Source organism: Pinus tabuliformis, chromosome J (genome assembly GCF_031772625.1).
Source record: "Pinus tabuliformis cultivar Carrire ecotype Pingquan chromosome J, CPIR1, whole genome shotgun sequence".
Classification (NCBI taxonomy): domain Eukaryota; kingdom Viridiplantae; phylum Streptophyta; class Pinopsida; order Pinales; family Pinaceae; genus Pinus; species Pinus tabuliformis.
This window is the reverse complement of record NC_142295.1, coordinates 859,999,822-860,576,537: the sequence shown is the minus strand read 5'-3', so window position 1 is coordinate 860,576,537 and position 576,716 is coordinate 859,999,822. Positions and strand designations below refer to the sequence as shown.

At 38.2% G+C, this 576,716-nt stretch overlaps 3 protein-coding genes across 4 annotated transcripts; all 3 read right to left on the bottom strand.

Annotated features, from left to right (window-relative positions):
- Nucleotides 1–647: 647 nt before the first annotated feature.
- On the bottom strand, nucleotides 648–1,007 carry LOC149229399 (uncharacterized). The gene has a single exon (XM_089381032.1). It carries the CDS (start codon nucleotides 1,005–1,007, stop codon nucleotides 648–650), a length of 360 nt encoding a protein of 119 aa, XP_089237158.1.
- Nucleotides 1,008–183,047: 182,040 nt separating this feature from the next.
- Nucleotides 183,048–414,219, bottom strand: LOC149229397 (nucleic acid binding / methyltransferase). Of its 2 annotated transcripts, XM_089378615.1 has the most exons (6): nucleotides 414,094–414,219; nucleotides 413,572–413,961; nucleotides 379,550–379,708; nucleotides 265,159–265,240; nucleotides 183,872–184,053; nucleotides 183,048–183,435 (listed from the first exon to the last, which is right to left on the bottom strand). In XM_089378615.1, the coding sequence occupies exons 2-5, from the start codon at nucleotides 413,923–413,925 to the stop codon at nucleotides 183,902–183,904; spliced, it is 747 nt and encodes a 248-aa protein (XP_089234741.1). In that variant the 5' UTR covers nucleotides 413,926–413,961; nucleotides 414,094–414,219; the 3' UTR covers nucleotides 183,048–183,435; nucleotides 183,872–183,901. The 2 variants fall into 2 exon arrangements, with proteins under 2 accessions (XP_089234741.1, XP_089234740.1); XM_089378614.1 differs by lacking the exon at nucleotides 414,094–414,219 and having other exon boundaries at nucleotides 413,572–414,087.
- LOC149229398 (uncharacterized) lies at nucleotides 252,840–254,005 on the bottom strand. Its single transcript, XM_089378616.1, has 2 exons — nucleotides 253,147–254,005; nucleotides 252,840–253,015 (listed from the first exon to the last, which is right to left on the bottom strand). Exon 1 carries the CDS (start codon nucleotides 253,956–253,958, stop codon nucleotides 253,392–253,394), a length of 567 nt encoding a protein of 188 aa, XP_089234742.1. The 5' UTR covers nucleotides 253,959–254,005; the 3' UTR covers nucleotides 252,840–253,015; nucleotides 253,147–253,391.
- Nucleotides 414,220–576,716: the final 162,497 nt, after the last annotated feature.

The window sequence follows — 576,716 nt, the reverse complement described above, 5'->3', positions numbered from 1 at the left end:
CCAACAAATAAACCATGAAATCGATCTTTTCAACATAAGAAATCGATCCTTGGGCTATGAAAATCTCTACTTTTCTAAGAGGATGATCTCATGCTGTCAAAGAGAATGGTAAAACAAATATTAGAAGATAAAATCAACTAATAAAACAATATATACCTCCAATATCTTCCACCAATGTTCTGCTCCATTTAAGCACAATGGCGAAATCCGAGTGATTCCACTCTCCAACAAACTACGGTGTATGGTTTCAAAACCAAAACTAGAAATATGCAAGTATGGTTTCCAAAACCCTAGACTCCTCTCCAAGAGCTCTCAAAAATTTCTTTTTCTCAAATGGAAAAAGGCTAGAATGAGGATAAAATACTCCTTTTCCCATTTTTATAATTTGTTTGCCACTATTTACTTTTATGAAGTCACTTTAATCACTTTTTAACTTTATAAATTAAAAGTGGCTCTTCATTAGCTTAGGACATGTCCTCCTTTTTGTCACTTTAGCATTTATAATGTTTTTCCTAGGAGAATCATGTTCCTTTAGTTAATTTTCCCCATCTTAGCCTACAAGAACTTTATTAGGCTAGAGGAAGTCCCCCATATGCATCCTAAGCAGTTGGGGACATTATAGTCCTCCACACCCAAGATTGCATGTCCTAAAACAACTTCAGCTCTGGATTTTTAAGTAATTGTTCATCCTCCCAAGTGGCATCCTCAACTGGAAAATCCTTCAACTTCACCAAGTACTCCTTCACGGTCCTTCTCCTCAAATTCCGCTCCCTTGTCTCCAAAATTGTCTCTGGAACCAAGATCAGTTCCCCTTCTTCATCCAAGGGTTGAAGCTCGGTAGAAGTAACTAAATGTTTCCCCAAAGCCTTTTTGAGGCACGAAACATGGAAGACGTTGTTGAATTTACACCCTTTTGGAAGCTCTAGTTTGTAAGCCATTTCACCAACTCGCCTCATAATTCTGTAAGGCCCATGGAACCTAGGTTTTAGTTTTTCTTCCCCCTTCATTTTTAGTGATGATTGAGTGTAGAGTTGTAGACGAAGGTATACCATGTCCTCCACTTCAAAGATATATTTTATTCTATGCTTGTCTACATAGAATTTTTATTGGTTCTAAGCCATCTCGAAGTTGTTCTTGAGGACTCGTAGAATTTCCTGACTCTCCTAAAACCAATCTTTGGCCAAAGAGGTTCTACTATCTCCAAATACCCAATATGCAAATGTTGGGGCGTCATAACCATACAATGCTTTAAAGGGCATCATTCTAATTGACACATGGAAAGCGGTGTTATAACAATGTTCCCCAAAATGCAACCACTTTACCCATGCCTTTTGTTGGACAGATACATAGTTCTTGAGATAACATTCCAACCACTTATTGACTCTTGGTTTTCCCATCAATGTGTGAGTGGTACCTAGTGCTTGGTGTTAGCTTCATACCCACGAGTCTGAATACTCCCTGCCAAAATCCTCCTGCAAATATATTGCCTTGGTCACTCAAAATGGTCTTACGAAACACATGCAATTGGAAGAATTCTCTAAAGAAAAAATTTGCCACCTATGTCGTTGAGTATTTTGAAGGTATGGTAAGGAAGTGCGTGAACTTTGTGAGCCTGTCCACCACTACATATATGCAGTCTTTCCCCTGCACCTGAGGTAGCCCAATGATGAATTCCATGGAAATTCTCTCCCATTTATTATTAGGGATGGGGAGTGGTTGTAGCAACCCCGTTGAACGAGTATGTTCAACTTTGTTTTGTTAGTAGAGGCAACATTCCTTAATAAAACTCAATACATCCATTGTGAGGCCCTTCCAAGTGAACCTGTCCCTGATTTTCCTGTAGGTTTTCAAGTACCCCAGGTGTCCTGCTATGGGTGAGTTGTGAGCTGCCTACATAATTTTGTCCTTAAGTAGTGATTGGTACCAGATAGATCCAACTTTTGTAGAAGATGATGTCATCTATGACTCATTATCTTCCATATTAGATCAATCCCTCCACAATCTCATTAGAAAATTCATTTTTGGAATATTCCATGAGCAAGAGTGACTTCCAATCCTTGGTAATCTCCATGAGTGAGAGAGTAGGTGGCATCTTAGAAAGGGCGTTTGCTACCACATTGTATTTTCCCTTGACATACTTGATTTCAAAGTCACAAGCCTATAATTTGCTAATACATTTATCTTGTCTCTCACTCATCTCCTTTTGTTCCACGAGGAATCTCAGGCGATTATGATATGTTTTCACATTAAACCTGCTCCCCACTAAATATTGCGTGAATTTGGCCAACGCATGCATAATGGCCAACATTTCCTTGCTATAAATTCAATAATTCTACTTATAGTCCTTGAGTTTGTGGTTCTCAAACGCTATGGGGTGGTGATTTTGCAGCAAAACTACTCCTATTCCCATACTTGAAGCGTCACATTACAACACGAATGGCTAGGTGAAATTTGGAAATTCTAGCACAAGACAAGAACTCATCACCTACTTCATCATTTCAAAGGTTTCCTGTCCTTCATCAAACCAATTGTAAGCCCCCTTTTTGGCGAGGTCTATTAAAGGCATTGTTAGCTATGAAAATTCTTTAACAAACTTCATGTATTATGTGCAAAGACCAAGGAAGCTCTTCAATTCAGCTACATTTTTCAGGGTAGGTCACTCAATAATAGCCATGATTTTCTCTTGGTGCTCTTGAACCTTGTTCCCTCTAATCACATGCCCTACGTAGAGCATCTATGTCATCCCAAAGTCACACGTGGATTCTTATGTGTAGAGTTTATGTTCCTCCAAAATCCCAAATACCTCGTCCAAGTGTGCAATATGGTCCTCCCAAGCCTTGTTGTAGATAATTATGTCATCAAAGAATACCAGCAAGTACTCTTACAACTGTTTATTGAATACATGGTTCATACAAGACTAAAAAGTTGCAGGTGCATTGGTTAGCCCAAATGACATAACCAGAAAATCGTAGTGCCCATAGTGGCACCTAAAGGCAATATTCAGGATGTCCTACGCCTGAACCTAGATTTGGTGGTAGCATGAATGAAGTTCTATCTTCAAAATATTTGGCTCCCCTTAGTTCGTCTGTCAACTCATCTATTCTGGGGATGGGATACTCGTTTTTCATTGTCCTCTTGTTAAGATCTTGGTAGTCAATACACAACCATAAGGTATCATCCTTCTTCTTAGTTGTCACCACTGAATAAGTGAAAGGACTAGAACTAGGACGAATATGACCGAACCTGAAAAGCTCTTTAATGGCCTTATCGATCTCATCTTTGTAAACCCTGGGTTGTCTGTAGGGGATGGTAGTGACTACCTGCACTCCTTACTGCAACTATATAACATGTTCAAAGCCTATGTCTGGTGGTTTACCTAGAGGAATTTCAACAATTTTGTTTTGGTGTTTACAGAACAATACCTGAATGTTGTTTGGATGTTTCCGAGGTTGTTGTAGTTGTTTGCTGTCTGTAATGAAGCACTTGACCACCCATTCAATGTCACCTTACCTCAACATTTCTTCCATGCTATTAGATGACACTATCTTCGATAGATACTCCTGCATGGCTCTCGATAATACCTTCTTGCCATATTCAAGGTCAGTGAACTCCATCTGCATGTTCCTTTGGTTGGTGGTGTATGTCCCAATGTAATAGAGCCACTGAACTCCTAACATCACATTGGTGTCTGGTACGTCCACCACAAAGAAATCATTTGTCACTGTATAATTTCCCATGGTTGGATTCAACTTAGGGACATATATAGTGCAGTCCATCTGATGACCACATGGTATGGCTACTAAGAAGCCATCAAACTCGTATGTCAAAATCCCTCTTCGACAAACTAAGGATGCATCTATGAAATTATGTGAAGCCCCACCATCAATTAATATTGTCACCTTGTGCCACGCCAGGACTCCTATGGCTTTAAAAGTATGATATGAGGGAATCCTGACATAATTAAATAGCAACTAAGCAAAAAAAAGAAGAAAAGAAGCTAATTCACTTGTAATGGAATGCATCTAAGCAAATTAGCTTATATAAAATGTCATCCAAGCAAATTTTATAGTAAACTAGCTTTGGAACTAATCTAAACCATAAAGAGGCTACCCTTTACAAAGTTTGAAGTATTGAAATGAATTTAGTAGTTAAGAGCAATAAATACATACCTAATTATGGTTTCCATATTAGTTGATGCACCTTAACAACACTACTTTGTAAAAAGAAATTAAATTTTTGGACAACATCAAAATTTTAAGGAAATTTGGCCAACCAAAATATTGATCGTCTTTTCCTATCTCGCTTGAAGTGAATTAATGAAGAACATCTTGTGAGAATGCTCCTTTGGGTTATCTTGTTGGGCTAGGTTTGCTCTCAGTTGGTGAACATCGTTCATGGGCATTTGTACTGAGGGGCAATTTTTTTGGTAATTCCATATCGATGACTAGAAATTCTTTCATCGGTGTTGAGCAAATCTTAGAAAAAAGAGCATTATTGATGCCAGATGCCAGATTGTTAGATTCAACCTCTTATTGTAATTTCATAACTATTTTAATTGCCAAAAAAATAAATATGATATACATTAAAAGAAAATATATAAAATAATAGAGTTGTTCTAAGTTTCATATTAGAGATTTAAAATGTTATTGTGCTAGATTAATTTATCTGTATCAGAAGAATAAAATTATGATAATATGATAATACTCGATCTTAGATTTTTGTGATCCATATTGATAATGAGATTGTCTTTCATATTAATCACATCATTAAGATTTGGTCGACGTTTCGAACCATCTAATGTGGTTCATCCTTAGGACAAAGGTGAAAAAGTTGATCTTTCCAAATGTTTAAATAACAGAGATGCATCTGGGTCCAGAGTTAGTCATTATGAATTAGTTGTCAGAAGAATTCAAATACTAAAAAGATTTTTATTATTATTTTAATATTAAATCTAATTAAATTAAATTAATTAAAATAAATTATTATTTAATAATAGAATAAAAATTAGCCATAGGGAGTTAGCTGTTATGAAATCACTGTTAGGAATTAGTTTTTAGAAGAATTGAAATTATAATTTTTTTAAAATATTAAATTGAATTAATATTTAATAATAGAATGAGAATTTGTATTAAAAGTTTAGTGTTACTTTTAAATATTATTATTAAATATTAACCTATCAGAGAATAATTAATTAAGAGTTAAAAATGATTAGAAAGAAAAAATAAATTAAAAAAATAAAAAATAAATTAAAAAAATAAAAATAAAATAAAATAAAATAAAAATAAAACAATTAATAAATTAAAAAAAATGAAAGGCAATCAAGAAGAGAGGGTAGGTATCCCACTCCTACTTAATTTCCAACCATCATCCCTGTTGAGATTGATTGCATGTTTCTGAATCTCAATGGCATATCTTAGCTTTTTATGATGGAAGTGATAAACCCTAGCGAAGACCCGGGAATCCTCAACACAGACATGGTGTTTAGGTTTCTCCACATGTTCAACTAAAGATGAGGAACGAGAACAATTGTGCTTAATTTTTGGTGCATGTTCTCAGATTCTTTGGATAATGGAGCGACCAATTTCCCCAATGTAGGGAATCCCACAGGGACAAGGAATTGAGTAGACCCCTTTCATGTCTTTAGGGTTAACGAGTCTTTTACAGATCTAAGAGAATTTCTAATGGTATTAAAGGGTTTGAATGTAGCAGAAACTCTATTCTTTTTAAGAATATGAGAAATCTTATCAGTCATCCTCTAGATAAGGGGAAGTTTCACATTAGAGATTTGATCATCTTGAGCAGGTTTAACCCTCGATTCTTTATTGGCTCTTTGGAAATATATGGCTCTAGATGCATCTCTTTTATTTAAATATTTGGAAAGATGGATTTTTTCATCTTTGTCCTGAGGATGAACCACATTAGATGGTTCAAAACGTCAACCAAATCTTAATGATGTGATTAATCGAAAATACAATCTCATTATCAATATGATAATAATTTAAATATCTCAATAAGAAATAATAAGCTTGACCAAGCACTAAGCACAAATGGAAAAAGGGTTTGGAAAAAATATTATCTAAACTGATGTAGTTTTGGTTAAACAATGTAGCATTTGTTTAAGACTTAGATCTTAAGGGTTATTTTAGAAGAAATATAATGGATGTAATAAGACCTGAGTCATTCCTTGTGAGAAAAATGTAATGTTACATCGCGTTATCTATTTTTATTATACAATGTATTCTATATTCTAAGTTAAATCTTGAAAATTGTTAGGGTTAAGTTATAAAATTAATATAATGTTGAAACAAAGTTAATGGCATTTTCTTTGTGGAAAAAAGGAAACATGTGTCCATTTAATATATTAAAGTATATTATCATTAATGAATTGAGAAATGTGTAATGAATTTTTCAACCTATGTGAAACCAAATTTTCAAGCACAAATAAACTTTAAATCTTATATTATTCAATGGCCAGTTTCCTGTTCATGCTTTAATAGGTGTTTGCTCAACTTTTGTGATCATAAGTTACAATGTATTATTGTTTTTAGACTTAAAAAATTGAATATAGTCAAAATTGAGATATGATTATATTTGGTTGTATATACCAAAATTCTATTGTGGATGACTCATTGAATATAAAATATCTACACTTAAAAGATGTACAACAGTTAGTGACAAGATGTTCTATTAAGATACTTTTTGTGTGAAGGTCATCAGTTAGAAACTAAAATTTCAAAGATACAAAAAAATCCCGTAATGTCAAGGATTAATGTGGCCCAAACAGAATTCAATTTTTGAATAATTTTGATGGCCTAAATACCTTTGAATCATGATTTCTTAACCAAAAACTAATCTCATAGATCATACACAAGAAAAAAATATAAGAAAGAAAGAAAGAAAGAAAATCATTTTAACGTCCACGAGGCTAAATATAACCTATGGGACAAATTGTTTCTTCATCTGTGTGATGTATTCGACCCTTTTCCTGTGAAGCCTCTGTTATGCAACCAACTCAAAAAATAGAAGAACAGATAGATCAACGACTTCAAAATCAACCTCTTCGAGGGGGCAACCTCCTTTACATTGCACAAATGAACAATTCTTGGATGATACAAATGACAAGACCTCAGTTCTATATATAGGAGTCTAAGGGGTCACAATATAATCAAAACCGACATAACAATAATAATGTAAGGGAACAATAATAACAATAGTTGGCCTCTATGGGGCACAATAATAACAATATGGGGACAACATGGGCACAACAATAACAATAAGGGGATACAATGACAATAATAATAAGGGAATACACTAGGATTATAGGGACCTAACATGCCCCTTTCCTTCATAAAAGTGTTGTCCTCAATGCTTGAGTAGTTCTGGATGCTTCTGCATAAAATTCTCATCCTCCCATGTGGAATCTTCAGGTTCTTCCACTTGATGAGACACTATCAAATTGATCAATTTCATAGTTTTCGAGTTCTTGTTTCTGAGACTGCTTCACGGTCCAATATGATTTTTCTTTCCTCATTAAGTTATGGAAATATTGTTTGAATTGGGAGTTTGTCACCTATAACCTTCTTTAAGCATGAAACATGGAAAACTGGGTGCACTCGGGAAGCTGTGGGAAGCTCCAATTTGTATGCCATAATACCAATCTTTTGCAACACCTTGTACGAAACCATAATACTTTGGTGATACTTTATTATCATTCTTAGCTTGCTTGAGGGACATTTTTTTGTATGGTTGTAGCTGTAGAAATACCCAGTCACCTACATCAAAACTTGTTTCGCTGCGATGTTGATCTGCATGTTGTTTCATTCTATTCTGCGCCAAAGTGAGGTTATCCTGTAAGAGTTGGAGAACTTGTTGTTGATGCTCGATGTGATCTTCCATTGCTCAAACCTTAGAATTTTCTCTTAAATATGATGTGATAGACGATGGATGATATCCATAAAGTGCCATAAATGGGGTCATTTTTGTTGCAGTATGGAAGGAAGTGTTATACCACCATTCAACGAGAGGAAACCATTTGACCCATTGTTTATGTTTATCAGATACAAAGAAACAAAGATATCCTTCCAAACATCTGTTCACTATATCAGTTTGCCCATCAGATTGAGGACGATAAGATGAGCTATGAGCTAACTGAGTACCTAGACAAGAAAATAATTATGTCCAAAAATTTCCAATGAAAATGGGATCTCTGCCGCTTACAATAATCTTTGGGTTTCCATGTAGCTTTTGAATTGTTTCCATAAATGCAGTAGCAACTACACTGGATTTAAAGGGATGAGATAATGCACAAAAGTGTACATATTTGGTAAGTCTATAGACTACCACCATGATGACACTCTTTCCTTCGAACTTGGGTAAACCTATGATAAAATCCCATGAAACCTCCTCCCAACGTCGACTTGGAATGGATAAAGGTTGTAATAGACCTGGGGTCTTAATTGTTTCAAATTTATTTTGTTGGCAAACCAAACATTCTGCCACAAAATTCTGAATATCAGATTTAAGGCCATCCCAAAAATCCTTCTTAACCCTGTGGTAAGTTTTTTAAAATCCTGAGTGCCCTCCTAAGGGAGAGGTGTGCAATTCCATAAGAATATTTTGTTTGAGTTGGGAATTCTTATAGAGGTATAAATGATCTTTGTACCATAACGAATCATTTTTCCAGCTAAATGTATCAGATGTACTGGGGCCTTTTTGTAACTTTTGAATTAGTGCCCACACTTCTTCGTCATTCTTGCACTCATCTCTTGCTTCGTTTATCCAATCTAGTTGGATACTAGAAATTGCGCAAAGAAATGCTTGCACATCCTCATCCTTTCTTGAGAGTGCATCTGCAACAACATTTTTCTTCCCTTTCTGTAGATGATTTCAAAGTCATAACCAAACATCTTTGTAACCCATTTTTGCTGCTCTTATGAAGATAATCTTTGTTCTAAAAGTATTTAAGATATCATGATATTTTTTTACCTTGAAGTGTCTTCCCATTAGGTAAGGTCGCCATTTCTTAAGTGCATGTAGTATTTCCAACATTTCCTTCTCATAAATAACTTTGTGTAAATAATTTCCTTTGATTGGACGACTTTTGAAAGCAATGGGTCTTTCTTCTTGCATTAAAACAACACCAATTCCATTTCCTGAGGCATCACATTCCACAATAAAGGTTTTTGTGAAGTCTGGCGTAACTAAGGCTGGTGCTTGGCACATTACCTCTTTAAGATTTTCAAAGGCTTTTCTTGCTTTTGGAGTCCAAGAAAATGTATATTTATTCAGTAATGTTGTTAGAGGTGCTACTATTCTCCCATAATTCTTAACAAACTTGTTATAATACCTTGTCAACCCGAGAAATCCTTGCATATGCTTTATGGATGTGGGGATTTTCCATTCCTTAATAGCTCTAATTTTGCTAGGGTCTACCTTAACACCTTCATGAGATACAATATGACCCAAATATTTCACCTCTTGTACTCAAAATAAACATTTGGAGGTTTTTTCATATAATTGTTTCCCCTCCAATAGTTTGAGCACTCTATCAATATGTTGAACATGATCCTTGTTAGCATTATGAGACAAGTGTTGTCCTTGATGGCAAATCACACTGATGACAAATCATAGTATAGAAGGATAGCAGCAAGGAATTGATGATCAATCTACAAGTATGAAGAAAAATATATACACGCTGGTTTACTATATACCAAGTCGCGTATACAAGCAGGTTCACTATATACCAAGTCGCGTATACGCAGGTTCGCTATATACCAAGTCGCGCGTGTACACACAGGTTGGCTTCAGTAAAAGAGCGTGTATGTGGAAAACTTATCTTTGGTCCATGGCGGTTATTCCTTGGAAGTTGTGCCTATGGTTTTGGACCATGGTGTCTCGACGGACGTGTTGATCCCTAGTTTTGAAGTTGATGGTATTGTGTTACTATGGTTTTGGCCCGAGGTATTGAGCAAGGCCTAAGGCTATATAAGGAGAAGAAGATCATTAGGCAAATGCATCTGAAAAGGCTTGAATATCTGATGAAGTATTAGATCCAGTATGCAGGTTATTGGTTGATGATGTATTGCTTGATCTGAGCTAAGGAGAGATCTCATCGGTTGATGGAGAACAAGATCTAAGGAGAGATCGGGAACAAATGGTTTGAAATGAACTATCTTTATATGGTTGATTATGCGTATTTCTAGATCTGCATACTGACGCAATGTTATGTTCTGGGTATAACTGATATCTGGTACAGCTGCAAGTTATGAAAAATTATTTTTAGATCTGTACGCAGGTTGTCTTCGGTAAAACCACGTGTATACGCGGGTTTTTTTCATTGAAGTAGCGTATATCTTTTGGAGCTTGATTTTTGGGTTGCAGCTGGGTCTGACTGTTTTTGCAGAGTTCTGTAGTCTGCTCTGTGTTTTGGTGACTGGGTTTGACAGGGTTTCAGTGGTTCAGTGATTCAAAGATTGTTGATGCGAGTATTGGTTGTTTTGTAATATGCTATGAAAGTTGAATGAATTGTGGTCTTCAGATTTTAATGTTGTGCTTCAGGAATATCCAGTCTGAAAATGTATGAAAAGTGGTACTTGAAGGAAAGAAGATTGTAGGCCTGCACCTACGTACTAGTATCTTAGCTAGTACAAGAGCAAAGGGGGTTGGAGCTCCCTTCCAAGGAAGTTTGGAGAACGAGAGAAGGTTGAAGCCTTCTGCAGGTTGTAGCCTGCGTACTGGTATAAGGCTGCACCAGTACAAAAGATTGTAAACTAAAGTTCTTATTAAAGAAAGATAGAGACGACTTGCAGCAGGTGGTTTTCACCCACATTGGGTTTCCACCTTATATCATGGTGTTCATGTGTGTGGCTTTTGTGTGATGATCTGTTCTGTTATACTGCATCTGTTTACTCTTAATATGGTGAATAATGTCCTAATGCATTTAACTGAAGATAAACTAACTGAATTATAAGATTTATGGTTATACGCTGGTTTCTTTAGACACAGTGGCGTGTACACGCTGGTTCACTTAACTGAAGTAGCGTATATGTTTCTGAGCATTGAAAAAGTTTTATTGATCTGATAATACTGATTCACCCCCCCCTCTCAGTATTATTTCCAACAATTGGTATCAGAGCAGGTCCTTCAGAGAAGCTTGATCGCTTGAAGGTAGATCGTTCATCATGAGCAACTACGAGAGAGAAGCATCAATCAGGCCACCGGTTTTTGATGGGACAAACTTCAATTATTGGAAGGTAAGAGTTACTGCCTATCTTCAATCTCTTGGTACAGAAGTTTGGGACATCGTAGAGACAGGCTACACTTTTCCTTCAGCTACTCCTACAGATGCAGCCGAGAAAAAGAAATATGAAACAAATGCGAAAGCAGTCAATACTCTATTGGGATGTATATCTCAATCAGAATTCATGAAGGTAATGCACTATAAATCTGCAAAAGAAATATGGGACAAAATTGTCACGAGCTATGAAGGAGACGAACAGGTAAAGCGTGCTAAACTTCAAACTCTCAGGATTAAGTATGAGACTCTCAGAATGTATAATGATGAAAGTGTGGCTAACTATTTCCTTAGGGTAGATGAGATTGTTAATTGCATGAAAAACTTGGGTGAAGAAATAAAAGAGGCTATTGTGGTTGAAAAGGTTCTAAGATCTTTGTCCCCCAAGTTTGAATCTAAAGTGTCTGCCATAGAAGAAAAGGAAAATCTGCAAATTCTCACTATGTCTCAGCTTCACGGAATTCTAACCACTTATGAAATGAGAAAGGGAGGTCCATCAGACAGAAGAGAAGCTGCCTTCAAGGCTTCAGGCAAAGAAGATTATTATGAAGCAAGTCACGTGCCAGAAGATGAAGAAGAGGAATCAAATTTTGTCAGAAATCTTCAAAGGGGTTCTGGAAGGTTCAGAGGTAAGTTACCTTTTAAATGCTTTGCTTGTGGAAGAGTAGGTCATTATGCTGCCAGATGTCCTCACAAAGATAAGAATGACAAGGGAAAGGAACCTGTTAAATGGAACAAGAAACAAAATGAAAAGAAGAAAAGCTATTACACTCATGAAGATAGTGATGGTCTTTCAAATAGTGATGAAGATGAACAAGGTAATAGATATAAACTTTTAATGGCTTTTGAAGATGATGACTATATGGATGCTATAGATGTAGAAGGTTTTTGTGAAGAAATGAAAGATCTCAAAGTTTGCTTAGAAGAGAAGAGTGCTATTATTGATTCTCTACAATGTCAACTAGCTGAAAAAGAAAAACATCTTGAAAAATTGGAATGTGAGATTGTTTGTCTTAGAAAGGAGATTGAGAAAACAAAAGCGATTAATCTTAAATTTGTTAAAGGATCTGAAACCTTGGATGAGATTATCAATGTGCAGCGATCTCCTCTGATCAAGACAGGTCTTGGATATAATGGAGAAACATCTCAAGCATCTACCTCTAAAAGCTATCTTGATGCAGCAAGGAGAAGCGAGCAAAGGCCAAATAAAAGTCATCAGGTGAATCAGGGACAGTTTACCTCAAGAACAAATAAAGACCATCAAGAAATTCGGGGACAAACTGCCTTAAGGACAAACAAAAGCTACAATCAGCCTCAGGTAAAATCTTCCCAATTTGCTCCAAGAATGAATGTGAATAGAAGCTACAATCGGTTGGATGATAAATCTGATTATCGCAGAAGTTTCTTTAATGGCCAATGCTTTTCTTGCCATAACTTCGGTCACAAAGCAGCTCAATGTGTTGCCTACAAGACAATCATGACTAGAGAAGCTCAAAAGCAAGGGAGAATGACTGGAACCATGAAAAGGACTTATAACAACTTTTCGGTTCTTGAAAATGAAGTTGAATGCTCTATTTGTAATAACTTTGGTCATGAAGACTCTGAATGCAAGAGTAGGTTCCGGAAGACAACTCAGAAGGAACAAACCTCAAATGTCAGAACATGGAGAATAAAGGAACCACAACCAGAAAGATGTGGGATAGCCTTTTATGCAGAAGGTCAAGAAAGTCTATGGTACATTGACAGCGGATGTTCGAAGCATATGACAGGGGACAAAGAAAAGTTTGAGTCATATACCGCATTAGAAAAGGGGAAGAAAGTTTCTTTTGGAAACAATATCTCTGCAGCCATAAAAGGAAAAGGTGTTGCTCCATTAAAAGAGAAGGTCAAAGCTGGAAATGTTTTGTATGTTGATGGATTGAAGCATAATCTTCTAAGTGTCAGTCAGATGTGCGATCAAGGAACAGAGGTAATATTTAGATCAAATGGATGTTGTGTTCGTGACCTTGATACAGGTAAAACAGTGATCAAAGGAAGAAGGACTCCAAATAATCTATACATATTTGAAGAAGGACCACAACAATGCTATTTGAGCAAGGATGATGAACACTGGCTATGGCATCGGAGGTTGGGGCATCTAAGCTTTTCACAAATAAGGAAAGCATGCAAATATCAGGCAGTTCGTGGTCTTCCAGATATCAAAATTCTAGACAACACTATATGCAAATCTTGTCAGTTTGGAAAGCAAACCAGAACTAACTTTCCAGAGAAGGAAGGATCAGCCAGCATACCTCTTGAGCTAGTCCATACAGATGTATGTGGTCCATTTAGGAAAAGGACACCTCGAGGAGAAGAATATTTGATATTATTCATTGACGATTTCTCCAGGTTTGTCTGGTTAGGGCTTATGAAGCACAAAGATGAAGCTTTCGAAAAATTCAAATCCTTCAAAGCTTTGGTTGAAAATGAATCAGGACACAAAATTAAGTGCCTCAGATCTGACAGAGGTGGGGAGTTTACCTCAAACGAATTTTTCGATTTCTGTGAAGAACATGGGATAAGAAGAGAACTCTCTACAGCTAGAACTCCTCAGCAAAATGGGGTTGTCGAAAGAATGAACAGAACAATCCAACAAATGGCTCATGCTATGCTTGATGAATCAGGTACTCCCGCAACTTTCTGGGGTGAGGCTGCACATGTTGCGGTTATTATTCTTAACAAAACAAATGTCCGAGTAAACAACACTCAAACACCTCATGAGCTCTGGAGTGGTGAGACTCCTTCGGTGAAGCATTTCAAAATCTTTGGGAGCAAATGTTATATTAAGAATACTGATGAGCAACTTGGAAAACTTGAACCAAGAGCAGATGAAGGCATTCTTCTTGGTTATTCTCCACATAGCAAAGCATACAAGTGCTACAACAAAAGACTTGGCAGAATTGTTGACAGCATTGATGTAGTGGTTGATGAGAAGGGATATATTCCTAGGCAAGTTCATCATGAAGACATTGAAGAAGATGAAGGCTACCCTCAAAGGCAGAATGATGAAGAAGAAGAACCTCAAGAAGAACCTCAAGAAGAAGAAGAAACTCAAGAAGAACCAGAGGAGCAGACAAGAATAGAAGAGAAGACTCCATCCAGATATGTTCAAAAGAATCATCCAGAATCTCAGATTGTGGGGCAGAAAGAAGCAGGAATACAAACAAGAAGAAGAATTGCAGAAGCTTCAAGCTATTTGGCATTACTCTCTTCCACTAAACCACAAAATGTGAAAGAGGCATGCAAAGATGAATGTTGGGTCAAAGCAATGGATGAAGAACTTGAGCAGATCGAAAAGAACAATACTTGGGAATTGGTTCCTAGACCAAAAGATAAAAATGTCATAGGGACTAAATGGGTCTTCAAAAATAAATTGAATGAAAATGGAGAAGTAATTAGAAACAAGGCCAGACTTGTTTGTAAAGGGTATGCGCAGCAAGAAGGAATAGATTTTGAAGAGACCTTTGCTCCTGTTGCAAGACTTGAGGCCATCCGAATGTTCCTTGCTCTCTCAAGCTTTCAAAACTTCAAGGTATTTCAAATGGACGTGAAATCAGCCTTTCTGAATGGAGACTTAGAAGAAGAAGTATATATTGAGCAGCCAGATGGTTTCATTCTTGGGAATGATCCAAACCTTGTATGCAGATTGAAAAAGGCTCTCTATGGTCTCAAGCAAGCTCCAAGGGCTTGGTACTATCGTTTGGACAAATATCTTCACAAACAAGGTTTTTCAAAAGGATCAACAGATAGCAATCTCTATATGAAAGTTGAAAATAACAAATTGCTAATACTTGTTGTGTATGTAGATGATATCATCTTTGGTAGCAATGAAGAGGCTATGAGTCAGAACTTTGCCTTGGTTATGCAGAAAGAATTTGAAATGTCATTACTTGGAGAATTGACATACTTTCTTGGATTGCAAATCCAACAAAATGAAGGAGGTATTTTCTTGTCTCAAACCAAGTACCTCAAGCAGATCTTGAAGAAGTATGGCATGGAAGATTCAAAGCCAGTTTGTACCCCCATGGTTACAGGATGCAGCCTCAGTGCAAATGACGAATCAGCAGCAGTTCACCAACCCACTTATAGATCCATGATTGGGAGTTTGCTTTATTTGACAGGTACCCGACCAGATATTATGCATGCAGTAGGAATTGTTGGAAGATTTCAAGCCAACCCAAAGGAAACTCATCTTCAGGCAGTCAAAAGAATCTTCAAGTATCTTCAAGGGACCCAAAACTATGGCTTATGGTATCCTAGAGATACAGATCTCACTCTTCATGCTTACATAGATGCAGATTGGGCCAGAAGTGTGGATGATAGGAAAAGCACAAGTGGTGGTGCTTTCTTCATGGGTTCCAGATTAGTATCTTGGTTCAGCAAGAAACAGAGTTCGATTGCCTTATCTACAGCTGAAGCAGAATATGTGGCTGCGGCATCTTGTTGCACACAACTTCTTTGGATGATGCAGACCTTGCAGGATTTTCAAATCACTTGCACTCCACTAGTCTCTATCTTATGTGATAATACAAGTGCAATCAGCATTTCAAAGAATCCAGTCATGCACTCAAAGACCAAGCACATACCAATCAAGTACCATTTTCTTCGGGAACAAATGCTTGAGCAGAAGGTCAAGCTGGAGTATGTTCCTTCTAAGGAACAAGTTGCTGATATTCTCACAAAACCACTGCCCAGGGAAACTTTTGAATATCTCAGACAAAAGCTGGGAGTAGTTGATGCTTCATCCTGCTGTTGAAGCTTGTCTGTTCTACAGAAAAGTTGGTATACGCAAGTTACGTAAGGGATATCCGCGTATATACGCCGATTTATGCAGGAGAAGTCGCGTATATGGAGTTCTGAACAGTAAGGGAAGACTCCGGTTGGAGAAGGTCTGAGAAGGGTATGCCAGAATTCTTCAGGCACAGTTTCAGGGGGTGCAGCAGGCACAGGTTCAGGGGGAGCAGCTTAAAGTCTCATAAAGCATTGTTGGCATTTAGATGCTTTTGGTTCTAGTACACAACTGTTGTTGGTTTCAGGAGAAGGAGCTCAGAAGGAAATCTTGGTTGTTGATCTAAAAGATGTGTATCAGATGCTGCTTGTGACTTTCATAAGTCTTGGTCTAGATTTGTTGTCTCTATGTCATGTATCTCTTCTGTGATATCTCTTTTATGGTGTCAAGGTCATGTAACGGCCTATGTTGGTTTCCCCACTATGCCTGGGATGAATGATGTAATATAATTGGTTGGTTATGATGTATCCCCTCTTGGTTGGGAGTATGGATGTATGTATTGAGTCTGTTGGTGATTAGAAGGTCCCTTATGGTGTATAAGTCTTGGTTCTTTTGAAGAACATCTTTTGCAGATCTTGCCTACAGTCAGAGGGAGCATGTTTCAGCACATCCAAGCAAAAATATCAGCATGTACTTAGGGGGAGCACAACCCTTTGCCCTTGATGACAAAGGGGGAGAGTGTTTTGATTTGGTGTTGTTGCCATCAAGTCCAAAGGGGGAGATTGTTGGCATTATGAGACAAGTGTTGTCCTTGATGGCAAATCACACTGATGACAAATCATATTACAGAAGGATAGCAGCAAGGAATTGATGATCAGTCTACAAGTATGAAGAAAAATATATACACGCTGGTTTACTATATACCAAGTCGCGTATACAAGCAGGTTGACTATATACCAAGTCGCGTATACGCAGGTTCGCTATATACCAAGTCGCGTGTACACGCAGGTTGGCTTCAGTAAAAGAGTGTGTATGTGGAAAACTTATCTTTGGTCCATGGCGGTTATTCCTTGGAAGTTCTGCCTATGGTTTTGGACCATGGTGTCTCGACGGACGTGTTGATCCCTAGTTTTGAAGTTGATGGTATTGTGTTACTATGGTTTTGGCCCGAGGTTTTGAGCAAGGCCTAAGGCTATATAAGGAGAAGAAGATCATTAGGCAAATGCATCTGAAAAGGCTTGAATATCTGATGAAGTATTAGATCCAGTATGCAGGTTATTGGTTGATGATGTATTGCTTGATCTGAGCTAAGGAGAGATCTCATTGGTTGATGGAGAACAAGATCTAAGGAGAGATCGGGAACAAATGGTTTGAAATGAACTATCTTTATATGGTTGATTATGCGTATTTCTAGATCTGCATACTGACGCAATGTTATGTTCTGGGTATAACTGATATCTGGTACAGCTGCAAGTTATGAAAAACTATTTTTAGATCTGTACGCAGGTTGTCTTCAGTAAAACCGCGTGTATACGCGGGTTGCCTTCATTTAAGTAGCGTATATCTTTTGGAGCTTGATTTTTGGGTTGCAGCTGGGTCTGACTGTTTTTGCAGAGTTCTGTAGTCTGCTCTGTGTTTTGGTGACTGGGTTTGACAGGGTTTCAGTGGTTCAGTGATTCAAAGATTGTTGATGCGAGTATTGGTTGTTTTGTAATCTGCTATGAAAGTTGAATGAATTGTGGTCTTCAGATTGTAATGTTGTGCTTCAGGAATATCCAGTCTGAAAATGTATGAAAAGTGGTACCTGAAGGAAAGAAGATTGTAGGCCTGCACCTACGGACTAGTATCTTAGCTAGTACAAGAGCAAAGGGGGTTGGAGCTCCCTTCCAAGGAAGTTTGGAGAACGAGAGAAGGTTGAAGCCTTCTGCAGGTTGTAGCCTGCGTACTGGTATAAGGCTGCACCAGTACAAAAGATTGTAAACTGAAGTTCTTATTAAAGAAAGATAGAGACAACTTGCAGCAGGTGGTTTTCACCCACATTGGGTTTCCACCTTATATCATGGTGTTCATGTGTGTGGCTTTTGTGTGATGATCTGTTCTGTTATACTGCATCTGTTTACTCTTAATATGGTGAATAATGTCTTAATGCATTTAACTGAAGATAAACTAACTGAATTATAAGATTTATGGTTATACGCTGGTTTCTTTAGACACAGTGGCGTGTACACGCTGGTTCACTTAACTGAAGTAGCGTATATGTTTCTGAGCATTGAAAAAGTTTTATTGATCTGATAATACTGATTCACCCCCCCCTCTCAGTATTATTTCCAACAATCCTTCCAAGACTTGCTGTAGATTAGTATATCATCAAAAAATACTAACACAAATTTTCTAAGGAAGGGTTTGAAAATGGAATTAATCAAACCTTGAAATGTAAAAGGTGCATTGGTAAGGCCAAAAGGCATAATCAAAAATTCATAATGACCCTCATGAGTTCTAAATTCTATTTTCGAAATGTTTTCAGTCTTCATTCTGATTTGATGATATCCTGAACAAAGGTCCAACTTGGTGAAGTAAATTGCTCCATGAATTCATCCAATAATTCATCAATAATAGGAATGAGAAATTTGTCTTTAATAGTGAGCTTGTTGAGCTCCCTATAATCTAGACACATGTGCCGTGATCCATCCTTCTTGTGCACCAATACTACTAGAGTAGAAAAAGAACTTTGACTAGGTTGAATTATACCAACCTCTAGCATTTTTGCAACCATACGTTCAATTTCACTCTTTTTGGCATAGGGATATCTGTAAGGCCTGATGTTTGGAGGAACACTTCCTGGAATCAAATGAATAGCATGATCATGATCACGAATAGGTGGGAGGCCTTTGGGATTCTCAAATACCTTGGAATTATTGTCCAATACTTTTTGGAGATCTGGAGAAATAGATGATTTCGACGTCGGAACCTCTAGCGAAAATAATTGTGCAATTACGCCACATTTTTCTTTATTGAGAATCTTTGTCATGCTGTTAGAGCTTATTATCTTTCCTGGTTTCCTTGCGATAACCCTTAATTCAACTTCCTTTCCTTCTAAAAAAAATTTCAACAAAATTTCTTGAAAATTAAAAGCTATCGTACCCAAATATTGTAGCCATTGGACTCTAGTATCACATCAGTACCACCCATTGGAATGGAAATCATTGGATTATTAAAAACATATTCTCCCATGGATAGCTTGATATTATGGCACTTTCCAGGGAAATTTATGGTTCTTCCATTTGCAACCATCACTTCACACTATGGTGCTGGATATAGGAAGCAATTCAATTCCTTCGCTATCTTACAGTGAATAAAATTATGGGTATTGCTCAAATCAATCAACACTATTACCTTTTTTTTCTTAATATGTCCTTCTATCTTGATAGTTTGAGGAGTGGTTATTCCAGAAAATGCATTACAAGATATGGTCAGATTCATTTCTTCATTCTCTAGGCTTTGTTCCTGGTGTGTATCCTCTTCTTTTGCTTTTTCCAAACCTCCTTTCAAACCTTCCATGTCTTTGTTCAAATCTTCAATGTTTACTTCTAAACCATCCATCTTAGCTTCCATGCCATTCTTTAAACTATCCATATTAGCTTTTGCTACTTTTTGTGAGAGTGAAATTTGTTGCATTTGGTCTTGTAATTTTGATATATCATGTTGCATTTCTTCATCTTCTTCATGAGTCACGATAGAGTTTTCAGGTTGTTTACTAGGTGTTTCCATTTTATTTCTTAAGGCACCAATTAATGATAATTATGCTTCACTATGCTCTTTTAATTCCTTCAAACTAATTTTTTAAACCAAACTTCTGCAAAATTTTAAAAAGACTACACATCTTTTTTGGCTTTGTAGGAGCTCGATATTGAATTGTTGTATCTATATAATTTCAGATCTCCAAGGTCTGAAATTTCATCCTATTGTAGCCTCTGAGTCCTCGCTCCAACCCTGCATGTCTGATCAAGATTGGATTCTCCAAGAAAGATTTATTCCAAATCTCCCACAATGACTTGATTATAGGCTGGCTTAGTAGAGCGAACTTGTATGAAGTGCCACATATCATTGTTTCAACATTCAGACCTGAAATCGGCACAAAAAAAACTGCAGTCTATTCTCTTTCTATACCTTATTACGAAATTTCAATCTGATGCTCAGAGATAAAGTTATGACGATTTTCCCCAGGTCACCTGTTTGAGATATAATTCGGGAGCCTGCAAAAACCCTAACTTCCTTAGATCATATCTCTGAAAATATAGTGGGACAAGCTCTGTAATTCGTACTCGAGGTTCATTAAGATTCCATATCAAATGGGTTTTAATTTTAGCTTCTGAAATGTGATAGAAAAAAAATTATAGCGAAAATTCCACGATGAACTATTTGAAGCAGCAAAACCATAAAATCCAAAACTCCGATAACAATTGTTAGGCAACCAGCGCACAAAATAGAAAAAAAATAGATCAACGACTTCAAAATCAGCCTCTTCGAGGGGGAAACCTCCTTTACATTACACAAATGAACTATTCCTGGATGATACATTTGAAAAGACCTCCTTTCTATATATAGGAGTCTAAGGAGTCATAATATAGTCAAAGCCGACATAACAATAATAATGTAAGGGCACAACAATAACAATAGTGGGCTTGTATGGGGCACAATAATAACAATATGGGGACAACATGGGCACAAAAATAACAATAAGGGGATACAATGACAATAATAATAAGAGAATTCACTAGTATTAAAGAGACCTAACAGCCTCACAATAAACGCTCCAAGCTTCTTGACAAACCCCTCGCTAAATTGATTATCCCAAGAGCTAGCTACCAGAATATATGCATAACTTTCCTTGATGTATTTGAAGGCCTCACATTCTAAAATAAAATGCTTTTCTATGTCCGCTTTTCCTGAAGAACAAAAAACACATACTCTTTCCTCCCACACTTCTTTTGGCCTTTTCCAACGCACTGTTTCACAACAGAGTTGATGAGAATTAGTTCTTAAGTTTTAATTGAGAATTAGTAATCATATCAGTAATCGTTTTAAGTTTTGATATTTAATATTAAAAATTTCTAGGGCACCCACATTGTGCTACTTAAATCTATGTCCAATTTAAATTTGCGTCAAATTTCAAATAAAGTTAACTAGAAAATATGCTAGCAAAAGGCTAATATAGAATAGTTCAATAATCAACAATTTTTATTGTTATACATATTTGTAAATTTAGAGAGTAATGTTTACTCTCTAATCCAGTGTCTAGGTTGTGTAATAATTACACATGTAAGTGGGTATCTACATATCTAAATCTCTATGTTAGCAAAAGACTAATGTAAATCTATATATCCACATCTCTATGTTAGCAAAAGGCTAATGTAGAATAGTTCAACAATGAGCAAATTTTTATTGTTATACATATTTGTTAAATTTAGATAGTAATGTTTACTCTTTAGTTTAGTGTCTATGTTGGTAATAAATATATATGTAAATGGAAGTCTACATATCCAAATCTCTATTGTTAATTAGTTGAAAAATTCTTAGGGTTATTTAAGGAAGATTAATTCCCCCAAAGTGGCTTCTATCTTTAATTCTTCTTATGAGGTTTGAATCTATCACTTGGTTGGACTAACCCCCAACCAAAACAACTGGTCTACACCTTAGACATGCCAATTGTTTGGCTTCTTGATGTACCTTTTGCATTAAGTGCTTATGATACTAATTTTAGATACAAAATTAAGTAAGCAAGAATCCAAAAATAAATAATTTTTTTTAGACAAATATATTATGCATATAATTGTGATATGATGGGATGAAATTTTATTTTGGATCATGGTTTTATTTAACATAATTTGGTAAATATTATTTATAGAAAAGACTATGGAAAATGCACACATGTGAAGTACATAAAGAGATATTCCCTATAGAAATTGGGTGCTTCAAAGCTAATATTTATTGGCATACATCTCAGGAAAAACCCGAATTTATATTCCATATTCATACAATATTTTTTCATAGGCGTACTCATCATGAATACTTGAGATCTTGAGGAAGCAAATGATTGGGGTTGGTATACCATTTGGGTCTACTGAGACGAAAATGGCCCTTTGAGGACAATGGGGGTCCGTTTGAGCAAGTGAATGACTTCAGATCGTTAGGGGACAATCCTTAGTGTAGTGATCTTCCTCGCAAATGAGGCAGGGATACTTAGGTTTCCGTTGTGAAGATTCGCGAGCAGACGATTTGGGAGGACCCTGTTTTTGGGCATCGGCTTTACCCTTGCCTTTGCCTTTCTTCTTGCCTTTCAAGGATTTGTCCGCTGCAGTAGACTGGATAGCGTGGACCTCTGAGGTTTTACCAGGGCCGGGTGGATTATGGGAAGAACTATTAGGAATAGTATTTGAGACCGACTTCTGTTTGGAAGAAGATATAGCAGGGGTCTGGGATACTTAACCAATAACTCCATCGACAGGAGGTACAGTTTGTGACTTTGTTGTTGCGGGATCGGAGGATGGTTGCGGTGCATTGGGTAATAACTCATACAAAGTGCCAGACTGAGAGTAAAGTAGATCCAAGTACTGGGCATGGGAAATAGCTTGCTCTTCAGTAACACATCCACCCATAGCTATATCGCGAGAAATTGTGGCCACGAATGATTTGGTGAACCATTCAGTGAGCAAATGATCAACAATCTCAAATTTGATCAGGCGACGTCTACGTTTCCATTCATGGATGAGATTGGAGATGTGTGTCGTAATATCTTGCTTGAGCGATGTGAGCAGATAGGTGCCAGTTTCTTAGCAGACAAAATTTATCATATACAAAAAAAGTACTAAGACCTACATATTTCATAAGACACCATTGAGTTGATGGATGAAGGCAAACTACCAAGAGATTCATCCAAATCTATTGTCGATTGAACTTTCAGTGCAAAGGAAGAGGAAGGAGTAGGGGTCCATATCATAATTAGAATCAAAACAGAAATCGGAAAAATTTAGAAGGAAATGCATCTCCTTCAAGAGGTATAGGAAGGAATCCCAGTCAATTCAGAGGAAGATCTAGAGATGGATCTCGCGGAAAAGGACAAGGAAGAGATGAAGGCAGAAATGGAGGAGGAGGTGGAGGACCACAGTGTTATTATTGCAAAAATATGGCCATCTTGAAAGAGTTTGTTATGCAAAAATGTGAGATATGGAGCGAAAAGGTGCTGATACAGTTGTTGAAGAAACTAGGAATGAGAAGTTATTCATCTCAAGTTTGATGGCACATAGTGAAGAAAGTGAAGCATGGTATATTGATTCAGGATGTTCATATCATATGACATCTCAAGAGGAGTTGTGTATTGATGCAAGAAGGACGAGTAATAGTTTATGCATCAAGGAAACTTAGAACCCACGAAGAAAACTATGCAACCCATGATCTAAAAATGACAACAATTGTTTGTGCACTAAATATTTGAAGACACTACCTTCTAGGAAGGAAGTTTGATCTTAGGACTGATCATTGTGGGCTGCAACAAATATTCACTCAAGACCACTTAAATGCAAGACAAAAACGATGGTCAGAGCTAATTAGTGAAATGATTTTGATATCACTTACATAAAAGGAATGGTAAATAGGGTGGCTGATGTTTTAAGTAGGAGGCCTCAGATATTTTCAGTGATTCCCTTAAACACAAATTTTATGGAGAAACTGCTTGATTTACAATTTAAAGACACCTGGTACCAGGAGGTTAGCAAAAGTTTGAGGGAGGATGAAATGAGGGTCCCCAAATATGAAGAATACTCCCTTGATAATGATGGGATACTATGATTTCGGGAAAGGATATATGTACCACCGAATGAAGATATACACCAGTTAATATTGAATGAAGCACATCACGCAGTATACATGGCACACCCTGGTGTTAAAAAAATGAGTGCGGACCTGAAACCACTCTTATTTTGGAAAGGGATGAAGAAGGACATTGTGAAATTGGTAGCAAGATGCTTAGAGTGTCAACGAGTAAAAGCTGAACACAGACATCCAACATGATTATTGCAACCCCATGAGATACCAAAATGTAAATGGGAAGTTATATCAATGGAATTCATTGTGGGACTACCAATGACCTCAAGAAGACATGATTCCATATTTGTAGTGGTGGACACGTTGACCAAGAGCGCCCATTTCATGGTAGTTAAGACTACATATAAGGCACTAGAAATAGCTAGAGTTTTTTATGATGAGATTATGAGATTGCATGGAGTGCCTAGGAAGATCACATCTGATAGGGGAGCAGTGTTTACAGGAAGGTTTTGGACCAGTTTCCAAGAAGCTTTGGGAACCCATTTGAACTTCAGCACTGCTTATCACCCTGAGACAAACAGGCAGACAAAGAGGAATAATCAAATCCTCGAAGACATGTTTCAGATGTATGTGATGGATCGAAAAAAGAGATGGGAGGAGTTCTTACCCCTCGTGGAATTCACTTACAATAATAGTTATCAAAGTTACATCAAGATGGCACCATTTGAGTTCTTATAATGAAGACCTCGCAGAACACCTCTCAGTTGGGACTGACTAGAGGACCGAGTATTAATAGGATCAAAAGTGGTGCAAGAGATGGAAGAAGAAATGACTATGATTAGGAGGAGGCTAAAAGAAGCACAAGATCGACAAAAGAGCTATGTTGATGCTCATCGGGTAGACCGAAGTTATGAAGTGGGAGATAGGATGTTCCTAAGAGTAAGGCCCCAAAAAAGCTCTATAATATTTGAAAATGGAGGAAAATTTGTCTCCACGGTTTGTGGGACATTTTAAGATCTTAGAAAAGAAAGGGTTGGTGGCATATCGACTTATCTTATCTCCACCTTTAGTGTGTATGCATGATGTGTTTCATATTTCTGTTTTGCATCATTATATTTCAAATCCTTCACATGTTATTGACTTTGGTCATTTGCAGGTTTCGGACGAGGGAATAGTAATGGTCGAAGCAGTTCACATACTGGACCAACGAACTTTGCAACTTAGACGATGATTAGTGGATCAGGTTAAGGTCCAGTGGGACAATTATAGTCCCAGTTCAGCTACTTGGGAGGACGCCGGGGAGATGCGTCATCGTTTTCCTTACCTATTCCAGGGACTTCGAGATGAATTCTATTATTAAGAGGGCATGTGTGTAGTGCCCTACTCTAGTTGACTGACAATGATATGAAATTAACATTTATTTAGCCCTAAGGCCCACACATTATTCGTTGAGAACCTCGGGTTGAGGATCTGGGCACATGAATCTATTATTAGTGGTTCAGATATTAGTGGTTGTGATGTTTATGCATGTTCTCCATTGATATTATGATGAAGATAACATTAATGGTTATGCATGTTATCTATTGGTATTACGATGATTGTAGCATTAATGGTTATGCATGTTCTCTATTGATATTATGATGATTGTAGCATAAATGGTTATGTTTGGTCTCTATTGAATTTATGATGATGATGGTAGTAAAGGATATGTATCCTCTCTATTGATATCATGATGATGATAACTTTGCTGGATATGTATGTTTTCTATTGATGTTACGATGTTGATAGCTTTCATGGATATGTATGTTTCCATTGTTGTTATGATGATGATAGCCATGATGGACGCGTCCCTTATGTTACCTACTTGCATTAGTTCTGGTTCACAATGAACAATGATACAAATGACTAGGTGATGTTGATGATGCTATTATGACAATGACTAACAACGAGAAACCTTGTTACTGATGATTATTGAGTATGGCAGGAAACCACCAGAGGCACTCGCATATGACAAGTTGATGACACCTGGTTTGATGAAAATTTATATTTTGTATTTGAAATTCTAAGTCAATTTTGAAACCTGCTATATATGTTTATCTATATTCTGATGATATGTTAGTGGTTGCAGGCACATATTAGTTGCTTGGACGAATGACTCACATATGGGTGATGGGGTTGTACAATTGGATGGAACTGCATGGGAGGGGTGAGGCAGTGTCCCTGATCTCACCCACCAGCACTCTCGTCGTGACTTGGATTGGAAAGGTTGAAACACCTTCGCCTTGAAGATCACGTTGTCACGAAGGCAGGTCTCAAAGTGGGGTCGCTCATGAGTATTTTACCGAGGGGCACACATAAACGCAGATTCCTTGATCCCCGACACCATTAGTCTCACTATAGTAGGCAACATAAGAGATGATAGTGGTCTCTGTCTGTAGTGTCCACTTTAGTTTCCTGACCCTAATATGACATTATCTTAGATACTTTATTCTTTGAGGAACTTAGGTTGAGGATTCGGACACGACTCTATTATTAGTGGCTATGATGTTTATGTATGTTCTCCATTGACATTATGATGATGATAGTATTAATGGTTAGGTATGTTCTCTATTGGTATTATGATGATTGTAACATTAATGGTTATGCATGTTCTCTATTGATATTATGATGATTGTGGCATAAATGGTTATGTTTGTTCTCTATTGAATTTATGATGATGATAGCACTAAAGGGTATGTATGCTCTCTATTGATATCCTGATGATGATAGCTTTGATGGATAGGTATGTTTTCTATTGATGTTACGATGCTAATAGCTTTGATGGATATGCATGTTTCCATTGATGTTATGATGATAATAGCCATGACGAATGTGTCCCCTATGTTACCTACTTGCATTAGTTCTAGTTCACAATGAACAATGATGCGAATGACTAGGTGATCGCGATGATGCTATTATGACAATTGCTAACACTGAGAAACCTTGTTACTAATGATTATTGAGTATGGCAGGAAACCACCAGAGGAACTCGCATCTGACGAGTTGATGACACCTGGTTTGATGAAAATTTATATTATTTTATCTTTGAAATTCTAAGTCAATTTTGAAACCTGCTATATATGTTTATCTATATTCTGGTGATATGTTAGCGGTTGCAGGCACCTATTAGTTGCTTGGCCGAATGACTCACATATGGGTGATGGAGTTGTACAATTGGATGGAACTACATGGGAGGGGTGGGACAGTGTCCGTGATCTCAGCTACTAGCACTCCCGTCGTGACTTGGGGTCGAAAGGTTGAAACACCTTCACCTTGAAGATCACGATGTCATGAGAGCAGCTCCCAAAGTTGGTTCGCCCATGAGGATTTTACCATGGGGCGCACATTAAGGCAGATTCCTTGATCCTTGACACCATTAGTCTCACTATAGCAGACAACATAATAGATGAGAACGGTCTCTGTTGTTGCACCTATACTTTCCCCTTATAGCCACTGAATGCTTGAAGGGCAAGTGGTATGGCACCCTTGGAACTTCAAGGAAATTTCTTGAAGGGAACAACCAACTTGGCACCCTTGGCATCACAAATAAATTGTTATGCGTGGCACCCTTGGCATCACAAATAAATTGTTATGCGTGGAACCCTTGAAACTTCAAGGGAAGTTCTTGAAGGGCACGACCAAACTTGGCACCCTTGGAATCATTAAAAATAAATAAATTAATAAATATAATCAAGATATGAAAATTAGGTAAATTCAGGTCAACAGTAAATGATGTTAGAAACCGAGGTAATTAAATCAAGAATAAAACTTGGGTTAGAGGATCATAGGAAGAAATAAAATTTTTTATCTTAAAAATTGTCGCTTTCCCATGTTGGAAAATATTAGGTAGGTAATGTAGTTTAATTAGGTAAAAAGGGGAAAGAGGGACATAAATGTAAGGATAAATATTAATCCTAAAATAGTTAAACCTAATTAAGAGAAGAGGATGGTAAATTAAAATAATATTAATAAATTAATTTTTAGACAAATTTAGAGAACCTCCATGTGGCAACAACCAACATAAGAATATCCATCTAAGAGATAACTTGAGTTAAGTTAGGGAGTAGATAGGGGATCGAATCTTGACCTATCAATTGACTTTAGTAATGAACACAAATTAAGGGAGTAAAACGGGGGAATCAAGAGACAACTAGGAGAAAAAATAAGAATCTTGTTGAGGTGAGGAAAAATATTATTTTAAATTAAAAATTTAAGTAAATAATTTTGGAGATCCTTGATGAGAGAATGACACATGGGTGGGTGAATAATCAAACTATTGGATTATAAAAAATAATTAGTTATGCATGAAATGACAAGTGTCACTTATGATGACCCCTATAAAAGAAAGGGCAAGTCATGGGAGAAGGGACCTTTTTTTTTTACCCTATTGTTGGATGGATGAGACTATGTCAGAGTAGTGACTACGAGCTATAGTGAGTTTGGTGAGGTAGAGGAATTTAGAGAGGGGAATCTTGAGCCAAAGAGTGCTCTTCTCTACCAGCTAATATATTTCCTCCATTGTACAACCTCATTGTAGCTCAGGGGTTTGCAGGGAAGAAGAGTACCTAAGGAGTAGGCTGGGAGGTCAACTGGCAGGTCACTGCATTCGGATTAAGCACGTCAACGTTCATGTTTGGAGGCGACCGATAACAAAAGAGTGCAAGTAGCGGCAAGTCAAGATTGAATCTCGTCTCCTGGTGAACGATACCTATGTGATTATAATGTTCTTTTATATGACTTCATTATGACTTTAGTTAATAACATATAAAATAGATGATATGTTTAATGCAGTGAAATTTAGGGATGTTTTATATAAGTGCTTAATATTTTTGAGTTCCCAATGATAGTTTCTTATGGTTGTATTCTTAGTTTAAAAAATAAAAAAAAGAAAAATATATGGTTGGTCCGTACACTTGGTATTGGAGCCAAGTTTGAACCCTGGAAGCCTATGGGCCCAAGTTTGAATGTATAGTAAGGATTTTTATTGTTCTTCTCTAGCTGTGGATTAGGAACATAAATGTAATGAGCCTATATAGTCTTTAGGCCGAGTATGCAAGATTTGAACCCGTATGAAATTCGCTTGTATGATTTTGGTTATGGCTATCATCCATTCATTTCCCAACTATCTCCTCACCTCAGTGCACTGTAATCAGCGGTTAGTTCATTTCTTGTAGTAGCCCTTTCACTAAGAAATAGGCTCATATATATATATATAATTTGTATCTATTGTTGTAAACAGGTCTAGGAATGGTTGGTTATTTCTTAATCAAATTTCATATACGAAGGAACTAGCCTTCCCACAACAGTGAATATTTTGCACGAACAAACTCTTTTGACTTACCTTCGCCATTAAGCAATAACATTACAACTATAATTATCCACTCCTCACGGATTAAACTGTTTCAACAACGAAGAGATAGGAACCATGTTTCCACACATTTCATTGCCAATCAACGGTTTCAACGTTGAATGTCACGACGGCCCCATTTTCCCACATTCATGGTTTCATTGCTAAATGGTGTGGAGGTGTACTTTAAAGTTTTTGGGTTTTCACTCCCGAAAACACAGACAAGATGTCACAATAACGAGATTAGGGCTTCAGAGTGCGACCATGGAGAAAAATTCCTTCAAGAGAAGCTTTCTTTGTCTTCTCATGTACATTCTATGCCTTCACACAATGGAGATATTATTAATTTCCAAGGGCTTTCAGTTGACTCACACTGAGCTATCTGAAATCAGTCCTTGCTTAGATGTTGAACAATTCCCTTGCATTAGGCCATCTGATGTACCACGATCTAGTAATGAGCATCATGTTGTAAACTTTTCACAGCGAAAGTACCTAAGGATCATGGTTTGAATGACTTAAGTAGCGGACTTAAACATATATGTTGGAAAAAAATACCCAAGAAATATTCACCTGTAGCCAGTTGTTCTAAATGGGTAAAGACTAGGTAGCTATTGGGTGGAAGCGTCTAAAAAGGTTATGTTTAGTAACTAAAAAAAATCCAATGGGAATGCCCGATGCACTTCCCCAGCCTTCGACTAAAAAGGTGAGCCTCCAAGACCCATTTCAGATTGTCTTCCTTCTGTTCTTCTTGAATCTGCTTCTCGATCCCTTCTTATTCTTCTGATCATCTGAAGACTGTCCAAATTCTTCTATTTTCATGGTCCTGAGGGATTTGTTGCTTACTGCCCATGGAATATGATCATTAGCTTACAAGCTGTCAGACCCAAGCAATGGAGCTACCGGGATGTGGTCGTAGCTAGTGGGATAGAGTGCGATTTGGAGACTTTCAAAACATTTATGTTAAACTCAAGTTTAATTATGACCATTTAATCCTTTTGAACTCATTCACAGATGTACCTGTGTATCATTTTTCCAAGTGGAATCATTTTATTAACAGATGGTATCTTTAATTGTTGGAAACTCTCAATATCTATCTCTGAACTCTTATTTTTCTGTAAATTTTGGCGCAGTCGAACTCAGAGTAATTAACAGACTTCATCTCAGAAATTACACTTGGCTGAATAAAATCGTGGTAGTTGACATTTTTTAGTTGGAAATTACTTTTGGCAGGGTGCAAACCGATTTACTTGATAAACTCCAACTTGGATTGACATTTGGCGCAATTGATCTTGTTAAGTGATATTATCATTATGATGGACATTAAGAATATTCTTTAAATATTATCGATCATCGTAATTAAATAATCCCTTATTTGTTAACGTAATTAATTATGGGATTGACATTCCAGCTGCTATGGAATCAGATCCTCAGTGTAGAGAATGATCCTCGTGTTATTTCTCTACAATCACTTCGACGCATGCCAAAACATTGTTTCTTTGCTCTTTTCTGTTGCAACCAGTGCAAAGTCACAATATATATTTTTATTTTTTGCCAAAATATTGCTTCTTTCGACTGAACAACCCATCTATGATAGTCATGCTACTATTGTCTTCTCCTTTTCGCTTTTGGATATTACAACGAGGTGGGCAATAATCACTGAGTGTTACATTGTTTGCCACAGATCCTGCGAATAGTTATATATATTCTGCTAAGGCCAACACAACACTACTATGCATGCACTGGGATGCAAGATTAGTCAACTTAGCTTTGACCCACAAAGAGATTTTTGTTGTCTTTTAGAATGTACTACAAGTGATGCAGATGGTGACTTCCAATCTGTGTACATTAATTTTTCTTTCTGATCAAATTTATTAATTGACACTTGAATAATCTCATATCATATTTGATGAGGGACATATAGGAAGGTTTGTTGATATTAACATTTTTTTTTAATGAAATAATATAAGAATCCACTAAGCGTTTAAACTTCAACTCCAGTATTTTACTCTTCAGTATATTCTTAATGCCGATGACTTCTTTGAAGAGTAAGGCAATGGTTTCACTCTGCACTCTTTCAGACTCTTCCTGAGATAAAATTTCAACCTGAGAACCGTGTTTGAAACCATTGCCTTCAACTATTTCATTTATTTCAAAATAGATTGAATCTTACATCCTTGAGGTTTAATTTGAAAGTGAGCAGCTACAAGCTCGAAAGCCATAGAGTATCAAGAATATATATATATATATATATATATATATATAATAAAATAAAAACTGAAATAATGTCCAACCATTTTGATTAAAAAATTTAAAATCACGGCAACTCTCCTTATCTCTGTCATTGTATTTTAGAATCAAAGTGTAGCCAAATTTAAAAGGGCTTCGTTTAAAAATCATCAACATTGATTTTTTTAAATGTATAAAGCTTTGATCATTTTCAACATAAGTTTCTTCATATTTTACCAAGCTCAGTTTTAGTTTAAAGAGATCAAAGGTATTGATTTTCACTTTGGTTTGAATACATTACGTTGGTTGGGTAATCTTATGACTAAAAAAAATCAATACATTAGATTGCTGGTGTAATTTTATGACCAAATAAAAATAAATTACTTTGAATGGTTAAATTAATGGTTTTGATTTATTTGAATTAAACCTGAGCTTACCTCGGTATAATATAGATATATATAACAATTAAGTCAAGTGAAAATCTATGATAGTTGATTTTGGCATAAAGTTTAAATATTGTAAACAATGTCATTTATAACATAGATTGCACCATTTACAACATTTATTGCCACTCTGAGCATTGGATCCCGGCCTTGATAATGAGGAGTGATTCTAGATCTCGTTCACCATTATCTACACCAATTAAATATTGGTCGCAAAGATATTTTGACACCAGATTGGTACAATCAAATCTCACTGTAAGACAACATTATTTGTTAATTAAAAGAAATAAATAAATATATATATATATATATATATATATATATATATATATATATATATATATATATATATATATATATAATTTATGGTTGCTATGTGAAGAGCACAAAGTCATCCACAGACCTTGGTTGCCCATAATTACGTCAACTTTCTTGACATTAATTAAGATACGCCAAAATGGCTCATGATCAACACTACTATAATTTGAAAACTATTCCAAGAGTGAGACGCTTTCTAGATAAACATTACAAATTTAATTCTATAAAAGTATTTGATTTTTGCAAAATCATTTATTAAAAGTCAATAAAAATTTGGACCAAATCTATGGAGACACTAAATATCACTCGCAATTACCAATGGAACCCTTTCAATGAATTTAACCAATTACGAAAGAAGCTTTATTTATGAATTAATGGATTATGGAATTTATTTTACAATTTCTAATACACATATTGAACTGCTAAAGTTAGAGAATCAGAGACTTTGCTTAGGGTGGTAATGGAACATACAGTTGAGAAGCACTCATCCTTAAAATGAACTGGTTAATGCACATGTTTTATGATATCTAAGGACGTCTGAGTTTTTAATATATTTATAATAATTTAATGATTAACAATCCCCAGAAAATAATAACAATAAAATAAAACATATGAATAAGTTTGACTAATGAAACTAGTTCCATCTCATTTCAATAAGTTGTCCTTTTTCATCATATAATACCAAAAACTTAGTCTTGACCTCATCATACGTTAATTTTCTTGGTTTAGGCTTTGAAATTGAATCAGTGGTTGGATATGAAGCATTTTTAATGCTCTAACACTAATCAAGCCATTCTTTTAAAAATTAATGACGAGTTATAAGTGCCACAGTATAGATTGACATATCGAAATTATGTTTTGTGTAGTAATATCTTGGTTAATAAATTTAATATTTACATCAATTGTATAGAATTTTTATATAATGGTATGTATTAAAGAGAAGTCAATAATTAAATGTTCATTTCAAAAGGATTTTTTTACACGCGTACATGAAAAGTTATGAGTATATTTTAAAATATTATTAAATTAATTTGTTTTGAAAATTTTAATAATAACTTGAATTAAATTATAGTTTTCATAAATATAATTATTGATATAAATATATATTACAGTTTGGATATAATAATTTTAATGTGTTTTCGTGATAATTTAGCAATTTATTTAATTATTTATGTATGAGTGAGTGAAGTGGAGTGGTTACTGGTCATAAGTTGTGACCACTTAATAGTATCCTTGGGGTTTTTTTTGAAAGAGGTTGTGATTTTTCTTTTGGGATGAACCTTAGTGATAGCAGGGGATGTCACTATCTCTTTCTTTATAGGTGAGGCGTGGTAGGTGTTATAATCAATTTGATTCATCTCGATAGTTTCTATGTAGCTAAAACAAAATTTTCCCACCTTTGCAAATAGAAGACAACTTCCTTGGATTGGGAAGTATGCTTTTCGTTTGATTGGCATAAGTTCCTTATTTAGAGTATTCTTGTTTATTTCTCAATTCAATGCTCGATATATTATCAACTGCATGTTTAGATCCTTCAATTGTTAGGTCATGTGTCACATCATCTCTAACTAGTTGAGACACTAACATCATCGCTTACTAGTTGGTGTAACAAGGATATTATCTATAATCAATTAATGTGGTGATGTTTCAAAGAGTTTCTTGGTTGGCTGAACTCATAGGAACTATTCCTTAAACACTACATCTTGACGCACAATCACTTGATTTGCAAAGTATTTATCTATGTATTCATTTACAACTGCTACTAAAGATGTTTTAAGTTTTAGCACTTTTGACATCAAAATCCTTCATCTTTTTGCTAACTCATGAGATTAAGTTGGCCATTTGAAATTCTTCTTCTTAATTGTCCACCTCTTTCGATTTTTTCTGCCTATGGCCTAAATGCAATACTATAAATATCATTTTAGGGAATATACTGACAAGGGTCCAAAATGACACTTATTGAGATATTGGGGAAAATACTGCAGAATTATCATAAGGGATAACTTAGAATTTAAGACTTTTGAAAATATAGAACATATGAACAACTTAATAAAATAAAATAAAATAAAAAAAGGGGAGAAGAAAAAAAAATTATCCAAGACTCATTGAAATAATTTGTATGATCTTTTCTTCTACGACAATATTATTGCAACATCTATGACAATGAACTTTAACATATGCAATGATGATCATACAAATCACTTTTTGTTCCATATTGTCCCTGACATTGTCACTTATAGGGTCATGTAGACGTAGTTTGAAATGAACTACTATAATTGGAAGCTACAAGAGTACAGTGTGTGAATGAATTTACTTGGTTGAATGCATCATATATTAATTGTACCATGAGATGAATATTGATTGTGATTGTCCTACTTCTTGTTTTGTTGTTTCTTAATACATAAATAATTGTGGGTTGCAATGTTCACCAGATATAGTCCTTTAGTTTATAATGGAATTCATGGTATAGATACCTTGGGAAATTCTAACCTGCCCACTAGAAAGTAAATCAATTTGGATATTCACTTACTAAAGAGTCATTATTTCTTGGAATAACCCATATTCAGATTCCAAGTCAAACTAAAATGGTAGATAACTATGACGTCGACCAATGTGAGCTTAGATTGGAGGGATTGCGTACCTACTATTAATTTCCTTGAGAAATGGCCAACAAGAATGAAGAAAATGGGGAGCAAACTTTTGATGAAAAAAAAAGACTTGCATTATGAACATAGTATGAAGGATGATCATAACAAGGACAATTGTTGGACATTACATCTCAAGCTCATGTTCGAAGGAACTATACTAGAAAGACATTCTTGAATATTCAAGAGGTTAAAGGAATGAAAATGAGAAGCATTAGATTTTATGACAATGTTTCATGAGGGCCTAATAGAACTAATTAGGTAATAATAATAATAATAATAATAATAATAATAATAATAATAATAATAAATAAATAAATTTGTTGAGAAAATTACTTAATCGAAAGGATGAAATTTTTTTTGTTGATTGATTTAAATTCATTAGAGAAAATTTGCTTAATTTAAAAATCATGAATACTTGTTACCAGAAGGTTAGCAAGAGTTTCCGGAAGGATTCCTAGGATATGTGTCGTTGTTTTTCCTTTATGTCTTGAGGACTTCGGGATGAAGCCCATTGTTAAGAGGGGGTGTATGTAGTGCCCGCTCTAGTTTCTTGACCCTAATATGACATTATCTTAGATACCTTATTCTTTGAGGACCTTAGGTTGAGGATCCGGACACATGAATCTATTATTAGTGCTTGTGATGTTTATGTATGTTCTCCATTGACATTATGATGATGATAGTATTAATGGTTAGGTATGTTCTCTATTGGTATTATCATGATTGTAACATTAATGGTTATGCATGTTCTCTATTGTTATTATGATGATTGTGGCATAAATGGTTATGTTTGTTCTCTATTGAATTTATGATGATGATAGCACTAAAGGATATGTATGCTCTCTACTGATATCATGATGATGATATCTTTGATGGATATGTATGTTTTCTATTGATGTTACGATGTTGATAGCTTTGATGGATATGTATGTTTCCATTGATGTTATGATGATAGCCATGATGGATGTGTCCCCTATGTTACCTACTTGCATTAGTTCTAGTTCACAATGAACAATGATGTGAATGACTAGGTGATGGCGATGATGCTATTATGACAATGGCTAACACTCAGAAACCTTGTTACTGATGATTATAGATTATAGAAGGAATCACTAGAGGCACTCGCATATGACGAGTTGACGACACCTGGTTTGATGAAAATTTATATTATTTTATCTTTGAAATTCTAAGTCAATTTTGAAACCTACTATATATGTTTATCTATATTCTGGTGATATGTTAGTGGTTGCAGGCACAAATTAGTTGCTTGGCTGAATGACTCACATATGGGTGATGGGTTTTTACAATTGGATGGAACTACATGGGAGGGGTGGGACAGTGTCCCTGATCTCACCCACTAGCACTCTCGCCATGGCTTGGGCTGGAAAGGTTGAAACACCTTCGCCTTGAAGATCATGATGTCATGAGGGCAGGTCCCAAAGTTGGTTCACTCATGAGGATTTTACTCGGAGGCGCGCATCAAGGCGGATTCCTTGATCCATAACACCATTAGTCTCACTAGAGTAGGCAACATAATAGATGATAGTGGTCTTTGTTATTGCACCTATACTTTCCCCTCGTAGCCATTGAATGCTTGAAGGGCAAGTGATGTGGCACCCTTGGAACTTCAAGGGAATTTCTTGAAGGGAACAACCAACTTGGCACCCTTGGCATCACAAATAAATTGTTAGGCGTGGCACCCTTGAAAATTCAAGGGAAGTTCTTGAAGGGAACGACCAAACTTGGCACCTTTGGAATCATTAAAAATAAATAAATTAACAAATATAATCAAGATATGAAAATCAGGTAAATTCTCGTCAAGGGTAAATGATGTTAGAAACCGAGGTAATTAAATCAAGAATAAAACTTTGTTTAAGAGGATCATAGGAAGAAATAAAATATTTTATCTTAAAAACTCTACCTTTCCCATGTTGGAAAATATTAGGTAGGTAATGTAGTTTAATTAGGTAAAAAGGGAAAAGAGGGACATAAATGTAAGGATAAATATTAATCCTAAAATAGTTAAACCTAATTTAGAGAAGAGGGTGGTAAATTACAATAATATTAATAAATTAAATTTTAGAGAAATTTAGAGAACGTCCATGTGGCAACAATCAACATAAGAATATCCATTTAAGAGATAATTTGAGTTAAATTAGGAAGTAAATAGGGGATCAAATCTTGACCTATCATTTGACTTTAGTAATGAACACAAATTAAGGGAGTAAAAAGGGGGAATCAAGAGACAACTAGGAGAAGAAGTAGGAATCTTGTTGAGGTGATGAAAAATATTATTTTAAATTAAGAATTTAAGTAAATAATTTTGGAGATCCTCGATGAGAGAATGACACATGGGTGGGTGAATAATCAAACTATTGGATTATCAAAAATAATTAATTATGCATGAAATGCCAAGTGTCACTTATGATGACCCCTATAAAAAAAAGGGCAAGTCATGGGAGAAGGGACCTTTTTCTTTTACCCTATTGTTGGATGGATGAGACTATGTCAGAGTAGTGACTACGAGTGACAATGAGTTTGGTGAGGTAGAGGAATTTAGAGAGGGGACTCTTGGGCCAAAGAGTGCTCTCCTCTACCAGCTAATATATTTCCTCCATTGTACAACCTCATTATAGCTCGGGGGTCTGCGGGGAAGGAGAGTACCCAAGGAGTAGGCTAGGAGGTCAACCAGTGGGTCACTGCATTTGGATTAAGCACGTCAAGCTTCACGCTTGGAGGCGACCAACAACAAAAGAGCGCAAGTAGCAGCAAGTCAAGATTGAATCTTGTCTCCTGGTGAACAGTACCTATGTGATTATAATGTTCTTTTATATGACTTCTTTATGACTTCAGTTAATAACATATAAAATAGATGATATGTTTAATGTAGTGAAATTCAGGGATGTTTTATATAAGTGCTTAATATTTTTGAGTTCCCAATGATAGTTTCTTATGGTTGTATTCTTGGTTAAAAAAAAATAAAAAATATTTTTTTTTTATAGGGTTGGTCCCTACACTGTCGTTGCACGTATACTTTCCCCTCGTAGCCACTGAATGCTTAAAGGGCAAGTGGCGTGACACCCTTGGAAATTCAAGGGAATTTCTTGAAGGGCATGACCAACTTGGCACCCTTGGCATCAAAAATAAACTGTTAGGCATGGCAACCATCGAACTTCAAGGGAATTTATTGAAGGGCACGACCAACTTGGCACCCTAGGAATCACAAATAAACTGTTAGGCATGGAAACTTTGGAACTTCAAGGGAATTTCTTGAAGGGCATGACCAACTTGGCACCCTTGGCATCACAAATAAACTATTAGGCGTGACACCCTTGGAACTTCAAGGGAAGTTCTTGAAGGGCACGACCAACTTGACACCCTTGGAATCATTAAAAATAAATTAATTATAAATATAATCAAGATATGAAAAACCAAGTAAATTCATATCAAAGGCAAATGATGTTAGAAACCGAAGTAATTAAATCAAGAATAAAACTTGGGTTAAGAGGATCATAGGAAGAAATAAAACATTTTACCTTAAAAGCTCTACCCTTCCCATGATGGAAAATACTAGGTAGATAATGTAATTTAATTAGGTAAAAAGGGGAAAGAGGGACATAAATGTAAGGATAAATATTAATCCTAAAATAGTTAAACCTAATTGAGAGAAGAGGATGGTGAATTAAAATAAGATTCATAAATTAAATTTTAGAGAAATTTAGAGAACCTCCATGTGGCAATAACCAACATAAGAATATCCATCTAAGAGATAACTTGAGTTAAATTAGGGAGTAGATAAGGGATCAATATTGACTTATCATTTGACTTTAGTAATGAACACAAATTAAGGAGTAAAAAAGGGGATCGAGAGACAACTAGAAGAAGAAATAGGAATCTTGTTGAGGTGAGGGAAAAATATTATTTTTAAATTATAATTTAAGTAAATAATTTTGGAGATCCTTGATGAGAGAGTGACACATGGGTAGGTGAATAATCAAAATATTGGATTAACAAAAATAATTAATTATGCATGAAATGCCAAATGTCACCTATGAGGACTCTTATAAAAGAAGGGGCGGGGCATGGGAGAAGGGACTTTTCTTTACCCTATTGTTGGATGGATGCGACTATGTTAAAGTAGTGACTACGAGCTATAGTGAGTTTGGTGAGGTAGAGAACTTAAGAGAGGGGACTCTTGAGCCAAGGAGTGCTCTCCTCTACCAGCTAATACATTCCTCCATTGTACAACCCCATTGCAGCTTGGGGGTTTGTGGGGAAGGAGAGTACCCAAGGAGTAGGCTGGGAGGTCAACCGGTGGGTTATTGCATTCGGATTAAGCATGTCGACATTCAAACTTGGAGGCGACCGACAACAAAGGAGAGAAAATAGCGGCAAGTCAAGTTTGAATCTCGTCTCTTGCTGAACGGTACCTATGTTGTTATAATATTATTTGTATGACTTCATTATGGTTTTAGTTAATAATATGTAAATTTGATGATATGTTCAATGAAATGAAATTTAGAACAGTTTTATATAATGCTCAATAATTTATGAGTTCCCAATCCTATTTTGTTTATGGTTGTATCAGAACCTATGTTGAACCCTTGAGACCTATAGGCCCATGCAGGGATGACTAGTTTTGTTAAATATCTAGTTTTGTGGCTATCTACCTATTTTATGGTAGTGGTGCAGGGTCTGAACTGTATGTCTGAGTGTTCAATAATTTTTGAGTTCCCAATGTTATTTTTTAGTTTGTTTATATGCGTAGTATATATATATATATATATATATATATATATATATATATATATATATATATATATATATATATATATATATATATATATATATATATAGGGCTGGTACTTACAATCCCGATATCGCTTCTAAAACTTTCAGAAATGCTTGTTAAAGTTCTAATTTTTACTTTCACCTCTTGATACAGCCTATATAGAATTGCTCTCAAATGTTTAGGAACCCCAAGTTCCTCCATTATGTATTAGAGATTATCTCTAGGAATTGTGTCAAACGCTTTTCTGAAATCAAGAAAGCAACAAAAGACTTCTTCATTTTTCTCCCAAACTTTTTCAATGATGTGCCTTAAAGTTATATAATGATCAACTGTGGAATGTTTAGGTCTAAAACTTGCTTTCCCTTTAGCACACTTATCTCCTTCTACACACTTGTTGATTTTATTTTCTAGCATGCTTCTAAATAACTTTGCAAACAAAGTGTTTATCCTTATGGTCCTATAATTGAAGGATTATTGACATCATCACTCTTGAAAAGAGGTATTGCCAGACTAGTTGTCCAATATGTGGGGAACCCCTATTGTATGATGTTGTTGAAAATTTTTTGTAATGTGAGGTGCAAGAATATTTGAGCCCCACTTTAGATACTCTGCTTGGAGCTCAACTAAGTCTTTTTCTTTTCCAACACCCAACTTCTTGATACCCATCTCTACCTATTGCATCATGAAGAGTTCAATATCAGTGTTGACCAAGGGGGGAGGGTCAACTTTGGGATCCCGCTCATAGAGTTGTCTTGCACAGTCAAACCATTTAGAAACTGTAATATTATTTTCAGTTTGCATCTTTCTCGGTTGGATCTCCTTCCAAAATAATTTGGGATTATCTTTCCCAAGGAAGATTAGTTCTTCCCTCCTTGAAACCATGAAATCAACCTTTTTATTTCTTAATATATGCTTGTAAGATTTGAGATTTATGTTATCCCTATTGACTCTTTCCACATTCTCCTTGCCTTTTTGCATTCCTCGTCAAACCAAGCATTAACCAAAAAGCAATTTGTTTCAAAATTCTTAATTTTATTTCTTTTGCACTCTGCAAGTGCGCTTTGAATTAAATGTGTTAATTCGTGACTATGAAGGCTGTCACAACCTAATGGTACAGAGAGCTTAGGCATTCAAGTCCCCCCAATCCAAATCTGTCATGCCAACAGGTTTCTTTCTAACCCCATCTAATGCTTTGTGCAACCCTTGTTGCACCAACAAATCTCATACTTTTAGTATCCATAATACAAAATTGTTCTTACCGGTGAACTTTTCCACTTCAAACTTAGCATTAGTCATTTTGGCGATTTTTACCTACATGGGTTCTTTCAAAAAATTCCTTTATTAATGACTAGGCTCCTTCAAAAAATTCTGCTAGAGTTTCCTTTATGCTTTCAACTAGGGTTTTAAAATTTTTTCCTGCCCAAGTATGCAAACTCTACCTCAAAGGTAAATAGGTTTGGAAAATTTATTCTTGGTACTCAAGATTCTGGAGCATTACTCTAAGTTGTAAGGTCATTTTCACAACTACAATTCTCGCAAAAGGATCTAACTTTGAATATCTTATCACAACAAATGTAGATATAGTCAATTACAACTTATTTGGATGATTAGGGATGGATTGACAGAATTTTTTTGGGATGGGTTGACAGAAAATAAGAAATGCACCTTTTTCTAATATGGTTAGTTGGGTACTTCTTTGAGAACCAATCCAACATGCTTGGACCTAAAATAATTGCAACTGTTGGATAAAGCTAGGATAAGGGGTGCTACAACAAAGATGGAAAATGTCATAGAGGTTCGTAAAAGGGAAAACTAAGACACATCAAATCAACTCACATGCATATTGGATTGCTTTATAAGCCTTCACAAAGAATGAATGGATTATTGGAGGCATAATGGATATGTCTTAAGTGAATACTTGGTCAAAGTTGGGTAAGAATTGAGAGTAAGACAAAAGGATTTTCAATTGGGTCTAGTTTGGTTGGTTGCGAGGAATGATTTTTATCATCCCCACTTAAGTTAAATTCTCACAAGTGACACATTTAAATCATAACAAGTGTAATGTTATAATTTTATTGAGCCCTTTGTTCACAAAACCTTGAGCTTCTACATCATTTAGTTTATACTGGGTACCATCCTTCGAATGAGGGGAAGTGTTGAATAGGATTCCCTAGTTATGTATTTCACTTAAAATTAAAAAAAAAGGGTAAGACAAGATGATGATGGATAAGTCAAGGAAATTTCGAGCAAGTATTGGATCAAGGTTGGTTGGATGAGCCCAAAGGGGTTGGATCCAATGATGGAAAGCGAAGAGTTTTTCACTGTTAAGTAAGGTTCAATTTCCATGAGGGCTTCACCTAAATCCATGGGGTAACCTTGAGGTAGTGGTCAAACCTATTGTTTCACCTAAAGAGATTATATTAAATGATCTCATGACCCATGCACACATAGGTGGATCAAATACCACACCCATGTCCTTTAATTTTTCAATCCACGGGGGTTGATCACTTGGCAAAGCATGTAAATGTGTTATGTAAAATATTATGAGGTCCTTGTTTGATTCCTTAATAATCCATGTCCACATTGGGGGTAAGTGTGGTGTACCTAGTGGTTATAATGGCAGTAGACAAAATTTTCCCCATGTAATGCAAGGATGAGACCTCCATAGTTGTCGATTCCACTGGTCACAAAAAATTGGGTTGGTTGGATGAAGGATAAACATTTTCTTTCTTTAATTGTTAAGCATAAGCTTCTGATTGGGGATCAATGAAAGAAAAGAGGCATCTAAATCCTTGGTTGGATGAAGGATAAATATTTTCTATCTTTAATTGTTAAGCATAAGCTTCTGATTGGGGATTAATGAAAGAAAAGAGGCATCTAAATCCCCTCCTAGGGCATGTTTTTTAAAGAAAAAATGAATGGACTAATCATAACCTTTTGAGTTGCACCCATGCTAGGGAGGCCTATGGTGGAATTGTCCAATTGTTTGATTTAAGATGGCACCGATGAAAATCAACTTTCAAGTTGGTGTACACTAGCTTAATCCATAAATAAAAATATTTTCCATACTTATGGAGGATATCACCGTCAATGCTTTCTTGCAATGTTGAAAATTCAACATTGGGAATAAATTGTAAGAGTCTGAAAAACGAAAAAAATTTAAAAGTTGAGAAAAAATCAGAAAAAACAATGGTAAAAAAAAAAAAAAAAAAAAAAAAAAAAACAAACAAACAAACAAAACAAAACAAAACAAAAAACAAAAACTATTCATTTTTTTTCAATTTTTTTAGCATCTAAAGTATCCACAACATGAGATAAATGCGTTTACCACATAAATATAAAAATAAAACTGATATATAGGATGTACAAAAAGTCTAGTGCTACATCACATATCATCAATGAATCATGTCCTAAATCCAGAGGCTTGACTTAGCCTTAAGAGTCAAAATATAAAAAAAATATAATAAATGTGTCTCATCATCATGAGTCATCTATAATCATATTAGGTACATAAGCTAGTGAGTTCCTTTGTAATAGTTTTTCCTCTAAAGGAATAAGGCCTTGGAGTTGGAATTGGATTTTGACGTCCTCTAGAAGAAGAAATAGGAGGTAGCCTCTGATGTCCTCTATCGGTGACCATGATAGGTGGTGTCACCTCCTGCTCCTATCGCTCCTCCACCTCCTACTCCTCTACCTCTCTCTTCCCTACAAATGTTACCTCCTCCATTGCCTCCTCATCTAACCAATCAGGGATCGATTCGATGATAGGTATCTCAGTCTCAACCCTCCATATAGTAATTGTGTTAATTTGATCCAATAAGATGGCATCCACATAAAGGGTTTTCTAAAGTTTCTCATCCTAATTGGAGTTTATAGTAGATGTAGACCATGTCATTAAGGCATTGGGAATCCAAACCAGAGAAAAAAAACATGAAGAAAAGGGGAAAAATCGTTAACCATACCTGAAGGTTCTCAACTACTGGGGATAACTCATTGAACAATGGGGAAAAAGTGATCACCACTAAAAAAACTTACTTTTTTCCTCCTCCTCTGTGACTAGAAACCCTTTTCTTCTCCTTAAAGCTCGAAATGCATCGTTGGGCATGCAAAATGACCCCACAAAAACATCAAAAAGTTAATTTAACTCATCCTAGCAATAACCCGTACTTTTTTCCATCAACTTGAGAAAAAATCACAACCTTTACAATAAAATCAAGAGTTTTTTCAAATTAAAAAATTGATAAAATCGACATTTCAAAAATCTCACGAGTCACCAATTTTATAGTGACTTTTACAACATTAGTTTCTTGGAAAATATGATTAGAGCTAGGAACATAAGATGCCCATCTTGGAATTATTCAATAAATTGTGACCTCTTTGGTAAAAAATTCAAAGGTGTACTCAGTTAATGAGGAGCACCCTTTGTCATCAAAATTTTCCAATCTTGCTAAGTGGCATATGCAACATTCTATGAGCATTGATAGAAATATAGTTAGAAGAAGAACTAAGACTAGTAGATAGAAGGGATCTACAATCATAACTTTGATAAGCCATTTAAAATAAAACCTAGAGAAGTAGGGGGTGTCCTTAAGCATAACTTTGTTAATCTTGCTAACTAGCATGTGCAACATCTTATGAGCCTTAATAGAAGGATAATTAGAAAAATAGCTAACACCAATACATAGAAGGGTTCTCTATGAGAATAACTTTGATAAGGCATCTAAAATTGATCCTAGATGTTACACATTATTTTGTCGCATTGATGGAAATTGATGTTGTACCCATATCCTTCACCATCTGAAGCGTTATTACCACTAATCCCTAAAGAAGATGGAAGGAAATCCTCTCCATGAAAGATGAAAAACTTGTTCAAATCCTTCTAAAATCCCAAATTTATGAGGATGTCATAGGTTTCACATTGACAAATTGTGACATAGCTAAGTGTCATAGTTTGCATAATTGTCAAGCTGCGACACTATTATAGGTTGCTTCACTACAAGGTGTGACATTTTTTTAACGAAGGAAAAAAAATAAAAAATAAGAAGCTTCTAGAAGATAAGCCTCATGGATGGCACCTACTCCAATCGGTTTGGATATAGCTTGCATTCATGATTTGTCTAGATCATAACCTCCTTCCCTTATCCTTACCAAAAGCTTACAAATAGAACCATCTTTAATTGAGATAGGGTTCTTGGATGATCTCATAAAGGCCTTGGCTCTATGATCGTGATTCAATCTCTACTAAAGTATCAAACTTATGATCTTAGGGATTTTGAAGGCAAGGTGTTGAAACAAGGAATAGTTGGAAGGGGAATCTAAAAAATCAAGGCATCATGTTGTAAACACTTCCTTCGTGATTAATACAGTTATATGTTACCTTCCCACAATGATTGTTTATGTGTTTAATGATTTTTAATATATATCTCCTTGATCATATATATAAGTTTTATCAAATTATTTTTGGATTAGATGTGCTTTTATGTTTCAGTTGTTTATGTTTTATGCAAGTATATTCTTTGTGAGCATTGAGGATAACGCTGGAAACTATAACGATTCAAGCAAATAGAGAGGATAAATATTGATAAAAATGCATGGGCTCATCTTACTTTTGTTTCCATCTATAATTTGATTGCAATCAACTTAAGGAAAGCTATATGTTCCTGTTTGTTTTGTTTTAGATCTAGGTATTAGATCTAGGGAGATTGTTCTTCTCCACAAGAAGGATTTGTCTAACAACAATATTGATGACTCCATTAGGGACTATCCTTTAGGATATGTTCTCCAAGATTCGTTTCTTGAATTCTTGTTTTTGTTTAGATTTTTGGTTTATGAGTCAATGACAATCCAGATCTGACTAAACCTCAGACCTACTCATATATTGGAAGAATTTTTTTATTTTTTCTTGTTTTTTTGCACATGTCACACCTTTCTTTGGGAACCAGAGTGACGTTTTCGCACCTTGCTTTGTGCACCAAAGTGACATTGTCGCAATATAACCTATGAGACTACTTGAAAAATCAATTTTTCTTGTGTTTTTTTCCAAATTGATCTTAGATCTATGTTTTGTATTTGTTTTTGAGTGCATTTGCTGTTTTTTACAATATACTTTGCAGATTAGGTCTCCTCTTGTATGCCATTTTCCTTTTTTCTTTTTGGTTTTTATGTGAAAATTTCATTATTTGTCTCTTTGACCTAATTGGTCTTCATTTGCTTTTGAAAGGTTTATAATCACTTAGGCTAGGATTTTTATTCAAATCTCAGGGTGTCTTTCTTTATTGTATTTGATCAATTATTTCAAAGTTTGTTGTTTGGTGAAGAAAGAAAAATTTCTTCCTTTTATTTAGAAAAAATTCCTTTTACAAAAAAAAGTATATTGCTTGAATTGGTTTTTTGTTTCTTCGAGTGAATTCGTTGCATTCTTTATGTGCTTTAATTTATTTTTTGAAAGTGGAAATTTGTTAAATTCGTGCATTTGTAGGACGACATATTTTTGGTTTTGAAACAAAGCATTTTTAAGTAGTGAAATCATCTTGGTTTTAGGTGAATTTGATTAAATATGGGAAATTAAAGTGCTTTCTCCTTCTCATGATATAGATTTCATCGAAACGAAAGTTTTGCATTTCATTTCGTTGCATTAAGATTTAGAGTTATGTCAAAATACCATCTCTTCCACTCCATATGCCTATTTGTGTAAACAACAACCATTGATATTAACACTTAATAAAACCAATTCAATATTTTTCATTTCTCTCAAAGGCCACTAAACAAACTTAGAATCTTCAGTTAGGGAGTAAAAATACATTTGCAACATCACATTTTCTGGGTAACCCTTCTCACACAAGGGTTAAGTACAATGTTACATTGTGGCCAACAGAGTTATTAGCCCCACTTTTTTGGTCTTGGTGACATTGATCTGCACATATTACAAACGATGTTGTATAACACTTGGGGATCACCTGGGAGGATTACACCTCATTTTGAGGAATCTCTGAGGGGAATTTTAGGTTTCATTACCCCGCCCTTATATGGCTATCAGTTGTCCCCCGAAGTCAAGTTGTTGTAGGTGGTAACCTTAGTGGCTATAATCATAGGGTTCATACACAAGGTGTCGATGCAGGGGGAATCTTTGTTGTACATGGGACAAACATTGGTGAAACTCACTCAGACCTTCCTAGAGGGTGCTCCACCATATGTCTCCAATGAAAATAGTTCCACCCGCTCTCTCATTTCTATGGATTGTATGCTTTCTACTTTAGATTTGTTAGCGTGTGCTATTTGTTTTCCTTTTTAATGAACCATAGGTGTGTTTTTAATTGATTAAATAAATTCAGCGTGGAAAAATATCAACCTCGTCGATCACATAGGATGCAGGGTTTACCCCCTAAAATACTTGAAGTTGCACAAATAGAAATTATAGAAGAACTTGAATTTCTACAACCTGAAATTATAGAACTTGAGAAATCACAACCTAAAGTTACATACCTGAAATTGTTGAAACCAAAACATCAGAACTAAAGATTATGGAACCTGAAACTTTGGAACTAGAGGTTGTCCCATTTTAAATTTTGGAATCGAAAATTGTTGAACCTATAACTTCTGAATTGACATTCCTCCTTCAATAGATTTAGTGTCTACTCCTTTACTAGTTAGTCCTCAAGAATCTATCTCTTCAGGAGACAAAGTTGTAACATGTCTTCCACTTGGTCTACTACACATAGAAGAAGTTTCTCAAGAATACCACTTTCCAATTAATCCTCTGATATCTGATATAAGAGTCACTATTCTTGTTAAATTACCTACTGCATCCCTGTGGCAAGATAATCCTTCGTATCAATCTCTTGTTTCTATCCCTCTTAACAACACCAAATCTACATCTAGGAGAAGCCCACTTTTACGTACTTCTTTATATTTTCTTACCAGTCCAACTATGTATCAATCAATGTCCACATAATCTACACCTACAAGTACTTTAATGCAAACTTTACCTTCTATTATGGTAGATCTTCTGAACCTAATACATCTTCTGTGTTTATTGGATATTCTTTTCCTAATAGTTCTTTTGATCCTAGTGGATATGGTAAATCGTATATTTATGGTGGACCTTATGTACCTATTGGATATCAATCACTCAATGGAACCTTTTCTGGAGATTCTAGTCCCTCATTTTTCATTATCCTCCTTGGCTTACTAGAATTCCATCTAGTTCATCTATTCCAAGTATGGTACGAACCCCTCAAACTGTGGTTGCTTCTGAAACTTCTATCTCTGGTGTCCAACCAACATCTAGTCAACAACCTAGTAAGATGTCTAGTGAAATAAGTTTTTCAAAATAATATCCTATAGGATCTCTTCCATTTAATGTGGGGAAACCTCCCATAGGATCTCCTCCCACTGGACAATAACCTCCCATAGGAAATTTTCCTCCTACTGGATCACAACCTACCATAGGAACCTTTCCTCCTACTAGACAACAACCTCCCATTGGATATATTCCTTCTATTCTTGGACCATATAAAATAGGTTTTATGCAATCATCCGCCAATAGTCAAATTGTTAGTGGTGCTCCATTCCCTGGAATGATAGGCACCCCATGGAATTTAGCTTATTTTGGTGGAGCCTAAATAACTGCAGGCCAAACTTTTCAAGGACTTCCTCCTCAAGCTTATGCTCGTGGAACTCAAATTCCTACAGGAAAACTTTATCAAGGATTTCCTCCTCAAGCTTATGATGTTGGAACTCAAATTTCCATAGGTCAACATTTTCAAGGATTTCCTCCTCCATCCTACACTGGTGGAATCAAATGCTCGCAGCATAACCTTATCAAGTAAGTATATCTTCCTCCAGTAGATGGACCTTACAGTCATATGGATGGTTACCAATATCCCTCTTCTGATAGGCAATTACCATTCCTTGTGACTTTAGACTCATCAAACCTTTCACGAATTATGAATGATCTTATTCTTCACTATCCATTATGGTCGGTAATTCCTGCTAAATCACAATATGACATTCCCAAATTCAATGGTAAAATTGACAAATACCCGTCAAACCATGACTTATCATTTGTGGTGTTCCTCAAACTCTTTAAATGATGATTATATTCATTTACGTCTTTTCCGACACACTCTTACTAGTAGTGCAACTAAGTGGTACATTGAGTTAGCGCAAACATATTTTGATGATTGTACTACGTTGGCTACAACATTTTTGACCCACTTCTAATTTCCAATTCGTTATGAAACTGGAATTGATATTTTAACTTTGTTACATCAGTCTAAGTGTACACATATTTCTGATCATATTCATGAATGGAGACAACAATGTTGATTAATTAAAGCCTCTATCCCAGACCAATTATTGAAAGATTGGTTTACAAAGTCATTACTTTTGCCTATTTCCCACGATGTCACCATGGGTGGTGTCGTTACCGCAGAACAAGTTATCGCTCATGCTCAATATCTAGATATTGTATATTAGTAGTCTGGAGTATTGTACGATCTTATTCGTCATGCTCCTCACCCATTGAATAATCCCACTACATTTTCTTCTACGGAAGCTCACGTTATTTATGGTGTGATTGGTTCTATTGGTCAATAGTTTATGAGTAAAGCATTTGGTCATTCGAATTCCAAAACTACTTCGACTGTTGTAGTTCAAAACTTTGCCCCTCTTGCTACTAATCTTGTTCAAACTTCTGAGATTAACATAGTCCAATCCACACCAATCGGTAAATCTCAACAAATTAGAGGTTAGAAAAAAGGGAAAAGGTAAAGCTAAACAAAATGCCCCACAATAAGGGAAAAATAAAACTCAACCTACTGAGGAAGGACAAAATTGAAAACCTCGTTATCCTTGTCTTATTTGTGATGAGGATAATTATACTTAAATTTTCTACATCATGCTAATGTCAGTCATTTTTTCAAAGGCAATTCAACCACACTTGTTGTTTTGATGGATCGGTTTCCTACTCAACAAGCTCAATTGGTTTCACAAAATAAACCCTTCACACATCAAATCTCTTCTGACATACTCATGAGTCAAGATACATTTTCAGTGGCAACATGAGCCAAAGACTATAATCCTCCTAGTGGAAGTGTTCCTGATCAAATTTACACATTACTCCACCTACTTCTAGTCCTGTATAGATCAAGCGACCAAGTTCTGACATAGTGATCCAACCCCTTCCAAAGGGTGTTAGTCGAAGGTCATCCTTTAGTCCACATGCTCGAACTGCTCAAAATTACAATATTGTAGAAGATTTAGCTCAAGCTCCCTTTGCAATGTTAGCCCTCTAAGTCCTTCAAAGTTTTCATGTGCAACAGAAAGCGATATTTTCGACTATCAGTGGAGTTGAAGTGTTTGATTCTAGTTTGATAGTTTTCTACTTGGAGAATCATGTATTAAGGCTCCCCACCAACTTTCTTTGTAAATTAAAATTGTTGTGTGTAAGAAAAATGTTTTTTGTACTATCATTGACAAAGGAGCTTCAACTTGCATAATTTCCTTAACATATTGGAAACCCATTGGCTCTCCTTCGATCAATCAATCAACAACAACTTTAAATGAACTTGATGGTAGAGGATTGAAACCCTATGGGATTCTTAATGCATTTCCTATCGAATTGGAAGGTAAAACAATAACATTTGAAGTAAAAGTCGTTGACGAACCTCTTGATTGTAACCTTTTACTTTGTCGTAGATAGACCTATGCTATGTTTGTCGTAGTTTCTACTCTTTTTCGTGTACTTTGCTTCCGTCATCAAGGGAAAATAGTCATGGTATACTAGCTCGCTTTTCTTTTGCTTCATGCACGACTGGTAATGTACCTTTCCTAGGTAAAACCCCATTTCCTTATGAGGATGTTGGTGTGGGTCTTTTGAAATATTCATTTTTAATTAGTAATTTTCCACTTCCACCAACCAATACCACTCCTATCACTCATATCAACATGATTTTGGCTAGCACTATTGGATCCATCGAATCATATGACCCTTGGGCAGTGTCTAGTCCATCTAAATATTAAAACTATAACGACCAAATTCTGCTTATTCCAATTGAATTTGCTTATGAAGCAATATAGTCTACCATTGCAGCGACTTTTGATGCCTATGGCCGAATGGACACGGTTTTAGATCTCAATACTCTCAATCCTTTTAGGTCATTTCCACTACATCTCCTAATCCTTTTGATGACATTTTTCCCACCAAAAAAAGTATCATGGAGATTGTCTTTAGGATAAATACCATGGGATGATACCAATTAAACATGATTTTTGGGCAGGAGCTTCTTGTTGGTCTTCATTTCATGCTTGTTGAAAAATGAAAACACCGGGTCCATTTTGGTCTTCTTTTCATGACTCATTAGACTCATGAAAATCTTAATCTTCTTTTGCTACCATATTTACATGCTTGTAAAACCTATATGAAAACCTCGAGTTCTTTTTGTCTCTCTTGCTCGTTAATTAAATTGAAAGTTGGCAACTGATCTATTTTCCCTTCTCAAGCTCGTTAAATTGTGAGAAGGAAATATGTATACTTTTGTCCTTTTTCGGACTCAATAAATTTATGAAAAAATGTCCTTGTTGGAGTTTTCTTTTCGATTGTTCAAACTCTCTAAATATGAAAAATCACTGAGCTTTACTTTCTCTGAGCTCATTAAAATATTACATTGAAAGAATCTAACAAGTTATCTTTTATCCATTTTTTTGGACTTGCTAAATCTAAATGAAAATGGTCATATTGGAGTTTTATTTTCATTTATTTTTCAAACTCTCTAAATATGAAAATTACATCGAGTTATGCCTTCATTGGATTCATAAAATTTAAACAATGAAGGACCTATCTGTAAATTGGGATCAAACCACTCCTTCCTAGGGTTTGTTAAAAATAATCTAAAGGACTCATCTGAAGGATGAACTTATATTCTAAGCATATGTTATCCTCCTCAAGCTCGCTTAAAAATAAATAGGTACTCACCAGAAAAGGTGGGGGAAATTTGGGAAGGGAATATGTATATTCTGTACACATTTTATGGTAGCAAGTAGCTCTTGAACATGACACCCTTTCACTCCTTGTGTTAAGGTTGGGAAATCCACTTGTCTCTTGTTGATCATATCCCTTCAAAAGTCTTATACTTTTGTATTTGACCCTTCTTTGAGTAAGTGCTGCCAATACAATTGTCGTGTCGTCAATATGTTCAAGATAAATTCAGCTCGAGTTAATCGATTCACAGTTCCTTAAGGCCTTCTATCTGTTGGCCATCCCTAAGTCAGTCCTAAATTAGTTTGTGCTCTATTCTACTTCACATCTTTGAACCTATTTCATGTCGTTGATGTGGGGATGGATCACTTCCTATCGACTTCAACAGTTTATCTAGGAAGTTTATTTAGAAACCATTTTGTACCTTAGAGCTTCCATGCCTTAATGGAAAGTTTCCTTGCCTTTGATGTTTACATCGTTGACCTTTGATTGAATGATTGTATGAGTGTTCAACTTTAGATCATTTATTCACGCTTAAAAGAATGACTTGGGTACCTTAAGGGCCATTGTTATTATTGGTGGTTTCTTTCACATCTATTAACGATTTTCATCATTGACCAGTAATCAAATTGTTTCTACCATGTTAGACCCCAACACATTTATTCGTATGGTTAGATTTGTACTATGGAAATATAGAGATGAAGACCTAGATCTTGTCTATTATCTCTAGGTTGTGATGGAGTCTTTTGAGTATTTATGATTGTTGCAAGGATCCACATTGTATGTTTGGTGGCTATGTTTGTATTGAGTCATGTGGGCATGGATCCACAATGTATTTTTGGTGGTCATGACCTTTCTCATTTGACATGGATCTTTTCATGTCCATAACTATGCTTTGAGTCACTTATATTATGAGCATGGGAACACCTACCTAAGAGATGATATCATTATACTGCAACTCCCTAATTTTCGTTGGCAGGTTTCTGACTGGTGCATTCCTTGTTTCAACGCTTTTGCATGATAAATTATTTTTGTTGGATGTGGAGTCTGATTCTCTTCCTGATTCAGGGGTCTTGTTTCAATCGTGTTTGGATGCCAATCCTTTATGGAGAGGTGTGGGGGGGCTTCCCCCCCACTATTTCTTCTTGGGGGGGTTAATTTAGGGTTTTTTGTCCTAGAAGGAAACCCTTGGTTTATATGAGGGAATTGTGTTGCAACTGTGCATTATTATTCTGAATAAGAAAGAGAGAGGCGACTGTGTGAGAGTGAAGAGGAAATTACAATAGGTCTTATATAGGTTGTATCTCTTCATTTTACTGGATAATATGAAAGGAAGGACTGGTTGTTTCTCCATGGACGTAACCTAAATTGGGTGAACCACATATATCTGTGTCTCTCTTGTTTTATGCATTTTCTGTGTTTGTGTTTCCGCAATATTTTATGTCTTATTTCTCTATAATATATAATTTTCTAACAACTGGTATTAGAGTTGAAGGTCTATTTGGCAGATAAACTCACAATAAAGGAGGGTTAGTAGTTCGAGTGGGAGCAATGGTGGAAGATGGTAGGTTTCAAGTTGAGAAATTCAACGGCCAAAACTATCAGTTGTGGAAGATGCAAATGGAATATTTTTGTATCAGAAAGATCTGTACCTACCATTGAGCGGAAAAAAGAAGAATAAGCTGACGAGTATGATAGATGTAGAATGGGAGATTCTTGACAGAAAGGCACTTGGAACATTATGGTTGTGTTTGGCAGCATTAGTGGCATTTAACATTTCAAAGTAAATGACAACAAAGGGTTTAATGTCAGAATTGGACTGCAAAGACTAGGGGAAGAAAAATGGAAAGAGGAAAGAGTCCAGGACATCGTAGTAAGTCAAGGAAAGGAAGATCCAAGTCCAAAATGAAGATAGTGTGCTGGAAATACGGGAAGAAAGGACATCTGAAGAAAGACTGCAAATCTTAGAAGGGAAAAGAAGGAGATGGACAACAAGAGAACAATCATGAAGTGAATGTGATATGTGATGTGTTTCAAGATGCTTTGATTCTTTCATTAGATAATATTATTGATTCCTGGGTGGTAGATTTAGGGCCTTCATTGCATGGCACACCTGATAGGAAACATTTTCATGACTATGTTCAAGGAGATTTTCGACAGATTCATTTGGGTGATGATAAACCCTGTAAAATCGTTGGAATTGGTAAGGTGTTTATAAAACAACATAATGGAAACCAATGGATTTTAAAGGAGGTAAGGCATGTTACAGATCTGAAGAAAAAGTTAATTTCAACAGGGCAGTTGGGAGATGAAGGCTATGTAACTACATTTATAGAAAAAACCTGGAAGGTCACTAAAGGATCTTTGGTAATAGGAAAAGGAGAAAAGGTAGGTACATTGTATTTATGCAATGGTACTTCTAATTATGTTAATTCTTTAACCTCCACACGAGAAAATACAACATTGTGGCATCGTAGACTTGGGCACATCAATGAGAAGGGGATGCACATTCTTCACTCAAGAAATTTGTTGCCAAGTTTGAAGAAGGTTGATTTGGATTTATGTGAGAATTGTGTTTATGGAAAACAAAAGAGAGTCAAATTTCTCAAAGTTGGGAAAGAAAAGAAGATTGAAAAATTAGAGCTTGTGCATACAGATGTATGGGAACCTACTCAAGTATCATCTCTCTATGGCTCTCGCTATTATGTTATGTTTATTGATGATGCAACCAAGAAAACCTGAATTTATTGCATTCAAAATAAATCTGATGTATTTGATACTTTCAAGAAATGGAAAGATTTGGTTGAGAATAAGACATGAAAGAAGTTGAAGTGTCTTAGATCAAATAATGGAGGTGAAGATTGTAGCAAAGAGTTTGATACGTATTGTTTAGAGGATGAAATTCATAGAGAGAAGATAGTTCTAGAAACACCACAGGAAAATGGCTTCCAGAAAGGATGAACAAAACAATCATGGAGTGTGCAAGCTGCATAAGGTTACATGTGGGATTTCCTTTACAATTTTGGGCAGACGTTGTAGATCTAATAAACAGAGGGCCTTCAAGTTCTTTGGATGATGGTATTCCAGAGGAGGCATGAACAGGTAAAAAGGTAAACTGCTCCCTTTGTCCACATTAATAAATAAAATAGAGCAAAGCTTAAGGAAAAATCAAAGAAATGTACCTTTATTGGATACGATGTTACTGATTTTAGTTATAAATTATATGATTATGAAAATCACAAAATCATTAGGAGCAAAGATGCCATATTCAATGAAAATGTCTTGTATAAGGATCATATGGAGGGAAAGAAACAGGAAAAAGCAAACAAAGAATACACTGTGCTTGATGAAATAACAGAAAAACTAAAGGTGCCCGAAAATCATATTGTTTAGTTGCCACAACAATAACAACAAACACCTCAAACACTTGAAAGTGGTGTTAGAAGATCTACTAGGACAAGCAGACCCCCTGAACGATATTGCCCTTCATTATATTATGTATTGTTGAATGATTCTGGTGAACCAGAATGTTATGAAGAAGTAATGCAGGTAGAAACTAGGAAGAAATGGAAGCTAGCCATGAAAGAAGAGATGGACTCCTTGATGCAGAACCAAACTTGGGACTTAGTCAAGTTGCCCTCAGGTAAAATAACATTGCAGAATAAATGAGTTTACATGTTGAACGAAGAAGATGGAGGTAGAAAGAGGTACAAGGCTAGACTTGTTGTGAAGGGGTTTGCACAAAAGAAATATATAGTCTTTGATGAAATTTTTTCTCCCGTTGTTAAAATGCGTTCAATGAGAACTATTTTAAGTCTAGTGGCAACAAAATATTTTCTCCAAGGCAGTGGTATCTAAAATTTGACAGGTTTATCTCTGAACAAGGTTATACTAGATGTCACTCTGACCACTATGTTTATCTTAAAAATAAAAATGATGTCATATATATTATATTGTTATTGTATGTAGATGACATGCTTGTTGCAGGGTCTAACATGCAGGAAATAACTGTGCTCAAAATAAAATTGGCAAATTCATTTGCAATGAAGGATTTTGGTGCCGCAAAACAAATCCTTAGTATGAGAATAACTAGAGACAAGAAAAAGTGCAAATTAACGTTGTCTCAGAGTGAGTACATACAAAAGGTGTTGGAAAGATTTAATAAGCAGAATGCAAAACTAGTTATTACACATTTGGCTAGCCATTTCAAACTAAGTAAGAAGATGTGTCCTAAGACCCAGGAACAGATGGATTATGTGTAAAGTTTCATACACATCAACGGTTGGAAGCTTACTATATGCAATGGTTTGAACAAGACTTGATATTGCACATGCAGTGGGAGTTGTAAGCAAGTATATGAACAATCTAGGAAAAGAGAATTGGATGGCAGTGAAGTGGATTCTCAAGTATTTGAGAGGTACCACAAATCAAGCATTATCTTTTGGAGGTTCAAACATTGCTCTACATGGATATGTTGATGTAGATATGGCAAGCGATAGAGATAACAGGAGGAGCACCACAAGTTATGTGTTTACTATTGGTGGAACAACTATCAGTTGGGTTTCAAAAATGCAAAGTGTTGTTGCATTTTCAACAACAGAAGCAAAGTTTGCTGCTACAGAGGCTAGTAAAGAAATGATTTGTTTACAAAGGTTTATGGATGAAATGGGTAATAATCAGAAGATGGGAAAGTTATATAGTGACAACCAGAGTGTCATTCATCTTGCAAAGAAATCAACATTTCATTCCAAGACTAAACATATACAACTCAAGTACCATTTGATATGTTCTGTGTTGGAAGATGGATAGTTGAAGCTAGAAAAGATACACACTATCCAAAATCCTGCATATATGTTAACAAGAGTTGTAACCACGGAGAAACTGAGATTATGCTTAGTTTCAATTGGTCTTCAAGTATGATGGTGAAGATGAGAAACAACCAGGTCCAAGTGGATTCATTGTCCAACAAACGAAGCAATGGTGGAGTTGATATAATTAGTCTCCAAGTGGGAGATTGTTGGATGTGGAGCCTAATTATCTTCCTGATTTGGAGGTCATGTTTCAGTTGTGTTTGTATCCCAATCCCTGATGGGGGGCCTTGCCCCCCTCCCCACTATTGATGCCTGGGGGTTACGGGGGGGGAATGCATGTTTGGAGTGCCCCCTTTGTGGGGGTTTAGGGGCAGCACCCCCGAAGTAAAAAATATATGAAAAATTTCCTTATAAAATATTGTAATTTCGTAATCAGTCTGGGCCATTCATTAGGTGGATGATCTTACGATAGAATTTATGTCAATTTAGGGTTTTTTCCCCTAAAAGACAACCTTCAGTTTATATGAGAGAATTGTATTGCGACTGTGTGTTATTACTCTGAATAAGAAAGAGAGAGGAGACTATGTGAGAGCGAAGAGGAAATTACAACGGATTTGCTGTAGGTTGTATCTCTTCATTTTGCTGGATAATAGAAAAGGAAGGACTGGTTGTTTCTCCATGGACGTAACCCAAATTGGGTGAACCACGTATATGTATGTCTCTCTTGTTTTATGCATTTTATGTGTTTGTGTTTTCGAAATATTTCATGTGTTCCATTGCTTTGTAATAAATATTTTTCTAACAATTTCAGTTACCACTTCTTTTCTAACGTCATAATTTAAGGGGCATTCTGTAACACATAATTTTTTCCATTCATGCAAATTGAGGTGGTACCCCTATCCTTCACCATTCATAGTGTTACTACCATTAATCCCTAAAAAATATGGAAGAAAATCCTCTCACTAAAAGATGAAAAACTTGTACAAATCCTTCTAAAAACCCTAATTAAAGAGGATATCGTAGGTTGCACATTGAAAACCTAAAACATTGTTGATTGTCATAGTCTACATAATTGTGAAGCTGCGACACTACCACAGTTTGCTTCACTACAAGTTGTGACATTGTTTTAATGAAGGAAAAACTAACAAGAATGAGAAGCCTCTTGAAGATAAGCCTTGTGGATGGCATCTACTCCAATTGGTTTGGATCTAGATCACATCCCTGAATTGTCTAGATCATAACCTCCTTCCCTTATCCTTCCCAAAGATTAGAAATAGAACCATCTTCCATTGAGAGAGGGCTCTTGGTTGATTTTAGAAAGGCTTTGGTTCTAAGATCCTGATTAAATATCTGCTAAAGTATAAACTTATGATCTCAAGACTTTTGAAGGCAAGGAGTTGAAACGAGGAATCATTGGAAGGGGACTCTACAACATCAATGCATCAAGTTGTAACCACTTCCTTTGTGATTAAGATAGTTATTTGTTACTTTCCCACAATAATTGTCTATGTGTTTGATTATTTTTGGTATATATCTCCTTGATCATATATATAAGTCCTATCAAATTATTTTTGGATTAGATGTGCTTTTATGTTTCATTTGTTTATGTTGTCTACAGGTCTCTTCTTCGTGAGGATTGAGGACAAGGCTAGAAGCTATAGTGATCCAAGAAACTAGTGAGGACAAATGTCGATAAAAAGGTATGGGCTCATATTAATTTTGTTTCCATCTATAATTTGATTGCAATAGACTTATGAAAATTATATGTTCTTGTTTGTTTTGTTCTAGATCTAGGGAGATCATTCTTGTCCGCAAGAAGGATTTGTCCGACAACACTAGAGAGGAAAGGCATTGTTATTAATGATTGGAAGGGATATTTCACAACTTATATGCCTTGAGTTAAGTTTCAACTCTAACAACAAATTTGAGACAAATGCAACAATGAAAGGTACGAAGAAACCAATTAAATTGTGCATTCAAAACCACATTGTGGAGGGTGATTCAATCATTATTGTTGGAAGTTATCACCCAATTAATAAACCATTCACACCTCAACAAATTCCTTGAAAAAGACTGGTATTTGATGTCCTTTTTATAGGAGATTTAGTGTTGTCATTATTATTGAGGTGCCAATAAGGTGATTGTGTTCTTATACAACTTTGGCATTAGTATTGAAACATGTCATAGACCAAGATTTTTGCAACAAGAACACAATGGAAGGGCAAGGAATGGAGCCTCTATTGAGATGTTAGTCAAATATTAATGATATTGAGTTTATTTAGTTACATTATTCATTGGTATAAAGAGTATAACCTTTGTATAGAGTATTAAGGCCGGTCTCTTAACTAATGATGAGCTTCAAAAGGATTTTGTTTAGGGAGAAAACTTTTACAATTTCTCTCAATAAAGATCTAGCCCTCAACCATAGGCTTGTTTTAACAACAAAGCTCTTGGAATTGTGAGGTTGAAATTCACTTATCTTGGACTTAGATTTTGAGTAAATGGGTTCACACCTTCAAAATCCTCAATAACATTGGATAGATCCTATCCCAAGCAACAACGTCTCTTCACAATTGTGTTTTTGGTTGGTTTTATCTTGTCTTTTTGTGTTCTTTTTGTTTTGCTTCATTAGTTTGGTGTTGGCCATGGTTGTGTCGTAGAGTCCACATATTTCGTTATTGTTATGAAAATTGATTCCCTAAGAAAAATGTGTTTCCTTCTATATTTTGCTTTCAACAAAAACTTTGAATCTGAAATAAAGCTTCCAACAAAAAAGAGAATTTGTGATGTTGATCTATAAAAAAGAATAAAAACTATTTTTTACTTTAGGTTAACTAAAAATAAAAATAAACAATTATTATCGTTATATGATACATATATATATATATATATATATATATATATATATATATATATATATATATATATATATATATATATATATATATATATATTCTTTTAAGGCATTCTGTTGGGTAAAGGTGATAGGTTAAAAAATCTATGGGAAAATTTATAGCAATGCTAAGGGTTGATGTGGCCCAGGCCAGGTGCAATCCCTAGGTGATTTCAACGGCTTAGATACCCCTGGGTTGCAACTACTCAAGCCACAATTTAGGCTTGCTAGTCATCTCAAGGCTCAAATAACCTAGAAAACTATATATATATATATATATATATATATATATATATATATATATATATATATCATTCAACAAAAACTTCGAGTCTAAAATAAAACTTCTAATAAGAAAGAAAAATTGTGACGTTGATCTATAAAGTCAAAAAGCTATTTTTTACTTTAGATTAATTAATCAAAATATAGAAATTCTTATGTTTACATGATACGATAAAATATCACACACACACACATACATATATAGCCCAAAGGGTTAGCTCAAGTGGTCTAGATCCATACGTGAAGTTCTTTGACATGGTTGTTAGTTATTGTTGATCATGGGTTCGACTCTCTTCGATTACCTTTGGGAGAGGCCCTATAATCAAGGCCAACAGTTTACCTAGTTTACCATCCATGAAATGTGGAGAAGTAATCTAAGGTTTCTTGTGCTTTCATTCCAAGAATATGTGTGTGTATGTTCTAATGGGTAAGCTCCAATTATTAACTATTAGAAAATTCAAGTAAGAGATCTCAAAGTCAAATAATTAGACTCATGATACTTATGTGATATTCTGTGGGCCTCACTCAATATCTTTGTCATATTAGGTGTCAAAATGGTGTCAAAACTTCATTGGGCCACCTCATTATTTACAATCCTCATAATGGGGGAAATCATCTAGTGTCTTTCCTTGGAAAGTGTATGCTATAATTATATATGTGTATATTTAGTGGTCTCATGACCTGTGCACACAAAAGTGGATCAAATCCCACCCCCATGTCTTTTTTTAGAAAGGGCACGGGAAGGAGTTTCATGTTAAATTTCCCGTGAACCTGGCAACCAAGTACTTAATTCCTAGTAGAAAATTGATCTACTGAATAAATACATAGCTAGGTTGCTAACACAAATTTAATAGAAGCAAATTTAAATAATCGGTCACATGAAACAACATGGATTTTGCAAAACAAATTTTCATTAAAACAAAATCCAAACTTACGTGTGGGGTCTTGTCTTGGGATAATGGCCCAATTGAGAAGATACATAATACAAATAACCTGGATAAGATCCACTAGAATTTCCCTAGATCGATGCTCAATCTTGTTTTCATATTTGTATCTCCAACCTCTCTCCACTCCCTCAGGCCCGACACATTTCTCATTAAAACGCCTCTCTTAATCTTATGTTATTATAGTGTGTCTTTTGCCTCCCCTCGACCTTGCCTTTATAACTTTACATTGAAATAATCCCTAACCCTAACCTTAATATCAAAGTGATTAATTACCAAGCTTAGATCCTGCCTGTATTGAAATTAACGACTAAAATTAAAATAAAATAGCTAAAGCAAATTACTATAGAAAGTTTCTTTTAGCTCAATAAATCAACATACCAATATCTGTTTTTCCATAAGTTAGACTTAAGATAAGTTACATTAGCAACTTTCTCACACTTAAGCAAGTTTTTTAAGGAGAATCTGGGAAAATTTTGCATGCCTAAACACAAGGCCTGTGCAGAAGTACTTGTCTGAGCTACAAACTTCAACCTTTTGCCCCGTGGAACTGTCTTCGATTATGGACATTTATCCCCTGCCTTGGTTGCTCCCTTTGAACTAGAAGCCTTCTCTGCCACTTGGTATAGAAATATCCTTGAAGTCCAACTCCCCTTGGCATTGTCCCTGAATATATTGTAAGGTCATATTGTACCAAGAGACCTCCTTGACAGACTTAGAGGAATCTATCGGTCACTCCTCCCTACCTGAAACTGAAGGCTAACTCTCTCTAAGTTGCTTAACCTTTGGAGCCTTCCACTTCTTGTTCTTTGTCACTACAATTCTTCTTTCCATTTCTCTTGTGCTAACTCCTTCTAGTACAGTTTCCCTACTTATCCTTATGACCCCTGTACTAAGTTCTTCTAGCACCCACAAGAAAGATGTTGGTGTATATATCTGCAAAGATCTTCTTTGTGGATTTGTCTCGTTCCTTTGAGAAACCCATTCAAATATGTTTCCAATCCCCCAACTGGTACAGTCTCCCTCTCTCCCTCTGAGGTTTGGCCTCTGTCAATCTTGTTGTCAAGCTATGTATTATCCTTCATACCATGTCTTGTTTATCGAACCCTGTCCGAACCTCTACCCACAACTTGTTGTGATCGATCCCCTTCCATATGACTATAGTTGACCACTCCATCCTATAGTTACTCAATCATGCCCAAAATGAAATCCTACCTGCAACATAATCCTCCTCTGCTTAGTTACCACACCCACAACTCAGGTTGTTGTCCAAGCTCCTTCGCTGACTCTGGTTTATCGATTTCCTCGGTATGGCCTGACTAGCTCCCATTAGTGTTAGGTGCTAAGCAATTTTTCACAACTAACAACCATTATTGCTCGCCCTCTGCATCATTTGCCACCACTTTCTTCTCGGTCAACTACCATAGTAGCCGCCCTTTTTGCTTATCGCACGCCCCAACTCCTTTCGCTAGACCACATCTGCATTGCTTCATTTACTCTAGTAACCTTCCTTCACGACTTCCATTTTATTGCCAATTTACAACACCATGTTATTAGTTGTCCACTTTGTCGAGCAATTTGGGATTACTCTACTAAAAAAAAAATTGCTTGCTACTAGTAACAACCCAACAAGATTCTCCTCATGTCATCTTCTTGCCGCCCTGTTGCACGCTGCCTTCCACAACTCGATCGACCTTGCTACGCGTTGACAGTTGTTCCTTCGTCTGTGCAAAACCCTAACTTATTTTCTCTACTTTGTGGGTCTACCTATTGGATTTCCCAATCCATCATCGTCTCCTTAAGCCTCTCATCTAATTGTAGCACCTGCCCTGGTAGCTGCTAATTGTTATGGTAGTTGGGTGGGCTGTCAGGCCTGTCTCCCACCATGGCTCTGATACCATGTTAGATTTACCATGAACCTAGCACCAATACTTAATTCCTAGCATAAAATTTATTTAGTGAATAAATACATAGCTAGGTTCCTAACACAAATTCAATGAAAGAAAATTTAAATAACCGATCACGTGAAACAATACACAAATTCTACCCAACAAGTTTTTCAATAAAACAAAATCCGAACTTACATGGGTTCCCATCTTGGGATGATGACCCAACTGAGAAGATACAAAATACCAATAACCTAGAACCAAAAAAATCAAGAAGATAACCAGGAAAAACAAATTGGACCCCAAGCAAGCCAAGCCCAAATGTCCAATAATGCCTCATTTGGAAGTTGTCATGCCCTGGGGATTTTTTGATGGGGCAAGTCAAGAGCACCCACCCTAATGCAAGGTTGGGGTGATCTTTTTCTTATCCAATGTTCAATTCTTTCAAATCAAGTATGCTCCAAGTTTGGCGACAAACAAGAAAGTAGCATTTGTGGCCTCGTGGGTCCTCCCTTTCCATGCCCAAATTATTGGTCTCACTAAACAAAACTATGGCTACAAAATACAATGATTCATTGTATGAATAATGAAAATAAAACCACGAAAATGATGAAAAACTTAACTCCAAATTCATGTTTGACTAATCGCCATTAGAAGAATTGACATAGTTTTGATGTGGTAAAGAACGATGTCTAACCATAACAAAAAAAATCTAACACAAATAAGGAAAAAGTCAATTTTGCAAACTATGGCTTTTCTATATTTAAAATTATAAATTTAATTTTGAAAATAAATAATTATTGAAAATTAAAAATACAACTTTTACGGTTATGGTTCCTAAAAGCAATTTCAATCAAATCAATCATAAAATCAAAACCATTACCATTATCAAACAATCCAAATTCATGTTTGGCAAATTGCCATTAGGGAATTTGATACAGTTTTTGAGATAGTGTAAAATAATATTCAACGAAACCAATACCAATAAAGCAAAGTTCAGGTATATATATATATATATATATATATATATATATATATATATATATATATATATATATATATATAAATATAACTTAAACTATAAATTGTTCTTTTGGTTGTCAAATTAATAAAAATATTTTAATATTACAAAGTATTTTTCAAAATCTCGTACATTTTTATCATATTGCCTAAATCAACATCCAATCTCTATTATGTACAAGGTCAATTTAATTTTGAAAATTAGAATGAAATAAGTAATCAATTGTATGAGAATAAAATTAAAACTTTTTATGCCAATTTTTATAACACAATTAAATAGCCATTAAGAAATAAAATAAAAAATAATAATTCACATGTAATGGAATGCATCTAAGCAAATTAGATTATATAAAATGTCATTTAATCATATTTTTATAGTAGACTAGTTTTGGAACTAATATGTGAACCCTGATATATAAAGAGGTTTCCCTTTACAAAGTTTGAAGTAATGATGATGATGATGATGATGAGGATGGTTAACGTCCACTCAGACCAAATTGGTCTATCGGACCTACAATTTTCTTAATTTTTACTTGTCTGGCTCCTCGTCTTTCTTGGCGAGATTGGTGTTGTAGCTTTCTTTCTTTTCTCTACGGTCTTCCAACTTCCTTTGTCTTGCATCTCCTTCATCTCTTCTGGTTCTTGGGACATTGGTGTCTTAGCTTCGCGATCTATTGTGTTCGTTCTTTTGAAAATAGTCGGAGAAGAAGTTTGGTTTAGGAGATCTGCTTTGCTGTTAAATGAAGATTTATTTTCTGCGGTATTCAAATCCTCATAACTGTTGATTTGTTGGGGCGGGCTTTCTCCTTGCTTGTTTTGAGAGTTGTTTCCTTCTTCCTTGATTTCTTGTGACTCATTTTCTCTAGAATATTCTTCTTCTTTGATGACAGTGTAGTGTTCTTTTTGTGCTCCTTCCCACTTTAGTAGTTAAGAGCAATAAAGACATACCTAATTATGATTTTCATATTAGTTGAGCACTTTAACAACACTACTTTGTAAAAAGAAATTAATTTTTTTTTTACTAGAACAAAATTTTAAGGAAATTTGGACAACCAAAATATTGATCGTCTTTTTCTATCTCGCTTGAAGTTAATTAATGAAGAACATCTTGCGAGAATTCTCATTCGGGTTATCTTGTTGGGCTAGGTTCACTCTCAGTTGGTGAACATCCTTCGTGGACATTTGTACTAAGGCGTAGTTTTGTTTTGGCAATTCCATATCGATGACCAGACATTATATCTTGCGAGAATGCTCCTTTGGGTTATCTTGTTGGGCTAGGTTCACTCTCAATTGGTGAACATCTTTCATGGACATTTGTACTGAGGGGCAGTTTTGTTTTGGCAATTCCATATCGATGACCAGACATTACATCTTGCGAGAATGCTCTTTTGGGTTATCTTGTTGGGCTAGGTTCACTCTCAGTTGGTGAACATCCTTCATGGACATTTGTACTGAGGGGCAGTTTTGTTTTGGCAATTCTATATCAATGACCAGACATTACATCTTGCGAGAATTCTCCTTTGGGTTATCTTATTGGGCTAGGTTCACTCTCAGTTGGTGAACATCCTTCGTGGAGATTTGTATGGAGGGGCAGTTTTGTTTTGGCAATTCCATATCGATGACCAGACATTACATCTTGCAAGAATGCTCCTTTGGGTTATCTTGTTGGGCTAGGTTCACTCTCAGTTGGTGAACATCCTTCTTGGACATTTGTACTGAGGGGCAATTTTGTTATGACAATTCCATATCGATGACCAAACATTACATCTTACGAGAATGCTCCTTTGGGTTATCTTGTTGAGCTAGGTTCACTCTCAGTTGGTGAAAATCCTTCGTGGACATTTGTACTGGGGGGCAATTTTGTTTTGGCAATTCCATATCGATGACTAGACCACCTTTGGTTGGTGTTGAGCAAATCTTAGAAAAAAGAGCATTGTTGATGCTAGATTGTTAGATTCGACCTCTTATTCCAATTTCATAACTATTTTAATTGCCAAAAACATAAATATGCTATACATTAAAAGAAAATATATAAAATAATAGAGTTGTTCTAAATTTCATATGAGAGATTTAAAGTACTAGTCTGTTAGATTAATTTATATGTATCAGAAGAATAAAATTATGATAATATGATAATACTTGATTTTAAACTTTTGTGATCCACATTGATAATGAAATTGTCTTTCAGATTAATCACATTATTAAGATTTGGTCGATGTTTTGAACCATCTAATATAGTTTATCCTCCAGACAAAGGTGAAAAAAATCAAATTTTCCAAATGTTGAAATAGCAGGTATGTATCTGGGTCAAGAATTAGTCATTATGAATTAGTTGTCAGAAGAATTCAAATATTAAAAATAATTTTATTATTATTTTTATATTAAATCTAATTAAATTAAATTAATTAAAATAAATTAATATTTAATAATAGAAAAAAAATTAGCCATTGGGAGTTAGCTATTATGAAATCGCTATTAGGAATTAGCGATTAAGAATTAGTTTTTAGAAGAATTGAAATTATACCTTTTTTTTTTTTAATATTAAATTGAATTAATATTTAATAATAGAATGAGAATTTGTATAAAAGTTTAGTGTTACTTTTAAATATTATTATTAAATATTAAACTATTAGAGAATAGTTAATTAAGAGTTAAAAAAGATTAGAAAGAAAAAAAAAATTAAAAGGAAAAAAAATAAAGAAATAAAAAGCAATCAAGAAGAGAGGGCATGAATCCCGCTCCTACTTAATTTCCAACCATCATCCCTATTGACATTGATTGCATGTTTCTCAATCTCAATGACCTCTCTTCACTTCGTATGATGGAAGTGATAAACCCTAGCGATGACTCGGGAATCCTCAACGTAGACAAGGTGCTTATATTTCTTTGCATGTTCAACAAAAGCTGAGGAATAGGAACGATTATGTTTAATGTCTGTTGCATGTTCTTGGATTCTTTAGATAATGGAGCGACCAATTTCCCCAATGTAGGGAATCCCACATGAACAAGGAATTGAATAGACCCCTTTCATGTCTTTAGGCTTAACGAGGTCTTTAACAGATCTAAGAGAATTTTTAATGGTATTAGAGGGTTTGAAGGTAGCAGAAACTCTATTCTTTTAAGAATATAAGCAATCTTATCAGTGGTCGTCTGGATAAAGGGAAATTGCACATTGGAGATTTGATCATCTTGAGTAGGTTTAATCCTTGATTCTTTACAAGCTCTTTGAAAAGTTATGGATATGGATGCATCTCTATTATTTAAACATTTGGAAAGATGGATTTTTTCACCTTTGTCCTAAAGATGAACCACATTAGATGTTTTGAAACATCAACCAAATCTTAATGATGTGATTAATCGGAAAGACAATCTCATTATCAATATGATAATACTTTTAAAGATCTCAATAAACAAATAATAAGCTTGACCAGGTACCAAACACTAATGAAAAAAGACTTGGAAACATATTATCTAAACTGATGTAGTTTTAGTTAAACAATGTAGCATAGACTTCGATCTTAAGGGTTATTTTAGACGAAATATAATGAATGTAATAAGACCTGAGTCATTCCTTGCGGGAAAAATGTAATGTCACATCACGTTATCTATTTTTTATTATACAATGCATTCTATATTTTAAGAATTAAATTTTGAAGGTTGTTAGTGTTAAGTTCTAAAATCAATATAACCTTGAAACAAAGTTAATGGCATAATTTTATTTTTATTTTTATTTTTTATTTTTTTAAAAAGAAAAAATGAAAAATGTGTCCATTATCTATATTAAAATATATTATGATTAATGAATTAAGAAACGTGTAATGAATTTTTCTAACTGATGTGAAACTAAATTTTCAGCACAAAGAACTTTAAATCTTATATTATTCCATGGTCAGTTTCCTGTTCATGCTTTAACAGGTGTTTGTTCAACTTTTGTGATCATCAATTACAATGTATCATTGAATTTAGACTTTAACAATTGAATATGGTCAAAATTGAGATATTATTATATTTGGTTGTATATACAGAAATTTTATTGTGGATGAATCCTTGAATATAAAATATATACACTTCTAAGATTTACGACAGTTAGTGACAAAGTGTTCTATTAATATACTTTTTGTGTGCAGGTCATCAGTTAGAAACTGAAATTTCAAAGATACAAAAAAAACTAGTAATGTTAAAGATTAATGTGGCCCAAACATAATTCTTTTTTTGAATAATTTTGATGGCCTAAATATCTCTGAATCATGATTTCTTAACCAAAAACTAATCTCATAGATCATACACAAGCAAAAAAATATAAGAAAGAAAGAAAGAAAGAAAATTATTTTAACGTCCACGAGGCTAAAGATAGTATGTGGGACATATTCTTTCTTCATCTGGTTGATGTATTCGGCCCTTTTCCTGTGAAGCATCACAATAAACGCTACTGACTTCTCGACAAACCCCTCTCTAAATAGATTATCTCAAGAAATAGCTGCCAGAATATCTGCATAACTTTCCTTGTTGTCTTTGAAGGCCTCACATTCTAAAATGAACTGCTTTTATGTTTCCACTTTTTCTGAAGAACAAAAAATACATACTCTTTCCTCCCTCAATTATTTTGGGCTTTTCCAGCGCCCTGTTTCACAATGGAGTTGATGATAATTAGTCCTTAACTAAGCAATAAGAATTTTGGCTCTCCAAGAAATATTGGCCTCTATGTACACTTTTTGTTGATGATTATGAGTGGGATTAAACACTTCATTATAGTACTTTTTATTTCTCCCTAGCTCCTTATCCCAGGTATGCTTGTGGAACTTATCCATAACAAAAGGTTTTATCTCTTTGTTTTTTATGGGACACACGTTCAAGCAAATACCCCATTTACTAAACCAATTGTTATTTTCTTGCATCCAAGTCTTTTTTCTTCTGCATAATATGTCATTAAAGACAACCTTAGGCCATCTGCCCTCTTCCATTTGCTCAATTTTTTTTAAAAACCTTATGATTCGCACCATAGCAATTGCTTCAATAGGAGCAACCCTTGTTTCACTTAACACAATAGTATAATGAACTGCACTTTTAATTTTGAATTTGTTTGTAATCAAACGCTTTTGAATTTTTCTCAATTTGTTTCCACTACATGTCGGATGTACTACTTGCCCACAGTTCACAACCATAGAGAATCACTAGAATCACTAGAAGCCCAAAAAGAGTTTGAGTGGTTTTCCAGTCCCATAACTCTGCCTCTCTACACCTATTTTGAAAAGCATAAAATTCTTTCCAACCCCCCAAAGTTATTTTCTTTTTACAATCATCTCAGCTTAGATTTTTGTTGAAGTCATTTCCGAGGTATTTGTAATCCACAACTTCTTCCAGAATGTTGCCTTCAAAGTAGAACTTATGTTGGTTATGTTTTCTTTTTTTAGAGAGAACCACTACTTTCATTTTGCTAATATTGGCTTGCATCCCCACCCTTCTACAAAACGCTCAAGGGATAGCGAGTGCTCTTGCAAACCAAAAACAGATTTAGCAAACAGAATAAGGTCATCTGCATACAAAAGAAGCCTTATAACAAACTTACCAAAATAAATACCATCGCCCCCTTATGAATTTAACCACTCCTCAAGCTTGGCATATATAAACCAAAAGGGTAGGAGACAGTGAGCAACCTTGCTTGACTCGATGTCGCTTCTAAAACTTTCAGAAATGCCTGTTGAAGTTATAAATTTGACTTTCACCTCTTCATACAACCTATGCACAATTGTTCTCAAATGTTTAGGAACTCCAAGTTCTTCCATTCTGTGCCAAATCTTATCTCTAGGAACTGTGTCAAACGCTTTTTTGAAATCAACAAAGCAACAAAAGACTTCTTCCTTTTTCTCCCAAACTTTTTCAATGATGTGCCTTAAAGTTATATAATGATCAACTATGGAATGTTTAGGTCTAAAACTTGCTTGCCCTTTAACATGCTTATCTCCTTCTTCCCACTTGTTGATTTTATTTTCTAGCATGATTTTAAATAAATTTGAAAACAAAAGGTTTATCATTATGGTCCTATAATTGGAGGGATTATTGACGTCACCACTCTTGAGAAGAGGTATTGACAGACTAGTTGTCCAATCTATGGGGAGCTCTTATTGTATGATGTTGTTGAAATTTTTTGTAATGTGATGTGCAAGAATCTTTGAGCCCCACTTTAGATACTTTTCTTGGAGCTCAATTAAGTCTTTAGCTTTTCCAACACCCAACTTCTTGATACCCATCTCTACCTCTTGCACCATGAAGAGTTCAATACCAGTGTTGACCACGAGGGGAGAGTCAACTTTGGGACCCTACTCATAGAGTTGTCTTGCATAGTCAAACCATTTAGAAGACGTTATTTTCAGTTTTCATATTTCTTGGTTGGAGCTCCTTCCAAAATAATTTGGGATTATTTTTCCCAAGAAAGATTAGTTCTTCCCTCCTTGAAACCATGAAATCAACCTTTTTCTTTCTTAATGTTTGCTTGTAATCTGTGAGCTTTATGTTATCCTTGCTTGATTTTGTCCACAGTCTCCTTTCTTTTTTGCATTCCTCTTCAAACCAAGCATTAACTAGAAAGCAATTTGTTTCAGACTTCTTAATTTTTTCTCTTTTACACTCTGCAAGTGCGCTTTGAATTAATTGTGTTAATTCAACAATGTAAACTTTGAAACGGGAACTGATACTGTTACCCGTTTTGTAGAGATAGTAAAAAAGTGACCCGATTTTGAAAAGGGGTGATGCATAACACACATGCTTTTTTTAGAGCGTAGTTTTTGGCACTTTAATTTTTTTAATTTAATTTAATTAATTAATTTTATTTTATTTTTTTATTTTTTTATTTTTTTATGTACATTGCGTTTTAGAATGGTAGTGATATTCATGCTGATTTTAAAAAGTGGTTATTTTGCATTAGACCATTTTTTTAAAAGACCTATTTTTTGACTTTAACTTTTCTAATGTATGAAATGTAAATAATTATTTTGTAAATTTAATAATTTTGGAAGTGGTCTTCTTCTTCATATTTTCTTGTTTTTATTTTTAATTTTTTTTTTTGTAGTGAGGTTTTTATTGATTTGCATATTTAAAGAAGAAGGTCGCTATTTTGCATTTTCGATATTTTACATATTTATACATCATTAATTAAATTTCAATCCAAACGAAATAATTGTCTCTAAAAAACAAATATAAAATTATATATAAAAAAAAAAGACAAAAAAAAAATGTAAAAATGTAAAAAAAAAATTATCTTATAAACCATAAAACAATTTGGAAAAAAACACTATATATATATATATATATATATATATATATATATATATATATAAAAGTTAGTAAAAAAAAAAACATTAGCAAAAATAAAAATAAAAAATATTAAAAAAGAACTAGTTTAAAAAAAAATAGAAAATTAACGAAAAAAATTAAAAAAAAACTAGTAAAATTAATATTAAAAAAAAATGTTAAAAAAATTATCTCACAAACCATAAAAGAATGTGGAAAATAAAAAAACATATATATATATATATATATATATATATAGTAATAGCAAAAACTGGGGAAAAAAATAATTTTAAAAACTAGTTTAAAAAAAATAAATAGAAAATTAACGAAAAAATGGAAAAACTAGTAAAATTAATATTAAAAAAAAAACAAAAATAAATTCAGATTAAAAAAAAAAAAAAAAAAAACAAAACAAAAACAAAAACCAAAAAAATGTGTATTTTTAATATAAAAAAAATGTTTTTGTTTTTTATTAAACATATATATTTTATTTAATTTTTTTTTTAAACAATCTTTTTTATTATTCAAAAAAAATTATAATTTTTTTTTAACAATTTTTATTTTTATTTTTTATTTTTCTTTAAAAATACAAATTATTAAACCTACCTTCTATATTAAAAAAAATAAAATAAATAAACCTACATTTTATATTAAAAAAAAATTAAAATTAAAATTTACATTATTATTGAAAAGAATTAAAATTAAAATTTACATTATTATGATTATTATTTTGAAATTTTAAAAAAATAATAATAAAATTTACATTCTTTTTTAAACAATTTTTTTTTTTTTTTAATATAACCTTTTTTTTTTAACCATTTTTTTTGTTTTTATTTAAAAATATAAATAATAAAAAATATTTTATTTTTTTTAAAACATTTTTTTTTTTTTTTAATTTAAAATTTACAAAATATTAAAAAAAAATTTGAAAATTTAAAAAATTTAAAAATTAACATTGTTTTGTTTGTTTTTTTGTTTTTTTTTTTTTGTAAATTAGCGGTGGACCTCTACCCCACAACTGCCCGTGGTGGCCTGGTTGTGGGAGGAGGGGCCTGCGTGCAGGCCCCTCCGCCCACGATAGCGCCACCACAGGTGGCCGGGGGCGGGAGGACGGAGGGGCCTGCGTGTAGGCCCCTATGCCCATGGTAGCACCACCACGGGTGGCCGGGGGGCGGTCCGTCGATTTCGGGAATCGCCGGCCCGCCACTGCTAATTTTTTTTTTTTTTTTTAATAAAAAAACAATGTTAATTTTAATTTTTTTTTTTTTTAATAATTTTGTAAATTTTAAATTAAAAAAATTAAATTGGTTTAAAAAAAATTAAACTATTTTTTTATTATTTATATTTTTAAATAAAAACAAAAAAAATTATAATTTTTTTAATAAAAAAAATATTTTTTTTTTTAATAAAAAAATGGTTTTAAAAAAAGAAATGTAAATTTTAAATTTTAAATTTTTTCTTTAAATATAAAATGTAGGTTTATTTGTTATTTTTTATTTTCAATATAAAAGGTAGGTTTAATAATTTGTATTTTTAAAGAAAAAAATAAAAATGGTTTAAAAATAATAAAAAAAAGATTGTTTAAAAAATATTTTTTTTTTTTTTTTTAATAAAATATGTATGTTTAATAAAAAATAATTACATTTTTTTTTTTTTTTTAATAAAAAATGTGCGTTTTTTTGGTTTTTATTTTTAATAATTTGACTTTATTTTTGTTTTTTTTTAATATTAATTTTACTAGTTTTTTAATTTTTCTTCGTTAATTTTCTATTTTTTTTTTAAACTAGTTTTTTTTAAATTTTTTATTATTATTATTATTATTTTTTTTTTGTCCCAGTTTTTGCTAATGTTTTTTTTTTTTTTTTTAATCTCTCTCTCTCTCTCTCTCTCTCTCTCTCTCTATATATATATATATATATATATATGTTTTTTTTCCAAATTCTTTTATGGTTTGTGAGATAATTTTTTTTTTTAACATTTTTTAGTTTTGTCTTATATATATATTTTTATATTTGTTTTTTAAGTAATCAACATTTTAATCTTAATTTTAGTAGTTTTTAATTTTTTTTTGTTAATTTTCTATTTTTTTTAAGATCTAGTTTGTTTTTAATTTTAATTTTTTTGTTTTTAATTTATTTATTTATTTATATTTATTTTTAATTTTTCTATTTTCACCTACTTAACTTTTTATTTTTTTTTTAAATCTTTTTTTTTCGTTTCCTTTTTTTTTTTTGCAATTTTTTTATGGTTTACAGAAAAACTCTTTTTCCCTTTTTTCTCCATTTTTTTAAAATATTTTTTTTACTATTTAATTGTTTATAGTTTAATTTTTATTTTTTTTAGTTTTTTAATTCTTATCATTAATTTTGTTAGTTTTTATTTTTTTTTATATGTTTTGCTTTTAGTATATATTTTAATCTATGTTTTGTTATTTTTTTTTTTTACTTTTTCTTTTCCTTTTTTTTGTTTTACTTTTATTATTATTATTATTATTATTATTTTTATTTTATGTTTTCATTATATTTTAAAATTTAATGTTTTTCGGGTTCATGATAAAATATTTTACGCCGTTATTTCGAAATGTTGAAATTTTACTTTTTGAAGAAAAAAAAGTGTCATCCCAGCATCAACACTTTTCGTTTTGAAGGTGTTTTTTGGATAATTTTTGCGCAAAAATTGGTTTTCACTGCCATTTTTAAAACATGTTGAAAATTTACCCAAGAAAAAAAAAGTGTTATTCCAGCATCAACACTTTTCATTTTTAGCACTGTTTTTGATGTTTTTTCGAGGTTTTTTGGCTAGAGTTCCCGTTTTGAGTTTATAGTTTCCGTTTCAAAGTTTACATTGTTATTCGTGACTATGAAGGCCGACACAACCTAACGGTACAGAGAGCTCAGGCATCCAAGTCCTCCCAGTCTAAATCTGTCATGCCAACATGTTTCTTTCTAACCCCGTCTAATGCTTTGTGCAACTCTCTTTCCACATTCTCCTTACCTTTTTGCATTCCTCGTCAAACCAAGTATTAACCATAAAGCAATTTGTTTCAGACTTCTTAATTTTTTTCTCTTTTGCACTCTGCAAGTGCGCTTTAATTAAATGTGTTAATTCGTGACTATGAAGGCCGACACAACCGAATGGTACGGAGAGCTCAGGCATCCAAGTCATCCCAATCCAAATATGTCATGCCAACATGTTTCTTTCTAACCCCGTCTAATGCTTTGATCAACTCTTGTTGCACCAACAAATCTTGTACTTTCAGTTTCCATAGTGCAAAATTGTTCTTACCGGTGAACTTCTCCACCTCAAACTTAGCATTAGTCATTTTGGCCATTTTTACCTACACAGGCTCTTTCAAAAGATTCCTTTATTAAAGTTAATTTATGGTATGTTCTATGCTTAGAGCAGTTTACTTCAATTCTTCTTGTTAGCCATTGTTTAGCAATCACATAAACATAAAGTAAAACGTTAATAGAACATTAATAAATTGACAGAAAACAAGCCAAGACAAGAGACACAAGATGTGGCAGCTAGCTAGGGACAAACCCCAATGCGGGGAAATCCTTTGATCAATTCTTCTTTAATCTCCAATAGTTCATCAGAGAGAAATAGTGCAATTCAGAAATCTGTAATTTTATAACAGCAGCAGCAAACCCTAAATCAGCAAAGTCAAACTTAGTCAAACAGCCCCGGATTGACCTCTAGTCAACCTTGAAGAATTCGGTCTTCAACAACAAACTTCGGCAGCCCAAAACAACCCTTGGTCAATGGTCAAAACAACAGTCAAAGATCAGCAATCTGCGGTCAGCCCTAACCAGTCAACGCTGGTCAACGCAACATCCAAACAACATGCACAGATTAGCCCTTGGTCAACGCTTCACAAAACAGCCTAGCGTTTGGTCAACACAACCCTTGAAAAGTCAACATTGCCCTAAAATCAATCAACGCTGCCCTAAACAGAAAATGTGTCATTCTTCTTGCACGTGTGAGAGAAGTTGCTCCTTCGCCGACCTAATGAGATGAGGAGAGAGAAGATGAGTTGAGATGAGATGAGTGAATAATGACTCAACCTCACTTGTACTTATATGATGTGCTGGGCATGTGTGCCACACATTTAGCTGCTAGCCGACCTTGACAATTTGTCAAGTAAATACAAATAAATTCATATCTCCATAAATATTTGTCGGAATCAGATGATCGTTAGATCAATCCTACGTATCTCGACGAGAGGAATCAAGGAAAAATATCAACTGCCATAAATAAGATGAACCACATGGAATTTGGCCCTAGTTGCCAATTTAACACTCCCTCTCAACTAGGGAGAACTCCATCTGCTATTTTGTCTAACTATCGGTACTATCTTGGCCATCAAATGCACTGCCTTTCACTGCTCTGCTCTGCTCTGCTGAACTATGAAGAAGAAGAAATGATCGAGGATGTATCATACCATCCTCCACTGACCCGAAGTCAGTCTTAGAGTGTGTCATACCACTCTCACTGATCCCATATCAATATCATTGATCCCAAATCAATGGAGGTCATCCTAGCATAGGGAGTATGGTAGATACAACAATGTGTCCATCGATAATACTACTAATGGTCCCTAACCCCATTTCCCTACTCATTGATCAAGTGAGAGGTACTTCCCATGAATCCCAGACTACATGGGTAAGATTCATCGTCAGGAGAACTAATCATCCTGTCCCAAAGTCACCACAGGGGATCACAGGGGAAGGTTGAACCTTTCACCCTATACATAGCGCACCACTAGGGGAGGGTGAGTCACCCTTTGGTCGCATGTTGCTCCAAGAAGTACCCCAAGCCCCCCGGAGCTCCTAGAGCTCAATGCATGCATCATACACGATCGTCATATGAGGGTCTTTCAACGACACCAAGTCGTTCCCGGAAAGTCAATAATTTGACCTTTCCCAGGGGCTTCGTCAAAATGTCAGTGACCTACTCATCTATACCGATATGTTGGAGCCTTATTGCTCCCCGCTGCACCATATCCTGGATATAGTGGTACCTGATATCGATATTCTTGGAGTGATTATGAAATGCGAGATTCTATGATAAATGAATCCAGCTTTGGTTGTCACATAGGATCACGGTAGTATCCAATGTAAATCCAAATAACTCATTGAAGAGCTTCCGCAACCAGACCGCCTCACAAGAGGGCATACTCACAGCAATGTACTCTGCCTCAGTGGTGCTCAAAGCCACCGACTTTTGCTTCCTACTCATCCGGGATATTGAGGCAGATCCCAAAGAGAAACAACACCCGGAAGTGCCCTTTCGGTCCACCACACTGCCTGCCTAATCAACATCAGTATATCCATGTAATCTCACATCTTCAGCAGTGTATCTCAACCCATGAGTGATTGTGCCGCGAAGGTATCTCAACAGATTCTTGGCACCAATCCAATGTGTGTGGTGAGGCTCAACCATATGTTGACTGCAAAACATATATCTGAATGGGAGTTCACCAAGAACACCAATGCTCTGATGAGTTGACAATACTCGGTAGCATTTTGTAAAACAAGTCTGACAGCACTACCACTTAACTTCTTGAAGTCAAGCTCCATCGGAGTAGTCGCGATCTTGTAGTCTGCCATACCAAATCTCTCCAATGTCTCCACCACATAATTTCCTTGAGATAGGAAAATATCCCCTGGCTTCTACTAGACTTCCAGTCCTGGGAAATAGTGCACCAGTCCTAGGTCCTTCATCTCAAACTTAGAACCCAACTCCCTCTTACATTTGTGAATGGGAGGGTCTGCACCTGTCAGAAAGAGGTCATCAACGTACATCACCAGTAGGAGAGGTTTGTCATCTTCAACCTTTAAGTAAAGGTTAGGGTCGGCTTCACTCCTAGTGAATCCCAACTTCATCAAGTAGCTATTGATCCTCTCATACCACGCTCGGGGTGCTTACTTTAGCCCATAAAGGGATTTATTCAACCTGCACACATGAGATTCCTGATCATGAATCTCAAATCCTGCAGGTTGCTCCACATAGACTTCCTCTTTGATCGAACCATGCAAGAATGTGGTCTTGACATCCATTTGATGTAGGTTCTATCCTTGCGAAGCAGCAAGGGTTATGATCGAGCGGATGGTGGTATATCGGGAAATAGGTGCAAATAACTCGTCATAGTCTATGCCTTCCTTCTTAGAGAATCCACGAGCAACAAAACGAGCCTTATAATTTTCAACACTTCCATCAACTCCATGCTTTATCTTGTAAAGCCATTTTGAAGTGACAATTGCTTTGTCCTGGGGTTTGGGGACCACATCCCAAACATCATTTTTCATGATGGACTCATATTCCTTAGTCATAACATCTTTCCATACTTGATGCTTGATGGCTTCTGCAAATGATGAAGTCTCATTTTGGATGATCGTGCTCATGATGGTCAAGTATCCTTGATACTTGGCCAGCTTCTTACTTTCCCAGAAAGTCCCCCTGGGTGCAACGTGTCCTTCGGCATCATCTAGTGTCCCCCTGAGCTATGAAGGCCTCTTCCTAGAAGAGGAAGGCTCTTGTGGAGGGGGATAAATAGGATCCATAGGTTCTCCAACATTGAGGATCGTCTCATCTTCCTTTTCCTTCGGTTTCCTGGTGTCAGCTTCTTTAGATTCCCCTAGAGTAGGAAGATTTTCAACTTTGCTAAGAGCCATATCTTCGTCAAAGGTGACATCATGGCTAATCTCGACTTCCCTTTCACCATCCACATAGATTCTATAGCCCTTAGTATTTTCGCTATAGCCCACGAAGCTTCCTTTCTTTCCAGATGCACCCAATTTATTCCTTTTCTCTTTCGGCACATGAAAATATATAGGACTTCCAAAAATTCTAAAATGAGATACGTCAGGTTTCTTACCAGTGAACATCTCTTCAGGAGTCTTGGAACCCAATGCTCAATGAGGGCATCGGTTTTGCACATATACGATGGTATTCGCAGCTTCAACCCATAGAAACTTCGGAAGTCTTTGATCATGGAGCATAGCACGAACAACTTCCACAATCGTACGATTCTTCCTTTCTGCCACCCCATTCTACTCAGGAGTATATGGTGTTGTAGTCTCCCTCTTAATCCTAGCCTCTTTGCAAAAGTCATGGAACTCATTGGATTCATACTCAGCCCCATTATCAGTCCTTAAGATCTTGATCTTCTTTTCAGTTTGATTATCAATCAAGGCTTTGAAGTGACAAAACCAGGAGAACACTTCATCCTTCTTTTTCAAGAAGTATATGCAAGTCTTGCGAGAATAATCATCTGTAAAAGTGAGGTAATATAAATATCCTCCCAAGGAGTTCACAGGCATAACACCAGATATGTTTGAGTGAACCAACTGCAATATATCAAAGGTCTTGCTATGACTTGAGGGGAATGGTACCCTTTTGAGCTTTCCTTCGACACATCCTAGACATACACCTTCTTTCTCTATTTTGAACTCGAACATCCCTGTCACCATTTGTCTCACATCAGGTAGAGCTTTATAATGAAGGTGAGAAGACCTCTGATGCCATAGTTCGGACTGAAGAGATGTGTCACAAGACATGACACCCAGCGGACTTCCTTTGACCTGATATAATGAATCAACTCGAAACCCAAGAGTGAAACCATCTTTAAAATTCTTTTCCATACACGTACATTGCCATCGATGAAGGCCACCTTGTAGCATTTGTCTTCCATTTCCAAAATGGACACTAGGTTCTTTTTTAGATCAGGTACATATAGGACTTCATGCAAATGAATTGTATTACCCTGACTCAATTGAAGAGTGACATTCCCTACGCCTTTCACGGGATATTTTGAGTTGTCCCCAAGAACAATTTCCAAGTTGGTCTCCTTCTCTATCAGATTAGAGAGAGCTTCTTTGTAACCAGTGCAGTGCCTTGAGGCACCACTATCAATAAGCCAATTTCCCAGCGAGTCCGGGGGAGCAGTAGTAGAGAGGGTCACTGGTAGATAATATTCATCTTGCTTATTGTTAACAATGTTAGATTCATACCTGGAGTTTCTTGCCTTCTTGGAGGGTTGACCACTTCCTTGATTTCCGGCATTCCTTTTGCCATTGAACCTACCATTCCTTTGATTGCCTCGGGAGTGATTTTGATCATCGTCATGATGTGGGTCCTTTTTATTAGGGAACTCCCTTGCATAGTGGCCTATTTTGTTGCAATTGTAACATATTCCTTTTCTTCCACCCTTTGGTCCAGCCTTTCCTTTAGATTTTTCCCCAAAATTATTTCTCCTTTTAGCATGAGAGGAGAATGCAGCGGGATTTCCTCTAAGTGCAAGCATTTCCTGCTCTTCCATCCTTGTTTCTTCTTGAATGCATCTCGTCATCAGTTCCTCAAATCCTGGGATTACATTATTGTTGAGAAGAGTGGTTCTGAATATATAAGATTCAGAAGGGAGCCCTTCGAGAGTTGTGATAGTCATTTCCCTGTCAGGAACGACTTCCCCAATTGATAGGAGATCATTCTTGATCTCGGTGATCCTTAAGAAATATGCTTGCATACTCTCATATTTGCCCTTCTTAATTTCCTTCAGCTTATTTCTAAGGAATAAAACTTGATTTGCATCATTGACTTTAAATAAGCTTACTAGTCTATCGTAGATTTCCTTCGAAGTGGTCAGCTCGAAAACATAGGCCACCAAGCATTTGTTGATAGAGTCCCAGATGATCTTCTTTGCTTTGACTTTTCCCCTGGTCCACTTGTTCCTAGCAGCAACAGATGCATTTGATGGAGGCTCAACGATTCTGCCTCTTATATGGTCCAACACTTCCTGCTCTTCCAATGTCAGATCGACAAACATCTTCCATCCGTGAGTCAAACTTCTCATGGAGCTTGTCTTCAGTAGGGAATTGTGTCAAGGACCCCATGACATCTTTTAATATTGCTTCAAAAGCCTTCGGTGATTGCTTTTCTCTTGCTCTTGCTTAGGCTTTGTCTTCACCTCACCTTTGATACCATGTTAATTTATGGTATGTTCTATGCTTAGAGCAGTGCACTTCAATTCTTCTTATTAGCCATTGTTTAGCATTCACATAAACACAAGATGTGGTGGCTAGCCAGGGACAAACCCCAATGCAGGGAAATCCTTTGATCAATTCTTCTTTAATCTTCAATAGTTCAACAAAGAGAAATAGTACAATTCAGAAATCTGTAATTTTATAACAGTAGCAACAAATCCTAAATCAACAAAGTCAAACTTAGTCAAACAACCCCGGATTGACCTCTAGTCAACCTTGAAGAACTCGGTCTTCAACAACAAACTTTGACAACCCAAAACAACCCTTGGTCAATGGTCAAAACAACAGTCAAAGATCAACAGTCTACGGTCAACCCTAACCAATCAACACTGGTCAATGCAATACCCAAACAACATGCGCAGATCAACCCTTGGTCAACGTGCAACAAAACAACCCAGCACTTGGTCAACGCAGCCCTAGAAAAGTCAACACTGTCGTAAAATCAGTCAAGCTGCCCTAAACAGAAAATGTGTCCTTCTTCTTGCACGTGTGAGAGAAGTTGCTCCTTCACTGGCCCAATGAGATGAGGAGAGAGAAGAGGAGTTGACATGAGATGAGTGAATAATGAATCAACCTCACTTGTACTTATATGGGCGTGTGTGCCACACATTTATCTGCTGGCTGACCTTGACAATTTGTCAAGTAAATACAAATAAATTCATATCTCCATAAATACTTGTCAGAATTGGATGATCGTTAGATCAATCCTACACCTCTCAATGAGAGGAATCAAGGAAAAATATCAGCTGCCATAAATAAGATGATCCACATGGAGTTTGGCCCTAGTTTCCAATTTTAACAACTAATGACTAGGTTCCTTCAACAAAATCTGCTAGAGTTTCCTTTCTACTTTCAGCTAGGGTTTTAAAATATGCTTCTTGTTTTTAGAATTTCCAAATATTTTTCCTTCTTTAAAAAAAACTACTTCCCCTTCCTTTTTACAGAAATTCAAACCTAGAACTTTTCCTTTAGAAATGACTCCACTAAATTTTTAGAATCCCTATTTTTATTTTTATTTTTTTGAAATCAAAGAAACCAACAACTAATTCTCCAAATTTGCACCAAACAATACCCGGTGGTTGGGGTTTTGATTTATTATCAAGACGCTCTTTGTGGCTTCTAGCAGGTCCTCTGACAACAACCCTCTCTCAAACTTCATGTGGAAATAACAGTCGCTTAATACACTGACTTCAATAATGGTGTGCATAAAAAAATGAAATCCCTCAAGGAATGTGACTTTCTTTGGTGGCTTAACCTCATGCATGACTTTCAAATTCTTATTGCATGCAGACTCTTCCCGGTCAACGGAGTTATGGTCAGCTTTTCTCTAGATAGGAAACTTTGCTCTAGACAAGGTTGACTACAAAATTCAACAGTGCTTGTCCGCTCCTCTTAACTAACAACCTCTAGTGCGATTGCTTCTGTTGCATTGATGGGTTCCGTAGCAACTTCCAAAAAAGATAGCTTCACTCAACGGTTTTTACAAACAACATTTCACAACATGAATCCCACGATTAATGGCTAGACTTTCCTTGGCCTCTCGGATCCTCTTTCGCTGAATTCAACAAATTTTTGTGACGGCTCTGTTAGAAAGACTTATACCTCACAACCCTCACAATAACAAACTATGATACCACATGTTGGTATTTTGATCCAATTAACAATTAAAAAAGAAATAAATGCACAAGAAATAGAAATGAAATCACACAAGAAGAAACACAAAGAATTTACGTGGTAAAACCCTGACAGTGTGTCAAGGAAACCTCCACGAGGCAAGTGATTGGAATTCTTATTGCTCCAAAGTCAAGAATGACTCTCCAATATTACATCAAGCCTCCCGGGCAATCACCAATTTAATATTCAAAATTTTCGTTACATAACTCCCTATGGTTACACAATTGTATAAACGGAAAACCAAATTTTACTAAGATAATTACATTTCATAATTATTGTCATTTCTAACAGATGTAAATGAAGATAGGTGTCCAACTTTTGGACCCACAATCTAGCTAAGCATTTCGATGTCCCATCAAAACCTGGAATATCAACTTTTGGACCCACAATCTAGCTAAGCATTTCGATGTCCCATCAAAACCTGGAATATACACTTTCCCCATTGTCTTTTGGAGCTCATTGTTCTACCTCATTGCCTTTTATACACCCTTGGGCTTGTTCTCAATTTGAATGTTTCATAAATCTGTGAAGCTCATGGTAGCTTGGAAGTCTCACCCTAAACTCTTATACTCCACCAAATAATTCCTAAAGGGAATTCCATGGTCATTATGCTCCACTTGTTCAGCTTCTATCTCATTGAGAAATTATGGCATGGTGGGTTTAGAAGATCTGCTATATATGTGGGGGTGGTTGTGTATAGTTGTACGTGCATGGCTAGCCTCTCCAATATTAGACCCCTCACCATTGTTGGGATATTTGTTGGGTTGTTCCCATGTTGGAGTTTACGTGGAGCCCCCTTTGCTTCCTAAGTTCCTCATCCACTCCACCATATCCTTTTGACCCTTAGCCAAGTCATTAATGATGTTGAGAAGATTGCTAAACTCTTGATTTTATTTATCACCCATGACTGATTTACCCTTCACAAGTGGTTATTTTTCCTCTCTTTCTACTCCAGGAGTTTCCTGTTCCCCTTTTCCCTTGTCAAGTGTTTCTTCTTGTTCTTCCCAAAAAGGAGTGGGTTCTCTAGTTTGATAGCCCCCTCTATAGGTGATCCCACTGAACGTTGTTCTTCGTGACTCATTAAATCTTTGTCAAGAGTTGCCCCTCAAACCCAACAATCATCCAAAAACATGCTTTGATACCATTGTAAAATACATTCCCTCCGGTATCTCAACTTTTCCATGATTTTTACTGATTTTATTTGTTTGAACCAATGAAGTACTATATCAATAGATTATTATGCCACTGGCTATATGTGCATGCTTATATAGTTCCATCCCAAATAAAGAGAATACAATACCAAACAAGTACACAAACTATGCTTTGAATAAATGAGCAGAATTTATATTATATTCAGGAACACAAGTACCACTGGGATAAATGCACTAAAACAAAGTACAAGCACTTTCCTGCAATCAAAAGAACCAAAAAAATCATAATGGTAACAAAACTCATTCATGCAGACATATAAACAACTTGGTATTGAAATTACAATGACAATGTAATAAGGAACCTGGTTACAAATCTAAGCTCAGAGTAGCATCAAATAGGAGTCCCACAGTAGGTTTACGAGCTTATTCTTATAGCAGACCCAACCTTGTAAATATGTTTCCTCCTCTAGTACAAGAACTTAGGTAGAATCTTCAGCCTCCAGCAAAGACAACACACTCAATCACTGTAGAGGATAAACCGACTTCCCATCTCAGCCATCTAAGTAAGAAAAAATGATAATGATTAGCCCAAAAATGAAGGATCTTAACTGAAAAAAGTAATGAAGGAATTCAACCCCATTTTTTTGGAAACTTCCAGCCATTCAATGCTACAATACTCAACTTCTCATGATTGAAATCTCTCACAAACAAAATATCTCAAGCAGATTCTGAAGAAGTATGGGATGGAAGATTGCAAACTTGTATGTACTCCCATTGATGACAGGATGTAGCCTCAGTTCTAATGATGATTCTCCCGCAGTAAACCAACCAGATTACATGTCTATGATTGGAAGTCTGCGTTATCTAACAGGTACCAGACCATATATCATGCATGCAGTTGGGATTGTTGGATGTTTTCAAGCCAATCCAAAGGAGTCATATCTTCAGGCAGTAAAGAGAATATTCAAATATCTCCAAGGAACCCAAGACTTTGGTCTATGGTATCCTAAAGACGCAAATCTTACCCTTCATGCATACACAGATGCAGATTGGGCTGGAAATGTTGATGATCAGAAAATTACTAGTGGAGGTGCATTTTACATGGGGCCCTGATTGGTATCTTGGTTCAGCAAGAAACAAAATTTCATTGCCTTATCTACAACAGAAGCAGAATATGTGGTTGTTGCATCTTGTTGCACACAACTTCTCTAGATGATCCAAACATTACAAGATATAAAAATCAAATGTTCTCCAACCATCTCCATCCTATGTGATAATACAAGTGCTATTAGTATTTCGAAAAATCATGTTATGCACTCCAAGACCAAGCATATTCCAATTAAATATCACTTTCTACGAGAACAAGTGCTTGAGAAAAAAGGTTAAATTGAAGTATGTTCCCTCTAAAGAACAAGTTGCTGATATATTTACTAAATCTCTTCCCAGAGAAGCATTTGAATATCTCAGACAGAAACTAGGAGTTTTTTTTGCCTCATTTTGTTGTTAATCTAGTCTGCTCAGTCTACAGGTGAAAATTCAGAAGGTTGCTTTCTGTATACGGGTTTCATGAAGTATAGTCACGTATATACGCGAGTTTCTTTACAGACAGTCACGTATGTTTTTCTCTGATAGAAAAATAGTGGGACAAACTCAAGATCAACCTCTGACATGCTACTGACAACTATGATTTGATTTTTCTTGGTCTAGTGTTGATGGGTACAGTCTGCTGATATGGTATTGAGTTATGTTTTTCTCATTGATATTTATCTGATTGATGAAGATGCTTTGATGAAAATGAATTGGTAGCACAGGTTCAGGGGGAGCATTAGCCTTGTAGAATATAATGTATTGTTGGCAGTATGGTCGCTGAATTATGCTACTATTAAGATCTTTTGGTCTCAGTTATTAATGCTATATCTGTCATTTGATGTAAAGGCCATGTGGATACCTATGATGTAATAATTGTCATATTCAATCATGTATGGAATTTTCAGATCACGACAAATATGTAATCCCACTTGGTTGGGTGGTTGAGTCAAATATTTATCCCCACTTGGTTGGGTGATTGATGTAAGTATGAGTCCTTGGTAATAGGAAGGTCATACTTAGTTGAGTTATAGAGTCATGTTCTTCATTTGAAAATATTTCTGAAGATTCAGCATGTGCTTAGGAGGAATATGGACAGTATAGTGCAAATTAGATCTAAAGGGGGAGCTTTGGTCCGCCCTTTCCCTTAATGTCAAAGGGGGAGAGTATCTTGGTGTTTGAATAACGGTTATTTGATGTATCTAACAGGTTTCTACAGATTGAGGTGATCAACACCAACATGGTTGCCATCAAGTCCAAAGGGGGAGATTGTTGGCATTATGATGCATGTGTTTTCCTTGATGGCAACTCACTTGTAACAGAACAAGTATATGGTAACTAGATGAATCCACAGGTCAATTCAGAGGTGACAAAACGAAATTGAATGTTTTTGTTGCAATAACTGGGACAATTTAAAGTTGGGTATAGGACAGATTGGTGGCATCTAGGTTTGTGCTCATGGGTGTTGATTTGGGGTAGCAACGGATGTGCTCTAGCCATGAAAATTGGTGGAGAGGCTAAAGCATGTGAGATCTCCAAGACCTAGAAATTGTTTTGGAAAATTCCATCCGGATGAAGAGTTTTTAAGATAATTAATATTGTTAATGAGTTCCTAAGTCTAAACTTAGAAAAATAAAAATATTAATGGGTATTAATAAAGATAAGGATGAGAAGCTTCTAAGAAACGAAGATCAAGTCTATTTTAATCTTAGCTATTGATTAGGGACTTAATCTCGGTCGTTGATTCATCAACATGAAAAGTATAAGAGAAGGCTTGAGGATTAGTTGGAGATATACTGAGGGAGACCAGTCAGTTCGATTTTTGGAGTGGATCTTGCTGAGAAATTCGACTAGAAGACTGTATTGCTGCAAGAGGTAGCGAGTACGTAACAGAGAGGCAGGGACAATGCCAAAGGACTAACGCAGAGCTTAGAGAGGCAGACGCATAGCCACTCAGGAAGACGCAGAGGAAGCTAGATTGCACAGTCACTGGAGGGCCTGCGTGGGTGACGTAGAGAGGCCAAGCGCTGACGCAGTGAGGCAGAGGCTGACACAGAGGGTCTGGGGGTTGCGTAGAGGCTAGCTGGATAGACGATGAGCTAGGGGAGGTGCCAGAGGGTTTATCACTGTTGGGTGAGCCAGTTTGGTACCCTAGTTGTACTCAAGAAAAGCTAATTAATAAAATCCTCCTTTGTTGCACCGATTTTCCCACATTGGGTTTTTCCGGGGACAATTGTCCAAAAATAACAGTGTTGATGTGTTTGATTCTTGTGCATGTATTTGTTTCTATATAATGGTGTGATATCTACAATAGAATTTATTTTAATATTTGCTGAAGGGATTTCGTAAATAACTTATTGGAAAATAAGTAGGTAAAATAAATCAATTGTTGTAATGACAAAATTTTCATAGTAGGCACTAGTAAACAATGAGAGTAGTGACAATATTACAGGTTTGTGATGCCAGAGCAGATACGATGCAGGTTATTGTGTTACTGATTTGACATAATATGCTTGAGTTATTAATGGATTTGTCTATACGACAAGTAGTGTTGGTTATAGTCGTTAAGCTAGGGTTTGATGTGCAATTTAGACAAAGATAGAAGCAATTGATGTTGACAGCTAGAGTTTAATGTACAAGGGCATATTTGATTAACAAATTTTGTGTTGCAATTCTCTTGTATTACAATTTCTTTATATTGATTTAGAGCACAGGTGGATCCAGTCCCAAAATTGTGAAACGTGGTCCACCAACTGATTAGGGTGGCAAGGTGGTGCAAGGCAGGAGAGTGGATTCTCCTTCAGGTTGGAGCCTGAGAACACTTCAAGGCAGTAGGTGGTGCTAGGGTACGATGGAGCTTACATAGGGTGTTGGAGCATCCATTTAGTAGCAGCTTTTAAATAGGGTGTTGGAACTTGAAGACTAGGGTGTTGGAGCATCCTTTCTATTGCAGGTAGGAAACAAGGCATAGGAGCATCCTACAAGTTGGAGCATGCAAATTAGGAGGTTGAAGCCTCCTTCTGTTGGAGAAGAAAAATTGCTATAAATATTGTGAAGACAAATATTAAGAAGCCTTCGGTGGCTTTTTGTCTCGGAGGGGTTTCCACCAAAACATATTTGTGTCTACTATCTCTATATTGTTATCCATTGTTGAATGGTGTTAATGAATGTTTACGTTTATCTATTGCTAATAAAAATAAATGCTATATGAAGTTACGAATATACTAATTGATAAGAAATATTTATTCATCCCCCTCTCAGTATTTCCAACAATTGGTATCAGAGAAGGTGCCTTCAGTAGCAACTTAACAACTGCAAGGCAGATCTCAAGTAAATCAAGATGGGAATGTCAAGGAAGGAAGCCGCCAAGCATTCAAAGAAGCTAAAAGAAGTTCGTGGTATTGAAATTATTTCAAAACCTATTATATCTGACAAAGAGAAACAAGTACAATTCCTCTATTCAGTGAATCAATATTTGAATTTTGGAAAGATAGAATGGAAGCCTATTTGGGAGCAATTGGATATGGTGTATGGGATTTTTTTTTTTGGAGACGTCTCTAATGATAAATCAAGACAATACAATTCCAAAGCCATGAGTATCATCTTAAGCGTATTGCCAGATTCTATGAAATTCAATATAGGACGATGTTCATTTGCCAAACATCTTTAGGAGAACATTCAAAATATTCATGCAGGTTAATATCATGTTGGACAAGACAAATATGATGATGATCATGATTCAAGTCAAGCATACTCTCATATGGAAGATTCTGACAATGAGGAAGAAGATGAAAAAGAGGAAGATGTATTAATCAAGAACACAGAAGAAAGTTGCAAGCTCAATGAAGAAGTCGATCAAAAGAAACAAGAACTTGATAAAACCATTGGAGAGATTAATAGGCTTAAGAAACAAGTGCAAGAAGTGGAAATGGAAGAGAAAGACGTGGCAAGCCAATTAAAAGAATCTAGTTAGAGGCATGTAATTGAATTTGATGAAAAGCAAAAGGAAATGGACACAGTTGTTGCCGAAATTGACAAGCTCAAGAAATAAAATAAAAGGAAAAAGGAACAAATACAAGTTCTTAACAAAGAATCATAAAAGGTCACTCTTCTAAAACTACAAGTAGAAGAAGTAGAAGAAAGAAGGAAAATCTTGAAAATTCGGTTTCAAGAAGATATTGATCAAAAGCAAGGAGAACTTGACGTTGCCCTATTTAAAATAGATAATCTCAAGAAGGAGAAATTGTTGGATGATGAAAGGAAGAATAATGACATGGCTAAATTGAAGATGAAAGAAAAAGAAGCAGGTAAAGCCCCATGTGACAAATGTACAATCTCTAAGTCCCCACAAAGTAAGATTGACGAGAAGACTGATCAAAGTGAAGGGCCGAAGAAAATTTAAAATGTTGTGACTCCAAGGAATAATGTTGAAGTAATCAAGGACAAGGATCAACAAAAGCCTATAACTCCTCCAAGAAAGAATGAATACAGAAGATCATTCGAACAAGATAAATCATCTAGGTACGCTAATTTATTTAATGGTTATTATTTTTCATGTTCTTTGGACATGTGGCTAGGGATTGTAAAACTTATGATAGGTACAATTATCAAGGGCATTATAAAAACCCTAGAAGAAAGGTTTCACGAACTCAAGATAGATACTTCAATGATTTTGTCAGTCGAAAGCATATGTTTGTTGTTCCATCATTCAGACCAAATGTTAAATACTAAAAATGTCATAACTATGGACACATAGCACATGATTGTAGATACAATATGGAATCATTCATGATGGAAAACCCTAATATCAGGTACAAGAAAGTTTGGAGAAGAAAACAAATGCAAGAAGACCAAGCAAATGAGAAAGTCTCAGCAGTAATGCTTTCAGGTTTTGTAAAGGCAAAAGGGCATGATGAATCCATAGTAGAAGATGTCAAGGTTCGAGATGATCCAGCTATAGAGCTAGTTTCTACCTTGTTCTGAACTTTGTTGTTCAAGAATCGTTCGATGAATGTTGAATAGGGGGAGCCTATATAGCAGGTTGACGGATGACAAATTATAAATTGCTTAAGCAGTTAAGAGCAGTCTTCAGCATCATGGGAAACTTCAGCAAAATAGTCGCTTCAAATTGACAAGTCATGGAAATGATTGCAGAAAGATTCAGGTAGAATCAGATGTGTCAATTCATGGGACCATAACAGGCTAGGGGAAGAGAAATAGTCAGAGAAAGTCAACTAGACTATTGCAGGAGGCATGAAAGGAAGACATTTGTTCAGGGGGAGAAGAACAACTAAAGGATTACAGGTCCACATAAAAAGGCAGTTTGTCAAAGGGAGTCACCCTTTGCCATTTGTGTCAAAGGGGGAGAGAAATCATGAGAAGGAGATCAAGACATGTAGTCAAGGGGAGTTGTACTCGCAAAAGGAGCATGCATCGACATCAATGAAAAAGAGGGAGATTACTGAATGGTGTTGTCATTGATGTCAACATTTGTTAATGAACACTCTTAATATTTGTCTGGGTTACATTAGTCGGAAGCTCCAATGGAAGGATGGCTTGAAGTGTTAACCCTAGCTCTAGGGTCTGGTTGGACAATGATCACACCTGAAACTTGTTGAAGGTTTTTGAAGAAGTAGATCACTAAATTTTCCTTGTGGATCCTCACCATTGGATTCTCCTCATCAAGTTGATTCTAGTGGTATGTGGTACACCTCGAAAGCCCTCATGGTTTGTGAGTTATGCCAGTTTGAAGAAGAAGGAGGACCCAAGTTGTGGGGAACAACCTCACAAGAAGATGATGTGGCAATCCTTCATTGGCAAGCATGCTATTTCATATTTCATGGAGGGTCTCAAAGATTAATTTTTGAATTTACATGCCATGAGGAGTTTTTAATTTCAAATAAAAATAAAAACCTAACTCGTGAAAGCTAGGGTCTCATCCTTGGGCTTAAAATTCATTTTTTAAATTGTAGTTTAAAAAAGAAAAAGAAAAATATGATTTTCTCCCTAAAAATCTTCAAGTCGTTTCTCCAAATTTATGGCCTCAAAAGGATATATAAATCACATTCGCTCTTCTTTAAAGGTCAAGAAAAATGAATGCATATATTTAGAAATTGATCTCTGAAATTTCCTTGCGGCTCTGTGAAAAATATAGTCAAACAATTTCAAAGGAGTTTGGCTTGTTGTTTAGTATGTGGGATTCGTTTGTTTTTGGGATATATTTTATTTTGGATTCATTGGATCTCGTTGGGTATTATTCTTCTCTTACAGGTGGTAGACTAATGTTCTCAATTATCAAGGTTCAAGTAGCTCATATATTCGACCCTTATTAGGGCATCAAGTCACAGGTCTTATGCAACAAAGTTCTAAGGCGCACTTAGCATGCATTTGGACATAATTACTGCAATTCCATTTGAGATTCATAAGGCACAATCCTTGGGATTCAATGCACCATTATTAGGAGTGTTATCAACCCATTTGACCTTGCTTTTGATATGTATCAAGTCTATACGAACAAATAGCTGGTGATTTTTTGTGTTATAAGGATTACTTTGATCTTCAAAACTAGACCCATGTCTATTTTGAAGATTGAATTAATCTAAAGCAATTGTGGCCTCTGATATCATTTGAAGTTTTGATCTACTAAATTAGAAACAAGAATAATCTACAATTCTTTGTGGCACGTACCCTCAACAATGGTCTCCATATAGTCTCATACCTGACATCTTTTTTTCTATGGTTGAAGCTCCTAAAAGACCCTACATTTATCTAGTACATATGCAGCCTTGTGAGTGAGACCAAGGCAATTTGAGAGTTTATTCATATGTATGGCCTATCCAACATATTAATGTCTCATTTTCATAATAGTGACAACAAGCTTGTGTCCTTGTAGTTTTGACTCCTGTGAAGCTTAATACAAGAGCATGTGAAAAATTCAAGGGCATCGATCAATAACACAATATTCATTTGAATTTCACACAGTCTTGAGGCAAGCTTATGGCCTAGATCATCCATTGTAGTCCTACATATACATATTGGATAGATATCTACTGAAGTCGACTTCTATGCACCATAGGCCTGAAGATTTGAAGAAACTTTTAAAGAGAAACCCACAGTCTTGAGGATATAAACTTGTATCATTGTACATACGTTATTGGGGTAGACATCTTGAAGATATTCTAAGTGTTTCATACCTAATACATATGGTTATGACTTGAAGATTTTGAAAGATGTAACAGCAAGACAACTTACCCATTTGATTTATAAAGTGGGGGAATGCCTGGCAGTGAGTTGCATTGATGAACTGAGTTGGCGCTATTCTTGTATACTCGACAGATTGCAATGACCTTTTATATGTGACAATAACCTAAACATAAAAGTAACCTCATAGATGTAGCAAGTGTAATGTATCTTGCATAAACCTTAGGAATATTGACTATAACAATAAACAATGACCTAGTTGGACAATGAGTTAGTGAGCTAGATATGACAATGGATTCGACAATGAATGTATGACAGTTTGGACAATGATGATAGTTATGGGACTCTTGATGACTGTGGCCTTAACTATGATAGAAACCCGCATAAGAATGAGAAATATTTGATAGTAATCTGTGAACAGTGAGACAAGGATTAATGTGGCAGTAACTCTGATTTATAAATATTGATACAACAGTGAACCTAATGACAGATCCTTCATCATAGCAGTGTGATATCCTTATGACAATATGAACTTAGGGACAATTAATAGCGAGTGATATCTGTTAAACAGTGACAGTCCTTTCTTGATTATGACAAATGACATTTTATGTGATGTGTATTAAGAGTTGTGACAATGCTTAGGATTTGAGACAACAGAAGGGGCTTGCATGTTTTTGTTCAACAACTGGGACAATTTAAGGTTGGGTACACGATAAATTGGTGGCATCTAGGTTTGTGCTCGTGGGCACAAATAAACAATGAGAGTAGTGTTAGTATTACAGGTTTGTGATGCTAGAGTAGATACGATGCAGATTATTGTGTTATTGATTAGACATAGTTTTGATTGAGTTATTAATAAATTTATCTATATGACAAGCAATGATGGTTATAGTTTTTAAGATAAGGCTTGATGTGCAATTTGGACAGAGATAGAAGTGGTTGATGTTGACAATTGGAGTTTGATGTACAAAGGTTGATTTTATTGATAGAATTTGTGTTGTGGTTCTCTTGTATTAAATTTCTTTGTATTGACTCAGAGCACAGGTGGATCTAGTCTGAAAATTGTGAAACGTGGTTCGTCAATTGATCAGGGTGGCAGGTTGGTGCTGAGAACACTTCAGGCCAATAGGGTGGTGCTAGGTTTTATGCAACCAACTCACAAAATACAAGAAAAGATAGGTCAATGACTTAATAAATATCCTCTTCGAGGGGGCAACCTTCTTTACATCACACAAATGAATAATTCTTGGATGATACAATGATAAGACCTCCTTGGAATATATAGGAGTCTAAGGGGTCAGAATATAATTAGAGCCTATATAACAATAATAATTTAAGGGCACAACAATAACAATAGTAGGCTTCTATGGGGCACACCAATAACAATATGGGGGAAACATTCACATAACAATAACAATAGGGGGCTGCATTAACAATAACAATAAGCAGGATACACTAGTATTATAGGGACCTAACATGCCCCTCTCCTTCCAAAAAGTGTGTCCTCAACACTTGAGTAGTTCTGGATGCTTCTATATAAAATTCTCATCCTCCCGTGTGGAATCTTCAGCGGATAAGTTCTTCCACTTAATGAGATTCTTTGAAATTAATCGATCTCATAACTGTCGGTTTCTTATTTTCGTGGCTGCTTCAGGCTCAAATATGATATTTCCTTCTTCGTCAAGTTCTAGCAACATTGTTTGAACTGGTAGCTTGAAACATGGAAAATTGGGTGTACTCGGAAAGATGCAGGCAACTCCAATTTGTATGCCATAGTACCAATCTTTTGCAACATCTTGTAGGGACCATAATACATGGGTGATAATTTATTATCCTTCCTAGCTTGCTTGAGAGACATTTATTTGTATTGTTGTAGCCATAAAAATACCCAGTCACCTACATCAAAGCATCTTTCACTGCATTATTGATGTGCCTATTGTTTCATTCAATTTTGTGCTAGAGTGAGGTTATCCTTTAAGAGTTGGAGAACTTGTTGTTGATGTTCGATGTGATGTTACACTGCTTTAACCTTAGAATTTTCTCTTAAAGATGATGTGAAGGATGGTCAATGATATCCATAGAGTGCCATTAATGGAGTCATTTGTGTTGTAGTATGGAAGGAAGTGTTATACCACCATTCAACTATAGGTGGCCACTTGACCCATTGTGTTTGTTTATCAGACACAAAGCAATGAAGATATCCTTCCAAACATTTGTTCACTGTCTCGGTTTGCTCTTCATATTGAGGATGATAAGATGAGCTATGAGCTAATAGAGTACCAAGACAAGAAAATAGTTTAGTCCAAAAATTTCCAGTAAAAATGGGATCTTTGTCACTTACAATAATCTTTGGGTTTCCATGTAGCTTTTGAATTGTTTCCGCAATAACACTTGTACTGGCTTTAAAAGGATGAGATAATGCACAAAAGTGTGCATACTTGGTAAGACTATCAACTAACACCACGATGACACTCTTTGATTCAGACTTGGGTAAACCTATGATAAAATCCATTGAGACTTCCTCCCAACGCTGACTTGGAATGGCTAAAGGATGTAACATACTCGAGGTCTTACTCGTTTGAACTCTATTTTGTTGGCAAACCAAACATTCTGCCACAAACTTTTGAATTCAGATTTAAGGCCATACCAAAAAAATTGTTTCTTGACCTTGTGGTAAGTTTTTAAAAATGTTGAGTGCCATCCTAATGGGGAGGTGTGCAATTCCAAAAGAATCTTTTGTTTGATTTGGGAATTCTTACGAAGGTTAAAGCAATCTTTGTTCCATAATGAATCATTTTTCTAGCTAAATGTATCAGATGTACTGAGATCTTGCTGCAACTTTTGAATGAGTGTCCACACTTCTTTGTCATTCTTCCGTTCATCCCTTGCTTCAGTTATCCAATCTAGTTGGATAATAGAAATGGCACAAAGCAATGTTTCCACATCCTCATCATTTCTTGAGAGTGCATCTATAACAACATTTTGATTCCCTTTTTTGTAGATGATTTCAAAGTCAAAACCCAACATATTTGTGTTTTTTACTGCTCTTCTAAAGATAATCTTCGTTCTAAAAAGTATTTAAGACTATCATGATATGTTTTTACCTTGAAGTGTTTTCCCATTAGGCAAGGTCATCATCGCTTTAGTGCATGTAGTATTTCCAACATTTTCTTCTCATAAATAGGTTTGTGTAAATACTTTCCTTTGATTGGACGACTTTCAAAAGCAATGGGTCTTCATTCTTGCATTAAAACAACCCAAATTCCATTTCCTAAGGCATCACATTCCATAATAAAGGTTTTTGTGAAGTCTAGCGTAGCTAAGACCAGTGCTTGGCAGATTACCTCTTTAAGATGTTCAAAGGCCTTGGTTTCTTCTGAAGTCCAAGAAAATGCATCTTTATTCAATAATGTTGTTAGAGGTGATGTTATTCTCCCATAATTCTTAACAAACTTGCGATAATACCCTGTCAACCCAAGAAATCCTTGAAGATGCTTTATGGTTGTGTGGATTTTCCATTCCTTAATGCATTTAATTTTGTTAGGGTCTACCTTAACACCCTCATGAGATACAACAGGACCCGGATATTCCACCTCGTGTACTCCAAAGAAACATTTGGAGGTTTTTGCATATAATTGTTTCTCCTCCAATAGTTTGAGCACCATGTTAACATGTTGAACTTGATCCTTACAAGACTTGTTGTAGATTGGTATATCATCAAAAAATACTAACACTAATTTTCTAATGAAGGGTTTGAAAATGGAATTATCAAACCTTGAAGTGTGGAAGGTGCATTGGTAAGGCCAAAAGGCATGACCAAAAATTCATAATGACCCTCATGTGTTCTAAATGTTGTTTTCAAAATGTCTTTAGTCTTCATTCTAATTTGATGATATCCTCACCGAAGATCCAACTTGGTGAAGTAAATTGCTCCATGTAATTCATCCAACAATTCATCAATAACATGAATGGGAAATTTATCTTTAATAGTGAGCTTGTTGAGTTCCCTATAATTTGGACACATGCGCCATGATCCATCCTTCTTGTGCACCAATACTATTGGAGTAGAGAAAGAACTTTGACTAAGTTGAATTATACCGACATCCAGTATTTCTGCAACCATACATTCTATTTCACTCTTTTGGGTATAGGGATATCTGTAAGGCTTGATGTTTGGAGGAACACTTCTTGGAATCAAATGAATAGTCCGATCATGATCACAAATAGGTAGGAGGCCTTTGGGAGTCTCAAATACCTTGGAATGATTGTCCAAGGCATTTTGGAGATCTAGAGAAATAGATGATTTCGATGTTTGAACCTCTAGTGAGCATAATTTTGCAATTACGCCCTGTTGTTCTTTCTTTAGAAGATTTTCATGCCATTAGAGTTGATTATCTTCTTGGTTTTCCTGCGATACCCCTTAATTCAACTTCCTTTCCTTCCCAAAAAAAATTCAACAATAGTTATTGACAATTAAAAGCTATCGTCCCCAAAGATTGTAACCATTGGACTCCTAATACAACATCAACACCACCCATTGGAATGAAAAACATTAGACTATTCAATACATATTCCCCATAGTTAGCTTGATATTATGGCACTTTCTAGAGCAATTTATAATTCCTCCATTTGCAACCATCACATGACACTTTGGTGTTGGATATAGGAAGCAATTCAATTCGTTGGCTATCTTATAATGAATAAAATAATGGGCACTACCCAAATCAATCAACACTATTAACTTTTTCTTCTTGATATGTCCTTCTACCTTGAGAGTTTGAGGAGCAGTAATTCCTGCCAATGCATTACAATATATGGTCATATTCATTTCTTCTTTCTTTGGGGTTGGTTCCTAGTGTATATCCTCTTCTTTTGACATTCTTATTCATTTTCTTCCTCATCTTCACAATATATGTAAAATATTTTCTTCTCAACAAACTTATGACCTTTAGTGTATTTTCTATCACAATTGTAACAAAACCCTTTTTCTCTTTTTTCCTCCAATTGTTGTGGTGTCAACCTTGTAGGTTGTGGAAGGCTAGGAGCAACAACACTTCCATATTTATAGAAGTGGGTGGTAGACTTCCTTCTTGCCATAATTTTGCTTTCAACTTTTCTTGCCACCTTGAATGCCTTCTCCAATGAATTAGGTTCCCAAAGGCAAACCTCATGTTGGATGTTATCCTTTAAAGTCAATATCAAGGCATCAATCATATGCTCCTCTGGAATATCATTTACCTTGATATTCAATTTCTGGAAGTCCTTAATGTGCTCTACCATTGAACCCTTTTGTTCGAAATTTATCAATTGGCTAAAGAAGATGTTTCTCTTTGTATCCTCATAATGTGTTATCATTTCCTCCATAAAAATTGACCAAGTGACAAGTGGTTTACGAGAACAAAGCCATTGATACCATACAAACTGATTGGTTTCTAAATATAAAGATGTAATGCGTACCTTTTGTGTGTGTTGCACATTATGGAGATCAAAATATTGTTCCATCTATAGTATCCATGTTACCAGATCCTTGCCATCAAACTTCGTCATATCGATCTTTGGAATATGGTGGGTATTCAATCCAAAGTTAGAGTTTCTGAAATCATTATTAACATTCCTTTCGTTCTTCTCATGAGTTTAATCGAATACATTTTTGCCAATAGGAAGCATTTCTTGTAGCAACTTTGTCAAACCTTCCATGTCCGATTTTAATCCATCCTTCAAACATTCCATATATGTTTTTAATATATCCTTCAAACCTTTCATGTTTGATTTTAAACCATTCTTCAAATCATCCATCTTAGCTTCCATTTCATTTTTTGTTACTCATTGCCAGAGCAAGATGTGTTGCACTTAGTCTCGTAATTTTGATATATCATGTTGTATTGTTTTCCTCTTCTTCATGTGTCATAGTAGAGCTCCCTAGTTACTTACTAGGTGTTTCCATTTTCTTTCTTCGAGTCATTTTGGAATAAAACAATGATATGTATGCTTTATTATGCCTCTTGAATCACTTCAAATTAATTTTTCAAACAAAACTTATGCAAATTTTAAAAGAATACACACATTTTCCTTGCTTTGTAGGAGCTCCATATTGAATATATTGTAGCTCTGTAAATTCGGATCTCGAAGGTTTGAACTTTTGTCTCATGGTAGCCCTTTGAGTCTGATTTCCAACCCCACAAGTCAGACTAAGATTGGAGTCTTCAAGAAGGAGTTATGCCCACTCTCCCACAATGACCTGATTATAGACTAGTTCAGTACAACAAACTTGTACCGAATGTCATCTGTCATTGTTTCGATCTTTCGGCTCCGAAAATGATACACGAAAAACTACAGTCCATGCATTTTTAGTCACTTTTTATGAAGTTCAAATTTGATGCTCAGAAAAAAAGTTATGACGATTTTCCTTAGGTCACCTATTTGAGATTGAATTATGGAGCCTGCAAAAACCCTAACTTCCTTGGATCATATCTATGAAAATGTAGCGAACCAAGATCTGAAATTCGCACATGACATTCACCAAGATTTTGTCTCCACATGGTCACAATTTCAACTTTAGAAGCATCGCAGAAAAAATTTATGGAGAAAATGCCAAGATGACTTGTTTGAAGAAGCGAAACCCTATAATTCCAAAGCTCTTATACCAAATGTTATGCAACCAGCTCACAAAACAGAAGAAAATATAGATCAATGGCTTGAGAAATAACATCTTCGAGGGGGAAACCTCCTTTACATCACATTAATGAATAATTACTGGATGATACAATGCTAAGGCCTCCTTGGTATATATAGGAGTCTAAAGGGTCATAATATAATTAGAGCCTACATAACAATAATAATGTAATGGCACAACAATAACAATAGTGGGCTTCTATGGGGCACAACAATAACAATAAGGGACTACACTAACAATAACAATAAGGGGGATACACTAGTATTATAATGATTTAACACTAGGGCAGGTTGGAGCTTGCATAGAGCATTGGGGCATCTGTCTAGTAGCAGTTGGTAAACACATCGTTGAAGCATCCGTCAGGTTGGAGCTTGAAGACTAGGGTGTTGGAGCATCCTTTCGGTTGCAGCTAGGAAACAGGGCGTAGGAGCATCCTATAGGTTGGAGCCTGTAAATCATGAGGTTGAAGCCTCTTCCTGTTGGAGCAATACACTTGATGTAAATCTTTTGAAGACAAATATTAAGAAGCATTTGGTGGTTTTTATCCTGGAGGTGTTTCCACCTAAAAATTTGTCTATTATCTCGATTGTTATGCATTATTGAATGGTTTTGATGAATGTTTATGTTTATTTGTTGCTAATAACAACTACTGCTTTGTGAAGTTAGACATATACTAATTGGTAATAAATATTGATTCCCCCCCCCCCCCCCTTTTCAGTATTTCCAACAATATTTTTCTTGCCAAGAACAAGGTTTTGGACATTGTAACAGGAAAGGTTGTCAACCCAGAAATGATGCAGGAAAAGCAAAATTCAACAAGGATGACATCAATGCTATGGGTATTATAGTGGACTCCATTAGGGATTTTTTGGTTCCCTACATTGTAAAACTTGATACTCCAAAGAAGAAATACTTATCAAAGATCCAATGTTATGGCTTTAAGGAGTATAGACATTTCAAGAGGTATTGTCCTATCATAGCTAACAACAAGAAGAGTAAAGTGAAGCAAGATGCTTCTATAGCAGATGTTGAAGATGAAAAACCAAAGAAGGCCAAAGGTGATAAGGATTTATTTTACTATTATGCATTGACAGGCTCCCTTGCAGATGATGATCATATGTGGCTAGTAAATAGTGGAGCATCAATGCACATAACTGGAGAGCGAGAATATATATCTATATATATATATATATATATATATATATATATATATATAAGGGTTGAACTGGGAGACAATAATAGCTATGCAATCAAAGGAGTTGGAAAGGAATCCATAGAGTTCAAATCTAGTAACAATGTACATATCACCAATGTTCTTTATGTGCCAAGTTAGAAAAAGAATCTTTCCTTTGTTTCTTGTTTAGAAGATAAAGGAGACAGAGTTTCTTTTTGTGGATGGAAAAGTACTCGTTTGGTCCAAGGGATCTAGCTAGGGTTATTGGGATTCATGATGGAAGACGGTATAGACTTGTAAGACTACTAGATCAAGCACTAGTACATGACAAAACAAATCCAAGTGAGTTATGGCGCATAAGATATGGACATCTTCATTTTACAACATTGCCTAAATTGAGTCAAATAGTGTCAGGGGTTCCTAAACTATAGATAAAGGATGATTGTGTATGCAAAGGATGTGCTCTTCGGGAAAATATCAAGAAACCATTTCCAAACATTAACAACAGATCTAAGGAAACTTTGGACTTGATCCATTATGATGTATGTGGTTTGATTCCTATGAAATCGCTTAGCGGTTCGTTGCACTATATGACATTTATTAATGACTTCTCCCGTAAGACATGGATATATCCCTTGAAGACTAAGGATGAGGTATTCAACAAGTTCCAGGAATTCAAAGCTAAAGTTTAAAACTTGATAGGCAGGAAGATAAAGATACTAAGATCTTACAATGGAGGAGAATACACCTCAAAGGAATTTTTTTCTTTTTGCAAGCAAGCTGAGACTAAAAAGGAGTTGATTTTCCCCTATAATCCACAACAGAATGGTGTAGCAAAACGAAAGAGCAAGTTCATTGAGGAATCTATCAAGGCCATGATGCATGATATGGATTTGTCATTTTTTTATGAGGGTAAGCATCACAAACAACTGTGTACATTCAGAATGGAAGTCCTCATAAAGTTCTCGAAGGTATGACTCCTGAAGAAGCAATCGCTAAAAGGAAGCCACAGGTTGGTCACATGAGGATATTTGGTTGTCCTCTATATATTCATGTTCCTAAAGATAAGAGGAATAAGCTTGAGCCTTCAGGAAATAAAGGCATATTTGTTGGATATAATGAATCATCGAAGGATTACAAAGAATACATTCCAGAGCATCGACTGATTGAGGTCAGTCGAGATGTCACCTTCGATGAGAAAATGGCATATTGGAAGTCTAAGGAAGTCTATGTAGATTCCTTGGATGAAGTGAAGCAGGAGGCCTCAAGGGGGAACATTTGAGTTCTACATAATGTACAAGAAGGCTAGAAGGGCTTCAATATCCAGCATAACCGGTCATAGTTCCAGAGATCAAGAAGAGACCAACATGGCTTAGATCTACATTAGAAGAGGCAGAAGAACATGCAGCTCCTGATGGCACATCTAGAGAAGTTAAGAAACCTGAGAGATTCTCTAGTTACACAGTTCTCATGACAGAACTCATTGATCAAGAACCTTCCACATATGAAGAAGCAACTAGCTAGAAAGTATGGAAGGAAGAGTACCAACCAATCATGAAGAATGATGTCTGGGAGATTGTGCCAAGGCCTAAAGGGGAGTCAATGGTGACTTCCAAATGGATATACAATATCAAACATGCTACAGATGGTGGTATTGACATATACAAGGCACGGTTTGTGGCTAGAGGGTTCTCTTAGAAAGAAGGAGAACACTATGATGAAACCTTTGCTCTAGTTGTTAGGTACACCTCTATTAGATCCATCATTTCTCTTGTTGCTTCGTTGGGATGGAAATTGCACCAGATGGATGTGAAGATTGTTTTCCTCAATGGTGTGATTGAGGAAGAGGTGTACATAGAGAAACCTTAAGGTTTTGAGGTATTTGGAAAGGAATCTCATGTTTGCAGGATGAAGAAGGCCTTGTATGCACTCAAGAAAGCTCCAAGAACTTGGTATGCTCATATTGATAGCTATCTGACGAGACTAGGATTTACCAAGATCAAAGTCGATCCAAACCTTTACTTCAAGGTTGTGAAGAATTCTCTTGTGATCTTACTCTTTTTTGTTGTTGAGTTGTTTCTAACAGGTGCTAAGCTTCTTATCATTCAGCATAAGAAGCAGTTGGCTTCTGAGTTCAATATGAAGGATCTTGGGTTGATGCACTATTACTTCGGATTAGAAGTATGGCAAAAACTAGGCAAAGTATTCCTTGGTCAAGGAAAGTGTGTGTTAGAGATCCTTCAAAGATTTGGTATGATGAATTGCAAATCAATGACGACTCCCATGGTGACTAACTTGAAGAAGTTAAGAGGCTCTAACTCCATATTGGTAGATCCATCTATGTGTTGGCGACTGATTGGTTCATTGATGTATTTGGTTAATGCCATGTCGGACATATGCTTTGTTGTGAACACATTGAACCAGTTCCAGGTTGAACTAAGACATGAGCATTGGATTGTAGGAAAGCACATTTTGAGATATTTGCATGGTACAATGAATTATGGCTTAAGATTTGTTGCAAAAAAAGATGTACAACTTCAGGGATATACCTATGTTGATTGGGAAAGAAGTGTTGAAGATCGAAAGAGTACCTTGGGAGTATGCTTTAGTTTGGGATTCGATATGAGATCATGGATGAGCAAGAAGTAGAGGTCGATTACATTTAACACTGCTTAAGCAGAGTACATTGCAGCCAATGAGGCTTGTATCAAAGTAGTATGGATCCAGAAGTTGTTTGCAGGATTGTTTGACCAAGAGCAGGAACCGATAGTGATACACTGCAATAATCAAAGATGTGTGAAGCTTTTAGAGAGTCTCGTGTTCCATGACAAGTCAAAGCATATTGAGATCAAGTACCACAACATATGTGACATGGTGCAGAGGAGAGCAATAAGGCTCGTGTACATCTCCATCGATGAAAAACCAACTAACGTTCTAATGAAGCCATTGGCAAGAGACACGCTCATGCACTTCAAAGACTCATTTAGGGCTTGTGGAGATTACCCCTCTCGTTGAGAGGAGTGATGATATTTCTGCAACGCAGATGGACAGTCTCCCTAAAGGGAGAATGGGTCCGAGAGACCCAGAGATCTCAATAGATAGAATTGAGTGAGTGTCTCTTGGAAGAGGACCCTACTCACACACCAAGAATGGTGAAGTGAGGTCTTGGACCCTGATCACACACCAAGACAGGTGGAGTGAGTTCCTTCAACATCTAGAGCTTGATCACACACCAAGACAGGTGGAGTGAGGTTTTGGACCATGATCACACACTAGGTAGGGTGGAGTGAGGTCCTTTTAGCATCTAGACCCAATCACCAACCAAGAAGGGGTTGAGTGAGGTATTGGCCCAGACTGCTCACCAGGAAATGTGACGGAGTGCTTGCTAATTGAGCATCTCAACATTTTGGCCTAGGTGGAGGCCATGGGATTCAAGGACCGATCACTCTAGAGGAGTGAGTCTTGATATGCATCAGAGAAATTTTGAGGTCTAAAATGGGCCTCCTAAGGAATATTATAAAATAATAATGGAAATAATAAAATAAGATTGGATTACCTCCTCAAATTTTGGAGGGAAAAAAAGAAAAATTAATTTTTCAACTTATCTCCCCATGGTTTATTCAAATTCCAAGTGATGGCACTCATTGGATGCATGATTTAATTCCTCATCCAATGAGTACCCATGTTGCACACTTTCGATGGACCCTACTACACGAAAAATAAAAAAAACGTGATTTCAATCACATTTTTTCATCATTTCTCATTTTTCGTGTAGTAGGGTCCATCAGAAGTGTGCAAAATTAGTACTCCTTTGATGAGGAATTAAATTCAACATCCAACAAGTGATTTCGCTCGAAATTTGAGTAAAATTGCGGGGATATAAGTTGAAAATACAAATTGAAAAAGTATTTTTTTTATTATTATTTTATTTTTTTATCTTTTTACTCCAAAAATGGTGAATCATCCCCCATGGTTGACATCATCATCTTGAATCCTATTGGTCCTTTTAAAGATGATTTTGGTTATACATTTTTGTTTTGAGGCCCATTTTTTATCTCAAAATTTCTCTAGTGTTGATGACATTGCCATGGGTTTGGCATCGCCTTGGATATGGCCACTAGCGGGTGTTGATAATAGATTATGATGTTGGTAATGATGGATAATCTTCTTCTTTAGAGAAATTTGTTCAATTTGAGAACATTTATGACAATGATTATGAATACCTCCCTAGTTAAGAGGCAGTGTTAAAATTGTAACTATGATGGGTCTTCATAATGTACATTTGCATTTGGTCACTTAATGTAATTGTACTTATGTTAATTTTAGGTATGTTCTATGCTAGAGCAATTTATTTAATTTTTCATAGTTAGCAATCACATCAGCATTAAGATAAACTGCAGATAGAACATAAATATAAATCGTAGAAGACAAGCCAAGGCAAGAGGACACAAGATGTGGCGCTAGCCAAGGACAAACCCCACAATGTGTGGGGAAACACTTGATCAATTCTTCTTTTATGTTCTTCAAAGTTCAGCAGAGAAAGAGAGAGAGAGAGAGTACATATACAATAGAATTCAACACTATGACTTATCTAGATAGATCATTTCGAATAATGATGAGATCAGTTGAAGACATTCTGCTTCAACTAATTCTTCAAGGTGATTCCTTCACCTATCATCATGCTGCATCTGGTTCTCTTGTTGTACCACGCATACTGCACTAATCATGCTGCCCATGTCCATGACCTTATCCATCATCATGATGCCCATACTAATGTGCATCATCATCATGTTGATGTTCTAACAAATGGCACTCTATCACTATTGTTCATTGTGATAGGGCTGCTACAGGTATGCCATTCTATTATTGTTGTTTATCATGATGCATCTTTACTTCATCATTCCTTCCACTGGAATCATCATGATGCACATTCATATTAGAGCCATCGAGATCATAAGAACATAAAAATATCATTCCTTTAATCACCAAGTATAAGTCATATCCCTACAAATGACTGGGAGAATGCCGAGATATATATAGTGATATTCTATGCTATAATAGTTATGCAGAGAACGTAGTCCTTCTGCTTCAAACCCTAACCACTGCTGGCTTGCTAGTTCCATATATGACTATGTTCTCCATATATGACCTGTGTTCCATATATAATCCATACTGCGGGATTCATATATTACCTGCATTCCATATATATAATCCAACTGCGGGTTTCATATATTACCTACGTTCCATATATAATCAAACTGCGGGCTTCATATATTACTTGCGTTCCATATATAATCCAAATGTGGGCTTCATATATTACCTACATTCCATATATAATCCAACTGCAGGCTTCATATATTACCTGTGTTCCATATATAACTGCGTTTCAATACTGCAGGTGTATTCCAACTGTGGGTTCCATATATGACCTACGTTCCATAAATAATAGCGTTTCAATACTGCGTATATATATTGTTGCGTTGTGTCATTGCCCGTGAATCTTGTTGCGTTGTATTGCGTATATATATCCAATGCATAGATTTGTTGCGTCTATATATAATCTAACTGTGTGTTTATGATCTCTGGACAATGGTGCTCCCTTGACTGCGTTCATTACTGCGTGTAAGGGTTTCTAGACAGCGGTGTTGTGTTCATTACTTGACTGCGAGTTAGGGCTTTTGGACAGCATATGTATATTGTGTATATAACTGCGTTCCATCCACGTTGTGTTCCTTATCTTACTGCAGCTGACGGTGTCTATATATATCATATGAACCGTGTAAATATATAACATGAATAGCGTGCATATATATATGAACTGTGTGTAAGGGTAACTTCATAACTGCGTATTAATAACTTTATGTCCTGCGTTTAGCATAACTGTCTGTAAGGGTTTCCATGACAGCATATTGACTGCATCTACTTTTATCCCTGCACCTTAATTCGTAGATGACTCATGACTGCATTCTCCATTAGGGCGTCGTAGATATTAGGGCACTCCTTTTAGATCTCTTCTCCATCAAACCCAAAACAGGATGAAGAGAGATCACAGGAGAGTGAGTGTATCGAATGAATTAAAGTCTTATTCTCTTTATACTAAAACGAGGATGGTGAATAGACACGTCTATTGGGCTTCTGAGCCTACTCAAGTTGCTGGTCGGCTAGATGATAATTCCATAATCTAAATAGATTCATATCTCCATAAATACTTATCGGAATCGGATGATCTTTGGATCAATCCTACACCCCTCGACGAGAGGGATCCAATAAAAATATCAGTTGTCATAAATAAGCTGACCCACATGGATTTTTGCCCTAGTTGTCAATTTAACACTCCCTCTCAACTAGGGAGAACTCCATCCGTTGATCCATAAGTCTGACTGTACTATCGCTACCATTAGTTCCCTGCACTGCTCTGCCCAGCTCTGCTCAGCTCTGCTTGCTCTACTATGCTGTCTTAGCTAGCTCAGCTAGCTCTGTTTAGCGTTGTTGGCTTTGCTCTACTCTGCTCAACTCTATTGTCTCAGCTGGCTCTGCTTAGCTCAGCTCAACTCTGCTGGCTCCGCTTTGCTCTGCTCTGCTGAACTATGAAGAAGAAGAATTGATCGAGAATGTCTCATACCATTCTCCATTGACCCAAAGTCAGTCTCAGAGTGCGTACCACTGGTCCCAGACTAGTCTCAACCAACCCAAAGTCAGTGTCATAGTGGGTACCACTCCTACCACTGGTCTCAAACCAGTATCATAGTTTCAAAGAGTGTACCACTGGTCCTAGACCAGTCTCAGCCTACCCAAAGTCAGCGTCATAGTATGTACCACTCTCACTGATCCCAGACCAGTACTGCACTGACACGAAGTCAGTGTCAGAGTGTGTACCACTGGTCCCAGACCAGTCTCAACTAACCGGAAGTCAGCGTCATAGTGGGTACCACTCCTACCACTGGTCCCAGACTAGTATCATTGATCCTAGATCAATGGAGTTCATCCTAGTGTAGGGAGTACGATAGATACAACGATGCATTCATTGGTACTACTATGGTCCCTAACTTCATTTCCCTGCTCATTGATCAGATGAGAGGTACTTCCCATGAGTCCCAGACTGCATGGGTAGGATGCCTCGACAGGAGAACTTAATCAATCCCGTCCTCACAGGACAACACATCAATCCTGCTACAATTGCCATGGAGAACACATCAATCCTGTTACACAGGAGAGCGAATCATCCTATTCCACAAGAGAGTGAATCATCTTGTCTCACAAGAGAGCGAATCATCTTGTCTCAGTGCACACCACCAGGGGAGGGTGAGTCACCCTGTGGTCGTACGTTTCTCCAGTAAGAATTGCAAGCCCCCAGAGCTCCCAGAGCTCAATGTATGCAATATGCAGGACCCTTGTACAAGGGTCTCTTGATGACTCCAAGTCATTCAGGAAAATCATAGATTTGATATTTCCCCCGAGGCTTTAGCAACTTGTACATCATCTCAGTGCGATGGAGCCTCCTTGCTCATCGACTTACCATATACTAGTTAAGGTAGTACCTGATGTCTATCTACTGGAGCAATCATTGAATACGAGATTCCTCAATAATCGAATCCCACCTCTGGTTGTTATAGAGAATCACAGTGGTATTCATCATGTGTACAAACAGCTCATTGAAGAGCCTCCCTAATTAGGCAGCTTCATACGAGGTCATACTCGTAGATATGTATCCGGTCTCGACAGTGCTTATAACAACCGACTTCTGCTTCCTGCTCATTCATGATATCGAAGTAGAATCCAAAGAGAACCAGCACTGAAAAGTGTTCTAGTGATCCTCCACACTGCCTGCCCAGTCAACATTCGAATAATCATGCAGTTTCATATTTCCAACAGTGTATCTCAATCCATGAGTGATTATGCCCTGAAGATATCTCAGAAGATTCTTGGCATCAATCTTAGTGAGGCTCAAACAAATATGAGCTCCCTGTGCTAACTGCAAAACATATGTCCGGAAGAAATTTCACCAAGAACTTTCCCAAGTCTGGTTTGACATCACTATTGTATAGCTTCCTCGAGGTAGTCACAGTCTTGCAGTTTATTATTTCACATCCGGAATCCAACTCCCTCTTACTTCTGCAAGTGAGAGGGTCTACATAGATTGTCCTTGTAAGGTGCTGGTATGAGAGGTCTATCATCCACAGCCTTTGGATGGTTTGGATTCGTTTCACTCCTAGTGAATCTCAGCTTTATCAAACAGCTATCGATCCTCTCATACTATGCCCGGGGTGTTTAGCTTCAAGCCATAGAGGGCTTTCTTCCACCTGCATATGTGAGATTCCTGATTATCAATCTCAAACTCCTTGGGTTGTTCCACACCTATGGACCTGCTACATGAGGGGAATGGTCCCCTTGTAATATTTTCCTTCGGTACATCTCAGACATGTACTTTCATGATCCTTTTGAATTCAGGCATCCTTGTCACCATCTGACTCATAGACCTTCGGTGCTACGTGAGAATGGACATGGTCCCTAGTGGACTTCCTGCAATTTAATACAACCCTGACCTCAAAAGCATATTTGAAAATTCTATTTCAAACACGTACCTTTCCATTGATGAGTGCCACCCTGAAATCTTTGACTTCCATTTCCAAGATGGACACCAGTTTCTTTTGCGATCAAGTACATAAAGGTGATTCAAGGGTTTGCTTGCTTTCTTGAAGAGACGATCGTGTCCTTGATGACCTGTTTTTCTGCCATTCAGACACTCCTTCGAATAAGGGCTGAAATTATTGTAACCAAGGCATCTTCCTTTCCTTCCATCCTTTGATCCGATCTTCCCAATGAAGTGATCTTTAGGTAGGCCATCAGAAATTTCTATTGCGCCAATTTGATAATATTTTTTGCTTCGACTTCACCCTGGGTGAATTATGAGGAACCCATTGATCCTTTTGTCTTGTCCCAACTACCTTCATTGATTGCTCTTTCACTCTTGCTTAGACATTGTCTTCGCCTCAGCTCTGATACCATGTTAATTTTAGGTATGTTCTATGCTAGAGCAATTTATTTAAATTTTCACAGTTAGCAATCACATCAGCATTAAGATAAACTGCAGATAGAACATAAATATAAATCGTAGAAGACAAGCCACGGCAAGAGGACACAAGATGTGGCGCTACCCAGGGACAAACCCCACAATGTGTGGGGAAACCCTTGATCAATTCTTCTTTTTATGTTCTCCAAATTTCAGCAGAGAAAGAGAGAGAGAGAGAGTACATATACAACAGAATTCAACACTATGACTTATCTAGATAAATCATTTCGAATAACGATGAGATCAGTTGAAGACATTCTACTTCAACTGATTCTTCAAGGTGGTTCATTCACCTATCATCATGTTGCATCTGGTTCTCTTGCTATACCACTACATACTGCACTAATCATGCTGCCCATGTCCATGATCTTATCCATCATCATGCTACCCATACTAATGTGCATCATCATCATGATGTTGTTCTAACAGATGGCATTCTATCACTATTGTTCATTGTGATAGGGCTGCTACAGGTATGCCATTCTATTACTGTTGTTTATCATGCTGCATCTTTACTTCATCATTCCTTTTGCTGAGATCATCATGATGCACATTCATATTAGAGCCATCGAGATCATAAGAACATACAAAGATCATTCCTTTGATCACCAAGTATAATTCATATCCCTACAAATGACTGGGAGAATGCCGAGATATATATAGTGATATTTTATGCTATAATAGTTATGCAGAGAACGTAGTCCTTCTACTTCAAACCCTAACCACTGTTGGCTTGCTGGTTCCATATATGACTGTGTTCTCCATTTATGACCTGCGTTCCATATATAATCCATACTGCGGGCTTCATATATTACTTGTGTTCCATATATATAATCCAACTGTGGATTTCATATATTACCAGCATTCCATATATAATCCAACTGCGGGCTTCATATATTACCTGCGTTCCATATATAATCCAACTGTGGGCTTCATATATTACTTGCGTTCCATATATAATCCAACTGTGGGCTTCATATATTACTTGCGTTCCATATATAACTGCGTTTCAATACTGCAGGTGCATTCCAACAGCGGGTTCCATATATGACCTGTGTTCCATAAATAATGGCGATTTAATACTGTGTATATATATTTCTGCGTTGTGTCATTGCCCGTGAATCTTGCTGCATTGTATTGCATATATATATCCAATGCATAGATTTGTTGCGTTCGTATATAATCTAACTGCGTGTTTATGATCTCTGGACAACGGTGCTCCCTTGACTACGTTCATTACTACGTGTAAGGGTTTCTGAACAGCAGTGTTGCATTCATTACTTGACTACGAGTTAGGGCTTTTGGACAGCATTTGTATATTGTGTATATAACTGCGTTCCATCCACGTTGTGTTCCTTATCTTACTGCATCTGACGGCGTATCTATATATATATATATCATATGAACCATGTAAATATATAACATGAATAGTGTGCATATATATATGAACTGTGTGTAAGGGTAACTTCATAACTGCGTATTAATAACTTTATGTCCTGCGTTTAGCATAATTGTCTGTAAGGGTTTCCATGATAGCGTATTGACTGCGTCTACTTCTATCCCTGTGCCTTAATTCGTAGATGACTCACGACTGCGTTCTCCATTAGGGAATCGTAGATATTAGGGCATTCCTTTTAGATCTCTTCTCCATCAAACCCAAAACGGGAAGAAGAGAGATCATGAGAGAGTGAGTGTATCGAATCACTTAAAGTCTTCTTCTATTTATACTAAAACGAGGATGATGAATAGACACATTTATTGGGCTTCTGAGCCTACTCAAGTTGCTTGTCGGCTATATGATAATTCCATAATCTAAATAGATTCATATCTCCATAAATACTTATCGGAATCGGATGATCTTTGGATCTGTTATTCTCATATACCAATAGGTGTCATATTTCATGATTGACTGGTAAAATCCCAAATATGTTCATCCTTTCCATGCTGCAAAGGTTCCATATTTTGAAAAAAATCAAAAATGAAAAGAGGGTATGCCCTAAAAGAAAGATCAAAGGGCAAAAAGAATGAAATGGTCAATAAGAAAGCAAATGAACCCCAAATGAAGAAGACCAGGAAAGTGTGCTAGTCCAAAATGCCACTACTATTCTGTTTTTGCAAAGAATTTCATTGTGTGAAATTACTTAACTCTTGCTACAGTTGACAGATGGCCAAACAGCTTAATCTTGGCCGGTTCATGTTTAAATTTCCTGTTTTAGAAATAGAGAACAAAATCTGTCCAAACATTTCAAGCTTGGCAGATAAATAGTTAGGTAGAGAAGCAAAGGTGCTCAACAGCTAAACCTGAGCCCCTGGAAGAAATAGGGGCAGACTTAGACAGGATGGTAGTTAAAATAAAAGAAGAGAGTAAGGGTTTGCTAGTTTAAATGCACCCAAGGAAAAAGGAAGAAAAAATGTTAGGTATAATAGGCTGGGTAGGTAGTTTTGGTGTTGCAGAAGCAGGCTTATGAGTAATTTTGTCTTTCAAAGGTGATTCATCTTGTTACTATCATGAGTACTAGGGCAACTACGTGGTGATAGATCAAATGAAGCATGACTATCTTCCCTCCACATTTCTCCAAAAAAACACTTACTAACCTCCCCCTAAAGATATTGGGATCTGCTCAATACTCCTAGATCACTCCATTTCATGAAAAAGTTCAAGTGAAGTCACAACTTTGCTTAGGCACAAAGCCACATTTCTTGTGTAAAGATCCTATTTTTCCCTAAGCCTAAGTTGTTCAACCATGTTAACTTGGCGCCTACCCTCCATAAACCCATATTAACCCTTAACTTTATTATATAATTTCTATATAATATTTTTCCCCTGCCCGTATTGTATAAATATATAAAAACCCCAAAATTTTTAATATTCCCCGCCTCGGTTGTAATATCAACCATATCATTGTATTTTGGGAATTAGTGGTTCATCCAGAACCATGTAATAAACCTTTGCGTGCGCGACCATGGGATTTATTTAATCTTTGGTTAAATAAATAACTAGACCCACAACACCAATAACCAAAGGTCATACCCGCCCGCATTAAAAAATATTAAAATCGTGAATGGGCACCGCTCCACAGCCCTCCGCCAACTCCAATTGCCGCCAACCGTTGGATCTGGGCCTTCCCATCAAACGGCCCAAATCGATATCGCGGCACCCTCCCATCGCAAACTTTAGTGCCCGGGGGATGGTGGTATTCCCGTCATACCAAGGGACAGGTGGTGGCCTCCCGCGATGCTCGCTGCCCTCCAACCTGATACCACCTTTGCCCAAAAGCGGTGCGGGGCCAAAACCGCTTACCACCCCCGCTACCTCCCCGCTGACGTCATCACCACCTCATCCGTGACGTCACCTCCTTGTCAGCGCCATGTCATCGCCACGTCACCCCGCTACACGACAAAATACTCTGTCATGCTGACGTCATCCGACCAAAACGCACCAAAAGCCTGCCAAAGTCAATTTTTTGTTAAAAAAGACGTGAAAACACTCATTTTCACTTGTTTTCTCTATGCAACTATTACATGCAGTTTACGTCCAAAGCAGTGCTCGACCATACAGTCCGCCACCTAGCCAAATCAAGTCCATAGTCCGATCTTCCAGCTCGTCCTGCAACCTACAATCCGCACAGTGCACTATTAAAAACAGGTATTTACCTCAATTTTGTTTCCAAACCCTATTTTTTTTAGCTCTCCTCTGCAAAATTTTCCAAAGTCAAATTCACCGTACTTCCTTCAAATAGGCGCACCAGAACCACTGCTCTTTACCCATTTTTGCCAAAAAACCCTGCAAACTTCATTTTTCTCTATAGATTTCACCCAGTGAGCTAAATTCAAATCGACCTTGATCTGTAATTCCCGGAGAAAAGCCCCATAACTGTTATTTCGCCTAGTTTTGCTACAAAAACCCAAATTCCAGTTTGAAAATCACATAAAATTGAGCAATGGAAGCAACGGTGGCCCTGAACATTGCTCCCCTCAATGCACCTCATAAATAACTAGAGTGGTTGCCCTTCACTGATAGGGATTTTCAAATACAAGACTTAACTGGTTACAAAAACCACCTCCAAGCATTCTGTGAAATTAGGAACAGTCACCTAAGTAAAACTGATCTCTATGGGATATGGGAATCCAATCTGCCCAGGTATTACCTCCCCTCAGTAAATGTATTCCCAAATGTAATCCGCATATGTTGTGCCAATTATGAACCTATCAAAAGAGCAGTTATGACTCCATCTGGAACTGTCCTCTTTCATATAACCCCTGAGTCCATAAATGAAATGATACACTTCAAACTCATTCAGCCTCTGACTCCTCTTTCTATGGGATTCTTGCTTGAGTAGGGCTCTAAACTGACCAATGCAGAGATAACCCGTGTTGTTCAAACATTTGTGAGACCAGACTACCAGCCCAAAGAGTCACCTCCCTTTCACCATGTCTGGTTCAATGAAGCTGGAAGATTCATTATTAATATGATATCCTATGTCCTAGGATTTAAGACAAGTGAATATGTTGATGAGACCATTTTAGCTTTGTTGTCCATGTTTACTCTAGGGCAGCCCCCTGCTGTCAAATATGACTTTGCTACTTTCATTGCCAACAAGATCCATGACCAATTCATGAGTCTGGACAGAGAAGGAGTCTTCAAGTATACCTCTTATATATATCATATTTTCTTGTATTTCGAAACAGACACTTTTCAGTTTCCCATCAGAAGATTAGATTCTAAAGGAGAAAGGAGGTCTGTGAACTTTTGGACCTCAGTCTTCCATGAAGTCCATAACTCTCCTTACACTTTTTGTGAATTCATTGATTTGTTTATACATCCAGTCTCTTCTCTACTGATAATAACTCCTCCTCCTAGACTCTCTGGTGATATGCAAAAAAAATTACAGCTCTCCAAAAGCTATAAAATAGGTGATTGGTACTTCTACCAGAATCACACCGAGATCAAGATATATGGCTGTGAGTTGTGCCCCTATAAACTGCCAAAATATGTGCCTATGAGACTGTTTGCTCTGGAATATTTCAAGCAATTCTCATATTTGACTCATTTCTACGGTGCAAAGAAAAAAGCTCAGCTGAAATTAAGAAACCAATTAGGCACTTTTATCGTTAACAAAAAGGAAGCATGGCAAAATGCTGATAAACTATTTGGGAACAACTCAAATTAAAGAGGAGCTTTTGGTGGGTACCCTATGACCCAAATGGTTTTATCACTGAAAGAAAAGTAAAAAACAGGTTATCAGCTTACAAACATTGTAGGATCCCCAAAATAGAACAAATTTTTAATCAAGATGAGTGGGTAGAAGGCACACTAATTGAAGAAATCACTAAGGAAGAAAAGATGGAACAAGCTATGAAAAATCTTGAAAAGACCCTTGACCTAGACTCTTTTGGATAGGTGTCTTTTAAACTGCCTCAACAAACCGGAGTGGGTACATCATCTGCTGGAACTTCACAGCAACCTACCCAAGAAAGCACTACACCAGCTGCAGGGATATCTAAAGGCAAAGAAGTGCTAGATACAGAACAACACATAATGACAGATCAGCCAACATCATCAAAGGAACAGGGCCAAGGGAAAATTCCTCCTGTCCAGACCAAAGCACCAGAGGTACCAACATTACAGACTCCTCTAAATGAGGAAAAGGGCAGGAAAAGGGACAGAGAAGAGACCACACTTGTAAGTGGACTAGCAGAGCAACCAGGGGAAAAAAGGCAAAGAATAAATCCTCTACCGGAAGAGGATATTATTGAGGAAACCATAGAAAGTCCAAGAGGTGAGAGGGCAACCAGCCCACAGACATCCCCAGTGGTAGAAACATCCACCAACTCTCATAGGCAGGACCTAGAAAGGCAGCATAGTGTGGAAGTTTCATCCACAAGACCATCAAGCAAGCAGGCCTCAGATGTCAAAAGAATTCACAAAAATTAAGGCTAGAAATGATCCATTCAGGCTGCAACTTTATGATCAATTTCTCAATATGAACCCTGCCAACCAGCAAAGGCTAATGTCTGCATATGACATTAAAGAGGGAAAAATGATCTTGAGCCACTTTAAACCCAAAGTGCAGCAACCACAGTCAGCAGCTGACTACATTAGAACAAATCTGGAGGTCCTTGCCAAATACATTCACCCTATGGACCAAATTGAGCTGCATAAGCAAACTGGAGAGATGGTCTACTCTACATTGGCAGATAAGGCAATGCTGGCTCACAAATTGCAGAATTCATTGAACAACACATCTGCCCAACTAGATTTGGAAAAGGCATCTTCTTTAGCAAAGGACAACAGGATAAAGTCCTTGGAGGATATTATCATTGAGCTGGGACATGATCCCAAGGATGCCAAAGGAATAAAAGCATTGATGAAAAAGAAGGAAGAGGACATTGCTGCCCTCAGGAAACAATTGAAGCTCCCTATTACTATGTATCCACAAACTACAAAGGTTGTACAGCAAAAAGCAGAGGAGGATATGATGGACTTGTTGATGAGGATGAATCAAAGATTAAGTGAGACAGAGCAAGAATTGGAGAAAGCACTACAAGAAAAGCAGGGAGTGTCGACCTTGCAGCCATCTCAAATAGCTCCAACAGTCACAACTGCTCCTCCTACAATTACAAAAGCAGTGCCTCCCACTGGTCGAGCATCAGCAGCAGGTACTTCAGCAACAACAACAACAGCATGCAGCAACACCTCTATGACCACTGAGGAGTTAATAAAAGCTATGGAGGAATTAAAACTCCAAGTATCAGAATTAAAAGAGGTCAAAGAGAAATTGGAAAAATTAGAAGTGAGTTATGACAAATCTAAAATGACTGTGGCAGAAAAGACAAGAGAGGTGAAGGCATTAGAGAACAAGGTAAAAGCATTGGAAAAGGACCTCTCTTTAGATAAGCCTCTGGGAGAAATCAAAGGCATTTTGTGGGCTAACATCAATCAATCCATCTGTAATATATGGACATCTATTCAAATTATATATGAGCAGATTGACTTGATAGCAGCAACCCAAGTGGAAATTCAAAAGGCCAGAAATTTATTGGGACATATGCCCGAACAGGCCTACAAGTTGATGCATTTTTTGAATACTAAAACCAGTGAAGAACTAGCAGCCCTGGACATCAGAGATAAGACAACCACCATTCTAACAGTCAAAAGAGTTTTGAACATGAAGGCCCTGATGCAGAATTTGGAGAGGAAGTGCCAGGATATGCAAGTGGAGATAGACTCTTTTATTGAAAGATTTGCAGTTTTGCATGAAAGGGAAGAAATGAACGCCTGTTGAGACAAGCTGAGTACACGCACAGGTTGAATAAGCATGTTGCTGATCAACTAAATGCATCATCAATTTTTTTGGCAGAGAAAACCCTTCCATCTAGCCAAACTCTCTACAACAATTTGGAAAATCTCTTCTATATTGAGCATGAAGTGAAACATCTCTTTACAGTCTAGGCTAACTTCTACAGGTACACCGACGCTGATGAGACTTTCAAAAAGCTGCAAAGACATCAGTTACCAGAAGAGCAGTGGTGGCAAAGCATGTTGGAAATCATGTAGGTGTGTTTCAAACTTTTGTTTTTCCCAGGATATAACAGATATCATAAAGCAGAGAAAAGGAACGGATGAGAGTCTTGCGGGGCAACAGTCTAATCAAATCAAAGTTGAATACGCCCGAGAAAGCTGAGGCAGCAGCGTGGAATATCAGTGGAAACAGCCACCAGCCGACTCACCAAGCTTACAGTCAACGCATCTCACCAACTGAGCAGCCAGCACAACAACATTTACTTCTGCATTTATTTCTCCCTGTTCCCAAGATCATTTACTTCTCCTGTAAAGTAGGTAGAAGAAGTTATTACTAGATATTATCTCTTTGAGATATTTTGTAAACATTTTTGTACAAATACCTCCCCAAGCGAAGTATTAGGGGTTGGTGATACATTTCTTAGACTGCGTTGTAAATCTAAAAAACTTCTGAATACAAAGGTTGTTGGAATCCATTGTCGCTGGACTCTCTGGATGTGGAATTGATAGCAGAGGACTATGTTACAGAATTCCTGAATCATTTTGTGGATCAATAAGTCTCTCTTACTTGTGTTTTCAATCTCTGTGTTTACTATATCATATATGTTTCATGATCTGAATAATAGGGAAAAAAAATAACTCATAATTTGTTTGCGAGCACTCTGAGTTCAATCTTTGTTATTATTAATGTTTTCTTCAGAATTAGCATAAGCAGGAATTCTTAACTGCTCATGTTTCCCATGGTTCTCACATCTTGAATATTAGCTAGGGAATTCTTAACTGCTCCCTGGCAATAATCATCCACTTTCCCTCTGTCAACATGATGAAGGATTCTTAATTTCCCTTCACCCATTGACTCCATCCCACTCGATTCCAGCTTATAAATTGTTCCATGATTAATAACCTTGCTCTGTAGTACCACCCTCTGGCAAAGAAACCATATCCAACAGTTCATCCTCATAGACTCCATTAGCCCAATGGACTGAAATTCTCAAATTTACACCCCTGTTTTATTGAATGTCACCATCCAAAAATCAAACAAACCTTTGTAATTCATAGCTAGCCTAATATACCTCAAAACAAAGCTAAATCGTAAAGAGAGAGCCCTTTCTGGATGCAGATTGGCTAGAACCTACATCTAAAAGATTGGTCTATGGTTACCTCAGCCGTATTCCCTTTTCTACAACTTTTGGGGAACAACTTGAGTGATAACATCATTGGCGACTCCACTGGGGACTGAATGATTGTTTGTTACTGCTGTCTATTTTCTAAAGCTACAGATGGAGCCTGAAGTTAGCTAGGTAGCCTTTGAAAATGTTTTTGCTATGCAATTACAGGAGTAAATAAAAGCTGCTTCAGTATATCTAGTTTTAGGCTTTGAACAGTTGTCTCAAAGACTTGATCAGTCCCTTGTTTCAATAGATCTTTAGGAAAACTCAAACTCCCATATTTCAAAATCTTCCTACAAGATACTGTCAAAAGTTGAGTCCTTCAAAATATTTCAACAAAAACCGAAAAATATATTTAGAAGCTGGCTCCAAAGAAGAAGATCCGTTATACCAGATCAAATATCCCACCTATCTTTGAAAATCCTAATTTGATCCCTAAGAACCTTAGAAGTCGGGATAATAAAGAAAATTCTACTGATTTACACCTTGACACACCTCAGCAGAACCCTATCCAAACTGAGCTTACTGCTGGAAAATCAAAAGTCCTTTCTGCCATTATTGTTGCTTCTCCAAGTTCACCGTCAACACTTCAAAACATCTTTTCCACTCCCCCATCCACAACATATATTTCCACTGTTATCCCTGTTCTTCCAACTATTACACTTATCTCTGTAAATATGGCAAACCGATATGCTCCCCTGCAGTTACCTGCAAATCCAGGGGCTATGCCTCAAGATTATCAAAGCAAAATCACCTATTTTGATGGTACTGGCACTTATACAGCTCAACAACATACTAAGAAAATGACAGATTATTTTGAAAACTATGAGATTGATGCTGATGATGTGAGAATGAAAATCTTTGTTCAAAGTTTAACTGGAGATGTAAGGACCTGGTTTAGGGCACTCCCTGTAAACACTATTGCTGACCTAGATGCCCTTTATCAAACTTTCTTGAACAGATGGGAAAAGAAGAAGGACCCTTTACACATCCTATCAGAATATGAAAGCTTGAAAAGAGGCCCACAAGAAACTGTTCAAGATTACTGTGCCAGATTTAATAATGTGTACAATGCTATCCCTCAGAATCTCAGACCTCCACCAGACTTGGCCTTGATCAAATTCCCTGATGGATTTGATTCTGACATGGCTTACCAGCTTAGGGAAAGAGCCCCTCCAAGATTAAAAGACATGCAGAGTATAGCTGTCAATGTAGAGGCCAATCTGATTTCTAAACGAGCTCGAGCTAGAGCTGAAAGGAGAACTCCCTTCAAAGAAGAACCTTTTGCATTTAAGCAAAAATTAGATGCAATTATTAAAGGAATGGATAGACTAGGTGATAGAGTAGAAACAATTGAGAGGAAATCCTCTTGGGATGGTCAACCAAGCAATACCGGAAAAAACCCAAATTTCAGGAAAAATCAAAATCCCAATACTAGAAAGGTCGGCCCTGACCAAAACATCAGACCTCCATTCCAGGAAAACTATGCTGAAGCTTCAAATTCTAGTGAGCCAACAGAGGACACTCAAATTAACTTAATGGGTCTAAATAGTGAGCAGCAAATCTTTTTGACCCAGGATGATCAAGAAGCTCACACCTTTAATTAATTCCAAACCAAATCGGGGGAATCATTTGATTTTAGGGATGGATATGATGCAGTTGTCTATGAGGTTCACAAACAATATAAGTTGAGGAGAATAACAATAGATGTTCCTGAACCCAATAAGCAAAAAGATGCCAAGCAGCCTAAAAAAGCAAAGGTTAATAACCCCCTTATACAGCTCCCTGCTAGAACAGACCTCAACCCGAAAGAACCAACAGTTGAAGAAATATCAGACAGTTAACTATCAAACAGTAAGCCTTCTACTTCCTTTCCTCCCAAAGAAAATGCAAAGGAATCTCCTGAAATTGGGTTTGAAGCAGATGCAGCTCATAATAGCATTCCTAAAAAGGAGAAGAACACAGAAAACGCAACAGAAAAAGAAAATCTTGCTGCCCGAAATGAAAAAATTCAAATGGAAAAACCTTTCAACCTTGAAACTGAAATAGGCAAGTTAAAAATAGCCATTCCACTGTCAAAATTGGCTAAACATGATGTCTATAGAGAACAAATCAGCAGATCACTTCAAATTTCAGAAAACAGAGATGCAGTGAATGTTCTAGATGACCAGCCAAAATTAATTTTTGGCCCTGAAGTAAATGGAAAATCAGTAGATGGAGGGGTTCCTCCTTTCTATGTAAGTCTGAATATTCATGACAAAGTACTTCACAATGCAATGTTTGATTTTGGAGCTTCCCATAATCTAATGCCCAAATCTGTGATGGAAAAGTTGGACCTAGATATCACTAGGCCATACAAAGACTTGTTCTCTTTTTATTCTAGCCAGGTCAGATGTCTAGGCCTAATCAAAGATTTATGTGTATCATTAGTTCAATACCCTGCCAAGAAAATATTAATGGATGTAGTGGTAGCTGATATTCCACCAAAATATGGCATGTTATTATCCAGATCTTGGGGTGCAAAGTTCCAGGGATCTTTACAGTTGGACATGTCCTATGCTACCGTTTCAGTATTTGGTTAGCCAAAGAGATTGTATCGGGAAACTTTGATGAAATATGTGGTCAGCAGCGAAGAGAAACCCCAAAATTTTCCCATTTATTCCATGCATTCTGATATGGACTCTTTCATCCTATGCAATGCTGAAATTTGCCCCCCAACTGATGTTAAGGTTTTAGCATCAGTACAAGAAAAAGTCATAAATGAAAAATCTAGTGTTCAGATTCAAGAAGTTTCGGTGACCAATGATACTACAGACACACTAGGAAAACCACATGAAACTAAAAATCCAAATCTGCCTACTAAGCAAATTTTTGAGACTCCTAATGCTAGCTGTACTCAAGAAATCCTATGGTATCTAGAGTTTGATGGATCAGTCAATAAACTAGGAGTAGGGGCAGGAATTTGGATACATAACAAGAAAAATGATCATACTGAAGTACATGCATACAGGCCGAATTTTAGATGCACAAATAACATCACTGAATATGAAGCCCTCCTGCTAGGACTCAAATTGATCAAAAGTCTAGGGGCAGTTAGGATATCAATTTTGGGAGACTCTGATTTGGTTATTCAACAAATGAAATGAAACTTTCTCACAAATGACCTCAGGTTAAGAGCTTATAGAGGAGCAGCAGTTGAAATACTCAATACCTTTCTAGAATCAGAGCTTGCCAAAACTCCAAGGAAACATAATTTGCATGCTCACAGTTTGACAACATTTGCCAGCACTTGTAAACTACTATTTGAGCCTAATCATCATTTTACAGTTGAGATTAAACACAGGCCAACTGTACCTGACAACGTGAAAAACTGGCAGGTGTTTGACAATGACACTTAGATTAATAATTTCCTGACTTTAAAAGAAGAATGTTCCATCACAAACATAGACACGGGCACTGTTGGTAAAGATCATCAAATAGACAAAATTGAAACTCACATTTTAGTTGAAACAGCAACTCAAATACTACATCCAACAAACTTTACCAACAAAGAGTTGCAAGAGCTGAAAGAAATAAACTTTGATGAAACTGTTGAAGGAGAATCTGAAGTGATTGATTTAAAGGATAATTTTTTACCCACAGGATTAACTCCTCTGGAAGATATTTTTGACTCTAATGACATCCCAAGGAAACCCAAAATGCAGCCTTTAAATGCAAAAATTGAGGACTGTAACATAGGGACTCAGCCAAATCCTAAAATGATAAAATTGTCCAAAGCTTTGCCTCCTGACCAAAAGCTGAAATAAATCGAATTGTTCAAAGAATTTCAGGATGTCTTTGCATGGAGCTATGAAGATCTCAAATCCTATGACACTTCTGTAATTCAACACACAATACCCCTTAAAGAAAATCAAAGGCTTTTCAAGCAAAAACTTAGAAGGGTCAACCCTGTACTCCTTCCTCTCATTGAAAAAAAAGTCAAGAGAATGTATGAAGCTGGAATAATTGCACCCATTAGATTTTCAGAATGGGTCTCCAATTTAGTGCCCACTAGGAAGAAAATGAGAAAAATAAGACTGTGTTGACTTGAGGAATTTAAATAAAGTCTCTTTAAAAGATCACTACTCCTTACCTAAGATGGACCACATTTTACAGAGGGTAGTGGGTGCCTCCAGAATTTCACTGCTAGATGGGTTTTCAGGCTTCAACCAGATCCTAGTTCACCTTGATGACCAAGATAAGATTGCTTTTACAACACCTTGGGGAACTTTCAAGTATGTAAAAATGCCATTCGAACTCAAAAATGCAGGTGCAAGTTTTCAGCGGGCCATGGACATAGCTTTTGCTAAAGAAATTCATGATTTCCTGGTCATATACCTAGATGACATTACTGCATTTTCCAAATCAGATCAGGAACAACTAGCTCACCTCAGACAAGTGTTTTTAATCTGCAGAAAATATGGTATATCACTGAATCTAAAGAAATCATTATTTGGCCTAGAAGAGGGAAAACTATTAGGTCACATAATCTCAAAAGATGGCATTAGAATTGACCCGGATAGAATACAAGCCATTCTGCAAGTTCCTCACCCTAAAAATATCAAAGAACTTCAAGCTTTCGTAGGGAAAATCAATTTTCTAAGAAGATTCATACCCAACTTGGCTGAACTGATAAGATTGCTGAATAACATGCTGAAAAAATATTCCAAAGTCAAATGGACAATAGAAGCTAAACAAGCCTTTGAAGAAATCAAGATAGCTTTAACCAAAACACCAGTCCTCACAAACCCGAAATTTGACAGAGACTTTATAATCTTTTCCTTTACATCAGAACATACTATTGTTGTTGTTTTATTACAAAAAGATGATCAGGGGTGTGAAAAGCCCATAGCCTTTTTCAACAAAGCACTTAGAGATGCACCACTTAAGTATCAAATCATGGAAAAACAAGCTTATGCCCTGGTAAAAGCTATTAAGGACTTCAGAGTTTATATCTTATACTCTCATGTAATAGCTTATGTACCAAGTACTGTGGTCAAGGATATTCTAACTCAAGAAGGAATCGAAGGCAAAAGAGGCAAGTGGATAGCTAACATTTTGGAATATGACATTGAAATTAAACCAACAAAGTTGATAAAAGGACAAGGATTAGCTAAACTTATGACTGAAACCAACTTTCAAGCCCTTGACATCAATGAATTGGATAATGAACAGGAGATGGCGACTCCACAGATCAATCAAGCCTTTTTACAATCACCTTGGTATGCTGATATAATTTATGTATTGTTAAACCTGCAGGCTCCTCTAGGGTTATCCAGAACTAAAAAGAGATTTCTGAAAATGAAAGCTTCAAAATTCTGTATTTTAGATAATGTTTTATTTTGGAAAAATCATGAAGACATTTTACTGAGTTGCTTAACAAAGGATAAAACTGATAAAGTGCTGAAAGAATTTCATGTTGGGGATTGTGGTGGACATTTGTACTGGAAGTCAACTACTGATAAAATCCTAAGGGTTGGATTTTATTGGCCCACCCTGTTTGTTGATGTAAAGAAATTTGTAACTTCTTGCCATAAGTATCAAATTTTTGAAGGCAAGAGAAAGCTTCTACCTTTACCCCTCAAACTAATTTCACTGAAAGACCTTTTCAACAATGGGGTTTAGATTTCATTGGAGAAATTCACCCTCTCTCTTCTGGCCGGCATAAATGGATTTTGATTGCCACATACTACTTCACCAAATGGATAGAAGCCATCCCTTATAGACAAGCTAATGATGCAATGATCATGAAATTCCTAGAAACCAATATTCTGTCTAGATTTGGCTGTCTGGAAAAGATTATAACTGACAATGTTGTTGCTTTTAAATCCAAAAGAATGATCAATTTTTGTCACAAATACCATATTACCTTAGGCCACTCCACAACCTATTACCATCAAGGTAATGGTCTAGCTGAATCATCCAATAAAAGCCTGATCAATATCATTAAGAAAATATTTGAGGAAAACAAGAAAAACTGGCATAAGAAGTTTATTAATGCACTTTGGGCATATAGATTGACTACAAAGAGATCCATTGGAACAAGCCCCTATGAAATGGTTTATGGCATAAAGGCTGTATTCCCTTCATATTTGGGAGTCCCTGTGATAAAATTGCTACAAGAAGTGTAGGCAGAACCCAATGACATTCAAAGAAGAATAAATCAGACTATTCATTCACAGCAGACTAGAGAAAAAATGTATCAAAGATCTCAAGTTCTATAAGAAAAACTTAAGAAGATATTTGACAAAAGGACAAAGGCAGAGGATTTTTTCATAGGAGACAAAGTACTGAAGTGAGATTCCAGAAGGGAAGATAAAGGAAAACATGGGAAGTTTGACTTCCTGTGGAAGGGACCTTTTATTATTCAGGCTTCATAAGGAAACAACACCTACTTTTTGAAGAGCCTGAATGGTGCAGAAGCAGAAGATGGTCCAGTCAATGGTCGAATGTTGAAGCATTATTTTGATCCAGTTTGTTGAGATGTGAGGACTCTAACTTGTACATAAAAATGTTTACTCTCTGCAGTTTATTACAGCAATAAGATAGGAAGGAATATGTAGCAAATTTTGAGGAACAGTCAAGGAACTGTGCTACCTTTTTGTGTCACCTTGTTAGTTTACCAGAAATAGAAGAAGAAGACTTGAGAGCTGTAAATATGAGAAAAAAAATTCAGACAAAATATTCAAAACAGAGCTGCAATTGTTTGAATGAGCTCATGAGAAGTATATATATGTTGCAAAGTTACAGTTTTGTCTACCTACAGCAAAAAGGAAATTTCAGAATGCAGCAAGAATTGAATATAAGGCCATCTGACCTGTTGTTCTTGGATTTTCACCAGGAAAAGCCATCCCCAAGTGGAGCCATTGTTATGCTCCTATACCAATAGGTGTCATATTTCATGATTGACTGGTAAAATCCCAAATATGTTCATCCTTTCCATGCTGCAAAGGTTCCATATTTTGAAAAAAATCAAAAATTAAAAAATGAAAAGAGGGTATGCCCTAAAAGAAAGATCAAAGGGCAAAAAGAATGAAATGGTCAATAAGAAAGCAAATGAACCCCAAATGAAGAAGACCAGGAAAGTGTGCTAGTCCAAAATGCCACTACTATTATGTTTTTGCAAAGAATTTCATTGTGTGCAATTAGTTAACTCTTGCTACAGTTGACAGATGGCCAAATAGCTTAATCTTGGCCGGTTCATGTTTAAATTTCATGTTTTAGAAATAGAGAACAAAATTTGTCCAAATAGTTCAAGCTTGGTAGATAAGTAGTTAGGTAGAGAAGCAAAGTTGCTCAACAACTAAATCTGAGCCCCTGGAAGAAATAAGGGCAGACTTAGACAAGATGGCAGTTAAAAGAAAAGAAGAGAGTAAGGGTTTTCTAGTTTAAATGCACCCAAGGAAAAAGGAAGAAAAAATGTTAGGTATAATAGGCTGGGTAGGTAGTTTTGGTGTTGCGGAAGTAGGCTTATGAGTAATTTTGTCTTTCAAAGGTGATTCATCTTGTTACTATCATGAGTACCAGGGCAACTACATGGTGATAGATCAAATGAAGCATGACTAACTTCCCTCCACATTTCTCCAAAAAAACACTTACTAACTGTTACACAGTAATTTGTCACCATTGGTCACCGTCCCTGTTACTCCTTTCCCGCACTTTGGAGGACCCATTCCGGGACCTGTGAGCAGTGACATAACTTAAAAACGCTTGCATTATGTTCCCCTAAGTATGGACTTCATGTGCCTTGAAGACATCTCCTGCAAAATATCCCTGAAAAGTGCCCTTTTTCTATTAGCGCGGGTCCACAATGTACTACCCGCGCCAATGAAGGAAATCCTCAAAAGAAGGCGTGCCAGTTGGCGCTCTTTCTTAGAGTTACACCCGCGCCAACCGAGTTTGGAAAAGATTTTTAACAAACGCACGCCCGGATGTTTTTTCCCTTCAAATCATGAAGTTTTTGAGGATAATGTTAATCTCTTGGATGTCGAGATTCATCATCTATCCCTTACATCTATCCACAATGGCTTTTTGGGGATAATACCAATCCATAATGGGTGTCTTGATTCATTGTATCTTCTTCCCCTCCTCCATCTATAAAAGCCTGTCCTCATGCATTTGACAAGCTAGTGATAACGCTAGTTTTGAGTGATGGTAAGAGTCTTGGAGCATAGGGAGATTATACTGTCAGAAGTCTGAGCTGTGCATTCATAATAAAAGAGAGAGAAAGGTTTATTGCAAGACGTATGTAGCTGTTCGCCCAGCCAGAGGAGGGATTCAACGTCAGAACCTTGGTTGTACTTTTCTCTGTTGATTACTCATTAATAAACGACTATCATTATGGTTCCGATCTTATTGTTCATTATGATAATGTTTGATCTATATCTTTTCTGACCGATATATGGTTGTATTTAGTGGATTTTATGCTTGTATTCGCTTCGTTCTTTGCATGTACAGGTATCCATTCGCGGAGATCGTGAGGATCGTGACCTGCTGGAGCAAGGGAATGGGAGTATCAACTCTTCCATGACACTAGCGTTGGACTTCAGGTTGGTTCTCATAATCCACTTTCAATTTGCAACTAGGAACTTGCATGGTAGCGTTGATTGATTGTTGCTAGACCCATTTTGGGCTAGTGGGATCGCCTCTGTCCGCAGAGGGGATTTACCTCTCCAACAATTTTGCGACTCCACTGGGGACGCTATTTGTTGTTTGATTCGTAAACTTTGGACGGAGCCTGAAGTACGGCCAGGTAGCCTTCGAAACGCTATTGCTCTGCATTAGCGAAGTAGATCAATGCCACTTCAGTCAATCTCCGGTTTGGTTTACGAACCGAACATCTTGGAGTTTGTCTTGCACTTTGGTTTTCTCTTGTTTTGATTGCTTAGATAGCTTTCTGGGTTGATTCTTTGGTTGTCTCTTGCTTCTTGATTTATCTGGGTACTGCTGGCCTGGTCTTGGATTGCTTGTTTTTTATTTTAGCATAGAAAACTCAATTGGCGCTCTTTTTTGCATGACAGTCGCGCCATTGGCGCCACTTGTCAATGTACAGCCCGCGCCAATCCCCAAATTGGCGCCACTTGTCAATGTACAGCCCGTGCCAATCCTCAATTGGCGCTACTTTTAGCCTGAAAGTCGCACCAGCCCAGGGAACCTTTTAGAGTTTACTTGTTTTGAGCCTTCCAAGCTTGGTTTTTGTGTCTAGATGCTTCCTCTCAATCACTTGAATGTGTTAGAGTCTTGTTTGATTAGTTTTTGGCCTTTACCCTTTGGGTGTTTGTTTTTTTTCTACCGATTTCACATTTTGGCCCTAGGGCATCTAGTGGCTTTGTGCATCGCGCCTTCCTTAGGAGTTTTGGTCTTCTGTTGGTCCAGTCAACTTTTTGGTTACTCTCTTGCACTTGTTCAGTGATTGTTAAGCTTTTTGTCGTGTTATTCAAGCGATTTACTTCTTTTCCGCTTGGATTTCGCTTGGCTTCGTTTAGGCTTAGATCACATACCTCATTGAGGTCTTTGTGATTTTTCTTGGTTTAAAAGATTCCCTTGGTGTTTCAGGGACTTGATTGTGTTTTCATTGAGTGAAATTTGTCTCTTTTACTCTTTGTTATTATCTCTCAAAATTTGTTTAGTGCACTATTGCCATTGAAAAGAAAACGAACAATCTCTTTTGTTTTGCATTAGTTAATGGAAATTAGAGCTTTTCGTTGTTATTAACGATTAGTAATTTTAGAGAAAAGTTTTCTTAATTGCCATTAGCTGCATTAGAGTTATTGTTGATTGTTTTATGGTCATTTTGTTTGTTTGAAAGATCTCAACTCTTCTGTAGTTAGCATTCATTGAATGGAATGATATATTTTGGCATATAGCTTGCATTTAGGAAATTGTGAGAGATCACATACGGTAGGACCTGAAAACTGAAACCTAATCAAAGATCAACTGTAAAATGAACTGAATGAATCTAACAACGCATTGGAACATAACGCACACATTCAGAGGTCTAGGCTAGAGACGTGTTCCGGCGTCGTTAAACCTAGTCACTGTTATTTCACATTATGGTTGGGTGATTCCTCCTTTTGTGACTCGATAGTGGTCTAGCACGGATTTGTGCTCCCACGTACCGTCGAGTATATGTGGAGACCCCACTAGGTTATCATCCTTTATCCACAGGAAGCCGTGTCTGCCGCCTTACAAGCCGTAATGCACTGAACACAACATTCGGGAAGATTGACTGCCGTACGGGAAGTCCTTAGTTTTCATCTGATTGCCAAGGTGTATAAGCAGTTTTACGGATTGTTTGGTAAACCTTTTGCCTAGTTCTCCAGAGTAGTCACTTTTGACCCTTTTCGGACTCCCTAAAAGAAAAGGTTCACCTGAGCATTTGTCACTTCGGGCTCACTAAATATTCGAAGGAGACTAGAGTAATCTTTTTGTCCTTTTCTCGACTCTTAAAAAATGAAAAGGTCAAGTTATGTCCTCGCATCTTAAAATTTATTCGGCCACGATTCACATTTACCTGGTTAGATCTTGTTTGCGTTAGCTTGAGTAGGGTTCTTTCTCGTTTTCAATGGCAACCTCCACCGAGTCTATCGGCCAAGGTGTTCCCCCGAATGGAAACCCTAGTCCATTTCCTTCTTTTGGAAATGTCGGTGCTCTGTATATGGCAACTTTGTCTTTTCCTAGGTTAACCATCGGTTTGCCCGTATGGTTGTTTTCAACCTCGGTGGTCCCGAGTGCGATGACTCCTGTTCCACCGTCTCCTCCACCCGAACAACATCATGTTCATTCCAAGGTGGACCTCTCCCCTTCTTCGCCTGTTTCTGCATCCTCATCTTCTACTTCGCCTGGTGAAAGTCTGGATTCAAGTAACTAGGTGGCTAAGAAGAAGAAGAAGAAGACGAAGAAGAAGAAGACTCCTAAGCGATAGGTTAAAAGTACAACTCAAGTCGAGCCACCTTCTGCTCCTCCGCGGAAGGTCAAATTTCCTTGTAGGTTGTGCAAGGAGGACCATCTTCTTCGCGATTGTCCTGGCATTCCCAAGGTATTAGAAGTATGGTCTCGCGATACGGCCCGCCCCGCATCATCCTCTGGAGCTCACGACGATGCTACCCTATCAGCCGGAAATGGTAAGGGAAAAGGGAAGCTTCGAATCCCTTGTAGATTTTGTGAAGGCAATCATCCCCTTCACCTTTGTCCGCTCATGGATAAAGCCTCTGTTGTCTTGGAAAGTCTTACAGCTCCCTCACCTCAACTACCCATTGGCTATCAACGTCTTTCTGCAGCCGCAGATCGTTCCCCTGCTAACAAAGAGATCAACCAAGATTCCTCTCTTGTCCAGCCTCCTCTTCCTGAACCTGGCTCTGCCAAGCCTGTTCCAAACCAACCATTGGTCAGAAAGAGTGTCGACTCGAGTTCACCACCCGTCGACCACTATGTTTCGGAAGAGCATCATTCTCATGTTCTTCTCGTCTCCTCAGATTCTCCTGTGTTTGGAAATGATTCTCCTATCCCAGCTGCTCCTGAGAGTTCTACTTTGGTCCCTTTAGAGCAGGGGGGCAATCATACGATTCCCCCACCAAGTAGTTCAGTCGTTTCCTTCGACTGGAGTCGTTTGAATACCTCCCGCCTTCCATCCCATGTGCCTTTCTGGATCACGGTGCACGCCTATAATAAGGCGATACCTGGCACTGTTCTGGATGAGGGTGCATCTTTCAGTCTTATGCCTGCCACTACTTGGCAAGCTTTGGGTTCCCCACAGCTTCAGCCAGTCGCACCGAATCTGACGGCTTTTGACGGAGGAACTACTCAACCATTAGGGATCCTTCCAAAGTTCCCTATTACTTTGGGAGGCAAAACCGTCTATATAGACGTATCGGTTACCCAAGGTGCTTTAGATTTCAGTCTTCTCCTTGGCCGTGACTATGTATATGCCATGGGGGCCCTGATCTCTTCACTTTTCCGTGTGGTTTGATTTCCACATGATGGAAGAATCGTGACTATAGATCAATTATCGTTCGTTCGTCCCCGGGATTCTCTTGCGCAGTCGTCATCCCCTCCTGGATTTCGTCCACCAGTTGCATCTGCCCCACCGGAGATCAACTACGTGGCCACCTATCCCATGCATGTATCCAGCGATGTCACCGTCGTGCACAGTGTCCTGGGGGCATTAGGTCCTGACTTCCGAGATGTGGTCCTTCCACCGAGAGTGGCATTCTCGGCAGCACCGACTTCCTGTTCATTATGATGAAGGTCTGGCGGAGCATAGTTCATTTTCCTATGTCAAGCTCCTTAAAAAATGAAACTAGGTCTGGTGGAGCATAGTTCATTTTCCTATGTTAAGCTCCTTAAAAAATGAAACTAGGTCTGGCCGAGCATAGTTCCTGGTCTTGTGTCAAGCTCATTAAAAAATGAAATAAGGGTTATGAGGATAGTTCTTTTCCTAGGTCAACCTCATTAAAAAATGAAACATCTCCTCCTTTCCAAATCGAGTCTTTGATTAAGATCTCGTAAAATACAAGTCGAGTCTTTCCAAGATCTGGAAAGTGAACCTTCATTCCATCCACCTCGTTGAATGCAATGAAGCTTGGGGGGCATGTACCTCGATTTGCGTCGATTTGCGTCATTATGTTGGGGGCATGCGAACTTATAACAAGCATAGTTTTTTCGTTTCAAGCTTGTGTAAACATGAAACCGAATCCAAGCAGAGTTCTCCATGGTTCAAGCTTGTGTAAAAATGAACCCATACCTAATTCACATCTTGTGATTGCCGCCTATCCGCTAAATTTTGTTATTTTTTTCATTCCATCGCCACCATCTCTTTGGCTGATCATATGCTTTCACTTGGTTGTTTATCCTTTCCCGAGGAACCGCAGCGATGAGTGGTTTTTATTAGCCAGCCTCTTGACCATTACATGTTTTGAGCAGTTCCACCATTGCTGGAATCAGTTGCTACCCTTTATACCACTCGTTCCTCTAGGATGAGTCTCCTTTAAGCTCTTTTTTGACTCGTAAAAAATGAAAAGATTGCCGAGTATTTTTCCCTTTTTGACTCGTTAAAAAGAATAAAAATGGAGGTCTACTTTCAGCTCTTTTCCGACCGTTTAAATGTGAAAAGATCGCCAAGTTATCCCTCTTGACTCGTTAAATGTAAATAAGAGGTGGTCATCTTTAAACTCTTTTCCGACTGTGTAAAAACGAAAAGATCGTCGGACCTTTGTCATTTCAGGTTCGTTAACGGTTTCGAAACGACGTGGTTTTGATCGCTTTTTTACTTTTTCAGGTCGAAATCACTACTTATGAAAAGTACTCCTCGATCGTAATGGTCGGGCGGTTCTTTCGAGCATTTTTTTATACTTTTTCGGGCTCGAGAGACACAACTTTACGAAAAAGGACACCCTTGGAGTTTTCTTTTCCGCAGTCTTTTCAAACTCTCTAAACATGAAAAGACGCCGAGTTTTTCCTTTGTCAGACTCGTTAAAACTTAATGACATTGGAGTCCGTCAAGATGACGTTACAAGCATATGCTATCCCCATCAAGCTTGTAAATAAAAATAATTGAGGTACTCGCCAGAAATGGTAGGGGAAAATGGAACCATAATTATTGTCGTGTCGGCAGTATGTCGCTCTTGAACATGGCACTTGACTGCTTTCGTGTCTGGGTGGGGATATCTCATCTCATTTTTCACTTGCCTTCGTGGATTTGGGTAATCCTGTTTGACCTCTCATCTGCTCATTGCCTCGTCACCATGACCTCTGATCCATTGATGTCAAATACTGCCAATTCCACTGTCGTGCCGCCGATATGTTCAAGAGAAGTTGACCTCTTCAAAATAACAACCTCCTTCTGATAGCTCACATAATTTTGATCCACCACATTATTTTTTTCCTCTCTGTCTCATGTCAATGATGTGGGAAACACTATGGCCCACCTTCGATCAAGGTCACTTCCTGTCGACTTCAACTCATTATCCAGGAAGCTGATCTAGAGACTCCCTTCTGGTGCCTTGGAGCCTGCATGCCTTAATGGCAGGATCTTCGTGTTCGACGTGAGGTTTTCATCATTGGCCTCCGATCGAATGATTATACGGGTGTTCGACACTAGCTCACTAATTCGCACACCGTAGATTGTACCTATAGTACCTTGAGGGCCATTGTCATTATTGGTGGTACCTCTCGCATCTGTTAACAATTTTCATTATCGACTGGTAATCAGACGATGTTCATGCATGTTCGACTTCAGCTCATGTATTCGCATGCTTGAACTTGTACTTTTGTTCGAGTCAAGATGGAGTGCAAGACCCTGGATTTTGTCTGTTGGAATCCAGGCTGGGATTTTGTGGATTCTTGTTACATGACTCATTCACTGGATGGCTGCGACCATACCTGAGTCTATTCATCGATCCTAACCGGATGGCTGTGCCCATACCACGGATCTAGATTATTATGTACTCTGTTATGTATGGCTGCGACCATACCACATATATCATGTACTTGAGCTATCATTTGTATCCCTCTGTGCAGATTCTCTGGCGGCAGCTGCATGTGTTCTTGTAAAGCATTTCAGCCCTCTCTCTCTCTCGGGCCTCATGCTTTAGGGGGCATCTGTTACACAGTAATTTGTCACCATTGGTCACCATCCCTGTTACTCCTTTCCCGCACTTTGGAGGACCCATTCCGGGACCTGTGAGCAGTGACATAACTTAAAAACGCTTGCATTATGTTCCCCTAAGTATGGACTTCATGTGCCTTGAAGACATCTCCTGCAAAATATCCCTGAAAAGTGCCCTTTTTCCATTAGCGCGGGTCCACAATGTACTACCCACGCCAATGAAGGAAATCCTCAAAAGAAGGCGCGCCAGTTGGCGCTCTATCTTAGAGTTACACCCGCGCCAACCGAGTTTGGAAAAGATTTTTAACAAACGCGTGCCCGCATGTTTTTTCCCTTCAAATCATGAAGTTTTTGAGGATAATGTTAATCTCTTGGATGTCGAGATTCATCATCTATCCCTTACATCTATCCACAATGGCTTTTTGGGGATAATACCAATCCATAATGGGTGTCTTGATTCATTGTATCTTCTTCCCCTCCTCCATCTATAAAAGCTTGTCCTCATGCATTTGACAAGCTAGTGATAACGCTAGTTTTGAGTGATGGTAAGAGTCTTGGAGCATAGGGAGATTATACTGTCAAAATCTGAGCTGTGCATTCATAATCAAAGAGAGAGAAAGGTTTATTGCAAGACGTATGTAGCTGTTCGCCCAGCCAGAGGAGGGATTCAACGTCAGAACCTTGGTTGTACTTTTCCCTGTTGATTACTCATTAATAAACGACTATCATTATGGTTCCGATCTTATTGTTCATTATGATAATGTTTGATCTATATCTTTTCTGACCGATATATGGTTGTATTTAGTGGATTTTATGCTTGTATTCGCTTCGTTCTTTGCATGTGCAGGTATCCATTCGCGGAGATCGTGAGGATCGTGACCTTCTGGAGCAAGGGAATGGGAGTATCAACTCTTCCACGACACTAGCGTTGGACTTCAGGTTGGTTCTCATAATCCACTTTCAATTTGCAACTAGGAACTTGCATGGTAGCGTTGATTGATTGTTGCTAGACCCATTTTGGGCTAGTGGGATCACCTCTGTCCGCAGAGTGGATTTACCTCTCCAACACTAACCTCCCCCTAAAGAGATTGGGATCTGCTCAATACTCCTAGATCACTCCATTTCATGAAAAAGTTCAAGTGAAGTCACAACTTTGCTTAGGCACAAAGCCACATTTCTTGTGTAAAAATCCTATTGTTCCCTAAGCCTAAGTTGTTCAACCATGTTAACTTGGCGCCTACCGTCCATAAACCCATATTAAACCTTAACTTTATTATATAATTCCTATATAATATTTTTCCCTTGCTCGTATTGTATAAATATATAAAAACCCCAAAATGTTTAATATTCCCCGCCTCGGTTGTAATATCAACCATATCATTGTATTTTGGGAATTAGTGGTTCATCCAGAACCATGTAATAACCCTTTGCGCGCGCGACCATGGGATTTATTTAATCTTTGGTTAAATAAATAACCAGACCCGCAGCACCGATAACCAAAGGTCATACCTGCCCGCATTAAAAAATATTAAAATCGTGAATGGGCCCCGCGCCATAGCCCTCCGCCAACTCCACTTGCCACCAACCGTTGGATCTGGGCCTTCTCATCCAACGGCCCAGATCGATATCGCGGCACCCTCCCATAGCAAACTTTAGTGCCCGGGGGATGGTGGTATTCCCGCCGTACCAAGGGACAGGTGGCGCCCTCCCGCGATGCTCGCTGCCCTCCAACCCGATACCACCTTTGCCCAAAAGCGGTGCGGGGCCAAAACCGCTTACCACCCCCCTACCTCCCCGCTGACGTCATCGCCACCTCATCCGTGATGTCACCTCCTCGTCAGCGCCACGTCATCACCACCTCATCCGTGATGTCACCTCCTCGTCAGCGCCATGTCATCGCCACATCACCTCGCTACATGACAAAATACTCTGTCATGCTAACGTCATCTGACCAAAACGTGCCAAAAGCCCGCCAAAGTCAGTTTTTTGTTAAAAAAGACGTGAAAACATTATTTTCACTCATTTTCACTTGTTTTCTCTATGCGACTATTGCATGCGGTTTACGTCCAAAGCAGCGCTCGACCATACAGTCCGCCACCTAGCCAAATCAAGTCCACAGTCCGGTCTTCCAGCGCGTCCCGCAACCTGCAATCCACACAATGCACTGTTAAAAACAGGTATTTACCTCAATTTTGTTTCCAAACCCTGTTTTTTTAGCTCTCCTCTGCAAAATTTTCCAAAGCTCCCAAATTTGAGTCGAAATCACCGCACTGCGTTCAAATAGGGGCACCAAAACCACTGCTCTTTGCCCATTTTTGCCAAAAAACCCTGCAAACTTCATTTTTCTCTATAGATTTCACCCAGTGAGCTAAATTCAAATCGAATTTGATCTGCAATTCTCGAAGAAAAGCCCCAGAACTATTATTTCGCCTACTTTTGCTACAAAAACCCAAATTCTAGTTTGAAAATCACAGAAAATTGAGCAATGGAAGCTTCGTGGCCCTGAACATTGCTCCCCTCAATGCACCTCATAAAGACCTGGAGTGGTTGCCCTTGGCTGATAGGGATTTTCAAATACAAGACTTAACTGGTTACAAAAACCACCTCCAAGCATTCTGTGAAATTAGGAACAGTCACCTAAGTAAAATTGATCTCTATGGGATATGGGAATCCAATCTGCCCAGGTACTACCTCCCCTCAATAAATGTATTCCCAGATGTAATCCGCCTGTGCTGTGCCAATTATGAACCTGTCAAAAGAGCAGTTATGACTCCATCTGGAACTGTCCTCTTTCATATAACCCCTGAGTCCATAAATGAAATGCTACACTTCAAACCCATTCAGCCTCTGACTCCTCTTTCTATGGGATTCTTGCTTGAGCAGGGCTCTAAACTGACCAATGCAGAGATAACCCATGTTGTTCAAACATTTGTGAGACCAGATTGCCAGCCCAAAGAGCCACCTCCCTTTCACCATGTCTGGTTCAATGAAGCTGGAAGATTCATTATTGATATGATATCCTATGTCCTGGGATTTAAGACAAGTGAATATGTTGATGAGACCATTTTAGCTTTGTTGTCCATGTTTACTCCAGGGCAGCCCCTTGCTGTCAAATATGACTTTGCTACTTTCATTGCCAACAAGATCCATGACCAATTCATGAGTCTAGGCAGAGAAGGAGTCCTCAAGTATACCTCTTATATATATCATTTGTTCCTGTATTTCCAGACAGACACTTTTCAGTTTCCCATCAGAAGATTAGATTCTAAAGGAGAAAGGAGGTTTGTGATCTTTTGGACCTCGGTCTTCCATGAAGTCCATAACTCTCCTTACACTTTCTGTGAATTCATTGATTTTTTTATACATCCAGTCTCTTCTCTACTGATGAGAACTCCTCCTCCTAGACTCTCTGGTGATATGCAGAAAATTTTACAGCTCTCCAAAAGCTACAAAATAGGTGACTGGTACTTCTACCAGAATCACACCGAGATCAGGATATATGGTTGTGAGCTGTGCCCCTATAAACTTCCAAAATATGTGCCTATGAGACTATTTGCTCTGGAATATTTCAGGCAATTTATCAACTCAGATTTGACTCATTTCTATGGTGCAAAGAAAAAAGCTCAACTGAAATTAAGAAACCAGTTAGGCCCTTTTATCGTTAACAAAAAGGAAGCATGGCAAGATGCTGATAAAATATTGGGGGAACAACTCAAATTAAAGAGGAGCTTTTGGTGGGTACCCTATGACCCAAATGGTTTTATCACTGAAAGAAAAGTAAAAAACAAGCTATCAGCTTACAAACATTGTAGGATCCCCAAAATAGAGAAATTTGCTAATCAAGATGAGTGGGTAGAAGGCACATTAATTGAAGAACTCATTGAGGAAGAAAAGATGGAACAAGCTATGAAAAATCTTGAAAAGACCCTTGACTTGGACTCTTTTGGACAGTGTCTTTCAAACTGCCTTAGCAAACCAGAGTGGGTACATCATCTGTTGGAACTTCACAACAACCTGCCCAAGAAAGCACTACACCAGCTGCAGGGATATCTAAAGGCAAAGAAGTGCTAGATACAGAACAACACATAATGATAGATTAGCCAGCATCATCAAAGGAACAGGGCCAAGGGCAAATTCCTCCTGTCCAGACCAAAGCACCAAAGGTACCAACATTACACACTCCTCTAAATGAGGAAAAGGGCAGGAAAAGGGGCAGAGAAGAGACCACACTTGTAAGTGGACCAGCAGAGCAACCAGGGGAAAAAAGGCAAAGAATAAATCCTCTACCGGAAGAGGAAATTATTGAGAAAACCATAGAAAGTCCAAGAGGTGAGAGAGCAACCAGCCCACAGACATCCCTAGTGGTAGAAACATCCACCAGCTTTCATAGGCAGGACCTAGAAAGGCAGCATAGTGTGGAATTTTCATCCACAAGACCATCAAGCAAGCAAGCCTCAGATGTCAAAAGAACATTCACAGAAATTAAGGCTAGAAATGATCCATTGAGGCTACAACTTTATGATCAATTTCTCAAGATGACCCCCGCCAACCAGCAAAGGCTAATGTTTGCATATGACATTAAAGAGGGAAAAATGATCTTGAGCCACTTTAAGCCCAAAGCGCAGCAACCACAGTCAGCAGCTGACTACATTAGAACAAATCTGGAGGTCCTTGCCAAAGACATTCACCCTATGGACCAAATGGAGCTGCATAAGAAAACTGGAGAGATGGTCTACTCTACATTGGCAGATAAGGAAATGCTGGCTCACAAATTGCAGAATTCATTGAACAACACATCTGCCCAACTAGATTTGGAAAATGCATCTTCTTTAGCCAAGGACAACAGGAAAAAGTCCTTGGAGGATATTATCATTGAGCTAGGACATGATCCCAAGTATGCCAAAGGAATAAAAGCATTGATGAAAAAGAAGGAAGAGGACATTGTTGCCCTCAGGAAACAATTGAAGCTGCCTATTACTATGCATCCACAAACTACAGAGGTTGTATAGCAAAAAGCAGAGGAGGATATGATGGACTTGCTGATGAGGATGAATCAAAGATTAAGTGAGACAGAGCAGGAATTGGAGAAAGCACTACAAGAAAAGTAGGGAGTGTCGACCTCCCAGCCATCTCAAATAGCTCCAACAGTCATAACTACTCCTCCTACAATTACAAAAACAGTGCCTCCCACTGGCCTAGCATCAGCAGCAGGTACTTCAGCAACAACAACAGAAGCAGGCAGCAGCACTTCCATGACCACTGAGGAGTTAATAAAAGCTATGGAGGAATTAAAACTCCAAGTATCAGAATTAAAAGAGGCCAAAGAGAAAATGGCAAAATTAGAAGTGAGTTATGACAAATCTAAAATCACTGTGGTAGAAAAGACAAGAGAGGTGAAGGCAATAGAGAACAAGGTAAAAGTATTGGAAAAGGACCTCTCTTTAGATAAGCCTCTGGGAGAAATCAAAGGCATTTTGTGGGCTAACATCAATCAATCCATCTGTAATATATGGACATCTATTCAAATTATATATGAGCAGATTAACTTGATAGCAGCAGCCCAGGTGGAAATTCAAAAGGCCAGAAATTTATTGGGACATATGCCCGAACATGCCAACAAGTTGATACATTTTTTGAATACTAAAACCAGTGAAGAATTAGCAGCCCTGGACATCAAAGACAGGATAGCCACAATTCTAACAGTCAAAAGAGTTCTGACCATGAAGACCCTGATGCAGAATTTGGAGAGGAAGTGTCAGGATATGCAAGTGGAAATAGACTCTTTTATTGAGAGATTTGCAGTTTTGCATGAAAGGGGTTTGCCAAGTCTGTTGGGAAGAAATGAACACCTGCTGAGACAAGCTGAGTACAGGCACAGATTGAATAAGCATGTTGCTGATCAACTAAATGCATCATCAAGTACTTCAGCAAAGAAAACCCTTCCATCTGGCCAAAATCTCTACAACAATTTGGAAAATATCTTCTATATTGAGCATGAAGTGAAACATCTCTTTACAGTCCAGCCTAACTTCTACAGGTACACCGACGCTGATGAGACTTTCAGAACGCTGCAAAGACAGCAGTTACCAGAAGAGCAGTGGTGGAAAAGCATGTTGGAAATCCTGTAGGCGTGTTTCAAACTTTTGTTTTTCCCAGGATATAACAGATATCATAAAGCGGAGAAAAGGAACGGATGTGAGTCTTGCGGGGCAACAGTCTAATCAAATCAAAGTTGAATACGCCCGAGAAAGCTAACGCAGCAGCGTGGAATATCAGTGGAAATAGCCACCAGCCGACTCACCAAGCTTACAATCAACGCATCTGACCAACCGAGCAACCAGCACAACAGCATTTACTTCTGCATTTATTTCTCCCTGTTCTCAAGATCATTTACTTCTCCTGTAAAGTAGGTAGAAGAAGTTATTACTAGATATTATCTCTTTGAGATATTTTGTAAACATTTTTGTACAAACACCTCCCTAAGCGAAGTATTAGGGGTTGGTGATACATTTCTTAGACTGCGTTGTAAATCTAAGAAACTTCTGAATACAAAGGTTGTTGGAATCCATTGTCGCTGGACTCTCTGGATGTGGAATTGATAACAGAGGACTATGTTACAAAATTCCTTAATCATGTTGTGGATCAATAAGTCTCTCTTACTTGTGTTTTCAATCTTTGTGTTTACTATATCATATATGTTTCATGATCTGAATAATAGGGAAAAAGAATAACTCAGAATTTGTTTGCAAGCACTCTGAGTTCAATCTCTGTTATTATTAATGTTTTCTTCAGAATTATCATAAGCATGAATTCTTAACTGCTCATGTTTCCCCTGGTTCTTACAGCTTGAATATTAGCTAGGGAATTCTTAACTGCTCCCTGGCAATAATCATCCACTTTCCCTCTGTCAACATGATGAAGGATTCTTAATTGCCCTTCACCCATTGACTCCATCCCACCCGATTCCAGCTTATAAATTGTTCCATGATTAATTACCTTTCTCTGTAGTACCACTCTCTGGCAAAGAAATCATATCCAACAGTTCATCCTCATAGATTCCATTAGCCCAATGGACTGAAATTCTCAGATTTACACCCCTGTTCTATTGAATGTCACCATCCAAAAATAAAACAAATCCTTGTACTTCATAACTAGCATAATATACCTCAAAACAAAGCTAAATCATAAAGAGAGAGCCCTCTCTGGATGCAGATTGGCTAGAACCTTCATCTAAAAGATTGTTCTGTGGTTACCTTGGCCGTATTCCCTTTTCTACAACTTTTGGGGAACAACCTGAGTGATAACAGGATCAATCCTACACCTCTCGACGAGAGGGGTCCAATAAAAATACCAGCTGTCATAAATAAGCTGACCCACGTGGAGTTTGGTCCTAGTTGCCAATTTAACAATTTATCATTGTAAAGCATATTTATAGATGCTTGAGACAAGGGAAAATTTATTTTGCGTTAAAGTTCCATTACGACTTTTTAAGTATGAAAATTTGATTTTTTTTAAATTAATGTAAATTTTGGCTCTAAAAGTGATAAGTCAGATTCCCTCCAAGTCAAGTTGAACCTAGCAAAGAGACGCGTTCATTCACCCAATACAGGCTACTATATAAAAGAAGCTCAACCTCCAACATTTGGGCATTCACATTCTCACATACAAGACAATTTTTGGGCAAGCAAGTGAAGGACAAGAAGGACGACGTAAGACAAAGGAGGAGGTTGAAATCTCTTGCTTCTCTCTCTTGCAACTCACATGTGTGGATTAGTCTCTCTCTCTCTCTCTCTGGTTCACAATTTTATAGGGAAACTATTGTAGGGGACTGAAATTTTTACGTTAGTAGGGCAATTGTTGCAGGGGCTGAAATTTCTGGGGTAGCTGGCTATTGCAAGATGGTCAAAATTCTGGGTCAGATAGGCATTGAAAATTGCAGGATTAGATTGGGTGAGTTGACTTGGAGGAGAAGACCAAGTTTGACCATAGGTCTAGGTGTGTCTCTCATTGAATAACAATAATTTCTCTATTGAAAAAGGTTGCTAGGTTTTTCCCCTTTGTGGGTTTTCCTAGGGTAAATCTTGTCTTCTTTTGTGTTGTGATCTTTACTATTCCACTGTTCTTTATGGCTGAATTTTTTAAGTATAATTGTTGAATGATATATTGGAATAAGTTAAAAGAATATTTACGTCAAAAATAATTATCAGAATTTCAGAAATATTGTGCTAACACTAATTGCAATAAGAAAATCAACAATTTTCCCATTTTTATAACTTTTCTTCCACTTTTGCCACATTTTTACCCTTTTATTTTTATTGTCACTATAGTATTTTTTTCATTTTATAAATTAAAAGTGACTCTTCATTAGCCTAGAACATGTCTCTCTTTTTGTCACTTTAGCATTTATAATGTTTTTCCGTGGCGAATCATGTTCCCTTAGTTATTTTTTTCCCTGCCTTAGCCTACGGGAACTTTATTGGGCTAGCAGAAGTCCCCCATATGCCTCCTAAGCGATTATGGACATTACACTCAGACCCAACACACTTTTCACTGAGATTCCTCTCTAAATACTGTGTTGTTGTAGTGTGTCTTTATCATCCCTTCAAACTTGTTTTTATAACTTTACATTGAGATAAATCCCTAACCCCAATCTGAAGGTGATTAATAGTTGAGATTAGATCTCACCTCACTTGAGATCTACAGTTAAGATTAAAAAAAAATCTTTAAAATAAATTACTTTACTTTTCATAAGTTTCTTTTAGCTCAATAAACCAACATATTATGTGTTTTTACCTAAGTTAGACTTAGTATGACTTACATTAGCAACTTGTTCACACTTGACCAAATGTTCTAAGGAGAATGTGGGGGACTTTTGCATGCCTAAACGCAAGGCCTATGAAAAAGTACCTACCCGAGCTACAAGCTTCAACACTTCAAAGGGATTTTTTGGCTCTATGGCTAGGGTTTCTGTAAAGTGCCATGGTGGTGTCAAGTTAGTGTCCATGTCCAGGTTTTTGAAGGAATTGGCGTGGTTAAGTGGAAAGGGTAACCAATCTAGATCGGTGGGCATCATAAGTCTCTCTCTAAAGGTATCTAGGAATGGATCTCTAAACCTTTTTGAAATCTAATGATCCCTCATAATCATGTTGCAAGACCCATTGGATTATGGAGATGACTCTTACACCTCGACAAACATTTTCCCTTATGACGAAAAAAAATATTTCCTCTCTATATCATTCTGGCCACTTTAGGGGCTTAGGTTTTTCTAGAGTTATAGATGTTACTCTTTTGCATGCAACGACACCAGAAGCTTTGAGAAGCCTTGACTTAGCATGTTGGTATTCTCAAAACAATTTCTATCATTCTGACACCTCCTCCTCCTCTCATCTAGATCTACAGTCATAGCCCCCACACACCTTGTTATTTCTGCCATTGCCCCCTTTGTCGATCCTTCAGATTGGGTCGTTGATGAGGGCTTTTTAGCTAAAAAAATTGTTTTGTAGTAGGGAAGAAATTGAGATGTGTCCATAGAGAAGGGGAAGGGTCAGGTTGGTGGTGGGGGGAGATATCTAGTTGAGCAAGATTCCAAATTTATCAGATATGGCAATGGTGAGTAGGTTATATGGAAAGTCTTTGGAGAGTGCCACTATAAAGCCATGGTTGGAGCACAATTGGGTGTGGGAAGATATCTGTTTGAGCGAGATTCCAAATTTCTCAGATACGACAATAGTGAGTAGGTTTTGTGGGAAGTATTTGGAGAGTATTGATCTAAAGTATTGGTTGAAGCACAATTGGGTGGGGGTTATTGGAGATTTCTTGATCTATTTCCTTCTAACTCGCAAACAAATAATGTTTTGATTCTCCTCAACAGGTGAAAGACAGAAAGTCCTTGGAAAGTCTTGGTCCTATGGTCCTTCTAGTATCCTACTAAAGAATTGGGATCTGTCTTTTGACCCTAGAAACGATCCTCTATCAATTTCATAAATTTGTGTCATTATTCCAGGACTCGCAACCCAATTTTGGTCTTCATGTTTTATGGAAAAAAATTGATAATCTTCTAGGCAATTATATTATGGTAGAGAAAGGATGGAAATTGAAGTGTGATAAATAATGTTGTGGTTTCTTATGTAGATGGACTTTTATAAGGGTCTTTTAGATCATATTGAAATCCTAAATGGAGACCTTTCATGTATTATTATGTTGGACTACTGGAGCTTCTAGTTCAGATGTTTTTATTACCACAAAATTGGGCACACTCAAGCCCAATGCAAGTTTTTTCAATCCAATGCAACTCCTTTCAAAATATGATAGTGTCCAAAGTCATAAGAGGTATGGGAAAGGGATCTAGAGCTACAGTATTTCATTAATGTTGGGACACAAATTAATCATTTCAAGGAGCCCTAGAGCCCTCCTCATGGTAATATGTTTCCCCATCCTCTAGTTTCTTCCAATTATTTAGGTGTTTCCCCTGCTCCACTCTCCCTTGTTGTACTAGTGCATGTTACATCTCTTAAGGAGGCCCCAATTCCACCTCCTCCCCCTATCCTTCAAATTTCATGTCCCTTGGTTTTCATAATCGCCTTGGTGATAATTACCCTCCTATGGTTTTGTCCTCATCCAGCTTGATTTCTCTCCCTTGTCAAAATCCATATGAAAATTTTGAAGCCTATACAACTTTGCCTATCTTTTGCACTTTATGGTTAAAATACTCAAGGAAGGGATAGTTGATGGCAACTTGAATCTAGTCAGGGCCCTTGATACATAGGTGGGTCAAAAATTCCATCTTACTTTAGCCAAGCTAAAAATGAAGCATGAGGTGAGAAGTGGAAAATAATAATAAAATTCTCAGGCCCTTAGGGAAGGAAAAGCATGACATCAAGTTCCCCCATCATGTGCCTCTCTTTCAATGTTAGAGGGCTATGAAGCCAACCGAAAATCCTAGCCCTCAAAAGATTGGTTTTATTCATCTCTCTCAACGTATTATTTTTGTAAGAAACTATGGGTGAGGAATAAGAACTTTGGGGTTGTTTATCTCCCTAGTTGAAGGGTTGTGTGGACGCAACCTTAGACGTTGAAGGTATTTTTGACGGAGTAGTAGTAGCTTGGAAGCCATATCTCACACATAATTTGATCTCGCATCTCACATCATGGATCTCAATGGATTTGGAAGTAAAATGCCTTGATTGTCCCATTCGATTTATCAACATTTACAGACCTTGTCACCATATAAAGCCCTTCTAGGATTCTCTTTTATCGCCAGGTCCCTTCTCAGCTCCAGATATTGTGTTAGGAGGCGACCGAAGCCTAACCCTCTCTCTCCATGAGTTTTGGGGTAGGAACCCTCGCCAAGCTCGGCTAGAAATATTTTTCAACCATTACTTCGAATCGCTTCATTTGGTCGATCTTGCCCCCACAAGGTTCTCCCACTTGGTGAAATGGCCATAAGGGTGATGAAGACATTTCCAAGAAAATAGTTCATTTCATGATCTCAAAACGCCTAATTGATGGACTTTGGAACGTCAAATCTTGGGTGGAGGTGGGTATCATATTAGATCATTTTCCCATAGCTTTGAAATTGGAGTCTCCTAAAAATAAGCCCTCATCTCCTTTTAAATTTGCCCCAGTCTATCTTGCAGAAGAAGACGACAAAATTTGATAGCTTCGACTCAGTTCATTTATCTTCCTCTTCTAAGGATTTTGTTATGACGAGATTTTCTGACAATCTTAAAAGAGTGAAAGCGGTGTTCATTCCTTGGTACTAATATTTTAGGCAGAAATGTTAGTTGCTCTTGATTGAGACTAAGTAGAAGCTCAAGGATCTCCTCAGTGGATAGTGGTGCATTCCCTCTATTAGAGGGGCAAGAAGCCACACTAAGCTCCCTACTGGCCTCTAAAAAGGACTTGATCTCAAAAGAAGAATCTCTTTTGCACCTTAAAAGTAAGGCAAATTTGGATCTTTGAAGGGGATGATAAAACAAAACAAAAAATCACAAATTCACTAGTTATTTTCAAAATGAGACCACCATTTGGAATGTCCAAGCTACTAATAAATCCCACAATACATTTACTACACTCTTGGTATTAGATCCCAGGATTGTTCATGTATTTTTCCTTTTCCCTTTTCTCTTGTGGACGTCAATCCATTTCAAGGAGTTGTCAAGAACAAGCGTGGATGATACAATGACAACATTTCCTTGAGGCAGTTGCATTGTCAGAGGTTCTACCACATTTGTTATTTATTGTAGCTATCTGAGTGATCTAATTCGTGGACACGTTTGTGCCCACTCATTGTCGGATCCATAATTATAGCTAAATCTTTTTCATTTTCAATCAAATGATGAGCCTCCTCTCTTGAGGGATGAGATGGATTTGCATGAGGCTAAGTTGAGTCTAAAGGAGTTGATTTGGCGGTAGATGTATTTTATCGCTATGAGTTGTCCTACTTGTGAACTATATTATTCTCAGAACCTTTTGTTCCCTTTGGATCTTTCCATCCATGACACTTTTTCTTTGTATCTATATGGGAATAAGACCTGTTACGCAGTAATTTGTCACCATCCCTGTTACTCCTCTTGTCGTACCTTGGAGGACTCATCCCGGGAGTTATAAGAAGTGACAAAGTCTAAAAACACTTACATTATGTTCCCCTGAGTATGTACTCCATGTTCCCTGAAGACACCTTCTGCAGATTATCCCTGAAAAGTGCTCTTTTTCCATTGGCGCAAGTCCACAGTGTCTTACCCGCGCCAATCATGGAGATCCTCAAAAGAGGGCGCGACCATTGGCGCTCTGTCTTAGAGCAACAGTCGCGCCAACCAAGTTTAGTCATGCTTTTTGCCTTAACGCACGTCCGACTGTTGTTTCCTTCATTACATGGAGCTTTTCTGAGGATAAAAAATCAGCTTTATGTCGAGCTCTATCCTATCTCCATCTTTAATGGCTTTTGGGGATAATGTTAATCCACAAAAGGTGTCCCGGTTCATCGAATCCTCCTCCTTTCTTCATCTATATAAGCTTGTCATTATGCATTGGACAAGCTAGTGATAGTAGTGATAATCGTTAGTCATGGAGTGTTAGATGTTGAGTTCTTGAGGTCTTGGAGGAATGCTAGTGAGTGCTAGAGAGGTTATGCTGCCGAAGAGGAGATGCATTGCAAGACACATATAGTTACTCGCCCAGCCAGGAGAAGGGTCAACGTCAGAACAATGGTTGTAACTTTTCCTGTTTATTATTAATTGATGAGCGACTGCTATTATAGTTCCAATCTCATTGTCTATTATGGTGATGTGTTGATTTATTTCCTTTCTGACTGAAATATAGTTGTGCCTTGGTAGTTTTTATGTTGGTATCTGTCTCTTCCTTTGCATGTGCAGGTGTTCGTTTATGATCTGTTGGATTGAGGGAGCGGGGATATCAACTCTGCTTCAATCATAGCGTTGGACTCCAGGTTGGTCTTCTTGATTCACCTTTGATGCATAACTAGGAACTTGCGTAGCAGCGTGGTTTGATTGTGGCTAGTTCTGTTATAGGCTAGTGGGATCGCCTCTGTCCGCAGAGGGGATTTACCTGACCAACAATTTGGCGACTCCGCTGGGGAGAAGCTAGTTGATTTTTGTCTTGCATGTTAATTTTCTTCTGCTTGCTTGAGTGAATGAGCTTCCTGAGTCAGTTTTGAGTTTATTCTTTACTGTTTGACCCATCTGAGCACTGTCAACCCGACCTGAGGTCGTATCATTTATTTTTCTAGTTGGCAAGCTTAATTGGCGCGGTTATTTCTCTGACAGTCGCGCCAGTTGGCGCATGTTGCTCAAAGGCAACTCGCGCCAATCCTGTGGTAGCGCAAGTTGCAGGCTGACAGTCGCGCCAGCTCTGTAAATTTTGCCTGTGTGTGTGTGGAAAGCTCTTTCAGTCTCTTTTTATATCTCTTACAGCCTCTGGAACTGTGTTGAACCTCTGCTTGACTGGTCTTAGCCTTTATCCCTCAGCTGTTTGCTCATTTCTATTGATTTTCGACTCAGCCCTAGGACATCTAGTGACTTTGCATGTCTAGCCTTCTGTGGGAAGTTTCGGTCTCTTGATTATCCAGTCAGCTTGTTGGTTGTGTTCTGCACCTATCCAGTGATTTGTTAAAGCTTGATCTTCTATACTCTGAGTGCTTCACTTCTAGCCTCTTTGGATTTCACTCGATTTCATTCGAACTTAGATTACATGGTTCAGTGAAAGTCTTTTGTGTTTTTCCTTGCTTGCATGGTTCATTTTGGTGTTTCAGAATTGGTTCTATTTCATTGAGTGAACTTGGATTGTGCATATCTCTTAAAATTTGTTTACATGCATCATGCCATCTTAAAGGAAAGAAAAACAAAAAAAAATCTTTTGCATCATATTACTTAGTATTTATTGTTATTTGTTGCTATTAAAAGGAAAAGAAAAAATTTTGTTTCTTGTTATTAGCTGCATTAGGATCTTTGTTGTTTGTTGAGTGATCACTTCGTTTGTGTAAAAATCTCAACCCTCCTGTAGATAGAATTCATCGAATCAAATGATTTAATTTTGGCATATAGTTTGCATTTAAGAAGTTTTTGAGATATCACATACGGTAGGACCAAAAACTGAAACATAATCGAAGATAAACTTTAAAATGAACTCAATGAACATAACAACGCATTGGAACATAACGCAAATACTCTAGAGGTCTAGGTTAGAGACGTGTTCCGACGTCTTTAAACCTGGTAGTTTATCGTCGAGTGGTTGGGTGATTCCTCCACGGTGAAACGATAGGTGCCAATACGGACTGTGCTCCCACGTACCGTCGAGTATATATTGGGAGACCCCTATAGGAATAAAGCCTTTATCCATAGGAAACCGTGTCAGCCGCCCTACGATTCGCAATGCAGTGAACACAGCATTCACGAAGATTGACCACCCGTACCCTAAAAAGTATTCTGTGGTTTTGCGAAAAGTTTGGCACACCTTCTACCTAGAATTCCAGAGCAGTCACTTTTGATCCTTTTCGGACTCCCTAAACGAAAAGGTGCCTGTGAGCGTCTTGTCACTTCGTGCTCATTAAATATTCGAAGGAGACTAGAGTCATCTTTTATCCTTTTCTCGACTCTTAAAAAATGAAAAGGTTAAGTTCAGTGTCTTAAAATTTATTGGCCACGATAACATCTACCCAATTAGCTTTTGTTTGTGTCAGTCCGAAGTAGGAGTTATCTCGATAGACTTCTCAAGTTTCATCCTCGCAGAATTACCAGTTCCGTCTTCTACCGAAACACCGATGGTGAGTCTTCCTGTGGTTCTAAGTATACAACCACTTAGTTCTCGTGCCCCAGGTGACGAGACTTACCAGTTTCATTGGAACCCTACGTGGGAACCTTTTGAGGACGGTATCCCTTTTTGGGACCATCCTTCTCCTCGTGGGTCAGTCCCACCAGTTTCATCCGACATGGATGATTTGTCCCCGACAACGACTGATGAGTCCGTTGCAACGAGCGGTGAAATTCCCACCTCAACGGACCCTATACATGATAGTAGTACACCTACTACTACGAATTTACCACTGGGCTATAAAGCTTTGAGAGATGCTATGCCTTCTGGAACTCCGTTCATAGGTCCCATTTGGTCATCACACACTTTTCCTACTACAGAGCCTTTTACTCCACCAAGTCGCAGTCTATCTGTTACCTCCGTCATAACCGCTCCAACGGTGTGTGCAGCCTCTTCGACTTCTATTTCTAGTCGTCCCTCAGCTTCTTTGTTTGGAGTCTTTGACCCCATGACAAATGTCCCAATACAGGAGCCATATGATCCATATTTGTCATCTCAACCGGTTGTTGAGGTATCGGTCCCATTGTCAATTGATTGGACCTCCACCTCTTTCCATGGTGGTCAAGTTTTATCTACGCAATCTCCAATACAACCCCCTCAAGACCAACCAGGGCAATCCTTTCATGGAAACCCTTTCGTTACTGCTGCTCCTTTTTCCTCTTCTTATATTCAACCTTCTGGTAACTCAGGTCAGTCGTATTTTCAACAAGTCCAACCTAGTATCCAGCAGGGCTATCCCGTTGGACAAAGTGGTCAACAAACTATTAACCCAAACCCATCCAATGTCCAGTATAGTCCAATGTCTGGACAAGTTACTCAACCACTTGGTCAACCTACTGTCCAGTATTCACAACCCTCTGGGCAGGCTGGTCAGCCTCAAACACAGTTGGGCCAACCAACTGCCCAGTCTCCTCAACCATCTAGTCTGCTAGGACAACCTTCAACTGCGCAGCAACAGTTCCAACAGGTAGGCCAACCTCAGCATCAGCAGGTACAACCTTCTGGACAGATCGGCCAACCTCACTATCAACAAGGTTTTCCTTCCGGCCAGATAACCCAACCTATAGGACAGTCTATTGGCATTGCTCAATCCAGTCCGTGGCCCCAAATGGGACCCCAATACCCATCTGGTCTTCAAATGCAGGCTGGGTCTCAATCACAAACTTTTTATCCAACCCAGCCTGGTCCTCCAACTCAATTTGGAGCCCCACCACCGTATGGCTACCAACAACCTCAAGGGCAATTTTCATTTGCCCCGTACCAGAACTACCAGCAACCGCAAGCGAATCCCTCACAAACTTATCAACAACGATATGGCACACCTGCAGCATCATTTGGTAATCCTTACGCTGGGGGGCACTATGCAAATCCCTATGGCCAATCCACTATGGGGCCAAATCCCTCCGGACAAACTCTATGGGGGCAACCTCCACCTGGTTGGAACCCTGGTGCTCCACCCTACCAACAACCCCAGATGCCTTTCAATCCTCAATTACCATTCTTAGCGACTTTAGAATTACCAGATGTATCCAAGTTAACCAATGATCCTATTCTTCATAATCCTTATTGGCCTCCAGTTCCAACTAAAATACCCGGTGACTGTCCAAAATTCAATGGTAAAGCCAATGAAGACCCACAAGCCCATGTTATGACCTATTATTTGTGGTGTTCATCTAATTCATGGCTTGACGATTCAATTTGGCTTCGCCTTTTTCAAAGGACTCTCACTGGCTCTGCCGCTAAGTGGTATATCGAACTTCATCGCGGGTCCTTTCAAGATTTCAATTCTTTGGCTATGGCATTTCTCACTCACTTCCAGTTACCCATTCAATACGAAACGGGTACGCACCTCCTCACCTCCTTAAGACAAACGACGGCTACGCATATCTCTGATCATATCCATGAATGGAGACGGCGTAGACGTATGATCAAATTTTGGATTCCCGACCAGCTTCTTACCGATTGGTTTACGACTTCGTTCGTGCCTCCGATAGCTCGGGATATCGCCATGGGGGCGTGTGTCACTGAAGAGCAAGCTATTGCTCGAGCTCAGTACCTTGACTTGGTTTATTCTCAGTCAGGTACATTATATGATTATCTGCCTGATGTCCCAAGACAAGGAACATCTAAAGCCCCGCCAACACCCACTGTTGACGGTATCATTGGTTCGGTTAATTCATCCTCAAAGAAAAATTCGACAAACCCTGCAAAGCAAAAAACATCTGCTTCGAATGGACAACCTTCCCAGGCATCGCCTGGTTCGAATGTTACTTCTGAGGTTAATGCCGTCCAATCTAACACGGCAAACAAGGCTTCAAAAGAGAAGAAAAAAGGGGAAGCGAAAAATAAGCCGGAACAACCTAAGCAGGAAACCCCAAAACCTCAACCTGAGGACGGCACTAAACGCAAACCCAAATATCCTTGTCTTATTTGCGATGAAGATCACTTTACCAAGGATTGCCCGAGGCGGTCCGAAGTTAGTCGTTTGTTAAAAGGCACCTCTGGGACTCCTGCGGTGCTCAAAGAGCCCTTTCCCACCCAACACACTCAAAAAACTCAAATGGTGGCTGACCCTACTCAGCCTCCCTCTTCCTTTGGTTCTCAAGTTTTTATGGCTGGTACAACACCCATTAATATCAGTACTCAAACGAAAGATTATCCGTCATCTGCCGGGAAGGAGCCTGAGGTTCCCCCAAGTGCTCCCCCGTTCAGTTCAGGTCCGCTCCACATCGAGAGGCCTACCACTGAAACGCCTCTTCGACCCCCTCCAAAAGGAGTACTCCGGAAATCCTCGTATAATCCGAATGCTCGTGCTGCACAGCACTACAACATCGTTGAGGACTTAGCACAGACTCCGTCGGCTATGTCCGCTTTAGAGGTTCTCCAGAGCTGCCCTTCTCAGAGGAAGTCCATGCTATCTGCCATTGGTGGCATAGACCCGGCCGATTCGGATTTAATAACTTTTGACTTAGAACGCCACACTCAAAGACTGCCTCCCCAAATCGCCTTCCTCATACAGGTAATTATTGATTCCAAGACGATTCATCGTACAGTTATTGATGAAGGTGCCTCAACTTGCATCATGTCTGTTGCCTGTTAGAAATCTATTGGATCTCCGACGTTGAGCCAATCTCCCACTACCTTGGAAGCTTTTGATGGAAGAGCGTCCCGTCCTTACGGTATACTCCAACGTTTACCAATCTCTTTGGAAGGGAAGACGGTCGAGATGGAAGTTGAAGTCGTTGATGCTACTCTAACCTACAACCTCCTTCTCGAACGTAGCTAGATATACGCAATGCAAGCTGTTGCTTCATCTTTCTTCCGAATCATCCGTTTCCCTCATCAAGGGAAGATCGTTACCGTTGACCAGCTCTCCTTTTTTGCTTCTTCTTCCGAAGGCACCATCCCGTTCGTGGACCATACCTCCAAATTACCTAAGACTCTGGGAGCTGGACTTTTCAAAGATCCTGATCTTATGGGTGTTTTTCCACTCCCTCCTCTAAATTTCGCCTCTGTCAATATGCTCACTACTGGCTCTGATCCGTGGCTCGTACCCCCCACAGACCAAGTAGATTCCTGGGGCGACCAGATGCCATTGAGTCCTGCCGAGTTTAATTATGTTGAAATCATTGCTGCCTCGGCTCCCTCCTCTGCGCTTACTCCATCCTCATGACTTCTAGATGAGACTTCTTCGGATTCTCTAGGAGAAATTTTCCTCTCCGACGAAGCTATTATTGAGACTATGTCTCTGGAGGAACCTCCCTGGTATAGTTCTCACCATCGTTCCTCATTTCTCCCCGCCTCACAGCATTTTCTAACATGCCTCGAGCGGTTTGCTCCTTGTCTCCCATCACAAATCCTTCAAACGCCTATTCAAATTGATCAGGTTTTTTCTGAAGGAAATATGGCAAACATTACACGAACCCAACCCCTCGACATCTCTGTTAAACCCGGGATAGTCGAGCATCTTCACATCGGAGTCACTTGTACTCCAGAGGAGATTCAACTTTATTCCGAACTTTTTCGCGAATTTCGTGATGTTTTTGCATGGTCCTATGAAGAAATGCCTGGCATTGATTCTAGTATAGTGATGCATGAAATAATCACGTACCCAGATGCTAAGCCTGTTCGTCAACGTCTACGCCCTGTACACCCTCGGAAGGCTGCGGCGATTAAGGCCGAAGTAGAAAAGCTTCTTAACGCCGGTTTTATTTACCCTATTCCTCTTACAGATTGGGTTTCTAACATTGTCCCTGTAACTAAAAAACAAGGTACAATCCGGGTTTGTGTCGATTACCGTGATATAAACAAAGCCTGTCCTAAAGATAATTTTCCCACACCATTCATTGATCAGATCATTGACGAGTGTGCCGGCAGTGAAATGTATTCTTTTATGGACGGTTTCTCCGGTTATAACCAGATCAATATTGCTCCCGCTGATCAACACAAAATGGCCTTTATTTGCCCATGGGGAACTTTTGCCTATAAGAAGCTCCCTTTCGGTCTTAAAAATGTCGGTGCTACCTTCCAGCGCGCAATGTCTTATGCATTTCATGACATTCGGCATATTGTGCAACCTTATCTGGATGATCTTCCTGCTCATTCAGCTAAACGTCAGGACCACCCTAAACACCTTCGCAAAATCTTTCTTCGCTGTCGATACTACCGAATCCGGCTAAATCCTCACAAATGTGTCTTCTGCGTTGAATCTGGCAGACTTCTCGGTTTTATCGTTTCTAGAGAAGGCATCCGTTTGGATCCCCTTAAAGTCAAAGCTATCGTCAATCTCTCTCCCCCAACTTCTTTGCATCAGTTGCAGAGTTTGCAGGGAAAAGCCAATTTTTTACGCCGTTTTGTTCCCAACTATGCCGAGGTGGCTAAAGGTTTTACGCGATTACTAAAGCGTGATATCCCTTTCCATTGGGATGCCACAGCTCAGGAATCTTTTGAACATCTCAAGAGTCTACTTGTTTCTGCTCCATTACTTCGTCCTCCGAATTATTATCGCGACTACACATTGTATTTAGCCGCCGCCGATACCACTATCGGCATGGTTCTTATTCAAACTGATGATGATAACACTGAACATGTTATTTATTATCTCAGCCGCAACCTGTTAGACACGGAAACTCGATATGCTTATATCGAAAAGTTGGCACTAGCCGCAGTTTGTGATGTACAACGCTTCCGTCATTATATTCTTTTGCGTACTACTACTGTGATTTCTGATTGCAACCCCATGACGTATATATTGTCACGCCAGTTACTAGGGGGCAAATACTCAAAGTGGATTGTTATCCTCCAAGAGTTTGACTTGGAATTTACCACTGCCAAGTCTAAGAAATCCCTTGTGTTTGCTGAGTTAATTTGCTCTTTGCCATCTTCTTCCTCGACCTCGCCTGCAGAAGATCAAATTCCAGATGAAACCCTGTTCCTCATTAGCACCCTCGATCCATGGTATGGAGATATAATCACATATCTGCAAACGTCCTCCTTCCACCCGGGTGTGTCTAAAGACGCTCGGCGGAGGATTCGTCATCAATCTCAACCCTACCGTATCATTGGAGATACATTATATCGTCTTGGTGCAGACTCCGTTCTCCGCCGTTGTCTTACCCTAGAGGAAGCTGAACGGGTTCTAAATGACTGTCACTCTGGTGCTTGTGGCGGACATATGTCCGGGTATGCTACAGCCCAAAAAATCCTTCGTGCTGGCTATTTTTGGCCCTCTATTTTCAAGGATTGCATCCTTGCCGTCCGCTCTTGTCATGAGTGCCAGATATACCAGCGGAAAATGCGAGCGCCTTCTGCTCCGTTACACCCTGTGGTTTCCGTCGGCCCTTTTGCAAAATGGGGCATTGATTATATGACCTGTAACCCTCGCTCGGCCGGGGGGCATGGGTTTGTCATCGTTGTCGTCGATTACTTTACTAAATGGGCCGAGGCGATGCCTACATTAACTGAAGACGGTCACACTGCGGTGCAATTTTTATTCAATCATGTTATTTCGCGATTCGGCGTCCCTCAAGCCATTGTCACTGATCACGGAAAGCATTTCCGTAATCATATGATGTCGGAATTAACAACCCAGCTAGGCTTGCAACACGATAGTTCAACTCCATACTACCCTCAGTCCAATGGTCAAGTTGAAGCTGTCAATAAAATTTTGGTTACAATGCTTCAACGTATCGTTGGTGTGCATAAATCTAACTGGCATTTGATGTTATTCCCTGCCTTATGGGCTTACCGAACCTCCATGAAGGATGCCACTGGTTTCACTCCATTTCAACTAGTTTATGGACTGGAGGCTACCCTTCCAATTGAATGTGAGATCCCTTCATTGAAATTAGCCGTCGAGTTGCTTCCCAACACTACCCCGTTAGAAGAACGCCTTCTTTACCTAGAACGGTTAGATGAGACTCGTCGCCTGGCCTCTTTGGCCATCGAAACACAAAAGAAGCGAGTCAAGACTGACTTCGATCAGACCGTCCATCCACGTTCTTTCGTTGAGGGAGACTTGGTCCTACTCTATGATCAAGCGAAAGATAAGCTAGGCGCAGGAAAGCTCGAGTCTATGTGGCTAGGCCCTTATATTGTCAAGAAAGTCCTACAGAAAGGGGCCTACGAGCTGGTTGATTATGAAGGAAATCCTCTTGGGAAGCCCCGAAATGGGCTTTACTTGAAAAAGTACTATGCGTGATGCTGGTACATTTTATTGTGTACATACATGTACTTTAGTGTATTGTGTGTCGGTTTTCGAGACATAGCTACCACTTATTGTGTTTTTCGCTTCTTGTGCAGATGCCGGATGCACCTTATGTTGGTTTCGCTGATGGTGCCTGCCGCAGTACCCGCGATTTGTCTTCTGCGGCATGGGTAATCTACGATCCTCATAGCGAGCTAATAGATTGCCAGGGTGTGTGTTTAGGCCGTACTACTAACAATGTCGCCGAATACTGTGCTGTAATTGAGCTACTTGCTAGAGCAATTAATTTCGGTATTCGCGCATTGATAGTAAACCTGGACTCTCAACTTGTTGTCCACCAGCTCAACGGGCAATATTCCGTCAGAAACCATCATATATTAAGGTTGTATTTACGTGTAAGATTGTTAGAAAGGCATTTTGATTTTATTACATATCAACATGTTCCGAGACAATTAAACACATTATCTGATGCATTGGCCAATCATGTATTAGATAGACATCTGCATAATTCGTAATTAAAACATTATGTAAGCAAGCACATGAAAACACAATAATGAACCATGAACATATGTATATATATACGTGTGTGTCAAAATGTTTGCGCCCCGCGCGTTACATAATCCAAAAAATAATACATGACCAAAACTCATACAGCCATCGACAACATGTCTCTCAAAAACGTGCAAAAATGAAACCTAGGCGTCTAATCGCGGTGATGCTCGTGATAGCATGTCACCGCCCGCACCAAACGTCTCAACAGACGATGGACGCGAGTAGATACTCCCACCGTATGCCTCTGGTACGCTCTAGGCACGTCCGCCAGTCTGCCATAATCTGGGATCCCTCGAGTAAGTGCCTCGAGGTTCTGTACTAGGTCATCATCGTCACCCTCTGCCTCAGGGTCCGCTGCAGGTTGTACTCTCCGTACGTTGTGAGGCAAGTCGGTTGGTCGCTCTGCACCAACGTCTGCATACATATATATAGGTGTTGTAAGAAACAGACATGAATTATAAAAACTTGAATATGTTAAAATATTAAAAACATAAAGGGTCCTTACCTAGCTCCTCGTCCCAGTCTTCTCCCTCAGGCAACGGGAGGTCTGGATCTCTAGTAAAATCAGTGCCCGCATAGGGCCAGTCCTCCACGACGATCAACTGGTGTTGGAGCCAAATGAAGAACTCGGGCCTCCAGGCCATCTGCTGACCCCCACCTCCTCTGGGCATAAGTGGTGCCCATCGAGCCAACCTCGGCTCCCGTGGCACTGGATCTGCCACTATACCTCCTGGGATCCGGAATATTGGTAGTCGCTCCAGGAAAAACGATACTATGATGGATCCATATTCGAACTGTTTATTGCCATCACGCTTACATTTGGTAAGCTGCCTCTTGATATTTGTTGTTACTGCCGTGGCCCAATCAAATAATGTAGGGTGTAGGCACTCAGTTGCCAGCAGCAAGTGGTTCTTGCTGGCCTCATGGGGTGCCTGTACCCCAGCCGTCCGAGTGATAGTGAATAGTACCACTCGTAGCACCAAATCTGGGATAGTGACAATGTCCACCTTGGCACTATTGGATCCAAAATGGGCCCCCGGACAAACTCTGGCCATTACCTCCCCCATCTTTTCCCCAGAAGGTCTACTACCGGTCAAGATGGGCCGTGCACCCCGCCGAGATAGTCCAGTAATAAAATAGACATCAGAGACATCCAACTCCAATGTCTGGTCTTTCAGGCGGAATACCTGATCCTCAATATCCCAGGCGTCCACAATAAACCTTAGTAACTCGGGCTGTGCACGTAGATATGAGGTAAGGAAGAATTTTTTCAAGCCACAATCTCGTAAAGCATCCATGCATGCGTCATCTTCCAATGCCAAAGCATCTATGGCCTCATGTTCCCTTTCTCTCCATTCTATAGCCATTCTGACCAATTCCTGCAACCAAAACACCAAAATGACATCATGAGATCAATGGTAAAACCAAAAATCAAAGAAAATTGCAGGTTCAACGGTCAAAATTATGTGAAAATTGGTTCGCGCGATTGGCGCGACTGTTTTGAAAACAGTCGCGCCAATGGCGTGTCTCCTTTAGAGAAAATTTCCCATTGGCACGGTCCCGTGAGGAAAACTCGCGCCAATGGGCGCAACCCTAATTTTTGCTATCCTCCTTGCAGAAGATCATTCTGTGGAAGAAAAACTAAATAAATTGAATAGAAATGGAGCTAAAGATGAGGCCTCTTACCTGTTTCAAACGGCGGCTCGAATGGTCTCCTGGATTGGTCGCAATCAGCAGTTGAAGTTTGCACCCAAAACCCTCCAACGATAAACTCACAAGGTAAAAAGTGAAAAGTAATTTTATTTTTTACTATTTCACTATTTATAACTTCTTTTGGCTTAAAAAACACATTAAAATCATGTTTTTGTGAATGTTTTTATGTCAAAGTAGGGTTTTACGCTGTTTTTGTATGTTGACAGGGATTAGTGCCACTCAAGCAACATAACGAGCTCCTTTTTTTGGTTTTTCGAGCTCGGTAAAACACGAGAAAAGGTTACTTCAAGGTCCGCTTTCAGCTCTTTTCTGACCATTTAAAGAGGAAAAGATTGCCGAGTCACTCCTCTCGACTCGTTAAATGGTAATAAGGGGCGGTCGTTTTAAGTTCTTTTTGTCGACCGTTAAAACATAAAAAGATTACCGGGTTTTTGTCGTTTCAAACTCGTTAATGGTTACGAAACGACGTGGTTTTGACCGCTTTTTTACTTTTTCGGGTCGAAATCACTAATTATGAAAAGTACTCCTCGATCGTAATGATCGGGCGGTTCTTTCGGGTATTATTTTATACTTTTTCGGGCCCGAGAGACACAACTTTACGAAAAAGGTCATTCCTGGAGTTTCCTTTTCTGCTGTCTTTTCAAACTCTCTAAACATGAAAAGACGCTGAGTTCTTCCTTTGTCAGAGTCGTTAAAACTTAATGACATCGGATTTTGTCACAACACAAGCATATGCTATCCCCATCAAGCTTGTTAAAAATAACTAGGGTACTCGCCAGAAATGGCGGGGGGAAAAGAAAATTTTTGAACCATAATTATTACCGTAACAGCAGTATGTCGCTCTTGAACATGGCACTTTTGCTTTCGTGTCCGAGGTGGGGATATTTCATCTCATATCTTTCACTTGCTTCCATGGACTTGGGTACCCTATTTGACCTCTCATCCACTCATTGCCTCGTCATCATGACCTTTGATACATTGATGTCAAATACTGCCAATTCCGTTAATGTGCCGCCGATATGTTCAAGAGAAGTTGACCTCTGAAAAGAAACAACCTCCCTCTGATAGTTCGCACAATCTTGATTCACAACATTATCTCTCTGTCTCGTGTCGATGATGTGGGAAACATTATGGCCCACCTTCGATCAAGGCCACTTCCTGTCGACTTCAACTCATTATCCAGGAAGTTGATCTAGAGACTCCTTTCCGGTGCCTTGGAGCCTGCATGCCTCAATGGCAGGTTCTTCGTGTTCGACATGAGGTTTTCATCATTGGCCTCCGATCGAATGATTCTACGGGTGTTCGACTTCAGGTCATTGATTCACACGCCGTAGATTGTACCTATAGTACCTTGAGGGCCATTGTCATTATTGGTGGTGCCTCTCGCGTCTGTTAACAGTTTCCACTATTGACTGGTAATCAGACGATGTTCATGCATGTTCGACTTCAGCTCATATATTCACATGCTTGAACTTGTACTCTTGTTCGGGTCAAGATGGAGCGCAAGACCCTGGATTGTGTCTGTTGTAATCCAGGCGTGATTCTTGATACTTGACTCATTCACTGGATGGCTGCAACCATACCTGAGTCAATTCATTGATCCTAACCAAATGGCTGCGTCCATACTATGGATCTAGATTATTTATGTACTCTCTTATGGATGGCTGCGACCATACCACGTACATCATGTAATTGAACTATCAGTCATGTCTCTTAATACAGATCCTCGGCGGCAGTAACTATATGTGCTCTTATGTGTTCTTGTGTGTTCTTGTAAAGCATTTCACCCCTCTCCACCTCTCGGACTTCATGCTTTAGGGGGCATCTGTTACGCAGTAATTTGTCACCATCCCTGTTACTCCTCTTGTCGTACCTTGGAGGACTCATCCCGGGAGTTATAAGAAGTGACAAAGTCTAAAAACACTTACATTATGTTCCCCTGAGTATGTACTCCATGTTCCCTGAAGACACCTTCTGCAGATTATCCCTGAAAAGTGCTCTTTTTCCATTGGCGCAAGTCCACAGTGTCTTACCCGCGCCAATCATGGAGATCCTCAAAAGAGGGCGCGACCATTGGAGCTCTGTCTTAGAGCAACAGTCGCGCCAACCAAGTTTAGTCATGCTTTTTGCCTTAACGCACGTCCGACTGTTGTTTCCTTCATTACATGGAGCTTTTCTGAGGATAAAAAATCAGCTTTATGTCGAGCTCTATCCTATCTCCATCTTTAATGGCTTTTGGGGATAATGTTAATCCACAAAAGGTGTCCCGGTTCATCGAATCCTCCTCCTTTCTTCATCTATATAAGCTTGTCATTATGCATTGGACAAGCTAATGATAGTAGTGATAATCGTTAGTCATGGAGTGTTAGATGTTGAGTTCTTGAGGTCTTGGAGGAATGCTAGTGAGTGCTAGAGAGGTTATGCTGCCGAAGAGGAGATGCATTGCAAGACACATATAGTTACTCGCCCAGCCAGGAGAAGGGTCAACGTCAGAACAATGGTTGTAACTTTTCCTGTTTATTATTAATTGATGAGCGACTGCTATTATAGTTCCAATCTCATTGTCTATTATGGTGATGTGTTGATTTATTTCCTTTCTGACTGAAATATAGTTGTGCCTTGGTAGTTTTTATGTTGGTATCTGTCTCTTCCTTTGCATGTGCAGGTGTTCGTTTATGATCTGTTGGATTGAGGGAGCGGGGATATCAACTCTGCTTCAATCATAGCGTTGGACTCCAGGTTGGTCTTCTTGATTCACCTTTGATGCATAACTAGGAACTTGCGTAGAAGCGTGGTTTGATTGTGGCTAGTTCTGTTATAGGCTAGTGGGATCGCCTCTGTCCGCAGAGGGGATTTACCTGACCAACAAGACCCTTGTGAAAAAGGGTAGGGATTTTGAAGATGATCAACTTATTGGCAAGTCCTACAATGGAAAGCAATGTTTTCATAATCCACCTGTTATGAATAAACCCTACCCCTCCACTTGAGAAGGATTTTATCAGGCAACCCTTTACTAAGGTCCACTTCGACACATATGCGAACATATGTGACAATTCCTTTTGAAAGTCTTTCATCGTTTATTCTGATGAAGCGACCTAGTAAGTTTTCCACGTCGACTAATATATCAAGTTGTCTCCAATGGACGAGCATGTTAGGAAGCCTTACCCACATTGGAGTTGCTAGACCTGTCGTGGAAAGAGGATAAAAATTAGTAAACCATGGTTGAAATGAGAGACGAGAATGACTTTAAAACTAATGTCTCTGATAAAAAACCTTCTGTCGGCCCTCTAAATTACTTAAGAGCACCACAACGAATCATTTTGAGCAAAAATGTAACTTTGTATTTTGAGACCAAATCTAGTATATCCATTCTCGAAGAGTAGATGCCAATGGCCAATAATCACCTATTATTCGTAATCTGCGACCATGAAGTTGGTTATAAGGTTATTCATTTCAAGAGATGGAATTTTTGTTGTCTAATCCACAACAAATGTTAGCCCTGAGAGGTATTTAGGGTTCAGAGGTAAAAGTCCTAACTTTAGGGTATCATAAAAGGACTTGGGTTGGAAGAAGGAAGACACGCCCTATCCTTTGGCTACACCTCTTAATATTGAGACTAAATAAACATTGGCATCCTTGGTTATGCCATACTTTCCAAGGGATTTTGGGTCTTGAGGTTGCCTCCCACCATGTAGGAGCTAGATACTATCATAGGGGATTGATAATCGAGCATGAATTCTGGTGGCGAGTGAAGAGATGAGATCTAAGGCTTTGACCAACACACAGAAGGAACTCCCTGAGAAATGTTTCACAAAGACCATAAAATTCACCATATCTGGGATAAAAACCTCATTTTGGATGCAGTAAGACTCTGTAGCAGAAAATATTTTCCCTGATTTGTCAGATCTTGAAGCAAGGCGGATTTCTTTAGATCCTCCTTTGGAAGCAAACTAACACCCTTTGAAATTATAAATCCGTTGAAAGAGTGAAGAAAGACATTGAAATGAAACCCTCCAAGAAAATTTTGATTTCTGTAAGCCTATAAATCCCTGACATCTGAATCATCCCCAATGGAAGAATTTGAGTTTGCACGCTTAGATATTATGCCCATTTCAACTTCTTCTAATGATTTCGTAATGCCAAAATCTTTGTAGCACTCATTCTTGCTGGGTTAGGTCTTGCATGAGAAGCCATCATTGTTTGTGTAACTATCCATCTTATCGATTTTGTCTAGAAGTGCCATGAGTTTGATGCCCTATGCGAGTAGCAAGCACGACACTACATTAAGTTTCTTGGCTTTTGGGATAAATGCCAACCCAAATTTGTATCATTTGATAAAACGATCATATCATTGGATTCATCGTCTCTCGCTCTCTTGTGGGCCATAGGGTTGTCACAGCTCTAAGAAACAACATCTGAATCAATCATATTGAATTCGAGTAAACCCTAAGGATTGAAAACCTGTAGACAACACTCTGCATTTCATGTTGCAATGCTATTTATAGTATCAGCACAAAAATTATCACAAACCATCTTAAAACAATGTTCAATGAGTTTATATTGGAAGAAAAATTTGGCTTTCTATTCCACCATCAAATATATGACATTTTCTCCCTAACTCAAGAGGCCAACATACAAACAAGACTCAAAATTTGCCCTTCGTCATCATCAAACTGGACCATTAGAGAAATATTGAGGTCTAAAATGGGCCTCGTAAGGAATATTATAAAATAATAATGGAAATAATAAAATAAGATTAGATTACATCATCAAATTTTAGAGGAAAAAAAAGAAAAAAAGTACTTTTTCAACTCGTATTTTAAACTTATCTTCGTATGCTTTTACTCAAATTTTGAGCAAGGGCATTCGTTGAATGCATAATTTAATTTCTCATCCAAGGAGTACCCATGTTGCATATTTTTGATGGACCCTACTACACAAAAAATGAAAAATACATTGAAAATGTGATTGCAATCACGTTTTTTCATGTATTTCATTTTTCATGTAGTATGGTCCATCAAAAGTATGCAACATGGGTACTCCTTGAATGAGGAATTAAATTATGCATTCAATGAGTTCTCCCACTTGAAATTTAAGTAAATCCATAGGGAAATAAGTTGAAAAAACATTTTTATTTTTTTAACCCTTTTATGTTTTTACTCCAAAAATGGTGAATCATCCCCCATAGTTGACATCATCATCTTGAATCCTATTGGTTCTTATAAAGTTGATTTTGGTGGTACATTTTTGTTTTGAGGCCCATTTTAGACCTCAAAATTTCTCTAATGCTTATCGAAGGCATATGATAAGGTCCACGGGGTTTTTATCATATTGGCTCTCTTCCAAATGGGTATGCATACTCACATGGTGAATTAGATCATGGAACGTATATCGACAACTTCATTTGTTGTTTTGATCAATGGCTCGTCTTCTCCTTACTTCTGATCCTCCCATGGGGCTTAGATAAGGTTGCCCACTATCGCCATTCCTATTTCTTTTCATAGTCAAAGGTCTATGCAAAATGATGATTGCCACAAAATCAAAAGGAGATCTAAATGGAGTTAAGGTGCCTTGTTTAGAAACATTAACTCAACTGTTCGTGGATGATATGCTCCTTTTTGGTGTAGGTTCACCACGTGAATTATTTTTATAAAAAATATTCAAGATTCATGTTGCTTGGTGACAAGAATGGTGGTGAATACATCCAAGTCAAGTATTCTTTTTAATTTTCCAGATGAAGATCTTCGACCAACACTAGATCTCTCGTTTTGCCTCCCAACACACAAAATTGGAGTAAAGTATTTGGGTTTTCATTTGAAGCCAAATATTTATCATCTCATAAATTGGTTGTATCTTTTAAAGAAAATAGAGGCCAAGATAGCTTTCTTTCCCTAGATACAACGTTCCATGGGAGGCAAGTTTGTTCTGATAAAAGTCATCCTTGAAAGCATTTTGATATATTAGACCTCAATAAATTGGGTTGGCAATAAAAACAAACTTCTATATTGGGAAAACTTTCTTAAAAGAGGATGGAACGGTCCCAATAGGTGTAAAGGTAAGGTTGAATCACTTAATCACCTTCTCATTTCATGTTCTTTCATTTTTTTTTTATAATACTACCTAAGCACCCACGGGGGATTTGAACTGTTGACCTATCGCAAGGAGTGCCTTAACAGTACACCCAATCACCGTCAATCCAAAGCCCCGTGGGCTATGTTCTTTCATTGTTCAACTATAGGCGATCTTGAAAATGAAATTTGGATTAACATTTTCATGGGAAAGCCCAAATTTGGAGACTTGATTTTAGTCTTGTTTAAATGAAGCATCCTTGCAATGTTATTGTCAAGCCCTAGAGTTGGGTGCACCTTTAACCGAGGCACATGCCATGGGCAACATCCCCATCACACAATTTGCGACGAAGATATCGCAAAAAATGTGATGAAAGTGGATGTTTGGTAAGGGCATGCCAACACGAGTCAAAAAATGAAACTTGGAGTTTCCATTAGGTACATGTTGACGGCTTGGTGCAATAGAGAAATGGCACAACCAAGCAACCCAACTTGTCCAAATGATGGGTGAAAATAAAGAGGAGATGGCACGGGTGTTGCAAGGAAAAACATGACATGCCCCCGAGACAAGTTGGTTGAGTGGCATTTAGTCGAGCAACATGTCAAGTCGAGGCAAATGGGGCCAAGCAATCGGCATATGTGAGAAGAGATGGGATGAGCCAAGTCAAGAGTGGGCTTGTTTAACCAAAGATATGTTGTCCAGAGACGAGATGAGATGAGTCGAGGATAATAACAAGTCGAACGGTTGAGATGTCAAACGACATGAGTGTTGTGTGCGAAGTTAGGGTGGAACGACAGGGGTCAAACCGATCTAAGGCACATAACAAGCCATGTTAGGCCCCTATAATACTAATGATTACCCCATTACTATTGTCATTATATCCCTTATTGTTATTATTGTGCCCCTATTGTCCCCATATTATTATTAGTATGCCCCATAGAAACCCACTATTGTTATTTTTGTGCCCTTATGTTATTACTGTTATGTCAGCTTGATTATATTGTGACCCCTTAGACTCCTATATATAGAAGGGAGGTTTAGTCATTTGTATCATCCAAGAATTGTTCATTTGTGTAATGTAAATGAGGTTTCCCCCTTAAAGAGGCTGAATTCTAAGGCATTGATCTATCTTTTCTATCTTTTTGTGAGCTAGTTTCCTAACATTTGGTGTCAGAGCTTGGATTCTAGAGTTTAGATGCTCCAAACAGGTCATCATGGCATTTTCTCTATAACTTTTTTCTGCGATGTTTTAGAAGCTACAAAAAAAAACCATTTGAGCCGAAATCGTTCAGAACTTCGGGTCAGAATTTTAGAGCTTGTCTCGATATATTTGCGGAGATATGATTTGAGGAAGTTATAGCTTTTGCAGACTTTTGAATTACATTCCAAACAGGTGACTTGGGGAAAATTGTCATAACTTTTGTTTTGAGCATAAGATTGAAATTTCGTAAGTAGTTTCAGAAAGAGGACGGCCTGTAGTTTTTTGTGTATCGGTTTCAGGTACTAAGGTCGAAACAGGAACACGTGGCACGTCATACAAGTTCACTCTACTGAACTAGTCTATAATCAAGTCACCGTGGGAGATTTGGCATAACTCTTCCTTGGAGAATCCAATCTTGATCAGACTTGTGGGGTTAGAAAGAGGACTCAAGGGCTACTGCAGGACAAGATTTCAGATATTCGAGGTCTGCGGTCACAGAAATACAACAGATTCAATATCGAGCTCTTATAAAGTGAAAAAAAGTGTGTAGTTGTTTTAATTTTTTCATAAAATTGGTTTGAAAAATTAGTTTGAAGGAATTCAAAGGGAATAGTGAAGAATTATTAACATTAAGTAATACCCCAAAGAAAGAAAATGGAAACACCTAGTAAGCAACCTGAAAGCTCTAGCATGACTCATGAAGAAAAGGAAGAAATGCAACATGATATATCAAAATTACAAGACCAAGTAAAACAAATTTCACTCTCACTAAAGGTAAATGAAGCCAAGATGAATGGCATGGAAGCTAATATGAATGGCATGCAAGTTAAGATGGATGGCGTGGAAGCTAATATGAATGGCATGCAAGTTAAGATGGATGGCATGGAAGCTAATATAGATGGTGTGGAAGCTAAGATGGATGGCATGGACGCTAAAATGGAATAATTGAAGATAAATTTGAATAAGTTGCTACAAAAAATGGTCACTAATGGTGAAAGAGTAGTAAAGGAAACTCATGATGAGAACAAAAGAAATGTTAATCATGATTTCATAGACTCTAATATTGGATTGAAGACTCACCATGTTCGAAAAATCGATATGAGGAAGTTTGATGGCAAGGATCCTGGAACATGGATACTACAGATAGAGCAATTTTTCGATCTCCATAATGTGCAAAACACACAAAAGGTACGTATTGCAACTTTTTATTTGGAACCAAATCGGTTTGTATGATATCGATGGCTTTGCTCTCGTAAACAAATTGTCACTTGAGCAATTTTTACGGAAGAAATGATAGCACATTATGAGGATACAAAAAGCAACACCTTTTTTTAGGCAATTGACAAATCTCAAACAAAAGGGTTCAATGATGGAGCACATTGAGGACTTCCAAAAATTGAACATAAGGGTAAAAGATATTCCAGAGGAGCATAAGATTGATGTGTTCATAGGGACTTTAAAGGATAATATCCAACATGAGGTTAGCCTTTGGGAACCTGATCCATTGGAGAAGACATTCAGGTTAGCAAGAAAAATGGAAAGCAAAATTATGGCAACCAGGAATCCTACCACTCACAACTATAAAGATGGAAGTGTTGTTGCCCCTAACCTTCCACAACCTACAAGGTTGACACCACAAAAATTGGAAGAAAAAGGAGCAAAAGGGCTTTGTTACAGTTGTGATAGCTAATACACTAAAGGTCATAAGTGTGCTGAGAACAAATTATTCTAAATAGATTTTGAAGAGGAGGAAGAAAAGGAACAAGAAATGTAAAAAGAAGAGGATATACTCCAAGAACAAACCCTAGATAAAGAAGAAATGAGTCCGACCATATCTTGTAATGCATTGGCTGGAATTACCACTCCTCAAACTATCAAGATAGAAGGACATATCAAGAAGAAAAAGGTAATAGTGTTGATTGATTCGGGAAGTACCCATAATTTTATTCAATGTAAGATAGAAAAGAAATTGAATTCCTTCCTATATCCAGCATCAGAGTGTCAAGTGATGGTTGCAAGTGGAGGAACCATAAATTGCTCTGGAAAGTGCCACAATATCAAGCTATCCATGGGAGAATATGTATTGAATAGCTCAATGCTTTCCATTCCAATTGGTAGTGTTGATGTTGTACTAGGAGTCCAATGGCTACAATCCTTAGGTACAATAGCTTTTAATTTTCAAGAACTTTTCATGAAATTTTGTGTGGAAGGAAAGGAAGTTGAATTAAGGGGTATTGCAGGGAAACCGGGAAAGATAATCAACACTGACTGTATGACAAAGCTTCTAAAGAAAGAACAATGATGGGTAATTGCACAATTATGTTCGCTAGAGGTTCCCACATCGAAATCATCTATTTCTCTAGATCTCCAAAAAGCCTTGGAAAATCATTCGTAGGTATTTGAGACTCCCAAAGGTCTCCCACCTATTCGTGATCATGATCATGCTATTCATTTGATTCCAGGAAGTGTTCCTCTAAATATCAAGCCGTATAGATATCCCTATTACCAAAAGAGTGAAATTGAACGTATGGTTGCAGAAATGCTAGAGGCTAATATAATTCAACCTAGTCAAAGTTCTTTCTATGCTCCAGTAGTATTGGTGCATAAGAAGGATGGATCATGGCGCATGTGTCCAGATTATAGGGAGCTCAACAAGCTCACTATTAAAGATAAATTTCCCATTCTTGTCATTGATGAATTATTTGATTAGTTGAATGGATCAATTTACTTCACCAAGTTGGATCTTTGTTCAGGATATCATCAAATTCGAATGAAGACTAAAGACATCCTGAAAACAGCATTTAGAACTCATGAGGGTCATTATGAAATTTTGGTCATGCCTTTTGGCCTTACCAATGCACCTTCTACATTTCAAGGTTTGATGAATTCCATTTTCAAACCCTTCCTTAGAAAATTTATGTTAGTATTTTTTGATGATATACTAATCTACAACAAGTCTTGGAAGGATCATGTTGAACATGTTGACAGGATGCTCAAACTATTGGAGGAGAAACAATTATATACAAAAAGCTCCAAATGTTTCTTTGGATTACAAGAGGTGGAATATTTGGGTCATTTATATCTCATGAAGGTGTTAAGGTAGACCCTAGCAAAATTAAAGCCATTAAGGAATGGAAAATCCCCACGTCCATAAAGCATCTGCAAGGATTTCTCGGGTTGTCAGGGTATTATCGCAAGTTTGTTAAGAATTATGGGAGAATATCAGCACCTCTAACAACATTATTGAAGAAAGATGCATTTTCATGGAATCCAGAAGCAATAAAGGCCTTCAAACATCTTAAAGAGTCAATGTGCCAAACACCGGTCTTAGGTATGCCGGAATTCACAAGAACCTTTATTGTGGAATGTGATGCTTCAGGAAATGGAATTGGTGTTGTTTTAATGCAAGATGAATGAAAGACCCATTGCTTTCGAAAGTCGTCCAATCAAGGGAAAGTATTTACACAAAGCTATTTATGAGCAAGAAATGTTGGCAATACTACATGCACTTAAGAAATGGCGACCCTACTTAATGGGAAGACACTTCAAGGTAAAAACGGATCATGATAGTCTTAAATACTTTTTAGAACAAAGATTATCCTCTGAAGAGCAACAAAAATGGGTCACAAAGATGTTGGGTTATGACTTTGAAATCATCTACAAAAAAGGGAAGCAAAATGTTGTGGCAGATGCACTCTCAAGAAATGATGAGGATGTGGAAGCATTTTTGTGCGTCATTTCTATTATCCAACCAGATTGGATAAATGAAGCAAAGGAGGAATGGAAGAATGACGAAGAAGTGTGGGCACTCATTCGAAAGTTACAACAAGATCCCATACATCTAATACATTTAGCTAGAAAAATGATTCGTTATGATACAAAGATCGCTTATACCTATGTAAGAATTCCCAACTCAAACAAAAGATTCTTATGGAATTGCACACTTCTCCCTTAGGAGGGCACTCAGGATTTTTAAAAACTTACCACAGGGTTAAGAAGGAATTTTTTTGGGATGGCCTTAAATCAGATATTCAAAAGTTTGTGGTAGAATGTTTGGTTTTCCAACAAAATAAAGTTGAAACAATTAAGATCACAGGGCTATTACAACCTTTATCCATTCCAAGCCAATGTTGGGAGGAGGTTTCAATGGATTTTATCACAGGTTTATCCAAGTCCGAAGGAAAGAATGTCATCATGGTGGTAGTTGACAGACTTACCAAGTATGCACACTTTTGTGCATTATCACATCCATTTAAAACCAGTACAGTTTCTACTGCATTTATGGAAACAATTCAAAAATTACATGGAAACCCAAAGATTATTATACGCAACAGAGATCCCATTTTCATTGGAAATTTTTGAACATAATTATTTTCTTGCCTCGGTACTCAGTTAGCTCATAGCTCATCTTATCATCCTCAATCTGATGGGCAAACTGAGATAGTAAACAAAAGTTTGGAAGGATATATTCGTTGCTTTGTATCTGATGAACAGACACAATGGGTCAAATGGTTTCCTCTAGCTGAATGGTGTTATAACACTTCCTTCCATACTGCAGCAAAAATGACCCCATTTATGGCACTTTATGGATATCATCCACCATCCATCACATCATATTTAAGAGAAAATTCTAAGGTTCAAGCAATGGAGCATCAACAAGTTCTCTAACTCTTAAAGGATAACCTCACATTGGCACAAAATAGAATGAAACAATAGGCAGAGCAACATTGCAGCGAAATAATTTTTGATGTAGGTGACTGGGTATTCCTACGGTTACCACCATATAAACAAATGTCCCTCAAGCAAGCTAAGAAGGATAATAAATTATCGCCAAAGTATTATGGTCGGTACAAGGTGTTGCAAAAGATTGGTACTATGGCATACAAATTGGAGCTTCCTGCAGCTTCCCGAGTTAACCCAGTTTTCCATGTTTCATGTTTAAAGAAGGTTATAGGTGACAAGCTCCCAGTTCAAACAATATTGCTAGAACTTGATGAGGAAGGAAAAATCATATTGGAACCGGAAGTAGCCACAAAAACAAGAACTCGACAACTACGAAATCGATCAATTTCGGAGTATCTCATCAAGTGGAAGAACTTATCCGCTGAAGATTCCACATGGGAGGATGAGAATTTTATACAGAAGCATCCAAAACTACTCAAGCGTTGAGGACAACGCTTTTTGGAAGGAGAGGGGCATGTTAGGCCCCTATAATACTAGTGATTCCCCCATTACTATTGTCATTGTATCCCTTATTGTTATTATTGTGCCCCTATTGCCCCCATATTGTTATTAGTATGCCCCATAGAAACCCACTATTGTTATTTTTGTGCTCTTATGTTATTACTGCTATGCCGACTTGATTATATTGTGACCTCTTAGACTCCTATATATAGAAGGGAGGTTTAGTCATTTGTATCATCCAAGAATTGTTCATTTGTGTAATGTAAAGGAGGTTGCCCCCTCGAAGAGGCTGAATTCTAAGGCGTTGATCTATCTTTTCTATCTTTTTGTGAGCCGGTTTCCTAACAAGCCAACTCGAGTGTGACTAAAGGGGCGAAAAGAAGAACCGCACAAGGAGAGGCCTCGTGCCATATAAATGAACTGAACGAATGTGGAGAACCAATGGAGAACGAACATAATTGAACAGAGTTAGAACGAGTCACAAAACGTGAAACAAAGCACGAACGAAGGATTGAGACAGAAGAGAAGCTTGGAGGTTTGAGGTCGTGCAGACCCAAGCGAGGAAAGAGCCGAACCAAAGCGCAAATCAAGTCGAGTGACGAGTTGACCAAGTAGGGTCATCCAAGTGACAATATGACTCGAGTAGGGTCCATTAGGTGGCAAGTTCTTTCTTATGATCTTGTTTGGGATTTTGGTTATGTACTTCTATGAACCGAGCCTTTGTCGCCAGTAACTGTTATATTGTGATTCATTATAAATAGCAAAAGGTCAGAGGATCATGTCCTATATATTGTGCATGTGTATGATGATGTTACTGTTGGTTTAATATCTTGCATATGATGCTCATATATGGTTAATGAATGAAAGATTAACTCAAGTATAAGTGATAATATGATTGCTTGACTATAATGAAGGGTTATGATATTCCACTAAGTAACTAATAACATACAGATTATATAAGTAATCTTATTGTGAGGCATAGTCTGAGTGGAGTAACTATGTACTTCACAAGGCAGAAGAGAAACACATCAGTGCCACACATTCAAGGGGTTGCGGTGTGCCCACAAAGGCGCCTTGTAATCGTAGGATCCCTTAAGGTCGCCATAATTATGGATCTCTTCATTTTTAGCCTGTTTCATCTGGTGGACAAGAAATATGGTGATATTCCAATACAACGTGGTCTCAACTATTCTAGAGGCCAAAAAATTCAAGAAGATAACAAAGGAAAACAAATTGGACCCCAAGCAAGCCAAGCATAAATGTCCAATAATGCCTCGTTTTGAAGCTGGCATGCTGTGGGGAATTTTTTATGGCGCAAGTCAAGGGCACCCACCCTAATGCAAGGTTGGGGTGATCTTTTTCTTATCCAATGTTCAATTCTTTCAAATCAAGTATGCTCCAAGTTTGGCGACAAACAAGAAAGTAGCGTTTGTGGCCTCATGGGTCCTCCCTTTTCATGCCAAAATTATTGGTCTCACTAAGATGTAGGTTCTTGGTGATTCAAATATGGTAATAAACTAGTTAAGCAATAAGGCACAAATATATAATGTAATACTTTAGCCCACCCTCAATCAAATAAAAGACGTCTTTCAAATCCTAGATTGGTCTTCCTTTGCTCATATCTATAGGGAATTAAATGCTCACGGCAATGAGCTATTTAAAGAATCCCTCTCTCTACCAATGAGGGCTTTCCTCGTTCATGAATATTTTGAGGAGCATTTGGTTCAACATATGTCCTCTTTATAATCATTGTGTATTGCAAGCAAGTCCGCCATTTTCAATTCACATTTTGCTTACAAGCCCTTTTTTTGGCTATAGTATGGAGATCCTTTGAAAGAGATTGTAAGGTATTTGCACTCAAAAGGTTATAAGAGGCCACATAACACATTGAAGAGAGCGACATAAGCACATGGAAATTCATGTGACTCTTTTGGCTAATATCTAGGTATTAGCAATTGACCCTTGTAAGGGAGTAATATGCATGTTTTATTATACAGGAATATAATACTTATATATATATATATATATATATATATATATATATATATTCGATGAATATTGGGGGGTTCCGCTCGAATTCTAGGGTGTTACTATATATATATATATATAGCATTCACATTTTACTAGATAGCATAATATAAGAATGTTTATATTTGGTAAGTTAATCAAAAGTCAAAAATAATTTTAAATTTTACAAATTAAATTCATACCCTTTTTAGTTCAACGAAAACTTTATTTTAGACCAAAGCATATATATATATATGCACATAGCAACTCTTTTATTTCGAGACTACTAGAAAAATAAAAATAAAAATTAAATTAGATGTTTTTAACAAAATGTATTAGTACAATAATTTACAAATGCAATTTATAAGTATAGTGATCAATCACCTTTAAAACTTTGATTATATTTTACTCTAACAAAGCTTCCAAATACCTCAAATCCATGGTTGTGAAATACAATGATTCATTGTATGAATATTGAAAGCAAAACGACTACAATGATGAAAAAATTAACTCCAAATTCATGTTTGACTAATTGCCATTAGGGGACTTGACATAGTTTTGATGTGGTAAAGAATGATGTCGAACAATAACAAAAAAAAAATCTAACACAAATAAGGCAAAGGTCAATTTTGCAAACTATGGATTTTCTATATTTAAAATTATAAATTTAATTTTGAAAACACATAATTATTGAAAAATAAAAACACAACTTTTACGGCTATAGTTCCTAAAAACAATGTTCAATCAAATCTCTTAAAATCAAAACTATTACAATTATCAAACCCTCCAAATTCATGTTTGGAAAATTGCCATTAGGGAATTTGATACAGTTTTTGAGGTAGTATAGAATAATATTCAATAATCACAAAAGAAACCAATACAAATAAAGCAAAGTCCAGGTATTTGACATAGTTTTGATATGTAGATTGATATCCAAATTATAATTACAATTATATATATATATATATATATATATATATATATATTTTAATATTACAAAATATTTTTCAAAATCTCTCACATTTTTATCCTATTGCTCGAATCAACATCCAATCTCTATTACATACAGTGGCAATTTAATTTTGAAAGTTAGAATGAAATAATTAATCAGTTGTATGAGAAATAAAATTAAAATTTTTTATGCCCACTTTTAGAGCACAATTAAATAACAACTAAACAAACAAACAAAAAATTAATTCACTTGTAATGGAATGCATCTAAGCAAATTAGCTTATATAAAATGTCATCCAATCAAATTTTATAGTAAAATAGCTTTGGAGAAACCTGATATATAAAGAGGTTGCCCTTTACATAGTAAAATAGCTTTGGAGAAACCTGATAACCTGATATATAAAGAGGTTGCCCTTTACATAGTAAAATAGCTTTGGAGAAACCTGATATATAAAGAGGTTGCCCTTTACAAAGTTTGAAGTAATGAAATGAATTTAGTAGTTAAGAGCAATAAAGACATACCTAATTATGATTTCCATATTAGTTGAGGCACCTTAACAACACTACTTTGTAAAAAGAAATTAAATTTTTGGACAAGATCAATATTTTAGGGAAATTTGGCCAACCAAAATATTGATTGTTTTTGCCTATCTCGCTTGAAGTGAATTAATGAAGAACATCTTGCGAGAATGCTCCTTTCGGTTATCTTGTTGGGCTAGGTTCACTCTCAGTTGGTGAACATTTGTACTTAGGGGCAGTTTTGTTTGGTAATTCCATATCGATGATCAGAAATTCTTTGGTTGGCGTTGAGCAAATCTTAGAAAAAAGAGCATTGTTTTTGCCATGTGCCAGATTGTTAGATTCAACCTCTTATTCCAATTCATAACTATTTTAATTGCCAAGAAAATAAATATGATATACATTAAAAGAAAATATATAAAATAATAGAGTTGTGCAAAATTTCATATCAGAGATATAAAATGTTAGTGTGCTAGATTAATTTATATGTATCAGAAGAATAAAATTATGATGATATGATAGTACTCGATCTTAGACTTTTATGATCTATATTGATAATGAGATTGTATTTCGGATTAATCACATCATTAAGATTTGGTCGACGTTTCGAACCATCTAGTTCATCCTCGGGACAAAGGTGAAAAAATCAACCTTTCCAAATGTTTAAATAGCAGAGATGCATCTGGGTCCAAAGTTAGTCGTTATGAATTAGTTGTTAGAAGAATTCAGAAACTAAAAAGAATTGTATTATTATTTAATATTAAATCCAATTAAATTAAATTAACTAAAATAAATTAATATTTAATAATAAAATAAAAAATAGCCATTGGGAGTTAGCTATATGAAATCGTTGTTAGGAATTAGCCATTAGGAATTAGTTTTTAGAAGAATTGAAATTATATTTTTTTCAATACTAAATTGAATTAATAATAGAATGAGAATTTGTATAAAAAGTTTAGCGTCCTTTAAATATTATTATTAAATATTAAACTATCAGAGAATAATTAATTAAGAGTTAAAAAGGATTAGAAAGAAAAAATAAATTAAAAATAAAAAAAAATAATAAATAATAAATGAATTAAAAAAAATAAAAGGCAATTAAGAAGATAGGGCATGAATCCTGCTCCTACGTAATTTCCAACCATCATCCCTATTGAGATTGATTGCATGTTTCTCAATCTCAATGGCCTCTCTTAGCTTCTTATGATTAAAGTGATAAACCCTAGTGATGACCTGGGAATCCTCAACGTAGACATGGTGCTTAGATTTCTCCACATGTTCATCTAACGCTGAGGAACGGGAACAATTGTGCTTAATGTCTGATGCATGTTCTTGGATTCTTTGGATAATGGAGCAACCAATTTCCCCAAAGTAGGGAATCCCACATGAACAAGGAATTGAATAGACCCCTTTCATGTCTTTAGGGTTAACCGGGTCTTTAATAGATCTAAGAGAATTTCTAATGGTATTAAAGGGTTTAAAGGTAGCATAAACTCTATTATTTTTAAGAATATGAGCACTCCTATCAGTGATACTTTGGGTAAAAGGAAGTTGCACATTGGATTTTTCGTGTGACATAGCACATCTCTAGCATCTCTGTGGTCTCAGCTTAATAGGAAGGAACTCTAAACGCAGTCACCCACTTGATGATCACTCTATGAATGAAGACACAATATATAGATGAATCTCGGAGAAGGACACAGAGATCAAGGATGGTATTCCTATAGTAGATAGCATACAGTCTCAGTAATGAATGCATTACAGTAAGACTCGGATCTATGTGTCTTGAGCAGTATTGTAGTCTATGTATATCAAGAAGAAGTTGTACTCTAGTCCCAGCATACCAATGATAAAGGAATGATGTAGTCTCAGCATCATAACAATGACAAGGGTTACATGATGAAGTAGTAATGAGAATCATTGTCTCAGCTAATATACAATGATGACAAATATATATTGCAACATTCATCGTGATGATGACTTCAATGAAGAGCTCATTGACATAATGTAATCACTGTCTCAGTGCATCAATGAAAGCATAGAGATCACAGTGAATGGATCACGTTGATATGAAGCAACAATGAAGATCTTAGTAGTGATGGCTTCAATGGTGCAGCAATGAGGAGGATCTCAGCAGCGACGGAAAGGAGGACTGATATCTTGGTCTTGGAGAGGCAAAGTGTGTCAAGGTTCATGGTCTTGGTATTCATTAATGGAAACTCTATAAGAAGAATCTATGCATGGGTTTTCCTCTCCAAGAGGGAGAGGTTTTGGCCCTCGCAGATAGCCAACCATTTGTGTTCTTGTCTTTTTTGTTTAGTAGCAGTTTGATGAAGTTAACTCACGCATGCTAATAATGAAGTAAACAATCAAGCTAAGATAAAAATTGCATTAACACTTCACAAATTGTTATCATGTATCGAAGAATCACCCTAAATATGCATGCCCTAGATTCTTCAACGTCTCAAACGTTTAGGAACCCCAAGTTCCTCAATTTTGTGCCAAAGTTATCTCTAGGAACTATGTCAAATGCTTTTCTGAAATCAACAATGCAACAAAAGACTTCTTCCTTTCTCTCCAAAACTTTTTGAATGATGTGCCTTAAAGTTATACAATGATCAACTGTGGAATGTTTAGGTCTAAAACTTGCTTTCCCTTTAGCACGCTAATCTCCTTCTTCTACCCACTTGCTGGTTTATTTTCTAGCATGCTTCTAAATAACTTTGCAAACAAAGGGTTTATCATTATGGTCCTATAATTGGAGGGGTTATTGACGTCACCACTCTTGAGAAGAGGTATTGCCAGACTAGTTTTCCAATTTGTGGGGAGCCCCTATTGTATGATGTTGAAAATTTTTGTAATGTGACATGCAAGAATATTTGAGCCGCACTTTAGATACTCCGCTTGGAGCTCAATTAAGTCTTTTGCTTTTCCAACACCCAACTTCTTGATACCCATCTCTACCTCTTGCACCGCGAAGAGTTCAATACCAGTGTTGACCAAGGGGGAAGGGTCAACGTTGGGATCCTTCTCATAGAGTTGTCTTGCTAGTCAAACCATTTAGAAGATGTAATATTATTTTCAGTTTGCATATTTCTCGGTTGGAGCTCCTTCCAAAATAATTTTGGATTATTTTTCGCAAGGAAGATTAGTTCTTCCCTCCTTAAAACCATGAAATCAACCTTTTTCTTTCTTAATATCTGCTTTTAATCTTTGAGCTTTATGTTATCATTGCTTGACTCTATCCACATTCTCCTTGCCTTTTTGCATTTCTCTTCAAACCAAGCATTAACCGTAAAGCAATTTGTTTCAGACTTCTTAATTTTTTCTCTTTTGCACTCTGCAAGTGCGCTTTGAATTAAATGTGTTAATTCGCGACTATGAAGGCCGTGAATTGAGATTTTCTACTTCTCGAAGAGCCTCTCTAGCGCATTTTGAAGGTATTACAATTTTCTGGAATCAAAAGAATTCCGCCCTTTGGGAGATTTCGTTGAACACTTCAGTTTTTTACTCTAACTGTTTTTTCCCAGTCTAAGACAAACTTAAATAAATTGGTTTGTGATCTAATTTTAAGTCCCAAAGCTGATCTCCAATCAAAAAATTCCTCCATTTTCTCACACAAATCATGCGAGCAAATTACATAATCTATTACACTTGCTCCATTGTAAGTATTGCAAGTGAAATTACCAGACTTTGCCCATCTAGTCAAGCCATTACAAATGACTAAATCGAAGGCCCCACATAGAGTAAGCAATTGTTCACCAAAGAGATTGCAACCCTTGTCCTTTGAAATTATTTCCCACTGATGATTACTCTCTTCTGTAAGCCAAATAGGGTTGCAATCATATTTACAACAAAGAATGTTAGCTTGCTCACTTGCAGTCCTAGCATTGAAATCACCCACTATAAGGACTTCACCTAACTGAGAATATGTTGCAATATCTGCTTTTAAGGCTACAAAGGGATATTTGTGTTCAAGCCCTCTACTTTTGTAGATTTTTGAAACTTGCGGCGCAAAATAGCATGTTGTAATTCTGATGTGATTTCCATTTTCTGATATTTTAAACCAAATGAATTGTTTATTTGAGTCTTATTTTTCTAATTGAATGAGACAACCTTCTTTTTCCCTCACTAATACCATGATACCCGTGTCCTTTGCCATTCCCTGTTGCTTTGTTCCACACTACCATCCTCCAGTGTCCTTCAAACCAAGAAGAAAATATATATATATATATATATATATATATATATAAACCATATTTTATTTTTTCCTAAAATGTATCAAATATGGAATCTTGCCATAATGTATAAGTATCCATTCATGTATATAGTAACCATGATGATCATTGAGTTTTATGCCAATACACCCATTGTTATGAAACCAGCTCACAAAAGATAGAAAAGATAGATCAACGCCTTAGAATTCAGCCTCTTCGAGGGGAAAACCTCCTTTACAATACACAAATGAACAATTTTTGGATGATACAAATGACAAAACCTATTTTCTATATATAGGAGTCTAAGGGGTCACAATATAACCAAGCCGACCTAACAATAATAATATAAAGGCACAAAAATAACAATAGTGGGATTCTATAGGGCACAATAATAACAATAAGGGGTACAATGACAATAATAATGGGGGAATCACTAGTATTATAGGGACCTAACATTCCCCTCTCCTTCAAAAAAATATTGTCCTCAACGCTTGAGTAGTTCTGGATGCTTCTGTATAAAATTCTCATCCTCTCATGTGGAATCTTCAAAGGGTAAGTTCTTCCAATTGATGAGATACTCTAAAATTGATCGATGTCGTAGTTGTCGAGTTCTTGTTTCTTTGACTGCTTTAGGTTCTAATATGATTTTTCCTTCCTCATCAAGTTCTGGCAATATTGTTTGAACTGGAATCTTGTCACCTATAACCTTCTTTAAGCATGAAACATGGAAAACTGGGTGCACTCAGGAAGCTGCAGGAAGCTCCAATTTGTATGCCATAGTACCTATCTTTTGCAACACCTTGTATGGACCATAATACTTTGGTGATAATTTATTATCCTTCTTAGCTTGCTTAAGAGACATTTGTTTATATGGTTGTAGCTGTAGGAATACCCAATCACCTACATCAAAACTTCTTTCGTTGTGATGTTGATCTGCCTGTTGTTTCATTCTATTTTGCGCCAAGGTGAGGTTATCCTTTAAGAGTTGGAGAACTTGTTGTTGATGCTTGATGTGATCTTCCACTGCTTAAACCTTAGAATTTTCTCTTAAATATGATGTGATGGATGGTAGATGATATCCATAAAGTGCCATTTTGGGGTCATTTTTGTTGCAGTATGGAATTAAGTGTTATACCACCATTTAGCCAGAGGCAACCATTTGACCCATTGTGTCTGTTTATCATATACAAAGCAACAAAGATATCCTTCCAAACATTTGTTTACTACCTCAGTTTGCCCATCAGATTGAGGATGATAAGATGAGCTATGAGCTAATTGAGTACCAAGACAAGAAGATAATTATGTCCAAAAATTTCCAGTGAAAATGGGATCTCTGTCGCTTACAATAATCTTTGGGTTTCATGTAGCTTTTGAATTGTTTCCATAAATGCAGTAGAAACTATACTCACTTTAAATTGATAAGATAATGCACAAATATGTGCATACTTGGTAAGGCTGTCAACTACCACCATGATAACACTTTTTCCTTTGGACTTGGGTAAACCTGTGATAAAATCCATTGAAACCTCCTCCCAACGTTGGCTTGGAATCGATAAAGGTTCTAATAGTCTTGGGGTCTTAATCGTTTCAACTTTATTTTGTTGGCCAACCAAACATTCGCCACGAACTTTTGAATATCCGATTTAAGGCCATCCCAAAAAAATCCTTCTTAACCATGTGCTAGGTTTTTAGAAATATTGAGTGCCCTCCAAAGGGAGAGGTGTGCAATTCCCTAAGAACCTTTTGTTTGAGTTGGGAATTCTTACATAGGTATAATCGATCCTTGTACCATAACGAATCATTTTTCCAGCTAAATGTATCAGATGTACTAGGATCTTGTTGTATCTTTTGAATGAGTGCCCACACTTCCTCGTCATTCTTCCATTCATCCCTTGCTTCGTTTATCCAATCTAGTTGGATAATAGAAATGGCACAAAGAAATGCTTCCACATCCTCATCCTTTCTTGAGAGTGCATCTGCCATAACATTTTGCTTCCTTTTTTTGTAGATGATTTCAAAGTTATAGCCCAACATCTTTGTGACCCATTTTTGTTGCTCTTCTAAAGATAATCTTTGTTCTAAGAAGTATTTAAGACTATCATGATCTATTTTTATCCTTGAAGTGTCTGCCCATTAGGTAGGGTCGCCATTTCTTAAGTGCATGTAGTATTGCCAGCATTTCCTTCTCATAAATAGCTTTGTGTAAATACTTTCCTTTGATTGGACGACTTTCGAAAGCAATGGGTCTTTCTTCTTGCATTAAAACAACACCAATTCCATTTCCTGAGGCATCACATTCCACAATAAAGGTTTTTGTGAAGTTCGGTGTAGCTAAGGCTGGTGCTTGGCACATTGCCTCTTTAAGACATTCAAAGGCCTTTGTTGCTTCTAGAGTCTATGAGAATGCATCTTTCTTCAATAATGTTGTTAGAGGTGCAGCTATTCTCCCATAATTCTTAACAAACTTGCAATAATACCCTGGCCACCCGAAAAATCCTCGCAGATACTTTATGGATGTGGGGATTTTCCATTCTTTAATGGTTTTAATTTTTCTAGGGTCTACCTTAACACCTTCATGAGATACAATATGACCCAGATATTCCACCTCTTGTACTCCAAAGAAACATTTGAAGATTTTTGCATATAATTGTTTCTCCTCCAATAGTTTGAGCACCCTGTCAACATGTTCAACATGATCCTTCCAAGACTTGTTGTAGATTAGTATATCATCAAAAAATACTAACACAAATTTTCTAAGGAAAGGTTTAAAAATGGAATTCATCAAACCTTGAAATGTAGAAGGTGCATTAGTAAGGCCAAAAGGCATGACCAAAAATTCATAATGACCCTCATGAGTTCTAAACGTTGTTTTTGGAATGTTTTCAGTCTTCATTCTGATTTGATGATATCCTGAATGAAGATCCAACTTGGTGAAGTAAATTGATCCATGCAATTCGTCCAATAATTCATCAATGGCAGGAATGGGAAATTTATCTTAATAGTGAGCTTGTTGAGCTCCCTATAATATGGACACATGCGCCATGATCCATCCTTCTTGTGAACCAATACTACTGGAGCAGAGAAAGAACTTTGACTAGGTTGAATTATACCAGCCTCTAGCATTTCTGCAACCATATGTTCAATTTCACTCTTTTGGACATAGGGATATCTGTGAGGCCTGATGTTTGAAGGAACACTTCCTGGAATCAAATCGATAGCATGATCATGATCACGAATAGGTGGGAGGCCTTTGGGAGTCTCAAATACCTTGGAATGATTGTCCAAGGCTTTTTGGAGATATGGAGAAATGGATGATTTCAATGTGGGAACCTCTAGTGAGCATAATTGTGTAATTATGCCTCGTTGTTCTTTCTTGAGAAGCTTTGTCATTCCATTAGAGTTAATTATCTTTCTCGGTTTCCCTGCGATACCCCTTGATTAAACTTCCTTTGCTTCTGCAGAGAATTTCATGAAAAGTTCTTGAAAATTAAAAGCTATTGTACCCAAGGATTGTAGCCATTGGACTCCTAGTACAACATCGGCGCCACCCATTCGAATGGAAAGCATTGGGCTATTCAATACATATTCTTCCATGGATGGCTTGATATTATGGCACTTTCCTGAGCAATTTATGGTTCCTCCACTGGCAACCATCACTTGACACTCTGGTGCTAGATATAGGAAGCAATTCAATTCCTTGGCTCTCATACAATGAATAAAAATATGGGTACTTCCCGAATCAATCAACACTATTACCTTTTTCTTCTTGATATGCCCTTCTATCTTGATAGTTTGAGGAGTGGTAATTCCAGCCAATGCATTACAAGATATGGTCGGATTCATTTCTTCTTTTTCTAGGGTTTGTTCCTGGTGTATATCCTCTTCTTTTGATGTTTCTTGTTCCTTTTCTTCCTCCTCTTTACAATCTATGTAAAATAATTTCTTTTCGGCACACTTATGACCTTCAGTGTATTTGCTATCACAACAGTAACAAAGCCTTTTTTCTCTTTTTTCTTTCAAGTGTTGTGGTGTCAACCTTGTAGGTTGTGGATGGCTAGGGGCAACAACACTTCCATCTTTATGATTGTGAGTGGTAGGCTTCCTTGTTGCCATAATTTTGCTTTCCATTTTTCTTGCAAACATGAATGCCTTCTCCAATGAATCTGGTTCCCAAAGGCGTACCTCATGTTGGATGTTATCTTTTAAAGTCCCTATGAACAGATCAATCATGTGCTCCATCATTGAACCCTTTTGTTTGAGATTTATCAATTGGCTAAAAAAAGGGTTTCTTTTTGTATCCTCATAATGTGTTATCATTTCATTCATAAAAATAGCCCAAGTGACAATTTGTTTACGAGAGCAAAGCCATCGATACCATACAAACTGATTTGGTTCCAAATATAAAGTTGCAATGCATACCTTTTGTGTCTTTTGCACATTATGGAGATCGAAAAATTGTTCCATCTGTAGTATCCATGTTCCGGGATCCTTGCCATCAAACTTCCTCATATCGATCTTTGGAACATGGTGGTTCTTCGATTCAATGTTAGAGTCTATGAAATCAAGATTAACATTTATTTTGTTCTCATCATGAGTTTCCATTACTACCCTTTTGCCATTAGTAAGCATTTCTTGTAGAAACTTTGTCAAATCTGTCTTGAAATCTTCCATGCTTGTCTTCAAATCGTCCATCTTAGCTTCTTCCATGTCGTCTATCTTAGCTTCCATGTCATTCATCTTAGCTTCTATGCCTTTCTTTAAATCATCCATCTTAGCTTCCACACCTTTCTTTAAACCATCCATCTTAGCTTCCACGCCATACATCTTAGCTTCTACGTCTTTCTTTAAACCATCCATCTTAGATTCTGTTACTTTTTGTGCAAGTGACATTTGTTGCACCTGGTCTCGTAATTTTGATATATCATATTGCATTTCTTCCTCTTCTTAATGATTCATGCTAGAGCTTTCAAGTTGCTTACTATGTGTTTCTATTTTCTTTCGTGGGGGCATCAATTACCGATAATAATGCTTCATTATGCCCTTTGAATTCCTTCAAACTAATTTTTCAAACCAAGCTTATGCAAAAATTTAAAAAAAATTACACACCTTTTTGTTCACTTTGTAGGAGCTTGATATTGAATCTGATCTATTTCTGTAATTTTGGATCTCCAAGGTCTGAAATTTCTTCCTGCGATAACCCTCTGAGTAATATTTCTAACTCCGCAAGTCTGATCAAGATTGGGTTCTCCAATGAAGAGTTATGACAAATCTCCCATGATGGCCTGAGTATAGACTTGTTCAGTAGAGCAAACTTGTACGACGTTTCATGGGTCATTGTTTCAACACTAGGTTCTGAAAATGATACCCAAAAAACTATAGTCCCTCCTCCTTCTGCAACTTCTTACGAAAATTCAATCTGATGTTCAGAGAGACATGATGATTTTCCCAAGGTGACATGTTTGGAATGTAATTCGAGGGTCTGCAAGAACCCTAAATTCCTCAGATTATATAGATTGGATCTGAAATTTGGGGTCGAGGTTCAGACCGATTTCTTTTCAAATGGGTTTTTTTTAGCTTCTGAAACTTTGTAGAGAAAGCGTTATAGCGAACATTCCACGATGACCTGTTTTAGATGAAATTCTAGAGCTTGCAAAAACCCTAACTTCCTCAAATCATATCTCCGAAAATATAGCGAGACAATATATGAAATTTGGACCCGAGGTTCAGCAAGATTTCGTCTCAAATGGGGTTTTTTTTTCGCTTCAGAAACGTCGTAGAAAAAAAAGTTATAGCGAAGATTCCACGATGACCTGTTTGGAGCAGTGAAATCCTATAATCCAAAGCTCTGATACCAAATGTTATGAAACCATTTCACAAAAGATAGGAAAGATAGATCAACGCCTTAGAATTCATCCTCTTCGAGAAGGAAACCTCCTTTACATTACACAAATGAACAATTCTTGGATGATAGAAATGACAAAACCTCCTTTCTATATATAGGAGTCTAAGGGGTCACAATATAATCAAGCCGACCTAACAATAATAATATAAATGCACAAAAATAACAATAGTGGGATTCTATGGGGCACAATAATAACAATAAGGGATACAATGACGATAGTAATGGGGGAATCACTAGTATTATAGGGACCTAACACCCATTCGCATTGCATAGTGTTAATTAAAATAGTAAGGAGTACATTTTGCGATGTATGCAAATATGGAAGTATTTTAAAAAACTGCCATCAACCTTTCTTTCGGGACAAGGGATGGAATTTGACTTTGCCCATCAAAGGGTGATTTGGTCGTCAAATGAAGTTGTAAGTTATTGTAATTTGCAAAAATTTAAGAAAACGAGTAATGAAGGTGTTGAAACCACCTAATTTGATGGGTTGTTCCTATTAGAAATTCCAACCCTGTGACTATACAACAGTGTGTCCTTGAAAGGTATCAAAACATAAATTAAAAAGTTAAATAACATGTTCATTAAAAGTTGGTACTTCACATCTTAGTGTATTATTTTTCATATAATTTATTATTGTTACACATTAACATTAGCTACAAAGTTAATGAATAGCACCACTTGCAAGATGTTATCAAATTCCATGCCTCTAATAGTACGAATCTAACACTATGAAATTTTATTCATAATACATATTGAAGATATAATAGGTGGATACATGATTGTAAGCTTTTATAAGAATTTGTTGTGTTGGCATTTTGTTTAAGGTCATGACCACTAAATTATTATTATTATTATCCAATTTTAAGGTCACGGCCAAGCCAGACACCAAATTGGTGTATGAGACCCCCTTGTTTGTGGGACAAGGGACCCACCTCCGCATAGTGATTTGACTATTAAGTCTACGAAGGCATACATACTCTACCCGCTTCTGGTTTTAATCCCGTGACCTCGTAGGAGGAAACACATGATCTTAACCATTAGGCCCACTCAAGGTGTATAAAAGGAAATAAAACCAAGAAGAAAACATTAAAATTAGGAAAATTATAATAAGTAAAGGAAATCTTCAAGAATTTATTTTCTCCTAGGAAAACCTTGTAAGGAAATTCCCAAGCATTTCTTCACATTTATGCCTTCATATTTACAAATGGTATCCAGTGCAAGCCCATTGAAACTAATCACGACGCTTGACCCAAAAAAATGACGTTGAGTGAGGTGTGCAATAGAGGCAATTGGCCTAGGGAATCAACCCCAAACCTCTTGCATGAAGCTGAGAGCACTAAACAACTCAAACTGTGATCTAGTGATTCAGATCAGCATCACCACACAACAGACCTAGGTTCAAACCTTGTCAAGAGTAGAACCCTATCTTGTGAGCTTACCCACATTTGATAGGGCTTCACCTTAAAGCAGATTGGGTTCAAATCACCCCATCTATAAAAAAAACCTATATATATTCCTCGTGTTAGGTAGTGGTTCTCATTTTCCAATTGAAAAATCCAAGCCATAGGTGGCTGATAAAATTGCTTTTAAGAATTTAAGCCCACGCAGCTACCATATTAAAACAGGGTAGCAACACCATGAAGAATATTACTGTATCTACAACATTCAATCATGAGAGCATTATCAGGTACATAGAACTTTAGAGTGTTACCATAAGGGAGTCTTGCACACACATGACCATCTAGAATTACAATTCTCATAATGTCAGTTGGATAAGAATAACTCTAGTTTTAACATGAATGAAGCCAGTTAAAACAAGTCCAGTGTAATTCCAAGCTCTATAGAGAAATCGCGAATGCTACTCCTGTTTTTGCAACTGGATCTGCACAAAAAATGTCCAAAATTGAAGTGCAAAACTTAGTTACTCTTATAGATTCAATTGTTGCAGAAAGGAAGGAAGATTCATCAGCTCCTCTTGACATGAGCAGACAAATAATAAAGCAAGTTTCAAGTTATGTTGTCCAATCAATACCATGCATACTTCCCCAGGCCTAGTTAACACCCAGGATTGATCTTTCAGTTATGGTACCCCAGGTTTACACTAGCTACTCAAATGATGAAATGGTATTCTAAGAATTGCAAGCCTACATAGCTACAGCATTAAAAGACAATACCAATGCCACTATGAAGAATCATAGATTCTCCGCAATATAGAAGCATGAGAATACAATCCTATGCATAAAAAGTATATAGTTACATGTCCTTTTGGCCACAAGTTGAAACCATAAATGCAAGACACTCCATGGAGAAATACTCACCAAACAAGAAAGTTTCTCTTTAAATAAATTTTAATTGAATTCAGCCCACCCACCAAGCCTCTCCTCCGGATCATAGTTTGTGAATAGCATAAACTCATTGCCCAACTTGTGATGATGTGTAGGCTGGAATCCACATGGGCGTGCATTCAAATGTTTTGCTGCAAGTTCCTGCTGAACTTTCCCTGTATTTTAAAGCCACATTAAGTTTCAAACAGATTCAAGTCTATTCTGATTTATGTGCTACATTCAAGACTGCAATTTCATAAAACAAATCAGGTAGTAGAAAAGGCTAGCTTTGGAATTAAAATATTGGCATTAATCTTATAAATAAAATCGTACAAAGTCTTCTGCACCACATTATACTGTATTTGCACAGTAGAAAAGTTGCAAAAAACATGGACCTGTATAAACGGTGACAAAACCAGGAAATCTGGGGATGCACTGCATAAAGGGGTGAATAAGTACAAAATACTTTTCCATGTCAACCTCTACTGCAACATACTTCAGCGTATGGATAGAGTTTCCAGCACTGGCTATGGTTATGGGGCTTTTATTGAAGAACTGTACAAACAACTTGGCAAATTTGTTTTATCTGATCCCAAGAAACTGCTTTGTGTACAGTCTAACTGACTCATCCAAAGACTCAAGGAAAGCACTAAATGTTACAATATAAGGTTTGCATGTGTAATAAAGTCACCTTAGGGATTGTTACCATAAAATCTCGCAGGCCTAGTGTAAAGGCTCACTAAGCAACCTAGGTCTTATGGCAACAAGAGATCAGCCACCACTGTCACCTCAGTGGCTTCTCTCCAGCTGTTTAGTGGTGGATATTATCCCCACAAGGGAGGCTTCCCTACAAAATGCCACCAACAAGATATTCAACTAAGGAGGGCTTGAGGGTGATGCAAGGTTTAATAATTGAAGAAAAGGTACTGACCAAGCCTTGAAAGGCTGAGATAAGAGTTGCCAGGAGTTCAAGTACACTTTCCTAAAACCTTTATAAATTAGAAGAAGGTTGCTATAAGTTAGGGTTTTTATGATATGCAGCTTTAGGGCATACAATGGCATAATGCAGCTTCCAAAATAGGCTGAGTTATAATATCAACAAAGGCTATTGAAGAGGCAAGCAAGGGTTAGGTAAACAATGATATTTTCATGGCTGAAAATGCATATGACAACAATAACTATTAATTTTGCGGTGAAAACATGCAATTAATGCTAAACTTTGTCTTTTTATATTTAATAATCCAATCCCTTTCAATAGGGCAACAACAAATGGGAAATAATTGCTAAAAATGCAGATTTAAGCTAACCCTATTCCTAACAACCATAAATTGAATAGTTAGACTAGTGCCTCCTCTCAATTAGGCAATGGAGTCAATAATGGTGAGGTCAAAGATAGAGGAACTTGGATGAGAACAGTGGAGGATTAAGAAGCCTCTCTTAGAAACCTCAACAACTTCCTTTAAGTAAACATTTAAAATCAAAGGAGGCATACACAAAGTTTCTTCGATGGATTCTTGAAAGACTAATTTTGCAAAGCATAAAGAAACAAGATTTCATAAAAGATATTGCCTTTTAATATGGCATAATAAATTTTCTAATTTCAGAAATTTGCATGCAAAATGGAAGAAAATCAGCAATAAACTTACACAATTCAATCAAGAACCACTTCATCAATCAAAGATTCGAAGAGAAGTCTCCTCATGCAAAAATATCCCTCACAAGATAATTTGTTCCACCAACATCACATTGTGTCCAAGAGAAACGAACAAGAGAGTTAGTGTGTACTTCTTAAGAGAAAGAGAAGTGATGTGAAGTGTGATACAAATGAAAGTGGCAACCCTCTATTTATATGAGGGTAACCAAGTCACTTTTCACTAATTTACAAGTAAAATCCCTAAAAGTTTACTTGATCATTCAACAATGCCTAAAAGTCACAATCTGACCTCAAAATATCTTTAAAACGTAATAAATACATCAAAAATAAATGCTATTCATGATGATGTCATCCTCTCAAAATGGGCAATCTCCATCAAGCAAGTGATAAAGTGGCTCATGAGTACCCCTCACTCCAGGAAATCATCAAAGTGATGAGTATATACCCAAATAAATCCACTATGACATCATCTCCATGAAGGCTTACATCACCCTTCTAGGGAATATGGGGGTGATTAGGCATGCTTTAAGGCAAGCATTGGCACATGGGCGTGAAGTAGTAGCCCTCCCAGGTCATCTCAGTGATCATCAACCTCATCTATGCTCTGAAACAAGGGAATGCCCATCAAATAGGGTCAAGGATAGCCTGGGGGCATCCTAGGTCCATCTAGGCACATCATCAAAAAATCCAACACCTTTGCTTCTTGGTAGAGTGTTTTAGCATCTAGAGGTGTAGCTAGGAGCATAAACATGTAGAATCTCATCAAACCCCATTGTCCATCTCACGAGGGCAATGTTGGGGCTACAAGGTCATGTCTACACTCAATAATGTGCAAAACGTCCTGTAAGAGATATTGGATATGTGACAAGTCTTCCTTCACCAGATTTCTACTACATGAATAATGAACCACTTGAAACATACCCTCAAGATCAAGTGAGATCAATATCATTAGGGACAAAAACCATTAAAGTATCACTGTGAGTCATATTCAATGTTAAAGGCTCAAAAATAGTTCACGCAATCCTTGCCTTCCAGTATCTTTCTAGCTCGGGATTTGTAAGCAAGTTACTGCACTTGTGTTAGGGATGATTATACCTCCAATCCTATTAGGTGCCTCCATCCCCCAAGGAGGACATTTCGCAGGTAGACCTATCAATTCATATGTGCATGCGATAATGATAGTGATGGAGTTGACAAGACTTCAAGGAAGATAGTCATAGTCATGGTACCAGCTGTTGAATGGTGTTGTCATTGATGCCAATGTCAGTGATTTAATGCTCTTAATATTCGTCATCTGGAAGCTCCAAAGGAAGAAGCCCTGGAAAACTCTATAGCCCCACACTATTGAAGCATTTCAGGATGAAGATCAAGAATCTTGAGCTCATGACTATCATCGTTGGATTCTCCTCATCATACCAACTCCAATGGTATGTGGCATGCCACGAGAGGCCTTACGGTTCATGAGTTACGTCAAATTGAAGTTGGTACCCTCACATTGTGGTCAAACGCCCCAAATCAAGTTGATGATGTGGCAACTTCTCTTTGACTAAATTGAAGCTCAAAATCATAAGGTCCTTGTTATGAATTAAATTAAAAATTTAATCATGGCAAAAATATCTTGTGGAAGGTTTCAAAAATATTAAGTAAAAAATAATTGCACATTGGGGTTTTTGGACACCAAAACTTTTGGCTCCAAAACAAATTTAAAATTTGAATTTCATTCTAATTACCCTCATAAAATGTGGATCAGATCCCCCAAATAATGTCCTCTCAAATCTATATAAAGACCTTAATTCTTCTCATCAATGTGTGCATCTAATGCACATCTAAAGTTCTGATCCCTGCAGCCAAATAATAGTCAAAGCACATCTTGAGAAGTGGTTCGTCTTCTTTGAATTTTGGATGGGCTTAAGGATTATTATTCTGCCATGGATATTCGAAGGTCTTGAGCTATCTTTGCAGGATATACGCTGGTCCATTTTGAAGCATGCTAAAGTCTGGTCCTCGAATTTTTGATTGATCATCATCAGCTCTCTCAAAGATAAAGATTGGAATGGTTCTAAAGCATAATTATTGCACTTAAGACCTCTCTGCGGCACAACCATTCTAGGCTAGAATTTTATGCAAAAAGGGTCTGTGAAGGAACTATAAAAGGGAGGTCGTTTTGCTGGCTTAGCTACAGAACTTCACTTGACATTCAAAGCAAAATTGCCTCAGGTGTGACGTCTACAGGAATCCTAAACATATCTCTCCTTTACAGTTTGGACCATCTCTGAGGATTCAAATCTGGTTAGGGCTAAGTTGCAGGAAACGTTGGAGAAGGGTCTGTTTTCAGCCGGAAACGAGGAAACTCGTATTGTACAGCCTGGAAACACATTTCTGACCGTACTGGCCCATTTCTCGAGGAGGAAACGTGGCCAGTACGGTCGAAAACGCGTTTCCAGGTCGTACGACAAAGTTTCCTCTTCTAAATTGACTTTTTCTTGTATTTTTATTTTTATTTTTTCACTTCTAATTTTTTATTGGGAAACTAAAATATCTTCTGGATGCCTCTCAAGTTATAAAAAAGGGGATTTTTTTGAGTGGGGTAGCTTAATGTTCAAGCCTATGGCCCTAGTGTTGATATGCAATTCATGATGTTTGAGAGTGGTTTCGCCCTCATTGGATTTCATATGGAGAAAGTAGAATTTTAGATCTCACTCAAAATCCAACAGACTTATCTGTTTTTCAGGATTTCAGGATTGGGGGAATTGCAATGTTTCCATTGGATTTTGTCATGTACTAGGGTATGGAACTTGTATTTAATCAAGAGAACCAAGCCCTCTATGCAAGGGAGACTCCCAATAATCAAGAGCACATAGGATACTAGGGTATGGAACTTGTATTTAATCAAGAGCACTAAGGTCGTTCGACTATGTAGGAGGAGACTCCCAATCAAGCACGAGACAAGAGATTAGAAATTTCTCGTGGATGATTTTGGATATTGCTATTTTCATTATGTGATCATTCATGAGCAAATGTGATGTAAATTTAGAGACTTATAGTTTATGCATTGACAATTTAATCATAATGTAATAAATTAGAATGTATCATATATGCTTTATGATTGCACATATTTCTTAAATGTCCTAATATATATATATAGATATATATATTGCATTTCCCCGTTTCCAAAATTTGGGGGGGTCACGTTTCGCACCCGTACCCATTTCGGAAACTCGTACCCGTTTCCCCGTTTCATGCAACTTTGGGTTAAGGCTTCTAAAGTATATGTGGTTGTGGCTATTCTCCTTTGGAAGGCATGATTCCAAAGCAGTTTGAAGCACTATTTGTCAAGAATATGTGGAGCAATTATAGGAGGTATTCGCACTATTCTGAGGGCATCAATTTAGTTGCAAATTTAAGAGAAATTCACGTTTGGAAGGAATTCACTGAAATTAAAAGGCAAACATATGTGAAGCATATGTAAATCCTTTCAAGCCTGAGAACATTTCATATATGTTTGACATTATTGTAGATATATTCCTTGAAGCATATCCAGAGTTGTTTTGAGCGCAGATCAAAGGAGAGAGATGGACAGGCCAGAACATCAAGTTTTTTTTTCCTTTTACAAGGAATGACCTTCCTCAGCTATTGTTATGAGAGTTGTTAACTCTGCGCTTTCAAGGCAATCCAAGGCAGATCTGAAGGTCACCTTTCAAGGCGAGTCTTTCAAGGTTTCATCTACGAACTTGTATCAGTAGGCACAATCACCGGAGATTAGGGTTAGGGATTTAGCACAATGAAAAGTGAAAAAAGCAAGGCCAAGGAGAAGGAGAAGACACCATACAGCAGCACAATATTGAGAGAAACATCTCAATGAGGAATGTGATACTATAGCATGCTCGGTCCAAGGATGGGGGCAACAAGGAGATCCAGATCAACCCAGGAGGGCTTGATTAGTTGGATCAAATCTAGTTGTTGTATGTATTTCCTTAGTTAGGCCATTATCCCAAGACAGGAGCCCAAGTAGGTTCTAAATCAATTTAATGATGAATTGATTTGATTGGGCAGAACTAGTTGTGCCATTTATTTCATCATTGAGGTTGGTATATTTTGCTTCCGCTGAATTTATTGCGTTAATGAACCTAGTTGTGCAATTAATCAGTAAATTTGTAATTTGCTAGAAATTAAGTGTCAGGTGCTAGGTTTGCATGAAAAAATAACAATCAAAAGCCTATCAACTATTCAATCCAGTCAAACTCCAAATCACTATCAAGAGAAATGTAATATTTGATGAGAAGTCTCATGGCATTGAGTTGTTGAATTATTCCTCTGAACCATTGCATAGTGATTCCTTTGATATTGTTGCATACAATGGATCCATTGTCCCTTTTTTCAGTGTTTCGACTGTTGATTCAATCGTTGTTTCTGAGTCAACTAACCAATGATCATCTCCAACTGAAACCATAACCTCTTCTAATCAACTTTTTGAAGTAAATATCAACTCACCAACTTCTTGTTTACCTCAGTGGTTTGCTAAAGCTATTGAAGCCATTGGACCCGATGTTGGTGATGTCTCCTTATGCCAACAGACTCGCAATCATAAGCATCATGCTAATATTACTCTAATGGCTCATGTTGATGAGACTTGTGATCCAAATTCCTTTACTAATGCACAAGGACACCCTGAATTCACTTCTGAAGGTGTTGTTGAACGTCATAAGGCTTGTTTGACTGCAAAAGGATTTTCACAACAAGAAGGCATCAACTACACCAAAACCTTCACTCCTATTGTGAAGAAGAATTATGTTCAACTGATCTATTCCCTTGTTGCTCGTTTTGGCTAGAAAATTCATCAGATGGATAAGAGTGCCTTTCTTCATGGTCACCTATTTGAAGAAATCTACATGGAGCAACCCCTAGCTTTGTGACAAATTCCAACTTAGTCTGTCGACTATAGAAGTCGTCGTATGGTTTGAAGCAAGCCCCCTAGGCTTGGTATGTTAATAAAATTGACCCATTCTTTCTCAATCTTGGGTTCAAACACTAGAAATCTCATCACGGTCTTTATGTATTACACCATAATGATGATTCTTTAATTATTGTTGTACATGTTGATGATTTGGTCATAACTGGTAATAGTACTAATCAAATTCTTAGATTGAAGAGTTGACTTGTTAACACCTTTGAGATGATAGATCTTGATCTTCCACATTTCTTTCTTGGTCTTCAAGTTTGACCATTAAATAATGGTCTCGTTCTATCTCAATCTAAATTTGTACTAGACTTACTGAAATGAGTTAAGATGGACGACTATGAGCCCTGTGCTACACCCTTTCAGTTGAGTGTCAAGTTGACTAAAGAGTTTCAATCTCCAAAAGTCGATGCTACCCTTCATCAATAGCTAATTGGTAGCCTTACTTAACTCACAGTCGACCTCACATTTCCTTTGTTGTTGGTGTGGTTTCCCGGTTTATGCAAGATCCATAAGAAAGCCTCCGAAAAGTTGCAAAGTGAATTGTTTGTTACACTAAGGTTACCTCTCATTTTGGTATCAAATATTGTCGAAGTTCAGATTCACTAGCTGGCTTCACCAATCTGACTAGGCAAGCAACAACGATGACAAAACATCCATGTGTTTTGCTTCAGTGTTGGACCTATGATTTAGTCGTGTCGTCTCTCTATCAAATATCGAAGTTTGAATATCATGCAGTTCTTAATGCAAGGACAGAGGCAATTTGGATATGTCAACTCTTGGGTGGCTTAGATTTCCTGTCGGAGCCTCAACCACTATTTATTGTGATAATCAAAGTGCAATTTAGGTTACTAACAATCTTGTTGCACACAATAAGATGATGTTTGTCGAACTTCATGCTCACTAATTGCCTAGTTCATTCAAGAGAAGGTTGTCACTCTTGTCTATTGCAGAACAAATGATCAGTTTGTTGATATATTTACAAAGTTGTTGTTTGAAGCCAAGTTCATTTGGCTACATGATATGCTAGGAAAATAGGGAGCTAAATTTATTTGGGGGGGAGTCATGCTGACATAATTTCACCTCCTGAATCTCCATAACAATGTCCCAATCAGGGGTTGTTAGAACCCAAGGTTATACCAATTCATCAAACCTCTAGAGCTTCTAGAGACAATCAATCAAAGGATCAACTAACAAGAGATAAACAATCAAATGGTTAACTAGCAGAACAGTGAACTGAGTGGTCGATGGGTTGGTCGAGTAACCGACTAGCGAACAGTTGGTCAAATGGTCGATTAATGGGATCATTGACTGAGTGGTCAAAGGAATTAATTGGACGGTCGAGTCAACTTAGGAAGTCAATTAGCCAAAGAGAATTGGATCAACTAGAATAACCAAATAGTCGATAAAATCGTGTGGATTTCATGGAAATGGTTGCAAGTGTCGACGCTCATTTATGGACCAAATCTTCCACAATTCAAGGAAGTTGGTTAGAATTGGACACTATAAATAATGGACCCTATGGGTTGAATATATCATGTGAATCAAATCATGTATTGTGATGTTCTAAACACAATGTATTGTGTTTAAATGATGTAACCGTGTTTGTAGACACCACCTCTCATTTTGGAGCTTATTTACTCTTATATTTATTTCTCTGGACTCTGTTTTATCTTCTGCGTTCTCAAGTTCTCTTAATCCCCAACAGCAGAAAATTGTGTTTGAAATTAATACAGAATCCATTGAGAAGGAAACTAATAAGATGGAAAATTTGTGTCACAAATTGTTGGGTCATCGAACACACCGACAACATTAGATTCACAAGAAGCAACACTATGAGAAGATACTACTCCTAAGTCTCATTTAAGCACAAGGATAAAAGGTGGAACTACCAATCAACATATTCCTTGTCCTATCACCAGTGGGGGCAACTGTGCATGCCTTCTTTGCACCCCATACTAGCAACTAAACCTAGCCCTTGTGCTACCTTTGATGAAAAATGTGCATGAAAAGGTTAGGAAGGCGATGAAGAAATTTTGGTATTGTATAACCATTCCTTTCAACATTGACAAGACCCCTCTATTAGCAAGCAACGGTAGATGTTAGTGTCGTTTCTCATGCAAGCTTCAAATCCGTCTCTGAAGCTTTTTAAGGACTAATATGTTGGTTGAAGCACTTCAAGGCATGGATGAGGGGTCTTGTCAACAACACTAACCACTTGCACTATCATGTTAGGCAAGTAATCAGATAGAAGAAATAGAAAAATGTATAGGAATAGTATATAGACAAAGATGCAACTTTCTTAAACATTTACAAATTAGAACTACATTGTATTATGCTCAAACATGCCTTTATAACACATTTGAAACCCTAAAAAATTTTGGTGGATTGTTTTGGTGGTCGATGTGTCGAACATGCAGGGACATGCGGTCTTGCATGCTGACACACATGGAAGATGTGTTTGGAACAAGACATGTATCCCACATATGTTAGATAGGTAAGACGACGTATTCTTTCTATCCACATGTCCATCACATGGAAAGGAATGAAATATAGACAAAGATGTAATTTTCTTGAACATTTAAAAATTAGAACAACATCGTATTATACTCAAACGCGCCTTTATAACACATTTGAAACCTTAAATTTTGTAGTGAATTGTTTTAGTCTGTGTCCCATGTTGAGGTTTCTAAGTCTAACAGTTAGAAGCCCTCCATGCATTTTTTGATTTATTCCTTCCTACTTGTTCTGATTAATTAACAAGTTATTTACCATGTAAATACTGAAAATAAACACAAGTACATGCTCAACACATTATAGATCATCAACTAAAGGAAACAGAAACAAGCACACAAATGACACCATTATTTTTGGACTAATGTCCCCGGAAAAACCCAATGCGGGAAAACCGGTGCAACTATCTAAGGGTTTGATTTATTAGGCAGTTTCAGAATACAATCTAGGTGCCAAATCCAGCTCACCCAACAGAGAAAAATCTCCGAAGTAGTACCTCTCCTTCGGAGACAGATTCTCCAGCTGAAACCCCGGATAAACACTTCGGAAACTCCTCAACTCCAACCTGCCCCACGAAAAACCCCTGTGTCAGCCTCTAGGGACTGCGTCAACCTCTTCTGCCCTCTGCATCAGCTTTCCCAGCAATTCTAGCAGTTCCGGCTTCTGCCCTCTGCGTCAACTTTCCCGGCTGTTGCGCTGATCCTCCTGGCACTATCTTTGCCTCTTTGCTTCTATATTCACTGCCCCTCAACTGCAACTCCAGATCACTCTCTCAACTTTCTCAGCAAACCCAGCCCCAGAAATTCAAAATCTTGATCTCTTGGTATGTTCTCCAAGTGACCCTCAAGCCTCCTCTTATACTTTTCTCGTCGACAGGTCAACGACTGAGATTAAGTCCCTAATCAACGACTAAGATTAGATCTGGCTTGATCCATGACTTTTGGACCATTCTAACATGGTTTTATATTAATTCACATTAATATTTTTTTCCCTAAGTCTAAACTTAGGGACTCCATTAAAAATATTAATTATTTTAATATCTCCTAAATTGTTTAGAATCTACCCAAACCCTTTCTAGGTATTGGAGATCTCATGTGCATTAGCCTTTCCACCAATTTTTGTGGCTAGAGCACATCCGATGCTATCCCAAATCAACATCCCATCTCTCAGACAAGTGGGGACATGCAGGTTTTGCATGCTTTGACACACATGGGATATGTGTTTGGCACAAGATATGTATCCAACATGTGTTACATAGGTAGGCCTCATATTTGTTCTATCCACATGTCCAACACATGGATAGGAATGAAATATAGATAGAGATGTAACTTTCTTGAACATTTGGAAATTAGAACTACATTGAATTATGCTCAAACATGTCTTTATAACACATTTGAAACCCTAAATTTTTTTAATGAATTATTTTAGTGGCCCATGTGTCGAACATGTAGGGACATGCAGGTTTTGGTATATGTGCTTGGCACAAGGCATGTATCCCACATGTGTTATACAAGTAAGAATTGTAAGATACATATTTGGTCTATCCACACGTCCAACACATGAATATGGGATACATGGGGATTTCTGGAATATCTTGTTTCTTAGCCCATAACGTGTTGGAAAATCAAAGTAGTTATATTAGGGTTTGATTCTCCTTTCTTGATAATTACTTGTGAGTGTGTTGGCTTCTTTTACTTCTTTATTATCTTATCTTTCATCAAGCAATTACCATATTATGTGTGTATGAAGATCACAAAACAAGAGACACAAGATATAGGCACTATGCCAGGGCAAAAGCCTCCTCGAGGGGAAAACCCAGTCAAGATAATTCTTCCTTTCAATAGTATTCTTTGAGACTCTTCACCCTAGACAAAGACCAGACCTTCCCTCCACACCAAGTCAGCCTCCCAGATCTTCGACCCCTTCCAGCAACTTCGACTAGGCAACAGCTTCCGGCAACAACGAAACTTGGAAGACTTCGATCTCCCAATCTAGGGCACGAAACAGAGAGAGAGAGGCACCAAAAGTTCGATTTTCTTCTTCTCCTTAGACTTCACCAAATTCGCACTTCCTTCAGCTTCTCAGCAACAAACTTCGCACTTCTCCAGCTACTCTTCATATATCGAACTAGCTTGAGAGACGATGCTCCAAATGACTTCAACTAGCTTGTATTTATAGGGTTCTTGTGGGTCGAATTAGGGTCCTTAGGCTAACTTGATCTCTTCTAGGCCAACTTGATGTGGAGGATACACAAATCATATTTGACTCAATACTAAACCTTTTTACATGATTCAAAATCCCAAGAAGGGTCTCTTTGAATTTACAATGACTCTATAAACTCAATAATAATCCTAGGAGTCCACAATGGGGACTTTGACTAATATAATGATGACCCAAGCATGAAACCCGTGCTTTAATAAGTCATTGTTACAATAATAAGAATTCTTTTCTTTATTCTTTTGACAAGTACATTTCATGATGACTCAAGTACATTAATGAAGACCGAACGTAGTTACATTTTCCAACACTCTCTCTTAACTAGGGAGTCATTCATAATGTACAAATACAATGGAAGATCTCAAACTATATGAACCATGATAAACTTTAGGCACCGCAATGCCATGGACTAGATTCCTGAACAGGGCAATCTATCCATTGGTCTCTCAACAATCTAGGCACCGCAATGCCACAGACTAGATTCCTGACCAGGGAAATCTATCCATTGGTCTCTCAACAATTTAGACACCGCAATGCCATGGACTAGATTCCTGACCAGGGAAATCAATCCAGATGGGAATAAGGTGGAATCAAGCTTTCAACGCCTCTCGGTACCATCAGGCTTACTTGCTAACCACCAACCCAAATATCCAAGTGTGTATAAAAAACAGAGCTTAATAACCAACACCACATTTCCAACTTCAGGACCCAAACATCAACATAAAGTGTCGATCAGATGTCTTCCCATGCAATGCTTCGCTCGCAAAGCCTCAACAAATCTCTTCCATACTCTTATCATCAATACAATCAGTAATATCTACCAAACCACGCAAGTTCCTTAGTTATTCAAACTTGTTATTAGGAAGAGCCTTTGTTAGTATGTCACCTACATGTCCATCTGTCGAGACATACTCCAACTTCACAATCCCATCCTGCACCAAGTTCCTAATAAAGTGGACTTATTGTTGATATGCTTTGTCATAGCATGAAACACGGGATCTCCAGACATCTTGATACAACTTTGATTGTCACAATTAATCACAATAGGACCCAAAAACTTCTTGAACAAACATGTCAGAAACTTCCTTAACCAAATAGCCTCTTTTCCTACTTCACAAGCAGCCACATATTCTGCATCGCCACTACTCAACGCAATGGTATCTCGCTTCCTACTCATCCATGAGATCATAGCAGCTCCCAGACTAAAACATCTTCTGGTAGTGCTCCTTCCATCGGTCTCACTGCCACCCCAATCAGAATCTATGAAGCCAATTAGCTTGACTTCCTTACTATCATACTTTAGGCAGTGATGTATAGTGCCATGAAGATACATCAATATATGTTTGGCAGCTATCCAGTGATCATGACGAAGCTCCAACTGAATCTAGCTAAGAATGTTCACTGCAAAACAAATATTTGGCCTAGTATTTACCAAATACATTAGGGAACCCACCAATTGTCAATATGAGGTAGGATCCACGAGACTAGAGTCAGAGCCCCTCAAATTCTTGAGATTGGTGATCATAGGAGTAGTCATCGGCTTGGAATCCATCATCCTGAATTTCTGCAATAACTTGATGATGTACTTTCCTTGCCCCAAATATATCTCCCCAGGTCTGCCATACTTCTAGACCTAGGTAATAGTGCATCAGTCCTAGATCCTTCATTTCAAATTCAGTTGCCAACATCTTCTTGCATTCTTGAATTCTTCACTCTACACCTATGATGAATAGATCATCCACATATAGTAGAATAATGACAAGCTCATTATTCACGACCTTGATGTAGAGATTCAGATCAACAGAACTCTTCACGAACCCAATTCTAAGTAGATATGCATCCATCCTTGCATACGATGCCCTAGGGGCTTGCGTCAAACCATATAGGGTCTTCTTAAGTCTGCAAACATAAGAGTCCCTACTATTAACTTCAAAACCCTTAGGTTGTTCGATGTACACTTCCTCATCAATGGTCCCACTCAGAAACACAGTCTTAACATCCATTTGATGGATGTTCTACCCCATTGTAGCATCCAATGAAACCAGCAATCTAATGGTAGTGTACCTTGCTATGGGTGCAAAGGTTTCTTCATAACCAATCCCTTCCTTTTGAGAGAAACCCCTTGCAACGAATCTTGCTTTGTACTTTTCTATACTTTCATCAATAGCATGTTTGATCTTATAGATCCAATTAGATGTGACAACCGATTTGTCACTAAGTCTAGGAACAATATACCAAACTCCATTCTTCATGATGGACTGATATTCTTCCTACATTGCTTTCTTCCAAACCTCTTCATGTGCATCTTCTTTTAATGTAGATGGTTCGGCTTCAATTAACTTTGTCATATATGTAGCATAGCCAGAATATCTCTTTGGTTTCTTACTTTCCTTGAAGGAACCTTTCGCATCTTCATGTCCTTCAGCACCTCCCAATGTAGCTTTCAACCAATTTGGTCTCTTCCTTGTGGTTGGGATGATCACCAATTGAATAGCCTCACTTGGTCCTTCTTCTTCGATATTTTTAGTAGAGTTTTCATGATGAACTTGTTGTTCAAATATGGGAACTTCTTCGTCATCAAAATCAATAGGAATATCCCTTGATTTCTTGTATGCTTGATTCTCATCAAATATGATATCCCTGCTTACTTCAATATGTCTTCCTTCCTTGATGTAGATTCTATATGCTTTTGAAGAGAGACTGTATCTGATGAATATTCCCTTGATACTTGTAGAGTCCAACTTCTTTCGCTTGTCTTTCGGAACATGCATATATGCAGGACTTCCAAAGATTTGGAGGTGATCCACACTCGGCTTCTTTCCTGTGAATACTTCTTCGGGTATGTATTATCAAGACTCTTATGAGGACTTCTATTTTGAATGTATACGGCTGTCATTGCTTCTCCCCATAAGAAATTTCGTAGATCTCGATCAAGGAGCATAGTTCGAATGCCTTCCTCAATTGACCTATTCTTCCTTTCGGCCAATCCATTTTGTTCGAGATAATAGGGAACAATGAGCTGCCTCTTAATACCTACTTCCTTACAATATGCAATCAATTCCTTAGAAGTGTATTCCCCACCATTGTCAAACCTCAAAGTTTTTATCTTTCTTTTGGTTAGGGTTTCCACTTCAGCCCTAAACTCCTTGAACTTATCAAATACTTCATCTTTTGTTTTGAGAAGGTAGAGCCATGTCTTTCTAAAATGGTCATCAATAAATGTCACATAGTAGAGATGACCTCCAAGTGATTTGTCAGACATGGGCCCACATACATCAGAATGGATGAGGTCTAATATCTCTTTAGACCTAGTTTCACTATTATGAAATGGCTTTCTTGTATGTTTTCCCAAGGAGCATCCCTTGCACACTCCTTCATGATCTAACTTCTTATTAGGAATACTATGAACCAATTGACAAAGAGTAGGGATGACCTTATAATGTAGATGACCATACCTCCTACGCCATACCTCAATGGGACTTATTTCCATATGAACCAAATCTTGAGGAGGTGGTGTAATGACCTTATAAAGACTTCCTTCACGAACTCCAATAACCCTGGCTTTATCAATGCTAGAGTCTTTTCCCCAAACCAATACTTTTCCATAAACAAAAGCGACTCTTTCCCCTTTATCTTCTAAACAAGAAAGAGAAAGCAAATTCTTTTTCAAACATGGAACAAGTAGAATGTTGTTGAGATGCAGCTTTGATCCATATCCAACTTCAACAATGTTGATCCCAGGCCTCTAATAGCATAGCTTTTGTTGTCACCCAATTCCACTACATGAGAAGATGGCTCCTTTGATAGTGTATGAAGTTGTTTACTTTCACCTGTCATGTGTCTCGATGCTCCACTATCAATGATCCATGCATTGTCATCAATAAGAGAACCTGTAAGAGCAGCCAAGAACCCTTGACTTTTGACCTTGTTGAATAAGTAGTAGATGACCTTCTTGATCCAACTTCCAGCAGTGTTGATACCCATTCTTATATAGTTCATCATAGAGGGAGAATCTATGCCAACAAAGTGATCTTCGACTCTTCCTGACCTTAGCTCTGATACCATGTTGGAAAATCAAAGTAGTTATATTAGGGTTTGATTCTCCTTTCTTGATAATTACTTGTGAGTGTGTTGGCTTCTTTTACTTCTTTATTATCTTATCTTTCATCAAGAAATTACCATATTATGTGTATGAAGATCACAAAACAAGAGACACAAGATATACGCACTATGCTAGGGCAAAACCCCCCTCGAGGGGAAAACCCAGTCAAAATAATTCTTCCTTTCAATAGTATTCTTTGAGACTCTTCACCCTAGACAGACCAAACCTTCCCTCCACACCAAGTCAGTGTCCCATATCTTCGACCCCTTCTAGCAACTTCGACTAGGCAGCAGCTTCCGGCAACAGCGAAACTTGGAAGACTTCGATCTCCCAATCTAGGGCACAAAACAGAGAGAGAGAGGCACCAAAAGTTCGATTTTCTTCTTCTCCTTAGACTTCCCCAAACTCGCACTTCCTTCGGCTTCCAAGCTACAGACTTCGCACTTCTCCAGCTACTTCAGATATCAAACTAGCTTGAGAGATGATGCTCCAAATGACTTCGACTAGCTTGTATGTATAGGCTTATTGTGGGTCGAATTAGGGTCCTTAGGCCGACTTGATCTCTTCTAGACCGACTTGATGTGGAGGATACATAAATCATATTTGACTCAATATTAAACCTTTTTACATGATTCAAAAGCCCAAGAAGGGTCTCTTTGAATGTACAATGACTCTATAAACTCAATATTAATCCTAGGAGTCCACAATGGGGACTTTGACTAATATAATGATGACCCAAGCATGAAACCCATGCTTTAATAAGTCATTGTTACAATAATAAAAATTATTTTCTTTATTCTTTTGACAAGTACATTTCATGATGACTCTGGTACATTAATGAAGACCGAACATAGTTACATTTTACAACATAACGGTCCAATATATATATATATATAATCAATTAGGTTTATCCTGACTGGTTGGGAGGAATGATTGTTATCCTTCCCATCCAAGTTCAATTCTTGCAAGTCACATGTTGAGCTCATATCGATTATACTATTGTAATGGCATCGAGTCTTGTTGTTGAAACAACCTTGAGCCCTAAAGAATATCTTACCTTTGCCTACAAGTTGAAGGGTGGGGTGCTTGGTTACATGTAAAGAAAAGATAATATATATATATATATATATATAAATACAAAGAACCAGATATGAAATACAAAGATGTGCCAAGATATATTTGCTTCTCAGATAATTACAGAATACAGATATGAGACTAGCACTCCGTGATGCAAGCAGATCGAGAAAACTTCTCGCAGATGCAGAGCAGGGAGATCTCGTCTCGTCTAAAACTCAAAGAACTCAATACAGACTATAGAGTTAAACTCCGTGATGCAAGCAGATCGAGAAAACTTCTCGCAGATGCAGAGCAGGGAGACTTCACTCAGACTACAACACTACTCAGACTCTCTTGAAACTCTCAAGACTCCAATGCCCCTAATGAGCTTACAATGCTAGTATTTATAATATCCTAGCAGGTCATCCAGTGAAAAGTTTTACCAGGAACTTGAAACTTAAAAGATTCGTTAGAACATCATGCAAAATGTCTATCACGAATCACGAAAGAACTTTGTACAAAAGTAATGAATAGTTCTAAAGATTCGGGCAAGTGGGGACAACCACTTGTTATCTCATCCCTTGGAGGCTAAGCCATATGGGGACCGAATCATGACATCTCTGAAGTGAAAAGATGGCCGGAATCTAGGACGTCGGCTCTTATACAAAAGTAATTACACAGTGGAGATTTTATTCGGACCAAATCCCACGCAAACCAAAGAACAACAAGATAAAGTAATTACACAGTGGAGATTTTATTCGGACTAAATCCCACGGAAACCAAAGAGCAGTATATGTACAAATAAAGCAGGATATGAAAGGATTTCATTTGATTGATCCCTTCAATCAGTCGCTGTTAGCCCTGTCGTCATAATCATGTGCATGAGTATCTGGAACAACTGGATTATTATGGCCAAGTCTGATTTGGTCTTGTTCTATTAATTCTTCAATTAGTTCTTCATTGTTTGGAGCCAGCACTTCGTATGGGACAGATTCATCTAGCCAATATGGTGCTACATCTCTTGTACAACAAAAGAATGGAAATGTGAACATGAATGTTGGCCGGTCATGTGGGTCCACTGATATCAATCCTCTGAATCTGACAGAAAGCTTGAAGGACTCATCTTCTTCATTAGGAATGACAATTGTGTGTTTGTGGATGAATTCAAACTCTAAGACGAAATCATTTTGGACAGCTACATGCATTTCCCAATGAAAGATTCTGACAAACTCAGCAAAAGTCCTATCAAAAATGCTTTTAGCTCTAGGCAAATATCTAAACATGAATAGCTTAAACCATGGACTCCACCAATTGTTAGAGGGATCTATAGCATTAGCATAAAATATGACCTTAACCGAACCATGTATCCTAGCTCTTTGGTGAATGGAAAAGTAGTCTGACCATGTCCAGTCAGTATTTTGAATACACCCAAAATAAACAGGATCTGGTTCCCTAGACAATGCATAGTAAACACGCCATGGCCTAATCCTATATGGTAACTCTTTTGTATATGACCATCTAGACTCCTCGGAATCAAACCATTTTTGCAAAATGATTTGTCTTAAGCATAATGGCAAGACTCGGACCTATTTTGATAGACATTCTAGACAAAACTCATAATGACAGTTACTACAGACTGTAACATACTTAACTCTTTTAGACTCGACATGACTGGACTGACTTGTGGAAGCTTCGTGCTGGTTAAGTGGTCTGAACATCTTGATCTCCTTGGTTTCTTGAGCACCTTCTCTGGTAAGCATGTCAGCAAGATAATTTTCTGCACCAGATTTGTAAACAATATCAAAATCAAAACCTTCTAGCCATAGTGCCCATCTTAGTACTCTCGTACTACCTTCTTCTAACAATCTTTTGTTTGCCAACATCTGTTTCATATGCTTTAGATCTGTTCTGACAATAAATTTAACACTTTTCAAGAACAAGCGAAATCTTTTTATTCCTCTCTTTACTGCAAGTATTTCTTTATGAGAAGAAGGATACTTTTTCTCTGTATCATCAAAAGATCCTAAGGAATAGGCACAAACCAATTCTTTTCTTCCATGCTTTTGTAGCAAAACTGCAGCCCAAGTGTGATAAGAAGCATCTGTTTCAAGTATAAAAGGAAGATTAGTATCAGGAAGCTTGAGTTTTGGCAAATCATTAAGCTTACTCTTAATACTAATTACTGCTGCTGTCATTTCATCTGTCCAACGGACACCTTTCTTCTTTAGTCTGTTCTGCAGTATATTTGTATCCTCTGATTGTTTAGCATAAAATTTTCTTATATAATTCAGACATCCAAGAAATCTCTGCAGGGTCTTTACATCGGCAATTATATCAGGAAACTTTAATAGATTTTTTAGCACATGTGGCTGAAGTTCTACATGTCCTTTTTCTATGTGTAAACCCAAGTAATCAATCTTGACTTTTCCAATCTGAAACTTCTCTTCTGAATCTGAAAGTACTAATCCATGCTTATATACAAGTTGGTAGAATTGTTCTAAATGGATCTTGTGCATATTTACATCTCTGCTAAATACAAGCAAATCATCAATATATACAATAATGTACTCTACCCCACCAAAAATGTCTTCCATCCTTTTTTGGAATTCAGATGGAGCATTTTTCAAACCAAAGGGCATCACAGTCCATTGATATTGGCCATGAGGAACAGTGAAGGCTGTTTTATACCTGTCATCAGGAATAATACCAATCTGCCAAAATCCACTTTTAAGATCAAACTTGCTAAACACATTAGCATTAGCAATCTTGGCAAGTAACAATTCTTTGTTAGGCAGAGGATATCGAATAGGAAGAAGAGCATCATTCAAAGCCTTATAATTAATCACAAGCCTTTTCTTGCCTCTTTTCTGCTCATTATGCTTATTGACATAAAAAGCCGGGCAGGCCCAAGGGCTCTTGCAGGATTCAATAAGCTTTTGTTCTAACAATTGTTCAATTTCTGCTTTGCATAATTCTTGCTCTTTTGGACTCATATGATTTGCACTGGCTTTTTGTGGCCTAGGAATATATCCTTCTCGGTAAGGTAGTGCAACAAAATATTTTTCTCTTGCCCAAAAGGCATCTGGCCTACTTGAAGTACAATCTGCACGAAGTTTATCAGAAATTTGTTGCAAAGTTTTGGGACCATGTAACTCTGCATTTTTTACGATCTTATTAATCTTGGTCAGATCTTGCAGACTATACTGGAGAGGATCCTGATCTTCAGGTTGCATATTAATTTTATAGTCACTAGAAGCAGGCACTGTAATAGGACCAGCAGTGGTGGAGAATATAACATAATCTTGTCCAAAAGTGACTGGCAAATATTTCTTCAGAAAATCTTGTCCTAACAGAACATCAGCACCAGTATCAAAACTATACAAAGTGACAAAAACCTGGACATCATTCAAGAAAATAGGAAATTCAGGAGCTATGTGACTTATTTCCATTAAATCACCAGTGATAGCCCTGAATTGGAGTTTGGTAGGCTGCCAATAATAATGAGGAATAGCTTTATATTTGCAGCAGCTACTCATAGCACCAGAATCTATTTGAGCATCCAAAGTATACGGTTTAATGCTAGGGACTTTAATTCTTATTGGAATAACTACTCTATCTCCGATGCCCATAACATTAAAAAGCTCAACATTTTTCTTTGGGGATATTTCTTCAATAACTGGCACATTTTTCATCAGTAGGCTGGTTAATTTGGAATTACAATCATCATAATCAGAAATAAGTATTTGAAGTTTGGAAGACAACTGTATCATTTCTGACCTTGTATGGTGAATTGAAGATTCCAAATCTGTGATCTTCTTTTTAAGAGCATCAATTTGATTCATACCTGGAGATACTGAAATCTGCAAAGGTCTGAACATTGAATCGAACTCTTTTTCGATGAAGTCATCATCATCTATTTCTTCCTCTGAAAATCTTTCTTTCCTTTTGGATGGCAGTTGTTTCTCAAGATTTTCAAGTTTTTCAGTCAATCTTCTTCTTGCTGTAAACTGGACTAGATCTAACTGTGCTAGATCAGCTTTGACTGCTGCAATCTTTGCTTGTATCTCTCCTGAGGAATTCAAACTAAACATTTTAATATCAGGAATGAATGTTTCATCCGAATCAGATGATTCTGAATCAATTGTTAATTTCCTGATTTCAGGAATTTCACTATCCGAAGATTCTGAAGAAGAACTTGAAACTTCAAAATATTCTCCATCAGAGTGGGATATGAGATCCCAATCTTGTGGATCATGTATTGTAGAAAAGATATTCATTATCTTCATCTGCTTTTTATCCTTTCTTTCTCTGCAAGTGTTAGCATAATGACCTTCTTTACCACAAATAAAACACACACCTTTTTTAGAAGGTTTTGATATTCATAAAAGACCATCGATTCTTATGAGCTATCTTTCTGTCTTCGGGCTTCTGAAGAGAAAACTCATTCATATAACCAGCCATTGAAAGAAAGTATGAGTAAGCACCTGAACAGAGGAGAATCAAAGCTTTTGTGCACCAGGAAAGCAATCACGGTAGTCCTTCACCTTCACAGCTCTCTACCAGCGCCTTATCGCAAACTTAGACTCGTGGACAATAGCTCGGACAAATACTACTCAATGGAAGAACCAGACAATTTAAAACAACTCTTGGACAAAGAACCAGATGGCTCCGATACCATAAATACAAAGAACCAGATATGAAATACAAAGATGTGCCAAGATATATTTGCTTCTCAGATAATTACAGAATACAGATATGAGACTAGCGCTCCGTGATGCAAGCAGATCGAGAAAACTTCTCGCAGATGCAGAGCAGGGAGATCTCGTCTCGTCTAAAACTCAAAGAACTCAATACAGACTATAGAGTTAAACTCCGTGATGCAAGCAGATCGAGAAAACTTCTCGCAGATGCAGAGCAGGGAGACTTCACTCAGACTACAACACTACTCAGACTCTCTTGAAACTCTCAAGACTCCAATGCCCCTAATGAGCTTACAATGCTAGTATTTATAATATCCTAGCAGGTCATCTGGTGAAAAGTTTTACCGGGAACTTGAAACTTAAAAGATTCGTTAGAACATCATGCAAAATGTCTATCACGAATCACGAAAGAACTTTGTACAAAAGTAATGAATAGTTCTAAAGATTCGGGCAAGTGGGGACAACCACTTGTTATCTCATCCCTTGGAGGCTAAGCCATATGGGGACCGAATCATGACATCTCTGAAGTGAAAAGATGGCCGGAATCTAGGACGTCGGCTCTTATACAAAGTAATTACACAGTGGAGATTTTATTCGGACCAAATCCCACGGAAACCAAAGAACAACAAGATAAAGTAATTACACAGTGGAGATTTTATTCGGACTAAATCCCACGGAAACCAAAGAGCAGTATATGTACAAATAAAGCAAGATATGGAAGGATTTCATTTGATTGATCCCTTCAATTAGTCGCTGTTAGCCCTGTCGTCATAATCATGTGCATGAGTATCTGGAACAACTGGATTATTATGGCCAAGTCTGATTTGGTCTTGTTCTATCAATTCTTCAATTAGTTCTTCATTGTTTGGAGCCAGCACTTCGTATGGGACAGATTCATCTAGCCAATATGGTGCTACATCTCTTGTACAACAAAAGAATGGAAATGTGAACATGAATGTTGGCCTGTCATGTGGGTCCACTGATATCAATCCTCTGAATCTGACAGAAAGCTTGAAGGACTCATCTTCTTCATTAGGAATGACAATTGTGTGTTTGTGGATGAATTCAAACTCTAAGACGAAATCATTTTGGACAGCTACATGCATTTCCCAATGAAAGATTCTGACAAACTCAGCAAAAGTCCTATCAAAAATGCTTTTAGCTCTAGGCAAATATCTAAACATGAATAGCTTAAACCATGGACTCCACCAATTGTTAGAGGGATCTATAGCATTAGCATAAAATATGACCTTAACCGAACCATGTATCCTAGCTCTTTGGTGAATGGAAAAGTAGTCTGACCATGTCCAGTCAGTATTTTGAATACACCCAAAATAAACAGGATCTGGTTCCCTAGACAATGCATAGTAAACACGCCATGGCCTAATCCTATATGGTAACTCTTTTGTATATGACCATCTAGACTCCTCGGAATCAAACCATTTTTGCAAAATGATTTGTCTTAAGCATAATGGCAAGACTCGGACCTGTTTTGATAGACATTCTAGACAAAACTCATAATGACAGTTACTACAGACTGTAACATACTTAACTCTTTTAGACTCGACATGACTGGACTGACTTGTGGAAGCTTCGTGCTGGTTAAGTGGTCTGAACATCTTGATCTCCTTGGTTTCTTGAGCACCTTCTCTGGTAAGCATGTCAGCAAGATAATTTTCTGCACCAGATTTGTAAACAATATCAAAATCAAAACCTTCTAGCCATAGTGCCCATCTTAGTACTCTCGTACTACCTTCTTCTAACAATCTTTTGTTTGCCAACATCTGTTTCATATGCTTTAGATCTGTTCTGACAATAAATTTAACACTTTTCAAGAACAAGCGAAATCTTTTTATTCCTCTCTTTACTGCAAGTATTTCTTTATGAGAAGAAGGATACTTTTTCTCTGTATCATCAAAAGATCCTGAGGAATAGGCACAAACCAATTCTTTTCTTCCATGCTTTTGTAGCAAAACTGCAGCCCAAGTGTGATAAGAAGCATCTGTTTCAAGTATAAAAGGAAGATTAGTATCAGGAAGCTTGAGTTTTGGCAAATCATTAAGCTTACTCTTAATACTAATTACTGTTGCTGTCATTTCATCTGTCCAACTGACACCTTTCTTCTTTAGTCTGTTCTGCAGTATATTTGTATCCTCTGATTGTTTAGCATAAAATTTTCTTATATAATTCAGACATCCAAGAAATCTCTGCAGGGTCTTTACATCGGCAATTATATCAGGAAACTTTAATAGATTTTTTAGCCCATGTGGCTGAAGTTCTACATGTCCTTTTTCTATGTGTAAACCCAAGTAATCAATCTTGACTTTTCCAATCTGAAACTTCTCTTCTGAATCTAAAAGTACTAATCCATGCTTATATACAAGTTGGTAGAATTGTTCTAAATGGATCTTGTGCATATTTACATCTCTGCTAAATACAAGCAAATCATCAATATATACAATAATGTACTCTACCACACCAAAAATGTCTTCCATCCTTTTTTGGAATTCAGATGGAGCATTTTTCAAGCCAAAGGGCATCACAGTCCATTGATATTGGCCATGAGGAACAGTGAAGGCTGTTTTATACCTGTCATCAGGAATAATACCAATCTGCCAAAATCTACTTTTAAGATCAAACTTGCTAAACACATTAGCATTAGCAATCTTGGCAAGTAACAATTCTTTGTTAGGCAGAGGATATCGAATAGGAAGAAGAGCATCATTCAAAGCCTTATAATTAATCACAAGCCTTTTCTTGCCTCTTTTCTGCTCATTATGCTTATTGACATAAAAAGCCGGGCAGGCCCAAGGGCTCTTGCAGGATTCAATAAGCTTTTGTTCTAACAATTGTTCAATTTCTGCTTTGCATAATTCTTGCTCTTTTGGACTCATATGATTTGCACTGGCTTTTTGTGGCCTAGGAATATATCCTTCTCGGTAAGGTAGTGCAACAAAATACTTTTCTCTTGCCCAAAAGGCATCTGGCCTACTTGAAGTACAATCTGCACGAAGTTTATCAGAAATTTGTTGCAAAGTTTTGGGACCATGTAACTCTGCATTTTTTACGATCTTATTAATCTTGGTCAGATCTTGCAGACTATACTGGAGAGGATCCTGATCTTCAGGTTGCACATTAATTTTATAGTCACTAGAAGCAGGGACTGTGATAGGACCAGCAGTGGTGGAGAATATAACATAATCTTGTCCAAAAGTGACTGGCAAATATTTCTTCAGAAAATCTTGTCCTAACAGAACATCAGCACCAGTATCAAAACTATACAAAGTGACAAAAACCTGGACATCATTCAAGAAAATAGGAAATTCAGGAGCTATGTGACTTATTTCCATTAAATCACCAGTGATAGCCCTGAATTGGAGTTTGGTAGGCTGCCAATAATAATGAGGAATAGCTTTATATTTGCAGCAGCTACTCATAGCACCAGAATCTATTTGAGCATCCAAAGTATACGGTTTAATGCTAGGGACTTTAATTCTTATTGGAATAACTACTCTATCTCCGATGCCCATAAACATTTTTGGTGGGGTAGAGTACATTATTGTATATATTGATGATTTGCTTGTATTTAGCAGAGATGTAAATATGCACAAGATCCATTTAGAACAATTCTACCAACTTGTATATAAGCATGGATTAGTACTTTCAGATTCAGAAGAGAAGTTTCAGATTGGAAAAGTCAAGATTGATTACTTGGGTTTACACATAGAAAAAGGACATGTAGAACTTCAGCCACATGTGCTAAAAAATCTATTAAAGTTTCCTGATATAATTGCCGATGTAAAGACCCTGCAGAGATTTCTTGGATGTCTGAATTATATAAGAAAATTTTATGCTAAACAATCAGAGGATACAAATATACTGCAGAACAGACTAAAGAAGAAAGGTGTCAGTTGGACAGATGAAATGACAGCAGCAGTAATTAGTATTAAGAGTAAGCTTAATGATTTGCCAAAACTCAAGCTTCCTGATACTAATCTTCCTTTTATACTTGAAACAGATGCTTCTTATCACACTTGGGCTGCAGTTTTGCTACAAAAGCATGGAAGAAAAGAATTGGTTTGTGCCTATTCCTCAGGATCTTTTGATGATACAGAGAAAAAGTATCCTTCTTCTCATAAAGAAATACTTGCAGTAAAGAGAGGAATAAAAAGATTTCGCTTGTTCTTGAAAAGTGTTAAATTTATTGTCAGAACAGATCTAAAGCATATGAAACAGATGTTGGCAAACAAAAGATTGTTAGAAGAAGGTAGTACGAGAGTACTAAGATGGGCACTATGGCTAGAAGGTTTTGATTTTGATATTGTTTACAAATCTGGTGCAGAAAATTATCTTGCTGACATGCTTACCAGAGAAGGTGCTCAAGAAACCAAGGAGATCAAGATGTTCAAACCACTTAACCAGCACGAAGCTTCCACAAGTCAGTCCAGTCATGTCGAGTCTAAAAGAGTTAAGTATGTTACAGTCTGTAGTAACTGTCATTATGAGTTTTGTCTAGAATGTCTATCAAAACAGGTCCGAGTCTTGCCATTATGCTTAAGACAAATCATTTTGCAAAAATGGTTTGATTCCGAGGAGTCTAGATGGTCATATACAAAAGAGTTACCATATAGGATTAGGCCATGGCGTGTTTACTATGCATTGTCTAGGGAACCAGATCCTGTTTATTTTGGGTGTATTCAAAATACTGACTGGACATGGTCAGACTACTTTTCCATTCACCAAAGAGCTAGGATACATGGTTCGGTTAAGGTCATATTTTATGCTAATGCTATAGATCCCTCTAACAATTGGTGGAGTCCATGGTTTAAGCTATTCATGTTTAGATATTTGCCTAGAGCTAAAAGCATTTTTGATAGGACTTTTGCTGAGTTTGTCAGAATCTTTCATTGGGAAATGCATGTAGCTATCCAAAATGATTTCGTCTTAGAGTTTGAATTCATCCACAAACACACAATTGTCATTCCTAATGAAGAAGATGAGTCCTTCAAGCTTTCTGTCAGATTCAGAGGATTGATATCAGTGGACCCACATGACAGGCCAACATTCATGTTCACATTTCCATTCTTTTGTTGTACAAGAGATGTAGCACCATATTGGCTAGATGAATCTGTCCCATACGAAGCGCTGGCTCCAAACAATGAAGAACTAATTGAAGAATTGATAGAACAAGACCAAATCAGACTTGGCCATAATAATCCAGTTGTTCCAGATACTCATGCACATGATTATGACGACAGGGCTAACAGCGACTGATTGAAGGGATCAATCAAATGAAATCCTTCCATATCTTGCTTTATTTGTACATATACTGCTCTTTGGTTTCCGTGGGATTTAGTCCGAATAAAATCTCCACTGTGTAATTACTTTATCTTGTTGTTCTTTGGTTTCCGTGGGATTTGGTCCGAATAAAATCTCCACTGTGTAATTACTTTTGTATAAGAGCTGACGTCCTAGATTCCAGCCATCTTTTCACTTCAGAGATGTCATGATTCGGTCCCCATATGGCTTAGCCTCCAAGGGATGAGATAACAAGTGGTTGTCCCCACTTGCCCGAATCTTTAGAACTATTCATTACTTTTGTACAAAGTTCTTTCGTGATTCGTGATAGACATTTTGCATGATGTTCTAACGAATCTTTTAAGTTTCAAGTTCCCGGTAAAACTTTTCACCGGATGACCTGCTAGGATATTATAAATACTAGCATTGTAAGCTCATTAGGGGCATTGGAGTCTTGAGAGTTTCAAGAGAGTCTGAGTAGTGTTGTAGTCTGAGTGAAGTCTCCCTGCTCTGCATCTGCGAGAAGTTTTCTCGATCTGCTTGCATCATGGAGCACTAGTCTCATATCTGTATTCTGTAATTATCTGAGAAGCAAATATATCTTGGCACATCTTTGTATTTCATATCTGGTTCTTTGTATTTATGGTATCAGAGCCATCTGGTTCTTTGTCCAAGAGTTGTTTTAAATTGTCTGGTTCTTCAATTGAGTAGTATTTGTCCGAGCTATTGTCCACGAGTCTAAGTTTGCGATAAGGCGCTGGTAGAGAGCTGTGAAGGTGAAGGACTACCGTGATTGCTTTCCTGGTGCACAAAAGCTTTGATTCTCCTCTGTTCAGGTGCTTACTCATACTTTCTTTCAATGGCTGGTTATACAAATGAGTTTTCTCTTCAGAAGCCCGAAGACAGAAAGATAGCTCATAAGAATCGATGGTCTTTTATGAATAAGTTTTTAAATAAAACCAGAAATGAAGATGTTCTCTATGATGAAAAAGTATTAGTACAAGAATTTGAACCACAGCCTAACTGGACATTGCCAGAGATTGATATTGATAAGCTTTATAAAATGCCTGTTTTCCAGTTTCGAGCTGCTCAGTTATTTAGATTTACATCTGTGAATATTCCTATTTCCACTGGCCAATCTGTATACCAAATCCCACTAATACAGCCAGAAGATATCAAATGGGGTTTAGAAAATGGTTATAGATATATCCATATCGGTATCGTACAATTTGGAATTAATCCTCTGGTCCGTCCTGGTCTAAATACTTCATGCTTGACATGTGTCCTTGATACAAGAATGAATAACTTCGATGACGCTTTATTGGGAGGATTCCAAAGTCCCCTCAATAATGGCCCTGTTTGGTCATCAGTTATCCCTAGATATCAAGTTTCATTGACAGACCCTTATATCAATGAATTCTTGAATGCTTATATACAAGTTGGTAGAATTGTTCTAAATGGATCTTGTGCATATTTACATCTCTGCTAAATACAAGCAAATCATCAATATATACAATAATGTACTCTACCCCACCAAAAATGTCTTCCATCCTTTTTTGGAATTCAGATGGAGCATTTTTCAAACCAAAGGGCATCACAGTCCATTGATATTGGCCATGAGGAACAGTGAAGGCTGTTTTATACCTGTCATCAGGAATAATACCAATCTGCCAAAATCCACTTTTAAGATCAAACTTGCTAAACACATTAGCATTAGCAATCTTGGCAAGTAACAATTCTTTGTTAGGCAGAGGATATCGAATAGGAAGAAGAGCATCATTCAAAGCCTTATAATTAATCACAAGCCTTTTCTTGCCTCTTTTCTGCTCATTATGCTTATTGACATAAAAAGCCGGGCAGGCCCAAGGGCTCTTGCAGGATTCAATAAGCTTTTGTTCTAACAATTGTTCAATTTCTGCTTTGCATAATTCTTGCTCTTTTGGACTCATATGATTTGCACTGGCTTTTTGTGGCCTAGGAATATATCCTTCTCGGTAAGGTAGTGCAACAAAATACTTTTCTCTTGCCCAAAAGGCATCTGGCCTACTTGAAGTACAATCTGCACGAAGTTTATCAGAAATTTGTTGCAAAGTTTTGGGACCATGTAACTCTGCATTTTTTACGATCTTATTAATCTTGGTCAGATCTTGCAGACTATACTGGAGAGGATCCTGATCTTCAGGTTGCACATTAATTTTATAGTCACTAGAAGCAGGGACTGTGATAGGACCAGCAGTGGTGGAGAATATAACATAATCTTGTCCAAAAGTGACTGGCAAATATTTCTTCAGAAAATCTTGTCCTAACAGAACATCAGCACCAGTATCAAAACTATACAAAGTGACAAAAACCTGGACATCATTCAAGAAAATAGGAAATTCAGGAGCTATGTGACTTATTTCCATTAAATCACCAGTGATAGCCCTGAATTGGAGTTTGGTAGGCTGCCAATAATAATGAGGAATAGCTTTATATTTGCAGCAGCTACTCATAGCACCAGAATCTATTTGAGCATCCAAAGTATACGGTTTAATGCTAGGGACTTTAATTCTTATTGGAATAACTACTCTATCTCCGATGCCCATAAACATTTTTGGTGGGGTAGAGTACATTATTGTATATATTGATGATTTGCTTGTATTTAGCAGAGATGTAAATATGCACAAGATCCATTTAGAACAATTCTACCAACTTGTATATAAGCATGGATTAGTACTTTCAGATTCAGAAGAGAAGTTTCAGATTGGAAAAGTCAAGATTGATTACTTGGGTTTACACATAGAAAAAGGACATGTAGAACTTCAGCCACATGTGCTAAAAAATCTATTAAAGTTTCCTGATATAATTGCCGATGTAAAGACCCTGCAGAGATTTCTTGGATGTCTGAATTATATAAGAAAATTTTATGCTAAACAATCAGAGGATACAAATATACTGCAGAACAGACTAAAGAAGAAAGGTGTCAGTTGGACAGATGAAATGACAGCAGCAGTAATTAGTATTAAGAGTAAGCTTAATGATTTGCCAAAACTCAAGCTTCCTGATACTAATCTTCCTTTTATACTTGAAACAGATGCTTCTTATCACACTTGGGCTGCAGTTTTGCTACAAAAGCATGGAAGAAAAGAATTGGTTTGTGCCTATTCCTCAGGATCTTTTGATGATACAGAGAAAAAGTATCCTTCTTCTCATAAAGAAATACTTGCAGTAAAGAGAGGAATAAAAAGATTTCGCTTGTTCTTGAAAAGTGTTAAATTTATTGTCAGAACAGATCTAAAGCATATGAAACAGATGTTGGCAAACAAAAGATTGTTAGAAGAAGGTAGTACGAGAGTACTAAGATGGGCACTATGGCTAGAAGGTTTTGATTTTGATATTGTTTACAAATCTGGTGCAGAAAATTATCTTGCTGACATGCTTACCAGAGAAGGTGCTCAAGAAACCAAGGAGATCAAGATGTTCAAACCACTTAACCAGCACGAAGCTTCCACAAGTCAGTCCAGTCATGTCGAGTCTAAAAGAGTTAAGTATGTTACAGTCTGTAGTAACTGTCATTATGAGTTTTGTCTAGAATGTCTATCAAAACAGGTCCGAGTCTTGCCATTATGCTTAAGACAAATCATTTTGCAAAAATGGTTTGATTCCGAGGAGTCTAGATGGTCATATACAAAAGAGTTACCATATAGGATTAGGCCATGGCGTGTTTACTATGCATTGTCTAGGGAACCAGATCCTGTTTATTTTGGGTGTATTCAAAATACTGACTGGACATGGTCAGACTACTTTTCCATTCACCAAAGAGCTAGGATACATGGTTCGGTTAAGGTCATATTTTATGCTAATGCTATAGATCCCTCTAACAATTGGTGGAGTCCATGGTTTAAGCTATTCATGTTTAGATATTTGCCTAGAGCTAAAAGCATTTTTGATAGGACTTTTGCTGAGTTTGTCAGAATCTTTCATTGGGAAATGCATGTAGCTATCCAAAATGATTTCGTCTTAGAGTTTGAATTCATCCACAAACACACAATTGTCATTCCTAATGAAGAAGATGAGTCCTTCAAGCTTTCTGTCAGATTCAGAGGATTGATATCAGTGGACCCACATGACAGGCCAACATTCATGTTCACATTTCCATTCTTTTGTTGTACAAGAGATGTAGCACCATATTGGCTAGATGAATCTGTCCCATACGAAGTGCTGGCTCCAAACAATGAAGAACTAATTGAAGAATTGATAGAACAAGACCAAATCAGACTTGGCCATAATAATCCAGTTGTTCCAGATACTCATGCACATGATTATGACGACAGGGCTAACAGCGACTGATTGAAGGGATCAATCAAATGAAATCCTTCCATATCTTGCTTTATTTGTACATATACTGCTCTTTGGTTTCCGTGGGATTTAGTCCGAATAAAATCTCCACTGTGTAATTACTTTATCTTGTTGTTCTTTGGTTTCCGTGGGATTTGGTCCGAATAAAATCTCCACTGTGTAATTACTTTTGTATAAGAGCTGACGTCCTAGATTCCGGCCATCTTTTCACTTCAGAGATGTCATGATTCGGTCCCCATATGGCTTAGCCTCCAAGGGATGAGATAACAAGTGGTTGTCCCCACTTGCCCGAATCTTTAGAACTATTCATTACTTTTGTACAAAGTTCTTTCGTGATTCGTGATAGACATTTTGCATGATGTTCTAACGAATCTTTTAAGTTTCAAGTTCCCGGTAAAACTTTTCACCGGATGACCTGCTAGGATATTATAAATACTAGCATTGTAAGCTCATTAGGGGCATTGGAGTCTTGAGAGTTTCAAGAGAGTCTGAGTAGTGTTGTAGTCTGAGTGAAGTCTCCCTGCTCTGCATCTGCGAGAAGTTTTCTCGATCTGCTTGCATCATGGAGCACTAGTCTCATATCTGTATTCTGTAATTATCTGAGAAGCAAATATATCTTGGCACATCTTTGTATTTCATATCTGGTTCTTTGTATTTATGGTATCAGAGCCATCTGGTTCTTTGTCCAAGAGTTGTTTTAAATTGTCTGGTTCTTCAATTGAGTAGTATTTGTCCGAGCTATTGTCCACGAGTCTAAGTTTGCGATAAGGCGCTGGTAGAGAGCTGTGAAGGTGAAGGACTACCGTGATTGCTTTCCTGGTGCACAAAAGCTTTGATTCTCCTCTGTTCAGGTGCTTACTCATACTTTCTTTCAATGGCTGGTTATACAAATGAGTTTTCTCTTCAGAAGCCCGAAGACAGAAAGATAGCTCATAAGAATCGATGGTCTTTTATGAATAAGTTTTTAAATAAAACCAGAAATGAAGATGTTCTCTATGATGAAAAAGTATTAGTACAAGAATTTGAACCACAGCCTAACTGGACATTGCCAGAGATTGATATTGATAAGCTTTATAAAATGCCTGTTTTCCAGTTTCGAGCTGCTCAGTTATTTAGATTTACATCTGTGAATATTCCTATTTCCACTGGCCAATCTGTATACCAAATCCCACTAATACAGCCAGAAGATATCAAATGGGGTTTAGAAAATGGTTATAGATATATCCATATCGGTATCGTACAATTTGGAATTAATCCTCTGGTCCGTCCTGGTCTAAATACTTCATGCTTGACATGTGTCCTTGATACAAGAATGAATAACTTCGATGACGCTTTATTGGGAGGATTCCAAAGTCCCCTCAATAATGGCCCTGTTTGGTCATCAGTTATCCCTAGATATCAAGTTTCATTGACAGACCCTTATATCAATGAATTCTTGAATGCTTATATACAAGTTGGTAGAATTGTTCTAAATGGATCTTGTGCATATTTACATCTCTGCTAAATACAAGCAAATCATCAATATATACAATAATGTACTCTACCCCACCAAAAATGTCTTCCATCCTTTTTTGGAATTCAGATGGAGCATTTTTCAAACCAAAGGGCATCACAGTCCATTGATATTGGCCATGAGGAACAGTGAAGGCTGTTTTATACCTGTCATCAGGAATAATACCAATCTGCCAAAATCCACTTTTAAGATCAAACTTGCTAAACACATTAGCATTAGCAATCTTGGCAAGTAACAATTCTTTGTTAGGCAGAGGATATCGAATAGGAAGAAGAGCATCATTCAAAGCCTTATAATTAATCACAAGCCTTTTCTTGCCTCTTTTCTGCTCATTATGCTTATTGACATAAAAAGCCGGGCAGGCCCAAGGGCTCTTGCAGGATTCAATAAGCTTTTGTTCTAACAATTGTTCAATTTCTGCTTTGCATAATTCTTGCTCTTTTGGACTCATATGATTTGCACTGGCTTTTTGTGGCCTAGGAATATATCCTTCTCGGTAAGGTAGTGCAACAAAATACTTTTCTCTTGCCCAAAAGGCATCTGGCCTACTTGAAGTACAATCTGCACGAAGTTTATCAGAAATTTGTTGCAAAGTTTTGGGACCATGTAACTCTGCATTTTTTACGATCTTATTAATCTTGGTCAGATCTTGCAGACTATACTGGAGAGGATCCTGATCTTCAGGTTGCACATTAATTTTATAGTCACTAGAAGCAGGGACTGTGATAGGACCAGCAGTGGTGGAGAATATAACATAATCTTGTCCAAAAGTGACTGGCAAATATTTCTTCAGAAAATCTTGTCCTAACAGAACATCAGCACCAGTATCAAAACTATACAAAGTGACAAAAACCTGGACATCATTCAAGAAAATAGGAAATTCAGGAGCTATGTGACTTATTTCCATTAAATCACCAGTGATAGCCCTGAATTGGAGTTTAGTAGGCTGCCAATAATAATGAGGAATAGCTTTATATTTGCAGCAGCTACTCATAGCACCAGAATCTATTTGAGCATCCAAAGTATACGGTTTAATGCTAGGGACTTTAATTCTTATTGGAATAACTACTCTATCTCCGATGCCCATAACATTAAAAAGCTCAACATTTTTCTTTGGGGATATTTCTTCAATAACTGGCACATTTTTCATCAGTAGGCTGGTTAATTTGGAATTACAATCATCATAATCAGAAATAAGTATTTGAAGTTTGGAAGACAACTGTATCATTTCTGACCTTGTATGGTGAATTGAAGATTCCAAATCTGTGATCTTCTTTTTAAGAGCATCAATTTGATTCATACCTGGAGATACTGAAATCTGCAAAGGTCTGAACATTGAATCGAACTCTTTTTCGATGAAGTCATCATCATCTATTTCTTCCTCTGAAAATCTTTCTTTCCTTTTGGATGGCAGTTGTTTCTCAAGATTTTCAAGTTTTTCAGTCAATCTTCTTCTTGCTGTAAACTGGACTGGATCTAACTGTGCTAGATCAGCTTTGACTGCTGCAATCTTTGCTTGTATCTCTCCTGAGGAATTCAAACTAAACATTTTAATATCAGGAATGAATGTTTCATCAGAATCAGATGATTCTGAATCAATTGTTAATTTCCTGATTTCAGGAATTTCACTATCCGAAGATTCTGAAGAAGAACTTGAAACTTCAAAATATTCTCCATCAGAGTGGGATATGAGATCCCAATCTTGTGGATCATGTATTGTAGAAAAGATATTCATTATCTTCATCTGCTTTTTATCCTTTCTTTCTCTGCAAGTGTTAGCATAATGACCTTCTTTACCACAAATAAACCACACACCTTTTTTAGAAGGTTTTGATCTTTTCCTAAATACTACCCTTCGTCCTTTAAATGATCTTTTGGAAGGAAAGTATTTTTTCTTTTTAGGAAAGTATTTATCAGCCTTGCAGGAGCAAGAGTTATCAAACTTTGCCTTTTTAGAAACCTTTCTTTCACTTTTCTTGTGACAACCAAAATTATAGGTTTCTTTGAAATTATTGCAAAGCTTTGTGCTAAAGTGCATCTGTTTTGAAAAATTCTTCTTGGCTTTGCTCTCTGCACATTCTTTCTGCAATATTGTGACAATCAATTGGTGAATAGCTGCAAAGGATTGTCCTTCCAAATTTACTTTATGATCTGCTATGTACTGGTTAATTAGATCAGGAATTTTTCCAGGCATAGACTGGATGTAATATCTCAGATAGGCAACATTATGTGGATCACTAGCCTGATACAGAGGTTTTTGCATAACACAAAAATACTCTTGCAAGTAATCAATGTCGCATAACTTCTGCGAGAGAAATAGCTGTGAATGATGGGCTGAATCTTCAGGGACTAATCCAACAAATTCATGTTTTAAAGCTTCAAAAAGTGCTCTTAATGGATCAGTACTATGTTCAACTATTTGATCTTTCTCTTCCTCTGCAAGCCTTTCCCACCATTGCTTTAGTATGCCAGTAAAAGACCATACAATCTGAGTAACTACATCAGACCATGACACTTTGGCTTCAGCTTTCCTCTGTAATGCCCAAGCATGGACATTATGCAAAACAGCAATTACTTCATTGTAATCAAGGCAATCAATATTTACTAACAATGAATTTCCATATCCTCTGGAAGCAGGATTGTCTAGCCTTATAGGTACAGATTGCAGATTTTCAGTATATCTGCTGAATGGGCTGGATGCTGATGCTTCATGTGCATTGGTATCACCGGCACCTCTTTTCCCTTTGTTGGAATGGAAAAATGAATCACTTCTGTCTCTTTTAGAACTTGATTCTCCTTGTGTTTGCTCACCAGTTACTCCTGACATGGCCATTATTGAAGGAGCAGATGGTTGGCCATTTTGTTTCATCAAAGAACTAAGGCTAACATAGTTCTTTGGTAATCTTAGACTTTCAACAGAAGGAAGATCAGCTAGTCTATTCTTCATCAACTCTGTCTTTTCTCTAGCTAGATTGATTCCTTTCTTGATCTTCTCAAGTCTGGCTATATCTATATTCTCTATCCCTTTAAAAAAAATCTGCTTTGATTCATCAGAATTGTACTACATATCAGGCATGTGTAACTCATATCCCCATGTCACGTGACATAGGTTCGAGGACACTGGCAAACTTTTATTGGTCTACAACTCCAAGAAATTGTAAACAAGCATAACCAAATATATTTATAAATCATGCCAATGTACTTACATGATGAAGATTTTACACAAAAGGAAAGGAGGTTGTTCATTCCTATCATCACTAAATCTTCCACCAATTTCATCTACTTGATATGTATTGTTTCACAAAAGCTAGATTTAAAGAGGATGTTTGTGGCCTCAGAGTGAACAAAATCAAAATACACCAAGACTTTAGAAGGCAATAAAGTTTTAAAGGTTGCGCATATAATGCAAGCTTTGGACTGATGTTGAGGAAGTGATTACATTTTCAAAGCCACTCACAAAAGCCCTGTGAAAGGTAAACAATGAGAAAAGTGCAAAGGGTTACCTTTCTAAGGACATGGATAGGGCCAAGGAGGCCATTAAAGCTACCTATGGAGGTGATCAAGACAAACAAATGCCACTTTAAAATATCACTAACCATAAGCATAATGATTAGCACCATCGCCCTTTTTAGGTTGTTCAATACTATCTAAACTCGGTGCTATTTTATGATTTATGCAATATGCAAATGTGAAAATGGGTAAGTTTGTTATATTTTAAGGGCTAGATTGTTCTTTGTTGTAGATAATTTCATTTTTCAAACTTTTTCATCATTTACATATTACATTCACCCCATAACATCATAACATCATTTGCAACTATGTAGAGAGAACAATAACATCAACAATGTAGTGGAACAGAAAGGAACAACAAAAGAAAAGCATACGCAATAGAGACACCAGGGTTTAGGTCAGAGAGCAAGGCAAAACCCCACTAGGGGGAAAACCAAATCAGATTCTTCTTCTATTAGATGTTCGTCAAAGTTCAACTGGGATACAAGGACAATAAGAATGAGATGCAATGATCACATCAGGCCTCCTAGGGCCAGCCCAAGTTGGTTCACAACTACGTTTGTGAACTAAACAATCTGAAATCAAACAAGTCCAAGAGAGTTGATGTCATGTCACTGTCTCAAGTAGCATCATACATGTCATTGTAATTCACTTATCAAGGAACATCATCACTGTCATCTCATCATCATAGAGACAAGTCATACCCCAAGGTCATTGATCATCCATCATACAACTAGGTCAAGATCACTACCATGTCATTCATCAAGGTCTCTGCCATGCAACAAAGTCACTGCCATACATATAGATCTTTCTCTTATGTCAAGGTTACTGTCAGAAGTTTACTCATTACTTTCATTTCAACATTCACTGCCATATCAAAAGATCACAGTCATATAAATCATTGTCAATGTCTCAAGATCATTGTCACAATTATCATTACGTCCATATCAAAGGTCACTGTGGTACGTGTTACATGATCAAGCAATGCCAATATATTCAAGTGATGCCACTATGCATGTTACAAAGTCAAGTGATGTCAGAATAGTCAAGTAATGCCATAATAGTCAAGTGATGCCATCAAGTGATGTCAAATAGTCAAGCAATGCCAAAATGGTCAAGCGATGTCAAATAGTCAAGCGATGCCATCATGGGTGTTACGTAGTCAAGCAATGCCAAACAAACGATGCACAGATATATGTGTAAAGGAAGCCATTGCGTCATAGAATGTGAATCCTTAAGTATACGAACCACAAATACAAATGAGCCACAAAAGTGAATCCACAAGAATACATATGTGATTTACTGTACTAGGAGAGCGAGCCACTAAATCGTTAATGCGAGCCTGTGAGAAATACAATCCATAGATATAAATATGCAAGCCACGAATAGCAAGCAATGTGAACCACAAAGTCTGTGCCACAATAATCTAGCTACAAAGATGAAACCACGGAGATGATGACAAGAAAAGAAAGCCATTGTTTATGACTCAAATAATAAATGTGTGCCACTGTTAAGTGATTCGATGCCATTGTTGAGAAATTGCATGCCACAGAGAATTAGATTCGAACCATTGATTCCAGCGACTGTAATCAAGGATGCGAGTCTTCCACGGAAAAACACAATCTTCCATAAATGTGAGCCTTAGATAAGTAAAACGATCCAATGAACCTCAGAAATAGACATATGAACCATAACGAAGGTATATGAAGCCACAGAGCAATGTATCGAACATCTGAATCAAGTCTACCACTTTTGAGTGAACATCGATAGGATATTTATAGTTGATTCCAAATGTTGAAGGACGTGACTATTATGTTGAGAAACCTAGGGCATCATGAAGTAGGTGATTTCTCTTTCATTAGTAATTATTTGTGAGTGCTTTTTGCTTCTTTAGATTACGATCTTCTTCTATTTAGATTATTAGTGTTCTTCTTCAATAAACAGCTACCAATGCATGAACATAAATAGACAAGAGACATAGAATGTAGGCTATCATCCAAGGCCAAAACGTCTCACTCTTTGAGAGGAAAACCCGCTCAAATTCTTCTTATAGAGATTCCACTTGACAAATACCAAGACCAAGACCCTCGACCTATTAACCACTCCAAGACCAAGACACAAGTCCTCTTCCACCTTCTCGTTACTCTCTCTAGGTTCCTTCTACTTCAGACTTTGTACCATAAGTGATGACACCAAGCTGTGGTCACTATGTTAGTCAGGGATACCGAACCTCTCCTTCAGTTGTAACATCGAATCCTGAAGACATACCACTGAACTATAGGCTCTGCCCTTTGAGATGCCATTGAGACCTTCTTCCTTGCAACGACACTGAGATCATGTCACATACTTGGGACCTTCTTTTTGTGTGACACTAAATTCCCCTAACAGTGGAGGTATCGAGACATATCTCTACAATGTTACTGAAATAGAGATTCCTGCCTATGATGATACCGAACCTTGCTCACTAAAAATAGCATTGTGATATAACACCGAATTTGTGGTCTCCATTATGGAATTGTGGCTTGACTGTAATGATATCCGAATTCTTTTAACTGTAACTATCCACCCAAATACAGAGAGATCCGAACTTTGTTTGACAGTGATTAGTCCTAACAAAACTCGTTGTCCTTTCCTCATTTATCCGAGCTCCTTCCTTGACATCCGAACTGTGATCCGAACTTATCACTTAACTGTTCACCCAAATTTCAGAGAGAGATCCAAATTTTGAACTGTGGAAATGCGAAGAACCTTCACCCATATATGTAGTAGATTTCCTATCAATATAAGCCGACATAACAGTTTGAATAGGTGTGCTCCATATAAGGTGAGCAGACATGAGTTCTTCATTTCATCTTGAGGCCGACATGAGGAGGAGGACTTGTGCTTGTCATGGGAGGGCTTCTAGACAATTCTATATACATTCTTCATACATGACATTGACTCTATATGACATTTATAACAAATCACAAAGGCTCTCAATGGGAGCCATCTAAAATAAAACCTCTTGCTCATGAAACCCATGAAGGAAGGCATTATAATAATAATTTTATTTTCTTCTTTTCATCATTTACAAAAGTCACAATTACATGTCATTATGAAGACCGAACCTAGTTACACTTTTCAACACTCCCTCTTAACTAGGGAGGTATTCATAATGGCACTTGGTCATTCTCAATCTGAAGAATTTCTCATAAGAAGAATCGGATTGGTAACCCATCTGTACAGCATCATATCAACCAGTGTTGTCACATAGCAACGCCTTGACTAACAGCTCTATCCACATGATCAAAGCACAAAGCTGGCGAGACCAATGATTCATAGACACCATAATCATTGTCTCTCAAGGTACATACTCCACCCGTGTGTTCACAAAGTATGACCTACTTTGGATTATTCTCATCTTGGATAGCCAGTCCTCAAAGAATATCAGTCCTCTACAACTACTGTTATCTTGGATGCCCTATCTCATCCTCAAAGAGCATCGGATGCTAGACGTTTACCCAATCCTCCATTCTATCTTCTCAGGTGAAGACCAGAATGATGTGTCTATCTCTCCCTCTCAATTAGGGAGGACATATCAATTCCAATAATGGAATGTACTCATTCCTACAGAAGAAATGTACCTAAGCTCCTGTTGATGCCTCGAAAATCGCTGCAACAACATTGGGGATAACCACCCGGTCCGGACCTTAGTACAGCTCCTTTTCCGTTTGGAATAGTGGCTCCGACTGGGGATAATGGGACCAGTTTCCCAAAAGTGGATAAACGGGATGAATGGATGATTTATAAACTAAACTAGCGGTGAGCGAATAACTAAAACTATTAACAAGAATACGTAAACTATGATCTATCCCGGGAACTTATTGAGCTTTAAAGTGCAGCGCTTGATGATCCGTGTCTATAAACAGGCATATAGATGACTCCATTTAACAGACATGGACATTATTTCATTCATGATTACTATGCTTAAATAGTTAAGCAAAGCGATTAAAGCGATATTACCACACTTATCATTTATATCATTGACATATACATGATTAAAAAGAAAGGCACATCATAAAACATCCAATAGTGGAATGAATATAGATCTGTTGTTACAGCGCATGCATATAATCAATAATAGCAAGAATAATCACATAACAATTCATATGAAAGGAATGAATTCAGACATAGATAGAAATACCATATGAGCTGCTTGACACTCCCAATATCAATCGCTACTTGTAATTCTTCCTTCAACGCAGAAACATTCTCAACAAAGACAATAGTGCACAATTGCATAAAAACTTCCTTGTTGAATTAAGAACAACTGGTCCAGTTTCATAAAAGAATATTGACTGAAGCACAATAGTGCAAACTTCAGTCTTTAAGTCTGGTACAAAACTTTACGACCCTTTCCAAAACAATGAAAGGGTCTATAAATACTTAGCTAATCTACCTATCTATGAAACAGAAATCCTATTTAATTGGTATCAATCAATCTTGATATGATTTTCTTGAGCGATCTGGCAGTCGGCGGCATGATTCATCAGGTAGGTTGCTTGCCTTTATATCTGAGCTGACTTATCGCAAGCATTGGCTCTACTTCAGGAGGTTTGTTGAGGCGTGAACTGAGCTGGGCAGCATAGGTGGCATCCTGAATATCGGGAATCATATACCCGATCGCATCTGTTAGGCACTTAACGACGGCTCTTTGTGTATGCGGCTTTACCAGGAAGAACCAATATGTGTCCCAGGTTAAACTGTTAATCCCAGCGATTAATCTCCCCTTTTCCTCTAAATCAAGATAACATGATTGCTCCAATGTGTTCGTTGTTGTCAACTTTCCTGGTGTACATTGGGAGATCATGTTTGATAAATAGAGTGTTATTAACCAGTTCAACTAGATTGCTGGAAGTTGATTTACATCTTGAAGCTGCCCTCTCTGCTCTCATTAACTGGGACTACCATTCCTTAAAGAGTATATCTTTATGTGTTTCTAGGATCCTGGGCAAATTTGCCGCTTGTCCTTGATCAGAATCTTGCCAGTCAAGAAATGCAGCTATGGTTTCTTCGGCTTGATCCAATTCAGTTCTGGCCTTCTCTACCTGCTTATTTATGGATGTCGTTAATTCACACAGTGGCTCTGCCTGGGCGATTTGTTGACACAGAAGCTTAATTTGGGATATTAATGCAGTGTTTATTTGTAATGCTTCTGCTCTAAATTCAGCCACTTGTGGAATGCCCTTTATTTTTTCGAGCTGTGATGACAATTGAGCAATTTTCTCATCTTTTGTTTTCATCATTTGCTCATTTGCTGCCTTTAATTGTGCCAATGCCTCTGATAATTCCTTCTGTTTCTGGATCGCGCTTTGGTCGATCCTTTGCTTTTCTGCCTGCAATTGTTGAGTTAGTTGACTGTTCACTTGCTGTTGTGTCAACAATTGCTGCTCTGCCTTCTGCTTTGTCTCAGCTAACTCTGCCTGTAATGAGAAAATCTCTTGATCCTTGGTTTTCAGTAGAAGACTTACCTCCGATGCCTTATCAATTGTCGCTGCCGAATAGGCTCCCGCATACTGCGACAGTTTTGTTAGGTCGTCGGAGGGGTCAAATTCCTCCTTCCAAACCACATTGCCCATAACAGTTTGCTCTAGGAAAAGGGAAGGTTGATCAGTCCTTCTTCTTTTCCTTTGTCGTTTCACCACTGCTTTATGCCTCGGGCTGTAGAAAACATCCAGGGGAGGAATATCTTCTACCTGGAGAATGATTTGGTCGGAGGGGTCCTTTGGTATTATCTCAACGTCTTTAGAAATGGGTGGGCCGCTGGTTCCACTCAGAACCTGTGATGAAGTGATTTCCGGTGTGTCCGTTGTCTTGGAAGTGTCTGTATCTTTTGAACATTCCAACCCACTGATGATGGAATCAAATTGCTTCCATTCCTGGAGCAATTTAGGGTCAATACGAGTATCTATATTGACATCAATGGTGGTTTGTTTTTGCTTTTCGGCTTGGGACTCCTTCCGCACTTTTTCCTGTTCTCTCTTATGATGTTCCTCTTGTTCTTTCTTTTGCCTTTCCTCATGCTCTTTCTTTTGCTTTTCCTCTTTCTCTCTTCTCCGTTTTTCCTCCTGCGCTCTCTTCTGTTTTTCTTCTTTTTCTTTTCTTTGCCTTTCTTCTTGTTCTCTCCTCTGCTTTTCCTCCTGTTCCTTCTTATGATCCTTTGTGATAACCGGAGGTTCCTTTGACTGTTGCCGATCAGGCTCGCTTGATGATGTCGCTGGGGTTGTTGCTAGTAAATCTAGAGGCAGAGTTTGCAACCTCTGTTCTCTAAGTTTATTAAATTCAGTCAACCCTTCATCATTATATTTCGCTTTAGCGAATGCTTTAACCTCATTTATTGTCTCAGCTGAAGAGAACAGGTCGTCAAACATATCTTCTTTATGGTCAAATCTTGTCAATTTGGCCTGTTCTAGTGCAGTATAGGCAACTTTGTTTGGATCAAACTGCCTATTTGGGAGAGTCGCCAGAGTTAAGGATTGAATCTTTGTAGCTTCCTTTTCTGCATGTTTGAGATCATGCAAGGTATATATACCGCATCTCAAAGGAAAAGAGGGCCAGCCTTGCTTCTTATTTTTCTTGAGCGTTTGTGTAACACTCTCAACAATGATTTGGTAAGAAATTTCCCTCGCCAGTAGTTTATCCGGTATGTATAAAGGGAGGACATGAGGTCTGGCTTGGCTACCGAAAACTCTTATGTAGGTAAATCTCTCCTCTCCAAACCATCTACCTATTGCGGTTAAATCAATTCCGGCTTGATAGGAAATCTTGGGAGCAGGTTTATCGAAAATGGAATAATAAATAGGCAACATAAAGCCATTACAGACTTGGTATAGATGATGTTTATAAGAAGATTTCCACAATTTCTGATGATATATATGAATAGGCGTGGGGTCTTGTGCAGTCCACCTCCAGCCGAGTACGGGGAATTCAGAGTTAAAACACAGGGTATCTAGAATATAGGCACTGTAGTAGAATGGCGGAATTACCCCTTCAGAAATACGGGTCTTGCTTCTAAACTCAAGCACAGCTGTTGCTAGTTTGTCTGAGAGGATAGTGGCCCAATCCATAATTACACTGTTGCATGCTGCTTCCATTAGGGGAACCATTTCTATGGTAAAATTAGCAGAGTCATGCAATCCCCACAATCTACACATCATTATTCCAGCATAGCAATAAGGAGAGGCCAGGGAATCAACTGAGTACTTACGAGACAACTCATGTTTGTGCTTGGCTGGATTTTGTCTCCAATCCCGGATGGGTTCGGATTCAACTTCATTTTCGTTTGCGAATTTCTCCAGGAACGCCTTATATATATCTTCTCTGGCTCGGGCAAATGATACATTTGCTTTAGATCATCCGCCCTGAATGACCCGAAAATTCTCCCGTCTCTGGTGCTGAAGGTTCTATCCAGGATTGGGATTTCTTCAATCACCCACCGCACTACGTCTGTGTATGGGAGAATTTGCTCCCTGGCTGCTATCCTGTGAAGGAAAGAGTCGGCTAAGTCCTTGAGAGTACCCTCAGATTTCCGAGTTAAATCCACAGTAGCTTCTACTGTTGTCACTGCTGGTTCTTCGGCTTCAATCAGGTTGTAGGTACCTTGCCAAGTAACTCTGACGAGACCCATACATGTAGTATCAGATATCAATCCCTTCTTTTTGTCCACGACAGCTTGTCCTGCAGCTGGTGTAGCGGAAGCGCCTGTGGTCTTCTTGGATTTCTTCCCCATTTTGCTTGAGCTTTCTCCTTTGGATGAATTCTGCACAGAGGCGAAAATAAACGTAACACAGAGATATGCCAATGAAAATCCAATATGGGAAAGATATATTGATCAAAGCGTGCTGAGAGATTAACTCTAAAAATGGCCGCGGATACAATCCATGGGAAGATCTTACAATTAAATTAAATGGCCGTTTAAAACATGCCACCCCTTAAATGCTCATTATACCATTATTCGGCCGAATGACCCGTTTAAGCGTGCTATGGATGTTTTGGCGGTTGGGCGCAGGTGCATCATTGCTTAGTAGATTAAGCTTTAAATATGATTTGATCATAATATCCCTCCATTTAACGGCTTTTTTGAAATCCGCGCTATATCATAATCGGGCGTCGGGAACACTTAAATCCTTATGTTGACAATTTTGAAACCCCGATCGCCGATATCGATATCGCATCGCATCGGGAGAATTGGTATTATATAAACATATGGATAGCATACCACCGATCGCCGATAGCGAAATCGCATCGCATCGGGGTGAATGGGCATAACAATGTGCATAGATAGTGTATCGTCGATTGCCGATTGCGATATCGCATCGCATCGGGGGTATGACCTGGGCGCCTTATTATTGTGCATAGGATATTGTCGATTGCCGATTGCGATATCCCATCGCATCGGGGTGAAAGGCTTGGGGTGCTTTAAGACTGCGTATAGAGTATCGCCGATAGCTGATAGCGATATCGCATCGGCGGGAACCCATATGTCACTTATTTGTGTTTTCTATGTCATTGCGATATGCGATCTTGCGATCACTTTATCGCAATGATAAAAGATTGTTTTATTTGATCAAAAATGGGTTTTTCAAAAGGTTTTATATAATGTCTTCATTTGGTTTGCGGATCTTTTTCAAATAATGCAATATTGATACCAATTAACTTCTAAAGGGACCCATTTCATATGATAATTTTGTAAATATAAATGATATGAAATGGGGGGTTGTTGTAGGGTACAACAGCTCCCTCTTGGCTTAGGAATTTCCAATTTTCTTCCAAGTAAGAAACTCGTTTCCAGGCTCTCTCTTAATTAGGGACCTACAACAGTTCTTCATAACCAGCTGCTTGAAGAACTCCTTCATTCGATGTCATGAATTTCTTCATCACGGAGTCTTCATCTTTTGGGGCTTCTTCATAAGGCACAGAGCATCCATCACTTTCATTCATGAGTCAGTCATGTCATAATTCCTTTCATCATAAAGTGATTCATAAGTCTACATATAGCCTTGCTTCATGTCATGTTGCCTTCTTCATGCCATATTTTCTGGAAGGATCTTACATCCTTCTATATGGTCCTCTTGGAAGACATCCAAAGTTCTTCCCTTGGCAGAACTGCATAAACCCATCCAGAAATTTGTTCAAAAATAAGAAATGAACACTTAAATCAAAATTATCTTTGTGATGGTCTTTCATCATGACATCTTCCAATTTGCATTAGCATCCTGCATACAAGTTGACATATCTCTCAAAGATATCCATTGTCAAGGCTCTCCATCTTTTCCAGACTTCCATCAGAGTCTTCATATCTTTCAGGGAGATTTCTTAGTCAAATCTTCTTGGTCATCCAAATGTTGATTGCCTTTACCCTTGTTGCATATCTCATGATCTCTTCCTACCTTTCTTCACACATTTCATTCCCAGGAGCTTCCAATCAGAGTTCCTCAATTGTAGTCAACCACTTCATACTTCATATGAGGACATATTATGTTAATTTCATCTAGTGTGAATTATGCCTTCCGGCATCCTTTCATAGGAGGAGATTCCTTTCCTTTGATCATGCTTCTCAAGGTAGAGCAGTGATCCAAGTTACCTACAACCATATAACATGACTTTATAATATCGAATACAAACATACATACCTCATTTACCATTAAGTCATCTAGACTTTTTGTAGCAGCTTCCTTGATTGAAAAGAGCTTCAACCCCTTGATCTGCTTCATCTCTTATGTCATCATACCATTATCCCATGAATTCCACAAGTTGGAGTTCTTGATGAAACACTTGCTTCCACTCTACATCGGTGAACCTTCCAATGAAGATTCCATCCGAGAATATTGAGGATATTGCATACCCCTATCCAGCAGATGTTTCCTTTTGACTTGATGTATGATGAGACTTGTCCTAGATGACTTCTTTCCTTCCTTTAGTTTCTAATGAGGTTCCCAAGAGCTATAACCTTCATAGTTGACTTCCATAGATTTTGTTCCAGCTGTCATTCATGCTTCCCTATGGTGATGTTACGAGCTCTTGCTTCTAATGCTTTTCCTCTTTCATCTTCCTCCACTTCTTTGGTGAAATGGACTTCTTCATTATCTTTCTTCTTATTGCCCCTTTTGAGTTTGGGGCAATCTTTCTTGTTGTGCTCATAGCATTGAATCTTAGCTATGTTCTTCTTTTCTTTCAACAAGTGTCTAAATACTTTTTGCCCTCAAGTTGTCTTCTTCTATCTTGCATAGAAACCACAAGTTGTTGAATAGGATAGCCTTCCTATCCTTATAGACATTTGTTACCTAGTTAGTGCATTTAGAACAATGAAGATTATCTCTCCCAGATCTTGCAATTGAGATCTTACGAAGATAACCTTTTATCTTTTGATACCTTTAATTTGTGTAGATCAGATCTAAGTGATATGACCTTCTTTATCGCATCCTCAGAGAATAGTTTATCATATATCTCTTTGATGTCTCCAATCTTGTTATATAGGGATGAGGGGACCTTTCACTGGTTTCATAAGAATCCTTTTAGCCCTTTGATCCCTTTCCATGTATTCAAATAATGCTTGACCTTCGGATAATTTGGAGAGCTTTTCATTCAAATGACTTCACTTTCTTCGAGGACTATGTCTATCCTCCTTTTTCCATGCAAGGAAGTTCGATGACCCAACCAGCTTTTAGATCTCCTTGCAAAACAAAGTCATTTTTACCATATTTAGATTATAGAATAAAGATACTTGCTAGGTGAAGATGAAAATCTCCAACTTGACTTGTTTGTTGATGATGATCGATGAAGATGACTTGACACTTCTCGGATAATCTTCTTCAAGGATAAGGAGGGGATCCTTGCTTCAATGAGAGGGAACTTGCCTTATAGCTTTTGAAGATGATGACAATGCCTTCTAGCCTTCAAGATACTTCGACTTCTTTGGTGGTGAATGAGTGCATATCAAAAATGCTTCTAGGGTTTTGACTTTCTCCAAGATGATGTGATCTTATTCCTAGAAATGCTTCTCTTGGATGTCTATACTTTGAGCTACCTTGCTTGTAGATCTCTTCAACTTGATGAGGGTTTTTGTGGTCTTTTAATGATGACTTAGAGGATCCAAAACCTTTGTTGGTGTAGGCTTCTAGTTGCCTAGTAGATCTATTCACCTTGAGTAGAAATAAGGCTTTGGCCTTGATTATTTGATTGATGATCCCTAGACTTCTTTTGAAGTAAACTTTCTTCTTTGATCTAGGGTTTGATTCTTCAATGTAGATCTTTAAACTTCCGTTGAGGTATCCTTTTACTTGCTTTGATGCCATTCTTGAGATTCGATCCTTGAGTGTACCTTGATGAGATGCCCTTCTTTGACTCAGTCACCTTAGCTCTGATACCATGTTGAGAAATCTAGGGCATCATGAAGTATGTGATTTCTCTTTCATTAGTAATTGTTTGTGAGTGCTTTTTACTTCTTTAGATTAGGATCTTCTTCTATTTAGATTATTAGTGTTCTTCTTCATCAAACAGCTACCAATGCATGAACATAAATAGAAAAGAGACACAAAATGTAGGCTATCAACCAGGGCCAAAACCTCTCAGTCTTTGAGAGGAAAGCTCGCAAAAATTCTTCTTATATAGATTCCAATTGACGGATACCAAGACCAAGACCCTTGACCTATTAGCCACTCCAAGACCAAGACACAAGTCCTCTTCCACCGTCTCGATTAATCTCTCTAGGTTCCTTCTACTTTAGACTTTGTACCATAAGTGATGACACCGAATTGTAGTCACTATGTTAGTCAAGGATACCGAACCTCTCCTTCAGTTGTCACATCGAATCCTAAAGACATACCACTGAACTATAGGCTCTTCCCTTTGAGATGCCACCGAGACCACCTTCCTTGTAACAACACTGAGATCATGTCACATACTTGTGACCTTCTTTCTGTGTGACAATGAATTCCCCTAGCAGTGGAGGTACTAAGACATATCTCTACAATGTTACTGAAATAGAGATTCCTTCCTGTGATGATACCGAATCTTGCTCACTAAAAATAGCTCACTGTGATACAACACCGAATTGGTGGTCTCCATTACAGAATTGTGGCTTGACTGTAATGATATCATAATTCTTTTGGTTGTAACTATCCACCCAAATACAGAGAGATCTGAACTTTGCTTGACTTTGATTAGTCCTAACAAAACTCGTTGTCCTTTCCTCATTTACCCGAGCTCCTTCCTTGACATCTGAATTGTGATCCAAACTTATCACTTAACTGTTCACCCGAATTTCAGAGAGAGGTCTGAATTCTGAACTATGGAAATGAGAAGGGCCTTCACCCATATATATAGTAGTTTTCCTATCAATATAAGTCGACATAACAGTTCAAATAGGTGTGTCTCCATATAAGGTAAGCCGACACGAGTTCTTCATTTCATCTTGAGGCCAACATGAGGAGGAGGACTTGTGCTTGTCGTTGGAGGGCTTCTAGACAATTCTATATACAATCTTCATACATGACATTGACTCTATATGACTTTTATGACTCTCAATCGGAGCCATCTAAAATAAAACCTCTTTCTCATGAAACCCATGAAGCAAGGCATTATAATAATAATTTTATTTTCTTCTTTTCATCATTTAAAAAAGTCACAATTACACACCATTGTGAAGACCGAACCTAGTTACACTTTTCAACATATTAGAGGAAGGACGACATGAGAATTATGCAGCTAACTTTGTAGGTTGTGGACAAAATTACTCAAATTTGAATTCAAATATTCTTGCCCAAAAAAAATTGTCACAATTATAGAATAGTAATTATAGAAGTGTCAAACATATTAATAATAATATTTTATTTTATCCAAATTGAATCTTCCTTTGGAGTGAGATGGGCTCCTCTTGGGGTCTTAGAGTTTCTATGGGGAAATTCATCCCATAGCCGCCCAAATTTCAACACTCCCTCTCAACTAGGGAGGAATTTTCATCTACATGAAAAGTCTTATCTCGAATGTCTCATCATGTCTCATCTCGTTTCATAGCATTTCTTGTCTCATAGAAGAAGAATAATCCACAACCGACGGTAGGGAAGATCAATTAGATCCTGCAAACCCTACAAGTCTCCAAGTCAAGTTGCATGACCTTCATCTCAATTGCATCAATAAGATATCCATCTCAACACATCTCATCTCAGCTTATCTCTCCTTTAATCATCAGTGGCACAATGATGTCTCTATCTAGAAGAAGAATCATCATAGGGGAGCTTCGGCTTCCACCCTATATCCATGGATAGCAAGAGAGATTAATCTGCCACCCTATATATTCGATCAATAATAGGCAAGATACCACTTACCATGAGAGGTAAGGATCACACACTATCCTAGTGTCCGACAATAGGCAAGATACCCAACTTGTCATAAGTGACAAGGATCACACATCCTATTGCCTATTGACCCTTCCCACCTTGACCCTCAAGAGTCGAGTGATAGAACACCTGAATCCACTAACTTGGGGAGGATACCCAACTTACCAGAGGTAAGGATCACACACAATCAAGTCTCTCCTCACCCATTGGCTGGATGGGTGGCAATCTCGACAAGCCCAGCTTATGGGTAGGATGCATACTGGGGTATACTCTGTCAAGTCCTAGACTTGATGGTAGGGGAGGATACCCAACTTGTCATAAATGACAAGGATCATGTACACCTACAATGACAATAGGCAAGATACCCAACTTGCCATAAATGACAAGGATCGCACATCCTATTCTCCAAAGTTCCCTCAATCTAAGGAGCTCTCTATCTCAATTCTTTTCCCTGGGAACTCAAACAGGGGGGAAGAGCATAGCTCAGTGTCGTCAACCAACTGTGACCATCTCATCCATCAGTCCAAGCTACTCTCTGAAGACCAAGAACTTCCCTTTCAGCAAAGGCTTGGCAAGAATGTCAGTTACCTACTCATCAGGAGATGGGTTAGAGCCTTATTGCTCCTCTCTACACCATATCCTGGATATAGTGATATCCAATCTCAAAAATGCTTGGGCCAGTCATAAAACACAGGATTCTCTGAAAGTCTAATCCCACTCATATTATTGCAGTATATCATAGTCATGTCCAACACATGCTCAAACAGCTCTACAAAGAGCTTTCTCAATCATACTGCCTCATAGCTAGTCATGCTAGCAACAATTTACTTTGCCTCTGTTGTACTCAAAGCAACAGACTTATGTTTCCTACTCATCCAAGAAAGCATGGCAAACCCCAAGTTAAAACAACACCCAAATGTGCTCTTCCTATTAATAACATTTCCAGTCCATTATCATCGGTGTATCCATCAAGTTTGGCAGTGTATTTCAATCCATGATTAATAGTTGTCTCCGCACATGTTTAGCAACAACCCAATCTAAATGTCCATGCTCAATCAGGCTCAAAGTACATGCTACAAGGTAAGGATCCATCTCGCTGCCAACTCATCATCAAATCTAAATCTGAAGGGGAGTCTCTCTCAACTACTTCAATGTAAATCCAAGCTTTTGATAACATACTTCCTTTCACAAGGAAGTTCTCATCATTTCTCTATTATACTGCTAATCTCAAGATGTTGATCATCTGGGCTCAGAGGTCAGCTCCCTCTGACATTGAATACCAAGTTGATTTGATCCTATCATAAAGAAAATGTCAACATATAAAACCAAATATCAAAGACATACATTCCATCATGAAGAGAGTTTGGGATCCGCATCAGATATCCAACATTCCAAACATGCCAAGTCCAGGAGACTTGCTAGAGTCCATATGGGACTTACTTCAGTTTGAAATCATGAGTCTCTTCTTATGTGCCTCGAAGCCTTGAGGTAGCTCCACACGCACTTCTTCCTTAAGATCATCGTGGAGGAAGTCAGCTTCACAAACATCTGACAGTAGAGTATCTAGCAATAGGAGCTAAAAAATTCTCCCTTTAAAGCACATTTCTTATCAATGATGTATTTAACATTGTGAAGGCATCTGACATTGTTGCATCTTGTCATCTAAAAAGGTCCTTGCATGAAGGACATATAGCTTTCATCATCTCATCAGGCAGTTACATCCAACCTATCAATCTACCCCCTTTGATTAGGAAGCTTCTTCAATCATAGAACTCAACCTGGGAGACAGGAATCCTTCAAAGTCTAAGCTCTTATCCATCTTTCAAGTGCCACTCTAATCATGAGATGGCTTTGCATCCTTCTCAATCTCAATGTTGAGGACTAGGTCCTTACATCCATCCATTGTACCTGATGACCCCAAGACAAAAGCTAGAGCAATAATAGCAAAGTAAATAAACATACTGAAGGTGTACTTGATGATGAGGCGGGATTGTCTTTCTTCTCTAGATATGAGAGTGGCTTCTTCATTATCCTGCACCAGCTCCTTCTTGGCACTTACTCTTCCTGCACTATTCTACATCCTGATGATCGCCAGGGTCTAATTTCCTTGATCACATCCTCATCAAGAAATTAGTGAAAGAATCAATCAAATATGCAGGAAGAATAAACAAAAGTCTAAAAATGATAAATCTAAATAAGAGCAGAAAATAACATAAATCTTGGAAGTACTTATCTTTCATGAGGATTGTAGGAAGCTATCAACTCCCTCTTGATCCTGCACCACAAACCATCAACCATATGACAATTGTTGTCTGCAAAACAAGAAATGCTTCCTCTTGAACACCACCTATATCCTTTATCATCTTCATTGGCAGCCAAGCCCAGCTTATCAATGTGAACCATGACCATTGAATCTGTATCATACCCTCTCCTAGGATTTCTCTAAATCTATCCCAAATAACTTTATATCTTTTCACTAATCATATCATATAAAGAAACTTTGAATCATACTAGGGTTTCTTTGAATCTCTCCCAGGTACTTGAATAACTAAGTGGCTTCTTACTGATCACATCATACTAGCGTTCCAATACTGTAGAAACCAGGGCTTTAACATATCTAAGGCCACTCCCAGGGTTTCTTTCAAGCCCTAGCTTCTATTTGCAAAAACAAAAAAGCTTTATAGGGTTTCTGTTGGGTCCCTATAATACTAGTGATTACCCCATTACTATTGTAGTTGTATCCCTTATTAATATTGTTATGCCCCTATTGTCCCCATATTGTTATTACTGTGCCCTATAGAATCTCTCTATTGTTATTTTTGTGGCTTTACATTATTATTGTTAGGTCGGCTGGGTTATATTGTGACTCCTTAGACTCCTATATATAGAAAGGAGGTTTTGTCATTTGAATCATCCAAGAATTGCTCATTTGTGTAATGTAAAGGAGGTTGCCCCCTCGAAGAGGCTGAAGTCTAAGGCGTTGATCTCTCTTTTCTATCTTTTTGTGAGCTGGTTTCATAACATTTGGTATCAGAGCTTTGGATTCTAGGGTTTCGCAGATCCAAACAGGTCATCGTGGCATTTTCGCTATAACTTTTTTTCTGCGATGTTTCAGAAGCTAAAAAAAAAACCCATTTGAGAAGAAGTCGCACTGAATCTCGGGTCCGAATTTCAAAGCTTTTCGCGCTATATTTACGGAGATATGATCTGAGGAAGTTGGTCTTTTTGCAGACTCCTGAATATTCCAAACAAGTGACCTGGGGAAAATCGTCATAACTTTATCTCTGAGCATCGGATTGAAATTTCGTAAGAAGGTACAGAAAGATGACAGACTGTAGTTTCTTGTATATATTTTCGCAGCCAAAGGTCGAAACAGTGACTCGTGGCATGTCGTACAAGTTCGCTCTACTGAACTAGTCTATAATCAGGTTATCTTGGGAGATTGTGAATAACTCTTCCTTGGAGAATCTAGTTTGGATCAGACTGGTGGCATTGGAAAGAGGACACAGAGGGCTACTACAGGTCGCAATTTCAGAACTGGATGATCTGAAATTGCAGAGATACATCAGATTCGATATCAAGCTTCTACAAAGTGAAAAAAAGGTGTGTAGTTTTTTTTAAATTTTTGCTTAAGCTTGGTTTGAAAAATTAGTTTGAATTGGTAATTGATGCCCCGAGGAAAGAAAATGCAAACACCTAGTAAGCAACCTGAAAGCTCTAGCATGACTCATGAAGAAGAGGAAGAAATGCAACATGATATATCAAAATTACGAGACCAAGTGCAACAAGTGTCACTTGCACAAAAAGCAGCAGAATCTAAGATGGATGGTTTAAGGAAAGATGTAGAAGCTAAGCTGGATGGTTTAAAGAAAGGTGTAGAAGTTAAGATGGATTGTTTAAAGAAAGGCGTAGAAGCTAAGAGGGATGGCATCGAAGCTAAGATGAATGGCATGGACGCTAAAATTGATGGCATGGACGCTAAGATGGAAGAATTGAAGATAAATATGAATAAGTTGCTACAAGAAATGGTCACTAATGGTGAAAGGGTAGTAAAGGAAACTCATGATGAGAACAAAAGAAATGTTAATCATGATTCCATAGACTCTAATGTTGGATCGAAGACCCACCATATTCCAAAAATCGATATGAGGAAGTTTGATGGCAAGGATCCCGCAGCATGGATATTACAAATGGAGCAATTTTTCGATCTTAATAATGTGCAAAACACACAAAAGGTACGTATTGCAACTTTATATTTGGAACCAAATCAGTTTGTATGGTATCAATGGCTTTGCTCTTGTAAACAAATTATCACTTGGGCAATTTTTAACAAGAATTGACAGCACATTATGAGGATACAAAAAGCAACACTTTTTTTAACCAATTGATAAGTCTCAAACAAAAGGGTTCAATAATGGAGCACATTGAGGAGTTCCAAAAATTGAACATAAGGGTAAAAAATATTCTAGAGGAGCATAGGATTGATGTGTTCATAGGGACTTTAAAGGATAATATCCAACATGATGTTTGCCTTTGGGAACCTAATTCATTAGAGAAGACATTCAGGTTAGCAAGAAAAATGGAAAGCAAAAGTATTGCAACCAGGAAGCATACCACTCACAACTATAAAGATGGAAGTGTTGTTGCCCCTAGTCTTCCACAACCTATAAGGTTGACACCACAACAATTGGAAGAAAAAAGAGCAAAAGGGCTTTGTTACAGTTGTGATAGCAAATACACTAAAGGTCATAAGTGTGCTGAGAAGCAATTATTCTACATAGATTGTGAAGAGGAAGAAGAAAAGGAGCAAGAAAGGTCAAAAGAATAAGATATACTCCAGGAACAAATCCTAGATAAAGAAGAAATGAATCCGACCATATCTTGTAATGCATTAGCGGGAATTACCACTCCTCAAACCATCAAGATAGAAGGACAAATCAAGAAGAAAAAGGTAATAGTGTTGATTGATTCAGGAAGTACCCATAATTTTATTCATTGTAGGGTAGCAAAAGAATTGAATTGCTTCTTATATCCAGCACCAGACTGTCAAGTGATGGTTGCAAATGGAGGAACAATAAATTGCTCTGGAAAGTGCCATAATATCAAGCTATCCATGGGAGAATATGTATTGACTAGCCCAATGCTTTCCATTCCAATGGGAGGTGCTGATGTTGTACTAGGAGTCCAATGGCTACAATCCTTGGGTACAATAGCTTTTAATTTTCAAGAACTTTTCATGAAATTTTCTGTGGAAGGAAAGGAAGTTGAATTAAGCGGTATTGCAGGGAAACCGGGAAAGATAATCAGCTCTAACGGTATGACAAAGCTTCTAAAAAATGAACAAAGAGGTGTAATTGCACAATTATGTTCGCTAGATGTTTCCACATTGGAATCATCTATTTCTCCAGATCTCCAAAAAGTCTTGGACAATCATTCCAAGGTATTTGAGACTCCCAAAGGTCTCCCACCTATTCGTGATCATGATCATGCTATTCATCTGATTCCAGGAAGTGTTCCTCCAAACATCAGGCCGTACAAATATCCCTATGCCCAAAAGAGTGAAATTGAACGTATGGTTGCAGAAATGCTAGAGGTTGGTATAATTCAACCAAGTCAAAGTTCTTTCTCTGCTCTAGTAGTATTGGTGCACAAGAAGGATGGATCATGGCGCATGTGTCCAGATTACAGGGAGCTCAACAAGCTCACTATTAAAGATAAGTTCCCCATTCCTGTCATTGATGAATTATTGGATGAATTGCATGGATCAATTTACTTCACTAAGTTGGATCTTCGTACAGGATATCATCAAATCAGAATGAAGACTGAAGACATTCCGAAAACAGCATTTAGAACTCATGAGGGTCATTATGAATTTTTGCCATGCCTTTTGGCCTTACCAATGCACCTTCAACATTTCAAGGTTTGATGAATTCCATTTTCAAACCATTCCTTAGAAAATTTGTGTTAGTATCTTTTGATGATATACTAATCTACAGCAAGTCTTGGAAGGATCATGTTGAACATGTTGACAGGGTGCTACAACTATTGGAGGAGAAACAATTTAATGCAAAAAGATCCAAATGTTGCTTTGGAGTACAAGAGGTGGAATATCTGGGTCATATTGTATTTCATGAAGGAGTTAAGGTAGACCCTAGCAAAATTAAAGCCATTAAGGAATGGAAAATCCCCACATCCATAAAGCATCTGCGAGGATTTCTCGGGTTGACAAGGTATTATCGCAAGTTTGTTAAGAATTATGGGAGAATAGCAGCACCTCTAACAACATTATTGAAGAAAGATGCATTTTCATGGACTCCAGAAGCAACAAAGGCCTTCGAGCATCTTAAAGAGGCAATGTGCCAAGCACCAGTCTTAGCTACACCAGACTTCACAAAAACCTTTATTGTGGAATGTGATGCTTCAGGAAATGGAATTGGCATTGTTTTAATGCAAGATGAAAGACCCATTGCTTCTGAAAGTCGTCCAATCAAGGGAAATTTTTTACACAAAGCTATTTATGAGAAGGAAATGTTGGCAATACTCCATGCACTTAAGAAATGACGACCCTACCTAATGGGAAGACACTTCAAGGTAAAAACGGATCATGATAGCCTTAAATAATTTTTAGAACAAAGATTATCCTCTGAAGAGCAACAAAAGTGGGTCACAAAGATGTTGGGTTATGACTTTGAAATCATCTACAAAAAAGGGAAGCAAAATGTGGTGGCAGATGCACTCTCAAGAAAGGATGAGGATGTGGAAGCATTGTTGTGCGCCATTTCTATTATCCAACCAGATTGAATAAACGAAGCAAGGCAGGAATGGAAGAATGACGAAGAAGTGTGGGCACTTATTCGAAAGTTACAACAAGACTCCAGTACGTCTGATACATTTAGCTGGCAAAATGATTCATTATGGTACAAAGATCGCTTATACCTCTGTAAGAATTCCCAGCTAAAACAAAAGATTCTTATGGAATTGCACACTTCTCCCTTAGGAGGGCACTCAGGATTTTTAAAAACTTACCACAGGGTTAAGAAGGAATTTTTTTGGGAGGGCCTTAAATCAGATATTCAAATGTTTGTGGCGGAATGTTTGGTTTGCCAACAAAATAAAGTTGAAACAATTAACACACTGAGTCTATTACAACCTTTATCCATTCCAAGCCAACGTTGGGAGGAGGTTTCAATGGATTTTATCACAGGTTTAACCAAGTCTGAGGGAAAGAGTGTCATCATGGTGGTAGTTGACAGACTTACCAAGTATGCACACTTTTGTGCATTATCACATCCATTTAAAGCTAGTACAGTTTCTATTGCATTTATGGAAACAATTCAAAAGCTACATGGAAACCCAAAGATTATTGTAAGTGACAGAGATCCCATTTTCACTGGAAATTTTTGGACAGAATTATTTTCTTGTCTTGGTACTCAGTTAGCTCATAGCTCATCTTATCATCCTCAATTTGATGGGCAAACTGAGATAGTAAACAAATGTTTAGAAAGATATCTTTGTTGCTTTGTATCTGATAAACAAACACAATGGGTCAAATGGTTGCCTCTAGCTGAATGGTGGTATAACGCTTCCTTCCATACAGCAACAAAAATAACCCCATTTATGGCACTTTATGGATATCAGCCACCATCCATCACATCATATTTAAGAGAAAATTCTAAGGTTCAAGCAGTGGAACATCACATCGAACATCAACAACAAATCCTCCAACTCTTAAAGGATAACCTCGTGTTAGCACAGAATAGAATGAAACAACAGGCAGATCAACATTGCAGCGAAAGAAGTTTTGATATAGGTGATTGGGTATTCCTACAGCTACAACCATATAAGCAAATGTCCCTCAAGCAAGCTAAGAAGGATAATAAATTATCACCAAAGTATTATGGTCCGTACAAGGTGTTGCAAAAGATTGGTACTATGGCATACAAATTGGAGCTTCCTGCAGCTTCTCAATTGCACCCAGTTTTCCATGTTTCATGTTTAAAGAAGGTTATAGGCGACAAGCTCCCAGTTCAAACAATATTACCAGAACTTGACGAGGAAGGAAAAATTATATTGGAACCAGAAGCAGTCACAGAAACAAGAACTCGACAGTTACGAAATCGATCAATTTTGGAATATCTTGTCAAGTGGAAGAACTTATCCACTGAAGATTCCACATGGGAGGATGAGAATTTTATACAGAAGCATCCAGAACTACTCAAGCGTTGAGGACAACACTTTTTTGAAGGAGAGGGGCATGTTGGGTCCCTATAATACTAGTGATTACCCCATTACTATTGTAGTTGTATCTCTTATTAATATTGTTGTGCTCCTATTGTCCCCATATTGTTATTACTGTGCCCCATAGAATCCCTCTATTGTTATTTTTGTGGCTTTATATTATTATTGTTAGGTCGGCTAGGTTATATTGTGACTCCTTAGACTCCTATATATAGAAAGGAGGTTTTGTCATTTGAATCATCCAAGAATTGCTCATTTGTGTAATGTAAAGGAGGTTGCCCCCTTGAAGAGGCTGAATTCTAAGGCGTTGATCTCTCTTTTCTATCTTTTTGTGAGCTAGTTTCATAACAGTTTCCTTCAAACCCTAGCATTCTTTTAGGTCTCTACCATCTTCATCCCTTTCACTTTGATTTGACCATGAACTTCTTCACAGGGGTAATCTCAATGACTTTTCTTCGACCTGGCTCTGATACCATGTTAAATTTTAAGGCCTAGATTGTTCTATGATATAGATAATTGCATTTTTCAAACTTTTTCATCATTTACATATTACATTCACCCCATAACATCATAACATCATTTGAAACTATGTAGAGAGAACAATAACATCAACAATGCAACGGAATAGAAAGGAACAACGTAATAAAACATACACAATAGAGACATGGGGATTTAGGCCAAGGACCAGGGCAAAACCCCACAAGCAGGAAAACCCAACCAAATTCTTCTTCTATTAGATATTCATCAAAGTTTAGTTGAGATACAAAGTACAATAAGAATGAGACACAATGATCACATCAGACCTCCTAGGGCCAACCCAAGTCAGTTCACAACTACATTTGTGAACTAAACAAAATCAAACAAGTCCAAGAGAGTTGTTGTCATATCACTGTCTCAAGTAGCATCATACATGTCAATGTAATTCACTTATCAAGGAACATCATCACTATCATCTCATCATCATAGAGACAAGTCATACCACAAGGTCATTGGTCATCCATCATACAACCAGGTCAAGATCACTGCCATGTCATTCATCAAGGTCTTTTCCATGCAACAAAGTCACTGCCATACATATAGATCTTTGTCCTGTGTCAAGCTTACTGTCAGAAGTTTACTGATATATTAGGGTCACTGTAATATTAGGGTTGTTGTCATTTCAACGTTCACTGCCATATCAAAAGATCACAGTCATATATATCATTGGCAATTGTCTCAAGATTATTGTCACAGTTATCATTGCGTCCATATCAAAGGTCACTGTGATACATATTACATGATCAAGCAATGCTAGAATAATCAAGCAATGCCACCATGCGTGTTACATAGTCAAGCGATGTCAAAATAGTCAAGCGATACGAGAATGGTCAAGCAATGCCATTGTGCGTGTTACTTAGTCAAGCAATGCCAAAATAGTCAAGCGATGCCACACAAACGATCCACAGATATATGTGTAAAGCAAGCCACTGTGTCATAGAATGTAAATCATAGAGTATACGAACCACAGATACAAATGAGCCACAAAAGAGAATCCACAAGAATACATATGCAAGTTACTGTACTAGGAGAGCAAGCTACAAAAACAAAGTGAGCCACTTAAACATCAATGCGAACCTATGAGAAATACAATCCACAGATATAAATATGTGAGCCACAGACAACAAGCAATGTGAACCACAGAGTGCATGCCACAATAATCTAGCTACAGAGATGAACGACAAAGATGACAAGAAAAGCGAGCCACTGTTTACGACTCAAGTAATAAATGTGTGACATTGTTGAGGGATTGGATGCCACTGTTGAGAAATCGCGTGCCACAAAGAATTAGATCCAAACCATTGATTCGAGCCATTGTAATAAAGGATGCAAGTCTTCCACTAAAAAATATAATCTTCCATAAATGCGAGCCTCGGATAAGTAAAATGATCCAACAAACCTCAGAAATAGAAATATGAACCATAATGGAGGTATATCAAGCCACAAAGCAATGTATCCAACATCAAAGTCAAGTATGCCACTTTTGAATGAACATCGATAGGATATTTATAGTTGATTCTGAATGTGAAAGGATGCGTCCATTAGAGGAACGCCGACATGAGCATTATGAAGCCGACTTTGTTGCTTGTGGAGGGAATTACTCAAATTCAAATTCAAATATTCTTGCCCAAATAAATTTGTCACAAAAATATAATAGTAATTAGAGAAGAGTCAAACATATTGATAATAATATTTTCTTTTATCCAAACTGAATCCTCCTTTGGAGCGAGATGGTTTCCTCTTGGGATCTTAGGGTTTCTATGGGGAAATTCGTCCCATAGCTACCCAAATTTCAACAAAGTTTACATGTATTGAGCAATGTTTCCTTGATGATGTTAATCATAAGAGAATTCTTCAACAACTTTAAGAATCCCAGGCTACATCAGATTGTTTTCCATTAGTAATGCAATCAATGCCAGGAACTAACTTCAAGCTAGCTACAGCATACTAATCTCTTAATTTCTTTTCTGACTTGAATTTTAACTTCTTAATTTTACACTAAACACAATGTCATGTATGAAACATGCTAGGCATATGACACGAGAATTTTTGCAAAGGTACTCCTGAAGTTCAAATAAGTATTATTCAAATCTTGAGCTATACATGATCTACATCCAATTGCAAGAGAAAACGGTGTCTTATTGAGCATATATATTCCAAGGAATGCAACCAATTAACTCCAAAATGCCTAAGTGATTTAGTGTTTGTTATTTATAATCTTGATTCTCTAGCTCCTAATGGAGCAATTGAAAGGTTAAAATCTCTTGACAAACTCTTTACATAGTATTGTCTAGATCTTTTAGATTAGATTTATCTAAAGTCTAGATTGAATTCTAAGGTATTTGGTTTAAGGTTGTAGGAAACACTAATTTTATGAGTTGGAAGATGTTGATCTTGCATCTGATTAGATCATTGAGCATGGCCATGAGGAACCGTTATTTTTGCAAGACATAATATGCATGTAGAAAACTGTCAACGCATCAGGACCAAGGACATCTGGTGACTACACTATATGATTCATTGAACTTTTGCTTCATGCCATGGTCCATCATCCCAAATCCATGGTATCCTTTACATACACACTTACATTATAAAATTTTGGAATTCAAAATTGTATGATAGTCGTTGTAAACTGTCATAGGAATCATATATATGTAGCTCGAATGGTGTTACCTACCAGTGGGTGACCCCTATAGGAGAAAATTTCTCCTAGATTTGCCTTCAGACGACAACCACCAGATAGCTCGATGTGACACATTCTCCGCCACCTGAGTCAGCCATTGTGTGCCCTCACCCATCTATTATGATTGTATGTTTGAAGGTGGGCCTTCCAACCCCAAAGGTATCACTTTTCATTATGTAATTAGGTGTTTATGCTTGCTTTTCTTGGGCACATTTGGACATGGATTAGTGGGGGGATTCGACTGAAAGAATGGGCTTGGACTATACTCTTGTTCACTTGTCCCAACCTGGGGGTTAATCGTGTATCCTAGTCCCATGGGATCTCCTCTATTGGCTACTAGCTTAGGAGTGGCACTACAAGGAAAACCCTAATTTTGGTTGGGTGGCCTCGCTTCCCGAAACCATATATCTCACTCCCCTCTGCTCATTATAACCCCTTTTCACACTTTTCCCATTCAAGTCCACATTTGTCCATTGGGTCCACAAGGTGTTAGCCTCCCCCTCCCCTTGTCCACATGTTGACGTTGTTGGACCCACCAATATGTCAAGGGGATCTCCCCGGTAAGAAGTCCCAATTAGACCTCAGACCATTTGGTGTAGGAGTCCCAGCAGTGGATCATAAGGCAATGCCGTGACCGCGATGTCGCACAGAGGCAAGTAGAATAACTTTGTCAGCAGCAAGGGTGTGACTAATGCAGTGAGTCAAGGAAGATGTATGAGAGGTTCCAATACTTCGAAAGGGAAAGGAGATGAAGGTGAGTTCCAGGTTGAAAGGGATCAGTCCCAACTCGGCTAGGAACACACAACACAAAGGACATGCATAGCTTCCGGTGGAGCAGTCCACTCGGATGCGGCAGTCACATCATACAAGGTAAGATAACACGTACAACACTCACGGATCAGTCCAAGACGAGTGTGATGGTTGTTATAGCAAGGTTCAAGTGAAAGGTCTATCTGATGTCCGACAGAGCAGTCGACACGGACGATGATAGCATTAACAACATATGCAACACATTAACAACAAGATTCATATAATTGCATGTGAATCAGTTCATACACAAGTACGTAAGTTAAACAACACATATCATTAAAGCAACCAGAGCAGTCCAACTACAATAACAACATATGCATGAAAATGTGTTGGCTCTTATTATATAAAGAAGTGTAAGTCACAATCATACAATACATCCATGTAAACCTGCTAGCCCCAACAGTGGAACGTTACAGCCACATCTGCCTACTCCTCCAAAGAGATGTACTAGCTCCGTGCAGTGGAGAAGCCAAGGCGCGTTACAATACTGTCCAAGCCTTCTTCAAAATAGTCTTAGTAGAAGCTTCGCTGACCAAAAGCCTATACAATGAGTTATGAGGGACTATTTATAGCAAAGGGTGGGGTGACCCTTAACATTCCCCTTTGTGACCATTCAACTACCCTCATGACTCTTCACCTACTCTATGACTGTTACATCCACTCTTGACACTTGACTTACACTTAACATGACTCAACATTACAATGCACATGTACCCATGTGAACAATGGCTTGGACAAGCCAAACTAGACATCATTCGGACTTAGACAACCATAGAATTCCAACTGCTCGACATCCTCATGCTGATCAACAGTGACATATTGATGCCAAGATTGGTAGTCCTTGAGAGTGTCTGTGTATTCTGTTGTGACATCCGTCTGAAACCTAAACCTTGCCTCCATAGCATCTGGGTACACTACTCGGGCTCCTCTATCCAACTCGTCTGTGAACATGCACATCATTGTCTTTAGTGTGGTCGGCCCAACAACATACTTGCGCACGATGTCTGCACTGATAGGCAAGTCTAGGTTGGTGGCGGTGCGCATCAACTCGTCAAAGTACAAGTCAACCTTCTGTTGGACCTATTTCTTGGTCTTCGCCTAGGTGAGGGTCCCAAGTGATGGGATCGCATGAGTGTGCACTATAACCTCCATGCTTTTGAATACTCATGCATGGGAAGCCTGTATGCTAGTGATGAGTTGCGGTAGGTCTTCATAGTTCCGGATTTGACTCCGAATACGTGCTTGCAGCTCGATCACATTGGCCTTCATCATCTTTGGCAAGTGAAGCAGGGCTCCCTTGTACTTCATTGTCCATGCTCACATGTTATCAACAACAGTATGTATGTTCTTCAAGATGCATACTCTTCTTGCACATCGTTGTTGCCATCCGTGGAGATGAACGACTGCTTGATGCACGATACCAAACTTGGAGTACAATGTTTGCATAACTGTGTCCAAGGACAATACTTCATCTAGTATTGCCTTCTTCAGTTCAGCTCGGGCGGACATTGTCACCAAGTCTCCTCCCTGCTTGGCCACTTGTAGTTCCTTCGCCATTCGCTCATTCTCAGCTATGAGGAAGTGAACAATAGAGCTAGTGGCTTCGGCATACACTCTAGTTGCATCGGCCAAAGCAGCTAGGTCCTGGTGCACATCAGTCACGATCACTTGTTCCTCAACTTGCGCAAGGGATGTTTGGTCCTCCGGAGTCAGCACTCTATGAGACTGCCCAACTCTATGTTGAGATTCATCAAAGGAGATGTTGCGCATCTCTGCTTCCGGCTGACCACCAAGGATCTTAGTGCCTCCTTGGTCATTCGAGACTTGCTCATCGTCTGGATGCATTGAAGCAGGTGAGTTGACCTCTCTATGGTGAGGCATGAGGTCAGTGTCCTGTTCCAACTCCTACTGCTCCATGTCTGCATCCAACTATTCAAGAGCCTGTTCTATCTCATGAGCAAAGTCTTGCCCCTGCGAGGGTTCACCCTGTTCGCCTAATGCCAGTTGTTTAGAAGAATCAACTACTTGTACGGGCGCTGCTTCGTCTATCTGCACGTGATGTGCCCCCTGCTGAATCTGCTGCTGCTGCGCTTCCTTCTCCTGTTGGCGCAGCTCTTGTTCTTTCTGGAGTTTCTCCCTCAGCTCATGCAACTCCTTCTTTGCTTCTTCCATTCTCTTCTTATCCCTCTACCTTCGCGCAATTCGCTTGTCGCGCTACTGCCTCTTCTGTTGAATAGCCATAGATGCTTGTTCTACAAGTGGATCTACTCGAAACTTGCAGCTTTGCTCCTCCTCCATGCAGTCGACAATCTTCCTCTTCCCTTTGTCGCGCACAGGTATGCTTGGCTCTGTTGCCTCTGCTACTGCTGCTACTATTGCTAGTGCTCTCCGTGGTGCTGCTTCATGCTGCATTGCTAACCACTCTACGGCGAAGCCGACCTATTCATTCGGTCTGGAGGAATTGTAACAGTATCTCCATGAGTCCTCCTCGGCCCAATGGCATGCCCCATGGATCCAATTGAACTGAACTCTTGCGCAGTGATCCTTCACAATGCAATGTGGGTCATACGGGTTGAAGCTTCGAAGGTTGAACAAGTACGTCTTCATCTGTTCAGCTTCATCATCCACTTGCTTGATGCTCCGGATCTTGTATAACCCAATTCGCAATGGAAGAGTGGGCCAAGGTGCCTTCTTCTTCCGCTGCAACCTAGCTGTCAATCCTGTTGAGATATGATACGCTACTTCTTGCATGATAATCACGTCCAAAGCAAACTTTGGCAAAACATGAGGAGGCTTCTCCGCACTAAACACTCGTATGAACGTGTCGGACGGTGAGGCATACCAATCTACGATGCCTAACAATGTCTTCATTGCTTCTTCTGACATGCAGGGTCGATCCTATTCAAATATCAACCTATACACTGGGGTGACAAAATGGTCGGACAACCGTATGCTCACTCCTCTAAAGCTGCACTTGGACAATAACTTGAAATACTTGTTCACAATAGTCTCCACCGGTGAGCATGCCCACTCTAAGCCCAGGAACTCATGACAGGCACAGACTGCATCTAGAATGTAGGTGGACATGTAAATCTCTGCATGCATGCCTTCGGGTGACTGTCAAGCCTTCGTGACTTGCTCCTTCAGCTGATGAGCCAGTATGTCGGACCAGTTGCATGGTCTTCCTTCTCTAGCCAGTTGGTCCAGCGCGACCACCCAACTCTGAGGGAAGGTCTCAGTGCTCACTTGGCCACTCAGTCAACATGCAAATATGACCAAGTATTGGTATGCCTTCCTCAATATCTTCGTCTTATAGATATGATTAGGGGTCATCCTGAAACGAACTGGCTCCTTTACCCAATCCTTCAGAATGTCTCTGGAGTGGCCTCTGCTATTAGGCAAGTTGAACGGGGGAGTCATGACAGTCATGGGCTCGGTCATCTGATACATCTCATTGTAATCTTGTGCCCAGAAGGTTGCAAGCTTTGTCCCACTGACACTACTTAAGGTCATCGTCTCGAGGTCAGTGTGAGAGACGATCCAGTGAATCATGTCCGCGCATGGGAACACGGGGTATCTGCATGCAATCCGGTACAAGCCAGACTTATGAATGTTCATGTACACTTGACGATCTTCAAGGTCTTCCCCAAAAGTACCTGTGAATGTTTCATTCACCTCTTGCCACTCTAGTTTCATGTCCTTGTATAGATACAGCTTCGTATCTTCATAGATTGGCAAACCAGAGGACACCTGCTCAGCTGTTGCTCTAGCTGCCATACCATCAGTGTCCTGAGATCCTGTTCTCTTGGAAGCTATTGAGACAGATGAACACCTGAAAGATCTGGAAACAAGCAGCATGCATGGCAAGAAATATGTCAGTGAAAGCAAAGCAAATCCAAGGAAGGACACATCACATACCTAGGAAACTAATGAGCAAGATTGCGCAAATTTCACTAGGAAGCTGAGTGATTGGCTGCCAGAACTGCGCAAAAGGCAGTCTGGGTTGTCTGGGAGGCTAAACTGGCTGCTGGATCAGCAAAATGTGCAATCTAGTTGGGCAGCTAGCTGCTGGGATTGTGCAATGCGCAATTCTAGCTGGGAAGGACTGCTGGTCCAAGGATAGATTTGCGCAATTCCTTGGGCCAAGCAGCCATTGTCCTCCAAGAATGCGCAAAACAGTCCAAGAGGCCAGTGTTGGGCCAGAATGCGCAAATATGGAGAGGAAGGTAAGTCTTCCTTCCCTAGATTGCGCAATACAGCCTCGGTGAACGTAGATCCCAGGCCAAGGTTGGCCCGACTCGCCGACGGGCAACTAAAAGCAAGTAAGTCGATGAAATGAATGGCGACACTAAGTGATAGCAGAGGTGATAAACAGTGCATGCAAAACAAGAATGGAAGATTTAGCAAAGAGATCAACATGCATGTGGGTGAGGCCGTTCGTCGATTGGGCGAACGTCCGTGCAAAACAGTTTCATGCATGTGACAGCAGTGAGATAGTGATGAAAACTGAAACAGAGCTAGGACAAGCTAGAATACATGTAAACGACAGCAAGCATTCAAAGAAATCAAGCAAAAAGCACTCACACAAGCGAATACACAAAAAGCGACAGAAATGCTGAAAAAGACAAGTTGAAGCCACTTACCCGTGAATAGTTGAGCCAGATGTGTCAAAAAGTCCTTGATGCGTTGTGGGATGTCAGAGCTCTAAGATCGATGTGAATGAATGAGCTCTGATGCATCGAATAAATAAGTTTGGTCTTATGATGCGCATGCCACAAATCTAGGAAAAAGCGACACTTGGAGGGAAACTTCTAAAACAACTTTGCATGTAATCCCCGCTGCTAAAAATAGCTCCCTGAATCATGGGATGCCTTTTGCATGTTGTCTCTTGCTATTCCAGGAAGATCAAGTCATGCATGCATAGTCAAGTTTCCTTGGTCCTGGGTGGAATTGGTCAACCGGACTGTTCATGCATGCAGTTATTCAACTACTTGGGAAAATGTGCATTCCTGAGTGTGAGATGGCCTCACTGCCCAAGGGGCTTGCGCAATTTCTAGGCAGAGCAGCTGACCACTACCAAGATTTGCGCAAATCTTGGGATGAACAGCCTGCTGCTGGGAAAAATTGCGCAAATCCTGCTGGGAGGGTTGGCTGGCAGGATTGCGCAATCCTGGAGCCCAACAAGCTATCAAAGAGGATTGCGCAATTCCTGGAGGGAACACTGGTTGCCCTCTAGGAACGCGCAATTTTCAAGGGGAAGCTGCTCAGTGTACAACTGGATCAAGTCCGGGTGAGCAGCCTGTGAGGGGAATGGATCAATTGTGATCGACAGGCTGCCCTTGTGCGAGGAAAACACCTGAAGCTTGAGTACTTGACGAAGCAAGCCAAAGTGTTGTTTAAGGTTGGTAGGGAGGCTCAGGGTGGTTGTAGCCGCTACAACACCACACTTTGGGTCGGGCCCAGAATGATGCCCTGGAGGTTGATGCAGCTAAAAAGAAAGTTAAAAAGCATAATTTGGCCACTTACAATAGGAAATGTACCATAAAATGCAAAAGATGGCCGGAACATAAAAAATTGAACTCATGAGCAAAAGCCAAGCATGAGCTCTACCCCCTATCATTGTGGCCATCACCCTAGTTCGTAAGGCCCCTATGAATGCCCCCTACATCATTAAAGAACCCATGATTGTCCCAACCCCTGGTGGACGATGAACTGCCTACCTTAAGGGGATAATCACTGCTACATCATATGCATCATGCTCTCATCCCCTAGAACCTCGAGCAATAAAAGGAAGAAAGATCGATAAAAGGAAAAATTCATATGCAGAAGGGTGGGAAAACAAAGGTCGGGGTAACTCATGCCACAATTGTTCCCTTCTACATTCATACACCCAAGGTGTGGGCTTCCCTCATCCTAGCTTCCCTTGTACCATGGCATGTGGCTTGGAGCCTTCCCTATTGCCCCACTTCGTTCCATCATCATTTCACATGACACCTGCCATTTGATGGATGTACCATGGACCTGTCACTCCCTTAGGGGTTGAAACCACCTAATAGGATCCTCTATTAACCTCTCTTTTTGAGCAAGGAAATGCCTGTACATTTTGAAGCCCATTTAGAAGGGCATGCCACTATGAGGTGTCCACTTTTGCCCCTAATTAGCAAGCTTATTTACTCAATTGCATTAATGATTGGTTGTACTGAAAGGTGAAGAGACGCATTGGATCTTATACAGGATTGCAGGTGGGTCTCCATCTTGGACTTGGCCTCCCTATACGGGTTCCAAGCCCTCCAGAGGATCATAATGGCACTTGTAGGGTGAGTATTGAGAGTCATGGGCCTCCACCATAGCAGAGCATTGATTGCCACGCCATGGATTTCTTTAGCACCACACATTGCTCGATCATGCCCCAGCTATATAGATATGATGATGCATTTGGACCACATTGCCCAGCCAGCCACACATTTGCACCTAACACTTGGCAGCTGATCCAAGGCCCAGATGAGGTTTTATCTCATCCGAAGAGACATGGGAGGGCATGTGTCATCTCCTAGCCCTCATTGATGGAGAATCAACTTTAGTATGAGCCATTCCAAGACTCATTTGGAGCCCACAGAGCCCAATTTGGGGTTTGGAGATGTTTTGCCACATTGAGAGGGATGACTAAATGCATTTTGATATATGGAAAAATTTCACTATCTCTCTTGGAGCTTCTTGTTGGCAAATTTGTGGATGAATATACTCTTCTTTTTCTTGTAAGTGTTATATAATGCAATGTTGTTAAAAGCGCGATCGGGATTTAATCGACGCCGGGAAAAAAGCGGAAAAAATCGTTAAAATCGGGAAAAAATCGGAAAAAAGCGGGAAAAAATCGTTTGGCACAAAAATATTCATTTTTTTTCATTTTTTTTCAATTTTTTTAATATCTAAACCATCTACAACATAAAATAAATACATTGACACATAAATATGATAAAAAAACTAATATATAAGATGTTTAATATCATTTCTAGCGCTAAAATCACACATAACATTGAATCATGTCCTGAATAGTAAGTCCTGAGTCCCAAGTCCAACTCAGCCTCAAAATATCAACAAAAAATATGATAATGTATCTCATCATGTCATAATGTCATATACAATAAAATGAAAGTCTAATCCTATTGATTTCCTCTGCCCCTCTTGCGATAATATGGCACAGCTTTCTCTTTCCCTCTAGATGTAGAAGCTGGTGCCTGTGCTGGTGGAAATGGCAGTGGAGTCTGACGTGCTCTAGAAGCTAAAGAACTAGTAGTAGCAGCTACAGGAGGCTGAGGTGGACGGAGACCACGTCCTCTACTGGTGGTAGTGGTAGCCCGGGTAGGTGGTGTCACCTCCTCCTCCTGCTCCTCCAACTCCTCCTCCTCCTGCTCCTGCTCCTGCTCCTCCTCCTCCTCCTCCTCCCCCTCATCCCGCACTAACCAATCCTCAGTGGGATCCATGAGAGGCCTCTCGGTCTCAACCCTCCATTCAGCAGTGGTGTCAATCCCATCCAATGAGATGGCTTCCGTATCAGGTGTCTTCTCTAGTTGTTTCACCCACAATCGAAGATTGTAGTAGACATAGACCATGTCATTAAGTCTATGGGACTCCAACCTGTACAAAGTTCATGAAATAATAAATTAATAATTAATAATTAATATTATAAAAAAAATATTGTTTAAAACTTTAATGAATTCAAAAATTTATTTGGAAATTTGCAATATTTTAAATGTTTAAGTGTTAACCTATTGCGCTTCTTGTTGTGTATTTTTTCAAATACACTCCAATTGCGCTCACATCCCGAGGAGCTGCATGTTTGGCTGAGGATGCGTATGGCAAGATTTTGCAAAAGGGGTACTCTGCCACCATACATCTTCCACCATGCGTCTACAACAAAATTACAAATAAAATTTTAAATAAACATAAGAAAAAAATGGAATTTGAAGAAACAATGAAATTTGAAACAAAGTTACAAAGTACATACTACAAACTAAAAAATACCTGGCATTTTAACCGTCCTATCAATGACAGCCATCTCAAAGCCAAATAAGCCACCTGACAACTTATATTGCTCAATTTGTCTAGAGATCTCCATACGTTCTTCTGAAGATCTCACCATCTTCTGGACACAGGTTAATAATCCTTCCACGACCTCAACATCAAAATTAAACCCACATGCATAAGAAAATGCAGGGTTCAGGAAAAGCCCAGCAGCATGAATGGGACGATGGAGTGTGTTGTTCCATCGCTCATCAATGACGTTCCATAGAAGGAGTTGTCTCTGGAACCCATCATCTCCCTTGTCATCATAGTAGGACCGAATGGCCTCTTTGGCCCTATCCATGGCTTCATACAAATAGCCCATTGCGGGCTTCTCACCATCAACCAACCGAAGAACCTTTACCAAAGGTTCTGTAACAGCGCACACCTCCTGCACTCCCGCCCAGAAGTCCTCCTGGTATGAAACTACTCTGCAGACGGCCTCTCCTTCTGGTTTGCGGCTCATTGACGAAGCACGCCACTCCTCTGAAAGAAACATTCTCTTCAAATCCCACATAGAATTCAAGAGGGATTGAAGAGATATGAAACTCGTCGCAAACTGTGTAATGGCGGGGCGCACCAACTCTTTGTTGTTGGTGCATTTTCTCATCAAGCTAAGCACAGATGTGTGGTTGTAAATAAATTTTGTGATGCTTTTTGATGAGTCAACAACCTCTTTGACAAAGGGAATTTTCCCTATGTCCTCTAACATCAAATCAATACAATGGGCAGCACAAGGTGTCCAAAATAAAGCAGGATGCCTGTCCATAAGCATTCTACCAGCAGCAACATAATTTGCAGCATTGTCCGTTATGACTTGGACAACATTTTCTGCACCCACCTCCAAAATAAACACATCCAGCAAATCACATAAAGTTTTTGCATCTTTGATTTGATCAGTTGCATCAACAGATTTGATAAACATAGTCCCCTTGGGACAACTAACCAAGAAGTTTATAAGGGTTCACCCCTTTTGGTCAATCCAACCATCTGACATAACAGTGCATCCTGTTTGTGCCCATGATGCCCTAAAATCCTCCAATCTTTGGGTGCAGTCACGCTTTTCATCTTGAAGAAGCCGGCCTCTGAAATCATAAAGAGAAGGGATTTTGTACCCCGGGCCAACACTGGCAATAGCATCAACAGTAGGTTGGAAAAATGGATTATTCCTTACAATGCTGAAAGGAATATCACTCCAGAGGAGAAATTTTGTCATCAACTTGTCAGCTTTTTCTTTTTCAGTTCTTTTTAGCATTGAACCAATAGTTGGTTGTGAACCAGGTGTGGTTCGAGGAACAAAATATGATGATGCAGCTACCGGATTGACTGACGCTGCAGTAGAACCAGTGCCACTTGGCCCACTTCCTTCAGCTGACCTTTTTAGTTGCCTTTTGAGTTCTTCTTTGGCCTCTCTAGTGTGCTCTAATTCTCCCAATGCTCTCATGGCTTTTTGGATAATTTCAGCATTTGTATTTAGACAGGGCCCCACATCATGTCCAGGGATTTGTGCAAGGTGGAACTTCAACCTGTACACCCCCCCGAATATTTCCTTTCCACACAACTTGCAATACAAGTTTTGTCTATCATTCGGAGTTTTAGGGTCACCATATTCCCAGAAAGGATCCAATTTCCTTGGCATGTTTGTTTTTGAATTTGCAAACCTATGGAAAAATAAGGATTAGGAAATAGGAATTTAGGATTACAAAATACAAATTACAATTTAGCATTTACAAAATTACAAGTTAATTATTTCCAAAATCCCAATTTCTAAACCCAAGTTACCCAACCAAATGCCAAAAAACAATGAAAATTCAAAAAAAATAAACAATGTTTAAAAAAAATGAGAAAATAAAAATAAAAAATTGGTTCTCATAGTCATAACAAATAACCCATCCCAAATCAATGAAAAATTTCAAAAAATTCTTTAAAAACAATGAAAAACAAAGTTTTTATAGAAGCAAAACCAAAAAAAATTAATCTACATACCTCTTTTATGGACAAATTGGTGATCTTGGCTTGGATTCCTCCTAAAAACGCTTGGATTAGCTCCCAAATCCGACGGAAACCCTTCAGCTGCTCTCCCTCACCTCTTCTCCTCCTCCTCCGCGCGAACAGCCAAATGAATAAAAAAAAAATCGATTTTTTGCATATAAAAGCCCGCTGCCCGCGCCTGTCACGATTTTTTCACAAAAAATCGCGATTTTTTCGAAAAAATCGTGTATAAAAAAAATTTGCCGATTTTTATGGATAAAAATCGCGATAAAATCGGTTGGGCGAAAAAATCGCGATTTTAACAACACTGATATAATGCTATATTTCTATTTTGATGAATGTCTAATGCATGGAATTACTTTCATATGGTGAAATAATGTGCCCTAATTAAATTGTTGGAAGCATTGTAGCTATTGGAAATTTTTGCATGTGTTGCTCATTAAACAAAATGAATGAATGTTCCTAGAGAGCAATTTGCATTTGCATCCTTGAAACTCCATAATAATTGCCATCTAAGTAAAAATTCTAAGGTTATCGTGTAGCCGCATTCATATAAAGTGAAGTTGTTTCTTTAGGCCTCTTTGAAGAGCGAAATTCCCAAATCAAGAGCATTTTGACTTCAATCTTCCCAATTGCTAGGCAATAGCCCTAGATCCTTCACAATCACATCAACTCATATCATTCTTTTCGCCTCTTTTCTTTCTCCTTTCTGTCCCTTTGAGGACAAGAAAGTTTTCTAGGGCTTGGTGCGAAATTTTAGGGTGGAGGAATTTTGGGATTCCGTCTAGATAAGTGTCTTCATTTATGTCTCCTCTAGGCATCCTCCAGTTTTGAACAAATTCCAACAGTGGAATTTCAAATAAATTGATGCCCTAGCTATCACACCAATAGGGAACCTTGGAAGCTAATTCTTCAACTTGAGGATTCTTTGAAGGCTTCAACTTTAGTACTTGTTGAAGTATATCAATCATAGCCTTTTCTCTTGTATATCCTGACCCTGGTTGTACCTTTATCTCGTCAAATATCTTAACCATAGGTCTCAGGTAGACTTCCTTTCAAAGGGGTTTTTCTGGGAAAGTCATCTTAGCTTCTCCCAAAGCTCACAGCTTAATTGAACCTTTCCATTGAATGAGCCATCGTTGCCTCACTTTGAATCCTATTATAGACACATTAATCACAAGTGAGGGATACTGGGACTCCTCCCATCAGTGAAAATTCGAGAAGAGAAGAGGGCATAGGATGTGGTGACAGTGGGCCTTTGTCCCAAATTGTTAGTATGCCCTCTAGCTTTAGCCTATTTACTAGGCCTACTAGTTTGTGCAACAACAGGTGGTTAGGAGAAATGTTGTTATCCTCACCACCCACATTCAATTCTTGCATGGAATTTGACCTCTATCCATGTGATGGCTTGAAGCTTTGTTTTTTGAGAAGTCCTCTAGGACCAAAACATGTATATTCCTCATATGGAATATAAAGATATTTATTCAAGGAAAAAAAAAAAAAAAAAAATATATATATATATATATATATATTATTGAGAGAGAGAGAGAGAGAATTTAGTGCAATTTTATGATTTCTTTTGTTTGTTGTCTTCAACCAAGCCAGCCCTTGAGTCTTTCCAAGTACCAAGTCAACTCTTGACTCTTTGTCCAAAATGAGTCAGGCAACAAGTTGAGTCCAGTGACTTTGCTTGAGTCACAAGAAGCATCGTGAGACAATCTCTAATACTAAGTCAGTGAAACAACACATACTAAAGGGCACATAAATAGTAAACAACAAAATCTCATTACCCATTCCTTGGCTTTGGTTGTTAGGAAAGGTTATAGTGGATACCATTGTCGTTTGGAGGTTGAGTTCTTGATTCTCTTTGACCCTCTCACCCACTTTGTTCTTTTCATCTTCCCAACTTTAACACATCTCTTTTGGCACTTATTATCTATTTATTTCATTTTATTTGTAGTTCTCCCAAAGATGCTTTACCTCTCCCACTGCCCATTCATCTTTGTACATTTTATAGTCCCATTGCACAATCATGGACACTAATGGACATTAATATTTAAAATCTTAAAGCAAGGAAACACAAGGCTAATCTTTATTTATAGTAATGCTCTTATTGAGGGTTGTAACAAGTTCCAAGATAATCTATGTAACACCTTAATAACTTCTCTAGGAGCCAAAGCAAGACAAATTTCATTTGCCTGAAAAAGATTGTAATTGATAAATAACTATAACTGATGTTCAACTCTCTTTCAGTTTCATAACTGGAAAAGCAAATAACTTGCCTAACACTACTCAATTGTTTGTGCTTTAAATTTGGTTGTTGTGGCTTTTTCACAGTAACAAATTAGTTTTCATCCATACCCTCTTGCTATTTTATTTTCTACTGATCATCTCATTTTGTTCTTTCCCTTTATGAGCTACCCTACATGATGTTTTAGGGATGTTTGTCACACTCCCTTCTGCTTCAGCTATCAACTTCAGCAGAATATGCCATGTATAAGGCATTAGTACCTGAAATAAGTTTGCAAGGTAAGAGATGGTTTATTGCATGTCTGTCAAGGAGAGAGACAGATTTCATTTTGTTAAATTTGGCAACTAGGGCCAAACTCCATGTGGGTCATCTTATTTATGGCAGCTGATATTTTTCTTGGATCCCTCTCATTGAAAGATGTAGGATTGATCTAAAGATCATCTGATTCCGATAAGTATTCATGGAGATATGAATTTATTTTTGTTATTGGACAAATCATCAAGGTCGGCCAGCAACCAAATAAACCCCACAAGTGCTCAACGTTTTAGCATAAAAGGAGATGACTTGAGAGTCATTTCTTACACTCACTTCACTCATGATCTCTCTCCACTTGTTTTGGGTTAGGTGGCTAGATAGATCTAGAGGGAGAAGCCCTAGATGCTGAACCTAAGATGCCCTAGCCGCAGTCTTATGAGGAGATCATCTTGCAGGTAAGAGGAGATCTATATGCTGCCATAGAGGAGACTAATTCACTGCCCTAATGAGATCTAGACGCAGTCATGGAGGATTATGGAAGAATCTTATATGCAGCCCTAATCACAGTCACGCAAGAAGACAATCTGGCCGCAGTCAAAAAAGGGTTCTATACGCAACAAATCAAGGTGCCCTAGATGCAGTTGAAGGGAGGAACGCCTAGCCACAATTGAAGGGGATCTAGTCATGCCCTAGCACAGCAAAAGAAGGTCAAATGCAGCCATATATTTGCAGTTGAAGAAAGGCTCCTATACGCTGTATAGAGGAGGCCTATCCAAGATCTCAAGAAGACCTAGCCGTTGTCATATCAAGCCCTAGCCGCAGCTCTAAAGCTAGTCCTAGCCGCAGATCAGAGGAGACCTATACGCTGTCATAAGGAGGCTAAAGAAGAGTTCTGGCCGCAGTTATATAGAGGCTCATATTCCGCAATTAAGGAAGGCCTAAATCCGCAGACAAAAGGGAACTCTATCTGCTGTCATGAATGCCCTTATTCACAGTTATGGAGAAGCCATATCCGCAGCAAAGGGAGGACTGATCAGCAGTGGAATATAAGTTCTATATACAGTTTGAATGGCAGCCCCAATCTGCTGATAAGAGAGGTCCATTAGCAGTCTTGTGAAGATTTTTATTCACAGCTCAAAGAGACCTAGTTGCAGTCACTTTAACTGCTGTCATAATACCACATTGCTGTAGGTGACTAATTGTAGACTATTTGGGCAGGTTGATAACTCAGTGTTGCTGGACATATTATAATTTATGGGACAGCAGCATAGTATAGCTCAGTGCTATCAAAAAACAGTGATGGGTAGCAATGCAGCATAATGTAAAAAGGGTGCAGCATGATATGATGCATAGTACAGCACTATGTATGATGCAGCTACATGGTTGGATGCTACATGCAGCAGCAAGCTTATACATAGGACAGCTGCAAGCATGAAGAATCATGAACAGCAGCAACATGTTAAAGCATGGACAGCAGCAAGTACATTGGGACAGCAGTGAGCATGGTGCAGCAGTGGCACTATGTACAGCAGTGCTAAACACTAGGACAGCAGCAGCATGAACTCTAGCATTATGATGATGGGTGCAGCATGGTGCAGCATGGTGAGGTGCAGCATGATGACGAGATGCAGCACAATGATAGGTGAAGAAGTCACCTTAAAGAATCAGTTGAAGCAGCATGTCTTCAACTGATCTCATGTATCATCTTCTTAGAGATGATCTATGCTCTCATCTAGATAAGTCAAAGTGTTGACTTCAGTTGTAAATATACTATCTGTCTCTCTCTCTCTGTTGAACTATTGAAGAACATATAAGAAAAACTGATCAAGGGTTTCCCCACATTGGGGTTTGTCCCTGGCTAGTGCCACATCTTGTGTCCTCGTCTTGGCTTGTCTTCTGCGATTTATGTTTATGTTCTATCTGCAGTTTACGTTAATGCTGATGTGATTGCTAATCTAGAAAAGATATTGAGCTAACTATGAAAATTGAAATAAATTTCTCTAAGCATAGAACATACCTAATCTTAACCTGGTATCGGAGCTGAGGTGAAGACAAAGCCCAAGCAAGAGTGAAAGAGCAATCACTGAAGACAGTTGGGAAAGGACAAAAGGATCAATGGATTCCTCATCCCTCTTCAAATTCACCAAGGGTGAAGTCGAAGCAGAGTATATTATCAGAATGGCACAGCGGAAGCTTCTGATGGCCTACCTAAAGATCACTTCATTGGGAAGTCTGAATCTAAGGGTGGAAGGAAAGGCAGATGCCTTGGTTGCAATAAGTTCGGCCATTATGCGAAGGAGTGTCCAAATGTCAGGGACACATCACTTGATGATGATAACAATCATTCTAGGGACATCTTCAATGATCAGAGGAATGACAGGTAATGCAGATCATCAAGGAAACGGTCGACTCTTCAGAGAAAGCAAGGAACCCCAGGTATGAAGAATCAAATGTTGTTTCTGATAAGATAAAGAAGCGTTATCTTGTATTGGCCCTCTCCTTCAGATTCTTTGGGAATCTGGCTTATTGATTGTAGTGCTTCAAGGCACCTCATCGAATAGAAGGATGCTCTCTCGAATTTGTTAGAGATGGAAACAACCATGGGATTATACTTGGAGTCGATGCCACCTATCTCGAAAAGAGTGTAGGGAATGTTACCCCTCAATTGAATGTGGGTAACTCTATTCATTTACAAGAATCTCATTTATGTACCTGATCGCAAAAAGAACCTAGTGTGCATTTTGGCAAAGGAAGTCAAAAGGTTTCAGGGTGACATTCATTGATGGAAAGGTACGTGTTTGGAAATAGAATTTTCAAAAATACTTTTACTCATGGGTTCAAGGTTGGCAATTTGTATCAAGTTGCAGGATGGTCCATTGGGGACCATGTCAATTGACACATCTCATCTATAGCACCAGAGGCCTATTATGGGGCCCTACCCGATGTGAGTCAGATGGTGACAAGGATGCCTGAATTCAAGAAGAGCATGAAGGTACATGTCTGAGATGTACCGAAGGAAAATCCTACAAAGGGGACCATTCCCCTCATGTAGCAGGTCCACAGGTTTGGAACAACCCAAGGGGTTTGAGATTCATGATCGAGAATCTCATGTGTGCCGGTGGAAGAAAACCCTCTATGGCTTGAAGCAGATCACCCCGGGTTTGATATGAGAGGATTGATAGCTGTTAGATGAAGCCGAGATTCACTAAGAGTGAAGTTGATCCAAACCATTGTTTGAAGGTTGTGGATGATAGACCTCTCATACCGGCACCTTCTGAGGACGACCTATTTCAAACAGGTGCAGACCCTCTCACTTGCAGAAGTAAGAGGGAGTTGGATTCTGAATGTGGAATGGTAAACTGCAAGCCCGTGACTACCTCGAGGATCTTAACTTTTAGAAGTTATATCGTGATGATGCCGGACCAGATTTTGGAAATGCCTCTGAGTTTCATAAACTCATTTGCATTGATGTTCTTGGTGAACTTCCATCCAGACATATGTTTTGCAGTTAGCATGGTGAGCTCATATTTGGTTGAGCCTCATTGGCTTGGTGCCAAGAATCTTCTGAGATATATTCGGGCACAATCTCTCATGGATTGAGATACACTACCAGAAATATGAAGCTGCATGATTATTCGAATGTTGACTAGGTAAGCAGTGTGGAGGATCACTAGAGCACTTCTCAGTGCTGGTTCTCTTTGGGTTCTGCTTCAATATCATGGATGAGCAGGAAGCAGTAGTCGGTTGCTATAAGCACCGCCGAGACCGAATACATAGCTACGAGTATGATCTCGTATGAAGTTGCTTGGTTATGAAAGCTCTTCAGTGAGATGTTTGTATATATGATGAATACCACCGTGATCCTCTGTGACAACCAGGGGGGATTCGATTGTTGAGGAATCTCGTATTCGATGAGTGCTCCAGCAGATAGACATCAGATACTACCTTATCTGGGATATGGTAAGTCGATGAGAGAGGAGGCTCCATCGCATTGAGACTGATGTACAGGTCACAGACATTTTGTCAAAGCCCCAGGGAAAGGTCAAATCTGTGACTTTCCCGAACGACTTGAAGTCATTGAGAGACCTTCTTATAAGGGTCCTGCATGTTGCATGCATTGAGGTCTAGAAGCTATGGGGGGCTTGGGGTACTTACCAGAGCGACATACGACCACAGGGCAACTCACCCTCCCCTGGTGGTGCGCTATGTACAGGATGAAAAGTTCAACCTTCCCCTGCGGTACCTCGTGACGACTTTGGGACAGGATGATTAGTTCTCCTATGGGCCAAGATGATTAGTTCTCCTGTGGCGACTGTTGGACAGGATGATTCGTTCTCCTGTGGGACAGGATGATTAGTTCTCCTTTCGAGGCATCCTACCCATGTAGTCTGGGACTCACGGGAAGTACCTCTCATCTGATCAATGAGCAAGGAAATGGGGTTAAGGACCATAATAGTACTATCGATGGACACATCGTTGTATCTACTGTACTCCCTATGCTAGGATGACCTCCATTGATCTGGGATCAATGAAACTGATCTGGGATTAGTATGAGTGGTTTGAGACACTCTCTTGTGATATTGATATGGGATCAATAAAACTGACTTCGGGCCAGTAAGAGTGATATGACACACTCTCTTCAGATGAAACTGACTTCGGGTCAGTAGAGAATGGTATGAGACATTCTCGATCAATTCTTCTTCTTCATGGTTCAGCAAAGCAGAACAGAGCAGATTAGAGCAAAGAAGTGCAAGGCACTGATGACAGAGATAGTACAATCGGACATATGGATCAGTGGATGTAGTTCTCCCTAGTTGAAAGGGAGTGTTAAATTTGGCAACTAGGGCCAAACTCCATGTGAGTCATCTTATTTATGGCAACTGATATTTTTCTTGGATCCCTCTCATTGAGAGGTTTAGGATTAATCTAAAGATCATCCGATTCCGATAAGTATTCATGGAGATATGAATTTATTTGTGTTATTGGACAAATCGTCAAGGTCGGCCAGCAACCAAATAAACCCCACGAGTGCTCAACATTTTAGTATAAAAGGAGATGACTTGAGAGTCATTTCTTACACTCACTTCACTCATGATCTCTCTCCACTTGTTTTGGGTTTGGTGGCTAAAGAGATCTAGAGGGAGAAGCCCTAGACGTTGAACCTAAGATGCCCTAGCCGCAGTCATAATCTTGCAGGTAAGAGGAGATCTATACACTGCCATAGAGGAGACTAATTCACTGCCCTAATGAGATCTAGATGCAGTCATGGAGGATCATGGAAGAGTCTTATACGCAGCCCTAATCACAGTCATGCAAGAAGACAATCTGGCCACAGTCAAGAAAGGGTTCTATACGCAGCAAATCAAGGTGCCCTAGACGCAGTTGAAGGGAGGAACACCTAGCCGCAATTGAAGGGGATCTAGTCATGCCCTAGCTGCAGCAAAAGAAGGTCAAATGCAGCCATATATTTGCAGTTGAAGAAAGGCTCCTATACGCTGTATAGAGGAGGCCTATCCAAGATCTCAAGAAGACCTAACCGTTGTCATGCCACAGCTCTAAAGCTAGTCCTAGCCGCAGATCAGAGGAGACCTATACGCTGTCATAAGGAGGCTAAAGAAGAGTTCTGGCCGCACTTATATAGAGGCTCATATTCCGCAATGAAGGAAGGCCTAAATCCGCAGACAAAAGGGAACTCTATCTGCTGTCATGAATGGCCTTATTCACAATTATGGAGAAGCCATATCCGCAGCAAAGGGAGGACTGATCAGCAGTGGAATATAAGTTCTATATACAGTTTGAGTGGCAGCCCCAATCCGCTGCTAAGAGAGGTCCATTAGCAGTCTTGTGAAGACTCTTATTCACAGCTCAAAGAGACTATTTGTAGACTATTTGGGCAGGTTGATAACTCAGTGTTGCTGGACATATTATGGGACAGCAGCATAGTACAGCTCAGTGCTATCAACATACAGTGATGGGTAGCAATGCAGCATAATGTAAAAAGGGTGCAGCATGATATGATGCATAGTACAGCACTATGTATGATGCAGCTACATGGTTGGATGCTACATGCAGCAGCAAGCTTATACATAGGACAGCTGCAACATGGGACAGCTGCAAGCATGAAGAATTGTGAACAGCAGCAGAATGTTAAAGCATGGGCAGCAGCAAGTACATTGTGACAGCAGTAAGCATGGCACAGCAGTGGCACTATGTACAGCAATGCTAAACATTGGGACAGCAACAGCATGAGGTCCAGTGTTGTGATGATAGGTGTAGCATGGTGCAGCATGATGACGAGATGCAACACAATGATAGGTGAAGAAGTCATCTTAGAGAATCAGTTGAAGTAGCATGTCTTCAACTGATCTCATGTATCATCTTCTTAGAGATGATCTATGCTCTCATCTAGATAGGTGGTCAAAGTGTTGACTTCAATTGTAAATGTACCATCTGTCTCTCTCTCTCTCTGCTGAACTATTGAAGAACATATAAGACGAATTGATCAAGGGTTTCCGCACATTGGAGTTTGTCTCTGGCTAGCGCCACATCTTGTGTCCTCTTGTCTTGGCTTGTCTTCTGCGATTTATGTTTATGTTCTATCTGCAGTTTACTTTAATGCTAATGTGATTTCTAATCTGGAAAAGATATTGAGCTAACTATGAAAATTGAAATAAATTGCTCTAAGCATAGAACATACCTAATCTTAACACATTTGCATCCATGAAGTCCTATTTAGATGTTGACTGCACCACATATAAGTCTACAAATAGAGAATAAAAGTAAACCAAATGAAGCCAAAGGGTTTAGCCCAACTAGTTGTCACCAATATTGCTAGAAATTTGTCTAGTTCCATGGCAACAGGAGCCTGGTCCAAATCACCTGGGTTATGTGCACTAATCTACACCAACAGATTTATTAGGGATGCCATGATCCATCCACGAATGTGGAGAAGCATCCCTTGGGTTTCCCTGTGAACTTTTACTTGGAAAAAAAAAGATAAACTAAATGAAAATTACATTCCCAGTGACCCCTAGTGGAACAAGTAAAATCTATACCCCTTCTAATGTTTTTAATTATTAAAAAGAAGTCATAACAAAACAATATAATGCTAAATGATAAATCAGAAATAATGCCATTCATAAAGCAACAAATTGAAATATATACATTAAAGGAAGTGGAAGCTTGAAGAAATAGCAACCTAGGGTTTCGTAACACAGACCTGTTAATAAAAGGAAAAAGGCATTATTTTCGTTTGCAAGAAGCCTCATCGTTTTAGAGACCTTCACGAGACATTCTTCACTCTGTAACCCCAACAATTGAAAAAACATTCAAATTCTCTTCGTTGAAAATTGAAATCTATATGAATTAAACTATTAAACTTTTAAAACATGAAGATAAAGATTTAAGAAATTCAGCGATTTAAGACTAAAGAAACAGCAATCAGGACCAAAGTTTACAAGGCAGAGAATTAAGTTTCCACTTTAAGGTAAAGGGAAAAATGTTCATAACATGCAGTTGCTTAGATGTAGAGGCCAGATACTTACCTCAGTTAAGTCACAAAAATATTATTTATTAAACTTCATGAATCACATCTTCTTAATCACAACAATTCAATAAATTGCAATTCAATTCAGCCTTTTGGGGACTTGTTATTATAGTCAAAGTATACAAGAGAATGGAAAATGTAACCAAAATAAGTAAAATTCTGCAGCTTAATATACAGTTATAATTCTGTAGATTTATTTATTTAACTATGGTATTAGAGTATTGTTACCACACAAATTGTACGTTAGAATGGTGAAAGCTCCAACCCACACCGTACAATCCAAGTGAACCTCAATAGGTCACCCACTGTCAATAGGATTTCCCTCAGCCCAAGGATCGACTATGGCATAAAACAAACCAGACATTTACTAAGGGAACCCCCTTGAGGGTCTGTGTAGCAAAGAGGCTCGATGATTACTTCACACCAACAAAAAACAAGATGAGGTCTATCCCCCTGATTTCTCCTCCCACATGACTCTTTGCTCCTTGGTGGATCAATAACACCAAGCCTTCCAATGATCTTGAATCACTTACAAATTTAAACCCTTTAATTACTACAGAGAGAACCAAAAAAGAAAAGCCTTCTGAGTCATAACATACATCACATAATAAGCCCGAAACCCAAATAACTACCAAGAAATATTTTCATTCAGCCCTAGGGAGAGGAATACTCCCACTATCCAACCATGAATTACAAATGAGGAAGTCCTTCCTTTATATAGAGAAGGTAAGGAACTTCCTTTACATTAAAAAAATATTATTTGCAGAATTTCCTTAGATCTAACAAGGAAATTATAGATTCAGTCTAGTTCTAGAAACTGAGATTAATAAAATAAAGTGATCAAATCCAAATGTACAATGAGAAATAATATATCCGCACAAAATAGTGGATCAATCCATCGAACTAGGAAAGAAAAAGTCCATAAATTATTGGTTCTTGAAAATAATGACCAACGTTCCCTTGATTCATGCTTGAAATAGTTGTTAAACCTTGATGGATGTGTCCATGTCCCTAGAAATGGTCCAACTTGCACACATTTGACTTGATCTAAGATAAATGAGAGGAATAGTTGCCAAACAACTAGATTAGGTGGCTCCAACAACTAGTTTGACCCTTCTTTGACTCCCATGAGTCAGTTGGCATGTGAATTGACCAGTCCCAAAAACTACCTTGTACAAAAATACCCTACTAGATTTGTTTAACATTTTGCTTGAAGGAGGTAGATCCCGACACGAGGATTCCAACAAACTATCACATGCCCAATTTGAAGCTAGGGTGTTTGCTATAGGCCACCTTCAATAACAGGCATGTGAGCTGCAAATTGTCATATTTTGCTTGTATGGGTGCTAGAACTCCAATGTTTTGCTACTTTTGGTGTATTGTCCTCTCCAAATTGATGGGCCAATGGAGCATGAAATAGCCTATCCGACCTCGTAGGCTATAATCTTGATAAAGGGGTTAAAACCCAATTTTTCCTATGTTTGGACAACATTGAGCAAAAGTTGTGTTGGTGGTGGCCAAAAACCCAAAATTGGGGGTTGCACCCACAACCCCTCACATTTTGGAGCTCATGGAAAAATCTATAAATAGAGAAGAGTTGAGATCAAATGAAGCATCATAATTTGTGGATCAAATCATTTGTTTTCTTGAGTTGTGGCTCTAAGGGTTTTAAGACCCCATCTCTCCCACTAATTTCGGTGATGAAAGATTCCACCCTAGTTACTAAACCTATTTTCTACTTTTTATTTTTGTTCTAGTAAGCAAGGATTATTATATGTCTGAAGATTAGCAAAGCATTGGTGAAGAAGCTAAGACAAGGTATTCACATTCCTCCTGAAGCTAAAGAGTTGAATTGAGGCCAAATAGAGACTAATTCATGGAACAAATCAAAGAATCCTAAGTTCAAACCCCATGCGAGATCACCCTGTGGCAAAAGGAGAAACCATCTGAAGCAGACTGAAATTCTAGAGTTTAACGTCATCCTTTCTAAGGGCGGAGTTGTAGGACAGGTTCAACGATAACCATTTTGTGGCCATCCGTGATTGTTACAACAATGAAAAGAGACCTTTTAGGCTGGTCTAAGCCCTCACTGAGGCTAGAGAGAAATCTGGAGCAATCTAAAGTTCCTAAAGCAAACAAAGAGACATATTTTGGAGGAGTTCTGAGTAGACCAAACTTCGCATAACCATTTAGACACCTCACTATCTCCCTGAGGCAACTCGCACTCCAACTTTGAGTTACTGTCGCAGTGCAGACAGTCCCTGTAGTAGGACAAGGGTTCGTCCTGAAGCTAGTCAGAAAAATTTCTTTGGTCAAGAGTCAAGACCATTATAGTGTAGCTTGGGTCAGTTAATAGGAGGATAGTGACCACTTATCTAGATCTGTTGAATTCAGAATTATCTTAAAACTATTTGTAATTGTACTAGATTGGTTCAATTTATATGGACAATTGAATTCAAACTATATCAATATTGTTGAATTATTGAATGAATAAATTGTAATCCTTGCACTGTATGGTTGTCGTATTGATTGAAAAAGCGGGACTGTTTACTGAAGGTTAGATTTATGTTGGAATAGTTATTTCATTTTTTGGAACAAAAAAATAAGTTTGTGAAAACCTTAGTTGCCTAAAGAAAACCTAGGGAAAAAATTTCCCTCGAATATTAGTGTGGTATCAGAGCGAAGGTATTCTATGAGATTGTGAGTGCATGAGCCTTGAATGCTTCCATAGTATACAAGCAACATCACAGTAAGAAGAAAGAGGAACACCCATCAACCAACCATGGGGGATAAAACAAGACAAGGGGAACAGGATCCTGGTGCCCTACTAAATGCAATACTCTAGCAACAATGAATGACCAATGTGCTAATGCAAGGGCAGCAACAGATGGCTCAGGTTATTGTCTGAGACATAAATGAGCTTGGTAACAATGGATTGAAAGCAAGTAATACAGTTGGTACTAAAGGAAGTAGCAGCCATAACCATGGCCCTTCCAATACTATTGCTCAAAAAGACCACCAATGGGGAAAGTCATAGGGCTTTACTTCCTCAATTTTTGAACCATCAGCGAACAACCACCACAGAAGCAACAGAGTTGAATAGACTCTTTGATGCATACTTTCAAGAGTATGCAACACTAGAAGAGAACACTTGAGCAGCCATGACTTTCGAAGAATATAGTATCATCAGATACAGAGATAGACCTCGGGGACAGCTGAATTCTGATCTAGTGCGCAAGGTGAGTAAACTTTCCCTCCCCTCATTTGATGGATCATCTAAATGTTCAGCAAGAGCTTGGGTGCAAAAATTGGACACCTACCTCAGGCTCAACCCTATGTTAGAGGCAGATGCTATCTAATTTGTTGGAAATGTAACTAGGTTTGGTCGTCATAATTATGATTGTACTTGTGTCATTATATATTTCATGTAAAAACAAAAGAAGAAAAAGATTTTATTATTATTATTATTATTTTCTAATCAAAGCATGTTCTTCATGCTTCTAGGGTTTATTGAGTCAAAAGAAAATTTGTCATGAGTCAATCTATTGTAATTGAGTCAAGTCCCTTTTGGACTTTTGCAAGAAAAAAAGAAAATTTATTTTATTTGAGTCAATTTGTCACCCACAAGACCAAGTCGGCCCTACCTGGGCAAGTTGGCCCAGAAAGGCACCAATTCGACCTCCTGGATGTATATATAGAGAGAGATGTTCGACCTCATTGTGGAACTAATTCACAACTTCAATTTTTGTGCAAAAGAGAGAAGAAAAAACCAGTGAAAGTCTAAGGAAGAAGTGCAAAGGTCAAAGGAGAGAGAGCGTAGGTCAAAGGAAAGAGTATCTTGTGAATTCCGCCACACATGCAAGATTTTTTATTTGTTCTGACAATTTCAGGGTTACCGCAAGGCCAAAAATTTCAGGGTTTGAACAGATTTTGAAGGTGTTGGCCAGCGTTGACTTTGTTGAATTTGACTTGGTTGAAGAAAGATTGCAAGAGGGTTGACACGGGTCGTGTGGGAGGTCTTGGTTTTTGGATCTTGGACGATAAGAAGAGGAGTTGTATGGGTTTTCCCCCTTCTGGGGTTTAGCCCTGGCTTGGAGCCCACATCTTTGCATTCTTTGTCTCTTGTGATTTTCATGTTTTAAGTTTTGGTAATTGTTTGATGAAGAGAACATAATAAAAGAAATAAGAAGCCAACAAATATTCACAAGCAATTATCAAGTAAGAGAAATCAACCCTAATTTGCTAGCTTATAGGTTTCTCAACATGGTATCAAAGCTAAGATGAAGGGAAGGCAGGAAATTTGAAGATCCAGTTGGCTTATTTGAAGACAACATTGCAGCATTCATTTCTTCTAAAGGAATATGGAAAAATAGCATATCCAAGAAACAACAAAATTCTACTCAAGTTATTGATCCGAAGCCTATAGCATACAAAGCTTATACATGTCTATAATACAAATTGCTATCATCATTTTGTTTGAAGTCTGAGCTCGAAGATCTGAACCAGTGACAAATCATTGTTCTGGGCATCTGAATCCTAGAAATGAAGAAAATCTAAATCTATGATGAAACTTATAAATAGTCCAAGCCTACGGTGCAGTAATTTGAATTCTCTGGTGGTTTAAATGAAGTTTTTGAATCTTATATGTCATCGATTCAAGGGTATGTTTGATGCAAGTTCTGCTCCTATATACAATCCAAGTCCTGTTATGACAAACAATGCAAGTAAAAAGGTTTGGACAAGAATTCATGAGAACAATTTGACAATCTGAAGTCTAAGAAGAGGGATCCGAGTTTTATATAAGAAGTATTGTTATATGTGGTATGGAGTCATGTAGCCCAAATTCTTGGAAATTTGAATCACCAATACTAGGAAATATCACAAAATCTAAGACCAAGTTCAAAGCAAGTCCGAGTTGGATACAACTATGAAAAAGACTAAAAGAAATCAAGAGTCAGAGCTCTACTCCTGTGACATAAACAAGAATATCAAGGAGAAGTTTTGAACCTCTTTATCTCAGACAAAGGAACAAATCCAAGCCCAAGTTTTCTAAGAAAAGTTCAAGCTCAATTATATTCCAATGGAAGTAACTTGTGGTGGCATAAAAGAAGACAGAAACCCGAATAACCCGAGAACTTTTCATAAACCTAGAATAACATTGATGCAGAGATCATATTCAATGGTAATACTAGTCCGAGTAAAATTGTAGATAGTTCAATAGATAAAGGTTCCAGTTATGAAGGTTCATCATCCAAACTACAATACAAGTCCACTTGGTGTGATAGAGTATGTAACTACAACAAAAGAACTATGACAATTCAAAAGAAGAACATAATAAAGCCCATATTCGTAACACAAGAATATGAAGGAAGGTGGACTGCAAAGGTATAGGAAGTTTGTAGCATAAGCACAGTTATAGAAAGACGAATTTCATCCATGAAGCCGACCTATTTGATAATGAATTTTGAAAAATGAAGGACATTGCAAGCAGCCAAAAAAATATCTTTGTGGATCCCGACCTTTTTGAAAAGAATCAAGACAAAGCAAGTAGCTTAATGAAATTTTTGACGTTGAAGGAGTTAAGGCACCTTTGTTGAAGAATGTTCGCACTTGACAATTGAAGAAGGACCAAATCTTTCCAAAGAAGAGATAAGGAAAGGTTGCAGAGACATGTGTAATTTTTGTCAATTATATTAAGTTCATTAGATCATGGTGATGATCATTTAAAAGGTAGTAAAAGGGTCTACATAAATATAGAATAGAGGTTGTGACATATTGTTGATATGGTAGTTGCTTATGAAGACTAGGTCATGAGATCAAGAAATGAAATATATAAAAGGTTGGTCAATAGTGTCTCTAGGGTTTTGCAAGTAACCCTCTAGTGTGGTTGAAGAATTTTGCAATTCTTGAATGGCAGATCTTAATGATTATGAAGAATCCAGGGTTTGTAGAACTTGTAGTTTGTGAGGTCTTGTAGACTTTTTCCATTTAGGGTTTATAAGCCCTAGCAAAAGTTTGAGTTAGGAAACCCTAGGATAGAAACCCTAACTAACCATTTATGTTGTGAAAAGAAAATATAGCTCTTGATATTGATAAGCATGACATCATGCTAATGTGAATACAAAATTAATGAAAATATTCAAGATTAAGAGGGAGTTGACTCTCTTCAAAAAGATAAGTATTTTATACCTATTGTCGAACAAAATGTCTAGACACCGCGACAACGGCTTAGATCGGAGGTTGTCACACTGATCCCCAATCACTTTGTTTGAGTTGTTTCCCTATAGCAGACTAAGGGGGCTAGACCCTATAGGAATGGGATGAATGAAACTATAGCAGACTAAAGGGGGTAGACCCTATAGGAATGGGATGAATGAAACTATAGCAGACTAAAGGGGGTAGACCCTATAAGAATGGGATGAATGGAAACTAGTTGGGAACCAACCAATTCAGGAAGATCAATTGGGAACCAATCTGGGAGACACGGCTAAGCAACCAATACTTGTTTTAGATTTTGCAAGATTTTAAGGATTCAAATTGATTTGAGGGAAATGATACCAGTGCCTTGTGGAGTCAACAATCTCGCGAAGGAAATAAGGTTCAAGTAAAGGATGGGAAACTACTGTTAAATGATTCGATTGTCTCACATGTAAATGCAAAACTTAAAGTTATGTGAAATGCAGGGACTTGGTTAATTTTAGTTAAATGAGGGCCTAAAATTATTTATGAAATATGTCTTAAATGTTATTTAACTTAAGGCTCAGAAAAATGGTGATCTAAATGTGAAAGCAGATCCTTATACCAGGACTGCAAAATGTAAAATTTGCACAAATAATTACTGAAATGCACAATGGGCTGAAATGTAAAATGTTGAAATAAAACACTTTTAAATTCAAAATTCATTTGTATGAAATACTCAATCAAGATCATTAGATGCATAAGTAAAACTAGATTAGTCCTACTTGCATAAGCATGTAAAAACAAATGAACTTCATAAATTAAACTAAATGTTTTAAGCTCAAGTCATATTAATGAAATATCAATCTAGTAATTTGCTCTTAAATCGAATGTTAAAATCAACAATATATTCTAAAATAGCAGTCTTGTAACCATGCAATATTCAGAAATTTCTATGTATAACAACAGAAAATTTTAAGTAACAAATTGATAACTTCAATGCAAAAAATTTCAGAGTTTAATTGTTTCTGATCTATTCATGTATTTGATCTAAAAAACTCATAAATAAACTACTGAACAATAGTAAAACAATTTTCGGAAATTTGTTTGCAAAAGCTACTGAAGCTAACTTCTATTTCTGCAATTATACAGTAGTAAAAATGTAAATTAAATCTACTATTAAACTCCAGCTAATTGCAAAATGCCAGTATTAACCTTGTTTTCAAAATGGAATGAGGAGAGGTTAGAGAGTGTGCATCAGTCAGCCCTTAGGGACTTGAAGACACTTGAAGATGAATTGCCCAAGTCACTGAAAATCCTCCAATGCAAATGCCAAACTTAGAAAAATTTTGAGCAAATTTTGTTAAAAAAAATTGTTAAAATTTTTTGGGAATTTTTTAGGAAAAATTTAGGGAGAAAATTTCAGTGAAGGAGGGACGTCGAGAAGAAGGGAAGAAGACCGAGAAAGCAGAGAGGCCGAGAATGAGGCTAGAGATGGCCAGCATAAGTCCTCAAGGCCCAAAAAAATTGCCCACAATCTTCTTGAGATTTCTCTTTAACTTGCAAACAAAATGGAGATGCCCTCCAGGGCTTAGATCTCTCTCCGGAATCCACAAAAATCACCTTCAATTTTCAGATATTTTCCTGCACAAACAAAAGACAGAAAACTCCAAAGCATGTATATACAAAAATATGAAATACCCAAAACCCCAATGAATTAAAAATTTTATATTTACAAATTTACAATAATATTCTACAGATATAGTAGATCTGCAGATCAAAACCATATATTAGCCATATTTAAACAAATTTTGCACAAATTTAGAAATAGATATGAAATTTTTAAAAGGCACAAGCCCAAGAAAACCCTGCAAATAAAATATTTTATAAGATAACTTCAGAAATTAAAAACAGTGAGCGCTTTAGATTATGTAAATTGAGAGTCAGTTGGTCCAGTTGAGGACTTCTCCAAACGCCCAAATCCCGAAGGATAACTTCTGCACACTTAGATCTACTTGTTAGATTAATAGAGATTCAAAAATGATCATAAAATCATCAAGAAATAGAGATACCTACTACTTCTATCAAATCAAAATGATATTTAAAAAACCCAGAAATCTGTGCAAGGTACCTGTACACGGATCAATCATCAAAGGCTATTAATCAACAAATGCAAATAAAAGCAGCAGAGTATTAAGAACAATATTACCACATAAATCTAAAAGAGCAACATCACGGTCTGAAACCCCAAAGTCTTTGCGTTTTATTAACTAGAAAAAGTTACAAGAGCATTCTTAGAGCAATTACACTATTGAAAATCAGATCCAAATAATGGAGAAAGACCTTTAATTTATAGAAAAATTCTCCAACATCTAGTTGGATTGTTCCCCGTCAAAGCAATCTCAACTGTTGATGAAAATCAAATGATCTTTTAATCATCACCGTTGAAATAAAATTACTTTTTGAGGAAATTCGAATTTCACTTTTAATTTCCTTTTAATTAACTCAAAAATGATTATTTTGAGTTAATTGCCGCAAAAAGTTGACTTTGACTTAACTACTATGGCCCAAGGGTTCAAAATATCCTGAAATTTTCAATTTTCCCTTGGCCGAGGACCACCAAAAATTAAAAACTTTAAAACCCACGAATTTTAAATGTTGGAGAATTTAATTTTTCCTAGGCCCTAAATTAATTAAATTTTTGGCTTTAGCATTTTAAATTATTTTAGCCAAAAATTTTCATTAATTGACTTATGAAGGGATTATTAATTTTTACAACCCTCTAATATTTAGCCATGGTGTCTAACTATGAGGGACCATACACTAAATATTTTTTTTACATGAAATATTACATTTCTAACCCATGAAGGGGAAACACCCATTCCTTATAGAGCCTCAATAATTCCCACTTTTGTGACACAAAATATGATCTAGTAGACTAAGTGACTTGTAATAAAATAATCATAAATAGTTAAAATTATTCCCAAATCACTTTTACAGAGACTCGATAAATAACATTAAGACTCATTTAAAATCCTGACGACAAAATCCACCCTAGCTTTAAGGTGAGGCTAGAGGGGAAAACTTTGTCGATCATCTGTGTTTAGAAACACACATGAATCTGTAAGACTAAAAACCTCCAAGATAGAAATCATCATCAAAAAAATAAATTTACCTAAGTTGTTACATACGTTTGTCTTACTAGGATCTCATTTACATTACAAAATGCAGAATGGGTTTACAAAACTCCAGTGTACATATAGCTGATAATGATGAATCTATGGATTATCTGAGTGCTTGGACATGGTGGAAATCCATGTCAACTACCTCATGTCCAAGCAATCAGATGATCCATAAATTCATCATTATCAGCTATATGTACACTGGAGTTTTGTAAACCCATTCTGCATTTTGTAATGTAAATGATCCTAGTAAAACAAATGTATGTAACCTAGATAAATTTATTTTTCTGATGATGATTTCTATCCTGGGAGGTTTTTAGTCTCACCGATTCATGTGTGTTTCTAAACACGAATGATCAGCAGAGTTTTTCCCTCCGTCCTCACCCCAAAGCTAAGGTAGATTTTCTCGTCAAGATTTTAAACAAGTCCTAGTGTTATTTATCGAGTCTATGTAAAAGTGATTTGGGAATAATTTTAATTATTTGGGATTATTTTATTACAAGTCACTTAGTCCACTAGATCATATTTTGTGTCGCGGAAGTGGGTAATTATTAGGGATCTATAACGAACGGATGTTCCCCCTTCATGGGTTAGAAATGTAATATTTCATGTAAAAAAATTATTTAGTGCATGGTCCCTCATAGTTAGACATCATGGCTAAATATTAAAGGGTTGGAAAAATTAATAATCTCCTCATAAGTCAATTAATTAAAATTTCTGGCTAAAATAAATTAAAATGCTAAAGCCAAAAATTTAATTAATTTAGGTCCTAGGAAAATTTATATTCTCCAACATTTAAAATTCGTGGGTTTTCAAGTTCTTAATTTTTAGAGGTCCCCAGCCAAGGGAAAATTGAAAATTTCAAGATATTTGGAACCCTTGGGCCATAGTAGTTATGTCAAAGTCAACGTTTTGCGGCAATTAACTAAAAATAATCATTTTTGAGTTAATTAAAAGGAAATTAAAAGTGAAATTTGAATTTCCTCAAAAAGTAACTTTATTTCAACAATGATGATTAAAAGATCATTTGATCTTCATCAACGGTTCAGATTGTTTTGACGAGGATCAAGCCAACTAGCCATTGGAGAATTTTTCTATAAATTATAGGCCTCTCTCCATTATTTGGATCCGATTTTTCAATCGTATACTTGCTCTAAGAAAGCTCTTGTAACTTATTCTGGTTAATAAAACACAAAGACTTTGGGGTTTCAGATGTGGTAATATTGTTCTTAATACTCTGCTGCTTTGATTTGCATTTGTTGGTTAATAGCCTTTGATGATTGATCTATGTACAAGTATCTTCCCCAGATTTCTGGGTTTTCCAAATATCGTTTTGATTTGATAGAGGTAGTAGGTATCTCTATTTCTCTAGGAAACCGGATTCGTCCTAAACCCCCTGCGAATCCCGAATCCAGCAAATCCGACACGATTCGGTCCGGATTCGTGTCCAAATCACAGGACACGTCGTGTCCGAGGGCGTGTCGCGATTTTCAGGGGCGTGTCGCGATTTTAGGACACGTGTCCAGTTTCCAGGACTCGCTAAGCTCAACGCGGGTATGAAAAGGGCGTGTTTGCTCATTAATATTTTCATTTGGTAAGTGATTTGTGCTGTTGCAGCAAGGAGTAGAGCATTTTGGCAGCTTCATAATCAAGTCTAGGCCCTAGTATTGATATGCTATTCATGGTAATGTTAAATTCTTAAAGTAAAAGTGACATTCTCCTTAATCTTCATTTTCATCCTTTTACTTAAATTTTTAACATTACCATGAAATGACTCAGGATGTTTGAGAGTGGTTCCGGCCTCATTGGATTTCATATGGAGAAAGTAGAATTTTAGATTTCATTCAAAATACAGCAGACTTATCAGTTTTTCAGGATTTTAGGATTGGGGGATTGCAATGTTTCCATTGAATTTTGTCATGTATTAGGGTATGGAACTCGTATTTAATCAAAGAGCACCAAACCAAGAGCTTCTGAATATGTCGCTCCCGCTCCCATTTTCGCTCCCGCTCCCCGCTTTCGCTCCCGCTCCCAAGTAACACTGTTCCTGATGATATGGGTCTGGACACCATTGTTGAGTTGGCATTGGCCAACATGGATCTCAATGATCCAGTGCTAGAGCCTGTTAGATTTGATGACTTAGAGGGGTCAGCCTCCATACCAGCAGATGCAAAGGCGACTATGGATACAGGGGAGGAGGAGGATGTAGAGGAGAGCAGTGGGGACCATGATGATGGGGACAGTGATGCTGATTGATGCCTTGAGGCTTGTATACCTGTAGTTGTTTTATATTTTCTATTTCTATTTGCCATTGGCATTGCACCAACACTACCTATGTAACACATTTTGATTTGATGACTTAATGAGAAAACTACAGTTGTCAGTGTGTTTATCTTACTATCTTGTAGTTGTAAGTTGTCTTTCAGTTATGAATTATGAATCATGATTTAAATTTTTAATAGATTTATCATTTATGTGACCAGTACCACTGACATTTATTTGAATTTTGTATGTACTATGCATGCTAATAGCTATAGATGAAGATCTATGTTTGAAATCAATAAATTTGTATCATTAATTAAAATTTGTGTAAGAAATATGATAATATCTAATTTTTAATATATATATATATTTTAAAATATTATATATATATATATATATATATATATATATATATTTTAATAAAATAATATATAACGTGTCCTAACGTATCCTGTTCCGGGGGGTCAGCATGTCCCGAATCCGACACCACGAATCTCGAATCCTACGTGTCCCGAATCCCCGTGTCAGGTGACTTAGCTATTTCTTGATGATTTTATGATCATTTTTTATTCTCTATTAATTTAGCAAGCAGATCTAAGTGTGCAGAAGTTATCATTCAAGATTTGGGTGTTTGGGGAAGCCCTCAGCTAGACCAACTGACTCTCCTTTACATAATCTAAAGAGCCCACTGTTTTTAATTTCTAAAGTTATCTTATAAAATATTTTATTTGTAAGGGTTTTCATGGGCTTATGCCTCTTTAAAATTTCAAATTTATTTCTAAATTTGTGTAAATTTTGTTTAAATATGGCTAATAGAGGGTTTTGATCTGCAGATCTACTAGATCTATAGAATATTATTGTAGATTTGTAAATATAAAATTTTTAATTCATTGGAGTTTTGGGTATTTCATATTTTTGTATATACATGCTTTGAGGTTTTCCGTCTTTTGTTTGTGCAGGAAAAAATCTGAAAATTGCAAGTGATTTTTGTGGATTTCAGAGAGAGATCTAAGCCCTGGAGGGCATCTCCATTTTGTTTGTAGGTTCAAGAGAAATCTCAAGAAGATCGTGGGCAAATTTTTTTTTTTGGGCCTTGAGGCCCTATGTTGGCCATCTCCAGCCTCTCTTCTTTCTCGGCCTCCTTCCCTTCTTCTCTGCCTCCCTCCTTCACTGAAATTTTCTCCCTAAATTTTTCCTAAAAATTTCCCACAAAATTTTCTCAAAATTTTTCTGAGTTTGGCATTTGCATTGGAAAAATTTCAGTGACTTGGGCAGCTCATCTTCAAGTGTCTTCAAGTCCCTAAGGGTTGACTGATGCACACTCTCTAACCTCTCCTCATTCCATTTTGAAAACAAGGTTAATATTGGCATAGATTTGCAATTAGTTGGAGTTTAGCAACATATTTAATTTACATTTTTATTGTTGTATGATTGCAGAAATAGAAGTTAGTTTTAGTAACTTTTGCAAACAATTTTCTGAAAATTGTTTTACAGCTGTTCATAAGTTTATTTCTGAGTTTTTTAGATCAAATACATCAATAGATCAGAAAGAATTAAACTCTGAAATCTTCTGAACTGTAGTTATCAGTTTTTCACTTAAAATTTTATGTTGTTATACATAGAAATTTCTGGATATTGCATGGTTACATGACTATTGTTTTAGAATATATTGTTGGTTTTAACATTTGATTTAAAAGCAGATTACTAGACTGATATTTCATTAATATGACTTGAGCTTAAAACATTTAGTTTAATTTCTGAAGTTCATTTGTTTTTACATGCTTATGCAAGTAGGGCTAATCTAATTTTACTTATGCATCTAATGATCTTGATTGACTATTTCATACAAATGAACTTTTGAAATTAAAAGTGTTTTATTCCAGCGTTTTACATTTCAATCAATTGTGCATTTCAGTAATTATTTGTGCAGATTTTACATTTTGTAGTGCTGGTATAAGTACCTGCTTTCACATTTAGATCACCATTTTTCTGAGCCTTAAGTTAAATAACATTTAAGACATATTTCAGAAATAATTTTAAGCCCTCATTTAACTAAAATTAACCAAGTCCCTGCATTTCACATAGCTTTAAGTTTTGCATTTGCATATGAGACAATCGAATCATTCAGCAACAATTTCTCATCTTTTACTTGAACCTTATTTCCTTCGCAAGATAGTTGACTCCACAAGGCACTGGTATCATTTTCTCAAATCAATTTGAATCCTTAAAATCTTACGCAATCTAAAACAAGTATTGGTTGCTTAGCTATGTCTCCTAGATTGGTTGGTTCCCCACTGATCTTCCTGAACTGGTTGGTTCCCAACTAGTTTTTATTCATTCCATTCCTATAGGGTCTACCCCCCTTAGTCTTCTATAGGGAGACAGCTCAAACGAAGAGATTGGGGATCAGTGTGACAGCCTTTGATCTTAGCTGTTGTCGCGGTTCCTAGACATTCTGTGCAACAACATTTTTTGGCGCCGTTGCCAGGGATAAAGTTTTTTTGCCCTGGGTACTCACGACATTTTTTCTAATTTTCTAATCTTCTAATCTCTTTCATTAGCCTGTCAAGCGGCACAACATTTTTTGGCATCGTTGTCGGGGACGAATTTATTGGACCTTGGCTTTACGACATTCATCTTCATCTTTTCAGCCTTTTAATCATTTCTTATCCCATCAACGCCACATTGTTTGGCGCCATTATATTTCTTCATCTTTTCATCACCTTATCTTTTTCCTCTCACTATTCCTTTCATCTTCTCTATCTACACATTTAGCACCCGGACATTTCGGTTGGTTTCTTGTTTGGGTGGTGACTCCACTTATTCATCCATAATTTCTCAAACAAGAAGCCCTCCCTAATATCTAGATTCTATATGTTTCTCCCTGACTAGCCTTTCGGTTTTTGCCACTTGGATCTTGAAGCTAGATTCATGTTCAAGTGGCGACTCCACTTCTTTCATTTTTTTCTTGATTTTCTTGAGCAAGGATCTCTCTCTCTAGCATCCATTTGGCCCCTCTTTTTTCCTTTGAGCAAGACATCATGGACTTGTTCGCCCCTTGTAACTTTGCTAACATACAAGGTTATCCAAATGACCTTCCTAACAATGGCCTTGACAAGTTGTCTTCTTTCCAAGGGAATAATATGGCTAGTGCTACGGCGCATCTAAAAGCTTTTAGCTCTTGGTTGGGTAAAAATGCTAGAGGTGTTGACTATAATCATGAAGATGTGAAAATGAGCCCCTTTGTTCTTTCCTTAAAGGAAGATGCTCTGGAATCTGGATTGGTCTACAGAAAAGCTTGATAATTCGTTTAATTCATTGCAATCGATTATTAATGCCTTCAAGGACAAGGATGGAGACAAAAGAGAAAAAAGAAATTTGGTTAAAGCTATCAGCGTCATAGAGAAGAAATAAAATGAAACCATAGAGGAATTTAATAAGAGGTTTAATGGTATTATTAAAGAATTATCTCAAGATTATAGACCTCCTGTCAGGTCTCTTTTGGATTTTTATGTTGATGCCTTTAATGTTGATACTTCATATGAGTTGAAGCGAGCTAAAACTAATGATTATAAGGCTACCTAGGTTTTAGCTGAGGAAATTGAAAAGGATAAGAAAGCATCTGGGAAGATTGAAATTTCAGGTTTTGATGAGGGTCCAAGTAAATTGAAAGAATCCAATGAATCCGATGATGACCCTATGCAGATATTGATGCAAAAACTTGAAAGCATGGAACTTAATCAAACAAAGTTAATATCTAATCATGTTAAGGAAATGAGTACCATGCAAGCTAGGTTGATCCAAATGGAAAGATCTCAAGCACAGAGTTTCCGCCCGAGAAATAATAATAATGTCTGGCATAAGAAAGGCCCATCTAATGAGCAGAGACCACCAAATCCACTTGAGTCTGCCAATCTTGTGGATGAGGCCCCGCCTTATTGCAGGGCTTGTAATGCTCTTCATGAAGAGGCTACTTTCCATGTTGTCAAAAGAATCATAGATAGTAGAATGGAAGGGGCGAGCAATCAAATTAATGTTGTTGGTAAGAAATATCATTTGCCTCTAGAAGATCATGAACATCCTCAGAAGATTAAGGACATACAACTCAATTATACACAAATGATTCATAACATGGAAGTTAACCAAATCAATCTTCAAAATAGGATAGAAGCCATCGAAGCAGATCATGACAAAGAAAGGACTTCCATGCAAAATTGTTTACTTGTCATGAGAGAAAAACATGCTAAAGAAATGGAAACCATGAAAGTTAATCATGACAGAGAAATGAGCTCTATGCAAAATTGTTTGATGCCCATAAAAGAAGATAATGACAAAATAATAAAAGATATGGAAGTTGGTCAGATGTCCTTAGAATAAGCTATTGACCATGGAGAAAAACCATGCCAAGGAAGTCAGTGCTATGAAGGTTGAACACTCTAACCAGATGGATGCCATAACAATTGAAAAGATCACTCTTCAGAATAAGTTGCAAGTAATGGAAAAAAAACAGATACAAGAATTTTAGCATGGGTCAGAGGATGAAAGAAACAAGAAAACATCAACAGATCATAAGTCCCCCTTAGTCTGCTATAGGGAGACAACTCAAACGGAGTGATTGGGGATCAGTGTGACAGCCCCCGAATTGAGTCGTTGTCACGGTGCCTAGACATTATGTGCGACAACAATGCCAATTTCTTTAATCATTACTATTGTTATGCACTTTGCCTTTTGTTCTTTCAAAGTCTTCTAACAAAGGTTGCAGGTCAAGACAATATCTATCTAAGATTGACTAACAGATGGAAGATTTGGAAGAACATAGCAAAACACTAAGACAAGAAGAAAGTATGCATCAAAAGAAGTAATTTAAAAGAGAAGAAGTTTACATGTCTCAACTAGAAAGACGAAGTTGTTAGATCCTAATCAGTTATAACACTACTTTGAGTTTGGCAGAAAATCCAGAGAAGTTTTTAACAAGAAGAAGAAGAGCTTTGATATTGTTGTACCAGCAACTGATTGATTCGATCCAGGAACACATTATTAACAGAACTTGTATATGAAGGAAGTATTGTTGACCTCAGAGGGAGCTAGCAGCAGAAATTGACATGAAAGATTTTGCATCTTGACTAGAGGCCATTCCGATTGATTTGGCAACTATATAATGCTTGGAATATGATTTAGAAGCAATAAAGGCATCAAAGTGATACAAGAAGTCATGAAACAGATTGTTGATCACTTGATGATATGATGGATTCGATTGGAAAGAGGGAGCTATAATTGGCTCTAATTTGATTGGTTTGACAGGTACTATTGCTAACACAGATACTACTGATGATTAGTGAAAGATTATATAATTTCTCGAAAAGGGATGAAGGCAAAACCTTGTCATGGAGAAAAAGTATGTGAAGGCTTGTGTGATCAACGTTGAAAGAATATGGCTCCATAAGATATGTGACGAACCACTTGATGACATGTGAGAGCTACATGAAGATTGACAAAAGGTCTAGGAAGGTCGAAGCTCATTATGATGTGATATAGAAAGGAGCAAAGCAGCTACAACAGATCTCCCCGAAGGAACATGTAGTCAATGCTTTGATGAGTATTGTTATTGTTCCTCCCTGCTTGAGAGGGAGTGAGGATTATCTCCCTACTTGAGAGGGAGTGATGAGGGACACTATATTCTCCATGTGTCATTCACTATGGTCAGGACTAACAGTCGTAAGCCTAGTGAAGGCACTGGTAGGGAGAATGGAGGATTAGATAAGCATCTGGGACAAATACTCCTTGAGGAATGGTATCCAAGATAAGGAGTAGTCTCGAGGACCGATACTCTTTGAAGATTGGGAATCCAAGATAAGAGTAGTCTTGAGGGCCACTATTTTTTGAAGATGGAGTAGATATCCAAGATAAGAATAGTCCTATAAGGACACACTTGGTGAACATTTGGATAGGGTATCTGCCTTGAGAGGCAGTTGTGGTGTCCAAATGTTTGCCTCCCAGCATTATGCTCTAATCTAGTGGCAAGATAGAGCTTGTCAGTCAAGGCCTTGATATTTTGTAATTGGTTGTTGAAATTTGACAACTCAGGGATGAATTTCTCCTAGAAGAAATCATATCTTTCAGTTTCGTTTGAACCACCTATAATAAAATTTCATTTCTAACAATTATAATATGACTTTCGAAAAATAGTAAGTCACATCTCAATTTGGAAGTGACTTTTCAAAAATAGAAAGTCAATGGCTAAATAATCAAGGATGATCTCAACATATGGAATCCACTTTAAAACCAAATCAATCATGATTATACAAGTCAAGAATTAATATTTTTTATCCTTACTAGTATTATTATTATTATGATACTATTACGCATAAAATAGTCTAAAGTCATTCACCTTTAATGGATTAATAAAAACGAATTCTCTCATGAAATAAGTAAATTAAATTGAGAATCTCTTACTTGGCAAATTGAACCTCTCCCTTGGAATAAAATAGTAACTCCACACTTAAGAGAATGTATCTCTCCCTTAATAATTCAATGTATGACAAAAGTGTAACTCCTCCTCATTAAATGCACTTGTAACTCCCTCATTCAATTTGATTTGTAACTCTCACCAAATACTCTCTCTCTCTCCCTAATTTGAATTGTAACTCCTCAAGACAAGTGTACCTCTCTCTCTATTCTTGGGATGAGTTACACTTCTCCTCAAGTAACTCCTCCCTCATGGAATTCAATTCTCCTATTATTGGCTCAAGGAATGAATTCATTTTGTAACTCTCATTTCTCATCTATTTAAGCAAGAGCAAGTGAGAGTTGAGAGTAACATGTTCATTGTAAAGAAAGAGAGTTGGAGTTGAGTGTGTGCAAGAGAAGTGTGCGAGCAAGTGAAGAGTAAGAGCAAGGGAAGAGTCTCATCTATTTAAGCAAGGGCAAGTGAGAGTTGAGAGTAACATGGTCATTGTAAAGAAAGAGAGTAAGAGTTGAGTGTGTGCAAGAGAAGCGTGAGAGCAAGTGAAGAGTAAGAGCAAGGGAAGAGTTGGAGCAAGTGTGTAGGACAAGATCTAATCAAGAGAATGAGGACATTTTCCAGCAAAGAGCAAGAGCACTTCAGCTGCAAGTTGATCAAACATTGGTGACTTTATTCATTCTCCTTCTCTCTCTCTCCATGTACTCTACTGAACAATTGAAGAAATTTAATAGAAGAAGAATCATTTGGGTTTTCGCCTTGTGGGTCTTGCCCTGGTCATTGGACCTAGCTCTCAGTGTCTCATATTTGTGCTCAGTTGTCTTCATATGATCCGTAAGTCTATGTTCTATCTACAATTGTTGTTCTGAAAAGTTGTGAAGAAGAAATTTGCATTCTAAGTAATTGTAACAGCATAGTACATTCAATTTTCTGCAAAGTACATTCAACTTACTGCAAAGTACATTTAGTTTTCTGCAAATTACATTCAACTTTCTGCAAAATACATTCAGTTTTCTGCAAAGTAAATTCAATTTTCTATAAGTACATTCAGTGTTCTGCATAGAACTTTCAAGTTTCTGCAAAGAATTTTTTAATTTTTGCATAGGACTTTCATATTTTAACATTGGCAATGTTGGTTATGATGATGCTTGATGATGCTTATCAATCCGAAGTCTTCTTATGAGAATATTTCAACTTGAGAGTATCCTTGTATCCTATTGAGTCATTATGAATACCTCCATAGTTAAGAGAGAGTGTTTGAAATGTAACTAGGTTTGGCCTTCATAATTATCATTGTACTTGTGCCATTACATATTTCATGTAAAAGCAAAAGAAAACGAAAAAAGAAATTATTATTATTATTATTATTTTCTAGTCAAAGCATGTTCTTCATGCTTCTAGGGTTTATTGAGTCAAAAGAAAATTTGTAATGAGTCAATCTATTGTACTTGAGACAAGTCCCTTTTGGACTTTTGCAAGAAAGAAGAGAAGGAATTTTATTTGAGTCAAAAAAGTCAATTTGTCACCCATAAAAACAAGTCGGCCCTGCTTGGACAACTCAACCTAGAAAGGCACCAATTCGACTTCCTGGATGTGTATATATAGAGAGAAGTTCAACCTCATTGTGGAACTAATTCACAACTTCGATTTTTGTGCATATGAGAGAAGACAAAAGTTCTAGTGTTCCACGATGACACATCCCTCCACCTGGGAAACACGTCTCCATGCTTCCGTGTGCTTTGGGGGCGTGGGGACGTCTCGGGGACATTTCCCCACGTCCCCAAAAAAATTTGAGGTCAAATCATTATAAAAAAAGTCAAATCCCTAAAAATAATTATAAAATATTATAAATATACTATGAATCGATGGGGGGGAAGGGGTTTTTTGGTTATTTCATATTTGAAGGGACCAACAACATGATGGGATGTTGATCCAGAGGATGATGCACAGGTAGATATGGAGAGGGACTTGATGAGACACAGATGGGGTTGGTTGGTGTGCCACTTAGCATGTTTGAGAATGCAAGTGATTCTGATTCAAATGGTGACATGGTTGATCCTGATTTATTCATGCAACAGCTGGATGCAAAGACTAGCGGGGCATTACCTTGAGCAATTATGCTCATTTGTCATTTGATATGTTCTTATGTTATCTGCTTTTCTGTTTCGGACTTTAGTTGTAGACTTTAGTTTGTTTTGAATCTTGATATATGATATATTAGACTTGACTCTATAAAAATTTGAATCTTGATGTATCAGACTTGACTTTTATTTCAATATTCAATATTCACAGTTGGAACTTCAATATGGTTTAAACTTTTATTTTCATTGCACAATGTTACAGTTACATGTATGATTGTATCATGCTTTTCGTTTTAAATTTGTTTCAGTAATATGATTCATCGATTTATTCTTCATGACGTAAGTGTTATATAATGATAAAGACAGTTAAATTACAAAATTTCAATGATATATTTATATTTTTTTTGTATTCTACTATTTTTTCGGGGTCCCTTGTGTTAAAGACCCCAACGTCCCCCCACATTTCCTAAAAATTGGTGGGGAGATTTTGCATAGGCCGCTCTTGCATTTGCCCACTCCCTCGTCCCCACGTCCGGAAACTTGGTGGAACTATGGAAAAAAACAAGTGAAAGTCTAAGGAAGAAGAGCAAAGGTCAAAGGAGAGAGAGCATAGGTCAAAGGAAAGAGTATCTTTTGATTTCTGCCCTAAATTCTGCCACACATGCAAGATTTCTTATTTGTTGCAAGGCCGAAAAATTCAGAGTTTGAACAAATTTTGAAGGCGTTGACCAGCGTTGACTTTGTTGAATTTGACTTGGTTGAAAAAGGATTGCAGGAGGGCTTACTTGGTTCTTGTGGGAGGTCTTGGTCATGGTTTTTGGGTCTTGGATTTCTCACTTTGATCTAATTCTATAAGAAGAGGAGTTGTTTGGGTTTTTCCCCTTGTGGGGTTTTGTCCTGGCTTAGAGCCTACATCTTCGTGTTCTTCGTCTCTTGTTATCTTCAAGTTTTATGTTTTGGTAATTGTTTGATGAAGAGAACAAAATAAAATAAATAAGAAGCCAACAAATATTCACAAGCAATTATCAAGTAAGAGAAATCAGCCATAATTTGCTAGCCTATTGGTTTCTCAATACAATTCGCCACTCTACATCTAGAAGGAGAAGCGCGTGAGTGGTGGTACCATGGTCTGGTTAGGTTGGGGCATGCAAACATCAGTTTTTAAAACTTATATAGACTTTACACATAGATTAATAGATAGAATTGATCGGAAGAACCAAGACATACAATTAAAAGAATTGGCACAACTCAAACAGATAGGATCGCATAAAGAATACATCTTAGAATTCGAACGAACTGTTGTCATGGTGATAGACATATCTAAAGAAAGACTAGTCATGCTCTTCACAGAAGGACTAGTTGAACCCCTACAAGCTTGGATAAAGGCTTTCGATCCCGCAACTCTCCAAGACACCATCAAGAAGACTCGTGATATGGGGAATGCATCAACCAAATCTAAGGCCTCGCTTAAGCCTTTCGTCCCTCAAAAAGATAAGGAGAAGAAGCCCTTTCAACGTGATTGGCCCAAAAGGGACAGGTTGGATGAGGAAACCCAAAGCAAACTAAGGCAAAAGAAGCTTTGTTTCACTTGCAAGGAGCCATGGGAGCCAAGACATCGTTGTTTAGGCAAAGGAAAGATCCACTACATCGAAGTGGTCTCTGACGATGAGGATAAAGAAGGAGAACCCACCCCAAATGATGAGCCTAGCAACCCAAAGAAAGAACAAACCCATGAGGAAGCTAAAGAAGAGGAAAAGCCCCGTGAACCGCAAGTTAAGGTTGTGTCTCTATCAAGGACCCCAGGTATTACACCTTTAGAGTCATCAAGGGACAACGCATCACAACACTGGTTGATGGAGGAGCTACACATAACTTCATTGATGCAGCATTAGTATCAAAGAGAGGGCTTCCCACAAAAGAGTTTAAGGGCCTTGATGTGATAGTAGCAAATGGGTATAGCTTGGATTGCACACGAATGATCCCAGGTTTGAGCGTAACACTTGGTAATTATAATTTCACTAGTGATTTTTATGTAATAGATCTTGCAAATATCAATATGGTATTGGGGGTTCAATGGTTGTATTCATTGGGAAAGCACACTATGGACTACCAAGCAATGGAAATGGAATTTAAAGCCCCAAATAGCAGTAAGTGGTTTGAGAGGCATGGCAAACGGTAGCCCACAAGTCATTTCCGCCAAAAGAATGGAGGCCATATTTAGGCATGGTGATGTAGCATATGTTGCAGAATGCATGATTATAAACCAAAAGACACCTAGCAATAGCAGTCTACTATACAAAGAAAACATTCAACGAGTGTTGGACAAGCATGGCTAGGTATTTGGTGATACTCCCCAGAATTGCCTCCTAAAAGGGGATTTGAGCATGCTATAGAGTTGGAGAAAGGAGTCAAGCTCGTAATCACTACACCATATTGGCACCCAAACAAATTTAAGGACGAAATAGAAAAGGCAATGCAAGAATTGCTCGCGATATGCCACATAAGACCCAGTTCAAGTTTGTTCACCTCGCCAGTGGTTCTAGTTAAAAGGAAGGTTGGAACGTGGAGGATGCTTAATGACTACTGAGCACTCAACAAAAAGACCATCTAGAACAGGTATCTTATTCCCAGAATCTATGAGTTACTAGATGAGTAACATGGAGCAGTTTACTTTTCAAAGATTGACCTACGATCAAGATATTATCAAATCAAGGTCTGAGAACAAGATGTGCCAAAGACAGTGTTTTGATGCCACTATGGACACTTCGAATTTTTTATCATGCCATTTCATCTAACAAATGCTCCCGCCACTTTCCAATCCTGCTTGAATAGCACCTTCAACAAGTAGTTGAGGAAATTCTTACTAGTGTTTTTTGACGACCTTCTCATATACAGCAAAACATGGGAAGATCCCTTGGGGCACCTGGATAAGATTTTGAGCATAATGCAACAATCACTCTATGCCATGGCATCAAAATGTGAATTTGGAATGATAAAGATTCTTTATTTGGGACACATAATAAGTGCGAAAGGACCTCAAGTACATCAAGAGAAGATACAGGCAATACTGGAGTGGCCAACACCCAAAAATTTGACCAAATTGCGAGTATTTTTCGAAATTTATAGTTATTACCGATGATTCATCAAGGGCTTCTCTCAACTAAGCACACCATTAACAAATTTGACAAAGAAAGGAGTGTTCAGGTGGACGGAGGAATCAGACAAGGAATTCAATAAGCTCAAGGGAGTAATGAGCTCATGTCCAGTACTAGCACTTCCCGACTTCAATCACCCTTTGTATTAGAATGTGATGCATAGGAAGAAGGAATAGGAGCAATGTTAATGCAAAAGGGCCATCCAATTGCATTTGAAAGTTGAAAACTCTAGGACACAGAGAGACTTTACTCCATATATGACAAGGAAATGTTGGCTATTATGCATGCCTTAACAAAGTTCAAGCAATACTTGGTGGGAGATAGCTTTGTATTGAAGACAGACCACAACAGCTTGTGCCATTTCTTAGAACAAGAAAACCTTAACAAACGATAGCAAAAGTGGGTAGTGGATAAGTAAGGTCCAAGCTTATGATTTTGATATTGAATACGTAAAAGGAAAAAAGAATAGTGTGGTTGATGCACTCTCCAGAGAACCAGCAGCATGTTCTCTCATGGAACTCATAGAACACAGGAATGCTCACCTCTTGGTGGAATATTCCACGAACAAATTTTCTTGTGCTCTGACAGACGGACTCATTCAAGATGACAAGTATAAGATAGTTAATGATATATTTACTATAAAGACAAGATGTACTTTGTTCCTAAATCTACACTTCTTGAGAAAATCTCAAAGGTCGCACATGACATACCATCAGCTAGACATCAAGGATTCTTCAAAACTTACCAACAAATCAGGGAGCGGTTTTCTTGGAAAGGTCTCAAAGATGACGTATTAAAATATGTTAAGGGATTCATAACTTGTCAACAAAATAAGGTCGAGCACACACATGTCGGTTTACTCCAACCTTTACCAATTCCAAAGCAAAAATGAGAAAGCATCTCAATGGACTTCATTACAGGAATACCCAAAGCTCAAGGCAAAAACTGGCCTATACAGTGGTTGACAGGTTAACGAAATTTGCGCATTTCTTTGTGATTCCAACTGATTACTTGGCCAAATAGGTGGTGTTGAAATTTTGATGTTCTATGTTGTGACAATCACTTATTACAAAACTTTTTAAGCAATTGTAGATAGAACATAAATCAAATGCACAATAGAAGATAGCCAAGAATACAATGAGACACAAACAATTTAGGTCCAATGACCATGGCAAAACCCATAAGGGGAAAACCGAACCAGATTCTTCTTCTATTAGAAATCAATTATTCAACAGAGATACAAAGTACAATGAGAAATCAAGGGAATGAGAAAGTTCACCCAAATCTGAACAAGTTGTAGCATGAAGATCATTGGTAGCAGCAGCAGATCCACACATTGAATCAACCTTCATTTCAATTGAATCAACACTAAAACATTGAAGCATTGAATCAACCTTGGCTCACCAAGTTTTGCTCTTACTCTCCAAGTCTCTCTCTCACAATCTTCTTCAATTCTCTCCAACTCTCTCTCAAGTTCAAAATCTTCTTTCACAATGCACAAGTAGTGAGAGGAGAAAGAATGAGGCAAATATATATAGGAGGAGCAACGAATCCATGCCATAAAGGAGGAGTAACTTGCATGCCAAGAGAGAGAGTAACTCATGCCATTTAGGAATTGTAACTCATGCCATTAAGGTGGTATGCATGCCTTGTATATTATGCTTTTAAGAGAGAGTGTAACATATGCATTAAAGAGTGCATAAGAGGAATCTTTTATACATGCTTTTATTGAGTGTAAGAGAGTGTAAGAGAATCTTTTATGACAAGCTTTAATGAGTGAAAGAGTGTGTAAGAGCATTAATGAGAGTGTAAGAGAACATTATTGAGAGCCATGACAGAGTGTCTTGAAATTCCTTTTAATAATAATAATATCATAAAGAGGATAATAATAATATTGATGATAAAATATTAAATTTAAATTGAACTATTAGATTTGATTAATGATAAGAAGTGATTTTTCATCAACAATACTTTATTACCAATTGATGCACGCTGATTTAAAATCTTGAGACTTTCTATTTTTTGAAATTCTATTTTTACGTTTTTTATTTTTAGACTCTAATTTTAGAAATTCATCCCTAAGGTGCCAGTTTTCAACACTCCCTCTTAGCTAGGGAGAAATTTCTTTCTGCAACAAAGATCTCTACTTTCCCTTCTCATCTTTGTTCATCTCTGCTCTGTATCATATGGAACAATGATGTCTCACTCTAATGAAGAAGAATCATCATAGGGGAGATTCATCCATCACCCTATATTCACTTGGGGGAATTGCCACTTGCCAACATATGACAAGGATCTCACACAACCAAGTCTCATCTCTGCTTGGGGGATAACCCACTTGACAAGGATCTCGCACAACCAAGTCTCATCTCTGCTTGGGGGGATAACCCACTTGTCAAGGATCTCGCACAACCAAGTCTCATCTCTGCTTGGGGGGATAACCCACTTGTCAAGGATCTCGCACAACCAAGTCACATCTCTGCTTGGGGGATAACCCACTTGTCAAGGATCTTGCACAACCAAGTCACATCTTTGCTTGGGGGGATAACCCACTTGACAAGAAATGAGTGAAAATGATGCAAAGGAAAGGGATTTCTGCCCTTTTATGGCTACGCGGGTCCCATTTTGTCAGATTCGTGTCCAGAAATCGGGACACGATCTGGATTCGATCGTGTCCCACTTGGACACGACATGTCCCGATTTTTGGATACGATTTAGGTTGTAATTTTCCTAATTAGCCATGGCTAATTGGAATATTCGATTTTGCTCAATTTTGCCTTCTATAGCTATTTATAAATAAAAAAGTGAGGAGAGGGGGACATACTCACTTCATGAATAAAGACACTCCCTAGTAGCACAACATTGTAACTTAAAAGGTGAGCCAAGGGGGGCCAAAGAACCACGTAGAGGAGGGGCCCACATAGACACTTGGAGTGACTGCGCAGATGGTAAGAAACACGTGGCAAGAGGAAAGTTACGTTGGAGAAGATGAGCCTTGGGATTGAGAGAGACCAATGCTATAAAGGAGAGAGGAGTCTCCTCATTTTGGCATTCGATTATGTGCATTTGAGCTAGTCACTTCGACTTAGAGCACGCTGGCTGTTTAGCTAGTCTGCAGCACTATTTAGTGCATTGAGTGTCTCCGTTCGGAGATCTCACCCTTAGCCCCGGGGGACTTCGAGTGCCTGCTCGGGCAAGGTATTTCCATCAGTATTTTTGCAATAGTTTCATCAGCATTTTGGTAGGAGGATTGAGCATCTTAGATGACTGCGCAGTCTTGAGAGGGATGACGCAGTTCTTTCTGGCAGGAGTTCTGGATTGGGGCTTTGCAATGGGATTTGTGCTAGGAGGTTGAGCAGGGGATTGGCCCTTGCATATTGGAGGACTTTGGCTGAGTTTCAGGCAGAGTTGTAGTGGGTTTATTTCAGTGGCAACGCAGAGCCTTGAGGGATTGCGTGGGTCCTCAAGGGGGCGATTTTCAGGGGTCGGCCATTTCAGAAAAGCTTTCTGGGTTTTTCTGGGTTTTTTTAGTAGAGTCCGGTTCCATAGTTTCAGCATTTTTTGAGGAGGGGAACAACTCCAAATCCTCACTTTATTTCCAACAGAAGCAGCAGCACGGCAATTCTCCAGCAACTTGGATGTAGTTCAGAGAGAGGCCATTCCTTTGCTATTCTGAGTGTATTTCTTCACTTGCCTTGTGCAAGTCGAGGTGCCATCTTTCTGATCACCTCCTGTACTCATTCTATTACTCAGTATAATAAAATGGCTTAGCATTTCTCTCTGCATTTCTTGAGTATCTGCTTATGGTTATATTGTTATATGTTGCACCATTGTTATTTTTATCTCTTTGAGCTTCCCGGCTACTATACCACTTGTGTGTTTTCTCCTATACTCTTAGACAGAGTCTGGAAAGGGCCAGGTAGCCTCCAAATCTCGTCCTCTTTTCAGAGGCGACATATCTGGTAAATGCCCTCCCAGTCCATCTCTAGTTGGAGTTTGCTTGTGTTTGAGGAATATTCCTACTAAGGGATATTACATAGGTTGAATCGTGTTCGATTCAACGGATTTAGACACGTAGCCCCGTTAGAACGAATCCAATTTCAGAGCCTCCAAGTATTGACTGCAAAACATATGTCCATTACTAAGAACATTAGTGCCCCAATCAGTTGTCGATACTTAGAAGGATTTACCAAATTAGGCCCTGCAGCTTCACCACACAGCGTCTTGAAGTTCATCTCCATTGGAGTATTCATGGATTTACATTCTGTCATACCAAATCTTTATAGCAGCTTGACAACATATTTTCCTTGAGAAAGGAAAAGTCTCACCAAGTATCTGCCATACTTCAAGACCCAAAAAGTAGTGCATCAAATGAAGATCTTTCCTTTCAAACTCATAAGCTAACTCCCCCTTACACTGGAGGGTAAGAGGTTCTCCACATGTCAAGAATAAGTCATCAATATATAATACCAAAATCAAAGGCATACCTTGGATTGTTTTGAAGTAGAGATTTGGATCAACGTTGCTTCTGATAAAACCAAGTTTCATCAAGAAGCTATCAATGAGGGCATACCAAGCTCTTTGAGGCTTGCTTCAATCCATAGAGAGCTTTCTTCAGTCTTTGCTTCTTCGAACTACTTCCCACACATCATTATGTATGATGGACTCATGATCTTGATCTTCCACTGCTTCTTCAAAAGTCCATGGTTCATCCTAAATAATGTTGCTCATTGCTACCATGTATCCTTGGAACCAGCATGTTTTCTTGCTTTCTATGAAGGTTCCTCAAGGAGCAACATGTCTATCAGCATCCTGTAAAGTGTCACAAAGCCATAATCGTCTCTTTCTAGCACATGGAGATGGATCCAAGGATTCCATGGGATCCATGGGTTCATTAGCAAGATCAAGCTCAAGCTCAGGATCTTCTTGTGCATCCAAGGCATCACCCTGTCTCTAAACATTAGCAGGAGGACTGCCAATGGCTTTTCAAAGAGTTGCATCTTCATCAAATGTTATATCTCTGCTAAACTCTATAGTTTTTTTACTAGGGACATATATTCTGTAAGGTTTAGAATTTTCACAATAACCAACAATCATACATTTCTTACCTCTGAAGCTTCCAACTTAGTATTATTTTCCTTTGGCACATGAAAGTAGACAAGGCAGTCAAAGATCCTTAAGTGCCCATTTTGTTTTGGGTTATATGGTACAGTGATCTCTTTCTTGGTTCTAGCTTTCCTTGCAGAAGTCTTGAGTTCTTGTTCACTTCATGTCCACTCAAGTCATGGGATGGCTCGACATCTTCCTCGATCTCGATACAAAGGACTTGGTTCTCACATTCATCAAATGTACCTATTGATCCAAGAGCAAGGGCAATGGTACCAAAGTAAATAAACATAATGAAAGTATACCTGGTGATGAGGCAAGTCTTTCTTTCTTTTCTAGATGTGAGAGTGGCTCCTTCATTATCCTTGCACCAGCTTCCTCTTGGAGTTTACTCTTCCTACATTATTCTACACCTTGATGATCTTCAGGATCTGCTTTTCTTGATCGCATCCTCATCAAGAAGTTAGTGAAAGAATCATTCAAATACTCATGCAGGAAGAATAACAAATGATCTATAAAGATAAATCTAAACAAGAGCAGTGACATAAAGAAACAACATAAGACTTGAAAATACCTTTTTTTAATAGGGATTGAAGGAAGTTGTTAGCTCCCTCTTGGTCTGGCCTCTATATGTCCTTCGCAGAATAAATGCGTCTTCTTGAACGCCACTTGGCAAACTCCACCATGATCCACTCTAATCTCAGGCATTTCGGAAACTATCTTTCTCACATGAGGTAATGCCTTATAGTGAAGATGAGTGAACTTTTGGTGCCACAGTTTATATTGATGATTATTTATCATGAAACAATGCATGGATAGGTATTCCAATGATTTTATAAAGATCTTCAAATCTTGATACGTGGTGAAGGCATGTAATAATAATTACACATGTTGACTTCATTGTTTGCAATGATATTAGTTATAATCCATCTTTGATTGTTGCAAAAGAGATTAGTCTAGAAAACTATCATTTCATCTTTTGCAAAAGTCATGATTCTAATTTCTTACTACAACCACTATTGTTAGTAAACTCTAATATCAAAATTACCAAAACCCATAAGATTATGACATTTCTCATATAATGTGAGAGAATCAAAATCCCCCTGTCTTCAGCATTCAATTTCTATCAATTATTCTTTCATAACCTTTTATGCATTATATTTCTTTTCAAGACAACAATTTCTTGCACATGCATAAATAGAAGTAAAATTACTCTTTACTTTTGCATGCATCAACAAGTACCAAAAACCACAAAACTATTAAACACATGAAACACCTTAATTATTATCTGCAATATTACTATCATATCTTGGGTTCCTTGAAATTTTGGAAGAACGGTAGTAGTAGTAAAATTTCAGTAGCAAAATTTCAGTAGTAAATAGTAAGGGACAGCAAAAGATATTTTAGCAGCAAAAAAGAAGAGATATTTTAGCAAAAAATGAGCAGCAAGTAGAAGGAACAACAAGTGATATTTCAACATAAAATGGGTTGGAACAACACTTGTTTTCTTGAGTTCGTCTTCACCAAAGCTCTGGTACCATGTTGAAATTTCGGTGTTCTATGTTGTAACAAACACTTGTTACAAAACCTTTTTTTATGCTATAATATTAGATAAGAAATTGTAGATAGAACATAAATCAAATGCACAATAGAAGAGAATACAATGAAACACAGAGAATTTAAGTCCAATGACCAAGGAAAAACCCACAAGGGGAAAACCCAACCAAATTCTTCTTCTATTAGAAATCAATTGTTCAGCAAAGATATAGAGTACAATGAGAGATCAAGAGAATCGGTAAGTTCACCCAAATATGAACAAGTTGTAGCATGAAGATCACTGGTAGTAGCAGCAAATGCACACATTGAATCAATCTTCCCTTCAACTAAATCAACACTGAAACAATGAAGCACTAAATCAACCTTGGCTCACCAAGTTCTGCTCTTACTCTCCAAGTCTCTCTCTCACAATCTTCTTGAATTCTCTCCAACTGTCTCTCAAGTTCGAATTCTTCTTTCACAATGCACAAGTAGTGAGGGGAAAAAGAATGAGGCACATATATATAGGAGGAGCAATGAATCCATGCCATAAAGGAGGAGTAACTCGCATGCTAAGAGAGAGAGTAACTCATGCCCGTTTAGGAATTGTAACTCATGTCATTAAGGAGGTACGCATGCCTCTATAACTTAGGTTTTTAAGAGAGAGTATAATGTATGCATTAAACAGTGCGTAGGAGGAATCTTTTATGATATGCTTTTATTGAGTGAGAGAGTGTAAGAGAATCTCTTATGACGAGCTTTAATGAGTGAAAGAGAGTGTAAGAGGAATATACCATCCCAATAATGAGAGTGAAAGAGAACATTATTGAGAGCCATGATTGAGTGCCTTGAAATTCCTTTTAATAATAATAATAATATCATAAATAGGATAATAATAATATTGATGATAAAATATTAAATCGAGATTGAACTATTAGGATTGATTAATGATAAGAAGTGATTTTTCATCAACAATACTTGATTACCAATTGATGCAAGGTGATTTAAAATCTTGAGACTTTCTATTTTTTGAAATTTTATTTTTAGGCTTTCTATTTTTAGACTTTCTATTTTTAGACATTCTATTTTTAGACTCTCTATTTTACAAATTCTATTTTTAGAAATTCATCCCTAAGCTGCCAATTTTCCACAGGTGGCAGATCTATTCTTCAAAGAAGTTTTCGGACTTCATGGACTGCCTAAAAATATAATCTATGATTGAGATATCAAATTTATGGGAGTATTTTGGCAGGAACTCTTCAGGCTAGTCGAGGCAGAATTAACCCCAAGCACCAGCTATCATCCACAAACAAATGGCTAAATAGAGATCGTGAATAAATGGATTGAGGGATACTTATGTAACTACGTGATTGGTCAACAGAAAGCATGGATCAAATGGCTATACCTCAGGGAGCATTGTTTCAACACCACTTATCATTTGTCTATTGGGAGGGCAACTTTTAGAGCATTGTACGATTATGATGCTCCATCCTTATCAACATTGTCTTCGGCACAAATCCCCCATTAGCTAAAGATTAGATACAAGAAAGCCAAGATATTCTCAGGACACTCAAAGAAAACCTATTGGCTACACAAAATCAGAAAAAATATGTACGCAGAACAACACCAAACAAAACGCAGCTTTAAGGCAAAAGACCTCATATTTTTGAGATTGCAACCATATAGACAATCTACACTCAAGAAAAACAGTGCAGAAAAGTTGAAGCCAAGGTTTTATGGACCCTACAAAGTTCTCTGGAAAATAGAAGTGGCATACAAGTTAGAACTGCCAAAAGAAAGCAGAATTCATAATGTCTTCCATGTTTCATGTCTCAAGAAGGTTGTCGGGCAGCAGGTCACTACTTCTATTGAATTGCTCCCTTTGGACAAACAAGGACAACTAGAGCTAATCCCAGAAGCAATCATGGCAGTACGAGAAAGAAACTAAGGGACAGAGTAATTTAGAATATCTTATTAGATGGAAGAATCTTTCAGAATAAGACGCCACATGGGAAGGATAACGAGCTTCACAACATCCCAATTTGCAATTGCTTGAGGGCAAACAATTTCGGGAAGGGGGGATAGTAATGTATTCTCCAAATTGATAGGCTAATGGAGGACAAAATAGTATATCCTGCCCCGTAGGCTATGGTCTTGATAAAGGGATAAAAACATATGTTGCACGGGGACCCGTCCCCACTAAAATTCATGGTGTTCCCTTCGTCCCGACGTTCCAGGTACTTTGGAACTCGTCGGAAACTTCCCCAATTGGCTGAGGACTCCACTGGGGACTTCCAAGCTCCCTTGAAAAATCGGGGACATTTCAAGGTACTTTAGGACATCCCCCAATATCATGCACATTAAACTTTAAAAAATAAAATAAAATAAATAAATTTGAAAACCTAAGTTCTAAATTTTAAAGTCAAAAAATTAAAAAATAAATTTTGAAACCTAAACTTATTGTTAAGTTATGGTATGTTCTATGCTTATAATAGTTTACTTCTTTTTCTTATTAAATTCCACAGATTAGCAATGACATGTACATAAAGTAAAGTGCAGATAGAACATTAAACGATCGACAGAAAACAAGCCAAGACAAGAGACACAAGATGTGGCGGCTAGCCAGGGACAAACCCCACAATGTGTGGGGAAACCCTTTGATCAAATCTTCTTTTATCTTCAATAATTCAGCAAAGAGAAATAGTATAATAAATTTGATTTATGTCAGCAATAGCAAACCCTAGATCAGCAGCATCAGCATTAGCGGCTTCATCATCAAAACTAGGGCAGACGATATCTCACAAACCGACCGTCGGATCGGCTTGATTCCACCACCAAAAGTTGCGGCTTCCAGAGGAGGTTCAGATGAACCTACAACACAGTTTAGATGAGGAGATCTTCTAGTCCACGCAGGTCAATCTTTACTTCTGCAGTTGCAGCTTCAGTTTCAGCAGCTTCCGGCTTCAAACTAGGGCAGTCGATATCTTGCAAACCGTCTGTCGGATTGACTTGATTCCACCACCAAAAGTAGAGGCTCTCAGAGGAGGTTCAGATGAACCTACAACGCAGTTCAGATGAAGAGATCTTCTAGTCCACGCAGGTCAATCTTTACTTCTGCAGTTGCAGCTTCAATTTCAGCAGCTTCCGACTTCAAACGTGTAAGGGAGAGACCCTTTTCTGCGCAGTAGAGAAGAGACTCTTTTCTGCGCAGTGGAGAGAGAGAGATGTGATGAGATGAGTGAGTCCAAATGAGGAAAAGTCCTCCTATATTTATACACAACATTGGTGTTTGAATAGATGCGACTGTTGGGCTTCTGAGCCTGCATGAGTTGTAGGTCGGCTTGATAATAATTTCATAATCAAAATAACTTCATATCTCCATGAATGCTTATCGGAATCGGATGATCTTTATATCAATCCTACACCTCTCGACGAGAGGAATCTAATAAAAATATTATCGACCATGAATAAGATGACCTACATGAAGTTTGGCCCTAGTTGCCAATTTTAACACTCCCTCTCAACTAGGGAGAACTTCATCTGCAATCTGTCTGACGGTCGCTACTATTCATCCATCAAATGCACTGCCCTGTACAGCCTGACCCTTGCCCTGCTTTGCTCTATTCTGCCTGTTCTGCTTTGTCTTGTTTTGCCCTATACTGATATGTATTGTTCTATTCTGCTCTGCTTTTGTCCGAATTATGAAGAAGAAGAAATGATCGAGGATGTATCATACTGACTCAAAGTCAGTCCCAAAGTATGTATCACTGGTCCCAGACCTGTCTCAACCAACCTGAAGTCAGCGTCATAGTGAGTACAACTCCACTAGTCCCAGACCAGTATCATCCTCCATTGACTCAAAGTCAGTCTCAGAGTGCGTACCACTGGTCTCAGACCAGTCTCAACCGACTGAAAGTCAGCTTCATAGTAGGTACCACTCCTACCATTGGTCCCAGACCAATATCGCAGTCTCAGAGAGTGTACCACTGGTCCCAGACCAGTCTCAACCGACCCAAAGTCAACGTCATAGTATGTACCACTCTCACTGGTCCTAGACCAGTACTGCATTGACACAAGGTCAGTCTCAGAGTATGTACCACTGGTCCCAAACTAGTCTCAACCGACCCGAAGTCAGCGTCATAGTATGGTACAACTCCTACCACTGGTCCCAGACCAGTATCATTGATCCCAGATCAATGGAGGTCATCCTAGCATAGGGAGTACGGTAGACACAACGATGCATCCATCGGTACTACTATGGTCCCTAACTTCATTTCCCTACTCATTGATCAGATGAGAGGTACTTCCCATGAGTCCCAGACTACATGGGTAGGATGCCTCGACAGGAGAACTAATCAATCCTGTCCTCACATGGGAACACATCAATCCTGCTACAATCGCCATGGAGAACACATCAATCCAGGCCGCCATGGAGAACACATAAATCCAGGCCTCACAGGAGAACACATCAATCCTGCTACAGTCGCCATGGAGAACACATCAATCCAGGCCTCACAAGAAAACACATCAATCCTACTACAATCGCCATGGAGAACACATCAATCCAGGCCTCACAGGGGAACTAATCATCCTGCTACACAGGAGAGCAAATCATCTTGTTCCACAAGAGAGCGAATCATCTTGTCCCACTAGAGAGCAAATCATCTTGTTCCAGTGCGCACCACTAGGGGAGGGTGAGTCACCCTGTGGTCGTATGTTGCTCCAGTAAGAACCGCAAGCCCTCAGAGCTCCCAGAGCTCAATGTATGCAACATGCAAGACCCTTGTACAAGTGTTTCTTGACGACTCCAAGTTGTTTGGGAAAATCACAGATTAGATCTTTCCTCAGGGCTTTGACAAGGTGTATCGACCTGTACATCATCTTAATGCGATGGAGCCTCCTTGCTCATCGACTTACCATATCCCAAATGATGTCTATTTGCTGGAGCAATCAACGAATACGGGATTCCTCAATAATCGAATCCCACCTCTGGTTGTTACAGAGAATCACAGTGGTATCCAATGTAAATCCAAACAGCTCACTAAAGAGATTTCACAACCAGACTACCTCACACGAGGCCATGCTAGCAGTAATATATTTTGCTGCGGCGGTGCTTAAAGCCACCGACTTCTGCTTCCTACTCATCCAAGATATCGAAGCAGATCCCAAGGTGAAACAGCACCCGGAAGTGATCTTACGGTCCACTACACTGCCTGCCTAATCAGCATCAGCATATCCAAGTAGTCTCACATCTCCGACAATGTATCTTAACCCATTAGTAGTTACGCCACGAAGATATCTCAGAAGATTCTTGGCATCAATCAAGTGAGGCTCAACCAAATATGAGCTCACTATGCTAACTGCAAAACATATGTTCGGACAGAGGTTCACTAAGAACATCAATGCGAATGAGTTTATGAAACTCAAAGGCATTTCCCAAATCTGGTCCGACATCACTACCATATAACTTCTAAAAGTTAAGATCCTCGAGGTACTCATAGGCTTGCAGTCCATCATACCGAATCTTTCCAATATCTTTACCACATATTTTCCTTGGGATAGGAAAATTTCCCTTGGCTTCTACCACACTTCAAGTCCTTGGTCCTTCATTTCAAATTCAGAAGCCAACTCCCTCTTAAATTTGTGAATGAGAGGGTCTGCACCTGTTAGAAAGAGGTCATCCACATACAACACCAGTATGAGAGGCTTGTTATCTTCAACCTTAAAGTAAAGGTTAGGATCGGCTTCACTCCTAGTGAATCTCAGCTTCATCAAGTAGCTATCGAGCCTCTCATACCATGCTCGAGGTGTTTGCTTCAGCCCATAGAGAGCCTTCTTCAACCTGCATATCTAAGATTTTCGATCATAGATCTCAAATCCTTCGGGTTGCTCCACATAGACCTCTTCTTTGATCGAACCGTGCAAGAACGCAGTCTTGACATCCATTTGATGTAGGTTTCATCCTTGTGAAGCCACAAGGGCTATGATCAAGCGGATGGTCGTATATCTGGCAACAGGTGCAAATATCATAGTCTATACCTTCCTTGTAAGAGAAACCACGAGCAACAAAACGAGCCTTATACTTTTTGGTACTTCCATCTGCTACATGCTTTATCTTGTAAATCCATATAGAAGTGACAATTGTCTTGTCCTGGGGTCTGGGAACTACTTCCCAGACATCATTCTCCATAATAGACTCATATTCTATGGTCATAGCATCCTTCCATACTTGATGCTTGACGACATCTGAGAATGATGAAGGCTCATTTTGTACGATCGTGCTCATGATGGTCAGGTATCCCTGATACCTGTTAGGTTTCTTACATTCACCAAAGGTTCCTCGGGGTGCAGCATGTCCTTCAGCATCATCAAGTATCCCCCTAAGTCATGAAGGCCTCTTCCTAGAAGAGGAAGGCTCAGGTGGATAAATAGGATCCATGGGTTCCTCCACATCAAGCATTGTTACATCATCTATCCATAGAGACAGCTTCCATAATTGTACGGTTCTTCCTTTCCGCCACACCATTCTGCTCAGGAGTATGTGGTGTAGTAGTCTCCCTCTTAATGCCAACCTCAGGTATGCCTAAGTGAACCAACTGTAATATATCGGAGGTCTTGCTTTGGCTGGAGGGGAATGGTCCCCTTTTGAGCTTTCGTTCGGCACATCTTGGACATACACCTTTCTCTACTCGGAATTTGGGCATCCCTGTCACCATTTGTTTTACACCAAGTAGAGCTTTAAAATGAAGGTGGGCAAACCTCCAATGCCAAAGTTCAGACTAAAGAGTTGTGTCACAAGACATGACACCTAGCGGACTTCCATCAACCTGATATAACACAAAACCCAAGAGTAAAGGCATCTTTAACATTATTTTTCCATATACGTACCTTGCCATCGCTGAAGGTTACCTTGTAGCTTTTGTCTTCCATTGCCGAGATGGACACCAGGTTCTTTTTGAGGTCAAGTGCATTTAATACATCCTGGAATTTCTAGCCTTCTTGAATGGTTGTCCTCTTCCTTGATTGCCAACTCTCCTCTTACCTTTGCTATTGAATTTTCCATCCCTTCGATTACCATGAGAGGGATTTTGATCATCGTCACAGTGAGAGTCCTTTGTATCAGGGCATTCCCTTGCATAGTGACCTACTTTATTGCAAATGTAACATCGTCCTTTTCTTCCACCCTTAGGTCCAGCCTTTCTTTTCGATTTAGTCTGGAATTATTTTTTTCTTAGCATGAGAAAAAAGGGCAGCAGGAGGACCTTTAGGCATCGGAATTTCTTGCTCTTCTACCCTTGTTTCTTCTTGAATGCATCTAGCCATTAATTCCTCGAAACCAGGAATTACATTATTGTTCAGAAGAGTAGTCCTGAACACGTACCATTCTGATGGAAATCCTCCAGGAGTCGTGAGTGCCATTCCTCTGTCAGTACTAGCCTCCCCAATAGATAGGAGATCGTTCTTGATCTCGGTGATTCTTAAGAAGTATGCTTGCATACTCTCATCTTTACCCTTCTTGATTTCCCTCAGCGTATTTCTAAGAAACGAAACTTGATTTGCATCATTAACTTTAAATAAACTCACCAGTCTATCGTAGATTTCCTTGGAGGTGTTCAGGTTGGAGATGTAGACCACCAAGTGCTTGTCGATAGAGTCCCGGATGATCTTCTTTGTTTTGATTTCTCTGTTTTTTCATTTGTTCCAGGCAACAGTGGATGCATTTGATGGAGGCTCAACAATATTGCCCTTTGATCAAATCTTCTTTTATCTTCAATAATTCAGCAGAGAGAAATAGTACAATAAATTTGATTTATATCAGCAGTAGCAAACCCTAGATCAGCAGCATCAACATTAGCGGCTTCATCATCAAAACTAGGGCAGACGATATCTCACAAATCGACCGTCGGATCAGCTTGATTCCGCCACCAAAAGTTGCGGCTTCCAAAGGAGGTTCAGATGAACCTACAGCACAGTTCAGATGAGGAGATCTTCTAATCTACGCAAGTCAATCTTTACTTCTGCAGTTGCAGCTTCAGTTTCAGCAGCTTCTGGCTTCAAACTAGGGCAGTCGATATCTTGCAAATCGTCCATCGAATTCACTTGATTCCACCACCAAAAGTTGCGGCTTTCAGAGGAGGTTCAGATGAACCTACAGCGTAGTTCAGATGAGGAGATATTCTAGTCCATGCAGATCAATCTTTACTTCTGCAATTGCAGCTTTAGTTTCAGCAACTTCCAGCTTCAAACGTGTGAGGGAGAGACCATTTTCTGCGCAGTAGAGAAGAAACTCTTTTCTGCGCAGTGGAGAGAGAGAGATGTGATGAGATGAGTGAGTCAAATGAGGAAAAATCCTCCTATATTTATACACAACGTTGGTGTTTGAATAGATGTGATTGTTGGGCTTCTAAGCCTACATGAGTTGTAGGTCGGCTTGATAATAATTTCATAATCAAAATAAATTCATATCTCCATGAATACTTATCAGAATCGAATGATCTTTATATCAATCTTACACCTCTCGACGAGAGGAATCTAATAAAAAAATTATTAGCCATGAATAAGATGACCCAAATGAAGTTTGGCCCTAGTTGCCAATTTTAACACTTATCGACTAAACTAAACCTATTGCATACACACTAAACTAAACGTATCGCATACTACATGTTATACTAGGCGGCAGTGACAAAGGTAAACATTGTTACAGGGACACGACGATGAAGGTAAACACAAGTTGTGAAGGTTGTAGGTAAACACTGAGCTCGAGTGAAGGTTGCAAGTAAACATAGGCTGTGAGGGTTGCAGGGAAGAGTCAAGAGAAGTTTGAGACGACAGGCGAAGGTAAATGTTGAACAGAGAACTCCATTCACGGCAACCAAGGTAAACAAAGTTGAGAGAACTCGAGCGGAGGTTGCAGATGAGGTAAGAGTCGAGCGATGGGGTGAAGTTTGAGACTCTTAATTTGGGATTTATAATTAAATTTTAATGACTTATTCATGTTTACAGTTTAAAGTCACTATACTCCATGAATTCATTTGCCTTCAATTTGAAATTGTCTCTTTCTCCATGTCTGTGACAAACCTTTTCTTGGCATGCATCTTTGAAATTTCTCTATGCCACGATCACCATGACTTTAATACCATGTTAAATATATGCAAGAGACGAGCAGATGAGAGATAAGATGATATATCAATGTGCTACTGAATTACTAGTGGTGTTGTCTATATACATAGCAAGTTCCATTATTCATTTTAGGAACCAATCAACTAATTCCCTGAATACATTAACATAAACATCATTTATTATATATAATTTATTTCACTTTATGACATTATTACTTTTGTACATAACATTTGTTACTCCTGAAATAAACATTACAATGGCTAACTCATCTTTAACGCTTAATGTTACAAGGTAAATAGATGGGATGGTAATACTCTTTGTTCTCTGTAAATAATAGTGATTCTGAATGATTATGATATACATTACATTGATGACAGGTCCCGCAAGGTTCTTAATTTCTAGACATTTAATTTGGAATTTATAATTAAATTTTAGTGACTTGTTCATGTTTGCAGTTTTATTGAATTTTACTTTTAATCTTTAAATTTTAGCTACTATTTAAATTTTGAAATGATTCTTTATGCATCATAGAATGATTATGTAGACAATAGTAGATTGTAGGTTGTAGTAGACTAATAATACTTCTTAAGTTTTTGACAATGGGCAATGATGACAAGATTTGTTTTTGTGATGCACAATGATGATTAGATAGTATTAGACTTTAGTATTTTATTTTGTAATTCGAATTTCAAAATTAATAATAGTTCTATTTTTATATTTTAATTTATCATTCATGTTTACGTGAAATACTAAATTTTATTTTAATTTTTATTTTCTAATAAATATAAAAAATCGTTGTCGCACTTGCCGTCCCCAACCTGTCATCCCCTGAAAATTTGGGAGTACGCTCCAGCCGTCCCGGAAACTCATCCCCCAGTACCCCCTATCCCCCTATCCCCACAGCGAATGCAACATAGATAAAAACCCAATTTTTCCTATCTTGGGGCAACATTGGGCAAAAGTTGGGTCGACTGGGGCAAAGAACCCAAAATTGGGGGTTGCACCCACAACCCCTCAGATTTTGGAGCCATGGAAAAATCTCCAAATAGAGGTGTTGATATTAAATGAAGCATCATCATTTGTGGATCAAATCATTTGTTTTCTTGAGTTGTGACTCTGAGGGTTTTAAGACCCCATCTCTCCTACTAGTTTCGGTGGTGAAAGATTCCACCCTAGTTAGTAAACCCATTTTCTATCTTTTATTTATGTTCTGGCAACGCAGGGATTATTATCTATCTGAAGATTAGCAAAGCATTGGTGAAGAAGCTGAGACGAGGTTTTCACATTCCTCCTGAAGCTAAAGAGTTGAATTGAGGCCAAACAGAGACTAATTTGTGGAACAGATCAAATCACGAGGTCAAACCCCATGTGAGATCACCCTGTGGCAGAAGGAGAAACCAGCTGAAGAAAACCAAAATTCTAGAGTTAAACACCATCATTTCTGAGGGCAGAATTGTAGGATGAGTTCAACGATAATCATTTTGTGGCCATCCAAGATTACATAAGAGTGAAAAGAGACCTTTCAGGCTGGTACGAGCCCTCACTGAGGCTAGACGGAATTCTGGAGCAGTTCGAAGTTCCTGAAGCAAACACAGAGACAGATTTTGGAGGAGTTCTGAGAAGACCAGAGTTCGCATAACCTTTCAGGCACCTCATTATTTCCCTGAGGCAACTCGCACTCCAATTTTGAGTTATAGTCCCAGTGCAGACAATCCCTGTAGCAGGGCAAGGGTTCATCCTGAAGCTAGTCAGACAACTTTCTCTGGTCAGGACCATAATAGTGTAGCTTGGTTCAATTAATAGGAGGACAGTGATCAGTTATCTAGCTCTGTTGAATTCATAATTAGCTTAGAACTGTTTGAAATTGTTCTGAATTGGTTTGATTTATGTGGACAGTTGAATTCGGGCTATATCAATACTATTCAATTATTGAATGATTAAATTCTAATCCTTCCACTGTATGGTTGCCGTATTGATTGAAAGAGCAGTACTGTTTAATGAAGGTTACATCTATGCTAGAATAGTTATTTCAATTTTTTGAACAGAAAAAGAAGTTTGTGAAAACCCTAGTTGCCTAAAGAAAACCTAGGGCAAAAATTTCCCTAGAATATTACAATTGGGCTCTAGGAGGCTGGCACATGTGATAGGAGGCTCTATGCATGACATGCAACGTAAAACATCTTGCATGCAACATAAATATAATTTGACACCTTTTGCTCATGTCCCCTTTCTTTTGGCAAAATTTCAACATAGCAGGTCAAGTATGCATCATGCTCAACAAAATGAGCCCTTGTTGAATTTTGGACCCAAGAGCCCTATGCATTAAGATCCATGAAATGCCTAGAGAAACATGAAAATGGCCAAATATATTCATGTCTCCAACCTGCCCCTGTTGAATAAGAGTGAAGAATTTAACTGCAACTACCTCAACTGGAAGGAGGGGTAACAACTGACTCCAATTGTGGGACAGTTGCTCCACATAGGAGGATGTGAGAATCCCAAAATCTCATCATTGTACATCAGCATCAGCCAAAAACATACAATCTGTTACAACTACTGTCCAGGTGGACTTATTCATCTCCTACCCTACTCTAACATGCTTGAAGTGGCACTGCTAGGTGAAATCAAAAATCCAGTGTAGCCACTTCAGCAATACATCAATCCACTGTGTTCTTCCTCTGTGCTTAATCATTGTACAGAACAAAGACACTGAAAATTTGTTGCTTGTGCACTGAACAGTGAAATATCTATAACCATCATGCTAAAAATGCATCTGGGCACCTGCAAAATAACTATATCTTCCTGTGAACCTGCAAATAGAAAGGAGCTACCACAAGATTTGTTAATATATTCTTGAAATGGGCTGATATAACTGATACCCAGATCTGAAAATCCCCACACGTCATCTGCATATTGCAGATCTGAAATAAATGTCTCTGTAACAACAATTTTTTCTTATTTATTTCTCTTTTTGAACAATTGTCCATTCACTTTCCAGATGGCTGAAAATATTGATTTCGTATTCACATAAGGGGCTGCAAATTGCAAACTCATATCTGAAATCTTTACTTTCAACCATTTTCCCCATAAAACCTGCAATACGGTTTACTAGAAGGATGAAAATATCAACATTGCTGCCCAAATCTAATTTTCTTCTTAAAGCATGGCACTGTGAATTTCTTTAAGAAATTTCAAGCTGCAAATATTATCCATTGCTAGGGCGAGGCTACCATTTTCAAAATTTTGTATCCTAAGCTCATTATTGTCCAATTGTACATCATCAAGTATCTAATTTTCTGGGATTGAATCTTCAAGCTCTACCATATGGCTTGTTGCCTCCTCTTCTACCCAAAAATTGTTCTCATTATCTTTCACAAAAGGTCTAGGACCTTCCTCAATGAGCTAAACCCAGTCCTCACCTTGCTACAGAAAGAAATTTTTTATATTTTGAAAAAGGGAAACCAGTCCTCACCATCATAACCCCATGTGCAAAAAATGCCTCCAAAAATTCTGAAAAAGACACAACTGTCCCCTTACCAAGGCTAGTGAACTAGCCCCTTGCATGTCCCTTCAATATGAGGGTGAAAAGTTCATCATATCGTCTTCACAAAAGAGGGGCATTGTTGTGGATGAATTCCATAAATACATGTATATGCTGTGGGACTAAATCACCATATCCACTAAAACTCGAAATTGCCTCTGATGCTATGCAAGGATGGTCATAGGAAAATCCCTGACATATTGAAATATTAATCGGAGCATAGCATTGTGTTCACATGTAAAATTTCAAAGCAAGGTTGAAAGGAGAATCTATAATAGATATTGATCATGCCTTACAAAATGCCCTGATGGAGTCACCAACATGAGCTTGCTTCTCGAGCCTTCTTAGTTGTTGGATATGCTCACCTATACATCCAACAAAGTCTTCAAAGTTGTAAGGAACAAGGGCTTTGTTCCTTTGTGGAGTCGTGATCCGAGAGTGTGGAGAAACACTTTGCTTCCGACAACAGCATCAAAAATGTTACCACTCAAATTGTACATTAGAGTGCTGAAAGCTCCAAATAACACCGTGGTAAATATAATCCAAGTGGAACCTCGATAGGTCACCCACTACCACCTCAATGACCTACCTTTGCATCTTTAGGCTGGTTCTCCTCTGGCTTTCAGGGGGGCTCCCCTAAAAATCACTAGGGCATAAGCAACAAGAAGTAGGCTGATATTACAAGTAACCCCAGTGATCAAGTTGGGTTTGAGAGAAAAAAAAATATTGGTGAGGGAGGGATGAGAAGACCAATGCCAATATTCAAGGGCGATGGAATCAAGGGAATATGAATGATGACACAATATCAAGAAGAATGGCCCTCCTTAGGTCGATTACCCGACATAGTGGATTGGGCTTCAAGGGGGTGCACTAGTGCCTAAAGATGGGTAGTCTTGTTGATTTTTAATGTACCTTGGACAAGTGGTTTCCCATGGGTTAGTCTCTAACTAAGGAAAAGTGTCCAAAATAATTATTTTCCTAAGTGTGACTTTATAAAGTGAAAGTGACTTTTTAAGTGGTAAAGTCAATGTTAAATTATAAAGTGAAAAATGACTTTAGACATAAAGTACAATGTGGGTACTTTATTTAATGGGTGAGTTAAAAGATAAAAGTGAGAATTAAATGCACATTTATTCTCATCCCTTGATCTAAATGAATATGAGCTATTAGATCTTAGGGTTGCCCAAAAGTCATTTAGGGATCTTAGGGTTGCCCAAAAGTCATTTAGGGAAACCAGTGTTACTTGGGAGCAGGAGAGAAAGCAGGGAGCGGGAGCGAAAACATGAGCGGGAGTGACATTTTCAGAAGTTCCCAGTTTGGGAGCGAATCCTGGAGCGTTTTTTATATAATATATATATTTTTTATATTTTGATACATATATGTCAACAAAAACATGTAGAATAATGAATTAGATATAAAAAGCATATAAAAACATAGATTGAACCATATAACAACAATCATCTAGAAGTTATAATCTTCATCAACCACGTCCACAAGTTAGTAACATAGTAACATACAACATATTGAGTCTCATGATTCATCAATCTTAAAGTTTCAGGCTTTCAAAATTCAATATATAACATTTATCATCATTGATCACCAAAGTTGTACTTGTAAGCTAAGTGTAACCATTACAACAAATAATATCTAACATGAAATGAAATGAAACAACTTTCAACTTTCATGAAGCATCATATTCATAATTCATTACTAATGAGTTATAATTGCCAACTTCAAACTTAAATTGTCATATATTGTTTAAAAAAATATCATAATAAATATGAAAGAGTCAGTAGTTATAAAAGCTACTAGAAACTAGAAAAGAGACGTAAATCTATTATCTATTTCTTATGCTTGGGCCTCTTGCCACCACGAGAAATGTCTAATTTTTTAGTCTTGTTGGAAAATCAAGATCTTTGTCATTAATATCACCCTCTAAGCATTAATATCCAGAGGTATCTTTGTCATTACCTCTATATCTGTATAGGGATCTTTGTCATTAATATCACCCTCTAAGCATTAACATAAGATAGAAAAAGCATAGCATGTCAAGTCAAGATTTTGTTTGAGTGATGCGTACATTTTTAGGAAGGCCATGATAGAGGAGTTCGACAACCAATGTCACTAACATCAAGGTACATAGAGGGATTGGTGCTCTTGATTAAATATGAGTTCCATACCCTAATACATGACAAAATTCAATAGAAACATTGCAATCCTGAAATCCTAAAAGAACTGATAAGTCTGCTGGATTTTGAATGAAATCTAAAATTCTACTTTCTCCATATGAAATCCAATGAGGCCGGAACCACTGTCAAACATCCTGAGTCATTTCATGGTAATGTTAAAAATTTAAGTAAAAGGATGAAAATGAAGATTAAGGAAAATGTCACTTTTACTTTAAGAATTTAACATTACCATGAATAGCATATCAATACTAGGGCCTAGACTTGATCATTACGCTGCCCCACTCAAAAATTATTTGTTTCTTTCAAAAAAAATTGCGTTTCGAACATTACTACAAAAAATTAAAATTGCAAAAAAGGCAAAACACTCCCGAAAAGGCAAGGAGCGAAAAAAAATTTAGGGAGCGCGCTCCCAAAATCACTCCCTTTTCGGGAGCGTGCTCCTGACCCGCCCCCGCCTAGAGCGTGGATTGGGTGTGGGATCGGGGGGGTGCTCCCCCGCAACACTGAGGGAAACAAAAGGGGGAAAAGAAAAGAGAGACTGCATTCATTCTTCATGAGCAGATTGGAGAAAGGAGGCTGAGCACTGGAGAAAATTTCTGAAGGAGAAATTTGTTGAAACAAGTTGAAGGAGTGATTTCTGGGCAAAGATAAGCATGGAAATCAAGGCATAGAAGCCAGCAGAAGGTATAGTATGAACAACATTGAATGTTGTGAGCTGCATGTCGTTCGATAGAATTTTTTGAAAAAAAATCCGTACAGTCTATACAGCAGTACGACAATCCGTATGGTATAGTACAGTCCGTAAAGTCATATCCGTATAGTACATATTTTCAGCTTCAAGTGGGCACGGAAATCGAGGCAAAGTGGGCACAGTTTTCAAGGAGTTTTGCGCTGAAGAGATAAGTTGTATTTTGTTGTTTTGTTTTGTCTGCAAATGTATTTTTCCTGAACTTGAAAGATAAATAAATTTGAAGAGCTCTCTAACAGGTTTTCCCCGGAGAAGATTGAAGGGGTTTTGCCTGGGTCTAAGTTGACCAAAAATCTGTGTATTTTTATGTGTGTTGTTGGTCTGGTTATGTCCATATTTATTTTCAGCATGTGTTGACAGTCCCATGTGTTTTAATCTGAAAATTTCATTTCCAAAATTCTATATGTTGAATGTATGTTTATGGGAAAGGGCATTTAACTGAATGCGAGTGATAAGGTGAAATTAAAACTGGGTTGGGATTACAGGAATTTTTTTTTATTCATCAAATTTCAACAAGTCTCTTAGCCAATCAAGGTAAACAGCAAAGTCAAAAACCCATGGAGAGGATTCATTATTGCCTTTCAAGTGAACAAAGTTCCTTCTACAGATTAATTACTTCAGATTCCAAAAGACTTGGAATATAAAGATATCCATGAGAATACAAATATTATATATTAAATGTATGAAGAATGATACAATGAGAGTGAGAGGCTTGCTTATATACCAAGCGTCTCTTCATGGAGATTCATGTCTCATTTAGACATCCCTCTTCAACCTAATTACTAATTAACTAATAATTATTTATAATTATTGTCATTTACATTATTTTCTATATATTTTATTCATAACATTGCCTTCCTCCTCAAAAAGCTTTGTCCTCAAAGCTTGTTAATGAAAAGAGCTTGATCTCTTTTTCGGCTTCAAATGTCTTTCTGTCTCAGAACTGTCATCTTTGTCGATACATGTTGATAATAGATATGATCCTCTAAGTGACAAACAAAATTGTCACACTGAGAAAGGATCAAACCATCCTAGATTAATCTTCTGTGGAATATTCTGATCACTGGAATTTTGTAATGACTTGTCATCATAGGACTGGATTGAAGTTACATCATTATTCTCTGGAAAATCAATTTTTGTTTTTGATTTGAATGGTCCCGATACGTAGTATGGTTGAGTTGTCTACTTTCATGATTCAGATGTCAATAGGGAACTTTTTTGGTTTGACATTGCCTTATTAAGTGTGTGGAAATATTTTGATTTACTTCAGGCGACGATGTTGTTGAGTTGGTTACAGAACATTCACTTGGGATGTTTATCATCTGAACTGCAACATCTAAGTGTGTCTTTTCTTCAACTAGTTTGCATTCTTCTTGAGTTATAATATTCACTGGATCGGTATCCGTTCCCTTATTTTCAACTTGCACTATTACAACTAGAGATTTCGATACTTCTCCTTGAGTAAATTGTTCTAACTTGTCTTTTAATGCTTTCTTATCATCCTTAAGTTTCTTAATTTGAGTGAGTAGACTTTGATTATGGGTTCTCACACCTAAACGTTCTTTGGTTTCTAATTCATCAGCCTTATTTTCAATGTTTTGACTTTTAAGTTTTTCATCTTTTAGATCTCTCATTTGTTCTAATAAATTTTTATTAAGGTTCTTTAAACGTAAAGATTCCTCTTCTTGTTCTAATAAGTGCTTCTTGAGTTCTTTCTTTGTCACCTTAGTCTTCTTCACTTGTGCAAGTAATTTTTCGACGTGGTCCTTGAGGCAAGAGATTTCTTCATCCTTTTCCATTACTTCCTTGTAATGCATATCCACAAGATTTTTATGTTCTTGTTGTAACACTTCCTTGTTTTGTTGAAGTTTGGCTAATTTGCCTTTCTCTTGATCTTCTAGCTGCAATTTCTTTGTACACTGGATTACATCGTTTTGTAAGAGTGATGATGGGCTTTCAACTTGCAATGTGGATTCTATTTTCTTCATTTCCTTATTAAAATCAGCCTGTGGTCGCTTATATATTGCCATTAATTGTCCTATATCTCTTGCAATTGCTTGTCTTTGTGCATCACTTAGAATTTCAACTAAGGTAAAAGTTTTGTAACATTTTGTGCAAACGACATTTTGATTTCTAAATGGTTCCTGACAATTAGGATATCCCTCTAAACAAAAAGGACATATTGAAAAAAAACCCATATTTTTTCTTCAAAACCTTCAAAACTTTATTATTCCTTCGAACTTTAGTATTTGTTGACACCTAATCATAGGGATTGGCTGAACAACTGTAATTAGTGTAAATAAATAATAGAGAAAATGGAGAGTCATCAAGAGATGAACTGAACAGTCACTCCCTCTTCTATATAATAATGAACAACCTGAATGAATTATACGATTACATTTGAGGAGTTACCTCTTGGTCTGACATGGTATCAAAGCTAGCGCCATTTTTGGCTTCCCTGTCTGCTTTATAACTCCTCTTTGGAAACTGCTGCCCCTCTCTGGTAATTGCTGTAAACGTTCCGCTAGTTATGTGAGGCAACTTCTCCACAAGCGCAGTTGAGGTATCACTCTCTTTGTTTCATAGTGTTAAACACGGGTGTGACGAATGAAATTCTCTTATGACTATGTATCGGCATTCTAGACCCTTATCAGGTATTTTTCTCTGTTCATACATTTTATTTATAAATCACAATCAATTAGTGTTAAGCGTTAATATTGAGTTTAAGCGCTAAACCTTTTCTTAAGTGTCTTTTGAATTAAGCATGTGGGTAGTATTCGGAAAGTGGTAAGCGATATCTCGCGCGCCCTAAAGGTTGGAAATGGTATTCCTAAATTTCACGCAATAAACCTTAGCGAGCGACACGTAGCACGAGAAAACCACTTTTCTCGCGCGCTCTCTATTTGTTATGCATTGTGCAAGATTTCACGCGAGATTACGCAATAGCCGTTGGATCAAGCGGGATTGATCGATGGTGGAGATCGGCCAAGCTAGTTGGCGAGTGGGTGACGCGATAGCCGTTCGATTAGACGGGTCAGATCTGACGGTGATTGCGTCAGAAGATGCATGTGAGTTAATTTAAATTTCGAATGCGATAAGGTTATGAACTGGGGTTTTAATTCCTTTTGGTTCCATTATGAGATTGCACGACAGTCGTTCGATTGCACGGGCCACATCAATGGTGGAGATCGTCCGAGTTAGTTGGTGAGCAAACGACGCGATATTTGTTGGATCTGGAGAAGTGAGATCAACGGTGCAGATTGAAGCAGTTGATAAAAGGAGAAGTCAACGAGGGACCAACATGGTCAGATAAGCGGGACCCTCAAGGGGAAAATCCACGTATAGAACAGGATTTAAGTGCAACTGATTGGTTACAAAGTTAACCAGTAGTCGAATTACAGACTACCACCTCATTTTCGTCAACCTCGTGTGTCATTTTTTTACCAGCAGAAGAGCGATTTTTTTACACAGTACATTTTTAAAATGCACTCATTGATATCTATTGTGGGAGTGGTTCTCACCGGGAAGGAGAACTATCCAGAATGGTCACAGAAAATCAAACACACTCTCATTTATAATGAGTTGTGGAAAGGAGTGTGTGTTGAAGACGAAGACAAAGAGCCAGAACAGCCTACCTCAAACAAGGAATTCGCCATTTGGGAAAATAAGAACAGCAAGGCTTATGCATTGATTGCAGCATCAGTAAATGAAGAGGTGAGTCGCCATATTTCACCATTTTCAAATACTTTCGAAGCCTTACAAAAACTGAAAGAACTTTATGACTCACACTCTGCACTTGAAGTTGTTCAACTCATGATTAAATTGTTCACCCTTGAATTACAAAATGATGATCCTCTTGCTCTTGCATCAGAAGTAAAATCTATTATGCATGATATCAAAGTCACTAATGTTGAACTGGACATTCCTCTGATAGCTTTTCTCAAGGCACTTTATCCCACTTACTCAAATTATCTTGATTCATTGCAAGAAAATGGAAACCTCGAAGATATTACCTTTGATTCCCTTGTGAAAAAAATTGTTGAAAGAGAGAAAGCTTTTGGGAAGAAAACAGTTCCTTAGTCTTCTGAAGAGGCCATGTGCCTTGCACATAGAGAGAAGAATCTTGATCAAGATTCTTCGAGAGGAAGAGGTGGTCGAAGAGGAAGAGGAAGAAATTTTAGAGGCAGGGGGGGCAGACACTCTCAAGGAGAAAAGTCAGATTTGCACTGCATACGCTGCAAAAGAGATGGATCACATGATGCATCCACATGCAAGTTTCCTTGGGACAGAATTGAGCATGAAAGAAACCAACCCAAAGGTAAAACTAATGACAAAGAGAAAGGTAAAGCACCTGAATCCACTCACTATGTTGTGGCACACTGTAATATTGGAGTAAATGAAGACTTATTTAATGCTTCACTTGCTTCTTGGAAAAATGATTGGTTGCTTGATTCAGGAGCAACTTGCCACATGACTTTTAGAAGAGATTTTTTTGAAGAATTTTCTGACAATGTTGATGGAGCAGTATACTTTGCAGACAAATCAAAACTCAAGCCATCAGGGCTTGGTACAATCAGGCTTAAATTGCCTGGTCATCCAGACTTTCTTCTGCATCATGTTTTATATCTCCCACAGCTGAGGAGAAACTTGTTGTCCTTGGTCCACATTCGCCAGCAAGGACACTCCATTCATATGTTTGATGGCAAGCTTGAGGTGAGAAAAGCATTAGATCACTCACTTGTCATGACGGGGATAGAAGAAGAAAGGCTTCTCAAGCTGTAGGGTACCTCTGCTTGTGCACAAAATTTCTCATACAATTCTCATTATGAAGAAGGTACATTTCCATCAAGTTTATTATGGCATGCTAGATTTGGACACTTGAACTATGACAGCCTCCACTTGTTGAAGAAAAATGGTGTCACTGGTTTGCCTACAATTCCTAGGAAACTTAAGCAATGTGATGCTTGCATTCTAGGAAAGCATAGCAAACAGTCCTTTCATGATTCACATTCCAAAGTACATAGAAAACTTGAACTCATTCATTCAGATTTATGTGGTCCAATGCCTGTTTCTTCTACAAATGGAAATAAATATATGATGACATTTATTGATGGCTACACCAGAATGTGTTGGGTTTATTTATTGAAGAACAAACCTAATGCTTTTCAAACATTCAAGAACTTTTATACATGGATTGAAAATGATGCACAATCTCATATTGGCTCTATTCGCACTGATAATGGAAAAGAATACACTTCAAATAATTTTGAAAACTATCTACGCCAACATGGGATCAAACATCAAACAACTGTGCCTTATAATCCCCAACAGAACGGAGTAGCTGAAAGAATGAATAGGACAATCTTAAATATGGTGTGCTCCATGATGTTTTTCAAAAATGTATAAATGATGTTTTGGGTTGATGCAGTTCTATGTGATGTATATATAAAGAATAGATGTCCATATAATGCTATTAGAAACAAGACTGCTTATGAAATGTGGTATGGGCACATTCCTTCGATAAAGCATCTCAGGGTCTTTGGTTCCACATGTTATGCCTTGATACCAAAGGTACATAGAAACAAACTTCGTGCAAGAAGTCGTAAGTGTATCTTCCTGGGGTATTCAAACACCTCCAAAGCATACCGTCTCTATGATGAAGTCAATAAAAAGTTTGTTGTATCTAGAGATGTAATCTTTCTTGAATCATCCAAAACTAACAATGTTGTTGAGCGGCAACTTGATCGCTTGGATAGATTCACAAATGCAAAATCATTTCAAGAATTTGATAATCAGATTCAACATCTTGAAGGGGGGATTCCTATACTAGATCAACATGTGGAATCTTCTTCTGAAGCACTCTCTCCCCCGCATGAAACTCCAACAACGAATGATACTTTGAGTGATGTGATTGACAGAATTGGGAGACTAAATTTTGATTTAGTCCCAACTCAATCAACGGAGCAGCCTAGACCATCTCAAAAAGGTCCCCCAAAGTGGCTGACAAAGACACTTGAAAGTGTTCATCCTGATGAGGTTGGAAAGACAGGAACTAGAAATTCAACCCGGAAAAATGGAGGTGATGTAGATGACTCTGATTCACCTGTTGATATGGATGTTTCTTATGATTGTGAATTGAATTTGTCTACAAATTTTGAACCAACTTCCTTCAAAGAAGTTGCTTCTCATGATGAATGGAAAGAAGCAATGCAAAAGGAGTATGATGCCTTGATAAAGAATGGCACTTGGAAGTTGGTTGATCCTCCATTGGGAACCAAACCAATTGGTTGCAAGTGGGTCTACAAGAACAAGTATAAAGTTGATGGTTCACTTGACAAGCACAAAGCCAGGCTTGTGGCAAAAGGTTTTGCACAGAAGGAAGGGGTCGATTATGAGGACACTGTTGCCCCCACAGCAAAATGGGCTACCATCCGAACACTCTTTGCCCCAGCAGCTCAGAACGGTTGGAAAGTCCATCAAATGGATGTAAAAACTGCTTCCTTGAATGGAGATCTAAAAGAGAATGTTTTTATGTCCTAGCCTGAAGGATTTGTTGTAAAAGGACATGAACATAAAGTATGCAAACTTGTGAAATCCTTGTATGGCCTCAAACAAGCACCGCGAGCCTAGTATGAAAAACTAACTTAGCATCTTCTGAACCTCAATTTCAAACATTATGATCTTGATGATGCAACTTTGTTTGTCAAGAAGGTTGGCAAAACAGTTGTATATCTTGTGGTATATGTAAGATGATCTTTTGATGACATGGAACAATGAGAGCTACATTGCATCCATAAAGAAGGAATTAAGGAAAGGTTTTAAAATGATTGATTTGGGCTATGTTCATTACTATCTTGGTATTGAAGTAACTCAACATCCGAAGTCCATATTCCTTTCTCAAAAGAAGTACATTGGAGACCTGTTGAACAGGTTTGGTATGACTGAATGCAATCCTCTGACTACTCCAATGGAACAAAACTTAAAGCTCACATCCATTGAAGGAAAAGAATTTGAGGATGCAACAAAGTATAGACAGCTTGTAGGAAGTCTCAACTACCTAACTACTACCAGACCAAACATTTCATTCATTGTTGGAATTCTCTCCAGGTTTATGCAAAAGCCTTGTGAGGGACATTGGTCTGCTGCAAAAAGAGTTTTAAAGTACTTGAAGGGAACTCAAGACTTTGGAATCAAGTATACACAGGTGGGCGACTTCAGCTTAATTGGATACTCTGATTTAGACTTCGATGGAGACAAAGAAACTGGGGTATCTACTTCGGGTTATGCTATGAGTCTTGGATTAGGAGTTGTCTCCTGGAGATCACGCAAACAATCAGTTCCAGCAGATTCCACAACAGAGGCAGAATATGTGGCAGCAGCTGAGGCAACAAAAGAAATTGTGTGGCTCAGGAAAGTTTTGGAAGATTTGCAGGTAAAACAAGTACAATCGACTCCACTCATGATTGACAATACCTCGGCAATAAAGTTGGCCAAGAACCCAAAGTTCCATGATCGAACGAAGCACATCAATACAAAATATCATCTGATTCAACATCATGTTAAGGCCAAAACAATCCATCTTCGCCATTGTTCCACTAATGAGCAGATTGTAGACATCTTCACCAAAGCGCTTGGAAGAGAAAAGCTTGAAAGATTCAGAACGATGCTTGGACTCACCAACATCCCTTCAGATTAAGGGGGGGAATGTTGACACCTAATCATAGGGATTGGGTGAACAACTGTAATTAGTGTAAATAAATAATAGAGAAAATGGCGAGTCATCGGGAGATGTACTGAACAGTCACTCCCTCTTGTATATAATAATAAACAACTTGAATGAATAATAGGACAATCTTAAAATGGTGCGCTCCATGATGTTTTTCAAAAATGTAAAAATGATGTTTTGAGCTGATGTAGTTCTATGTGTTGTATATATAAAGAATAGATGTCCATCTAATGCTATTAGAAACAAGACTCCTTATGAAATGTGGTATGGGCACATTCCTTCGGTAAAGCATCTCAGGGTCTTTGGTTCCACATGTTATGCCTTGATACCAAAGGTACATAGAAACAAACTTCGTGCAAGAAGTCATAAGTGTATCTTCCTGGGTATTCAAACACCTCCAAAGCATATTGTCTCTATGATGAAGTCAATAAAAAATTTGTTGTATCTAGAGATGTAATCTTTCTTGAATCATCCAAAATGGACAATGTTGTTGAGCGGCAACTTGATCGCTTGGATAGATTCACAAATGCAAAATCATCTCAAGACTTTGATAATCAGATTCCACATCTTGAAGGGGGGATTCCTATACTAGATCGACGTATGGAATCTTCTTCTGAAGCACTCTCTCCCCCGCATGAAACTCCAACAACGGGTGATACTTTGAGTGATGTGATTGACAGAATTGGGAGACTCAATCTTGATTCAGTCCCAACTCAATCAACGGAGCAACGTGGACCATCTCAGAAAGGTCTCCCAAAGTGGCTGACAAAGACACTTGAAAGTGTTCATCCTGATGAGGTTGGAAAGACAGGAATTAGAAATTCAACCCGAAAAAATGGAGGTGATGTAGATGACTCTGATTCATCTGTTGATATGGATGTTTCTTATGATTGTGAATTGAATTTGTCTACAGATTTTGAACCAACTTCCTTCAAAGAAGTTGCTTCTCATGATGAATGGAAAGAAGCAATGCAAAAGGAGTATGATGCCTTGATAAAGAATGGCACTTGGAAGCTGATTGATCCTCCATTGGGAACCAAACCAATTGGCTGCAAGTGGGTCTACAAGAACAAGTATAAAGCTGATGGCTCACTTGACAAGCACAAAGCCAGGCTTGTGGCAAAAGGTTTTGCACAGAAGGAAGGGGTCGATTATGAGGAGACTTTTGCCCCCACAGCAAAATTGGCTACCATCCGAACACTCTTTTCCCTAGCAGCTCAAAACAGTTGGAAATCCCTAGTCTGACAGTATTAATCCTTAACAAATTCTATCATTTCAATTTTTTACTAGCTCTCTCTTTCTTCTTCTTCTTTTTTTTATATATATTTATAAATACCCTTCTTTTTTGTATTTATTTTATAAACTTACTTTTTAATATATATATATATATATATATATATATATATATATATATATTTTCTTTTCTCTTCTCTTTTCTCTTCTCTTTTCTCTTTTCTTTTCTCTTTTTTGTCTTTTCTTTTTTTTTCTTTTTTTTAATAATTATAATGCTCGATACTCCACGCCCTTTTAATGGGACCTTTAAACCTTCTTTTTTAATAAATATAAACTTTGTAACTCTTCCTTATGTCTTTTATAACCTTTCTACAATAACCTTACTATTAAATTTCCCTTTAACAGATTTTCTTTTGAATACTTTTTTTTTAATATTTTTTTTTTCACCATGTATATCTAAAACTAACTCTTACGTCCTCCACACTTCATAACACTTATTTAAAAAAATACTCTTATATATATGATTTAACCAACCCTATTATGTACAGTCATGTCGTTCATCATGGTTTTGTTTTCCTCACAATAATTATGACGTTGATCATATAATCTTTCACCAATAGTTCTACGATTATATTTTTTTGTTTTTGTTTTGCAAATAGAAAACATGGACACGGTCAAGCAACCGCTACAGATGACAGGGATCAGTGAGAGGTGGCGAGAGAGTCGCTATGAGGAGCAGAAGCTACGGGCAGCCGTCGAAATTGTCCTGTGTGGGGGCAACGGCTGTCGAGGGTGGTCATGGCACTGGCTCGTGTTCTAGTCGTATGACGGGATTTGAATAGGGAGGCAGATGTGAAGGAAAGACAGACGCGACATGTTCAGTAAATTGTGCACATCAAATAGGGACAGTGCAGTCGGTCTGGAATTCCCGATAGCAGAAAAGAGCGACAGGGAAATCAAATGGCTGAGAACCGTTGACTAGAAGGGCAGCGTGTTCAAGGGAATGGGCCACGCAAAAAGGTCACGACAGTTGGAGGGACAACGAACTTGGGAATAAATAACGCGAATCGGATAGGTTAATCGCAACACAGGGTAGTGAACACAATGACGAGGTGTGGATGCGGTAAATTGAGGGAATTGCTTGACTTATAGAAACTTCCAGAGATTCTGGTAATCAGTGTCTATGTCGTGGGTTACGTCACTCTTTTTCTTTTCTTTTCTTTTTTACAATATGCTTTTTTTATAAAAAAAAAATCAATTGTATATAATTTTTTTTTTTTATTTTTTTTTTATATTACTTTTTTTTTATAACCCTTTTTTTCTTAATTTTTTTTGTTTAAGTGGCCAAAGGCCTAAATGGCGATATGGAGAAACTCCAAATTCTGGTAGTGAAACGTTTCAACGACAACGATGTTGACAAATTTGATGGTCAAAGACCTGGATTGGAGAACGAGCTCTATGCAACGGTGAAGCAACCAAAGGATCAAACTGCTCTGATATCAAATGAAGCGAACAAAGTTCCTTCTACAGATTAATTACTCCAGAACACTTGGAATATAAGGATATCCATGAGGATACAAATATTATATATTAAATGTATGAGAAATGATACAATGAGAGTGAGAGGCTTGCTTATATACCAAGCAGGTGTCTCTTCATGGAGAGTCATGTCTCATTTACACATGCATCTTCAACCTAATTACTAACTAACTAATAATTATTTATGATTATTGTCATTTACATTATTTCTTATATATTTTATTTATAACATTCTTTAGTCCAAGGATTAACTATGGCATAAAAACAAACCAAGAATTTACTAAGGTAATTGCCTCAAAGGTTTGCCTATCAAAGAGGCTCGGTGATTACTTCGCACCAACAAAGGATGTGATGAGGCCTAGCACCCTAATCTCTCCTACCATGTGACTCGTTGCTCCTCACTAGATTGATCACACAAAGTCTTGTGGTGATCTTGAATCACTTACAAATTTAAACTTTTTAAATACTACAAACAAAACCATGAAAGAAAAACCTTCTAAGTCAAAACATACATCACATAATAAACCCAAAACCCCAATAAATACCAAAAAATATTTCATTAAGCCTTAGGAAGAGGAATACTCCCACAATCCAGCCATGAATTACAAATGAGGAAGTCCTTCCTTTATATAAAGGAAGTAAGGAACTTCGTTTACATTAAAACAATATTATTTTGGGAATTTCCTTAGATCTAGCAAGGAAATTGTAGATCTAGTATACCTATAGAAACTATGATTAATAAAATAAAGTGGTCAACGTCACAAGTACAATAAAAAATAATAGATCCCCACAAAATGGTGGACCGATCCATCTGACAAAGGAAGAAAAAATTCATAAATTATTATTTCTCAAGAATAATGACCAGCCTTCCGTTTATTCACACTTGAAATAGTTGTTAAACCTTGAAGGATGTGTACAAGCCCCAAGAAATGGTCCAACTTGCCCACATTTGACTCGATCTAAGCTAAATGAGAGGAATAGTAGCCAAATGACTAGCTTAGGTGGCTCCAACAACTAGTTCGACCCTTCTTTGACTCTCATGTATGAGTTGGCATGCAAATTGAACATTCCCAAAAACTACCCTACCATATTTGTCCAGCATTTTGCTTGAGGGAGGTAGGCCCCATCACGAGGATTCCAACAAGCTATCACATGCTCAATTTGGAGCTAGGGCATTAGATGTAGGCCACCTTGAATAATTTGCACATGTGATTTGTTGCACATGTGAGCTGGAAACTGTCATTTTTTGCTAGAATGGGTGTTAGAACTCCAACGTTTTGCTACTTTTGCACTCCAAGAGGCTGGCATGTGTTATAGGATGCTCTAGCATGACATGCAACATAAAACATCTCACATGCAATGTAAATATAATTTACCACCTTTTGCTCATGCATTAATATGCTCACATCCCACTTTGCCGAATTTTGCTTGAAGAAAGCTTCTTTTGCCAAAATTTCAATGTGACATGTCAAATATGTGCATCATTGTAATGTTCCCTATGAATTGATGGCTAATAGAGGATGAAATAGCCTATTCGACCCCATAGGTTATAGTCTTTATAAAGGAATGAAAACCCAAATTTTCCATTGTTGGGGCAACATTGTGCAAAAGTTGGGTCGGCTGAGGCAAAAAGACCCAAAATTGGAGGTTGCACTCACAACCCCTCGCATTTGAGAGCCCGTGGAAAAATCTATAAATAGATGGGAAACGAAATCAAATCATCATCATCGAATTGGATCAATTTCATCTGTTTTCTTGAGTTGTGGCTCTAAGAGTTTTGAGACCCCTTATTATCTACTAATTTCGGTGGTGAAAGATTTCACCCTAGTTAGTAAACGTTTTATATCTTCTATTTTGTTCTGTTCTGGGAGGAGAGAATTTATCTATATGGAGTATTGGCATAATTTTGGTGCAAAACCTGAGGCAGAATGAGCAATTATGACGCAGACGAGTCAGTTTAAGGCAGTACAAGTCAATCTAAGGCAGAACGGGTTATTCTGAGGCAAAACGAGTAAGTCCGAGGCAGAGCAATTTTTTTGAGGTTGTTCAGTACCTTTCTGTGATAGATCCATAGTTTAGGGCCACAAGGCCGAAATATTATTTTTGGTTCTAACAGTAAGCCAAATTACAGGAGCAAATTTGTTGAAGATACCAAAGGCTCGAACCTCTGTACAGTGAATTCAAACCCTCCCTAAAACAGGAGACACCACCACAGTTGGATCAGGGACTTAGACAGTGAGTCATAATTAGTATAGCAATAGTAATTTTGAATAGTGTTAGAGTTACATTTGAAATAGTGATAATTGGATAATGATATTTGGAATACTAGTTTATTGAATAACAGTGTTGCAAACCTGGTGGATTATTGTTCTTGGGCAGTCAACACAACTTTATTGTGTTAATTGAAGAATCATCTTGCTATTGGAGAAATTTATTGTTGTTGGGCATCTTCATGTTACCTACTTTTAAATGAATGAAACTGCACTGTTGTCATTTAACCTGTCTGATTGATTAGTAACCCTAGGGCAAAAAAAATTACCCTAGGACAGTACAGTGGTATCAGAGCTGGCCCACCCTGCCAGCCTGTGAGTAATTGGGTGATGTCACAGACCCAGGATCGTCAGGGAAGGTTTCAATGGAATATTGGCAGAAGCAATCTTGGGAAAGACCAGGCAAGTCATGGCTACTCAATGGCAATAGAACCAACAGTTGTTAACTCAGTTTCTTGCCCAGTTTGGGACTAATGCAGGTGTTCCTATTCAACCTAATACCCCTAGACCGACTAGCTCTAGGACAGTCAATCAAAAGACGCCCAGATCTTGGCTTCCCCAATTTCTAGATGGGTAGAAAACAGGGAATTGTGGACGACCCCAACAGAACAACGATACTTCAAATTACTGGAAGGAGTACCAAATGCTAAAAGAGGAGACTCGGGAAGCCCTAACCTTTCAGGAGTTCTCCAAAGTTACGTACAAAGGTAGGCCCAGAAATTGTGGTAAGGGGACACTACAAAATGCAGTGCTGGTACACCACAACATGTGACAAAGCCAACTGGCACTCTTCAGGCAATGCCTCAAATGACCATTGGACAAAGAGGGGAGTCTCCTATGTTTGTTCAACATGAGGTATCTAGCTTGGCAGTTAATGAGAAACCTATGCAAATAAGGACAACTTCTCTGTTGACTGCAAGGCACAACGATCCTAAGAAAAATAGTCCCAAGTTAGCAATTTTCTGGATAGTGGAGAAGCGCCTAGCACTCCAATGGCAGCTACCATGTCCAACCCAAAAGGAAGCCCAAGGGCACTTTTTACTCAACAGCCTGATCAACCCCCTGCGTTTGCTGCATGCAAACCAACCGCAAACATGAAGGAAATGGCTATACCTACTAATGGGATGACAGCAAATTATGACAATGGGGCATCATCATTTGAAAAGGCATTTACACAAAGAGAATGGAGATAATATTGAAGACTGGCCAGTTGATGACAATATGAAAACCACCTCAAGGCAGAATATTTTCATAAGGAAGAAACAAGATATCCTAAATTACCAGAAGTATTGCCTAATGATGGATAGGCTGAGATCCTTAAGGAAATCATCATCAAACCCGAGGACTGGGAAACACAAGCTACAGAGCCTAAAGATGAGAAAGGAAGACAAGAAACCAATAATTTAAAAGACAAGAAACAAGAATCACCGTAGTCACAGAGTAAGACTACAGAAGACAAATCCCTAACAGCCCAGGAATCTAGTAAGCAACTGAAGGGTTACGACAAGGATTCCAAAGAACATAGGAAAATGTCAAAGAAGAGAAAAGGAACTCCATATAAAACAAAAATTCTGTGGGACTGGTTACAGTAAAGACAGAATATAGAGGGATCCAAGGGGTGATGACTAACCCTTTACATGAAACAAGGAAACAGTTAGTCATGGACCCAGAGAGGCTGAAAAATATAATGGAGTTTATGCAATGTTCTCTTGGTGAGAAGGAAAAGTATGACACGATTACAAGCCTCAAAGGAATCAACAAGGAAGGTGTTGAAGTAGTTTTGGACATAGTAACCATGATGTTCCGATATCTTCAAGAAACTGATCTCTTTGAGAAGCACTACAAGCGACACTTCACTAAGAAACTTCTCTCAAGCAAGACTGTTTTAGATGGTGCAGACATGTGCTGGATTGAAAAATGGCAAGCAGAATGTGGTTATCAATTCACATCAAAATTAGAAGGTATGTTTACAAAATGAAGACTTCTCATGTCACAATACAAGGTTTTACTACAATATTGGTTGCATCTAGTAAAGACAATAAAGGCCCTAGAGAAATTGTGATTCCATACCACAACTATGCACGAAGTTTTAACCACTCATTTGCTATTGGGACACGGTTCACAGTGAGAGTGGAAACAAAAGATGCAACTGGAAGAAGATACACTGGAACAATTGTTGGAAAAAAAAAGCGGTGTTGATCATATGTGGTGCTCTAATTCAAGATGGAGATCCTTCAAGGTAGGACGGAAGGAGCATGCAGCGCAAAAAAGGCAGAATAGGGTGTCTCCATGGGAAATTGGGCCACTTACTTCTGCTATAGGATTGAATGCTCCGCCAGATCCAAGAGTGAAAATACTTAAGACAAGTTTTCCCTCTACACTGAGTCACTGATAGAATTGTCTATCCTTGATGGGATACTTTATCAGACTTTGGAGAATCATCAAGGTTCCAAAGGGACTTGCATGGTCAAGGAATGTCGCCGTTAAAGATTTTTTTTAACTGATATAATGAATTTGATGAAATATCGGGTATCTGATTCTAAGGCACTGAATACTGAATATGAAGTCTCTAGAGCCTAAAGGATCAAGAAGGACAAGACATGAAATATGGCCTCTATCAGGGGGAGCCAATATTTCTTCTTCCTCAGAATTACTATGTGACAAACAGAAGTGTGGATGGTTACATGAACTTAAGACTCCAAGCTCCATAAATTGCCCATCAGCAAAGAGCACATATGCAACTCAACAACACAAGTCGTTTACACAACTACAAGGCAGGGGAAATGGTGTTGCACTAACTCTAAGGAATGGAACTTCCACTGCATCGGCTTCTTTATGCTCTTCTCTTTTCATGTCACCACCAATAAACCATTCAGAGTTGCATCTGTCTACAATACTCCCAAGGTCTGTAGTAAGTGACCCTCAGAAAAGTGATTTATATTAGGACTTTGGGCCATCTTTTCCTTTTGAACAGAGACCCTCGCAAACCACAAGCGCTACCCCAAAAACAGTGGAAACAATTGCCAATTGGAAGACTTCTTCGTCCCTCACTTGTTTGCTAGAAAATACTGAAGATGCCTCAAGAGAAGTAAGGAATTTCTCAGAATTCTTCCTGAGGGAAACCATGTGTTTGTCTTTCAAGCAGCATTAAGTTGCTTTAGAAGCACCCTGCCCTCAGGCAGCATTATGTTGCTTCATAAGCACCCTGCACTCAGGCAAAAGATATCAGCAAAGTAAAAGAACGGCATTGCAAATTCTTTGGATTTTCTCTGCTCAAGGAATCTGCTTGTATAATGACAGATGATGGTGTCACTTAAGATGGTGGGTTGCATGAACCATTGGTCAAGGTCCTCTCCAGATAACTCATAAGACAAGGATGTCCAACCAAGAGGGGCTTGTTGATTTTTCCTGGTACTTCAGATTAGGTCTATGTCTAATCACGATAAAAAAACACACTAGAGCCTAAAATATACACAACTTTAAGCTCTTTTCACAGTGGAGATGTAACAACAGTGAATCAACAAAGTACACAATAACTTTGCAGACCCAAAACATGTTTTTATTACTTCTTTAATAAAACAAACATAGGGCTCCTGTACCAAGGATCATGGCCCTTACACAGCCTTGATACAAGACACTAGTATACATAATATAAACTAGGGCTTGAGGTCAACTGCTTATGATCCTCAAACTGCCCAAACAACAAGAAACAAATCCTTGACTTACTTGTTGTAGATGACCTTCACTTACAACCCTTTGGTCCTTTTGTCCTTGGTGTACCTAGCAGGTCCTTTGCCTCCTTTCTAACTGAGTAATTGCTACTTCAATGCCTTTGCACGCCTACAGAGATACCTTCTTGTATTCTTCTGTCCACCAGCCGCTCACTATGTAAATGCTTCTCCAATTACATGCATATATCAGCTCCAACAAAGGTTTGCTACTCACAGTGGATTAGCCTTATAATTTACTGTACTTTTAGCCCTAAATCAACTGTCCAAACCAATGTGGAAAAAGTCGAAGTCGGGATTAATTCGGCAAGGGTCCAAAAGTTGAAAAACTCGGCAAAGTCTGGAGTTTTTTGAAAAAGTCGGCAAAAAATCGGCAAAATTAAAAAAACACAAAATTATTCATTTTTTTTAATTTTTTTTAACATCTAGAGTATCCACAACATCAAATAAATGCATTTCCACATAAACATGTAAAGAAAGCTAATATATAATATGTATATGAAGTATAGTGCTACATCACATATCAAAATAGTGAATCAACTCCTGAATTTTGAGTCCTGTCTGAGTCTCAACTCTTGTCCTGGGGCTTGTCAATCTCCTATTTGAAAATTTTATCTTCAAAGATCTTGAATTACCCCTGCACTAGAAGGTTGAGTGACTGATTCTTTTTCCATCAGACTGAGGTTATGATGTGAATGCCCAACACTGCGAGTCAACCCTTGACTTCTAGTAAATTCTTTAATTTTTGCAATGAAAGGTGCCAGATTTACTTTAAACATTGAATAAATTGGGATCCCCTTACACCATATTGACCATCCTCACCTTGGAAACTACCAATAAGAGAAAAACATACTTCTGTTCTCAGCTGAGTCTAAACTATTGACAGTTCTATGTAGCAATTTCGGGTTCGTTGCTTATCTTGTGCAGTCCTTCGCATTAAATTCTGAAGAAGACCAAGACTTTTACATACATCTAAGCTTATATATTTGTACTTTACTGAACAACAAAGATATCTGAAAATAGGGTTTGGGTTTTTAATTTTTATTTACATTCAGAAGTTTGGGATTCATTGGTTACTACAGTTGATTTGGTCCTGTTTCTTGACATCAAAATACAATGAAATTTTGTCATAAATGACATACCTCACAAGACTTTTAATTCTCTGCGGATTGGACAATGGAAAAAAACGGGCATCATTGATTCATTACATTGTGGTCTGGAGTCAGTAGGCCAAGAAAGAAGCTCAGACTCTGTAGCTGTTAGCACTGAGCAGGAATTAAGGCAGTGAATCTGGTTCATTTTACATAATTTTTAACAGCGTTTAACTGTTTAACATTTACAGGAAATCTGAAACATTAATGATTAACATTAACCTTGGTCCTTGACTGAAACATTAACTGTTTAACTGTCATACCTTGTCGGCTCCTCTCCACGCAATGGCAAAGTTGCAAACGGAAGTTGGAACATAACCCTCGATTCTCCACAGCAGCCAAAACAGTGAAAACGCACAGCGAAAATGAACCAAAATCACCCTTTGCGGCATTTTATCCACGCATAAAAAATGGAAGCCGATTTTTTCCATTGACTCCCGATTAAATCGGGATTATTTCGATAAAATCGTGATTTTTTCGTTTACGAAAAAATCGCCAAAAAGTCGCGCGATTTAATCCTTTTGCCCAAAAAAACGTGATTTTAGGAATAAATCGCGATTTTTTCGGGACTTTTTCCACACTGGTCCAAACCCTCCTCAGTTGAACAGACTTTAGTCAACCTAACTCTACAATGATCTTCAGCAAACCACTAGCCCATATAGTATATACCCTCATCTGGCCTCAGCTTAGGCCTGAAGTCATTCAGCCCTGTGTAACTAAACTTTTGGGGCCTCTCAGCCCTAAAACACATCTCCTGCAGCCTCTGCACCTCAGCTCAGACCCTTCTGTAACAACCTGTGGTCACTGTTCTAGCCTCAGTCCTGTGTTATATCTCCTACACTTGGATCTGAGGGAACTCGACCCTAATACCAACTTTCTAACAATCCTTTCAGCGCTCCTTCCACGGAGATTTAGGGCTACAGCGCTGACCAAAACTGCAGACAGAACTCAGCCTAGTATAATTACGGCAGACAAAGATAAGGCTCCATGTCAGATCTGCGGCTACCCTTCTTGGCTAGTGATAATCACAAGATGAATTGCAATGATATGGATGACCTCTTCTTAGGTCTCCTTTTTTTATACCTCTCCAATTCTTGACTTACGTGCTCTTGACTTCACTCAAGGTGTGCTCCTTCAATAATTAGAATAAACAATAAATTCTTTTAGGTCTTTAGCCCACCAACTTGTGTCCAAAGTCCACCACTTCGATACATTGCCCACAAAACTTCATTTTTTGGGTTTTTCCAACACAACCTAGTACCCCAAGGGTTGTGAGAGTATCTCCCAAGCTACAATTTCAATATCCCCTCTTAGCGATGGAGGTACTTCCACAACTCGAAAGTAACTCATCGAAAACACTAGCCCAATCTCTGGCATCACCACTGCAGCATACCCTATAGAATGAACAAAATTATCCTGGGTAGTGTCTCTGCCACGAGAAGCCTCTCACTTCTTTTTCTCATGATAGTCCTTTAGCCCATTCCACAATTTCTTCTTGCCAACTGTGGAAGTCTCCTTAAACCCCACTAACCATGTGCTCTTCTTGGGTTGTGGATTCTCCCTTTGAACTTGCAAACTCCCTCTCGAACTCTACTCTTCCTAAATCTCAGGAACTTATTTCTTCCCTTGATCTATAGGCATGCTCATCAGTCTGTATAGACCACTCTCCCTAACTCCAATGACTGCTCCAACAAAGTTAGAGCCTCTAGCCCTAAGTATCGCTTTCCCATCTCAGAATATCACCTCAAACCCCTTCGCCTCAATCACTAAGACAAAGACATACTGCACTTGAGCTCCAGTACCTACAATACATCTTGAACTCGTAGCAACCCACCCGACTACATCTTGAATGGCACAACACCTGACCCTTTGACAGTGTTCTGACTCTTAGCACTGACCTTCACGTGCAATTTTGAGTCCCATTCGGTTAAGGTCTCAAAAACTTCCCCCGATCCTATCATATGCTTCGACACTCCAATATCAATGAAACATGCACCCTTGCCAATGGTACCCTTGGAGAAATGAGAAACCAGAGCAAAGTATTTCTTGAAACTTCTTGAGAAGTCATCCAACTTAACTGAAGATGTAGCAACCATTGTTATTTCCTTCTTCTCATTATTTCCCTTCTTCTGATGCAAACACTTACTCGCATAATGACCATGCCCGTCACATTTAACATTTCACCTTACTCAAGTCCTTCTTCGCTTTCCCCTTCATCTTTCCTGCAAGAGCCACATTCTCTTCATTAGACTTCTTCTTACGAAGAACCTCGTCGTGCAGTTCCTCTTGGATGAAGTCAATCCACAACCTGTTCCAATCTGGCAGCTTATCTCAAGCAACTATCCCTTTGATAACTGGCTTCATTCCTTGGTAAAGCCCTTCAAAGCAGTCCTCACTAACTCAAAATCTGGAATGTTATCTCCAATGGCAATTATCTCATCACGAACTTGAGAAATACTCATCAGATACAGAACTACACCTTCGCCATCCAACATCTTGGTGTTCTTGAGCTTCTCTCTCCATACCAGCAACTAGTTCTCATTCTTCTTCTAGAGCAAATCTTGAAGAGCTTTCCTAATCTCTCGTGCAGTCTTCTTCTCGGTTAGATGAGGTATCAAGTGATCCTCGACAACATCTAGGATGATGAGCTTAGCCTTCGCATCCAACTCTTCATATACTTCCAACTCCTTCGGGTTTGTTGGTTTTTGAAACTCCTTATCAGCAAACTTCCAAATCTTGTTCACCAACAAGACCAGGCTGATCCTTTCCTTCCAAGGACTATAGTTGGATAATCAATCCAACCTATCCTCATATCTCATACTAGTAACCAACTTTTCCATTGTTGTTAGTCCTTCAACAATAATCCAACCAACTCCCTCTTGAGTTGTTCCTTCAAAGTAGCTTTGATCCCATGTTGATTTTTCCAAATACTTCAGATCAGGTCTATGTCTAATCACGATCATAAACACACTGAAATACACACAACTTCAAGTTCTTTGCACAGTGGAAATGTAACAGCGGTGATTCAACATGGTACAGAAGAATTTTGTAGACCTAGAACTTATTTCTATTACTTCTTCAATAAAACAAACATAGGATTCTTGTACCAAGGATCATGCCCCTTACATAGCCTTGATACAAGACACTAGTATACACTAGGGCTTGAGTTCAACTACTTATGATCCTCAATCTTCCCAAAAAACAAGAAACAAATCCTTAACTTACTTGTTGTAGATGACCTTCACCTACAACCCTTTCGTCCTGTTGACCACTGAAGTGTACCCAAAAAAATTTAAGACTCCATGCCCGAGGATGTATCACAGGCATCATGGACCATCAGAGTTCACTATATCATCAGAGTTTTTCAACTCTATCTCCTCTTCTCATCTTCTTCTGTTGTACTCAGATTCCATAAGCCCTACGAGGATGATGTAAAGTGATGCTAGTATGATGAGTTGAGTCATGTAACAGGCCTAGGTAACTTGGGACCTTGTCATCAAATGAGTTTACTCTAGGAGGTTTTTCCACTTGATTAATTATTAGGTGCTTACGGGGACTTAATAATTAATTAAGTTTTTTCCACCAAGCATAACCCCAAAGCCAGAGTGCGGCTTGATGGTGAGGCTTTAGGTGAGTCCTAGTGTCTAGAGTCATTTTATATTACCATACTAGATCACTCATGAAATTTAGTCGAATTTGATAAGGTCTAGGGGTCAATTTTTTAATTTTTTTAATTTCCCGTAGGGCGTAAATCTGAATGTAAAATGTAATAAGTGATGTCTAGAGAAGTTGTATGGGGTACGTGTGCTCATAATTATAACTATCACCCTCAACTTTCTACTATGACACACTTTGAGGGGTAAAAAATAAGTTCTAGACCCTCAAAACACACTTTTCCTAAGTTTAGTGGGAAATTTGACAATAAATTAGTCCATAAATAAATTAAATGGAGAAAAATAAAGAACTCCATGTGACAGAATGACTTGGAAAATATCTCAAGTCAAGGAATGAGTCAAAGGACAAGTGGAAGATGATTTGGCACCCAACATCATTAATGCATTAACCACATGTGGAAATCAAATTTCTGGCATTAAAGAAGGGAAATCGAACCACTGACTTGGCAAATCGTATTTATGGAGGATAATCACATGTGGAGGAATATCTTGAGGGAATATTTGATGGAGGATTTGATGGAGACTTGTCTCCAGTTCCACTCCTCTTAGCTCTCACACTTGGCATCTTCACTCAACAAAAGGTACAACGCATTCCCCAAGGAGGCCCACGCAATTGCTAGATGGTGGATCAATGTAAGGCATGAGGATGAGGTGTCATCATTTGGTTTGATGATTGAGATTGACATGAGTTAACTCCTTGACTGGTTCACACTTGGCTTTGCTTGTCTCCACATTTGGATAATTCGATTTGCTTGAAGAATTCGATTTGTTTGAAGACTCACATGTGGCATGGCTCCATCTCCACTTGGAATTCGATTCTGTTCCTTGGTATCTTCTCCATGTCCAATTGTCACTTGGTTGTTACATTGGGATTTGCTCCTATTTCTCTATATAATAGAGCTTTGAGCTCTCACTATGCATCATTGAAACGAGCTATTGTGATTGGGGAAGTTCTGCTCTTGTGTACACTTACATTCTATTGCAATAAAAAACTTTGGGGTTCACTTATGAAGTGTTGTTCTTCTTGAGCATGGTAATATCTTGATCATTGTGCTTCATCTTTCTACTTGTGCTATTGTGTCTATTATTTCCATTGTGCTTCTAAAGATTTGTTAATGTAGAGCTATCTTACATTGGCTTTTGGTTTTGAAAATTTGCTCTAGATAGAGAATGTTTTAGTTGATTTTCCAATAAATCTCTAAAATTTATTTATCATTGTATTTTTCTAAACCCATATGGATCTAATGTGTATTTGAAGTTGTGTAGAAACATATTTTGGATCAAGCCTCAAGCGTGGGGAAATTCTTGGAGGAATCATCCCACTCTTGAGCACATTCACAGAAGAACCTGCGTTTGTTGTTTCCCAAGGCCTAATCTTTCGATTTGTGTGCTTGCAGGGATCCTTGGCCTTAGCCTGTATTTCAAGTCAATTTCATTTAAATCATCTATCTTAAACTCTTGTGCTCATATTGATTTAATTTGGCTATTGAAGAGCATGTTGAAGATTAGGCAAGGATAGAAGTCTTGCTCTAATTCCTTGGTCTAATTTTGTAGAATATTTGTAGATATATTTGCTCACATTTCTCTCTATTTTCCACTAATGTTGAGGGCTGGTTTTGCAGAGTAAAACCAGATTTATTTGAGGATTGTGCTCACTCTTTTGTTGACAGGATTGAGGAAGCAAAGGCTTGAAAGTACTTACTATTGGTTTGCAGGACCTTAGCATTGTTTGGAAGCTGAAACTACTAGACCGAAATCATTGGAAGGTTGAATTTTTTTCATCCCTTGACAAGGACGTGGACAAAAGAGGACAAGCCTCTCTTCTCTTGCGCAAACATTCACCTATCTTGGAGGCTGATTGTTGAATGCAAAAAGACCTTTAACATTTTCAGATTTGAAAGCCTTCTTATTGTATTTCCTTAGCCATTAGCTTTGATTTTCAAGAAGGAGATCTAGTGTTTAAAAGCATCACATGTTGTAAAGATTCTCCTTGAAGTTTATTTGAGAACTTTTGAAGGTTTATCATCTTTGTAACAAGTTAATAAAATATCTAATTTTCTTGCGAGAACATGGGATTTCACCTAGAGTGTCCCTCCTCTCCATTTAGAGGGAGGAATATGTGGGTGGATTGACTTTGCATTTTATTCTCTTAGTTTTCATACTCATTTCATTTGCATGCTAAATTGGAAATTAACACAACCTCATCATCACATTTTGTTTACCAAGTTAAGTTTGCTACAATTTCACTTGAGCTTTGCATCCTCTATCTCATTGTTGCTTTGAGCTACAAGTTAACACTTTACTATGAGCAATTCATTCTTTACATGCAGGCACTTTACATTTGTTAAATTTGGCAACTAGGGCCAAACTCCATCTTGGACAACTCATATGATGGAGATGATAATTTTGTTGGATTCCTCTTTTTGAGAGGTGTAGGATTGATCTAAAGATCATCTCATTCAGACATGTATAAATGGAATTATGAATTTATTTCTTCTATGGACAAATTGTCAAAGTCGGTCAGCAATCTAATGCAGGCTCAAAAGCCCAAAAGTCATGTCTCTTCACCCTCAACGTTGCATATAAATAGGAGCATCTACCTCATTTGGACATTCATCATCTCACACATATCTCTCTCTCTCCTCATCTGATTGGGTCGTACGAATTTCAGGGCAGCCTTCTTCTCCTCCACATATGTGAAAGTTTCACTGGGTTTTCTGATTTCTGCGTTGACCAAATTGCAGCCAGCTTTGACCAACATTGACCGGGCAGTGTTTGACTTCGTTTGACTGCGATTTTTGTGAGAATACCTATGTTTGGGCAGGCCGCATATTTGGGAATAGAAACCGAGATTTTATGGGTTGTTTGACAAGCGTTGACTGAAACAAATTTGACCGTAGTTTGACTATGCATTGATCAAGTTTGACCAATTTCTTCAAGACTGTTTTGAGCTGATTTGGACTATTGTTGGAGGCCAAATTGACTGGGTTTGATCGAGCTGATTTACACGAGTAATTCTGTTGATTTGACCAGCATTGACTTTCTGGTTAGGGCATCCTATTGACCGCAGTTTGATTGGACAGATTTCACTGTGTTTGGGCAAGTGAATTTTGTATATTGTACTCTCTCTCTGTTTTCCCCGCATTGGGGTTTTCCCCTGGCATCCGCCAAATATTGTGTCCTCTTGTCTTGGCTTGTCTTTTGTTTATGTTCTATCTACATTTACTATCAATGTTAATGTGATTACTAATCTAGAAATTGATATTGGATTAATAAGAAAAATTGAAGTAAATTGCTCTTAACCATATAACATACCATTGTTATCTAAAACTAACATGGTATCGGAGCTGAGGTGAAGACAAAGCCCAAGCAAGGGTGAAAAGAGCAATCACTGAGATTTGTTGGACAAGGACAAGATTCAATGACCTCCGCATCTTACTTCAAGCCTGATGACAAGCTCAATGATAAGTTTGATTATCATGCATGGAAGACGTCTCTTTATTTGACTTTGGAAGAGCGGGATGTTATGGACTATGTGCAGGAAAAGATTACTAAACCTCCTTCAAATGCACCAACTGCCGCTAAGTCAAAGTACAAGAAAGGTGAAGTCAAATGTAAGAAGATTATCAGGGATTCTATAAACAAGCATTTGGTTGCATACATCTCCGATTTGAACACATCTAAGGAGATGTATGACAGGTTGGTTGGCATATTCAAAGTTAGCAACGCAAACCAAGTCCTCTTTCTCAAAAACAAGTAGAAGGACATAAACAAGGGAAGAGGTGAAGATATCCAATCCTACTTCATGAGGATTACCAAGATCAAAAATTATCTTCTTTCAATTGGAAAAGTTATTGTTGATAGGGAGCTCACTCTCATTGCCCTTGGAGGTCTCCCTCGTGAATGGTATGTGTTCAACACTAGTATCTGTTGAAATTTCAAAGTCAGACACGTTAGAAATTCCTACTGCATTATCTGGTTTATTTCACCTACTTGTTTATTCCTTAACAAGTTATTTATACATATAAATATTGAAAATAAACACAAATGCAGCCTTAACTCATATACAGATCAGCAACTGAAATACTAGACAACCACACAAGGGACACCATTATTTTTGGACAATCGTCCCCAGAGAAATCCAATGCGGGAAAATCGGTGCAGCAGTTCTGAGGGTTTTATTATTATGTAGATTTCTTGAGTACAACTAGGGTGCCGAACTGGCTCACCGAACAAAGATTGTTACATGGCAGTAATACCTCTTCTCGAAGATAGATATTTAGTTAGTCTACCCCACAAAAATCCTTCCGACACTTCCTCTCGGCCCTGCGTCAACCCTGCTAGCCTCAGCGTAGCTCCTGAACCCTCTGCGTCAACCTTCTGCCTCTCTGCGTCAACTCTCTGGCCCTCTGCGTCACTCACGCAGGCCCCTCAGCCTTTGCGCAGTCTCTAACTGCCTCTACGTGGCTCCTGTTGTCTCTTCGTAGCTCTGGCTACCTCTACGTCAGCCTCTCCAAGCTCTGCGCTGACCCTAAAGCACTATCTCTGCCCCTGTGATATGTACTCACTGCCCCTCGCTGCAACAGATCACTTGTTCAAATTTTCTCAGCAAACCCCGCTCCAGAAAATCGAATTGACTGATCAATCTTGGTGTATCTCCAACTGACCCTCAAGCCTCCTCTTATACTTTTCTTGTTGACTCTTCAACGACCGAGATTAAGTCTCTAATCAACGGCTAAGATTATATTTGGCTTGATCAATGTCATTTAGAACCTTCCCACCCAGTTTTATATTAATAACCATTAATATTTTAATTTTCCTAAGTTTAGACTTAGGAACTCTATTAAAAATATTAATTATTTTAATATCTCTCTAGCCGAGTGGAATTTCCCAAACCATTTATGGGTCTTGGATATCTCATGTGCTTTAGCATCTCCACCAATTTTCATGGCTAGAGCACATCTAATGCTACCACAACTTAATACTCCCTCTTAGCGGCGAATGTGCTCTAGTAATGCTCCACCACTGAACATCACACTGATCCTTCTGCACCAGTACCTATGTTGATGCTTGGCCTGCTGCCCAACATCCACTGCACTGTTGCTTTCTATACTACTGCCCATGGCTCTGCCACTGCCACTGCTAAATTTGTACTACAGCTCCCTCTCAATATGCTACATCACATTGCCCATAGCACTGCCACTGCTAACTTTTGCACTACAACTCATTTACCGAGAAGTAATTGATCTACCCAACTACTGACATCCTTGTCGGTCCATAAGCCTCATGATGTTGAAGCTACCTCTGTTGCTATCCTGTGCTCCCTCTACTGCCTCTGCACTGCTGCAATCACCTTTGTGCCTCTCGCACTGCTGCAACCACCTATGTGCCTCTCGCACTGTTGCAAACACCTCTGTGCCTCTCACACTGCTGCAACCCCCACTACATTGCTACAGACCTCTGCACTCTAGCACTGCCTTGTCACTCCATCGCATCTTGCTTCTACCAACATTTGTCATCCTACTACTACCATTCAGGGCTCCCGTAGCTGGATATGATCTAAGAGTTTGGGTGCCTCAAGGATCTTGCCCCTACATCTTCTGTAGTCCTCCTGACTACAGCTCGATGTCCCCCACCTCTTCTCTAGAGGTGCATGAGCACTCATGGCACAGTCGTCACCAGTCTCGACTTCTTTCTCTACCTTAGCCGGAGCTACCTTGGAGTCAGACGCCTCTCCCTTGTTCTTCCTCCTGGGACACTGGGATGCATAATGACCCAGCTTCCCACAATGGAAGCACTTGACCTTGGAGATATCCTTCTTCTTCCTCTTCCCCTGTTGTCCCGCAGATGCCAGAGCCGCATTCTCCTCCTCCTCTTTCTTGATTCGACTTCCCTTCCCACTACTCCCCGCCTTGGTCAACCGTCTGATCTCTTCTTGGCGAAGAGTTGCCCACATCTCTTCCCATCCTAGAAGAGTAGCTCTGCCCAAAATGCCTTGGAAAAATGTCTCCCACTCCTTGGAGACTACATTCAGGGCGGTCCTCACCATGAACTCTTGATCCAGTGTGGCCCCTATGGAAGTAAGTTGGTCTCGAATCTCCTGCAACCTGAGGAGGTATAGATCTATTTGCTCCCCCTTCTATATCTGATACAACCGCAGCTAATTCTCCAATAGCATCTTCCACTCCATGGAAGTGCCTGGATACAATGTCGTCAAAGTATCCCACATCTCCTTTGTCATGTTCTTTTTCGCAATATGTGGTACAACATGATCCTTGACCCCATCAAGGATTATGCACTTTTCTCTCGCCATTGCATCCTCATATTTCTCATTATCAGCTGGGTCTATTGGGATAGCCACGGTTCTCAAGGCGAAGCCCTTGATGCAAGGTCTATCCAGGACTGCCAGGATCCTAGCCTTCCAGATGACAAAGTTGGAAACCCCATCCAACCTGTCCTGATCCCTCAGTCCGTTTACTACAATCTCCGCTCCTCTTCTGGACTCCCTCTGAGTCTCGGCTTCTTCTCTCCTAGACTCCCTCTAAGTCCCGATTTCCCTCCTGGAAATCTTCCTGCCAAATGTCGAACCACTCCTGTCCAATCCTCTTTGCAACTCCAACTCGGATCTAGATTTCTTGGCTAGAAATCCGTCAAGGAAGCGACTGCGTCTACCTTGGTTTTGTCCTATTAGGTAATGTTATGCTCCGACAAAACAGCACCCCACCAGCGCCACAATCTACCCATAGCTCCCTAAGCCCCAACAACTGAAGAAACTGAGCCTTCCAGCTCCACGCAATCCCGGAAACTGTAAAATCTGCTCCTCTTGGCCACAACGTCGATCCTTCCTAGCTGAGAAATATGACCGGGCACTACATAGGTCTGATCTGCCCCTCTCTACCTCTGTGTTGACCCTCCTCCTGGCTCGAAATGATGGTGCAAACCCTCTGCGTCACTTCTTCTCTGCTGCTTCTGCTCTAGAATAGCACTGTCTCTCGGGATAGCTGCTACTGCTGCAGATTCTTCAGATTACTACTGGTGCCTTCGTTTCTCCTGTGATCTGCAATCCTCTGATACCATGTTGAAATTTCTAAGTCTGACACGTTAGAAATCCCTACTGCATTATCTGGTTTATTTCACCTACTTGTTTATTCCTTAACAAGTTATTTATACATATAAATACTGAAAATAAATACAAATGCAACCTTAATTCATATACAGATCAACAACTAAAATACTAGACAAACACACAAGGGACACCATTATTTTTGGACAATCGTCCCCGTAAAAACCCAATGCGAGAAAACTGATACAGCAGTTCTGATGGTTTTATTATTATGTAGATTTCTTTAGTACAACTAGGATGTCGAACTGACTCACCCAACAGAGATTGTTACACGGCAGTAATACCTCTTCTCGGAGATAGATATTCAGCTAGTCTACCCCACGAAAATCCTTCTGCCACTTCCTCTCGGCCCTACTAGCCTCAGCGTAGATCTTGAATCCTCTGCGTCAGTGTTCTGCCTCTTTGCGCCAGCGCTTTGGCCCTCTGCGTCACTCACGCAAGCCCCCCAACCTCTGTGCAATCTCTAGCTGCCTCTGCGTGGCTCCTGTCGCCTATACGTCAGCCTCTCCAGGCTTTGCGCTGACCCTAAGCAACTATCTCTGCCTCTCTACTATGTACTCACTGCCCCTCGCTGCAATAGATCACTTGTTCGAATTTTCTCAGCAAACCCCACTCCAGAAAATCGAACTGAATGATCAATCTTGGTATATCTCCAACTGACCCTCAAGCCTCCTCTTATACTTTTCCCGTTGACTCTTCAACGGCCGAGATTAAGTCTCTAATCAACAACGAAGATTAGATTTGGTTTGATCCATGTCATTTAGAACCTTCTCACCCATTTTTATATTAATACCCATTAATATTTTAATTTTCCTAAGTTTAGACTTAGAAACTCCATTAAAAATATTAATTTTAAATATCTCTCTAACGGGTGGAATTTCCCCAAACCATTTCTGGGTCTTGGAGATCTCATGCGTTTTAGCCTCTCCACCAATTTTCATGGCTAGAGCACCTCCGATGCTACCACAAATCAACACTATCCTCAACAATGACAGGATTCCATGTTTTGATGAATTGTTGAATAGATGTACTCAAAAAGAGACAAGGATGATGGAGAGAGACATGCCTTCGAATAGGAATGATCCTACTGCATTCTCTGCTCATGCTAAAAAGTAGAACAATGCAGGTTCAAAGAAACAATGTCAAGGAAGACCAGGATTCAAAGATGGAAGAATGGAAAGATGCTTCATTTGTAACAAGTTTGGCTACTATGCTAGGGAGTGTCCTAATAGAAGAGATGCACCTCAAGATGATGACAACAACTGCCACAACAACTTCAGGGCCAACAAAAATCAAAGGAATGGCAGATTTAACAACAAAGGAAAATGGAATGCTCCCGCTACTCAACATGGAAATGGTCGACCTCCCAAAAGATTAAGAAACTCCAGGTATGATGAATCTAATGTTGTAGATAACAAGAAAAAAGAATTTTATCTTATATTTGCCCTCTCCACTGCCTCTCCACTGGATACCTTGGAAATTGGTTGATTGATAGTGGTGCCTCAAGGCACTTCACTGGGTATATGGAAGCTCTTTCAAATCTGATAGAAAAGGATACAAATTTGGAAATCATTCTTGGAGACAATGTCACCTATCTCGTGAAAGGAGTTGGGAATGTTACTCTTCAATTGAATCAAGGTAACACTATTCACCTACAAGAAGTACTATATGTACCCGATCTAAAGAAGAACCCGGTATCTATCTTGGCAATGGAGGACAAAGGATTCAAGGCGGCATTCATTGATGGAAAGGTATGCGTTTGGAAAAGAAATTTCAAATAAGCATTTACTCTTGGATTCAGGGTTGATAGCCTATATCAAGTTGGAGGAAGTCCATTGGGAGCGATGTCTTGCAACACATCTCTTCAATTCGAATTATGGCACCGGAGGTTTGCTCATCTTCACTATAAGGCTCTACCTGATGTGAGGAAGATGGTGACAGGTATGCCTGAATTTAAAGTAGAACATGAAGGTGTTTGTCAGGGATGTGCCGAAGGAAAACATACAAGGGGACCATTCCCCTCAAGTGATAGCAAAACTACTGACATTTTGCAACTCGTTCATTCTAATTTATCTGGTACGTTGCCCGTGACATCTTTGGGAGGATATTTATATTATGTTATCATTGTGGATGACTTCCCTCGCAAACCTTGAATTTATTTCTTGAAGAAGAAGGACGAAGTGTTCACATGGTTCCGCTCTTTCAAAGCCTTGGCTGAAAATCAAACAAAGAAGAAGATCAAAATATTGAGGACCGATAATGGAACTGAATATGAATCAAATGAGTTCAATGACTATTGTATAGGAGCTGGCATTAAAAGGGAGACTATTACCGCATATACTCCTGAGCAAAATGGAGTTGTTGAAAGGAAGAATCGTTCTATTATAGAAGCCACATGTGCCATGCTTCATGATCAAGGCCTTCTGAAGTTCCTATGTGCAGAAGCTACCAACACTATCGTATATGTTCAAAATAGATGCCCTCATCAAGCATTGGACTCCAAAACTCCCGAATAAATTTTCACCGGTAAAAAACCTAATGTTCCTCACTTTAGAATTTTCGGTAGCCTCGTGTATTTTCATGTGCTGAAAGAAAAGAGAAGCAAATTGGATGCATCTGGGAAGAAAGAAACATATGTGGGATACAGTGAAACTTCAAAGGCATATAGAATCTATGTGCCTGGTCAAAGAGAAGTGGAGATAAGTCATGATGTCACCTTTGATGAAGATGTTGCCCTTGGGAAGATTAGGAACCTTCCTATTCCAAGGAAGGACAAAGAAACAGATATAGGAAATAAGGGAGAACCGCAAGATGAGTTGATGCCCGATGTTGAAGGACCAATGGATCCCATTGATCCAACCCCCCACGAGCCCTCCTCCTCAAAAAGGAGACCCTCATGGCTTAGGGAAACTCTCGAAGATGCCGAGAGACATATTGCACCAAGTGGGACATTTCGTGAAAGTAAGAAGTCGAATAGGTACCAAGGGTACTTAGCTGCCATGAGCACCATGGTTCAAACTGAGCCTTGCACATTCGAAGAAGCTGTGAAGCACCAAGATTGGAAGGATGTTATGAACAAAGAGTATTAGTCGATTATGAAGAATGATATCTAGGATGTGGTCCCTAGACCCAAGGACAAATCTGTTGTCACCTCGAAATGGATCTACAAGATCAAGCACGGAACTGATGGAAGTGCTGAAAAGTTCAAGGCCAGGTTTGTTGCTCGAGGCTTCTCTCAAAACAAAGGTTTGGACTATGATGACGTATTTGCACTAGTTGCCCGATATACCAATATCCATTCACCTATTGCCCTTGCTGCCTCTCAAGGATGGAACTTACACTAAATGGATGTCAAGACTGCCTTCTTGCATGGTTCACTTAAGGAGGAAGTCTATGTAGAACAACCCGAGGGGTTCGAAGTTCAAGATCGGGAAACACATGTATGCAGGTTGAAGAAAGCCCTCTATGGGTTGAAGCAAGATCCCCGAGCTTGGTATGAGAGGATCGACAGCTATCTGATGAAGCTGGGTTTTACAAGAAGTGAAGCTGATCCAAACCTTTACTTCAAGGTTGAAAATGATAGACCACGCATCTTGGTACTTTATGTGGACGATCTCTTTATAACAGGTGCAGACCCTCTCATTCATCAATGCAAGAGGGAGTTGGCTTCCGAATTCGAGATGAAGGACCTAGGATTGATGCACTAATTCCTAGGCTTGGATGTCTGGCAAAAGCCAGGTGAGATTTTCCTTTCCCAAGGAAAATACATTGTGAAGCTACTTGAAGGATTTGGGATGGTGAATTGTAAGTCCATGACTAGTCCGATGGAACTTAACTTCAAGAAGTTATGCGAAAGTGTTGCTGAGCTTGACTTGGGAAATCCTTTTGAGCCTCATCAACTTGTGGGGACCCTGATGTTCTTGGTGAACTCCCATCCAGACATATGCTTTGCAGTAAATACATTGAGTCAATTTATGGTCGAACCTCATCACACACATTGGATTGCTGCCAAGAATCTTTTGAGATATCTTCGGGGCACAATCACTTATGGACTGAGATACACTCCGGTAATTTGAGGCTCCATGGTTATTTTGACGCTGACTGGGCTAGAAATGTGGTGGATCATAAGAGCACATCGGGGTGTTACTTCTCACTAGGTTCTGCTTCAATATCTTGGATGAGCAGGAAGCAGAAATTGGTTTCTTTGAGCACCGTTGAGGCTAAATATACTGCTACTAGTATGGCCTCTTGTGAAGTTGTTTGGTTGAGGAAGCTCTTTAGTGAGTTGTTTGGGCATGTTTTGGCTACCACCGTAATCTTCTGCGACAACCAAAGTGGGATTCGTCTTTCCGAGAATTCCGTGTTTCATGACCGCTCCAAGCATATTGATATCAGGTACCACTTTATTCGGGATATGGTACAATGGGGAGCAATAAGGCTCCATCACATTGGGACTGATGAACAGGTCACAAATATTCTTACGAAGCCCCTGGGGAAGGTCAAATTCTTAACCTTCCGTGAACGACTTGGAGTCGTGGAGAGACCCTCTTATGAGGGTCCCGTTTGAGTTGGATATTGAGCTCTGGGAGCTCCGGGGGGCTTGGGGTACTTCTTGGAGCTATGAGCGACCATAGGGTGAGTGGTTCACCTTCCCCTAGTGGTGCGTTGTGTACAGGGTGAGTGGTTCACCTTCCCCTGTGATACCCCATGATGGTTGATATATGCATAGGATGAGTGGTTCACCTTCTCCTGCCAATACATCCTACCCATGCAATCCGGGACTCATGGGAAGGACCTCTCATCTGGCCAATGAGTTGGGAAATGAGGATAGGGACCATAGTACTACCGATGGATGCATTATGTACTACTGTACTCCCTATGCTAGGATGTTTGATATTGATCTGGGATCAATGGACACTGACTTCAGGTCATTGAGAGTGCTATGATACACTCTCGATCATTTCTTCTTCATTATTTCTTCATAGTTTAGCAGAGCAGACCATAGCAAGGATGACATGGATGGTACAGATTGTCAGATGGTTTGGGAGGTGGAGTTCTCCCTAGTTGAGGGGGAGTATTAAATTTGGCAACTAGGGCCAAACTCCACCTTGAACAGCTCATATGATGGAGATGATATTTTTGTTGGATTCCTCTTTCTGAGAGGTGTAGGATTGATCTAAAGATCATCTCATTCTGACATGTATAAATGGAATTATGAATTTATTTCTTCTATGGACAAATTGTCAAGGTCGGCCAGCAATCTAATGTAGGCTCAGAAGCCCAAATCCATGTCTCTTCACCCTCAATGTTGCATATAAATAGAAGGAGCATCTACCTCATTTGGACATTCATCATCTCACACATATCTCTCTCTCTCCTCTAATTGGGTTGTACAAATTTCAGGGCAGCCTTCTTCTCCTCCACACATGCAAAAGTTTGACTAGGTTTTTTTATTTCTGCATTGACCAAATTGCAGCCAGCGTTGGCCAGGCAGTGTTCGACTTCGTTTGACTGCGATTTTTGTGGGAAGATCTCTGTTTGGGCAGGCCACATATTTGGGCACAGAAATAGAGATTTTCTGGGTTGTTTGACTAGCATTGACTGCAACAAATTTAACCACAAGTTTGACTGTGCATTGACCAAATTTGACCGATTTCTTCAAGATTGTTTTGGGCTGATTTGGATTGTTGTTGGAGGCCAAATTGACTGGGTTTGATCGAGCTGATTTGGATGAGTAATTTCGTTGATTTGACCAGCGTTGACTTTCTGGTTAGGGCATCCTATTGACTGCAATTTGACTGGACAGATTTGACCGTGTTTGGGCAAGTGAATTCCGTATATTGTACTCTCTCTCTCTTTGCTGGACTTTTGAAGAATAATAAGAAGATTTGATCAAAGGGTTTTCCCCGCATTGGAATTTTTCCCTGGCATCCACCAAATATTGTGTCCTCTTGTCTTGGCTTATCTTTTGTTTATGTTCTACCTGCATTTACTATTAATGTTAATGTGATTTCTAATCTAGAAATTGATATTGGGCTAATAAGAAAAATTGAAGTAAATTGCTCTTAAGCATAGAACAGACCATTGTTATCTAAAATTAACACCATTCCTAGCAAGCTTTGATTTAGTTTATTAAATCATTTCCATTCAGCTTGGAAAATTGTTTCATGATCACTTGAATACATGCTTCATTTTTATGCTACATTGTTATCTTAAGTATTAGAGCATTATATTGTCATTGTCTACTTGAAACAAATTTTATTTTCAAGCAACTTACTTGCATCATTTTAATTTGCTTGCAAACAATTGAATGGAGCACATGCAACATTTGTGAGCTAATTTCCATTTTATTTCTCCAATTGAAGTTATATTTGCAATTTATGTTAAGCACTATCTCAGTTTCCTTAGTTTGAAACATTGCAAATCAATATTTCTTTGGGGAGAACTTACATGCGTTCATTTAGGCATGTTAGCATAACTTTCATTTCTAATTAAATTTACCTCCAAGCATAAGCTCGATTGATAGACATCACAAGACAAATATTTTCTTGGAAAGTTCTTCCAACTAGTGCGAAGTAAGGTAAAGTGTGTGACCTTACAGTTATGAAGGTGGCATTGTCCCCTTGTAGGAACAAAGACACACATGGCATGTAAGGATTAGGGGAAGGTTATCATTAGCGACGCTACTGCATCCTCAACTCCTGTTCTTTGCGGTCACCCCAATTTTTACCCTTTGGCAAGAGTTTGAAAAGAGGATCTCTCACCTAGAATAGGCATTTAGTCTAAAACTTACCAAGATAATTGCATTTCACTTTAGTTAGATGCATCTCATCCTAACTCACTTTACTTTTAGAGCATTTTACTTGCTATTTGATCTTATGTACTTGTTATGATGAACATCCATTGAAGTTATCACTCTTATTATTGTTGAAGTATTTCATTGAGCAAGTGCAATATCTTTCCTTTTTGCAAGTAAAGCTTTGGTTTATTTCAATTTGCAAGTAACTTGAATTGCCATTTTATATGCTTTGAACCGTGAATGGTAGTAGCTTTGCTTAAAGAATTTCTTTAAGAGAAATTATATATCTTGCAAGTTGATATCATTTTTATCTAACATTTATTTGTTTTACAGGATTTGTTTTATTTCATTTGAGCAAGTGTTTATTATTTTGAAGCAATTATTAAGGCATTGGTTTTACATGCTTATCTTTGAAATTATGTGTTGATAATTTAATAGCTTGTGTTGTTCATCATACTTGTTGAACTTGCTCCTAATCTTGAAGTAATCCAATTGACCTTAGTATCTCCTAGAAACCTCATATCATTTCTAACCTTTTATTAGGGACCACCCCCCTTAGCTTACATACGAGAGAGATTTAACGAAGAGAGTTGGGAATAGGTGACAACCCCATCTCTTAGTTTTCCTACCAACCTCACCTTGTGGGGTTAAGGGTTTTTTCTCACTAACTTAGGTGTGTGTTCTAGGCAGCAACAATAGGTCCTCTTGTCCTTGGTATACCTAGAAGGTCCTTTGCCTCCTTTCTCACAGAGTAATTGTTGCTTCAATGCCTTTGCACGCCTATAGAGAAATACCTTCTTGTATTATTTTTTCCACCAATTGCTCACTATGTAATTGCTTCTCCAATTACATGCATATATCATCTCCAACAGAGGTTTGCTATTCAAAGTGGATTAACCTTATAATTCACTGTACTTTTGGCCCTCAAACAATTGTCCAAACCCTCCTCAGTTGAACAGACTTTAGTCAACATAACTTTACAATTATCTTCAGCAAACCACTAGCCCATATATCCTCATCTGGCCTCAGCTTAGGCCTAAGGTCACTCGGCCCTGTGTAACTAAACTTAAGAGGCCTCTCAGCCCTGAAACAGATCTCCTGTGGCCTCTACACCTCAGCTAGGACCCTTTTGTCACAGTTTGTGATTAATGTTCTAGCCTCGCACTTGGATTTGAGGGAACTCAACCCTAATACCAACCTTCTAGCAATCCTTTTGGCCCTCCTTCCACAAAGATTTAGGGCTACAACCCTCACCAAAAATATAGACATAACTTGGCCTAGTATAATTAAAACAGACAAAGATAAGGCTCCACGTCTTGCCTTCTTGACATGGGATTTCGTTTCCCAGCAGACCAGACTTGGGAGGAGATCTTTCGACCTCCTTCTCCAAGACAAATGCACTTCCAAACACAGAAATAGAATTGAAATCTTCCTCCACTTCAGATTTGTGGCTACCCTTCTTGGCTAGTGATAATCACAACATGAATTGCAATGATATGGATGATCTCTTCTTAGGTCTCCTTTATTTATACCTCTCCAATTATTGACTTAGGGGCTATTGACTTCACTCAAGGTGTCCTCTTTCAATAATTAGAATAACCAATAATTTCCTTTTGGTCTTTAACCCACCAACTTGTGTCCAAAGCCCATCACTTGCATCCATTGCCCACAAAACTTCATTTTCGTGGGTTTTCTCCACACAACCTAGCACCTCAAGCATTGTGGGAGTACCTCCCAAGCTACAATTTCAACAAGGCTCTCATTCTTGAAGATAGAAGAACATATTTTACAGCACCCAGGTTAGCCATTGCTTGAGGACAAGGAATGTTGGGAAGGGAGGATTGTAATGTTCCCTATGAATTGATAACTAATGGAGGATGAAATAATTTATCCAACCTCGTAGGCTATAGTCTTGATAAAGGGGTAAAAACCCAATTTTCCCAATGTTGGGGCAACATTGTGCAAAAGTTAGGTCAGCTAGGGAAAAAAGACCAAAAATTAGGGGTTACATTCACAACCCCTCACATTTGAGAGCCCATGGAAAAATCTATAAATAGAGGGGAGATGAAATCAAATGAACATCATCAAATTCGATCAATTTCATCTATTTTCCTGAGTTGTGGCTCTGAGGGTTTTAAGACCCCCTTTTATCAACTAATTTCAATGGTGAAAGATTCACCCTAGTTATTAATTTTTTTTTATCTTTTGTTTTGTTTTGTCTGGAAGCGAGGAATTTATCTGTCTGGAGTATTAGCATAATTTTGGTGCAGAACTTGAGGCAGAACGAATTATTCTGAGGCAATTGAGTCAATTTGAGATAGTACGAGTCAATATGAGGCAAAATGGGTTATTTTGAGGAAAAACGAGTCAGTCTAAGACAGTGAGTTTTGTAAGATTGTTCGGGTACTTGTTGTGACAGATCTATAGTTTGGGGCCACGGGGTCACAGTTCAAGGCTGCAAGGCTATAGGCTAGGGCCACAGATTGGGCTGCAGGCCTGAAATATTATTTTTGGTTCTGACAATAAGCCAAATTATAGGAGCACATTTGTTGAAGAAACCAAAGGCTCAAACCTCTGTATAGTGAATTCGAACCCTCCCTAAAACAGCAGACACCACCACAGTTGCATTGGGAACTTAGATAGTGAGTCATAATTAGTATAGCAGCAATAATTCTAAATAGTGTTAGAGTTATAGTTGGGATAGTGATAATAGGATAATAATATTAGGAATAATAGTTTGTTGAATAATAGCATTGCAAACCTAGTGGATTATTGTTCTTGGGCAGTGAGCCCTACTTTATTGTGTTAATTGAAGAATCATCTTGCTATTGGAGAAATTTATTGTTGTCGGACATCTTTATGTTACCTACTGTTAAATGAATGAAACTTCACTATTGTCATTTAACCTGTCTGATTGATTAGTAACCCTAGCTAGAATTAGAAACCCTAGGGGAAAAAATTACCCTAGGACAATACAATCATAATGAACAAAATGAGCCCCTATTGAATTTTGGACCTGGTACCCACCAAAATGGGTAACCGTATTGGAGAAAACTTTTCTCCCATTCTTCACATCCAATCAACCAGCCTTGCAACCCCTAACAGACACCACTAGTTGATGATGTGCCACCTACATCAGATATATGCTTCTCATCCATCTGGCAAGAGCACATGGACGAAGGTGGGCTTCCGATCAAAAGGTACTTTATTCATTTTGCAATTGGGTGCTTATATTTGCTTGTGATTGGGCATTTGATATGGATTATAGGATGACCTAGAAGAAAGAGGAGCGTTGACGGTGATCTTGTTCTCTCACCTTAAATGGGGGGTTAATCTTGTTGAGAAATCTATAAGGCTGCAACTAAGATGATTTCTCTTTAACTTGATAACTGCTTGTGATGTATTTTTAATTTTCTTGATTATTAGCTTCTTCTCTTATTATTATGTTGTTCTTATCATCAAACAGCTACCAAAATAAGAAGATCAACAATACACAAGAACAAAGGATGTAGGTTGCAAGCTAGGGCCAAAACCTCTCCACTTGAAAGGAAAACCCACAAATCTCTTCTCTTCTTATAGATTCTTCAAATGACGAATTCCACGACCTCTAGACCAAGACCAAGTCAGGCCTTCTTGATGATGTGCTTCCCTTGTCCAAGTCAAACCCAATCAAATCTCTTCCAGTTACACAACTTCAACCACCAGCTACAGAATTTCGGCCTCCACTGCAGGTCTGAACTTTTTGGCCCCTGCAACAATTGTTGCTTCCACATGTGTGAGGAGTTTCAGGGCTTCTAAGGCTTCCTTTGACCCTCGCTTGGGTTTCTCCTTCTTTTAGGGCTAGTAGGTGACCTAATAGAACTTCCTTCGATTTTCTTGCAATTTTCTCAAGTTCGATCTTGCAGCATCGAAACCCTGGCCTTCCTTCTTCGCACATGTGTGAGAGAGAGAGAGAGAACCCAAACCTTTGTCCTCCGTCCTTCTGTTGGAATTTCTAAGTCTAACTGTTAGAAACCCTTCATGTACTTTCTGATTTATTTATGCCTACTTGTTATGTTTAATTAACAAGTTATTTACCATGTAAATACTGAAAATAAATACAAGTACATGCTCAACACATTACAGATCATCAACTAAAGGAAAAAACAAGCACACAAGTGACACCGTTGTTTTTGGACTAATGTCCCCAGAAAAACCCAATGCGGGAAAACTGATTCAGTTATCTGAGGGTTTTATTATTAAGCAGTTTCAGAATACAATCTGGGTGCCAAACCAGCTCACCCAACAGAAAATGATCTCGACAGTAGTACCTCTCAGTCGGAGACAGATATTTTGGCTAAAACCCCGGATGAACAATCCCACAGCTCTCAGTTCTCCTCTGCCTCACGAAATCCCCAGCGTCTGCCTCTAGGGACTGCGTCAGTCTCTCTGGCCCAGCATCAGCCTAGTGTCACCCCAACTCACCCTGCGTCAGCCTATAGAGCCTCTACGTCACCCACGTTGGCTCTCTCTGGCACTGCGCAGCTCCTGGCTACCTCCGCGTGGGCCCTCACTGGCTCCGTGTGGCCTCTAGCTGGCTCTACGTCCCTCTCTCCCGACTTCTACGCTGATGCTCCCAGTACCCTCTCTGCCTCTCTGCTTCTATATTCACTGCCCCCCAGCTGCAACTCTGATTACTCCTTTGATTTCCTCAGCAAGCCCTGCCCCAGAAAATCGAATTCTTGATCAATTCGGTGTGTTCTCCAAGTGACCCTCAAGCCTCATCTTATACTTTTCTCATTGACAATTCAACGGCCGAGATTAAATCCCTAATCAACGGCTAAGATTAGATCTGGCTTGATCCATGACTTTTGGACCCTTCTAACACAGTTTTATATAAATTCACATTAATATTTTATTTTCCCTTAGTTTAGATTTAAGGACTTCATTAAAAATATTAATTATTTTAATATCTCCCAAACTGTTTAGAATCTGCCCAAACCATTTCTAGGTATTGGAGATCTCATGTGCTTTAGCCTCTCCACCAATTTTCGTGGCTAGATCACATCCGATGCTACCCCAAATCAACACCTTCTTTGCTAGCCTTCTTCTACTTCTCCTTCGGTTAGATGATGAGAAGATCAGTGAGTGTCCATAGGAGGTCGAGTTCCATCCTATATATAGGCTTCCAAGGGGGACGACATGCCCTAATGTGGTCAACTTCTTAGCTGCCATGCCGACTTGGTCTTGGAGGGTATTTTGACACTTTTAAATACAATAACAAAAAAAAAAAAATTACAAGTTACAATATGCCCAATGGGGTCTTCTTCATATGAAAATGACTCTTTTGACTTCTTGACCCTAGGAAAAGCCCTAGAAGCATTCAACGAGTGCTTGACCTCTAAATAAAAGACCTTGACCATAAAACCCATGCTATAAAAAATAATAATAATAAATTTTCTTTCTTTTTACAATATACAAGAATCAAAAATGCATTTCATATTTATGAAGACCAAGCCTAGTTACACATTTCAACACTCCCTCTTAACTAGGGAGGTATTCATAAATGGTACATGGATGCTCTCAAACTAAATAAATCTCATAAGAAGAGTCGGATTGGTAAGCCATCTCATAAGCTATCATTCCAACTTATCTCTTTGCATCATATCAACCAACATTGTCACATAGCAAGGCCTTGACTAACATCTCTATCTCTCCACAAGATCAGAGCACAATGCTGGCGAGACCAATGACTGATAGACACCATCATCATTGTCTCTCAAGGCACATACCCCACCCAGGTGTTCATAGGGTATGTCCTTTTAGGACAATTCCTATCTTGGAATAACACATCCTCAAGGAATTTCCTCTTTGACTACTCTTATCTTGGATGCCCTACCTCATCCTCAAAGAGTATCAGAAACCAGATGCTTACCCAATCCTCCATTCTTTCTTCATGAAGTGAAGACAAGAATGATGTGTCTATCTCTCCCTCTCAACTAGGGAGGATATATCAACCAAGCCAAGCTTGTCTCTCAAATACACAAGCTTCTTATTAGGAAGAGATTTTGTCAAGATGTCAGCTACCTGCTCATCAATAGAGATATATTATAGCCGCAACACTCCATCTTGCACCAGCTTTCGTGTGTAGTGATACTTGTTATTTATATGCTTTGTCTTTCCATGTAACACTGGGTCTTCAGACAACCTTATACAGTTGGTGTTGTCACAATGTATCACAGTAGGGTCCATCGGTCCTTCAACCAAGTCGAGCAGTAGCTTCCTCAACCAAACAGCTTCTTTGCTCACTTCACAAGCTGCAATATATTCAGCCTCGGCACTACTCAAAGCAACTGATTTTTGCTTTCTACTTGTTGACTTGCCGCTCGTCATGCACACCTAATAGTTAGTGAGAAAAGCCTTTAACCCCACAAGGTGTGGTTGGTGGCAAGAACTAAGAGATAGGGTTGTCACCTATTCCCAACTCTCTCTATTTAAGTTATCTCCTAGGTTAGCTAAGGGAGGTTGTCCCTAATAAAAAGTTATATGATATGACCCACTAGGAGATTAAGTTAAGGTTAATTTGGATTATTTGTCAAAAATAACTTGTTTCCAAGAATTAAGCAAGCATATGAAGAAATGAGCAAATTTCAATGATATTTACAAAGTTTAGACCAGTGCCTTCGAGTAAATAGCAATAGCTTGCTCAAAAATGAAATCAAGAAACAATGATATACAATCCTGCAAAATCAAATGTTAGACCAAGATAAGCATGCAAACATCAATTGCAACTATAAATGAGATAATACTTAAAAGTAAATGCCCAAATGACAAGATAATGACATCAATTACTCATGAGCTTAAATGATAATCAAAGCAACAAATATATGAAATAACTTTGAAATTGAATTGCACCAATGAAAGATATTCCAAGTACAAGAAAGTTAAATGTTGCAAAAGTAAAGAGTTCACAATACTTGCATAATAAATGCCTCTTGAAATAAAAGTGATATTTGCAAACAAGACTCAAGCAAATTCCAAATAACATAAATAGGAGAATTTCATTTGCAAGTAAAGTAAAGATGTGATGTAGATGTGTTCTTGGTTTATTTTATTAGTTGTATTCTAAAGCAAAGTTTCAATTGAACTCCCATCCCTAGGGCCTAGACCTCACCCTTGCCTAGAAATCCAGATCTCACAATGAAGAGTTAATAGGGGTGGAGGGTCTCTAAAGTCTATACAACCAACTTAAGTTGGAGGTCGACTTTACTGATGCTTGATGCATGTAAAATTCTCAAGGTTGATTGCAATGCTTGAAAGTGAATTAAAATAAGATTGATGCCCACAATAGCCTTGGAAAAAGAACTTTATCTTGAAAAAATGAGAGATAATTAGCTTGACATAAAAGTAAACAATTGCTTTGGAAGATAAACTTGCCCGATACACAATGCTTCAATATTCAAGATATAAAAATGTAGCATAACATTGAGGCAGTGATTATTCGACAATTGCCAAGCTAAATGTATCAAAGTTTGCTAGAATTAGAAGAGTTGCTTGCATAAGAGTAAATTGCTTTGAAATACAAGGTGAACTTGTAGCTTGTAGCAACAAAGATAAATGGTGCAAGCTTGTAGCAAACTTTAAGAAAGGAAATGTGATTTGTGTTACTTTTCAATTAGAGCATGCATGTTATGTGAAAATGAAAGAAATGAAAATGTTAACAATTACTCCACCCACAAGCCTCTCTCCCTAAATGGAGAGATAGGATACCATGGGAAAAACCCATGCTCCTATAACAAAACAGAAATTTTTATTATTATGGTGTTACAATGAGCTTAGAGCCTCTTAGAGGGCTGCCCAAAGAATAATGGAAAGATACAATATGAGATCTTGCAATAACATGGAATTTCCTTCAAACTATGGGAGCCTCAAGAGATGAAATGATTCTACAAATTGAGAGAGTAAGCTCCCAAAAAAGGCACACAGCCTAGCCTCCTTGATAGGTCCTACAAATGCCCATGGCCTCCTTGAAGAGAAGCTGGAACGCTTGAGGGAAACTACCAGAAAGATGTTAGGGCTGCAACACTAAGACATGGTTAGTGTTAAAAAAAAAGAGCTTGCAAATAAATGAGTATACTACAAAATAATGTACAAAACTAGATCAAGTGATGGGAAACGACCCCATCGCTTGTCTAGCTTGTGAAAAGCTCTTGATTAGCTAGATAAAGAAATGAAAGCACAAGATCAAATGATATAAAAAAATTTGAGATTTTGACTTATGCACAAACTATGTCAAATAGAGAACCCTGCAAAACAAACACTTTGAAAGATTAAACTTCTGAGATTCAAATAACGATGAGAGCTCCTTGAAAACAAGGCCAAGAGTGGGTTGGTCTTGTTACATAGTTTTTGTCAAAGTTCCAAGGAAGTGGAAGTACCAACATGATCAAATCATCTATCAACAGTTCATGTGTCATAGTAAACCCATTCTGCAAGTTATGTAATGGAAATGAAGCTAGTAACACCGTGAATATATGTAACAACCTAGGTAAGCCTATTATTTTGGTGAGAGTTTCATCCTAGGAAATTTTTCGTCTCACTGATTCATTTGTGTTTCTAAACACAGATGGGTGGTAGAGTTTTTCCCTCCAACCTCACCCCAAAGCTAGGGTGGAATGCTTCATCAAAGTCTTAGGTGAGTCTTAGTGTTCGAGTGAAGTCTATGTAAAAGTGATTTGGGAACAATTTAAGCTAGTTGGCTAAATTATTTTATTACAAATCACTTAGTCTATTAAATCATATTATGTCACAGATAGGATATGTTTTTCAAGGGTCTAAACCGAACGGGTATTCTCCCTTTAAGGGTTGAATTGTAAAAAATATTTTAATGCATGGTCCCTCATACTTAGACACCATGGTTAAAATATTAGAGGGTAGAAAAAATAATTAATCCTTTCAAGTGTCAATTAATTAAATTTTCTAAGCGGGGAAGGAAGAAAAACGACTCTGGAGAGAACCATCAAAGTTGGAGAGGTCCTCGTCGATTCAGGCAGATATGCCCAGCTTACCAGGTATTTTAACATCCACCCCAAACTTTCCCAATGAAAGTGATATCATGGAACATTAGAGGGCTTAACGGCCAGAAGAAAGGTAGACTTCTAAAAAATATGATAATGGAGGAAAAACCAGTCATTCTTTTCCTACAAGAGACAAAATGTAAACAAGTAGTTCTAGAAAGAGTAGCAGCTCAGGCTTGGCCGGCAGGGCAAGTAATAGCAGTGGAAGCACAAGGCGCTTCAGGAGGTCTGGCAATCCTTTGGGATGCAAGGGTGATTCAGCTGGAGAATATTCATGCAAATAGACACTTTATTCAAGCCAAGTTTCATATATTAGGCACGAATATAGATGGACATATTACAAATGTCTACTTTCCACAAGAAACACAACAAAAAAGGGATATTTTGACAGCACTAACACAACTTAATGCAAATAGAATGCATCCGCTATGGATCGCCGGCGGAGATTATAACATGATTGCAAATCTGGAGGAAAAGAGAGGAGGTCGTTGCAGAATTAACAGAGATGGTACTCTTCTCAAAGATTTCATTCAGGACAACTGGATGATTGATTTGCCTACAGAAAATGGTATATATACCTGGGAAAACAAGAGGACGGAACCAATGCTAGTGGCTTCGCGACTGGACCGATTCCTAATCTCTGATAATGCAGTGCACATGGGCGGAGAATTCACAGCATCCATATTACCGTATTCAGGATCGGACCACTGGCCCATAGCGTTAAATTGGAGCAGACCAGGTCAGAGTTTAAGGAGGCCATTCAGATTTGAATCCTTCTGGTTAACTCATCCAGGCTTCCATGAATTCGTAATGACAACCTGGGCAAACTTTGGGGCAACGGAGAGGACAAGTATGGCATTGTTTCAAAAGAAGCTGAAGCATCTCAAAGAGGAAATAAAACGATGGAATAAATCTACCTTTGGTAACATTTTCAAATCAAAAGAAATTCTACTCCAAAAAATGAAGTACACTCAACAAAGTACAATTTCTCATGGTCGCTCTGAAGAATTGACTCTACAGGAACAACTAATTGAAAAGCAACTTCTAGATAGGGAAATGCAGGAAGAGATTTTGTGGAGACAGAAGTCACGTATCAAATGGCTGAAGGAAGGTGAAAAAAACACTAAATTCTTTCACAAAACAACAGTCCAAAGACGTATGACCAATCAAATATCCTCTGTGAATAATGAGCAAGGAATCAAGATCGAAAATCAGGAAGGAATAGAAAAGGAGTTCGTGAATTACTTCAAACAGATGTCTAGAGAACCAAATATAGACAGAACAGCAGCCATTGACAACATCACAAGGCACATTCCCAAAATTATCACGGAAGATCAGAATACTTTGCTTCTGAAACCGATCAGTCTTCAAGAGGTGGAGTCAGCGGTTAACCAATTAAAGGCAGGGACAGCTCCCGGTCCAGATGGATTTACGTCGAACTTCTTTCAACATTTCTGGGAATTAATAAAATGGGAAGTTTGGCAGGTGGTGGAGGAATCTAGGTCTCTCAGGTGGATGTTTCCAGCTATGAATGCTACCTTTCTAGCATTAATACCCAAGTCAACGGAATCAAATACTCCAGCTAAGTATCGCCCTATTGCTTTATGTAATATCATCTATAAAATAGTCTCAAAGGTCATGGCTCTTAGGTTGAAGCCCTTGCTTCCGCTTATCATCTCTCCTGAACAATCCGGGTATGTGGAAGGGCATCAAATAACAGATGGAATCATCCTTACACATGAAATATTGCATTCCCTTAAACAATTACAGAAGCCGGGGATGCTCCTAAAAATTGATCTTTCAAAAGCATTTGATTGCATCAGTTGGGATTATATGCAAAAAACCCTCCTGGCTTTTGGATTTTCACCCCCCTGGGTAAGATGGGTAAGTAGTCTAATCTCTTCTTCTTTCTTTTCTATCCTCATCAATGGGATTCCTTCTTCCACTTTCCGTCCTTCTCGAGGCATAAGACAGGGCGATCCCTTGTCCCCATTTTTGTTTGTTATTTTGGCTGAAGGTTTGGGGCGCAGTATAAAAGCAGCCATTCAAGAGAGACGCCTCAAAGGAATTGCTATTCACCATCTCCCTGCTGTCTCTCATCAACAATTCGTTGATGATAATATGTTATTTGGCCACTCCTCCGTTCAAGAAGCACGCGCCTTCAAATCCATTTTAGACTCTTTTTCTAAAGCTTCGGGAGCTCACATAAATAATGCAAAATCTCAGATATTCTTCTTTCATACACCCCCCTATACCCAAAGAGCCATAGTCCGTATCCTTGGATTCTCCAAAGCTTCTTTGCCCTCCTCTTACCTAGGCGCGCCTCTGATAGCTTCAGCCCTCAAACACTCAGCTTGGACAATCCTGCTTGAAAAACTTGAAGCTAAATTACTCCTTTGGACCTATAGGTCTCTTAATATGGCCAGTAGGATTGTATTGATCAAGTCAGTTCTGCAATCTATGCCACTATATTTATTTTCTATATTAGCAGCACCGAAGTGGGTTCTTAAGGCCATCAAAAACTTACAGAGGAATTTCCTATGGGGCAGCTCTGGCCCAAACAGAAAATGGGCTCTCCTCCGGTGGGAAAAGGTTTGTCTTCCACGGATGGCAGGCGGCATAGGACTCAGAGATCCAGAACAGAGCAATAGGACCATGGGGGCGAAAATATGGTGGCGGTGGCTTTCAAACTTCAACACCCCTTGGGCGAGACTCTGGACAGCTAAATACTCAAGAAACTTACCTTTAGAAGAAAGGATACGAATGTCAGAAACAAGTAAGGGATCACTAATATGGAATTCGGCTATCCAGCACAGAGATCTTATCCAAAAACATAGCTTTTGGGAGGTGAAGGATGGGAAAACTGCCAGATTCTGGGAAGACTCCTGGCAGCAGCTACCTAGTATTAAAGATTGTGTGCAAACAATTCAGGACTGGGAGATAACACCGCAGGAGAAAATAAGCTGCTGCTGGAAAGAACAAAGTAATCAAGAGCAAAGAGAATGGAAAGATACAAGCCTGATCTTACCGCGCAGCTCAAATCAACACCAACTCGCTCTAAATGAAGAGTTGAACAAACGTAGGATCTTAAAGCAAGCAGGCATGGACACATTGAGATGGGGTTATGAGGAGAAGGGGACTTTCACCACAAAGGAGGCCTACAGGATAATCATAAAGGATAGAATAGATAAAGATCAGATATGGAGCAAAATATGGAAACAACCAATTTGGCCGAAGGTATCTACATTCCTCTGGCTGCTTGCATACAACAGAATACTTACATGGGATAATCTTAGAAGAAGAGGATTCTGTGGGCCTTCAATATGTCTCATTTGCAATCAGGAAGAAGAAACTGCGCTTCACCTGATGCAGACGTGCCAGTTAAGTAGAAAGATTTGGGAAAAAGTGGCATTTAGATGTCAAAAGGAGGGCAGAGTGTTTGGGGACATCAAAAACACAATACGTCAATGGCCTCAAGCTCCGTATGAGTGCAATATTCTGAACACCCTCTGGCAAACTATCCCGGGCTTCGTGATGTGGAATATATGGAAGGAAAGGAACAGGAGGATTTTCAAAGGTCAAACAATGACAATGGAGCAGGTTTGGAAGGGAATTCACAACAACATCAGTGAAACTCTTACTACAAAGAACTGGTCCCAAGATGATTATCCAAAGCAATCTCAGGAACAGGCTATCTGGAACAATTGGCAAATCAAAATACAAGATCAGATTCCTGACAAGAACAGCCCAGTAAAGAAAAATACGAATGCAGTAACATGGAAGCCACCTCCCATCGATGTGTTCCATCTGAATTTCGATGGAGCATCGAAAGGCAATCCGGGCCAGACAGGCTATGGCGGCATTATAAGAGATCATCAAGGTAAATCTCATCTCATCTATTATGGTACTATTGGGTGGAACACTAACAATGCAGCGAAACTGGAGGCTCTATGGAAAGGTCTCACTATGGCTCAGCAAGGTAATTATCTCCCATTGATCGTGGAAGGGGATTCCCAAATCCTTATAAATATGGCATTAAAACTTCAGCAAGGATCCCAAGTTCATAAAATCAGCAGCAGTTGGCGATTGACTTCCAGACTTGAACAGATACAACACTGGTTGAAAGAGAACAAAGCAGTCTCCTTCCAGCATATTAAAAGGGATGGGAATAAACCAGCTGATTTCCTAGCTAATCTGGGAGTCGAAAACGGAAAAGACCTCTCAGTTGGAATTCCCAAAGATACACTGCCGATGGATCAGCTATCCACTCTCCAAGCATTGATAGACAGAGACATGAATCAACACGATGATTCTCACCCGGATGCGGGTGGTAATAAAGATAACCAGCAAAGGGCAGCTGGCGTGAACTTAAGAGCTGGTGGGAAGGCCATTCCAGATGGCGATACCAGTCTTTAATGCTATTAAACACTGAATGGAGGTAACGGCAGCAGGGGAGATGGGTTCGCGTGAGGTGAGCTCCATGGTACTGTACGCCATTGTGTTGGTTTTCGGAATGGCGGATTCCAGAGAATTCCGCACAGAGAACGCCATTAAGGAGAATCGATTTCAGATCATGGGTGTCTGTGATGTTATAAGGCTCTGCGATGAGCAGAGGGGAGAGAATGTTATTGCCGTTAGCGTGAGTGGAGACAGAGGAAATACCTTAGTTCAGGGGGAGCTCCATCGCTGTAGGACGAGGATTTTGGTAGTGGGTACTCAGAGTTTGGCCCAGCAGTCCATTATGGCGCCTAGAAGACGTGGTGTTCCGAGAAGAGGAGGGGTTTTGGGCATCAGCGGAAGGGAGGAGGCCCAAGCAAGGGCAATTCAACCTCTGGCCATGGTTTCTCCACCGTCTTCTCCATCTGAGGAGTCGGACCAGCACGATAGCCAAATGCACACTTCCAGTTTTACATTTAGGTGCAGGAAAAATCGATCCAAGGTTTCACTGCTTATCACGGTTATTGCAACAGAGGAAGAGGATGATGATTCTGAGAGCCAGGAGGACGATGCAGGGGAGTTGGCACAAGCAAGCATGACGCAAGAGAGGGCGGAACTGGGCAACGATAATCCTCCTCCAGACGCTGCTCATTCTGACGAGCATGTTCGGGTTATGAGTCAGTCTCAACAGACAGCATTTCCTCCGAGTTCCAGCCAGTTAATGAATGAAGATGCGCATATTCCAGACTTGGACAAAAACGTTTAAGGTGAGCCTTCGCAGGCGAATTTTGAAGTTTTGATTGATGAAAATTGAACAAATTTTGAAGTTTTGGAGGGGTCTCACTCTGTCAGAGATGCCCATTTTTTGTTTTAAGAATAGAGGTGTACCCAGTTCCAGTAGTGTTTCCAGACTTCTGGAATCACCAACCATTTTACCCTCTATCAGTAAAATGGCAATGGCAGCAAGAAGAGAGCAGAGGAAAGAGGATCTTTGGTGTCGTAATTATGCTGCTAAGGTTCGGTATGGAGGAAGTCCTAAGGCAACTGTTATTTCCATGCTCATTTTCAATGCATCTATTTTTGTAAATCCGAACTTCCAGTTCCGTTGTAATTCAGGCAGCCTTGTGCACCTGTTATGTTTTCCAGATGGAGGGTGAATTTATTCATCCTCAGAGGCCAGTCCCTCTCTGTAAATACTTTTCTTTTTCTTAATATATTAGCTTAGTCTTTACGTAGAAAAAAAAAAAAAAAAATTAATTAAATTTTCTGGCAAAATTAAACTAAAATCCTAAACCAGAAATTTAATTAATTAGAGTCAAAATTTAAATATCTTAGGAAAATTAAATTCTCCAAGTGAAAAATTCGTGGATCTTAAAAGAATTAATTTTTTAAGGTCTTCCACCAAGGGAATATTGAATATTTCAAGAAAAATTGGACCCTTCGACCTTGGTGGTTAAGTCAAAGTCAATTTTTTTAGAAAATTAGGTCAAAATTAATTATTTTGAGCTAATAACAATGGAATTAAATGATAAATTCAAAAATTCCTCAAAAATAAAAATTCAACAGCTAAGATTAAAAGATGATCAAGTATTTTTCGACGACCGAGATTATTTTGACAAGGATCAAGCAAACTAGCCGTTATTTTTCACTTGGAGGATTTATCTATAAATTAGAGAGTCATTTGAGTCTCTAGCCATCCAATTTCTGGCTAAGAAATTGTTGTTGAAGCATTTGTGTAAATTATTGTCCCACTAGGAACTACTTTTTCTATCATAATAAATACTTTGGGGTGCAACTCGAGGTGTCCATGTTCATTGATTTTTGGTATGTACTAACTACGGGCTTTCCTATGTTGTGTTGATAAATAGTAAGATATGCTTTTCATTAGATGGATATAAAATCATTCTATTGATAGTTTTGGGTTAATCTTAGGTGATTTGATTCACCATATGATTAACGAATTGTCTTGAGATAAATACATAGTCTTTGCAAGTACTTCAATCCTTGGCATCTAAGTTCACAAACTATGGGCAAGGATCAACTTTGTTTGGATCCTGAATATTTATGTGGTCGATTAAATCTTCGCTAAGGCTATAGTGTGCATGGGGTTTCCAAAAGTGTTTTTAGCCATTTATCAAAGAAAATAACCCTAAAAAAAAATATTTCTCAAAAAAAATAATTTTCAAAACCCTTGTATATTTGTACATTTTTTTGTGAATAATTTTGTAAATTAAATTTGTAAATTATTTTTGCTAATTGGGGTTTTGGGATTTTGAGATTTTGTATATATTTGGGGTTTTTGGTGTTTTATTTTCACTTTTGTAGGTGAAATCAAGAGAAGAGGCTGAAGAAGAACTAGATCTAGGCCCTTGAGGTTAAGATCTAGTCTCCAGAATATTTTTTCGGGGCCAGCCATTGAGAAATTTGCAGCAAAATTAAGATCTGAAAATGGAAAACAATTCTGAAGCAAGGGTTTCATTTTTTGGGCCTCCCAGACCTAGATCCAGCGTCCTCTAACACAACGCCAGCCTCTAAGGCCCATGCGTCAACTTATTTCTCCACTGCATCAGCATTTTTGGCCCTTTTAGGGAAATTCATAAGCCTTAAAGGCCTTGGCCTCCCCTCCTAGCCCCTGTGTTGAGGGTTTAAGGCCAAATTTGGCCTTGGAGGGCCTCAACCTCCTTCAAAGACCCTAGATGGTTGCCCTTTGGGCTAGTCGTGGGCTTTTCAGCCCTAAAACCTTAGTCGCCCAGCCTTTTAGCCTTCTCCCCCTCCAGCATTGGCTTTCCTTGGCCTCCTCCTTCATCTTTTGCCCTTCATTTGGCCTCCTAGCCTCCTTAGCCCTCAACGCTAGCCCCAATAGGCCTAGAGTTGGCCCTTCTTGGCCCTAATCTGCCCTAAATTTACCTCTAATTTATCATTTTTTTTGGACTGAAGACTTGGTGGTTTTGCAGGTTTTGGACCTCAAAAAAATATATTTTGCAAGTGGTAACTTGATCCCAAAGTTTCATCAAAACTGGACCAAGAGATCTTCAAAGCCTTAGGCCTAGGGTTTGCTCTCTAAACCCTAGTTTTCTCACTGTTTTACTTTTGTTGTAATTTTATTCTACAGCAGTGATATAAGTGCTCTAAATCACACTTAAATTGGTCAAAATAGCTTAAATTTGCAAAATCTGAATTTTCATAAATTTTGGCCACTTGGGCATCAAGGATCTAGCCTACATATAAGTTTTGTTTGCAGGAATTTACTGCATAAATCACTGAATCAATTCTAAAATTTTATTAATCATACACTCTAAAAACCCTAAAACGTTATTTTTTTCAATTTTGGTAATTTTTTCCTAAATTTGGGCATATTGGGTACTTGTTGTAACACCATTAGTTTGTTGATCTATTGATTTGTTTACTATTGTAATAAGTTACTTCAGATCTGATTTATTACTGAATACTTCATCTTAAAGTGGGCTAAAATCATAAATTTACATGTGTTAATCATTGAAAAATTTTATGTTTCACATGCTTGGTGAATTTCATGATCTAAAGTGATTCTCTTACTGTTGTCATAAGATTAATAAGCGCTGAAATTTCTGAAGTATTATTGCTGATCTGAGTTGTTGGAAATCTAAAATTTGCTTATCTCATCTTGGTCATAAGAATTGTCTAAGTTTGCACTTGAAAACACTCAAAAATCTAAGTCTAATCTTGTTGATGAATAAAGTTAACTTGAGCATCTAAGATCTAATTGGCATTGTGGTACTGGCATAAGAATATTCTTGAGTAACTTTGATTTGCATCCCGTGTTGATAATCATTGGTGGATAAGTGCTCTAGTTTCTTTAAATTGATTAAGCATCTTGTGGATTGATCTATAGTTGAAGCTTGCACCTGTATCTTTAAGTACCTATCTTGTTTAAGATTGTTATCTCATCATTGTTAAGTACTCTTGCTTTAAGATAATTCACATCATGTACTTAAACAACATAAACAAATCTTAACTCAAGATAATTTCACTCATAATCATCGCACAAGCATCCTAGGGCCTAGTTTGCATTAATAACTTACCTCCAAGCATAAGCTTAGTTGATTGACTCCTATGGCAACCATTTTCCAATAAGCTTGAGGGATTCAATCCTTCTTAGTGGTTAACAAAGTGACCTTGCAGTCGTCAGAGCCACAATCTCTACAGCGCCAAAGGCACTGGGTGGTTGGAACACAGGGGGAGGTATCGTTAATTAGGCCATTTCCTGCTTCTCGTTGGCTTTCATCTCACAACCTACTATGAAGATTATTTCTCAAAACAGTTAAGGGAGAGGTTCAACTTAGACTAGGCATTTAATCTAAAATTAACCAACACCCTTGCATCACATCTAGTTCTTAAGAATTGCATCTCATATAAATTAGTCTATCTTATTAAGCAGCGGATGTCCATCCGGTTACTTGGTCTAAATTTGTAAAAAGCAAGAATTGTGACTCCATAAGGCACTGGTCTCATTTCTAAATCTAATTAAATCATTAAGTCTTGCTAATTTTAACCAAGTAGCCAGGCCACTCATCCATTTCACCCGAGAGAGTTGATTCCCAACTTGTTTTCTTTTCACCTCATGCCATAGGGACTACCCCCCATAGCCTGTTGTTGGGAGATAGCTAGCGGGGATCAAAGTGACAGCCCCTGCCCTGAGCAGTTGTCGTGGTGCCTGCACAATCCAGGTGACAAGAGGTCTGTTGAAGACTTCCCCTCACTTGTTAATTGATCCAAAAGATGGCCTTCTACAAAACTTCTAGCACACATTGGCTCATATGGATTAATCAAAAAACAATGGTAAGATAACTCTAGAAATTTGTATGAAAATGACTAGAGATTGTCTACACCTAGAGCATATTCATAAACCAAATGAAAATGCAAGATAGCTCTACATCTACAATTCTATAAAAGCATATGAGAAATCAAACACATTAAAGCACAAGTAGAAAAGATCATACCATCAAAGAACCAAACACATGCTCCAATGGAATAACAGTCATGAATGAACCTCAAAGTCTTTTTATTCAAATGAAGAACAAGTGTACATAGAAGCAGAGCTTCCCCAAGAACAATAGCTCGTAGCAAAAGATATAGAATGAGAGCCCAAGGGGTCTCTTTATACAAATTTGGGAGGAAATCCCAATGTAAAACTGATCAAACAAGTGGCATGAGGTGATAATCCCAAAGAGAAATTCGAATTTGTTGAATGCAGCTCCAATGCCAAGTGTAAAAATTGATTTCTTGCAAGTGGACAACAATTTATTCTTCCCTTATGTGCCAAATTCGTTTATCAACCCTGTTGTGCCATGTGTGGATGTATGTGAGTGAATAAGGGAGCAATCCCCACAAATTTCTCAAGAAGAAGATGCCCCATAACCTGTGGTATTGACACCTCTGTTAAACTGCTCACCATCCTTGCATTAGACTGTTGTAGAAGAGGCTAGCATTAAGGGAAATATGTTGTGCATTGATGTTGGGCAAACAAGTGTGTACAAGTGTAATTGTATGTGGAGTAAGTGGAAACAATACTCCACAAATATCTCATCCCAAATCTTCTATTAAATCTTCCATAGTTTCGCGTTTATTTCCCTTGAGATGCGTTGGCATTTTTTTATGGCATGTGATTTATTTACTTTGTGGTTGGCCATGCGTATACATTGGAGAGTGAGTGGGGTTCATTCCCCACTCATTTTATTAAAGTCTTAACCTTAGACTTTATACTTTTATCCCCAATTAATCTGTAATTTGATTTTCAATAATTTGTGGTGTCTCCAAACTTTAACGTGCTATCTTGTTGACCACCTTTTGACTTTGAATATGGGTTAGACCTCTTTTGGAGGACCCCACATGGCTGCCACATCAACATTTTCTTCCCCTCAACCTTCCATATCAAAATTTGACTTATTTTAACTTTGGAAAAATTTTATAAATTTTTCCAATTTTTTTTTTTGAATTTTTTTCTCATTTTTGCCACTGACAATAGAAAAATCGGCTTTTGAGGGACTATAAGTCGTTTTTTGACCCCCAAAGTGGTTCCTAGGATAATGCTGGGCCTCTGAGATAAATTTTGAGTAGTCACATGCCCTAGACATTTCTGAAGGCCACTTATTTACATCATTACATAGAAATTAATTAAAAAATCTCGTTTTGCGGAAAATTTTTAGTTATTAAAAAATCCTACTTAGACCTAGTCAAATTCTACGAAATTTGAAAGATGACTCTAGACACTAAGATGCATTAGGCGCTCAACCTTCAAGTTGTCACTCCGGCTTTGGGGTATGCAATGAGTGAAAAAACCTAGAAAAATATTCGCCGCTAAAAAACAAGAATAATTAACCAAGTAAAAAAAAACACTCCAAAGTGTACTTGCTTACTGATTGAGTCCCAACACCCTAGGCCTATTACATGGCTTTAGTCATCATGCTAATGACATTTATACAATATCCTTGTAGGGCTTGTGGAATTTGAGTACAACAGAAAAAGATGAGAAGAAGTAGAGTTGAAAAACTCTGGTGATATGACGATATTTGATGGTACAAGCAGCATTTGGTACATCCTTGGGCATGGAGTCTCCAAAACATCTACAAGTGCCACTCTAGTGGTCAACACCACTTATCCAAGATATCATGGAGGATCCCAAACTAAAACATTCTCCTATAATGCTTCTCCCATCCATCTCACTGTCTCCCCAGTCGAAATCTGTATATCCAATCAAGTGGACATCATTCCGTTTATCATACTTCAGGTAGTAGAGGATGTTTCTTTGCAGGTATCTTAGTGTATGCTTGGTTACTATCCAATGCTCATGCTTAGGCTCTAGCTGGAACTAACTGAGAATATTCACTGCTGCAAAACAAATGTATGGACGAGTATTTACCAAATACATCAGTGAGCCAACCAATTGTCTATACCTAGTCGGATCCATAGGGCTCGATTTGGAACTTCTTAGCCTCTTCAAGTTTGTGATCATAGGGGTTGTCATAGGTTTGCAATCCATCATGTCAAACCTTTTCAGCATCTTGATCACATACTTTCCCTAACCTAGATATATCTCATCAAGTCCTTTCCATACTTCCAACCTCAAATAATAGTGCATTAGCCCTAGATCCTTCATATCGAATTTTGCTGCTAGTTGCTTCTTGCACTCTTGAATCTAACCTTCCACACTTATTGTTATCACAATCTTAGTTAATAGTTTCAAGGCGTTGATAATTTCAATGTCAGCACCAATTTGTAAAATATAGTGTAAAAGAGCTGACAGATAAAATATCAGCACTATTGTGAATTTGTAAAATTAAAAGCGCTGACAGCTAGAGTATTAGCGCCAAATGTAAAATTTAAACTTTTTATGTCAAAAGCAAAGCGCTGACAGATTCCACGCCAGTGAAGGAGTGGACACTTGATCAAGTGAGCGTTGGCTAAACAATGGTGACATGTTGTGTCATGATTTCACATTGGATTATTTCCGCCGCTAGAGGGTAATCATCATGGTAAACTAGTGGTGTAATTAATCATTTTTATGTATGATTGATTTACTGTCACGTTTAATCTCAAGTGTTTCTAGACGGTGGAAGTTATATTGTGCAAAGTTAAGAGTCGTGCAGGGTTAATCCATTCTATTATGTTATTCACCAAGGTTACTATCTCAAACATAATGACACAAAATCAACAATCAAAGGAAAAGGGTGCCAAAACATGTTTTGTTTTCACTTGACAAAACTTTGTTTTTTAGACAGTGTTTTCCCGTAAAAGACAGTAAATTGGAGCATGGTTTATGAACAAATGGGAATGTGTTTTTGAAAATCGAAAGAGGTTTTTTGTCAAGAACGGGCCCATTAACAAAAACCTCTCTCAGATTTTGCATAGCTATCACAGTTTTGGAGATTTGAATGGCTCTTTGAGGCCTATTTTTCAGGATTTCGCTAGAAAAAGTTCATGGACAATTGTTGATGAGCCACCTCATCAATTCGACTTGGGCATCAAATCAACAGGTGGAAAAACACTTGTCAACAGAAGATCAACAGTCAAGGATGAGGTGGAAGTCAGTTACATGTGGCAGAGCTTTTCAAGGCCAAAGAATCAATCAACAGTTGAACTAATTTCAAATTCGAGACTTCAACAGTTCTAGATATTTTGATATGCAAATAAAGATTATATCCCTGATTTTCAGTCATTATTTCATTAATGACAGAGCACAAGATCAGCAGACTCAAGAGTTCGATAAGCATTCAAAGTCACAAGTGGCATAACATCATCAACAAATAAAAGCAAATCCCAGATTCAAGGGCATTTGGAAACTTAAAAGTCAAAAGCATCAGCAAAAGACTAATTTTAGATTTGAATGATCAAACAGTTCCAGATTTTGGGGCAGCATTGAAGTACAAGTGGCAACAGAAGGTTCAGGTTTCAAGGCAAGATATCAGACACCAAATCAGCAAGGGATTAACACCTCCAGCAACTCCAATAGCTCGAGACACTTGCAACAATTTCTCATTTTTATTTTATATTTTTGAAATCATTTGAGATTTTTTATTTTTCCAGAACAATAGTAGTAGTTGGTTTTTACAAAGTCTATAAAGACTGTGATTTTGTAATGAACAGGGGTTCGATTTTTGTTGAAAAAACTATTGTGCTTTGTATATTTTGGAATATTTTAATGAAGAAAGCTTGAAGCTACAGCAAAGATTCATGTGTTGGGTGTTCTGAATTTGTTTTCTCCAGTTTGATGTGTTTCTTCTTGCCATGATGTATCATCTTCTAATGATTGAATGAAAGAACATAAACATAATTCGTTCATTGCAATGCTTTGTTTATAGATTCAATTGTTTGCATTCTTCTTTCTAAAGTTGGTTTTGGAATTCATCTATTTGATGCTCCTTCTCAGTGGACTGTTCCTCTCATATTCTGCCTTTCATTACAACAAATTAATGATTCAGAATTGCTCAGCTACCTTGCCTTTGTTGACTGTTTTAGTGTGATTTTACATTAAGCCAAAATAGACTCCATCGCCCAATGGTGTTTCTTTTTCTCCATATTCCAACCAACACCAGCAAATTTTACATTAATCTGGCCATAAAATTAAACATGGTGCAGATAGTGTTGAAGAATCTAGGGCATGTTATTCTTCGCGAGATTCTTCTTATCATGATAACAATTTGTGAAGTTCTTTTATAATTTTATCTTAGCTTGATCTTCATATTATTATTAGAGTGTGTTTGCTTCATCAAACTGCTATCAAAACAAAAGATACAAGAACACAAAATATTTGGCTTTCTACCAGGGTCAAAACCTATCCCTCTTGAAAAGGAAAACCCACACAAAATTCTTCTTATAGAGATTCCAATTGATGAATACCAAGACGATGACCCTTGACACATTCTGCCTCTCCAAAACCAAGACATCAATCCCTTACTGCTGAGATCATCATCATCTCTGCTACCATGCTTATGTCAACACACTACTGCTGCATCTTCACTCGTTGTTCCTTTCACTAAGATCATCATTGATGTACATTCACATCAGTGCCACCGAGATCAAGTCTGTGACATCATCTTCTATACCATCATTTACTAAGTTATGAGAGTTATATCGAGATCAAGAATCATGATCCTATAACTATCATAAGACTGTATATAAGAACATATCACAGAGATCATTCCTTGTCATCAATATATACAGTGATCACCAAGTATAAGTCATCATATGTTGCGTCTATCTTGAACGTTAATATCATTACAGATCTGACTGGGAGAATGCCGAGATAGTATATGAAATCATCGTTATCTTCTATACCATAATAGTTATGCCAAGAATGTAGCCCTACTGCTTGAAACCCTAACCATTGATGGCCATTATGCTGAGACTGCTACAGGAATACCACCTAGATCTACTTCATCAATGGTATTTCGAGATTGTAGTTATGCTTGGAGAGAATGTCGAGGTTACTAGAGGCAAATCCAAATTCTTATCCAAGATTGAATACTCTTCACTGTAACGCCGAGATTGTGCCTCTGTTGGCCCATGCGAAGATCACAGTGATAACATTCAATCCATAGTCCTAAACGATTTTCTTCTTGTAGTGCGAGGTCTCCTTCCTGCGTATTCTATTCATCCAAGACTTAGTTTCTCTGCCCTTATACCCATCCAAGGTGTAGACAGACTCTTAAGCACTTGCCCTAATGCAGATCTGCTTCTTAGAAATCTCAGAGAGAATTGTGAGTTCTGTCCCTTCTTGTTGCAAATCCCTGCACCCATATTCACACGAAATGTCAAAGAGATATGTGAATTCTTCTTGTCATTTTTGCGCTGACCCTAGACGGGTATTTATATCGATTCATGCTCCTATTTTGAGCCGATGTTACCAAGTGAAATGTTGTGACTATTTCTTCTAGTCAACATGACTTCCATTTATCCAATTAATTCTATTTTGGAGCCGACATGGTAATCTCTTTATTGTTTTGCTTGCAGACTTCGGTGTGCTTGCTTTTGGAGGATTGATCTTGGTCTTGGAGAGCTGCTACATACTTGTATACATTTCCATAGGCTCGTGAAGAGCTTCTTTACACATGACATGACTCTTTGACATATAAATAAAATCCTAAAGACATCAAGAAGAAGTATTTTACCTAGTGACACTTCTTGTTCATGAAACTCATGTAGCAAGGCATACAAAAATAATTTATTTCCTTTTATTACATCATTTACAAAGATCATGTCATTATGAAGACTGAACCTAGTTACACTTTCTTCAACACTCCCTCTTAACTAGGGAGGTATTCATAACGGTACTTGGTCATTCTCAATCTGAAGAATTTAATCATAAGAAGAATCAGATTTGCAATCCATTTGTTATAGCATCGTTTCAACCAACATTGTTTCATATAGCAAGGCCTTGACTAACAGCTCTATCTCTTACTTAGATTAGAGCACACAATGTTGGCGAGATCAATGACTGATAGACACGCATCATCATTGTCTCTCTTAGGGTCATACCCACCCGAGTGTTCTCCGAGTATGCCCTACTAGGACTATTCTCATCTTAGGTTCCCAACCCTCAAGAATATCAGTCCTCTTGCCCACTCTTGTCTTGGATGCCCTACCACATCCTCAAAGAGTGTCAGATGCCAGATGATTACACAATCCTCCATTCTTTCTTCCAAACTGAAGACAAGAATGTCGTGTCTAACTCTCCCTCTCAACCAGGGATGAGTTCCAAGTTTCTCTTTACTTAGAAACTTGCTCGAGTTCCTTTACTCATAGGAACCTCTCAAAGCTCCCTTTTACACAAGGACTCTATCATCAGTACTTTATAGGGTCTTCTAGTTGAATGATGATCCAAGACCTTGATTTCATTAATTTCTTCACATGTTGGGTTCAACTATCCATCACTTTCCTCTATCATGTAATTTCGGAAAGTATCCTCCTTGGCTTTACATCTGGGGCTTCCTTCATAGGGCCATCTAACTTCACCTTTCCTTCAATGGTGATTGCTCTAGATCACAAGGTACATAGTTGTGACATTCTTCACAACTCTTCTTACCATGGCCCTGCACACATACCCAGAGTTTCTCCAAGAGGTCAGACACCAAAAACAATTCACATATTACCTTTTCGTGATGGCCTTTTTCCAGTGACATCTTCTTGTAGGTATCAATACCCTGCATACATGTTGACACATCTCCCAATGATATATGTTGTCAAGGGTCTTCATCTTTTTAGACTTCCATCAGAGTCTTCACATCTTTCCGGGAGATTTCCTAGTCAAATCTTCCTGATCTTTTGGATGTTGACTGCCTTCATCATGGTTGCATATTTCACGATCTCTTCCATCCTCACGTCTTTCATTCCCAGGAGCTTTCAATCAGATTTCTTCAATTGTAGTCAACCACCTCATACTTCATATGAGGACATATTATGTTGATTTCATCTAATGTGACTTATGTCTTTCTGCATCCTTTCAGAGGAGGAGATCCTTTCCTTTTTGATCATGCTCGATCCATGTTACCTGCAACCATATAACATGACATTATGATATTAAATACAAGTACAAGCATACATACCTCATTTTACTTTTGCTACTTCCAGCAACTTCCTTGATTGAAAAGATCTTCAATCCCTTGATCTGCTTTTTCATGTCATCAGTCCTTCATCTCATGAATTCCATAAGTTGGAATTCCTAACGAAGCATTTGCTGCTTTCCCAAACTAGGGGATCCTCCGCTGAGGTTTCTATCAGAGGCTCTTCAGGATCTTGTATATCCCCATCTGGTAAATGTTCCCTTTGAACTAGATGACTTCTTCCTTTCTTTTGACATCTAATGAGATTTCCAGGAGCTATGTCCTTCATGTTCGACTGTCATGGATTTTTGTCCTTCATGATTTCCATGGTGATATCACGAGCTCTTGTTTCCAATGCTTCCATGATGCCATAATGTATTTTATTATCATGGTCATATCTGCAAGGACTTCTGATAGGATCCTTTTAAGAGGGATGCCATCTCATTCATAGTAGAGGTCTGCTACTCCCTCTTTCCTTGGTCCTTTTCTTCAGCTTCCACCCTTCTGGCGATATGAGCTCTTCTTCCATAGTACTATTCTGTTTTGTCAACCTTCCTTTTCATTTCTGCACTTATTTGAGTCCTTTCAACTTGTCTTTCTTTATCTGACATAGATACCACAAATTGTTGATCGAAGTAACCTTCTTGTTCATGGACAATTGTTACCTTGCCTATCAATATCAATATCAATGATGATTATTCTATCATCATATTTCCTAGATCTCGCAATCGAGATCTTATGAATATATTTCTGCAATTCAAAGAGTACCTCTTCTAGCATTTCATGTATTTCTTATCTATCTCCTATAGAGATGAGAGAACTTTTAAGAGTTCCTTCTCATGAATTCAAAGGAGACCTCTGATATCTTCACTGACTTCTCTTCTTCATAAGGATTGTGACAATCCTTCTCATTCCATGCAAGAACCTTTGACGACCCATACAGCCTATAGATCTTCTTGCAATCATGAAGACATTTCAAAAATGATTAATGAAAATACTTACTTGAGATGTGAAGATTAAATCTTCACCTTGATCATGTTGGCAGTAGTTGGAGTAGACATATTGGTGCTTCCTTCGACTGAGATCTTTGATATGCAGATTGCCTCCTTTGCCTTCGAGCTATCTTGATTTATGTAATTGGGCTACATAAGGAACCTTGTAGCATGCAACATTGACTTGAGTACAGTTTATACAAATTATGACTGAAGTGTAGAGAGGTCCATTCTTGAACACTATGTTGTAGATGATCTGCTTCTTTGAGTAGGAATCTGAGTTGTCAAAATTGTTCTCTTTATTGAAGGGATCCAATCACTGGTATGTTGAGATCATGCCATTGTGAGATGATTGAGATCAATGTGGATCAAAACTGTGGGAGTCACTAAAGGTGTTGTTATGCATCTTGAGATCTGACTACTTCATCCTCGAATTGTTGTCTTTCAAACCCCTTGCTATTGTAGACTTGTTGATGTAGGTTGACTCTTAGATCTTGGTCTTGTTCTTTGAGTGTAGATCCTGATTCCTTCAGCTAGTTTGATGCCTTGTAGTAAACTTAACTTCTAAATGTCTATTTTCTACCCTTCCTTTGACTTCTAAACCCAACCCTCTGATACCATGTTGAAGAATCTAGGGCATGTTATTATTAGTGAGATTCTTCTTATCATGATAACAATTTGTGAAGTTCTTTTATAATTTTATCTTAGCTTGATCTTCATATTATTATTAGAGTGTGTTTGCTTCATCAAACTACTATCAAAACAAAAGAGACAAGAACACAAAATATTTGGCTTTCTGCCAGGGCCAAATCCTCTCCCTCTTGGAGAGGAAAACCCGCACAAAATTCTTCTTATAGAGATTCCAATTGATGAATACCAAGACGATGACCCTTGACACATTCTGCCTCTCCAAAACCAAGACATCAATCCCTTACTGCTGAGATCATCATCATCACTGCTACCATGCTTATGTCAACACCCTATTGCTGCATCTTCACTTGTTGTTCCTTTCGCTGAGATCATCATTGATGTACATTCACATCAGTGCCACCAAGATCAAGTTTGTGAGATCATCTTCTATACCACCATTCACTGAGTTATGAGAGTTATATCGAGATCAAGAATCATGATCCTATAACTATCATAAGACTGTATATAAGAACATATCACAGAGATCATTCCTTGTCATCAATATATATAGTGATCACCAAGTATAAGTCATCATAAGTTGCGTCTATCTTGAATGTTAATATCATTACAGATCTGATTGAGAGAATGCCGAGACAGTATATGAAATCATCGTGATCTTCTATACCATAATAGTTATGCCAAGAATGTAGCCCTACTGCTTGAAACCCTAACCACTGTTGGCCATTATGCTCGGACTGCTACAGGAATACAACCTGGATCTACTTCATCAATGGTATGCCGAGATTGTAGTTATGCTTGGAGAGAATGTCGAGGTTACTAGAGGCAGATCCAAATTCTTATCCGAGATTGAATACTCTTCACTGTAATGTCGAGACTGTGCCTCTGTTTGCCCATGTGAAGATCACAGTGATAACATTCAATCCATAGTCCTGAACAATTGTCTTCTTGTAGTGCGAGGTCTCCTTCCTGTGTATTCTATTCATCTGAGACTTAGTCTGTCTGCCCTTATACCCATCTGAGGTGCAGACAGACTCTTAAGCACTTGCCCTAATGTGGATCTGCTTCTTAGAAATCTTAGAGAGAATTGCGAGTTCTGTCCCTTCTTGTTTGTGGATCCCTGCACCCATATTCACATGAAATTTCAGAGAGAAATGTGAATTCTTCTTGTCATTTTTGCGCTAACCCTAGACGGGTATTTATAGTGGTTCATGCTCCTATTTTGAGCCGACATTACCAAGTGAAACGTTGTGACTATTTCTTCTAGCCGACATGACTTCCATTTATCCAATTAATTCTATTTTGGAGCCGACATGGTGATCTCTTTGTTGTTTTGCTTGCAGACTTCGGTGTGCTTGCTTTTGGAGGATTGATCTTGGTCTTGGAGGGTTGCTACATACTTGTATACATTTCCATAGGCTCATGAAGAGCTTCTTTACACATGACATGACTCTTTGACATATAAATAAAATCGTAAAGACATCGAGAAGAAGTCTTTTACCTAGTGAAACTTCTTGCTCATAAAACCCATGTAGCAAGGCATACAAAAATAATTTATTTCCTTTTATTAAATCATTTATAAAGATCATGTCATAATAAAGACCGAACCTAGTTACACTTTCTTCAACAAATAGCGGTATTGAAAATATAAAGCTATAATTGGGGCTAGAGGTTTCTCTCAAAAAGAGGGAATACACTATGATGAAATTTTTGCACCTGTTGCCCGATATACTACCATTTTATCTATTGTGGCTCTAGCTGCTAGTTAGGGATGGACTCTTCACCAAACAGATCTGAAAATTGCTTTTCTACATGTTTTCCTCAAGGAAAAAATATTTGTGGAGCAACCACAAGGCTCTGAAGTGCATGACTGGAAAACTCGTGTGTAGGCATCTCTATGGATTGAACCAAGCCCCAAGAGCTTGGTATGCCCGCATTGATATCTTCTTGATGAAGTTTGGTTTTACTAGAAGCAATGTTGATCCAAATCTCTACTTCAATACGGTCCAAGGTATGCCCTTGATTTTGGTATTCTATGTTGATGACGTATTCTTGACAAATCCTTCTGAGCATCGACAATTGATTGGGGCACTGATGTTTGTAGCGAACACTAGACCGGACATATGTTTTGCGGTCAATACTTTGAGCCAATATATGATTAAGCCATCACATGCACACTCAATTGTTGCAAAGCATGTGTTGAGATACCTGCATGGGACCATCAATCTTGGATTAAGATATATTGTCGGAGATGTGAGACTACATGCGTACTCTGATGTTGATTGGGTTGGTAACTCGGCTGCCAAAAAGAGCACATCTCGATGTTGTTTTGGCTTGGGATTCACCATGATATCTTGGATGAGCAGAAAACAGAAGTGTGTAGCCCTTAGCACGGCTGAAGTTTAGTACATTACTGCTAGTATGGTTAGTGGTGAGGCAGTATGGCTGAGGAAGCTCTTTGGAGAGCTTTTTGAGCATGTACTAGATACAACAGTAATTTACTTTGACAATAAGAGTGGGATTTGACTTGCAGAAAATCTCATGTTCCATGAGAATTCCAAACAAATTGAGATTAAATATCACTATATCTGGGATATGGTGCAGAGAGGAGCAGTGAGACTCCATCATATTGCAACTGATGATCAGATAGCTGACATACTTACCAAGCCTTTGTCAAAAGGGAAGTTCTTGGTATTCAGAGAGCAGCTTGGACTGACGGATGTGACCCTTCCTGGTGGGGGCGATCATGGATGATCAAGAACATTGAGCTATGCTCTTCCCTACTGTTTGAGCTAACAAGTTGGGAATGGAGCCAAGAGAGCTCACGGGGTTGAGGGAACTCTTGACTGTAGGTTGTGTGTGATCCTTGTCACGTGTTGACAAGTGGTAACCCCCCTACCATGAAGTCTAGGTCTTTCCAAGAATATACCCCAGTGTGCATCCTACCCACAAGTTGGGCTTATTGGGATTGCCACCCATCTGGCCAATGGGTGTGGTAAATCTTGGTTGTGTGCTATCCTTGTCATGTGTTGACAAGTGGTAATTCCCCCAAGCAGATATGAGACTTGGTTGTGTGCAATCCTTGTAATGTGTTGACAAGTGGTAATCCCCCGAAAGTCTGTGGATGTGCGTGTTCTACCACTTAACTCTTATGGTAAAGCTTGGTTGTGTGTGATCCTTCTCATGTGTTGACAAGTGGTAATCCCCCCAAGTCTATGTCAAGGTGGGAAGATCAGTGGATATAGGGTGATAGATGAATCTCCCCTATGATGATTCTTCTTCATTAGATTGAGACATCATTGTTCTAGAACAGAGATGAGCAGAGAAAGAAGAGATCCTTGTTGCAGAAAGAAATTCCTCCCTAGTTGAGAGGGAGTGTTGAAAGTTGGCAGCTCAATGATGAATTTATTTAAATAAAATCTCATTTTTGACAATTTTGGAGTGACTTTATAAAAATAGAAAGTCATGTCTAGCATCTCAAATATGACTTTCCAAAAATAGTAAATCACCTTGCATCAATTGGTAATCAAGTATAGTTGAAGGAAAATCACTTAACTTATCATTAATCAATCCTAATAGTTCAATCTCGACTTAATCATCAATATTATTATTATTATTATCCTTTATGATACTATGATAATATTATTAAAAGAATTACAAGTCACCTTACCTTCATCACCTCAATCACTTCACACCTCTCTCCTTGATGTCTCACATAGCACTACATAACTCTCTCTCTCTCTCTCTTAATGATACATTACACTCTCTCTTACGCACTCATTAAAGTCATCGCATATTCCTCTTACACTCATTAAAAGGCGTGTCATAAAAGATTCCTCTTATGCTCTCTTTAATGCATATGTTACACTCTCCTTAACTAAGGCATGCGTTCCTCTCTTAATGGCATAAGTTACTAAGGCATGCGTACCTCTTCTTAATGGCATAAGTTACTAAGGCATCTGTTTCTCTCCTTAATGGCATGAGTTACACAGTTACACTCCTCTAAATGGCATATGTTACTCTTCATCAAAGCATGTGTATTGCTCCTCTATGACAAGAACTCATTGCTCCTCTTATATATGTGTCGCTTGTCTTCTCACCTGACTACTAAGACTTGTGCATTGTGAAAGAAGAATTCGAACTTGAGAGAGAGAGTTGGATAGACTTGTAAAAGATTGTGAGAGAGAGAGAGTTGAAGAGTAAGAGCAAAACTTGGTGAGCCAAGGTTGATTCAGTGCTTCAGTGTCTCAGTGTTGATTTAGTTGGAGGAAAGGTTGATTCAGTGTTTCAGTGTTGATTCAGTTGAAGAAAAGGTTGATTCAGTGTTTGCATTTGTTGCTGCTACTAGTGATCTTCATGTTATAGCTTGTTCAGATTTGGGTGAACTTACTCATTTTCTTGATCTCTCATTATACTTTGTATCACTGTTGAACAATTGATATCTAATAGAAGAAGAATATGGTTGGGATTTCCCCTTGTGGGTTTTCCCCTTGTAGGTTTTGCCCTGATCATTGGACCTAAATTCTTTGTCTCTCATTTTGTTCTTGGTTGTCTTCTATTGTGCATTTGGTTTATGTTCTATCTACAACTACTTAACTAATATTGCAGCAGAAAGAAGTCTTTGGAGTAAGTAATTGTTTCATCATAGAACATCAGAATTTCAACAAGTAAGTTTTGTTGAAGAAATTTTTATTTAATGTCTAATGTATGGAATGTAATGGCTATCTGCAGTTTTTCTATTGTGCCCTAATTTGTTGAAAATCAATTACATGGGATCTAGATAGCCTCATTGTGTAAATTACTCATTTATGGAATGTGAATGGTAATCCCCTTGGTGAACTCTTGTTGTAGCTCTCCCGAGCGCCTTTGATCCCTCACAAAGGTAATAGTTAGGGTTTGGTTGCTAGGACATCAAAATATCCTTACTCCTTCACAAGGATTAGAAAATATTAAGCATCCAAAGACTCCATCAACCCAAGGACTAGGCACTAGCCTTGCCTAGTTGGTGATCAAATCAAATTTAATTTTCTCTCTTTTTCTCAAATTCGGTCCTCTTAAGGGTAAGCGGCCCAATTAGGGCTTGGTGCAAAATTGCTCAAAAGAGGAATTTTTTGGGTTGGAAGGATTCAACATCAAGGGTAGTAGTGGCTACCTCAAAATCATTCCTCTTGGTAGTTAATCTTTCCATTTTTCTCCATAATTTCTCTTGCCCTAGGAACCCTAGTTTAGTTAAGCTTTAACTTGAGGGCTTATTGAAGGTTTCATGTGCCATTGTCTTGTTAGAATACATCCTTGGAAACCTTTTCTTGGTACCTTGAATCTTGGATCATTTCATTTTTCACGCTATTAATCAAACCCTAGGTCTAGCATGCCCTAGTTTGGCCTCTCTAATGGAAGCCAATTGCCTCTTCTTCATTGCTTGAACCTTGTACCTTAGTTGTGCCATCCCTTAGAAGCCTTTTAAGTCACCTTATACCTATAGGCCTAAAATATCTCTTAGGTGACCTATATATCGGGGCTCCTCCCATTGGTGAAAATCCATAAAGAGCAAGGGATAGTAGCTATGGTGACAGTGGGCTACTACCTTATTTTTGTTACTTGGTCTAGTGATTTCCTTGTGGGGTAACCATCTACACGGCCTGCTAGATTTTGTGGCAATAGGACCCAGAAGCCCTGTGCATTGGGGTTCATGAAATGCCTTAGGAAACATGAAAATAGCCAAACATATTCATGTCTCCAATCTGCCCTGCTGAATAAAAATGAAGAATTTGAATATAGATACCCCTGCTGGAAGGAGGGCTAACAAGTACTATTTCATTTTGTGCTGGGAAAAGGTACAATTCAGAAAATTGCCCTTCTGACCCTTGTTGGCAAGTTCCATGCAATCAGCACTAGATAATCCCAAATTTATTTAACAAAGTTTCAAAAATGATGATGTGATTGTTATTGCAGTTTTCAATACTTATTCTTCTCTATCTTGCTTTCACTCTCGTATACTTGATCATAATGGAAAAGAGGAAGAAATAACTTTGAGGTCCAAAGATTGCATCTTACCAAATATGGAGGATCTGCCACTACCACTTGAAATTTGTGCCGGTAAATAGCTGGCAAGTCTTCAGGTTGGTTGTAGTCATAGAAGATAAAATCAGTTCCATATTTTTCAAATCGTTTGTCAAATTCAAATATTTGTGCCTCAACCTCTGGACTGCTCTTCTGCATGCGAAGAACATACGAACCTTCAGAAACATAGAGAAAAACGAAACAGATTAACAAAAAAACTAGCAAAGAAAATAATCTGTGCCATTATCAGTTACCGATGCCAAAGAACAAAACCAGAAAATATTGGCAGATTATCATTTCTAATATATTGCCTCTACACGGAAAGACGATGGCTGCACTAACACTAAATCAATAATTATTATTGAATTTCTAGCTTTATTTTTGCAAATTATTAAATTTATTATCCCATGTGATGTCAGTAGAATCACAAGAAGATTTCCAACAAAGGGATATGTCTTTAATAATTAAAATTAAAATATTATCAGGATATTTCATGCATACTATTGTCTTTGTGAATTGGCATCAAATTCACAGATTTGGCAAGAATTGACCTGCACTTAGAGATTCAGGGTGATTGCCTTGAGCATGTGAAGTCCAGATGAGACTCTATTACTTAGATTGCATACACATGTGACACAGTAGAAGGGGCACTACCATTTCACAGGAATTGCACATTATTGTGGGTGATTACTGCATATTCAGACTGAACTACGGTTGGCATCCTTTAACATAGACCGTATTTTCGGAATTAACACTATAGCAATTTAGTATTCCAGTAAGATCTGAAGGATAACAATGATTTGCATGAAGACTCTTTTCACGAAAAGAAAGTCACCTTTAGATTCCAGAATTCCATGCGGGATCCTTTTCAACGAAAGTACAGCAAGTGAAAAAGGGCATTCTAATGATCAGCAGTTTGACAAATCAGCCCCAGAAACCAACTTCAAATGTTGCAAACAATCCTCCTAGAACTAAATACTGAAGTCACATATTTCAGCGAACATCCTAAAAATGCAGGCCAGCTTTCTGAGTAACTGGTGAAAAAGTGCACACCATATTTACAAGTGCACGACAACCACATAAAATTGCAAGCCAAATTTACAAGTGGACACCAACCTCATAAGAGCGCAAGCTAATTCTTAATTGCACGTTGATTTCATAATTATAGGCCAACGTCATAAGTGGTAGGTTGGGGAGCAACCCCTAGGTTTATGCCAAGCTGCAAGGAGATTCTTGTTGATGAGTTGCTTGTGGTACGAAGTTTATAATGCGACACATCAAAGTATTATTATTATCACCTTGTGAAACCCCAAGTGAAGGTGGGAACTAAATGCTACAGCCTACCATAGCATGCTAAAGACTAAATATTATTTGTTAAACATACTGGTTTAATCTTCACATAGGCCATGAGTTGATCTTACCGTAATATCAATTGCATTGTTGTAACACTAATTACTTTGGCTACTTTAGGCTAAGGCCAACCTAGTCAACCTCCGTGGGGCTAGTGCCCCACCTCTAGGATAGTGTATAAATACACACCTCCCCATTTGTAATATTCATTCATGTGATTCATTTATAAAGTTATTTGCCTTAGTGATCCAGATTTAAACAGGAACGCAATAAAATACAGAGATAACCATAAAGACAAATATGCAGCGGAAATAATACTTCATTTCATTACTGTAAAATACTGAAATATGCTTACAAATAGAAATGGAAATAACCCAGCGAGGGCGATGGTAGCTTATCTCTGAGAAGAGATGTGTCGGCTAAATGCCTCTAAACTGTTCTCCAAAAACTTTGTGTTACAATGAGGCTCGAGGACCTATTTATTGTTGAGAAACAATGGAAAACCCTTCACATTCCAAAACCTAACCCTAGAAGATGAAACGCCAAATTGTGGGCCCCGTTTTTGGGTAAGTTGGTACATCAACTTCCTGGGGTCGCGAATTGGTCGTACTATCTCCGTTTGACGCGCATGATAGCCCATTGGAAAGATCTCTCCGAGGACTACGACGGAAAAGATGATTTTTAAATAGAAAAATCGCTGGCGGTGGATTTCCCAAAAAACGTCGTTTAGGGCCTCAAAACGGCTCCAGAAGTTTAGGACCCGAAAAACTGCTAAAAATAGTAAACTGTGCTATAATTAAGGAAACAGAAAAACTGAAAGAGACAGTTGTGGGGGTCCAAATGGGATAGGTGGGTGGCCACCAACATCCACCTGGATCACTTAGGGTGTTAAATCTCTTAATAACAGCCCAAATTTATTTTCTCACAACAATTTTATTCCCATAAATTAATTTATTTTACCAAATAAATTTTGAATCATTGAAAAATAAAATCATTGGTATGTTTTAACTTTAGAAAATTTAAATATGCAACGGAAATTAAACAGAGAGATCAATTGCACGTTACAACAGATAAAAAGCCACAACAATACTCCTTCATTAATTAATCTTAATTAACCCACAAAGAAATTACAGGGAAATATGTATTGACTAGAACCTGCAATTCGGGCGCACTAGATGAATTTGGCACACTCAAAATCAACCTCTAATTGGCCTAGAGAATTCAGCCCTCCAATTCACAAGCCACTCAGCCTTGCTCCTTCCCCTCGCATAGCCTTTGTTGCTATAGGAAATTCGGCCCTGGCAAATCGGCCTTTCTAATAAATCGACCTCCTTCTTGCTTCAACAATTCGGCCCTACAATCTCCACCAATTCGACCTCCTAAAAATCACTTGAATCAACTTGCACTCTTCCTCCCTTGTTATTATAGTCTTGTTGAGCCTTTCATTCTAGAGAAAATCGCTTTCTCCACCTACTGTGTGTCTTCACCTCTCCCTTAAGCATATTTTATAATCTTCATCAAGCCCAAATCCCTAACCCTAATCTCCCTTCTAGAAGATCTAGGAGATCAATGGTTGAGATCATTTCTAAGTCACTTAAATAATTTAATTATTTATCCTTAGAAATTGACTTAATAGTCCACAATAATTAATTAACTCTAATTATTGTACTTTTCCTTTTGACCCTCTAAGAAGTTGTAACTTTCATGTAATCCTGCAAACATGAATTGCAAGTCCTTTCAACCCCGACATTCTTATGATATTTTAAATTGGGATTGTGGGTCCTTTCAACCACACAACTTTCAATTCATATATATCTGCTTATGTTGTGTAGCCTCGCAAAATTGGACTTTGTGAAGTAACAGAATTCATCTTCCTATGCTACTAAGGTTACTAGAAGAAAAATATGTGGCTTCGACCTAGTATACTTTGACTTAGCTCTAGTTCATGAACTTAACACCAAATCCCAACTCGTTTTAGGGAATGAGGATGAACCCTATATATTTGGAAGTTTGATCCAAAACAAAACATACCCACAAGTAACACACATATACATACATACATATGTGTGTGCATGTTCGCATGGTCATGCCAAAAAACATGATTACAAACAAAACATACCCACAATACACATATACATGCAGCATGCATACATATATATGTGTGCACACACTGTCACACAAACACATGATTACATACATATGTGTGAAAAAATACATATATCTATGTATAAAAAAAGCATGGGAATACATGTACGGTTGTATATATGTACACACGTGTTATTATATTCCTAATATTAAGGTAGTGAGGGCTAAAATATGATTGTCTTTTTCACGTACCTGTGTTCTAAATTCTAATGTGCCTTCGCAGTGTACACCAATGGAAGGGACCTCACGATGTAGTATGACCAACATTTCGTTCTCATAGAGTTTTTCGAAATTCCTGCAGCAATGAACCCTAAATCCCTGGGCGCCGCCTCCCTTCCTTCGACCGCCGCCAGGCCTCGGCTCGGCTCTGATGTTGACGAAGGCGTGCGCTTCAACCACAAGGCGATGGTTCTTCCCTTTAACAGTGATTGGCAGGTATTTCATCATTTCCTGAGCGCCCCCCTCTGTTCTTTAGCTTCCATTCGGGTTTCTGGGGTTGCCAATCTGCGGCCCTCTGTGGCTGCTTTTGGCACCCGTCGGCCCCCTTGGACTGCAATCGTGTTGGTTGAGGATGATCAGGCGGATTACTCTCACACTTCTCCTCAGATGGCGGCTAAGGGGAAGACATTCTGTGATCCGGAAGGTTGCTCAACCTTATTATTACCTCCTCTGTCCCTCCAAAATAGCCAGAACTCTGGTTTTAATCTTCAGAATCCCCTCAGAACCCGGGATCTATTTGGATGGTTCATATGGAGGCCTGATGGAGCGGGATGCATCGACAGTCTCAATAACGAGGAATACTCCCACCATCTCCTCTCATGCCCCTACGGCAGGTTCAGAAAAAGAATGCCCAGCAAAGCTCCTGCCTCCCTTTGTCTCAGATCTGCAGAGGAAAGAGGAACTCTGATCTCTTTGTCACGTTTCAGATCCAAATCAAGCTCATTTCTGGCAAAACTCTGCTACAATGGGTGAACTCTTCGGATCTAGTGCAGGACCTCAAGCATGCTCTAGATCTCAAGTTGGGAATCCCCTCGGCAGCTCAACGACTTCTCCACGAAGGTAAACAACTTGAGGATCCCTATCCTCTTTCTTTCTACAGCATTAAGAGAAATGCTTCCATTAATATTGCCCTTCGTCTAAGAGGGGGAGCTGTAGGACAATCATCCTTAGCCAAGGCATTTTCATACAAAGATGCAGTCCATGCACAGAAGCAGGAAAAAACAGTTCCACCAGTTCAGGCTCCCAAACCTTTTCTGGTGGACAAACTGGAGGAAACCCCCTCCATTGAAATCGGGCATCCAACGCTGGATGAGCAAACCCAAAAGTATGCAGAGCATGGCATTATATGCAGGTTCAATGGGCTATGGCCACGCACAGCAGACCTCTACCAATGGATTCACTCTAACTGGACCAACAATTGTCAGGTTCTGTTATGCTCAAAGGGCTTTTTCATTACAGTGTTTGCTTTTGATGAGGACTACCAAAGAGCTTTAAAAGCAGGTCCATGGTTTTGGGGCTCAGCAGGTTTATTCCTCACCCCCTGGTTCCCAGACTTCGATCCATCTACAGCAATCATCACCAAGCTCCCAATCTGGGTCAGACTTCCTAATCTCCCGGCCCACCTATGGCACTTTGCAGTATTCCAAGGGATAGGTAATTCTCTAGGCCGCTTTCTAGACACAGACACGTCTAGAGGGGAAAAGGGCCTATACACCTTTGCCAGAATCTGTGCAGAAATAGACATGAGCAAAGGTCTCCCGGACAAGATCAATCTCAAGATTGGAGACTTCCACTGGACTCAGAACTTGGATTACGAGAACACAGCCTTCCGCTGCCGCAACTGCCATAACACAGGGCACCTTCAGAGCTCTTGTCCCTCGATGCCTGCCCAAAAGAAGAAAGCCAACCCTAAGCAGAAATCCAAAAGCTGGAAGCCTCATGACCCTCCCCCCATGGACGATTTTGATTTCAGCTCGGATGAAGAGGAGGAGAATGAGGAAGGAGTAGCTGCAAAGATGGCACAGGATCCGCCCTCGGCTGAGCCCGAAAATTTGTCCGTCCAGCCACTCTCTCAGAAAAGAATTCATGAATCTTCTACCTCGGATTCAGATAAGGAAAACTCTCAGACTGCCCAGCTCAGTTTGCAAACCATGCCAGTTCAGCATTGCCCGCATGCTTGGGTCAAAGCTGGTAAAAAGAAAGGGAAAAAGTGCCGAATAGTTGACTCTTCCCATGTTGGGTAGAATCCTATGCTACGTTGTTGCTCCCTGGTTCTTCTAGTTACTTCTTGCTCAGCTCTACTCTTCTCTCTTCTTCTAGGAGCCGAGGTGGATAGCCTATCCTTTCCGGTTGCCTGTGTTCTTGCGTTTCCTGGCTGTAATTTCCTGCTGTACTATACTTTCTATCAATAGATTTAATCTTTACCGAGAAAAAAAAATGGAAGGGACCTCACAAGCAACAACCTACAAATCACATGAACCAATGCCTTTTCAAAATCACCACTATACACTTGGCCTTACTTGTAGTAGTTGGGCAAATGTACCTCTAGGAGGTAGTATCCATCGAATCTTAAAATCCCACAAGTTGAACTTTATGTGCTCTCAAGGGAGGGCATGCACTATTTGTACAATTGTTGGATGAGGCATTTTTAAAATCATCTCTATGCATTCGACCTTACTTGCAATAATTGAGTGGTATATCACTCAGAGGTAGAATCTGATGAAAGGTTGGGATCCACTAGTGATTCCTATGTCCCTGAAGTAGAGAACACACCTTACTTGGGAGAGTGTTAGCTCAATGTAGAGGCACTCGGTATTTCACCATTGTATGCAAATACAAATTTAACATAGAAGGATATATATATATATATACAACCCTGTCCAATATAAGACCACACTTGTATAAGTAATTGGCATTTTGGCAAAGTATTGGAGCTACACGAGGAATGATTTGAGAAAATAGTATACGGAAGAGATTATTATACTCATTCCCACAATTTGTTTATTGCACCTTTTTTTATATTAGTATATTGGGGGATATTATCTCTGGCTATTATATTTTGGAAGCCAGATGACAAATGACCAGTACAAGTTAGGGCGCCACAAATGGTGAAACGACCCTCCAAGGGCAAACCACTAAGTTGTTGCAACAGAGGGCACTCTTTTGTGAAAATCACTCAAATCTTGTGCATGATCTGAACCGCTTATTCACATGCGAAATTGAACCATCGCAGGCACCCTGACATGCCGCGATCTCCACCACTAAACCGTACCCGTAGGCAAGGGCATATGTTTCTTGAAGCACTTCAAACAGAAATCATTAAATATATATATAGAGAGAGAGCATCAAAGGTATTGTTGGTATAAAAGTGTTAAAATTGGCAACTAGGGCCAAACTCCACATGGGTCATCTTATTTATGACAACTGATATTTTTCTTGGATTCCTCTCTCCGAGAGGTGTAGGATTGATCTAAAGATCATCCAATTCTGACATGTGCAAATGAAGATATGAATTTATTTATATTATGGACAAATTGTCACGGTTGGCCAGCAAGCAAAACAGGCATTCAAACCCCCAAACTCATCCCCAACGTTGCATATAAAAGGAGGAGACCTAAGTCATTTTCACCATCATCTCATCGCACATCTCCATCTCTCCTCTTGTGATTGGGTACGCATTTCTGGGCATTTTTCTCTCTCACACATGCGAAGGAAAGGAGGATAGATTTCTGTTGACTGCATTGACCAGCGTTGACCGAGCTGCAGGGAGGTTGTTTGACTGTGTTGACTTGAAGCGTTGACCTGTTTTGACTTCGGTTTGGGTGAGGTATCTTTGTCTTAGCAGGCCGTAGATCTGGGCACTAAAACCGAGGCAATCTGACCTCTCCTTTGACTAGCGTTGACTGTACTAGGGCTGGCCGCAGAGTTGACTTTCGTTGACTAGTTTTACTAGACTTTTTCGGACTGTTTTCTGCTGATTAGACTTGTTGTTGGAGGCTGAAGTTGATTGGGTTTGACCAAGCTGAATTGAGGAAGGAATCTGCCCTATTGACTAGCGTTGACTTCTCTAGTTAGGGCTTTTTGTTGTTGTCATAAATTATCAGATTTGTAAATTGTACTATCCCTCTCTCTGCTAAACTATTGAAGAATATGAGAAGAATTGATCAAGGGTTCCCCACATTGGGGTTTGTCCCTGGCTGGTGCCACATCTTGTGTCCTCTTGTCTTGGCTTGTCTTCTATTGTTTATGTTTATGTTCTATCTGCATTTTACTATCATGTTGATGTGATTGCTAAACTAGATATTGATATTGGGCTAATAAAGAAATTGAAGTAAAATTGCTCTAAAGCATAGAACATACCATTGTTACCTAAAATTAACATGGTACCGGCGCTGAGGTGAAGACAAAACCCAAGCAAGAGTGAAAGAGAAATCACCAAAGACAGATGGACAAGGACAAAAGGCTCAATGGGTTCCTCATCCCACTTCCCGGCTGAAGACAAGCTCCGTGAAAAATCTAACTATCATGGATGGAAGATGTCTCTTAATTTGACCTTGGAAGAACAAGACGTGTTGGATTATGTGAAGGGTAAAATCCCTGAGCCTCCTTCAAATGCACCGGCTGCTGCGAAGACCAAGTACAATAGGGCTAAAGTCAAAGCAAAAAAGATTATCAGAGATTCTATTGACAAACATCTGGTGGCCTACATCTCTGAATTGAAGACCTCCAAGGAGGTCTACGACAAGTTGATCAGCATGTTCAAGTATAGTGATGTTAATCAAATTTTATTTCTCAAAAATAAGTTGAAGGATATTAAGAAGGGCAAGGACGAGGATATTCAATCCTACTTCTTAAGGATCACTGAGATCAAGAATGATCTACTTTCTATTGGAGAGGTCATTCCTAACAGGGAACTTACTATCACTACCTTTGGAGGACTCCCACCCGAGTGGTATATATTTAGAACCACTATTCTCAATAATGATCGAATTCCAAGGTTCGAAGAATTGATGTCGAGATGCATTCAAGAAGAACTAAGAATTGTGGAGCAAGAAATGCCTTATAATAGAAGCAACTCCACTACTTTCACCGCTCATGCCAAGGGTCTAAAGGTCATTTCAATGGAAAGCCTAGATCTAAGGGAGGAAGGAAAGGCAGGCACTTTGTTTGCAATAAGTTTGGCCACTATGCAAGGGAGTGTCCAAATAGAAGGGACACATCACATGATGATGATCACAATCATTCTCGGGGAAACTTCCACAACAACGATCAAAGGAATGACAGGTCCAATGGCAAGGGAAAAAGGAATGCGAGACATCAAGGAAATGGTCGACCCTCCAAGAAAGCAAGGAACTTTAGGTATGAAGAATCAAATGTTGTTAACAATAAGGAAAAGGAATACTATCTTATATCGGCCCTCTCCACCGGACACTTTGGGGTATTGGCTAATTGATAGAGGTGCCTCAAGGCACTTCACCAAATACAAGGAAGCTCTCTCTAATCTGATAGAGAAGGAGACAAACTTGGAAATCATCCTTGGAGACGATGCCACCTATCCCGTAAGGGGAGTAGGGAATGTTACCCTTCAATTGAATCAAGGTAACACTATTCACTTACAAGAACTATTATATGTGTCTGATCTCAAAAAGAACCTGGTGTCCATTTCGACAATGGAAGACAAAGGATACAAGGTGGCATTCATCAATGGAAAGGTACGTGTTTGGAAAAGAAATTTTAAAGATGCTTTTACTCTTCGGTTCAGGGTTGACACTTTGTATCAAGTTGGAGGAAGTCCATTGGGAGCCATGTCTTGCGACACATCTCTACAATCTGAACTATGGCACCGGAGGTTTGCCCATCTTCACTATAAGGCCCTACCCGATGTGAGACAAATGGTGACAGGTATGCCCGAGTTCAAAGTAAAGCATGAAGGTGTATCTCTGGGATGTGTCGAAGGAAAACTTACAAGGGGGCCATTCCCCTCAAGTTATAGCAAGACCACAGATATATTGCAATTGATCTACTCTGACATATCTAGTATGATGCCCGTAAACTCTTTGGGAGGATACTTATATTATCTCACCTTTACAGATGATTATTCTCGCAAGACCTGGATCTACTTCTTGAAAAAGAAGGATGAAGTGTTCACCTAGTTTCGTCACTTCAAAGCCTTGATCGAAAACCAATCCGAGAAGAGAATCAAGATATTGAGGACTGATAATGGGACCAAGTACAAATCCAAAGAATTCCATGATTATTGCAGAGAAGCTAGCATTAAGAGGGATACTACAACGCCATACACCCCCGAGCAAAATGGTGTGGCTGAAAGGAAGAATCGCACTATTGTAGAATTGTTCGTGCCATGCTTCATGATCAAGGGCTTTCGAAGTTCCTATGGGTTGACGCTGCAAATACCGCAGTATATGTTCAAAACCGATGCCCTCATCAAGCATTGGACTCCAAGACTCTCGAAGAAATGTTCACTAGTAAGAAACCTGATGTCTCTCATTTTAGAATTTTCAAAAGTCTCGTATATTTTCATGTGCCAAAAGAGAAAAGAAGCAAATTGGGTGCATCTAGGAAGAAAGGAGTCTTTGTGGGCTATAGTGAAAATTCTAAGGGTTGTAGAATTTATGTGGCTAGTCAAAGGGAAGTTGAGATAAGTCATGATGTAACCTTCGACAAAGATATAGCTCTCAGCAAGATAACAACCTTCTTATCCCAAGGAAGGACAAAGAAGCTGACACCGAAAAACAGGGTGCAAAAGAAGATGAAACAATGTCGAATATTGATGAACCTCTGGATCCTATTGATCCTCCTCCTCAAGAGCCCTCCTCCTCCAAGAGGAGACCCTCATGGCTTAGGAAGACTCTCGAAGATGTCGAGAGACATATTGCACCAAGAGGGACTTTCCGTGAAAGCAAGAAGCTGAACAAGTATCAAGGATACTTGACCGTCATGAGCACTATCATTCAAAATGAGCCTTCATCATTTGAAGAAGTCGTGAAGCAACAAGTATGGAAGGATGCTATGAATGAACAATACAAGTCAATTATGAAGAATGATGTCTGGGATGTGGTCCCTAGACCCCAGGACAAATCGGTTGTTACCTCTAGGTGGCTCTATAAAATCAAGCATGGAGTTGATGGAAGTGCTGAAAAGTTCAAGGCTCGCTCTGTTGTTGGAGGCTTCTCTCAGAAGGAAGGAGTAGATTATGATGAGATATTTGCACCTGTTGCCCGATACACCACCATTCGCTCGATCATAGCCCTTGTTGCCTCACAAGGATGGAACCTACATCAGATGGATGTCAAGACCGCTTTCTTGCATGGTTCGATCAAAGAGCAAGTCTATGTGGAACAACCCGAGGGGTTTGAGGCTCATGACCGGGAATCTCATGTATGCAGGTTGAAAAAAGCTCTCTATGGTTTGAAGCAAGCACCCCAGGCTTGGTATGAGAGGATTGATAGCTATCTCATGAAGCTGAGATTCACTAGAAGTGAAGCCAATCTAAAAATTTACTTTAAGGTTGAAAATGATAAACCTCTCATATTGGTACTTTATGTGGACGACCTCTTTCTGACAGATGCAAACCCTCTCATTCACAAATGTAAGAGGGAGTTGGCTTCTGAATTTGAAATGAAGGACCTAGAACTGATGCACTACTTCCTAGGGTTGGAGATCTGGCAAAAGCCAAGAAAAATTTTCCTACCTCAAGGAAAATATGTTGTGAAGATATTGGAAAGATTTGGGATGGTGGACTGCAAGCCTATGTGTTAAAATTGGCAACTAGGGACAAACTCCATGTGGGTCATCTTATTTATGGCAGCTGATATTCTTTTTGGATCCCACTCATCGAGAGGTGTAGGATTGATCTAAAGATAATCCGATTCCGATAAGTATTCATGGAGTTATGAATTTATTTGTGTTATAAGACAATTTGTCAAGGTCGGCTAGCAACCAAATAAACCCCACATGTGCTCAACGTTTTAGTGTAAATAGAGGTGGCCTTCAAGTCATTTCAACACACTTGGCATCTCTTCCTCTCTCTACTTGTCTTTGGGTTTTAGTAGGAGGAGAGATCCTAAGGAATAACGTTGCCCTGATTCAGATGGCAGAAATCCGGAATTGCTAGAACTGCCGGAAAAGCTGAAAAATCCGAAACTGCCAAAAAGCTGGAAAAGCCAGAAAAGCCGGAAAAGCCGGAACTGCCAGAAAAGCTGGAACTATCGGAACTTCCGGAAAAGCCGAAACTGCCAGAAACACCAGAACTACCGGAAATGCTGGAAAAGCCAAAAACGCTGGAAAAGCCGGAACTGTCGAAACTGCCAGAAAAGCCGGGAATGCCGGAAAAGCCGGCACTACCAGAAAAGTCAGAAAAGCCAGAAAAGTCGGAACTGTCGGAAAAGCTGGAAAAGCCGAAAAAGCCAGAAATGCAGAAAAGCCAGAACTGTCAGAAAAGCCGGAAAAGACGAAAATCCCGGAACTGCCGGAAAAGTCGGAACTGTCGGGACTGCCGAAATTGCCGGGAACTGCCGGAACTGCCGAGAATAGACGAAACTGCCAGAACTGCTGGGAACTGTCGAAACAGCTAGAGCAATTGTCTCCGAAGGAGAGAAGCATGCAAGGGACAGCTAACTAACATTGTGACAGTTGTATGGTACTTAGCAGCAAATAAGTACACCAAGCATGCAATGTTACAGCTAGCATGCAACAACAAGCATGCTAAGGACAACAAGCATGCCAGGGACAACAAGCAAGAAAGGTGCAACCAACACATAGGTCAGGATGGCAACATGGTGTAGCAATGGCACATAATGCAGTACAGTGATGGGTACAATCATGATTAATGAAGCGTGATGAGATGCAGCATAGTGATGATAGGTGCAGCATGGTGCAACGCGGTGAGGTGCAACATGATGATGAAATGCAGCACAACGATAGGTGAAGGAGTCACCTTGGAGAATTAGTTGAAGCAGCATGTCTTCAACTGATCTCATGTATCATTTTCTTAGAGATGACCTATGCTCTTATCTAGATAAGTCAAAGTGTTGACTTCTGTTGTAAACGTACTATCTCTCTCTCTCTGTTGAACTATTGAAGAACATATAAGAAGAATTGATCAAGGGTTTCCCCACGTTGGGGTTCGTCCCTGGCTAGCGCCACATCTTGTGTCCTCTTGTCTTGGCTTGTCTTCTGCGATTTATGTTTATGTTCTATCTGCAGTTTACTTTAATGCTGATGCGATTGCTAATCTAGAAAAGATATGGAGCTAACTGTGAAAATTGAAATAAATTTCTCTAAGCATAGAACATACCTAAAATTAACATGGTATTGGAGCTGAGGTAAAGACAATGCCCAAGCAAGAGTGAAAGAGCAATCACCGAACACAGTTGGGAAAGGACAAAAGGATGAGTGGATTCCTCATCCCTCTTCAAATTCACCAAGGGTGAAGTCAAAGCAGAGAATATTATCAGAATGGCGCAGCGGAATATGGCCTACCTAAAGATCACTTCATTGGAAGACCGGATCTCAGGGTGGAAGGAAAGGCAGATAACTAGTTCGGCCATTATGCGAAGGAGTGTCCGAATGGCAGGGACACATCACTTGATGATGATAACAATCATTCCAGGGACATCTTCAATGATCAAAGGAATGACAGGTAATGCAAGTCATCAAGGAAATGGCCGACTCTTCATAGAAAGCAAGGAACCCCAAGTATGAAGAATCAAATGTTGTTTCTGATAAGATAAAGAAGCGTTATCTTGTATTGGCCCTCTCGTTCAGATTCTTTTGGAATCTGGTTTATAGATTGTAGTGCTTCAAGGCACTTCATCGGATAGATGGGTGCACTCTCTAATTTGGTAGAGATGGAAACAATCGTGGGATTATACTTGGAGCCGATGCCACCTATCCCGGAAAGGGTGTAGGGAATGTTAACTCTCAATTGAACAAGGGTAACTCGATTCATTTACAGAATCTCTTTTATGTACCTGATTGCGAGAAGAACCTGGTGTCCATCTCGAAAATGGAAGTCAAAGGTTTCAGGGTGGCATTCATCGATGGAAAGGTACGTGTTAAAAAATATAATTTCAAAGATGCTTTTTCTCATGGGTTCAGGGTTGGCAATTTGTATCAAGTTGGAAGATGGTCCATTGGGGATCATGTCAATTGACATATCGCATCTATAACACTGGAGGTCTACCTATGGGGCCCTACCAAATGTGAGTCAAATGGTGATAGGGATGTCTGAATTCAAGTAGAGCATGAAGGTACATGTTTGAGATGTACCGAAGGAAAATCTTATAACCCGAGGAGTTTGAGATTCATGATCAGGAATCTCATGTATACAGGTGGAAGAAAGCCCTCTATGGCTTGAAGCAAAACACCCCAGGCGTAGTATGAGAGGATTGATAGTTGTCTGATGAAGCTAAGATTCACTAGGAGTGAGACCGATCCGAACCATTACCCGAAGGTTGTGGATGATAGACCTCTCATACCGGCACCTTATGAGGACGACCTATTTCTGACAGGTGCAAACCCTCTCATTTGCAGAAGTAAGAGGGAGTTGGATTCCGAGTGTGGAATTATAAACTGCAAGCCTATGACTACCTCGAGGATCTTAACTTTCAGAAGTTATATGGTAGTGATGTCGGGCCAGATTTGGGAAATGCCTTTGAGTTTCATAAACTCATTAGCGTTGATGTTCTTGGTGAACTTCCATCCGGACATATGTTTTGCAGTTAGCATGGTGAGCTCATATTTGGTTGAGCCTCACTGGATTGGTACCAAGAATCTTCTGAGATATCTTCGGGGCACAATCTCTCATGGATTGAGATACACTGCCGAAAATATGAAACTGCATGATTATTCGAATGCTGACTAGGTGGGCAGTGTGGAGGATTACTAGAGCACTTCTGAGTGCTGGTTCTCTTTGGATTTTGCTTAGATATCATGGATGAGCAGGAAGCAAAAGTCAGTTGCTATAAGCACTGCCGAGACTGAATACATAGCTACGAGTATGATCTCGTGTGAAGCTACATGGTTGCAGAAGCTCTTAAGTGAGCTGTTTGTACACATGATGAATACCACTGTGATTCTCTGTGACAACTAGAGGGGGGATTCGATTATTGAGGAGTCCCATATTTGATGATTGCTCCAGCAAATAGACATCAGATACTACCTTATCTGCGATATGGTAAGTCGATGAGCGAGGAGGCTCCATCACATTGAGACTAATGTACAAGTCGCAAACATTTTGCTAAAGCCCCGGGGAAAGGTCAAATATGTGACTTTCCCGAACGACTTGGAGTCGTTGAGAGACCTTCTTATAAAAGGGTCCTGCATGTTGCATGCATTGAGCTCTGGGAGCGCTGGGGGGCTTGGGTTACTTACTGGAGCAACATACGACCACAGGGCGACTTACCCTCCCCTAGTGGTGCACTATGAACATGATGATTAGTTCTTCTGTGGGTCGGGATGATTAGTTCTCCCATGGCAACTGTGGGTCGGGATGATTAGTTCTCCCGTGGCAGCTGTGGAACAGGATGATTAGTTCTTCTGTGGGCCGGGATGATTAGTTCTCCCGTGGCAACTGTGGAACAGGATGATTAGTTCTCCTGTGGGCCGGGATGATTAGTTCTCACGTAGCAACTATGGAACAGGATGATTAGTTCTCCTATGGGCCAGGATGATTTGTTCTCCATGGCGACTATGGAACAGGATGATTATGTTAAAATTGGCAACTAGGGCCAAACTCCATGTGGGTCATCTTATTCATGGCTGATAATATTTTTATTAGATTCCTCTCGTCGATAGTGTAGGATTGATCTAAAGATCATCTGATTCCGATAAGTATTTATGGAGATATGAATTTATTTTTATTATGGAATAATTATCAAGTCAACCAACAACTCATGTAGGCTCAAAAGCCCAACAGTCACATCTATTCAATCATCAACATTTGTATATAAATACAGGAGGCCTTTTCCTCATTTGGACACACTCATCTCATCACATCTCTCTCTCTCTCCTGCGCAGAAAAGAGGCTCTTCTCCTACTGCGCAGAAAGGGACTCTTCTCTCACACATGTGGAAGGAAGACCAGAATTTAGGGTTGCAACTGCAGATCGGAAGTTTGACCAGCATTGACCATCAGACTCTCTCTCAGAACTGTGTTGTAGGTGGAACTGACTCTCCTCAGAAGGTCACATTTTTTGGTGAAGGAATCAAGCTGATCCGACGGTCGGTTTGTAAGATATTGTCTACCCTAGTTTAGGGTTGATCTAGGGTTTGCCATTGCTGATGTAAATCATATTTATGTATTATTTCTCTCTACTGAATTATTGAAGATAAAGGAAGATTTGATCAAAGGGTTTCCCCATATTGGGGTTTGTCCCTGGCTAGCCGCCACATCTTGTGTCTCTTGTCTTGGCTTGTTTTCTATCGATCGTTTAATGTTCTATCTGCACTTTACTTACTGTACATGTGATTGCTAATCTGTGGATAATAATAATAAAAAGAAGTAAACTGCTCTAAGCATAGAACATACCATAACTTAACATGGTATCAGAGCTGAGGTGAAGACAAAGCCCGAGCAAGAGCAAGAGCAATCACCGAAGAGAAGATTGGCAAGGCTATCCTAAAAGAACTATGGGGTCCTCAACACTCTTCCCTGCCAAAGACAAGCTCCGTGAGAAGTCTGACTATCACGGATGGAAGATGTCTCTCGATCTAACTTTAGAAGATCAAGGAGTGTTGGACCATGTGAGAGGCAATATTGTTGAGCCTCCATCAAATGCACCCGTTGCTACCAGGAACAAATGGAAAACCGGTGAAGTCAAAACAAAGAAGATCATCCGGGACTCTATCAACAAGCACTTGGTGGCTTACATCTCCGACCTGAACACCTCCAAGGAAATCTACGATAGACTGGTGAGTTTATTTAAAGTTAATGATGCAAAACAAGTTTTGTTTCTTAGAGATAAGCTGAAGGAAATTAAGAAGGGCAAAGATGAGAGTATGCAAACATACTTCTTAAGAATCACCGAGATCAAGAACGATCTCCTATCTATTGGGGAGATTATTACTGATAGGGAAATGGCACTCACGACTCTTGGAGGATTACCATCCGAATGGTACGTGTTCAGAACTACTCTTCTCAACAATAACGTAATTCCTAGTTTCAAGAAATTAATGGCAAGATGCATTCAAGAAGAAACAAGGATAGAAGAGCAAGAAATGCCCATGCCCACAGGTCCTCCTGCTGCCTTTTTTTCTCATGCTAAAAAAAGAAATAATTCCGGGACTAAATCAAAAAGAAAGGTTGGACCTGAGGGTGGAAGAAAAGGATGATGTTACATTTGCGATAAAGCAGGTCACTATACAAGAGAATGCCCTGATAGATGGGACTCACACCGGGACGATCATCAAAATCCCTCTCATGGCAATCAAAGGAATGGCAAATCTAGTAGCAGAGGTAAAAGGAGTGTTGGAAATCAAGCAAGAGGACAATCATTCAAGAAGGCTAGAAATTCCAGGTATGAATCTAACACTGTTGACAATAAGCAGGATGAATATTATCTACCAGCTGCTCTATCTACCTCTGCTCCTTCGGACTCGCTGGGAATTTGGCTTATTGATAGTGGTGCCTCAAGGCACTTCACTGGTTACAAAGAAGTTCTCCATAATCTGATAGAGAAATAAACTAACCTGGAAATTGTCCTTGGAGATAATATGAAATATCCCGTGAAAGGTGTAGGCAATGTCTCTCTTAACTTGAATCAAGGTAATACGATCCACTTACAGGATGTATTATATGTTCCTAACCTCAAAAAGAACCTGGTGTCCATTTCAGCAACGGAAGACAAAGGCTATAAGGTGACCTTCAGCAATGGCAAGGTACGTGTATGGAAAAACAATGTTAAATATGCCTTTACTCTTGGGTTTCGAGTTGATTCATTATATTAGGTCAGTGGAAGTCCGCTAGGGGTAATGTCTTGTGACACATCTCTTCAGTCCGAACTTTGGCATCGGAGGTTTGCCCACCTTCATTATAAAGCTCTACCCAATGTAAGACAAATGGTGATAGGGATGCCCGAATTCTGAGTAGATAAAGAAGGTGTATGTCCGAGATGTGCCGAAGGAAAGCTCAAAAGGGGACCATTCCCCTCAAGCCAAAGCAAGACCTCTGATATATTACAGTTGGTTCACTCAGACATATCTGGTATGATGCCTGTGAACTCCTTGGGAGGATATTCATATTAACTTACTTTTACAGATGAATATTCTCGAAAGACTTGGATATACTTCTTGAAAAAGAAGGATGAAGTGTTCTCTTGGTTTCGACACTTCAAAGCCTTGATCGAGAATCAAACCGAAAAGAAGATCAAGATCTTAAGGACTGATAATGGGACTGAATATGAATCTAATGAGTTTCATGACTTTTGTAAAGAGGCTGGCATTAACAGGGAGACTACTACACCATATACTCCTGAAAAAAATGGTGTGGCAGAATGGAAGAACTGTACAATTGTGGAAGTTGTCCGTGCCATGCTCCATGATCAAAGATTTACGAAGTTTCTATGGGCCGAAGCTGCAAACATTGTCGTATATGTACAAAACCGATGCCCTCATCAAGCATTGGGTTCTAAGACTCCTAAAGAAATGTTCGCCGGTAAGAAACTTGACATATCTCATTTTAGAATTTTTGGAAGCCCTCTATATTTTCATGTGCCGAAAGAGAAAAGGAATAAATTGGGTGCATCTGGAAAGAAAGGAATCTTCGTGGGCTATGGTGAAAATACTAAGGGCTATAGAATCTATGTAGTCAGTCAAAGGGAAGTCATGATTAGTCATGATGTCACCTTTGATGAAGACATGGCTCTCGGCAAGGTGAACAATCTTCCTACTGTGAGGAGCTCTCAAGAAGTTGACACCAGGGAACCTAAAGGAAAAGATGATGAAACAATGCTCGATGTGGAAGAACCCATGGATCCTATTGATCCTCCTCCACCTGAGCCTTCCTCTTCTAGGAAGAGGCCTTCATGGCTTAGGGGGGGCACTCGATGATGTTGAAGGACACACTGCACCCCGAGGAACCTTCCGTGAAAGTAAAAAACCTAACAGGTATCAGGGATACCTGACCATCATGAGCACGATCATACAAAATGAGCCTTCATCATTCTCAGATGTCGTCAAGCATCAAGTATGGAAGGATGCTATGACCGAAGAATATGAGTCTATTATGAAGAATGATGTTTGGGAAGTAGTTCCCAGACCCCAGGACAAGACAGTTGTCACTTCTAAATGGATTTACAAGATAAAGCATGCAGCAAATGGAAATACAGAAAAGTATAAGGCTCATTTTGTCGCTTGTGGCTTCTCCCAGAAGGAAGGTATAGACTATGACGAGATATTTGCACCTGTTGCCAGATATACCACCATCCGCTCGATCATAGCCCTTGCAGCTTCACAAGGATGGAACCTACATTAGATGGATGTCAAGACCGCGTTCTTGCATGGTTCAATCAAAGAAAAGGTCTATGTGGAGCAACCCGAAGGATTTGAGATTTATGATCGAAAATCTCATGTATGCAGGTTGAAGAAGGCTCTCTATGGGCTGAAGCAAGCACCCCGAGCATGGTATGAGAGGATCGATAGCTACTTGATGAAGTTGGGATTCACTAGGAATGAAGTTGATCCTAACCTTTACTTTAAGGTTGAAGATGACAAACCTCTCATACTGGTGTTGTATGTGGATGATCTCTTTCTAATAGGTGCCAACCCTCTCATTCACAAATGTAAGAGGGAGTTGGCTTCTGAATTTGAAATGAAGGACCTAGGACTGATGCACTATTTCCTAGGACTTGAAGTCTGGCAGAAGCCAAGGGAAATTTTCCTATCTCAAGGAAAATATGTGGTGAAGATATTGGAAAGATTCGGTATGGTGGACTACAAGCCTGTAACTACCCCGATGGAGCTTGACTTTAAGAAGTTAAGCGGTAGCGCTGCTGGACATGTTTTATGAAATGCCACCGAGTATCGCCAACTCATCAAAGCATTAATGTTCTTAGTGAACTCCCGTCCAAATATATGCTTCGCAGTCAACACGTTGAGTCAACATATGGTTGAACCTCGCCACATACATTGGATTGGTGCCAAGAATCTGTTGAGATATCTTCGTGGCACAATTACTTGTGGGTTAAGATACACTGTCAGAGATGTGAGACTACTTGGATACACTGATGTTGATTGGGCAGGCAGTGTGGTGGATTGTAAGAGCACTTCCGGGTGTTGTTTCTCCTTGGGATCTGCTTCGATATCCTGGATGAGCAGGAAGCAGAAGCCGGTGGCTTTGAGCACCGCCGAAGAAAAGTATATCGCTGCTAGCATGGCCTCCTGTGAGGCAGTCTGGTTGCGAAAGCTCTTTAGTGAGTTGTTTGGATTTACATTGGATACAACCGTGATCCTATGTGACAACCAGAGTGGGATTCGTTTATCAGAGAATCCCGTATTTCATGACCGCTCCAAGCATATCGATATTAGGTATCACTATATTCGAGATATGGTGCAACGAGGAGCAATAAGGCTCCAACATATCGGTACAGATGAACAGGTCGCCGACATTCTGACAAAGCCCCTAAGATAGGTCAAATTCCTAACCTTCCGAGAACGACTTGGTGTTTGTTCAAAGACCCTCTGATGAGGGTCTTGTATGATGTATGGAGCTCTTGGAGCTCCAGGGGGGCGCGGGGTACTTCTTGGAGTGACATATGACCACACGGTGACTCACCATCCCCTGGTGGTGTACATGTACAGGGTAAAAGAATCAAAACTTTCCCTGTGACACCCCGTGGCGACTATGTAACAGGATGATCAGTTCTCTTGCGAGGTCTGAACGATGTGTTCTCCATGACGATTGTGTAGCAGGATGATTAGTTCTCCTGTGAGGCCTGGATGATGTATTTTCCATGGTGATTGTGGAACAGGATGATTTGCTCTCCTGTGGGCCAGGATGATTAGTTCTCCGTGGCATCCACTGGACAGGATGATTTGCTCTCCTGTGGATAGGATGATTAGCTCTCCTGTCGAGGCATCCTACCCATGCAGTCTGGGACTCATGGGAAGTACCTCTCATCTGATCAATGAGCAGGGAAATTAGGATAGGGACCATAGTAGTACCGATGGACGCATCGTTGTATCTACCACACTCCCTATGCTAGGATGACCTTCATTGATCTGGGACCAGTGGTAGGAGCTGTACCCACTATGACACTGACTTCGGGTCAGTTGAGGACTGGTCTGGGTCCAGTGGTACACACTCTGAGACTGACTTTGAGTCAGTGGCTATGTTGCAGGAAACGTGGTACAGAGGTCCGTTTCCGTACGGAAACTGGTACGAAACGCGGAAACGCGTTTGGTACGGCCATGAAACGCGTTTCCGGCCGTATTGCCATGTTTCTTGAAATGGAAACGTGGCAATACGGCCGGAAACGCGTTTCACGGCCGTACGACCCACGTTTCCTCATTAACTTGTGTTTTTTTTAATTTGTTTTTTAATTTATTTTTAGGGTATGTTAGTGACTTCTAGTTGCTTCTAGATGCGTGTCTAAAGTTATAAAAGTGAATTTTTACCCTAGTGTTGATATGCAGTTCATCAGGAAGTTTGAGGCATATGCAATTCAGGGTAATGTTAAATTCTTAAAGTAAAAGTGATATTCTCCTTTATTTTTCGTTTTCATCCTTTTACTTAAATTTTTAACATTACCATGAAATGACTCGGGATGTTTGAGAGTGGTTTCGCCCTCATTGGATTTCATATGGAGAAAGTAGAATTTTAGATCTCACTCAAAATCCAACAGACTTATCTGTTTTTCAGGATTTCAGAATTGGGGGGATTGAAATGTTTCCATTGGATTTTACCATGTACTAGGGTATTCAAGAGAACCAAGCCATCTATGCAAGGGAAACTCCCAATAATCAAGATCATATAGGGTACTAGGGTATGAAACTTGTATTTAATCAAGAGCACTAAGGTCGTTCGACTATGTAGGAGGAGACTCCCAATTCAACAGTGGTCCTTCTAAAGAATGGGATGTGGATGCAGAAAATCTGATTTGGATCTCTCTCTTGCAGCCTTATAGTCTTTATTGTACTTGCAGCCTCATATATTAATATAAATAAAGGCTGATTTTGAGATTTGGATGTATAATAAAGGTTGCTTTTGGATATTCCGATAATTTTATTTTCATTATGTGATCATTCATAAGTAAATGTGATGTAAATTAAATCTTAATGTTTAAGTGTAATAAATTATAATGTATCATTTATGCTTTATGATTGCACATATATATATATATATATATATATATATATATATATATATATATATATATTCGCGTTTCCCCGTTTCCAAAATTTGGGGAGGTCGTGTTTCGTATCGTTTCCCGTTTCGGAAACTCGTACCCGTTTCCCCATTTCGTGCAACCTAGGTCAGTGGAGGATGGTATAATACATCCTCGATCATTTCTTCTTCTTCAAAATTGGGACAAAGCAAAGCAGATCAGATCAGGGCAGAACAGAACAGAGCAGAGCAGGCAGAATAGAGCAGAGCAGGGGTCAAGTTGTACAGGGCAGTGCATTTGATGGATGAATAGTAGCGACCGACAGACGAATTGTAGATGGAGTTCTCCCTAGTTGAGGGGAGTATTAAAATTGGAAAGTAGGGCCAAACTCCATGTGGGTCATCTTATTCATGACTGATAATATTTTTATTAGATTCTTCTCGTCGAGAGGTGTAGGATTGATCTAAAGATCATCCGATTCCGATAAGTATTATGGATATATGAATTTATTTTGATTATGGAATATTATCAAGCCGACCAGCAACTCATGTAGGCACAAAAGCCCAACAGTCGCATCTATTCAATCATCAACATTTTTATATAAATACAGGAGGTCTTTTCCTCATTTGGACACACTCATCTTATCACATCTCTCTCTCTCTCTTGCGCAGAAAAGAGGCTCTTCTCCTACTGCGCAGAAAGGGACTCTTCTCTCACACGTGTGGAAGGAAGGACACAGAATTTAGGGCTGCAACTGCAGATCGGAAGTTTGACCAACGTTGACCATCAGACTCTCTCTCAGAACTGCGTTGTAGGTGGAACTGACTCTCCTCAGAAGGCCGCATTTTTTGGTGAAGGAATCAAGCCGATCCGACGGTCGGTTTGCAAGATATTGTCTGCCCTAGTTTAGGGCTGATCTAGGGTTTGTTGTTGCTGATGTAAATCAGATTTATGTACTATTTCTATATGTTGAATTATTGAATATTAAGGAAGATTTGATCAAAGGGTTTCCCCATATTGGGGTTTGTCCCTAGCTAGCCGCCACATCTTGTGTCTCTTGTCTTGGCTTGTTTTCTATCGATCGTTTAATGTTCTATCTGCACTTTACTTACTGTACATGTGATTGCTAATATGTGGATAATAATAATAAAAAGAAGTAAAGTGCTCTAAGCATAGAACATACCATAACTTAATAGATTAGTTCTCCTGTGGGCAAAGATGATTTGTTCTCCGTGGCGACTGTGAAACAGGATGATTAGTTCTCCTGTGGGCCAGGATGATTAGTTCTCTGTGGCATCCACTGACAGGATGATTCGTTCTCCTGTGGACAGGATGATTAGTTTTCCTGTCGAGGCATCCTACCCATGCAGTCCGGGACTCATGGGAAGTACCTCTCATCTGATCAGTGAGCAAGGAAATGAGGATAGGGACCATAGTAGTACTATCAATGGACGCATCGTTGTATCTACCGTACTCCCTATGCTAGGATGACCTCCATTGATCTGGGATCAATGAAACTGATTTGGGATCAGTATGAGTCGTTTGAGACACTCTTGTGACATTTATCTGGGATCAGTATGAGTGGTTTGAGACACTCTCTTGTGACATTGATCTGGGATCAGTATGAGTGGTTTGAGACACTCTCTTGTGATATTGATCTGGGATCAATAAAACTGACTTCGGGTCAGTAAGAGTGATGTGACACACTCTCTTCAAATGAAACTGACTTCAGGTTAGTAGAAAATGGTATGAGACATTCTCGATCAATTCTTCTTCTTCATGGTTCAGCAGAGCAAAGCTTAGCAGATCAAAGCAGAGTAGAGCTCAGCAGATCAGAGCAGAGCAAAGCAGTGCATGGCACTGATGGCAGAGATAGTACAGTCGGACATATGGATCAACAGATGGAGTTCTCCCTAGTTGAGAGAGAGTGTTAAAATTGGCAACTAGGGCCAAACTCCATGTGGGTCATCTTATTTATGGCAGCGGATATTTTTCTTGGACCCCTCTCATCGAGAGGTGTAGGATTGATCTAAAGATCATCTGATTCCAATAAGTATTCATGGAGTTATAAATTTATTTGCATTAAAAGACAATTCGTCAAGGTCGACTAGCAGCCAAATAAACCCCACATGTGCTCAACGTTTTAGTATGAATAGAGGTGGCCTTCAAGTCATTTCAACACACTTGGCATCTCTTCCTCTCTCTACTTGTCTTTGGGTTTTAATAGGAGGAGAGATCCTAAGGAATAACGTTGCCCTGATCCAGAGGGCAGAAAGCCGGAACTGCTGGAAAAGCCGGAACTGCCGAAAAAGCCGGAACTACCAAAACTGTCGAAAAAGCTGGAAAAGTTGGAACTGACGGAAAAGCCAAAAAAGTCGGAACTGCCGGAACTGCCGAAACTGCGGGAACTGCCGGAAAAGCCAAAAAAGCTGGAAAAGCCGAAACTGTCAGAACTACCGGAAAAGCCGGAACTGCCAGAAAAGTCGAAACTACCGGAAAAGCCAGAAAAGCTGGAAAAGTCGGAACTGCCGAAAAAGTTGGAACTATTGGAAAAGCTAGAACTGCGGGAAAAGCTGGAACTACTGGAAAAGCCAGAAATACCGGAAAAGTCATAATTGCCAAAAAAGCTGGAACTGCCGAAAAAGCCAAAACTGCTAGAAAAGTTGGAAAAGCCAGAAATGCCGGAACTGCCGGAAAAGCCAGAACTCCCGGAAAAGCCGGCACTGTCGGGACTGTCAGGACTGCCAAAATTGCCGGGAACTATCGGGAACAGACGGAACTGCCAGAACTGTCGGGAACTGCCGAAACAGCCAAAGCATCTATCTCCAAAGGAGAGCAGCATGCAAGGGACAGCTAACTAACATTGTGACAGTTGTATGGTACTTAGCAGCAAATAGCTAAGGACAACAAGCAAGCAAGGTGCAACCAACACATAGGTCAGGATGGCAACATGGTGCAGCAATGGCACATAATGTAGTATAGTGAAGGGTACAATCATGATTAATGAAGCGTGATCAGATGCAGCATAGTGATGATGGGTGCAGCATGGTGCAGCGCGGTGAGGTGCAGCATGATGACGAAATGCAGCACAATGATAGGTGAAGGAGTCACCTTGGAGAATTAGTTGAAGCAGCATGTCTTCAATTGATCTCATGTATCATCTTCTTAGAGATGATCTATGCTCTTAACTAGATAAGTCAAAGTGTTGACTTCTGTTTTAAATGTATTATCTCTCTCTCTCTGTTGAACTATTGAAGAACATATAAGAAGAATTGATCAAGGGTTTTCCCACATTGGGGTTTGTCCCCGGCTAGCGCCACATCTTATGTCCTCTTGTCTTGGCTTGTCTTCTGCGATTTATTTTTATGTTCTATCTGCAGTTTACTTTAATGCTGATGTGATTGCTAATCTGGAAAAGATATGGAGCTAACTGTGAAAATTGAAATAAATTGCTCTAAGCATAGAACATACCTAAAATTAACACTATGACTAACCCGATGGAACTTAACTTTAAGAAGTTATGTGGTAGTGCTGTCGGACCTGAATTGGGAAATGCCTCTAAGTATCGCCAACTCATAGGAGCACTGATGTTCTTGGTGAACTCTTGTCCGAACATATGTTTTGCAGTTAACACATTGAGCCAATATATGGTTGAGCCTCGTCACATACATTGGATTGGTGCCAAGAATCTTCTGAGATATATTTGGGGCACAATCACTCATGGACTGAGATACATTGTCGGAGATGTGAGGCTGCATAATTATTCTGATATTGATTGGGCTAGCAGTGTGGTGGATCGCACGAGCACTTCTGGATGTTGTTTTTCTTTGGGTTCTGCTTCGATATCCTGGATGAGCAGGAAGCAGAAATTGGTTGCCTTGAGCACCGCTAAGGCCGAATACATAGTTGCTAGTATGACCTCCTGTGAAGTTGTCTGGTTGAGAAAGCTCTTCAGTGAGCTATTTGGACATGTGTTGGATACCAACGTGATCCTCTGTGACAACCAGAGTGGGATCCGATTATAAGAGAATCTTGTATTTCATGATCGCTCCAAGCACATAGATATTAGGTACCAATTTATCAAGGACATGGTACAACGAGGAGCAATAAGGCTCCATCACATTGGGACCGATGAGCAGGTCGTCGATATTCTGACAAAGCCCCTGGGGAAGGTCAAATTCTTGGCCTTCCAAGAACGACTTGGAGTCGTGGAGAGACCCTCTTATGTGTTGAAGAATCTAGGGCAAACATGATTAAGATGATTCTTTGTTACATGATAACAATTTGTGAAGTGTTTGTACAATTTTATCTCAGCTTGATGTTGACTTCATTATTGGCATGTGTATGTTAGCTTCATCAAACAAGTATCAAAAACAAAAGAGACAAGAACACAAATGTTTGGCTTTTTTCCAGGGCCAAAACCTCTCCCTCTTGGAGAGGAATACCCATGCATAAATTCTTCTTATAGAGATTCCATTGACGAATACCAAGACCATGACTCTTGACACAATCTGCCTCTCCAAGACCAAGACATCAACCCTCTTCCTTGCCATTGTTGAGATCATTATCATCATCACTACTGCTTACATTGATGTCATCAAAGTTGCACTACTAGTACTACTGCACTTTTAATTGAGATCATCATCGTTGCTTTCACCAAGACCATAGTTGCTCTATATGCATCGAAATCACCATTGTTGCAACATGAATGCTTTCACAACAGTGTCACCGAAATTGTTTGCTAATTGCACTGAGATCATTGTTGCACTCCGAGACAATGAGATAACAAAATCATGATCTATAGCTATTATGATTATGGTTATGCCAGGATCAAGACTGTGATCCTTGTTTCTGCTCCTAGTAGTACGTCAAGACTGCATCATATTAAGTCTGAGAGTTGTGGTAACTAATGAGACTTAATGTCTACTTTCACAGGTATGCCGAGGATCTCTGCCATCATGTAAACTCTTTTCATGGTTCACCCAAGATAGTATAGATCTACTTCATACAACCATAATCATTGCAATTCATCATGTCTAGGCTGCTACAGGTATGTCATACTTAAGATCAACATGATTTCTAACAAGACAATAATATGTGTGAAGGCCGAGGATAGTCCATCCATAAAGGCTACGTCCTCATGCCGAGAATGAAACAGAGTCATCACTTCATTACTTAACTGCCCAGGTCACACGCTGCCTTATCTATTCTTATCCATCCGAGGATATCACCTTTAGATCACAGGTATGCCGAGAGGAGGTTGATCTAGGTTTTGTTGCTCCTTATACCCATATGAGGAGGCAGTTGAACCATAGATCTATCCCACAGAAAAATGTGGATCTTCTGCTCCTTAGTCACCCGAAAATTCAGAGACAAAATGCAAGCTTTGTTCCTCCTTGACTGCGGTTTCCTCATCCAATCATCTGCTCCTTGACTGCAGCTCCTTCATGTGAAATTTCAGAGGCATCCGAAATTTTTCTTCGTCTATTTTCACTGACCCTAGATGGGTATTTATAGTGGTCACGTCATATATTTGAGCCGACATGATCCCACGAACCGACATGTCCTCTTGCCAAGCCGACATGACATCCATTTATATATTTAATTCATTTTGGAGCCGACGTAAGATTTCTTTGTTGTTTTGCTTGCAGATTTCGGTGAGCTTGCTTCTTAGGTATTGATCTTGGTCTTGGAGGGTTGTTACACAACTTTGAGGACTTGTATACATTTACATAGGCTCATGAAGAGCTTTCATTACATGACATGACTCTTTGACAAATAAATCAAATCCTAAAGACATCAAGAAGAAGTCTTTGACCTAATTACACTTTTTGCTCATGAAACCCATGTAGCAAGGAATACAAAAATAATGTATTCCTTTTATTACACCATTTACAAAGATCGTGTCATTATGAAAATCGAACCTAGTTACACTTTCTTCAACACTCCCTCTTAAAGGGAGGTATTCATAACAGTACTTGGTCATTCTCAATCTGAAGAATTTCTCATAAGAAGAATCGGATTTGCAATCCATCTGTTATAGCATCATTTCAACCAACATTGTTTCGATATAGCAAGGCCTTGACTACCAGCTCCATCTCTCTCTTAGATTAAAGCACAATGTTGGCGAGACCAATGACTGATAGACACACATCATCATTGTCTCTCTTAGGGTCATACCCACCCGGGTGTTCTCCGAGTATGCCCTACTAGGACTATTCTCATCTTGGGTTCCCAACCCTCAAGAATATCAGTCCTCTTGCTCACTCTTGTCTTGGATACCCTACCACATCCTCATAAAGTGTTGGATGCCATATGATTACACAATCCTCCATTCTTTCTTCCAAACTAAAGACAAGAATGTAATGTCTAACTCTCCCTCTTAACCAGGGACGAGTTCCAAGTTTCTCTTGACTTAGAAACTTACTCGAGTTCCTTTACTCATAGGAACCTCCTAGAGCTCCCTCTTATCCAGGGACTCTATCATCAGTGTTTTATAGGGTCCTCTAGTTGACTGATGATCCAAAACTTCGATGTCATCAATTTCTTCACATGTAGGGTTCAGCCATCCATCACTTTCCTTTGTCATGTCATTCCTTCTTTCCTAGAAAGTATCCTCTTTGGCTTTGCATCTGGGGCTTCCTTCATAAGGCCATCTATCTTCACCTTTTCTTCAACGGTGATTCACAAGGTACATAGTTGTGACATCCTTCACAACTCTCCTTACCTTGGCCCTGCACACATACACAGAATTTTCCAAGAGGTCAGACACCAAAAAAAAATCACATGTTACCTTTTGGTGATGGCCTTCTATCAATGACATCTTCTTGTAGGATTCAATCATCCTGTATACATGTTGACACATCTCCCAACGATATCCGTTGTCAAGTGTCTTCATCTTTTCAAACTTCCATCAGAGTCTTCACATCATTTCGAGAGATTTCCTGGTCAAGTTTTCCTGATCTTCTGGATGTTCATTGCCTTCATCATGGTTGCATAATTCACGATCTCTTCCATCCTCATGTCTTTTATTCCCAGTAGCTATCATAGTTCTTCAATTGTAGTCAACTACCTCATACTTCATATGAGGACATATTATGTTGATTTCATCTAGTTTGACTTATGTCTTTCTGCATCCTTTCAGAGGAGGAGATCCTTTCCCCTTTGATTATGCTCGATCCATTTTATCTACCACCATATATCATGACATTACAATATCAAATGCAAATACAAATACAATCATACATACCTCATTTTCATTCGGGTATTTTCCAACAGCTTCTTTGATTGGAAAGATCTTCAATCCCTTGGTCTGCTTCATTTCTCATGTCATTGAACCATCATCTCATGAGTTCCACAAGTTGGAATTCCTAACGAGACATTTGTTGCCTTCCCAGGCTAGGAGATCCTCCACTGAGATTTCTATCAGAGATCCTTCAGGATCTAGTATATCCCCATCTGGCAAATGTTTCTTTTGTCCTAGATGACTTCTTCTTTTCCTTCAATGTACAATGAGATTCCCAAGAGCTATATCCTTCATGATTCATACAACCTCTTGTGTTCATGATGCCACGATGCATCTTCTTATCATGGTCATATCTGTAAGGACTTCTGATGGGATCCTTTTGAGAGGGACACCATCTCACTCATAATGGAGATCTATTATTCCCTCTTTCCCTGATCCCTTTCTTCAGCTTCCTCCAGCCTTCCGATGATATGATCTCTTCTTCCATAGTACTATTATGTCTTGTCAACTTTCCTTTACTTATCTATACTTATTTGAGTCCTATTAGCTTGTCTTTCTCTATCTGACATAGAGACCACAAACTATTGATCGAGGTAACCTCCTTGTCCATGGACATTTGTTACCTTGCTTATCGATATCAATATCAATGATGTTTATTTCATCATTATTCCCAAATCTCGTAACTGAGATCTCATGAAGATATTTCTTCATTCTTTGGCACCTTCTGCACTTCATTTCAGAGAGTATATCCTGCAGCATTTCATGTAACCTTCTTATGTCTCCTTTCTTACTTTATAGAACCTTAAGAGTTCTCATGTCTTCAAAGGAGACCTTGATGTACTGACTTCACTTCTTCATAAGGATTCTATCAATCCTACTGTAAGAACTTTTGATGACCCATCTCACCCATAGTTCTTCTTGCAATGATGAAGTCAATGAACCAAACTTGATTATAGAATAAAAGATACTTACTTGATACATGAAGATGAGATCTTCATCTTGATCATGTTGGCAGTTATTGAGGTAGATGCATTGAAGCTTCCTCCGGATAGGATCCTTGCTGAAGCTTAACTTCAAGCTTTCAAAATAATTGACCTAAATATTTGATCCTTGCAACATCGACTTGAAGTTGTTGGCCATGATGTATAGAGACTCATTAGATAGAGTTATTATGGTTGTGTCAACGAACACTTTCATTTTGCATCGAGTTCTGTCCATACAACTTATGTGAAGTGTAGTGAGACCCATTACTATGTTGTAGATGATCTGATTTTGTAAGCCCTTAAGCATCAAGCCTTTGACAATCCGAGTTGTCAAGACTATAGAGGTAATGCCATTGTGAAATGATTGAGATCAATGTGGAATAGATCAAAACTGTGGGAGTCACCAAAGTCATTGCCATGAATGCTTCATCCTTTGACTGTTGTCATTCAAACCCTTTGTTGTAGACTTGATGATGTAGATTGCTTCTTAAATCTGGGTATTGTTCTTTGATTGTAGATCCTTCAGCTAGACTGATGCCTTGACCTCTGAATGTCTCTTTTCTGCCCCTTTCCTTGACTGTTGAACCAATCCCTCTGATACCATGTTGAAGAATCTAGAGCAAACATGATTAAGACGATTCTTCGTTACATGATAACAATTTGTGAAGTGTTTGTACAATTTTATCTTAGCTTGATGTTGACTTCATTACTAGTATGTGTATGTTAGCTTCATCAAACTGCTATCAAAAACAAAAGAGACAAGAACACAAATGTTTGGCTTTCTGCCACGGCCAAAACCTCTCCCTTTTGGAGAGGAAAACCCATGCATAAATTCTTCGTATAGAGATTCCATTGACGAATACCAAGACCATGACTCTTGACACAATCTGCCTCTCCAAGACCAAGACATCAACCCTCTCCCTCACCATTGCTTAGATCATTATCATCATCACTACTGCTTACACTGATGTCATCAAAGTTGCACTACTACAACACTTTTAACTGAGATCATCATCATTGCTTTCACCAAGACCATAGTTGCTATATCTGCATTGAAATCACCATTGTTGCAACATGAATGCTTTCACAACAGTATCACCGAAATCGTTTGCTAACCGTACTGAGATCATTGTTGCACTCTGAGACAATGAGATCACAAAATCATGATCTATAGCTATTATGATTATGGTTATGCCAAGATCAAGACTGTGATCCTTGTTTCTGCTCACAGTAGTACGTCAACACTGCATCATATTAAGTCCGAAAGTTGTGGTAACTAATGAGACTGTATGTCTCCTTTCATAGGTCTGCTGAGGATATCTGCCATCATGTAACTCCTTTCATGGTTCTGTTGAGATAGTATAGATCTACTTCATACAATTCTAATCACTGCAATTCATCATGTCGAGGCAGCTACAGGTATGTCATCCTTAAGATCAACGTGAACTCTAACAAGACAGTAATATGTGTGAAGGCCGAGGATAGTCCATCCATAGACACTACGTCGTCATGCCGAGAATGAAACAAAGTCATCACTTCATTACTTAACTGCCCAAGTCACACGATGCCTTATCTGTTCTTATCCATCCAAGGATATCACCTTTAGATCACAGGTATGCTGAGAGGAGGTTGATCTAGGTTCTGCTACTCCTTATACCCATCTGAGGAGGCAGTTGAACCCTAGATCTATCCCACAAAAAAATTTGGATCTTATGCTCCTTAGTCACCCGAAAATTCAGAGACAAAATGCAAGTTATGTTCCTCCTTGACTGCGGCTTCCTCACCCAATCATCTGCTCCTTGGCTGCGGCTCCTTCATGCGAAATTTCAAAGGCATCCGAAATTTTTCTTCATCTATTTTCACTAACCCTAGGTGGGTATTTATAGTGGTCATGTCCATATATTTGAGCCGACATGATCCCATGAACCGACATGTCCTCTTCCCAAGCTGATATGACATCCATTTATATATTTAATTCATTTTGGAGCTGACATAAGATTTCTTTGTTGTTTTGCTTGCAGATTTTGGTGATCTTGCTTCTAAGGTATTGATCTTGGTCTTGGAGGGTTGTTACACAACTTTGAGGACTTGTATACATTTACATAGGCTCATGAAGAGCTTTCATTACATAGGATGACTCTTTGACAAATAAATCAAATCCTAAAGACATCAAGAAGTCTTTGACCTAATTACACTTCTTGCTCATGAAACCCATGTAGCAAGGAATACAAAAATAATTTATTCCTTTTATTACATCATTTAGAAAGATCATGTCATTATGAAAACCAAACCTAGTTACACTTTCTTCAACATGATGAGAGTCTTGTATGATATAGACATTAAGCTCTGGGAGCTCCGGGGGGCTTGGGGTACTTCTTGGAGCGATGAGCAAACATAGGGTGAGTGGTTCAACCTTCCCCTAATGGTTTGCTTTGTACAGAGTGAGTGGTCCAGCCTTCCCTTGTGATACCTCGTGGCAACATGTAGGTAGGATGAGTGGTTCATCCTTCTCCTGTTGAGACATCCAACCCATGCAGTCTGGAACTCATGGGAAGTACCTCTCATCTGGCTAATGAGTAGGGAAATGAGAACAGGGACCATAGTATTATCGATGGACGCATTGTGTACTACCGTACTCCCTATGCTAGGATGACTGATATTGATCTGGGATCAATTGGAACTAACTTCGGGTCAGTAAGAGTGGTATGAGACACTCTCCTTTTATTGGAACTGACTTCGAGTCAATAAGAGTGGTATGAGACACTCTCTTTTATTTGGGACTGACTTCGAGTCAGTAGAGAATGGTGTGATACATTCTCGATCACTTCTTCTTCTTCATAGTTCAGCAGAGCAGAGCAGTGCATTGATGGCAGAGATAGTAAAGATTGGCAGATGGATTAGCAGATGGAGTTCTCCCTAGCTGAGAAGGAGTGTTAAAATTGGCAACTAGGGCCAAACTCCACATGGGTCATCTTATTTATGACAGCTGATATTTTTCTTGGATTCCTCTCTCCGAGAGGTGTAGGGTTGATGTAAAGATCATCCAATTCCGACATGTACAAATGAAGATATGAATTTATTTATATTATGGACAAATTGTCAAGGTCGGCCAGCAAGCAAAACAGGTATTCAAACCCCCAAATTCATCCTCAATGTTGCATATAAAAGAAGGAGACCTCAAGCCATTTTCACCATCATCTCATCTCACATCTCTCTCTCTCCTCTTGTGGTTGGGTGCACATTTCTGGGCATTCTTCTCTCTCAAACGTGCGAAGGAAAGGAGGATAGATTTCTGTTGTCTGCGTTGACCAAGCTGCAAGAAGGCTGTTTTACTGCGTTGACTTGAAGCGTTGACCTATTTTGACTTCGGTTTGGGTGAGGTATCTCTGTCCTAGCAGGCTGCAGATCTGAGCACTAAAACCGAGGCAATCTGACCTCTCCTTTGACCAACGTTGACTGTACTAGGGCTGGCCACAGAGATGACTTTCGTTGACCAGTTTTACTGGACTTTTTCGGATTGTTTTGGGCTGATTAGACTTGCTGTTGGAGGCCGAAAGACTGGGTTTGACCGAGCTGAATTGATGAAGCAATCTGCCCTGTTGACTAGCGTTGACTTTTCTCATTAGGGCTTTTTGATGCTGTCATAAATTATCAGATTTGTGAAATGTATTATCCCTCTCTCTGCTGAACTATTAAAGAATATAAGAAAATTGATCAAGTGTTTCCCCACATTGGGGTTTGTCCCTGGCTGGTGCCACATCTTATGTCCTCTTGTCTTTGCTTGTCTTCTACTATTTATGTTTATGTTTTATCTGCATTTTACTATCATGTTGATGTGATTGCTAAACTAGATATTGATATTGGGCTAATAAAGAAATTGAAGTAAGATGGCTCTAAAGCATAGAACATACCATTGTTACCTAAAATTAACAAAAAGGGAAAACCTTACCTTGAGCTGGACATAGAGAGTTGGGCAAGCAATGCAGGCAACAGTGGAGGCAGTTAGACTACTGAGGTAGTGTAGCTCCTCTGCTACTACTTGGGCAGTTGCAGGGTCATACCAGAACTGACTCAACCTCCAATCCTCAGGTAATAAATCAGCCTGCAGTCCATTATTCTCAGTTTTCTCGACATTATTAGCAGAAGGATCTAAAGTGGGTTGATTTTGGAGAAAAAAATCTTGCAGAGCTGCAAGTGTATGTGAGCTGAGGCATGGCCGATCACTATCATCATAATCTTCGCCAGCTTCGTTGGCAATCGTTGCAGGGTATATTAATTCCTCTGTAACTTCTCCACCCTCCATGGTCTTCGCTCCTTTCCCTTAGCAACGGAAAGACACCTGAACAATGAAGGACTTGGAAATTAAGCAGACGAAAGTGAAAAATTCCTAACAACAGCAGAGCACCTGAACAATCAATAACTTGGGGATTCAGCAGACAAAAGTCGTTATTGAGAGATAAAAGGAAATTGCCTTCATGAATGATCAGATCGATATTTCTAGCATTTAAATGAAAACTAGCACTTCATGTACCCCGGGTGCATCAATCCTATGCAATTTGAGGATTTAGGTTAATGTTTTTAATCAAATTAATTTAAATTTCGTATTTGTTTTTAATAAATTAATGCCGGGATGGTTTGGGTAATCGATGTTGAAATGTGACGAGTAAAATATTTATCATGAAATATTTTGCACATCAAAAATGATTAGAAAAAATGGGGTAGAATGGGGCAGCAATCCCTCAAAATGTTTGGTTAAATCGTTAAAAATCATGATGGATGGTGTAATGTTGTGGGAATTGGAAAAATAATGTGTATAACATGACGTGTTATTAACAACGTCATAACAAAGGCTGAATAAGTAGTGTTCTCTCTTGTTATATAGTTAAATTAAAGTTAAAAACAATAAAGAAGATATATTTAAAAATATTATTATTCATATACATAAATAAGGAAAATATGTATTTATAATTATATTTATTTAATGGAATATGGAGGATAGTCATAAAAACTAATTAGAAAATTGAAAGTCTGAATTTAGGATATAAGATATATTTAAAAATATTATTATTCATATACACAAATAAGGAAAATATGTATTTATAACTATATTTATTTAATGGAATATGGAGGATAGTCATAAAAACTAATTAGAAAATTGAAAGTCTGAATTTAGGTGGAAAATTTTAAATTTTTAGTGAGAAATTAAAAATGTGTAGTATATTCTTTTAATCTTTTGATTTTTTATTAAAATTTGGTAATAAATTGTTTCTATAGTTTATTATTTATAATATATTTCTCATGTTTATATAAATTTAATAATACAATTTTTTGTTTTTAATAGTAAATTTGCTTTGAAAATTTGACACTAATAAGTTAATAAAAATAAGTTATCATGAGTGGTTGTGATATTGCAAATGAGTGGTGGTTGTGATGGAGGATTGCATGATTATTGCAAATTAAATTAAGCACATAGGTGAAAGAAACCTATAACATATTTTTTCATTTACAGGTGTATTTTCATTTTGTTGTAAATTCATGCAGATTTTTGCTAAAATATAAACAATATATTCAACCAAAATAATAAAGTCTTCGCAATTTAAAAGAAAAAATCGATACAAGTTAATGTCCATTAACACTTCGAATTTTTAAACACTTGTCCACTTCGGTTTTAGGCTTCAAACATACTATTTTAAATATTTGAGGAGTCAAACACGTTAAACTTATAATCATTGTGAAAATTTTCATTTTGTTGTAAATTCATGCAGATTTTTGCTAAAATATAAACAATATATTCAACCAAAATAATAAAGTCTTCGCAATTGAAAAGAAAAAAATCGATACAAGTTAATGTCCATTGACACTTCGAATTTTTAAACACTTGTCCACTTTGGTTTTAGGCTTCAAACATACTATTTTAAATATTTGAGGAGTCAAACACGTTAAACTTATAATCATTGTGAAAACCTTTTTCAATAACAAGTTTTCAGTGATCCCCTAAATTGACCCAAATATATTGCCGTGTTGACATGTGGACTACTTTTGTCTTTTTCTTGAGGTAGAAACATACACATGAATGAGTGTGTGGTCTCTATCATAAGAAATTATTATGATTAAATCTATATTAAAATAAATTATTCATTATTATAAAACAAATTTTATATTTAAAATAATTTTCTATTAAAATAATTAATCATTTTCCATAAAATTAAATAATTTATTTAATTTTTATTTGATAAGTTTTTTGTTTTAGATTGTTGTAAAAACTCTACACACCAAATAACCTAAGTAATCTAAATCTTGACACTGTGTAATTAATCTGGAAACTAATCACCATGATAATTTAGATTTGCACATTAAAATTGTTGAAATACAGACATGTCAAACATGTACCATACCATTGTAAGTCATTATAATAATTTAAAAATAGGAAAGACATTAAGGACAATCCTCAACACAACAAAAATGTCAGTTGAAAAACTAAAATCCAAATTTAACTACCTTTTTTACATCAATTTAATGGTTTATGAACCATCACTCATCATGCAGTTTGGGCAATCCTACACTTCTCGAGATACGTTTTCAAAATACTCCTACACTTCTCGTGATATGTTTTCAAAATACTCCTTGTAAATTATCTTTAGTTCCGGTTCAGTTCTCTGAATTTCTTTTTAAAATTTGTTGTTTCATGTACAATTGCACAAGACCCTAATTTTGGATATAGTAAGAATTTCAGAGTCCTTTCTTCTCCCATTAATCCTTGAAGTTATCCACATTTCAAGTAATTTTAATTGGATAAGGTTTTTCCTGCCCTTGCAAGATGAGCTCAGAGGAGTACAAGGAAGGGTAAAGCCTCACACATGTTGAAAACTATGGGAAATTAAATGACTATAAATGTATAATTTATCTAAAAAAATCATTATTCCTGAATAATAGGATAGTTTTGCGCACTAATTAAAATATAAAGATTTTTTTTAAATATATATTTTTTTTAATGTAGATTTTATATATTGAAAATTTAATTTTTAGTCAACCTTGAATTAATTCAGGATTTAAAGCATTACGGAATAGGTTATATCTTGAGCGACAAGGATAATAAAATTAAAATAAAATATTATGATTTTGAAATGAGTTATGGTTTTTAGGCATGTGATATTCGTAATAAAATCTCAATTATTATAACAATTTTTTTAGACTTTTTATTTTTTAATATAATTTTTATTTGTGGGAATTTAATTTAAAACCAAAATAATCATCAACATATTAGAAAAATAAATTACATTTTAAAATTTTATTTATTTTTAATATTCAATTTATTTTTTTTCAAAATTTAAATAAATTTCAGAATTTCAAAACTAATTGAAAATCAAATTTTCATATATATCCTGCTCAAATATATCAAAAACATCAAATAATAAAATTATACTACCTTTACTACCTTTTAGTAAATAATAAATAAAATTATAAACTAAATATAATACAAAATTATAATATCAGTTTTCCACCTGATTAAAAGACGGGTTGTATAAAAATATATCAAATAATTAAACCAGCATAGATCCATTTTAAATAAGGATCTAACATGAGTTGAGAGGGGTCCAATTTCTTCACGTGCAATTTTTTTATTAGCCCACATTATTTAAATGTTTTGTATAATTTTTTATTTTATTTTTTTAGATTTTTAGATTTTTTATTTTGACAGACATGAACAAAATTTCAACTTTGATGACGGACAAACACCCTTGATGATGGACAAACAACCTTACATATCATACTGGGTTGTAGGACAGACAACCTTAGAATGAGTATCTCAGCTCAATGACCAAAGTTTCAACTTTGATGACATTACACATCATATTGCGCTGTAGAATAAGCCTCTCAGCTCAATTATACTATTTTTAGATATCATTTTTGGGATTCAACTGCATTAAGTAAGTCATTCAAACGTATGAGAAATTAGTCAGTTACGACTACCTCTCATGGAAATGGTCATACGTTTGAATGACTTACTTAACGCAGTTGAATCCCAAAAATGATATCTAATATAATGCACTGCGTAAATCCCCCATACTTATATACTATTTTTTTTAACAAGATCGGGTACTTATATATTATAAAAACTGTTGGGACCAAGTCCTATTACATCTGGGAAGAGAAGAGAAAGAGGAGAAGGAGAAATCCAAAATGGGTTCGCAGACCCTGTCTCCTTGTTGCTTGAATTGAAATACAGATTGAAAAAGACAACGGCTATATTGTCGTACATATGAGCCTGCTAGGAGACAAAATTTACAAGACATTAGATAAATTACTCATGCTGGTTGACCGAATCATCATACTGCAGTTCATGCTTTGCGCTGGCTCTGGTAGAGTTCTCTGCTTGCATACTTTGAGTGAGCGTTTTGATGTGGGCGATTGCTTCCTCCATGTGTTTACATTTTTCCTTTAATTCTTCAATTTCCACTTTCTGTTTTTCCAACTTCTTTCTCTTAGATCTACTGTCTGCCTGAAAATCTTCTTTGAGCTCATTGAAATGTTTCACAAACCGAGCTATCATAAAACAATGAGCCTTACAGAGCGTACAAGAGCTGTTCGTGATTACTCTGTCCAAAGGATTCTCGGCATGTTCATCATTTTCCGGATTTGAGGCCATCTCAGAGGTGATGTTAAGAGAGAAAGAACGAAGAGAAGAAGCTCTGAGAGAGAGAGGAGAACGAGAAATGGGAGAGCAGAGGGATTGAAGGCGGGTGTCAGCGCTAGGAGAGATCGGCCAATCTCTGAAGAGAACCAAATTAAAGGAGGATTGGTTATGATAAAACAACCGAAACTGCGAAATGCTGAATATACCTCTGAAGATTGCAAATGACGATCTCGCTGGAGAAATGTGCTGGAATCGACCACTGATGCTGCCAAACTCCTGAGGCTGGATGCCAAGGACTGTTCCTTTCCTTTGCTGCTGAAGAGGAGGAGAAGATCTGAGATGGGCAAGGAGGGAAAAGATTTGAAACTTTGGAGAACTGGGCTGCTGTCTACCACTATTGCTGCGGACTTCCGGGAGCGGAAAGCCAGACACTGCTCCTCTGCTTTGCTTCTGGAAGGGGGGAGGAGATCTGGGATGAGCGAGGGGGGAGAGGGATAAATAAGACACCAAGGGAGGCTGAGCAAGCAGGTGATACGGGATATGCTCATGGATTTGGGCTGGCTCTAAATCAAACATAGAATCAGTGATGCAGTCTATAAGGATTGTGAAGGGACACATACCTGATTTCCGAGAGGGAGAATCACGTGAAACTTGGTGTGATCGAGTCCCTAGGGCGAGCCAGGATGCAGACGGGGAGAAAGGTGGAACGCAATTCTCGAGGGGGCGGATTGAGGTCAGCTTGTCAAGATTGAGGCAGAGAAATTCAAGATAAGAATGATGACTGAAATGACTTGGTTTCAGAAGCGTACTGATGCTGTTGTTCAAAGAATTTGGAGGACAGCTTAGTCTGCTATGGGATTGCTTTGTCGTAGATGTGATCATTTTCTCTGATTTGTCCACTCTGTCTGCTGGAGGCCTTAGAGGCGTAAAAGTCCGCTTCAATGTTGTTATCTCTTAGAACATGCTTGAACATCGTATCTCCCATATTTCTGAGATTATCCTGTATCCTGAGCTTTATATTGCTAAGCGCTGCTTTTTAAAGTCTGCTCCCGAGACCAAGGCTGCTATAATGATGGCCGAGTCCCCCAAGATGATTGGGTTTCTGATTCCCAGCCTATTCAGAATGGTGGTGCCTAGAAGGAGGCTATAAGCTTCGGCCACATTGTTAGAAACTTTTCCCAGTCCCCATTCATAATTTACGATAGTTTTGCCATGATGATCTTTTATGATACCCCCTGCTCCAGCTTTCCCTGGATTGTTCTTAGAAGCGCCATCGAAATGCAGAGTAGGACGCTTCTGTTCTAAGATCCACTGATTAACTTCTTCCTTGGTTCCTCTGAGTTTCCAGTGAGTCCTTTTCTTGTGTGCTTTTGTTTGGGAATGGTTATTGTTGGTGTAACTGAGGCTAAATTTATTGTACCAGTCCATCTCTTCTTGATGCCAGCTTGACTGATCTGGGAGGGCGATGAGATTTGTGCTTATTGTTTCAGAGATGATGGCTGTCGTTTTAGCCAGGATGCTGGCTGGATTGGGCTTTTTATTGTTGAAAACGTAGTTATTCCTGGCTAGCCAAATTTGCCAACATAGGGTGGCTGGGATGCATTTCCACAGTCTGCTGATATTATGTTTGCCTTTCTTGGAGAAGGGATAACATTTCCCCCAATTTTTCTGAAGAGAGGAGAGTTGATCAAAAGTTTCACCAATTTCCATGGGACTGATAACCTGCTTCCAGCAGCTTTGAGCAAAAGGACAGAGTAAGAAAATATGTTGAATGCTTTCCTCCTCAGCGCGACAGAAGCAGCATATTGATGGGCCCAGAATTCCTCTTTTCCTTAGATTCTCAGCAGTGAGGGTCTTACCTTTAAGAAGAGTCCAATTGAAGTGTTTGATCTTTGGGAGACACTCTGATTTCCAGACAGTTGTGGAAAGGTTCCAGTTTGCTGTTTGGGTAGTGGCCTGGAGTGCTTTGTACCCCTCTTTTACCGTGAATTTTCCTCCACTGGGATCCCAGATATACCTGTCTTCGGCCCCTATGTTAGTGGGCGCAGAACCAGAGAGAGAGGTCTTGAGATTGGACCAGAGATCTCTAAGTTCGTTGGGGATTTGAAGGTCCTTCCAGTCTTGCCAATTGTTATGATTCCAGATTGATATATCAAACAAGGTGGTTAAATTTCTTTCATCCATCCAGATCTGCAGAGGTCGGAGAGCTTGGAGAAGATTTCTCGGCTTAGAGCCCATAATTCTGTCTGACCAGATGTTAATATCCTTACCATTTCCAGGGGTTTTAGATGTGTTTTCTCTGAATTGGGGAAGCACTTTTTTAATGAGTTTCCACACAGGGGTGCAGGGTCTTTCGGCTATTGGTTCAGAAAGAAGATTAGAGTTCGGGCCTCTGAGATATTTCCTTTTTATGACCTCAACCCACCACGATCCTTTGCCGGTAAGGATTCTCCAAATCAACTTAAAGCCCAAAGCACGATTGGAGAGGCTCGGAATTTTGATGGATAGTCCTCCCTTTTCATATGGAAGGGTTACCTGATCCCATTTGACAAGGCTAAATTTCTTGGTCTCTTGTTTTCCTCCCTGCCAGAGGAAGCTTCGCAAGATAAGCTCCATGTGTTTGTGGATGCTGGCCGGAGCCATAGTGACCGCATATTGATAAATTGGGAGAGCAGAGAGGATAGCCTTAATGAGAATCGATCTTCCTGCCAAGTTTAGCCAAGACACTCCCCAACTCTGCAGGAGGCCTCTCATCTTTTCTATGTGTTTGACCCAAATCTCAGCCTTGACTGTTTCTTTGGCTAATGGCAAACCTAGATAGGAGAAGAAACTCCAGTTCCTTTGCACTGGAATGTCCAGAATCAAGGATATTCTTTGCCTGATTTGGAGAGGAACGTTCCAAGTGTAAATCTTGCATTTTCTGTTGTTCAACTTCCCTCCTGAGGCTGCTAGAAATGCATCCAACACTTTCTTGAATCTTTTTGCCATTAAGCTTGAGGCTCCCCCAATGAGGAGGGTGTCGTCCGCAAAGAGCGAATGATTGATCTCTTTGGTCCCTCTTTCTATGCGTATTCCAGTGATCTCTTTTTGCTTGCGGAGGTTTTCTAAGTGAATGCTCAAAGTCTCTGCAATTATGATGTATAAGAAGGGAGAGAGAGGACAACCTTGTCTCAGTCCCCTAGAGCTTCTAAAATAGTTGCTGGGACGGCCATTAATCAGGGGAGCGGTCCAAGGGTTGGAGATGCACCCATTGATAATGCTTATGAAGTTTTTTGAAATCCCGAATTTTTTGAGGACTGCTGTTAAAAAGGGATGGTCGACTCTATCAAAAGCATTTGCCATGTCGAGTTTGATTATCATTCCTCTTTCTCTTCTGTTGAAGCTGCTGTGGATAGCTTCTTGGATCAGAATGACGTTGTCAGTGATTTGCCTGTTCGGGACAAATCCTCCTTGGTTCTCAGAGATTAAGTGAGGAAGAAGTTTTTTGAGCCTGTTGGCTAGAATTTTGGTGACAATCTTGTAAGAAACATTACATAGGGATATGGGGCGGAACCGGTCAAAAGTGAGAGGATTCACTTCCTTAGGAATGAGAGCTATGTGAGAGGACTTGGTATTTTCTCCCATCTTGTGATTTTTGAATACATTCTTTACCATCCGCACAAAGTCTTTTTTGATTGTTTCCCAATGATTTCGGTAGAAGGCGACCGTGAACCCATCCGGACCCGGGGCCTTATCCTGCTGCATACTGAAGGTTGCTGATCGGATTTCCTCTTCTGAGATGTCCTGGTCCAACTCTTTATTTTGAGAATCTGATATTTTGCTCTCTACTGCACTAAGAAAGTCGGAGCTGTCCGTTTGCTGAGGAGCAGCAGATAGTAGAGATTTAAAATGGTTATAAGCTGCTTCTTTAATTTCTTCTTGGTCACTGATCTCTTTTCCCTCTGCCTCTATTTTGTCTATCTGGTTTCCAGCTCGCCTGAGCTTTATGTTATTATGGAAAAAGGATGTATTTTTGTCTCCGGCTTTCAGCCAAAGACACCGAGATTTCTGTCTTTGGTCCTCTTCCTCTACTCTATTTTGTCTAAAAAGTTCCCTGTACATTTCTTTTTCATAATTTAAGTCTTCACTTGTATATTGAATGTTCTCTTTTTCCTGATTCCACTGCTCCATCTTCGTGAGCAAATCTGATTTTTTTTTATTTTCCATAATTGCTTCTTCCTTTGCCCACTGTTTGATGACTGCTCTTAGAGATTTTAGTTTTGTTTCCCAAATGTAGTAGGGCGATCCATAGACTTCCTTGGCCCACTGATTTTGGATGAGAGTGCGAAATTCTTCTTTGAGATCCCATGTTTTGTTATATTTAAAGGGGAGAGGCCCCAAGTTTCTGCCTTTGTCCAGATTTAATACCACAGGTTTGTGATCGGAGGCCGAAGCATGAATTATTTTGCTCTTAATAGACTGGAAGCTTGCTGCGATTCTTTCCTGAAGTAGAAATCTGTCTAGTCTCTCTTTAATATTGTAGGAGCCAGTTCTTTTGTTACTCCATGTGTATTTCCCGTTGGAGAGGGGAATGTCTATCAGATTGTGTGTCTGTACTATAGATTCCAGCAAATCTCTTGAAGGGTCTGCGTGATAGTTTCCTCCTAGCTTTTCTTCCACGTTTCTTATTACATTCAAGTCTCCTCCCAGAATTATGTTCCTGTTTTGCACGGACTGGAGATCTGAGGATATAGTGTCCCAGCAGCGGCCTTTATCCCTGTAATGATTTGGAGCATATATGTTGTATATAGAGTAAATTTCCTGAGATCCTTTGTTTTTTAAATCTGTTCTTACCCACCAGTTGCAAAATTGAAAATTGATGTGATCCCATTTATTCTTGTTCCAGATTGTTCCTATTCCTCCTGAAGCACCTTCTGAGCCTGTTGATACTCCTGTGAAATTTTTGAAGCTTTTGGTTTGATTTTGGAAGTCTTGTTCAGAGATTTTGGTCTCCTGGATGAGGAGAAGGTCTGGCTGCTCCTGTTTTATTAAATCCCGGATTGCTTTTATTTTTAAGGAAGAGCCCATCCCCCTACAATTCCAAGAGACCAAGATCATTATTTACCAATTTTTGGGTGAGCTCCACTCCTCTCCTTTGCTTTTTCTCCACTTTCTTTTAGTTTGTCTAGGTATGAGTCCATTGGTTGCTGCGCTCCCGTAGCCATCTCTTTTGCCGCTGTTTCATCTCTGAGCTCTTTGTTTGACTTTCGGCCTGCTTTTCTCGGGGGGTCTGTGGATTGACTAGCTTCTTTCGATTTGTTTCTGGTGAGGATTCTCTCTATGGTTGGAGGGGGGGAAGGCAGGGGGATCACGAGGGAGGGAGAGGTAGCTGCCCGGGGGGAGGAGGGAGGGGAAGAAGGTTCTTCGACGGACAGAGATTCGAAGGGGTTGGAGGATGAAGGGAAAGCTGAGCTGGGAGGGGGAGGGGGAGGGGAAGGGGGGGATTCCGGTGGGGGGGGGGGGGTTTAGAGCTAGGTCCTTGGGTGGAGGAAGGTTTTTTCCTTTTTACTGGTTCCCATGTGCCCTCAGGGTTTTCCTCGTTTTCAGTAGATTCATTTATTTTTGACTTACTACATCTATTTGCGAAATGACCATATTCATGGCATACCTTGCATTTGAAGGGAAGCTGCTCGTAGTCTAGCTGTTGGATGTGCGTCCATTGGTCTACCTTGATCTTGATAGCTTCCGGCAGACCTTTCCCTAGGTCTACTTCCACGCAAATCCTGGCGCACGCATGCATGTTCTCCCTTGGCTCAGATCTGTCGATGTATTTGCCTACTGCGTTCCCTATTGCCTTTACTGATTCGTCTCCCCAACAATGAAGCGGCAGATGAGGAAGCCGGACCCAAACTGGTACTGCATTTGGGATGTCCATTTCCGGATCAAAGTCCGGAGACCATCTGTTCAAGTAGAGACCTCTTGAATCCATGAAGTAGGGGCCGTTTCTGAAGATGAGATTCTTGTCTTCTTTTGTTTCGAAAAGGAATGTGAAATAACCTCTTCCACAGAATCTGATGGCTATTTTCCCTTGTAACATCGCGCTCCAGTTGCGCTCTACCCATTTCTGAACTGATCTCGGAGAGGGCCAGAGACCAGTGAACTGGCCTACTAGCCCTCTTTCCGCGAGTATTATTGCTGACTTCCTTGGAAGGGATGGAGGGAGATTAACCTCAGGGATTTCATCGAGTTTTTTGATAAACTTGGTCACTGTGGGACGGGGTCTGGGATTAGCCGATTCAGGAAAAAGAGAGGCGAAAAGTTTCTCATTGTTCTCAGAGTCTAGGGGGGGGGGGGGAGCGAGCCCGGCCATTCAAGAGGTGAATGGCCAGCGGGAGATGGGATGAGGAGACCAGCGCGGAAAGAGAGGCAGAGGCTGGGCCCCAACGAGGGACCGAGCAGGGACCAACAGAACAGTCCAAAGCGGAAGAGGGGATCGAGGGAGGCAGCAGCCCTGCCAGGCAGGGCTTGGGGAGCAGGATCAAGCGAGCGCGAGAAACAGGTTCAAATCCGGCCCAGAATTTTCCACCATCTCCAGATTTTTGATCTCAATTATACTATTTTTTACTGAATAATAAATCAAATTATTAATCAAATAAAATACAAATTTACAATATCAGTTTTCCACCTACTTAAAACACTTTAAAATGTTTACACTAAAAATCCATTATACACAAAATTATTCACCTATCTTTGTTAATACAATTTCAAGATTTTATCCTCTTATATGTTAGTAGAAATTAGTTAATCTATTTATAATTTAAAAAAATAACAAAATATATTAGTTAAAAGACATCAAATTCTCACCTCTTTTTTTTTTTATAAAAAGGTAAGACCTCGCCATGGACCATAGTTTCTAACACATGCAATGCACTCTTTTTGTGGGAAGGTAAAACTCATTTCTAGTGAATACCTGGCGTTAGAAAAATATTTTTTTAGCCATGAACTATAGTTTTTAACACATGCAATGTGCTCTTTTTTATGGGTAGGTAAAACTCATTTTTAGCGAGTACTTATCCTTGAAAAATATTTTTTAGTACTTGGCCTTGAAAAAATCAAATAACATTAACTTTGCACAAATTTGTTTACTTTTATATAATTTTTTAACCCTTTGATGTTTATTATAATATATATATAAATGTTTACTTTTGCATAATTTTTTAATTCTTTAATGTTTATTATAATATAAATATATATATAGATTTTGATTTGTTATTCATCCACCCATCGTGACCCACTAACTAAAATACAAGCCTGTTTTGTGATGTTATGTTTAATGGATTGATTTAAAATTTCGTTAAAATACAAATCATTTCTATACTAAAGTTCAATTCATTATTCTTTTTGGGACTAGTGTTGAGTATCACGACTTTACAAAAGTACATAATTTTATGGCTTGCATTCCTTATGGAGAAATTTATTTAATGGGTACATGTACAAATGGAAAATTATTTAGCACCATTTAGTGTATGTTGCTTAAAGCATGTTCATCATATGTTTAAGATGGAGTGAAGGAGTAAAGGAGTAAGTAAAGTTATAGTATATTTATTTGTTATATAAAAAATGTATATTACAATTAATTGTATTTTATACTTAATTACTTTTTTAATGTTTGGAGTTATAATAAAATTGGCTATGGTACGTCAAACTTGTCTTGTCATTATGTCATTGTTAGCATTAATTGCCTAAATGTATTGAGCATAATATATTTATGTCAACCATCTTGCTATTATGAATGAGTTTGCAGTGGAAGAACTAAACAGTGAAGACTATTTGGTCTGTATGAGCTGATGGGATTCTGTATTAGCGACAAAGCACCATGTTTCTGTCAACTTGCAAAGTACGACCATATTATGATTGCAATATAAGACCCCAAGTCATTTAAACAATCAAAACTTAGAAAGATCATATTAAAAAAAAACTATAATGTAAACATTAAATAATCTAATTTAATTTTTGATCAATTTAAACTAATTTAAAAGTCAACGCATTTGAATACATTATACGCATTTGAATACGTTATACCCTAAGCCACAGGGATAATAAGAAAAGTTTCATATACATATATCAAATAAAGATAAGACAACAAAGAAGCACCATAACCAAAATCATGTAAAATTAATAATAAATGTTTGGTGCTTTTTTTTAAACAAAACCAAATAATTGATTTTACAAAGAGCCTTGTTTATTTTCAAATTAATAATAATTTATATCAAAATTCAAAAATATAGTAGTTGTGATAAGATATTTGGCCAAATAGGAGACATTTTGTCATCATAGTGAGAGTAATTTATGATGTGTGTCATTTTTTTTATGTTCTCATTACTTTATTTTGTAAATTGGTTTAGTTTACTTGGGCGACAAATTTTATCAATTTGAAATTGTTTTTAACATCATCTAGCTCTGTGCATTGTTTTCTGCATTGTCAAACATTTTTTCCCTTTGTTTTTCGTCAGTGCATATGTCGCCCACACCGCATGCCGAGGATAGTGACTGTCAATTAAAGTTACCATTAAAAAATTCTCCTTATAACAACACTTTTTAATTTCCTTGGTAGTTATGTTGCGGGGAAGCCATGCCTTGCCACGTGACCCTGACAGTGTCTGACAACCTATAAAGTACGAACTAACTGCAATATAGTGATTGCAAAATAAGACCCCCAAGTCATTTAACCAATCAGAATTAAAAAAAATCACATTTAAAAAAATATATATAATGTAAACAGTAGATATCCTAATTTAATTTTTGTTCAATTTAAAACTAATTCAAAATTCAACGCATTTGTGAATGTGTTATACCATGTGCGGCAGGGATAATAACGATCCAAAGTGTTGATGGATGAAAACATGAACCACAGAGAGCGGCCACAATGCTAAATGATTTAATGGGATTTAATAAGAAAATATTTCGCATGAGAAACCTAAGATCATGTTATAATTTTGAATGAGATGAAGTAGATTCTGTGACATCATCCTTGTAGTATAGCCTGGATAACAGTTTAAAATGGGCCACCAAATTGTGATTGTGGATGTCATCAACATCTACCGAAAAGGCAAGATTGCGGGCATAAATGAACTCACTGGAAATTCAGTATATGAATTAAAGAACAAGAGAAATTCAAACCTGATTGCAAGTTCAATTAAAATAAGCTATTTGGCCCGAAGAGGATCTGAGGACTTCAGGTCATAGTTGCAGGAAGAGTGGGTATTGCCAACATCATTGTGTAAAACTAACAATTTCTCTCTCTCACATATGATATACCAAAAATCTTTTCAAAATTAATAAAAATATCATATTGTTTCGCCAATAGTTTTAAGATTGTTACCCTAAATTACATTTTAAATACCATCACAGTTGAATTTTTATAAATTAATGAAATGGTAGTTTTATGAAATTTAACGATTATTACTATCACAACTGTTAGATTTGAATCAAAATCCCCCTGGAATGATACAAGGGGCCACCTAATTGATTATCAGCGTAATCCTAAAGAGGAATCAAAAGGGGACAAATGTCATAAAAGTAATTGTTATATAATTCTATCTTGTCTTAAATTTTACTTCAACTTCATTAAATATTTCAAATACCAATGTTTTATGCAAATACTCCATATCAATAAATTATTCAAGATAATCTAATCTGTGTTTCTCTGTACTTCAATGCCATTAAATATTTCAAATTCCAATGTTTTTTCGAAATGCTCATTTTAACGATATATTAAAATATCTATAAAATGAATATAATATAATCCATCCATGATTGTGTCTACTCACAAAATCTAAATCAAGATATGAGTTCACTTCAGCAATAATGGTATATGAGTTTTAGTATCCATATTTATTGCATAGATGTACTTCCTACTGTAGTATCCAAATGAGTATCTAGATATTTTAAATAAATAATAGTCATGTACTTTCACATAAATTCACTTCTCGTTCAATCTTTTCAAATAAATAATGTGTACTTATATCTTTTGAACAATAATATGCACGATTTCGGTAATTGATAGCTGAGCGTTGAAATACTATAAATAAATAACAAACACGTCCCTTAAATTTACAAATTTTACCATTAAAATTTTCTCCTTATATCAACACTTTTTAATTTCCCCACAGAGTTACTGTACTCGAATTTCCTTGGGAGTTATGTTGTCGGGAAGTCGGGGCCTTGCCACGTGACCCTGATGGTCTCTGTCAATCTGCAAAGTACGAACTGACTGCAATATAATGATTGCAAAATAAGACCCCCAAGTCATTTAACCAATTAGAATTTAAAAAAATCACATTTAAAAAAAAATAAAAATAATTTTTTTTATAATGTAAACTTTAGATATCCTAATTTATTTTTTGGTCAATTTAAAACTAATTCAAAAAAGTCAACGCATTTGTGAATGTGTTATACCCTGCACGGCAGGGATAATAATAGTGGCACCGATTAATTAAGGGTTTTTTTTTTTTTTTTTAATTATGTAAGCAAATAAAGCAATTGTACCAAAAAAATCATAGCTAATCTAGTTATGTTTAAAATATTGATTTTTTCTAATTACACATTACTTACATATAAGAGTGGTAATCTTTCAAAATAACATATTATTATTTAGGTTTTAAATTTTAAGTTTAGATATTTAGGGCTTTAAATAAATGGTGATTGGGTGTACGGTTAGTGCATTCTTTGATATTAAAGTCATGGATTCAAAACCTATGGTTAGTCTTACTTACCGAGTAAAAAAAAATAGACAAAGAGATGGCAAGAGCAAATAGGTCTTATATTATATTGAGGGGACAAGAAAAAAAAAGAAGGAGGTGGCAAGAGCAAATAGGTCTTATATTATATTGAGGGGACAAAAAGAAAAAGAAAAAAAAGAACATGCTTCAAGATTAGGAGTTGTCACTAATAATGAAGTCAACTCATGGTAAACTTTCAAAGTTTGTGTGCGCTAAATGAAAAAGGAACCATGTGTGGAGAATGCACCCATCATCATAAGAACACTCTCTATATGACACACATAAATATTGGCTTGCTTAGTATCATTCAAAAACCCTTAGACCTTGCCAAACATCTCAACCAAGTTGAGCTTTATCAAGTATCAAGGGCACAAAATAAAAATGTAGATCAACAAGCTAAAGTTGGTGTCTCCGTGGAAGAAGGTTAATTAGCTACTAATGGTGGTAACATATTAATCAATCCCATACCATGACAATACTCATGCAATTCTTCTCAATTCTCTACGAGAACGAGTGGAAGTATATGCAAGTTGGAATGGCAAGGAAATTAAATCACACTTCTTTGTGTTAATTCCTTGTGCATTGTTGGAATTATTTGGCGTATAGTGACGGGATGGCTTGGTGCATGTGGATTTTCACTTTCAATTTGAATCTTGGTGTTGCTCACTCTTTGGTCTAGTTTTTATGTTGAGCAAAGAGGGGAAGCTCATGTCCCTTGCAATGTGGTTTTATTTCAATGCCATGGCTCATCTCTTATGTTGAGAATTGGTTCTATGGCTGTGATTTGATTCATATGTGACATCTTCGTGTTTTTGTCATTATAAATTCTCTCAACCCTCCAAAAAGAATGGCATACATTCACTTCATTGTGGCTCATTGTTACTATCATTATTGTTACAATTATCGAAGAGAAAATTTACTAAGAGAAAAATTAAAACAATCAATACATTTCATAAAACATAAACACAATGTTTTATCTTATAAAACCCCAATCCAAGGAAAAGTTGGCTAGCATAATTCTAATAGTCCCTTGGCCAAAACCCAACCAAGTGTGCCTTCACCACCCACCTCCCTGGCCCTTTACAATGAAGTTTCACCAAGCCTTTTAAAGGCTTCATTACATGCATTCCACGAGCAACCAAAACAATGCACCCAAAACCATAATTGTAAATCGTGTAACTTTGACACTTTGACTTAGTAAGCTTTACTTAACAATCCCCCCTCAAAACTTGACTTGGGGTTTCCCTTGACCAAATCCTTCCAAATTGGCCAAGTGAACCAACCCACTCACCTCTAGGCTCTACTCCCCTCAAATTTTATATCAAGGTTATAATTTGGCATGCCCTCTATCACCTAGGCGTAACTCTAGACTTTATTAGTAAATTCCAAGGGGTGTGCATGTCTTACCAGGTCTTACGGAAATATACGCATTTACATGTAATAAAAAAATTAACTCCATTATAAAATAATAGTATTTTTTTTATTGTTGTTATGGCCATCCTCTTGATCGATGCTCTCCTCTTCAAATCCAACTTCTACGCCTGTTCTACCTATGAATCTGTGCACACCGACCTCTTATTTTCTCTTCTAATTCCATGTTCCTACACTTTGTGCTCATCACCTGGGCCTCCTCCTTGTGTGGCCTAGATGACATGGCCTTCAACACGAACCACAACAATGAAAACCACGCCACGAACCCAATCTATACTCTACATGATCTACTTTTCCATTGCTTTGGAATCCATTCTCCTTTGGTTCTTCCATTGAATTTTCTTTCTTATTATCATTGTACTCATGTGCCTCTCTCACACTCACCAAGACAAATAAACCATTGGCAACATAGGTGTCCCTATGAAGCCAACACTTGGCTCTGATATATCCATCAAAATCAAGTACCCAAGCCATAAATAAACCTTCGACTTTGATACCATGTAAAATTTACTGGAGAGAAAATTCACTGAGAGGAAAATTAAAACATCCAACAACATTTCATAAAATATAAGCACGATGTTTAATCCTGGAAAACCACAATTTGGGGAAAACCCAGCTAATAGAATTCTATTAGTTCGTTGGCCAAAACTTGGGAAATTTAGCCAAGTGATCCTTCACCACTTACCTCCCTAGCCCTTTATAATGAAGTTTTCCCAAGCCTTTTAAAGGCTACATTACATGCATTCCATGGGAAACCAAAACCATGTGCCCAAAACCACCATTATAGATCGAGTAACTTTGATTCTTTCACTAAGTAAATTTTACCTAACAATGATTTCCAATAGTTGTTGCCTTTATGTGAGATGGCAACAGCAAAATGACAAATGTGAGAGAGAAGTGTTTGAAACTCAAAGTCATATAGTGAACATTGTGAGGAAAAGAAGTAGATGGGAAGAAGACTAGTAAGAACCATAGCAAATTTAGTGGAAAGGGAGAGCTAGAAGCATTGTGGAAATGAAGTTGTTCATGCCTTCACAAAATATAAGCAAGGAGAGAGTCAAGAATACTTGAAATCTCTAGGTGTTTGGGATGATGTGATGGTGGAACACTTAAGTATTTCTACATTGGACATCGTTCCTCCTTCTCCTTCAATTTTCAAGGTTAATCACTCCTCTATTTTTGCTAGATCCAAAGATGAGGCTGTGAAAGAAGTTCTCTCATCAAGGTAGCTAAACATGGTGTTGGAAAATGTAACTAGGTTCAGTCTTCATAATTGCTATTGTACCTATATTATTATATATTTAATGTAAAATATCAAAAAGAAGGAAAAGAAATAGTATTATTCAAGCATCGGTTTCATGCTCAAATTTATTTGTCATATAGGTCAAGCATTTTCTTCGTTCTTTTAGGGTTTATTGAGTCAAAATAATATTTGTCAGAAGTCAAATCATTGTACTAGAGTCAAGTCCCATTTGGACTTTGAAAGGAAAGTGGAAAAAGAATTTCATTTGAGTCAAAAATTTCATTTTTATACCCACAAGACCAAGTCAGCCCTGCCTCATCAAGTCGACTCTAGAAGGGGAAATTCGGCCTCTCGAATGTGTATAAATAGAAGACAATTCGACCTCATTTGAAGCTAAGCAAGAAAGTTCAACTTTTGGTCCAAGAAGAAAGAGAAACACCAGTGAAGGAGCCTAGAAACAAAAGCGAAGGTCTAAAGAAGCAAGGAGAGAGAAAGCAAAGTTCTAAAGACAAGTTTTTTGCCCTAATTCTCTCACACGTGCAAGTTTCTAGAGTTGTTGCAGGGGTCAAAGTTGCAGATCTGCTACAGGTTTGAAATTTTGTTGTTGGGGTCAAAATTTTGTTGTTGGAGGAGATTTGGAAGGTTTTGACTTGTTCGAAGAGCTTGGAAGGAGGGTTGACTTGGGTCATGTTGGAGGTCTTGGTCTTATTGTTTGGGTCTTGGATTTCTCATTTGATTTGATTTTATAAGAAGAGAAAAAAAATATGGGTTTTCCCCTTAAATGATTTTTTCCCTACCTTGGAACCTACATCTTGTGTTCATTGTTTATTTGTGATGTTCATGGTTTATGGTTTTGGTAATTGTTTGATGTATTCAAAATGAGATTAACTCAGACAAATTACAGAAACACACACATAAAAATCAGAGACAAAATATTGGCGGAAAAAAGGCTGAAGCCTCACGTATTCTCTCTCATTACACACTACATTAAAAAAATTGAATATAGTGTTACAAATAAATAGATGAGAGACAATGTTCTCAAGATAGTGCGTGCTATCTTAGACACCTTTGGTTGAGATAATTTCTCCTTTGGTTGAGATAATTTCTCACCAGACACACCAATATAGGAGTTACCTAAACTAACTCCTATCTTAGAGGAACAACCCAAGAGTTAGGCACAAATTCCTAACTTGGAATATTTAATTAATTAATTTATTTTTGGATTTATTATTGTTTTATGAGAGAGTCTAACATTCCCCCCCTCAATGATAAATCCAAAAATAAGAATGAGAACCATCTTCCAAGTTCTCATGTTGATCCTCAAAAACATTGCCTGAAAAAACCGCCAAAACTGGATGCTGAAAAAAACTCAAATCTGAAGAGAACATGAATCAGCTGCATGCCTGATTGATCTCTGAATGTTGCTTGACAACTCCATCACGTGCCAAGCCGCAAAAGGATCCAACTATCCTTTGTTTGAAAACAGCATCCGGTGTCCACTGACACAATTTGATGAATGCCCACTGGCGTGTTTGCTGATGATGATTGCCCACTGGCTGAAGATGTCGAAAAACAACTCAATGTTGCTTTTGCTATGATGAAAGCTGCTCACTGCTGCTTTGGCTGTCGATCGCCCACTGGCGAATTTGCTGATGTTCACTGCTGATGACAAATGCCCACTGGCTGATGAAGATGCCCACTGGCTACTTCGCTGATGTTGTCGAGACTTTCAGTCTGACAACCACTTGTCAATTTCATTGACATTTTCCCCCCTTTGTCAGCTGAAAGGAGAGACAATCTTCTCCAAAATATATTTGAAATCCCCCCCTTCAGGTGTAGGAGAGTTTCACTGTTGTACTCCCTCATTCAACTACATGAGAGTACCATCATCTGTTTACTGCTGGTTGCACTATGTGTGCTTGTAGTCGGTTGTAGAACTAAGACAATATTTTGACTGTGGATGACCATTTCCAAGGATCGATCCATTCATAATGTATCTTCAATCTGCCTAATTTTTGGTGGTTGCGACATTTTGCTGAGGAATGATTGTGCTTGCCACAATGGCAACACAGATGGAGATCAAAACATTGATCTTCCATATGACCGGCTCTTTGACAATGAGAGCATTTCGATTGAACATGAACTTCAGGTTGCGTGCAATTCGGGTTGACTACTACTTTCTCATAACCGGCTGAGGTGAGTTGTTCAAGAAATCCTGCACTCACAAACTTAATTGGCTTGGAATAATCTGGGATATGTAAGTTGGTGTCATCAGTGACATATCCTAAGCCTCGTCTATTCTTGTTATTTTGAATTTCTTCCTAGGGCTTGATGAGGGGTTTGGAAGAAATTGGAATTTGATCATGAACAACTTTGACACTTGAAGTTGTTGGGATGAATGACTTATCATCTGGATGGTTCAAAGACGTGAAAGTATCACTCTTTTCTTGCAATTCATTCCTTTGAAGTTGGGACTCAAGTTGAAGAAACTCAATGGTTTCATGTGTTTGTTGTAGATGTCGTGAAAGATCAGCAAGAGTTTCTTTGCTGATGTGCACCATGTCTTCATCACTGGAGATGATCAAACTGTGAAGAATGTTTAACAACTGAATATGTTGCGCCATCTGAACTTGCTCACTTGAAATCAGGCTCTCTTGTTGTAGATGTCGTGCTTTGAACTATTGCACTTGATTTTGTTACTTGGATGACAGGCTCGCTTGCTATGGGACTTGAATGGCACGCTCGCTTGATGATGATCGCGTTTGTGTGATCACTCACTTGAATGAATAGCCACGCTCGCTTGATGACGATTGTGAACTTGTTTCTTATTTGCTTTAGAATTAAAATTCGTGCATTCAATAGAGTCTGCTTAAAGGAAGGGTGTCGAACACTGTCGAAAATGCACCCAAAAAAGCTTACAATGGTTTTAATGACTCACATAAAACAAGGAATTCACTTGTCTTAATTTGGCTAAGTTGAAGAGAATGGACGTGCTTGACTTCTGATCAAATCAAAACGTGGGTGTCGGTTTCAACCGAGAATGCACCCGTACAATGCAATGTAATTGGAATTGGATTCACAAGTTCTTAAATTTGTTTGCAAGAATGTTGATGTAGACTTTGCTTAGAAATGCTGGAGTTTGCAGATTCATGAACTTTGATTATATTGAGTGAAATTGTTTGTTGAGGTAGAATGGCGATGTTGAAAACTTTGATTATTTGTTGTAGAGTTGTTCTTGCAGCTATGTGTTGTGCTTGCTTTATGTATGCGATGAAATTATTGATGTGTCACAACTAGACACAGATCGAAAAGCAAAAACATGAATCCATAAAACACAGGCGCCATCAAGCACACATAGTGCACCTTAGATCCCCTTATTCAATTTTGGGCGGATCTAGGACACATCAACGCTAAAAAATGATATCTTTATTAATCACTGAGTACATCTGAAGCAATGATAATGCCAAGCTGACAACCCTTTGAAACAACTCGCCTTCAAAATCTGAATAGATAGTGACACGATCCCTCTCAAAGTAAAACAATACTTTGAATTACAACAACTTTCCCTTATCACTCCAAATACAAAATAATACACTTATATCTCCACAAAATATTCTTCAAATTTACAAAATGTAATGCACCTTATCACTCCAAATACAAATAGAAACACTCCTTATTTTTTCAATTTCAAAGAGCTAAATACCAACCTTTCAACTCACAATCTCACCACTTTCATGCATATAAAAATGCATTTCCAATTTCATGTCAAGTAATTCCACTCTCACTCATTTACCTTTCTTCCATTAAAAAACAATTTTATGGATTTTATAAAATCACTTTATGAAAAAGTGAGTTTACGTTTCAAAATGCGAATATAAAAATTATAAAGCACGGCTCATGGTATGCTTATGCATGTAAATGATTGAGAGGTCAACTATGCACACTAAAAGTAATTCGTTTACCTTTTTAGAAAGGAGTATTAACTTCAGCGGCACCACCTCACTTCTGCTATACTTCTCTGGGTATGAAAAACAAAATGTTGGTACAACTTCAGCTTGGAGATGGGGATCCAGGGCTTACCAACACTGAGGCCTCTGTTACAAATTAGGGTCCAACTGCAACGACTTTTACGAGCATATCTCATCTCTGATAGATGGAATTCGAGGGCACTGTTGAAGAAGAAGCAGAGGATGAAACCCTACGTCCCCAAGTGAAATAATGCCAATTTGTTTGAAGAGTAGCCAGTAAAGATATACAACAGAGAGCGCACCGGATCTCCGCTCATTTCATTTCATTTCATACAAATAGATTAAAAAATTTCAACGTTAAATTACTCATTGTATCGGCGTTTAACTAAAATGTCAACTCCTTTCACGAAATATTCACGTCATTGGTCAAAATATTTTGCAGAGATGCATATGCACAAGCATAATCGAATCCTAGAACGACGACTCTTTTGTGGACTGCTGAATAGTCACTGCCTGACGGTTGTTAAGCAAATCGTTGGTGGTTCGGTGGAGATCCGCGCTGCAGCCAAACTATTATCCCCGTTGTGTTCCGTGTTCGAATCTCCGGACCGTCTTTAAACCATGCCTGCCACGCTCAGAAAGCGCTGCCTAGAGCCGGAGGTCCTGCTGGATTCCACTAACGTCCGGGAGTCCAAACGCTTCAATGGCATGGGCAAAGAAATGGATCTGTTTCGCCACTTTCATTTATGTCACTTCCAGAACTTGCAGTCAACACAAATGTGAGGAACCGGTACTTCTAAAAGCAGATATAATCACACTTAACTTGAAACTTGGATTTTGATTTATATTTATACCCCACACAGCATGTGTAATCTGTTTTTCGTCCCCTAAGTCAAGCAGTTTGATCTTCTCTGCTATAAAAATCTTTCAAGATGAAGGAATAATAGCACAACCTTCTTACAGGAAGGAAACTTGGCCCATAATGATGAGAACTTAACCAGTCAACAGAAAGAAGGCATTCGACTCCCTCGTCTTCAAAACTCGTGCTACCCGTAAGGAAAACATCCAGCAGTTAAAGGAGAAGCACGAATCAGTTAACCCTTTAAATATAATCCACACTCCTTTAGAAATTTGACATATAGAGCCAACAGCACTATGGCGTGTAGCCTAAATCAATACGCATATATATATAAATCACACACAAATCAATACGCAGATGCGGGCTTGATACAGTGCTCCACTTCATATGCACGCCCTTCACCCTTATGCATTACAACACTGCTGACAATCGAGTCTTTGCATGCAGCAACTACCAAAAAATTTGGTGTATTGTCCCCCATTTGCTTGGCCCTCCACTCAGCGTACAGGTCCCTCCATACAGCTCTGATACCACATATTGAAAATGAGATTAACTCAGACAAATTACAGAAACACACACATAAAAATCAGAGACAAAATATTGGCGGAAAAAAGGCTGAAGCCTCACGTATTCTCTCTCATTACACACTACATTAAAAAAATTGAATATAGTGTTACAAATAAATAGATGAGAGACAGTGTTCTCAAGATAGTGCGTGCTATCTTAGACACCTTTGGTTGAGATAATTTCTCACCAGACACACCAATATAGGAGTTACCTAAACTAACTCCTATCTTAGAGGAACAACCCAAGAGTTAGGCACAAATTCCTAACTTGGAATATTTAATTAATTAATTTATTTTTGGATTTATTATTGTTTTATGAGAGAGTCTAACATGATGAACATAACATAATAAAAGTAATAAGAAGCCAACATAAATTCACAAGAAATTATCAAGTAAAGAGAAATCACCCAAACTATTGCCGTTGTTGATTTCTCAACATGGAATCAAAGCTAAGGTGAAGAAGAAGGCAACTTTAAGATCGCTCTTGTAGGAATAAAAGGGAAGACATTCATTCAAGATACCTTGGAGGACATCATTTGCAGAAGATACAAGGAAGGACATAAGGAAAGATACAAGTAAGGGAACAAGGAAGAAGACTCAAAATTTAATCTTGAAGGAAGACTACTACATCAAACTATCATCTCTCTCTCTCTTTATCATCGTAAGGCTCTTATTTACACATCATCATCTTGAAGGAGGGCATTGATCTCTCTCTCTCTTGTAATTTCCTTAATTACCATTTTAGAGGCTCTTTGGAAGACATCTTTTAAGAAGGAATCACAAAAGGAAGTATCAAGAATCCTGGGAACATCATCTATACTCTTTGAAGCAACTTGAAGTCACTATTGTTCCAGGCATCCTAGAAGTCATCATTCTAGGACATCTTCAAGTCTCTTGGAAGTCTTGGGAACATCAAGGTATTTGAAGACCTCCTCATCAATAGGACACTCTTGTATCAAGTAAGTACTACTTTATTCTCTATGGATCAATATTCAAATCAAATGACTTAATTTTGCAAGGAAGGAAAATGGCTTGATGGGTCAAAGAACTTTCAAGCATGGAAGAAAATAATAGATTTGATACTTGTTGAAAATGAAGTCATGGACTATGTTCTAGGCAAAGTTGTAGAACCAGAGAAGGATAAGACTCAATAATTGGCCAAGTACATGAAAGGAGAAGTGGGGGCTCAAAGGATTCTCATTAAATCCATCAAAGATCATCCCATTCCTTTTGTCGTAGATTTGGGCACATCTGAAGCAATATATCACAAGTTAGTGAAACTATATTCAGAGAGTATGATAGGTCATAAAATATCACTAAGGAATAGACTCTACAAGACAAGGTTATCAAAGGATGAATACTTGGAATCATATCTCTTAAAGGTCTCACAGTTGAAGGATCAATTACAAGGACTTGAAGAAGTTGTTTTTAATTCTGAATTAACAACTTGTATACTCAATGCATTACCTCTTGAGTGGAGTAGTTTTGTGACAATAATATATTCAAGAAAGGACACTCCAAAGTTTGATGAGCTATGGTATTTGTGTATGATAGAAGAGACAAGATTGAAGGCAAAGGATGACATCGAACCAAATGAAAAGTCTCAAGCTTTTGTTGTTAAAGTAAAGAAGAAGAAAGGGAATTTTGGAAATTTTAAAACTCGTAAAAGGAACAACAACAATTAGCTACAAAGAAGTCAAGATATGTCCATAGTACAATGCTTTGGATGCAATGAAGATGGACACTTTAAGTTATATTGTCCCAAAGACGTGGAAAACAGGAAAAACAACAGGAGGAAGGAAAGAAGTGGAGCGCATACAACTGAATAAAATGAAGAAGTTGAAGAGTGAAGATCCAAAGGATCTTTATTATTTAATAACTTCATCACTACCAAGTTTACTTACATTTTGTTTCTCTTTTATTAGAAGATGGAAATTAGAATAGTATGTGTAGTTACATTAGTAGAATATTTTTGGAGCTTGGCATCATGGAATGAAGCATAAAGCATTGGAAGGATTATAGTCTATACCGTTAGTTGCATATCATTGGTAGAAATCATCTAGCAAGGATAGAAGTTCTTGGACCATCTAGCACTTCATAGTTTATACAACTACTTTTTGGCATCATGTTTTAGAAAGGATCACAAGGATCCTTGACAATAATTATGACGGTTCTTCACTGTGTGAAATTATCTTTTACTAGAATATATTTCTACTATAAGATTATGGAAGTTGGCATCAAGGAAGCTTGCAAGCATGAAGATAATCATGTTGCAGCAGTAAGGAGCACTTCTCATCTTAGAGAAGGAATCTCATCTTAGACATCATCTTCAAGGAAATATGCAACTCGATCAAAAGAGAAGAAGACTAGATGGTAGTATGAAGGAAGACGTATGTATATCTTGAGAGCTCTTCATTAGGAAGTAGAATTCATGTCTTCGGATATATTGTAGGAAGAGCTGGTTGAATAAATGTGCTTGGTAGCATGAGCATTATATGTTTGGGATAATATTTGATTGGACGAAACTCTTCCTTTTGGCTGCTTGACACATAAAAGCATGATAGATGAGATTGATGATATGTTTTGATTAAGAAAGAACTCTTCCATATGGTCATTCGATAGATAGAAGCATAATAAATGGACAATAAATATGATGATATTGATCAACATTTGATATAGTCTCTTGAAGAATGAAATATGGACAACTTCAAAGTGGACTGCTTAAAATCTAGTGCATATGATTTTGAAACTTGTTGATTAGTTCACTGCTTGAACGCGTTAATTGATATTTGAAAGGCAAAGAGCGTGAAGAAGTATTCTAGTATGAAGATAGACCATGTAAAGGAACGTTGACCTTAGAAAGAGTTGGTAGTAGAACATGACATCTTGACGATAAGGCTATCATGACTAGATAACTCTGATATTCATGATTTGGTATTGATGACTTGTTTGAGATATGATTTAGCTACCTAGAAGAACATGTTGTAGAAGTACATATTAGAAAGATAGTAGCTGAGATAATACATCTACAATTGTTTGGTTTAAACTCAATTCATAAACACATGGATTGAGTGGACAATATTGGTTTTAGCTTAGAAATATTAATGGAAAAATTGTCTACACCATGGAGATAGGAAAGGTAGCAAGTCGCAAGATAGCCTATTGGTCATGTTGGATATGATGATATTCACTTTCCCAATGGATAGAGGGAGATATAATTAGTTCCACATTGATTGGTTTGGAAAGATATTGTTGATGATGAAGATGATGTAAGTAATGATTAATGGAAGGTGATGTAAAAGGATAATGACAAGAACCCTACAATGAAGATAGATCGAGAAAGAGTTTGGCTCCATAACATCTAGGAAGGTCAAAGCTCAAGTATGATATGATGATGAGAGATAGGAGCCCTTACAACTACTACTATGATCTCCACAGAAGAAAAAGTAGTTGATGAATGAGACAGAATGAAGATTATGATTGAGACTAACTAAGAATTGTGATAATGTCTCCCTAGTTGAGAGCAAGCTAAGATCTACTCCCTGTTTTAAAGGGGATAAGGAATACATACGTGATTAAGAGGGATTGATATGGGACACCTTATTCTCCAAATATATCATGCACTAGGTCAGGACTAACCATCGTACCTCTAGTGTATGGCACTGGGAGGAAGAATGGAGGATTAGATAAGAATCTGGGACTGGTACTCCTTGAGGATTGGGGATCCAAGATAGGTAGTAGTCTTGTGGACCAACACTCTTTGAGGATCTAACAGGATATCCAAGATAAGAGTGGTCAAAGAGGACCAATATTCTTTGAGGATTGGGAATCCAAGATAAGAATAGTCCTAAAAAGACATACCTAGTGAACATTTGGATGGGGTATGTACCTTGAGAGGATATGGTGGTGCCCATGTGTGTGCCTCTGAACATTGTGCTCTGATCATGTGTAGAGTTAGAGCTTGTCAAAGTAAAGGCCTTGCTATGTTGCAATTTGACAATGTTGGTTATAGTGTTGATGTTTAAAAGATGTCTTACCAATCCAACTCTTCTTATGAGAATATTTCAGTTTGAGAGTATTTTTGTACCTGTTAAGGAATTATGAATACCCCCTAGTTAAGAGGGAGTGTTGAAAAATGTAACTAGGTTTTGTCTTCATAATTTCTATTATACTTATGTTATTACATATTTCATGTAAAAGATCAAAAAGAAGAAAAATAAATATTATTTTTCAAGCATGGGTTTCTTGCTCAAATTGATTTGTCATCTAGGTCAAGCATGTTCTTCATGCTTCTAGGGTTTATTGAGTCAAAAGAATATTTGTCATAAGCCAAATCATTGTACTAGAGTCAAGTCCCATTTGGACTTTGAAAAGAAAGTGGAAAAATAATTTTATTTGAGTAAAAAATGTCATTGTGTACCCATAAGACCAAGTCGGACCTGGAAAGGGTAATTTGACCTCTTGGATGTGTATAAATAGAAGATAGTTCGACCTCATTTGAAGCCAAGTGAGAAAGTTCAACTTTTGTGCCAAGAAGAAAGATGAATACTAGTGAAGGACCTTAGAAGCAAGAGTTAAGGTCCAAATAAGCAAGGAGAGGGAAAGCGAAGTTCTAAAGGCAAGTTTTATGCCCTAATTCTCTCACACATGTGATTTATTTGAGCTACTATAGGGGCCGAAGTTGCAGATCTATTGCAAGTTCGATATTTTGTTGTCGGGGACCGAAAGTCTATTGTTGGAGCAAGTTTGGAAGGTTTGACTTAAGTTGACTTTGACTTGTTGGAAGAGCTTGGAAGGAGGGTTGACTTGGGTTTTGTTGGAGGTCTTGGTCTTATTGTTTGGGTCATGGATTTCTCATTTGATCTCATTCTATAATGAGAATAATTTTTTCTTGGTTTGGAGGGGTTTTGCCCTGGCTTGGAGCCTACATCTTGTGTTCATTGTCTATTTGTGATCTTCGTGGTTTATGGTTTTGGTAATTGTTTGATGAACAAAATGTAATAAAAGTAATAAGAAGCCAACATAATTTCACGATCAATTATTAAGTAATGAGAAACCACCCTAATTGTTGTCCCTATCGGTTTCTCAACACACGGAGCAAGGAAAAGAGGAAATTATGTGGGTAATTGCATAGGAACATGTAGAAGAAATGTTTTGAAAAGGATTTGAAATACTAGTCATTTAAACTTTACAATGAAATTAAAATTTGGCAAAATTTGCAATCAACAATTAACTTGCAGACAAAAGACCGAAGGCCAAAAGAAGTTGAAATGGATCACCTTGCTATTTGGTATTCCAAAGCGGCCCTATAATAAAATAGGGTCTTACTTGATGAATGATAGCCAACAACAAAGGAGAAATTGAAGCTTGGGGAGAATAAGGGTAGCATCAAAAGAAGAGGGCCTAAAAAAGCAATATTCTTGAAGATTAGAGGAGAACGAAACCATGGAGTATGTGCACGCATGAGTAAACGATTGTGCACAAGCCATAGCATTTATTGTTGGATTCATGATTACACTAAGAGGGGGTGAATTAGTATAATACAATATTTACTTATTTAACATTCATACACCATAAAATATCAATCTCACAAGAAAAACATGAAACACGAGACACATGTGGAAACCTTTTTGGGAGAAAACTAAAAAAAATCTTTAAATGACTGTTTTTTAATTGGCACCAACCTATTGTTACAATAATTTATAGTCACCAACCTATATGAGACACCAATCCCCTCAATTTTCAAATTTGTAGATAACAACCTACAAGAGGCACAAATCATCTCTCATTTGTAAGCACCAACCTGCAAGAGACAACAATCCCCTACATTTCTTTGTAGGCACACCAATCCCCTTAGTTGTTTATTCCATAATTTTTTTCTGCAATGGTCCAATATGCTTCTCTGACTTCCCCTCCATTCTCTATTTCTGTACATTTACTTTTGTAGTGATATCTTGAACCAAGTTCTTCCATCAAACCAGATATTCAAACCAACATTTCTAATTCATAATCCTTTTATACAACTTAATGCTTCCTTCAACCCAAGGTTATGAACCCACAATGTATCATTAACCAGTTATAAATGATGGCACTTCCTCCAATATCAACTTCTAAACTAGCAAACCCTCATAAAGTTGCAATATAGCAAGGTGCTTCCTTCATCCCACCTTTCAAGACTTAGCGTTTACGAGGCCAAGCACCCTTGTACAACCTATGATAATAATATAGCCCTAACGATTCCACGCATGCTTCTAAGGTGTGCTTGAATGGTTATATTAGTCCAACACCTTTATAATACTTTAATATATATGTTCTCCCTTTAGTCCAACCACATAGAACCAAGCATTGTGATATTTGAACTATCAATGCTCCCTTCAATTCAACCACATACAACCAATCACTTATCATTCTTTAAAATCTCCGAGCTCCCTCCAATCCAACTTTCCATGTAATGGTGCTTTAATGCCTTAGCACCACAACATATACCCATATAACACTTTGATGCATTATCATATTAGCATATTGGTAGAATCCCTGAAATCCTTTAACATTAAAAACTCTTGCAAACCAAGACCTTTAGGGTACATCTGACAACAATTATTTTTGTCAATTGCTAGAAAATTTTTTGTTAGTTAATAGGCTCAGGCACAGAGATATTGGGATATTGGAGGATTCAATGTCTTATGCACCATTAAATCTTCCAGTTTGTTGATATATCGAGAGTCGTAAGACATAGATGTTACTCAGCACTCTGTGACTGGGACAGTGACTAGGGGAAATAAAACATTGATATGGTGATATATCGAAGGTGTTTAACCCTCATGTGCTAATCCTTAAGCCTCCTCATGACCCAGGGCTATGACCATGAGCTACCAAGGCTTGGAATATTGGAAAGTATATGAATCTTTGTAATGTGCCAATATGGTGATATGTTGAGGGCTTAAGCCTTAGGTGCCATACTTTAGCACCACATACTCGAAGTTGTGACCCATAGTTGTATTATATCAACATATTAGAAAATCAACACATTTATGCCCTTTTGTTTAATACATCAATATTGCAATATACCAAAGGTTTTTAGCTCTTGGGTGATATACTTAAGCACCCATGTGACCAAGGGTTGTGACCAGGAGTCTGTATACTGAGATATTAGTGATTTTGGAAACTTGTGCCTTTGATAAAAACATTGATATGCCGAGGGTCTAGTAGATGAACCATCCACTGTTAGCAAATTATTTTTTTGTTAATTGATAAAGGGCAGCCCAAAATAAAGTGTTGTGCATGTTACTTCAAGTTATCGGAAAATTTAATGTTTTCATTATTTTGACTTACTACTCATTTCGTGGCTTGAACCGCTTTCAGTGTTACAGATCCTTCGTTAATACTTTCTTCTCCTCAACCTTGCTCATCTCTTCTGCGCCTTAGGTCAAATTACTTTCATCCAATGCTTTTCACTAATACATTTGCAACTCATATTCTTTACAAAGCATAAGTGCAACCCTAAGCAATGCTTAGACCGAATATTGACAGGGAAAACATGCATAAAAGGGGTACCTTGATCATTTTCTACGTTTGTCTCGCATACATAAGAGTCTCGTGTACCCATCTTTGGTTTCCCCAAGCCTTGAAATCAATGACAACACATAATTCAACAATCTCCCCTTTTTTCGTTGATGATAACCCTTAAACAAATTTGGCAAAGAGTTGAGCAACTTCCCCTATTTGCAAACTTCCCTTATATACAAAATCCCCTTATTTGCAGCTTCTCCTTTTGACCGTAAATTATTCATTTTTTTGCAATTTATCCCCCTTTGACATCAATGGAAAAGGGTTGTTGTCCCTGAACTAATGCTTATCTTTATCTACAATCATCCCCTTTTTCATAAATCATGAGCAAGAGACTACTCCCCTTAAAGCTAAATTGCCTTTTACTTATGAGATGGGAGAGATATCACTCCTAGATTTTGCCTTAGATATTAAAATGTCTCTTTGGCAATGGGTTTGGTACAAATATCTGTAATCCAATCTTCAATAGCAATATGCTATAGCTTAACATTCTGATCAACTACCTATTGTCCTAGTAAATTATATTTCATATAAATGTGCTTTGTCTTTGAATGCATAGCAAGGTCCTTTGAGATATTGATTTCACTTGTATTATAATAGCTAATTGATATTCATTGATGATAGTCTATCCCCATGTCCTTCGGAGTTAGCTTCATTTAGAAAACCTAAGTGTAACATATTGTTGTTGCAATCTACTCAACTTCAACTATTAATAGAGAGATTGAGGTTTATTTCTTGCTCAACCATGACACCAGACAATCTCCCAAAAATAACACTCCTCCACTAGGGTTTTTCTTATCATCAATACTTCTAGCCTAGTCTACATATGTATATGTTGTTAAAGTAAAGCCTTTACTTCTTGAGTACCATAAGTCAAAGTCCATAGTCCCCTTTAAATATCTGAAAATAATCTTCACTACTTGCACATGAGTCCCCTTTGCTGCAAATTGAAACCTTGCAACCGATCTTACAACTTGCATGATATTGAGCCCCAAGAGTTAGCTCAACTAGTCAAAGTAGTGCCTCGCCATACGGGAGGTCACAGGGTCAAATCTACGCGAAAGCTGTTGGGGTCAGGTCAGTACATAGGCCGCGGGGATGTGATCCCCTTCGGGGTCGATCTGCCTAGATTTACTGTGGACGTAGTGGCTACCCAATGACCAAAGGTGCCCATGAACCACCGGGAAAAAAAAACTTGCATGATATTTGGTCTTAATGCTATCAAATATAGTAAACTACTAGTCATTGATCTGTATAGAGTTTGATTTTCATCTGGAAATTCATAACTTTTGGTTAATTTGCATCTTGTAACCATGGGAGTGTTGATAAGTGCACAATTTTCCATTCTAAACTTCTTCATCATTTCCTTAAGCTATTTGGTTTGGAGGATGAATATTCCTTTATTTGATTGAACAACTTTCAATCCTAGGAAGAATGATGATTCTCCTAGCATGGACATTTCAAATTCATTCTACATTTATGTTGCAAACCTCTGGCTCATTATGTTAACATCACTTCCAAATATGATATCATCCACATAAACAATAACGATCAATAGGTTTTCATTATATGTTTTGAGGTATAGGTTGCTAATTGTTGCTCCTCTTTTTAATCCTTATTGTTGTAAGCATTTATAAAGTCTTGAGTACCAAGCCTTAGGAGCTTGCTTAAGACCATAAAAGTTTTCTTCAACTCACATACATAATCTTCATTTTTTGACAACTGAAATCCCTCTTGTTGTTCAACATATACCTACACTTCCACGCTTCTAATTAGGAAAGCTAACTTGACATCCATTTGATAAACCTTGAAAATTTAAAACAAGAAAATGCCAAGAAAATTATTATGGCTTCTAGTTTGGAAATTGGAGCAAAAGTTTCTTCAAAGACAACACCTTCCATTTGTGCATGTCCTTTGCAAACCAATCTAACCTTATTTCTCCATCCTCATTCAATTTGTTCCTAAAGGTCCACTTAGTGCCATTTACATTCTTATCTTTTGGTCCAGGCATGATCTGAAATGGAAAATTAGTATTGATGTGCTAAATTCCTCTTCAAAATATGTAAAAGTGCTTAAGAATTCATGAGGTTAATTGCAAGTTTTAGCATGAGTTTTTGAGTGTTTTTATGTAAATTTCATGTACAAATTAACATAAACAAATGATTGAACAACAACATACAACAGACAAGAACATCACCAAAACAATATCACAACATCACATGATCAAGGAGTTCACCCCGCTTGGGCTACTTCTCCTTGGTCTAGCTTCCAGTGGCTTGGACCTCTCTGTTATGCTCAAAAGTGTGAACGCATCAGTTTATAATACTCAAACAACTCTAAAACCTGCTCCAATGGCTCCAGAATGCCCAAAAATCCATGTCTAGCCTCTTCTTGCTCCTGAATTGGTCAAAAATTGAAGAAATGATGGCTTCCCTTAGCTCTTGCACTATTCACTCTACAATTTCCCCAAAATCTGGCACGATCCTACAAATTTTCCCCAATTTCCACTAACTGGGTGTCGATTCCGCCAAATTCTGGGTGAATTTGTTGGAGTGATTAAATTCCTAAAGAGGCATTATTCCTAAAAATCCAAGCCACATGGGGGGCCATGTGCCCGAGGCCAAGGCTAACGACCCACCCTCGCCAGGTAGGCCCCCACTCCACTCTGCCCACAGTGCTATTGGGTTGCATGTGCCTAGGGGTTGGCCCCTTTTCCGAATGGTGCATATTTAAAGTTTAAATAACATTTGTATGCCAATGTATAATAATAAACATAGTGGCGCGTCAGTAGTTGGAAATGTTTGTTGGACGGAGGTCTGGTGTTTGACCCCCGCCTGGTCCATTCGACCCTTAACAAGTTCTTCGTGGCCCCCATGCTGCCACATGGCGGCCTCCGGTTGGGCCAAGTGGCAGCCTGTGGTTGGCCACCAACCCACCAATGAAAATCGCCCAAAACAGTGCTAATGATATTTGGACAAGTGACAAGACATGATTGGCTCGACGGAGCCCAATCAACAGGCCCAATCAGCCTTCCACATCAGCGGTATGAACTGTTGACTGGGATGTCAAAATTTTTGCCAAATTCGCCTATTTTGAAAACAAACATAACATGTTTCTGGGAGCATATAGAGTTTGTTTTGCGAGAAATGAGTTTCGCCAGATTTAGGACGACGAGAATTACGTGGTCATTCAGGTTCCACGTCGATCTGACAACTTTGAATTTTGAGCTAATTTTTGAGCACCTGATCATTCCTCCCCACTGGAAGTTTTTGGACCCCAAAAGATCACTTTCAGTTGTTCAACATGTGAGGGCATAGTTCCTTCACCTTTCCAATCTCGATCCATTTGGCCTTTGGAGGATTTGTTGCTTTGAGTCCCACACGAAGGTAATCCACATTCCCTCATTTTGAAGACCTTATTCTTCTATCAAGGATGGTGTCTTGTTGTAGTTCATCAAGGTATTCAAGAGAGAAATCTTCAATGGACGGAATTTGAACATTATCTCCTTTATCTTCAATCAAAGGAGGCTCATACAACCTTAAATTTTCCACATTAACAACATAAATTTACATATATGAAGGAAAATCCAACTTGAAGGCATTGTCACCAATCTTCTCTAGAATTTCGAATGGACCACATCGAATTGGTTTCAACTTTTTACCTTCTCCTTGGAGCCTTTCTTTGCTAATGTGAAGCCAAAATTCATCACCAACTTGAAACTTGTGATCTACTCGATGCTTGTCATGCCTTGACTTGTACTTGCATTGGCTCTTTTCCAACTTTTCGTGAACTCTTTGATGTACCAATTGGATTTGTTCAATGAACCTTCTTGCTTTGTCTATGTCACTATGACCATTAATAACAACATCCTTTCCAAAAATGTAATTCAAAGGAGACTTAGGCAAGTATCCCAAACATTCTTCAAATGGGGATGTTTGAGTTGAAGAGTGCTTGGCCCAATTGTAAGCATGTTGAATGTAGTGCAAATATTCATCCCACAACTTAGGATGCTTGCTGCAATACCCACGAAGAAGATGCATGACTGTTTTGTTCACCACCTCTATTTGACCATTTGTTTGTGGATTAAATGTTGTACTATTTTTCAATTTGGTGTCCATGAATCCCCACAAGCTTGACCAAAAGTCCCAAAAAAGCGAAAATATCGATCACTAGCAATGGATGCGAGCAATCCAAAATGCACCCATACATTCTGAAAGAATAAATGAGCAGTTTGTTCAACTATAATTTGTTTTTTACATGGCATCAAAATACAAATTTTGCTTAACGTACCCACAACTACATACAAATAATCATGACCTCTTTTTGACAATGGAAGACCTCCTACAAAATCAATAGAAACACTCTCCCATGGTCGTGAAGGTACCGAAAGTGGCGTGTATAATCCTAACTTCCTATTTCTAGGCTTACTGATTACACACAATGAACATCCTTTAATAAATCGTGACACACTTTCAAGCATACAATGCCAATAATAATACCTCTGTAGATGTGCCACCATCTTACTTACACCGAAATGACCAGCAATAAGAGAAGTATGCGCCTCTCTTATGATGTTGCCTCTTTCTCCCTATGGAATACAATACTTACCAAGATGGTACAACAAGTTATCATGCATATGATAATCCAATTCCTCTACTTGGTTACTGTCACTCAAGTTTGCATAAACATCTTGAAAGTCATTTTCTAGTGCACACTGCTCAATATAACTTTCATGCAAAACAGAATTATGCTTGAGTAAATTAGCTGCACTAATAATAGGCCTAGAAAGCATATCATCAAATTTATTGTAGATACCTTTCTTATACCTTATCACCAAGTGGAATTGTTGAAGAAAAACTATCCATCGGAATTGCCTTGATTGCTGCAACTTAGGTTGAGATTGCAAGTATTGCAATGGCTAATGATCAGTGTGAATGATTGTTTCCTTACCCATCAAGTAGTGTTTCCATTTTTTTCACACTTTACACCAATGCATACAATTCATTGTCATATGTAGGATAATTAATCACTGCACCATTGAAATTTTCCGAATGAAAACATATAGGCTTACCATGTTGCATGAGGACTTCACCCATGGTGTAGTCGCGAGCATCAATATGGATCTCAAATGACTGTCTCAAGTTTGGAAGTGTAAGTACTGGGGATGAACTGATCTTTTTCTTCAATGCATCAAAGGCATTTTGTTTGTTTGCGTCTCCACTGAAAAACCTTTTTCACACTAGTCAATGCATGCAAAGGAGCTGTTATAGAAGAAAAGTTAGCGATGAATTTCCTCCAAGATGGAGCTGCTCCCACAAAGCTTCTTACCTCAGTAACTGTCTCAGGCCTTGGCCAATTCAAAATGACATCAACCTTGGAGGGACCTATTTTCAACTTACCTCCTCCAACAATATGACCCAAGTAAACTAAAGAAGTTTTTCCAAACTCACACTTTGACATCTTTAAATACAATTGTTCTTTCTTTAAGACATCAAGTACTTTTCTCACATGCATGACATGTTCATCACGAGATTTACTGAAAATTAAGATGTCATCTAAGTATAATATAACAAAATCATCAAGAAATGGCCTCAACACATCATTCATCACACGCATGAAGGTAGCAGGAGCATTACATAAACAAAAAGGCATAACTAGTCATTCAAACAAACCTTGTTTTGTCTTGAATGTTGTATTCCAAATGTCTCCTTCATCAATTCTAATTTGATGGTAGCCACTCCTTAAGTCCAACTTAGTAAAATACTTTTCATCTCTCAATTGATCAATTAAATCATCTATTCTAGGCAGTGGGTAATGGTTCTTTACCGTAATCTTGTGCATTGCACATAAGTCCACACACATCGCCATGTTCCATCCTTCTTTGAAACCAAAACAATAGGTGACCCACATGGCGAAGAACTTCACATGATGATCCCTTTGTCTAACAACTCTTGAATTTTCTTTTTAATGTATGCAATTTCCATCATTGAAATCTTGTACATGCCAATGTTAGGGAGAGGATATCTTGTTGCAACTGTATTTCATGTTGGATTCCTCTCTTGGGAGGCAATCCTTTCAGTTCCTGAAACATATCATCATATTGCTTAACAAAATCAACCAATTCAGATTTCAATCTTGAGTCAGAACCTTGAAAAGCTTCATTATCAGTATCATTCTTGGGTTTGATAATTAAAAGCACAAAATTCTTGCTAGAATTTACTAGTCTTTTCATCTGCCCTGCATTTACAAGTGAGAGATTTAGTTTCTTGCTATGGGCTCTTACAATGTATTCTACTCCATCTTTGAACAAATGGTATTTGTTTTCATGTCCATGGAAGATGGATTTTTTGTCATAGAGATATGGGTTGCCCAAAAATATACCACTTATGTCTAATGGCACAACATCAAGTTCCACTTCATCTATGAAATTTGTAGTAATGATGAATTTCAGTCTACACTTTCTAGTTACTTGGAATTGTGCATTGTCACACACCCATCCTAATGGATATGGCTTATGATATGGAATGGTTTCCAAGTTTAAAATTTTGACAATGTTTTCAGAGATGAGATTGGCATGAGAGCCACTATCAAAAAGAGTATCACTTTTGCTATGTTTTGAGATTACCCTTATGTGGAAAAGTTCTATCCTCTTCTTTTCATTTGGAGTATCATTAAATTTGAAGTACTAGTGCTAGCAATGGAGTCCTTACCTTTTATCCCCATGGCTGTGATTTTAGTTTCATCACCCGGATTGGATCCCAAATCTTGTTGAATGGTTGCAACTATCTTTTTCTTTCCCTTGTTGAATTTCTCTAGTTTCATCTCAGGATTAAGCCTCCAACAATGAGCTTCATCATGACCCTCCTTGGAACAATGCTTGCATGTTAGTTTCTCTCCTTACTTCTTAATGGATGCATTTTTCTTTCCTTTCCCTTTGAAACCCTTTCCTTTTTCTTTACCCTTAAATGGGTTTTTACTACCCTTTTCTGGAATATTTTTCCCTCTTACCTCTAGATGGGTGGCTTGCACACAAACCTCATCTAGACTAGTGGGATTAAACATAAGGATAATATGATTTAGGTAGTTGTGTAAACCGCCTATATACTTTAACAACGTGTCTTGTGATTGCAAATCTACACCTAACATTAGAGACCTTCTTCTAATTCTTGGGTGTAATCTTGCACATTTTTACCTTTAATTTGTCTAAAGTTCTACCAATTCATGATGCCTTTCTGCATATATGCTAGAGGGTAAAATTGTCTTTTAATTATAGCAATGAAATCAAACCAAGAAATTGAGATCTTACCATGTTCTTTTATCTCTACTTGTGTCTTGGCTTCCCACCAAATTAGTGTTGCACCCTCCAGTCTCAAGGAAGCTAGTTGAATATTTGCGTCATCATCTTGAAGGTTTTGAATTTTGCAATAGACCTCCAACTGATGAACCCAATTGCCAAGATTCTCTGCATTCACTTCACCATTATACATAGTCATCTCAAATTTAATATCAAGTTTTAATAGGGGTGTTTTACCAATTCCTTTTTAGGTATGCTAATGAGTATGAATAAGGGTTGTATTAGTGGAAGAGGATGAATATGTTTGTGAAGATTGTTGGTTTGATGGGCCCTGACCTAGGTTCAACATTAATTAGCCAAGCAAATCCCTACACTACTGGACCTTTCGACATCAATCCGTGGAACACGGACTGAAGTCTCACCTGAAGCAGTATGGGGGGATGCAGGAACCAAGTTTCTACACCCTGAGATGGTAGTGATGTCGTTTTATACCCTAACCCTTCCTTGAGCAGACCGATAAGCCCTTTAGGGCTTATCGATATTCTTCTCTTATTCGTCTTCGAGATCTTCGCGAACGTTTGCAATCTTCTTTCGCGTACCCTAAATAGGCAATTCAAACACTTACGTGCCTATGTGACTAACCTTACTACTGTATTTACCCAGATTAGCTTAAGTGGTGTATAACTTCAACATGAATTATGATTATCTTCACGTAGACAGATATTCTTACTTGCATTCATATAATAAAGTAAAACACATAGATTCGCACATCAATACAACAATAAATCATAAACCCAATATTCAACATAACATAATCGTATACATTCATAACAGAAGTAAAATAGCTCATACACAGGTATTCCCAGAATAATTATCTTTATTGATGTTCAAATCTCCTTTACAGACTCTGACTACCCTGTGCACACAGCTGCAGGGGTCCACTTACTCAGCTGCGGCGTTCTACCCTAGTCCTTTGTCCACTCGAGTGCAGAGCCTCTTTCCTACTCTAAGACTCTTCACTCTTAGCTCTCACAGACCCATTACCTTCATCAACATCAACTATGAACTCTATACTCCCTTAGACTCTTCTAAGACTCTCATTTTTATACATTCCCATGGTTCGCGGACCAAGGGTGGATCTCATAAAACCGACACAAGTTACCTAAACTAAGGGAAAAAACCCTTGATGAATCTTTACATCTTCGTGCTTCGCGACCACAAAATGTGGAGAATTTACATTATTTATACAAAATTTGGGCCTTTAGCCCCAAAACTTGGGCTTTTAACCCCAAAATTGACCCTAGGGGACCTGTTCCCAACAGGCCCCCAACACAAACATGGTGACTTGCCCTCGAGTCACTTTGTCGGCGCATAGATCTTGTCGCGAAGACCTCCCAGCTCCACTTGCACTACTGCAACCTCGGTGATACACTACGTCACCACCTGCTTAACCTGCTCAACCAACTGCTCCATCGTTGGTCCTGCACTATATGCTTGCATTTTTTGTTGTGTTTCCTGCAGACTAGCCAATTTTCCTTCAATGGAGGTCGTGAGCACATAGGCTTCATCTAGCCAAGGACCCAATCTGGCCTTCAGTACTACCTCCTTGCGTTGTGCTGCGTCTACCTATTCTTTTAGTACCTTTGCTTCCTGCAGCTTGGCCAACGTCTGTGTGATGGTGACGGTGCGCGATGTTGCTTTGGCCTCGTCGTATCTCTTTTGTAGTTCCCTTGCCTCTGTTTTTAGCCATTGCACGTGTTGGATATCTATACTAATAGGTTTCATATTTCATGATTGGCAAGAGAAAGGCCAAATATGCTCTGCTTTGAGTTCACAAAGATCCCATATTTCCTAGAAAGCAAGAGGTGGGTAAAGTGTTTCAAGTATTGAGGACCTTATTTCAATTTTGTGGATGATTCAACAGTCTAATCTGGATCATGCCATGTTTCAATTTTGAGTTATAGAATAGAGAAAGAAGTCTGTCCAAACTGCTTAATCTTGGCAGACAAGTAGTTTAGGTAGAGGAGTAAAGGTTCCCAACAGCTTAATCTGGGACCTTGGAAGAAATAAGATTAGAAGTAGATAGAAAAGAAAAAAGAAAAAAGCCAAAGAAAAGAAAAGGCAAGTAAGGGTTTGCAAGTCCAAATGCACCCTCTATGGAGAAACAAAAAATGCTAGGAAAATAGCTGGGTAGGCAGTTGTGGTTGCAGAAAGGATATTTTCACCATTACTCATATATCAAGAGGTGTTTTGCCAAGGCAAAATCTATCAATGAACAAAGTGGTTAATCCCATCATATTACAGCAAGGAGCATGACTAACTTCCCTCTTCCCCTCCATTCCATTACTAACACTCCCTTTCTTTAGCTGAGATTTATGAAGAGAGATTATGGTTTTATGATGGTTCTAGTTCATTCAGAATCCACATTTCTTGTCTAAGATCTTTTCATTTTGATCTACTCTCAAAACCAAGTCAATTTCAGATAAACTCAGTAAAATCCCCTTCATTTGCTCCCTTCATTCATATTAACCTCTAATTTTACTATATAGCTCCCCTATTTTACCCTTTCCCCTAATAATATTAACACTATGGTGTATAAAGCCCCAAATCTTATAAATACTCCCTCCCCTTGGCATTATAGCCATATGTTCTTCAAAAGGGACCAAAATGACCTCTGGTCACTTTGGTGAACCTGTCCCATCCCATTCCCCCTTGCTGCAAGTCAAACTGCTCCTCAAACCACCATTTGCATTGAAAAAACCTTATAAAACCTCTTTTGCCTATAAAAATCCTTTGCAAAAATTACCAAAGTCAAAAAACCCGCCTCTGGCGCATTTCCAAAGGGTTAGCGCGCAGTTTGATTTTATGAAAAAACATTGAAAAAACCAATAAAAAACCCTCTACCCAAAGTTTTCCGCCTGCATATAACCCGAGCATCTTCGCACTCCGCCCACCGTCGGATCAAGTCTCTGAGATCCGACGACCCACAGCAATATCGGAGCGGCCCCCACTGCCGTCCTTTACCGCCCGAGAAGGTGACGTTGCGTCACGTCAGTACCTCTCCACGCGTCAAGCGCTAAGGTATCTCGGAGCCGGGCCTGACAACTTCGGCGTCGTACCCAAACCGCCCCGAGAAACCGTAGCGGTTAACCTTAACCGTAACCGCTACGGTCCTAACCGCCAACTGTTTTCCGCCAACGAACCGCCACGTCACCCGATGACGTCAGCTGACGTCACCTCACCTTGACCCACCAATGACGTCATGCTAACGTCATCACTAAAAAGCGCCAAAATGGTAAAAAAGTCTATATTTACCCAAAAAACCGTGTTTTTCCCACTTTTCTCTCCTGTCGCTATTGTTCTTTCTGCATGACCGTTTACGTTCGAAATTTCCGCCAACCTGCTGAGTCAACCCGGGCGACCTCCTCAGCATCAACCGTGCACACCTGCGCAACCTCTGTTCGTCAATTAACAGGTATATACCATTGTTCTGCCCTCCATACGACTGTTGTTGAGATTTAAGTTGCTCAGAAGGCTTAAGACACCTTGAAACTACATTTACACCGCCCATTTCCCTCTGCACGTCCACCATTGTAACTGTGAAGTCCAAAAAGCACCGGCCGAGCCTTAATACTTGTAATTTCGCTCAAAACCACTGTCCCTCTGCATTTCCCGGCAGATTTCTTGATAAATACAATTCACCCGCTGGAAGGGGACAGTTAGACCTTAGAGAAGCTCTGCTCCTAAAAACAAACAGTATTTCAATTGCTGTTAAGTAAATTCCCCTCTGGTATCCAAAATACAAACTGTTTTCACAGAGAATCACCTCTATTCTGTGTTGCTTCCATTTTGACTATTCACCTACAATTGTTGCACTTTGAAGAACTATGGAGACTCCTATTGCTCTAAATATCAAGCCCCTCAATGCTCCTCACCAGGAATTAGCATGGAAAGCCCTGGGAGACATGGATTACCAAATGCTGGACTGGTTCCCTATGGGAACCAAATACAATATCCAGATGATGAATGAGTTAAAAGCCCAGCACCTGAGTGGGGCAGACATCTTGGGAATTTGGGACTCAAATTTGCCCATCTACAACCTTCCCCAAGTAAATCCTATGCCAGAACTGATCTACAGCTGCCAGGAATGTTATGACCCAAACCAAAGAGCTGTCATCAGCCCCACAGGCTCAATCCTGTTCCAGATTACCCCAGAGAGTATAAATGGAATGCTGCACTTCCAAACTGCCAAGCAATTGACCCCCCTCTTTATGCAGAATTTGATAAACAAAGGGACCAAGCTGTCAAATGACCAAATCATTAAAATCAATCAGTTGTTTGTAAGACCAGGCTCTGAATCAGTCAGAACCCCCCCTATTGGGTATCACTATTTGAATGAATTGGGCAGGATGTTAGTGGATTTAATCAGTTATGTCCTAGGATTCAGGGGAATGGAGGATGTGGATGATAGCCTAATCGCAATGCTGTCTATATTCTCTCCTGGTAAGCCCCCAGCTGTACATTATGACTATGCAACCTACATTGCAGATAAAATCCATGAGCAGTTTATGAACTTGAAGAGGGAAAGACTATTCAGGTATACTTCATATATATACCATCTATTCTTGTTCTATCAGCCAGCCACCTTCTCTGTTCCTTTGAAGCCACTCAATGCCCAGGGAATTCCAAGGTCAGTTGTGTTCTGGACTTCTGTTTTTCATCATACCTTTGTATCACCTTACACATACACTGAGTTCATTGACTTATTCATCTATCCAGTCATGACAGTATTGCATGGTACTCCTCCTCCTAGACTAACTGATGACATGAGGAGAATTCTCCATTTGAATAAGTCCTACAACATTGGTAATTGGTACTTCTACCAAAACCACACAGTCATCAGGATATATGGCTGTGAGTTGAACCCATTTAGGTTGCCAAGGTATGTCCCCATGAGGCTTTTTGCCTTGGAATATTTCAGACAGTTTGGGAACTCAGACTATCTTCATTTTCAGAGCAACAACAAGAAGTCACAGTTGAAGGTAAGGAACCAGCTGGGTCCTTTCCTATATAACAGAAAAGAAGAGGGATGGAAAGAGGCAAACACTATCCTGGAAGGCCTCAGACTGCAAACCAGCTTTGAATGGATACCCTATGACCCCAATCATGCTATCTCCCTCAGGAGGATTAGATACAAATTGGGTAGTTATGCACACAAGAGACAACCCGAGATTGAACAGTATGCCAATGCATCAAATTGGGAAGAGGGTACCCTAGAGGAGGAAATTACTAATGAAGAGTTACTTGAGAGAGAGGCTAGAAATATGCAAAAGGAAGCTGACTTGGAAACTTGTGGACAGGTGCCCCTCTCCTACAAAAAGCAACTTGGAGCAGCTGCTACATCATCAACAGTACAACAGCAAACTGCCGAGAAAGCATCACAGACAGCAAGCAAGGATAAAGGGAAGCAGGTGGAACAGCCACCTCCATTGACAGAAGAACAAGTGGACACATTGCTACAGCAGCAAGAAGAGATGGAGCAGCAGGAACTTGGGCAGCAACAAGAAGAAGAACAGTTTAGTGAACAGCAGCCCTTGCAGCAAGAAAAAGTGATGAATGCTCCAAGCTCCACTGAGCAACAGGCTCAGACAGTGGTGCCTCCTAGGGCAGAAACTACTGTTGATACCTCAGTCCTCCAAACCCCACAAAAGGAGGACTTAACCAGGAAAAGGGATAGAGAGACTCCCCTGACTTCATCCATCAATCGGGGAGAGAAAAGACAAAGACTAAATGACTCTCAAGAGGATGACATAGCAGTGAGGCAAGCAATGGGCATGGGCCCACCCAGCGGAGAAGTTTCAGCCAGTTCATTTCAGCATGAATATGATAGAACTATAGGAGGAGAGGTCAGCTCCTCCAGCCAGCACAGAGAAGGACAGTCCAGCATCAAACAGCAATTTATTGACATTAAGAGGAGGAGTGATCCTATTAAAGTACAGCTGTACAATCATTTGCTGAACCTGGCTCCCACCAATCAGCAAAGACTCATGTCTGCCTTTGATGTAAGTGAAGGCAAGATGATCATGAGTCACTTCATGCCCACAACGCTGCATCCTCAAACTACCTCGGATTACCTAAGAACCAACATGGAGGTGCTGGCCAAAGACATACACCCTATGGATAAGATTGAATTACATAAACAAACTGGTGAAATGGTGTATGCCTCCTTGGCAGATGAAACGTTGGAGAACTACAAATTGAAGAGCAGCCTTGATAACACAGCATCTCAGCTGGAATTGGAGAGAGCATCATCACAAGCCAAGGACAACAGGATCAAGTCCTTGGAAGAAGTAATTATAGAAATAGGACATGATCCTAAAGATGTTAAGGGTATCCAAGAACACTTGAAGCTAAGGGATGCAGACATGGCGGCCTTAAGAAAGAAAATCAAGCTCCCAGCTACCATCCATCCGCAAACAGACGAGGTTGCCCAGCAAAGGCAGGAAAAGGATGCTACAGACCTACTGATATCCCTGTACAAGGAGCTGGTTCGAACTCAAGACCAGCTAGGACAATCAGAAGCTGCAAAGGCAGCACTACAAACAGCAATGAAGCAAAGAGAAGAGGGCCAACCCTTCCAGCCTCCTCCTGTGATAATTAATCTTGAGGAAGTCCCTCCAACAACTACTCCTCCTCCTCAGCAAACGGGAACTACAGCACCATCTACAGCAACAACTACACCAACACCAGGACAGACTCCCAGTCTGGATATGCAGAAGCTGCAAGCTGAGATCCAAGTTCTTGAATCTCAAATGAAAGAGCTTGATGAAGTCAAGAAATCTTTGGCCAAGGTGAATGAAAAATTTGACAAAAGCAAGCAGAATGAAGCAGCAAAGGAGAGAGAGATAAAAGCTCTAAAAAAGAGAATAGCTGAACTAGAAAAAGAGCTTGCACTAGAAAAAGTAACAGCAGAATTGAAAGCAGTCCTCTGGGGCAACATTGGTCGATCCATCACCAATCAGTGGCAGTATATTGAGACTATGGATGAGCAAATAGCACTCATCACCAAGGCAAACAAGGAAATACACAGAGCCAGAGCAAGCCTTGGCCACATGCCAGATGCTGCCAGCAGAATGATCAATGTTTTAAATAACAAAACTAGCTCTCAACTAGCTACCATGGGAATTACTAACAGGACTGAAACAATCTCAGTAGTTAAAAGAGTCCTGACACTAAGAAGTCTAGTTGGTACGCTGGAGAGGAGGACACAGGATATGCAGACCGAGATCAACAAGTTCCTGGACAGATTTGTGGCATTGCAGAACAGAGGCCTCCCCAGCATTTTAAGCAGTGTAGGAAGACTGCTCACCCTAGAAAATTACAACAAAAGGATTGATGCCCATGCAGTAGCACAGATTGCAAAACAGCCCAGTACCTCAACAGACACAGGGCCAGCATCAGGGCAGAATCTGTATGATAGGGTGGATAACTTGTTTTTTATCATGAATGAAATTGATCATCTGTTTGATACACCACCAAATTTCTTTAAGTATACTGAAGCAGATGAGACTATGGGGGCAATCATAAGACACCAATTGCCCACACAGGAAGAGTGGAGGAATTTGACACAGATAATTTTATCAGGCCAGAACCTGTAGCGTTAGTTTTCTCCAGTACATGAGCAGTCATGCGCAGGCACAATTTTGATGAATAAAATCTACAAGGAAGAGGCAGATGCTGAGCCAACTCAGCAGAGCTATTTACTCACCACAGCAGTAGTCACAATCACAGGTGACAACCCAAAATACAGCGTACAAGCCATAAAGTCGGGTTCTCCAGCATTTAATCAAAGTATCTCAACCGACTCAGCGGATCCCAAAGGCCAAAATATCTTCTGACAGAACATTAAGGCGCCTTTATTTTGTATTCAATGCTGTAATAAATTTCTGATAATAATATCTCAAAGTTGGTGAGAATATTAAGTCTGAGACAACTCAGGACTCAGATATTTTTGTAAAAATCGCAAGTATATATTCACCCCTGGCAGAAGCTCAGGGGGTTGTTGTTATTTTCCTTTTGGAAGTCTCACTTGCTGTAAAATTCTCAGAGAAGTAATGCAAAGGGAGAATGGAATTTCCGAAGCTTGGTGTATTTGATGCGTTGTGATGAATGGTGAATGTTGCAGGATTCCAGAATGTTTCATAAAACAATAAGTTTTCTTAAATCTCTGTGTTACATGTTTTCGAGTCTTTTGTTCTCTTTTATTGTCTAAATGTTTTAAACTTAATAGCAAAGTAGAAGAATAGTTCAGGATTTAATCACTGATTACCCTGAACTCAATCTGAGCTATTATCCATGTTTTTCTTCAGATACAGTGAATGAAGTGTAATTCTTAATTGCTGCACTTTAAAACTATATCTTTTACAGTGATAGACATCCCCAGGGATTCAAGTTTTGCTCCTGAGGCATCTATCTGTTTCTCATACCTAGTTTGGTGGAAATACTCGAATACTTTAGTGAAAATTCTTAATTGCTTTCACTGGTTTTTCACCTGTTTGTGTTATAAATCAAAATTTGTTCTATGAAGTATCCAAATGGCCCTGCAAACTTCACCAGTTCACCTCAAGGTTTCTAGACACCTACAGCCACAGACTCCATTGCCCAATGATACTTGACTCTCTGAATACTACATCACTAAGACCTAAAAGAAACTCTTCAACCAAAACATAAACAAAACCTGTGCATAATAGCTAGCCTAAAACCCTATCACAAACAGTTACAAATCATAAAGAGAGAGCCCTCTCTGATCACAGTTTGGCTAGAAACAGTGATCCAAAGATTGGTTAGTGGTTACCCCGGCCGTATTCCCTTGGGAGTCATAGGGAACAACCTGGGTGTTAACATAATTGGCGACTCCGCTGGGGAATTCTTAAAGATTTTTCAATTACTATCTATATTCCAAAGCTTCCATCAAGCCTGAACTAGCCAAGAGGCCTTAGGACTGTTTCTGTGCCACGGGAACAGCTTTAGGGAAGAGCTGATTAGGGAATCTTCATCCTAGCTTTGAAACATATATAGCCATTCCAAAATTTTCATCCAGTCCTTGCATATATAAACTTCTTGTACAAATTCAAAAGAATATTTAGAAGCTGGCTCCCAAAAGAAATCCAAGGCACACTAGGGCAAACCCTGACCCTAATCAACCTATCATTGTTGATAATCCAAATATCATTCCAAAGAACATTAGGAGACAGCAAAAGCAGGAGAAGCCTGCCGATTCAGATATAATTTCAGAACAGCCTATCTGCATTCCCACACCCTGCAAAGTTCTGTTCCGGTCCACCCCTAGTTCCCCTAGTTCATCATCAACACCTCAAAGCCCTCCTCTCCCATATTCACCATCTGCACATACTCTTGCAACCAGTTCCCCGCTTGTTACCCATACCATTAACCCTGTCACACCTATAATCCCTGTTGTCCCATTTATTCCTGTCAACCCCATAAATCCCATAAACATGGCCAACAGGTATGCACCTCTGCAGATACCAGCTAATGCTCCAGCTCTACCCCAAGATTACCAAACCAAAATCTCATTTTTTGACTCCCACGGCCCTTTGACTGCTGTCCAGCATGCTAAGAAGATGCAAGATCACTTTGAGACCTATGAAATAGATGATGACAGTGTCAGGATGAGAATTTTTGTTCAAAGCTTAACTGGGGATGTCAGAACTTGGTTTAGATCCCTGAATGCAAATTCCATCGCAACCCCTGAGGTCCTGTACCAAGAGTTTACCAACAGATGGGAGAAGAAGAAAGATCCTCTACACATACTCGGTGAATATAACACTATTAAAAGAGGTCCCCAAGAAACAGTTTTGGAATATTGTGCTAGGTTTAACAATGTATATAATGCTATCCCCCAGAACTTAAGACCCCCTCCTGATTTGGCCCTGTATAACTTCCCTGACGGTTTTGACTCGATATGGCCTATCAGCTGAAAGAAAGAGATCCCCCAACCCTTGCAGAAGCTCAAAGAGTTGTAGTCACTGTAGAGGCCAACCTAATTGCCAAGAGAAACAGGGCAAAGTTGGAAAAGAAGGCTGGCTTCAGAGAAGAGCCCTCAGGTTTTGATCAAAAGTTGGATGCAATACTAAACAGCATGAAGAGACTGGGTGAAAGGGTGGAATCAGTTGAAAGAAAATCATCATGGGAGACATCACAAAGCAACCCTCCTAGAAACCCAAATTTTAGGAGAACTCAGAACCCAAACATAGGAAAAACAAGTGCTGACCAAGATATCAGACCCCCTTTTCAAGAAAACTATGCAGAAACCTCCACAGCCAATCAGCTCAATGAAGATCCCGAAATTAACTTGATGGGTCTGGATGGTAAAAGCCATGTATTCTTAACACAAGAAGACCATGAGGAGGATGAAAGCAAAACATTCCAAACTAAATCAGGAGAATCCTTTGACTTTAAACAAGGATATGACACTGCTGTCTATGAAGTCCATAAACAATATAAACTAAGGAGTAGGACTGTAAATGTAAATCAGCCTGAAAAGGTAAAGGAGAAACAACAGTCCAAAGAAACCATGGTCACTGAACCTAATGACAACACAAACGTGCCTACAAAAGAAGTAGTGGTTGAGGAGGTTACTGAACTACTGTCCCCACTACAACAGCCCATGGCAACCTCGTCCTCCCACCCAAATCCGAACATTACCCCTCAAGACATGAGTATGAGGGGCAGGTTTCAAAATCAAGATGAAATCCAACAAGAAGATTTAGGGAACAAAGAAAAGACTGCTATCCGTGACTCTAAAACCCAAGTTGACAAACCTTTTGACCTAGGTACAGAGATTGGCAAGTTAAAGATAGCAATCCCCCTCTCAGAGCTAGCCAAGCATGACATATATAAGCAACAGATAAAGAAATCCCTACAGCTCACCAATAGCAAAGATGATGTAAATGTGCTAGATGACACTCCAGAATTACTGTTTGGCCCAGAGGTAGATGGAAAATCAGAAGTCACAGGGGTTTTACCGTTTTATGTCAGCCTGCATGTTCATGATAAAATACTGCATAATGCTATGTTTGACTCAGGCGCCTCTCACAACCTTATGCCAAAAGCAGTCATGGAAAGATTGAACTTGGATATAACAAGACCATACAAAGACCTGTTTTCTTTTGATTCCAGCCAAGTCAAATGTTTAGGCCTAATAAAAGATTTATGTGTGTCTCTGGTTCAATATCCCAACAAGACTATTCTAATGGATGTGGTAGTTGCTGATATCCCACCCAAATATGGGATGCTGTTATCAAGATCATGGGGAGCCAAGCTCCAAGGATCCCTGCAATTAGACATGTCATATGCAACTATTTCTGTCTTTGGGCAACCAAAAAGACTTTATAGGGAAACACTCATGAAGTATATGGTCAGCAGTGAAGAAAAGCCTCAAAATTTTCCAATATATGCTGTCCATTCGGACATAGACTCCTTCATCCTTTTCAATGATAGCACAAACCTTTCAAACAATAAGATTAGGACCGAAACACTCATACAAGAACAAAACATTGATCAGACAAGTAGCACCTGCCAAACATCAATCAGCCCAACAATACACATTAACCCTCCTCTAGTCGTTAAAGATTGTCAAACAAATGATAAAGCTGTCCTAGAAAACAAATGGGGGAAGAAACCCCAACTCCTGCTCACATTGCCATCCCATGAACAGAACTTTAAATCTTCTGTCCAGCAAGATACCCTGTGGGTCCTAGAATTTGATGGGTCAGTCAACAAGTTAGGGGCAGGAGCTGGAGTGTGGATATATAACAAAGAGAAAGGCTATGCAGAAGGCAGGGCTTACAGATTGAATTTTAGGTGCACTAACAACATGGCAGAATATGAAGCTCTCTTGCTGGGCCTAAAGCTAGCAAAATCACTACAAGCTCCTAAACTCTCCATCATGGGAGACTCTGATCTAGTCATTCAACAGGTGAAAGGACAGTTTGTCACCAATGACAAAAGATTGAGGTCCTACAGATCTGCTGTAATTGAAATATTAGAAACCTTCTCTGAGTTTGTTATCACAAAAATTTCAAGGGGCCACAATCTCCATGCACACAGCTTGGCAACGTTTGCCAGCACCTTCAAATTCCCATTAGAACCCAATAACTGTTTCACAGCCGAGGTCAAATACAGACCCTCTATTCCAAACAATGTCAAAGAATGGCAAGTTTTTGAGGATGACATGCAAATAAACAATTTTTTAACCTTGCAACAAGAGTTCACAAGATTAAATATTGATATTGATGGAGCATGCCAATCACAAATGCTTGAGTCAGCATGTCAATCACAAATATTTGATGGATCATGTCCATCACAAATACAGTTTCAACAGTCTGCTCACCCAATGTCACCTAGAACAGCAAAACAATTACTGAGTCCAACCATTTTCGACAATGAAAACATTCAGCAAATTCACCAAATTGACTGTAAAGAGGTGAGCAACGCTGAAGATGAAATCATACAACTCAAAGACAATTTCCTTCCAACAGGCCTTACCCCACTAGAGGACATTTTTGACTCAAATGATGTCCCCAGGAAACCAAAGATGCAGCCATTAGATGCAGCAATTGAAGAATGTAACATTGGTACCACTGACAAGCCTAAAATAATAAAACTATCTGCTGCTTTGCCCCCTGATCAAAAACCCAAATATATTGACCTCTTTAAAGAGTTTCAAGATGTTTTCGCTTGGGGTTATGAGGATCTAAAGTCCTATGATACCTCTGTTATCCAGCATACCATTCCCCTCAAGCCTAATCAAAAACCATTCAAACAGAAATTGAGAAGAATCAATCCTGTGCTCCTTCCTTCCATTGAAAAAGAATTACAGAAAATGTTCAAAGCTGGTATCATAGCACCAATCAGATTCTCTGAATGGATTTCAAATTTGGTCCCTACAAGAAAGAAAACTGGTGAGATTAGACTTTGTGTAGACTTAAGGAATTTGAATCAAGTATCACTCAAAGATAACTACCCTCTACCCAAAATGGATCATATTCTTCAAAGAGTAGTAGGGGCTTCGAGAATATCATTGCTTGATGGTTTCTCAGGTTTCAATCAAATCCTGGTACACCCTGATGATCAGGACAAAACTGCATTTACAACCCCATGGGGAACTTTCAAGTATGTGAAAATGCCCTTTGGATTGAAAAACGCAGGGGCAACATTTCAGAGAGCAATGGACATTGCTTTTGCAAAAGAGATTCATGACTTCTTGGTCATTTACTTAGATGATCTAACACCCTTTTCAAAATCTGACCAAGAACACTTGAAACATTTAAGACAGATTTTCATAACATGCAGGAAATATGGTATTTCCTTAAACCCCAAGAAGTCATTATTTGGCTTGGAAGAAGGGAAACTTTTAGGACACATTATTTCAAAAGATGGCATAAGAATTGATCCAGATAGGATACAAGCTATCCTACAAATGCCTCATCCAAGGAATGTCAAGGAGTTGCAAGGATTCTTAGGGAAAATCAACTTTTTAAGAAGGTTTATCCCTAATTTAGCAGAATTAATCAGATTACTAAATAATATGCTAAAGAAAGATTCAAAGGTCAAATGGACTGTTGAAGCAAAACAAGCCTTTGAAAGTATAAAATTAGCCTTGACTCAAACCCCAGTGTTAACCAATCCTCAATTTGACAGAGACTTTATCATTTTCTCCTTTGCCTCCCAACATACTATTGCTGCTGTATTATTACAGAAAGATGACCAAGGGAATGAGAAGCCTATTGCCTTCTTCAGCAGAGCTCTTAGAGATGCCCCCCTAAAGTATCAAATAATGGAAAAACAAGCCTATGCTTTGATCAAAGCTATTAAAGACTTTAGGATTTACATCCTTTACTCCCATGTTGTGGCTTATGTACCAAGTCCTATTGTCAAAGACATTCTCACCCAAGAAAACTTAGAGGGCAGAAGAGGAAAATGGATTGCCAATATACTAGAATTTGACATTGAAATAAAACCCACAAAGCTGATAAAAGGGCAAGGTTTAGCCAAATTAATGACAGAAGCAAATTTCCAAGCCTTAGATATCAATCAACTGGACAGTGAAACAGAGCTGGCGACTCCAAAGATCAATGTAGCCTTTGAACAATCTCCTTGGTACTCTGATATCTGTTATGTGTTACAAAACCTGTGTGCTCCCCCAGGACTGTCCAGAACTAAGTGTAGGTTCCTAAAAATGAAAACATCTAGATTTTGTGTGATGGATGGAAATTTACTTTGGAAAAACCATGAAGGTATCTTGCTGCACTGTCTAATAGAGAATGAAACTAACAAAATCATGCAAGATTTCCATGCTGGAGATTGCGGTGGACATTTGTACTGGAAGTCCACTGTGGACAAGATATTGAGGGCTGGGTACTACTGGCCCATTATGTTCTCTGAGGTTAAGAAATTTACGGCCTCATGCCACAAATGCCAACTGTTTGAAGGCAAAAGACAGTTGCTGCCACTTCCTTTGAAGCCCATTGCAACAGAGAGACCTTTCCAACAATGGGGCTTGGATTTCATTGGGGAAATTCATCCCTCATCTTCAGGGCAACACAGATGGATTTTAACAGCGACAGACTACTTCACCAAGTGGATTGAAGCTGCCCCATGCAGACAAGCAAATGATTCAGTAATCATTCAGTTTTTGGAAAACAATATACTGGCTAGATTTGGCTGCCCGGACAAAATAATAACAGACAATGCTGCTGCCTTCAGATCCAAGAAAATGGTGAACTTCTGCCATAAATTTCACATTATTTTGGGCCATTCTACGGCTTACTATCCTCAAGGAAATGGCCTTGCTGAATCATCAAACAAAAGTTTGATAAATATCATAAAGAAAGTGCTGGAAGAGAACAAAAAGAACTGGCATAAGAAACTAGTAAATGCTTTATGGGCAGACAGGCTAACAACTAAAAGATCCATTGGGACCAGCCCATATGAGTTAGTCTATGGATTAGAGGCCAGATTTCCTTCATCACTAGGAGTGCCGGTTATGAAACTTCTGCAAGAAAGCCATGCAGAGCCAAATGACATGCAAAGAAGGATTAATCAGATAATCTGTTTACAGCAAACTAGAGAACAAGTTTTCAGCCGAGTGCAGATACTACAAGAGAAACTGAAAAAGGCCTTTGATAGGAGAACCAAAGCAGAAGATTTCAATATGGGGGACAAAGTTTTAAAGTGGGATGCAAGAAGAGAAGAGAAAGGGAAACATGGAAAGTTTGATTCTTTATGGAAAGGACCATTTGCTGTCCAAGCAGTACAAGGTAACAACACTTACTTCCTTAAAAGTCTGACTGAAACTGACTTGGATGAAGGTCCTGTCAATGGCAGGATGCTGAAGCACTACTTTGACTGTTCATCATGAATGGAAACTAAGGATTCATTGTATATATGCAGATGTACATATTGTTTTCTGTTTTAGATTGTAAAATACAGTTTTCCAAGTGATTCACCAACCAGCAAGAGGCAAATAGAATCAGAGGTCTTCCAAGAAAGAGGCACACTATTTTGACACATTTTTGCAGCAAATTTCAAAGATTGGGATGGGCAGTCAAGGAACAAGGCAATCTGACCTGCTGTTCTTGGTCTTTCAGAAGAAAAACCATCCCCATGTGGAGCCACTGTTGGATACCTATACTAATAGGTTTCATATTTCATGATTGGCAAGAGAAAGGCCAAATATGCTCTGCTTTGAGTTCACAAAGATCCCATATTTCCTAGAAAGCAAGAGGTGGGTAAAGTGTTTCAAGTATTGAGGACCTTATTTCAATTTTGTGGATGATTCAACAGTCTAATCCGGATCATGCCATGTTTCAATTTTGAGTTATAGAATAGAGAAAGAAGTCTGTCCAAACTGCTTAATCTTGGCAGACAAGTAGTTTAGGTAGAGGAGTAAAGGTTCCCAACAGCTTAATCTGGGACCTTGGAAGAAATAAGATTAGAAGTAGATAGAAAAGAAAAAAGAAAAAAGCCAAAGAAAAGAAAAGGCAAGTAAGGGTTTGCAAGTCCAAATGCACCCTCTATGGAGAAACAAAAAATGCTAGGAAAATAGCTGGGTAGGCAGTTGTGGTTGCAGAAAGGATATTTTCACCATTACTCATATATCAAGAGGTGTTTTGCCAAGGCAAAATCTATCAATGAACAAAGTGGTTAATCCCATCATATTACAGCAAGGAGCATGACTAACTTCCCTCTTCCCCTCCATTCCATTACTAACACTCCCTTTCTTTAGCTGAGATTTATGAAGAGAGATTATGGTTTTATGATGGTTCTAGTTCATTCAGAATCCACATTTCTTGTCTAAGATCTTTTCATTTTGATCTACTCTCAAAACCAAGTCAATTTCAGATAAACTCAGTAAAATCCCCTTCATTTGCTCCCTTCATTCATATTAACCTCTAATTTTACTATATAGCTCCCCTATTTTACCCTTTCCCCTAATAATATTAACACTATGGTGTATAAAGCCCCAAATCTTATAAATACTCCCTCCCCTTGGCATTATAGCCATATGTTCTTCAAAAGGGACCAAAATGACCTCTGGTCACTTTGGTGAACCTGTCCCATCCCATTCCCCCTTGCTGCAAGTCAAACTGCTCCTCAAACCACCATTTGCATTGAAAAAACCTTATAAAACCTCTTTTGCCTATAAAAATCCTTTGCAAAAATTACCAAAGTCAAAAAACCCGCCTCTGGCGCATTTCCAAAGGGTTAGCGCGCAGTTTGATTTTATGAAAAAACATTGAAAAAACCAATAAAAAACCCTCTACCCAAAGTTTTCCGCCTGCATATAACCCGAGCATCTTCGCACTCCGCCCACCGTCGGATCAAGTCTCTGAGATCCGACGACCCACAGCAATATCGGAGCGGCCCCCACTGCCGTCCTTTACCGCCCGAGAAGGTGACGTTGCGTCACGTCAGTACCTCTCCACGCGTCAAGCGCTAAGGTATCTCGGAGCCGGGCCTGACAACTTCGGCGCCGTACCCAAACCGCCCCGAGAAACCGTAGCGGTTAACCTTAACCGTAACCGCTACGGTCCTAACCGCCAACTGTTTTCCGCCAACGAACCGCCACGTCACCCGATGACGTCAGCTGACGTCACCTCACCTTGACCCACCAATGACGTCATGCTGACGTCATCACTAAAAAGCGCCAAAATGGTAAAAAAGTCTATATTTACCCAAAAAACCGTGTTTTTCCCACTTTTCTCTCCTGTCGCTATTGTTCTTTCTGCATGACCGTTTACGTTCGAAATTTCCGCCAACCTGCTGAGTCAACTCGGGCGACCTCCTCAGCATCAACCGTGCACACCTGCGCAACCTCTGTTCGTCAATTAACAGGTATTTACCATTGTTCTGCCCTCCATACGACTGTTGTTGAGATTTAAGTTGCTCAGAAGGCTTAAGACACCTTGAAACTACATTTACACCGCCCATTTCCCTCTGCACGTCCACCATTGTAACTGTGAAGTCCAAAAAGCACCGGCCGAGCCTTAATACTTGTAATTTCGCTCAAAACCACTGTCCCTCTGCATTTCCCGGCAGATTTCTTGATAAATACAATTCACCCGCTGGAAGGGGACAGTTAGACCTTAGAGAAGCTCTGCTCCTAAAAACAAACAGTATTTCAATTGCTGTTAAGTAAATTCCCCTCTGGTATCCAAAATACAAACTGTTTTCACAGAGAATCACCTCTATTCTGTGTTGCTTCCATTTTGACTATTCACCTACAATTGTTGCACTTTGAAGAACTATGGAGACTCCTATTGCTCTAAATATCAAGCCCCTCAATGCTCCTCACCAGGAATTAGCATGGAAAGCCCTGGGAGACATGGATTACCAAATGCTGGACTGGTTCCCTATGGGAACCAAATACAATATCCAGATGATGAATGAGTTAAAAGCCCAGCACCTGAGTGGGGCAGACATCTTGGGAATTTGGGACTCAAATTTGCCCATCTACAACCTTCCCCAAGTAAATCCTATGCCAGAACTGATCTACAGCTGCCAGGAATGTTATGACCCAAACCAAAGAGCTGTCATCAGCCCCACAGGCTCAATCCTGTTCCAGATTACCCCAGAGAGTATAAATGGAATGCTGCACTTCCAAACTGCCAAGCAATTGACCCCCCTCTTTATGCAGAATTTGATAAACAAAGGGACCAAGCTGTCAAATGACCAAATCATTAAAATCAATCAGTTGTTTGTAAGACCAGGCTCTGAATCAGTCAGACCCCCCCTATTGGGTATCACTATTTGAATGAATTGGGCAGGATGTTAGTGGATTTAATCAGTTATGTCCTAGGATTCAGGGGAATGGAGGATGTGGATGATAGCCTAATCGCAATGCTGTCTATATTCTCTCCTGGTAAGCCCCCAGCTGTACATTATGACTATGCAACCTACATTGCAGATAAAATCCATGAGCAGTTTATGAACTTGAAGAGGGAAAGACTATTCAGGTATACTTCATATATATACCATCTATTCTTGTTCTATCAGCCAACCACCTTCTCTGTTCCTTTGAAGCCACTCAATGCCCAGGGAATTCCAAGGTCAGTTGTGTTCTGGACTTCTGTTTTTCATCATACCTCTGTATCACCTTACACATACACTGAGTTCATTGACTTATTCATCTATCCAGTCATGACAGTATTGCATGGTACTCCTCCTCCTAGACTAACTGATGACATGAGGAGAATTCTCCATTTGAATAAGTCCTACAGCATTGGTAATTGGTACTTCTACCAAAACCACACAGTCATCAGGATATATGGCTGTGAGTTGAACCCATTTAGGTTGCCAAGGTATGTCCCCATGAGGCTTTTTGCCTTGGAATATTTCAGACAGTTTGGGAACTCAGACTATCTTCATTTTCAGAGCAACAACAAGAAGTCACAGTTGAAGGTAAGGAACCAGCTGGGTCCTTTCCTATATAACAGAAAAGAAGAGGGATGGAAAGAGGCAAACACTATCCTGGAAGGCCTCAGACTGCAAACCAGCTTTGAATGGATACCCTATGACCCCAATCATGCTATCTCCCTCAGGAGGATTAGATACAAATTGGGTAGTTATGCACACAAGAGACAACCCGAGATTGAACAGTATGCCAATGCATCAAATTGGGAAGAGGGTACCCTAGAGGAGGAAATTACTAATGAAGAGTTACTTGAGAGAGAGGCTAGAAATATGCAAAAGGAAGCTGACTTGGAAACTTGTGGACAGGTGCCCCTCTCCTACAAAAAGCAACTTGGAGCAGCTGCTACATCATCAACAGTACAACAGCAAACTGCCGAGAAAGCATCACAGACAGCAAGCAAGGATAAAGGGAAGCAGGTGGAACAGCCACCTCCATTGACAGAAGAACAAGTGGACACATTGCTACAACAGCAAGAAGAGATGGAGCAGCAAGAAGAGATGGAGCAGCAGGAACTTGGGCAGCAACAAGAAGAAGAACAGTTTAGTGAACAGCAGCCCTTGCAGCAAGAAAAAGTGATGAATGCTCCAAGCTCCACTGAGCAACAGGCTCAGACAGTGGTGCCTCCTAGGGCAGAAACTACTGTTGATACCTCAGTTCTCCAAACCCCACAAAAGGAGGACTTAACCAGGAAAAGGGATAGAGAGACTCCCCTGACTTCATCCATCAATCGGGGAGAGAAAAGACAAAGACTAAATGACTCTCAAGAGGATGACATAGCAGTGAGGCAAGCAATGGGCATGGGCCCACCCAGCGGAGAAGTTTCAGCCAGTTCATTTCAGCATGAATATGATAGAACTATAGGAGGAGAGGTCAGCTCCTCCAGCCAGCACAGAGAAGGACAGTCCAGCATCAAACAACAATTTATTGACATTAAGAGGAGGAGTGATCCTATTAAAGTACAGCTGTACAATCATTTGCTGAACCTGGCTCCCACCAATCAGCAAAGACTCATGTCTGCCTTTGATGTAAGTGAAGGCAAGATGATCATGAGTCACTTCATGCCCACAACGCTGCATCCTCAAACTACCTCGGATTACCTAAGAACCAACATGGAGGTGCTGGCCAAAGACATACACCCTATGGATAAGATTGAATTACATAAACAAACTGGTGAAATGGTGTATGCCTCCTTGGCAGATGAAACGTTGGAGAACTACAAATTGAAGAGCAGCCTTGATAACACAGCATCTCAGCTGGAATTGGAGAGAGCATCATCACAAGCCAAGGACAACAGGATCAAGTCCTTGGAAGAAGTAATTATAGAAATAGGACATGATCCTAAAGATGTTAAGGGTATCCAAGAACTCTTGAAGCTAAGGGATGCAGACATGGCGGCCTTAAGAAAGAAAATCAAGCTCCCAGCTACCATCCATCCGCAAACAGACGAGGTTGCCCAGCAAAGGCAGGAAAAGGATGCTACAGACCTACTGATATCCCTGTACAAGGAGCTAGTTCGAACTCAAGACCAGCTAGGACAATCAGAAGCTGCAAAGGCAGCACTACAAACAGCAATGAAGCAAAGAGAAGAGGGCCAACCCTTCCAGCCTCCTCCTGTGATAATTAATCTTGAGGAAGTCCCTCCAACAACTACTCCTCCTCCTCAGCAAACGGGAACTACAGCACCATCTACAGCAACAACTACACCAACACCAGGACAGACTCCCAGTCTGGATATGCAGAAGCTGCAAGCTGAGATCCAAGTTCTTGAATCTCAAATGAAAGAGCTTGATGAAGTCAAGAAATCTTTGGCCAAGGTGAATGAAAAATTTGACAAAAGCAAGCAGAATGAAGCAGCAAAGGAGAGAGAGATAAAAGCTCTAAAAAAGAGAATAGCTGAACTAGAAAAAGAGCTTGCACTAGAAAAAGTAACAGCAGAATTGAAAGCAGTCCTCTGGGGCAACATTGGTCGATCCATCACCAATCAGTGGCAGTATATTGAGACTATGGATGAGCAAATAGCACTCATCACCAAGGCAAACAAGGAAATACACAGAGCCAGAGCAAGCCTTGGCCACATGCCAGATGCTGCCAGCAGAATGATCAATGTTTTAAATAACAAAACTAGCTCTCAACTAGCTACCATGGGAATTACTAACAGGACTGAAACAATCTCAGTAGTTAAAAGAGTCCTGACACTAAGAAGTCTAGTTGGTACGCTGGAGAGGAGGACACAGGATATGCAGACCGAGATCAACAAGTTCCTGGACAGATTTGTGGCATTGCAGAACAGAGGCCTCCCCAGCATTTTAAGCAGTGTAGGAAGACTGCTCACCCTAGAAAATTACAACAAAAGGATTGATGCCCATGCAGTAGCACAGATTGCAAAACAGCCCAGTACCTCAACAGACACAGGGCCAGCATCAGGGCAGAATCTGTATGATAGGGTGGATAACTTGTTTTTTATCATGAATGAAATTGATCATCTGTTTGATACACCACCAAATTTCTTTAAGTATACTGAAGCAGATGAGACTATGGGGGCAATCATAAGACACCAATTGCCCACACAGGAAGAGTGGAGGAATTTGACACAGATAATTTTATCAGGCCAGAACCTGTAGCGTTAGTTTTCTCCAGTACATGAGCAGTCATGCGCAGGCACAATTTTGATGAATAAAATCTACAAGGAAGAGGCAGATGCTGAGCCAACTCAGCAGAGCTATTTACTCACCACAGCAGTAGTCACAATCACAGGTGACAACCCAAAATACAGCGTACAAGCCATAAAGTCGGGTTCTCCAGCATTTAATCAAAGTATCTCAACCGACTCAGCAGATCCCAAAGGCCAAAATATCTTCTGACAGAACATTAAGGCGCCTTTATTTTGTATTCAATGCTGTAATAAATTTCTGATAATAATATCTCAAAGTTGGTGAGAATATTAAGTCTGAGACAACTCAGGACTCAGATATTTTTGTAAAAATCGCAAGTATATATTCACCCCTGGCAGAAGCTCAGGGGGTTGTTGTTATTTTCCTTTTGGGAGTCTCACTTGCTGTAAAAATTCTCAGAGAAGTAATGCAAAGGGAGAATGGAATTTCCGAAGCTTGGTGTATTTGATGCGTTGTGATGAATGGTGAATGTTGCAGGATTCCAGAATGTTTCATAAAACAATAAGTTTTCTTAAATCTCTGTGTTACATGTTTTCGAGTCTTTTGTTCTCTTTTATTGTCTAAATGTTTTAAACTTAATAACAAAGTAGAAGAATAGTTCAGGATTTAATCACTGATTACCCTCAACTCAATCTGAGCTATTATCCATGTTTTTCTTCAGATACAGTGAATGAAGTGTAATTCTTAATTGCTGCACTTTAAAACTATATCTTTTACAGTGATAGACATCCCCAGGGATTCAAGTTTTGCTCCTGAGGCATCTATCTGTTTCTCATACCTAGTTTGGTGGAAATACTCGAATACTTTAGTGAAAATTCTTAATTGCTTTCACTGGTTTTTCACCTGTTTGTGTTATAAATCAAAATTTGTTCTATGAAGTATCCAAATGGCCCTGCAAACTTCACCAGTTCACCTCAAGGTTTCTAGACACCTACAGCCACAGACTCCATTGCCCAATGATACTTGACTCTCTGAATACTACATCACTAAGACCTAAAAGAAACTCTTCAACCAAAACATAAACAAAACCTGTGCATAATAGCTAGCCTAAAACCCTATCACAAATAGTTACAAATCATAAAGAGAGAGCCCTCTCTGATCACAGTTTGGCTAGAAACAGTGATCCAAAGATTGGTTAGTGGTTACCCCGGCCGTATTCCCTTGGGAGTCATAGGGAACAACCTGGGTGTTAACAGCACGTTGGGATCTTCTTACAGTCTGGTAACTACTTCGAGCGACTACTCGAAGAGCGAAGTGCACTCCTTCACCACAACATCCACTGCGGTAACTGCATCCTTGACAGCTGCCTTGTGTTGCTCTCTGACTTCTGGTGGAGTCAAAGGTTGGGCCCTCAACTTGAGCTCCATGATCTTAAGGTTGAGCTCAAACTGAACCTTAGCTAGCTCCGTCCTTGCATTGCGCACACTCACAATGAGCTTTTGAATTCTTGCATAGACTGGCACATCCTTTGGGATATTCAGCTCTGGAATGGTTCTGTAGGCCTTAGCTACCATAGCTATGGTGCGCTCATTCTTCTCTGTGATCTTCTTAAGGAGATCAAGCGCGAAAGTCTTTTATACAAACATCTAGGCATTGTTTACCTTCTACTCGTTGATCACATTCAACGCACGCTGCTCTCTAGCCCGAAGTTCCGTGATCACACCGTCTTGTAGGGTGTAAAGGGCTTCACTTGGCAGCATGGCCAAGTTCAACCCAACCTTCTTGAGGGCGCTGACAGTGGCCTTGTCAACTTCCACTTCTGTAGTTAATGCTTTGTCCGGCAGCACAACGGCTAGGGGATCCAAGGAGTGGACCAGCTCCACTATGTCTGAGGTCCCAGGCTGCCAAGCTAGTTGATGTCGCACTGCGCTGTCCCATACTGGTCTGCATTTGAGTGGCCTGGATCTATAGCTCATGCAGACCCATCTGAATGGCGACCAAGGCTTGCTTCTACTACTGCTCGAACTGCTGTAGCAGTTCCACGGTCGCATCCCTCACTGTGTCCTCGATATCATTCATATCACCTTCAGTCAAAGTGATCATATCAAGTGATGATTTGTTGGCCTTGGAATTCTTCTGCAACCCTACTTTTTCCTGCTCCCTAGCGCACTTAACCCATAATGGAGTAGTCTCTGGGTCTGCACCTCCCTGTCCTGACTGCTACTCATCTTCCTCCGTCTGTGACGAAGGAGACTTCTGACTTCTGTCAAAGTCGCAGTCTTCCTCTTCTTCTTCCTCCTCTTCAGCCTGCTTCTTAGCAGCGCGCTCTGCCTTAGCTTTTTCTTCAGCTTCCTTTTTCCTTTTGTCGGCCAACTGCTGCATCTTCAGCCAGGCCTCTTCCTTCTTCTACTTTGTGGTGGACTTACTAGACCCAACTGAAAAGTCTAACGTCATGCACCACTCTGATGGCCAACTCTCTAGGACCACTACAATTGCATCATCTGTTGCCAGGTATGGAAGATCATACCATTTTTTCTCAGGGTCCTTCCGCGCCCGGATGGAGACACAGTGGAAGTTCGCTTTGAACTCCACATATCCTGACAACTGCTCAAAGACAGTTGGGGATAGCCTCGCTTGCGGTTGATCGTGGCGCAGATGCTTACCTCCATCAGCACCCAAAATATTTTCACATCCTTGACCCTCGTGGCGTCCTTGGTGGCCCAGAGCGAAGCGAACTTCGCTACTTCTGGTAGATCTGATGCAACCGAAGGAAACTGGTTGTCCTCCGATAATTCCCATGCGACCAGCATAATTGAGAGTAAGATCTAGGCGTAATGGAAGGTCTTACTCTCATCTTGTGCTTCTCTGCAGTTTGCGAGGAATTCCCCATAGAGGTAGTGCGCCTAATTAAATTGTACGCCCTCCATGCACTAGGCCGCTAATGACACAATAGGTGTCGACACTTCATATATGCAACACTTCCTCATGATTTTCCTAGTCAAAATCTCGGTGGCAACCTTAACCACGGGGTCAGTTATGTTGGCAAATGAGTACCCATGCAGTTTCTTGGCGAGCTTGAATTTGTCCTTCATTCTTACAGCGAGGTCACATTTGCTCGTCTTTCCGCCAAATGCCATGACCAGATTCAACCCTGAATGTGGTAACGATGTGACCCTATGGATCAACACATCTGTGACGGGTATCGGTTCTCCTGACCACAGGCATCCATTATGCACTAAGCATAGCAACTGCTTGATCACCATTAGGGTTATGGGTGGGCGATGGTAATGTGGCACCCATAGCAGGTTTAGCAGTCCTGCTTTGTCCACCCCTCTGATCCACTTCTTTGGCTCTAGCGCGGTGACACTCGTCTCTTTGTAGAACACTCAGGTCATAAAGGTGTCCGTGGCCAAGTGGGGGAATTGTTTTGTGTCTGCCGAATCCCAATCCTCTAGCTTGAGAGAGGGGATGTGCACCAAGAACGGGCGTTCAAAGGTAATTTGATCTGGCAGCAATGGGGTATTCAACATAAATTTTCCCTCATCTGAATCCTTTGAGACCTTGACCTTGCCTCGGCGCGAGGGAATGTACTTAGGCAACTTGGAAATAGGGCCTACACCTTTACTGTCAATGTCTTTGGCCCCCATATCCACATCTTTGACACCCTCCTTAAATTCCATGTCTACCACGTAGCCTTTCTCTTGCGCAGTGGGATTTTCTTTCTGCAGGTGTCTCCTGGGCGATAGGCGCACCGACTGTGCTACTTTTTGTTTGTCCTTCTTCGCTTTAGGCCCCTCTATAGTTGGCGTAGGCCTTGGCTTGCGTGACCTTGGTGATTTTGGTACTTCTACGGGTACTTCTACACTTGCAATCTCAGGGGAAACTCCCTCTGATGCCATCGATCCCTCAACAGTTACGGTTTCCACAGGTGCCGACATGATGCTAGTCAAGAGCTCCTGAGTTTCCTTGGGCAACTTCTCAAACACTGAACTCACCACCAAAGCCTCGAAGTAGTCAAGGTTCATGCACGCCTGATAGATCAACACCTCAATTCTCAAAACTCCAAGTGTTTTTCGTTGGGTGGCCATTTGTAATTTATAGTTAAATTCAAATTTGAATCCGATCGTTTCCCCCAAAATCTATTCATAAATGCTAGATTAGCGACATATTTTCAAATATCTTTCTCTTAAATTCTAACTTAAATGTTGCCCCCCGCTCCATTTACTCGTTTTCTCACTGTCAAATCATGAACAGTGACCGTAACAGTCACTTCCTAGCGACCTTGCACAGTCTCTCCTCCAATGGCATAGCTTCCTTCGCGCTTCTTATGATACTGTGACATTCCTCCCTTATGCGCAATCCCACAGTTGCGCAGATCTATACCTCGAGAAGTGTAGTTTATAGTCCTGCACCTTCTTTCAGCTACCTGGAGCGCTAATACTGTGCCTCCACCATATAGTCATCTGGTCGGATCCTAGGTGTATGGCTTCAATCGGCTGCCATTCACCTTCCCTGGAAATGGCTCTCCATTCAACTTCACCAACTGAACTGCTCCACCATCGGTAATCTTCTTGATGACATAGGGCCCCAACCAATGCATCCGAAATTTTCTAGTAATTTTATCAATCTTGTTGTCATACAATAATACTAAATCATTTACCTTGAAGGTGCGCAGTTTGATGTGCCGATCATGCCATGCTTTTTCGCGCTCCTTTTGAACTTGCTGATGGAATCCAACCAAAGATTTATCCTCCTCCATCTCTGTCAATTGCGGGAGCCTTTCTTCCAAGGCTCCTCGATCTACCATTCCTGTGAATGCCACTATGCGCAGACTAGCTACAATGTACTCCATTGGCATCATAACTTCTACGCCATAAACCAGCCTGAAAGGCATTTTTCCATTAAGTTTTTTGCAAGTCGTCCTGTAAGCCCATAACACTATGGGTAGGCACACATCCCAGCCATTTCTTTGTGCATTGCAGACCTTCTTCAGCGCATTCTCCAATATCTTATTAAATGCTTCCACCGTCCCACTAGCCTGCGGGTGATATGGCGTATTCTTCTGGTGATAAACCTCTAACTCCTCCGTAAGAGTGTTGATCGTCTCATTAAGGAAAAGTGTACCTCGATCGCTCATCAAAATCTTCAGGCAACCAAATCTAGTAAGCACATACTCAAAGAGGAATTTTGTTTTTGTTGCCCCTGTATAGTCCTTTACAGGCTGCGTCTCCGTCCATCTGGTCAAATACTCAGTCGCGGTGATGTTGTACTGCACACCCGTCTTATTTCTTGGAGGCTGAATTGGTCCTACAAAGTCAATCGCATACTTTTCGAATGGTTGTAACAACATCTGCGGATTCAGAGGCAACTCATCCCTCCATGATGGTCTACCCGTCCTCTGACATGCATCACATGCCTTACAATAAGCCTTTGAATCCTTATGAAGTGTTGGCCACCATAGCCCAGTGCGTAAAATCTTCTACGCTGTAGATTTTCCTACGTAATGTCCTCCCGCGGCTCCTCCATGGGTTTCAGCAAGGATGTTGTTCCGTTCAAAGTCAAGTACATAACATCGTAGAATTTCATCCGAGCCCATTTTATATAAATGCCCTGCAATGATAGAAAAGTCTATCGCGCGCACCACCAATTCCTTCTTTTTTTGGCTAGTATACCCCTCTGGAGTTGTTCCCGTCGTCAGGAAGTGTATAATATCTTCAAAATGATTGTCCTCGACGCGCACTGCAAAGAGTTGCGCGTCAAGCAGTCCTTCCTCCAAATTAGTAGGCTCTTCTCCTGTTTCAACGCGTGACAGATGATATGGACCGACATTCAATCATCCTAGCTTCACGATAACTTCAAAATCATATTCCTGGAATAACAACAACCACCTGCATATTCCCCCCCCCCAACACAGGCTTGTTGACCAGGTATTTCAACACAGAATGGTCTGTATACATCTTAAAGTGTCTGCCTAACAAATAGTGCCTGAACTTCTGGAGCATGTACACCATAGCCAACCCTTCACGCTTTGTCGTTGAATAATTCTTCTCAGCCTTAGACAACTTCCTACTTGCGAACTCTATAGGATGGTCCAATTCTCCCTCATCGACCTGTGTCAGTACTGGCCCGAGCGCAATACATGACGTGTCCACATGCACATGAAATTCCTTCTTCCAATCTGGGAAGACTAGGATCGGTGTGGTGACCATCTTTTCCTTCAACACATATAAACTTTACTAACACTCTTCATTCCAACAGAACATAACATCCTTTTTTAGAAGCTTCTCCATTAGCACGGTAATATGGGCATAGATTTTGATGAAATTCCTATAATATCCAGTGTGCCCCAACGTTGTGTGCAGCTGTTTCACGCTACATGGTGCCTCCAAATTGATGATGACCACTATCTTAGCATTTTCTACCATTAAGCCTCGTCTGCATACCACATGACCCAACAAGATCCCAAAAGGGACACAAAACAAGAATTTCTTCAAATTGAGCATGATCTAGTACCTCCAGCATGTATCTAACATCAAGCGTAGAATAACTACGTGGAGCTTTACCAACCCAAGCACTGTCCAATCATCAAAGTATACCTCCAAAAACTTGTGAATGAAGTCATTGAACGCCGCGATGACCACGTGTGAAAAGATCGTCGACGCATTCTTCAACCCAAAAGGCATTACTGTATACTGGAAGCACCCCCACTCTGTGGCGAAGTTCGTCTTACTTCTATCCTCGGTGCGATCTTGATCTGATGGTACCCAGAGAATGCATCAGAGAACGAATATGCCTCTTGTCCTCGTACATTATCCAACACCTCATTAGTGAACGAAGTTGGAAAGGGATCATGTACGAAGGCGTCATTCAACTTCCTAAGGTCTACGCATATCCTTATTTCATCCTTATGTTTCTTGTCCTGAACTACCATTGGGCTTACCCAATTGGATTCTTCTATTGGTTCAATGATACCCGCCGTAAGCATTTGATCCAACTCTAAGCGGACCCTTTCTTTATACTTCGGATTGAGGCGGTAAGGCCTCTGCTTGATCGGCTTCTCGTCCAGTTTCACTGTAATTTTCATCACCCCCAGGTCTCCTATTATCCCCTTTACGTCTGAGAACTCCGTAGGGAACAAGTCTTGTTAGTCGCGGAGCAATTTAACAACCTTATCTACTATTCTGTCATCCCAGTAGTCCCCAATCTTTGCAAACTTCAGTTCCACCTCTGTCCCAATGTTCACTTGTTTTGTTTTTAACAGCTCGGTGATATCTGTTTTTTCAATTTGCGGTCCTTCAACTTCATGTGACCTTTAGTCTCTGGGATGTTAATGTTCCTCAGGTTCTCGTCCTCTTCTTCGACAGTCACATTGTGGCACTCCAACGCGTACCTCAGCTGGGTGGTCCAATCCAGTTGAATCAAGTCCAAGGGATCCTGTGGTACTCTGAAGATTGCTGACTTAACTTCTTGCAATGCTTCGTTAATACTGTCAAACCCATCCTCAAAGTTAAACGTCAGCAAGAATCCCTGTTGAAAAACGTCCCATTCTTCAATGCCATGGCGGAGTTCTATCTCCAAGTACCAGTTCATCGGTATTACATCCAAATTATGAGAAAACAGGTGCACCCATTCAAGTGGATGCTCCGCTCCATAAACCTTCGTCCATTTGGCCAAGTGATCGCGCAGGTCATTCCTCCCATCATATTTCTCTATTATCCACACTTGTGGGTGACCAAACTGCACTCTCATCATCTTTCTATACACGCGCCAATCATAAAAACTGTCCTTGTGTGTGCCCCACCATCTCGTAGGTGTAACGCGCAAAGCCCTATCCAAGGCTTGGAAGCAATGCTCCTCGAGCACTTCTCTCTCGAATGCATCCAAAAAGTTATCAACATCAGTTAAACCATCATAGTAAGGCAGATTTCTTACCTCTAATGGTACACAGTGCAACGACTTAGTCATCATATTACAGAGCAACGTAGATAATTCATGCAGTCGGTTCTGCCAGTGTTCCAACTCCTCATTTGAATCTGAAGTGCAGGAGCTTTTGCGGTCCCATGCAATATGTCCATCCACTGTCAAATTCACCCAATCCTAAACTCGCGTCGTTATCTTGTAAATCTAGTCCAAATCATCATCGCTTTCATAATCACGGACCGGTTCAGTATAGCGCGGTCCTTCTGCAGGGTCTAGGGGCACTACTACGCGGAGCAATTTCTTCTCAAATATCATATTCCGCTTCTTCAAATTGATTACCCCATTCATGTCAGTGGCCCAATTGATCCCAAGGAGCGTAGGGTAGGGATTGTTGTCATCCACAATCTCTATCACTTTGAAGTCAGCCAATGCGCTCGCGCCCTCAATATCAACTGTCACTCCCTGCAATCTTCCCATGGGGATAATTTTTTGTTGATTTTCCATTCTTAACTGAATCAGAGACCACTGCAGCGTAGGTCTCCCCATCCTCTCCCATGTCTGTTTAGGCAAAACATTCGCGCCCGACCCCAGATCCAAAATTACTTGATCCATATCATATTCTCCTATCTGTGCAGTGAGCCTCATCTCATGCCTCATTCTTGCCTTATGCTTACCAATCTTCTTAACTATGCACGGTCCATCAGGAGCGTTTTCTTTCCTTGCACACTTATTTATCAGTTCTTGTAGCCCTTTCATAGCCTTTCTATCGTGCAGCAAGTTCATATAGGTCTCTAAGAAAGTAGTAAGCCTAAACGGGTCTCTTCAGCTCGCTTGTCCTGATTTGCTAAGGTAGAGGCCTCAACGAAGCTTTTCTTTGCTTCCATAAAGGTTTCCCGTGCGCATTTCAGATCAAACTTGACCTCCTTTTCTGTAGCTTTACAGACCCATTCACTTTCTTTAGGCTGCTTCCTCTTATCTTTGCCAGTCGTCATCCCACTCTACAACACAATATTTACCTTGGGATCCTCTTCGCGAGGCTCAACCCTCATCATCTGCAGGTTTTGAGTTGGCTGTGGAGGTTGTGCCCCCTTTTCATGTATCTTAGCTAGCAATACCGAGCAATCTTTAGTTGCGTGGTCAAACTGAGTACAATACCGACATGATAGACGCGTCGGATTCGAGCAGTCTTGCGTGTAGTGTCCTGGTCCTCCAGAGTTGTAACAAATGACCTGCCCCCGACCTCTACCAGGTCCTCCTCCACCTCAACCTCGTTCACGCCCCTGGTATTCGCCTCGCGATCCCCCAACCCCTTGGCCCGGAGGCCGGGTTTCTGCCTGCACCCTATAAGTGGTCGTTCTATCCATCATTAACTCGTAACTACGACAATTGCACTCATCATGACCCACTGATTGACAGAAGTTGCAAAAGAGATGTTGCGATGTCTGTACAAATTTCTGCAGCAAGTGGCAATTTTATGTCGCATGTTTTCAAGCTGCCTGACAGATAACACACCATAGAGCAAGTCTCGTACTTGGCCCTGCTGGAGCTCCCGACCTTAGAGGCATTGGTCCCCCTGCTGCAACATAATTTACGAAGACTGGACAGTGATCTTTGTCATGCCCCTGACATTTGCACTTCAGGCACCAAACTTCTTCACACACCTCTGGCTGAACTATTCTATATTTCTTCATACTTTGCATTTCTAGGCAAAGGTTCTACAACTACGCATGAATCTGCTAAACCCCCAGATTAACACCTTGCATCGGTGTCTCGTGCAATCTCATCATAATTTCTAGGGCTTCTGCCTGGGTCTCAATATTTTGCTGTGATAGCACAACCCTTAGATGAGTCAAGAGCGAAGCCACAAACCATTCAGGGTGCTGCCCATCTGTCAGATTCATGTTAGGTTCGCAGATTGTACACTTCAATCTCTGATATAGATCCCAGGGTGTCTTGCCAAGCTTCATCATGATCTCTTTGAATCCCACAATTGATCGTGCTTCATACTTAGGTCTGCTCAATTCCTTATTCAACACGGTCTAGATATCTACCAACACAGACGTTGGGTTATCAGTGTAGTACTCAAGGTACCACTCTAGTGCGTGACCCTATAAAGCACTAACCAACGTTGCTTTCTTCATTTGATCATCTGTGATACCCTGAGCTTCCCATACAACCTTCGTGATGAACCAAAACTAGTTCGTATCTTCATTTCCCAAACCCTTGAACACATGTAGCTTTACTAAGTTCGCCATACTGAACGGCAGCGGAGGTGGCGGTGGTGTAGGCGAAGGTGTATGCGGTAGAGGTGAAGATGGAGGCGGTGTGGGTGGATGGGGTATTCACGGGAACCCTTGCTTTATCAACTGAACAACGCTCTGCGGAGAAGCCTGTGCTGCTTCCTCGTCGTCACTCAGAGGAGGTTCAATTAGCGGGCTATATTCAGGGCATGTTTTCCCTTTGTTCCTGAATGTCCTTCCACTTCGCGTAGCCCCAAACATCAAGGTAGCTGCATAACCTTCTTTTCACACAAGAGCATCTTAATCTAGGTATTTAAAGACTTTAAATACTTACCTCGCGGCCCCTTGAAGAAGTGGTGCTCTGCTTCGTTGTAACTGACCGAGGTATCGACCGTGAACTCTGTCACGAACCCTCCTATGATACGATCGAGCCAATGATCAATAGCGTGTGCGATCTTATCTTCAGAGGCTTCTAATCTCCGCACTAACTCTAGGGTCTAGGCTATTGGACCGTCAAGCCTACACCTTCCTTGGCCGTCTGCCAATTTCGCTATCCATTTGTACAACTTGACCCAAAAGGAACAGAAGAAGATCTCGTGTATCTCTGTGTACAAGTATCTATCCAACCACTATTCTTTTGTTAATCATGGACTCCTGTTCTCTTGTGCCGTGAATTCGTGGATCTTTCTATCCAACCAGTCTTTGATCTCTTTCTTAGTTGGATTCTAGTGATGCGAAATCACACATCTCTTTATGCAGATCCCAGTTCCGGCAACAGAACCATTGGTTGGCTTGATGGGCCCTGAACTAGGTTCAACATTAATTAGCTAATCAAATCCCTACACTACTGGCCCTTTCAGCATCAATCCACGGATTACGGACTAAAGTCTCACCCGAAGTAGTATGGGGGGATGCATGAACCAAGTTTCTGCACCCTGAGATGGTAGTGATGTCGTTTTATACCCTAACCCTTCCTTCGCGCAAACCAATAAGCCCTTTAGGGCTTATCAATATACTTATCTTATTCGGCTTCGAGACCTTCGCGAAGGTCTGCAATTGTCCTTCGCGTATCCTAAATAGGCAATTCAGACACTTACGTGCCTCTGTGACTACTCTTACTGTTGTATTTACCCAGATTAGCTTAAGTGGTGGATAACTTCAACATGCATTATGATTATCTTCGTGTAGACATATATTCTTACTTACGTTCATATAACAAAGTAAAACACATAGATTTGCGCATCAATATAGCATTAAATCATAAATCCAATATTCAACATAACATAATCACATACATTAATAACAGAAGTAAAATAGCTCATACATAGGTATTTCCAGAATAATTCTCTTTATTGATGTTCAGATCTCCTTTACAGACTCTGACTACCATGCGCACACAATTGCAGAGGTTCGCGCACTCAGCTGTGGACCACCCTAGGCCTCTGCACACTCAGCTACAAAGCCTCTTTCCTACACTAAGACTCTTCACTCTTAGCTCTCACATACCCATTACCTTCATCAACATCAAGTATGAACTCTATACTCCCTTAAACTCTCCTTTTTATACATTCCCATGGTCTGCAGACAAAGGGTGGATCTCATAAAGCCGACACAAGTTACCTAAACTAAGGGCAAAAACCCTTGATGACTCTTTACATCTTTGCACTCCGCGACCACAAAAATGAGGAGACATCACATTGTTTATACAAAATTTGGCTTTTAACTCCACAATTGACCCTAGGGGACCTATTCCAAACAAAGATGAAGATGAAGATGATGGTGGAGGTTTACCTCCATTTACTTTACTTCCTCCTCCTGAAGAACCTTCTCCTTTTGGAAGCTTGGAGCTTTCACCCTGCAGTTTTGTATTCCTCCCTTCATAAAGGACTTTCACCATCTTTGCCATGTCAAAGAAAGCCTTCCTAAAAAAATTCTCATCCTTTGACATATTTGCAGGCTCTCCTTCATGTGACATGTTTGCTGAAGCTTCAACTGCAATTTGAGGTAGAACTGGTGGTGGAGATTGTGGCAATATTGCTCTCCTTCTCCTTGACCCAACTTCAGGACCTTCAACCAGCTTTCCTTCTCCTCTCTTGAGCTTCAACCTTGTAAGCATCACATTCACTTGCAAACAGTTAAATCCTCCTTGCATAAAGAAAACCAAGAGCTATGATACCAAACTTGATCTGAATGGGAAAATTAGTTTTGTTGTGCTAAATTCCTCTTCAGAATATGTAAAAGTGATTAAGGATTCATGAGGTTAATTGCAATTTTTATCATGAGTTTTTGAGTGTTTTTATGTAAATTTCATGTACAAATTAACATAAACAAATGACTGAACAACAACATACAACAGACAAGAACATCACCAAAACAGTATCACAACAACACATGATGAAGGAGTTCACCCCGCCTGGGCTACGTCTCCTTGATCCAACTTCCAATGGATTGGCCCTCTCTATTATTCTCAAAATTGTGAATACATCAGTTTACAATGCTCAATCAACTTTGAAACCTGCTCCAATAGCTCTAGAATGCCAAAAAATGCCTGTCTAGCCTCTTCCTACTCTTGAATTGGTAAAAAATAGAAGAAGTTATGGCTTCCCCTAGCTCTTGCACTAGTCGCTCTACAATTTCCCAAAAATCTGACACCATCCTACAAATTTGCCCAAATTTCTTCTAACTTGGCACCAATTCCACCAGATTCTGGGCGAATTTGTCGGAGTGATTAAATTACCAATGAGGCATTATTCCCAAAAGTCAAGGTGACATGGGGGACCATGTGCTCGGGGCTAAGGCCAATGACTCGCCCTCGCAGGCCAGGCCCCCACTCCGCTCCACCGGCGGTGCTATTGGGTTGTACGTGCCCTGGGGCTAGCTCCTTTTTCGAATGGCGCATATTTAAAGTTTAAATAACCTTTGTATGCCAATGTATAATAAGAAACATAGTGGCACATTGATAGTTGGCAATGTTTGTTGGACGGAGGTTTGGTGTTCGACCCTCACCCGATCCATTCGTCCCTTAACACGGTTTTGGTGGCCCCCATGCTGCCATGTGGTGGCCTCCGTTTGGGCAACGTGGCAGCTTGTGGTTGGCCACCAACCCACAAATGAAAATCGCCCAAATCAGCACCAATGATATTCGGACAAGTGACAACACTGATTGGCCCGACAGAGCCCAGTAAACCATGCCTAGTCAACAGGCCCAATCAACCTGCCATGTCAACAGTATGAATTACTCACTAGGTTGTCAATTTTTTTGCCAAATTCGTCTATTTTGGAAAACAAACAGAACATGTTTTTGGGAGCATACGAAGTTTCTCGTGAAACAAGTTGCGCCGAATTCGGAATGACGAGCACTACACATTCGTTTAGGTTCCACACCGATATGACAACTTTGAATTTTGAGCACTTGATCAAGGCACAAGTTCCCATGTTTCATTTTTATCAATCCAAGTTAGCTCTTCCTCCATAAAATTGACCCAATGCTCATCTTTACTAGCTCGTGCAAAATTATTGGGTTTTATTTTGGATAGGTGAGCCTTTCAATCTCCTTCTAGTCTAAACAATTGAATCTTTATTACCAAAAAGTTGATTTTTCTATATGATTTTTCTTAACATACCTTAATGGAGTCTTTGGATGTTGAAGTTCTTTATGCTCCTCCTCTCCCTCTCGTTATTTTTGTCCTTCCTCTTCCTCTTCTTCTTCTTCTCCCTCGTGATGTCTATTGAATATCTCCTCTGGATCTTCATTTCCTTGTGGCTTTTTCTTTTGAGGTAATGCTTGATCTATTTTTTGCGTCAATTTTCTATACTATTTTGCATAGTATTTTTTTCTAACATTTGCATCCCTTGCTTCTAGATGAATAACTAAGGAAGATTTATTCATCTAATCTAGAATCAAATTTTCCTAATATTCATTTATCTTGAAGTAACACTTGTTTCCAAAAACATTGAAATGTTTGACTAAAGAAACTTTGCCTTTTCCTTAATTCGCAAGGAGTCTTACTATTGTTTACCCTAATTTGAGCTTTATTTAGGATGTACACTCTTATATTAATTGCTTATCTGCAAAGGGTGTTTGGAAGGTTTGCTTCATTAAGAATAGTTCTTGCCATCTTATACACAATTCTATGTTGATTTCTTTCGACAATGCCATTTTGCCAAGGGGTTCTTGCCATTGAAATATGTTTTATAATCCCATGGTCTTCACAAAATTTAGCCAATTCATCAAAAGTAAATTCTCCTCCTCTATCTAATCTCAAACATTTGATCTTTACACCAATTTCATTACTAGGGATTTGAAAGTTTTAAACTTTTGAAAAGCTTTATATTTATCCTTAAGGGAAGAAATCCATGTCATTCTCATACATTCATTGATTAAAAGCATAAAGTATCCCTCACCTCTTAATGTTTGTGTTCTAATAGGCCCATACAGGTGTGTATAAACAAGGTTTAATGGCTTGGTTAATGAATACTCCTTTATATTGAACTTGACTCGAGTCTGCTTCCCATGTTGACATGGTCTGCAAATGGGATTACTTGGTTTTTATATTTTTGGCATGACACTCACTGCTTGTTCTTTGGGAGTTTTACTATATGGTCAAAACTGATATGACCCATCCGTCTATTTCATAACCAACTTTCATCCAATTTTCTCATATAACATTTTTCTTTGACTTCATCTAAGATATACACATTGCTTGAGGTGCTTGTTGCATTTTCCACCAATCTTCCCGATCTTGCTTCCGTTATTTCACATCCTTTAGCATGAAATGTGAGATCATACCTTTGATCACACACTTGAATAACATTCAAAAGATTGTGTTTTAGTCCATCAAAATACAAATAGTTTTGGGTTTTAATCCTTCCATTATCAAGATTGATTCTTATTTTTTCTATTATTCTGGCTAATGCATTATTTCCAAAGATAATACTTCCTCCTTTGTCTTCCTTCAGAGAGATTAATTTCTCTTAACTCTTGTCATATGCTATGAACACCTAGTCTCTATGTACCATTAACCTCCTTTATTTTGAGCATATCAAGCAAATCCACATTCTTCGTTATTTTCTTACTTCCTTTTCCATACCTTTGTAGATGTATTTTTCTTGATTTGTTGAGAAGCCCTTACTGTGCTACTTTTACAGTTACATGCATTGTGCCCATCGTTATTATATTTATAGAAATTAGCATGATCCAATAAGGGGGGGAATAATTGTATTTTTTAGGAGTATATTATTAAAACTTCTAGGATTGTTGATCACATAATCATTCCTCAAAGTCTTGAAGGATTCTATACATATATTTACCATATAATCATTCCTTACATAGAATTTGCAATTCATTGCTTTATGACCAAAACTATTATAAACAAATCAAAATCCCAAAAATAGCTTTTGGTACCTAAATGATAAAGGTATTCTTGAGGGAATAATTCTTTTGAAACCATTCTTGTTATCTTTGTGATAAACCTCAACTTTATGTTGGTCCTTTACTTCATTTTTGGTGTTGTTTGTATTGCTAATATGGCCTTTTGAAAAGTCATGTTTTTGTTGGTCCTCACCTTCATTGTCATTCATAAAACTTTTGAGTACATTAGCATAGATTTTATGTTATTCTTTGCATTCCTCCTCTGATGACTTTGACATGGATTCTCTCTTAGAAGTCTCATGATATTCTTCATTGCCAAGCCCTATTTTGATGAAAGGAGACATTTAGTAACTAATAATGTTAAAGATAAAATCTATGGAAAAAATTTAAGTACTTTTTCCAAACTAATATTTGATTCAACTAAGCATTTGCTTTCTCTAGTTTCTTTCTCAAGGAAACAACCTTTGCTTCCAGCTACTCACAATTTATTTCCTTTTCTTTTAATTGGCTTATCATAATTTCTTCTACTCTCTTTGCTTCTTCTAGTTTTGTTTTTAGGAGTATGATAAATTCTTCATCAAAATTATAACCTTACTTCTCATATTTCTACAATATTTCATTCCTCTTTTTAATATTTCTTCTGAATTTGCCTATTCCTTTGAAGGAACCAACTAGTTCTACTTCAAGATTTACCTCATCGTGAATTTTTTCCTTTGAATTGGCATTCTCTTTTTGGTTGTCTTTTTAATCAACATTTTGAGCATTTATAACTACAAATAGTAATTCTCATTTGTCATCATCAAGAGCATATCCATCACTCTCTTTTGATGAACTACAATCCTCTTTGAAATAAAAGTTTTTCTTCTTAAGATATCATCTTTTTTTTTTTTGTTTATGAGTTTTGCTTATATCTTTACGCTATTTTTCATTATCATTGTCCTTAAATTTTTCACATGAACATTTAGTAATGAAATGCCCTATTCTACCACAATAAAGCATTCAAATGGAATATTGCTGTTGTATTTTCCAGATCTTCTTCTCAACTTTCTTACACATTTTTCTTCTCCTTCAATTGATTCGTAGTTAGAGTAATTGTGGGCCTTGTGTCCTATTGCCTTCTTTTCTTCTTTGAGCATTGATTCCTTTAACCATAACTTCTCTTTTTATGTTCTCATTTCACATGCAATGAGGATTCCATGTAGTTCATCCATCTTAATTTTTTCAAGTTCTTTCATGTCTTCAATGGTTGAGTCCTTTGCATTAAATCTCAATAGGAGATATCTCAACACCTTCTACATAATCATTGATTCCTCAATCTTTTCACCAAGTCTCAGGATAGTAATAACAATCTCATCCACATGAAAAAAGAAGGTTGCAATTTTTTCACCTTTCTCCATCTTCAAACTCTCAAATTGTTTAATATGAGTTTAAAGCTTTTCCCTCTTTACCTTTTCATCTCCTTCATAGTTGTTTCAGAGCTTGTCCCATATGTCTTTTGCAGATTCACGCTGCATTACCTTGTTAAACTCTGATTTTGATAAACCACTTAAGATGGTATTCATTTCTTTTGAATTATTCACAAAGGCCTTCTCACCATCTTTATTAAATGGTGGAATTGTTGGAGCCTTATAGCCATTACTACAAATAGGAAAATGTCAATACCAAGAAACATTAGGTAAGTCCTCATCCTTACCTTTTAGATCGCATAATGTGTTCCGTCAAATAGTGGAGCCCTATTTGTGAATGATTCATCTTGAATGACTATGGTCCCTCTAAGATTTTCCTTCTTGTGACAAGATTGTGTCTAAAGGAACCTTATCTGACACCAATTTTTGGATTCACAATTATATTGAGAGGGGGAGGTTGAATCAATATGATACATTTTTTGCTTATTTAACATTAAAGCACCATGAAACATCAATCTCATAAGAAACACATGAAATGCAATATATACATGGAAACCCTTTTAGGAGAAAACCATGAAAACTCTTTAAATGATAGCTCTTTGTAAGAACCAACCTACTGATACAATAATTTGTAGGCATGAACCTACATGACACACTAATCCCCTCAACTATCAAATTTGTAGGCATAAAACCATAAGAGACACCAATACCCTATGATTTACAAGAATCAAACTACGAGAGATACAAATCCCCTTTGCTTCTTTTAGGCACCAACCTACGAGAGACATCAATTCCCTCAATTGTTTGTTTTGTAGACTATTTCACTATGTGTAGTTTTAGCCTTGAACAATTAATTATTGCAAATAAATTCTTAGTTAAAACATGAAGGATGCAATGAAAAACACAAACATTAACTTAGACAACTTATCCTCAAAACCCAAATCAAGAAAGCCAACACGATTTTTCAATATATTATTTTTGTACAGCATAAACATGCAATATATATCCTATGACATCCATGAATTGCCAATCCATTTGTGAGTTCTCTTTTATGACATAATTTTTGTTATGGTTTATTACCTCATTCAACATTAGGAAAACCATTTTAAGTTTATTTTGATGACGTTTAGTCATATTTGGCCTAATACATGTATTCCATGAGGTATTTTGTTGGTTGTTTTTACTTTTCAAAATTTATCAAATAATTGCATTGCATTTATAAGATGCAATAAATCTCGTAAATGGTCATTTGTTTTCATATTTGCACGCAACTTGGGTGAATTTCGAGACATGGGTTTTGTAGATTGATATCCCAAGATGGATGAATACCTATCTTCTCCTCTAAAGTCGATCTTGAGATGCCCAATTGACACGCGGTCAATGCGCCTAGTTCAATAACAAAAATGTAGGGCAATTTGGGAATTTCACTCAGAATTGATTTTTTCCAATTCACTACATGATTTGAGCCTTGAACAAGGTCAATTTGATTTGATTACACTCCCAAGATAGGCCACAATAACTAACAAAGAGGATTTTGGACTTTTTAGTTATATTTTTACTTATAAAAGTAAGCAAATAATGCTTGCAAAACAAGTTTGTAATTTGAAGATTTTGAATAAATATTTTGTAGCTTAGATTTCAGCCTTTGAAGCTTGCTTCACTTTATTTCACTTAATATATGTTGTTCCTTTGATTTCCAACCATTGGTAGACATTTGGTGCCTTGTTGAGACAAGGAGCTCCCCCCCCCCCCCCCCCCCCCCCCCCCCACACACACACAACCAATGCTTGTGTGCTACATTTTATGTGTTCTTCATTTGTACATGATGGCATAACCTATTCACATGTGTTCTTTTTATGTTTATACTCTTTAACTTTTATTTTTTGTCTATTCTCACTTATCTTGTTCATACTAGTTGTTTCATGATATTATGCTTGTAGTTTATGTGCGAGATCACCACCATATTTAATAACATATTGTTGTCCGTACTTTGCTTCACATTATTGTTTATATTTGATTATTTAAAGTGATGTTCATAAGCTTCAATTATCATGGTAGTTATTGTATGTGAGGACAAGTGAGTTGACAAGTTGAGCAAAGGACCAAGAGTGTCGTCCACCACCTTTCTTGGTGGAGAAGGCCCTAACTCTTTCACAACTTTTCACTTAGCATTGTATTAATAAGCACCATAGTTCCTTTCTTTCTTAGAGTCATTATTCATTTCTTGCTTTCATAAACTAAACCAATGACTTAGACATACAACAATTAAGAATATGAGTAAAAGACTACTTGAGTGACCATCCATTTTCTCTCTCATAAATGGAGAAGGCCATAGTGCATTCTTACCTTTTTAAATGGTGTTAGGTTGAAGTTTACTAGATTGGATAAAGGACTACCAGAATGTCCACTTGGTCTCATCAACAAGAGAGTACTAGTGAATTACCAATCCGTTAAACCAAGATCCCTTAATTATTATTTCCAATTTTAGTCATTTACAAGCATTTGAGTGTGAGAGCTTAACATTCTTTAACATGATTGTGTAGAAGAATATTACCCATGTGAGAGGCCTTAATGCATGCCTAGTCCAAAGTGTTCATGATTCAAGTGCGTGTGCTTGACATCCAAAAAAATGTGTTTAGTTTAGAAGGTTTGTTTCATGCTTCCTTGGCTTAGCTTTAGCTTTTGACTAGAACTATGAGTTTTAATTTTAATTAGCCAACTTTAGAACTTAATATTAGAAGGTGACAACCAATCTAGCTTATCTCTTGACAGATTTCATGTGCTTCTAAGTTTACGAACACCCGGATTGATATAAATATCATGTTCTAGTGTATGTACTTAAGGTAGGCTAACACCATTTATCTTGGATTACAATACAACCATAGTTCCTTAACTAAACTATAAAACCGTGGAAAAAACAACCATGTGCCACAAAACCACTTTTATTAAAAATAATGTGTTGAAAACAGCCAGCAACATACATAAAAACCACAAAAAAATATAACACATCCCTGACACAATGATCCAATTTGCTTCACTGACTTCTACTCTATTTTGTCTTTGTGCAATTATTTTTACAATGATATCTTGAACCAAATACTTCCCTCAAACCACATATTCAAACAAGTGTTGCCAATTGTTAATCCTTCTATATAACTTGGTTCTTTCTTCAATCCCAACTTCTAAACTAGCATGCCTTCATAAATATGTAGTATAGCAAGACACTCCTTTCAATCCACCTTTGAAGACTTAAATTATGAGACCAAGCACCTGTCCACCAACTATAATAATAATATATCCCAAGTGCTTCCACATATGCTTATGAGTTGTGCTCGAATGTGTGTATAAGTTTAACACCTTTATGATGCTTTGATATATATGTGCTCCCTTTAGTCAACCCACATACAACCAAGCGTTATTCTCTTTGAACTCTCGGTGCTCCCTTCAATTTAACCACATACAACAAAGCACTATGAACATGCTTCCCATTCTTTAGAACCTTAGAGCTCCAGTCAATCCAACTTTCCACATAATGGTGCTTGTATGTCTTAGTAGCACAACATATGCCCATATAACACATTCAAGAATTATTATTTTGATATATTGATAAAAATTTCTAAATCCTTTAACAATTAAAACTATTTCAAAACCAAGACCTTTAGGGTATAAAAGACTGCAATTATTTCTATCAACTACTGGGGAATTTTTTTGTCAGTTAACAGGATTGGAAACTAAGATATCAAGGTATCAAGTGATTCAACATTGTATACACTAATAAATCTTCTAGTTTGTTGATATGATGATGGCTTTGGGTCTTGGGTGCTACTCCTTAGCACTCCATAACCAGGGAGATGATTGGGGGGAAATATACTAGAATATCGAGGATTCCTTAAGCCTTCACTTTTTGTGAAAATTTGGATATGGTGATATATTGTGGGTGCTTATCCATTAGGTGTTAAGACTTAATCCCCCTTGTCACCATGGCTATGACTAGGAGCTACCAAGGATCAAAATATCAGAAAGCCTATCAATCTCTGCAATCTGTCGATATTATGATATGCCGAGGGCATAAGCCTTAGGTGCTACACCTTAGCACCACATGGTAAGAGCTATGACCAAAAATTGTGTTATCAATGTTAGGTCCCTATACTACTAGTGTAACCCCTCACTGTTATTAGTGCAATCCCCTTATTGTATTATTGTTCCCCATAAAAGCCCACTATTGTTATTTTTGTGCCCCTACAATATTATTGTTATGTAGTCTCTGATTGTATTGGGACCCCATAGACTCCTATATATAGAAAGGAGGTCTTGTCATTTGTATCATCGAAGAATTGTGCAATTGTGTAATATAAATGAGGTTTCCCCTTTGAAGAGGCTGATTTTGAAGTCGTTGATCTATATTTTCTTCTATTTTGTGAGCTTGTTGCAGAACATTTGGTATTAGAGCTTTGGATTCTAGGGTTTCGCTGCTTCAAACAGGGCATCGTGCTATTTTCGCTATAAATTTTACTTCTTTTTTTTGCAAAGTTTTAGGAGCTGAAATTAAAACCATTTGAGACGAACTCTTGTTGAACCTCGGGTATGAATTTCAGATCTTGTCTCGCCATATTTTCGAAGATATGACCCAAGGAAGTTAGGGTTTTTACAAGCTCCCGAGTTACACCCCAAACATGTAACCTTGGAAAAATCGTGATAACTTTCTCTCTAAGCATCAAATTGAAATTTCATAAAAAATTACAGAAAGAGGACGGATTGTAATTTTTTGTATATCATTTCCAGGTCCAAATGTTGAAACAATGACACATGGCACTTCATACAAGTTCGCTCTACTAAAAAAAGTATATAATCAGGTCATCTTGGGAGATTGGGCATAAATATTTTTTGGAGAATCCAATTTCGATCAGACTGGTGGTATTAGAAAGAGGATGGAAAGGGCTACCACAGGTCGCAATTTTAGACCTTAGAGATCTGAAAATTTAGAGATACGACAGATTCAAGATCGACCTCCTAAAAGCAAGAAAAAGAATGACTCTAATAAAAAAAATAGAAACACCTAGTAAGCAAAATTGGAGGGATGATTTGAAGAATGTGATCAAAGATATGATCAATAAGATAAATGGTATAGAAGAAAAATTGAATGACAACATGGAATATTTGAAGAAAGGCATGGAAATTTTGAAGGAAGGTGGGATAAAGTCACTATTAGAAAGGCTTCCTAATGCCGAAAAGGTAGTAGAGGAAACTCATGATGAGAATAAAAGAAATTTTAATCATGATTTCATAGACTCTAACATTGGATTGAAGACCCACCATATTCCAAATATAGATATGAGAAAATTTGATGGCAAGGATCCGGTAACTTGGATAGTACAGATGGAGCGATATTTTGATCTACATGATGTCCAACCGCCACAAAAGGTTTGTATTGCATCTTTATATATAGAACCGAATCAGTTTGTATGGTATAGAGGGATTTACTCTCATAAACCACTTGTCACCTAGTCAATTTTCACAGAGGAAATGATAGCACATTATGAGGATACAAAGAGCAATACCTTCTTTAGGCAATTGATAAATCTCAAACAAAAGGGTTCAATGGCAGAACACATTGAGGACTTCCAAAAATTGAATATAAGGGTAAATGATATTCCAGAGAAGCATAGGATTGAAGTCTTCAAAGAGACTTTAAATGATAACATCCAACATGAGGTTCACCTTGTAGAAATTTTGAATAATTTAACACATATTCAATGGAGATTATCGTGATCATGTACTATTGCGGAAAACATACACAATACATAAGCTCCTCTACGTTGATCAACAATATAGCAGCATCAATAACAATAAAACATCAAGAGCATTCACACATTAACACAGTATGTAACCCGGGGAAAGCATCTCGCTAAAAACCCCAACTATCTGTATATTAATGATTGAGTCATGTAACATTACACAACATAATACTTCTCACAAGTATCTCCACCTCTGTTACACACAGTACAGCTCAGATCTGATCTCCAAATCTCTTCCACTGCTTGCCTGCCTCCACTGCTCAATACCTGTTCAAGAACTGATGAGAATGGCTCACCAAACTCGTTTTTCACCTGCAAAATAGTCACTCACACTTTGTTGGACGTGAGCACAAGCTATAATGTGGGCAAATACGTGAGCAAACTCATTGGCATACTCAATCCCTTGATTGTGCAAGATCTGGTGCACAACTATAGTCACAACTGATAGCAATCTGATTCTCTACCACCTGTCCCTGTTGAACTAAACAAGCACTGACATGCAACTGAGTTAATTGATGTATTCATTAGTTGTATTATGAGTTAATAACTTGTGAATTAATTAATAACTAATTCACCCAACTCATCTCTAGTCTATTTGCCAGTTAGACTAAATACAACCAATTTAACAAAGCTAAACTGAACACAACTCCATCAACTCCACAATCAACTCCACCAAACTCAACTGATTGAGTTCTAACTGAAGTCATGCATGCAACAACTCAACTGACTCATAAGAAAAGCGTATTTCCTTCTGACAGCTGCATGTGCCACCTCTGTAGCTCAAACTGAAGTGCTCCAAGAGAATAAGATTAAGTTTATAGTCCAAATATTATTGTGAGATAATAATATTTGACTTTTCTATTTTTGACAGCCAGTCTAAAAATAGACTTTGATCACTCACACTGTGATCAATCACACTTTCATCAAAAATAGAAGTCCATCTATTTTTTCCCAACTTGATCAATCATCCATAAATAGCAACCTGCAATCCATAGACATGATCCATATGTCTAAAAATAGACATAGTCTAAAAAATAGACTTGCGCCAAAAATAGCCTGTGGGCCCACTTAGTGAAGGTGACTCTTTTCACTAAGCTCCATCATCTTGTTGCAATCTCAACACTCCCTCTCGACAAGATATGGATTATCAGCAACCCCTATCCTGCCTCGGTGGTACTCGAATTTGCTCCTGGTGAGAGCCTTCGTCAGAATATCAGCATCCCAATCCTCCGTTGGAATGTACGAAAGTAACATGATCCTCCGCTGCACACAATCTATGATATGATGGTACCTGATGTTAATATGTTTAGATCTATCATGAAATACAGGATTAGCCGAGAGTTTAATGCAACTCTGGTTATCACAGTAAATCACAGTAGGATCCAAATGAGAACCGAACAAACCAACCAGAATCTTCCTCATCCATATAGCCTCGCATGCAGCCAAACTTGCTGCCATATACTCGGCCTCCGCTGAATTGAGTGCCACGGATCTCTGTTTCCTGCTGTACCAAGAAACTGCTGTCGATCCAATACTGAAGACCCCTCCTGATGTGCTCTTTCTGTCCGTTGGGCTCCCTGCCCAATCTGCATCCGTGAAGCCACATAGCTTCACCTCATCCTCCTGTTTGTACCACAAACCATATCCCGATGTGCCTCTCAAGTAGCGCAATACATGCTTGCCCGCCTTCCAGAAGAGCTTGGTAGGCTTAACCATAGCTTGTGAAAACTGGTTAACTGCATAGCATATATCAGGTCGTGTATTGACCAAATACATCAACGACCCCACCAACTGTCGATAAACAGTGGCATCCACTTCTTCTCCCGAAGTGGCATCCTCCTTCCTCCAACCTCCAGGAAGAGGAGTATCAACAGGCTTGCAGCCATGCATGTTGAACTTCTCCAGTATCTCCCTAGCATACTTGCCCTGAGAAACAAACAGTCCACCACTGCGCTGCCATATTTCCAATCCCAGGAAATAGTGAAGGAGGCCCAAATCCTTCATCTCAAACTCTGTAGCAAGATCCTTCTTGCATGACAGTATCAACAACTCATCACCCGTTAGAATCAAATCATCAACATACAATACAATGATAAGCAACTTACCCTCCACCACAATCTGGTATAGGTTCAGATCCGCCTCGCTCTTGGAGAATCCAAGTCCTGTGAAATATCTGTCTATCCGTGTGTACCAAGCACGTGGTGCTTGCTTCAACCCATAGAGCGCTCTCTTGAGCCTGCACACATGCGACTCGCTGCTGAAGACTTCAAAGCCTTCGGGTTGCTCAATGTACACCTCCTCCTCAATGACTCCGTTGAGGAACGCAGTCTTCACATCCATTTGATGAATGTGCCATCCCATCTGCGCTGAGAGAGCAAGAATCGTCCGTATGGAAGAATACCTTGTGACAGGTGCAAAGGTCTCCTCATAATCGATCCCCTCAATCTGTGAAAAGCCTCGGGCAACAAATCTTGCCTTGTACTTCTCCACACTCCCGTCAGCTGCCTGCTTAACTTTGTAGATCCATCTCGAACCCACCACTTCCCTTCCGGTCTAGGAACAATCTCCCATGCACTGTTTCTGACAATAGAATCATACTCTTCCACCATGGCGTCTACCCATGCGGGATCCTCCACAGCTTCCTCGAAAGAGGATGGCTCAGTCACAACACACTTGCTCATAAGAGCCATGTATCTAGTGTACCGATCAGGTGACTGTCTCTGCCTGCGTTGGGCTGTAGGTGGTCCTACAACTTTCTCTGCATCTTGAGCCAGTCGCTCAGCTTCTGTCAAGCGCTTTCGCCCTCTGATGGTTGGCGCTGCATGAGTGGTCTCTTCCACTCCATGAACCTCATCCTGTGGCTGATCCACGTCCTGAAGCTCATCCTTAGGAACTAATAGCTCCTCATCTGCATGCAAGTGTAGCTCCCTCTCAAGCGAACACTTCATGGCTTTCTCCTCCTGAAATTTTATATCCCGTCGCACAACAGTTTTACCATTGTCTGGCAAATACACACAATAGTTGTGGGGCGTATCAGTGTACCCCACAAATATCCCAACCTCTGCGGTCGGCTCCAACTTCTTTCTAGCATCCTTCGTCACATGCATGTAAACGTTAGCACCAAAAATCCTCAAATGAGAAAGATCAGGCTTCTTACCAGAATAAGCCTCCTCGGGTGTACTCATGCCAAGTATCCTATGAGGACAATGGTTTTGCACATAAACTGCTGTATTGCATGCTTCCGCCCACAAGTGAAGGGGTAGGCCCTGATCATGCAACATTTCCCGTGAAGCACCCACGATCGTTCTGTTCTTCTGCTCAGCTACCCCGTTCTGCTGTGGGTTATGGGGAGCTATGAGCTCTCTACGAATCCCTTCTGTCTTGCAGAAATCCTTGAACTCGTCTGAGATGTATTCACCACCATTATCGCTCCTAAGAGCCTTCACCTTCTTCCCTGACTCCTTCTCGACCAGTGCTTTGAATTCACAAAACTTTGAATACGTCTCGCTCTTCTTCTGCATGAAGAAGATCCAGCACTTACGAGAGAAATCATAAACCAAAATCACATAATACCTGTGTTTTGCTGTCGAAGCAACTGAGAAAGGTCCACACACGTCTGTGTGAATTCTCTCAAGGATCGTCGTGGCGCGACTATCCTTCTCGTGAAAGGTGGCTTTCACAAACTTCCCCAAAGTACACCCCTTGCACTGATCTGACTGCGCAAGTGTGCCTTTAGGAAGCCCTGTAGTGATCTGCTGCAGTATCTTCAAGGCTCCATGGTGAAGGTGACCCAATATCCTGTGCCACAACTCGCCATCATCCCGGCTCACCAATCCTTCTACCTTGCCTACCATTGCTGCGCATCCATCTACATGCAACTGATAAAGGTTCCTCACTCGAACCCCTATCTTCCGGATCTCACCAGTTGTCTTGCTACGCAGGAAGGCCTTTCCCTCGCTGAAAACAACATCATACCCCTTGTCTTCTAACATCGCCACTGAGATGAGATTCTTCTTCAATCCTGGAACATGCATGACTTCCTTCAATACAAAGGGTTTACCAGACTCCCTCTCAAAGGAAATGGTACCGATACCGGTCGCACTGTATCTACCATCATCGCCCATCTCGATGTGCACTCCAAGATCTTTGTCCTCCAGATCAGAGAACAAATCTCTATCTCCCGTCATGTGAAAAGACGCACCACTGTCCAAGAACCACACTGATCCCATCACACTTGAAACCAAGCATGCGATCAATGAAAAATCAAGCTCAAACTGAGAAGCTAAGGCCTCTCCCCCTGCAGATCCAGCAGCTTGCTTGTTCTTCTTCTTCTGCGGACAATTTGTGGCATAGTGTCCGTGTTGGTGACAGTGAAAACAATTCACCTTGGACATATCCTGCTTCTTGCCTTTCGCACCGGAATGAGAAGCTTTCTTGTTCTTCCCCTTCTTTGCTTTGGCAGCCAAAGCACAATTCTCTTCATCAAATACCTTTGATGAAGATCCATTCTCACCTTTATTGTTACTGATTTTATCCTTGAGCGCCAGGTCGCTCTTGATTTGGAATAACATTTGCAATCCATTGAAAGACATTTCAACAACACTACTGCAAATTCGAATTCCACCAGCTACCAACTCAACTATTTCTGATCTAAGATTCGTGAGAACACAATATTTCTCGTACAGAGATTGACTGTATGGGCATTCACCAGATATCTCACCTTCCAAAGGAAGGATGAATCCAGAGGCTACCTGGCCCGATTACAGACTCTGCCTGAAGAAATAGAATGTCGACACTTCCTGAATAGTAGATCTGATGATCAACAGCTCTGATACCATGTAGAAACTTTTTCTACAATTATCTAGCTCGCTCTGATACCATGTAGAAATTTTGAATAATTTAACACATATTCAATGGAGATTATCTTGATCATGTACTATTGCGGAAAACATACACAATACATAAGCTCCTCTACGTTGATCAACAATATAGCAACATCAATAACAATAAAACATCAAGAGCATTCACACATTAACACAGTATGTAACCCGGGGAAAGCATCTCGCTAAAAACCCCAACTATCTGTATATTAATGATTGAGTCATGTAACATTACACAGCATAATACTTCTCACAAGTATCTCCACCTCTGTTACACACAATACAGCTCAGATCTGATCTCCAAATCTCTTCCACTGCTTGCCTGCCTCCACTGCTCAATACCTGCTCAAGAACTGATGAGAATGGCTCACCAAACTCGTTTTTCACCTGCAAAATAGTCACTCACACTTTGTTGGACGTGAGCACAAGCTATAATGTGGGCAAATACGTGAGCAAACTCATTGGCATACTCAATCCCTTGATTGTGCAAGATCTGGTGCACAACTATAGTCACAACTGATAGCAATCTGATTCTCTACCACTTGTCCCTGTTGAACTGAACATGCACTGACATGCAACTGAGTTAACTGATGTATTCATTAGTTGTATTATGAGTTAATAACTGTGAATTAATTAATAACTAATTCACCCAACTCATCTCTAGTCTATTTGCCAGTTAGACTAAATACAACCAGTTTAACAAAGCTAAACTGAACACAACTCCATCAACTCCACCAAACTCAACTGATTGAGTTCTAACTGAAGTCATGCATGCAACAACTCAACTGACTCATAAGAAAAGCATATTTCCTTCTGATAGCTGCATGTGCCACCTCTGTAGCTCAAACTGAAGTGCTCTAAGAGAATAAGATTAAGTTTATAGTCCAAATATTATTGTGAGATAATAATATTTGACTTTTCTATTTTTGACAGCCAGTCTAAAAATAGACTTTGATCACTCACACTGTGATCACTCACACTTTCATCAAAAATAGAAGTCCATCTATTTTTTCCCAACTTGATCAATCATCCATAAACAACAACCTGCAATCCATAGACATGATCCATATGTCTAAAAATAGACATAGTCTAAAAAATAGACTTGCGCCAAAAATAGCCTGCGGGCCCACTTAGTGAAGGTGACTCTTTTCACTAAGCTCCATCATCTTGTTGCAATCTCAACACACCTTTGGGAACCTGATTCATTGGAGAAGGCATACAAGTTGGTAAGAAAAATTGAAAGAAAAATTATGGCAACAAGGAAGCCTACCACTCATAACTATAAATATGGAAGTGTTGTTGCTCCTAGGCTTTCAACACCTACAAGGTTGAAACCACAAAAATTGGAAGAAAAAAGAGAAAAAGGGCTTTGTTGCAATGGTGATAGAAAATACACTAAAGTTCATAAGTGTGCTGAGAAGAAATTAATTTACATAGGTGGGGAAGAGGAGCAAGAAAAGGAACAAGAAATGTCAAAAAAAGAGGATATACACTAGGAGCCAATCCCAGAGAAAGAAAAAATGAATCTGACCATATCTTGTAATGCATTGAGAGGAATTACCACTCCTAAAACTCTCAATATGGAAGGGCATATCAAGAAGAAAAATGTAATAGTGTTGATTGATTAGGGTAGTACCCATAATTTTATTCATTGTAAGATAGACAAGGAATTGAATTGCTTCCTATATCCAGCACTAGGGTGTCAAGTAATGGTTGCAAATGGAAGAACCATAAATTGCTCTGGAAAGTGCCATAATATCAAGTTATCCATGGGAGAATATGTCTTGAATAGTCCAATGCTTTCCATTCCAATGGGTGGTTCTGATGTTGTACTAGGAGTCCAATGGATACAATCTTTGGGTACGATAGCTTTTTATTTTCAAGAACTTTTCTTGATTTTTTTTTGGGAAGGAAAGGAAGTTGAATTAAGGGGTATCATAGGGAAACCGGGAAATATAATCATCTCTAATAACATAAAAAATCTTCTAAAGAAAGAACAACAAGGCGTAATTTCACAATTATGTTCACTAGAGGTTCTCACATTAAAATCATCTTTCTCCAGATCTCCAAAAACTTTTGGACACTCATTCCAAGATATTTGAGACTCCCAAAGGCCTCCCATCTATTCGTGATCATGATCATGCTATTCATTTGATTCTAGGAAGTGTTCCCCTAAACATCAAGACTTAAAAATATCCATATGCCCAAAAGAGGGAAATTGAACGTATGGTTGCAGAAATTATAGAGGTTGGTATAATTCAACCTAGTCAAAGTTCTTTCTTTGTTCTAGTGGTATTGGTACACAAGAAGAATGGATCATGGCACATGTGTCCAGATTATAGGGAGCTCAACAAGCTTACTATTAAAGATAAATTTCCCATTCCTGTCATCGATGAATTATTGGATGAATTACATGAAGCAATTTACTTCACCAAGTTGGATCTTCATTCATGATATCATCAAATTAGAATGAAGACTGGAGACATTCCAAAAACAACATTTAAAACTCATGAGGGTCATTATGAATTTTTGGTCATGCCTTTTGGCCTTACCAATGCACCTTCTACATTTCAAGGTTTGATGAATTCCATTTTAAAACCCTTCCTTAGAAAATTTGTGTTTGTATTTTTTGACGATATACTAATCTACAACAAGTCTTGGAAGGATCATGTTCAACATGTTGACAGGGTGATTAAACTATTGGAGGAGAAACAATTATATGCAAAAAGCTCCAAATGTTTCTTTGGAGTACAAGAGGGGGAATATTTGTGTCATATTGTATCTCATGAAGGTGTTAAGGTAGACCCTAGCAAAATTAAATCCATTAAGGAATGGAAAATCCCCACATCCATAAAGCATCTGCGAGGATTTCTCGGGTTCACAGGTTATTATCACAAGTTTGTTAAGAATTATGGGAGAATAGCAACACCTCTAACAACATTACTAAAGAAAGATACATTTTCTTGGATTCCATAAGCAACGAAGGCCTTTGAACATCTTAAAGAGGCAATGTGCCAAACACCAGTCTTAGCTACGCCAAACTTCACAAAAACCTTTATTGTGGAATGTGATGCCTCAGGGAATGGAATTGGTGTTGTTTTAATGCAAGAAGAAAGACCCATTGCTCTCGAAAGTCGTCCAGTCAAAGTAAATTATTTACACAAAGTTGTTCATGAGAAGGAAATATTAGCAATACTACATGCACTTAAGAAATGGTGACCTTACCTAATGGGAAGACACTTCAAGGCAAAAACAGATGATGATAGTCTTAAATACTTTTTAGAACAAAGATTATCTTCAAAATAAAATAAAAAATGGGTCACAAAGATGTTAGGTTATGACTTTGAAATCATATATAAAAAAGGGGAGAAAAATGTTGTTGTAGATGCACTCTCAAGAAAGGATGAGGTTGTGGAAACATTGTTTTGTGCCATTTCTATTATCTAACCAGATTGGATAAAAAAAGCAAGGGATGAATGGAAGAATGACAAAAAAGTGTGGCCGCTCATTCAAAAGTTGCAGAAGATCCCAGTTCAAATAATATTGCCAGAACTTGACGAGGAAGGAAAAATCATATTGGAACCTGAAACAGTCACAGAAATAAGAAATTGACAACTACGAAATCGATCAATTTTAGAGTATCTCATCAAGTGGAAGAACTTACCCGCTAAAGATTCCACATGGGAGGATGAGAATTTTATACAGAAGCATCCAGAACTACTCAAGCGTTGAGGACAACACTTTTTGAAGGAGAGGGGCATGTTAGGTCCCTATACTACTAGTGTAACTCCTTATTGTTATTAGTGCAACCACCTTATTGTATTATTGTGCCCCATAAAAGCCCACTATTTTTATTGTTATGCCCCTACATTATTATTGTTATGTAGTCTGTGATTGTATTGGGACCCATTACACTCCTATATATAGAAAGGAGGTCTTGTCATTTGTATCATCGAAGAATTGTTCATTTGTGTAATGTAAATGAGGTTTCCCCCTCGAAGAGGCTAATTTTGAAGTCATTGATCTATATTTTCTTCTATTTTGTGAGCTGGTTACATAACAATCATCATATCAAAAAATCAATGGATATGTGCCCTTTTTTTTAATACACTGATATGGTGATATGTGAATGGATTTTAGCCCCTTAGTGTTATACTTAAGCATCCACAAAACTAGGGGTTGTGACCAAGATCCTATATACTGGGATGATGATTTTGAAAACTTGTTTCTTTAACAAAACAATCAATATGTTGAGGGTTTATTAGATGGACCATCTATTGTTAGTACAAGAAATTATCTGTCAACTTATGGAAGGTGACTTGAAATATATTATTATGTAAATTGTTTCAGGTTATATGAAAATTTGATGTTTTCTTCAAAATTTTGACTTACAGTTCAATTCGTGGTTTGAATGGCTTTTAGTGCTACATATTTGTGACAGCCCTATCGTTTTCCCTTGATTTTTCTAATGTGATTGAAATGTCGATGTGGGCATAAGAGCCATAATTGACTGATACAATATGTTGTAAACACTTAAATTTAATACTTGATGGCCAATTGAAAGAGGTGATGACCTTATGGATCCCAAAGTCTGAGGGAGCTTGCTTGCTTACTTGAATTACAACAAAATAAGGTTGAATGAAATTACTAAAGTTAATGAACCTACCTTTGGAAGACCTAGTTGAGCCAACTTTCTTATAGTTAATTATGTCATACAATTGGGGAAGAGTTACATGTTAACATTCAACTTATGAGATGTGATTGAAGGTGGTGAAAATAGAGGATGGTGCTTATTCCCATGGAAAATAGAAGAGTCAGGCCTTCAACGTTTCAAATAGATAGCAAAAGATGAAAAGAATGATATGAGCACACAATTGAGGAGAATGAGCTCACTCTCTCTACTTTGTTGATTGGTCCTTTTGGTGGGCACTCACCTGGTTAGCTCTCATGGCTAGTCGTTTGAATGCAAGGAAGCTATTGGACAATGGAAGTTGAAGACAAAATGATGTTTGAGCTCTTTGCAAAGCCCTATGCAAGACTTATACCCCGACGGACTTTGGGTCAAATCCTTTTAAACTATGTGAGGCCATTGGATTGTGTTGTCTAAGCCTATGTGGTCAGTGGGAGGCTTAGTGGATGATTGAATCATTGTGGTGCTTGTTGTATAGTCGATATATCACCTGGACAGGCCATTATGGGTCACTGTGATGTTTATTGAGTAGTTTATAAACCACCTGGACAATGGACTACAAACCCTTGTGATAATTGCTATGAAATGACAGCTGATAAACCACCTCAACAATGGACTACAAAGCCCTATGATGCTTTCAATAAAAAGACAACTAATAAACCACCTAGACAATGGATTCCAACTCGTGAGACTGAGTAATACCCCAAATTAACCTTGGGTGAATCCCTATGAATGAACTGAAAGGAAAGAGTGAGTCATTATGGTGCTCACTGCTAAGAACGACTAACAAACCACCTTGGTTTTTGCCATAGGTATAACTGATAAACCGCCTTGATGTTTGCGATTAGAGATCAATTTGTAAACCACTTAGGTATTGGCTCTACACTCTTGAGTGTTTAACCAAGCTTTTGGTGTGAAATCAGGGGTGGTTAGCTACAAGAAAGCTATGGTGTAGCTGGCCTATTTTAGGATGGAGAGTGGAAGTCCCTCCTTTGTTTGCCAACTAATTTGAGACATTTAGATAAGTATATTACATTTGTGTACTTGAATCATGGACCATGGTGTTCATTGTTATGTTTATCACTAGTATGAGATCTTTTGTGTATATGAATGTTAATGAATGTCCTGACTATGTTGTTCAATGTCATGTTCGTGATTGATATGAGAAATTGTGTGTTTATGCCCACTTATTTAACATCAATGGCTTATATATATATATATATATATATATTAGCTCAATGTGTTCAAAGGATGAGTAATGTCTGATAGATGGACTATAATTCCTCCTGTATATTTATGAGTATTGTGTATTCGTGCTTAGTTGATTGATAATCATAGCCCTCTGAGCAAGTTTAACTAGTTTGCAAGAGATCAATAAAGTTTAATTGAATGGTATGAGTTCTTTTGGTGTGATTATATAAGTTGTATAAATTCAGTGTTCGGGGCCTTGCCCCTCTTTTTCTTTGAAACTAGTTCATTTTGGTCAGGGGTCTCTATCCTTGTTGCTTGTCAACACTCAACAAATTTAAGTTCTGGGGTTGTGCCTTTGTAATAGAAATTCACTGAAAATTCAAGGTTTCAGGACCTCGCGTCCTTGTGTGCCATAATACCCAAATATTTTTAGGGTTTGGAGCAGTCACCCTTTGTTTTATAAAACCCTGAGTTTTAGCTCTTCTATCAGTCACCAGATAGGAAAAGTAGGTGGATGTAACATACATGTAAGTATAAGTAGAGTCCTTGAAATAACGTGATTATATGTAAAAATCCATTAAATAGTATGCTTGGGATTAATTAATAATGCTTATAATTTTTTTTTGGTGACTAGAGGAATCAGCAACGGCGGTGGTATTGCACTCGCGTTACACGGGGTTGAATCCCAGCAGCTGCCACTATAACGTCTAGGAGGAACCGCCCAGCCTGCAAGAACGACCCTCGGTTAAGACGAGACTCGAACTGGTGACCTGCACAACAACACGGACGACTTAGCAGATCATCTGCTGGCCACGAGACCAAACCTCTGCGGGCAATAATGCTTATAATTAAGATGCCTAATCAAAGTAATTATTTTTTAAACACCACTTTAAATCTACCTATTGGCCTAGGAATGTAATATTGGAGGAAGTGTTGTACCAGGGAAAAGATAGCCCAGGGAGTATCGTACAAGAGAAAGAGGCCCGAGGAAAAGATACTCTGGGGAGTATGGTATTGGGGTGTATGGTACAAGAGAAAAAGGCCCAAGGAGATGCAATATCGGGAAATCATGATACTGAGGAGTAAAACAAGTGTTGGTATCGCTATGATGTGCGTGCCATGTGGACCCCCACGTGGTGGTGGTCTGGCACCACCTGGGATAGCCATGGCCATGTGGGTGCCACATATACTTCTCTTATTGATGTGATCTCTTTAATGGGTTAAATTTCCAAGAGGTATAAATGTCTACCCAGAACTCAGATTGAAATAAAATATATATTGCCGGAAAGCTCTTAATGCGTTGAACGTGATGTCGGCATTTGTTTTAGAATATGAAGACTTTGAAAAAAGAGGTTGTTGTAACCCCATATTCATAATATACCTCAGAGAGATTGAGTCAAACGAGTAACGCTCCCATTGTCCAAGATGGCAAAAGGGGTAGGAGGTGTTTCAAGCTCCTTCATTCATACCTTCTGCTCCTATACCTCACTCATGTGTTGCTCTCTTTTGTGCCTCAGGTTACATTAATTTGATTTGATGATTTTGACTAGTACATTTGCAACTCATATTATTTATAGAGCATAAGTGCACCCCTTACATTTCTTAAGCCAACAATAGATGGGGTGAGAAACATAAAAGGGGTCTCTCGAACATTTTCCACATTTTTCTCCAAATAACATGTATCCATAAGGGTCTCATGCACCCATTTTGGTCTACCACTAGATTTTAACATCAATGAAAACACATTATTCAATGTCTGCAAAGACTATTAATGAGTAAGAATGCATTATAATCTCATTTGAGAGTGCATATCTCACCCTTGTTGCTTGTCAACACTTAAGAAATTGAAAATCTGGGGTTCTGCCTTTGTAATAGAAATTCATTGAAAATTTAAGGTTTCAGGACCTCGAGTCCTTGTATGCCATAATACCCAAAGATTTGTAGGGTTTGGAGCAATCACCCTTTGTTTTATAAAACCATGAGTTTTAGCTCTTCTATCGGTCACTAGATAGGAAAATTAGGTGGATGTAACATACATGTAAGTATAAGTAGAGTCCTTGAAATAATGTGATTCTATGTAAAAATCCATCAAATAGTATGCTTGGGATTAATTAATAATGCTTATAATTAAGATGTCTAATCAAAGTAATTAATTTTTAAACACCACTTTAAATCTACTTATTGGCCCATGAATGTAATATTGGAGGAAGCGCAGTACTGGGGAAAAGATACCCTGGGGAGTATGGTATTAGGGTGTATGGTACAAGAGAAAGAGGCCCGAGGAGATGCAATATCGGGAAACCACGATACTGAGGACTAAAAAAAGTGTTGGTATCGATATGATGTGCGTGCCATGTGGACCCCCACGCAGTGGTGGTCTGGCACCACGTGGGCTAGGCATGGCCATGTGGGTACCACATATACTTCTCTTATTATGTGATCTCTTTAATGGGATAAATTTATAAAAGGAATAAATGTCTACCCAGAACTCAAATTGAAATAAAATATATATTTCCAAAAATCTCTTAATGAGTTGAACATGATGGCGACATTTGTTTTAGAATCTGAAGACTTTGAAAAAAGAGGTTGTTGTAACCCCATATTCATAATACACCTTAGAGAGATTGAGTCAAACGAGTAACACTCCCATTGTCCAAGATGGCATAAGGGGGTGGGAGGTGTTTCAAGATCTTTCATTCATACCTTCTGCTCCTAGACCTCACTCATGTGTTGCTCTCTTCTGTGCCTCAAGTCACATTACTTTGATTTGATGATTTTCACTAGTACGTTCACAACTCATATTATTTATAGAGCATAAGTGCACCCCTTACATTGCTTAGGCCAACAATAGATGTGGTAGGAAACATAAAAGGGGTCTATCGAAAATTTTCCGCATTTGTCTCCAAATAACATGTATTCGTAAGGGTCTCATGCACCCATTTTGGTCTACCACTAGATTTTTACATCAATGAAAACAAATTATTCATTGTCTGCAAAGACTATTAATGAGTAAGAATGCATTATAATCTCATTTGAGAGTACATAGCTCACCCTTTTTCATAATCCCTTCAACAGTAATAAAATTCCCATCAAATGTTGGTATTGTAATGACAAGATTAAAGTGATTGCCTCAGTTTTTTACTTATTTTTTCAATTGGTCATATTGTGCATTGAATAATCAATAATGGAAAATATATGCATTGAGTTGGTTGATTAGTGCATCGTTAGTAATATGTGTGTGTGTTTGTGTGAACGCGTGCATAATTATGATTAAATGGAATGTTGGGTTCAATATTGCAAACATATATTTTATTATTTAATTAGCACATTATCTTATAATAGACCATTTTATTTTAGCATTGATAGAGTAGAGAGTATGGGCAATCTTTCGAAATTGCTTGAACATCCTCCTTGTTTTTTGTTTTCCATATGTCATAACAATAAATAGGTATATGTATGATTGCAACATTTATTTTTATTTTTTAATGACAAGAGGGTAATCGATAACGAGGACCATACAATCATAGCTACCACCCATAATCACATTGCGTTGCTGCCTAGAAAACCTCCTGGACCAGCATAATAGCGCACAAACCATACTGAACAAGTAAACTAGAGTTATCTCTTACGGGCTCACCCACGAGGTTTGAACCAGTGACCTTTACAAATGAGTGCCTTAACAAAACACTTAATCACCAACAAGCCCTCACCATGTGGGCTAAGTATGATTGCAACATTAGATGTAGAAACAACAAAAAAATTGTAGCCAAATAAGCATGTATCAAGAGCATATTTTCCCTTTAATTGACAATTTGAATAAGAGATTCTTTAATTTATGATGCTTGCATCACATGTGTTATAAAATAAAGGATAATTTCAATATGAATATAGATTTGATGTCACTCCATTAAATAAGATCTATCTATTTAATTGACATGGAAAACAAGCAACTAAACAATGAACCTAAACATAAAACCTAAGGGTGTCATATTGAGGGAATAACTTCACATATTTATTTATTTCTATTTGTTTCACCTTCTACAAGGGAATCTTAATATTCCTTGTGACTCGTTATTTTGTCTACATACCAACTATGTACAAATTACTTGCAATGATAAAAACATATTGAAGGATTATGTGTCCAACATCCCCCCTTAAGTCAAATGGGTGCTTATGAGTCCAACCATCATTTTGAACTTTTCAAACTTTTCTATTTCAAGCACTTTGGTGAAAATGCTTGCAATTTGTTCATTTGTGGAACAATGTCTCAAATGAATAGACTTGGGCTCTACATGATATTGAATCAAATGATACTGTGTGTTGATGTGCTTTGTTTGATCACATAATCTAGGATTCTCGGGAAACTTGATTGCATATGTATTTTCAATCAATTGAGGAGTAGAATCCACTTGTTTCTCCTACAAATTTGGGTATTTTCCTTGGCCACACAATTTGTTGCTTCTGCAACTGCCACGTATTATGCCTTTGTTGTGGAATCTAATGGGAGTAATTGTTTGTGTGACCTCTAGGAGACATTTGTTGATACAAGACTCATGAGATATCCTAATGTCAATAATATATTTTCTTATCCACGACAATGTTTGAATAAAAATATCCAATCAATCAAAGCCAAATTAAATAATCTAGTATAAAATCTTGAGTTCCCTAGAAGTGTTTCAGAACTGTTTTTGTAGTAGGGCAATGTCCTTCACAAAGTTTTTTCATAAACGTAGAAATAATCCCAACAATAAATGAAATATTTGGCTTGGTGGTGGTAAGGTAAATAAGATACCCCACACATTATTTGTACTTGGTTGCATCCTCAAATATATTCCCTTCTTTTGATGTGAACTTCAAATTCTGTTCCATTGGAGTAGAAAGAGGGTTACATTTAGTCATTCCAAACATGATTAACAATTATCCATTGTATCTCTTTTGGAAGATGGATATGTGCTTTGGATGTTGTATCACTTCAATGCTTATGTAGTGGTGAAGATGTCCAAAATTTGTCATCTCAAAGCCTTTCCTCAACTCTTTATTTATATATGCAATATAGCTTTCATTGTTCCCTTTCATCAACAAAGCATCTCCATACACTACAAGATATACAACAATATTTCCAACTTTCTTGACAAACAAAGTTGCACCATTGAGATTAAAGTGTTTGAAATTCAATTTCAGAAGATCTTTAATTGACTTTTCATACTAGGCTTGTGGTGCTTTTTTCAGACCATGTAAGGATTTGATGAGTTTACATACTTTTCGCTCCTATCCCTTCACAACAAAACCTTTTGGTTGAGACATGAAGGCATTCTCTTTCAAGTCTCCATTCAAGAAAGCGGCCTTCACATCCATTCCATGGAATTTCCATCCATTATCTGCTTCCAAGGCAAAGAGATTGTATGTGGTGGCCCATTTTGTTGTAGGGGAAATGTTCTCCTTGTAATCAATGCCTTTTTTCTATGTAGATCCTTTTGTAGGAACCTTGCTTAGTGCTTTTCAATTGAGACATCTAAATTGTACTTGTTCTTATAGACCCACTTACAATGAATTGGTTTGGTTCTAAATGGAGGATACACCAATGTCTATGTCCCATTCTTGGTGAAAACATCATACTATTTTTGCATTGTTTCTTTCCACTCATTGTGTGAAGAAACTTCTTCAAAGGAAGTTGGTTCAAAATTAGTAGATAAATTCTATTCACAATCATATGAAACATTCATATAATCTTCATCACCTAAATTAGAATTATCTACAATACCTACATTTTATCTAGTGGAACCTTTGGCTCTTATTTTTCTGACCTCGTCATGATGAACACTTTAAAGTGTTTTTATGACCCATTTTGGCGGACCATTATGCGATGATCTAAGTTGCTCCACTCACTGAGATGATGTTGCACAAGATTTAACCTCTTAATCCTCCCAATCACATCATTCAAGGATCTTCCTAATTGCACGAAGTGGTCGGGACTTCATGAAGGGGAGGTGGTGCTTCAAAAGGATATTTTAGAGATTGATCCAAGATAGTTATCTCCTCATCAAGATGTGGAATCTCATCATCAAATTCATGATATGCCTTTACATGAGTGGATCTAACCAGATGATCAAGTTTCCACTCAATAATATTGTTAGTGTTGGAGTTTTCAAGAAAAATCACATCTCTAGAATTAATAAACTTCTTGTTTACCCTATCACAAAGATGGAATTCCTTAGCGGTATTCAAATACCCCTAGAAGATGTAGTTCTGACTCTTTGCATCAAGCTTGTTTCTTTACTCCTTAGAGGCATCACATGTGGAACTAAAGACTGTGAGATGCCTCACCAAAGGAATGTGACCATACCACATTTCATAAGGAGTCATATTTATAAGGGCACGAGATGCACACCTAATTTTCACATATGTTGCTTAACTAAAGTGTACAAAGTGTACCTAGAGTCACACCTAGTGTCTAGACGCCTTCAGTCGATAACACCTTTTCTCGATGGAACACGTTCAGGTTTAAAAAATTGCACATGAAACGACAACATCCCAAAACATCAACTTTTTAAAAACATCATGGAACACACCATATTCAAGAAAGTTGTTATGATATTTAGACACATATGAGCTAGTTAAATTCAACTGGGCCTAATGTTTCTGTTAGGTAAAAGTGTGTTTCTTTAGTATCCATTAGTTTCATTGTAATTTTACAATCGCAATATGTTCTAGACAAAGAGTGATTAGATGAGTCATATTCTCTTAAATACTAATGCCTATTGATATGTGGCTTAACACCCGATTGGTCCATGATCTCTGTTTCAAGAGCATGGAGGGTCATGACTGATGATTGATTGTGAGAACTATCTTATGTATAAAGTGTGTGTGTGTGTGTGTGTGTATATATATATATATATATATATATATATATATATATTTGCATTAATAAGTGGTCATGTAGGTTAGAGTCATGGAATGTTTCCCTCCTAGATGGATATAACCACATTAAAACATTGGTGTTTTGATCTTTGATTTGGTTGTGAGTGGCAAGTACAGGTTTTGATCATGTATGAAATACCCTATTTTCACGAATAATAGTCTTCTTCATTCTTTCAGTTGCACCATTTTGTTGAGGATTCTATGGAGATACTATTTGACATTGAATCCCATGTTGGAAAAGATAGTTTTCAAAACCACTAGATGTATATCTTGCTCCATTAACAAGATAAAGATACCTAATATGTGATTGCGCTTCGTTTTAATCCATACATACAAAAAAATCAAAAGTTTCAAAAGCTTGAGATTTATCTTTCAACAGATACACCTAATACATCCTCATGCAATATCAACAAAGTCATCATATATTTATTGCCATTTATAGATTAAATATTCATGGGTACACACAAATCAGAATGTATTAGTCCAATTTTTCTACATGCTCTAAAAGTGGAATCATGAATGGGTTGTTTTCTATGCTTTCTAAGGATACAAGTATCGCGTTGCTTCAATTTTCTAAGAATAATAGGAAAACAAGAAAGACCATTGTTTTCAGTTAATGAAAGTTGTTATAACTAATATTTCCAAATCTAGCATGCCACAGAAGACCAGATGACAATGTATATTCATTGTGATCAGACATGTATGCATAATTTTATGCATGAACAATGTCCCTCTCATCTCTAGAAATCATTCATCCTCTAGTCTAGTCATTACAAGCATGTTGTAAGAAGCCTTCCTTATTTCTACTTTGCCATAAAAAATATGAATGGAGTTTCTTTGTTGTTTAATGTGCACAAGCGACAACAAATTCCTTCACAACTCTAGGGGATACTGTACATCATGTAGAAGAAAATCAAGGAATATTGATAACTTATCCTAATGGTGCCAAGTCTTGAATTTTTGAGAATTGATTTGTCTATGAAATACACTGTGATATCTACATTGTCATAAGAATCCTCAAACAATTACTTGAAAATGTCATGTGGCTTGTTGCACCTTTTTCAAGCAACCATGCATCTCTCCAATAAGCAAATGAAGCATGACACAAACCTTTAGCTACTCCAATAATGCAACAGGAAACCTGTAATAAGTATATTCAATTGCTTTAACTTTTCCTAGATCTAATGTTTTAACTTTGTCTCTTTTTTTCTTTTTCATTTTGTCTTGGATCTTCTCTTATGGGTTTTTGCATGTCATTTCATCATGTCCATTTATGCTATAATGAATACAATGAGGATCAAGTCTTTGTTGAAAATACTGATGCGGGGTGAATCCGTATTTCTTAAATATTGGTAACTTATTAATATTTTTTAGAGCTTTAATTAATATTCAACATCAATTCAAGAACATAAATGAGTAGTAGACAATAGACACAAGAATTTTTAGGTGGAAAACCCCCTCCAAGACAAAAAACCATCGAACACTTTTATAATAATTTTGTGAGTACATCAAATGCTTTAGTTCTAACTAAAAGGGAATCCCCAACTCCGTAGTAATCTAGAAGAACATCCACTTGGAATGATGATCTAACACTGTGGTTTTTTCAACAGCCAACTGAAAAGATGCTCCAACACTCTAGCAAGCTTCAAATTTCCCTATCACCACCCTACCACAATGAAGTATTTTCATGCTACAACTTGAAGGTGACTCCAACCACCTTCCTTGCACCACCCAACCTCCTTGAAAATGATAATAAATAAAATCAACTATTGTGGGCTCCCGTACTAGGGACAATGACCCACTTAGAATGAGTAAGCTTATGCAAATCAATATGGGCCCTCTTACCAGGGATAGTGACCCATTTACAATGAATAGAAATGACAACCTTACTACCAGACTTGAAGCCAATTACCCTTCCAGACAAAATGTTGTATCATAAATGAACAAGTGTACCTCTATCTGGAGCAACCCTGATAATGTTGTGACAACTGTAAGATGAGGAAGATGATAAAGCCGAAATTCTAATGATGATATTATTACAAACCTCTGTCCTTATGAGCAGTGATAAAGAGACCTTCCAGTAGGGAAATTACTACCAAATTTTAGTCATTGAATCAATGGTGTGAAACCCTTACTGTAGTTAGAGTGAATGCTCTATCCTTCTACCGATAATGAAGCAGATATCAAATGAAACTGATGATGCTAACACACATCCCAAAGTATATGAAATGAAATGCTAGATGTTGTAATATTGGATCCCTAACTATCTGATCTTGCTATAAAAAACTACTTATATATATCACAATTTTGTTTTAATACTGCTATATTCCTTCCCAAATGAATTTAGTCCTTAGTTGAAATATCAAATTTTTCCTTTAGACAAGGAACACAAAACTATGACTAAAACAAGAATCTGCAAGAGTAAACCATACCTTGTAAGATTGAATGTTAACGTTGCCATTGCAATCGTTTTAGAGCGAGTAAGGTTTTAGACTTGAGATACTTCAAATAGATCCATCACTGAGTTTCCAAGTATGATGGAGTGGCTGGCCTTTCAAACACTTCAAGACCCTTTATTATGCTCAAAGTTATGTACCTCGAGAACCACAATCTTCAAGGATGGATGCTCGAACTATTATTAAGATGTAATCTTTGAATGAGCTGCAAACAAACCTCAATTTAATACTTTAGTTATGATCATATTATTCTTGGTACAAGAACCAATACTCCTTAATTTAGTCATAGTACTTGAAATAGGGAATGTTTTAGTATTGTGCATGCAATATGCCTATAATCACCTTTTTGTTCGAGATAGGATTGTGAGCCCAGTCGAATCACTTCTTCACTTATTTGTTATGCATTACAAGTTGAAAAATATACAAACAAGATTTCAAAAGTTATGCCAAGACCTTTACGTTGATTAGAGAATTTGGTGTTGTAGATGTCGTTGTAACCTCACTGAAAATTTGGTTCAAATGCTCGTTGTTTCAACCTTAGATATCATAGTGCATATTTAAAGAATAGGGCATAAACACTTCTTATGATCTATTCCATCAATGAAATATCATGTATTGAGACAATCTGTAATAGAGATTGTTGGTCCCATTTCTTTGTAGGCCTTGAAAACTCAGAGATGAGAATTTTATGTTTAAAGTTGATGCCCTAAAGAGGGCTGCAATTACATAGATGAAGGATAACCCTGCAAAGAGTTGAACAAACACCTTGATACCCTTCAAACAAACTTAGAAAATATAACCCAACAAGATAGACTTCAAGAAAACTTCTGATAAACAATCCGCAATATAAAACACGTCCTTCACAGATCATATGATAGCCTTATTGCAAGGAAAAATCCCATCGAATAGTCACAAGGGTATTATGGTGTTTTGACTGCTTTTCAGGATGTGACCAGTTCTTCTTGACAAGTTCAAACTTCAAATATTCCACCTACAATAAGTTACCATAACAAATAACACTCAACAAACCAAAATACAACAAACCCTAGCCACTTCGTCTAATTTGACTTTATCTCCACATGGTTGAGTATAATTACAAAACTTAATTATCAAGAGATATTCATTGGAGTGCACACATGAATGATATATCAAGTTCTTTTTTATAGACACGGGAGGGGTTTCCAAATAGGTTGGTTGTTTTCCACTTTAGAGGAAAAAATCAATTTTAATAATACCATGAAGCCCAAGGAATAATGTTGTCTTTCCTTGGGTAGATTTTAGTTTTTATGTGAGACCAAAATTAATTTATGGGACCCTCCATGAAATATTTAAAGCATAAACATTAGAAACCCCTATTTTCATGATCATATTTTTATGAGCAATGATAAATTGCCACATCACCACCCTTTGGGGTTTTTACCCAAATATTGGGTCATTCATCTTCAATTAAACATAACTCACAAACTGTGAGGCCTCTCATGGCATGCCACATACCACTAGAAATAGCTCGACAAGGAGAATCCATCAAGGATGATTCTAACATGAAACTCAATTAATTTCCATGTCATTTTTGTTGATAAAAGGTAGGGCATCTCTAAGTGCTACTTGGGTTGACATCATTGACAACCACATAACAGTAATACCCCCCTTTGGAATTGACTGAAACAAATGTACTCCCCCTGTAATCACTGCTCCCCCTAACTTCGTGCCTCTGATCTTCTTGAACTTTATTCTCTCCCCCTTTTACATCAATAGAAAAGTGTGAATACCCCTTAGAATATGCCTGATGTTGTGTACCTGTCACTTGTCGTTACTCCCCCTGTTAGCATGTATGGATAAAAACATTTCAATGTGAACTTGGGATAATCCCAAGTTTTGTCAAAGATAATCAAATGTCTAATGCGGTAAAGGTTTGGTGAAGATGTCAACGATTTTCTCCTTTGTCACAATATATTCCACCTTTGTGTTCCTTTCTTCTACCTGCTCTCAAACAAAGTGATATTTAATAGGAATGTGTTTTGTTTTTTAATGTATGGCAGGATTCTTGGAGATGTTTATGGCACGCGTGTTGTCGCAAAACATCAGAATGGGTTCATTTAACTTCACTTGAAGATCCTGCAATGTTTGTTTCATCCAGAGAAATTGAGTACAACATGTTGTTGCAATATATTATGCTTTTGCTTTGGATAAGGAGATTGATGACTGCTTCTTGCTCAACCATGATTCAAGACAACCACCTATATAGAAAGTTACTCCACTAGTGCTTTTACGATCATCAATGCTCCTTGCCCAATATACATCTGTATAAGTTGTGATAGTTAAGTAATTTCATTTTGGATACCATAAGCCAAAATATGTTGTTCCCTTAGGGTATCAAAAGATTCTCTTCACTTTAACAATATGGGATTCTTTGGTGCTGCTTAGAAATGTGTTGCCTATCCAGTTGCTTTCATCACATATGGCTTGGAAGTTGTCAAATATAGAAGACTACCAATCATAGATCTATACATCCTTTGGTCCCCGTCCTTAGATAAGTCATCCATACTATGCTTGCAACCTGTCACCATTGGCGTGCTGACTGGTTTGCAATTTTCCATCTGAAATCTCTTCAACAGTTCTTTAATGTACTTGGTTTGACAAATGAATATGCCCATATCTTCCTAAGATATCTGAAGTCCCAAGAAAAAAGTCAACTCTCCAAGTAGTGACATCTCTGCATATATGTTACAAACGTCTTTCTTAACCTATCATCACCAATGCCAAAAATGATGTCATCCACATATACTTAAATCATGGTCAAACTGTCGTGCTCAACCTTTACATATAGGTTTGTATTGACATTTCCTCTCTTGAACCCTTGTTTCTACAAGTACCTGTCAAGATGAGCATACCAGGCTCTAAGAGCTTGTTTGAGACCATATAATGCATTCTTCAACCTGCAAATATAATCTTTCTTGTCAAAGAGAAAAAATCACTCATGTTGTTCTATGCATACCTCTTCTTCTAATTCACCATTCAAATAGGCTGATTTTACGTCCATCTGATATACTTTGATCTTCCTCGAGCATGCATAGGCTAAGAACATTTTGATGGCTTCCATTCTAGGAATGGGAGCAAATGTTTCTTCTAAATATATTCCTTCAACCTGTGCATATCCTTTGCAAACTAATCTTGTTTTGTTTTTGGTAACATATCCATCCTAATTCAACTTGTTCCTGAAGACCCATTTTGTGCCAATGATTTTTTGTCCTTTGTTCGTGGAACCAATTCTGAAACATTCTTTTCAATTTGATCCAAATCTTCATTAATAGTTGGTACCCAATGTTCAACGTGAGTAGCTTCTTCAAAGTTTCTAGGCTCAAATGTGGCCAAGAGTGCAAGATGGCTTGCACTGGCGTGCATAGCTGTCAGTTTCTTTTGGTGCTTATGCCTTCATTGAATCTTAGGGAAAATTTTAAGAACCACCCTAAATTTATATTTCTAATAAATGGGCTAATCCCCATGATACATAGGAAAAATGGGAGGCGATTTTATCAATAATATAATATGTATATATATATATTTTTTGGTGAATCTCTCACTAGTTATCTTGTACAGTGATGGAGAATCTTTCACTAAATTATAAAATCTTGTAAGATCTTGGCAAATCTTTTACTGAATAATAAAACATTGTGAAGTCTTGGCGAATGTTTTGTTAAAGTATGAAACCATATATAATAATAAGAAAACACATTCATTAAACTGTAATATATTAACATACATGTTTGGAAAAAGAAACATAATTTTCTCTTCCTACGAACAATGTTCCAAGTTTCAGTGGCCGTGTTTGTCAAGGTTCTTACAATACACTCTTTCATATCCTTCTATTAGTTTTGATAATATTCCACAACAAAGTTCTTGTAGGTGTTGATATTGACAACGAGTTTTGTCAAGGTAGGAGAGATTAATCTTTTCTCTACAACTTTTGTCAAGCTACCACTTTTTTCAAGTTATCAAATTTCTTTCTTATTCCATAGACTCCAACTGTGAGATAAAAAAAAAAAAAAACAAATCAAGTTTGTTTACCCCAACACGCCAACAAGTAGCAAGCCCCAACTATATTATATAAGAAAGTATTAGGTATCCCGGGGGCTTGAAGGGGATCTAATTGAAAGAAGTGACCATTGTGAGAATCCTTCCAATCAATATATGAATATATAAATGTAGATTTATTATTATTTTAATTGGAAATTTCAATTAAATAATAAAATTTAATTATGTCTCTCCCGATCTAAATTGCTTATTAGCATAATTCACTACCCTCATAGGTCTCGCATTTTTTAACAACGTTGTAACATGTGGATTAATTTCCTTTTTGGTGAACAATCTTCACCTTTTAGGAAAATATGGTGCAGTGGCTCCAACCCCTACAGATCATTACGACAAACTAAGAATAGCACAGAAGATGAAAGGTTGTACAAACCAACTTATTTTTCAAACAACTAATCCAACATCAGTACCTAAACTTTTTCATGAAGATATCATATTGAGAATGTTTGAAAAATGGTGAGAAATCTTCTGCGAGGGTGATGCGGAAAGAGTGATAAATTTTATTTGTTTTAAATTTTTTTTGTTAAATCAGAAAAAGTTAAAAACTAATATTAATGGAGATATTGGTATTTTTTACTAAATTTTGTGAAGTGACTAAATGTAGCTTTAACCATTCACCTTAAGATGTTTTTACAATATAATTTCCTAAGTCTATTTAATATATTCATTATCATAAAAACCAACCTATATCCATCTTAACTCCACATCTATTAATATCTTCATTATCATAAAAACCAACCTATATCCATCTTAACTCCACATCTATTAATATCTTCATTATCATAAAAACCAACCTATATCCATCTTAACTCCACATCTACCATTCTTAGGGGGATGAAATCTATTTATCCCTCTGAGCACTTGGTAGACCCGGAATTAAGATGGATCTAAGATGATAGAATTTCCCCTTTAAATAGTCTATGCTCACATGAATACCATGGTATTACCATGGGTCAATACCATGGGTTATCATAAAACTGGAGCTTAAAAATTACTATTAGTAATTTATAAAAATTAATAAAATTAATAATTGATTTTTATTTTATTTTTTTATTTTAACAAAGTTAAAATGTTTAACATACATTAAATTACAACATCCATTTTTACTCTTGATCCACCAAGCCCTGAGAGGGATCAAATATTTTTTCACTCTATGCTAGTTTGCATATCACGATATTTGATACCTCTCGGGGCTACATTCCACGTGAATACCATGGTTCAATACCATGTGCCATTTTTATTTTTATTAATACTAATATCAGGGTTAATAATGTTTTTTTGCATGGTATTAATAATAATCTAGCCCATGGTATTTGGCCCATAGTATTTTGCCCATAGGTTTCACCTAAATATAACGCATTTTTTGAGTGTTCGTAAATATAAGGTGACTTATGGAGTAAATATAAAAAAATGTTTTATTTGTTTACCATACCCCGTTTATTTATATTTTTATTAATTTACCATACCTCTTTTACAAATATGGTATTTCGCCTATAGGATTCACTTAAATAAAACCTCTTTTTTGAGCCTTCATAAATAGAAAGAGGGTTATGGACTAAATATAAAAAGAGGTTTTATTTATTTACCATATGTCTAGTTTATTTATATTTTTATTTATTTACCATACCTTTTGAGTAAGTATCAAAAGAGGTTTTATTTATTTACCATACCTCCACTTTATTTATATTTTTATTTGTTTACATCCTTGCATGTATATAAGGTGACTTATGGAGTAAATATAAAAAATGTTTTATTTATTTACCATACCTCTCATTTATTTATATTTTTATTAATTTACCATACCTCTTTTATAAATATGGTATTTGGCCCATAGGATTCACTTAAATAAAACCTATTCTTGAAAACTAGGGTGAATGGAAGGTTGTAACTCCTAATTTCAAGGGCTAAACCCTTTTTACCCTCTCCCTTAAAATAAGGTGGGCTATTTGAGGCGTTTTGTAAAAATGTACTATGATACAAAATATTCGCCCACTAAAAATTTAAAACCCCTTAATTTCGCCAAAGGGCGAACATTCACCCCTAAAATTTTCCATCATTGTACTTGATCTAGGGCTTCTTCTTTAACCTTTTCTAGTTTTGTCTTTTGTGTCTCTGGTTTGCTTGAAGATGAGTTTCCTTGTTCAAATTTTAGTCCACGAGCTTCATCAAAGATTACATTGATGCTTTCAACTATCCAATTGATTCTCTAATTATAACATATGTAAGCTTTCCTTTTGCATGAATAGCCAACAAATATGCCTTCATTTACCTGAGAGTCAAATTTTCCTATGTTTTGGTCTTCCCTTTTTATGTAGCATTTGCTTTAAAAAACTCAAAAATGTTTGACATCTGTTGGTCTTCCCCTCCATAGTTCATATGGAATCTTATCATAGTTTCTCCTAAGAAATCCTTTGTTCAAGATGTACACAGTTGTATCAAGAGGTGAATTCTCCAATATTGTTCCATCTCAAGCATTTGATCTTCAAATCAGTTTCATTTTCAAGCATTTCCTTGTAGATTTTGAAACATTCAAATGCTTCAAACTTCTCCTTAAAAAAGTTGACAACTGTCATCCTAGTATAGTTGTTAATTATTAACATGAAGTATTGTTCATCATCCAATCCTTTAGTCTTCATCCGTCCACATAGATCAATGTGTATCAATTCCAATGGTTTTGATGTGGAATGTTCTTTGGTCTTGAATTCAACTCTTGTTTGTTGTCCATGCCTGGAATGTAAGTAGTGTTGGTTGGTTTTGAGATCAACAACATTTCCCTCACAACCTTCTTTTTATCAATTTTGATAAGGTTATCAAATTTTATGTGTCCCATCTGTATGTTCTAGAGACAATTGTCATCTTCTTTTGCTAAGAAACAACCTTTAGCAGTCTCATGCAAAGTGTAAATGTCGTTTTGAGTCCTAGTTGCAATAGCGATCAGTTGGTCAGTTTTCTCTCTTCTTATTTCACATTTCTTTAATTCAACGAGAAGTGTGCGTACTTAATCACACATTTGACTTACGCTCAATAGACTATGCTTCATGATTATAATGAGAAGCACATCCTTTCTTGTAGCATCCTTGCCTCCAATCTTAACTGTGCATGTTCCTATAAAGTTTGCAGATCCGTCATTTCCAAATGGCATTGTTCCATCTTTCCTTCTTTCAGAGATACAAATTTATTCATATCTCTGATCATATGCGTTGAGCAACAACTATCAACATAACACACATTCTTCTTGCTTTGAGCTTTTAGGGCAAGTGCACATTTTTCAGTTTTCTTTCTCCAGACTTGAGCATTTTGATTTTATTGTGATTCCCTTGGGGTAGTGGTTAACCTACAACATTTAGCCACATTTTCAAAGTTGTTTCATTTATGGAATTTTGCTTCATTACTTAAATAACCAAACCTATTTTAGTTTTTCCTGTAATCGTCATGTGAGTTTAGGGGATAATCATTCCTGAAGACCTTTTAATGTTGCTTATGTTCCTACCATAGGCTTGACAATTTGTAGCTTTACATCCAAAATTTCCACATGAATAACAAAAACCAAGAAAGATATTTTGATACCTGAGAGGAGGAGACCTTGTTTGTGATATTGTTCTCCATGATCCTCCTTGTTGATCATGAACCTTTTGCTCTACCAGAATCCTCTTTCCTTCTCAATAGATCCTCTGGTAGTTGTTGCATAAGTTTTATGTCCATCTCCCTTTCTATCATTTCCTTGTAGCCTAATCCTATGTTATCACTCTACGACCTTTGACTATTAATGAGCTCATCTAATACTTTGGAGTTGTTTGCAAAATTCTACTGAATATTTCTTCTTTTGTCTGCTTCCTTTCATAGATATACTATCTTTGCTTCTAAATCTTCCCTTGACTTATTGCTTTCTTCAATTTCTATTCTGAGAGAATCTTTGAATTTTCTGGCTTCTTTAAATTATACTTTAAGGCTAATAATGGCTTCCTTTGATTGTCCATTCTTATCATTAAGGCTTCTAGCATGTTGTTTTTCTATCTTCATTTCGGCTTTGAGAGATTTGATGTTTCCTCTTTCAACCTTGAGATCCTTTACAATTCTGACCATCTCGTTTTGAAATCAAATCTCTTCCATCTCTTCTTCTTCTTCTTCAAGTGCTCCCTTACTGTTGTCCCTAACCATGAATAAGACTCTTCCTCTTCATCACAATCACTTTCTTCTTTTGATGATGAGTTGTCTTCTTGGGAGAAAAAACTTTTCTTAAAACCTTTCTTCTTACCTTGCTTGTTGAATCTTCTTTGACCCTTCTTCCCTTTCCTGGGTGCTTCAACTTCATTCCCAAAGTTCTTATGTGGACATTTAGCTGCAAAGTGACCAATCTCACCATAATTGAAACATATAAATGGAACTTTACCTTGGAACTTACTAGTTCCTCTTTTCATCTTTCTCACAAAGTTAGCAATTTCTTCATCCGAGTATTTTTTTTATTCACAACAACTAATCTTCTTTGACCCTTCTTCCCTTTCCTGGGTGCTTCAACTTCATTCCCAAAGTTCTTGTGCGAACATTTAGCTGCAAAGTGACCGATCTCACCATAATTGAAACATATAAATGAAACTTTACCTTGGAACTTACTAGTTCCTCTTTTCATCTTTCTCACAAAGTTAGCAATTTCTTCATCCGAGTATTTTTTTTATTCGCAACAACTAGAGCTTGGTCTTGATTTTTTTTTATCCTTTTTGGTCTTCTTGGATGCTATGAATGCTACTTCCCGGTTAGATGGACCATCTTCCTGTTCAATCCTCATTTCATAAGTTGTAAGTATCCCATGTAGCTTATCCATGCTAAGGTTGTTTAAGTTTGATCTATCTTCTAAGACATAAAATTTAAGATTAAATCTTACTTGAAGGGATTTGATGACCTTTCATACAATAACCTTTTTATCTGTTGGTTCTCCCAGTCCTTCCAAGGTATTTGTTACTTCATCCACTCGTTGAAATTAAGCTCCAATGTTCTCGCCTTCTTTCATCTTCAGTTGTTCAAATTAAGCTCTGCAAATTTGAAGTTTTTCTTCTTTGACCTTTGAGTCTCCTTCATATATGTTTTTAAGCTTTCCCCAAATTTCCTTAGTTGTTTTGCAACCCAATACCTTAACATAAATATATTCAATGAGTCCACTCATAATGCCATTCTTTGATTTTTCACCGTAACCTTGTTCGACTATTTCCCAAATATCATATCCATGTACAAGTATATATACATGTATCCTTCCACTCCATAGTGCATAGTGTTTCCCATTAAACAGAGGAACTCCATTCTTGGTAAACTCCATGATCTCCCTTTAGCAGTTAGAATGATTGAACAGGGATCAGCTCTGATACCAATTGTTGGAAATACCGAGAGGGCGGGGGGTGAAAAAATATTTCTTAGCAATTAGTAACTTATTAATCCTTTTTAGAGCATTAATTAATATTCAACATGAATTCAAGAACATAAATGAGCATTAAACAATAGACACAATAATTTTTAGGTGGAAAATCCCCTCCGCAACAAAAAAAAACCACCGAACACTTTTCTAATAATTTTGTGAGTACATCAAATGCTTCAGCTTCAACTGAAAGGGAAGCTCCATGTCCCTAGTACTTTAGAAAATCATTCAATTTTCCAACTCCAACTAGAAGTATGCTCCAATGCCTTGGTTTTATCAGCAGTCAGCTGAAAGGATGCGCCAACACCCTGGCAAGCTTCAACTTGCCTAGCATCACCCTACCACCCTGAAGTATTTTTAGGCTACAACATGAAAGTGACTCCAACCACCTTCCTAGCACCACCCAACCTCCCTGAAAATGATAATAAATAAAATCAACTATTGTGGCTCCCATAACAGGGACAATGACTCACATACAATGAGTAAGCTTTTGCAAATCAATATGGGCTCTCGTACTAGGGATAATGAATCCAATTACCCTTGTAGTCAAAATATTGTAACATAAATGAATAAGTTTACCTCTATCTCGAGCAACTTTGATAACGTTATGACAACAATAAGATGAGGAAGATGATAAAGCCCAGATTTCGATGACGATATTCTTACTGTTGTACAAACCTCTGTCCTTATGAGCAGTGATAAAGATACCTTCCAGTAGGGAAATTTCTGCCAACCTTTAGTCACTAAAACAATGGTGTGAAACCCTTACTATAGTTAGAGTGAATGGTTTATCCTTCTATTGATAATGAATCGGGTATTAAATGAAATTTACGATGCTAAAACACATCCTGAAGTTTGTACATCAAACCCTAGCTGTTGTAGGATTGGAACTCTGACTGTCTGATCTTACTACAACAAACTGCTTATTCCAAGTTGATGGTCGTGAAAGGTAACAAATATATATGTTTCACTTTTGTTTTTCATTACCAAATGAATTCAATGCTTAGTTGAAATCTTGAATTATGTCTTAAGAAAAGGAACACAAAACTACGACTAAAACAACAATATGCAAGAGTAAACCATACCTTGTAAGATTGAATGTAAATGTTGTCACTATAATCATTTCAGAGCAGATAAGGTTTCAATCTTGAGATGCTTCAGATAAATCCATCACTGAGTTGCGAAGTATGATGCATTGACTAGCCTTTCAAACACTTCAGGATCCTTTCTTATGCTCAGAGTTTTGTTCCTCAAGAACCACAATCTTTAAGGATGGATGCTCGAACTATTTTAAAGATGCAATCTTTGAATGAGTTGTAAAAAGACCTCAATTTGATGCCTTAATTGTGATTATATTATTCTTGGTGCAAGACCAAATACTCCTTCATTAAGCTGCATTACTTGAGATAGAAATCGTTTTAAGATGATGCATGAAACATGCCTTTAATCACCTTTTCGCTGGAGATATGATTATGAGCCCAGTCGAATCACTTATTTTTTATGTATTAAAAGTTTCATGATATAGATACAAGATGCCAAAATTTATGCCAATACCTTTACGTTGAATAAAGAATTTTGTGTTGTAGATGCCTTTGTATCTTCAACGGAAATTTGTATCAGATGCTCGTTGTTTTAAGCTTAGATATCATACAGCATCTTTAAAGAATAAGGTGTAAACAATTCTCATCATTTGTGCCATCAATGAATCATCATGTATTGAGACAATCTATAATAGAGATTGCTGGTCTGATTTCTTTGTAGGCCTTCAATACTCAGAGATGAGACTTTTATATTTAGCATTGATGCCCTAAATTGGGTTGCAGTTACAGAGATGAAGGATAACCCTGCAAAGAGTTGAATGAATTAGTTCTTTGTGACAAGATCAAACTTCAAAGATTCCACCTACAATAAGTTACCCCAACAAAGAACCCTCAACAAACCAAATTTCAACAAACCCTATCCACTTTGTCTGATTTGACTTTATCTCCATAGGGCCAAGTATAATTGCAGAGCTTAATAATTAAGAGATATTCATTTGAGTGCATACATGAATGATAGATCAAGTTATTTTTTATATACATGGAAAGGGTTTCCAAATATGTAGGTCATTTTTCACTTTAGACGAAAAAATCAATTTTAATAATACCTTGAATCCCAAGGAATTAGGTTGTATTCCCTTGGGGTAGATTTTCATTTTTATTGAGACAAAAATTAATTTATGGGACCCTCCATGCAATATTTCAAGAATAAACATTTGATATAAACCCCTATTTTTGTGATCGTATTGTGCTGGGCAATGATAGAGTGTCACATCACCACCCTTTGGGGTTTTTACCCATAGATTGGGTCCTTCATCTTCAATCAAGCATAACTCACAAATCATGAGGCGTCTCATGGAGTGCCACATACCACTGGAAAAAACTCGACGAGGAGAGTCCATCAAAGATGGTCTTGACACGAAACTCCATGAATTACCATGTCATTTTGGTTGACCAAAGGCAGGGCATCTCTCGATGTTTCTTTGGTTGACATCAATGACAACCATATATCAACAATCTTTCTCCTTCATTATGTTTACCAACCCTACTTCTAGAATTCTTTCTTCCATGTCCTCTTTTACTTCCATTTCCTCTAAAAGAAGCATGCGACTGACTCTTCCCATTTTTAGAAAGGAACATGGTATCTCTAATGGGCTAAGATGTCATGTTCCTCTTTCTAAAGTATTTCTCACAAATTAAAATTTTTCCACCAAAGAGTCAAACATAATAGACTCTAGTTGGTCACTAGCTTGTAGATATTTTGCAGGGATTCAGGGTAGTGAGAGTATGTAGGATGTAGGTCCTTGATAAAGGTTGTAAGAAGAAGATATATCTTCACTCTATTGGAATCTATGTCATGCATGATGGCTTTGATCTCAGAATCTAAGGCCATGGGATCATCATCCTTCAACTCTAGGTCAAAGAGTGTAACTAACGGTTGTACTAGTTATAGTTATAGTTATGAGTGTGAGACATATAGGTCCTTTTACTTCTTTGAAGGACCAAAATAATCTATAATGGAGAGAATATGATGAGTCACCCCTTCACTTATTGGTGCAACAATAAGGGCATAAGCTTTATTGTCTTTGGTATTCCATATGACTAGCTACTTATTTGATGTGGGTTTCTTAGGTTCATTATCTTCCTCTCCTTCACAAATGTGATTTGAGAAATCATCAAATATGAGAGAGTAACTATTTTTTCTAAACCATTCTTAGTAGTTTTATTTGTCGGTCAAAACCACACCAACAATAAAGATGAGAGGATGCATCTTAATTTGTATGTGTATGTGAAATACACCATTGTAGAAGAATATCACATTATTGAAGAATATCTTTCTACTTGTAAAAGATCAATCTCCTTTCTAATCTTAATATATGCTAGCAGACCTTATGAGGAATAAACAATTATCATTGCCATTGCCACACCACTCTTAAATAAAGAAGTTAACCATGTATGCAAGAAAACGATAGTGCTACTTGTAGGGTCCGTGGAAGTAAAAAGTAGCCTCCATCCACTTGTGCACAAGGTCACCTTCATTGAACCCAACTTCATCCTTGCAAGCACACAAAACCACCAAAATACATCACTTAGATCATGGGTACCATTGAAATGGGCTGAGATATTTTCTAAAGAAGATAGAGAAAAGTGAAGGTATTGATACAAAAAATCAAGCTAATTCTATTGTCCATCAGACTCAGGAGCAGGTTTTGGGAAACAAAAATTGGCAATAAGGTGTAATGGAAACCCTTGAACTAAGAACTATGGTTAGGGAAATATCTCTAAACCTAGCCAAGAGTTGCTAGTGTACCTGAAATGAGAGGCACCACTGAGTATGTCCAGAAAACCATACCATGATAGTGCATGAAAATGTGTTAGGCCCCTATACTACTAGTGTAACCCCTTATTGTTATTAATACAACCCACTTATTATATTGATGTACCCATGTAGTGCCCATATTGTTACTAATGTGCCCCATAGAAGCCCACTATTGTTATTATTGTGCCCTTACATTATTATTGTTATGTCGGCTCTGGTTATGTTATGACCCCTTAGACTCCTATATATAGAAAGGAGGTATTTTCATTTGTATCATCCAAGAATTGTTCATTTATGAAATGTAAAGGAGGTTTCCTCCTCGAAGAGGCTGAATTCTAAGGCGTTGATCTATCTTTTCTTGAGCTGGTTTCATAACATTTGGTATTAGAGCTTTGGATTCTAGGGTTTCGCTGCTCCAAACAGGTCATCGTGGAATTTTCGATATAACTTTTTTTTGGTGACGTTTCAGAAGACAAAAAAAAAACCCATTTGAGAAGAAATCACTCTGAACCTTGGGTCCGAATTTCAGAACTTTTCGCGCGATATTTGTGGAGATATGATCTGAGGAAGTTGGTCTTTTTGCTACTCCTGAATTACATTCAAAACAGGTGACCTAGGGAAAATCGTCATAACTTTCTCTCTAGGGATCGGATTGAAATTTCGTAAGAAGGTGCAGAAAGAGGACGGACTATAGTTTCTTGTATGCATTTTTCAGATCCAAAGGTTGAAACAGTGACTCGTGGCACGTCGTACAAGTTCGCTCTACTGAACTAGTCTATAATCAAGTCACTGTGGGAGATTTCACATAACTCTTCCTTGGAGAATCCAATTTGGGTCAGACTTGTGGCATTGGAAAGAGGACACAGAGGGCTACTGTAGGTCACAAATTCAGAACTAGATGATCAAAAAATACAGAGATACATCAGAGGCAATATCGAGCTCCTACAAAGTGAAAAAAAGGTGTGTAGATTTTCTTAAATTTTTGCTTAAGTTTGGTTTGAAAATTTATTTTGAAGGAATTCAAAGGGCATAATAGAGCATTATTATCGGTAACTGATGCCCCGAGGAAAGAAAATGCAAACACCTAGTAAGGAACTTGAAAGCTCTAGCATGACTCATGAAGAAGAAGAAGAAATGCTATATGATATATCAAAATTACAAGAACAAGTGCAACGAGTGTCACTTGCACAAAAAGAAACAGAATCTAAAATGGATGGTTTAAGGAAAGATGTAGAAGATAAGATGGATGGCATGGAAGCTAAGGTGAATGGCATGGACGATGAAATTGATGGCATGGATGATAAGATGGAAGAATTGAAGATAAATATGAATAAGTTGCTACAAGAAATTGTCACTAAGGGTGAAAGGGTACTAAAGGAAACTCATGATGAGAACAAAAGAAATGTTAATCATGATTCCATAGACTCTAATGTTGGATCAAAGACTCACCATGTTCCAAAAATCGATATGAGGAAGTTTGATGGCAAGGATCCCGCCACATGGATATTACAGATGGAGCAATTCTTCGATCTCAATAATGTGCAAAACACACAAAAGGTACGTATGGCAACTTTATATTTGGAACCAAATCAGTTTGTATGGTATCAATGGCTTTGCTATCGTAAACAATTTATCACTTGGGCAATTTTTACGGAAGAATTGATAGCACATTATGAGGATACAAAAAGCAACACTTTTTTTAGCCAATTGATAAGTCTCAAACAAAAGGGTTCAATAATGGAGCACATTGAGGAGTTCCAAAAATTGAACATAAGGGTAAAAGATATTCCAGAGGAGCATAGGATTGATGTGTTCATAGGGTCTTTAAAGGATAATATCCAACATGATGTTCGCCTTTGGGAACCTAATTCATTAGAGAAGGCATTCAGGTTAGCAAGAAAAATGGAAAGCAAAATTATGGCAACCAGGAAGCATACCACTCACAACTATAAAGACGGAAGTGTTGTTGCCCCTAGTCTTCCACAACCTATAAGGTTGACACCACAACAATTGGAAGAAAAAAGAGCAAAAGGGATTTGTTACAGTTGTGGTAGCAAGTACACTAAAGGTCATAAGTGTGCTGAGAAGAAATTATTCTACATAGATTGTGAAGAGAAGAAAGAAATGAATCAGAACATATCTTGTAAACTATTGGCAAGAATGACCACTACTCAAACTCTCAAGATAGAAGGAAATATCAAGAAGAAAAAGGTGCAAGAAGTGAAAGATCACATCAAGAAAGAAGAAATGAATCCAACCATATCTTGTAATTCACTGGTTGGAATTACCACTCCTCAAACTAGCGAGACAGAAGGACATATCAAGAAGAAAAATGTTCAAGAAGTGAAAGATCACATCAAGCGTCAAGAAATGAGTCCGACCATATCTTGTAAAGGATTGGAAGAAATTACCACTCCTCAAAATCTAAAGATAGAAGGCATATCAAGAAGAAAAAGGTTCAAGCAGTGAAAGATCACATCGAGCATCAACAACAAGTTCTCCAACTTTTAAAGGATAGCGCCACTTCGGTGCAAAATCAAATGAAACAACAGGTAGATCAACATCATAGTGAAAAATGTTTTGATGTAGGCGATTGGGTATTTTTACTGCGACATCTAAAGCAAGCTATTTATGAGAAGGAAATGTTGGCAATACTACATGCACTTAAAAAATGGCGACCTTACCGAATGGGAAGACTCTTCAAGGATGAGGATGTGGAAGCATTGTTTTGTGCTATTTCTATTATCCAACCAGATTGGATAAACGAAGCAAGGGATGAATGGAAGAAGGACAAAGAAGTATGGCCACTTATTCAAAACTTGCAAAAGATCCCAATTCAAACAATATTGTCAGATATTGAAAAGGAAGGAAAAATCATATTGAAACCTGGAGCAGTCACAGAAACAAGAACCCGACAGCTACGAAATCGATCAATTTCAGAGTATCTCATCAAGTGGAAGAACTTACCCGCTGAAGATTCCACATGGGAGGACAAGAATTTTATACAGAAGCATCAAGAACTACTCAAGTGTTGAGGACAACGCTTTTTGAAGGAGAGGGGCATGTTAGGCCCCTATACTACTAGTGTAACCCCTTATTGTTATTAATACAACCCACTTATTATATTGATGTACCCATGTAGTGCCCATATTGTTACTAATGTGCCCCATAGAAGCCCACTATTGTTATTATTGTGCCCTTACATTATTATTGTTATGTCGGCTCTGGTTATGTTATGACCCCTTAGACTCCTATATATAGAAAGGAGGTCTTTTCATTTGTATCATCCAAGAATTGTTCATTTATGTAATGTAAAGGAGGTTTCCCCCTCGAAGAGGCTGAATTCTAAGGCGTTGATCTATATTTTCTATCTTTTCTTGAGCTGGTTTCATAACAAAATTTGATCGGCCACTTATTCCCTAAGCTTAAATGTCTCTGAGACCCAATTCCAAAGTCAATATAGTAGCATTCTATCATCTTATTAAATAATTTCGCAAGGGTTAAGTCTTTTGCGTGCAATAGAGATAGAGAGAGATATGGAATATGATTGGAATATAAACAAGAACGCAACAAAATACAGATATAACCAGAAATACAGAGATGCAGAAGAAATGACACTTCATTTCATTAATACCAAAGAACTGAAATATGCTTACAAACAGAATGGAAATAAACTAGCTCGAGTGATGGTAGCTTATCTCTGAGAAGAGATGTGTCGGATTCATGCCTCTGAACTATATTATAATGAGGCTCAAGGGCATTTTTATTATTGAAAATAAGGGAAAACCTTAAAAAACCAAAACCCTAACCCAGTAGATGGAACACCAAGAGTTTGTGGACCCTGTTGGGGTTAGTTTGGTAGCCAACTTCCTGGGGTCGTAAGTTGGTCATATTATCTCCATTTGGCATGTACGATACCTTGTTAGAAATATCTCTCTGATTACTACAGGATTTTCCACAAGCCTTTTATTATGGAAATGTGCCTATTGCGAACCTCAAAAAAACACCGTTTAGGGGGTCAAAACTACTCCCGAAGTTTAGGACCCGAAAAAATGCTAAAAATAGTAAATGTTGCTATAAACAAGGAAATTGATGAAACTGCCTGGAGGTCTAGGTGGAATAGGTGGGTGGCCACCAATATCCACCTGGATCATTCCTCCCCCCTTAGAAAGCAATGGTCCCCATTGCTTGCAGAGCCTCCATGAGGTGAGCAAATTTTTATTAAACCCGGTCCCTAGTGAACCACTTGCCCTGCTGAAGGAGTTGGCCTGCTTTGAGAACTTGATATAGTTGAATCCTATGTTGGCGATTGTTCTTGTTCTTTATGTCCATGATATGACTAGTTGTGGCTTGTTCCATGCTTTCTGGGTTTAACTCCGTTGGTGTGAGTTGTTATGTAAAGTCGGATGTGTCCAGTAATGGTGGAAAGTATGGCCGAAGATGGTCTACATTGAACACTGGGTGCATGCCAAGGAATGGTGGAATGGTGAGCTCAAAATAATTGTCCCCTATAGCCTTGGTGATGGTGTACGACCCATATTAGAGCGGTCAAATCTTACTGTGGGGCCCAACGAGGCGCTCCTTCCGAAAATGCAGCCAAACTTTGTCGCCCACCTGGAACTTGTGTGGCACACAATGCTGATCATGTCGTTGTTTGTACTTAGCGTTGACTTTGTACAATATGTAATGGACCTGTTTGCAGATGTGCTAGATGCGCTCAATGAAGATGTTAGCCTGTCATATTCAGATTGGACATGGGCTGAAGCTACTTGAGTAGTTGCAAATGGTATGGCCACATCAATGGGACATAGTGGTTAGAACCCTAACACCATATGAATTAGGTTGTGGCCCAGCAACCAACAATTCTAGCCTTCCTATCATCCCCTAAGAAGAAATCACCACCATCGTATTTCTCATACTCATGAAACCACTCTCTATGGGGAGTGAAGTGAAAGGATGCACCTGAGTCAATCAACCATGCCTCATGATCTACATGTGTACTTGAAGAAGCCAAGTACACATCCCCACCTTCATCTGAGGTGGTTTTCGCCTCTGTCGAAGGAGAATCATCAGATCCCTTTCCTTTATTAGGAGGTTTAGATTTACAATCCCTTTTGTAATGCATTTCCTTTCCGCATTTCCAGCACACCACCTTTATAGGTTTTCCTGGAGATTTAGATCTCCCTCTAGATTTAGACCTCCCACTCAATGACTTATTTTTGTTTCTGTTCTAGGATCGTCCTTGTACAAACAAGGCATCACCATTTGGGCTCTCCATATTTTTCTGTCTCATTTCCTCCGTTAGCAAGGATGAGACTATTTCATCAAACTGCAAGGCAGTTGCATTACTACCTATTGCAATAACCAGACTATCCCACGAATCTGGTAGAGAACACAACAAACTGATGCACTTATCTTCATCTGAAATTTTGATATCAACAGACGATAACTGACTTACCACAGTATTAAACACATTCAAATGCTTTGTCACTGAGTCTCCATCTTTCATCCTCACATTATACAACTTTTTCCGTAGGAACAGTTTATTCACTAAAGACTTAGATTGGTATAAAGTCCCTAACTTGTCCCACAAAGCCTTCGACGTAGCTTCCCCTGATACATTCAGCAATATTGAATCTGATACACACAATCGTATTGTGCTCTTTGCCTTCGGATCCAACTTCTTCTATTCTTCATCAGACATTCCCGTTGGTTTCGTACCCGGATCTACCACGATCCACTGATCTTTATCCACCAATAGATCCTCCATCTTGAGTTTCCACAACTCAAAACTCTGACCATTAAATTTCTCGATCTCTATCTTTCCACTGCTCACCATCTTCTTTCACTACCAGAATCGATCTTGCAGATCTCCCACTGAACAGGGTCTACCACAGGTCTGAGCAAAACCCCTCAACATCAAAGGCATCCCCTTGAAGCCAAAACAACTCTGATACTAAATGTAGGTTTTAACCCTGTACAGAAATTACCTGCATACGAATTCTAAAACACAGAAAATAAATAATGCGAAAGCATAACACATAAAACACATATACAGAGAGATTTTCCCCTGGATCCCAAAATCGGGACTACCAACTTGATTTTTTCATTATGTTCCTTTCAATGTTACAATACATATTTATACATGCCGAAGCTTGATTTTTTCATTATGTTCCTTTCAATGTTACAATACATATTTATACATGCCGAAGCATCCAATACCATGGACCGAAAACCATCGCATCCAAAACCATGTACGAAAAACATGTACGGACCCCATAGAGTGGGGTTACCTGCACCCCTCAAACCCCCTGTGACTCCCCCTGCTATGCAATTGATGCAACGAAGGGGGGGCTCCGCCCCCCTTCTAACCCCCCGGTTAACTACGTGGGCTAGTTGTGGAAAGAATATAACACAACCTAACAACCCTAACCCCATATGGATGAGGTTGTGTCCAGTTGAGCTATGGAGAGATATGTTGTAGCTGTGCTAAACATAGGGGAGGATTTCATCCCATGTGCGAGGATGCTTCAAGTTGTACATGTGCAGAATGTGTACGATCATTTTGTTGATGACCTATTTTTGGCCATCCGTTTTGGGGTGGAAAGTCGTGGACTTAGTGAGCTTGGTATCCAGCATCAACCAAAGAGTTGAAAAAAATGTACTTAGGAACCTACTTTCCTGATTTGAGATAATGGAATATGGGATCCAAAAGTGTACCCATACTTGTTCGAAGAAGAGCTTAGCAGTGACTTCTACTGTGATGCTCTTCTTGCATGCTTCCATAATGTCCATCTTAGATAATTTATCGACGACCAAGAAAATGCAGTCGTTTCCATGCTTGGTAGAAGGGAGGGCCAACATGTAATCCATCGATATGGATTCCCAAGGTTGACTAGGAGTAGGCATAGGAGCATATGGGCCTTACTTCTTGATGGTCAACTTGGAAATCACATAATCAGTGAAGGATCTGATGTACTTCCCAACATCATGCCGAAGGTTTGACTAATAAAAATACTTCTACAATACTGCCATTGTTTTCTCTACTCCGAAGTGTCCAGTGAACCGATTGTAGTGTGCCTCCCAAACCATCTTGACACACTCACTTGAAGGAACACATAGGTGTCCCAGGTGATATAACAATGTATCTTGGAGGTGAAAATTTGAAACTTGATTACCTTCAAGGAGCATCTGGTATGTGTTGCGGAATTCTGGATCACTCTTGTACAGTTATGGCCACCCCGAAGTCTTAGCCCACAATAGTCGAGCACAGTAGTAAGCGGCATGACCGGAGTTCGGATGAGGCAGTCTGAAACATTATAGGTGTTTCCCTTCTTGTAATTAATGTTCAAATGGAATTTTTGTGGGATGCAAACCATTTATGATGGTGATCATTCTGCAACTTCCCTTGTGTCTGTATGAACTGCAGGGGTCGGTGGTCTGTGTGGATGCCCGTTTCCTTCCCCATAATGTAATGCTTCCATTGTCAGTAGGCATGGATGATGGAATACATCTCTTTGTCATATGTGGGATACTTTTAGACTGTGTCTCACTATGATATGCCACTGGATGCCCCTGCTGAAAGAACTACACCAATTGCATAGTCAGAGACATTTGTCTCAATCTCAAATGGTTGTTGCAGGTTTGGTAATGTGAGCACTAGTGCAGAGTGGAGGCGATGCTTTAACTCAGAAAATGCCTTCTGTAAGGATTCAAACCAAAATATATTTTCTTTCACTCCATCCTTGGTGACTTGGCTAAAAGGCCAAGTGATATGAGAGAACCCCAACACGAACCTACAGTAGAAATTGGCAAGACCTAGAAAGATACAGAGCTCCATTAGAGTGGTTAGAGCTGGCCAATACCAAATGATGTGTATCTTGGCTGAGTCCACATGCACACCTTGCTCATCAATGATGTACCCCAAAAATTGAACTTGTCTCATACCAAAAGTGCATTTCTCCAAATTGGCACACAACTTGTGTTGTCGTAGAGTTTGGAGTACTTGCCGAATATGGCGGAGGTGCTCTTCCCAATTTTGGTTGAAGATCAAGATGTAATCCAAATACACCACCACAAATGAGTTGGTGAAGGATTGCAAGATGTCTTCCATCAGCCTCATGAAGGTTGCGAGGCCATTCGTCAACCCAAAAAGCATGACCATCCATTCGAAAAGTCCCTCCTTGGATTTGAAGCTAGTCTTCCACACATTAGAGGGTTTTATTGGTACCTGGTGATACTCAGACTTCAAGTCAATCTTGCTTAAATATTTGGCTCCCTTGAGCTGGTCCATAAGGTCATCAATTCATGGGATTGGATACTTATTCATGACATTGATCTTGTTCATCATTCGATAGTCAATACAAAGTCTCCAAGTCCCATCCTTCTTCTGTACCAACATGATCGAGCTCCCACAGGGTGATGAACTTGGCCTGATGTACCATTTCTGCAACAACTCCTAAATCTGCCTCTTTATTTAATAATTTTCCATAAAATAGCGTCGATAGATCGATCCATTGGGCAATGATGCACCTGGGGTCAGATCAATGGAGTGCTTGACCTAACAGTGTAAAGGTATCCTTGTGGGTGAGGTGAATATGTCCATGTACTCCTCCACGACCTTGTCCATATTTTGTGGTCGTGCGAAGGAGCCTTGCGTGGAGGTCGTGGCCACAATATTCTTCTTGCCTTGAGGGTGAATCCTAAGGAAAACAGATTTCCCAGTTTGGGAAATGATCTTACTACATGCTTCGCTATAATATACCTAAGGGAGATAAAATGAGGTATAGAGGGAGATACCCAAGGGAATAATGTAATAATGTGATGGGCCATAGTTAATAAATAAAGTGGTTAACCCGCATCATGTAAGGGACCACAAGTAGTTAGGAATAATGTGATAATCCCATTGTATTAGATATATGGTATTGAGAGACCCATGGAATTGTATGTATGAAGCCTATATAGAGGCTAGAGACTCCCCATTGAGGGAGGTCAAGGATTATTGTATTGACAAGCATATGGCTTGTGGGGTGATCTCCTTCCTTAAGGAGTAATTGTGTGGTGTTACCCTACCTTAAGGGTTTTGATATTAATAAAGAAGTATTTTTATTTCTATCAGATCTGAAACTTTTGGTGAAAATTTAAAAAAAACCAATAGAAGACATGGATTCTTTGCGGAAATAGACTCGAATTAAAAAAATAAAAAATCGGTCGAATCGAAGTCCGGATAAGGGAGATATCGGTGATTAAAAATTAGTTGTTACACAAGAATTTTTCTGACAGAATTCGTGGATGGCAGATCTCCAGTAAATTTTATCAGTTTTTTGTGGGGAATTTTGCGAAAATAATCACAGATCTGAGATCCTCTTGAAAAATCACCTAATTAAAAAAAAGGGTTGAATCAGAGTCCGAATGACGGCGATATTGTTGACTTAAAATTAGCGCTTATTTCAGAATCTTTTGTGACGACTGAATAGTTGCAGCGCGAATCTAATTTCGAGTTGGACCATATCGAAATTTCAATCTCATGGGAAGATGCATAATGGTCATTCAATTTCCAAAAACATGTTATAATAAAGATTACAAGCCATATTGATCGAGTTGTGTCGATTTTAAATTTTCGCCAAAGTAAGTGATTTTGTTCAAAACCCTTACTCTATTTTTTAAGTGTTCTAACAAGATGTTTTTTTACAGGAAAAGATGATGGCCCTACTATTGAAGAATTCATAAAAGTGGCAAAGTCAACATTTTGGAAATATTGGAAATCTTTAGCATGACTTGGTTTTAGAGATGAGACTGCCATATGGTGGAGCTCACTTGACAACAAGAAGTTGTTAAGCCTTCCTGATGAATAATTTGAAAAAGTCATTTTAGACAAATGGTCTCATGCTAGAAAACAAGATAATGAGAAACCTGAAGAGTTATTTTCTATTGGTATCTCCTTGTTACAGGTTCATGGATCTATTTAGAAAGAGAAGTTTATTGTGTCTATCAATCCTAGTTGCAAGCATAATTTTATTAATGTTCATTAGCTAAAAGATTGCAAGTCCTAGCAATATTAAGGAGCACACACAGGTTGATAATGAAGAGGTGCAAGTTTATAAAACTTTGAAGATTTCCATGTATAAGTATGTGTTGCATTCTGATTTTTATGCTTTAGATATGGCTGATGTGGATGTTATTTTGGGATACCATTCGATGGAATCTAGTAGTATTATCAATATTAATGTGTAGAAGAAATTCCTAAAGCTCTAGTATAAAAAGAAGAAAATTACATTGCAGAATATTTCCATCCGTAAACAGGTAGATTCCAAAGAGGTCGAAGTAGAAAATGTTCCAGGTACTGACACATTATATGAGGAGTCCGTGGTGGATGTAATAATGGAAGACAAGCAACAATCAAAAGCGCCAAAATAGATACCAGATACCACTCAGGCTCCATCAGGTGGAAAATTGAAGAATGATACACCAACAGTTAAAACTTCAGCATATCACCATCGTCACCACCCAGCTAAACAACAACCAGCAAGGGGGGAAAGAATTAACAAGGACAACAACCCTTGGACAACACATAGAGAGTTGCGACTAGCCACCCACAACACATTGACACAGAGGAACCGCCAGGATGAACTCCCATCTCAAGTGAGCGAGGCAACAAATAAAACGAGTGTTCACCTTTCTTGGGATGGCTAGATGCACATGCATGGTACCAATGGACTACTCTTTTGAGCATATGGGGAAGGAACATGTTTAAGGGGGGTGGAATGAGGTATACCTAGAGGGGATAATATGAGTTACAGAGGGAGGTACCCAAGGGAATAATGTAATAGGCCATAGTTAATAAATAAAGTGGTTAACCCGCATCATGTAAGGGACCACAAGTAGTTAGGAATAATGTGATAAGCCCATTGTATTAGATATATGGTATTGAGAGACCCATGTTAATGACCCATGGTATTGTATGTATGAAGCCTATATAGAGGCTAGAGACTCCCCATTGAGGGAGGTCAAGGAATATTGTATTGACAAGCATATGGATTGCAGAGTGATATCCTTCCTTAAGGAGTAATTGTATGATGTTACCCTACCTCAAGGGTTTTAATATTAATAAAGAAGTATTTATATTTCTATTCTTGGATTGATCTTGATATTTCTGTGCATATTTTCTATTTTCATACATTTGTAGGTCAGATCTACTACAGGTGGTATTAGAGCACTTTCTTGGGTGAATAGGGGAAGATCTTTTATTTATTTTTATTTTTTTGTAGGATTTTTTGGGCGGCGAGTTTGTAGATCAGCTCTGAAACTTTTGGTGCAAAATTTGAAAAACCAATAGAAGATCTAGATTCTTTGTGGAAATAGACCCAAATTGAAAAAAAAATAGGCCGAACCAGAGTCCAGATGAGGGAGATATCGTTGATTTAAAACCAACTGTTTCACAGACAAAAAAATTGACGGCAAGTGGACGACGATCTTTGTTAAATTTTATTAGTTTTTTGTGGGGAATTTTGGGAAAATAATCACATATTTGAGATCCTCTTGAAAAATCACCTAATTAAAAAAAAAAGGGTCGAATTGGAATCTGGATGAGGGAGATATCGTTGATTTAAAATCAGCTCTTGTTTCAGAATTTTTTGTGACAACTATACAGTTGCAACATGAATTTGAGTTCAAGGGGGACCATATCGAAATTTCATTCACACGGGAAGATACAGAATGGTCATTCCATTTCCAAAAATAAGTTATAGTAAGGATTATGAGCCATATTGATCGAGTTGTGGCCATTTTAAATTTTCGTCAAAGTAAGTGATTTTCTTCAAAACCCTTACTCTATTTTTTAAGGGTTCTAGCAAGATGTTTTTTTACAGGAAAAGATGATGGTCCTACTATTGAAGAATTCATAAAAGTGGCAAAGTCAACATTTTGAAAATATTGGAAATCTTTAGCATGGCTTAGTTTTAGAGATGAGGTTGTTGTATGGTGGAGCTCACTTGACAACAAGAAGTTGTTAAGCCTTCCTGATGAAGAATTTGAAAAAGTCCTTTTAGACAAATGGTCTCATGCTAGAAAATAGGATAATGAGAAACATAAGGGGTTATTTTCTACTAGTATCTCCTTATTATAGGTTCATGGATCTATTCAGAAAGAGAAGGTCATTCTGTCTATCAATCCTAGTTGCAAGCATAATTTTATTAACGTTCATTTGGCTAAAACATTGCAAGTCCCGGCAAAACAAATGGAGCACACATAGGTTGATAATGAAGAGGTGCAAGTTTATAAAAGTTTGAAGATTTCCCTGTATAAGTATGTGTTGCATTCTGTTTTTTATGCTTTAGATATGGCTGATGTGGATGTTATTTTGGGATACCATTAGATGGAATCTAGTGGTATTGTTAATATTAATGTGCAGAAGAAATTCATAAAGCTCAGGTATAAAAAGAAGAAAATTACATTGCAAGATATTTTCATAAGTAAACACGTAGAGTCCAAAGAGGTTGAAGTAGAAAATGATGCAGGTACTGACACATCTGATGAGGAGTCCGTGGTGGATGTAATAATGGAAGACAAGCAAAAATCACAGGCGCCACAACAGGTACCAGATACCACTCAGGCTCCATAAGGTGGCAAATTGAAGAATGATACACCAACAATTAAAACTCCAGCATATCACCATCCACACCACCTAACTAGACAACAACCAGTAAGGGGGGAAATAATTAGCAACTAGGACAACAACCCTTGGACGACATAGAGAGTTGCAAAAAGCCACCCACATCACATCGACACAAAGGAACCACCAAGATGAACTCCCATCTCAAGTGAGCGAGGCACCAAATAGATCGAGTGTTCACCTTTCTACGAGATGGCTAGATGCATGTGCATGATACCAGTGGACTATTCTTTTGAGTAGATCTTATTATTTTTGTTCTTCTTATGTTTCGGGGATGAAACATGTTTAAGGGGGTGGAATGTAGTATACCTAGGGGGGATAATATGAGTTATAGAGGGAGGTACCCAAGGGAATAATGTAATAATGTGAAGAGCTTTAGTTAATAAATAAAGTGGTTAAACTGCATCATGTAAGGGACCACAAGTAGTTAGGAATAATGTGATAAGCCTACTGTATTAGATATATGGTATTGAGAGACCCATGCTATTGTATGTATGAAGCCTATTAGAGGCTAGATACTCCCCATTGAGGGAGGTCAAGGATTATTGTATTAACAAGCACATGGCTTATGGAGTGATCTCCTTCCTTAAGGAGTAATTGTATGGTGTTACCCTGCCTCAAGGGTTTTGATATTAATAAAGAAGTATTTATATATTTCGATCTTGTTATTTCTCGGAAAGAGATGGTGGTAGGCGGTGCTACCTCCGGTATCCTCTACAACTTATTGCCTAAAGTAATAATAACAGTGTGGGGCCTAAACTCATACACAACATGTCGCTTCCATACATATGGTTTTCCTAATAATACATCACAAACTTCAAGAGGAGCAACATCAAACAATACCTCATCTGCGAAGGGCTTGATTCTGTATGGAAGGTGGCACTATTTCTTGACGTGGATATATCGCCCTTGGTGAAGCCACCCAATGGTGTACAGTTGTGGGTCTGTTGTGTTCGATAGGCCCAACTACTTCATGACCTCTACTGAAATGAGGTTATTTTGGATCCCACTATCGAAAATTAATTGTAGCAGAGAACATTTCACCTACATCTAGGGGTGGAAGAGGCACTCCCCTTTCTCTGGATCTTCGGGCTCATTCTTTTGGATCTTGGTGGTGGCAACAATGGCATTAGGCTCTGCATCGATAATTTGCTTACCTTTGTCATTCCCCTGTCAGGTTCTAACTCAGAGTTGGAACAAGCATTTGATTGGGAAGCCTTCAGCTTAGCCACTTGTGACTGCTTGGCCTGACACTCACTTGTTTTGTGAGTGGGGTTCTTATGGAACTCAAACTATTTCGTTGTGTCCTTATTTGTCTTTGTGGTGTTTTTATTTGCTTGTGGCTTTGAAGAGTTGTTTGGGGTCACCCCTCCTTGGATTTGTCCTTTGTTTTGCAGCTTGGGGGCGCCTTTGCCTTGCTTTAGATTCACAGATACAAAGTATTGCTTCTTCTATTTAAATTTATGCTTGATCTTGACATTGAATCGATATGCAGTGTCGAGCGAGGTGATGTCCAGGAATTCCATATTTTCCTAGATGTGCTTGTGTAGACAAACATGAAACTTGAGTGCCAAATGCCTCTCAAAATACTTGATACCCAACTTCGTGCAAAGGGTATGAAAAATATTTGTGAACTCTGGCATCTCTAGATCCCTTCCATGTCGTAGCGTGGTCCACTTTATGTATTTATATTCATAGCTCCTAAAAGGGTAATACTGGTCCTTGATGGCATCCCAGAAATAAGTCCAAGTGGGTGCGGCTATTGAGGGTTCACTCTCATCCCTCTTCTCGCAACAGGTTTCCCACTAGTCCTTGACGTGGGGGTGGCTTTAAGGAGTGCAAAAGTAATATTTTCCCGATTGGAAAAGTCATGAAACGAGAAATATCCTTTTAGAAAATTTAACCATTTATCTACAACATCAACATCTATCTTACCTTCAAATATGGGGATATCAAAGTTAACTTGTACCTTAAAGGGAGTGGTGCTCCCAAAGTGGCTGCTGGAATAAGATGCATCGCTTGTGGGTAGCCGTCGAAGGATCTAGGAAAAGTTTTACATCATCGTGTTCCTCTGTCGTTTGAGGAATTCTTAGAGCAATATTTTGAAAGCATCTCTTGCTCCCTCGTCTTTCTTTTCTTATGCCATGGAGGTCTTCAAGGTTTGTGAGGCTGGTCTTGTGAATGTTCAACCAGTTCGAGCAATAAATCCTTATATCCCAACCTCGTTGGGGACATGTAAAGAAAAAAAAAAGAAACAACATACCTCTTTAATACCATTAATCCAAACTTAAACATGAACACAAAAAAATACAGCTATAACCACAAATAAAGAGATGCAACATAAATAACACTTCATTTCATTAATATCAAAGAACTGAAATATGCTTACAAACATAATGGAAATAAACTAGCTCAAGTGACAGTAGCTTACCTATGAGAAGGGATGTGTCGGCTACATGCTTCTAAACTATGTTACAATGAGGCTCAAGGGTATTTTTATTATTGAACAAGAAGGAAAACTCTAAACAACCAAAACCCTAACCCCAAGAGATGGAATGCCAAGAGTTTGTGGGCCTCGTTGGGGTTAATTGGGCAACCAACTTGCTCAAGTCGTAATTGGGTCATATTATCTCCGTTTGGTGCGTACAATACCTCGTTCGAAAGATATCTCCGAGTACTATAAGATTTGCCACATTCCCTTACCTATGGATTTGGGCTTACTACAGACCTAAAAAATTGTCGTTTAGGGGGTCAAAACTGCTCTGAAAGTTCAGGACTTGAAAAAATGCTAATAATAGTAAATGTTGCTATAAAAAATGGAACTAATGAAGCCGACTGGAGGTCTAGGTGGAATAGGTGGGTGGACACCAATCTCCACCTGTATCAGACTAGTAACAATAATAACCAAGTTACATGGTTATCACTTCTTCCTGAAAACCTTTGTGGTTCTTTGCTATTTGAATGAGAAGGAAGTTCAACATGATTTCGTCCTCATCGAGTTCTCTGCTAGTTAGCACAAGAAACATTACAAGGTAGCAATCGAGGATTTCTGAGTCAGGCTCATACTAATAGGCAGAGCGAATGGTGGAGTCATTTTTTATCTTGTTGCAGTGAATATAATCGAGTCGTAGAACAAAAACACCACTTTATCTGCATTCAAATTACACTCTCCTTGCCCTAAACAAAAAAAGAAGATATTAAACAAAAGAAAGACAGATAGGTTTGAGTCGAGGTTTTCAGGAACGAGGTGCAGATGGGTATGGAAGATCACATGTACAAACAAAGAAATAGATTTACAATTTTGTTGTCGTGAGTTTAGTGCTCAGTAAAAACATATGAGGATTACGACGTTTCTACCATATACATAATCACCAAAAGAATTTCTACATGCCATGCAAAAAAACATATGGATATAAAGAGATAGGTCCGAGCGAGAAAAATAGAGTTATACGAACTGCCTAAGTTCTTATACCATTGCTATACTGAGAGAATAACTCCACGAATTGTTTATTTATTTCATTACACTAAGTTGAATTTGATTATGGATTTTTTTATCTTCCTACATGGTTTTCATTTTGTCTACCTACATATTATGTACAAATTATTTATAATAATACAAAATTTTCAAAGGATTGTGTATCTAAAAAGAGCTTATTTAAATACATTAAAATTATCTAAGTGCGTAAGTGAGCATTATCCTAGTCATTAGATGATGTGATTTTTCTGTGTGAATCAAATATGTGTTTTGATCAAGGAACCACAAGTTTCTCAATCATACCATTGGTAATTGTGGGAAAATACCCCCTCTAATGCATCAACAATGGGACATAAGTGTGGTAAGATACAAAAAAATATATGATATATGGCATTATTAAGAACATGGAGGGAAAATGATATCATTGCCAAGTAGAACAGCTTGAATATCATGTCCAAATGGGTTTAGTCCCATCAGAAACAAAAAATGATGCATTTTCAACCAACTAAGATTGTATCAATGGTGTAAAACCCAAGGCTTAAGAAAGTGTCCCAAGTTGAGAATCCACAAGGTTTAGCAAGGTTAAACATAGAACCAAGAATCAAGATGAAAGGGAACAAAGGAAAAGGGGACCTTATAAATGCATTATCCCATTAGCACAGACCATAACAATGCACCCAAAATAAGAGGAAAGTAAACCAATACATGAGTAGTCAGAAGGACAAGTGGAAGGCCCTTATAGTCATCTATAGGTGGGTCATGTATAGCTAGTGCACAATGGATATCCTCCACATTGTTGGAAATACTAATAGGGGGAGTGAATCAATATTTCTTTTGCAATTGTTATTTTATGCCAGTTAAGATCACTTAGTAAAACCAAAACACAAAATGTACAACAAATAATACTTTCTACTAATAAGAATAACGAGGAGTCCAATCCTTTTTTACAATAATAATGTTTAAAATCATGCTTATAATTCCTTCATGGCTCCAACCCTAGATGAAGACTCCAACCTTCAATTTTAAATTATGCTCCAAACTATACTATACCACCAATCTCCAACTTGGTCTATTTGAGGACTCCAATCCTCTCAACAATTTAGGCTCCAACCTTATGTGAGGAATCCAATCCTATAGGGCTCCGACCCTCTGCTTCAATTCTTCAAAATGGTTATAGTACTACTTCAAGACCTCCAATATCTTCTTCAACAAGTACTGAAAACAACTCCAAGATCTGCCTCAAAAAATTTTACAAACTGCTCCAAGGGCTAGCCCAGCAAGGTCATATTCAACAAGGTTAGTATATGTCTCTAAGACTCTTCATATCTACACAAAAGATCTTCTACAATGTTACTCCATGAGGGCTTCAACAATGTTTCTTCTTCATAGATGGCTGCTTCAACTAAGGTTTATTAAGTCAGCCCCAACTAATCTTCAAGATATCTCAAAGGGATATTCCAAATCTATGTTCAGATATTTTTACGAAGCTACTCCAAATGTAAACCAACATGCATGATCTAAAAGTGTCTTCAAAGTATATACCATAAGTTCTCAAGTCAACACAAAGGCTCTTCAATGAGGTTGCTCTAAGTTGCTTGAAAGATCGACTCCAAATTATGCTTCAAAACATCTCCAATAAGTCTTCAGGAGTACTTTAATATTGCTTCAAAAAATCTTCAGTGAATGCTCTTACAATTCTTTCAATGGAGAGCTGCTCCAAATAGTCTCTTAAACAAAACCAAACTCTTCTCTAAAGGTTTCACAAGGTAACCCTAAAAAAATCCCAATAGTCTGCTCAAATAATATCTGGATTCAATAGATGTTTTGATGTGTCAATGATCCTTTGTCTACATAAATTATCAATCCCGGTATCGTAAACTGAATGAAGTGTAGTGCACTATATGTGCTAGATGACCCTTCTTACCTCACTATTTTTGAGTTTTCTGTTGTTTTGGGGGTTTGGTCTTTTTAATTCCTAATGTTCTGCAATGTACTTAAAAAAATCTTAAATCTACTGCTGCTAAGAATCTAAAGAAATGAAATGAGAGCTAAAAGTGCTTCAAGCCAGAGTTGGAAGTAAAGTTTTAACCAAGAAAATGAAAACAAAGTTTCTCTTCTTGTTATTATGATTGTTTCCAAAACATGAACTAAAAGGACTTAAGAGTGAAATTGCAACTATTATCAAAGCTTAAATGAGATATGAAAACTGAAAATGAGATTGCAGCTATCTAAGATGAACAAAAATGAAATACTGAAAATAAGATTACAACTATTGTCTAATTGTCGAATCAAAACTTATGAACAACTGAAAATGGAATTGCAACTAAATGAAAAACTATGATTGAAAATGAAATTGCAACTAATCTATCATAAAAACTAAATGAAGTGTTTTGTCACTCTGCTACACAATTTTGGGAGAACTACCTCCTTGTGATAGCATTTTGAGGGATTCAATACTTCATTGTTCTAAAACTGAAAATGAAATTGCAACAAAATTAAATGAAAGACTAAGACTGAAAGTAAAATTGCAACTAATCTACTATAACAACTAAATGAAGTGTTTTATCACTCTGCTACACAATTTTGGGAGAACTACCTCCTTGTGATAGCATTTTGAGGGACTCCATACTTCATTGTTCTAAGAAAAAGTAAACATAAAAATGCAGAGAAAGACTCATTCATAAATGAAATATTTCACCACTTAGTTTTAAGATGAACCATCAACTAAAACGACTTTCAGAAACATCCACTTACAAAATGAGTTATTAAACTAACAACAAAATGGCATTGATCAGTTAAATTCAAAATCTAAAGACTAATGAACAACAAATGAAAGAAACTAGACTAATGATCAGCAAATCTAAATTACTCTATGCTACTGACATCAACTTCAAGCTACTGATAAGAAACTAGAAAGTAGTGAAACAAAAGAGCTATTCTGTGAACACAAGTTGCATTATGAACAGAGTCAGAAAATGGTTATAAACATCATGGAAAAACACAGGGAATTTACAATTAACTATGAAAGACAAAACATAAATAAAATGTGACCTTGACCAACGCAGGGGCCCTCTGCAAATGTCTCGGATTATAAGCACTTAATCAACACTCCAACAACGCTTCAGGTATCCATGAAATAGAGTCTTTATATTAAAACAGAGAATGAGTTCTTCAAACTTACAGAGCAAAAATCTGAACTTAATACATAAGTAAAAACTGAACTTCCTCTGCGTTCTTCACACAGGTATTTATAGGGAAATTATACAATTGTTTTAAAGAGAGAAATAAGCTGCAAAAAAATATGTAGACAGACAAGTATGTGGAATTCTTGTCCTTAGTTGCTTGGAAACATAAATCTTATGGTAATGGTTGTTGGATTCTGTTTGCGCAGGTGGCAGATGAAGTCCGTGGCCTCAAGAAACTGCTTCGGATCCCATCACTGAGAAATGCGTACAGAACAAAGTCCTGTTTGCCATAGGTATCTATGTTTGACTTCCCTTTGACCGGAGTCTTCTTCGTCGATCTAGGCTAGATGAATAGGATACGATCCATACCCTGATGATTTCCAAGCTACCCATGTAGTCCTTTTCCCCTCTTGACACGTGGAACCTACAAAAGCGTGGAAGTAGCTGCGGAACAACCAATTAGCTGCAGAATGTGGCTGCGTTCCGTAGCTAAAAGACAAAAACTTATTCAAATAGCAAACATAAAAGTATAACTTGTAAATCACTGAAATATACTCCTTGAGGCAATGCATAAAGGTTTTTGATGATAAGGTTGCATTTTTCATGGAAAAATAGAGAAGGAAGGATGAGAAAAGTAGCTAAGGGAAACGCAGTTTTGGAACTCAACATACCCCCACTACTAGAATATTGCATGTCCCCATTCAATCAAAATTGTAAACTCCCTCCTCCTACTGCATTTGTTCCGAGATTTTAGCCAAAACATCCAACCTCTTCTTGCTTTTCTTTGCACAACTGCCATCCTAGGATTCCTCATGAGAAATTTGTACTTGAGGTTAATGAGTGCCCCGTTTAGCTTCTTATTCTTCCTTTTGTAGTTTTCTGTTCTTCTTATGCCATAAACCCAAGTGAAGCATAGTGTTATCATGGATAATCTTATACAATTTGTGTTGTTCTTTTAAGGCTTCATTTTCTCTTTGGATATGCCTATTTAGAACTTCTAGCTCATAGATTTCCTATTTAAGTGAGCTAGTCAAAGTTTCTTGTGATGTGGCAGGCTGCTCAGGATTAGATGAAGTCCCTAGGTCCACTAATGTACTCTTTTTCTCCAATGAATCTATGTAGTCATTAATCTGCTGTTGGACTGGATCAATATCTGGAGAGGCTCTTCTTGGGCTACTTTCAAAGTTTTGTTGAAGAGAGTTCAGTGGGCTTTGCTCATATGGAATATTGTCATGGGACTGAGTTGGAGTTTCTTCCCCCAAATCTATGAACTGGGTCTCTTTTGATTTTTCTTTCTTCACTTTTCCCCCGAGTCTAGAACTTCTCCTCAAACTTTGGGAGCCTATGATTTCTTCCTCTATAACCTGTTTCCTTTTTCCCTTCTCCTTCTCTCTATTGAGCTGATCTCTGATTTTGATTAATCTCTCTGAAAGCAGTTGTTCATCCTCCTTAGATGATGAAGGTTTAGGAATATTCTTGTAGATTTCCTCAACCTTTTCTTTCATTTTTCTTCTCTACTTTATCTGCTTTCTGATCTCTGTTAATGTTTCAGATATTGGCTCTTCTTCATTGTTTTTCTGTGCTAAAGTTTCAGGAGTGTTTTGAATGGTGAGACTGGTCTTCCTTCTCCTACTTCTTCTTACAGGACTTCCCTCAGGAAATTCTGGAGCATGTTGGAAGAAGTTTCTGACCAAAAAGTCATCCCATTTGTCCCCTACACTCTTTAAGTGATGTTCAACTAAAATTTTTACTAGTCCATGATGATAAAGAGTGGTTTCTATTGCTTCAATTTTCTTCTGAACATTAGTGGCCATTCTTCTCAAACTATTCAACAGGAAAAATGGGAGATTGAGGGTTCCATCTTAAAGAAAATTCATTAACAGTCTTATGTGATATACATACATGGAACCGAAACTTCCCTCGCATGTAATAAACTTTTGCAAAATTAATAACATGCTACTCCATTTTCCCTTAAGTGCAGAGATTGGAATCCCTTTCCTAAAAATTGAAATGTCCATACTTGGATTTTTGAGAATGACCTTCCAGGTTTCATCCTGAAATTCTTTGTTCTTGAACCACCTCTCTCCTAGCCTTGGTAGCTCGGTTGCTTTAGCAATAAAAGACTCAGTCACTGCAAATTTTATGTCACATATTTCCACGTCTATCCCATCAAACAATCTGGCAAAAGATTGGGTGATTTCTTTATGGTAACCATTGAATTTTTCAATGAAACTCAACAAACCAGCCTTTTGCAACATTCCTTTCAACTGAGGATAACCTTCCATGTACATCACCCCTATGGGTTTAGTTCTGACGATGAGCCCCATCATCTCTATTCTCTGCTATTCTTCAAAATTCCTTTCACTGTTTGAGAAATGGAGTGACTGTGTATACGGCAGTGGAACAACTGGTATATAGAAACAAAAATAACTATGGATATGGGGACAAAACGACAGAATATATGGAAGTGAAACGACTATGAGTATGGGATAAAATGACTATACATATAGGGTATACGGAAACAGAGTAGCTGTATGCATAAAATGTGTGGAAAAAGAGTGTGCACAGGGTATATGGAAACAGAGTGGCTGTATACGTAAACTGTGTGAAAAACAGAGTGACTGTTATACACAAAGAATACGAAAACAAAGTGACTGTGTGCACAAGGTAACAGAGTGTTTGTATGCACAAAATATATGAAAACAGAGTGATTGTATGCACAAAAAGGCTACGAAAATATAACAGAAAAACTTGGTGTAATACATGAAAAATCAGGGTTTTTGAGGAGTCGTATTCAAATAGGTTACGTCATGAATCTAACCGTTTAACAGGTGTGCTAGAGAAGTCCGGTTATGAACGAGTGATTGAGTTTAAAACGAAGATTGCATCATTAGACCATTAGGTATTAAAGACGGAAGGTGTGGCGGAATCATCATGGCAATCAAATCTCATATTGATAAATCAAGGAGTCATGCAAGTATACGAGTTATACAAACTTATGTTTTGTATTGCTTTTTGAAATAAGTTTTTGTTTTAACCTTTAGAACCATACCTTCCGCTTGCTAATCTCTTGTTGTTTGCTTCCACAGGTGCTTAGATGTGATTGGTCTTCAAAAGTTGTTCTCTCCTCAATTAATTGCATACAAAATTTTATTATGAACTGGCCTTTTTATGCTTGGACTGATGATCAAATTGTTGCTGTAGAACAAGATTAGCTACGGAACGGGAACAACTGCAGAATGTGGAAACAGCTGCAGAATGTGGAAACAACTGCAGAATGTAAAACAGAGAATAAATATGACTTTATGAATGCATGAAATGGAGATGGCTGTGTGAGTGAAAATATGACAAGATGATAAATGAAAAATAGAGATGGAAGAAATGTTGGAGAGGAAAAATTTATTGATGGAATATTGTAGTGGAGTGAAGTGAAACTTTGCAAAAGTAAAACAGAGTGAAAATGAGATAAAACAATAAATTTTGTAGAATGCAAAGTGAGTCACCATTTTTTTAGAAAAGGAAATGGAAAATATAGGGTGTCAGAAGCTTCTGATTTTCACCCTGTATTTTCTGTATAAGCATGCCAATCAGTGATTGGTTTTCAACCTTATAAAATTATTATTATTATTATTTTAGATAGGAGAAACAAAGACAAAGTTGGTGGAGAAGAAGGATTCTTCTTCACCAACTTCATTTCAGAATTGATCTGAAAGATCTTGATGAACTCCTCATTTGAGATTGGTTTTTGATAAATTTTAAATCTAAGACCATTCACAAGGAGAGGAGTTTGAATTTCATCTATTGTTCTGATCACTACTGCTCCATTACTGAAAACTTTTTCAATCTCATATGGCCCAAGCCAATGAGTTTGAAACTTCCCTTGAAAATCTTTAAACTTTGAATCAAATAACAGTGCCCAATCTCCCTCTTGAAACTTCTTGTCTTTCGTGTACTTTTCATGATACTTAGCCCTCTGTTGTTGAACTAGACCAGTCCTTTGAACAACTTCTTGTCTGATTTCATCAAGTTCATTCAATTGCTCTAGTTTATGCTTTTGAGCTTCTGATAAATCCATCCTCAATTGGACTGCCATCTTGAAAGTTTTGACTTGGAACTCTATGGGGAAAAGGACTTGCTTCCCATAAACAAGTTCATAGGGTGTATGTCCAGTTGTGTTACTCCATGTAGTTCTATAGGCCCATAAGGCTTCAGGAAGCCGTTATGCCCAATCTCTTCTATGTAGATGCACAGTCTTGGTGAGGATTCTTTAAATCACTTTATTTGTAGACTCCACTTGACCATTTGCTTGTGGATGATAGGGAGTGGATTTCCTATGCTTGACTTTGTCCTCCTCCATAAGCTTCTCTATCATGTTGGATGTGAATTGAAATCCCTGATCTGTCACAATTTCTGTTGGAACACCAAAGCGAGTAAAAATATAAGAAAAAAGAAAACTAACTACAAAATTTTCGTTAGCAAAAAGTAATGCTTTGGCTTCTACCCATTTGATGACATAATCAGTGCATACCAATATATAATTTTTCTACTTGGATGGAGGATTAATAGGTCCAATAAAGTCTAAAGCCCATTTTTCAAAGGGTTCCATAAGTACCTAAGGTTGTAATGGCATTTCATTTGAGGGAGCAGGTTTCCCTACCCTTTGGTAGTTGTCGCACCTTCTGACATATTCTTTAGAATCTTTGAAGATGGATGGCCAATAATATCCTAAGGAAAGGATTTTATAGGCTATCCTCTTGTCAGCAAAGTGTCCACCACATGGCTCATGAGTCATCATGACATTCTTTGAGAATATTAGGCATCTCATCTTCCCTGACACACCTTCTGATCATAAGATCTGGCCCTGTTTTATACAATTCATTAGTGATCCATGAATATCTTGCACTATCTTGAATACTCTTTCTTTTCTCTCTAGGAAATAAATGTGAAGGTAACTTCCCTGTATCCAAGTAATTAGCAATATCTGGAAACCAAGGAGTTTGAGTAGTTACTGCAAAGGGATATTCATCAGGAAACTTATCTTCAATCAAAGAGTCTTCTTTGATATTCTGAATCCTGGACAAGAAATCAGCAACTGTGTTTTGTTTTCCAGGTCTATCTAGCACAATAATGTTGAATTCTTGCAAAAGTAAAAGCCATCTTATAACTCTGCCATTAGTAATAGGTTTATTCATCAAATATCTAATTGCAAAGTGACCTATATGAACTAAGGTTTCATAGCTTGTTATATAGTATCTGAACTTGTTAATTGCATGAACAACAACTAAGAATTATTTTTCAGTTATAGTATAATTCAATTCAGCAGGAGTCAAATTTTTACTTGTATACTAAATGGCATAAGGAATCAAATCTTTTTGTCCTAATACAGCTCCCAGAGCTATATCTGAAGCATCTGTAGAAATATGGAAAGGAAGTTTCCAATTTGGTCCTCTTAAGATAGGTGCTTCAGATATTTTTGCTTTCAAGGTTTCAAATGTTAGTTTGCAATCAGGTTTCCACTTGAATTCACAATCTTTTGTAATCAATTTGAAGAGTGGAGATGTTGTTTTAGTGAAATTTTCTATAAATCTTCTATAGTATCCAGTAAATCCTAGAAAACTTCTAACATCCTTTTAGAAATTTGGAATTGACAACTTAGAGATAACTTCAACTTTAGACTTGTCAACTTTAATCCCTTCTCCTGAAATGTGATGTCCTAAAACAATACCTTCTGTAAACATCATAAAACATTTTTCATGGCTTAGTGAAAGGTTTGTTTCTTTACATCTTTTAAGGACTTTTTCCAAATTCTCCAAACCTTCTTCAAATGTGTTACCATAAACTATAAAATCATCCATATATATCTCTATACAATCATGTATTAGATCAGAAAAAATTCCTAGTACTGCTCTTTGGAATGTTGCAGGTGCATTACATAACCCAAAAGGAAGCACTCTGTAGGCAAAAGTTCCCCATGGACAAGTAAATGTGGTTTTATCCTGATCCTCAGGTGCTACCTGAATTTGATTATAACCACTAAAACCATCCAAGAATGAGAAATACGTTTTACCTACTAATGTATCTAACACTTGATCTATAAAGGGAAAAGGAAAGTGATCTTTCAAGGTTGCTTTATTCAATTCTTGGTAATCAATTCACACCTTCAATTTACCATTCTTTTTAGGCACAATTACCAAAGGAGAAACCCATTGGCTATCTGAAATTGGGTAAATGAAGTTTACATTGAGTAATTTTTGGAGCTCTTCTTTCACAATTTCCCTAAGATTTGGATTCATTCTTCTTTGAGGTTGTTTGATTGGTCTACTGTTTTCGTCAATATAGATATGATGGATACAAGTCTTAGGATCAATACATTTCATGTCGGTATACTCCCATGCAAATGCAACAAAATGTTTTCGTAATATTTTGGTTAGCTCTTGTTATTGTAGTTTCTCCAAGTTTTTGTTTATGTTCAATGTCCTACCTGGAAAAATTTCAATTGTAGAGCTACCAAACTCTTCCATAGAATAGAGAGACATCTGCCTATATGACAAGTATTCAATATTATATATTTCTTGAAATTGTGCATGAGCATATTCTGAAGATGTTTCAAAATTTGACTATCTTCACTAATTTTAGATATAGTAAAGAGAGGCTGAATATCATCTTCATCACTAATCCATTCCTTGTCATCTATTTCCATTATTTCTATTGCTGGAGGATACAAAGTAAATTTCTTTGTTGAAATACCATAAGAAATATACATGTCACCAGATCTACAACTAATAAAAGCATCAGATGTGGCCAGCCAAGGTCTTCCTAATATGAGTGGATGTCCTCCTAAATTATTCTTGGGAGTTAAAATCATAAAATCAACAGGATATTCCCAAGAATCTAAGGAGATTGAAATATCTTCTAGCACACCATCTGGTTTAATTACTGATCTATCTACAAGTTGTAGTAGAGTAGGTGTGTAAAGAAGGTTAGGAAGTTTAAACTGTCCATAGTTTGTCTACTCATAATGTTCATTTCCGCCCTTAAGTCAATCAATGTATTTGGAATTTCAATCCCATTCATATGTGTCTTGACAATTGGACTTCCTGGATCCACATATTTCTGCATGGCAATCTTTCACATCATGATGTCTGCTATCTTTCCTACCAGGTGAATTCTTTTTGATTCTCTCGGTTTTCTTCCTGGTCTTTTGATGCTTAACTCCTTTATTGTCTTGGCTAGAATAGGAATTTCTCTAATGGCTTGAAACAAAGGAATTTTGATGCAAACATTCCTCAATTCATCTAGAAAACCATAATTGGGCAACAAGATCTGTTTTTCTACCCCTTTATCAATTTGTAATCTCTTAGGAAAAGGAGGTGTAGAAGTAGATGCTGGTTGCTCAATTATAGGAGTTGTGTTTGTCGATTCTTTTTGTTTTTGTTTTTCTATGTTTTGGTTTTGGAGGGATGTTCCCTCAAAACTTTTATTAACTTTCAGGGAATCCTCCTCAGAAGTGTCTTGTTCTTGAATAACTATAGAAGGTTTTTCCTTTTCTAATATCCTACCAAATCTAAGTTGAACATCATTAAGATCTAGAGGAGTAATCATGTAAATTGGAAATTGTTGTCCTTCTACCATGTAAGCATTTTGAGGGTTTTTATTATTGGGGTTTGGTAATGGTTGGGTAGGTAGCTGATTTGGTTTTTGTTGAAATGGAAGTAAGAGTTGAGGATTTTGACCTTGTTGTGGAAGTTGTTGTGGAAATGGCAATGAAAGTTGAGGGTTTTGATTTGGAAATTGCTGCTAATTTTGTGGCTAATTTTGATAAGATGGAGGATATTGGTAATATTGGGCAAATCTCCGATAAGGATTTTGTACCCCTTGTGCCCATGGTTGAGATTGATACTGAGATTGAGTTTTAGGCCAAGGTTGGCCAAGAATTCCTATTTGGTGGGGGTTGAAGATACATTGGATTGTTGAATCCTTGATTTTCTGGCCCCTGCCAAGGTCTTCTTCCAACAAAACAAAGAGATTCTATAGGATTTGGGATTGTTTCCTCTTGAAAGAAAACCTTAAGACCTGGGATTGAAGGAAAATCCTTGGTCTCATGACTTTCTGAACAAATCATACAAGTTTCTACAATTTTTGCATCTAAAGGGCATTCCCTTAGAGCATGTTTCTTTCTGCATTTTGGACAAAAGATGGCTAAAGCATCAACCTCTGTTTTCTGCTTGTTTTGAATTTTAAGGGTGTCTAGTTGCTCACTAACGCTCCCTAAAATGTTAGTTTTAAACTCATCAAGTATATTGCCAATTTCTGCCCTACTTACAGATCCGGTTGCAGATTTGTTTGCTCTAACAAGAGAAGGATCTCTTGGTCCTTTCCTAGTTTTAGATTTCCCTCTTGAGAGATGAACACATAGTTCTGCTATGTCACTCAATGGAAGTTGAGAGATATCTCCCTTCCCCATCATGTTAAGGATATCTATCCATTCATCTCTAATGGCCTTTAACAAAAGAGCTTTCAAAGTTTCTTCATCTAAATTATTCATCTTTGCTCTTTTCAAGTTATAGTTGAATCTCTCAATCAAATCCTCTAAGTTTTCATCTTCTTTTTGCATCATTTTGAACACCTCATATTTATGATTGGTAGGCATACAATAATCCAAATATCTATCCAAAAATGGGTTTTTCATGTCATTCCAAGTTCTAATGGATTGAGTGACCAACCCCATAAACCATTTCAAAGTAGCCCCTTTTAGTGTTGAAGGGAACAATTTGAGTTTTTGAGAGTCTTCTAGATAATCATAGGTTCTGCACAAGACTTCAAACTCAAACAAAAATGTTTTAGGATCCTCACTTCTCAACCCATAAAAGTTTGGGAGGACAAATGGTGAAATGTTTTTCATTGTGGTATGTGTTTCCTCATCTACTATAGGGAATCCAAATGAGTTATCTACTTCCCTATTTCCTCTGCCTCCTCCATTATTACCTCTACCTCCTCCATTATTTCCTCTACCTCTCCCTCTATCCCCTCCAAACAGTGTAAATTCTCCATCTTGTTCTTCTTATGCCATTATAGTTTCTTCATAGTCAGTATAGGGTTCAACCTACAAGGTTATTCCCTCCTGCTCTGGTTCTTCTATTAATGGACTATGAGAGAGAGTTTCTACATTTTCTTCCTCACCAGGTATTCCTAATTCTTCAACTACAATAGGTTCCCCTTTGGAGGTGAAAATGGTCTTCTCTCCTAGGACTGTTTTGGTGGATGATGTAGGAGAATCTTCTGATTGAATTTCTGCCCCTTGAATTCCGAGAATCCTATGGCTAGGAGTATGAGTCTGGGATGGAGGTGTGTCTTTTCTAACTCTTGGTGGAGTAGGTGGAGTTGTAGGAATCTAACTTCTACCCCTAGCTATAAATCAACCCCTAGAGTCTCGTTCTCTATGCATGTCATTTATTTATTTATATTTATATTTTTGTTATTTTTTTTTTTCTTTCTTTCTTTCTTTTCTTCTTCTTCTTCTTTCTTTTTTAATGTAAGATATAAGGCTACCTAGTTACACTTCCCCGACAACGATGCCAAAATGTTTGGTCAATTTAGTGTCCTAAATTGTTTTACATAAATTATCAATCCGGGAATTGTAAACTGATGAAGTGTAGTGCACTATATGTGCTAGATGACCCTTCTTACCTCACTGTTTTTGAGTTTTCTGTTGTTTTGGGGGTTTGGTCTTTTTAATTCCTAATGTTCTGCAATGTACTTAACAAAATCTTAAATCTACCGCCGCTAAGAATCTAAAGAAATGAAATGAGAGCTAAAAGTGCTTCAAGCTAGATTTGCAAGTAAAGTTTTAACCAGGAAAATGAAAACAAAGTTTCTCTTCTTGTTATTATGATTGTTTCCAAAACATGAACTAAAAGGACTTAAAAGTGAAATTGCAACTATTATCAAAGCTTAAATGAGATATGAAAACTGAAAATGAGATTGCAGCTATATAAGATGAACAAAAATGAAATATTGAAAATAAGACTACAACTATTGTCTAATTTTCGAATCAAAACTTAATGAACAACTGAAAATGGAATTGCAACTAAATGAAAAACTATGATTGGAAATGAAATTGCAACTAATCTATCATAAAAACTAGATGAAGTGTTTGTCACCGCTACACAATTTTGGGAGAACTACCTCCTTGTAATAGCATTTTGAGGGATTCAATACTTCATTGTTCTAAAACTGAAAATGAAATTGCAACAAAATTAAATGAAAGACTAAGACTGAAAGTAAAATTGAAAATAATCTACTATAACAACTAAATGAAGTGCTTTATCACTCTGCTACACAATTTTGGGAGAACTACCTCCTTGTGATAGCATTTTGAGGGACTCCATACTTCATTGTTCTAAGAAAAAGTAAACATAAAAATGCAGAGAAAAACTCATTCATAAATGAAATATTTAACCACTTAGTTTTAAGATGAACCATCAATTGAAAGGGCTTTCGGAAACATTCACTTACAACATGAGTTATTAAACTAACAACAAAATGGCATTGATCAGTTAAATTCAAAATCTAAAGACTAATGAACAACAAATGAAAGAAACTAGACTAATGATCAACAAACCTAAATTACTCTATGCTACTGACATCAACTTCAAGCTACTGATAAGAAACTAGAAAGTAGTGAAACAAAAGAGCTATTATGTGAACACAAGTTGCATTATGAACAGAGTCAACCATTTCATGGAAAAACACAGTGAATTTACAATTAACTATGAAAGACAAAACATAAATAAAATGTAACCTTGACCAACGCAGGGGCCCTCTGTAAATGTCTCGGATTATAAGCACTTAATCAACACTCCAACAACGCTTCAGGTATCCATGAAACAGAGTCTTTATATTAAAACAGAGAATGAGTTCTTCAAACTACAGAGCGGAAATCTGAACTTAATACATAAGCAAAAACTGAACTTGTTCTGCGTTCTTCACACAGGTATTTATAGGGAAATTATACAACTATTTTAAAGAGAGAAATAAGCTACAACAAAATACGTAGACAGGAAAGTATGCAGAATTCTTGTCCTTGGTTGCTTGGAAACATAAATCTTATGGTAATTGTTGTTGGATTCTGTTTGCGCAGGTGGCAGATGAAGTCTGTGGCCTCAAGAAACTGCGTCGGATCCCATCACTAAGAAATGCGTACAGAATAGAGTCCTGTTTGCCATAGGTATCTATGTTTGACTTCCCTTTGACCAGAGTCTTCTTCATCGATCTAGGCCATATGAATAGGATACGATCCATGCCCTGATGATTTTCAAGCTACCCATGTAGTCCTTTTCCCCTCTTGACACGTGGAACCTGCAAAAGCGTGGAAGTAGCCGTGGAACAGCCGATTAGCTGCAGAATGTGGTTGCGTTCCGTAGCTAAAAGACAAAAACTTATTCAAATAGCAAACATAAAAGTATAACTTGTAAATCACTGAAATATACTCCTTGAGGCAATGTATAATGGTTTTTGATGATAAGGATGCATTTTTCATGGAAAAACAGAGAAGGTTGAGATAGTAGCTAAGGGAAAAGCAGTTTTGGAACTCAACATACCCCCACTGCTAGAATATTGCATGTCCCCATGCAATCAAAATTGTAACAACTGCCATTTCAGCCAAAACATCCAACCTCTTCTTGCTTTTCTTTGCAACAACTGCCATCCTAGGCTTCCTCATGAGAAATTTGTACTTGAGGTTAATGAGTGACCTATTTAGCTTCTTATTCTTCCTTTTTAGTTTTCTATTCTTCTTGTGCCATAAACCCAAGTGAAGCATAGTGTTATCATGGATAATCTTATCCAACTTGTGTTGTTCTTTTAAGGCTTCATTTTCTCTTTGGATATGCCTATTTAGAACTTCTAGCTCATAGATTTCCTGTTTAAGTGAGCTAGTCAAAGTTTCTTATGATGTGGCAGGCTGCTCAGGGTTAGATGAAGTCGTAAATATGTTGTTGGACTAGATCAATACCCAGAGAGGCTCTTCTTGGGCTGCTTTCAAAGTTTTGTTGAGGAGAGTTCTATGGGCTTTGCTCATATGGAATATTGTCATGGGACTGAGTTGGAGTTTCTTCCCCCAAATCTATGAACTGGGTCTCTTTTGATTTTGCTTTCTTCACTTTGCCCCTGAGTCTATAACTTCTCCTCAAACTTTGGGAGCCTATGATTTCTTCCTCTATAACCTATTTCCTTTTTCCCTTCTCCTTCTCTCTATTGAGCTGATCTCTGATTTTGATTAATCTCTCTGAAAGTAGTTGTTCATCCTCCTTAGATGATGAAGGTTCAGGAATATTCTTGTGGATTTCCTCAACCTTTTCTTTCATTTTTCTTCTCTGCTTTGTCTGCTTTCTGATCTCTGTTAATGTTTCAGAGATGGGATCTTCTTCATTGTTTTTATGTGCTAAATTTTCAGGAGTGTTTTGAATGGTGAGACTGGTCTTCCTTCTCCTACTTCTTCTTATAGGACTTCCCTTAGGCAATTCTGGAGCATGTTGGAAGAAGTTTCTGACCAAAAAGTCATCCCATGTGTCCCCTACACTCTTTAAGTGATGTTCAACTAAAATTTTTGCTAGTCCATGAAGATAAAGAGTGGTTTCTATTGCTTCAATTTTCTTCTGAACATTAGTGGCCATTCTTCTCAAACTATTCAACAGGAAAAATGAGAGATTGAGGGTTCCATCTTCAAGAAAATTCATTAACAGTATTATGTGATATACATACATCGAACCAAACCTTCCCTTGCATGTAATAAACTTTTGCAAAATTAATAACATGCTACTCCATTTGCCCTTAAGTGCAGAGATTGGAATCCCTTTCCTAAAAACTGAAGTGTCCATACCTGGATTTTTGAGAATGACCTTCTAGGTTTCATTATGAAATTCTTTGTTCTTGAACCACCTCTCTCCTAGCCTTGGTAGCTCAGTTTCTTCCGCAATAAAAGACTCAGTCACTGCATATTTTATGTCACCTATTTCCACGTCTATCCCATCAAACAATCTGGCAAAAGCTTTGGTGATTTCTTTATGGTAACCATTGAATTTTTCAATGAAACTCAACCAACCAGCCTTTTGCAACATTTCTTTCAACTGAGGATAACCTTCCATGTACTTCACCCCTATGGGTTTAGTTCTGACGATGAGCCCCATCACCTCTGTTCTCTGTTATTCTTCAAAATTCCCTTCATTATTTGAGAAATGGAGTGACTGTGTAGAGAGGACTGTGTATACGGCAGTGGAACAACTGGTATATAGAAACAAAAATAACTATGGATATGGGGACAAAATGAAAAAATATATGGAAGTGAAACAACTATGAGTATGGGATAAAGCGACTGTACATATAGGGTATACGGAAATAGAGTAGCTGTATGCATAAAATGTGTGGAAATAGAGTGTGCACAGGGTATATGGAAATGGAGTGGTTGTATACGTAAACTGTGTGAAAAAAAAAGTGACTGTTATACACAAAGAATGCGAAAACATAGTGACTGTGTGCACAAGGTAACATAGTGTTTGTATGCACAAAATATATGAAAACGGAGTGATTGTATGCACAAAAAGGCTGTGGAAATATAAGAGAAAAACTTGGTGTAATAATTGAACAATCAGGGTTTTTGAGGAGTCGTATTCAAATAGGTTACGCCATGAATCTAACCGTTTAATAGGTGTGATAGAGAAGTCCGGTTAAGTACGAGTCACTGAGTTTAAAATGAATATTGCATCAGTAGACCGTTAGGTATTAAAGACGAAAGGTGTGGTGGAATCATCATGGCAATCAAATCTCATAATGATAAATCAAGGAGTCATGCGATTATACGAGTTATACAAACTTATGTTTTGTATTGCTTTTTGAAATAAGTTTTTTTTTTACCTTTAGAACCATACCTTCCGCTTGCTAATCTCTTGTTGTTTGCTTCCACAGGTGCTTAGATGTGATTGGTCTTCAAAAGTTGTTCTCTCCCCAATTACCTGCATTTGAAATTTTATTAGGAACTGGCCTTTTTATGCTTGGACTGATGATCAAATTGTTGTTGCAGAATCATATTGGCTGCAGAACAAGATTAGCTACGGAACATGAACAACAACAGAACGTGGAAACAGTTACAGAATGTAAAACAGAGAATAAATACAACCTTATGAATGAATGAAATTGATATGCCTGTGTGAGTGAAAATATGACAAGATGATAAATGAAAAATGGAGATGGAAGAAATGCTAGAGAGGAAAAATTTATTGGTGGAATATTGTAGTGGAGTGAAGTGAAACTTTGCAAAATTAAAACAAAGTGAAAATGAGATAAAACAATAAATTTTGCAGAATGCAAAGTGAGTCACCATTTTTTTCAGAAAAGGAAATGGAAAATATAGGGTGCCAGAAGCTTATGATTTTCACCCTCTATTTTCTGTATAAGCATGCCAATTAGTGATTGATTTTCAACCTTATACAATTATTATTATTATTATTAGTATTTTTTTTTTAGATAGGAGAAACAAAGAATAAGTTGGTGGAGAAGAAGGATTCTTCTTCACCAACTTCATTTCAGAATTGTTCTAAAAGATCTTTGATGAACTCCTCTTTTGAGATTGGTTTTTGATAAATTTTCAATCTATGACCATTCAAAAGGAGAGGAGTTTGACTTTCATCTATTGTTCTGAACACTGCTGCTCCATTACTGAAAACTTTTTCAATCTCATATGGCCCAAGCCAATGAGTTTGAAACTTCCCTTGAAAATCTTTAAACTTTGAATCAAATAACAATGCCCAATCTCCCTCTTGAAACTTCTTGTCTTTGATGTACTTGTCATGCCACTTAGCCCTCTGTTGTTGAACTAGACCAGTCCTTTGAACAACTTCTTGTCTGATTTCATCAAGTTCATTCAATTTCTCTAGTCTATGCTTTTGAGCTTCTGATAAATCCATCCTCAACTGGACTGCCATCTTGAAAGTTTTGACTTGGAACTCTACGGGGAACAGGAATTGCTTCCCATAAACAAGTTCATAGGGTGTATGTCCAGTTGTGTTCCTCCATGTAGTTCTATAGGTCCATAAGGCTTCAGGAAGCCTTTATGCCCAATCTCTTCTATGTAGATGCACAATCTCGATGATGATTCTTTCAATCACTTTATTTGTAGACTCCACTTGACCATTTGCTTGTGGATGATAGGGAGTGGATTTCCTATGCTTGATTTTGTACTTCTCCATAAGCTTCTCTATCATGTTGGATGTGAATTGAAGTCCCTGATTTGTCACAATTTCTCTTGGAACACCAAAGTGAGTAAAAATATCCTCAAATATAAAACTAACTACATAATTTTCGTTAGCAAAAAGTAATGCTTTGGCTTCTACCCATTTGGTGACATAATCAGTGCATACCAATATATACTTTTTTTGCTTGGATGGAGGATTAATAGGTCCAATAATGTCTAAAGCCCATTTTTCAAAGGGTTCGTTTAAGTACCTGAGGTTGTAATGGCATTTCATTTGAGGGAGCAAGTTTCCCTACCCTTTGGTAGATATCGCACCTTCTGACATATTCTTTAGCATCTTTGAAGATGGATGGCCAATAATATCCTAAGGAAAGGATTTTATAGGCTATCCTCTTGTCAGCAAAGTGTCCACCACATGGCTCATCATGACATGCTTTGAGAATATGAGGCATCTCATCTTCCCTGACACACCTTCTGATCGTAAGATCTGGCCTTGTTTTATACAATTCGTTAGTGATCCATGAATATCTTGCACTATCTTGAATAATCTTTCTTTTCTCTCTAGGAAATAAATGTGAAGGTAACTTCCCTGTAACCAAGTAATTAGCAATATTTGTAAACCAAGGAATTTGAGTATTTACTGCCAAGAGATATTCATCAGGAAGCTTATCTTCAACTAGAGAGTCTTCTTTGATATTATGAATCCTGGACAAGAAATCAGCAACTGTGTTTTGTTTTCCAGGTCTATCTAACATAGTAATGTTCAATTCTTGCAAAAGTAAAAGCCATTTTGTAACTCTGCCATTTGTAAGCCTGTTATATAGTGTCTGAACTTGTTACTTGCATGAACAACAACTAAGAATTATTTTTCAGTTACAGTATAATTCAACTCAGTGGGAGTCAAATTTTTACTTGTATAGTAAATGACATAAGGAATCAAATCTTTTTGTCCTAATACAGCTCCCAGAGCTGTATCTGAAGTATCTATAGAAATATGGAAAGGAAGTTTCCAATTTGGTCCTCTTAAGATAGGTGCTTCAGATATTTTTGCTTTCAAGGTTTCAAATGATAGTTGGCAATTAGGTTTCCGTTTGAATTCAAAATCTTTTGTAAGCAATTTGAAGAGTGGAGATGCTATTTTAGTGAATTTTTCTATAAGTATTCTATAATATCCAGTAAATCCTAGAAAACTTCTAACATCCTTTTGGAAATTTGGAATTGACAACTTAGAGATAACTTCAACTTTAGACTTGTCAACTTTAATCCCTTCTCCCGAAATGTGATGTCCTAAAACAATATCTTTTGTAAACATCATAAAGCATTTTTCATGGCTTAGTGAAAGGTTTGTTTCTTTACATCTTTTAAGGACTTTTTCCAAATTCTCCAAAGCTTCTTCAAATGTGTTACCATAAATTGTAAAATCATCCATATATACCTCTACACAATCATGTATTAGATCAGAAAATATTCCTAGTACTGCTCTTTGGAATGTTTCAGGTGCATTACATAACCCAAAAGGAAGCACTCTATAGGCAAAAGTTCCCCATGGACAAGTAAATGTGGTTTTATCCTGATCCTCAGGTGCTACTTGAATTTGATTATAACCACTAAAACCATCCAAGAATGAGAAATACTTTTTACCTGCTAATGTATCTAACACTTGATCTATAAAGGGAAAAGGAAAGTGATATTTCAAGGTTGCTTTATTCAATTCTCGATAATCAATGCACACCCTTGATTTACCATTCTTTTTAGGCACATTTGCCAAAGGAGAAACCCATTGGCTATCTGAAATTGGGTAAATGAAGTTTACATTGAGTAATTTTTGGAGCTCTTCTTTCACAATTTCCCTAAGATTTGGATTCATTCTTCTTTGAGGTTGTTTGATTGGTCTACTGTTTTCGTCAATATAGATATGAGGGATACAAGTCTTAGGATCAATACCTTTCATGTCGGTATACTCCCATGCAAATGCAACAGAATGTTTTTGTAATATTTTGGTTAGCTATTATTTTTGTAGTTTCTCCAAGTTTTTGGTTATGTTCAATGTCCTACCTAGAAAAATTTCAATTGTAGAGCTATCAAACTCTTCCATAGAATAGAGAGACATCTGCCTATATGAAAAGTATTCAATATTAGATATTTCTTGAAATTGTGCATGATCATATTCTGAAGATGTTTCAAAATTTTCGAATGTGTTCAAAATTTGACTATCTTCACTAATTTTAGATATAGTAAAGAGAGGTTGAATATCATCTTCATCACTAATCCATTCCTTGTCATCTATTTCTATTATTGCTTTTGCTGGAGGATACAAAGTAAATTTCTTTGTTGAATTACCATCAGAAATATACATGTCACCAGATATACAACTAATAAAAGCATCAGTTGTGGCCAACCAAGGTCTTCCTAATATGAGTCGATGTCCTCCTAAAGTATTCTTGGGAGTTAAAATCATAAAATCAACAGGATATTCCCAAGAATCTAAGGAGACTAAAATATCTTCTAGCACACCATCTGGTTTAATTACTGATCTATCTGCAAGTTGCAGTAGAGTAGGTGTGTAAAGAAGGTTAGGAAGTTTAAGCTCCTCCATAGTTTGTCTATTGATAATGTTTATTGCCGCCCCTAAGTCAATAAATGTATTTGGAATTCCAATCCCATTATATGTGTCTTGAAAATTGGACTTCCTGGATCCACATATTTCTACATGGCAATCTTTCCCATCATGATGTCTGCTATCTTTCCTACCAGGTGAATTCTTTTTGTTTCTCTCGGTTTTCTTCTTGGTCTTTTGATGCTCAACTCCTTTATTGTCTTGGTTAGAATATGAATTTCTCTAATGGCTTGCAGTAAAGGAATTTTGATGCAAACATTCTTCAATTCATCTAGAAAATCATAATTGGGCAACAAGATCTGTTTTTCTACCCCTCTATCAATTTGTAATCTCTCAGGAAAAGGAGGTGTAGAAGTAGATGCTGGTTGCTCAATTATAGGAGTTGTGTTTATCGATTCTTTTTGTTTTTGTTTTTCTATGTTTTGGTTTTGGAGGGACGTTCCCTCAAAACTTTTATTTACTTTCAAAGAATCCTCCTCAGAAGTGTCTTGTTCTTTAATAACTATAGAAGGTTTTTCCTTTTCTAATATCCTACCAGATCTAAGTTGAACATCATTAAGATCTAGAGGAGTAATCATGTAAGTTGGAAATTGTTGTCTTTCTACCATGTAAGCATTCTGAGGGTTTTTATTATTGGGGTTTGGTAATGGTTGTGCAGGTAGCTGATTTGGTTTTTGTTGAAATGGAAGTAAGAGTTGAGGATTTTGACCTTGTTGTGGAAATGGCAATGAAAGTTGAGAGCTTTGGTTTGGAAATTGTTCCTGATTTTGTGGATGATTTTGATAAGATGGAGGATATTGGTAATATTGGGCAAATCTCCCATAAGGATTTTGTACCCCTTATGCCCATGGTTGAGATTGATACTGAGATTGAGTTTGAGGCCAAGGTTGCTGCAAAGAATTCCAGTTTGGTGGGGGTTGAATCCTTGATTTTGTGGCCCCTGCCAAGGTCTTCTTCCAACAAAACAAAGAGATTCTACAGGATTTGGGATTGTTTCCTCTTGAAAGACAGCCTTAAGACCTGGGATTGAAGGACAATCCTTGGTCTCATGACTTTCTGGATAAATAAACAAGTTTCTACAATTTTTGCATCTAAAGGGAATTCCCTTAGAGCATGCTTCTTTTTGTATTTTGGACAAAAGATGGCTAAAGCATCAGCCTCTGTTTTCTTCTTGTTTAGAATTTTAAGGGTGTCTAGTTGCTCATTAAGGCTCCCTAAAATGTCAGTTTTAAACTCATCAAGCATATTGCCAATTTCTGCCCTACTTACAGATCTGGTTGTAGATTTGTTTGCTCTAACAAGAGAAGGATCTCTTGGTCCATTCTCAGTTTTAGATTTCCCTCTTGAGAGATGAACACATAGTTCTGCTATGTCACTCAATGGAAATTGAGAGATATCTCCCTTCCCCATCATGTTAAGGATATCTATCCATTCATCTCTAATGGCCTTTAACAAAAGCGGTTTTAAAGTTTCTTCATCTAAATTGTTCATCTTTGCTCTTTTCAAGTTATAGTTGAATCTCTCAATCAAATCCTCTAAGTTTTCATCTTCTTTTTGCATCATTTTGAACACCTCATCTTTATGATTGGTAGGCATACAATAATCCAAATATCTATCCAAAAATGCATGTTTCATGTCATTCCAAGTACTAATGGATTGAGTGACCAAACCCATAAACCATTTCGAAGCAACCCCTTTTAGTGTTGAAGGGAACAATTTGAGTTTTTGAGAGTCTTCTAGATAGTTATAGGTTCTGCACAAGACTTCAAACTCAAACAAAAATGTTTCGGGATCCTCACTTCTCAACCCATAAAAGTTTGGGTGGACAGATGGTGAAATGTTTTTCATTGTGGTATGTGTTTCCTCATTTACTATAGGGAATCCAAATGAGTTTTCTACTTCCCTATTTCCTCTGCCTCCTCCATTATTACCTCTACCTCCTCCATTATTTCCTCTACCTCTCCCACTACCCCCTCCTCCAAACAATGTAAATTCTCCATCTTTTTCTTCTTCTGCCATTATAGTTTCTTCAGAGTCAGTAGGGGGCTCAACCTACAAGGTTATTGCCTCCTCCTCTGGTTCTTTTATTAATGGACTATGAGAGAGAGTTTCTAATTTTTCTTCCTCACCAGGTATTCCTAATTCTTCAACTACAATAGGCTCCCCTGTGGAGGTGAAAAAGGTCTTCTCTCCTAGGACTGTTTTGGTGGATGATGTAGGAGAATCTTCTGATTGAATTTCTGCCCCTTGAATTCCGAGAATCCTATGCCTAGGAGTATGAGTTTGGGATGGAGGTGTGTATTTTCTAACTCTTGGTGGAGTAGGTGGAGTTGTAGGAATCGAACTTCTGCCCCTAGCTATAAATCTACCCCTAGAGTCTCGTTCTCTATGCATGTCATTGTTTTTGTTTTTTGTTTTGTTTTTGTTATTGTTTTTTTTTTTTTTGCTTTTTTATGAATGTAGGAGATAAAGCTACCTAGTTACACTTCCCCGGCAACGACGCCAAAATGTTTGGTCAATTTAGTGTCTTAAATTGCTCTACATAAATTATCAATCCGGGTATCGTAAATTGATGAAGTGTAGTGCACTATATGTGCTAGATGACCCTTCTTACCTCACTGTTTTTGAGTTTTCTGTTGTTTTGGGGGTTTGGTCTTTTTAATTCCTAATGTTCTGCAATGTACTTAACAAAATCTTAAATCTACTGCTGCTAAGAATCTAAAGAAATGAAATGAGAGCTAAAAGTGCTTCAAGCCAGATTTGGAACTAAAGTTTTAGCCAAGAAAATGAAAATAGAGTTTCTCTTCTTATTATTATGATTGTTTCCAAAACATGAACTAAAAGGAATTAAGAGTGAAATTGTAACTATTATCAAAGCTTAAATGAGATATGAAAACTGAAAATGAGATTGCAGCTATCTAAGATGAACAAAAATGAAATATTGAAAATAAGATTACAACTATTGTCTAATTGCCGAATCAAGACTTAATGAACAACTGAAAATGGAATTGTAACTAAATGAAAAACCATGATTGAAAATGAAATTGCAACTAATCTATCATAAAAACTAAATGAAGTGTTTTGTCACTCTGCTACACAATTTTGGGAGAACTACCTCCTTGTAATAGCATTTTGAGGGATTCAATACTTCATTGTTCTAAAACTGAAAATGAAATTGCAACAAAATTAAATGAAAGACTAAGACTGAAAGTAAAATTGCAACTAATCTACTATAACAACTAAATGAAGTGCTTTATCACTCTGCTACACAATTTTGGGAGAACTACCTCCTTGTGATATCATTTTGAGGGACTCCATACTTCATTGTTCTAAGAAAAAGTAAACATAAAAATGCAGGGAAAAACTCATTCATAAATGAAATATTTCACCACTTAGTTTTAAGATGAACCATCAACTGAAAGGGTTTTTGGAAACATTCACTTACAACATGAGTTATTAAACTAACAACAAAATGGCATTGATCAGTTAAATTCAAAATCTAAAGACTAATGAACAACAAATGAAAGAAACTAGACTAATGATCAACAAAGCTAAATTACTCTATGTTACCGACATCAACTTCAAGCTACTAATAAGAAACTATAAAGTAGTGAAACAAAAGAGCTATTCTGCGAACACAAGCTGCATTATGAACAGAGTCAGAAAATGGTTATAAACATCATGGAAAAACAAAGTGAATTTACAGTTAACTATGAAAGACAAAACAAAAATAAAATGTAACCTTGACCAACGCAGGGGCCCTCTACAAAGGTCTCGGATTATAAGCACTTAATCAACACTCCAACAACGCTTTAGGTATCCATGAAATAGAGTCTTTATACTAAAACAGAGAATGAGTTCTTCAAACTTACAAAGCGGAAAACTGAACTTAATACATAAGCAAAAACTAAACTTCTTCTGCGTTTTTCACACAGGTATTTATAGGGAAATTATACTACTGTTTTAAAGAGAGAAATAAGCTACAACAAAACATGTAGACAGGCAAGTATGCATAATTATTGTTCTTAGTTGCTTGGAAACATAAAACTTATGGGCTGTTGGATTCTATTTGTGTAGGTGGCAGATGAAGTCCGTGGCCTCAAGAAACTACTTCGGATCCCATCACTGAGAAATGTGTACATAACAGAGTCATGTTTGTGATATGTATCTATGTTTGAATTCCCTTTGACCGGAGTCTTCTTCGTCAATCTAGGCCAGATGAATAGGATATGATCCATGCCCTGATGTTTTCCAAGCTACCCATGTATTCCTTTTCCCCTCTTGACACATGGAACCTACAAAAGCATAGAAGTAGCTATGGAACAACCGATTAGTTGCAGAATGTGGCTGCATTCCGTAGCTAAAAGACAAAAACTTATTCAAATAGCAAACATAAAAGTATAACTTGTAAATCATTGAAATATACTCCTTGAGGCAATGTATAATGGTTTTTGATAATAAGGATGCATTTTTCATGGAAAAACAGAGAAGGAAGGATAAGAAAAGTAGCTAAGGGAAAGGTAGTTTTTGAATTCAACACAAGTCTTAACACTTAAGGGTCCGCTCACAAGAAATGTTTGAAACAAAATAGGTCTAAGCTCCTTCTTTCCACATATCAAAGGTTTTTACACGTCCAAAAGTCACCACAGGTCCAAGGCATAGTTGATTGCGCAATTCTGAGGTACAATTGATTGCACAGGTCAAACTTGTCACACTTTCAAGCTTCTTTACGATAGGTCTAAGTTGTTATCCTTATGTTACAGTCATATATATGCTATAATGCAAGATAATCCACATGTTTGGAGTACTTAAGCATAGGTCCAATTTTTATTCTTTATCAAAGCTCTGAACTCTTCTATAAATGTTATAAGTTTGTAGTTCCTTTGTCATAGGGTCGTGCTGGGCACAGTTATGAAGATATTACCATAGGTTTGAATCTCATTGCATAGGTCAACACTAAACCACAAGCCCAAAATATCTTAACTCATGCTTTAGATACTTCCACAGGAATGAGGTATAGTCACTAGGCACAAGTTTGGAATTATATGGAACAAGCTGAGCTTCTCTACAATAGATCTAAGGTGTTCCATAGGTCCAAAATGTGCAACAGATTCGAATTATTAAGTGCCATAGATCACAGGTTTGTTGCAGGTCTGAGTTGTTAGGGTCTGCAAAAGATACTGAGTTATAATTCAAGACATAATATTTTCCTATAGTTATGTCAATAGAAAACACAACGAAAATGCAAAGGTTTCTCCAAAAAGTGCCAAATGTTAGATGGTCTTCGTCCTCCTTGACTTATATTTGAATCTTCCCTTTTTCTTCAGTTGCTTTTCTTCTTCAATTATGAATTACTTCTTATTCCTTGATCAAGATTCCTTTCTAGAATGAAGAGTTTTGCTTTATATTTATAGTTATTTGAATATGTGAAAGGACACATTTGTTGGCTTTGATAGGGACGACATGAAAATTTAAGAGCCGACATGTATATTATATATATTTTTTGAATTGTTTCATCGTTTTTGAAAATCTTGTGGTTGTTACACTTGTCTATGATTTAAACCTTTTGAATTCCTTGAAATTCTTGAGTTCTTTGTGATTCTTGACATACTTGTATGATGTGCTCAAGGAGTATCCATGCCTAATCACTGGATCCAGTTAGCATCCTTTTGTCAAGGATCTAAAAAGGGTGCCTTTATCTTCCATACCTTTTTCTTTGGCAATTCCTTTAAGGAGTCAATCTCAATACAATGTTCTTAGGTAAACCATGTTGACCTTTTATTGTCTTCATCTATCACATAGAGCATAATTGTTTTGCTTTACCAAATAAGTGTCCATTGCTCTGGCATTGTTATTGAAGTTGTCCAAGGAAAAGATTGCACCTTCTTAAGCCTGTCAAGTTGTGTACCACAAGTAAATGAATATTCCAAGCTTTTAATAGAATAGTGCCTCCATGGTTGTCCATGCACCTATGGATTTATCACTATTAGCACACCTAGGGCATGATTTAACAATGTTAGGGTTCTATCATCTTTCAACAATGCTAGGGTCATGCTTAGGGCTTCTTCGACAATGCTAGGGTTTGACATCAATGACAAATTTATCCAACAATCTCCCCCTTTGTCATTGATCAAAACATATAGGTATAATTCTTATTGATGATGAAACTCCTTTTCCTTCTCTCCCCCTTTGCCATTAATAGAAAATGGAGTGCTTTTCCTGAAAATGTCGTTCCATGAAGTGCTCCTCCTGTCATTTACTCTGCCTGTCATCATGTTGTTCTTCTTGTCATAGAGTTTCTCCCCCTATCAGTGTGTTGGTTTTTGCGAGACAATTTTTAAGTAACCATTCTTTGACCTGTTCTCCCCCTAACAATCTGCATGATCTTACTCTTTTTAATTTGCAAAACCTTGGTGGAATTGGTGGAACATAATTTCTACCTAGGATGCCCATATTTGATCAAGAACAAGGATTGATGTCTTGAACATTCAAGGCACATCCAACATGTTCTTTGAGTTTGGTTTAGCATGCTTACCTCTCCAAACCTTTGTGACTCTTTTTCCATGCTTGGTTGATGATTCTTCAGATTGTCTATGAACCCAATTCAAGGTGAAATCTTGAGATATATGTCCAATATTATGGTATTTCAATCATTCAGTTCTATACGTGAATGAGGGAGCATAATTTATGTTGGGGTGAATACCTTAGAGTAACTACCTTCAATTTTACTTCTAGGGAACTAATAGGAGTCCTCGTAAATGTCTTCGTTATCTTCCCTACAATCCTTTGCCATGTGCCCAAAATTTGTACAAGAGTAACATTAGCCAAAATATATAGTTTGATACCTGGAAAATGAGGATTGCCTTGACGCACTTTTGGGGTTACTCTGCCTTAAGGTTCTTTGATGATATTTATTGCTACCCGCAACATCAACATATCTTCTTGGAGCATAGGTTCTTTCAATGTTATTATGACTCATTTCCTTGCTTTTGTTGGAGTTGGGGGTATTAGCACAACTTTCAAGCTTCTCCACATTCTTGTTCTTTGATGCTTTAGGGTTTGCATCAGTTTTGCTAGAAGGCTCACCTGCATATTCAAGACTAGATTTTCAAGTGGTTATATTTGGCGACTTAAGATGTCATCCAAGACTTAAGAACTCTTCAGAATCTTAGATAGCTTGTTGACTTCATTTCTCAAGGAAAGAATCTCTTATTCAACCCTTTCATAGTCTTCTTCTTTCTTTGTTAGTTGGATTTTCATTACTTGTTCTGATCTCTTTGCTTCCTCTAGTTGAACATTTAAGTATTTGACTTCTTCTTCATGTTGACCAATTTTTTCTTCAATTTTACTGAAATTCTCATTTTTTTTTAGATGACTTGTCAAAATGCCTTCCCTTCCCTCTGCTTCTTCTAATTGAGTTATCATGAAGATGACTTCTTCATTCTATCTCTTCTCATTATGATGCAATTCTACCTTAATCTCATCAAGATTCTCATATATTTCTTGTACATGACGCCTTAAAAGGACAACTTCTTCCTCTGTTTTGTCAAGATCATGATCAAAATCTTGTGCTTGCTTCTTGAGTTCTTCATTTTCCTTTTTGAAACTGCTTATCTCTTCTAGAGCAGCCACAAGTTTTGCCTCGAGGTCTGCTTCAACTACTAATTTAGGGTTCTCTTCATCATCATCCTCTTTTATGCAATTGGTGCCTTCATTTACCTCCTTTGACTCGATGTATTTATGATTTTGTCCATCATTTTCTAGATCTGAGATCATGAGTTAAAGTTCGTTTGAGTGAAGATCTTGAAGACTCTCACAGAGCTATTTTGCTTAAGAGTATTTCTTCATCTTGAGTTTTATCAGATCTGGTAAAGTACTTAAGAATTCCTTTAATGCTTTTGATTTATATTCTTTGGAATCCTCTTCGATTGTTCTTTTGGTATCTATTGATTCATAGACTTCAAAACCTTGAGCCATCAAATAGAACTACATTTTTTTGCTCCATGTAGCATAGTTTGTTCCATCAAACAAAGGGCCTTTGTCAAGCTGATTTATTTTTGGTTTCATGAAAGAAGAGGACAAATATGTAGAGGGTTTAGAAGTCTCATTCTTTGATTTTTCCATTTGTGATTTAAGGATCTACCTTCTAGTTGTTAGGCTGATATTGAAGGTACTAGCTCTGATACTAATTGTTGAAAATACTGAGAGGGGGGGTGAATCAATACTTCTTTTACAATTGTTATTTTTTGCTAATTAAGATCACTTAGTAAAAATATAACACAAAATGCACAACAAAGAATTTTTTTTATTAACAAGAATAAAAAGGAATCTAATCCTTTTTTACAACAATAATATGTACAATCACACTTATAATTCCTTAAGGGCTCCAACCTTGTGTGAGGACTATGATCCTCTAGGGATTTGACCCTTTGCTTCAAGTCTTCAAAATATTTATAGTACTGCTTCAGGACTTCCAATATCTTCTTCAACAAGTATTGAAAATAACTCCAAGATTTGCTTCAACAAAATCTACAAAATTCTACAGAGGCTAGTCCATCAAGGTCATCTTCAACAAGGCTAGAATGTGTCTCCAAGACTCTTCATATATGCACAAATTATAACACCCTCCTCCCATACTTGCCCAATATTACTAGTCCACCAGGGTAAATATGTGATGAAGAGTTACTATGATATGACTCAACCTCCTAGGTACAATTAAGGAAAGGGAATTGATGAACCAAAACTAAAATGACCTTCCTCAAGAGCTACAGGACCCCAAAGAGCTAATCAACCACTCTAGGTGCCCAACCTCTGAGTTAACTTTCTTTTTCACTGACCTTGGCTCTCAGTCTCTCCCATAACAAGGCAAGCCATCAACTGTAACCCTCCAGACACTCCCATAAGCCTACTTCCCAACAACTGCAGATTAATTTACTCAGTTATGTGTGAATGACCCTGATATGTGAGCCACTTTTTCAGGGCTAGGACCCAAGCCTTTGCTTATAAATTAATGAAACTCTTAAAAATGATAAATGAAATAGAGACATAGCCTTTAATTCAAAACTTGATCAAGGACTTAACCTAACCAATTCTAACCATGACAGACATTTTGTCAAACACGTGATGAACATGTAATGTACAGGTCATAATTACACATATGAACATAGGGGTCTCATACTTATCTGAGAATCATGAAGAAGGTCTGATGCCCTCTCACAATAGTTTCATTATAATCTATTAGGTCATGCATTCGTTAACAATTCATTTACTAATCAAAACATAATGAGAGCCATAATTCAAGTCTATCACAAAACCATGCTTATAACCAACATATAACCAGAGAAATATCAATGATGGAACAACCATTAAAGGCACATAATAACAAGTATAAATACTCATGATTGGTTTTTCGCTACATCCATAGATTTCTGGAGTTTGAGGAGCTTAGATGGTGATGACGGGAAACCCTAGGTAGGTCATGGTCAAAGGGGAGGAGGGTGGGCTTTATGGACGACAGTACGCCTGGTGGTAGGTGTTGCACATGAAGGAAAACTGGGTTGTACCTATCACTAGAGCTAGCCGCCTCGAGAATGAGTAAGGAAGTGAACGGAGGTATAAGGTAGGATTACGACGGGAGAAGGGTTTTATCGTTATTGTTTTTCTTCCTATTTTCACCCCTCAGAAGAACGCACACATTGAATGTCTCAATAGCTATTGTTTTTAATGGAGGTTTCAAAAAATAGACAAGGAT

What these genes read in the sequence shown, in the direction of transcription:
- LOC149229399 (XM_089381032.1), bottom strand. Translation starts at nt 1,007, where the DNA reads ATGAAGGGGGAAGAAAAACTAAAACCTAGGTTCCATGGGCCTTACAGA.
- LOC149229398 (XM_089378616.1), bottom strand. Translation starts at nt 253,958, where the DNA reads ATGTGGGATTTGAAGAGAATGTTTCTTTCAGAGGAGTGGCGTGCTTCG.
- LOC149229397 (XM_089378615.1), bottom strand. Translation starts at nt 413,925, where the DNA reads ATGGAGGGTGGAGAAGTTACAGAGGAATTAATATACCCTGCAACGATT. An exon ending in TGGCAGATCCTCCATATTTG is followed by an intron (nt 265,241 to 379,549) that starts GTAAGATGCAAT and finishes TTGGGGTTACAG; the next exon opens with AGTGAAGAATGTCTCGTGAA. An exon ending in CTTTTTCCTTTTATTAACAG is followed by an intron (nt 184,054 to 265,158) that starts GTCTGTGTTACG and finishes TTTAAAATACAG; the next exon opens with GGAAAGTTCAGCAGGAACTT.